Genomic DNA, 466,868 nt, shown 5'->3' with positions numbered 1-466,868 from the left:
CACTTCCACATCAGGCTCACTACCAAAATTATGTACGTCTGTCTTCACCCTTAACGGATCTCAGGTAGGAGGGCTGGAAAATGCTTCCCCTAAGACCTTGGAGAGAGACTACTAATAGGGTCACCAGCACATGGCATCTGCAAAGGTCTCCGTAAATTTAAAGAACGCTGTTAGTTTTTCCTGCTCAGTTACTATTTGCAGTGGGTGGGATCCACCAATGAGTCTCATAGGTGGAAGCCCTGCACAAAGGACTTCTGCTTGTGTAATGGGGCTTTCCTTCCTCCTCTCTCTTGAGTGTACCCCTGCGTCCCCTTAAATTGACTCGGGCGGATTGGGATAACCCCCAGACCAGCACACTGGTGGAGGAAAGGGGGGGGGCTTGCTTCATTTGCACTGACAAAACAATCAGAAGAGTATGACAATGAATTCCTCCCACTGTCCCAGTATGTCCTGCATTGAACACTCCCTCTTAAACATAACCCCATTCAGTTGGAAGCCAGAATTGGACACCATCGTCCTTGCACAGAGCTTATTTCTGTGAGTGAGCATAGCAGTGGCTGATATAGATGTTTTCACACACACACACACCACACACACCATTTTGTGATCCTGACTCCTTTTCTGTTCTTTCAGGTGTGGCAGCTATTTTGTGTTATGCTACACCAGCAGCAGTTTTATGCCCCCATTGCATCCATTTTGTGACACTTTCCTCAAAATTCCAATGTGCCCACTCGCCCAAAGAGATTGGTGATTCTGATGATAGAGGATCCAGTACTGGGTTCCCCCAAAACTGTGTTTTGAGTTCCTTCCACAGCGGACGGCTCCTGGTCTCAATGGCTGCTATATGGTTGAGTTCGTAGTCTCACGTTGTTTGGAAATTGCTGTGCTGACTGGATCATGAGGCAATCAGTGGTCAGAGGGGAGAGAAACATGTACAGATGCTCAACCTTTCAGTTGTTGTTTGATGTGGTCAACTCTGTTCTAATTTCCCCTTAATGTCTAATCTTGTGAGCTCATATAGATCAACTGAGGTAATGACTTCTAGCTTAGAGAGTAATTACAGAAGCATTTCCCCAGATGTTGTCCCAGGTCTAAAGAGAGAAATCTGAAACAAGCCACATCTGGTTTTGCCTGTACCGTAAACAACAGTAATGCCTGGTTTGGTTAACTAATTGAATTTAGGAGATAGCATCAGGTATATCATGGAAAGAGATATAAAAGCAATATCCCTCTAGATAAGCCAAAAATACACAAGGATGCTGATTATCCCTGTGACTCCATCCACCATTACCCGACTGATGACACTGATACTGCAATAGGTTTGCTAATTCCGAAGCTCCTATACAACAATGCTTATCCAATATCCTCTATAGGTTAAGGTTTTATTGCAGAGCAGATTTAAAAGTAGATTAGATGAAAAACAGAACAATATGAAAAGATTAGGAGGTGCAGAGGGGGCAGCAAAAATTACTATGAACTTAGATGATTTGGAAAGAGAACTGGTCAGAACAGATGAAGAGAGGAAAGAATCCCTAGAGCAAGAATTGGAGGGCACTAATTGAGCTAAGGAAGAGCAGAAAAGGGACAAAGAAACAAATACAGTTGAAGAAGAGCATCTGAGAGGGCCCTAGATGTAGACGACCCTTTTGCCCTGAAACTGTGTGTGCCATTCAGGGAGAGTTCAGCAGCACGTAATTTATATAATAATTTTTCTACATTTCCATCCCATCTTCCCACCCTAAAATAGCACCCTCACACTAACTATCACCATAAAACAACAATATTAAACAATAACTAGAAATACCAAAAAGCAAGAGCGGCAGCCTTCAGTAAATCACATGTCAATAACATGTTTTCAGCTAGAACCTTGAGGCGCAAGAAAGGGAACCAGCTGAATCTTCCACATCAGAGAGTTTAACAGCTAAGGCACCACCACAGAGAAGCCCCTGTCCCACGTACTCACCACTTCAGATGGTAGTGGAACGTGGAGACCAAAATAAGCAGGGAAGTTCAACGGCTTTTAGGTATACAGGTCCTAAACTACGTAGGTTTCTAAAGGCCAGTGCCAGCACTTTGAATTGGGCTTTAAAAGAGATCAAAAGCCAATTAATTTGGTATAGCGTAGATGTACTCCCAACATTGATCTAGCACAGGGGTGTCAAACTCAAATTCATCGGGGGCCGCATCAGCAGTTTGGTCACCCTCAAAGGGCCGGTTGTATCTGTAGGACTATGTGTTCACTCTTTATTATCATAAATTATTGTCACTGCATTCAATTATTACTGTTTTTTGTAATAATGTAAGTAATAACTAGCTCTGAAAGCGGAAACATAGTCAGAATAATGGCAAGTAGATATTCAAATGTACAATTATTGTACAATTTATTGAAAAATGATTTTTGATAACTGCACTGGGTGGTGGAGGCTCGCTAGGGTTTCATGCAGGACCTTTGCAGAGCTACTTTGCAGAGGGGAGGGAAGGAAGGAAGGAAGGAAGGAAGGAAGGAAGGAAGGAAGGAAGGAAGAAAAGAGGGAGTGGGAGGGAGAGAGGAAGGAAGGAAAGAGGGGAAAGAAAGAAGAGTAGGAAATAAGGAAGGGAATAAAGAAGAAAAGAAAAAGAAAGAGGGAGAGAAGACGGAAAGGGAGAAAGAAGGAAGGAAGTAGAGGGAAAGAAAGAATAATAATGAGGGAGAGGAAGAAAGATGGGAAGGAAGGAAGGAAGGAAGGAAGAAAGAAAGAAATGAGGGAGCAGGAGGGAGAGAGGAAGGAAAGAGGTGAGAGAAAGAAGAGTAGGAAAGAAGGAATAAAGAAGGAAAGAAAAAGAAAGAGGGAGAGAAGACAGAGATAAAGAAGGAAGGAAGGAGAGGGAAAGAAAGAATAAGAACGAGAGAGAGGAAGAAAGGGAAGGAGGGGTCGCCGCCTTGATTGCGGGCCACATGACGAGGGCCACATGACAAGGTCTGGCGGGCCGGATTTGGCCCCCGGGCCTTGTGTTTGACACCCGTGATCTAGCATTTTGCACCAGCTGGACACTTTTCAAATGCAGCCCCTTGTTGGGCACATAAGTGTAGTCTAACCTGCATGGTAAGAGACCTAGCTAGACTGAAGTGCTTCTCAATGTATGTCTGCTAATGGAATGGCAGCCATGCACTGAACTCCCTTCTCCCTCCACCATATTCTCTTGTAGTAATTACCTGTGTCATGTCATGGGGACATCATTATACGTCACGTTTGCCATCAGCATCATTCACTACTGCTGCTGATTGAATACAGAGCACTATGACGCCAGAAGGTGTGTAAATGCTATTAATTACTGTGGAGGGGAGAAGACAGAGTTCGGCATATTACTGCCATTTTCAATATTGGGCCCACAGTTATGTCATATTTATTATATAATGTTTAATTATAAAAAAACAACTAAGCAGTTTACTGAATATATAAAATATGCATTAAAATTATTAATGAAATTAGATATTTTTTAAAAGTTAGCCTAATTCCCCCCCAATAGAAATAAAACCAGCAGCTTTCAAAATACACATTGTAAAAAAAGTTTCCATAGTTGGGTAAGAAATGCGGCATAGTAACTGGGAGACGTGAAGTGACAATATGGTGAGAATACTGTGAGATTCAGCCTCACCTGACCTTTCTGAGCACTTACTTTCATACAAGCTTGCTGCGTAAGAGTTCACATTTGACATGTTCTAGGACTGGTGTTTGTAGTGCTGGGCCATTATGAGATTAGTGAAGTGGAAGGGAGTATAAAAATAGCATTAAGTAGAAGAAAGACATGATCACGTGGCCTCCTCTTTCCCTAGATGTGCTCCCATCACTCCTTAGAGTGATTTAGTGAGGGGGGGCGGTGTAGCTGCTTTCCCCCTTTTTTTTCTCATTTCCCAGTGCTAAGTCAGTGATGATGCCAGAGTGTTTACAATGGCTAAGTACTCTTGTGCAGTGATAATGCTGGGTACTAACAGGCTCTTTAATTTAGCCAAGGAAGATAACATGAGAACTAGCAGCTAGAAAGAAAGGTCCAGCAACTCCAAAATGTTGGACCAAAATTGTCAGGAGGCACTTTTTCTTGTTGTTTGGTTGTTCATAGCTGTTTTTCTAATAGATTGTCAAATACAACTGAATAAGTTGTTGCACTATATTGAACTATCCATGTGCCTGAAATTTGGCTGGTTATGTGTTTTCCTTAGAAGCTAATTAAAAACTCAATTTCTAAGCAAGTTTTTGCCTTGTATGTTTATGAAGGAAACCCATACAGGCTACACACACACAGAGAGAGAGAGAGAGAGAGAGAATGAGAGAGAGAGAGAGAGAGAGAGAGAGAGAGAGAGAGAGAGAGAGAGAGAGAGAGAGAGAGAGGTTTGGAAATTCAAAAGAAGCTTTGTTTGGAAAAGGAGGGTTAGACCTTCTATTTCTTTTATGTTTCCCCATCTTTATTCTGGGATCCTCCCAGTACTGAAACATTACAACAAGGCCAGCAGATCTTGCAGCTTGGATGTGCTGCACTCCCTAGCTTCTGGTTGCAGAAGGCTACTGAAGGCTACATGGTTTGATTAAAAGGATAGGGTTTGTGCCTTCTGTAAAGGTAAAGGTAAAGGGACCCCTGACCTTTAGGTCCAGTCATGACCGACTCTGGGGTTGCGGTGCTCATCTTGCGTTATTGGCCGAGGGAGCCGGTGTACAGCTTCCAGGTCATGTGGCCAGCATGACACAAGCCGCTTCTTGTGAACCAGAGCAGCGCACGGAAACACTGTTTACCTTCCCGCTGTAGCGGTACCTATTTATCTACTTGCACTTTGACGTGCTTTTGAACTGCTAGGTTGGCAGGAGCTGGGACCGAGCAACGGGAGCTCACCCCGTCGCGGGGATTTGAACCACCGACCTTCTGATCGGCAAGCCCTAGGCTCTGTGGTTTAACCCACAGCATCACCCGCGTCCCCATGGTGTCTTCTGTACCATGAAAATAAATTAAAACATTTTAAAAGGATAAGATTTGTGAACCTTGTGAAGCACCCTCGGCTGCTCCTCTCCCATAATTCAAGCGCTGGGTTCCTTCTTCCTTGCCCCTTACCATTCCATCCTTCTCTGTGTTAAATAAACACAATTCATGTATATTTTCATAACTTATTGAGAACATAGCATTTGGGGCTTTGTGGTACACAGTTTGGATATTATTATCTGTGCAGAGACTGGTCTATAACCCTACCTAAAGACAAGGGCCAGTGGTCTTAAATACATAATCCAACAATCATATTTCAAATGCATTAGCTTCTTTCCCATGTCTAAAATTTCCATTTATGTTAAGCACCCAGTTCTACATCACTGCCATTCTTTGTAAATGGTATTCCCGTTAATCCAAATGTCTGATTATGTTTTGAATGTCCCACGTCACTTGAATAAACTAGCTCATTCTTTATAGGAACTGTTCTGCACTATTAGCGCAATGCCTACTTTTTGCTTTGCTTCATAGTAATGTGAAAATGTGGAAAGGCTGAGAAAAATGGGTATGATTACCCTGATACCTTGTCTTTACACAGCATGTGCCCTCTGTTCCAACAAGACAGCGCACTGAAAAGCAGAGCCGACCATGTTGTGCATTACACTTGTAAAAGCAGGTACAGTATAGAATGATAGAGTTGGAAGGTACACTGAGAGCCATCTAGTCCAACCTCCAACCCTCCTGCTGTGTAGGAATCTCAACTTGCAGTCTCCCATCCAGTATTAAAACCATATTAGACACTGCTTAGCTTTGCAAATGCACTAGCAATTCTACTGCTGCACCACTAAGGGGAAACTGATGCAAACACCACTCTTGATGCCCATATGGAAACTAGCACAATATCCATTTCAACAGCTTATTGTCCTTCCATGTGGAACATGCAGTTTAGTTCTTTGCTGGTAAGCCATCTACAGTGCTGATTCGAAGCCAATGTGAAACAACATGTATACCGCCTGGAAACCAATGTCCCCACTGTGGAAGGACATGTGGATCCAGAATTGGCCTCCACAGTCACTTACGGACCCATTGTTAAAATTGTGTTTATGGAAGACAATCTTACTTGGCTACGAGCGATCGCCAAAGAAGAAGAAGAAGTATTCCAATGTCTGGTCCACCACTGTGTACTATGTATATAACATGGATGTGCACATATTTATATACCCTTAACACACTGTACATTGTTTGTGCAGTGGTGGAAACAGATTTGGAGGAGGACGTCTTACAGACAGTGGATAATTAATGAAGGCACAGAAAGCTTCCTATCCACATTAAATGACAGTATGAATGGCCACATATAGTGTGCGGTTCTCACTTCTGGTACAAAAGAAGCCTGTGCTGAATTGCGTTTTCTAGTCCATTTAAATGTGCATTATCATTAAAAAAAACCAAAGCACCACCCAACACCTACTCTAGCCAGCCTTTGGCAGTCCATGCTGAAATTCAGCATGAGTTTGGCCTCATTATTTTGTCTTCCTCTGGGCTCCCTGCTTTCATAGAGCACTGCCTATTGTGCACACATGCACACACCTTTGCTACAGCGGTGTGTGCATTTTTGAATGGAGTGAGCCTTTCTTATGAGACAAATGGACTTTGACATTTGTTAGCAAAAATGTGTCAGCTGTAAAGAATTACCCAAAGGTCTGTTTACACAGTATGTGGCAGGTCCGGCAAAGAAATATGCATTCTATGAAAACACAGAAAAGGCTAAAAGAAGGTTTCCTATCCAAGGGCTCCTATACTGTTTAGATCTCCTTTTCTATCTCACATCTGCCCTGTCCTTGAACTTTCAGCCAATAGCATTAATTATAATACAAGCTCTGATATGTCCACACATCAGCTTTTTTCAATGGGTGATATGAAAACCCTCTTCATAAAGGCTTGGAAATCTAATTCACACTGGAAGGAGCTGTATGTTTTCCCCAGCATGGAGGAAGATGAACACAATGCCATGTGCAGTATATACTCTTGCCTGTGATAATAGCTGATTATCTGGGGATCCGGGGAAGTGGTGGTTTGCTGCAGGGTGCAGCCCATGGCTCAGTGTCAAGGCCATTTCCTCGCCATGAGGCCATTTGGTGGTGCTGCGGTCTCCCCTGGCGACCGCACAGTTTCGGCGCCAAAGCCCATTCAAATGGGCCAATCGGAAGGCAACAGGGTCATGGCAGCAGCTTGGCTTCAGCCAGGTCCACTTATTCATATTATATTCAGGCCACACCTGGACTCCTCCTATACAGATCATCATGAGATTACCCAGCCTCCCACAGTGTTAATTTGTGTTCTGCCTAAAGGTACAGTCACAGTGAACTTTTCTGCTTTTACATATTTTGTGCAATATTATAGCATGCGAAATCCATGGCCCATTTGGTAAACTTAGGTAATAATGCCTACAATGCCTACAATGTAGGCACTCTTTAGTGCTCACTCTGAAACAACATACCATCTTCGCTCTTAACATGCCTTCATTTTTCTAAAGAACAAAATACTAAGTGCCCTGGTTGAGCTAATGGTTCTGCATGTCCTTGCACATCCATCCACAGCCTCTGTGCTTTCTGATCTTGGTCTTATATCTCTAATTGCACTCTTCAGTGTAGCCATTGAGAGATGGGGGCATACAGGGACGGGGTCTCTGCTTTAGCTGAACGTCTAGACTTCTCCCTCCAGACACATTCTTTCAAATTTCCTCCCACTCTGGATTAGCCTGTGTTATCATTGGTACACTGGAGCCCTTTCAAGATTAATAAAAAACACAATGTAAAAAGTGTATTTTGTGTGCCTACGTGCCTGAGGGAAGCTTCACATGTTACACTTTCAGAAAGAATATGTTTCAGTTCAGTAGATGAGGTACACTGCAGGTATAATGAACAACAAGCCAGAGTTGTACATTTATTTTGCTCTTTTTATGGTGTGTGTACATTCAAAGAATTGTGTTTGGCCGCCACATGCATTGCAGAGCGCATGTACACACCATGTGTATAAACATGTACTTGCTAAAACTGTGAAGCAGCCGCCCCCTCCCTCCCAAAAACCCACACCTCTTCATGCCTCTTGAGTTGTCAATAAACAGGTTATCTAGAAACCATGTTAAGCAATACTACTAGCTAACATCCTTTAACTGTAAGTCCGTAAAGCCCTGCCATTTTCAGGACTAAAAGAACCTATTAAGATCCTAGGCAGCAAGATAAGGCATGATACTCTTCAAGTATTTTAGGACTTGATCTGTGCCATTTGTTTATTCCATTATAGCACTGCTTCAGAGCCCATGCAACATACATCTCACCTGAGCTCTACAGAAAATATCACCAAGTATTTCATGTTGAATAGAGCTAGTTTGAAATAGAGTGAAACATCAATGAACCACACATTTAAAAATGATGCATGGAAAGACACTGTCACCTTGTTACTTTCATTACACTATGTTTATTGGTTCATCTTGTTAATAAGGTAAGAAGTGCGACCGGGCAACTAATGTTTATGCAGCTTTACAATCATAAACATTTCCCAAAGACTTCCAAGGATTGGCAGAATTTGGATAGAAACTAGCCTGTAGGTTCGGAATAGCAAAACACTAGGATCTAGTGCATAAGTCAGCCAGGTTTTGTGGAAAGCGTGTTGGACAAGGAGACCAGGGTGCAAATCTCCACTCAACCAAGAAGATGGGTGACTTTGGGCTTGTCACAGTCTCCCTCTAGTCGCAGGTTTGCTTTAAGGATAAAATGAGGAGGGGGAGAAGTGGGTAAGCCACCTTGAGTTCTTTGGATAAAAGGTAGGATATTAATATAATAGTAAATAAAAATAACAGTCTCCAGCAAAGAGCCTGCTAGTGCACATGTATCCGTAGAGGCTTTCCTGGTGAAAAGCTGCAGAGTGCCATTCTTTTGCAGAAAATAGGCTTGAAAGAAACTTTCTGTGTAGCGATGTGGAAGAAGTAATTGGGTGTGATTATAGTGTGTGTGTGTGTGGTGCCCACAACAGTTTATCTGGTTCGCAGATGTGCCTCACAGGCCCGTATCACATTGATGGATTATGAACCCCCTAATCTGGGATCACCTCGAAACTGGTGCCAACGCTTTGCAGTCATTTTGCAGCGAAAACCCAGTGTATTGCAGCACCCCAAAAACAGAGCAATAGCCACTCAAACCCAGGGGTCAAAGGGTAACCAGAAACTCAACATTGTCCGATTTACTCCAAACTGGCGCCAATCCCTGTGACGGGGTGAGCTCCTGTTGCTTGGTCCCAGCTCTTGCCAACCTAGCAGTTTGAAAGCAGGTCAAAGTGCAAGCGGGAAGGTAAACGGTGTTTCCATGTGCTGCTCTGGTTCGCCAGAAGCGGCTTTGTCATGCTGGCCACATGACCTGGAAGCTGTATGCCGGCTCCCTCGGCCAATAACGCGAGATGAGTGCCGCAACCCCAGAGTCAATCACGACTGGACCTAATGGTCAGGGGGTCCCTTTACCTTACTCAAAACACTAATCCGTGTCATTAGGGAAATGAAAATTGCCTTTCACCTCATTTCCTGCTAATACTTTTCATATGATGTTGAGTTTGGTGTGGACAGTGGATGTACAAATAGAATGAGCACCTATTGCATGGTGCATATCGTGTCACCAGAACTGAGCAATACAAGTCCCCTCTCTTCCATGGCCACGGCATTACAGAAAGTGTTTGTAGCTAATATTTTGTTTTATTTAATGCAAGGCCATATCAGCCACCTCTCCCCCCAAAAAAACCCAACAGCAAATGGGAATAGAACTTAAGCTTTTTAATTGAAAGGAAAGGTGGCGACAGCAGGAAGGCAGTATGTATATAAATCCAATTAATAAAATGCTTTCTGTTCTGGGGAGCACAAATTGTTTTATCAATTTGTGGTTGGTTATGAAACAACGGCAATATGCCAAAATAAGAAGTTTAAAATGCCATCTCTTTGGATGCTGACATATTCATTCATTGGTATTTTAATTTATTTCTTGGAACTCCCTGTCTATTGACATTAAGTAGGCACCATAACTGTTCTCTTTCTGGGACTTGCTTAAAATGTTTTTGCTTAGGCAAGCCTATCTATATAGGTAGTAGTTACAGGGGCTTGTTCCTGCAATCACTTTAATATGACATCTCATGTTTTGGGGGTTTTGGTGAGCTTTTGACCCTCGGGTTTGATTGGCCATTGCTCCATTCCTGGGGCGCTGCAAAATGCGGGATTTTTCCTGCAAAACTTTTGCCAAAGTTTGGTGCTGGTTTGGAGTGAATCGGACAATGATTAATTTTTTGTGAGCTTTTGAACCCCAGGTTTGAGTAGGTATGGCTCCATTTCTGGGGCGCTGCAAAACATGGGGGTTTTGCTGTAAAACGCTGCAAAATTTTTGCCAAAGTTTGGTGAAAATTTGGAGTTAATCGGACAACACTGCGTTTTTGGCAATTAACTACAAACTTGGTCTTCCTGTATCAATTACTCTGTTTGTGGGATGCTGCAAAACGACTGCAAAACTTTGGCACCGGTTTTGAGGAGATCCCAGATTTTGGGATTCGTAGTTAATGAAGCCGCTGGATGTTATCCTACACCTTGAGGTGTAAGGAGAGAGAGGAGGTGTAGATTTTGCAACCAGATAGGTGACATAAAGACACAACACTTGTTTGGTACCAATCATAGCTTAGAAACAAAATCTGAAGTTTGTGCTTGCAGAATCTTGACACTGGAAGAACCACATGTAGCATGCAGGATTTGCCTTGCCTTGCTGCAAAGTTCACAGGGGCCACAAGTTTTTCCCAGCAAGATTTTGATAGAAATCAGATGAGAAGACAGTCCAGCTCCACTTGGAACATGCTGTACAACTCATAGGGTGTATACCATCCCCTAGAGAAGACTTCCTACACTCCCAGGAAGAATGGCTTCCTTGGGAGTGTATCTGCCTTCCGCTTGCATGTCTCTGAGAGGGAGAAGCCCCAACCAGGGGGCAAAATACTTTGGAGCTGGCTTTCTCTCCTCACAGCAACATCGGTCGCTCTGTCCCACTTTTGCCATGTTGACCAAAGCAAGCATTTGCTTCATTCTAGTGCTGGCAGGGAGCCTTGCATTCCCCAGTCTGAATCCCAACCAAGTTAGGGACGGCAAATCTAGAAATAGACATTTTTGTTTGTAAAGAAATATGTGAATCTCAAAATAACCTCCCAAAACTGGATGGAGAGACTGCGTTTGGATTCAGGGACATCACCCTTCCAAGTCCGCAGAACAAACGGGATCAATCCCACCCACCCTCCTTTCTCGACCCTGACACTGTCGCTCACAGCGACAAGTGAGATTCCAGACAATTCCTCACGTAGGGCTCACCCTGGGAAAGATTCATGTCTCCAGTTACGCAGGGCTCTGAGAACACGCCCTGCTGCTTTTGCCAACGGGGAATCGAGAAATGAGTGGATTTGAACGCAGCATGATGCATGGGTGGAAAAGGGCAAGGCACATCTTGGCGTGCTGGGCTGACTGGGTGCAAAGCCAGAACAATGTGGGTCAGATAAACTCTCTGGGGCTATGCTTAGCATAATCTCTGGTATGCAGACGTCCATCATAAGGGGAAAGCAGCAGTGCGCTGATCTCACAAATGGCTTTTTCTGTCATTAGATTTCACAGGACAGGTTTCCCATATGGCAATTACAACTATTACCTGATAGCTGTGGTGTGCTGATACTGCTATCACAGGCATGGCTCTCTTATCATGCCAGAGAGGTGAGACAAGCCAGGAATTTTAAAATTGCTGAACTGAGAGGGGGTGGGTGGGAAACTGGGACTATCCCTGACAATCAGGATACCAGGAAATGGAGCCAGGAACCCATCAGAGTTGGGTGTCATAAAACTATCCACCCTTTCCAGCATTTCCTCCTTTCCTCTGTGCCCTCCCTTCATAGAAAGGCCAGGATACACACACATACACAGAGAGAAGCAGCTTCTTAGGAGAAACTGCCATTATCTAGTTGCTATTATGAGACTTTTATTCTGTGTCCAAAGTCTCTATTGGAATATTTAATGGATTCCACATTTTTCTGCAGACTGCTGAACACAAGGGAGCCACATAAGCTGAGTATCTGTGCATCCATGGAACAGAGGAAATTGACTGCTATGCAAAAGTTCTCTTCCAGACAATCAGTTCTATCTCCTTATCCTTGAAAGGGCTGTAGTTCATGGCACAGCATCTGCTTTACGTGCAGAAGGTCCTAGAAAGATTCAATACCCAGCATTGCTGAAATCCTATAACTTTTCATTCCACAAATGTTCCAGGGCTGGTGGTAGTTTGTCCCACTTTTCTTGCACTATAGCACAAGAGTGCCCTTCCCGGCAGCAATAATGCAGCAGCATTAGGGAAGCATCACAGAACAGCTAATATAGTGGAATGATGTGGGGACAGTCCAGTATAAATCCATCAATAACATGTTGCAGAATACACCCACAGAAACCAAACACACACCAATTGGGGGGGGGTGTAAGTAGAGCATTACTTCTAGGCAGGATTGTCTCTCAACAGCTCCCTTTTTATAAACCCAGCACTGCCTATGAGTGTAATAAGAGGGATGTGATCATCAATTTCAATCTATTAACCACCAAGTACAATTTTTTAGTGCTTCATCCCGGTTAGTGCATTAATACAGCCTGCAGAAACCTTACACGGGGAATGCATCAGTTTTATACCAGTTTAGCTCTCCTGGTTTCCCCCAAAGAATCCTGAGAACTGTAGATGGGGGCAGTATTCAGAAAACTGTATAAGATCCCTTGGCCTTCTCCCTCACAGAACTACAACTCCCAGAGTATTCAGGGAAGAAGGGCCAGCAGTTAAACCAGCTGAAGACTTCAGGTAAATGCTCTGTCTCAATCCTGTTCTTCCCACTCCCTGCTTCTCTCTATGTTTAGCTTGCCTGGGTGGTTGAAGCTTCCTCAAGGTGGCAGCATATACTATCTGTTGGTTTAAAACTGTTCACATCCGACAGCTCTGATAACTCTTCAGCTTCTCTTGGCCTAGCCGCAATGCACCTGCACTGACAGTTCGGATCTGTGCACTGAGAAAGGGAGGGCGCAAAAGGGCAGTGATCGCTGCACAGGGAGGGGATCACACTGCAGGAGTTTTGTGAGAGACTCTTATGAAGGGGATCCCTAGACCGTAAATAGTTTTAAAGAGAAAGGATGCCTTAAGCATTGGGTTTATTAAGCATTCTTGTGCTGAGATTATGAAGGCCAATCCAAACATTCCTTGTGTTTATGGCAAGCCTGCTTGTTTTCAATCTGGGCTGAAACAGGCTTGTGGTCGTGTTAGCTGTTCCCTCTGGAGCATTTTTGCCACCATTGCAAACTTTTTCTACACGAGTTCAGCAGCAGACTTATGCTGCTTATCGTAGATGGAAGTATACTCATATGCACAGGTGGCCCTTGAGAAACTACCACCTGAGTAATGCCCAGGGAGTTTGCACTGAAACTAAGCAACCACCCACCCACCCACCACATATAGGCATAATCAAATAGTGCTTTCCAACTTCCAACATGTTCAGGGCAAACGTCTGCAGTGGAGACTCTACTGTATTCATAGGCTCATCACATGATCTAGAACCCTGCACAGTCATGGCACAAGATCACATCAGGACCCTGCACAGCAAGAGGGCTGAGGGTTAAAGCCCCTCCAATAGCCCCTCAGTATTCAAATTCCCCCTTTACTGAAGTAACAATTCAATACAGCATTGATGTTTCAGAAATGCAAGTCCAAAATACCCCCCTTAGGTGCACAAAAGTCAGAGTTCTTTGGATCCTAGCTAAAACTTTCAGCAGTTTTCAAAAGAAAAGAGAAACAAAAAGGCTGCTGTTTTGCCTTCATCATTTATCGTTCAGTAGCAAAGCAGAGTCCAAATTTCTGGCTCTCTAATTGCCGCCACCTGAGCATTTAACTCGTTTAATTCACCAGATCCCATATCTTCTCCAAAAGCTAGTTATATCTCAAGAAAGGTTTGCATAGGTCTTCGTCATTCCTAAGGTTTAAAACACACCATTACTACCCAGGAACAGCTCCTATGAAGTAAATAAGATTATGTAGCGGTTAGGGACAAAATCGATGTTGGAAGCTGTGACTTACTCTGCTGATTTCCAACTGAGCAGGGGAATGTTTTCCTGATATGTGGAGAAAACTGTCTGTGCTGGGCTGATGTTATTGATGCAGGGTCAAGGCCAGCAAGCAAGGTGGCAGTCTAACAGATCATCATGACAGGAATTGCTGTTTCCCTCTCCAGAATGCAATTTGTAAGTGAAGCTGCGACAGCAAAAGAATAGGTATGTGTTGGGGACCCAGGTTCATTTTCTATAGCAAGGGGTCCTCCCCATGAACTATGGGGTGTTCTCTGTGCATGAGGATATCAGGAGTCCTGTATCCTATAGGGCAGGGGTGGCCAACTCCCAAGAGACTCTGATCTACTCACAGAGTTAAAAACTGGGAGTGATCTACCCCCTTCTGGGGGGTTCAGGTCAAAGCTGTTGAGTTTTTTAAAGGAAGGGAAGCCCTGTTTTGGGGGGTTTAGGTCAAACTTGTTGAGCTGCTTTTAGGAGGGAGGCCCATTTTTGTTTAGGGCTTCAGGTCATAGTTCAGCTTTTTTAGGGAGGAGGAAAATTTTGGGTGAGCTTTTTTTAGGGGTGCCAGTGATCTAGCAGTGATCTACCACAGACACCCAGTGATCTACTGGTAGATCACAATCTACCTGTTGGACGTGCCTGCTATAGGGGGTATCTTCCAGTGGATGATGGGCATCATCTCGATGGCACAACACTACTCAGCTAGACCCCATTTCTCATTCTCTACTCCTTGTTTAATAAGCCTGCTAGTTCTGTTGGCTTCTGGTCTGCTTCAGTATGCAGTCCTGGTGCAAATGCAAAATTTAAATGAGGTACAGTATAATGTAAAAAAGGGGTGGTTAAACTGTGGCCCTCCAAAGGCTCTTGGACTCCAACTTAGGGTTGCCACATTTCAAGAAGTAAAACTCCAGACACAGAAATTTCTGCCAATAATTTTTTTTTTTAAAAAAACAACCCTCTGGAGATATGCCCCTTCAATTCCTTTCCCTTAGAAGATGAATTATGAAGACTTCATGTTCTTGGGAACAGCAGACACCGCCCTGTCTGCATCCAATACAGCATTTACTAATTTGGGAACCCCACTCTTTCTCTCCCTCTCCCCATGTTTTTGCAAAAGAAATTTAGATTTTACAAATAGCACAAATAGGATTCAAAGCTATTCATAAAGCTGGCTTTTGCCTTTCCCTCTTCTACATAGCTCAGTCAGTAGAGCACAAGACTTTTATCTCAGGTCCGTGGGTTCAAGCCCCACATTGGGCAAAAGATTCCTGCATTGCAGGGGGTTGAACTAGATGACCCTCACGGTCCTTTCCAACCCTACGATTCCTCCCAGCCCTACAGCAGCTCCCTAAAACACGACCTATGAGCTTCTACACAGCAGCTGCATCCCCAAATCTAATTTAATTGGATACAGAATGTTTCCACAAGGATCTTTCAGTAATGTGAGTTGTAGAAACAGCAAATGAAGAACCCTGGTGTCCATGGCACAGGGCTAGGAAAGTGTGTGTGCTCTGACCAGCTGTTTTGGGGGATGCACCTCCGAAATCTTCCTACTGGGCCCTCTATTCCGATAATATGTGATACACTGAAGCATAGGAAACTGCTGCATGCCAAGTAAAACCACTGGTACTCAACATTGCCAGTTGCTTTTCAGGGATCCCTTCCAACCCTACCTGGAGAACTGAATTTGGGACTTTCTGCATACGAAGTAGGTGCTCTATCACCAATCCTTATGGGGAATGGTTGAAGGAGCTGAGTATGTTTAACTGAGGGGAGATACGATAGTCACCTTCAAATATCTCAAGGGCTTTCACATGGAAAACGGAGCAAGCTTGTTTTCTCCTGCTCTGGAAGGTAGGACTTGAACCAGTGGCTTCAAGCTACAAGAAAGGAAATTCCAGGAAGAACTTTCTGACAGAAACAGATATCGGACAGTGGAACGGACCTCCTCGGGAGGTTGTGGACTCTCCTTCCTTGGAGGTTTTTAAGCAAGAGGTTGAATGGCCATCTGTCATGGATGCTTTAGTTGAGGTTCCTGCATTGCGCGGGGTTGGACTAGATGGCGCTAGGGGTCCCTTCCGACTCTACAATCCTATGATTCTATGAGCTACTTGTCCCTCAAACAAAACGCCCTTCCTTTTCTGCTCTTTGGCAATTTGTACAAGTTGCTCTTATCCCAAACACAGAGCTTTCCAGTCACTACTCTATTTACTGTAATTTTAGCTCAGACACAACCAAAGACTCCCACCCTGTCTGGAAGCCTCTGTGAAGGGAAAAAAATAAAATAAAATAAAACAAGACTAAACTATTTTAGTCTGCTTTTCCTTTTTCCTCAGACTTGGGTGTTTTCCCAAGTGGCTAACTCTCTGGAGCCATGAGAAGGGTGAACCTGTCTTCTTGTATGCTACAGACTCAATCATGGCAGATATATTAACTTTCAAGTGGGCAAACTTCCCTATGATAAGCTAGCTTGGCATTGCAACTGATTGCTCAAAGAGAAGGGGGTGCTATCTTTTTTATTATTTTAAGTAAGGTGACAGTATGACCTGCTGGAAATACCTGCTGGAATATACCATCTCTCTGCCTTATTCTACAGGGCAGCCTTTGGATTTGTGGCATCTACTTTGCTTATCATTAGAACCCTAAAGTATTCCCACCAGAGCCGAGTACAAAATAGCAGCTCAAGGACATACCCTTAGCCTGGTAGGGTTGCCATATTTTGAAGAGCAAAAAAGAGGACACATTTGCTGACTTCCACTTTTAACTATGGATCACTATGATTACTCTGCCCAAGAAAAAGAGGACGTGTCCTGGGAAAAAAAGGACATATGGCAACCCTAACAGAGTGCCTCTGACCACATGCTCAGCCCAGGAATTTGTTTTCGGTACCAGAACTGAGACGCAAGCTTATTCTTAGGGGGTTTTTTAAGGGGGGGGCAGGACATATTAATTGGTATAGGATGAAACAGAAAGTTTCTTTTCAGGCATCTGTAAAGCTGCATCCTGAAACAGGAAGTCACTACTTATCTGAAATAGTTGGCGTTCCTGGAACTGAAATGCACCCAGGGAAGAAATGGCTGGTTTGGCTGTCAGAGTGGTTTGTTTATATCCTTTTAAGCATAATGCATTAGTGAATGGTTTGATCAAGGGAACCTGAGCAATATTTGGGGGAGGTAGAGGTGTTAATTACTTGCACTCTGCTTTTTAAAGACCACCCCCCTCAAGTAGCAAAGGTATTATGCTAATATTACAAAGGTTGGACACACACACACACACACACACACACACACACACACACACACACACTGCCGAGTGATGGCAAATAACACCAGTGGCATTTTGGAGAGTAACATAAGCAAGAAGGGATGGGATAGGGCAGATGTAACATGAGTAGAAATGTAAAATTTTCAGAAATTTTGAAGCTCAGAAAAAACCAGAAATTTTCAGAAAAATTGCAAAAAATGCTACATTAGCACTTCTTTTTTCTTTTCCAGATTGAAAGTCATTCTGTTACTTTAGAAACATAAAATATAACTATAGACAATTTTAATGGGCATAAAATTATCACAACTAGCATATTAAAAATATAGTCTATCCAAACAATAATTACAAACAGAATTTACTTTTAAGATAATATTTATTTGTATTTGTAACAAATGGAGCAACAATCTCCTGAACTGTTTACTGGTTTATGTGGAACAAAAAAACAACAACAAATTTTAAAAATCCAGAAGTAACAATTATTCATATTTCCTCTTCACAGTATTTAAAAAAACATTCTCATAAAAAGAACGGAAGAAGGAAGTGGGACTAAGTTTCAATGAATGGGCATGAAATTTAATCAGAATCATTTTCTGAGCTGTAATGATCTTCCAGTGCTTTGAGGCCTAGTGAAGAGGAACAGAACCAATGCATACCGCACACATGCAAAAACAAAACTGAAACCTTTTTCTTTTCAGCACCTCCTAAAGGAAGAAATGTATCATGTTCTTGCATTGGAGAGTTCAGTTTGTAACCTAGGACTTGCTTGTCCTCACAGAAATTAGAATAATCTGATACCATAGATATTTTTTAAAAAATGATTTATAAAATATTTGAACCCCTTATCTTAAAATATTTTATTCATCATGTTAAAATAAAACATTCCATAATCTATTTTTTATTTTTCCAATTTTTCCGAAAAAAACAAAAAAGGCTTCAGGAAAAAAGCGGAACAAAACCGCCCGCCCCCCGAATTTTTCCGGTTTTTCCCCCCGAGCCTTCACATCTCTAAACATGAGATGAATGTGAGAGAGTGCAGGCATGTGCTTGGGTTGTAATCATATATACACAATTACTGTAGAACTCGTTGGGGCTTACTTACTACATATGTGTGCTAATAGAGGGAGATTCATTTCCTAATAAATGTGCACGCTTTGCCAAACAAGACAAGCTGAGGTTTGTCTGCCTAGATATGTACTATACTGAAACTCGCTTAAAAAGAAAATTAAAAAAACCTGGTAAAATTTTTGTTCAGCTTTCTTTTTGTTTAATGAAAGAGAAACAATAAAGATAAAGCTGAGTATGTGAGTCACTTGTCTCTTGCTACCAGAGGAGATGAAGGTTTCAGCTTGTTCCTCTTCATGCAGCCGAAAGAAAGACTGCTTTTCTACCGTACTAAGATATTTGCAGATTAAAAGGCAAAAGGATCAGTTTTTGGAATACTCCACTGATGTTGCAAACCCCCTTGTTAATAGACATGTCTTGCTTTGTTACCTCATTTTAATTAATCATAAAACAACGACAGCTGCCAAATATGGAGTCTGGACCCAGGCCTGCAACTGAGTTGAAACCCTTAAAATATACTATTTATGGTACTTGAGGTTTAAAGCTTCAATTTCTTGTATAAACCTTGCCTTTCCTAAGAATTATGCCATGTGTGTGTATAAGCAGATTTATCTTGACTTCCAGAGGTGCTCCAGCCCTCCTACAAGCAGAATTCACATTTGTATATGTTTTGAAAAAGCAATGAGGTGGCTATGTTGCTTTTTCATACAAATGGTCCTTTGCTGTCACACTGAGAAAAACAGGTTTCCTAATAATGTATATAAGGCAGGGCTTGCCTCTGACTATATATACCCCACATAGCTGTATTGGCCTTTTCTTACACTTTTCTTATTTACAGAGCTGGTGTGGCAAAAAGCCATAGAAAAAGTAGATTCCTCGTGAGGTGCCGACAGTGAGACCATGTCCTCCACCGTAATGTCCATCTGTCCACTTAATACCTGGTGCAGCATAGGTATATAGAGGCATTTCTACACAGGACTGAAAGCAGCAGAAGAGAATGTCGGAGAGCCAACAACCTATTCCTAGCTGTATTTGTAGAGGGCATTCCATAAAGTCTATGGGTTGGTACAGATAAAACACTACCTGAGGTAGCTGATTTGGGTAGAGCATGGTGCTGATAATGTCAAGATTGCAGGTTCAACCCCTGTACAGGACAGCTACATATTCCTGCATTGCAGGGGGCTGGACTAGATGATCCTTGGTGTCTCCTCCATGGAGAGACCTGGTCTGAATAAAGATATTGGATTCTTATCTCATTATACATGATAAAGCTATCTTTAGCCATCTCACCCCTTGCTTTTTCCTGTAAGACCAATTGCAGTCGTTAACAGTCGTCAACAGTCAACCACCCATTCCCACCCCCTTCTGAGTAAAACCCCTCCCCACCCTCTCACTATATATAAGCGTCTGGTGACTTCTGTTTCAGTGTATCTGAAGAAGTGTGCATGCACACGAAAGCTCATACCAACGACGAACTTAGTTGGTCACTAAAGTGCTGCTGGAAGGAATTTTTAAATTTTGTTTCGACTACGTCAGACCAACACGGCTACCTACCTGTAATTATATTTCTGTTGCATTCACCCCACTTCAGCAGCTTCCTTCTCAATTCCAGTTTGCCGTTGTTTAAATATTCACATTTAACTTATTTCCCACAAATGCCAGCCCTTTCCCCTCAGGGAAGTCCCACCCTAGAACATATTCTAAGCTCCACTTCTGTTCTTCCATCCCTATATGGGCCATGGACACACACACACACCACACACCACACTCCAGTTCTACACAGAAGAGGCTTCTTGGCCTGATAGGAGACTACTTGTGACAGGAGGAGGTTTGGTGTGTGTGTGTGTGTGTGTGTGAGAGAGAGAGAGAGAGAGAGAGAGAGAGAGAGCGCATCTGGGTGTGTGAAGCAGAGGAGTCAGAAGATGCTGCAACACCAGGAAGGAAGCAAAAAAGAAAGGCCTGGCTCCATCTAGTCTTAAGTTAGTGCCACCTAGGGATTAACCCATAGCACAGTATTTTCCTCACAGGGCCATTTCATGTTATGGGCCTAAACAAAGAATCTCTCTTTTCTCTCACAAACACACAAACACCCACCTACACGCTTCCAGCCTTTGAATGGGAGCAGAACTATTTGGGCCTCTTTGATTCATCACAGGTTACATATTGAGTCCACCCCCTACATTTCCCTGAGGCTCTTCTGAAAACTCTCATCTATTGACCCTGAATTACCTCACTAGGCCCAGGGCTTTTTTTTGAGCTGGAGCTCAGTTCCGGCACCTCTCAGGTGGGCACCATTGCTATTATAAGAGAATGAGGGAGGCGTTCATGGTGAGTTCCGGCACCTCTTTTTCTAGAAACATAGCACCAACTAGACCTTTCAGGAATATTTCAGCTACAACACAGCTTTGCAAACTCTAGGGATCCTTAGTTGTTCGCTGGGGCAGCTGGATTCTCTGACGAAATCAGTTGTGATTTTTTTGTGTGTGACAGCTATGCAGGTGAGACACTGACCTGTCACAGGAGCCCTGAGGGAGGAAAAAGTTGACAACTCAAGTAGACAGGAGGGAGCCAAACAAGGTTTCCTTTCTGTGTCTCTAGCTGGCCATGCCCCCGTTTCCCCTGAGCCTCCTTTCCCTGAGGGTTTTCACTCCTTAAAAACCTTCCACTAACAACTGTCTCTTTTCACTCAGTCACCATGTCCTTTTGTGAAATCACAGGCCGTTCTCAGCTGATGGCAACAGCTAGGGGAAGCATCAGCATAACTTCCCCAGACTTGACAATTGTGGGGCACCTTAACATCAGTTTATTCATTCATTACTTACTTCTCGCTAGGCAACATTTCATGAGTACTGATACCGGGCAAGGGAGCATAACATAATGTTCAGGTGTTTGATCTTCCATTATCTGTCTTTGAAGAAAAAGATAGCATGCACACTACAGCTAGATGCATTTAGAAAGCCATTTTGTTTAGAAATATAAGCAGGCTTGCTAAAGTGTGGCAGTTCTCTGCATGGCTTTCACAGCTGTACTTGAAAAAACCTAACCAACGTCAGACATCCCTCAAGGTGGAAAAAACCCCAAAACTAGGAGAGAGATGGCTACCACCCAACAGCACCCCCCAGGCACCACCACTGGCTTCAGCCTGCCAACTTCCATTGGTTTAATGTATTCATGGATACCAACCAGTTTCCTTTCACACATCACATTGATGCACATACACACATTTGCCTCGACCATTCACCCTCCAAACCTCCCATTCTCACACACAAGCATACACCAGCCAGCATCCATGAAGAATGCCGATGGACACATTCACTCGCCATTCATTCACATTCGAATTCACAAATATCCACCAGCTTCTGAAGGTGAATTTCAACCAGCTTACATCCGCAAATATCTGTCTGCTTCAGACTTGCAGCATCCACCAGCTTCTGAAGGTGAGCTGCAGTAGCTTTCGCCCAAGAATATCTGCCAGCTTCTGCTAAGTCCATCACTAGACATTGGCTAACTTCAGACCTTGGATATCATCCACCTTGAAGCAAGTGAACTTGCCTGACCGTCACACCATAGCACCTTGCAGCTAGATGATCACCCCCACCTACCAGTTCACCTCCTCCCAGAGGAATACTGTAAGACAAGGTAATGCTGACTATTATAGCTGAGGTTGCCATGCACTTTGTTGACAAGGTGGTAGTCCATAGCCAATGGCAGCAGCTGGGGAGGCGTCATCATAAACACAGGTCTCACAGTTGTGGCTGCAATGATTTATTTGTGTGTTTTATTATTTAGATGGTTTATAGGCCACCCTTCATCTGTACTGATGGGGCCTGACTGGCAAAATGAGAAGGAAGGGAGAAAAAGAACAAGAGATGGGGAGCTGCTTCCCAGCTTGCTATCCATCTCTTTTACAAATGTTTAATGCAAATAAGTTATTGCATAACTTCTCTGGAAAGTTCATATATTTGACTAAATGTGTGTGCACACACATTTTTAAAAAGTATTCATATCATTCAGATAACTGTTTAGCTGTCATGGTTTTCAGTCTACTTTTACCTGGATTGCCATGGACTGGGATGGTTGTGTGAAAGCTGCCCACTTGACTTTCCCAGACCATTGCAAACCACTTGAAAATCTGTGGTTACAATGGCATATTACAATGTGATATTGGCACATCTTATAACAGGTGACTCTTGAAACCAGCTCAGTTCATGGCAGTGCAAATGAATCAGTACAGGCTGATAATAATAATAATAATAATAATAATAATAATAATAATAATAATAATAATACCCAGGCAGGTGTTACAGGCTCAGCCATGTGACTCCTGAGCATGTGACTTTTGCAAACCCAAAAGAAACCAGTATCTACAGGGGTTGGCTCCATTTCAACAATTGTTGGAAGATTTATTCCTTTTGCATAAATTGTAGAGTTGTTTGTTGCAGCTTGAAGAGTTTTCTTTTTTTGCCAGCCTCAGCCTATTACCTGCACCCCTTTTATGCTTGGAAATGTTCCTCATGCTGAGAAGGTAATGGGTGGAGTTGCAAGGAGTCAACCTCTTCTCCAACAGCTGGTTTCTTTACATGACAAGCTGGAATGCTGTTCAATGAGTGCTTATCTGTCTCTCATTGGCGGAGTCTTTTGCCAAACTATCCAATCAAGGGAAGTAATAATACCACTGTATTCTGCTCTGGTCAGACCTCACCTGGAGCACTGTGTCCAGTTCTGGGCACCACAGTTCAAGAAGGATACTGACAAGCTGGAACGTGTCCAGAAGAGGGCAACTAAAATGGTCAAAGGCCTGGAAACGATGCCTTATGAGGAACGGCTTAGGGAGCTGGGTATGTTTAGCCTGGAGAAGAGAAGGTTAAGGGGTGATATGATAGCCATTTTCAAATATATAAAAGGATGTCATATAGAGGAGGGTGAAAGGTTGTTTTCTGCTGCTCCAGAGAAGCGGACACGGAGCAATGGATTCAAACTACAAGAAAGAAGATCCCACCTAAACGTTAAGAAGAACTTCCTGACAGTAAGAGCTGTTTGGCAGTGGAATTTGCTGCCAAGGAGTGTGGTGGAGTCTCCTTCTTTGGAGGTCTTTAAGCAGAGCCTTGACGGGCATATGTCAGGAATGCTTTGATGGTGTTTCCTGCTCGGCAGGGGGTTGGACTGGATGGCCCTTGTGGTCTCTTCCTACTCTATGATTCTATGATTCAACTGGCTGAAGTGCTGAGGGAACAAAAAGGGCAGGAAGGGAACGGAACACAATAAGTTAGCCCAGTAGACACTGACTCTGCAAGGGCTTGATGCTAGCTTGCTTCACACAACATTAACTCATAAAGAGTTTAGGCAATTTCCAGCTAGTCATTTTGTCTGAGAACAGTCAGAATCTTGCTGGTGCAACACTGAAAGTTTATTCTGCCTTGGTACAAGCTTACATGTGGTAACTTAAACACATTTTTTATTCTTCTCAAAGTTTAATTTTAAAACACAGCTGCTCTTGAACCTATGAAGAACACCAAAGTATTAATTCTTATTATACTGTGCCAGGTTCTTATTGGTTGCTTGCCTAGTTTTCCAAGTCTTGAGATAAGTTGACTCCTTGCCTGTTCTTAACTATTAACTGTCCTCCAAGCATCCATCTGACCTTGCTTTTGGCCTACACATCAGAGCATTTTGCTGTTTCTTTGTAGCAAACTGAACTTCTCAGATCCACTTAGGGTTACTGGTGTTCAAGGATGCAAAGGAATCTAGCAGAACTGGAAAAAAATGCATTTGTACATGTTTTCCAAAATTATGGATGCCCCCCTCTGAGCAAACGAAAGCTGTTTACTAACTTTATTATGGAAATATTCTGTTTTTCAGTACCCTATTTCAGCTTTGCATAGCTTGGCTCATTGCTGAGAGAGTAGGTACATTTGAAATGTGCCTCTCTGGACCTTCTTTAATTAAAAGCTGTCAGAGAAGGGGTCCCTTTTCATTTGTCTCACTCTTGCTTTGAACAGTGTGATTCTAGAGTTGCTCCTCCCCACCCAATGTAATTCTAGAAATTCAGCAGGTTCTGCATTTTGTCACTAGCAAAGAGAGCAGGGGAGGCTCCCACAGTATCTTCCACAAACTTGGGCAGGAATTCCAGACGGATGTTTGCTCCAATTTTTAAGTAGTACTCCAAACTCTGAGCTGCATTTCCAAATATTTCTGTTCCTTCAATATTCCCTTTGTGCTCTAAACTTATATGTATCATGGAGTTGCATTTGCTTCCATAGCAGCTGTCTTGATTTACACATTTATAATTAAGTTTTCTGCCTGGAACTCTTTCAGAATACTACCTTTGGGGGCTTTGCTTGCCGATAACATGTTTTCTAAGTGCCAGATGAGCAGGGACAGTTCCTGGTCCCTAATTGTGAGCACACCTTTAGATGAACGAAATGAAAACAAACTTTTATTGTTTGTTTGACCGAATCTACCAAAATCATACCAAATTATTTGCTCAGTAATTTACAGTAAAGTGATATGGCCAGTATATGACCATCCAAATTTCCCCAGCTGAATGACTTAGATCACTATCTACAAGTGGGTGTGGTTAAAATGACAATCTTGCATGAAACTAAATTAAATTTGAAGCCATGCAGCTAAATCTCACAAACACTAGGCTACTAAGAGCACTTTCAGACTATTCAGACATTTTGCAATACGGATAGTGTGAATTTATTAATTACATTTTTATATTGCCATTCATCTGAGGATCACAGGGCAGTTTGCAATATAAAAACACAAAAATACATACCATAGTAACAAACAGAAACAATACTCACCCCACAGTTTAAGAAGCCATAGATTGATTAATTAGCCAAAGGCCTGGGAAAAGATGAATGTTTTTGCCTGGTGCCTAAAGATATATAACGAAGGCACCAGGCGAGCCTCCATGGGGAGAGCCTTCTGCAAGTGGGGAGCCATCGCAGAAAAGGCCCATCTTCAGAGGCAGCCCTATGTATAACGTGTTGTGGTAATCTAACCTAGAGGTTACCAGAACATAAACAACTGATGTTAGGCTATTGCTGTCCAGTTGGGGGTGCAGCTGAACCACCAACCAAAGCTGATGGAAAGCACTCTGCGACACTGAAGCCACCTGAGCCTTAAGTGACAGCAGTGGATCCAGAAGTACCTTCCAGTTATGTACCTTCTCCTTGAGAGGGAGTGTGAATGCTTTTGTTGAGATTCCTGCATTGCAGGGGGTTAGACCATGATTGTATAAGAGCAGGAAACTTTCTATCCACCTAGTCAAGGAACCAACCACTGGCACATAGCTGCCAAGTTCCGGCCTGAGAAATAAGGGAGTGGACTGGAAGTAGCAGACCGGAAGTAGCGCTGCTGCCATTTTGGAATTGGGCAGAGCATGCTCAGAAGCTACTTTTGATGCTGCTCTGCCCTGTTCCAAAATGGCCGCTGCACCAGAAGTCGCGCTGCAGCCATTTTGGAACTGGGCAAAGCAGCATCAAAAGTCGCTTCTGAGCATGCTCCGCCCAGTTCCAAAATGGCCACCGCGCCAGAATAAACCGGGGAAAACAAAAAAAATTCATTTTTTCAGCTGGGAACAGCTGGAAAAACAGGGGTTTCCCGGGGAATACGGGAGACTTGGCAGCTATGCACTGGCAGTGTCTCACTCTTATCTGTATTGCGCTTCAGTATATTGGCTCTTATCCAGGCCATTACAGAGGCAAGACAATGGGTCCAGCACATCCACTGTCACATCCACAGATGTAAAGAAGTAGAGCTGTGTGTCATCAGCGTATTGCTGACAACGTAATCCAAAACTCTGGATGACCCCACTCAGCAGTTTGATGTACTTGTTAAACAGTATGGGAGATAAAATTGAACCCTGAGGATTTCCACATTGAAGGCTCCGTGGGGCTGAACAGCAGTCCCCAAGCACCACCCTTTGGAAATGACCATCCAAATAGGATGCTACACACTCCTAACTCAGATAGTCGCTCCAAAAGGATACCATCATTGATGGTATCGAAAGCCACTGAGAGGTTGAGAATAAATAGGGACACATTTCCCTCTCCCCATATATGTCATAGGGTGACCAAAGCAGTTTCTTTGCCAACGGGCCTAAACCCTGATTGAAATGGATATAGAAAAATCTGTTTTTTCCAAGAGCCCCTGCATCTGGTCCACGACCACCTGCTCAAGAACTGTGCCCAAGAAGGGGAGATTGGCAACTGACTGGTAATTAATTAGATTTTCCAAATCCAGGAAGAGTTTATTGAGCAGGGGTTTTACCAGTGCCTCGTTCAAGCAGGCAGGGGCCACCCCCTCTCATAAGTAGACATTAACCACCTTTCTGGTCCAGCCCACTGTCCTTTCCCTGCTAGTTTTTATCAGCCAAGAGGGACAAGGGTCCAAAGTGTAAGTAGTCACCCTGACTGATCTAAGCACCTTGTCCACATTCTTCTACTTAACTGACATTCATCCAACATAACACGGCACGATTAGACAGCACTCTTGTCACTTCTCGAGGTTGATCTACTGTAACAGTGGAGTCAAGGTCATGGTGGATACAAGCAATCTTATCCTCAAAATGCTTTGCAAACAAGTCACAGCGAGCTACCGTCAGTTCTGTCACCTTCTCTGGACCAGACTGTAAAAAACTCTGCACTACCTGGAAAATCTCTGCCAGATGGCACAATGAGGATGCAATGTTTGCCTCCTTTGCTGCCTTCACTGCCATTAGGTAGGCTTGATGATGAGCCCTCATGAGTGTTTGGTTGCATTCAACTGGAGTTTTCCTCCACTCGCATTCAAGTCATGTCCCAGCTTGTTTCCTTGCCCTAAGCTCTGGAGTATACCAGGGAGCCAAATGGGTTTCACAAAACAGGAGAGAGCATTCAGGATGATCGTGTCAACAGCCCTACCATTTGGATGTTCCGGAGGTTGATCAGGGCTTCGACAGGAGCACCAGTCATAGCAGCTGGAAAATCCCACAGAGCCATCTGGAAACCCATTGGATCCATCAGCCACTAGGGGCTGTCCAGCCTAAGAGATTTCCATGCATGCATGCGCCTTGCTGTAGAGCAGTGGTGAAATTTTTACTCCATGATGATTCCATCGACACCATTCAGAACGTCCTGGTAGTTCCTCAGGAATCCACAGGGTGGAATTGAGTTTTAGGAGGCAAATACTGTGTTCCCTACATTAGGGTGGGTGACCTTGTATGTTTCAGTGCCCATTGGCACTTACCCTTTGCTTCACTGGCCTCATAGCTCACAACTGGTTTAACAGAATCAATTTCTATTCCCAAGTTATTTAGCTATCCCTTAGGTGGTGCTGTGGGTTAAACCACTGAGCCTAGGGCTTGCCGATCAGAAGGTCGGCGGTTCCAATCCCTGTGACGGGGTGAGCTCCCGTTGCTCGGTCCCAGCTCCTGCCAACCTAGCAGTTCAAAAGCACGTCAAAATGCCAGTAGATAAATAGGAACCGCTACAGCGGGAAGGTAAACGGTGTTTCCATGTGCTGCTCTGGTTTGCCAGAAGCGGCTTTGTCATGCTGGCCACATGACATGGAAGCTATACGCCGGCTCCCTCTGCCAATAATGCAAGATGAGCGAGCAACCCCAGAGTCGGTCACGACTGGACCTAATGGTCAGGGGTCCTTTACCTTTACCTTTAGGTGTGTGCAGTGCTAGGTTTAGGGTGGAGCGGGTGGTTACCTCGCACAGGGCACAGAGCCAAGGGGGTGCAAAAATGAGACAATTTACAATTGAGAATATTCATTTGAGGTTGCCAAATGCTGGGCTCACCCAGGGCGCCATATTATGAAAGACTACCAAAGTCTGCTCCTCTCCCCATTTTTTATTGAGCAGCACCCAGTCTACAATATTTCTATGTATCACACCTCACTCTGCTGTCTCTTCTGGTGTGCTGCCTTAGCTGTTTTAGTACACATGTGCCATGATCCTAGGCATTTTCCTCCAGAAGGAAGTCCAATTTAGTTCAGTGGGGCTGACACACAAGTAAGTGTGCTTAGCTTTGCAGCCTTAGTGACAGGGTTAGCCCTGTGGCTCATAAGCATCCTACATGCAGGCGGAGTCATCTGCCAACATCAAGCAGAGAGTTAAAGTATTCTGGAAAGGCCCAGAGCACTTTTGCTGTGGCTTTTGCTGTTATCTGAGCCCTGGGAAAGGAGACTCCTCCTCTTTCTCTTCCTTAACTCTTCCAGAGGCAAGCAAGCTGCCGTTTGGTGATTTGTCCGGAGTGCTGCTCTAGGCTTTCTGCACAAGCACAGCAGAAAAGCCTTCCCCAGCCCTCTTTTGTGCTTAGGAACAGCCTTTTCCCCTTTGATGAAGGATTGTGGAGGAGATGCTAATTCAGACTCCATAGTCTTGTTGCATGTAGCATGTGTGCTGTTCCCTGTGTGTAAACAGACTGAGCCTTCCTATTCACTTGGTGACATAGCCAAGGGAGGGAAAGCAGTTCCCTGCTAGCCCCACTGCCATCTCCTGCCACAGGTAAGGAGTGTGTGTGAAGAAGACATCCTGGTATTCATTTTGCCTTCTTTCTGATTTGGATTGGAAGAAGTTAAGTTGTTCTTGGAAAAAGCAGCTCCCAGGGTTTGTCTTATTTCATCTGCACCAGCTCCTTTCACTCTGTTTTAAACCACTTCTTCCTGTGCTTCAATTTAAAAGCAAGCACCACTGTTCTTTACTAAATGTGGGTATACTCCTTGGAGAAACCAAGAAGTCACAGCTCCAATAGATCTGCCGAAAAACTGTTGTTCAGCTGAAAGTCCTCCCAGGTAATTTATGCTTCCTTGCAGTTTTCTTTACTGTGCCACTCATTGTTTTCTCTCCCACGTTGTAATGCAATCGTAGACTCACATCATGCTTGGGTCCTCTAGTTCTTCTGTATCAACGAGAGCAGGAAATTTATATCAGGTGTATTGTTGCTTCCCCACCTCCCGCAAAAGTCTCATGAGTTGATCTTCCAGGTACATCTGTTCAGGTACAGGTACATTTGTTCAGAACACATCTGAACAAATACATTATATATTCATTTATAGAACATGAATTAGCTGTATATGATTATGTGAAAACAGATTATACATGTACACAGTGTACAAATTGTGTATACACAATTTATACACACATTCTTAGAATGTACAGATGTATATATATGCATACATATTAGCATTCAATATGTACACATATTGAATATAACAGACACATGCAAAGTAAGATCTATATGGGCTATTTGTTAGATATATGAAGAGCACACTCATGTAGTGCATGGAATGCACACCTACCATTGTACATAATAGTATGAGCACATAACAGAAGAAAACATGCATGGGTATGCATAGTTCCTGGAGTACGAAGAGGACGTCAGGGAGGGCGGAAGAAGTGCCAAAGAGACGAAAGGCGCAGCAGGGCCTCCAGCCTCCTGCCATTCACAAAGCTTCAATTCTAGTTGTGGATATTATTGGATACCGTATTTTGGGTATGGATTGAAGAAAGAGCAGCAGAGAGGGCATTTAAAGGGCACCAATTTCAGTTACATGTGCGGGCCCCAGGAACATTACCCCTGCATAAGTGGGGACACACACACACACACACGTGTAGATACATACATAAATAACTACTAATATATAGGATATGCTGACACTTTCTGAGGGCATGGAACACAAATTATGGAAGTATTTTTGTGACTGATATTAAAATATATTATTAAAATATACACCTCAAACTTTCCAGTGAGGCCTTGGGATGTTTTTATCAGTGAATTTTGAATTTTTCATATTTGTAAATGGCATTAAAGTTTACTATATAGTTTGGGAAGTGGTTTGTCTGTCTGCCTTTTAAGGTGCTACTGAAGGATTTTTTTTATTTTGCTTCGACTCAGACCAACACGGCTACCTACCTTTAACTGCCTTTTTGTTTGTTCTCCATACATTTGGTCACCTCTTGAGCTATCATTGTCATTTCCGAGGTGTGAGCGGTGCTCTTTGTCAATATAAATAGAATTCTCACCTTAGGCACTATGCACGATCAACATTGCTGAATGGCTAGCATACCTCTTTGATTTATCATGTTCTAAATTCAAGCAATGGATTTCATCTTCCATTGCTTGACTTTTGCCATCGTGGCTATTGGCATGTGCCCTAGCAAACCCTTTTTGTGACTCACAGAAGGAATAAACTGCTCCTTATACAACTCCCAAATCCACAGGGCTTGAGGGAATCATGTTGTTTTGTTATCATCTCAATTCATGTTTTGCCAAAGGCTTGTCAGAATAACCTTTTGCTATCCCTGGCTAAGAAGAAGCATATACAGAGATGAGGATGCTGTTAGCAGCTTGGGGAAGGAGGGTGGGCTAGTGGTGCAGGGTTAAGACTTTTGAAAGCACCGCTTCAACATTAACTAAATATTTATATTTCGCAAACAGTTCAGTTGTGCACATAAGGAAATGTCAGGATGTGGAGTGGTGCCCCTGAGATCAGGGTCCAGCATGCAATGTGTCTGTTAGCTTCATAGTCCGGTCCTGCTTTCTTTCAGGGGGGCTTTTATGGTGTTGACAAGTGTTCATACCCTTCCCTACTTAAAGGGAAACTTACCTTTAAATCACTAAGCTCTCTGCTTTCCTTTCCTACAGCTATGGGGAAGGGCCATGTCCCAAAGGGCAAAGCATGCAGAAAACATCTGTAGTACCGGTAGTAGTAGAGATGACTGCAATTAAGCAGCATATAAATTATCAAAATAAAAATTAAAAGGTCCCAGGTTAAACCATTGCCATCTCCATGTGGGGCTGGGAGAGGCCCCTGTTTAAAACTGGTAGAGCTGCTATCAGTGAGTATAGACAATACTAAGCTAGATGGACCAGTGGTCTGATTCAGTATAAGGCCATCTCTATGCTCCTGTATAAGCATATGTAAGGGTAAGTTGGGATCCTAACAATCTGGAATGAGCTGCATCTTCCGTTTGTCTTCTCATGAATGGAGGGCTCATGGGAATTTTTCGAGCCTGTTATTTTTCATCCTTAGCATGCTTCAACCTGCTTGAATTATCCTTTTGTTGGCTTTCAGTTCTCATGATGTACTTTTGAATGGTGTCCCACAGTTTGATGTGACCTCTGGATTAATTAAGGTGGTCATAATTACCAGGGGCCTCTTTTTTTAAAAAAATGTTTATTTATTTATTTATTTATTTACTTACTTACTTACTTACTTACTTACTTACTTACCAGGCTCTTTATTAATTTCAACCCTGGAAATACTAAAGGAACCAATTTCAACCATGGAAATACTAAATGGACCAATACTATAAAGCAACTTCCCATGTTATTATTTAATTGAATATTACTGTGGGCTGAGTCAACAGCTGTAGTGCTTCACCCACCTTTCAACCTATTCATCTGTTTGCTGGCTAAATTGAAACAAGTCTACATCGTATCTAAACCTTGATATAAGTGCCTTTCTGATGTAGGGTTACAACTGAATAAACAATAACTGCTACTCATTGTTAGAAAGAAAGTCCATCTTCAATTCTGTATCTCTCATTCCTTCTTAAAACAAGGAACTAACTACCTGCCCATTAAAATCTTTGGGTGAAGCTCTCCTACATGTCCTGCCATCATCTGGGATTACACTGGTGAGTATACTGAAGAGGGTGATCTTTTTCTTTTGGGAGTTGTGTTTGGTCCCTTCTCTTTTTAATGTTTGATAGCTTGTAAAGATGGCCTTGTACAGTGGTACCTCGCAAGATGAATGCCCTGCAAGACGAATTTTTCGCAAGATGAATGCGTCTTGCGATCTGATGGTGACTCGCAAGACGCATTCGTTTTGCGAAAAATTCGTCTTGCGAATCGCGGTTTCCCATAGGAATGCGTTGAAATTTAATTAATGCGTTCCTATGGGCAAAAAAAGATAGTTCAATGCATTCCTATGGGGAACCGTGATTCACAAGATGAATTTTTCGCAAAACGAATTGACTCGCGGAACGAATTAAATTCGTCTTGCGAGGCACCACTGTATTTGGCTTTTGGCAGTCCTTTCATGGTGCTTAATTTCTCCCTCCTGGATTAGTTCATGCTGGCTGGCTCCTGTTACCGTGATCATTCTACATTATGATTATTATTGGTTTTTGATGTTTTATTGTTGTGATTATTATTATAGCTCTGTTTTGTTTTCAATTGCTTTTGAGCTGCTGGAGGTTTTCAGCCTGAGAAGTGACACAGAAATATTGGTATAATAAATAAAAATAAAATAACACCCCAAAATCAAATCAGCCTTGCAAAATGAATGTAATTTTTAAACTTGAATCCCACCCACGATTAATCAGCTAAAGTTTTAGTTTATTAAATCAATTAAAGTCTTCTGACATAAATTTAAAATATTTTAGTCACTGCAGCTGTGTGAACGAAAGGGTGGTTAGCATATCTGAAGGTTTACTAATCTTCAATAAGAGATTGTTGGAATCCGCCTTAAATTGTAATTTTCTTCTTTTTTCTCTTGTGAGAGATCATCCTGTTTCCAGCTCATCTTGCAACATAGTTGGTGGATAGTATTTATATCATCTCAGGCCTGGCTGCATGCAAAGATCTATCAAAATCAGATGTTTTCCTCCCCAGAGTTAAATCAAATTTCCATCAGTCTAATTCCTAGACAGACATTGAGAACAGCTGGCATTTGCCAGTCTATATGAGTGCAGCTACTGGCCTGGCCCAAGTGTTATTGTATATAAACCTGTGTTGGTAGGTTTCTGAATTTTACAGCATTTGTGAACTGTCTATAGGTGGAAAGTTCTTGCCCTCCAGGGTTTACTGGGCATGTCTTATCCAAAGAGGGATTTGACAGAATGCTAAGAGACTAAATATCTTAGTTATGGCTTTGTTCTCCAGTTAACAATGAGTAGCTAAAAATATCTGACTTCATTTTACTTTCTGAAGGGGGGAAGATGCTAAACTTAGTTTTTGATTTGCCAGATCCGTGAATACACAGCCAAATAATTTCACATTTTTGCCAACAACATTTCATAAAACATGTAATGAGGATAAAACATACTGTTCTGGACGTCGGGATTTTGCTGTGCTATGATCCCAGAGCATTCCCTCATCACATACAAAGCGGCCTACTGCCACTAGGCCTCAGTGCACAAAGATAGTTGTTGTTGTTTAGTCGTTTAGTCATGTCCGACTCTTCATGACCCCATGGACCATAGCACGCCAGGCACAAAGATAGAGAGACAAGCAAATACACACACACAAACACCATTTATGCAGCTCCCCATGTTGGAGCTGTCAGATGATCCCATTTGGACATTGCCTCATTTATCAAACTAGATGGATTTGTCCAACAATTCCTCCCTATAAACCCATAACCAATGGCTGATCAGAAGCATCAGTGCAATCTTCTGCAGGAATCTCATGTAGTCTACTTTTTCTCTCTTCTAATATCAGATGACTGATTCATTGGTTTACTCCCCTCATTCCTGATCCCAATTCAGCTTCTATCCAGCCATCTTTTTAAGCCATACAGTTTACTCTGTTAAATAGTCTTATCAGAAATCTCCTAGAGGTCAGAAGATAAAAGGTTCTTGTATGCCTTGGAAAAGCAGTTTGTGCCATTTAAGTGTAATATATGCATATTATTAACTGGGAACTATATGTCAAGTACTTCACAAGCAACTGCTCTCCAGACTGGCAAACAGGTCAATATTGTGGCTTCCAGTGTTAGAATAGGTTAGATGGCATGGTGGGGCATAGATGTTAACCTGTCCTCCCAGGTATCAGAATCAGAAGAGTTGACAGGGTTTAGGGAACAGAAAGACACTGCAGCAGAGGACAGTTCAGATTCCAAGGCAGAAGGGAGGGCTGGAGAGGGGTAAAGCCAAGAGCAAACAGGCAGGCAGCTGAAGAAGCCAGGGAGTCTCCCCCTCCTGCTGTGACCAGCTCCTCCCTGCCCCCGTTCTTGTAAAACTGAAATGGGCAGCGCAAAGGGTGGTTGTGTGCAAGGGCGTAGCTAGCTGCTCCGGCACAGGGAGCGGTGGGGGTGGGGTGATCTGTTCACGGGGCAGGGCGGCGATCTGCCCAGGGGGGCGCCACAGTGAGCTGCCCACGGAGTCCACCTGGGGGCCGCAAGCCCCACGCTGCCGTTTCAGGCAGCGTGGGGCCCTGGGCCACCAAATCACTCCCAGGAGAGACGTGTTGCTCGGGCACGCTGCAGGCCCCCACTCAGGATGGACCCCGCACGCCCCTTCCTACGCCCCTGGTTATGTGCAGACACAGCCTGCAACTTTGCAGGAAAGATCCTGGGGAAGAGGAGTCCTCGTGGGCACTCACCCACTGCTTCGTTGGGGCAAGACCTACTTGAAAGAGTTACTGAGACCACTAGGCTGGACCTGTGGATTGTTTCCTTGAATAAAGAGTTAACTGCACTGGCCTCAGGCATTCCTAGCCCAGTGTTTCTCAACCAGTGTGCCTCCAGATGTTTTGGGACTACAACTCCCATCATCCCTAGCTAGCAAGACCAGTGGTCAGGAATGATGGGAGTTGTAGTCCCAAAACATCTGGAGGCACACTGGTTGAGACACAGTGTCCTAGCCAATGCCTGACTCTAGCCCTGACATACATAACTTTTAAAATAGTAACAAATCGGTTTAAAAAGCATCACATACGGCGCATGTTTAGGAGTACACCTCCTATTTATGAAACTATCAGATATTCTGTAGTTGCATCCTACACTGCAGAGCCTGCCTTGAACCAGGGGTGGACCAAATGATTTCTAAGGTCCCTTCCAAGCCCATGGTTTTTATGTTTTCTACACTTACTCCCCATAAAAAGAAATCCATCAATCTCTACATTGTGCACATTTAGCCAAAGTAACTTGGAAATGACAAACTTCCCCTATCTTTATTGCAATTATTATACTTTCTGAAATAATGGGAGGTAGGGAAGGAGAAAACTTCTCTGTTCATCCTTGTGCCACTCCATCTACATTTTCGGCTCTGTCTAAAAAGGCAGGAAACAAATGGTTAAAAGTTCACTTTGTTCCATTCCCAAGTTTTCTGCTTTAACCAAGTTATCTCTCACCATCCCCACCTCAGCTCTATGCAGACATTCCAAAATAAATATCAAATCAAAGGGCAGCCTTGAATTAGCTAAAAAAAGGGATCATAACAAGCAGTAATTGAAGAACGGGAAAGCCAGTTAAATATTTTTATTCATAGAATGGAATCTTGTCCTCCACGTTAATAACTTGAGGCAAGAATTTGAGGCTGGACATCTTATTTGTGATGATAACATATAAGTGGATGTAACCCATTGACTGGCAGGAAAACAGCCTCTGCCACAAACAAGGCAGTGATGCCTGTTGGCCCTGGGGCTCAGGCATCCCTTTGGGTTAAGTCAGCAGGGTACTCAGCTCTTTAGAGTAAGCTGGAGTTTAGAAAAGATCATGGCAAGGAATTCTAAAAGCCTAAAATTACAAAGCTTATAATATGGTGATAACTTCAGTGCTTAGTTAAGTAAGTGAGCTGAGCTTTCAATGTCTTCCAGGTTCTTCCTAAAGGGTGGGTGCAGAGAATAGTTTTCCAGGGACATGAAGGCACTACGGTAAAGTCATAATTGCCCATGGTGGACACTTCCCTTCCCTGATCAAAAGAGTGTTGCAGGCTTTTGAAGCCTGAAAAAACCTGCCAAGCCTATATTGCTAGAGACCACATCAGGACAGAAAATAAAAAACCTGAGTACTGTGGGCAACAGTGGCACTAACATGTGGCCTTCATGTCTCTGAGGTGGGAATGCTGCCATCTGTATCCAGCAGTAAGGAGGAGGAGGAGGAGGAGCAGGGCCAGAGCTACTAAGCAAGCCCATGGTTTTTGAACATTCAACATTTGGAGCTTGTGCTGCATTAGCTGACATGGGGCTTACTGAACTTCCCTGTGCCTGGTGAGGGTCTGTCCATAGTATATCTCTTGCTGATTTATGTGGCAGCCCAGGTCAAAAATATACTATCCTCGTTGCTGCCTTTTTTAAAGCTATACACACAGGCTTATCTAGGGCAGCAAATGTTCCGGTTTCCTGCAAGGGATTAACCCTGCTCAGTTTGCTCTAGAGATAGAGAGGATGCAGTGATCCACTTACTGCCTCTAGGGTGCATCATGCGGAAGATTATTTAGGAATAGCTCAATGGAGGGAGGGGACACAGTTCAGTGTACTGTATAGGGCTTATGCACACTTACCTTTCCTCAGCTCTTTCCAGGCACAGTCCACGATTTAAAGCTGTGTGTTCAAGTGCCCCCAATCCAGAGCTTTCCCAGTGAAAACCCGCTCTTTAAAGCTCAATTGGAGTAAATGTCAATCCATGAAAAACCCAATTTGATTGCTCTTATTCAGCTTTAAAGAGTAGCTTTTTGATGGGAAAACTCAAGGCAAAAAAGAAGAAGAAGCCTACGCTTGGACATGGAATATTAATGCGCAGGCCTCTGCTTGGAAAGAGCAGGGTAAAAGGTAAGTGTGGATAAGCTCCATGAGACCTCAGTCTTCAACAAGGAAAAGAATTTGTTGGGAATCTACCAGTTGATGGGGATGCACCCTTGAATAAGGGGATGCAGAGGATTTAACCACCACAAATCAGCATAGCATAATGCAGTACAGATTATGTGGACAGATCTATAAGGAGTGCTTGGTATGGAAGATCATTTCCAGCTCCACAGTTCTATGATTCTTCCTATGACATTCCATAGCTAAATCCAGAATGCATGTTTATAAATCAAGCAAGAGAAGGGCCTTTGCAGTATAGCAACATGGCAGGAGCTCTGGAATGAAGATATGCGGCTGTGCCATTATGTTTATTGTTAAGCGTGTCCAGAATATCATTTAAATTAGGATATTCCCCGTTTGCCTGATGCATCTGTTTTTGTATTTATTCCTGGTAATAGTTGTCTTGCAAGGCCTAACCTGGCTTGCAAGTTTGTACAGCCCCATCGTCGTCTTACAAGTTTGTCATTGAGAAATTCAGCTTTCTGATGTCTCCAAGCTTGCTAAGAATAAACTTAATAAATTAGTGAGCACGCTTCAAGTGCACCACCATGGGCTGCTCTGGCATTTTAATCTGACGGTGAAGCTATCCAGAGTGTTCTCTTAGCGTGTGGCCAAAGCCTGAAGTATTTGCACACGGCCGTTGTCAGTACATTGACTGACCCCTTGTGTGCCGCTCTGTCAGGCCGAGTGAATTTATAAGAATCTTCCACTGGTGAAGGTAGCAAAGCTGTTCCTTCTAACACACTAGATGGAGTTATCTCACTTAGATCACCTTCCCCTTGTCTCGCCAATCTAGCTGATGAGAGATTATTAAACAATGCAGCTGTATTTTATGCTCTCCAGGGCTGTATATCCTATTCAATGACACACATTCTTTGCAGGTCAATTGTAAAACATGTTGGAGGAAGTTGGCACAAAAGCAATCTCTTACAAATCCAAGCAAATTGTTCTGCTTTTACGTGGCCATGTTTTATATAGAATGGCCTGTAACCTGTTAATGAAGCTCTGCCTAGGCAGTGTCATTGCAACCCAGGAGCTTTCTCATCACTGGTGAAAGGAAAGGGAGCGTTAATCCCTTACAGGAAAGAGGTTCGAAGCTGAGAGGAAATGAAATAAAACATCTGCTGCCAACAGAGTTGGTCCTTTAGCAATAATAGCTTGCTGCAGCAACCCCATGGCAGAATATCAGCACCTCTGAGCACAGGAAAAGCCAAACAGCTTCCACTAAATAAATTGAAGGTAATTCTCCAGCAGTGGCCCAGTCTTTCCTTCTGCCCACAGTATGCAAGCAAATGGGAAGACAACACTGAACAAGGAGTTCACCTGGAGCATTCCTCAAGACTTCTTCCCCTCATTTTCATCATAGGCAGGGACAGAAGAACAAAAAAGGTTTAAATGAAGTGGACTGGACAAAGACTGGAGTGCAATTTTACTCCAAAGCCAACCAAACGTTATAAGCCACAAAATTGTTCCTACCGTGTGGCAGTGAAGGCACTAAGGAAGTCACACTTCACTGTATCCATCATGTCTTTGAGGGGTCAGCAGGCAGAATGACAAGTTATCCTATAAATGTAAAACAGTTATGATGAGACATGAAGCAGCCACCTCGCTGAATCTGAGGAGCTGATCAGTGCCTGAATAGAAAACCACCTGGACATTAGTAAGTTCCATGATGGAAGAACCACATGATATAAATGCTTTAAAATAAACAAGTAAATCATGTAAAACGAGTGCATTACTATCAGTGTTTTCAAATCCCCATGCATTTTTGAAGACATGATGGTATACCTCTTAACTTTGCTGGTACAAACAAGAGTACAAACAGCATTTGTGTGCAGGTGACTCCAGCATGACTAGACTATAGTTCTGCTAACTTTCTCAGGCAATTACAGTTCACTTTCTTCATCAGATCATAGGAATCAACTCATTCCCCATCTTTTCCTGCTCCATGAAGTTCTTGATCTAGGCTAGCTTACTGTAATTCATGCTTAAGTGCATGTGCTGCAGCTCTTAGCATCACCATAGTGTTTCCTCTAGGGATGTCTTCTTCCTTTGCGCCTGCTGCTATGAAGCAGTACAGAACTGATAAGGAAGAAGGGAGGAACATGGCTGTTTCTGGCTTTCCTGCCTTTGAAAGCTATGTGGAATTCCAGCATGTTTCTAAGGTGCTTCCATACTATTTCCAGTGACAGATCAACCATTTTTTTCTGATGGATAATATTTCTACCAGGAACCTCCCATCACCACCAGAGTCTTCCCATCTTTCTTTTCTTCCTCTTTCCTCTTCCATGTTGCAGAGGCCTTGCACTGTTTTTAAGGAACCATAAAGCCTTTTTGTTTCTTTTATCCCCCAAAGTGATTAATGCATCCAGTTCCCCTTCAGCCAGGGATGAAGAAAATACTATTATCCCTCCATTACTCAGATATTGTGTTGCAACATCTCTTTTGGTAACGTTAGATCACAAGCAATGATATTATTAAAAAATGAGAATTTTACTCCGCACACGATGAAATCCAATCTGTATTTATTGCCTTTAACCGCCAGCCTCTAGAGTCGTCCAGAATAAATGTTTTGAGTTCCCTGCAGGGAAACTCTGGCTTTTTGCACTCCAGACATTGTTAATTAGACTGTACCCCCCCCCAGCCCCATGTGCATACAACAGGGATGTGTGAGTGACATTAATGTGACATCATGTGAAGATAACATATGCCCATGTCTTACACCTCATTATGTCATGCCATAGTGGACTACCCAGAATGCCCTGAATTGGCAAGAAGATATTTTTGTGTGTGCATATGGGAGCACAACCTTTCTGTCTTAAAGAGTTTTTGGCAAACACCTGAGCAACCTCAGCACTGTCTGCATAGCTTGTAAATAGGAAATGCCTGCCAATAGGGAAGAAGCCAAGCATCTCATCTCCTCAATGCCTTGGGAAGAGACTACAAGAGTCCAGAGGTGCATGGATAGTTTTGCTAAAGAGAATTTGTGACCTTAGATTCAGAAGCCACTGCTCTTATTCATAAGTGCAATAATGTATAATACCCTGGAGCCTGCTCTATCAGATCCTGTGCATCTTCTGCCACCTCCTCATTATATCTTTATTTCACTGTATTTGATACTGTAAGCTATGGGCATGCTTTTTAAAGCAGCCAGCATGGGTCATGTCCAATAGGGTTTCTGAAGGCTAGGTCCCTATCAAAGCCAGCAGCTGGCCAGCTGCTTTCCTTAGTGATAACGAGCAGCTATGCACAGCTCTCAGGACAGTGCTGTCTGCTAGCAAACTTGTGAACGGTTCAGAACATTTGGTTGGCAGGAACCTCAGGAGTTTCACTCATTTCAATTTACTAGCTAGTTGGATGGTCAGAACTAGATACAGTTGTTCCCCAAAGCTCACTCTGGGATGCTGTAACTGTCATGTATACATCCTCCCCCAGCCATCATGGCAGAGAACCACCACTACTTTCTAAACATCACTGTTTCAAATGTTAAGGCCTTTCTCTTTGAAGATCCCATATTGCAGCTTGCTTTTACTTGCAGTGGCTGTTGCAGCACTGATTCACAAACACTTGGTGTTTTCTCTCCATCGCTTTATCTCCGTGCCAGCAGAATCTTCACCTGGAAAATGTCTGCAAACTGTTGAAGCCTTTGTGGTAGAACAGTAAAAAAAAGTTGGCAGCCTTAATAGTAGAGTTTCTCTTTCTTTTGACAAAAAGGGGCAATGAAACCAAAAGGTCTGCTTCTTCCTCCGCCCACAGTCTCCTTTTATCATTTGTCCCATACTGTGGAATGTGCCAAGAGGCAGTTGGAAGCAAAACCAACTAATGCCCCTTTGCCTTCATTACCTGGGAGTTGCATATTTTATGGAACTTTGAATTAGATTAAGGGCATGTCTTCACTGTTGGCCAACACTCCTAATTCATCATGATTACTTTTGGGGGGGGGCGGAACCTCTCCTTTATGTTTGGTGTAATTCTTGCATTGTCAAACTGAAAGGGGGGGGGGTCCCTGCACAGACATGTCCTAAGTGCTCAGGTCTATAATTTAAGCATTGACGAAGCACATTTCAAGAATTCAAAGCACTTTACGTATACTGTCTCAGTAATCTTTACAACAAGGCTGTAAGGGAAAGTCACTACAGTCATATCCCCTTATTTCAGATTAAAGACTGAGCTATCGTGGGTTGCCCTTGCAACTAATGAATTAATAGCTGAGCAGACATATGAATTATGGAGCCTCCTGGCTCACAGCTCACATACTTAACTGCTTTGTTAAACTATCCCCATTATAGAAAAAGTAAATATTAATAACAATCCATTTTCCACTGGATTTGTTAAACCATAGTTTGGAGGGTTATCTGAATGCTGCCAGCAAGATCTAGCAAAATATAATATCACTATCAGCCTATAACTTGTGCAATGTTCACATGCCAGGGAACCAGGCAGAGGGCCTTCTCGGTAGTGATGCCTGCCCTATGGAATGCCCTCCCATCAGATGTCAAGGAAATAAAGAACTATCTGACTTTTTAGAAGACATCTGAAGGCAGCCCTGTTTAGGGAAGTTTTTAATGCTTGTTTTATTGTGGTTTTAATATTCTGTTGGGAGCCGCCCAGAGTGGCTGGGGAAACCCAGCCTGATGGGTGTGGTATAAATATATTATTATTATTATTATTATTATTATTATTATTATTATTATTCTTTAAGGGGTATGCTAGTCTGAGTTGTTCTATTGGGTGAGGTGTTCTATTGAGATTTGCCACTGAGCCTCTGAGCCATTATTTGGGAAGGGGTAATACACAATTCTGCATCACCTTTTATTTTACTTATTTTTACTGAAAGAGAACAATTGCTCAAATGCAAAATTAAGATCTGAGACATTACTCAAGGAGCTCTAAAAAAGAACAACCAAAATAGCTTGAGAGTGAATGGAAAAATCAGTAGGAAGAAGGCAAATCAGGGTGCAAAACTGGTAGGAAGAAGAAGACTTAACTGTGAGCATGAGGTCAGAATGGTGCCATCTTGGATTTCTGTCAGCACACGATTTTTGTAGTAATTTGCAGCTGTTAACCTCTGTCTTTTCAAAATGGCATTATTTGAACTGTGATAATGCAGGTAGTAGCCAACAGTTCCATGATGTCTGCTTTTGCTGATACTGCAGGCCAGCTGCATGTTAAAGCAACTTCCACGTAGCAATGACCCACAATAAACCTGTACTGCAGGCAAGTCCTGACTTTGAAATCCAAAATTTTCAGGGTAGATAGCAGCAGTAGACAAGGAGTCTGAGTCCTGCTGTCACATAGGGCCACCCATGCAATGAACTTCCTGTTTTCTGTTGGGCCTAGATTCAGCCAAACAGAATGTATACCAGATATGTTACAGCATGATTTATGGCCAGGAATTTAATAATTGCCTTTGGGTCTACCTGTCCTCGCCTGGAGCAACTGAGGGCTTCGGTTTGTACAGTTGCATCATTCTGCTGTTGCAAGCAGGCTTGAGAAGAAACAGCCATGGAAAAATCCCATAACATTCCACAGTTGGCCCAACCAGGCGCTATCAAAGCATTGCCCCCACTGCCTTCAGCTTTGAATCTTAATCCAATAGCTTTACAGGAATTTTCTAGCATAGACTGGGGAAGTGTGGGGTGCGGGGGGTATGTGTCTCTGTGCACCAGGGCTTTGGTCAGCAAAGTCTTGTCCGTGGGATCTGTGGGTAAGGCAGTTATCTCTAACGGAGCAGTCTGTTTGGTACAGTCTGCCTCAGTCCCTGGGGGCTCCAATACTTAGGATTTGTGGTTCCAAGTGCGTGTTATCAGGGTCAATCCAGGCATTCCTATTACCTGTGACCATCAGTGTTCCTTTAGGATAGTGTTTCAGCTTATCTAAGGCTCTGCTTATTACCGCGCTGTTTGCCCATTTGCAATTGCTCTTTCAGTCACGTAGAGAAAATTACGTCTTCCTGTGGCCCTGGCATGTCACATACTGTACCATTGCTGAGCTGGAAAAGGTACATCATAAACAAGTCATGTGTCCCTTGGACTTGGCAACAGGCAGGGATGGGATTAGGTTTTGTTGCTTGTGAGTTAAGAACTTTTTCAACGGGGTGGATCAGTTTATTTGTTTTGATTCATACATAGGGCCTGGCCAGTTATTGCACTTGAAGGTGGAAATCAGTTTATTTCTAGTTGTTTTTCATCATCCCGTCTAGCATGTGCTATGCATTCTAGTTTTGACCAGGATGAGTATTAATTGATTAACATTTTATCCTATAGGTCTTGCATGGGACATGTGTGAGGAAATTTGGCCACAGAGCCAGGTATACCTAAGTGGCAGCCCTGGCTTCCTTCGCTGACATGCTAACTTGCCATGTGCAGGAATCTGGCATAAGGATCTATATAATAAATAAATATACGTGACAAGGTCTGGTAATGCCTACTCTGATCTGATAACTGATTTGTCCATATATTGTATTGTATTAATAAATCATTTCAGGACTAGATCTGAAAAGCATGTCATCTCAACCAGACTGATTATTGAATATAGAGAACACAGGAAACGGCCATAAATAGGAAAGGCCCAGCTGATTTGAAGCATATGATGCCCTACTAGTGGGGCTTGGGTGGTTTCCTAGTCATTAAATAATTTTACAGAGGCAATGACAGTCCTCAATATCTTGTCAGTGACTGCTGGCTCTGTGCCCGCTCTGGAAACTTAGTATTACTGCATTTTTTGAAACTGCAAAAGTCCTTACAATGCCTTGATTTTAGCCCTTAAAAGAGGCTAGTGAGAACAAAAAAAAATTGCATTTCTTATTCAATGCAATTAATCAAATCTGTATTCCATTCAGGATTCAAATCCAGGCCTCCTAGGCCCAAGTCTAACATGTACCTCACACAACAACACCGCCTCCAGTTCCACAAAGTTTTCTCTTTTCCTCCCTCTGTGCCGCCGTCTTCAGCTCCATCCCCTGCTTTCAAGTGATCCTAAATTACCAGAGCTACATTGAAGGCTGTACTCCCAGAGGACATCCTGCAATTACTTACTAATACATTTCCTCAAACTCTTGCTCTGGAATATCTCATAGCCGTCTGACAGAGATATATTCACCCCTAAGTTCTCTTTATTGTCCACAGCCGCTGTTCTGCATAGAGGATTTTTGAAATACAAAAGGTTAACAAGACCACATTTAGAGCTCACATTTGGCCATTTTGACGCTTGACAAGAGGCATGAATCCTATAATCATAGAATTGTAGAGTGGGAAGGGACCATGAGGGCCATCTAGTCCAACCCCTTGCAATGCAGGAATCTTTTGCCCAACGTGGGGCTCAAACCCATGACCCTGAGATTATGAGTCTCATGCTCCACCAACTGAATACAAAGCAAAGTTAGGAATTGCTGTTCTCCTCTCCCTCCTGCAGTGTTGCAGAGAACTGGCAACACTAGTTAACCTGGGCTTTTGTTTAGCAGAGTATTGTATGACCTGAAAGATGTTATTGAGGATCACACCTAAAAAAGAGGATATAACATGTCTCCCTCCACCACCCACCCTTCCCCAAGTATTTCAGCACACAGACACACACAACCCCAAATAGAACTCATGCTTTGGCTCAGAGCAGGTAGGAGAGGAAGGAAAGAGGGTAAGGGAGAAGTTGGGCAGAGGAAGCTGTTGCTATACCCTCTTCTGCTTCTGAGTCACTGTCAGAGAGGCTGACATGATCTCCAGAGTGTGACATGGCAACCCTACGGAAGAGACCCGTGCTGTGGCTGCCTCCATCACCTCCTCTGTTAGCTGCCCTGACACTGAGGAAGTGCAGACCACTGTTTATTACTGCGCACCCTAGGTCTGACATTTAGACACTGCCAGGGCTGAGAGAGAGAGAGAGAGAGAGAGAGAGAGAGAGAGAGAGAGAGAGAGAGCGAGAGAGAGCGCCTTGTTTTCTGGCTTAATTTATAGAATAGATTCACTTGATGAGTCACTCTGCAACTTGATGCATTCTGTCTAGATAAATGATACTTTTTATCCCTATGATAAAAGGGGATGCATGTGATGTCAAAATAAAAGAATGTTTTCTCAGCCGAATAAAAGTTGAAGTTTTCTAAAAAACATCCCAAGAAAGCTGGAGTTTGGAGTCGTTACCATTTATAGTGAAAATTATCAAATGCCCTGATTTTTTCCCTCTCTCTCTCCCTGTCCTCCCAAACAATACCAGCACTGTGTGTCACCTTGGCTGAGATGGGGAGAATGGTCGTTTCTGAGACACCTTCTAAGTATCGCTGGCCAGATGTACACACCAACTTCCATTCTGTGCCCTTGCCCAGTTAACAGGGCTTTGCCAAGCCTCTGGGCGAGTGTCTGTGCAAAGTGCTCTGGAAATGCCAGCTCAGTGTGCTGCAGTTATCAGAAATGTCAGCACCAGACAACCAGATAGAAAATTGCCAGTAAATTTATCACAACGCCACCTTATGAATGGTATACTTCACACCTTGGCTTCTGTGAACAGTCCAGGTCACTTGACCATTGAGATGATACGATAGAACTAAAAGGCATATAAAAGAAGAGAAGGCTGATTAGCCAAAATAATCAGAGGCTGCAATTACTTCTAAGTGTTGACAGATTGAAAAGATATGGGATCCTTTTGTTAATCTACAGTCTAGTTCTCCTGCATGCTCTACTCCATTTGTTTTAGTGGGTGGCACTGTGTGTGTGAGAGAGAGAGAGAGAGAGAGAGAGAGAGAGAGAGAGAGAGAGAGAGAGAGAATGTGCTTATTAATGTCCTTTATTTCTGCCTGCACTGGGGTCACCACTCCCCACAGAAGTGAAAAGAATACGGTAACTTGCTGGTGGAGGGAAAAGGGGCAGTATGCGACAGTCTCCTCTGAGTCTTTGGTCACAGATTGCAAATTGCTTCACTTTGTCCCATGTTCCCCATATCTTTGCTGTAGGTATAAGACCTGTCAGCTTTAGAAAGTAAACCGGAAAGCAGTATGAATAGAAATTATTACAAAATAAAAAAAATCCTTCCAGTAGCACCTTAGAGAACAACTAAGTTTGTCATAGGTAAGAGCTTTACAATCTACCAGAGAGATGGTCACCACCCATGGGACAGAGGGACATCGATTGAATGATAACCCAGCTTTTACCATGGGTTTTAATAGGTTTAATAGGTTTTATTGGTAACCATATTTGTAATGTATTTTTGTTGGTGTTTGTCCTTTTGATGCTATGGCCTGTCAGCTACGCAAATAAAGTTTGATTTGATTTGATTTAGGTAAGAGCTTTCGTGTGCATGCACACTTCTTCAGATACACTGAAACAGAAGTCACCAGACCCTTATGTATAGTCAGAGGGTGGGGAGGGGTATTACTCAGAAGGGTGGTGGGAATGGGTGGTAAGCCTGTTGATGACTGTTAACGACTGCAGTTGGTCTTGCAGGAAAAAGCAAGGGGTGAGATGGCTAAAGAAAGCTTGATCATGTATAATGAGATAAGAATCCAGTGTCCTTATTCAGACTTTTATACAAGATCTCAAAGTAGCTGTTTTATTACAGAAAATTTTCAGAAACAGACTGGAAATAGAAGTTGCTGAATTGCAACTCACTACCAAGAGTCGGACACAACTAAACGACTAAACAACAACAACCAAGCTTAAAACCATGGAGAGACCTGGTCTGAATAAGGACACTGGATTCTTATCTCATTATACATGATCAAGCTTTCTTTAGCACCTCAACCCTTGCTTTTCCTGCAAGACCAATTGCAGTCATTAACAGTCATCTACAGGTTTACCACTCCTATCAGCCAATCACCCATTCCCACCACCCTTCTGAGTAATACCCCTCCCCACCCTCTGACTATACATAAGGGTCTGGTGACTTCTGTTTCAGTGTATCTGAAGAAGTGTGCATGCACACGAAAGCTCATACCTATGACAAACTTAGTTGGTCTCTAAGGTGCTACTGGAAGGATTTTTTTATTTTGTTTTGACTGCATCAGACCAACACGGCTACCTACCTGTAACTAGAAATTTTTAGTTATGGGAAGGGCTGTAGCTCAGTGTAGAGGACATGCTTTGCACACAGAGAGCCCAAATTGTAATTCTTGCCACCTGTATGTTGGGCTGGAAAAGGCTCCCGTCTAAAATCCTGGAGTGACTGAGCTAGATGGGCAACCAATGGTCTGACTCTGTAGAAGGCAGCTTCCTAATGATATCAAGGGAGAAGGTGTTATCCATCTAATCAAAATTAACAATCTGCAGATTTAAAAGAAAGTACCTTTTCCACCCAGCATGCGCTCAATCTTTAGAGTTTATAAGGATGCCGGGAGGCACAGTTGGGCAACATGTGGCACTCCAGGCTGAAACCAAGGCCCCCACCAGCTACCCATTAGGGGCTTGGGGGACTTTTTGATTTCTCTGCCAGCTTCAATTGCAGAAACAGGGCAGGGTAGCGATTACTGAGTGCTTGGCAGGCTGCATTAGGCTTGAACTTGGTGGATCACATGATGGACAGGCCCACTGTAAGAAGGTTAAAATCATGTGAATTGGTTAAAGAACAACAAACTACCGGTATGCATTATAAACCTGTAAGTAGTTCTCTTAATAATAGTTACTCTGGAAATTTCTTGGCTTTTAAAATTCCCTCGAAAATGTCTACATCTGAAGAAAATAAGGAATACAAAGAAAATGACATTGTGGGAGATTATTGCCCGGATGACCTCTACAAGCCTACCCACTGAATTTAAAGCAAAGTTTGGATTTGAATCCAGATCTCAATTCCACGCACTTTCCAGCAGACTGCATTGGTTCTTTCTTTTTCTTTCCTTTTCCTTTTTAGTTTGGGGTGTGTGTGATTTTTATTGCTTTTAGCGATAAGCAGAAAAAAATAGAAGCAACAGGAACAAACTCAGATCAGGAGCATTGTTACAAAGTTACTAAGTCCACTTTCCAATTAACTTTCTGTTCCATCTACTTTTCACTCCAAAGTATCCTTCCACAACTGTCCACCCAGTGACTGACAATCATTGCCTTGTTTCAAAGCAAATGAAATACTGTACAGTGGTACCTCGGTTTAAGTACGCAATTGGTTCCAGAAGTCTGTACTTAACTTGAAGCATACTTAACCTGAAGTGAAGTTTCCCATTGAAAGTAATGGAAAGTGGATCAATCCGTTCCAGACGGGTCCGCAGAGTACTTAACTTGAAGCGTACTTAACCTAAAGCGAACTTTCCCATTGAAAGTAATGGAAAGTGGATTAATCCGTTCCAGATGGGTCTGCGGAGTACTTAAACTGAAAGTACTCAAACCGAAGCGTACTTAAACCGAGGTATGACTGTAAAACAGTAGCATGTGGCACCAAGGTCTTCATTGGTGGTTTGAGTTCTGGGTACTTTCTTTAAAAAAAATATTTTCCCATCAAGTCTAAGGTCCAAACCTGTTGATGCCATTCATCCAATGAGTTTATATTTAATGGGCTCCAGTGTCTAGCTACAATGAGTGTGGCTGCTATAAAAAGAAGTCAGTAAGTTCTTATACATCAAATCTTATACAGTCTCATTTTCAGAAATTGACAGCAATGCTACCTTGGGATCCAGTTGTATTGCTTGGGTTGTTATTGAGCCTACTATTCTGGGGACATGTACCCCAAACCTTTCCAACATAATAAATATCTACCACATGTGAAAATATGTACCCCGCTTCCCACATCCCCTCCAACATGAAGCATTATTGTTATTATGCTAAGAATGTGGGGAGAGAGATGCCATTGATGCTTTATATTTATAATATTTTCCTGAATTCATGCTGATGCTGACTTGAATGGTGGTATCTCCCAATGGCATTGGTTCTACAAGCAGTTTGTACCATGCAAATAAGTCACTGTTAACCTGTAAGCTTGCTTAGCCCAGACTTTAACTTTCATTAACTTTTCTGAGAGCAGCACTTTACCTACCATAGATAGCTGTGGGAAACAATGGATAAGAATCTGAAGGTGGGGGGTGAAGTCTGGGAAGGGACAAACCCACTTCACCTGGATGAAAACATTATGAAGAAGGGAGGTGAGCGCAGACAGCAAGAAATAAAAAAAGGAATATATTCCAGAGATGTAGACCTGCCTTGCACTGTGGAGAAGAAACAGAATGTTGGCAATTGCACAGTTATACTCGCTGAGTTGGAACCATAAACTCCAAGAAAAAAGGAATGAATTAAACAGAACAAGAGCCGAGGGATTTTAAATGCTGTCTTAGAGGTTACAGTAGATGCCTCATAAATCTAAACAATTAGGAGATGCAGTAAAGAGGCCCAGCCCAAATGTGTTTGGATATGAAGCTATGAAGCTGGAGGCATAGAAAAACAACCTCACTCGTAGAGCTCTCAAGCAAAGCTGCCGCATTTGGACAGTAGTGTGTCTTTGCTTGCTAGATACCCTTGAAGTTTTATGTAAGAAAAGGGCAGAGAAAATGGCACAGGAGCTAGAATTAACCAGTTGCCAAAAGCATAAGATGCATGGAAAAGAGAGACATGATGAGTCTTTGAATCCAGGACAACTCTGTTGATTAGATGGTGCCTCTACTCTAGAAGAAGCTTCTTGCTACTTCATAGGAAAATCAGGGTCTCACGCTGCCCATGAGAAAAACACCAGCATGCTTGGAACAAACTGATCTGGGCACGACTAAGCCTAGCTGGCTGAAGTAATTCTTATATGTGCAAGTTGATATTGGCATATATGTATTTGTTCCTTACCCTTGGATATGGTCCAGCAGATATCCTGTATGACCTGGAGTCTGTGGTTGAAGCTTAGCTCACAGGGTTTGCTGCAAAGGATTTACTTTAAGTTTTGCATGTGTATCAGATGGCGATTGACTTCTAGGTCCCTGTGTACACTACAAACTTGTATCAGTTTTATGCAACTGGCACAGAAATAAAATTTAGCAAGGTACTGATGCTGCAATACTAAAGGTAAAAAGGTAAAGGACCCCTGGATTATTACAGTAAGACCATTCCAAGGTGACTATGGGGTGCAGCGCTCATCTCACTTTCAGGCTGAGGGAGCGGTGTTTGTCCGCAGACAGCTTTCTGGGTCATGTGGTCAGCATGACTAAACCGCTTCTGGCACAATGGAACACTGTGATGGGAGCCAGAGCACATGGAAACATTTTACCTTCCTGCGACGGTGGTTCCTATTTATCGTTTTAAAAAGGGTAGAGAAGAATATCATTCATTAGTTCACTGGTTCCTTGCTAGCTTGTTTGCATGTAAGGGCACTATGAACAATCTCTCTTCTAATGAACAACTTATTGATCTGTTGCTTTTCTTTTAAACCTTGCTTTCTAACATACTTGGCACAATGGTTAACCCTGCCCATTGCTAGGGAATGCTGAATTCAAAAAGGCTTGAGAAAAGCCTTTGACAGCCCACCTCTCTTGGGATTAGCAGAAGCTACATACAGGAAATGCTGCTGCCAAGGTCATTTTTGCTACTTGTGAGGCCTGAAGCCTACCTTGCCACAGGCTGCCACAGGCATCTGATGCAATGTGGATTTGTTTAAGGAAGCTTAAAACCAAACCTGGACCTTCTTTTTTCATTGACTCTTTCCTTCTATAAATTCAGACACCTTGAGGAGAGTCTGCCTGTGCAGTCTTCCATGTGACATTTCACCCAAACCACTTACAAACAACTTGCGTTACTTACAAGTTTATTCATTCCTTTCAGAATGTTGGCTCAGCTGTGCGTCTCCAGAGCCATCTGTTGCGGGTGAGCAGCTTATCTCAGCTATCAGAGCCCTCTTCTAAATATTATGACCAAACAGGATTCCAAGAACAACAGCCATCCTGTTGCACAGAGAATGCGCAAAAGCCGATAAACTGTTTATACATTATCAGCTAAATAAGTTGGGTTTATCTGGAAAGGCCTGCATAAAATCCCTGGTGCTGGTGGCGAGGAATTCTGCCTGCCGTTACTGTTTGGCAGGGCAAGCTCTAGTGGCAGTGGCTGTTTTGTGCCCTGTCAGTCCATGGAGCTTTCCATAAATCCAGCCCTTCTCCGCATTGACAAGGGGATTTGAACTGGAAAGCCAACCAGGAAATGAATGTGGGAGAAGCATGAGACCTTCTGTAGCCAGAGAAAAGGATAATCTGGGTGAGCGGGATGAGGAGAGGTAACGTGAGCAACAGAAACATGGCATAAGGTAGGGATTTTACCAGCAGCAAAGGACTGATAGAAAGTGTGTTGTATTCTCATGCACTAGATCCAATGTGTACTGTCCCCTTAAGAACAACCCAGACTTCAGATTCCCCCCTCTTCCACCTTAAATTAGAAGACTTCTGTTGCAGCCCTGGGTTAGGAAACCTACCAGGGTTGTTTGCAGCCTTGTAAATATAGCCAAACCTCCGTTTACGACCACAATCCGTTCCAGGGAGCCGGTCACTCCCCGAGTTCGCCGTAAACGGAGGTGCTCTTCTGCGCATGCGCGAAGCACCGATAGAGTACTTCTGTGCATGTGTGAGCTGCGCAGATCACTTCTGTGCATCTGCGCACGTGGAACCTGGATGTAAACACTTCCGGGTCCGCAGCGGTCGCTCCCCGAGTTCGTCGTAAACGGAGGCGGTCGCAAACCGAGATTTGACTGTAAATCAAAGGCAGTGTATCTCTGAACACCAGGTGCTGAGGAGCAGCAGCAGGAGAGGATTGTGGTCTTCAAGTCTTGCTTGTGGGCTTTCCAGGGGAACCTGGCTGATCTAACACAGTTGGAAGTATGATGCTGGTCTAGATGGACCTTTGGTCTGATCCAGCAGGTCTATTCTTATGGCTGTGGAGGATGGGAGGGTAGAGGGCAAAATATTTGTATTTTATATGTCACAAAACACATATTACTTACGTAACTGAGAAAGTAGCTCAAGTGGTTTACATAAAAAAATATTCATTTAAAATACCAATAATACCAAAGGCTAAAATTAAAATAAAACAATGCCTATTAAAGTTCTTCAGCTGTTTGCTCTTGGATTGTGCTACCTTTAGTTAGTCCATTGTCATATGGATTCTGTTCTCACACATAAATTTATACGGAATGATTAAACACAAAAACCCCTGTGTTGCAAAATATGACTCAGCAATATCAAAAGCAACACGATGGCCGAAAACAATTACAATGTGAAACTTTATGGAATAATTCAAAACATAAAGATTAACAAACTAAAGTCTTTGAAAGTACTGAATGAATCACGGTGCCAGACTTTACCCGGCGGAGAACCTCAGCTATGTATTTTTTTTATTGGTTGGGGGGGGGAGGCAGCTGCCCCTCCTTGGTTATGCCCATGGCAAGGGGGGATTTGCTGGATTCTGAAACTTCTGTTATTTCAGAAGCAATCAGTGAACCAATATTCAGCATCTCTTTCTTTCTTTCTTTCTTTCTTTCTTTCTTTCTTTCTTTCTTTCTTTCTTTCTTTCTTTCTCTGTTCAAATTGTTTTAAGGCAGAATTTGTTGAATGATCCACTAAGCCTAAGAGACACATAAAATTAACACAAAGAATTGCAGGATCCCATTCCTCCAGAGTGGCCGAGCAGGGAGAGAGTTGGAAAACACATTGAAAAAAAATAGTTACAAGTTTTCCACATCATCACCCGACCCGTCTCAAGCTGTTCTTTTCTCTGTACAGAAAACACCAGATCAAATGTTCCCAGTTTGGAAGGGTAAAGATTTCCTATCTCTTCCTAATCTGCGAAACACAAACTCTATCTCTGCTATTCATGTCTTCAGAATATGATACTTAACAATGGATATCTGCTAATGATGCTTACAGCAGTACACAGTGTTGTTCTCTGTCTCATAGACAAATGTGCTCTACAGGGCCAAATGTAGTAAAATCGTGTAAAGGGAGCTAGTGTCATTCAAAGAGCTGCAGACAAGGCAAAGAGACCCTTGTTGCAAAGGAGCCATGCTAATTTTACATTTTTCGGAACAAAAGTGGTGTAATTATACAATAGAAATAATACAGCATGGCTGCATATTGCACCCTTGTTAATGCTTACCAGTAATCTGTTCATTGGTTGCAGTTTTCTTAAGGCTGGTTCATATATGAGCACTTATCATTTTATTGATTGCAGAATAAAGTGATAACCTGAATCTGTTATATTCCATATACTCCAGAGGTGCACTTAGCCCAGGGGTCAGCAACCTTTTTCAGCCATGGGCTGGTCCACCGTCCCTCAGACCATGGGGGGGGGGTTCCTATGCCCCACAAATAACCCAGAGATGCATTTTAAATAAAATGACACATTCTACTCATGTAAAAACATGCTGATTCCCGGACCGTTCATGGGCTGGATTGAGAAGGTGATTGGGCCGCATCTGGCCCACTGGCCTTAGGTTGCCTACCCCGACTTAGCCTGTACTAGAAACTGGGCTTTTAGTGTTGTAACTCCAGCTCTCTGGAATCAGCTACCAGCTGAAATCAGTCAGGTACTTCCACGATATAGTGTGTACACAGCCTTAGTCCAATACTCTAAATATACCACACTGACTCTGGGAAATGAAAGACCTTGGTTATTCACTCATTCTTGGGCTCAAGACTTCACCACCACCACAGAGGAGCAATTAGCACTCACATATCTGCTGAATGACTCCTTTAACAGTATGTGGAGTGTTTCTTAGTCTACATGAAATAGGAAATGTTTGGTATTTGTGGGGGAAATGGGCAAGACAGGAGCCACAGCATCTCTGATAAAATTCCCTGGGCATTTTTCTAATCTTTCATAGAGGAATGTGCTTCGAAGTTTCCAGCTCACAAAAGCTTAAAAGTTGTTTCTCAAATCCCACTTTATTGGGTTTGCATGAGTTTTCAAAAGCTTGTGGATTTCAGGTTTGATGGGAAAAGGAGGAGCAGGAGGTTTAACACTGTCTGAATCCTGGGATCTTCTGGTATGCAGAGGAGATTTACATGAAAAGCTGATGACATGGTAATAATGCCTCCTTGTGGGCATTATTACCATGGAATAAATGTGCTGTCAGGTGTGTATCATACAAGCTACAAGGTACCAGGTAACTAGAATTAGCCTCAGCTTGTTCTTTATGGCATCTATAAGATGGTGTGCAGTATCTGCACAAGTACAGATCTATTAATCAGGTGCACAGGACTGTGGCCCCAGACATTTTGGTATACTCCATGTACAGATGCGGGCTGGGCTGGCTATTGAACCTTACTTCACCTCTGACAATGGGCTAGCATTCCAGTGCACCTGAGGGCAGCAGGCAAGTTTAGGGGCACAAAGGCCACGTATTGCCATCTCCAGCAGAGGGGAATGGCCAATGAGGTATGGAAGAAAGGATAGGGGAGGGGATTTAGCCGCTGCTCCCCCCCCCCAATATCTGCCACCTAAGGCAATTGGCTCATATTGCCTAATGGTAGGGGCAGCCCTACAGGTGCACAGTGAATGTGCTGCTGCTGTATGTTGGTTGTACAAGCAGTTGCGCAGATCACAGCATTGATGGGCAGAGTTGCTTATGCAATTATTAAATGAATATCTGCTCTGAGCTAGGGACAGTAGTGATGTGATCATCTTTGAAGAGATCTAAGCATGAAAAATACCAAGGAAACATTCACCCATGTTATCTTGGTTTAAGGCAGGGGTCAGTAACCTAAGGCCCCTGGGCCACAAGCAGCCCATGGGGGACGTTTAACTGGCCCACGATCTGCCCCCAAACCAATCTGCCCGCTTGGCAGGTCCCCGCACGCTGCGCTAAACCAGCGTGGCGCAGGGACTTGGTTCCGTGGTGCCGGAAATTGTGTCTGCACATGCACAGACGCTGGAAATCGTGTCTATGCAGGGATCTCTGCTGGAATGAACCGGCCCAGGCAAGGTAAACCTTGCCGACCCCTGGTTTAAGGTTTTGGGTTTGGGTTTTTTTTTATAAGCAGCACAGTGCTTGGTTCTCTCTCTCTTCCTTTGTCTCACTTCTGTCCTGCCCTTCCTACCAAAGTGCTCAATGGATCCCATTATGGAGCCATTTCCTTTCTTTCCTCACAACAGTCCCGTGAGGTAGTTTAGCCCACAGAGATAGTGACTGCCCAAGGCCATCCCATTTATCCATAAATCATTGGGCCTCCCTGGGTTTCCTTTGCCCAAGCCACTACGCCACACAGCCTCTCTTGTCTTTTTACTATTGCTGGAAAAGGAGACAGCTTTGCATTGGGATTATTCCCTGGGCTTCTGTACACAGCTGTCTCATGTTTTAGAAATTCTTCCACACACTGCAGCCAGATAGTCGCCTGTGAAGTGCTCCAGCTGCATCATTCTTAACTTCAGCCTGGAAATATATGAAACTGGAACTAGAATCTCAATTCCTCTGTTCCAGCACCTGGGCTGCTGGAAAGTTCAGAGCCAAATCTGGATGCTACAGCTTGGTCAACTAGGTCTCAGTGTGGGTGGCAGATATTTACTTCTGCCCAATAATGTCAACACTTTCCTCCCCAGACAACCCGTAATAACATTACTTAGTATTTTTATAGCTTCGCATAATTTTTCAGTACTCTTTACAACAATCCTGTAAGGTAGGCCAGTATCATTATCCACATATTATGGGCTGAGGCCAAGTGATGGCTACTTAATTTGTTTGAACCAAGTATATGTTACATGCTACCTTAACCCTATAGTTGTCAGGCTTACTGAAGGACATTAAGTGTCTAGGAAATTAGAAGATGTATGTAGTTGCAGTGTTGCTTACAGAGTACACATGCAGAAGCTTTTATTCGTGCTAAAACAGGAATATGTGAGTGGTGTGGGGCAAAGCAAAGGGGAGCAGATTCTCTCTTCCTTCTGTATCATGTAACCACTTGATATGCCACAGCACCAAAGAGACTATGTGGTGTGTGTGGTGTGTATGTGATGTGAGTGCAGTACAAGCCTGCAAGAACAAGAGCATATGCAGTGACCATTTTCGCTATGATCACTGTTGCAATGCAGCCCCCTATGGTTGAACAACTTGAAAGGTGGTCCTCAGGCTGAAAAATTTCATTACCCCTGAAATATAGAGTACTGTACCTGTTTCCTTGTAATGACAAAGTGTGATAAATAAATTGCACGTTGTGTTCTAGAGGCATCACTTCTGCGGATCCCTTCTGTGTCATGCAAATTGTGAGCAGGAAGCCAACCTGGGCTCTACTCAGAGAGCATGGCAACCTGAGGGATAGCTCGGTAGAGCATCCCAGGGTTCTGGGTTCAAGCCCCATGTTGGGTGAAAGATTCCTGCATTGGTTTGGACTAGGTGATCCCTTCCAACTCTACAATTTCATGATTCTATGTAGCTTAAAGGTTAGATATAAGTGCCTGTAATTTTAAGACATAAGGTACCTATCCACTTATTGTGCTGTTTAAAGATCTCTCTGATTCCTGTGATCAGTCCTGTTGTAATTGTAGACAATCTGGTTGCAAACTGTATAGCTTCCTGTTGTGAGTTCTTGTGTGCCTTTAAGGAGATATTGAGTAGGACTTCTTCTTGATCCCATAAGTGTGTGGTAAACAAAACTATTACAGGAACGTCCACCAAATAATCATCCCCTATCTCTGTATGTACATACCACTAGTAAGGATTTTAAGTGTCTCTAGCTGCATAGGAAATTATGGTGGTTGTTATTATTTGGATTTCTTACCCACCCTTCACCATGAAGTCTTATGAGGTTACAACAATTGAAAATGCAATAAATAAATCAAAATCAAAACATTCATAGGTTGCTTCTGGACAACCTGTTTATTCAACATTTATCCAAATCTGTTTGTACAAGTTTGCAGAGTGGTTATATGACACTGATTCTGTTTTGTTTTCAAGGAAATTATATGATGTCATGTCAAGTAATTACGACGTCATGTCAAGCAGTTCATTTTCCTATCATTTTTCTCACCACAAAAAGTGATTTATTTATTTATTTTGGAAACATGCTTGTTGTGAAATAGCGCCAAATCCACTTTAATTATGCAACTGCATTTGCTGGTATGCCACTGGATCTCCCCACAACTTAGCAACAATCTGAAAGAGCCTCTTTCTCTGGCCATGTATGGTGCTTGGAAAGGGAAGGGATTCAAAGAGTGCAGAGATCGACCACAGAGAAGGAAATTGTTGTTGTTGTTTAGTCGTTTAGTCGTGTCCGACTCTTCGTGACCCCATGGACCATAGCACGCCAGGCACTCCTGTCTTGCACTGCCTCCCGCAGTTTGGTCAAACTCATGTTCGTAGCTTCGAGAACACTGTCCAACCATCTTGTCCTCTGTCGTCCCCTTCTCCTAGTGTCCTCAATCTTTCCCAACATCAGGGTCTTTTCCAAGGATTCTTTCCAAGGATTCTTCTCTTCTCATGAGGTGGCCAAAGTATTGGAACCTCAGCTTCACGATCTGTCCTTCCAGGGAGCACTCAGGGCTGATTTCCTTAAGAATGGATAGGTTTGATCTTCTTGCAGTCCATGGGACTCTCAAGAGTCTCCTCCAGCACCATAATTCAAAAGCATCAATTCTTCGGCGATCAGCCTTCTTTATGGTCCAGCTCTCACTTCCATACATCACTACTGGGAAAACCATAGCTTTAACTATACGGACCTTTGTCGGCAAGGTGATGTCTCTGCTTTTTAAGATGCTGTCTAGGTTTGTCATTGCTTTTCTCCCAAGAAGCAGGCGTCTTTTAATTTCGTGACTGCTGTCACCATCTGCAGTGATCAAGGAGCCCAAGAAAGTAAAATCTCTCACTGCCTCCATTTCTTCCCCTTCTATTTGCCAGGAGGTGATGGGACCAGTGGCCATGATCTTGGTTTTTTTGATGTTGAGCTTCAGACCATATTTTGCGCTCTCCTCTTTCACCCTCATTAAAAGTTTCTTTAATTCCTCCTCGCTTTCTGCCATCAAGGTTGTGTCATCTGCATATCTGAGGTTGTTGATATAGAAGGAAATAGGTAAAACATAATCTAGAATGTAGTGGGCATTAAAATCTAATCATCCAGGATAGCAGCTTAGGAGGCCATGCACACCTGGGGAAATTGTGCAGTCATTCCATGGTTTTAAGAAGTGGAAATTCTGGTTCTGGGAAGGAAACAGAACCTGAACAAAGACAATACAAGAGGGGTATGTTTTGTGAATGCTCTATAAAAAGTTAAGGGGCTATTCTATGGTGTGGAGGCAGCTGTAGGTTGCATGCATAGATTCTAGGATTCCAATAGGCATATATTCCCTGCACAAGGCTCCATTGTGCAAGGAAGTCCGAGACCTGCGGCAGTCCTAGTTGTGGTATTACTGTCCAGCTTTGCAGCATGTGCTGGGATCAAGGTAACGCTACGTTCTTGGCAGCCGAACTGCTGGATTGTTCAAGTCCCTTGTGGCCACAGGATTAGGTGAGCAGCCAAAGAGCAGAAGCTGATGTAGGTCTGTGTGCTAACTTCTTCCATCCCCAACTCTCCCTCCTACAATTGTTTGTTGTCCTTGAGCTGTTTGTGTTGGACTATGAGCACTGTAAACAACTTTTAAATAATAACAACAACAAAATCTGGGGTTTAAGGAGTAAGGAAAGGAAGAGTTTTAAAGCAGCTGTCAAACATAAGATGGAAGCTATCAATTCTGACACAATCATATTCATGTAGAGCAAGTGTCCTTCGAAGGGGCTCCTGGTTTTGCTGCTCAGGATCTTGCTGTATTCATGGTTTCATGTAATTAGTCCTACAACCTGATTTTCACACCAGGACACACCTCTGCAACATCTAATGTAACAGAAAATTAGCAAGGTATTCTAAGCATGTGCAGAGAGAGGTCCTGACTCCTGCCCAACACACACAGACAGAGGCTTTTACTTGGAAGTAACAAAGAGGTTTCTATTCGGACAAGTTATGGTATGGACTTGGCACCATGACGCAGGTGTTTGGGAGCATGGCTTCAGAACTGGGTGGATGTGACCAAGATGTCCCAACAAGCTTCTCTGCACCTCCCGCCAAGCTTTTATAAATGAGTTATGACACATTTGCTTGCAAGACTCTCTCTTGCCTTGTGGGAATATCAAGATTGCAAGTGTGCTCTATTAGGACCGGTGGGTTTGCTGCCATCTGCAGAGGCAGCAACTGGTTCTAGGTGACAAGACTGGACTCTCCTGTTCAGGCCCCTGTACCATCATTACCATCATCTGTTCAAATTTCCCCGACATATCAAAGCCCCTCGCCAGCCTCCACTGGGAACTGGGAGGAGAGAGCTGACTTGCCAAAGCTACTGACACTGGGGTAGAAAGGGGGAGGGATCCCTCCTCCTCCTCCTCCAACCCAGGCTCCTCCAATTCAGCTCCACCCTTTGTTTTTTCTTCCTCCTCCGTCAGAGCCAGCTACCCCAGGCCTGATCCGACCATGCTGTGGGACTCATGACAAGTGCCTTTCCTCATCAGGAAAGTTAGTTCCCATACTGGAAGAAGGATATCCATGGTATAGGATGTGATTTCTGGATAAAGGTGATATCCAGCACATTTTAAGTATTAATGCACAATATAGATCTGGTACAGAAACATGTCCCAAAGTTTAAGAATAGGAGCATGCTATTAGTTATAAAGTGTAACTGTCCCTTTAGAGTATATGTGCCTTGTGTTTATGACACCTTAGCCCACAATCCTAAGATCATTTAACCAAGGAGTAAGTCCCAATGAATTCCATGGGACTGACTTCTGAATAAACATGCTTAGGGTGCATGCTCACATATACTGTTTTTTTGGATCTTTTTCTTTTTCTTTCTCATTGCATTGTATTCAGCGTGCGACAACCTCTTCACCAGGAAACATTCATTTTTTGTTCTGTCCATGCATACATATTTGTAAGTTTGTTTATAAACATCCCTATAAAAACAGGGAGAGAAATGGCAGTATATACAATATTTCTTCCATAATTAAAATATGTTTTAGAGTAGAAAAATGTCCATTTTAGGTGCAGGGGACACCGACTTTATAAATAAACATTTAAGATAAACATTAAGATGGCTACCTCGTTGTTCATATGCAGTTGTGTGCGCACCCCCCCCCCTTTGAAACAGGCTCCCACACGGTAATTTTAAATAGCACAAAACAAGCAAATTCTCCAAATGCTATTTATACTGACAGTGCAGTTGATGATGTCATTGCCGCAGCAATCACAAATTTTGTTTTCTCGCAATAAATGTGATGGTTTTTCCCATTAATCGTTCAGTACTGGTCGTGTTCTGTGCAAGACTTAACAACCAGCTCATGTTCTGCTTTGGCTGGAGGCTCCCAGGGTCCTGTTCTCATCACCTCGCTTCACCCTCTGGCAGACAGCTTTTGCCAAGGCAGGGCCCTCTGGCAGGCTGCCATATGATAGCTAGCAGACAAGCTGGGTACCCAGTTCAGAACAGGGATATTTCATACCACTGAGATCAGGTGCAGAGGAAAACAGGGCAACACCTCTGTGAGGTCTGAAGCTAGGCTTTGACTAATCTGTCACTTTCTGTATCTCTCTCTTTCTTACCCTCCCCATCTTAAGTTCATTTCACTCCATTTCTGCATACGTTTGCATATTTTTAAAATGCCACCATTAAAATTTGTATGCATTTTAATGCATGTTTCTCCTAATATACTCATTTTTGTATGCAGTTTTGCCTAGTATATACATTTTTGCAAGCAATTTCCCCCTAATGGAATGCATCTTGTACATTGTTTTCCCCAATACAAGCATTTGGGTGTGTGTTTTTCAGTAGTACAGCAATTTTTTTTGCACACTCTTTGATTAGATAACAGCACTGCAAAATTCAAAGAAGTGTGAATTTCAAAAGAGCTGTGTTTTGGTTTGCATGTTAGTTTGGGAAGTGCAAATTACCGGTAAGCAGGTTCAAATTAAAAGGCGAGCATAAATTTCCCACCCCTAGTCTGGACCACGATTGCTACAGAGTAGCCTAGACTGAACAGGAAACAGGAAGGCAGATGCTATGGTATCCCTTCTTTTCTAAAGTTCCACATTATCTCCTTGTCCTCTGCATGCCTTACTAATAAAGGCCATTTTTGTAGTGTATAAGCTTCACCACTAATGCTGCATTAATTCACAGTTACGATGTCTGTCTAGCCTTAACAAATTCTGCCCCATCCTTCTGGTGCCCATGTACCACTCAGGGCCGCTTACTGCATTTCAGAATCACTGCACAGTAAATTATATTAAAATACAAGAACAAAACAATAAAAATACATTGGGAAGAATTCAACTCAGCACTAAGGAAATTGCTCTGGCAGCACAGACATTTCTGCTTGCCTGATGGAATGATCGGTCCTCTCATCCCTCTGTGCGCTGTCAGGGGTGGGGTGGGGTTTATCCTGCCCCTCCCCAAAGCAAATGGGGGCATGGGAGGCAAAGGGAAGAAAAGTGGGGGAAAGCTCCATTACGCTAGTGCAAGTTTTGCACTGGCTTCTGCTAGCAGGGCTAGCAGATAGAATACACAACAGATAGAATACATAACATTAAAATCCATTTAAAAGCAACAATGGCAAAGACCACAGCAAAAAATGATCTTAGCAGGCAAAAGTCTTTCGGAATAAAAATGCTTTTGCCACATTGCCAAAAACAACCAGAGAGGAAGCCAAGGTATCTCACAATACTGGTGCACCCACCAAAAAGGCCCTAAAATGAAGCAATAAGGGATCTGAGTAACTTAGGAAGAGTTTTTACTTAATTTTTTTTTCATCTGTTAAGCTTGGAAAGCTTTCCAAGGACCTTAATTCCAGAGACACCACTTGGCCTCATGTGCCAGAGGTTTTGCAATCTGGAGACATGCATGCAGCACAGACCTCACTGAGACCTATCCTACCATCTTTGTAACTGTTCACAAAGTATTTAATGCCAAAAATCTGTTTCTGTTTAAACAGAAATCCTCACTGCGGCAGTCTAAAACCGCAGCTTTGTGGCATCTTGTTTTGCTGTGTGCAATGTTTGGTTATTCTCAGATTGGCATATTCCTGGAATAATGAAATGTTGTAGTATTGGCTCATTGTGTCAAAATGTTAAACATCTTTTGTAAGATTTTTCGGGGGGGGGGGATGCTATCATTATCAAGTCAAATGCCTTATAGTGACGATATAACCCAGTGTTTTTGTATTCGCCCTAAGAAGCAATAAGAGTTTAAACCACAGATAAACAGGAGATCTTGCATATAACATGCTGAGTTCAAAAGCAATTGATTCCTCAAAGAAAAAAAAATCATTTGCCATCAAACCAATCCATCTCCCACCTCCTATGTATGGCAGCTGTACTAATTCATTACTCATAAAAGGGCTTCAGATGTTATCATTCAAGGAGGAAGGAAGTATAAATGACTGTCACTTTCTGGTGTTTGGACCTGTTTGCATTGCATTTGTCTATTTATTGTTTGACTTGCATCTGTTTTCATGGTTCTTAAAAAAATGTATTCTATGTTTATATTAAGGGACCCAGGTGGCACTGTGGTTAAACCACAGAGCCTGGGGCTTGCTGATCAGAAGGTCGGCGGTTCGAATCCCTGTGACGGGGTGAGCTCCCGTTGCTCGGTCCCAGCTCCTGCCAACCTAGCAGTTCGAAAGCACGTCAAAATGCAAGTAGATAAATAGGAACCGCTACAGCGGGAAGGTAAACGGCGTTTCCATGTCCTGCTCTGGTTTGCCAGAAGCGGCTTTGTCATGCTGGCCACATGACCTGGAAGCTATACGCCGGCTCCCTCGGCCAATAATGCGAGATGAGTGCGCAACCCCAGAGTCGGTCACGACTGGACCTAATGGTCAGGGGTCCCTTTACCTTTATGTTTATATTATTATTTATCTTAATAATGTATTTACCACTTTCCCACTCAAAGTACAGAAAGTGGTTTACAAATACTCTGCCTAAACTATTAATCATTGTATTGTAAAACTACCTTATGAGAAGACATTTTGAAAGCCAGTGTATAAATCTACAAAAAAAGCTTAACAGGATACCTAACAGATAATAGTGAGTTTGGTCTTACTGATTTTGTGTGTGTGCGTGTGCGTGAGTGCTTCTCAAATTCTTTTTTTGCATCCCCTAGTTTCTTCAAAACATTTTTGGCCAATGTTTGTGTTTCTTTTTGTTCCCTTCATTTGGAAAAGATTTCCATTTTTTGAAGGATACCTTCTTGTCTCTAATGGCTTCTCATTAACTCTGCTCATTAACCACACCAGCATCCTCTTGGCCCTCATGCTACCTTTGCTGATCTGTGGTATTCACTTCAGTTAAACTTCTAATATTGTATGTTTAAAACAACTCGCAAGTATTTTGGTGTAACTTGGCCCTCTTGACTTTGACTTTCCTTTTTACCAATCCACTCATTCTGAGGAAGTTTCTAAAAGTTGCCTTAAATCCCAGAGGGCTGCTGCCAGTCAGTGTTGATAATACTGAACTAGATAGATCAATGGGTTGACTTCCTAAAGCAGCTTCCTGTGTTCCTAAGCCCTCCATTAGTGAGGAACAAAGCTCAACAAAGTCTTTGAAGAATAAATTAGACATGGTGCTATTGACATCTTTAGCTCTTGTATGGATGCCTTTGAGGGAGGGAAATAGTGGGCATGCCCACCTACCGCAGTCTATTTGAACCATGACAAATGGTTAAAGCACTCCCCCTGCCGCCATGCCACAGGCCTGTTCTGGTGTCATCCTGTCTCACCATTTGTTTTCATTTTCGTTTAATCCATACAAGGACTGTAGATGGGAAGCATGTCATATGTAGTTTCACCCTCAGCTGACCTCAACAGATTGCAAGCTGCTATGTACCATGTCAAACTATTTGCCCATCTGTATCAGTATTGTGTCTTTCCCACTACCTGTTGCCTGATTTTTCTAGCTAGAGATTGCAAATGGAGAGGCCATTTAGCAAAAGGTGTTCCATAGGATATATCAAATCCATAATCTGTAGGACTTTAAATGTTGTAAGATGCACTAGGAACAGAGAGCATGGAACCAAACAGGAAGGTTGTAAACAACAACAACAACAACAACAACAACAACAACAACAACAACAAAGCAGCTATATATCTACAAGTAGCTGCACTGAAATTTCCAAATAGGGCACCCCTCAAAGAGATCATTACATTACATTTAATAGTCTTGGTCTAGTCAATTATTAAATTATTCAGTCGCAGGATGACTGCAAAGGTAAAAAAAAGGCTATGAATCCAGACTAGGACTCTGGATTGTGAAGCCAAGAGATGTAAGTGGGCAACAATTAGTTTCTATGAGCCTTTTGGAGAAAAAGAGCAGAGAGAGAAGGAGCTGAGCAGTAAAGAGTTTTGAGAAAAACAGGGAAAAGGTCAGCAGAATAATATTTATTTGCACTCATATTGTACATGTCAAGTGTTCAAAGCACTTCACAATCATTCTCTCTCATAATTACACTTTAAAGTAGGCTAGCATAATATTGCAGATCAGTTGGGGTATTAGCCTTAGTGAAGCCACATTTCTCTATCTAGCAAGTGCATAGCAGAAGTGAGATTTCACATCAGAAATAGGTCACATTTTTAGTAATGGTACTGCACCAAGTTTGCAGGAAGAACATGCTATTATTTCTTGATTCCAACCAGGCATTCAGTCATAATTTCCCAATTATTAATCACCTAAAGAACTGAAGCACATACTTTCACAAAGGTCCAGTGGTAAGGCATATACAGTCTATGAAGAAAATCCCAAGTTATGTGAAATACCTCAAGACCCTGGACAGCTGTTGCCAACCAGTGTAGACAATACTGAGCTAGATAGATCAATGGTATCATATATAAGGCATAGAGACAAAATAGATGCAGCAGTACTGTTCATTCAGCAAGCTAGGTCCCAGCAGGTACTTTGAACAACAATGACCACCACTAGTTCAAGTGAGATGAACTTCTAGAAGCTTCAGGAGAAAGAGAGGGGGGAAATTTTCTGTAATTCACTATGATGTCTGCACATGAATATTTTTACCCTAAAGGAATGCAGATGCATTTTTGCTCTGTTAGAGCACAGTTTTTAGCAGACCAGCAATGATGCACTGTACACAGACCATATTAAAACACAGTGTTCTCCCGAGAGTTTTCCACAGCATTTTCTTCTAAGTACTTGTTTTGTAATGGGCATTTTATTTGTTTTTGCAGAGACTCTAAATAGTACATGTCTCAAGAAAAATCAATGTGCTGTTCCTTTATGGGCTGGAATGCATTTTATTAAAAGTCTCTGTATTTAGTTTTTAAAAAGTATTTGTTGGTGTGCTGGACCCAGTTCATCCCTTTTCAGAATAAAATACGGTTCACCAGGTAGTCATTCCTTGGTGTTATATTAAGATGGCAATTGGAATTCCCAGTTCTCCAAGTGGCCATGCATCATGTGAAGGCCACTGGAAACGGGCTGAATGTTGCTCCACATGGTGATCAAAACATGTAGAGTTCCCTATTTGTATGGAGTTTCTCCTCCCATCACCAGACGCTTCTGGAAGTGCTTGGTGGCAGCATAGAAACTCTTCATGATGGGCATGGTCCATGTGGCAGGCCACAAGAGGCTTCCAGATGGTGGTCATAACATGCCAAGAGGCCTCATTGTTTCATAAAATATATCCAGTTGCCCTTGCACTCCCACTGTGATACAAGCAACTGAAGAAAAGTACAACTCCACCAGTTACCACCCAATGCAAAAAAACCCCAACCCCATCTCTCTCCCTTATCAGTCTCTACAGCCACAGCTGTAGAGTAACTCTCCAATGGTTTGACTTCATCCCAAAAGGTGCTCTGCACCATTGTCTCCCAAGACGGATGGATGCCAACCAACTGACCTGAAGAACATTACTTGTCCTATCCTACTATATCATCTCCTCAATGCAAAAGTTTAGCACCTGTCCACATGATACATATATAGAAGGGTGAAAATTCCTCATAATATTCAAGTAAACTGCCTAGTCAAGCTATGCTTTAAAGCTCTTTAGTTTCGCTGCCCCGCAATAACTCCAGGCAGGTTGTTCAAGAGATCCCATTTCTGTTCTGCGTTAAATGCCACCTTGTTTGAGAAAACCATAAGGAAATTATAAAATGCTTCTCCGTATCTTGTGTTGAAGGAAGCAGAAACAGATTTTTCTTTATTGGTTCCAAGGATGAAACAGACTTTTATGAAGCGTTTCAATCACAAATCATTTGTCCACATCACATAAATTAAAATCCCATATACCGCAAAAGGCAGAGAGCAGTTCAGCATTTGCGCACTATGCTACAAAAGCCTACAAGGAAAACAAGAGCTGCCAATTCAAGGCTGGGATTGTGTAAATAGCTGAAACTTTTCACAGAGGTTGTAAATTGCAAGCTGTGGAACCCTTTCCAGAAATAACAATGTGCTTTTCCAAATTATGACTGTTCACTTTGATGGCATCCTTTCCCCCTTCTTTTCTAATGGCGGGATGAACTTGTCTGAAATAATGAAAAGCTCCAGAACCTCCTGTTTCTGAGCAACCTGAGAATTTCCTCTAGAAGATTCTGTAAAGAGGTTAGAGCCTCGTAGCTAAACACCTGGTGGAAAGTCAAAGCATCAGCCTGCAAGTTCTAAATTTGATGTGTGTGTATGTGTGATAAATCTATCATATCAGGTCTATTGGCTATTTCCTACTGGACTTTTGTTCCCATCCATTTTTCACATAACGTTCTCATCATCTGCTCTAGTCAAAGGGTTCATCATGAGGGAAACTGTTCCTGGATCAGTCTGTTGCTGGAGAGTTACACCTCTGAATGCCCCTGCATGGGAAATCCTGCCCCAAAACCCATGTGTAGAACGTGAATATGTCAAGAAGCAGGCTAGATCAGAATCCTTCCTCGTGTCAGTTTGGTGTGTGTGTGTGTGTGTGTGTGTGTGTGTGTGTGTGTGTGTTAAAATAAGGGGAGTTCAGGCAGTCTCTGCACCAGCCTTCTGTAGTGGTACAGACCAGGAACAGTTTTACCACCCAGTTCTGAATGCTGCATTTTAAGAAGGAAATTGACAGACCAAAACAAGTTCAGAGGAGGGATTACTAAGGCTACAGTACAAAGGTTTTATGAAGAAAATTTGAAGGAATTAGGTTTGTTGGAGAAGGGAACACTGATGGCGAAGAGGGAGGGAGGGACCTGATACCACTCTTCAAATGCCTGAAGGGCTGTTGGATAGAAAAGGGCAAAGATTTGTTATCTGCTACCACCAGGAGCTGTGTGTTGAGTATTGTAGACTTAATTTTATATAAATGTGTGTAAGGTAAAGGTAAAGGGACTGTTAGGTCCAGTCACGGACAACTCTGGGGTTGCAGCGCTCATCTCGCTTTACTGGCCGAGGCAGCCGGCGTACAGCTTCCAGGTCATGTGGGCAGCATGACTAAGCCGCTTCTGGCGAACCAGAGCAGCGCACGGAAATACCATTTACCTTCCCACTGGAGCGGTCCCTATTTATCTACTTGCACTTTGACATGCTTTCGAACTGCTAGGTTGGCAGGAGCAGGGACCGAACAATGGGAGCTCACCCTTCTGATCGGCAAGCCCTAGGCTTTGTGGTTTAGACCACAGTGCCACCCGCGTCCAATAAATGTGTGTAGTGGGGGCAATAAAGATAGCCCCGTACAGAAAGAAAGAGGCATGTATGTGACTGCATGGATTAAAACACGGAAAGAGAGAAATATACTAGTTTATTTGCAAGCTATGACAAGCTTGCTTTCCTTTGAACTGTATGACACAGGTGCTTTCTTGATCCATGCATACTCTGTTCAGCAGAGGCCACTGAAATGGTTTGCTAAAGTCCTTCTTTGCTTCTCCTGGTTTCTGGGAAATTATTAAGTGGATGGTCACTGCACTCATCTTGAATGGAATCTAAAGCTTTTAGGGATTGGTATGTTTGTGGAGGCAGGATGCCTTTGAATGCTAGTTGCTGGGAATCACAGGTGGGGGAAGTAATGTTCTCCTCAAGTTCTGCTCAAGGGCTTCCCATGAGCCTCTGGTTGATCACTGCAAGAACAAGATGCTGGATTGGATGGGCCTTTCACCTGATCTAGCAGGCTCCTCTTGGGTAAGGCGAATCATTCAGTGCAGAAATAGGTCAGAATAGCCTTAGGTCCTTCCCAATACTACCATCCTATGGTTAGAAGAAGATGTCATTATAGATAATTTTAGCAGCTGACTTAGTTGCCTCCTGTGGCACTGCCACATTAGTGCTTTCTACTTCTCTAAATAAATTCTGCACTAGGTTGCTTGAGGGTAAAGCATTCATCTGGAAAATTCATTCTCATGCACATTTCCATGCCTGTGCCCAGTGGTATAACATCAGGTCTCGGGAATTCCTCCCCACTGCCCTTTTTTTGGGGTGGGTAAAGATGTTTCTATTTAATGTGGGCTGCTTTGCCCCTCCAGAACAATTTCACAAATAGTTGGTTTATTGTGTCAATTGCTGCCCTTTGTGGAGAGGAAAAGCAGCATCTGGAGAACATCATGGGTTCTTGGGAGAGCTGTGCCTGGGAGGCTTCTACATCACCCCAGCCTAGCGTGGCAATGTGCTCTGGCTCCCCACAGCCTTGCTGTGGAGATTGCAAAGCTGTACCCAACAGCATTATTCTGTGGTCAAAGCCAACCCCACTGCGGGAGACAAGAGCTGCTGGCCTGGCACCTATCTGCATAATGGAGTACAGGTTGTTCTGTGATGACCTGTGGTCAAACAAATACAATTCTACAAAGCTGGGTAAAATTGAGCATAGGGTTAGAGACCACTGGGTGTACCCTCTGTGAAAAGGGGTACATAAATGGACCCTTGGAGGACCCTAGATTGGTGCATCTTAGGTCATAGAGCTGGAGATACATTTGAACATGTGTGGAAGCCCATCCAGTGAAGGAGGTGACTGATTAATGCTAGTTACAGGTAATTAATGCTGGTGGTGCAGTGGGGTTGGTAAAAGTTTCTACTCTAACTCAAAATGGGTATAGGGAGACTATTTTCAGGAAGGTACCATGCTGGAAATTGTTAATTGGAGCAAATGGCCTTCCATTTGGAGTTATTAACATAGGGAAATATTCAAATCATTCACTCACTCTCACATACAGTCAAAATGTACATCAGACAAGCCTATCTCAAACATGCATTGTTAGATGTTTGGATTATTATTATTATTAAGTTACACAACACCTCTCCCGGTGTGGTGACTGAAAGACTTTTGTGAGCTTGAAACCAGAAAAGAGAGAATGCATTTCAACAATTTCTGCTTAATCATGGTTTTGGATGGATTGATCAATGTAAATGCCACATAAAGAGAGGGCAATGGGGTTTGAACATGACAGTTCATCTTAACTGGGTGACTGGCCCTGGGGAAAATAAGTTTGGTTTAGATAGCAGCATGAAATCTTTGAACATTTCCTAGTAGAAAAACAGAATGCTGATTAATGTGAAGGTATTGTACTTGTTTTGAGGAGGATCTAAGACTGCCATGACGAATGACAATGAAGGCAAAAGGAACCACTTTAGCCTGACAGGGAGAAAACTTGTTAGGAAAAGTGAGTGACTGCTAATCCAACAACTGTCTAATGGAGGACAGATATGGGGAAATCCTGCCTTCCTGGCAATAAGATCTATGAGTCTGTGGAGTAATCTCCCAGGGGATGAAACGGAATCCCCATTACTGGCAGAATTTAAAATTGGAGAGGGGCTTGGGAATCTACTGCAGGAGGGAAATATTGTGTCTGTGTGAAAATCTAGTTGGTTTATAAAAGAGATGTTTACCAGACAGATATGCATTTTTGTATCACTTGGAGGTGGCCTTGTTGGAAGATGAGAACGTTAGGTCAGGGAAATTAGCTGTAGTGGGCAAAGTTCACGGCAGATGGAACTTTGGTGACTTTCATGGAGTTGTGTCAGGCAAGAACATAAGAACAGCCTTGATGTTGGGAATATTGGTCATTTTAGCTTATTATCCTATCTCTGATCATGGCTCATCTGTACTGTCTGCATCTGCACATATCAATCATGGAGCAAAATACTATTTTGCTAGAGAAATCTGCAACAAAATGTTGCAGTGTAGAATGCTCTGTTCAGGGTTCCCGCCATGCCATCTTCAGGATATTTCACCCCCCCCCCCACCTCCCACAATAGCCAATCAGCATTGTATGCCCACCTGTAAAGGTTTTTTTTTAAAAAAAAAATCTGCATGTCTTGGGGTTCAATAATGTGTTGTTGTTTTAAAAGCATTGACTTAATGAGGAGCCACTGAAGATTCTTACAACTCTTCCTCCAAAGGTACATTCTGGCAACCATGTATAATATGATCTTGTATGTACATTTTACATCTTTAACAGACTATTTGGACTAACCGTCCATAAATATATAGTTCTCTAATAATAATTTGTATGTTACATTTGTATGTTTCCCTCCTGCCCCATCATAAGGGTAGAGTTTAGGTAAACAATATGCTTCTTATTTTATGCTTATAACAAGCAGTGTTGTTGATGAACTCACTATTGGCCATTTCATTCATATGCTGCACTTTTAATGTGTGTGTACACCTAAGATGGGACGTGGGTGGCGCTGTACGTTAAACCACTGAGCCTAGGGCTTGCCGATAGAAGGTTGGCAGTTCGAATTCCCGCGACAGGGTGAGCTCTCATTGCTCGGACCCAGGTCCTGCCAACCTAGCAGTTCAAAGCACGTCAAAGTGCAAGTAGATAAATAGGTACTGCTACAGCAGGAAGGTAAACGGCTTAGTTATGCTGGCCACATGACCTGGAAGCTGTACGCCGGCTCCCTTGGCCAATAACGTGAGATGAGCGCCGCAACCCCAGAGTCGGTCACGATTGGACCTAATGGTCAGGGGTCCCTTTACCTTTAACTTACACTTAAGATGTTCACTTCTTAATTCACCATAGAACCATATAAAGCATTCAACGCCACTATCCCTATCTATCACTACTTGTTTTCCCACTTTCTTTTGGTCTCTGCCCAAACATTGCTACCATCCCTTTATTAAATACTATGCAGTGGGTTGGGAAGGGCATTTGAAAAATTAATTAAATTAAAAACAACATATAATACAAAATTCCTAACACGCTCATTGAACAGTACAAGTCCTGCCCCATTCCTTTAAAAGAGAAGCACCACAATAGGGGCTAACTAAGCAACCAAAAGCCCTAATAATCAAGCACCTAAAAACTGACAATGATGGTGTCATGTGCATTTCCCTGGGGAGAGTATTACACAAACAGGGCCATCAATGAAAAAGCCCCCCTTCATGTAGCCACCATTGGCACCTCCCTCAGATGAAGCACACATAGAAGGACCTCTGATAAAGACCATAGGGTCCTGGTTGGTTCATGTATGAAAGAGGTGGTGCTTATGCCTAGAGTTGCCCGAGACAAAGTGTATCGTTTTACATAGGAACACAGAAAGCTTCTATATGCCTAGTCAGACTATTGGTCCATCTAAGCTGATATTGTTGGCACTGACTGGCAGAAGCTCTCCAGGATTTCAGGTGAGGTTCTCCCCCATCCCTACCTGGATGTACCAGTGAGTGAACCTGGGACCTTTTGCATACAAAGCCTGTGCTCTGCCACTAAGCGACAACCATTCCCTAATGTCATTTGAGATAAGGTAGCTGCATTTCCCCACCCGTTCCTCTTGTCTTCCTCCCCGCACCTCCTTTTTGGCACACCTGCAACCCTTCTTCTTCCAGTAGGTAAGGGAGGGAAATGATGGCAGGACTGGGAAAGGGAGAGATGGGAGGGGCCAACAAGGCTGCCTCATCATCCACCACATCCACCTGTGCCTAAGTGTGTGTATATGTTCTCAGGAATGTGACTGATGCCCCAGGCGCTTGTTCGTTTGGACAAAGGTGTGCATCCCTGGAGGATGTTCCTTCCCCGACTGGCCTGCCTCCTGCTGAAGGTAGTGATACTGTAGTTGATTGCTCCCCAGAGTTCATACTACACAGATGCAAAAAAGCGGGATAAGCCATCTTTCTGAAATGGGGAAGGAGGGGAGTGATGTTCTCCTGTGTAAAGCTACAGCACTGCCTTCAGGGCACAGGGTGGGTAGGAACTGCCTGCCTAGCTGCCACAGGGGCTCCTGTTGCCTGTTTCCTCCTCTGGAAAACAAGACTCCACTAGGCCCTTCCAGTTTTAAAAATAGACCCTTTGCTTATGGAAAATTAAGGATGGATAAGCGGCTCCGCAGGATGCCTCTTTGCTTCTAATTATATTGTAAATCAATTGCTGTGTTAAAGAATCCTGGCAGGCAGCTCAATCCTCGGTGCACGAGGAGCCTTTGTAACTTAAACAAGATGCTTTGGCAAATCCTTCAAGCCTGATTTTCATCAATGGGAGACCAGGGGAGCAATTGGATGATATACCAGGCAGGCTTGGACTCTAGTGGACCTCGAGTTCTGCATTGTATACAGAGATTCACATTGTCTGCTTCTCATTGCATGCAGGCACAGGCAAAGCGTAGGCACTGTTTTGGGGGAACAGTCCACACTCTCTATCAGCCATGACCATGATTCAATACAGAAAGGTCAGGAAACACAGAGAAATGCCATGGAGAGAGAGACAGGATAAAGGGCTATGCTTTATTGGACACCTTTGCTTAGTATAGGCTTTTTAGTTTCACAAAACTGTTCAGAACTATGATTCTGCTAGATATTTTATCAAACACAAAAGTTTCTTATGTTAATGATACTGTTACACTTGTCCCACTTCTCCAAATGCTTAGGTGTTGCAGGGGTGCTGTTCTTTCCTTGGTTTGGGTCCCTTTGGAGGGTGGTTGATGGAGGCTTATTGGCATAGTGTAATATTTGCAACAAAATTTAAAAAACCTTCCAGTAGCACCTTAGAGACCAACTAAGTTTGTTATTGGTATGAGCTTTCGTGTGCATGCACACTTCTTCAGATACACAGAAACAGAAGTCACTGGTCTGTTTCAGTGTATCTGAAGAAGTGTGCATGCACATGAAAGCTCATACCAATAACAAACTTAGTTGATCTCTAAGGTGCTACTGGAAGGATTTTTTTTATTTTTTTCAACTACAGCAGACCAACACGGTTACCTACCTGTAACTTGTTATATTTGCGTTCATTTAGAAGGTTATGCATAAGTAGAGGCATAGCTCAACACTTCAACAAATGGCCAAAAGCCACAGATTATATCAGAGTCCAAACTCAGCTTTCTTTTCTTTCTCCATTTCTGTCTGAAACTGTGGTCTCTGTTCTTCATGGAGAGACCTCCTTAGGTGGGGGAGGGGAGAGGTCAGATATTTCCTAGGCATTCATAAAATGTAGGAATCAGATCCCATGGAAATACATTGCAGATATGTGGCTGTGGCTGGGTCTTCCAATATTCCATCTGGCACCCTCCTTCCTGTCTAGGAACCAGTTGGGTCCCCATATGATTTACCTGTCCATGCAGTGGTTTTATTCTTACCCACTCCTCACTGATGTGGAATTGTGTAATGGGAAAGGAGCTTCCATGCTTCTGTGGCACTATGCAATGTGCGGGCAATCCTTCTCTGTTCAAGAAGCTGCAGTGACAAGTAAAAGAAATGGAGGTTTGCACTATAAATTTAGATCTGTGCTAAATATCCCCCCCCCTAAAAAAAACCCCAACAATTGGCAAGGTCATTAATTCACCACATAGATACTGCATGGCATTTGCTGGGGGAGGGACAAAGACTTAAGACCTTTTGAGGGCATCTTACATTTAATAAATATGAAAGGAGGGGGACATGGCTTAGTAATGGATTGCTTTTCAATTCCTGGTATTTCCAGGTACTGGGAGAGAACCTTGCCTTAAACCCTGTTGAGCCACTGCTCAGTGTAGACCAGGGTTTCCCAAACTTGGGTCTCTGGTTGTTTTTGGACTACAGTTCCCATCATCCCTAGCAGGACTAGTGGGCAGGAATGATGGGAATTGTAGTCCAAAACAGGTGGAGGCTGTTTGAGAAGTTTGGGAAACCCTGATTTAGACAACACAGAACTAGGTGCACCAATGATCTGACTCAGTGTAAGGCAGCTCTTTTTTTTTTTAACTTAAGAAACAAGGCTTGATCCTTCTGCAAAACTTGGGAGTTCCCACCAAGCCTGCTAATAATCTTTTCATGTGTGTGGATGATGCTGTTTTGGAAGTGCCAGTACTTGCCTCTGAACTTCAGAAATCAAGGAAACGATCACAGGTTGGCTGTAACATCTCTGTGTGTGGCCATGATGTTATAAATCTAAAGACATACATCATGGGACAAAGCGCCCCAGCTTATGTAAAGGTGACATCATCAAGGTAGAGTGAAATAAATGGGACAGAAATCTGCATCCCCCCTTGTCAGGGAGAGCTCTTTTGATGAAGAGAGCAAGTCTGCGCAGAAGCAGCAAGTGGGTGCATAATGCAGAAGCAGCCTGGAAGTGAATGGAAAAAGTGAAGTGTTTTGTGCCCTAGAGCAGACGACTCACACAGACAAAAGTACAGAAAGCTCTTTGCATTCTCAAACCATTAATAAATTCCTCACTCATCTTAATCTAAACATCTGCACAAAGGCGCACATTTGTCAGAAACTGGCTAATCCAGGAGAGAGCAGGCAGCTGCCAGCTTTAGTTGGAAGTTTCATTCAGCTGAGTATCTGAATATCATTTCATGGTTGAGCATTTCTAGGGCCCATGCCCTGCTGGCACTATGCTTGTCAAATGGATGCCGCTGTTGCCCTCTCACTCACCTGCCCTCTCCTGCTCATCCTCATTGCTGTAAAGCTGAATGGGACTGATTGGAAGGAAGATGATGAAGGGTAACAGGAAAAGTGTGTATATAGTCTGCTGTGGTCGAGAGCACAGCTTGGTGACATCACCAGCAGTGATGGCAGTACTGTACTTAAGGTGAGCAGCAGTGCAGTGGCCGCTGGTGCCCATTGGAAGGGATAGGGCAGGAGGAAGGGAGGCCAACAGTAGGTAGAGCCATAGCCAATGACAAACAGAGCTTCCTAATTCTGGTTCTGTCTCTACCATCCTGAATTCTGCAAGGGCAACGCAGAGACTAAGGAAGAGGAAGCTGGCAGGCACTTCCACCCCCTGGTCTTGTTGCTAAGTGGGAAGGCAGGTAGGTGAGAGCCATTAGGGCATACTGAGGTTGGGGGGACAGTACCTCATTTGCCCTAATGCGCTAACTTCCTTTGAAGCAAAGCAGGAGACCGGCAGGCAGGCTTTGGATGTCCCAAAGTGACTTACAGCATAAAAGAAAGTAAAACTCCATTTTGTGGAGGACTCCCTGGTCCTGAATGGGGTAACTGTGCCCCTGAAAGACCAGGTGCGCAGCCTGGGAGTCATTTTAGACTCACAGCTGTCCATGGAGGCACAGGTCAACTCCGTGTCCAGGGCAGCTGTTTATCAGCTCCATCTGGTACGCAGGCTGAGTCCCTACCTGCCCACTGACTGTCTCTCCAGAGTGGTGCATGCTCTAGTTATCTCTCGCTTGGACTACTGCAATGCGCTCTACGTGGGGCTACCTTTGAAGGTGACCCGGAAACTACAACTAATCCAGAATGCGGCAGTTAGACTGGTGACTGGGAGCGGCCGCCGAGATCACATAACACCGGTCCTAAAAGACCTACATTGGCTCCCAGTACGTTTCCGAGCACAATTCAAAGTGTTGGTGTTGACCTTTAAAGCCCTAAACGGCCTCGGTCCGGTATACCTGAAGGAGCGTCTCCACCCCCATCGTTCTGCCCGGACACTGAGGTCCAGCTCCGAGGGCCTTCTGGCGGTTCCCTCATTACGAGAAGCCAAGTTACAGGGAACCAGGCAGAGGGCCTTCTCGGTAGTGGCACCCACCCTGTGGAATGCCCTCCCACTAGAGGTCAAAGAGAACAATTACCAGACCTTTAGAAGGCATCTCAAGGCAGCCCTGTTTAGGGAAGCTTTTAATGTTTGATGGATTTCTGTATTTTAGAATTTCTGTTTTTTTGGAAGCCGCCCAGAGTGGCTGGGGGAACCCGGCCAGATGGGCGGGGTATAAATAATAAATTATTATTATTATTATTATTAAACCAAATCTAAAACACAATAAGTAAACATGCTCTTCCAAGAAGATTTATAAAAGGGCACACCCTAACCACTACATTAAATTATTAGCACTAGGAAGGTCAAGAAACATAACTCACTACCCACCCAATTAACAATTGAAGGTCCGAGTAAACAAAAATGTTTTAGCCTGTCAATTAAAAGCGAACAATGATTGTGCCCAATGCACTTTTCTTTTGTTGTTTAAGTAGCGATTGGTAGGTTTTTAATTTCTGCTTTGTGAGAGGGTGAAAGATGTGCTTCCTGCCTCTTCTCCAAGATCTGTGGGGTTTTTCCTTCTAATAAGTGCAGTGTGAAACAGCTGCTGCCAGATCCATACATCTTTGCAATCCATCTGCAAAACATATGCTTACTGCATGGCAACTGTGGTCCCAAGAGCACCTCTGAGCAGAGCAGGTAGCCATTAGGAAGCCATAAACAGAACAGGAAACAGCAGCAGCCCTACTGTCAACTTGACAGGACATGTACCCAGTTTGTGGGAAACGACACCTCCAAACAGCGAGGCCAGAGAAAAGTGGTTATAAGAGCTGACAAATAACACTCTGGATGTTTGCTCTTGAACAGCCACCCTGCTCACTTGACACTGTAGAGTTCAATAGGCCAGCACATGTTCTATGTAATACTGCACAGGAATCCCCCCTCATAGAACCTATGTCAGTAAACGCATATATTTGCAGGAGAACTATTTCTGGCCTCCAGCTGTTAATATAGTGCAAGGTAGAGCCCAAAATTTATAGGGCTATTTTTGTGCAGACACAGATAGCTCTCTTTTCTGTTTCTTTCTACCCACAGGATGCAGATATAGCTATGTTTCCTCAGCTCCCCTGCTTTTCAGGGCCACCATTACTAGCTACACTCATAAATATATTCAGGTTCATGGTTAATATGGAAAGGCCAGGTAGCAGCAACTTTCTTCTAGCAGCCCCCATTACTTGTGACTCTTGCCACCCCTTGAATTCAATTTTTCCTTGCACCGTTTGGATAGTTAAATGCTTTCAGAAACCATGGTTGGAATAGGTGTTGAGAACATGTTTCCTGAGGGCTAGAGACCAAGCAAGAGTTCCTTTTTTCTTGAGGTGAATCTCTGTTGGCCTCTTGTAATGATCTCAGACAGGCAAGCAAGCCTCGATAAGAATTAATGACTCTCTGGCAGTTTTATGGACATTTATTTACAAAAAAACACATCCAGAGCACAGCTTCCAGCCTGATCTCATTGAAGGAGTTGGTCAGTCTGAATCTCTGCCCCTCTCACAGCAGGAAGGACGCCAGATTCCTGTCCTTCCCCTCTTGCCCTTCCATTGCACTCTGATCTTGTCCAGTCTCTGAGAATGGGGACTGGGAGGCTGGACTTCCCCCTCCCTGCTTCCACTAGACACACTCCATCCTCTGCCTCTCTGCTGGTTGCCTAGCAACCCTCTGACTGCCTCCTAACTCCCCCCCTTCATGAGAGCTATCTGTGTCTGTGATTTCTTTGTGAAGGGGGTTCGAGCTTCCTCTCAGCCAGCTTTCGCCTGCAGAGCTCGGCCTCTCTCTCGCTTGGCTCAATTTCTGAGCCTGACTCTTCCCCTGCGCTCGGTTGAGCCTGACACCTGTATCGTAGATAGCATCCACACTATACTGATGTGTATGGTTTTGGTTTGTTCACACTGGTGCTTGCAAGGACAAAAAAATATTCTGCCGTACTACAGTGCAAATGTAGCAGGGAGTTCTGATTTTTGTTTTTTTTAAAAAGTAATAGCTCTCACATTTATCAGAATAGCATAGACTTGCCCTGATAGAACATGAGTTTTTGGAAGTTGGTTAGTTCTTGCATTCCATGTCCTATGTTGACAGTCTCACTCATCAGTCAAGGACTATTAACAGAGCCTGAAAATGGACTCATGCCCTTTCAGCTACCCTAGGACAGAAAAGAAACAAAAACTCACTGGAACTGTTCTGTGAGTCGTATATATTTTTCCTCTATTTGTTTCATGTCGAGAACCATAAGATTGGGTGGAACCTCAAGGGTCATCTATTTCAAATCCTCTCCACTCAGGCAGGATTAATTGTACCTAAACCTTCCTTGACAAATGTTTGGGGATTTTTCTTGTTCAGAACAGTGCGCTTCTTGTCTTTATGTGACAGTTTTCCATTGTCTTGCTTGGAGCATTTCCCTGGCTTTGTACAGACTAAACTTTTATTAAACCAGATATGGGGGCAAAAAAATGTGACTGCAGAGACTGAGGCTGTGGGTGTTTTTCATACGTGACACTAAGAAATGCATCTGAGCTTTTTGTGTGGATGCCGCAATCCACTCCAACCAGTTTTTTAAATAAGTGTTCTGCTTATTCTTTCCTAGCAGTAACAATTTTATCACCAGAGTTTTCTGTGCCATAGACTCTATGGCCTCTGCAGTATAGAGCTTCTGCTCGAGGGGAGGTATTTGTACATCTCACTGAAAATATTTTGTTAAATTTTGTATTGGGGTATCTTTTAGACATTATGAAAACATCTGGATGGAGGAGAAAGATAGAAGTAATCACTGATGAACTGGTACTAAATGGCCCTGGGAGCAGAATGACCTTAGTGACATGTTCAACCCTTTTTTTGTCTTTCCCACACAGTGCAAAATGACAGTCTGAAATGCTGCTACATATGTCATATATACATAGCTGCCAAGTTATCCCTTTTTTTAAGGGATTTCCCCTTATGCTGAATAGGCTTCCTCACGAGAAAAGGGAAAACTTGGCAGCTATGCATATATATAGGTTCGGTGTGCCACTGCTACGAGAAGGGTGAAGCCCAGGCTCCCTCTGATCTGCTTGGCATTAAAGGATTGAAAGGTTATGTAGAGGAAGATATTTATGCCCGTTAGTCATTTTTCTAGGAAAACCAAATACTTACTTGCAATGTATTTATTTCATTTGTGTATGAGCAGATATTATTCAATCTGTACGAAATGAAAACAGCCAGCATTCTCGGCCTGATCGCTCTGTTGTTAATTCAGTTCACAGTTTGACTCTTCAGCCCAAAATAAAATGGCCACCTTTGCCTTTCCTAGTGAGTGAACTTTTAAAAAGTTGAAGAAAAGCATGCAAGGAGATGCACTGTTTACCTCCTGCCACCTTTTCCTGCTGGAAAAGAAAGCACCTCCTCACAAACACTGCTCTGAAATCAAAGTAGCCCATCTCAAGGAAGTGGTTACAGGGAGTTTTGCTTCCTAACTGGAGAAGGAGGTAGAACAGATGGAAAGACCAGCCAATGGCTGTAACATAGACCCAACTTGTTGGTTTGCTAGAAAAACACATACATAAAAAAAGAGAGTTGACATCATTGAGCCTCTTTTGCTGTATGTTTAGTTTAACTCTAAGGCTGTGGATCTATTTGTTCTTCTGGGAATTGCTCTTTTTACACTTCTCAGCATGGCACTGGTTTGACCAGGAACTAAACCTATTTTGCTTAAGATGCCAGGATGAAGAATTGAGGGTGGGATTTGGGTTTGAATCCTGAAAAACATTAAACTTACCGGTAGTGCAGAGGGTAGAATGGAACATGTAAAACAGCTGACCCTATAAGCACTACTATGTGGATCTCATGTTAGCTATGTGTTGGAATTATCATGGTAGGATAGACTTAATAATACCTTCTGGTCCACTGTCCTAGAGCCAAGTTGTGGTCTGGAAAGCAAAACAGTGACTGAATAATTTTTAGATAATTGAGCCTATATTCCTGCAATCTGTGATTATAGCAAAATTACTTTACTTTATTTGGGGGGGGGGGAACCCTGAAAAATGAATGCAAAGTAAACATGAATTACCATGCAAATATAGGTTGTTTCTATACTTGTGGCAATCTTCAGACTCATGGACATCTCACATACTGTGGTGTGCATCTACCGGTACAATCTTCATTATGCCATATATAAGTTCCACATTTTTCTGCATTGTAGACATGGACAGTGCTGTGTCAGCACAAATCTGTCAGGATAGGTGTTGGTAAAGGGTTGCCATGTACTATAGCATTCTTGTTTAAACAGGAACCATCTGTTGCACTGCTAAACGTCCCTCTTGAGCATATACAGAATCATGACACATATACACGGCCTATGAATTTGTTTATACATTACATTCCGGGGTATGATTTGCTTTGTTTTCCTATTCACAGAACCAACAGGTATTAGTTTTGCTGTAATTACATGTGTTCATTCAGAAAGAAAGGGTAAAGAAGTGATGTGGTGCTTATAGTGACTGCTGTTGTACCATATCTTACCTTCCAACTATGGCTTGGTATGGCAAATGGCAGGACTGAGTTTTAGAGTGTGTGAAGTACTGTAATGATGAAGAAAGGGCTTTCTAAGCAGTTGCAAGGTCCCTTTTCTTTAGTGCTGAGTTATCAAAGTTGTCCCCTCACACTTGGAGAACAAAGCACATGGCTTCCTAACAAACTTGGGCCTCAGCACCTGTCTTTCCAGAAAGCAGGCTCTGGCTTCAGCTGTATTTATTTGCTAAGAACAGGTCCTTTCCCCCACTCACACTATGTACTAGTTGCTGGTGCCCACCCATTTGTCCACAGCGGAATAGTGTATATTTGAAGGATGTGTTCACTTGGCTAGCAGAATGTCTTTGGTGCTAGATCTTACAGGTTTTCTGATACTTACAGAATTTTGACACGCCAAATAATATAGTATTTGTCTGGCATATTGGAATTATTTTCATTTTTTAATATTTAAATGCAAAATCAACTTTCATAGCAACAGAGAAATTAACCTATCCAAAGTTCTGTAGTGGGACATTCTGACTTTGGGACATCACCATCTTAACATACCTGAAGGAGCGTCTCCACCCCCATCGTTCTGCCCGGACACTGAGGTCCAGTACCGAGGGCCTTCTAGCGGTTCCCTCGTTGAGAGAAGCCAAGTTGCAGGGAACCAGGCAGAGGGCCTTCTCGGTGGTGGTGCCCGCCCTGTGGAACGCCCTCCCATCAGATGTCAAAGAGAAAAACAGCTACCAGATTTTTTAGAAGACATCTGAAGGCAGCGCTGTTTAGGGAGGCTTTTAATGTTTAATCGATTATTTTATTTCATTTTTCTGTTGGAAGCCGCCCAGAGTGTTTGGGGAAACCCAGCCAGATGGGCGGGGTATAAATAAATTATTATTATTATTATTATTATTATTATTATTATTATTATTATTAGAATGTGTTTTCCACTCCACTATGCTGAGCTGCTTTACCACACCATGTGAAAAATGTCATTTATTTACAGCACAATTCTAACCATGTCTACCCAGAAGAAAGCCCCACTGAATTCAGTGAGGCTTATTCTCAGGTAAGTGGAACTAGGATTGCAGCCTTAGTTACAGAAAAGCATTAATAAAAATCTCTCTAAGTTGTTTCCATGAAAGCAATAAAAATACAATAACATTTCCTAAAAATGGGGTGAAAACAAAACAAAACTGTATAACAATTAAAACTGAGCAGAGTATAAAACAAAAATTAAAAAATAAGAGTCAGAGCCCAAGAAAGCTTGGGTAAACACCCTGTAGCATCCCTAAATCATATGAGACTTTCATCTGGGCTAGTGGTTCAGTTCTATTTTAGCTGTAGTTGTAGGCAACTACGGAAGCCTTTGCTTTTGTTCAGAGATATATCTCACTGAGACCCACAGTTTCCCCTTTTCCTTCTGGGATCTTAATGCCATCCACATCCAATCTGTACTTTAACAGAAAACTCATTTCTAATTGGCAGTGTAAAGCCCAATCCCCAAGACATTTCCCTTGAGACAGAGGTTGTGAAAGGATACTTTGCAGGGGAGGGGCGTGTTGGAGGGAGTAGTGATGATGTCCTAGATTATTATTATTTTTTGGTACATGTGTCTCTATGCTTCTCTGCAGTATCTATTCTAAGGGTCTCCCATGCCAGACTCCCTGGGAAGGAAAGAAGGCCTTGCCTCCCTGGGCTGCTGGAATCCTCTGGAGACCTTGTGGCTATACACAGTGTTCCAGGGGTTCCGGTGAATGCAGATGTTAACAGGATAAGATGCATTTACTCTCTTATTCTTCATTCTTGGCAGAGGCTGGGAGTGAGTGAGATTTTAGACTTTGAAACAAACCAAAAAACGGACAAAACAATCTGGACAAAACCAACAGATAATTGTCAAAAACGGGAATAAATCTTAGGAACTTTTTTAAAAAAAATTAAAATCTTTGCTGTTCTAGATCAAAATGTAAGTAGCATGACCTATTTGCACACTAGCCTTACCAGTGCAGAAAAATGGTTGTGGTCACTGCTAAAACTTGAGCATCATGTTTCAGGAGTGAACCCAGGAGCACACTCAAAACTGTGAACCTGGTCTTCAAGGAGAGTGAAACCCCACCCACCATATGTTGAACCCCCATTCCCTAATTTGCTTAACTAGCCTAGAGTACCCCCGCCTTCTCTGGATCAAACTTCTGTTTATTTACCATCATTCATTGCATTCCCAACACCAGAACTTTAATGTCCTGAATCAGGGAACACGGAGAGGCAAGCCTCCCTGGGTGACTGCAGATATTCACATTGACCCAGCAAGGAGTAAGACGTGTCCACAGAAAAACATATCTGTGCATGAATTGCCCCTTTTACGTGTGACCCTGTATTTGCAAAAAAAAAAACCTCGTCATGTGTGTATCCTCCATACCTTCTGGAGGTACTAAATCCAGGCACGCGCACCTTTCTTTTTTCCTCCTAGTCTGTTCAGCAGATAGTTTAGCACAGCGGTAGGCATGCAGTTTCTTACCATCTAGAAGTATTTCTGGATGAGAGCTGAAGGAAGTGTGCATGTGATACAGATGTTGAAGATATAGTTTGAACTGCAAACTTGGATCACACAGCCTTCAGCACTGAGGAGGGAGAAGGGAGTACTCTCATCCCTGGTGGCGCAGTGCTATTATTGCTGTTTTATAAGCGTCACCCTAAGATCAGGAGGTCTCGTGGCCTTGTTTGTGATGTATCAGGGGATCTTTTTTTTTTATAGCCCTGCGTGTGCTGCTTTTCAGCATCAGATGTAATGTTTAATCCCATTTAATAACAATAAATGTCTCTTTCACAGATACATGCTGGAAAAAAGGGACGTATTTTACTAAAAGCAATGAATGTGAGCGGTTCATGGTCTTCTCGCATTACACAGAGATTTATCCAATCTTTTGCATAATTTAATCTTTGCATCTGTGGGACCACAAATGTTTTACATTTCTAACATTTATAGGCAGACATAGAAAACATCTGTGCAGGCAGGCCCAACACAATAAAACATCTGGAAGACATCTCTGCCTTTTTATGACACATGTAGCATGATCTTTTGTCTGGAACAAGTGTGCTGCTCTCACTAGTAGCTTTATGTGCTTCTTACGGACTTCTTCCTGAGCTGAATGGACACTGAAAGGAGCTCCCAGATCAATCTGCTCTGCTGCTCCACCATCAGCAGTTAGAAGTATGAAAGTACTGTAGACTCTGAAAGAGATCCTTTCCACCCCCAGCTCTACTAAAGCAAAAAGTGATACGCAGAAGCTGATGATATACAACTGATTTAACTTACATTACTACCGCTGTTTAACATTTATTTCTTGGCCAGCTGTTTGCTTAGGCACTATACATTACATAGAAGTGATGTGTGGTCTCTGCCTAGAAGGATAACACGTTGGAGATATAGATTAAGAGGGGCTCCAGAGGCAGGGTGTTCAATCGTAGAAGGCAGCATTTCTGTAAAGATCTTTGTGGCTAGTTACTCAAGTAAACCCTCTCTGTCACATCCAGTGCCCACCTTTGAAAATAACCAAACAGCTAGATTAGCAGCCCTACCCCAAACATGATGGTATGCCCCACTGATATGCTCAACTGAATGCTTTGGATACTCATCACAGCAGGGTCACCAACATACCACCTGAAAGTGCCCATGTGCCCATGGAGGCCTTTCCTGGTGCCTACATGGTCCCCTCCCCCCCTACTCTGAAAGTAGGCTTGGAAGAAACACTGTTGTAGCCAAGAGAATTAATTCTAGTGTGTGGGGTGCCCACAATATTTTTTTCCATTTGCAAATATCCCCACAGCCCCCCAAATATTGGTGACTCTTGCATCAGAATAGTAATCATGTACCCAGGCACATGTGCGCACTCCTATAGCAGTCAGACTTGCTTCGAATGGCAGGCTCTGCGGGAAGATCAATACCTTTTTCTGGCAGAAGCGTTGGATCTTCTGCCTGCAATAGAACCAGTGGCCAAGGGTTCCGAATGCTTTCCTTCTGTCTCTCAACCACCTTTGGTCCGGTTAAAATCTTGAGCATCTATGCCAGGCTTCCTCAACCTCGGCCCTCCATATGTTTTTGGCCTGCAACTCCCATGGCCCCTAGCTAGCAGGACCAGTGGTCAGGGATGATGGGGATTGTAGTCTCAAAACATCTGGAGGGCCGAGGTTGAGGAAGCCTGGTCTATGCTCCCACTACGTGTTCTGACATACAGGCCAAGGACCAGTTTTATGAGGAACTAGAACAGGCTGTCAGGAGGATCCCAGCCTGCAAACACCTATTCCTGCTGGGAAATGTTTAATGTGTCCTTCTATGAGAACCTGTGCAACACCATCCAGTATGATGGCTCATCCTTGGACACCTTCCCTATAAAGAGTGGTGCGGCACAGGGCTGTGTTCTCACCCCAACTCTCTTTGCCTGTTGCTCTCCTATGCCTTCAGCTTGACTGAAGACAGTGTGTACATTCATTCAAGAAACGACGGGGGTCTGTTCAACCTGGCACGTCTCTATGTCAAGACAAAAGTGTGACTGGTCCTTATCTGAGAGATGTTGTTTGCAGATGTTGAAACTCTACAGAGACTCAGCAACTTTTTGCCCAAACCTGCATGGAGTTTGGCCTTACCACCAGCCTGATGAAGACCAACATCCTGGGTCAGAACATTGCCAGTACTCCACCCGTCAGCATTGGTGACCACATTCTTCAGGTGGTAGACAGTTTTGTCTTCCTGGGCTCCCTTGTAACCAGTAACCTCTCCATGCCAAATAAAAGCATTTTCTTTCCACAGCCTGATTGGCTAATACGCTACAACTCAGCACAGACGGGAAATGTACCTACAAGTACCCAGTTTCTAAGTTCTACAGACAGGACAGATTCTAAGCACTTTAGTTCTTTGACCTGTGGGATATTCCAGATAGACTTCAGCTGTGCTCTCCACGCCACCCCATCCATGCCACAATTGTCAAAAGCCTGCTCTTACTAAAAGCATTGCATTGTAAAGAGCATTTGCTATGGTTACTTTTAGACCGCTTAATAATCTTTAGCCATAATTGCAAGTGGGCTGAAATTCAGGGGTGAGGCCATTCTGTCTCCCTAAATGGGGATCCTGGTGGACGACAACAGGCTACAGAATTGTTTGGAAATTCTTCCAAGTGTGCTGCTCTTCTTTGTAGTCTTGCAGAGGAGAGGAGCAAAGCCAAACATCTCTGGCTTGATTTGCTCCCTCCCTTTCGATTTTTACAACAGCATAAAGGGTTCCAAGTGGTTGTGGCTGGAAGTCAAGAACTCCTTTTCTTCACTTCTACTAGCATAGTCACTCAAGTAGCAGAGCTGCTTTGGGAAGTATCTGCATCCTCTTTTCTGTTCACACTGTGTGAACATAGGAAGCTGTCTTATACTGAGCCCAGGCCATTGGTCCATCTGCATGGAAAGGATGTGCTGTACCAATGAGCTGCAGTCATACTTTGATCTGTGAGTTGAACCTAGCACTTTCATTTTCCTCATCTGCTCTGATACACTTTTATGAAACCCTCCTCTGAAAGATACGCAACACATGGCTGGTATGTTCATTGGCACTATGGCAGGAACCATTAAGCTGACCCAGACTGGTATTCGGAGGGTTGGGCTCTTGTAACAGGGGAGAGACTCGCCTTGGAATTTGGATGCCCTTCTGCTTGGACTTGATTGTGCCTTGGTGGGCACCACTCTGCTGAGTCACAGCATCAAGATAACAGCTCTAAGTTTCAGCCCAAACACGGTGGCATTCCAGAGTGCGTCCAGTTCACAGAGGAGTCTATTTCACAGAAATTCTTTCAAGGACAAAAAAAAGTATGTTGGGGTTTCAGCCGAGCAAGTCATTGAAGTTTATGCAAGTACCAAAACAGCTGCAGAGAGTAAAACCAGCTTAAACCTAAGATGCATTAAAAGACCTGGAAAAAGCAAAAGGTATTTGCCAGGAATCAAAATGAGACCAAAGCAGGTAGCATTCCATAGCCATGGTGACACCACTGAAAAGGCTCTCTCCTGTAGCCACCTTCTGCACCTCACTTGGCAAGGGCACTCTGATAACAACCTCCCAACATCTCAAGGGCTGTATAGGTCCATGTGGAGAAAGGTGACATATCCTGATCCCAAGACAGGCAAGGCCTTAAAGGTCAAAACTGGAACCTGCAATGAGCACAGAAATGGACTGGCAGGCAGTGGAGATGGAGAAGTGGTGGTGTAATGTGATCATGTTGCCCAGTCTTAGGAGTCTTGTCAATTATAGTCATAGTCAGACTCATTAGAATAAATGGGTGTTGTGGTACCCATGGAGTCCATGGCTAGCAGAAGTTGTCAGAAGAGGAGGGCTCCACGTCAGTGGGTGGAGACAGCCAGGGCAGGGATCTGGATGAGGGTCCTCCCCCAGAGTTGCCAGATGTTTCAGAAGGGGAGGGGGAGTCAGCTGAGCCCACTTTCATGTTGCTTCCAGAGAGCATAGCTGCCAAGTTCTTCCTTTTTTAAAGGGAAATTCCCTTATGCTGAATAGGCTTCCTCGCGAGAAAAGGGAAAACTTGGCAGCTATGCCAGAGAGCAAGGTACCCACAATAGCTGAAAAGCCAGTTAGCCAATCAGCAGAGCAGGCCAGATTGCAGGGTGAGTTTGAGGGTTGGGCTCAAGTTGCATTGCCAAGGATTGTACCACCAACAGCACAGGTGCAAGCAGAACCAGCTCCCTGCTCCCTCCCAGTAGAGGCAATCACTTGTAAGCTCAGCCTTATTGTTTGGAACAGGAACCACCCAAGTGATGGGCCCTACCCCACCACTTTAAAAGCAAAGTGGGAGGGGTGCCAGCATTGTTGCTTACACTTAGCCTTTTATCCTAGTCTCTGCTGATGAACCATTTTGAGCTTTGTGACCTGTATCATCGTTGATGCAGAAGTCGTGTACTGAATACTTAAACATGGGATTTCCTGAGCAGAGTCTAAGCCTTTTATCTGAGGGTGGGAGCTAGGACAATGGACATGCTTAGCTTAAGTCCATTAGTTTCAATGGGTATACTCTTGAGTAGAAATTAGTTGGAAACTACCCATACTACCGTATTTACTCAAATGTAATGCGCACCTTTTTTTGCCCAATTATGTTGTGAAAATTAGGGTGTGCATTAGATTTGATGGCGCATGAGGTTTGCATAAATATTATTCATGTTTTATATATATGCACACGCATATAGTATATGTCTCTTTAAAAATAATATAAAAATGACTCATAAGAATGGGGGTGAGACGGACTGCTGATTCAGTCCTTGGCCTCCTTCTGCATATGTTGCTTATGCCAGCTGCAATGCCAGCCATAAGCTGGGCACATACCACTGTCAGAGCTTTTTAAAATAATGGTACATCTGTCGTCATCCTTAGACATAATCTATCCTTTTAAATTTTATCTACCACCTCCTATTTTTATTTTAGTCAGCTCACTTTCAACCTACATGCCACAGAGTGTTTATTTCTTCATTGAAATTTCCTAAGCAAAGAGTAATTAAAATAAGCAAGTTACATTTTTCAAGAGAAAACCTTCAGATCAAATCAGAGGGCCTTTGCAAACAGAGATGGATGTGGGAGACTCCTCGTCCTTAAATAAGTCTCTCTTAAATGCCTTAGGACGTGTTTCTTTTAACATGGACATAAGAACATGAGAAGAACCTTTTGGACCAGGCAAGTGGCCCATCTATTCCAGCATCCTGGTTTTACAACAGCCCACCAGATGCCCATAGGAAACCTTCGAGTAAAAGTGCAATCTCTTCCGGAGATTTTGAGCAACTGGTATAAAGTGTGATCTTGTTTTTACTACAGTTTGGGTGAGAGAATTTCCGAGATCATGGAGTGGTTAGCATAACTCAAGGGCAACTCGAGTCAGAGGGCAGGAGCCAAAACCTAAATCAATGAGAATTTCTGTTGCTGGACAGTATGATGCATTCAGGTGTTGAAGCCATTTGAGAAGTAACTCCTAGTTACTGTCTGCATCCAAAGCCTCCACAGGCAACCAATTGCTTACTACTTGGAGACGCCTCCTGATTCTGGAGCCAGGGTACAAGTCTTAAGTCTGCCTGAAAGGTTACACCCTCTAGCATTGAAATCATTTCCCCTAAACAGGGATTTGTGTATTCTGTGATTCCCAGTAACACAGGTGTACTGGGTACAAAACTCAGCATACTGAACAAGGAAATATAGGTAGTTGCCTTATACTGAGCCAGACCATTGGTCCATCTAGATTGATGTTGACTACACTGACTGGCAGGCAGTGGCGGAGCTTCATGCTCCAGCACCAGGGCGGGGGCGGGGCTGGCGCCCGTTCTGGGGGTGGGGCGCGCCTCCCGGAGGGCCTTGGCGCACGTTCCGGGAGTGTGGCGCATGTCCCGGAGGGGCGTGGCACACGTTCCGGGGGGGGGGCGTGTGTTTTGAGGGCAAGGTGTGTGTTTTGGGGATGGACACCATTGGTTATGATTGCTTTTAGTTAATAAAAGAAGAATTCACTGGCTCCATAGATCCAAACACAGGACAGAATACTCTTCTGTAAGAAAGAGCCTCAGCAGATGTTTTAAAACACAAAATATTCAGCAGCATGGGAATATAGGCTGTTAGACCTTTTAGATATTCAGTTTTAAGTTGCTTACAGCTCCCCGCTTTCTACTCTGTTTTGCATAGAATAGACCACAGATTGATAAGTTAAGAAAAATATTTTACTTACAATCTTTCAAAAGTCAGATTTGTGTGTTTTCCCATACAAAAGCAAAAAGAACACAGGCAGAAATCTTGGGTTACAAAATATGGTAAAAAGTTTCTGAACACAGGGTCTGAGCTTGGCGCAATCAAGCTCAGGTGTCCTATCACATGGTGGAAGAGAACAAAAAGGCTCAGAGTCCTGCATAGCTATGAAGCTTCCTTGTGACTCTGGGCTAGTCACTTTCTCTTTCCCTAACCAAGCTACCTTAAAGTGTTGTTGCGTGGCAAAAATGGAAGAGGGTAGCATGTACAATGTCATGATGTTCTTAGAGGAAGAGTGTGTTAAAATGTCAAATTACTAATAGTGATCTCAGTTTTCTGAGTGCTTATGCAGCCAAAGCAACACTATCTGCACACAAGTAGATATTAGCAGGCTTCAAGGAACCCCAAGACTCACGAAAAAAACATCTTAAGAGCGCTCAGTGGCCATGAGTGTTAGAAAACTGAAGGCAGAAAACCAGAGAGAAGAAGCAATAGCATGGGATGGCTTAAATTCTAAACAGGGAGTGCTCTGTGTGAAAACATTTTGTTGGAGGGCTCACCAGAAGTGACTATATGTTCATTTTCCATTTTAGTGCCATGTAAAAATAATTTCACTGGAAACAGGATGAGTTCATCCATTCTTTCCCCCACGACTGCTAGCTTTTTTATCAGTCAGCACTGGATTGATTCATTCCTCCTTCCCAAAAGTTCATTTTTGTATCCATGTTATTAACAATAACAGCAACAACAGGGTATCCATTCTCCTCTTCCCACTCGATTGCTTAAATCAGTCTTTAAATAAGGAGGTTGTCTCTGACTGATGTGCCACAGACACTGTTAGTTACCTCTTTCCCTCAATCCAAGGTTTCAGTGAAGCAGAAGCTGATTGGATGGGGGACTTATCACAGTGGCCAACCAAATGCTTATGAAAAGCCTATAAGCAGACCACAAGGACAACAGCATTCTCCCCACTTGTGATTCTCAGCAACGGGTATTCAGAAGCATACTGCTTCCGACAATGGAGATCAGGGGCGTAGGAAGATAGGGGTGGTAGGGGCGGTGCGCCCCGAGCAACACGATCCCAGGGGCGCCATCGCCACTGCCCGCCCCGCGCCCCAAACGCCTGTCCTGCCCTTGCACCCCGCCCCAAAATGTGCACGTCACTGCGTATGGCACGCCCTGCCCCAAAATGTGCACCACGTCATTGCGCACAGAGCGTCCCGCCCCCAGAATGCGTGCCACGTCACTGGGGGGCAGCGCGCCTGCTCTCCGCCCCCGGCAGCAGAGCATGAAGCTCCGCCGCTGATGGAGATAGAACATAGCCATTGTGCCTAATAGCCACTGATAGCCCTTACCTCCATGAATTTGTCTAATCTCCGTCAAAGTGGTCATCAATGCATCGATGGTAGCAAATTCTACAGTTTAATTATGTGATGTGTGAAGAGGTATTTCCTTTTGTCTGTGCTCGTGTCCTCACTTACTCATTTTTCCCCATAAACTAAAAAACCCCAAGGGTTGTAACCTTACCTCATAGGGCTTAGGCCAGGCATCCCCAAACTTCGGCCCTCCAGATGTTTTGGACTACAATTCCCATCTTCCCCGACCACTGGTCCTGCTAGCTAGGGATCATGGGAGCTGTAGGCCAAAACATCTGGAGGGCCGCAGTTTGGGGATGCCTGGCTTAGGCATTGGGTAAGCCTAAGTCATGCATGGATGGGAAGTTGTAGCCTCCGCCTACCCCTCTCTGGTAAAGGGTATCCCGTTAAAAGGATTCAGGAGGAGTGGCTTCTGTTTGGCACCCAGGCAGGGGCTAGGGCCATACCACTCATTTGATGTAGGTCATAGGGCACCCCCTCCAAGATGTGGTTTACCCTTAGATGAACTTCCACCAGACTGGAATAGTAATGGCTTTACCCAAACCATTCACTGTAAAGTTCTGACCTTTTTTTTTAACCCCGAACCCAATATGCTGTTGTCCAGTGTCCAGTTCTTTTTTCCCAGGGAACTGCAAGGCCATAGGGCCTTGGCACACAAACAATAATGCTTATGCTTATTAGACGAAACAAAATAAAAAAATTGCACACGAAAGCTCATACCAAAATAAAAACTTAGTTGGTCTTTAAGGTGCTACTGAAGGAATTTTTTTATTTTGTTTCGACTCAGACCAACACGGCTACCTACCTGTAGCTTATTAGATGAGTTATCCATGATTATACTAAGGATTCAATAAGTCCCTTGATAATGCTAGTCTGGAGCTGTTTTGGTTTGCTATGTATACCATTTGCCCACTAAGTGAGTAGATGCTGTGTATGCCATTTCCATTTCTGGCAAGCCTTGGGGATCTCCAGAGACTTGCAGCTGGCCTAAATGATCTCCCACCTTCTCAGTGGGTGTGGCTGCCTGTGTGCTGAAGTGAAAACAGATTTATAACAAACAGAGAGCAAGAAAGGCTGTTCCTGAGAAGAGGTGCCACATGACAAGAAGGCATGGAGATGCCAGTGGGAAAAGGATGCACAAAAGTGGGCAATGCTAGCTGAACAGGTTCCTGGCCTTGCCCTTGCAGTAGGAAATGGGTACTTAAAGTATATTGAATGTCCACCCTCTTAATTAATTTTAGGCTATACCGTTATGTAATATAGCATTTTTGTTGCTTTCAAATAGTTATACAAAGTATGTGACTACAGGAATACTCCGTTATTCATCATCAATCAGTCCGGAAATATTGCTATATTAGCAAAAGGAAATGTATCATAATGAAAAGAAACTTGGAAATGTATTGAATAATGCTGTGCTTTTGCTCTTGAATTTTACTAAGTACTGTATTCCCAAGTGGCACAGGACAGCGAGATAGATTTTGGAAAATATTTTTCAACCATTTCATGGCATTTTAAATTGATTGCCATGGTTTTTAGGAAACCTAGGTCAATAGCAATACAAATGTACAAACAAAGCAAAAAAATAACCCTGCTGGTATGGTCTAAACCCATAAACAATTGCTATCAGTGAAACATCAGTAGGAAAAAAATGTGCTCGGCATTTATAACACTTGCTGTAGCTGTTAGGATGTTAGTTGGTGATGGCTTCTTATCTGAAAATCTTTATTTGGACATGCCTTAAGACTGTGGCAAATTTCATGCTTTTATCATAAAACCCACAAGCTTTTCACAAATCTGTTCAGTCTATGAGCCGTTAATTCTTTCTTCCAGAGGAAGACAATTCTCTCCTTATTTCGTTTTTCCCCTCCTGGCATTGTTGAACTAGACATATGGGATAATATACTTCTGCAGTGGGTGGGTTTAATGAAATAGGGTTGGATTCAACTAAGCCAGTGTGCTAGCAGAAGCCAGGGGAAGGGTTCCTGCTAGTGCAATGGGACTTTCTTCCCTTCTCTTCCCCCCCAAATCTAGCCTGGAGGGTCAGTAGAACCCACAGAAGGGGGGGAGGTTGTTCCATTTGGCAAGCAGAAATGTTTCTAGTGACGGAGCTATCAGAAGAGTGCAACACTGAGTTCCCCCCACAGTCACATGTCATGCTGTTCTGATGTTATATGCCTAAGGCATGGTATATCGAACCATGCCAAAGGTGGTATTTTGGGGGAGAGGGCAAGAGGGAATTGCAAAGAATCTGTGGCCCTCCAGATTTTGCTAGATTCCAGTTTCTGTCTTCCCTGACTATTGACCTTCCTAGCTAGGGTTGGTGCCATTTGTAGTCCAGCAACATATGAAGGTCCAAAGGTCCCCACCCCTGATTTACACAAATGACATAAATGAGACACAATAGCACAGTTGGCAGAAGCATGGTGCTGATGACACCAATGTTGCGGGTTCGGTCCCCATATGGGGCACCTGCATAATTCCTGCATTGCAGGAGGTTGGGATAGATGACAGTCGGGGTCCCTCCCAATTCTATGTTACTAGGCTAGCTTTCACAAATCATTACTCCGATATATTATTGCCCTTCTTCCACACACCCTCTTATCGTTTGTTTACCCACTTCCTTGCCATGTTGAATGAAGATAATGTTAAGCAAATTATCGTAACTACTGTACCTGACTATCCTTTTGTAGAGTGGTACCTTGGTTTGCAACCACTTTGGATTACAAACGCTTTGGATTACAACTATGTCAAACCCGGAAGTGCGTGTCCCTTTTTTTGGATTACAACCAATTTGGGGGGGGGGGAGGCCCCATTGGTGAAAGCGCGCCTTGGGTTACAACGTGTTTGGGTTTACAACTGGACCTCCGGAAGGGATTATGGTTGTAAACCAAGGTACCACTGTACTCACAAATTAAATGCAAGGGGGAGTGTTTGATTTTACCCCCCCCCAAAAAAACGCCTCATGTTTATATTGTGACTGACAGGAATAGCAGTTATTCCTAATGAATTAATCCCAAACTGAACAGCATGGTTTTGTGAACACATCCTAATAGAAACAAAATTTAAAAAAATCCTTCCAGCAGCACCTTAGAGACCAACTAAGTTTGTCATTGGTATGAGCTTCCGTGCTCACACCAATGACAAACTTAGTTGGTCTCTAAGGTGCTGCTGGAAGGAATTTTTTTATTTTGTTTCGACTACATCAGACCAACATGGCTTCCTACCTGTAACATCTTAATAGCTTTGAGTGGGTGGGAATGAAAGCACTCAATGGTCTTCCTCTAATAATGGCAGCACTTTCTTCACCAGCAGGGGGTGTTGAAGCAGAGGAGTGCGTCTCTTGAGTATGCCTTCTCTTTGTAAAGCTTCTGGCATTTGGCTTTGGGGCCTGCCTCAATGATCTGCATTCGGGATTAGATCTAAAAGGAAAATAGTATTATTTTAATTAAATTAGTGCTCACAGCAATGCTGTTCAAAGTGGCTTGGAGAGTAATAGTTTGTGACGGAGGCACCTTTCTGCCGTCGGTGCTGTGAAGTATTAAATCGTGTCAGAAGGTCTGTGCTGAACAGCTTCAAACACTTTGAGCAACTTTGAGAAACTCAAGAGTTTCTCAATTTCCAAAACAAAGCCCAGCATTTCACACCGGCTTCTTTGCAAAGCCCCTGAGAATAGCATTTGAATATACAACACAGAGTGCCAGAGAACAATTCGTTGAGTCAGATTCCATGGGATTCAGGCAGTTATCTTTCAGTAGGGATCTGATGCCTTGAGTATGAGTGGACCAGCAGTTCCTTCATTGCTGCCAAACATGATAACGAAACTGCACAAACTGGTATGATAGACAATCTGCTATTTAAACTGAGATACATATACAACCGGTGAATTAATATAACTCTTCACAAGACTAGGAACCATGGAGATTTCTGCCATAAGGCAAATGGAAAATGTTATTTGTGATAGGAAAATCAGTCTTGTGAACATACTCGAAGTAATGAGTGCCCCAAAGATCAATTCAGAATGAATTCACAAGCAACAGATGGGATAAAGGCTTGTCATAACTGCAGTGGCTTCTATCCTGTCCTCAAAATCAAGATTAAGGCAAGCAGTTATGGTTCAAATGTTTAAGTGGGTGCCTGTATAATTTAATTTCATGCTCATTATATCTCTCTGAAGTGGTGTACACAAGCAGTCATTTGAGAAAGGGGAACGAGCTGCCTAGGCCCTTTTGTGAAGTTGTCCAGGTTGTAATTCGCAGGCCTCCTTTGAGACCATGAGCGATAATACAGAAATCCCTGAGGAAAGGAGAAATCAGTAAAGATCCCTTGGGGTATAATGGGCCTCCCTTTATGTCTTTTGGAAATGTTGCATTTGTGTGTCAATTAATGACCCTGACTTCTGTCCCTGATGAAGGTTTTTAAGTATTTCGTATTAGCTTGGGTAAAGAAGCTTATACAGTCTCATCTGAAAAATGTTTTGTCAGCACAAGGATTAATTGTTATTAATGATCAAAGCACAGCGGTGCCTTTGTACCTTCAGAGGGCCTAAGGCTGAGTTAGGATCTATTCAAATGTGTCTCCCAAGGACCTCCTGTCAGTGAGAGCCAGTGTGGTGTAGTGGTTAAGTGCGGTAGACTCGTAATCTGGGGAACCGGGTTCACGTCTCCGCTCCTCCACATGCAGCTGCTGGGTGACCTTGGGCTAGTCACACTTCTCTGAAGTCTCTCAGCCCCACCCACCTCACAGGGTGTTTGTTGTCGGGGAGGAGGGGAAAGGAGATTGTTAGCCGCTTTGAGACTCCTTCGGGTAGTGATAAAGCGGGATATCAAATCCAAACTCTTCTTCTCCTCCAAGCATGTATTGAGGGTCAGCAAACATAAGAATGTAAGACCAGGCCATAGGGCTACCTTGTCCTGCATCCTGTTCTCACAGTGGCCAATCAGATGCCTATCAGAAACCTACAAGCAGGAGCTCCCACCTGTGATTGCCAGCAACTGACATCCACAGGCATACTAGCCTTCATGGCTAATAGCCTTGATAGCCTTGTCCTCCATGAATTTGTCTAGGTTTCCTTTAAAGCCATCCAAGTGTACTGCCTCCAAGAGTTGTCAGGCAATGGAGATCCTTCTAGTACCGAAACTCATTTAGTCTTACTTGTTCTGCTACTGCTACATACCTCCAAATACCAGTCTGAAGGTGAACACCATCATAAGGCTCTTTTCAATTTTTAGCCAGCAAGGAAAGGCTTTCTAGCGAAACAGAATTTTTTGAGGGGAGTTGATGAATGTGATGGTTCAAGCTGATGGAGAAGGGTGAAATGCTTGTTGGAAGGCTGGAAGGAGATGGTCTGTTACACTGGTATAGATAGGAGGATGCTGGCTGGGACAAAGGGGACTCGAGACTTAAAAGTGGACCACTGTGAGAAGGTCTGGCAATGAAGCATGGCATGATCGGTTGGGGAGCTGGTATAGGGTAAATTAGACAGCGCTTGCCCTTGGAAACAAGCCAGGGTATAGAACAGGTCTGTTGTCAACAACAAGGAGTACTTATGTGCAATGGGAAAGGAAGCTAACAGAAGAGGTCGTAGATTGAAACTCACTTCAAGGGTGTGTATGAGGCAGCCAACACAAACAATCTAATTCTCTAGAAGTCAGATGCCATCCATTGCGACCAGTCTTGTCCTTTTAAAATCTTTTATTACTGCTATCTGTGAACCATGAAAAAAAGAAAAAGAGTCTTCTGGTACCTTAAAGACTAACAGTGCAACTTAACCATTCCTGTTCAGAAGTAAACCTTATTAAATTCAGTGGGCTTAGTCCCAGATAAGTGGAGTTAGGATTGTAGCCTAACAGATTTATTGTAGCATAAGCTTTCATGGTCTAGAAACCGCTTCATCCGATATTCTAGTCTACAAAAGCCAATGCCACAATAAATCTGTTAGTCTTTAAGGTGCCAGAAAACTCCCCCCCCCCATGTTTGCTATAACAGGCTAACATGGCTACTCCCATCTGGAATTTGTCCTCACTGACAAGCTAGACAAACATTGAAAGAATTAAACCACTAAATTGGACCAAATCACAGCTCCTTGCAAGAGTTCAGCTTCTCTTCCAGTTAGGATAAGTTTTATGAGAGATAAGTAAGTCAGCTAATGGCCCAATCCTATGCATGTTATTCAGAAGTGAGTTCCATTGGGTTTAATGGAGCTTATCCTCATGTAAATTGGTGCCATTCAACTAAGTTTTACTTAGAGTAAACCTACTGAATTTAATGGACCTATCTTAAGGACATTCGTTAATATCAGTGGGCCTACTCTGAGTAAAATTTAGCTGAATAGCACCCAATGTTTTTAGGAATGCAGACTAACTTTTTCAACAAGGGTACACAAAAAGATTTACATTTTCTCCTTGCTCTTACATATGCAACTCTAATTAGGCTATACAGTATATTGTTTCTACAGAATAAAGATACTACTATGGGTTCATAGCATCATAGTATTGTAAAGTTGGAAGAGACCTAGTGCATGTACTTTTGAGTACAAATAATTAATAAGATTTGCCAAGCACCAAGGCTTTTGATTTGGAATTTCCCAATAAACAGTGTTGTTTTTGATGAAGAGATTTGTGTGTCTTACAAAATAAAGGCACCTTTTCAAGTCCAATAATCACTATTCACTAAGATTTTGAACATATTAGTGCAGCTGTTTGGTGCCTGTGGCAGACATATATAATATGTTCTGGCTTTTAATTAGCCGAAACAATGAAGTATCACCCCTTTCTCCTTACAAAATATCTATCTCTGAATCCAGGGCATTTTGCTACCAGTTAATTTTTGCCTAAATCTTCTTTGCCCTTAGGTTCTGCTTAATTCTATTCTCCCAAATGTGTGTCACTGAGTAATTTGTCTCTTTTACTGAGCTCAATAAAGACTTCAGCTGTTATCGTGTCCCTTCTTAGCTGTCACTTTCAGATGCTGTAAGTATTTAGCTTTAAGAGTTTTACCTCATCAAGTAGCCCCTTGGGTACTCATTGAATTCCCCCTGGATTTGCCCATGTCCTTCTGGCACTGTTACGCCCAGTTTGGAATGCAGAAAATTGATTATGTTGGAATGTAGGGCTTCCAGTCTAGAATCAAGGATCCCATATGTTTTATCTCTCATCATGGCTGTCACCTTGTCTTGTTGTTGCTACCTTTCCCTTTTCCTGCTGCATAGGAGTGGTAGAAGCTAGCCCACCAATTTCCTCTCTACCCTGAAAAACATTGTCCCTAATCTCAGATATGTGAGATCCATATAGTGATGAAGGAAACATCTCTAGATGATCAGGTGCAGACGGTGAATAACAATATTGTCCAAAATTGACCTCTGCATTAAAAACAGGTTCCGGGATTAATCCCTAGTGAGCGTTGGCTCAGATTCATCTGCAATTTAAGTTAATGGCCAACATGAGGTTCTGTTTCTTTAAGAAAATTGAGTATACCCAGATGAGGAAAGACAAAGCCAAGGTTTAGGCCTGCTCTGTATTTTGTTGCCAGTAGATGTTTGACCAGCACCCTTGCACATGACATTTGTTTGTTCAAATATCGCACAATTCATGGCCTCTGGAGGAAAGTGTTGAAGCCATGACACTGAGCAGCTGATGACGGACTCCTGGGTCTGGCAGTCTCTCCGTTGTGCTGTGATATGGCTGGCTGCCAGCCCCTTACATAGTGAAGTGCACTGGCCAAACTATGCTAGCAATGCAGGTGACACTGGCCGCCTGTGCTTCTTGCTGACCCCCTCCCCCCCCGCCCCCAATCCGTGGCTGCTGGGCTTTTGGTAATTTATGCTTCCGAAGGCAACAGTGTTCAGTTCCTGCGGTGTCAGCCCTAAGGAGACTAAATCACTTTCTATAGGCACAATTTTTAGTTTCATGGAGACGATAAACTTATCATGAACTTGGGTGCATTAAAATGAAATGTAAGCAATAGGTGACTTTAGCATTAATTCAGATTTTCCTCCAATCTGGATCAAGCCCGTAAACTCCCAGATAAACAACAGTCAACACCTAACACATTTTAGAAACTAGATTTAAGTGTATTAGAAACCTTGTTTAGAGGGCACTGAGGTCAAGGGTGAGAGATGTTTTCCCTCTTTTGGATTTAGTCTAAAGCAACTTTTCGATAGGAGCTGCTCCGTGCCCCACAGAAATGGCTAGGAACAGAGGCATAAACATAGCTAAGTACTGGGTCTTACATTGTGCACAAACAGGAAAGCAGGGGAGGGGCCACTTGGGTGTTTTACTGTAGCCATGTCTGTTAATCTGCAATATGTTTGGTCTGCCAGGGGAATTATTATAGGGGTTTATTGAAGACATGCCAAAAAATCATGTTAAATAAACTGTTTACATGCTGTAGCTCCAGGCGGGGAAGCAGAATCTGAAAGCTTCAAGCTCAGACCCTTTCACAGGTCTCAACAAAAATAAACCTCTTGACACTTTCCGCTGGACATTGCAGCTTCCCCAAGTGCGCACTGTTTGTTGAATTTAAAAGTGTAAAACAATTAGTGCCCTCACTTTCTTTTAAAGAGCTGGAGATATGGCTGTAGTAGTTTAAACTCTGTACCCAGAAATCTACAGGATTGACTTATTAACCCTGTAAATGCACCCCCTTAATTAATGCTGCCCGACCCTGTTCTTGTCATTTACACAATGCCAGTCTGTGTGTTATCATTGGAGGTGCTTCTAAAAAGGAGAATAGTTAACTTGCATACATTGCAGATAGCATTCCCGCCCACCTCCCCCGCCCCATGCACAGAAATCATTTTGCCTAGTAGAGGTATTAATAACTGTAAAGTATTTGCTGACCTGATTCTGCAGCTCTTTTGGAACTTTTCCAATAGTGCAAGAGTGAAATTATAATAAGAAATTAGAAACATGCCCATCTCTGAAGGTGATGGGCATATGACCTGTACCCACACATCTGGAAGACACAACACACAAACCAACATGGGCAGACATATTGCAAAAACTAAACCAGTACTAAAAATATGTTGGGTAAAGGGCTGTAGCTGAGTAGTAGAGCACAAGCCTTGTTTGCAAAAGACCCCTGTTAAGTAGAACAAGGAAAGACTCCTCCAGAAGAAAGATGCTGGCAGTCAAGGTAATAATTAATAATAATTATTATTATTATTATTTATTTATACCCCACCCATCTGGGTGGGTTTCCCCAGCCACTCTGGGCGGCTTCCAACAGAACAGAGCATTAAAATGCAATAATCTATTAAACATTAAAAGCTTCCCTAAACGGGGCTGCCTTCAGATGTCTTCTAAAAGTCTGGTGGTTGGTTTACTCTTTGACATCTGGTGGGAGGGCGTTCCACAGGGCGGATGCCACTACCAAGAAGGCCCTCCACCTGGTTCCCTGTAACTTGGCTTCTCGTAGTGAGGGAACCGCCAGAAGGCCCTCGGCACTGAACCTCAGTGTCCAGGCAGAACGATGGGGGTGGAGACGCTCCTTCAAGTATACTGGACAGAGGCCGTTTAGGGCTTTAAAGGTCAGCACCAACACTTTGAATTGTGCTCAGAAACGTACAGTAATAAGCTAGATAGATGAGTGGCCTGACCTGGTATAAGGCAGCTTCCAATGCTTTTAGCCACCTAAATACAAATATGGCATAAGCCATGTTAACATTCACAGTGCACTTGTTTGAGGCACAGCAAAGGGTAGTGTGTAGGAATACTCATTAAAGATCATTTGAACCAGGGTGGCCTGCTGAAATATATATATGCATTATTTGGCCAATATGGCCATTGTACAAGAATGACAGCCAACAACTCTGGGGAAAGAAATGGAAATGTATGTTCCCTCCTGAGAGTTGTTCAACATTGTGCATCAGTTAAAGGGAAGTGGTTTAAGACTAAACAATAGAAGTTCTCCAATGTGTTGCTTTATAGCACAGCATTGTAATGGTAAGAGGAAATGAGCAATTGCTTCTGGAATGGGAAACCTCAGTCCCAGAGACTGAATGCATCCCTATGTGCCTCTTTATTTGGCCCTCAGGACTCCCCTCAGCCAGCACCCTTCTCCCCGGGCCATTGCATTGCGCCCTCCCTGAGTGGCCCCAGCTACCCCTGGCATTTGGCCCCTGGAAAGTTGCCTAGAATTAGAATGTGGCCCCTAGGCTGAAAGAGGTTGCCCACCCTGGATTACATGGATATATTGGTGGAAGCTGCTCCTATATGCGGAAAATAATTATTACAAATTTTAATATTAATGTTTTATTTCCCACAAAACTCAGTGATCAATAGGAAAATTGTAGGATTCACTGCTGAAATAAGACTATTGTAGTTGGCTGATTTTTTGGGGGGGGGGAGGATTGGTATCCTAACATTTTATAGAAAGCTAACAATAAATATATCTGATTTTATACATTTATTGCTAGTTTTCTATAAAATATTAAGATACCAATAAGGATACTGATTCTGGAGGGTTCTTTATCATTTATGTATCATATTATCCATCATTCCTCACCTCACACCCCAAAACCTGAGAATCCAGCCCTCCCGCTTCTATTTGTCACTTAATCTGATATTGATTATTGGGGGTGGGGAGGATATTTCCAATTTTGCTGTTTCCTGAGTCTTTGAAGCTACATAAAGTCTCCAGTACAATTGGCACATATTTATTGTTCATTGGTCATAATTTTCTGCTGAGTAATAAGATGCCTTAAAATGTATAACAAGGGGGGGGAAGAGGCTGCAGACAGAGGCACCCACAAATGGGAATGAGCACATTTTTCTCCCCTGCTGTGTGGGGTGAACTCTACTGCCTTTTACCTTACTCCTGAAAGTGGTATGATATACTTTAACAGTGGGCTCAGTGAATAAAAGGGTAGCAAATGCTCAAGAACAGCTTTCCAAGTATTGAATTATATGTTGTGTATCACACCTGCACATTCCACTTCTTGTTTCCAACGAGGGACCTTGGGGTACAGGCATGAGATTCTCCCATCTGCAACCCTGTCACCCAGGAAAAGCCCCCAAAGTCACCCAGTAGACTCCATAGCTAAGCCAGGATTTCAACCTGGGATTCCCACATCCAAATTCAACAATCTTTCCACTCCACCACACTGACTTTCTGTGTGAAGATATGATGGCAGCTTAGGTTTTGCTGTACACATCCTTCGTCTCAAAAGTAGGCACTGGGTAATAGAAACTAGAGTCAGTGTCTCATTGCAGTGAATTGCCCCAGCCAGGACGATTCCATATCCTCGTAAATAAGCTAAAAATCCACCAGCATTTGGAATGCATAAGTGTTTTGCTTCTTTTCCAGACACTATCCCAAATAGCCAAGCATGAGGCAGCCAACAAGGATCAAAACGTTCATTGGGAACAAGAGCTTCAAAGCAATCTTACAATTATTTTATCTGAGCCAGATCAGTGTCTAACTACAGGGTAATTTAGACTGGAGTGAAAAACGAGCGCTTGGAAACATTCTCAGAGGATGTCGGCTCCTCAGATGCAGACTCTGCTCCAAAGCCAAGCGTAAGCAAGGTAGTGCTGAGAGGTGATGTTCGGTGTCTGCAACAAGACACTTTGCAAGAGCATAGATGGCCATCATGTCTGACAGGTTCTCTTCTAGCCATAATGGAAACAAGTGGGTTAGCCTTTGTAGGAGATGGAAAATAGAGGCCCTCTGAGAAGGGGAGCAAAGGATTGTGTGAGGAGGCAGTGGCGTATCTGTTTCTTTCTGCAATGTGGATTCTGGCCCTTTCTTCTTCCTTACACCCCTGAAATTATTGTAAGCTACAAGTCTTTATAGGGATGCAGGTGGCGCTGTGGGTTAAACCACAGAGTCTAGGACTTGCTGATCAGAAGGTCGGTGGTTCGAATCCCTGCGACGGGGTGAGCTCCCATTGCTCAGTCCCAGCTCCTGCCAACCTAGCAGTTTGAAAGCACGTCAAAGTGCAAGTAGATAAATAGGGACCGCTACAGCGGGAAAGTAAACAGTGTTTCTGTGTGCTGCTCTGGTTCGCCAGAAGTGGCTTTGTCATGCTGGCCACATGACCTGGAAGCTGTACGCCGGCTCCCTCGGCCAATAATGCGAGATGAGCGCACAACCCCAGAGTCGGTCACGACTGGACCTAATGGTCAGGGGTTCCTTTACCTTTACAAGTCTTTATGGAAGCTTGCTAGAGACTCACACCTTTCCAGAATCATCAAATCTGCTAGTCCCCCAGTACCAGTGGTATCAAACCTCACAGGAAATTCATCTCCAAGTTTTACTCAAAGTTTTATTGGGGTGAAATGTTTCCAGAGGAGGGGAGAACTGCAATCCTGACTCCTACATATGTGACTTAGTTTAAATATGTTCTCCTCATCTATTTCACCAGTGTGAGCACAGTTAGATTGCCAGATCATAGAATTGGATGGGGGGGGGAGAGATATGCAGGTTTACAAGTCTGACACCTGCCACAAGCCATTCTAATGATTAATCCAATAATTTAGATTACAGTACAGTATGTCAAAAGTGGGATCAGGGTTCACCACACCAAAGTGATTGCAGAAAGAAAGAAAACAAATCCTCAAAAGATGTAAGCCAATGAGCTATGCTACCTGCTACAATGCAATGTGGTGTGTGTGTGTGTGTGTGTGTGTGTGTGTGTGTGTGTGTGTGTGTATACATGTGATGTACATGTGTGTGTACTGGGTCACTAGCCCCTTTCACCTGGAGGAAAATGTCATGACATGACAGTTTCTCTTTTCATGTATAGCTAGGACAGGGTTGCATATCATATCCTGTCTATCAATCCTTTCTAACAAGGTGCATGGCTCAGTTGGTAGAAGCTGTGACTCTTAATCCCAGGGTTGTGGGTCTGAGCCTCACATTGGGTGAAAGACTCCTGCACTGCAGGGGGTTGGACTAGATGACCCTTGTGCCCCCTTCCAACTCTACAATTCTGATTTGATGTATGGTTCCAAAGCATAAAATAAATTGGAAACAAACAGGGACAGCATCAGGAGTTGCCTTCACTGAGTATCTGCCAAGGCCTGCAGCCCAGGAAGGACCCTCAGACACTCCTCGGAGCCTCCTGGTCCTGCTGCTCCACTTCTTTGTTTCTTCTGCCTGTTCCCCTGTCCTCTCTGACTGAGCAAGCAGTATGAGGAGCAGTAAGAAGCAGTACCTCCCTATATGCCTTGCCCTTCTCCCTCCCTCTGGGAGATAGTCCTATCTGGGCCCAGAGGGAGAGACAGGTGAATGGACAGCACCAACAGTAGCAAGGAGGAAGAGGTAGCTCCACTCAAGACGGGGGTCCCCTTCTGACAACAAATTGCTCAAGTGCTCTTAAAAACCTGTAAGTGAATAAGGAGGGATCATGAACAATCTGCTTTTCTCATTGCTGCTGCTGCCACCATTCAGAACAGCATTGCTGTTTGCGCTATGGAACCACCTTCCAGACCCTGACACTTGCAAGCAGAGGAAACAGGCTCCAAATTCTGTATACTAGGTAGTGTTTGTTTTGGACCGAGAGCCCCAATCAGCAACACATCAGGAAAGTGAATGTGACATGTACACGCGTCACAGCTTGCTTGCATTTCCTGAGACAACTCTCACCACCATCCTCTCAGGCGCAGCCGGCCTTCCATGTGCTTGTAATTAAGGCACAGATCTTAACCATCTACAGTGTTTGCAATCAGTTCCAAGAGTAAAATGGAAAAGCAGATGTTGGGACAATTGTTGAATGAATCAGGCTGTAGAGAGCATTGAAGCAGCTATTGCAGCTGAAACTGATAAAAAGACTGAACATACACTAATCCACACACCTCAATCAATCAGTCAATCAATCAATCAATATGATCCAGATCATAATGTGCCACGACCAGAGTGTGGGTATACTACACAAAGGATGTTATTGGGATCTTACTGGAGCAGTTATTTACAATTTTTCTCCCTACTAAGGGTCTGCCAGTGTTTGGAGGCAGTGGGCAATTTGAAATTTTGAGAAAGTTCCATGGGAACCAATCACAAGGTTACTGCAAGGTTTTGGCATAACAGAAAATGGCTGCCATGGGGGCATGGCAAAACTCAAAATGGTTGCCACATAAAAAAGAGACAGAAACACAAAATGGTGCAGACGTACATTGCATATATTTCTGTAAATCAAGAAAATCTTAAATAAATAAAAAAGACAAAATGGTGCAGACATATCCTCCATTATTGGAAAAAAGGAAGCTACACCTGCAACTACTGTGCTCTCTTGAAGAGAAAAGCTCTTTGCCACCTCTCCTTTGTTCAGAACAAAAGGGAGAATGGAAATCCAATCCTGGCATCCTATGAAATGTGGGCATGGTTAAAGGGGTGCAGGGGAGGGTGAGCCAGGAGCAAGAAGAGCAAACAGTCTCTTATGTATTGTAGAGTTTTGATGTGATATTTTGCAAGTGCCATAGGAGGAGATGGTGTGTGCACTGGTACCTGTCAAGAGCTGGAATCAGGAGTAGGTCAGCAATAAAAAACCCACTGGTGTCAGTGAAATCAACTATTTATTCAAAGAAACTAAAACAGTGCTGCATAGCTGCCAAGTTTTCCCTTTTCTCGCGAGGAAGCCTATTCAGCATAAGGGAAAATCCCTTTAAAAAAGGGATAACTTGGCAGCTATGCAGTGCTGAGAGCGATCTGACAGTTCCCTCACTGAGAGAAGTGCAGTTTCAGGGAACTAGGCAGAGGACCTCCTCGGTAGTGGCGCCCACCCTGTGCAATGCCCTCCCATCAGATGTCAAACAGATAAACAACTATATGAATTTTTGAAGACACCTGAAGGCAGGGAAGCTTTTAATGTTTGAGGTTTTATTTTGTTTTTAATATTTTGTTGGGAGCTGCCCAGAGTGGTTGGGGCAACCCAGCCTGTTGGGTGGCATATTATTATTATTATTATTATTATTATTATTATTATTATTATTACGCTGTCCCAACTGTCTATCCAAAGTTGTTCATTAATCCAAAAGGTTACTTCTTCCTTTTTCAGCTTTCACTTCTTCTTCCTCTTCTCCAACAGTTTTCTTCCCAGTAGCTCAACTGCCATTCTCTTTACAACTCCACAGATTCCCTTTCCTTGTGATGTTGGCCATTGGTCAGGGCAAATATTTTATTGCTTTGGTACTTTTAACAGTGCATTACACTATTGCCAAGTTAAAAGCTATTTGGAGAATTCATGTGACATGGCATTGACAGCTGTGGATACGTGATTTCTCCCCAAGGCCAGATCCAGGTTTTTGTGGGCCCTGGGAAAGAGACCTTTTGTAAGCCCCTCAATGAGCACTCTTACTTACGCACAAATGATGATGCCAAAACCTAAAACAAGATGTTGAAGGGAGGGACTTGGCATCCAGGAAAGCGGTGTACTGCCACAGACTCCTGACCTGACTATAGGTTGCTCTGTCCTTATGCAACAGATTTCTCCTTCCACAACAGAATGTTCTCCATCTTTCCTCAGGCGTTTCTCCCAACCTTCTGAAGCAGATTTGGGGATGGTGCATACAGGAGAAGGAGAGGAGACGGAAAATTCTGTTGCATTGGAGCTAATTCTTGTGCTAGCCTAGCTATTAAGTTTAATCTCAACTTCCAACCATCCATTAGCCACCATGCACCAGGTTGTTGCACATGGATGTCTTTTAAACAGTGTCATGCAGCTCCAGAGGCCCTCTACCTGTCCCTTCCACAGAGAATCAAATCCTGTTCAGTATCGCCAGCTTTTCATTCAAGAAAGTTCAGTTGTTTTTTTAAAAATTGGGGTTTTAAAATGGCCACACCTGGCCTTATTGCCTTGGAGCTGGTCTGGTGATTGTTTTTGAGGGCCTGATATGTGAGATGTACCACTGGAGGACTCTCTTTCCAATAAGTTGCTTCCATGTGCTGGAAGCATGTAGCGAGGTGCCTTTTGTAGAGTACTGTAATTTTCCTGCAGCGTAACCATTGAAGGTAGTATTTGACTTTTAAAATGAGAAGTGTTTGCGTTCTTACCTGCCTAGAACGTCAACTAATACTATTACCTCGAAATCACTTAGCTATAAATCGGCTTATTGTCGTTAATCAGTGCTGAAGGAAAGGTATTCTGCAAATACACAAATGCATTTTCCTGTTTATTGCTTTAGGTAGCCTGGGGTTACCAACTCCTAGCATTGATTTCAGAATGAAGGCCACCCTGGTCCAAATTAAGACCCAGTTGGTAGTGGCTTTTCTTAGCACATGCAGAAGCCCACCAATACTGCTCAGAACGATTCATCAGCATGCCCCGTAAACTCTTAAAAGCTCAGAGAAGAATTTAATGAGAAGGAAAAAACATTTAGATTGTAAAAGTACTAAGGCAAAAGTGCCAATAATTAGTATATTAAGTTTCTTTAACAGATCAGGAAGATCATCTTTGGCAACAGCCTTGAAGATTTATAGTGCCAAGTACCGTTATATGGAGAAGAGCTACAACTACTTGGGCCATTTTATGTTAAATTATATTGAGCGTCCTCAAATTTTAAATGAAAGATAATTATCTCACTACAGTGGTACCTCTGGTTAAGAACTTAATTTGTTCTGGAGGTCCATTCTTAACCTGAAACTGTTCTTAACCTGAAGCACCACTTTAGCTAATGGGGCCTCCAGCTGCCTGTTCTAATCCTGAAGCAAAGTTCTTAACCTGAGGTACTACTTCTGGGTTAGCGGAGTCTGTAACCTGAAGTGTCTGTAACCCGAGGTACTACTGTACTATCCACAACAAGACACTGTCAGATAGTGGTATACTGAGTGGTTTTCTACAGTAACTAAGTATTTTAAGTACATACACAAACTCTGTAGGTTGCAATTGGGGGAGCCATAATGAAATATTTCAACCACGAGGCAATGGAGATTATTATTATTAATAATAATAATAATTTATTTCTACCCCGCCCTCCCCAGCCAGGACCGGGCTCAGGGCAGCTAACACCAAATATATGATACGTCAAAACACAATCAAACAATTGATTAAAATACAGCTTAAAATTAAAATCAGGATGAAATTAAATGGCAGCCCACGAATCACAATATTCCACAATATTCATTTAAAATTAATCATTAATGTACTATAGTCACTAATACCACTGTGGTATCTCAGTCTCCAATATTAGACATTTGCTTATTCCTGGAGTAAAATCTAGCCTCTGTAGGAAGGGTCCTTAATCCACACAGTGGAGAGTAAGCAAGGATACAGTTTGCATTTACAGGGGTCACAGCTTCCATGTGAGAGCACAGGTGGTGACCATTTGGCATGCATCCAGTTGATGCAGGATTGCTGATGCACGGACCCAGAAGAGGGCAGGACAGGGGGCATAATGGGCATACATGTGTCCCACTGATGTGTTTTGGAGCCAGGAACAGAACCCCCTTGCAAAATGGTCACTGCCCATAGCAGCAAACAAACAAACAAACAAACAAAAAACAAGGAAGAGGTTGTGCCTGCTAGATGCCTGCCTTGTCAGAATATTGCCTCATACTGGCCAGACGTGGGTTTAGGAGAGTGTGAACAGTTTGGTCACACTGGGCGCAGTGTCTTGGGAGCAACTATGATTTAGAATGGAGGGTGAGGGAGGGGCATGCAAAATGTTGGCACCATTGAAATTTGAGGACCCCCCCCCCAAGGTCCACCACTGCACAGGTATTGCAACAGTATTGCAGGAGGCCACAGCCAAGTCCTGTAGAGTGTGGCTGCTTCATGTCTTCTGCAGAGCTTCCCCCTGTGGTAAGAAGGCATCTGGTATGCTACCTCATTTCCCATTTTGGCAGCCACAATTACACTAAGGACACTCAAAGAAAAACTATCAACTCCTGCCTCACTGCTTTCACCATGCAAAGGGAGGGAAGCTTTAACCCTACTGGCCTGAAAGCTCCACCCACTTTTCCACTCTTGCTCACATCCTTTGACACAGCTGATGCTGTTTGCCCTGTGTTAAATTTGTGATTGCAAAGCAACTGCCAGTTGTGATAGCTGTGAGAGAGGCTGGTGCTGTTTCTTCAAGATGGGCCTAGTTTGGAGTTTCTCAGCGTCCTGCCTTTCATCAAAGTGGGGTATGTTTCCATGGGAAACAGGGTGGGAAGGGTGGGAAGCCAGCTAACAGGTGGTTGCCTTACTCAGGCCCGTTTTAAATTCAAACAGTTTGGAAGGAATCTGCTCATTTTGTGAATCTGCAAAATAGGAGCAGAACAGGAATGGGCTAAGGCAGGCTTCCTCAACCTCGGCCCTCCAAATGTTTTGAGACTACAATTCCCACCATCCCTGACCACTGGTCCTGCTAGCTAGGGATAATGGGAGTTGTAGGCCCAAAACATCCGGAGGGCCGAGGTTGAGGAAGCCTGGGCTAAGGGTTTCCCTACCACAAATCCTCCACGGGTCCCATTTTGCAAACATCCCAAATGCAGAGGAGAAATTGCAAGAACAACTGGACCTCAGGTTGAGTCCTAAATTCCACTGTGCCCATGTGCAACAACTCCCATGTATGCTGGGAAGCAAAGGAACCCTCTCTGTACCTATGCTTTCAATAAGTGTGGGGAAGGAGGCATTTTGCAAGGGGAACCAAAATGGATAAACTTTGCCTATCCTAACTTGATACATGGGGTAAACACAAGAAATCCAGTATTCTCTATCCCCATATTTTGAGCTCCATGTAAGCAGGAATTCTCAGTCGGTAGCATTCTCCCTTTCTCTGTCTCTCCTCCTTTTCAGGAGCTTGCCACCTAATTAAGCTAATACAAATAATCTGTCACATACACTGCAATACAAATAGGAGTCCACCAATATTTTGGTCCATTTATAGTCCTTGTGCAAATTCTCTTTCAGTGCAGTTCTTTTGTGGGGTGAATTTGAACATGGCAATAAATGAGTAGAGGTAGCATGGATGCTTGCCATATAAATGGGAACACTCCATATAAAGTGCTGTTGGACCACATTTTGCCACCATATGGAGCAGCTGCCAATTGGAAATGTTTTCAGGCAGCTTCTACTAATCTCTGTAAGGGCAGTGGTCTTATTCTCATAGGAAGCTCCAGGTTCAACAGGGGTGGGGGAGACTTAAAACTTTCTGAAATATTATGGTCTCCAGTGCAGAGCCAGGGGCAGCTCATTTCATTTATTCTTTCTCACGCCCCCACTTTTTTTTTTGTGGAGTTGGGAGGAATTCCAGGTAGTAATTTCCCAGAAGAAAACAAGGTAGGATAAACTTTGTTCATTCTGTCTTCCACATTAAAGGGGGCAGTTTAGAACTGATGGGCAGTAAGGAAGCACTCTGTCTAAGCTGGCAGATATCAGGAAAGAACTCTGCTTTAACACCTCCTTTTTTGAGAGCCATGGATCTTGTAAAATTTGCAAAGGGAACTAGATCTTTTCCTAAGAATAAACATTCTGGAGACTCAGGGGTTTTTTTTAAATAAAAAAACACAGTCCCCAGGAGCCCTTGTCATCCTGTCCTGATCTTCTCTGACTAATCTGCTTTGTAAGTGTTGGGTCAGGATCAACAATGGTTTTCCACTAAGGTCATTTACTTTCTCTGTTTACACTGCTAATTTTATCACAGCTTGGAGTGGGTAATGGCATTATTTATGTGCTCAGCCGGGGTGATGAATGTTAGTGCTAAATAAAGGCCTCCTGGCAGGGCAGGTGTGGGGCTGATAATGGCAGGTTCAAAGCTGTATAGTTCAACGGAATTAACTCTGGATTTGAAAGGGGGCTTGTGTTTACTACAGAGCAAGTTATCCAACAGCTAGGAAGCAGTTCTACCGCACACAACCTATGCATATACACAAGGAATTAATGAATGTGCTGCTTCTTTAAGAGACACACTTGTCAGGAAGTCATCAGGAGTGTCAGATCAGCCATTCTAAAATGTGGGATTAAATTTGTACTACTAGATTATACACATTTCTGTTGTTTGCATGATTTATTTTTGGTTACGCATTTGGAAAGGTTACTATTTGTTCCACATAGTTGTTGTTATAAACTTGTGGTGCTTTCAGATTAGTGTTTATTGTGGGACTTGGACTGCTCATGCAGGCGTTTCCCCCCCCCCTTCCTGCAGTGTTCACACAGCATCTTTGGCATCAAAATGCCAGCCTGTATTTTCCCCATTGTAGCTAGATCTACATTTACCATGTTAAAATCTGTTCAGTTTGAAAATCCATACAATTTTTGCCAGTGTTTGAGATACCTAGCTGAAAAATGTTATTTTGCTATGTTAAAGCTCCCAACTGCAAGCACTCTTGGAGATTTTTGTACCCTGAACACTGGAGGGCAAGAGGTATTTTGAGGCAGTAGTAGGGTAGGAGCCATGCCAAGTAAAAATATGACTCTTTATGAACATTTGAACCTCTGCTGTGATTCTGGCTGTGTATATATCATACCTGTAAAGCACAATGCTTGCTCTCAAAGGTCTGCTGGGATCAGCAAGGACTCCTGCTACCTTTAACGAGACATGTTGGTGTCTGAATCCAAGACCTTTTGCATGCAAAGCATGTGCTGTACTAGAGAATTAGAGACCTTTCCACTTCTGTGGAGCATATAGTATATTTTCCAGTTGGCACTGGACAACCCATGGCTCCTGTTAAGTAGAGAAGAATTCCATACGACGCGGAAATGGAGTTATTTTTAGTGGAGATATTGGTTGCTTCCACGATTACCATTTCTGTCACTAATTGCCTTCGTTGATTTGCTTGGTTCATGAAGTAGATCCAGACTATAGAGGTCAAATTGATTCATGCTATTTCTGGGAGACTGCCATTTAAATGCTGCTAGCAATTACGGTCACTAGCCTTCAGGCCATGTCTGGTAAAGCATGGAGGGTTTATGCTGCAGGCAGTGTTGAAAATGACTTTTTCTGAATTAAAATCTGGAAGCAAAGGAGACTCCTAGCTGCTCCTCTCACTGTGCATGTTATGTGGATAATGTGAGAAGGAATTATCTCAGTGTGAGTGGCCTATCAGGAATACATAGATGTGCTTAGCAAAGAACCTAATAGCCTGGGGGTGCAGTTGCGCATGACGCAATATACCAAGCGGTGGAAAGTCAGGACACTATTTTTAAATGTCCAGAACATTGATATTTCTAAACAAATATCTCCCACTTCTGGTAAAGGCACCAGATCTTGCTCAGGAGTCTTCAGTCTGTGCTGGCAGTTTTCAGGCAAGATTGCTTGTGGCAATGTCAATTCCCAGAAAGTAAAATAAGTTGTCTCCCAAGAAGCTTTGTATAAAGGGACAAGTGGGTGACAAGTTCATATCCTAGGGTCTGTGCATATGTTCTACCACTGAAGTATGGCCTTTCTTCTGTTTCCCACAAACACACACTCCAGCCACTCTTTCAAGTTCTCTTTTCCAGGAAAAAAAAGTGCCTTAGTGGTTGGAAAACATTCTGCTCATAACACAGTTAATAGTAGAAGGGATACGGGGGCCAGCATTATAAGGTTTCTTTATCACCCTCTTTGGTTATGGCCAAACCATTAAAGAAATAAACTAAAAGGCAAAAACAAATAACAAAAAATTAAAACCAAATATCCCTAAGGCATGGAAAATTTAATTTTGAATAACTAAGGGTTGGCTTAACTTAGAGTTAGGTAAGCTTATCTGTAGACCACCCTCAGCTTTGCCTCTCCTAGTCATTTTTAGGCAACTGAGGCATGCAAATGCAACAGATATGATGCCCAACCAGGGCCCAATTACAGCTTGTTGATATAGTTAATCTGTCAGAGAAAGCAGGCAACAGAATTAGCAGGTATAGCTTAGTCTGCACAGCCTCCATTACAAGGATGTGGCTGTAATGCTTCTGTTAAGAACAAACTGCAGCTTCAATATTCTTTTATGCCTCAAAACCAGCAGTCCAATATTCTGTGGTCTGTTGACCAGCTGTAGCTTTCAGTGGCTATGTTCTACCTCCAGTTTGCCTCTGATGACTAGTTGCTGGGCACCACAAGCAGGAAGAGTTCCATTGGGTCCTGTGTGAGCTTCCCTTAGTTGGCCACTGAGAGCAGGGTGCAGGACTCAATGGGCTTTTGTCCAGATCCAGCAGAGCTCATGTTGCGAGCTAGCATTTTATTCTAGAATGGCATGGTGGGTTACCCCCCCTTCCTTCTCTGAATCAGGGTTGTATGTGCGAGACAGACCCGCACTGTCCTCATTCCCCAGTCCTTCAGCCCTTAGGAGCTGTTTCACGAGCAAAGGCAAGACACAGCACCATGTCATGTTCTATCTTGAGAAATGGGGAAACTGTTACTAGGCCATTTCTACTTTTATCACAGAACTAATGAGTTGGTGGATTTCTGTTTTGGAAATTGTTGATACAATATTTCCGGACACTCTGTTTCCATAACAGAACACATACACAATTTTTGGACTAAAAGGAAGGAGAGGAGGAAAGGCGGGAGGGGACAGACCCTTACTAGGACGCTGGGAAAGGATGCTCCACTGCTTGTGAGCTTTCTGTGAAGATGTGTGAATAGCACAAATGATTGGCCAACACCAATGAAGGAAGGAAAGAATGTGAGACACCATTTGTCCCATAAGCCTTAAATACATCAGCCTGCGCATAGTGGTAGTGTTAACGTACAGTTTGCTTTATTATAACCATTTATTCTAGACAGCCCATTATCCTTTGTTGTCATAGAGACTGGTAAATATGAAGATGTGTTGCAAATTTTATCAGTAAGTGTTCTGTGTTATCATGATGGCTGATAAAAGTGTTGGCTTCAAAATTCAATCTCTAGGAGACGTAGCTAGAGACAGGCAGTTTTATGTTGACTGATGTCCATTTATTGACGACTCCACATTTCCCAGCATGCCTTAGAAGCATGACTGTGTGCTTATTTCCTGGAACTCCAGGAGGTCTCATGCTTCCTCAGTGATATAATAATTGCCATTTTGGAGTGGATGCCATTACATTTCTGTTAGCTATTAGTGATGTGTAATTCAAGTGAGTCATCACCCTTTGGCATAGTGGAAAGAAAATACAAGATCCAAATGACAATGCAAACTCCGCACCAGAACAAGAAGCCATTTGGAGTTCATTAACTGAGAAAACGTAACAGGAACACAAGTAATGATGGAGTGGTGAGATAGGGACTGGCACTTGGATAGCTTGAGGAAGATTAGAGAACAATTCTGTGCCATTTCATTAAATATGATGCCGAGTTTCTGCTTTGATTCAAGCTTCACTATATGGAGTAGTGCCAGCTGACCAGGGAAAAGGCTGGAACTGCCTCTTCTTTTGCTCCCAAGTAGGCTTTGCACTGTACTTTTTGCTGGGGGTACCATTTGCTGACTGGTACCATTTGCACCAAAAGGTGATGCACATGTTGTTCATGATTGTGCTTGTTATACCTGGCAAAAAAATAAGAAGAATGAGGGGTGGGAGGTGGACAGATCATTTCTGTTGTTGATCTTTACTGCACACATAAGAAAGTTCAGTTTTTCCTAAACATTCAGCAAGCAGATCCATCACCCAGGCCTCGCTCCTGACCTACAAGTGAAATAATCTTTTATGTTTCCAGACTCATTGTGACCTATTTGTGGGCCCTATCTCTTTAAAAGTCAGTTATGGTTCCATTCTGGTTGGCTCATTTTCTGGTTTGTGTAAGCAGAGGGACAGGTGTAGGCTTTTGTGGTCGTCCCATTGATTAATATAGTGTCCTCATAGCTTCTTGTGAAAGAGCACAAGTAGCAGAATAAGTCTCTGCTATGTGGAACTTAGTCTGAATTTGGACGATGCAGGGAGAAGGAAGGAGAAGCAAAGGTGGCAAACCAGTGAGGAGTGTGGAGGAATCGGAAGAGGATAATGTACCGAGTGAAGAATGTGAGACCCTATTATCATCTAGAAATACGTTATTTTCCATACCAATTTCATAGAGCTCCTCCCTCCTCCAAAACTATTCCACTCATCTGCCCATTTTCTCCTATGATGTAGCCCAGGGGAGCAGCTGCATCTCCACATTACTGCTGCTATGAAGGCAACTCCTTATACATGCTTCCCTTTAAATTGTCTGCGTTGGCCTCTACTTCCTTATGGGGTGAGCACAGGGCAGTGGAGCCAATGGTTTCTGCTGGAGAGGTTACAGAGTCACCTTCAATTGGGATCTGCACTTTGTTAAACTATTTGAAAGGAGAGCATTTCTGCTGTTTCCTTCTGCGAAGGGCAGAAGAAAAATGACTCTATTATGGCTGTGTCTAGCATAGGCCTTGGCTGGATGCCAATGGGATTTACAACAGCAGGGTGAAAAGTCTAAAGGGAAAACAGTTCATCCTGCTTGTGGACAGTTCGGATGGGGTCTTTGAGGAGCAGAATGGAGGCTTGTCTGGGCCTTGCCATTGAAAAGTTGTCAGAAAAGCTTCCTCTTCGGGGCATGAAGCGTGATGTCACCGCAAAGATGAAGATGGGGAGAGAGAGAGTTTAAAGAGGGGTGCGGAACACATAGGAAAGGGACCGTGTATTTTAGGTCATGGAAAGACGGGGTATGGGAACTTGTTTTGCAAAGAGTGTTCCCCCATTTTAAAGCAATAGTTTTCAAAATGTAAAATCCAGGTATCTAAGGAATGAGTAAGTTTGCAGACACTAGCAAAAGCCTAGAGGAGGTAAGATGTTGGAACAACAGGTTTAGCCATCTTAACACTGTAACTTCCATTTCAGGCATAATGGCTTCCATGTTTCTGTAATGTGGGCTGGTGTTTTTACTAGCAGTAATTTAGAAGATGAATGAAATAATGGCAGCCTACCTTGATTTGTCCAGCTCGTTCCATGAATACATGCATTAAGATGGGCATGCTCATTACCTGAGTGGTGGCCTTTTCTTCAGGAAAAAAATTGGAAAGTTGGTTTTCTGCATCATCAAGAGTGTTCTCTGAACAATTTGTCTTAGTAAGTAGTGCTGGCCAGGAAGAAAGCAGTTAGAGAGACAAAGGGAGTTGCTTGAAGTAGGAGATCTGCAAAGTTCTCAAGCAGGCATATTGTGGTTGAATGGTGGGGAAAGAGGCAGATTCATTTTTTCTGTTCTTCTGGGGGTAGCTGAAATCCATATGGCAATGTGGTGGAAGAAAAAATTGTGGCATTTCTCTTCTGTACAGAGACAGGAAATGCCTCAAACTGAAGACCTAGGAACCTAGTCTGTAATTCTCCACTACCCCATTCAAAAACTTGCAGGAAAATGTGTCTTTTACCAAACACCATGCATGTGCCTCAGCATGAATCTCTCCACCTCAGACTTTGCAAAAGGTATTTGCTATTACAAAGTGTTTCGGTGGAGTCTGATCCAAGGAACTTGGGGCCAAAACCCACCTTCTGGCATGGCCTTGTCGTATGGCCTCATGTTTCGTTGTGACGATCTTTGAAAAAGGGGATTCAATAATTTAATGGATGATAAGGCTATGGATACTGGTCATTGTGGCTATATATTGACTAAGGCTGCTGAATACTACCGGTAGCTGGTTGAGAGCAACTATAGGAGTCATTTGTGGCTGCATTTGTGCACTTCTTGTGGGCTATTGAGAGTCATCTCATTGGTCAAGTTGAGAAATGGGATGTTGGACTAGATAAACCCTTTGTCTGTTCTAGCAGGGCTTTATGTCCTTATGAAGTGCTTTATTATGCTTACCTGAAGGATGTGGGCAGAGAGTGGGTTTACGCAAAAGTGCATGAGGTGAGTTTGCATAGCAATTCCATGGAGCTGTGTTCTTCAAACTGTTCAGTGGAGATTTTCCTGTGGCATTGGGATGGAGGCTTGATTATTTTTTTAAAAAACCAACTCTACTAAACATCATGTTGTCCTGCTTTGACTTGCCTAATCCATAATAATCTCATTTATACTTGCCCATTATTGCGAGTCAGGATATTTCTCTTTTTAAACAAGCCCACATTTTATGGAGCTGTCATGTTTTTCCTAGTATCACTGTGCTCATTCAATGAAAACATAGTATGTTGCTCAAACAGCTATTCCTCGCTACTTTGCTATGTGCCAGAGCCCTTCAGTGCAGTCCAGCCTTCCACATAACCCATGAGGCTGTTGCTGAGCTTTGTCATTCACAGTTATTTGCCATGCTGTAAGAATCTGGTTTTCTTTTCTTTACCTGGTTAAAATGAGTGTAAGTATCTGCATACTTTGTTTGTTCTGATGACCAGAGGTTACTTAGCCCATGCAACACTTGTTAAAATGGAGGCACTTGTATGGATAATATTTGGATTTAGTTATAACAGTCTATGTCCTGTTGAACCCCTACCAACATACAGCAAAGGGGAACCTTCCTGATCAGCTCTGCAGAAGCAGGCAAAAGAATGGCTTGCAAAACCGTAGAGGTAGCAACTGTCATATATCATCACAGGTTGTTATAAGAGGACACTTTGCATTTCCTGTACAATTTCTTACAATGTTAAGCTTAAATCAAAATATGACCCCAAAATAAAATGCTTGAACTAAATGGCAATAATTTATTGTGTTAAAATCGATGAATGGAGAGTGCCTTTATGGCATTTGGCTCCTGCTGCAAAAATAAAGAAGTTCCTTTTCATCACCGAGAGAGAGGAACGGTGATCATGGCTCAGCAGGTTGTTTAGGTCTGAAAGTAACCTCCACAGGTGTGCTTCTTCAAGAGAGGAAGTTTGTACTGGAGCCAAACATGAACATGGCGGCAGACAGTTGGTTTCCTGTGATAAGAATAGCTTGGCTGGATCAGATGAGCCTGAGCAGGGCCCAGATTTTATGTAGATCCTGTAGAAGCTTTATAGAAATTGAGGGGAGGTAGAGGAGGGTTTTTTCGCTTCAAGCTTAGTTTTATTGGTTTAAATTTTATTGTGAGATAGAAAAATTTCTGCTGTACATCTGTTCTGGTACACACATAATAAGTGAATGGAACCTTGCGACTAGGAATGCTGAATGATGATTTGTTCTATTTAGCTTAGGAAATTCCAGAGTTCACTTGAAATCTTTGTGCAACTCATCCCTACTGACTTTACATACCCAGACAACACTCTTTACCTAGAAGGCAGTGGACCACCAACTTAAATTGGTTTAATAGTCTTCCCATTTCTCCAGAGAAGCTTGGAATCATAGTTCCATAAGCGAGGGGGAGACTAAGGGTTCCTATTGATTTAATTCCACCGTGATTCACTTCCTATGAAAGATCTTGATGCAATTTAACAATAAAGGTATCTCCAGACCAGTCAGCATTCACTCCAGTAACCGTGAAGGCAGACCCTCCAAGTGTCCCTATTTTCCAGGGACAGTCTTGGTTTTACATAAACCGTCCCAGTTTCTGATTTGATCTTGGAATGTCCTACTTTTCCTTAGGATGTCCCTATTTTCATTGAGAAATGTTGGAGGGTATGGTGTGGGTCCCCCAAACCAATCTTTTATGCCTTGACCAAACAACAAATCAGACCCTCCAAGTGTCCCTGTTTCCAGGGACACCCTTGATTTAGAGAAGCCGTCCCAGTTTCTGATATGATCTTGGAATTGGAGGGTATGTGAAGGTGCAAGGGAGCTCTTCTCCACTCCTTTTGACTGCTCAAACTGGGCATTGCTGGCAAAGAAAAAGAGGATCCTTGGCCCTGAGTCAGAGGCTGAACCTGCTGCCTTCTCTCTCTCTCTCTCTCTCTCTCTCTCTCTCTCTCTCTCTCTCTCTCTCTCTCTCTCTGTGTGTGTGTGTGTGTGTGTGAGAGAGAGCGAGAGACAGAGAGAGAGAGAGAGAGCGCATTGGGGAAAGATCCAACATAGTGTGAGTAGGCAGCTGCTTTTGTTGCAGGACTTCTCCATCCTTCCCTCTCTCTTCATCTCCATCTGCCATCCAGAGCAGATTTGGGGAGACACTGTATTATCCTGCAGTTTCAATCCACACTGAACCATCAATATTGTACCATTTAACCAGTTTGCAATAAACTAAAGATTATTAAAACCACAATTCAACATTTAGCAGCAAGAACATTAACAAAAGAATTTATAATGGCAAAATACTACGGTCCCATAGCACCCAGTTGAAGCCTCCCCAAATGCATAGCCCAGAGGTAGCCAACATGGTCCCCCTCCAGATGCTGTTGGACTACAACTCCCATCTTCCTAAGCATTGGCCATGTGAGACCTCTGTCTCAAAGAAGCCTACTGTATTCAATATGAGCAATTTCATGAGTGCTGTATCAGTGAAGGGAACTGCAATTGAAAGCCAAAATAGAAACGGCAGGGATTAGCATATCTGCCTTTTTTGTGGGCATCCTCAGCACGCATGCTGCGTGTCTAAATTGCAGATCTGATTCACAGCGCAGAAGTCAGTGTGCAAGGAAAATTCTTCAATAGTTAAAAGCATGAGTAATAACCAAGATGGCATTTAACTATTCAAACAAGAGATAAGGAGCTGAAGCTGGGTTCTTAGAGAGCTGCCCTTTATCTTTTTATAGATGTCACAACCAAAGAAATGGAGAACATAAAAATTATTTTTTAGTGTTTTGTTCCTGCTGTACTTTAAACACGTACTGAAGTTGTGGGCCCAAGGCATAGTGGAGCCACAGGCGGTGAGTCGCAGCTGAGATTTCAATGAACATTTGGGGATTTAAACAGGCCATAACTTTATTAATTACAGTAGGCCTACTGGCCAAAGATTTCCTTGTGTCAGCCACAGGGCAGGGGCCAGAATGGGGAGAGGTGTTCAGCCCCTTCACCCCACTGGTTGGTCTTCAAAACTTGCACCTGCAGCCTTAGGGAAGTGTAGTTAGACACCTGCAAGTTGTTTTGCAGGAGTCCCCTGGTGGCTGGGAATGTTGAGAGTCTTGCAGTGTACTCCCAGACCCATTTGTTGTTGTTTAGTTGTTTAGTCGTGTCCGACTCTTCGTGACCCCATGAACCAGAGCATGCCAGGCACTCCTGTCTTGCACTGTCTACCGCAGTTTGGTCAAACTCATGCTCGTAGCTTCGAGAACACTGCCCAACCATCTCGTCCTCTGTCGTCCCCTTCTCCTACCGTAGTTCCCTCAATCTTTCCCAACATCAGGGTCTTTTCCAAGGATTCTTCTCTTCTCATGATGTGGCCAAAGTATTGGAGCCTCAGCTTCACGATCTGTCCTTCCAGTGAGCACTCAGGGCTGATTTCCTTCAGAATGGACCCAGACCCATAGAGCTCCAAAATATGCTAGAGAGGAAGCCACCCAGAGAAGACTGGCAGAGTTTGTATGTGACTGGCCTCCTAGTGCCCAGGGTTAGAGGATTGTGCCTATGCTAGCCCTCCAGCAGCCTGCATATGTGAAAGGAGTCACAGGGATCAGGTAACCAGAGGAGTTTGCAGAAAAGAGTGATAACTGCTATGTGCAAGGACATTGTCTTGACGACTAAATCCCATTCCTTAAGAGACACAAGATATTGCAAAACATCCTCCTCATGAGGATGAGATGGGTGAGTGCCTGCTCCAGCTGAAGACCCAAGGACCTTGAAGGAAGACCACGCCCTGGAGTATGGCTGGAATGTAGTGAGGACAATGGACTGTAATACTCCCTGTGTCAGTGTGCTTCCAAGTGCCCACAACTCCATGAGAATGGGCCGAGCCCAAGGTGCAAGAGCTTGAAAGTGATTCTCCTAAAAATGAGGCAGAGCGTCTGCTTTGCTGTTGTCGAGGCCTGGAACAAACTTGCTAAGAAAGAGATGCTAGCCAGCAAGCCTGAAGCAACCTGATGAACCAGTCAGACTGGGAAGAATGTTTCACCAGAAATCTCACCACTGCCTGGTTATCGCACCAAAAGCATACTCTGGAGTTGCAGAATAAATCTGCCCAAATGTGTACAGCCACAAGGATGGGCAATCACCTCACCTGCATGCCTCATACCATGCAAATCTGCTCCAGAGGTTTGGGGAAAACACAGAGAAGGTTTTTTTGGGGTGTACAGTGGTCATGGAGAGAAAGGGGAAGTTCTGTTGCACAAGCAGAATTTGTTCCATTTGTGCATTTACTTTGTTGTATGCAACTCAATGTTACATAGTTATTTAAAACACTGGAATATGTAAAGTGTTAAATAGCTTAAAGTTCAGGTCAAAAACATGTTAGTAGTCTTTCTTTTTTCTTTGTAAACCACCCTGGAAACTCTGCAGAAAGGCAGTACGGGAATCTTATCTATCTATCTATCTATCTATCTATCATCATCTACCAATCTACCATCTATCATATTACAACAAAACTAGAAAAGACAAACAAAGAACTTGCACAGTGCACAAAAGCACAGAAGTACTTTATAGTGGGTGTACTGGAGTATGAAGCAGAATTGATTGACCCCTCTTCTGTCTTCATCTTCCTACTTGGCTACCAACCAGGTCACATTACTCCATTCTTGCTTCAAAGCACACACATCACAAACTTTGTATATAATTTACTCTTGAGTAGCTCTGTAAGAGACCCAGAATAATTCAAGAATTTGCAGACTATAGCCTTTGCAGACCATAGCCCTTAATATCTATGCTCTTGTTCTTCGTGTCTTGCTGTGCATAATAAAAGGAGTTTATGGATTATGAATCCATAAACGTGAATCCAAATTAGTGATGTTTAAAAAATGATTGGTAAAAGTAGCAAGCCTAACAGCAGCTTCCCATTAAAAGCTTTGTTCCCTCACCTGGAGAAAGACACAATATCAATGGCTTATTACATGTCAGCTTAACAAGCTTGTTCTTCCGACAGCCTCATTCTTACCAGCATCATCAGGCCTGTGGGGTGATAAAGAGCTCATTAGCTTGAGATATCCAAGTCAGAGAGCTTCTTCCTTTGAACCATTACCTCACTCCCACAAGCGCACCCAGGCAAGCTGCCAAGTCAGATTCGTCTAAACACGAATGGGTAGCAAATCATCTGTGCTTGCTGCACTAAGTCTCCAGCTCACTAGGTAAGTATGAGATGCAGGCAGCCACCCACAGGAGCAGCTCTGATAATGCATGCAAGAGAAAGAACAAATGCTGAATCACTTTCTTGAAGGGCATACCTGAATGCTCCTTTGGGCTTCATCTTTAATGGGTGTTTAAAAATTGAGTAATTTAATTTCAGGGCAGCATGGAGTTAGTTTAGTACATTCTCTTGCAGCAGTTCAGTTTACTAGGGTTTATTTTATATTTCTAGTAGTGTGTCCAGTGAGCAAAGTCATCTGGATTGTTCTGAGTGTACATAATAATGGCAACTCAATTTATTTTGAAAAAACAACAACAACAATAGCAAAACTTTGGCAGAATAAAAAAATGAATTTATTTAATTTACACAAGTCCAATGGCAATATTTGGGAATTAGAACGACTCTTTAGTAGGTCATGCCATTTGAGATGGTTTTTGAACATGCAACCACCAGTTATAAATATCCACACTAATATCATTAAATGATATTCAGGCACACTGATGGGCCTATACTCAAATAAAAATCTTAACAATAATACTAAATGGTGCTGGAAGTTTGCCTTTACTCCTTATGGATCTTGCATGTAAATTCTTTGTATTTTGAAGTGTTCTGTAAACATGAATTTTAGCAGACAGTGAGAGGCAAAGGTAGAAATTGCTTTGTTTCAAAGGCAGCAGTTGCCTGTTCTGTCTGTGATTATAATGTTACTGCCATTATATGATGAATTATAACACAGAAAATAATCACTCTGTTATAGCCAAGGTAGACCTATATATCAGCCCCAGATTTTATGTCCATTTGGAAAAGTGGCAGAATAAACTGCTCCCTTCATGTCAGTTTGGGTACATTGTGCTGACAACTTCAGCTGGCATCATGGACCACAAGGAAGCTAGGTGAAAGCGCACAGGAAGAAAAACACTGTACTGCAAATCTTTTTCTAAACTTGTAAAAACAGGCAAACAAATAAATTGTTCAAATAGGGGGGGAATGTGAGTTCAGGTTTGGTTTATAATCTGGGACTAATCAAGTACAGAAAGTGTGGGCTTGAGGAGGGGCGAGGCTCACGCAACTATGAAATATTTAAGTGGGTTTTCATATGCTTTTCCTCTCTTCTGGGAGTCCTGGCAACTGTGGTTCTGTGAGAGGAGAATTCTCAGTACCTGCAGCAAACTCAGATTTTTCAGTGGAAGCCAAAATGGTTAAGCTGGCATAAATCTGCGGCACAGATATTCTTTCTGAGGTTTTTGAAGCTTAGGCCAAAGGCTATTGCTCTACATAGAGAAAAGATTACCTGCATGATGCCCAGTGAATTTTTGGAGGACTTGCGTTTTATGTGTAATGTATGAACATAAGTGGAAGAGAGAAGCAATTTTTTTAGTGGTGCTGGCATGGCCTTGCACACTCTCCTTTCACTGAGAGAGTGCAGAACTGTCTTGTAACACAAACATACACACACACACACACACACCCTTGTGCCCTGCACCCATCCCCACCAAATGCTAGTGGCACAATGCCACAACCTGGCCTTTGACTGCCAATAACCCACTAGACCTGTTTAGTGTCCACTGTTCATGCCAGCTTCTTGCATTTGCTCCACGCATCAAGGGTGACAGTAATGGAAAGACCTTTATGATTTCTCAGTAACAATGTTGGCAAAGACATCACACTTTTTGAGGGTGACGGAAGCCACATCTCTGATGTGGTGCAGCTTCCAGAGTCTTAGATGAAGCATTGTTAGTGCTCAAGAGCTCAGTGGGTGCATAAATGCACAGCCCCAGCAAAAGAGAGGGAGAGAGAAAAGGGGAAGCCTGCTATCATATTTGTGTCCTGATTGTGCTCATGTTATTCAACAGAAAGGGCCCTAGACTAAACTATACTACTCATAAAGATAGAGCAACACACGGCTGAAATGCATGGCCAGCATGCCAGCATTTTTTCAGTCAGGTTTGCAATACTAAGTTCTCCCACAGGATATGCAAGTCGGGATTGTATTTATACTGTGTGAGTTTGTTATATAATTAAAGGCCTGGAGAGAAAAGTGAAAGGAATACTCAAGTGTGGGGGGCGGGGGCTTACATCAGATGGAGCAGTTTTTGCAAACCTCAGCATTTGTAATTGTTTTGTTTTGAAAGTGAAAGAGAGTAAGTTACGCATTCAGAAACAGAAAAGTGCAGTGCAATCCTGTGTCTGTTTACTTGGAAGTAAGTAACACACAGTTCAATGGAGATGTGCATAGGATTACAGCCTTCCCACAGCCATGTGTTTTTTTCCCTTGTGGTGCATGAAATTATCAAATAGTAGCCTGAACCTTGTAAGCTTTCTTGTAAGCAGTGTTGGTCAATAAGGAGGACCATGCTTCCACAGCATCTTTAAGTGGCACCAGCTATTTTCACTGCCCTTTGTGTTTTGATTAGGTTTGAAAATCAGCTATCCCTGACAACTGTGGTTCACTGATCGCTAAATAAACCTACATTTTATTTTATTTTTCATTAACACTGAGTGTGAACTAAGTGTGTACTAAGATCTGGAATATCAGAATAACTAAGAATGAGGATTGTTTTCCCATTTGTTTACACCTGATATTTTGCAAACCATCAGTTTTGCATTTAGGATGAGCTGTCATCCCAGCAATCTCACTGTGATCCATGGGCATCTAGACTTCTCGAATTAGTGGTTGTGAAATCCACAGCATGTCAGACATCTAGTTTCACAAAGGTAATTCTGCATGTATCGCTAGATACTGGTGAAAAAAAATATTGATATGTGAAGTCACAATCATTTGCCTTAAATTGTGATATGATATGATGGATTTGGATTTGGATTTGATATCCCGCTTTATCACCACCCGAAGGAGTCTCAAAGCGGCTAACATTCTCCTTTCCCTTCCTCGCCCACAACAAACACTCTATGAGTTGAGTGGGGCTGAGAGACTTCAAAGAAGTGTGACTTGGCTAGAATTACGGGTTTGTATGGAGGAAATCAAAGTTTAAACCCCTGATTATTGGGTGACCTTTGTTAAACTGCCATCTCTCAATTAACTTACAGAGTTGTTGAGTGCTGTTCTTTGTTGCTTTGTAGAAAGGTAGGATACAAATGTAACATATACAGAGACAAGATGCAGAGGCAGCAGGGTTGTCCTATGTACCAAGCAAGCCTTTACGGTGTAGTTCATTAAGTTATTTTTCAGCTTTGAACCAGGGAGATCTCAAGTGGCCTGGATCCAGTTGCTTTTTCTCAGCATAACCTACTACTTAGGGTTGGTGTGAGGATACAATTGAGGAAGAGTGGGATTAAAATGTTGATAATATTAAAAGTAAAATATATAACTATTTCAAGTATTGCTGCTTATGTCCTCTGTGTTTTCACATGTACAATAAGAAATGCAGAGAAAAATCATTATTGGAATTACTGGTACCTTTTTTTGTCTTTTAAATATGTAAAATTCATTTAAGGTGTCCCTAGAAGGTAGCAGAGGATCTGAAAGACGGCAGTTGTATATTGACCAAAGTGTGCTCTTCAAACCTCTTTTTGTACATGTTATGTCCATACCATTTCCCATTCATGGTGGTATATTTTGTACAAGTGACCCATTGGCATTATCTGTGGCTCGTTCTCTTGAATTTCACTTCCTGTCTTGCTGTTGTATACAATGGTTGAGGAAGGCTGCAAACTATCAGACTACTGTACCTTCATGGTGAGAAGACACTAAGATGCAATTTTCTTTTTGCCATGGGCAGGTGGGCAAATAGAATAAACTAAAATACCGTAGAAATAATTATGCTTCCAAATACGGTATTCCCATCCAATACTTTTCAGTCATTCCTTGTAGCATCTCCAGAGATTCTATTCTAGTAATGGGGCTTGGTGGGATACGGGGGTGTCCATTGTGTACCACATGTTCTAAGGAAGGATGTGATTCCCTAGGAGTTGTTATTGTGCAAACATTTCCGTCTCAGGTCTTGCTTCTTATTGAGAAAAGCCAATACCCTTCATTCTGTCAGATGGCACTTAACCGCTGCCGTTACTCTGGATGAACGAACATTTGTGTTATATTTTCCAATAGCAAAAACTGGGGTCACCAGGGTGTCTGCTGTTTCTAGCCAAATCCAGATGGGGTTTTCCTATAAACAAGTGCACACAGAATATTTATACAGGCAGTGGCACCTGACGCCTTAGCACTCAGGACATTCTATTGAGTAGCCACTCATACTATAAGTCACGGCCGTGCATTAAGTAAATATTTTAATATAGCCATGTCACTGTTTATTATGGAATGGCGTGGGCCCAAATGCTTGCCTAATGCTTGGTTAAAAAGTCAGTTTACACCATCCTTTACAGTGAATCAAAGAATGCATAAACGGGACTCTTTTGTTACTCAGAGCTCTGCTTACTTTACTTTTCTGTAAACCTTTCGAAACACTTGCTTATAAGAGCTGATAGAACCCAGATTTTCCCCTGTACCAAAGGTGTCCTTGATGTCAGAAAGGTACCACACAGAGTAATCAATGGAGTTTCCACTGAATAAGCACCAGCCTTTTTCTTTGCCCCTCCACAGCTTTGTTTAGAAAACAGAGCAAGGGGAAAGAATGAAGACAAGCTGAAGCATGAGAGTTTAAAAAGAGCAGGAGCGGAGAACTGGCCACAATAGCTGAAGCTACCTAGGCATAGGTAGCAGAAGTGAAGTGGTGGTGGTTGATGTACCAGAAAGTTCTAGGTCTGCAAATGAAGCAACCTTCTCTTCCTGGGAGATCCTGTCAGATAGCCACCTCTTTCCATTGCCTGTCTTGAATATTTCAGCATCATGATAGAGAAATAAGAGAACATGGTCCAGTTCACAACGCATATTGCAAACTGAAGCAGCATTAATTCTAAGTGATTTTCACCTGCTAGATTTCTGAACTTAGGTTTTCTGAGTCTGGACAGTGACTTAAGTAGCACCATTTTCTTCCAGAGTTGCTTATTATGGAAGCATACAGAAGAAAGTGCAAATCGTATATTTAAATCCTAGTACACTCTTGTGACAGAACCATAGGGTTCTGTCTTGGGCCCAGTCTTATTCAACATCTTTATCAATGACTTGGATGATGGGCTTGAGGGCATCCTGAGCAAGTTTGCAGACGACACCAAATTGGGAGGGGTGGCTAATACCCCAGAGGACAGGATCACACTTCAAAATGACCTTAACAGATTAGACAATTGGGCCAAAGCAAACAAGATGAATTTTAACAAGGAGAAATGTAAAGTACTACACTTGGGCAAAAAAAATGAAAGGCACAAATACAGGATGGGTGACACCTGGCTTGAGAGCAGTACATGTGAAAAGGACCTAGGAGTCTTGGTAGACCACAGACTTGACATGAGTCAGCAGTGTGATGCAGCAGCTAAAAAAGCCAATGCAATTCTGGGCTGCATCAATAGGAGTATAGCATCTAGATCTAGGGAAGTAATAGTACCACTGTATTCTGCTCTGGTCAGACCTCACCTGGAGTACTGTGTCCAGTTCTGGGCACCACAGTTCAAGAAGGATACTGACAAGCTGGAACGTGTCCAGAAGAGGGCAACCAAAATGGTCAAAGGCCTGGAAACGATGCCTTATGAGGAACGGCTTAGGGAGCTGGGTATGTTTAGCCTGGAGAAGAGAAGGTTAAGGGGTGATATGATAGCCATGTTCAAATATATAAAAGGATGTCATATGGAGGAGGGAGAAAGGTTGTTTTCTGCTGCTCCAGAGAAGCGGACACGGAGCAATGGATTCAAACCTCAAGAAAGAAGATTCCACCTAAACATTAGGAAGAACTTCCTGACAGTAAGAGCTGTTCGGCAGTGGAATTTGCTACCAAGGAGTGTGGTGGAGTCTCCTTCTTTGGAGGTCTTTAAGCAGAGGCTTGACAGCCATATGTCAAGAATGCTTTGATGGTGTTTCCTGCTTGGCAGGGAGTTGGACTGGATGGCCCTTGTGGTCTCTTCCAACTCTATGATTCTATGATTCTATGAATTCTGCGTAACTGTGTCATACATTAATTTTTATTTAAAGGTGAGGTTAACTGCAGGTAAGGAACCCTGTGTGTCTTGTATACGTATTTGCCTGATTCAGCACTCAGGAACCTGTGGCCCTCCTGATATTGCTGGACTCACATTCCCATTGGCCCCAATCAGCATGGTAGAGTCCATTCAACTCCCAATGTTTCCCATGTTAATAAACTTACTGCCATTGTTAGATGTTTCGCCTAGTGATGGATTACCAGTTGAGCACTAGCTAAAAATCTTCTGCAGAAAATGTAAGAATTTGAATTCATTTTCATGCTTCCCCTTTGGACACATTTGTGAGACTAATTTCATAAAGTTAGCAAGGCACTCCAAAGTTCACAAGTTTAATTGAGCAGATACTGCAAATATTTACGGTTCACTATACAATATTAAAGTTTGTATCAAACACTTGGGCTAATTTTGATGAAATTGAACAGCAAGCAAAATTCACTCTACCAGAGAGCACAAAAAAGGAAGATGGGATAGCACCCAAAGCCTTAGACTAACTTTCGCCAAGAGACAAGTTTGGGGTAAATTCATTTCTCCCTGTCATGGATGCTCTTAAAGCCTACCTAGACAAAAGAGCAACAGAGTATAGGATTGTAGCTAGCAATTTTTCATGTTTGGTGAGCTTGCAAACAACCAAGGAACAGATTCACAATGGTGGTGAGATGTTGATGCAAGAGTATCCAAATGATGTTGACCTTAGTCTAGTCGGTGAACTCTTGTACTTCCACCTGTACATCAAACAAGCTCAACCTGAAAAAGAAAAATTCAGCCACCAAGATATGTATCAAATAATATTGCAAGGGAAAATTTGGACAGCTTTTCCAAATGTGGAAACAATTTTCAGATTATTCCTGTGTTTAATGGTTACAAACTGTACTGGCGAAATATCATTTTCTAGTCTAAAAAGGATAAAGAATGATCTACGGTCAACAATGTCCCAAGATCGGTTGTTTGATCTAATCGTTCTTCGCATAGTAAATGATAAACTGGAACTTACTGATTTTAATGATATAATTGATAAGTTTGCATCCAAAAGAGATCAAAAGAAATTGTTCTGACTATGTATATAGTGTAATGCTATAGCTATGATTCCCCTATGAATGATTTGTGTGAATGTCTTCATTAATTACATACTTTTGTAAACTTATTAACAGTAATAAATTTATAAACAATTTTTTTATCATTGCTAAAGTATCAGCAATGATCTATTTTCATTGAGTAGATGAAAAAGCAATGTGTTTTTTCCATCAGATGCTATTAAGTTTGGGCTGCCTAGGGCCTCCAGTTGCTTGTGCCTGGTACCTAGACCAGCAGCCTCTACTGTCTGACCAATCTGTGCCTCAAGGTAACTGACATTTTGCCTTCATCTCATCCAGCTATGCCCACCATATATAGAGAAGGATAATTGCCAGCACCTTCTGGTCAGTGCCTTAGAACACCTTGTTATCAGGCTCCCCCTTCCATGGTAGCCAGACTGTTGGCTTTGTCATCACACCAGCAGTAACCAGTCTGGGTAGGAAGTGAGGGAAACACTTTTATTCCAGAACCATTCCCTCTTACTCTTTGTAGTGCTTCATGGGCAAGGCATGGTCAAAAAGATACAGGCCCTCTGCCTCAGCATGGCATGATGACAACAAACTTGTTGTCACTTGTGCCCCTATCATGAAGACACCTGAGATACATAACAGTTGGGTGGAGAGGGGTCCCTATCTGCCAATTATAATGAGAACAACAGCTGAAGTAGAAACAGTTTCCGTTGATCAAAATCAGTTGTGAAGTACAGTCTGGGGTTCTTGTGTTTTCAAAAGCTGCTGGGCAGAGTAGCAACGTGTGTAGGTTTCCTTCTCACTGTATCTTCATCTCCAGAAACAGAAATTGTCTTGGTGTCTAGGGTAAATGCCATCTGGAATCTCTGTGGCCTAATTTCAAACTTAATCTGAAATTGCTACCCCATATCCTTCTCCATGTATGTACATGGATACTCATGTGCCCAACCAAAGCATCTGGTTTTACATCTTGAGTCACACTACCACTGTGGCATATCAAACACATATATTGTGCTTATATCAACAACCCAAAGCTTAGAATCAAATTAACCATTTATTTATTTAAAAACCCGATTAATTCCCCCTACCCCACATACAGATTGTTACAAAAATAAAAGATTGACTATATATGTAACATTCAAACTGGATGGGTAAATCTGGGCTGGATCTAGACACATCAAATAAGTGTTTCGGATAAGCGTGTAAATTTAAACAGGGAAATCCGGTAGGGGAAAATGGGCCATCTGGTGGCACAGTGTTATATCGCATATACAACACATAGAAATCGCTTTTTCTTTGCCAATCTAGCTGAGTCCCTGGAGTTCAGTTTAAGAGGTGGCAGAGGCAGAACAATCCTAATGCCACATATGGTGAAATAAAAGGAGTAGATGTCAGAGAGAGATGGTGGGAATAAAATTAGGTTAGAGAGGAAAGGATGAAAAAAAACCTCTTGCTAACTCTTAGCTAGCATGGCTAACTTGCTTGAGAATTGGAGAAGCACAAATCTAGAAATACTGTGGGGGGGGGGAGAAGATACTATCTCTCCTAGAGCGAGGGGTGGCGATGGAGAGGGAGGCATCTTGGGAGTAGATGTTTGTGGAGCTGCTTGAACAGTTTCTGCTGGGAGTTAGCTGAGTCCTGCTGGCCCCTGAAGTACTGTAGTAAGAGACTTCCTGAAATGGACCATGAAGCTGTATGCTTCCTGGAATCCTTGACTAAACTGAGTACAACAAAACAAAAACGGAAAGGTAGAAGACACTGGGGAAGAGGAGGTAGTAACAAAACAGTCAAAATTAGGAGGGAAAGGTTCATACTCCTGTGGGAGGTGCTTACCTAGAACAAATGGGGAGAAGACACTAGAGGATTGAACTGTGCAAGCAGTTGGATTTCAGGTTTCCCACTACAGGTATTTAGTGTGAAAATAGAGTACCTTGTGCAGATGCCTACTGGAGAGTTCTAACCATAAGTTATGCTTGTGACTTCTTATGCGGCTACCACTGGTGGAAGAGTTTCAGGCATAGAGGTTCTCAGTCAGAGTTCTAAGTGGATCAAAATGGGGGGGTGCGTGCGCGCGTGCATGCTGAGATGGCTTAGGTTAGAGGTCACACAGAGCAGAGAGGTGTTTGCATATTCTCAAGTGAGGATCCCTCTCAATCCAAACCTAGGTCAGTAATTGCAAATTATGGCCTTATTTCCCTGGGTACCAGAAGTCACTGCTTGATAGCCTGCTTACAAGCAATGAGATTTTCTGTGGTCAAGGTGCTATGATTATACTTATAAAGACAGCATGGGTGAGGTTCTCAGATGCAGCCAAGATTTCATCCCAGTACCTATCTTAAATACTAATACTTAGCTTTGGAACATGTGTAGTAATAAAAACACCTCTCTTGCCCAGTTAACATCCATACCCAATGACCACATCTGGAATTGGCAGGAAGGTTTTCTAATTTTGTAGATCTATGCATACTTACTTGTGAGTAAGCTCAATTGATGAGCATGTTACAGAGGATTCTGCCGCCTAGCAAAGGGTGCAGTTTTATGGCAGGCCAAAAATGTTGATTTCACAACACATGTGGTTTCACAGGACATATGCCACTGTGAGCAAAAGCGTCGCTCCAATCCAAAGGCCACTGTGAATACAAGTCAAGGTATGGTGTGTGCTGTGGGGTGAGTGGGTGGGGGGAGAGTGGCTATACATGGAAGCTGTTTTTGCGAAGGCACATGGTCTGGAAAGGAAATCAAGCAACAGATTTGACAGCTTGAAAGAGAAAGCAGCACAGCTGTTTGTGCGGTTAATGAGAGTCTGGTGCATGTAGCAGTGGCAGTAACATACACATTCTGAGCTTGGATGGTAGTTTAGGTAGCAATGAAATATTCCCCTTAAGTTAGCTGTTCTTTTATGTTGAGCTGTATGTACCCACAGGGGTAGACTTCACCCTGGCTTCTTGTTTCTAACATCTGCTTCTGCTTATGCAGCCAAAGCTGCAGGTCTGTGTGCAATTTTAAAATATCATTTCTGCAGCTGATATGAATCAGAAAAAATTACTCCTCCGTGGGTTTCTAAGGTAACTGACATTTCTCTCCTTATCGTGCTCTGATATTAACGATAACAGTAATAATACTTAGCAATGCTTCTACAGATCTTGTGTTTGAAGCATTTTATGGAGTTACAGATGGGACCCTGGGAGATCATCATATCCATGCCCCTTCAGGAAAGCAAAGTGAATTATATTTAAACCATCTAACAGATGCTTTGGGCTATTTTTAATTTTTCACAATGAAGGGGAGTTGCCAAATTCTTGGGAGTTAGTTGTCTCCCCCCCTCCCATAGGTGGTATCTACCTTTTAAAAACCTCTTACTGGCTAACACAAAAATTTCTTTCTGCAAATTAGAATTTATCCCCCATTTTCATTGAAGAACAGCCTGATTGACTCTATGACATACAGTATTAAAATAAATGTGATCATTTGTCCTCTTTTCTTTGGGTTTTTTCAAAATTGCCTGAGGGATACATTTAGGAGCCAAGAAGTTTGAACCATGGTAGCAATGGCTGCAAGCCATGGCTCTTCTCTGGGCCAGTTATTCAAAAGCATGCGCCCCTTGATCCAAACCTGGACAGCTAATATGTTGCACCCTGAGCTGTTCCACTTATTTCCATAAAGATTGTTAAGACCTGACTGAAGAGATGCTACCCTTTAATAAAGGAACAAATCCTTTCAGCCAAGATGGATTCAACCACAGAATACACCTGTTCCTAGGGTGTCCACTATTCAAGTAACAGAGCTATTACTTTAGCTCAGGCATCCCCAAACTTCGGCCCTCCAGATATTTTGGACTACAATTCCCATCATCCCTGACCACTGGTCCTGTTAGCAAGAGATCATGGGAGCTGTAGGCCAAAACATCTGGAGGGCCGCAGTTTGGGGATGCCTGCTTTAGCATGTCTTTGAAAAGACACCATTCTGTTAAAATGTGGGTTGTCATCAGCTGTGGAAAGCCATCATTCTACAGCTTTGTGAAGCACAAGTTAGGCATTTTTTTCCCAAACCACCCTTTAGAAGAATTCAGCTCTTCCGTGTAATTTTTGAAAAAGGTGAACTGATAAGCACTTTGAGGGGGTTGGGAATCTAATGTATCTGTAGATGTAAACAATACATGAATTCAAAATTGTACATTGTGTGATATGGCTTAATATCTAATAAGAGGTACTGAGCCAATTTTGCCTGAAAATCATACTTGGGCTGTCTTATATGGAAGCTCTTCCCTGTTACATTGATGTGCAGAGAATTTTTTTTTTCTTTAAGTGAGGGCGACAATGGTTCCTAAATAAGTCAGATTGTGATGAAAACACAAGGTTAAAAACTGCAGCCCTCCCAAGTCAAAATGTTACCAGCTACCACTGGATAAGACAACTTTCTGTGTTCCTTTACTGCTATTGGTGTCCTCCCCCCCCCCAAAAAAAAATCACCTCAGAACATGCACTCAAAATTTGATGCTGATACCAGCCTGCATATGACTGCCCCTGCCTCTGGCAGGTTCAGCTGAGGGTGAGGAGACTATAGGGATCACCCCAAGGCCTGCACATCCTAGGAACTGATCCCACCACAGGCCTGCCTTCCCTATAGCGAACAATAGGGAAATTGGGGTGGGGGTGGGGGGAAATGTGCTTCCAAGTTAGTGTTGACTCACTACAGAACTTGGGTATGGAAGTCCTGGGGCTCAGTAAGCAGAATGAGCAGGAGGGCCCCCCCAAAGCATCAGGTGAAACTATGCACATTACTATCTAATGCACTTCCACTCACATATGACCATTAACTCCCATGTATGCAACTGAGTAAGTGCACCATTGCCACCAGTCTTTAATTCAGGGGTAGGCAATCTAAGGCCCATCGGCCACAAGCGGTCCACAGGTGTCATTTAACCAGCCTACAAGCCGCCTCTGAACCAAGCTGCTTGCTCGGCGAGTCCCTGTGTGCTGTGCTAAACCAGTGCAGCATGGCACGGGGACTCGCTTCTGTGGCACCAGAAATTGCAGACGCCGAAAATCATGTCGACACAGATGCCGAAAATCGCCTCTGCGCAGATGCTGGAAATCAGCGCAGACGCTCACACACACACACACACGCAATCTGGCCCACAGAGGGATAACCGCTGAAGTGAACCGGCCCAGAAGAGGTAAACCTTGCTGACCCCTGCTTTAATTCCTCTAGCCTCCATTCAGAGGCACAGGACAAACGGCGCTTGAACCTTTAAAGAGATTTAGATTAAACATTGTGGCCAGGAGTGGAAATCAACTCAGCTGTTAAGAATCCTCATCCATGTTATTATACAAAGAGAAATGGCGAGTTTCAGCATTTGTGTATGTATGCTTTGAGGGGACCATGGCAGTTGTATTATTAAAGAATGGCCCACCCCCCACAAGCCACATGTCGTTGTTATTCCTTCTGCATCCTCTTATCGGAACATCTTTAGCCACCCAGTTCAATCTCCCGAGGGACATCCCATCTGCATGGCTCAGAGTAGTTGTTTAGGATGTAATTTGACTTTGCGGTGTTCTTCATTCCATGCTTGCTGTATGTGGATTAGTGTAAGATTAGTGGAGTGTAAATCCTTAATCCCCTGGGTATCTGGCCTCTGAAATATATTGTTCTCCATTTCCCCCAGGGCAGCAGTGTTCCATCTTGTAATTGTAAAGCATTTATCTGGGTCACATTAAAAAGCATTTGATATAATTTTAAATTTGGCATCTCTGGGCTGCCTTTGTTTAGACCAGTGTATATAATTTGGTTAATTTTAATGGTCTTTTAAAAACTTTGCCACAAAAAGGCAGGGTGTTTTTTTTATAAAAAAATTAAATATTTATAAGTAGTTCGTTGGAATGTCAATTGGCAGCAGGAAAGAGTGATTAACCAGGGGATGCTTAAAAATTCTCTTGAACATTGGCTTAGCTGTGTATGTGTTTTGTGGAATGGTTTCTATCTCTCCCTCTATCTGGCTGGATGACCGTAGCATTGGAGCCTGCCCTAAGCTCTTCTATGCACTAACCTCTCACAATGCAAACTAAGGTTCTTCTCCTGGAGAGCAAAGTTAAATCTGTTTGCTTCCTGGCCTTCAGGTGGTGCCAAGCAGTGTTGAGGGTACATAAAGGCATTTTGCATTTTGTTCATTTTAGAAGGCTATGGCTAATACTAAAGAACATGCATGGTTTGTGTCAAAAGTGTTGCATCTTGCCAGGTCATGATTTTAGCATACTTCTGATTTTGTTTGACTCTTTTCATAAAGACCACTCCTGGAGTCATGGAAGTATGTGACATTGAAGACTTTTATTGGCTTTTATAAAGGACAAAGGCTCTAGATTTTACAGTTATGGGGGGGGTGGAGTCAACGGGGAAACTTTAAATGAGGGACTCCTAATTTGGGGTTGTATCCAGTGGTTGGATTAGCCACTTCAAGGCTGGACACTTGATTTCCACTAATTCTCCCTATCTGCTACAACTCACACAGTCACCTTGAAAAGCTGATTCTGAGTTTGTGGCATGCCATATAGGACATGGAGCAAGGGCTGCAGTGGGTTGGGGGGAATCAGTGAAAATTGGGTGCTGTGCCTTTTGTGAGCTGAAGTGCTTCCGCTTGCCTATTGCCCCCACTGGACACAAACCATGGTTCCTGCTTACACCTTATGGTGGAAATAGACAATATGAAATTTGGTTAGGAATACACCTCACCTCCACCTCATGCTACCAAAATAAATTTGGCTGATTCAAACATTTGAGAAAACTCAGAAGGGTTTCTCTAATAGTAAGCAGAACAATAATTTTCCATATAGACAGCAAAGCCAAAATTGTCCAAGGATGTATTATTTAAAGAAAAAATAATTTTCAGTTTTAAAAGTTGCTTGGAAGTGTTCTAGACCTGTTGGCATCTGTCTATCACTGGAGACAATGGAGGAGTGCACCTTTGGGGTGAGGTGAAGCTATTGGAAGGTTGCAGTGCCTGCTGTGACTGTAGGGACCAATGTGGGAGAGATGTGTTTTGTTGCAGCTGGGGCAGATGAAGGCGTCCAGTTATGCAGTTGCAGATGCACCATTACATTTCTTCTCTCTGCTCTCCTTCCAGTGGTCATTTTTCCTCTGGTCACTGCTATGGATACAGGACTTGACTGCCTGTCTCCAGGCACTATGGTCATGTGCAAGGGATTCCCACATGGCAGGGTCGATGTTGTCAGCCTTCATGTGACGTTTGCAGACACCTTTGTAATGCAGAGTCGGTCTGCCAACAGGCCTGATGTCTGAAGCCAGTTCCCTGTAGAGCACTTCCTTGGGGATCCTGCCATCTTCCATTCTGTGGACATGACCAAGCCAGTGTAGACATTGCTGAGACAGGAGTGCAAACATGCTGGGAATGTGGGGTTGGGAGAGCACATCTTTGTTTGGAATTCTGTCCTGCCATGATAATATCCAAAATCTTCCTGACACAGTGCATGTGGAAGGCATTGAGGCATTACACCTGACAGTTGTAAGTTGCCCACAACTCACTTCCATAAAGCAGCATGCTCAACACTCAAGCCTGGTAGACCTTCATTTTGGTATTGGATGTTAGCATCACATTCTCCTATACCCTTTCGGAGAGGCAAGCCATTGCCATAGCTGCCTTGCCAGCGCACATTGATGGAGAGATTGCTGGTTATGGTGGACCCAATTAGCTAGGTACTGTGGACCCCCTGTTTTTCAAAAGCCAACCCATGAACCCCTACTTTTGAAAATGTTGATATTTCTATTGTAGTTTTTGCTACGCGAATGCTGCTGTGGACCCCCTGGGGTCCATGGGCCACCAGTTGGGAACCGCTGTTCTAGACCCATCTAGATCACTTCCTGTCTATGAATTGTCTTCATTTTTAAAATACTGTATAGCTCCATTTCTAGAAAGGTTTTTGAGAAATCTGCCCCATGCCATCTGCTAGCTGTCACTTCTACAAGTCTAGTGTGAACATATGAGATGGATAATGAAGCTCAATCAGAGCCTTGGCTTAGTGGGATGGCTTGAAAGTCCTTATACTGTATATTCCAGCATATAAGACAACTGGGCATATAAGACAACCCCTAACTTTTCCAGTTAAAATATAGAGTTTGGGATATACTCGCCGTATAAGAAATATGACCCGGCGTATAAGATGACCCCTGACTTTTGAGAAGATTTTACTGGGTTAAAAAGTAGTCTTATATGCAGGAATATACAGTAATTTTGTAGCAGGCCTAGCAGAGGGCATGTAGAGACTTCAGAAGACACACTCAGATCTGACAAAGTCCACCAAACCCCACCCAAAGGACACTTTTCTGGGTCTATTCGCTCTGTACTTTGTTAAAAAAGGAAATACAGTCATGTACACAATAACTGAGAAGAAGTAAATCAAGGAGATGAAGGACCTAATCAGTTTGTCTTATATTTCACTCATGCCTCTTAGAAGAATTGAAAGATAGCTATAGTTATATTGAACAGATGCCCAGTAATTGCAATAAAATTAAAACATGATGAAATGGAACTATATAGTGGAACTCTAGTTCCATCCTTGAGATAGGAAGGAGAAGTCTACCCCTTTCCCCAATTTTCTGCAATCAAGGCATGTGTATTGTTATCCTTGCTCCCCAGTCATTGATGGGCCAGTTGTCTGGTTAGATAGAGGCAATCATTCTACCACACATTGCCACTTAGAGAGTACATCCCAGGGTAGCTTGGTCATTTGTGTGCAGTATAGCTTCTGACTCAGTGTCTCTACTCTCTGCCAAGTAGCAGGAATAATTTCATATTGCATCAGGTGCAGATGTGGGAATAAAATGGTAGTATATGTTCATTTGAGCTATAAAGACCATGTGAGGTGACAATAACAAATAATGTTCCTTTGCATATATGTATGAAGCACCAAAGTAGCTGCCTTGGCACTGGTCTGTTGTGTATCCTAGTTTATCAACAGCACAGTAACAGGCTGTTTCCACTGAACCTTCAAAGTATTGAAATGATTTACTAAGTCATTGATGCAAAAAAGCAAACATGTCCATGTGTCCTAGGGGATGGATCTTTATCAGCTGTCATTATGAGTCTGTTTTTATTTATATGTTTAGCACCAATGGTGTGCTGAGCACTGCATAAAGCATGCTTATTGCCCTGAGCAAGAAATACCGGAATGGATTGCATTGCAGTCTTGTACAATGGAAACAAGATGGCTAGATCAACTGTACAATTGTTTTGGTCCTCATGAGCAGTGCTCTAATATATGGAGTTTCTGCCACATTTTCTTTATAGCCCAATTGGCCAACTGAGATTGGTTCAAATGCTAATTTCCAGGTTGAATTTTCCTTGCCTTTTTAAAAAGAAGAAGAGTTTGGATTTGATATCCCGCTTTATCACTACCCAAAGGAGTCTCAAAGCGGCTAACATTCTCCTTTCCCCTCTTCCCCCACAACAGACACCCTGTGAGGTGGGTGGGGCTGAGAGACTTCAAAGAAGTGTGACTAGCCCAAGGTCACCCAGCAGCTGCATGTGGAAGAGCGGAGACGCGAACCCGGTTCCCCAGATTACGAGTCTACCGCTCTTAACCACTACACCACACTGGCTCTCACCACTGTGTCTGATTTATCCCCTAATTCAGTTCATGGATAAGAGTGTAATCTCCAGTCCTGGGCAGCAAGGTTACTTCCCTGAGCCTACAGGACAAAGCAGGTTGGTTGTCACAGCACCATGGAGAGCTCTTAGTCTCCAACAAGGGCTGAGACTAGACTGAGGCCTTTTGAGCCTCTGCCTCTAGCACTCTTAGACTCTTCCCTAGTTTGGAGAACAAGAGCCAACCCTCTGGCACTGTGTTGGCCTTCCATCTGCTAGTGTGGGAGGCAATTGTGAAACACTTGATTCCTCAGGCCCAGGGGAAGGTGGCTGTGAGGGTCCTGACTTTGTTTCTATGTGCCCTGATGCTGTTGCATTGGTTCTGCGGACTCCTACCTGCCAGCCTCAGGTTCAGTGATCCCCTGATCACCAAAATTTGGCTCAGAGCCAGCTGATGACACTATAGCTTCTGACTCAGTGCCCTGGTCACTATTGCATGGCAGGATGACAGGCTCAGTCATGTGCTGTCCATCTAAGGTTGTGTACTGAATATAGTTCAGACATTCAAATATAGAAGAATGGAATTTTCTTCTTGAAGGAAGTCCCAGCTGCTAAAATATTGTTATGTGATGCTTGGAGGGTCATGGCTTGTTATTTAGTCTGATTGTACTGGTTGTGGAGTCTTTGGAAAAAGGACTACACAGCCAGAAGTGGATGCTTTTTGCCTGGTTGGTACATATGACACATAAGGTGCTCCCAGGAAAAAAAACACCTGGGTTACCCATATTCACCCAAGGAGAATATGGGTAACCTGTCCTTCGCTCAACCCAAGTAAAGTCTCTATTCCAGGACTTTCTGGTGCTTTCTGAATATTTTTCATTATTTTATTAATCAGGTTTGTCATTGTGGCTTTTGTTTCTTCCTATTCTTCTGGCCTGGTGTAGGAGTTATTTGCATTTAATTTTCCGTTTCAAGTCTCTGCCATGTTTCCCCCCCCCCTTTGCTCACCCTCTCTAAAAAATAATTTTGTTGTAGTAAAAAAGAAAAAAGAAACCCTAACAAAACAAGCCAGGAAGCAGAGGCAATTACAAAAAGAATGGCTGGGCACTTAGGAAGCTTCCTAGAACCCTCAGAGATAGGAAGCTCTAGGCTGAATTACCCTATTTTTTAAAATAAGAACTTTTTTTTAAAAGAACTATGAGTGGACTAGTATCAAAAGGTGACGGATTCATACACACATCACCTTCCAAGGTCTGGTGCAAACATAGTTTTACATGTGTTGTGAGCAAGGCTTCATTTGTGTAGTTGTTTGTGCATGTGGTGGCCAAAGTACATTTCTCGTGTACATTTCTGTTTTGAAAAATAGGAGGACTCTTTGGTGTCCTTTAGCTTTACTTAGTTACCTTTATTTTTAAGCTCCTTGCATTTCTGTCTGACTGAGTTGTATTATAGGGATGTACTTGAATGACAACTGAGCTGAACATAGCCATTTTGTTTCCCACAGTCCAAACAACAGTGGTGGACCTTGGGATCTCAAATTTCAGCAGCGCCCTGTGTAACACCAAAATTTGGCGCACACCCCACCTCTCGCCTTCCATTCTGCATTACAGTTGTGGCATCCACTGTGATGTCTCTGAGGCTCTGTTCCTAGTGTGACCGAAGCGGTTGACTCCCCTAAATCCGCGTCTGCAAACAATATAAATTTACACTTTTCACCTTGTGCTGAAGGCATGTTTGCATTTCAAAAATCAGATTAGGAGGAACTGTTCTGTCAAAAGAGCCAGTCCGTACATGTGGGGTACTACTTCAAAGTTTAATAATAATAATAATAATAATAGTCACACAGAGGTCTTGCACAAGTACTCTTTCTCACTCTTGTGCAAGCCTTTGTCAGATAAATATTACCCCTTTGCTAGAAGTGTGTGTGTGTGTGTGAGAGAGAGAGAGAGAGAGAAAAGAGAGATTGTCCCTCACCCTCAAAAGCACAACCCACAATTTCCTGTTATGAAACAGGATACCTAATGCTGTTAACATTTGCCTTTTTGTGCTTCCTCGGGATTTTTTTGTTAAAGGTGCATGTGCAAAGGTACAGTAATGAATACATGTACACATACCCAGAACAGAAAAAAGGCAGTGGATGGTAAGGGCAGTTATTGAGGGGAGGGACTTCAAAGTTAAATCACTACTGTGGATCGCAAGGGTAGGAATAGTAATGAATAGCAATAACTGAAAAAAACTTGGAATGTGTAGAAGCTAACGTGACAAACTCAGCTATGAATGCCTTGCTTGCAATAGAAGACCGCTATCTGGAAGCTGCCCAAGACTAGAATATTTCTTGTCTAATAGATGTTCATCCATTGTATGATATCACCTTGCTTATTGTTAATTTCTTATTAACTGGGGCTAAAATGACAACCTTTATTAGGCATGACAAGTTCAGAAGCTTCAGAACAAAATTATGAATAAAACATTCACATTATAAACTTCATGAAATAAAATACATATTAATTAAATTAATATTTTAGAACAATATATCAATTTTCAATTAGCATCACCTGGTCCTCTCCACAGTGGCCCAATCTCTCTGCGTAAACCGAGCACAAAAACTCAGCCACCACTAAAGTTACTCCATCGTTATTATCTGACAATAACCCCTGAATAGTTGGCATTGCTGCGATCGATGCATCCACTTGCAAGGCATCCAGCAATCGTCTTCTCGCATTAATACCGTAATTACAGGAAAAGAAAATGTGGTCCAATGTATCTAGTTCATTCTTCCCGCATTTACATAAATGTTCGGCTTTTGGGAGAGCTAGATATCTTCCTTCTGTCTCCATAGAGGGGAACACGTTGAATCTAGCCAACATGAAGAGCCTGCACCCTCCCCGACTCTTCACGTTTGCCATATATCCCCCTTTAAAGTCTCTACACATTGGGAGGTTCAGGTGTAATGGGGAGCAAGTGCTGCGCCCCGCCATCTCAAGTAAGTAGAGAGTGCTTTTCCCTATAAGAGTCTTTCTAATAATTTTCCAGACGTCTTTGGGGTCATCGTTTTCAAAATCAGTTATCTTTAGTCCTATTGAGTTCAACTTTCTCCTGCAAGTCAGTGATAGGTTATAGCTTATATTATCACTTAGAAGGTCGTAAAGGAGAGAGTTAGGAGATAGGGCTAACTATCTTACATAATTATACCGTTTTGAAGCTGTGGCTCACATTGATTGTATTTGTTTGTCATGGAATGTTGTAACAGCATTCCATCTGTTGTGACCCTTCCATAGAGCTATAGTTGATGATCATTTTACTTATGGAGCAACCAGGGCAGCTGGAAGTGCAAGGCAGGTATGTCATGAAAGGCCTGGAGAATTACTGTAAGTGGGAGAAAGGATGACAACTCTTCTGCTTCTAATCTGTCGGGGAGTTTTTTCAACAGTCCCTTATCCCCTGCTTTCAAGAAATCATCCCATGCTGCTTGTTCTTTGGCAGTGGTTAGAGAGGTGGGCAGGCCACCTCTCTAGGGCACATAAAGAATCTGCAACTTGATGGGAAAATGGACTGTAACCTCCACATAATGAAGCAGCCTTGCTGCTTAATGGAGGAAGCACTGGGGAGTTTAGTGAACAGAACCTTCCAAACTTGAATATTATCTATGGAGAAAAACAGATAACCCCAATTCTGCACTCCATACTCCAGGAATGTTTTTTCACAAGGATAAATTCATTACTTTGTTATTCTAGGCAATAAAAAAACCAACTTCCAAAATGTTGATTTTCCACCCCTGTCTTCTCTGCACATATCCACCAATATCAGTTGTGGCAACTAGTCAACTTTCTGAGAATCATTGTCAGCAGGGGAAAGTACATCTGGCCCTGCCTGTCTTTCAACTCCTTAGAGAATCTGGAAGTACCCTTACTGTCTACTACACTGTAAACAACAGCTAACAAGCATAAATACCCATGTGTTTTATCAGCAACATTCTTGCAAGCAGAATCCCAGGAACACAAACATACCACAATAAACATGCAAAGAATGCGATAAGTTTCATCTATGTGGCTCCCTTTTCCTTTCTTTCTTTCTCTCTCCCTCCTGGTTTTTCTCTGCTGGTTTTCAAGGTTTTATGGCAAGCCTTGATTACTCAATAGCCACTCACCATGCAATAGTAGGGGATGTATTTACTTCCCCTTGAATCTTTGCTAAGACAAACAGGAAAAAATGGGAGACAAGTGGATGAATGAGACTTCTAGACTTAAACTGTGTTTGTTTCCATCCAGCAAAAGGAGTTTGAAAGATAAAGGGGCTTGAAAAAGCATATGCATGATCCAGCCAAAGTAAATCACCTAAGTCCCACTAATTTCAGTGGAAAAAATTTAAACGCATGCATATTATTCCAATGAAATCAACTATAGGACTTAACTTTGACTGTGTCTCATGATTTTGATTGGTTCCTACAAAAAGCCTGGAGTCAATTTGACTCCTCTGAAGTTGTCTTCTGAAAGCAGTGTAGTAACCCCACTGTGAGCATTTTGTGTTTGTAGCCAGAAATGAAAGCTTTCAGATGACCAGAATTCCTTACAGGAGAATCCTTTGCATGCTTACCCAAAATTAAGTCTCACTGAGTTCAGTGGGGCTTACTACCAGGTAAGTGTGCATAGCATTGTAAACTTTATCTCTTAAAATTAGAAGCATAGCATCCTGCTGAACAGTGATACAAATTTTGGGGACTGCCAAGCCCAAGGGTGGCTAACTGCTGGCCTGATGTGTCCCCCCCCTTACTGATTTTGCAAAAGCAGAATAAAAAAATAAAAAGCAAAATAAAAGAAGACACTGGCAATGTTGTCACTGGAGAATTGGCCAAACCTGGATGTGGCCCCAGAGCTAAAGAAAAAGGTTAGCTACCTTTGCTCAGGCAGTGCCCAGAAACAAATGCATGCATGCTAGGTGCATGCTTGGGTTTTAGCACTGCAAAATCAAGTAAGTTCAAGTTCAAGTAAAGTAGCAGCCACATTCCAATAAAGCAAAGTCGGGAAAGCTGAGGTTAGGTTCCAATGAGACAAGTCCAAGCAAAACAGATAGGACACTGAATACCTCTGGTACAATATGATACAAGCAGACTCAAATATTATTTCAACCACAAGCCGACTCAGATGGAGTCTTAAATAGAGCCACAGTTTCATACGTATGGCTAGCTCCACCTCCAGAGGCAGAAGCCTGTTCCATTAAGGGTTAGAACAGGCTTCCTCAACCTCAGCCCTCCAGATGTTTTGAGACTATAATTCCCATCATCCCTGACAACTGGTCCTCCTAGTTAGGGATCATGGGAGTTGTAGGCCAAAAACATCTGGAGGGCCAAGGTTGAGGAAGCCTGGGTTAGATCCTGCTTTGGTAGCCATTAACTCCAGTGCATGGAGACTGTGGTTCTGATGCGGCTTTGGGGTTGGAGTCTAAGAACATGGGCGCAGTCTCCTCAGGTCAGAGAGTCATAGTAACATGGGCTTCTCTTATGCTGGATCTTCCAAGGCCATGGGGATACCTGGGACAGGTTCTGTGGGGGAAATCGGAAGGGTGGATAGGTCATCAGGAAATGAACCGGGGGGGGGGGGACGGGCGCTCTTCTTCGATCAAATTCTCTGTACTTGACACAACTGCCTTTGGAAGGAAACCATTGCAGGCAACAGCAAAAGGAGCTGATGGAAGAAACGTTTGTCACTTTCTTTTGATTCTCTTTCCCTGTGTTTTTTTAATCACTACCTTAGAAATACCTTTTTAAATGAAAAGTTAATGAGAATGATGTAAAGGCCACATTGAAAGAAGGTACCTTAAGTGGGAAACTTGTACTCTATGTTTCAAGTGTCTCACAAAAGATCCAGATTGGTGATCCATACAGGGAACTACAGGTCCAACAGCTTTTGAAACATCCCAGGGGTCTAGTGTGTTTCCCTTCCTCCCCCCCTTAAATATGAAATATTTCAGGTTGTTTTACAAGCATCTAGACAATTCAATAAAATGTACCTGTGGAAATACTGTCACTGAGTTTCTGGAGGAAATGGATATTTAGAGTTTAAATTTGCAAAGGGAAATGTAATGCATTGCTCAACCATCAAACCTATTTAACAGAACACCCTGCCTGGTCCATACTTTCCAAAGAACAAGTGAGCCTGTGATGTATGTCTTGGGATTGTGAGTAAGAATGGATTTTAAATATATATATTCATCAGACTTACTGCCTACCCATTTCCAGATTGCTCAGCAAGTTTCCAATGTAGGAGTTGACAAACACAGAAATGTTCAGTGCACAGAAGTGAAAGCAGGAATTCCAAGAATCAACATTAATAATTTCTGCTTCAATCTGATCCATCCCAGAGACTAGTTAGTTATTACCTCTCTCCATCCACATGCCTAGATGAGCAAGAAAAGAAAACCAAACCCCAAACTCAAAGCTCATTTATTTCTTATTTTACATCATAAAATTTATTTGCTGTTTGATTGTAGAAACTCAAAGTGGTTTAGAAAACAGTAAGATTATTAGTAAAAACAATTAAAACATTCAAAAATAAAATAAAACCAGCAATAAACTGAAAACACACCAGCATTCTAAATATGTGTAGACTTGTCTTAGCAAACTTGTTTTTAGCAGGCACAGAAAAGAGTACTGTGAAGGTACCTGCCTGGTGTCAAAGTGTAGGTATATCACTCAGATATTGATTTCTTACAAGTGCAAAATGGGTATAATATGGCATCTGTAACAGTGCCAGTTCTGCAGATATAAGTGGCTGAGTCGGCATATATGAGGTGAGGCAATCCTGCAAGAATAATAATAATAATAATAATAATAATAATAATAATTTATTATTTATACCGCGCCCATCTGGCTGGGTTTCCCCAGCCACTCTGGGTGGCTTCCAACAAAACAGTAAAATACAATAATCTATTAAACATTAAAAGCTTCCCTAAGCAGGGCTGCCTTCAGATGTCTCCTAAAAGTCTGGTAGTTGTTGTTCTCTTTGATATCTGGTGGGAGGGTGTTCCACAGGGCGGGTGCCACTACCGAGAAGGCCCTCTGCCTAGTTCCCTCTAACTTGGCTTCTCACAGCGAGGGAACCGCCAGAAGGCCCTCGGCACTCGAACGATGGGGGTGGAGATGCTCCTTCAGATAAACTGGACCGAGGCTGTTTAGGGCTTTAAAGGTCCCAAGCTGTTAAGGGCTTTATATACTAGTAGTAGTAACTCCTTGAACTTGGCCCCGTAACAAATCAAGCAAAAAGCAAGCTGCATAGAGAACCAAAGGCATGACTGGGTGAGCAGCATCAGAGACGTCTTATAGCCATGCACACATATAGGTGGTGATTTCACAACAGCCCACCTCCAAATCCCAGAGAGGCTCAGCCAAGAAGATGAGGAAATTAAATCCTTTGAAGCTGAAGCAGAGGCTTAGTCCTTCAAGCAGAAAAGACTGTAGTGGGCCTGGGTAATTCTGTAGAATCTTATGCTGCAAGAGGGGACCTGCCAGGGAAAAAAGAGCCAACAGAAAGGGGGGGAAAGGTTAGACAGAGCTTATGTAGCACAGTGGCTAAGTGCACAGAGGAATCAGCCAGTTAGTCCAAATCTCACATACTGTGCTTAGCTGTGAACTCATTAGATGGCATAGGGAAGCTGTTATCTTATGTATTTATTGTTACTGAGACAATGTATGTGAAACACTTTGAGTACTGTGTATGATTGGTGTCATGGATGTGTCAAGAGAAAATATTACTGGTTCACTAGTATTTTATTTAATTCTGTAAAATATATCCTCAATGGCCACTAATAGCTACAACATATTTGTTTCATGAGAAATGGTAAGACTGATGGCTATTGGCGATAACTTACCTTACTTGTTTATATGGAGACTAGAGACAAAACAGGTCAGACATGGAAAACGTGTGAGAGGCAGGAGCTTCAAAGGCTAGCAGTTAGCGTGCTTACCTGCTTCTCCATGCTCAAATTGTATGATATATTTGTTCGAAAGGCTATTTTGAAATGCCATTGGTTTCAAAAACTTTCTTTACTGCTTTAGCCATAATTGTCATGATGGTCCTCAGTGCCTCGTGTGTGCAGTCCCAGTTTTATCTCAAAAGGAGTAGTCTCTCAGTCTCTAAGGCAGCGACCTCAGGCGGCAGATTTTGTGTGTCATAAAAACAGGTGTGAACACATGCAAACAGAAACAACACAGCTGGAAGGGGAAATGTTGGGGCGGAGGAGTCTTAGCAATGTATACGGGGGGGGAGGAGAGAAAGGGGGTCAAAACAGAATGTCTTCGGGCAGAGTTTCCACCACCCGGGTGAGACAGCGGAAAAGGTCTGCTTTCATGTTCTTGCCAGCCTCAGCCCTGAACTTGAAGCAGGTCCTCAGACTGATTCATGTGGAAGGTAGAGACCATTTCAAACATTTGCTGTGTGATAAAACCTATTGGTGTCAACTTAAATTTATTTATTTATTTATTTCATTTTGTCTAGGATTCCAGTATTACAATGGGGTTGTCCTTGTTATACTAAAACTGAATCCGAGCAGTTGTGGAGAAGACATTTTTCTTCCACTGTTTCAAATATTTATGGCCCCCTTTGTACGTCTTGGTATTAAGCAGAATCAGAAACACTGTAGCAGAGTTGTCTGAAACTTTTACTCAAAAGATTTCATCTTGCTTGGAAGAGCCCACGTAAAGCTACCATTGTAATGAGACTTTATGGGTCTTAATATTTATAGGCAGAGAAGAGACAGGACACGTCCTGTTCTGTGTATAGTCTTGCAATTTATATGTTGGCAGCAGTGTATGATGGGAGATGGGTTCTGAGGCTCACAAGTATGCTTAAGCTTTATAAATATGCTAAGTTCAAGCTGAAGTGAGGGAACAGTGTGGAATGTTTTGAGGCCAAATCTGACATGGGGTTTTGTAAGGAGGGGTAGTGAGCCCAGCACGCCAGTGCTACTTGAGTGTGTTGTGAAAGCAGGCGTCTCTAACGGCATGTCATGACCCCCAGGCTTTCAGTGAAGCACCCTACTACAGTTAGTGAAAATTAAACGGTTACACATGCTCCAAATTTCAGACTAATGTTGTTCTACTAATATAAAAAGCCTTCACGAGGAGCACCGATGCTGGTGGTCCCAGAGCTTCGACACTGCCTTGCTGGCTCCCGCTCACTATTTTTCACAAACATAAATAATCATAATCCATATAAAACTGTCATATTGGTTCAGCACAGACGTCACCAAAGCCCTGGGCCTAATTCATCAAAGATTTAATGTTCAGCTGCACAAAGTTACTTTTTTTTTGGTAAGCAGATGCCGTTTCCCGGATTGTCCTGTCATCACCAATAACTTTCCACTGGAAAGATGCATCACATCAAGAGTTCCAAAATGCTAAGAAAGATGAATATTTGAAAACACAAGAATAAACAGTTATTGCTAGTTGCTTCTTAATGACATAAAGAAGAGGATTTTTGATGTTTTGGATATAACTGTGGATGGATTGCCATGCTGTTGGACATACTGCATGCCAAAATTGCAGGGGGGGAATCTTAATAAATCAGGAGGGGAATTTGTGTGGACAACTGGCCCAACAAAGCCACAATGGGCTATTAATGGGAAGTTACACCACTTAGGAGACATTATTGTTATTGTTATTATTATTTGCTTTAAGATGCTATGTACCCACCCTTATTTTTGCAGCTGAGAATCTCATATCTAGGTTTGTGAACAACCCATTGTTCATTAATTGAGGAGGAGGTTGGCAGCTAGAGATGAATACATATGCATATTGGACCATTATTTCCAATGATAATGCATTTTCATAATTTTAAAATTTGAATCCTACATTTTTGTGATCTTTTATTTGAATGTCCATAACTTCTGTGTGTGGTAATGGTGTGGCAGGTTGGAAGAGGGCTGGTGTGCTCTCAGTTTTCTGCATTCAGTGGGACAGATCAGGAAGGAAGCTTCCAGTCCTCAAGGAAAAGAAATTGTTTTTAACTTCTGTAACCATTCTGTAACCATTATAAACTGATACTTATATTTTCCAATGTGCACTCTTGGTACAAATGAATGAGGTTCTCCAGCCTCCTGAAAGTAGGCTGATGTACCAAAATGGAGATCTTTATGTAAACAATGGACTATGTGGCGATATGTGTGGCATGCTTAAGCCAGTTGAACCCTTGTGTACCTCATTTTTTATCCTGTCAGGTAGTAGGTAGAGTTGGCACATTCAGGACAGTGTGGTCACACAAATATATTTTCTACATAATCAGTAAATGGCAGCATTTTGTCTTTATATTCCAGTAAGCCGCCCCTGACCCACTGCTGGTTCAGTACTATGTTGCCTCCCCCGCAGTGGATAGTGAAGGATATACAGTACTGTTGGATTTAGACTAGGTAGACCCAGAATCAAATTACTCTTCACTCCCACTCCCAGCCATAGTTACTATGACAGTCACTGCCTCAGTGATTTTTATTACTTTATTTGTATTACTCCATCAAATTTCAAAGTGAGAAAAACATTGACAGCTATGTGAGCTCCAGTGATGGAGCCTTGTGGTTTAATGGTCACTTACCTGGTACTGGACTAGATGAATCCCAAGCCGGAATTAAGATTGCCGGAAGAAATATCAACAACCTCAGATATGCAGATGACACAACCTTGATGGCAGAAAGCGAGGAGGAATTAAAGAACCTTTTAATGAGGGTGAAAGAGGAGAGCGCAAAATATGGTCTGAAGCTCAACATCAAAAAAACCAAGATCATGGCCACCGGTCCCATCACCTCCTGGCAAATAGAAGGGGAAGAAATGGAGGCAGTGAGAGATTTTACTTTCTTGGGCTCCTTGATCACTGCAGATGGTGACAGCAGTCACGAAATTAAAAGACGCCTGCTTCTTGGGAGAAAAGCAATGACAAACCTAGACAGCATCTTAAAAAGCAGAGACATCACCTTGCCGACAAAGGTCCGTATAGTTAAAGCTATGGTTTTCCCAGTAGTGATGTATGGAAGTGAGAGCTGGACCATAAAGAAGGCTGATCGCCGAAGAATTGATGCTTTTGAATTATGGTGCTGGAGGAGACTCTTGAGAGTCCCATGGACTGCTAGAAGATCAAACCTATCCATTCTTAAGGAAATCAGCCCTGAGTGCTCCCTGGAAGGACAGATCGTGAAGCTGAGGCTCCAATACTTTGGCCACCTCATGAGAAGAGAAGAATCCTTGGAAAAGACCCTGATGTTGGGAAAGATTGAGGGCACTAGGAGAAGGGGACGACAGAGGACAAGATGGTTGGACAGTGTTCTCGAAGCTACGAACATGAGTTTGACCAAACTGCGGGAGGCAGTGGAAGACAGGAGTGCCTGGCGTGCTATGGTCCATGGGGTCACGAAGAGTCGGACACGACTAAACGACTAAACAACAACAACAACAACCTGGTACCTGGATGGGTGAAGGTTTGGACCTGACATGGCAGGTCTCCTGTCTTCTGGGAGCCACACCATTTTTTGTGTGGCCATTGGCTCCTTCCCCTGGCTACTTCGGAGTATCCTGGGTTCCCGCCAGACCCAGTTTTGAATTCTGGCAACAAATGGTTACAAATCCATTACAGGTAAAATGATATATGGCAATATAATACCACAACTAGATAGGAAATGGAGGGGACAAAAATCTTGTGTTTTCTGTTGCTATTTGAAGCAATTGAAGTCAAACTGTATTACTACCTAGCCTCACATAGAATCATAGAATCATAGAGTTGGAAGAGACCACAAGGGCCATCCAGTCCAACACCATCAAAGCATTCTTGACATATGCCTGTCAAGCCTCTGCTTAAAGACCTCCAAAGAAGGAGACTCCACCACACTCCTTGGCAGCAAATTCCACTGCCGAACAGCTCTTACTGTCAGGAAGTTCTTCCTAATGTGTCACTTTTGAGACACAAAATGTGTGGCAAGTATTGTGTCCTCAACGCAATTTCCATGTGTTCTGTCCTGCCTCCAGTATCATATCAAGTCAAAAAATCAACTTTTCTCCTTACAGCTTTTTGTTGGAGTCCCAGTTCTTGGAAAGCGTGGGACTTTCAAAGTAGAGGAACAGATATCTGATGAAGTCCCTTCAGGCCTAGTGATGAATGGTGTGATTAAACAGGAGCTTTCAGGCCAGAAAAATGCACCCAGTGGAAATTCAGAAGTGTTCCTCAAGGACTGTGTTTGCAGTGAAGTGAGAGACTTGAGCCTTCAGTTATGTACCCAAGTCCCTACATTTGCTGAGAACAAGAATGGTGAGTCCTTTTCCTAAGAGATCAGAGAGAAAGAGATAAGATGCTCTGAATATGGCAGCAAGGTGCATACATAAATGCAAAAGTATGGTGCTTCTTTGGCTTATGGTGAGATACCTACCTTTCTGATAAACAGACTTTAAAACTGCAAGTTGTGAGGAAAGAAGTGGCTCTTAAATCCTGACTCTGTCTTCATGGAGTTTCATGATGGAGTTTTTTGTTTTTTTTTGCTTTAAAGGTTCTAAGCACCTTGCTGCCTTTTTTATTGATTAATTATTGATTAATTTTATTAGATGGTTTTTGTTAGCATTTTAATGGTTATGATTAGTTTTTTTAATTGTTTACTGCAGTGCATTATCATAGAATATTTCCCCACATAAGCCAACCTGGACCCTTTTCTGGCTCCCCATTTGTGGAATGCTCTCCCTAGGGAGGCTTGCTTGGCACCTTCATTACAGTTTTTAGGTGACACAAAATGTTCCTCTATAACCAGACCTTGGGCTGATTGAACATTCTATGGCCTTTTTAATATGTTTGTGGGATGGGGGTTATTGATTTGTGTTTGTTTTAGTATTTTGTGTTCTCATTTTGTAGTATTTTGTGTTCTCATTTTGTATTGTTATGTTGTGAACCACCCTGTGATCTTCAGATGAAGGGAATAATAATAATAATAATAATAAATAAATAAATAAATAAATAAATAAATAAATAAATAAATAGCAGCAACCACTGTGGTATGCTTGCAAGAAGTTAGGGTATACATTATATTTAATAAAATAAAATTGCATGTTATGTATGGACCATGTGCTAGATGCAGATGAAAGTAAGTGTAACTGCATAAGCATACACTAGAGTTCAGACGATTCAGCATAATTATTCTTGAAAGTGAGCAGGAGTGATAAACTTCATTCACCAGGATGGCATACGTTAAGATTATTCATGCTGCTGGCAACATAATAGTCTTTGTAATGGAAAGGTTAAGAAGTACTAGTCAGTTTTGCACCATTTTGATTGCATGAGCTAGTAGGTTTTGGAATTTACCTAAATATTTCAAGGACACATCCTGCTTTGTGTTTGCCTTTTGTTTTCCCAGGACAGTTTTTAAAGAAGCTAAGTTAGGAATTTGTGGCCTTGGATGTGGAAAATCCAGGTTCATATCTGGAGTTTGCTATAGGTCATTTTGGCTGCAATCCTAGGCACACTGACCTGGAGGTAAGCCTGACTGAACCCATTGCAGAAGGTTCCAGGTTCAATCTCTGACATACCCACTTCAGGCTAGGAGAGACTCTTGCTTGAAACCTTGGAAAGCTGCTGCCAGCCAGTGTAGACAATGCTGAGCTAGGTGGTCCAATAGTATAAAGCAGCATCCTATGTTTCTAACTCAATGGGAGTCACTTCTAAGTAGAAACGTATAGAAATGATTTCCCCCCTTAAATTATAAGAGTGGCATAGTTGTTCTGAATGTTCCTGCTCTTTTCCATGCCAATCCATTAATGGTGGGATGGAGTACATTGTGTGTGTGTGTGTGTGTGTGTGTGTGTGTGTGTGTGTGTGTGTGTGTGTGTGTGATGGTGTCTTCCCACTATATTTTTGCTTGACCTGCCTCACAGGGCTGTTGTGATTCTAAAGTGCCTCTTGAGCTACTTAGGCAAAAGAGAGGATACAAATGTAGTGAAACAGACTCCCTCCAACTACATATTCCCTGACCCACTTGAATGAAAGACAAGAAATTGTAAGTGTCCATCTGGTTTGAGTTTAAAGTAATGCGCAGAAAAGGTTGCATGTTTTCAAGGACCTTGTGCCTAAGTAGTAGATTGTACCACAGTTTATTACACAAATTGAGCTTTTTATTGCTCAGCTTTGTTGATCTGCCAGTTGGGATAAAGAACACAACGTACCCCATGGTCCCTATCAGGGAAAATTAGAAAGCATTCAGTTCTGCTTAAACTATGAAGTATCAGGGAAAGTTGTAATTAAATCCAGAGAGTGAGTGCCAGATATGCTGGTGTCTTTAAATCAATAACTATTTTGGAAAAGTCTTATAAGTTAATCAATTGGAAAATGACAAAGATGTGTGCGTCCAAAACACCGACAAATGACAGTTCTGAGAAGGTGCATGAGGACTTGATCTCAGTAGGTTTTGAGAGTAAACCTGAACCCCACTAAGGCTTTCTCCATAGGCAGGCAGCCTCTGTTACATGCATGTGTTTCAATTTAAATCTTTATTGCACTCAGAGTGTGCTTATTAAATGATTATCTTGTCCCAAGATCATTTTAGCCTTTGTTCCACATAACCAGGTAGTAGGTGTATGTGTAGGGAGATTTTCTGCATTAGGATTGGAGCGCAGATCAAATAAATACTGCAAACAATGTATTGAACTCAGGTGACAACTAATCCCCTGATGAGATATTGTCCCGTGGCTTGAACTTTGCAGCCGGGACTTTAATGCCACTTAAATCAGAATGTAAGAACTGAAAGAATTCCAGGAATGTGGTGATATAAATTGTATTTTTAGAGCTGTGAATGACTTGTGAGAGCGAAACAGCACGGTGACTAAAGATAGCACAAGTCAGTTTTTCCATGATTTATCACAAGAACTTTCACCCTAAGTAAAAGTCATTTAATGTTGTGATAGCAGCACACACAGGCTGGCAGGATTTCAAACCAAGTCATTCATTGCATATTTTGTCACAGGAAAATGTTTCCATAACATACTAGAACTCCAAACTGCATTTCATCTGCATACAAGTGCCACTTGAGAGCATTGCCTAGAAACATCAACTAAGCATGAGGTAAATGGTTTGTAATTCTCCAGTGGCCACAGTCTCTTAAAAAATAAAATAAAATCTACAGAGTCATTCCCCTTTCATGGTCCTAAAATACATCCCTCAGCTAGTTTTCAATACAATCAGTTAAAGATGTTGCGTCCTGCCATGGGTCAGCTTGATTCTAAGTCAGAGCTCTGATGGCTCAAGTTACTGCACAAGAGAGATGTTGTCTCTGAAGCGTCTACCAGGATCAACCAGAGACCTCTGAAAAGCCTGAGGAAGGACCATAGCTTAGGGGAAAGACCATAGACCATTTGTTTTGCATGCAGAAAGTCTCAGGTTAAAATCCTAGCATCTCCAGGTAGGTTAGGAAAATTTTCCCTGCCTGAAGCCCTGGAGAGCTGCTGCCAGTCTGTGTAGACAGTACTGAACTAGATGGACCACTGGGCTGACTCAGTATAAGGGAGCATCCTATGTTCCTATGCTAGGTCAAATCATGCAGCACCTTGCACGTAAGAGTACAGCGGACATTTAGCATGCAGCTGAATCTTCCCATAAGGAATAAGCCCCACTGACTTCAAGGCATTCAACTAAATTTTATTCAGAGTAGACCAATATAAAGTAATGGTGCTAACCTAGGCATGTCTATTAATTTCAGAGTGTCTACTCTGAGTAAAACTTAGTTGAATACTACCCAAAGGATTTGCTTCTCAAAATCAATGGTTAAGTGGTTTAATTTGCACTATAAATCTGGATCCAATCCAATGTTATTGACAGGTTTGCAGTTGCTTGCTTGGATTGATGGAGGATAGCAAGGGCTAAGTGTGTGTAGAAACAAACACAAAGGTAAAATTTACATCCATTGCTCTGCTTACTTCTGCCTCTGGCCCTTCCCACCATTCCCACCGTGGCCCTTGGAAGGCTGTCCAAAGTTATGAAGCTAGCTTATTCCAATAAACCATAGTCAAGACTCAAAAACTACATTTTAGTGTTCAGACATAGGGCTAAACCATGGTTAATTGAAAATGAGCATGAAACAAAAGCTTCTCTCTGTTCCTCATGGTTGAGCCATGAGGATGAGGGGAGCACACATGCCGAAGGTTGTGCATGAAATGCTAAACCATAGTTTAGCATTGCATCTGAACCCAGGTCATTGTGATTCCTATGGGACAACAGTCTGACATGACAAATCTTTAGAGCAATCCAGGTCAGTCATCTGAATCAACCCTTCTTTGGATAGAGAATAAAAGGAGGATGAGAGAAAAAACAGTTTATCCTTACAGGGTCCATGTCTCAGAAGCCAGGCTGGGCTGCTGACTTCTGTGCTATGACTAAACACACTAGAGGAGAACAAGTCCTTTGTAGATCAGAGGTCTGTGCGGGGACTGTAAATGGCTATTGTTAGCTGTGTAGTGACAGCCATGAAGCCCAAGGTGACTGAGGATTTGCCACACTTAGAGCAATTCTAACCCCTATCCCAAGACTCTGAATACGACTAATGTTGCCTCTTTCCCCACCACTTAAGAGCCCTGCACATGTTGCACTGCTGTGTTGCAAACTGCCAAGGCAGCTTTCTGAAAGTCTTGTGGTTACTAAAAAGGATGTTAATAAAGCGGGAAGAATCATAATAATAGCGCAAACATGACAGATTCCTTCCTGATGGACGCACACATCCCATAAACATAATTGTCACTACAGGGTTCTTGCCAGAATTCCTGAAGGTGTTTTCAAGTGAACTGCAGTCTTACAGCTAAGGCTTTTGGGGGTTGGTGAGCAACACTCATCTGTTTGCAATTGAAGACCAGTTTGCAAAAGCACATGAGGTGGCTGTTAGGTCAGTCACTCCTTCTCTTGGAATAGAAATAATGGCATCCTCTTAATACAAACAACACAAGTGCTTAATTTCTAAAATGAGAGGTATCTTAGCATCATACTCTTGGGCTGTCATTCCACTTGTGTGCATGTGGGTGCCCTTGTGGCTCCAATGCTGAAAATAAGACAGACTTTGTATGCTCAGAAACACTGTGTTTAATTATTACTCCGCAGATGTCAGGAGTCAGGATTGAACTCTGGCATTGAAAATGGATTCTGAAAATGGATTCAGATCTGGTCATGGATATCTTCTCTTAACCCTTCCCCTCTCCCCTCCAGTGTTAGAGCTTTGGTATAATCTTTGGAAATGAACTTTATTTTATATTATATTTGCTACTGCAAACTGCATTAAATTATCGTTCCCAATATGCTAGAAAGCACAGCCCTAACCATATAGAAATTCTTTAGTCCAATAACATGAAAATATGCCATGAAGGGTATGCCTGCTATCTTTGGTGTTTTCTGCTCTGCTCTTTTAATTCTCCACACATCTTAAATCTGCAGTCCTGTCTACACACACACACACACACACACACACACACACACACACACACACATGTAAGCTCCATTGGATACAATGGTCTGACTTCTGAGCAAAAATGCATAAGATCACTCTGCAAGTAGATACCGGTATGTTATATGACACAGAAGAGCTATGACAGTTTCCTCAAAAGTACAACAGTACTGACAACTTGTCATACGTGAAGAGAAGAACTGTTTATTTTTATTTTTATTTAGAACAATATATAAAACTGCTTCTTTAAAAATCTAAACAGTGTGCTTAAAGCAATATAAAACAATTCTCAATAATATGGAGATAAAATTGGCAAAACAAGTACAGTATACGTAACAAAATTATTGCACTGCTGTTTCTGAATTACAGCAGGTTTCACAGATAATGGTGGTAGAGATTAAAGCAGAATTTGTTTCAGTTGCTTTGTTGGTTTGTATGCCTGGCACAGGACCAAAGGCGAGATGTGTGGTATATATATATATAAACCAGTGGGGTGGTCACTCAGTAAAGTTCAGCAAAATATTACACCTGCCCATTTATTTTTCATTGCTTTGTGTCAAGATCTAGGGTTCCAGCTGACTTGAACATCTAGGGCAAAAGTGGATATCCTGTGGTCCTCCAGATGCTGTTGGACTCAAATGATCATCCAGCCCCATCCAACATGCCCAGTGTTCAGGGATGATGGGAGTTGTAGTGCAACAACATCTGGAGGGTCATAGGTAAGCCACATCTGACTTAGGGGATCTGAGGCAGAAAGTCAATCCATGCTTTCCCACTGAGTTGTGTCCAAAGTGAGGAATTGCAGAAAGATAAACCTCATTTGAAAGATTTGCATGAGTAAACATTTATTAAACAAGTCAGCCTCATGATGACTAAGTGGTAACCCCTAGACTTTCTAAAGATTTAAGTTGATCAAACCCTGGTCCTTTGGTCTGAGCTACTAAATGGACTAGGTGTATGGCTTTCCTTATGCTGTGGGCATACCTGCCTTACAGACCCTCCAAGTGTCCCTATTTTCCAGGGATGTCCCTGAATTAGAGAAGCCGTCCCGGTTTCTGATTTGATCCCAGAATGCCCCACTTTTCTTTAGGATGTCCCTATTTTCATTGGAGAAATGTTGGAGGGTATAGAGTTATCAGCGAGAAGTCATAGCAGCACAAGGTTCCAGGTTTAGTCCGTGGTATCTCCAGTTAAAAGGAGGAGGAGTAGGTGATGGCAGAGTCACTGTGACACTGGGGAGCAACTACCAGTCAAAGTAAACAGTAGTAAGTTGGATGGACAAATAGTTTGACCAGGTGTTAAGGAGCTTCCTATGTTTCTATGCCTCTCTTGCACTTCCTCACTTCCTTCCTTTTGCATTATGGAACTTATTGTTGCCACAAGCTTCTTTCCCATGCTGGCTCCTATACTCTTTTGACCTCCAAGTCTACATTCAGTTTTCCTTATTTGGTAAAGAATCTGAAAGTGGTCTGATCCCACCAGGTACCACTATACAATTTTGAGGCAGGTGCAAACAAATGGGAAACAGATCCCTCCATACCTGCCCACCTGAAGCACCGTATGGCCACTATTAAGAAGAAGCTATTGCGCTAAGTATGGCAAGGCAGCCTGGCAAAGAAGCCAGGAGATTAAAACTTCATCTCTTTTTAGTAGCTGCAAGGCGTTTAGCCCATTGTATCTAAGCGCATTTAGCAACTCTGTTCTCTTTTGCCTTGCTATTCCATTTTGCCCCAGCAGACTTTGAAATGAGCCTTTGCCTTTTTCCTGATCCGAGTGCTCTTCTCCCTTAGTCTAGCTCTTATAGATGGGTCACATTCCTTTGCGCTCCTAATAATCGCAAATCAAGCAAACTGGGCCAAAACGAGTGTGCCTCTACTATCGAATGTCAAAATATGATCAAGCCTGGCAAGCCTCCGGCAGAGCATTAAAAATAGCTTACTAAGTTACACTGTGAAAATCACTAATATAACAAGACTTGTGTGTCTGATCCCATTAATGGGGGAAAGCTAATATGGTGATTTCATGCAATACTGATGGAAATCAATAAAAGGATATTTTGGGGGGAAGAAAGCACGCAATTCTATTATTTAAGGCATTTTGTACAAAAAGTTAGAAAATAACATTTAACTTGCATGTCTCTTGTCCAACTCAATAAAAGTTATTTTGCATTGTTAAGGCTTTTGCGCCAGTTAAACTAGAAGGAGACTACAGAGCAGTTCGGTTTCTGGGCTCACCCTTCTCAGTCATGCAGAATAGTCAATTCCAAAGAGATTGGGGAGGGGGGGATCTCTAGTGCATTTTGCTATGACTTCTGATTAGTACAGTTGGGCCCAGTGGATTTATGTTGCATAGATTAGAACATGGAGCTTGGCTTTTAGGTGAGGATATGGGTGTTTACAGCTTTCTATGGATATTTTCTGCTAAGAGAGGAATTAGCATTTGCTTTCTTGCTAACATTTGTGAAAATTTCCCAATATTGCTGAATATCATGCTTCATTAGTAGAAGAGTCCTTAGACTAAAATCTGACATATGAAGGAAGGAGAGGGGCAGGAGTAGTAAAGGGCATAAAGGTCAAGGGACCCCTGACCATTCAGTCACGGACGACTCTGGGGTTGTGGTGCTCATCTCACTTTACTGGCTGAGGGAGCCGGTGTACAGCTTCCAGGTCATGTGGCCAGCATGACTAAGCCACTTTCTGGCAAACCAGAGCAGCATACGGAAACGCCGTTTACCTTCCAGCTGGAGTGGTACCTATATATCTACTTGCACTTTGATGTGCTTTCAAACTGCTAGGTTGGCAAGAGCAGGGACTGAGCAACGGGAGCTCACCCTGTCGTGGGGATTCGAACCGCCAACCTTCTGATCGGCAAGCCCTAGACTCTGTTGTTTAACCCACAGTGCCACCCGCATCCCAGTAAAGGGCATACTGTGTATCTAGAGATGTAAAATTTCCAGAAATTTTGAAGCTTGGGAAAAAACCCGGTTCTTTTCTGGTTTTTTTCCAGGAAAAAAACAGAAATTTTCAGAAAAATTGAAAAAATGCTACATTAGCACTTCTTTTTTCTTTTCCAGATTGAAAGTCATTCTGTTACTTTAGAAAAATAAAATATAACTATGGACAATTTTAATGGGCATAAAATTATTACAACTAGCATATTAAAAATATAGTGTATCCAAACAATTATTACAAACAGAATTTACTTTTAAAATAATATTTATTTGTATTTGTAACAAATGGAGCAACAATCACCTGAACTGTTTACTAGTTTATGTGGAACAAAAAAACAATTTTTAAAAATCCAGAAGTAACAATTATTCATATTTCCTCTTCACAGTATTTAAAAAAACATTCTCATAAAAAGAACGGAAGAAGGAAGTGGGACTAAGTTTCAATGAATGGGCATGAAATTTAATCAGAATCATTTTCTGAGCTGTAATGATATTCCAGTGCTTTGAGGCCTAGTGAAGAGGAACAGAACCAATGCATACCACATGTATGCAAAAACAAAACTGAAACCTTTTTCTTTTCTGGTGACAACAACACCTCCTAAAGGAAGAAATGTATCTTGTTCTTGCATTGGAGAGTTCAGTTTGTAACCTAGGACTTGCTTGTCCTCACAGAAATTAGAATAATCTGATACCATAGATATTTTTTTAAAATGTTTTATAAAATATTTGAACCCCTTATCTTAAAATATTTTATTCATCATGTTAAAATAAAACATTCCATAACCTTTTTTTCTTTCATTCGTTTTTTTGAAAAACAAAAACAAAAAAGGCTTCAGGAAAAAAACGGGGGGGAGGACTGTTCCCCCCCCAAAAAAATTCCGTTTTTTCCCCAGGCCTTCACATATCTATGTGTATCAGAGTTGTCCATATTCTCAAACTCTACAAATAGAATGAATTATGCTAGTGAACTATTTTGTTCTAGGCTTGTTTTGAGTTTTGTTTCATTTTAGCATTGCATGATTTCTTTTCCTTCCAAAATCAGTTTTCAGAAAACATTCACAGGGACTCAATGAGAAGGTGAAAAGAAGGTTTGAGAATTGGAGCTGGCGTGGTATTGGGATACAGAGTTGGAGGTTTGGTTTGGAATAATTGGTTTGGGCTAAGGGGCTAAACAGTGCATCAAGGCGCATCTCCTGACTAGTAGATGCCTGCCCAGACCTCATCTGGCTTTAAACAATTCACACCTATGGCTTCCATATTCTCAAGCTTATTCTGCAACCTGGGAACTTGTTTTTTAAAATAAAGGTGAAAGTTTGAATCTTGAAATGCCAGGTTCTGAACCATGTACCAATTTTCCTGTTTGCATAGTAAATTGGCAGATGTGCTGAGTACACATGGCCCTGGAAATAATATGCTTAGGAGCTTGGGAAGATACTGAAATGCCTATCACTTATCAAAGATATGCGTATGTGATCTCCCTATCACAAATACTCCAGTCATTATCTCATCCATTTCCTTTCGCCCTTTCCACATCACAAATACGCCCAATGGTTCCCTGTTGCTCAGCTTCCAATGCCATTGCCTTACAGTTTTACTACCAACACAACTCAACTATCTAGGTCGCAGATAGACAGCACAATAATGTGCTGTGAAGAGTTCCTTAACAGTACAGTGCGCTGAATTGATGTTCTTCTGGTCTTTTGAAAAAGTGTGTGCAGGTAGGATTTAAACTACTGCAGAACTATAAAGTCCTAAATGTCTAGGACCCAGAACACCTAAGTCACTTCCTTCTGTGAACCATAATGAGTTTGGGATCAGTTCTCTCTGTTCAGGAAACATATTTGGGAACAGCATCTATGACATGCCCTCCCAAGTGAGACCTTTCAGTCTCTGTCTTTGCACAGTTTTAGGATATTGCTGCTGAAGCTTTCATAATCAATCTGCCATTTGACAACCAGGGGACCTCATACATTAACAACGGTAAAACACCAATCTGGCTCTTATTTTACTGTTTTATTGTAACTGTTTCATTCTGTTGGACAATGTGTTAACTGTTAACTTTTCTTCCTTTCTTGGGTGCAATGAGGCAGTAAAATGTAGCCAATTTTATCCCCACAGTAGACAGACACATAAATGAACCCTTTTTAATTTTACACCTCAAGAAGGAAAAAAAAGATCTATTTGTAGAGTTAAAGCCTCAAGATGATAGATAGATAGATAGATAGATAGATAGATAGATAGATAGATAGATAGATAGATAGCATAATGAATCAAATCTCTGTCTGAGATGGAATTGCATGAGTCCTCCTTACTGAGCACCTCATTTTAGAAAGATGGGGTGACGTTGCTTCCTTGTTGCAGCTCTTCCTCATACATCTATCTTGGCTTTAATCATTGACACAAGCAGCGATGAAGACTTGTAGGTTTTTAATTCTCCAGCAGATCAACCTTCCGCCGAGTGATCTAGCTCCAACCCATTGGAGTAAGAGATGGGCACAAAGCTATCTGATTCTAGCAGAACAAAACAAATATTCTGGCCCTGCAATCTTCTGACCATATATAGACTTAACTAGGCTTTTGGAAGATATGGCTGATATCTGTGATCAGTACAGAGCAATTAGTTATGAAATGTCTGTGCCGCCAAAGGGTGGTTTATAAGGATACTTTTTAAAACCATCTTTCCCCCTTTGTGTGCTTGTATGCGTGTATTTCAGCTCATGGGGTCCCTATTGCCACTGAAAGCTGGGTCATTGTAACCGAGAAGTGCTTAGTAACAATTGAATCTGGGCAGCAAGAACCAAATTGAGTAATTCTCAAATTAGAAATTGTTGAGAGAGAAATGTGAGCGTAGTTATTGGGTGCTACTCTCACGGCTGTAGAAATTTCTGCAATAAAAGTGCTGATTGTTCCCATTTTAAAGTGAACAGGTTATATATATCCTGTACATTGAGCATCCTGATTTGCTTACACAAATTTTCTGCACATTTAGATTATATATGGTATTTTGTTTTGATTTGTGTGGGGACAGTTATATGGCAATGAGTCTTTGTTTTACATTAATTCAGATTTGCTTGTGTGGTGTTTATACGTCTTCTGGTTGGTCTTTCATTTATCCCACACTTTTCAGTGCATTTCCCCATCACTTTCCAAACCTCAAAAAACACAGATTGTTTTTTTAAAAAATAGATTTGTTGTTCAAGGTGATGGGACCGTTTAGTCCATTTTAATTGTGCAAACCTAAATTTCCTATATGCGCCTGAATCCCTTTCACAAAATTGTGACAGTCTGGAGGTACCCTGTGTTTTTCACATTGCAATAGGATGTTGAGCAGTTTAAGCACCACCCTACTCTCTGCTATACCCAATTTTGCAGAGATAAAGGAGTCAGAAAGTGATGTACCAATTGGAATTTTGTAAGTTCCAGTATTTTATTGAAGTGTCTAATTCTGTAGCTATCAATATTTTATTAACTTTATGCATTTTAAAATAGTTGCTTGGTCCTTCCAGGGCCCTACGTTGTTTGTTGTTGTTGTTTAGGAACCCATTGTTTCCACATAAACGGCGCAATAACTCTCTGGAAGGTGAATTCAGAGGAGGGTTGCAAGAGAAAGGAATTGAATTAGATAGAAAGTGAAAGCAAAGCCTCCAGGGTCAACATGCACTTTAATCTGTTACTAAGAATAACCTGCTAGTATAATATGCACAGCCTAAAAGCGAGAAGGCAATCAAACAAGTGTAAACTAATAGAGTGAGCTATTGGTAGAGGAGCATGTAAATTGGAAACAGGTGTTGAGTGACTGAGAGCAAGCATGTGATGACAGGGCGCTCTGAATCAAGACAGAGGGTTTCTTTGCTGAGCATCTTGTTTTGCAGTTACACTTAGTTTTGTTTGCTACAGTTAAAATAAATAAAAGCCAAACATGAATCAAACATCAGATGGGATCCTAATGCTACATTTAAAAAAAATGTTTTGCTTCAGAAACTGCTCTTTGGGGTAACTGGAGCCTTGTTCTTCGCTATCCTGTAGATAATTTAAAGTTGTACTGTGTGTGGATTTGGAGTGAGTCCCAGGAGCAGAGCCAATAGCAAACATCTAGCATTAGGGACATGTCCACTCTGTAAGCTTATCCCCTGACGGATGTTCTTGCAGGCTGGATCTGGCCAGTGAATGCCAGAAAGTGGTGGTGTGGACAGTTTACAAGTTGCTTGCCAGGAAATGACCGGTGAGAGTAGATCATTTTCAAATGGATTGGTGGACTCTGCAGACAGAGGATATCTTTTAGAGAACAGCACGGAAGTGTCTGTTCAATATGTTTATTCTAAATCACTGTCTGCTACTCTATTTACACTTCCCCTAATGGCTTTGGAGCTCCTAGCAGAGATAGTAGATTGTTAACTCAATATTTGTGCATACAGTCACTGATGTACTGATATATAGTCACTTGGGGCTAAAGGAGACCTTCGGGCCATGTCTCCCTATAAATGCTTGTAACCATGTGCAGATGCCAAAGTGTAAAATACATCTGCGCTGCACCAGTTATGGAGGTGCATCAGTTATGGTTCAAGAACATATTTTCTCTTTGAAATGAAAGACAGCTAGAAGGGGGACCCATCCCACTAGTGCCCCCTGCCCCTTATGCTACAGAGCGATGTAGCACAGGTAGGAGAGGCCACATGCCCTGAGCCCACCAGACTCCCTGCCAGCCTCTGAGTCGCATCCTGAGGACAGCTGAAGCTAGAACATATTCAGGTGAGGAAAAGGGAACCCTATCTATCAATCCCTAGCAACAAAGAACATATGGACCACAGACAAAGCCTTTATTGATTAGTATCCAAGATGGAGTAGATACTGAAAGAGAAGGACATGTGTGAGGGTGCCAGCTGGTCACCCAAGCTGGGCTACTGGGCCTTGCTCAGCAGCTCAAGATGCAGCAGGTGCAATGTACATTGTGGACCAGCTCCACATTAAGCACTTTCCCCTTCTACATACAGTAACTGTCATAAAGCTTGTCAGGATACAGGAGCCTGTCTAGAGCTAAGTAGGTTAATGACCTCACAGAGAAAATTTGACTGCCCTTGTCTGCCCATGACTCCTTCCCATTTCAGTTGTTCTGCTGTGCAGGGCTTCTGCTGAATTCTATATCCTTGCAAACAGGGGATCTTCAGTATCTTAAGAATGTTGTGTTTGTATGTGACTTTTGAAGCAGAGCATGAAGCAGAGAGTGCTATTCATTCATTTCCAGCTTTTCTGTAGACCACAGTAGGCTAGAATCTTTCTTTATGCGGCAGGGCTTCAGTCCTCTAGATTTTATTAGGTATTTTGCCATTTATGCATTTAAAACTCTTAAAACTCCAAGATTAACAATAAACCAAAATAAAAAGCAAGCCTTTGGGAGATATCTGGAACTTCACCATCCTCCCTGCCCCTTTAGAGGAAGTGCTTCTGTTTCAAATATTCTCTTTCTGCCACTCGCTTTTTGTGACAGAATATCACGTAATTTCTTATTTTGTCTTGCACTTGCAGCTCTTTCAGTACATTGTTGGAGTTGCTTACTTGTTGATTGCTATAGCACAGGAATAGACTTCCTGGTGCCCTCCAGATATTGCTGGACTCCAACTCCCAGCATCCCTCATGCTAGGGCTCATGAAAGTTGGGGGTCCAACAGCATTTGGAGGGTATTTGCCTGCAACATGCTTCACAGTTTTGGGTGTCTTTGGGACACGCCCCCCTCCAATGTTTTATTTGTTTCTTTTAAAGCATTGAAAGACCGCTTAGTATCTTAAAAATATCTGAACAGTATACAGTATAAAAGAACAAATATAAATAAAATAAAAACACAGCCTAAAACCAATAGAACGGTTGCATAAAAATGAGTAAAAGTAAATAAACCAGAGATTCAGGGGATTCGGTCACATAAAATAGTCAGTTCTTATGGGTCAGCTTTACAAAAAGATACATTTTTACAAGATGTCTCAAGCAACTGATGGCTGCTTCGTCACATGTGGCAGAGGGGAAGGCATTCCACAGTATAGGGGCAACAGCAGAAAAAACCCCATTTGGGGGTCGCTACCCTATGATATTCAGTAGGGTGCAGTGCCATGAGTAGAATTTCTGCAGATGATCTACATGATCTTATAGTTCTTTGCAGGAGCAGGCAGTCTTTCAGGTAACAGAGTCAGGGCTTTTTACGTAAAGAACAAAACCTTGAACATGGCTTGATAGCTGATCAGCAGCAAGTGTAGTTCCCTCCGCTTAGGTGTAATATGTGCACATCCAGGTGCCCCACTGAGTAACCTGGCCACAACATTCTGAGCCAGCTGCTGCTTCTGGACCAATCCCAAGAGAAGCCCCATTACAGTTGTGCAATCATGAGGTTACCAGTGCATGAATCACAGGGGCTGTGCTATCTCTGTAAGGCTTTTAAATGTGTGGGCTGAGATCAGCCTGTGCAGCTTAGCTGTTCTTAGGTTAACAGTTACATCTACATATACAAAAATGTAAGCAGAGGTCACAGCCTTTCTCCGTAACTGCTGAACCGTAATGTAACAAATTTGGCCACAATGTTCCATGCCCATCAGGGAGGGCATTTAAAAATTTCCAAAAAGCCACACCTTTCACACCTAAAATAATGATTAAACACAAAAAGTGGCACCCAAATTAGACGTCACCACCAGAAGCTCTGAAAACTCCAGCAGCATCCAATAGAAAGGCAGATCGCACCTTGCCTCCTCCAAAGCTGCGCTGCCAGATGACGTCACAAAATTCCACAGCAACCAACTGAAAACAGTCCTTTTGCAGCAACAAGGCCCAGCTTTTTCAATAGGCCACAGCACTGCCAAGCAGGGGAAACTGAGTAGGGCGCACCATTGGGTAGGCCACAGGCAAAAATTAACAGAATAGGGCCTTTCACAACAGGGGGGGCACAGGGATGAGGCACAACAAAGGGAGGGGGAACACATAGCCATGGAGAGGGAGGGAGGACCCTGAGTCAGCCAAAGCTGTGTGTGGGGGTAAGGGGAACAGGGAAAACTGAGTAGGCCGCAGCATTGCCCAGCAGGGAAAACTGAGTAGGCCTCACCTTTGCCCAGTAGGCCACAGGCAAAAACAAACAGAATATGGGCCTTTCACAGGGTGGGGGAATCACAGGGATGAGGCACGACAACGGGAGGGGGGGAATCACATAGCCATGGGGGGGGGAAGGTAGGACCCTGAGTCAGCCAAAGCAGTGGGGGGTGGGGACATTTTCAGGAACACGAGTGGGTGGGGGAGTCTTATTTTTGAAACTTACAGTAGAGGAGTCAGGGTTGGGACAGGGCAGGTGAGGGGACTCTGAAGGGAGACCCTGAAGGTCAATTTAACAGAAAAAGGTCCATTTAACACAAAAACCCACAGGAATGTGTGGCCGGGCCAGCTAGTTGACATTATAAATATATGGTCAGATGCTTGGGAAATCTGTTATTTGTTACAAACTATTTTGTGCCCAGTGAAATTTTTAAAAGCATCAACTATATTTGTGTTCCCTTGTCCATAACTGATTATATATATATATATATATATTTTCTGAGGCAGTGCTGTTTTTCTTGCTCACATTTGAACTGTCTGAAAGGTGAAGCAATTTTCCTCAGAGTGGATGAGTTTGTGTGACTTTGCATTTTTTAAACATACTTTTTATTAATTTTACAAACTGCAAAAAAGAAAACGGTACATACATAAACACCTTTTCCACCTCCTTCCCACCCACCCACATGGATCCTCCCCTGCCACAGAAGTATCTCATGTAGGTGAACAGTCAGAGATGGTCCATTTTATGCTTGGATTTCTGTCCTCCTCCCCCTCCCCTGACCCCAAAGCCCCCCCCCCCCTGCCACCAGGGAGCTCCAGCAAACCAGGGCAGTACGCAGGAGGACATCCATCCAACCATCTATTGTCATACCAAAAAAAGAAAAAAATTGAAATAGGAAAAAAGAGAAAAAAGAAAGAGCAAAAAAAGAGAAAAAGAACAGTGCAAAACAGAAAAAAAAAATTCTTACATTCATAATTGTAAAACCATATTTTGTGGGCTTCCCCTTCCCCCCCTTCCCCGGTTTTCATCCCTTTTTTATCATCTTTAACAGTTTCTTACTTTATAAAAATACACCTTTATATCTTATACAACTTATAAATCAATTATTATCATTTTCACCTAATGTTCAAATCACTGAAAAATCAAACTCCCATTTTATCTTCCCGTGCCTAAATGACTTTGCATTTTAAGGACATCAAAGAGTGGAGTGTTAAGTCTCCATCTTTCTTTGAGGAATGATTTATTTTATTGATATTTAATATATGTGTAACTGGTATTTCAAATATTTTGTCTAGTGTCTCACAGATATTAGCTATCAGTGCACAGTCCCACTAACAATTTACATTTACATTGATTTATAGCAGCCACAATAGTCTGAAGTATTGATCATCTCCATATGTTCAATACATCCATAATACTGACTGCATTGTGTGGTGTTCCATAGGATTCAATAGGGAAAAACATGGAGTAGCACTGTGTTTATTGATATTGTGCCTGGATGAAGCCTAATGTGAGCAAACTGGATCAGAAATCTTCTATCCTAATTGTATAAATATTCTAAATGACTTGCTTGTTCAAAGTTTCTTATAGAATCCTGCCAGACAGTTGAGTCTGGCGATATCTTTGCCCAGTGTTCTGGGCAAATGATGGAAAAGATTAGGAGGAAGATTATGATGGAAAAGATTTTGATGTCACAGTTGGTGTGCTTCAGAGTCGCTTTGGGTAGACATCAGTGTATTTTGAGGTTTCTGTCCTTTTTCTCCTGTCCACATCCAGTGAGAGGATGTGGACATCTAGGAACATGGTGTGAGTGTCTTGTTATATCTGCATGGTGAGAAGGGTTTTGCTCCTGTATGCTATTTTTATTATGAAACATGGAGTAGCCTATCTGAGGCAAAATGGGCAGGTGTCACCCACCTGCCAAAGCCTTGCTTACCAGGTTCACATGACAACCACTTCCAATGACAAGGATACTTGACTAGTAGCAATGAAGTTCTTTCTCAATGGTTTTGTTATATTGTGGAGAGTCTTTGTTGTGGGTATTTGGGAATGTGACAATATTCTAAGGACCAGAGGATTGCCTTTATCTAGTTTCACTTTCCATTCCTGTTGGTAGTTTTAGTTTTGTACAGGCAGTATCCAGTGACCCTCATAATCTGCAGACATAGTCTAAGTAGAGCTAGTCTAACCTGATGTTCGCCAGGGGTCTCGCTGATGCCCCTCCCCCTTGCAAAATGCAATAGCTTAGAAACACATTTTTAAACACTGACTTGAGCCAAGTCCTCTTGGCCACTTCACAGGGCAGAAATTATTTGAAATGTGTAGGCTACACAATACTACTTAAAATAGCCTATAACGAGTGGAAGTGGGGAGGGGGAGAGATTAATGGCTTAAAACAAAATAATGAAAAGGTCATTCAGACCGTAATTGTCAAACCCTCCCTGTGCTGTCTCATATCCATATCAATTCTGTTTGATGGTGACTCAGAAAATGATCCCTGGCATTTATCTTTCCCTCAGACTTTATGAAAAATTGATTGACTCCTTTTGCCCAAGAAGTTGCATTAAATAAGAAATAAAATGTTGTTTATGGGCAACTTTGCCTTCTAGCAATCAGACAGGGCCAGTTTTATAAGAACAGGGCATCAATTTTTAATACCGCAAAGTACCTGCATATTTGACATGGCAAACTGAAATCTTTGGATATTATCCTCTCTGGAATGATTCCTGGAGTTAAACAGAAACAGCAGGCCCTGTTTCCCACTGTTCCCACCTCTTTTCACCCTCCAATAATACTTGTGAGCTCTGAATGAGAGGATGATAACATTTGGGGGGGGGGGTTCTGATTAAGAGGGTGTTTGTGAGCTTGCTTTCAGATATGGGCTGGCTCCTAGGTTGGCCAGGTGCAAAATAGGACTGTGCTTTTGAACCTTTAAGAGTTCTATAAATGAGGACATTTCACCCAGGTATAATTTGCATGACAATCTTTGTACACATGTTTGGGATTTACTAAGCAATGAACAAGTCTGCTGTAAATAGTATGAGAGTCCTCCTGCAAACACTGCAGTCTATGGTAGCAAAGCTTAAGGGTACTACAGGACCCAGCTCTATGCCTGGACTGTTGGGTTTAGGTTGTGGCTTTGATCCTTTCTTCATTTTCATCTGGTAAAGAGAAAGCTGGAACCTTCTCCTTCCCTGGTTTTTGGATAAGGAAGCTGCCTCAGGTCCAAAGGCTGGTCAGTGTTGGCCCACTGTTGTCTTACTCAGACTGGCAGCAGCTCTTTAGAGCCTTGGGCATCTGAGCACAGGACTTTCTGCATGCAAAACATGTTCTATACCACTGCGCTGTCGTCCCTCCACCACCACCCCAATATTTTTGTTTGTCTCTTGTGCTCACAATGCATGCATCTATAGAGACATCAGCTCTTAACGTTGAAGACTGTTGAAGAGCTGTCAGCTCTTAGTGAGTTTCCTGGGAAATTTCGAAATGGAAAAAATGCCAATGCAAATTAGGGGAATTCGCATAGGGGGATTTGCATCATATATTTTTTCAGTTTGCATCAGAATTTTTTCTGGTGTCATGGAGAGTGATTTAATTTAGCTTGCTCATTTTATTTGTATTTAGTATGTGAAGCAAAAAAAATTCAAAACTGCCCAACTTTCCTAATTTTGTATTTGCAACTGGCATTCATTCATTGCTACTAATTAGCACTAGTGAAACTATCAAGTTCAAATGCCCGTTAAGTTAGAGGTGCCATGAACCCTGAACAGACAAAACCTATTTTCGTTATACTTTGCCCACATGGGCTGGAGAAAATGCAGAGCTTATCAAAATGTGTTGAAATGTACTTTTGTTTGTTTTGCATAGATATTCTTGACTGGAAAAAAATCCTGTACAAAGATCAAGTTTTGGAAAAATGAGAGACACGGCAGCTCATTTTATTTATTTGCTTGTAAACTTTATATTCTGCCCTCCATTTCCAAGTGATTCTAGGGGATGCCCATCAGTTCAACAGTTCTCTTGGCCAACTTTAGCCAGGAGCTCATTCATGTTAGACCCAATAAAAAAGAAACTGCCTGAAGAATGGAGACCTCCTCTGTTTTGTCCAGATTTCCCTACTCTTACAATTTATCACCCCTTCCTCTGAGCACAGATTAGTTGAGGGAGCGGCATGTGGTCAGTGTACCAACTTCAGGCTAATTTGGAAGGGTTGTGGCCTTGCGGAACTGCCATTCTAGCACCTTGCCTCAGCCATAAACTCATTCCAACTTAAAAGGGAAAGTGACCCAGATGCATTGTTGCACACAAGTCTTCAATTATACAATGTCCTGTAAGAATCAGATAAAGCAATAACACAGAAAAAGGTCATAACAACACCAGCTATGTCATGAATAGCAGCCACAAGTAGCGGCCAGAGACTTGATCCAGTCTAGGACTAGAGCGATGAAGAGATAGAAATGCTGCTGGCTATGAGTCCTTTTGTAGTGTGTTCCAAGCAGCTGTCAACTGCTCAGACTTTGAACGACTGGGACCTCCCAAAGGAAAATAAAACCTTCAGAGTGGCCAGCTGTAAGAAAACAGTGGATCTTTGAGGATGCACGGCTGAGGGAAACATGAACAAACGTACCGTAGAAGATAATCGGGTTTATTTCTCTGCAGACTAATGTTCTGCAGAAGGGATAGAGATAAATAGTGCTTCATTTGAGGCGTGTCATGAACTCGATGAACTTCAGCTAATTAGTTTAAACAAATGAATAAAAGCAGCAAAGTACTAGGTATGCAGAAGTATGAAAGTACTTTTGCGGAAGACTACTCCTACAGCTTGTTAGACATAATTATATTTCTTCTGCTGGCAATGGTGTCATTCTCATTTCTTTTCTCTGAGCCCCGCTGGTTGTAAAAATTAATGGCATCAAAATATCAAGGCTTGGATCCTAAGGTAACTTAAGATAGCTCATGTAAGAAACGTTTCCCATCCCCTCCTTCCAACTGCAGCCACCTGTGACTTCTGAAAAACCTTTAGGAGACCTTCCTGAACAACGTGGAATGGGGCATGCAGGTTTGCAGAAGGGAGGAGGGGACAGGACACTTCCTTACGTTAGGATTCAAGCCCCCACCCTCAGCACCCTCTAGTCATTCCCACATTGTTCAGGAGGGGACCCTGAATCTCCAGATATGCTTTTGGGGGAGGGTGCAAGGAACTGCATGTTCCAACGGGGAAAGGAAACTTTCTGTGAAATTTCCTAAGGAACTTTTTTTTTAGACCCAAGAATTACAGACTTATATCCACAGTGGTTCCTTCTTCTAATTATATTTTGTCAGATAGATAACGGTTAGTTCAGGTCCAGTAGGGTAGATCAGGATTCCACCCAGGCATCTGTCTTCTTTCCTGACTCACATCTGTTACCCAAATATGCTTCCCCAACTAAGTAACCATGTACCTTGTGTACCAGGTGTGTGTGTCACAATTGTACCTTTGCCACCTGTATTTCCTGTCTGCCTTTCCAGACTTTCCAATACAGTTTCCTCATAGTGTCCCTTGTTCCTTAGGGGAGCAGTGACTGTTGGGTCCTGTATACAGTGGTACCTTGGGTTACAAACGCTTCAGGTTACAAACTCCGCTAACCCAGAAATAGTACCTCAGGTTAAGAACTTTGCTTCAGGATGAGAACAGAAATTGTGCTCCAGCAGCGCGGCAGCAGCAGGAGGCCCCATTAGCTAAAGTGGTGCTTCAGGTTAAGAACAGTTTCAGGTTAATAACGGACCTCTGGAATGAATTAAGTTCTTAACCAGAGGTACCACTGTACTCATTTTGATAGCTGGAATCTTTACTGTGGCTCAATTCATAGAGATGATCCCTCAAATCATGGTTGGGGAGGATTCCAAAATGAGTCATGGGCTTCTGTGCTTCCTTCTTCAATTATTACCTGTTATGCATGGCCTCTCTCTCTCTGCCTCTCTCTCTCTGCCTCTGCCCCCCCCCCTCTGTTTAGTGCCAGCTATTCATAATTGGTTGTCCTATCTGTGGTGGACTGTGGTTAGCTTTTGCTCTCTAAATCTCAGAATTCATTTTTCAAATTGGGGTTCTGGAGGATGAGTGCTAAACATGGTTTGCCAACCATCACTTGAGGGAAGAAAGGAACATATGGTTTGTTCACAATCATCCAACCCAAGGAGGGGACCTGCCACCTTCCAGATGTCACCTAACCAGCAACGCCAATGACCAGGGATGATGGGAGTTATAGTCCAGCAACATTTGGAGGGCCACAGGCTCCCCATCGCTGCTCCAAACCATGACCCATCTGTTCTGAGAACTGAATAAACTGATTATACATAGGTTAATAATAAAAAGTGTTTTACTCAATTTCTCAGCATATTCCTTCGTAGCTAGGACAGAGTTCAGCTAGCCAATATGCACTGTATGTTTATTTTCCTATATGACTGATTTTATGTTCTTTCCCAGTTTCTCCTTAAGTAAACCTTTTCGATTTGTTGAAGAATATTGGGTTTTGCCTCTGGAATTCAGTATTTTGAACTTAATCCTGCATAAGACCTACCGCTTAGCTCTATGCTATCTTGACTTTAGTCTTCAGTATAAGTGGTATCAGGGTTTGAAAGGTCCATTATTAAGTAGGAAAGGTAGGTGTTTGTGTGTGTGTGAGAGAGAGAATGAAATTGCCATTTCAGTTCCTGAAGATTTGGTGTTTTTAGATATCCTACCATTTGACATCAAGATGGGAATCTTTGCATGAGAAGTACATGAACCTCATGGGATCAACTCCTTCTCAGCAACAAATAATCCTGAAGATTTTTAATACTGGACCATGAGGGCTCCCTGGAGTCTCCCATTCTTTAGCTTTTCATCTCCACTCTGGTCAGGATCCAAGACTGCATAATAATATCACACTTGGATTTACACTTCTTCTTGGCTCCCCGAGTCATTAGACTGTTCTTAATATGCATGTAGCCTTTTCCTGTGTTTTGAATCAAGACGGCACCAAGCATTCTTTCCAAGGTGTAGTGGCTCCAACTCAGCTGTTGTGTTGATCTTAATAGCCTCCAGGTTCTTCAGGAAGCTAAGGATTCTACTGCTACTGTTGACAAACGATTGTTCAAAGAATCTGGAGGCTCACTAAAAGATCTGGGTAATGAGAAACGGGCTGAACAATACCTTTTAGCTGCAGGGCCTGGCAGTGGTAATGCAACCTGAGCTGAGCAATTAATCTAGCACAATTATTTGCAGCATTCCCCTCCTACAGAACACTAGAAAGAGTCTGAATACTTCAGATACTGTAGCAAATTAGTTGCACATCTGATTCTCTAATGAAAGTCAAGAGCCATGTGCTTTGCCAGCAACCTTGTGTAATGCTATGCCTTTAAAAAAAAATTAACCAGGTCATGTCAACACTGGTTGTTTACTAACTTGTCAGTGTCAATTAATGACTCTTTGCATCTAAACTTGCATATACTGAAATAGCAAAGAACTGAATGACACGGTGGTTTTGCATTTCCAAGGTATTGCAGGTTAGACTTTGCTGTCTTTGGATACAAAAAAGTGTGTATGGACAGAAGTTTTGTTCAATGAATACTAAAACAGTTGGTTGTAGGTATTGTAACTGTGTATGTTGAATGAAGAGGATGACTAATAAAACCACCTTCACACATACACATGTATCCAAAGAGTCACTACATTGTATTTATTAGAGGGTGGGTGGTGAAGATGTACTACAAAGAGAAGAAGGAAGGAAGGAACAGATGAGACAGGAATATAGCATTAGGAATGCCAGGTAGCATCAGGACATTTTGACATGATAATGTCAAAGCAATTACCTTTACAATGGAGAAATTACATTTTCCAGATTTCATCTTTTGACTAGTCACAACCTACAGTTCCCTTGTGATGAGTTCTTATCATTTGGGAAGCAGCCATAATTGTAAACTGTAGCAGAGGGAAAGAAGGGAAGTGGGCTACTCTCAGCTCTGCTAATGGCCACTTACCATTGGCTTCATTTGCAGCCTGGCACGCTCAAGACTGCAGCTCAAGACGAGGGCTAACATCCTGCCCTGCACAACCATTGGAGGGCATCAGAGCCTCCTCCCATGGCCACATGGGATACTGGGTTCTGCCAGTTTGAATCACCCAATCAGCCAATCACAGGCTGACAGGCTCACTTGGTCGTAATGACGGACCTGACTGGGGACCCCTGTCCTGAGACTTCACTTGGGTCCATTTGCCTTCTATATAGGGTAAGCTGCACCAGTGCCAGTTAGCTAGCTTCATCACACACTGTTTTGGGGGTTCTTCACATACTCCAGAGTGGTTTGGGCGGAGAAGGGGCGGAGGACTATGGAGGGTGGTAAGCTCTGTTGCACTAGCTATTAATTGAAATTAGTAGACCCATAGAAATGAATGAACATGACTAAGAAAGGTCTACTTTTCAGCTCTATATCAAAGTAAACATCAACCTGGAGAAAACCAGAATTGCCATTTGCTCCAATTCCACACTAAGGAGCAGTTCTGCAGCAGGACAAGAGGAAGTGTGGATAAGCCCTCAGTGAGATTAAGGTTTACAGTTTGTTTGATGGGTCATATAAAGTAAAAGGATTTAGATGTTTAATACTGCAATCCCAATCTCATGCATGTTTTCTCAGAAGTAAACCCTTCTGTGTTTTACTAGGTTTGTCCCAGGTTATTGTGTGTACAGGATTACAGCCACCAAGAAGTGAGAGGTTGTGTGTTTTCATGCTTTCTATTTCCATGGTTTGCATGGGGGTTGCGTGTCGCTTCTACAAAAAAAAAAAAAGTTGTCTCCACATTTGAACCTTCCATGTTTCGCAGGTGGGGCAGGGAAAGATTTGAAAGTAACAGGCAGGAAAGCAGGCAAAGTTCTTCTTTGGTTTGGACCTTACAGAGGAGTACAGAATCAGCACTTTATATACATGAAGTAGTTAAAAGACTAATGGAGAAGATAAAGTGGACTTTCCTTCAGCCACAGAAAATGAAACAAATGCAGACTGACAGGTTGAATAGAAGCTATACATTTAAAGCATATCCTCCCTCACAAAGAATCTTAGGAACTGTACTTAACTCCTCACAGAGTTACAGTACCCAACACCTTTAAAAGAATTCAGTTCCAAGGATTGTTGGGTGGGTGGAGTAATGTGCTTTTAATGCAGGGGTCCCCAAACTAAGGCCCGGGGGCCGGATGTGGCCCAATCGCCTTCTAAATCCGGCCCGCGGACAGTACAGGAATCAGCATGTTTTTACATGATTAGAATGTGTCCTTTTATTTAAAATGCATCTCTGGGTTATTTGTGGGGCCTGCCTGGTGTTTTTACATGATTAGAATGTGTGCTTTTATTTAAAATGAAGCTCTGGGTTATTTGTGGGGCATAGGAATTTGTTCATATTTTTTTCCAAAATATAGTCCGGCCCCCCACAAGGTCTGAGGGACAGTGGACAGCCCCCTGCTGAAAAAGTTTGCTGACCCCTGTTTTAATGTATAGTATGTAAGTAGCCTTAAAATCAGCTAAAGAAGAAACTTCCTCATGTGGACTGTCTTATTTATCTAAGAGATTGGGTAAGGTTCTGATAGAGAATGTTTATATGACTGGTGATTTGCATTTATTATGTATTTGTGTATGTGCATGCCTGTGTATGGACTGCTTTCAACATAACATTTTATGTTATGCTTTTTTAAAAAATGAATGGTGTGAACACATGTTTGTTGAACCAGTGTGTAGAAAGTGATCATTAACACAGCTTTTCCAGACCTAGCCCCCATTAATGCAGGGGGGGGGGGACACACACAACAGGAACCTGTCTCTATCTGGGAAATACATATATTTGCATATTGCATATTCCTAGGAACCCTTAAATCTGTCAGCATGATGCTATACATTTGATTTGGATAGCTTTTGAGCTGTCTTTCAAACTGTATGCTATATGATTCTGTAGGAGAAATTGCCACATTTTTATTTTTGGCATGAGGTTTGGTAAGAGTTTTGATTCCCCCCCCCCCCAGCTTCCTATAATGCATTCTTTCTTGTACCATACTAAGACTCGTTCAGTAAGACTGTGATTGCCCAGCTGCTGTTTCACGATGCATTTTTCTTTCTCCACTGCAAAGTGCACTTTGTATGTGAACAAGGAGCAGTGCAGTGGGCAAGTTGCAGAGTTTGGTTTAAGCAGCAGAAACCTGAGCTGTAATGAGAGGGGACATGTGCGGTCTCTGCTGTGATGTTCTCCTCCCCTGGCACAGCCACTTGTAACAAGTTTTACGGGAATTGATAAAGTCAGACAGCTGGATGGAAGAGCTTAAATATGCCAAACTTAAACATGCGATTGAGGACATAAATAACTACATTCCTGCTTTCATGTTTATTGTACAATTGCAACACAACCATATTTGGAATAACTGTTCTAATATTTGAATGCAAGATGATTGGAGTTTAGCTATTATGTTTTGAATAAATTATTGTGGAAATTGAACATTTCACATGGCCATTATTTCTTCCATATTCACCAGTGACACCAATCCATAAGCTTAGGAGACAATATTGTCTTGTGGTTGGAACACAGGAGCTGTGAATATTAAGTTTAAATACTGTTTTCGACAGAGCACCCTCACTGATCTTAAGCAAGTCCCTGCTTTCCTCTTTCCATTCACATTCTGAAAAAAAGAAAAACATCTTTGTCCAAGGAGAGAAGAGCTGGAAATTTTTGGAAGTTATCACTCCCTTTGAAGAAGCACCATGAACAGTCAAACAGAAAGTGTTGTTGTTGTTTAGTTGTTTAGTCGTGTCTGACTCTTCGTGACCCCATGGACCATAGCACGCCAGGCACTCCTGTCCACTGCCTCCCGCAGTTTGGTCAAACTCATGTTCGTAGCTTCGAGAACACTGTCCAACCATCTCGTCCTCTGTCGTCCCCTTCTCCTAGTGCCCTCAATCTTTCCCAACATCAGGGTCTTTTCCAGGGAGTCTTCTCTTCTCATGAGGTGGCCAAAGTATTGGAGCCTCAGCTTCACGAACTGTCCTTCAGAAAGTGTACTGTTGCTTATTCTTTTCCAAGAAGTTAGAATTCCAAAGAATGGTAAGAAAGTTCAAAAGAAGTGCACATATCCAGTGCACAATTGTAATATTTACCACGAACGTAAAAGCTTAAGAAGAGCCTTCTGGATCAGGCCAATGGCCCATGTAGTCCAGCATCATGTTCTCACAGTGGCCAACCAATGTCTGTGGGAAACCAGCAAGCAGGACCTGAGCACAAGAGAACTGTCACCTCCTGTGGCTTCCAGCAACTGGTATTCAGAAGCACTACTTTCTCCGACCAATGGCTAGTACTGATAGCATTATACTCCATGAGACTCTTAATCTCAGGGTCGTGGGTCCCAGTACACCTGAAATTTGTACATTAATGCAAATCTGAAACTACTGAGTTTCTAGACACATACCAATAGCTTGCTGGGCATTTTTATAATTAAAACATCAACACCTTTATAGCTCTGTAGATGGAAGACTGACAACCCTGAGCCCTTCTCAACCCATCTCATCTCACCTTTCACTCCTTTGGCACCTGCTTCTTCTTCTTTTCCTCTTAACCAGACTGCTCTATATGGCTCTCAGATTTCTACATCTCAGATCCAGTAGCAGAGCATTTATATATGGGATAGTCTACATCCTTAGGGCATCCTTGTACTGTATGTGAAATTGCCTGTCATAGAATCATAGAGTTGGAAGAGACCACAAGGTTCCATGGTTCCATGGTGTAATGGTTAGCACTCTGGACTCTGAATCCAGCGATCTGAGTTCAAATCTCGGTGGAACCTGCGGATCTCCTAGTTTTAGGGACCCAGGTGGCGCTGTGGGTTAAACCACTGAGCCTAGGGCATGCTGATCAGAAGGTCGGCGGTTCGAATCCCTGTGACGGGGTGAGCTCCCGTTGCTTGGTCCCAGCTCCTGCCAACCTAGCAGTTCGAAAGCACGTCAAAATGCAAGTAGATAAATAGGAACCGCTACAGCGGGAAGGTAAACGGCGTTTCCATGTGCTGCTCTGGTTTGCCAGAAGTGGCTTTGTCATGCTGGCCACATGACCTGGAAGCTATACGCTGGCTCCCTCGGCCAATAATGCGAGATGAGCGCGCAACCCTAGAGTCGGTCACGACTGGACCTAATGGTCAGGGGTCCCTTTACCTTTACAAGGGCCATCCAGTCCAACCCCCTGCCAAGCAGGAAACACCATCAAAGCATTCTTGACATATGCCTGTCAAGCCTCTGCTTAAAGACCTCCAAAGAAGGAGACTCCACCACACTCCTTGGTAGCAAATTCCACTGCTGAATTAGTTCTTCCTAATGTTCTTCCTAATGTTTAGGTGGAATCTTCTTTCTTGCTCTGTGTCCACTTCTCTGGAGCAGCAGAAAACAACCTCTCACCCTCTTCTATATATTTGAACATGGCTATCATATCACCCCTTAACCTTCTCTTCTCCAGGCTAAACATACCCAGCTCCCTAAGCCGTTCCTCATAAGGCATCGTTTCCAGGCCTTTGACCATTTTAGTTGCCCTCCTCTGGACATGTTCCAGCTTGTCAGTGTCAAGAGTTCTGACTGGGTTGTGATTCTGCAGGAAGGAATGCAAAATCTATACTCTCATATTTCTGATTAAATAAGTATTTTTGATGAAAGTGGGGATTTTTAAAGAGCTTTTAATTTGTTCATTTGGGAATTCATTCCCATCTTATCCCAAGGACTTGAGATATAATTATATTTTCCTTTGAGTCCAACAAGACTAAAGGTGTGGGAAATTTATAGCCCTCCAGATGTTGCTGAACTACAAATCCAGTAAGCCCCAGCAAGCATGGCCAATGGTCAAGGATGATGGGAGATGTAGTTAATCAACATTTGGAGGGCCGAAGGTTCCCCATAACTAACTTACTGTAATATTTAATGTCATCCTTAGTATCCATTCAGGGAGGGGGATCTCTGGTCTTCCGAATAGATTTCTTTTTACTCCAGCTGCCATCAGCCCCGGCCAGCATAACCAATGGTCAGGTATGATAGGTGTTGTAGTCGAATAGCAGCTGGGGGACCACAGGCTCTCCATCCCTGATCCATGCCCTATTTGCCCAGCTAGCGTGCCAACCTGTGAGTCACGATAATTCTCATTTTTAGTTCTTGGAGCACCTAATATGGCAAAAACATATGGTAGCAAAATCAATAATAGTCAATCAGGTAAAGGTAAAGGGACCCCTGACCATTAGGTCCAGTCGTGACCGACTCTGGGGTTGCGCGCTCATCTTGCATTATTGGCCGAGGGAGCTGGCATACAGCTTCCAGGTCATGTGGCCAGCATGACAAAGCCGCTTCTGGCAAACCAGAGCAGCACATGGAAACGCCGTTTACCTTCCCGCTGTAGCGGTTCCTATTTATCTACTTGCTTTTTGACGTGCTTTCGAACTGCTAGGTTGGCAGGAGCTGGGACCAAGCAACGGGAGCTCACCCCGTCACAGGGATTCGAACCGTCGACCTTCTGATCAGCAAGCGCTAGGCTCAGTGGTTTAACCACAGCGCCACCTGGGTCCCTTATAATAGTCAATCAGTGTCATAAATAAATGCTTGTTTCTGAGAAACAGAAAAGCAAATTAAATTGGTGGTGTGGAGTGAAGCTTAGATAGGAAATGGCTTCTGCAAAAGGGCGTCAGCATTAGAGGTTTTTGTTCTCCTCCTTGGCAAATAACTGATTGCGCCCATTCTTCCAGCACTGCCCATTGCATACTTCAGCAGTTCTGCAAAATGGAGTAGGACAAGATCAATGAAAGCATTAAGGTTTAAACCATTTCAAAGAAAAATCTTTTACCCTGGGAAGCAGAGGGTTAAATAGTAACCTTTTCAATGACCCTACCTCTGTTTTCTCCACATTTTCCTCTTGCTCAGACTGAAGCCAAGCTTTGGCAGGGATATCCTTTCCATTACCGTTTAAAAGACTGAGCTCTGCAATTAATTTCCCTCATTCTATTGTCTCAAAAATGTTGGTCAACTGAGAGAATAATTAACCTTCTGGACTCGATTTCCAGCACACGCTGCAGGGCTGAGCGGCACGCCGGACTGAGGCAGACGGACTGTAGGCCTGGCTTTCATTATGAAGGAAGTGGGACTTAATGGCATGTCAGTTGGAACCTTCTCCTGGGCAAATGCATGCATGCACGTGCGCACACACACACACACCACTTTCTGACCACATTCTTGCACATGAATAGGATCTTGCAACCAACATCGTCACATGTGTGTGTGTGTGTGTGTGTGTGTGTGTGTGTGTGTGTGTGTGTTTGTGCATGTGCGAACATACACGCACAAAGCTCCAAAGTACATTAACTTTTGTAAATCCATTGATTCACTTTCTTCAGCTTGCAGGTATACATTTATCCATTTACTTATACACAACTTATTTTTTTAAAAAAACTCCCATCTACACACACATCGTTCTCATCAATACACATTCACTCACTACTATGCTGACACTAGCATTTTCCCATACACGCATCATTTCAAGTCTTTCTCACATTGGCATTAAGAAAAGCCCCTGTTGTGAGTGCACATACTAAGTGACTGTAGGTTTGTGGTGTTGACACACAAATATGCCCACCAGTGGTGGCTGATGCCCGCTGGGACTGCTGGGGCAGAAAGCAGTGAGGCCAACAGTAGTTGGAGCCAGAGCCAAATTACTGGCAGAAACAAATAATTCTAGTTTTGTCTCCATACTCCTTCCTGTTGAGTTTTACAAAGCCAACACAGAGGAGGAGGAGGAGGAGGAGGAGGAGGAGGAGGAGGAGGAGGAGGAGGAGGAGGTGGTGGAGGAGGAGGAGGGCTGGCTGAAGATAGACTGGGGTTGGTGGGGCAGTGCTTCATTTGCACTAATGGACCAGGTTCTACTGATACCCATCAAACTATAGATGACTTCCAGTGTTGGCAACTGGCTTCTATCATGGAAATCCACTTATTTAATGGGATCTCCAGTTTCTCTTCTCCCCATCCAGCCCCTGCATGCTCCCCAAATCTACTCCAAAAGGCCTTCCAACTCTCTGAAGCAGATTTTGGGGCTATGTTGGGGGGCTTCGGTGGGGGGAAAGGAAGGAGATTGCATCTCAACCAACAGCCTCACACTTTTTACTCCCACACATTATGACAATAAATTTTCTTGAAGTATCTCTCTGTACATTGGTTATACGTTGCCAAAAGCAAGACCTGTTGTTATGCATTCATTAGTGATCTTCAATGAACCCAGCATCCTTAAAATTGGACAAATAACATATCTTTGCTTGCTAACAAACTTTACTACAGCCTGACCCAAAGATGTGGCAGTGGGATCAAATGCTATCCTATGGCTAATAGTAAAGCAAACAATAACATAACTACCTTCCCAACTCCTTTGAGTAAGGTCAGAACGATGGATTGGAGCTACAGACAGGCTGGACTATGGCCAATACTATAAGGTGATAAGAAGCAAGTTGCTGTGCTAGAGAGTCATTGTGTATGATCCTACATGACTCTTTTATCTTCCAATACTTTCCATTCCTTTTAAATATATCTTGTGCTTAGTTTTCTTTATCCTCTGGGATGCGTTTGCTTGCTTGCTTGCTTGTTTGTTTCAGGGTTGAGGATGTTATGGCCCTCTAGACTTCAACTCCCAAAAGCCTCAGCCAGCATGGCCCATGGTCACGGATGATGGGAATTATAGTCCAGCAATATCTGGAGGGCCACAGGTTGACCACCTCTGTCTTTTAAGGAAAATATTTTATTTTCAAACCAACTTTCCTCCAAGGAGCTTGAAGTGGCTCACATGGACATCCCTTCCCATTTTTATCCTCCACTGCAATTCTGTAAGGTATGGTAGACCGTGATGACTAGCCTAAGGTCACCCAGTGGGCTTCATAGCTGAGTGGGGATCTGAACCTGGGGCTCTCCAGTCTTAGGCCACTGCTCTAACCACTACAGGCATTGTGGAGGAAGGTGGGCATTAGGACAATAAAACTGGTGAGGATAACAAAGCAAACCGAGTATGGCAGAGGGGGTTCTTGCCCTGCTTGGCTGTTGCTTTTCACCCCGATACAACTCAATAATAAATCACAGGAGCTTGGGGACTTATGCCTGTTGTGCATGCAACCCTGCTCTCTGTTCTAAACACCCAGTGCCGTTTCTCTTTCTGCATAGCTAACTAGCTAACTAGCTAACTAACTAACTCGGAACAGCCAGTTGAATTTGTTGACACATCTCAGAAAGATTGCTCCGATAAATGTACTGAATCTAAAACAAAGGCTGAGAGCATGAAATCCCTAACAGGGGTTTAGATCAAAGATAACATAATAGTACACAGAGCACTCAGAGATGTTGGGAGCCCTTCCAAAACCATGTAACGTTCTTATTCGTCAGTGTTGCAGACAGCATTCAGGGGGCTGAAGGAGCTGACAAGATCTCGATTCCTGGATCTGTTCTGGTCTTCCGTACCATAACCCTACATTGTTTCCAGTACCATGTCAGTGCCCTGCTTTGATACCACAATAGCATGGCCTCAGCTTAAGCACAGTCACATATATCTAGGAATGAAATCTAAAGGGCACGTGCTGGTAAATAGTAGGAAACGTCCCTTTGCTCTCCCTGCCCATGCATACTAGTGGTCTGTTGTAATGCTGCTTGCTTGAGTCTCTTGCCTCTGCCATGATTCCTTGTAAAGTGAGATTAGTTATGGAGGAGGAGAGAGAATGGTGTGTTTTGTGGAGACCCAAAGAGAATGGTGAATCTTTGTGGGAAGCAGGGATGAAAAATTGCTGGATAACCATGGTGGTCTTTATGAGCTGTTTACAAGTTTATGCTGTCAGAGCACAAAAAGACTAGTTCTCATATGTGACAGCCATGGCTTGTTTGTGTTGGGAATAAGGTTTGCAAAAGGGGCTCTGATTTGTTGCATCAGGCCCTTTGAGCCAAGAAGAGATTGTTTATCTTCACCTGCCCTACTTTCACTGCAGTTTCTTCCATTCCCAAGTGTGACAATTCATGATCAAAATTTGAAGGTTCCAAGGTGAGAACTGGTGTTTTCCGAATGTAGAATTCAAGAGAAATTTCGTAGTTCTACCCTCAACCTATTTCACATTGTTTAGGATATACCCATCATTTAGGATGTGCAAATGACCTGGAAGAAAGTGATTAGGCTTGATGCATCATGCCTGTATTGCTCCAAAGAATGACAGAATGAGCTTGCCAAGTCCTCAGCTAGTGTTAATGTGTGTTGCCCGGTCAGTTCCACTGGAGTAATGCTGATTGGCACCACCAGAGAATCTGAGCCATGGTCTTAATTGATATTCTGCTTTGACTTTCTCAGCGCCAGCCATTTCTACTCTCTGGCATGTCAGTTCTATTTTACTGCCTTGGCTGCTCTGCAAGGCAATCAGAGCTGTTTGCTGGGAAGCATAGTACACTCCCTATTTTATGCCAGAACACAAGGTGAGCTGTAATTTATTTAATGCTAACTAGTATTGTATTTGACTTCTTAGATGACAAGTTTTCAGTATAATTGCCAAGCCCAGAGATGGGCTCTGTTTTAACCCAATATTTGAACATTTAGGGGAGGGGTGGTGTAATGGAAGCAGCAACCATAACATATAATAATCGGGGGGTGTGCGTGTGCGCGCACTTGGTTTCTTGAAACAATATCACACAGCCAGATCTTAAACATATTTTAAAGGGCTAGAGGTTTCCTCTGCTTATGCCCTGAAATTCTTAGGGCTATCAGTGGTGGGCAAACAAACTAGGGAAATGTACATATCAATCAATGGCTTTCCATGGAGAATAGGCTGGTCAAGGAAGATCTTTCTCTTTCCACAATCTACAGAGTATTGGGGTCTCAATTGTTTCCTGTCCACTTTGTTTCACTTGGTACTGGGAACTCAATGTTCCATTGGAAAACTTTGTAATTTTGCTATATTTGTATTAACAGTCAAGTCTTGTGCCAATAAAGGTCAAAACAAAAACAAAAAAACAGCCAAGCCCCTATTGTTCTTATTGTTTGTTTGTTTTAAAACGATACCTTGCAGAAAAATGTACTACAGGAAGTTTTGCCAGAAATTTAGAGCTGTATTAAGCACCAGCAGAGATGTTTCAAACATTTTAAAATACAAATTGTACTACATTTTGAGAAAGTAGTCATTGGATCATCATCATAGCCAGTTCTACATAATGAGTAATAGAGCTGACAGAGACAGAGACAGAGAGGTGTTTGTGTGTTTATATATTGAAAGATAACAGCACAGATACACTGCTGGGGTTTTACTAACTGTCTCAATGCAGTTCAATTTCCCTCCCTGTGTGAGCAGTCCTAACTTTTCTCTGGTACTTGTTTACATAGAGGAATGTGTGTTGCGTGAAGTAGGAGAACATGAATTTAGGTTTGACTCAGATAATAGTTATTTAAAAGACGGGAATGCATTGTTGTCTGTAGTAGTGTGTTTACTCTTCTGTGTTTGGTGATCAGATTTTGTGATGTTTTAACAATCTGTATAATGTCTTCTTTTCTGACCAGAGATGACAGTAGGATAGAAATAAATAAATACAATGTTTGTGCAAAGAAGACCTGGCCATGAGACTTCATGTAAAAGTCTCACATAGATTTGGTTGCAGAATTTTTCTTCATCACAGTAAAATGCTCTTTGGGAGCACATCACTTAAATAAGGTTTAGTATTTTTCTCTGGAACAAGCTTAAATTCTAAGGTAAAAGGTAGGATTACATATATACCCACAGGGCTCTGGCACTGGCAAGACAAACTGAGATGTTTAACTTCTCTCCTAGCTGGTGCAATATTGGGCTTTCAAACCCTACTCTTTGGCTTGCTATATTTTCAAACTGTGTTGAGTTTAGAAAAGTGAATTTCTGGTCTAGCCATCACAAACGTACAATGATGAATAGAACTGGCTTCGCATTAAAAATTATTTGGAAAGAAATAGGACATAAATTTAATTAACTGGAAAAATTCCCCTCCCCAACATGATAGATTCCAATATTTTCAAAATATTATAGGTTCATCCCCATTTCATAATAAAATTTGGTTATAATTTTTTGAAGGGAGAGGAGTTAATAAAAAAAAACCCTACATTTTCTGCTTTCATAGAGGCTGGACAAAAAATTCAGGCTATGGAGATAGTTTGCATATTATGGAATGCAGCAATGAAAATATCAATATTTTGACAAAGTGGGAAGTGCACAGGGGATTTCTGACTAGCTCAGCTGAAAGCTTGGGCCAATGATTTTGCATGGTTTCTGAGCAGATATAGACAGTTACAAACTCTGATAATTTTTTTTTAGAAAGTGTCACTGACATTGTCAACAGCACAGGCAAAGTAGAAGTACACTTCATGAAGGATTTACAGCTTTGCCGTGAGTTGCATGCAGCCACTCAGCTCCACTGCCTGTACTTACTGCCTATATGATCCATTTGACACTAAACACCATATTTCTCCCTTGATAATCTCTCTCAATTACTCAGGATGCTACTTCATTTCTTTCAGTTGGTACCTGAATATGGAAGCCACATTGTTCAGCTTGGCTCAGTTTCATCTACAAAATAGCAGTGTTGGCAATTAAAATATTTTTAAGTAGCTCTTTTTTTTTGCTTCTAACCAAAGATTATAGACAAAGGCTTTGTTATCACATCCACAAGCTCCTTTATTACCCTTAGGTGCATCTCATCAGGCTCTGGTGATTTGAATTCATTTAAAGTAAGCTAGATGTTGCCACCTCTTTTCCTATCTTGGGCTGCAGCTGCCTCCTTACATAATTTATTCTATTATCCCCAGGTTGGGCTGCTTTTTCTCTGTCACCCAATAGGCAGCGATAACATTTAGACTGAAGATCTTAAATAATAAGAAATGGGAGTCAAACTATATGAAATGGAACCTCTATTTTACTAAGAGAACACAGTTTAATCACACACACACACACACACACACAGAGAGAGAGAGAGAGAGAGAGAGAGAGAGAGAGAGAGAGAGAGAGAGAGAGAGAGAGAGAGAGACGTACAGTGCATTGACATAGCTGCCCTGCCCTTCAAAAGCATAATTTCCTGTGTGTCAGAAATACCATGAACCTGGAACTCTTATGGCATTCCAGAAATTGAATGGTTGAAGGCAATTCTTTGTATTGTCTACAGTGTTTCACATTAAATAACAGCAATGAGCACAATGGCAGTCAGCATATACCACATGGTATTAAAAATGTTATTAGCTTTAGTTTTTGCTGTGAACATAATGTTTTTGCCTATGGGGCGGGGGGGGGGGAATCTCCTTTATTTTGCATTGCAAAACAGGACTATACAGGAACATGTGGTGTTCCCAATGTTCTTAGACTCATGCATCCTTTCTGCTTGGGTTGGCAGGCAAGCTGGGAAGTGGCAATGATGTGGTGGAGGGGCTAATTTTCTTCATTGGTATTTTTCTGTGGCCTGAGTCTTCCTTTTCAGTTACTTCCCCCTGCCCTTTCCCGCCCCCCTCAATATATTTGTTCGTTTGATGGTTTAGAAAGCACATACATATTGCAGTTTTGTCAGTTACGTCCACCTTTTGAACACCCCACAAGCTAAACACAGAAATTGTAATAAGTAAAAGTATTCATTCAAAAACAGAAACTCATTCTTGTCAAAATTCCCGTCTATAAATATCTCCAGAAAGGACAGGAAAGTTTAGATTGGCTGTATAGTGTGGGTGCCCTGCTAGAGTGCCAACCTTCAGCGGTACAAAACGGAGTCTGGTTGCATGGGGATATATAACATCCTGTTGAGTGTTTAATAAAGTCAGCATTTGACACTGCAAGTACCTTGCTCTACCCAACAAGCACTAGTGCCAAGCATAAGGGCACTGGAATGCTGAAGGAGTTTCAAACAGATTTGATTGGACTAGGTGTAGTGTATTCATTCCATAGCTATGCCTTTTTCCAATAAGAGAGAAGTAATACTTTGCATATATGCAGAATTCTCACATCCATTGAGGAGGAGGGATTTCCACAGGAGAAACTGAAGTATGCAGATACAGGGATGACTCTGAATTCCTGCAGAAGGGTTTAGTGGGCATACTTGAAATGAAGATCCAGGTTTTACTGTCTCTTCCAGCCATTTAGCACCTTAGACAAAATTGTCATGTTGTTTATCGCAGGAGGCAGTATGGGCAGCAATGTTGGTCTAGGAAACTTGACTGTTTTCCAAAAAAAGGCAGTGGGATCATGTTTTAGCTATTCTTGCTTCTGTCAATTCCAAAGAAGTCAAAGCTTAATGGTTAGCAAATATATGTGGTCCTGTGATTATTGCAGGAGTCTTAGAGCCAGCAAATAGATCTCTGTACTGTACCTGCCTTCACCTGCGAGCAGGCATATTTATTATCTGATAGTCCAGGAGATTTGATTTGAAATAAAACCCATAGCACACTGATTTTTTAAAAGTAGCTTTCCTGTGGATATGACTAATACATTGCATCCTGATATGATAATTCTTGAGTTCTTGATGGTGCAAAAGAGGGAATCTTAACAAAAGCCTTGATGTAACTTGTTAGGGCAAAATTCGGGGTGTGAGAATGCTCAGCCACAATCAGGCAAGGGCCTGTGGTCGTTGCGGAGTATAAAAGGAAGGAGTCCAGCCACAATCCGGAGCAAACAGCAAGGTTTATTACTGCGCAGCAGGTTCAATGCCAGACTGAATACCGTGAACAGGGCTGCAAGAACTTTTAAAAGTTCCCACCACCATCCCATAATGCACATCGAAAGCATCATACATACATCACTTGTGACAGAGTAAAACGTCAGAAAAGGGGAAGGTGCAGGGGGCATTAGCATACAGGTAAACAGGAGGTGGACCCAGGTGGCACTGTAGTTAAACCACTAAGCCTAGGGCTTGCTGATCAGAAGGTCGGCGGTTTGAATCCCTGTGACGGGGTGAGCTCCCGTTGCTTGGTCCCAGCTCCTGCCAACCTAGCAGTTCAAAAGCACGTCAAAATGCAAGTAGATAAATAGGAACCGCTACAGCGGGAAGGTAAACGGCGTTTCCATGTGCTGCTCTGGTTTGCCAGAAGCGGCTTTGTCATGCTGGCCACATGACCCGGAAGCTATACGCCGGCTTCCTCGGCCAATAATGCGGGATGAGCGCGCAACCCCAGAGTCGGTCATGACTGGACCTAATGGTCAGGGGTCCCTTTACCTTTACCTTTAAACAGGAGGTAAACAGGATTAACATAAGGTAACAATGCACGATGTCCCAGGACATTGATAAGCAAGTACCAGTAAGTATCTGGGAAAAATCCTTGAGTACCTGGCGGGGGGGGGGGGGACAATGGGTCCAGGTGTGTGTATTGCCTCTGGCTTCAGAGGGTCGGGAATGGCAGGAGATGGTACCTGAATGGATTATGGATATGCAGAGGAGCACCACCCTGGCTAGCATCCCTGAGAGCCCTTGGCCAGAGTCGCAAAAGGGGGTTTCATATAGAAATACAGATACACGGTATTCATTCATAAAGAAATATGGTTACATAGAGTCTCAGGCAACAGAGAAAGGGTAGGAAAGGGAGCCTTTATTACACAGGGCTTGATCTTGAGGGGTTCGTGTTGGTGCGATACTAGAGTGGTGTTATAGGATCAGACGGGGTCCCCTTGAGGGCATTTGTGCCAATCTTGATTCCCAAATGAAGCCTCGTTTGGGTGCCCCCCTGAATATTTGTCTCCTGAAATTATTTGAAATATCACTACTTTGTGGAAGGCAGGTACTGAGTACTGGTTGTTGTTGTTGTTTAGTCGTTTAGTCGTGTCCGACTCTTCGTGACCCCATGGACCCTAGCACGCCAGGCACTCCTGTCTTCCACTGAGTACTTGTAATTTATTTGATTGGCAAGTCACATTTTGTAAATTCTTAATAATGAATGGTTTCCATTGCAACTTGTAGCTTATAAATTGGTGCTTTGTATACTACAATTTAGAAACAGAATATGTAGAGCTTTTAGCTTAATTTGGCATTTGGTTTCTCAGTATTGAACGTAAGATTTTCCCACAGGTTACAAAAGCAGCTTCAGAAACTAAGAGTGTTTATCAAATTTGGATGGATCCTGAAGTGAAGTGGTCCACTTCCAATAGATTCAGGGCTCGTCCAAGCTGAAGCAAACTTCTGCAAACAGTGTATCTGCAGAAAATTAAGCATTTCTCCCCAAACTTGCAACATAAAGAAAATAAAAGGGTTGGAGGGGGGAAGGGTGAGTTTGTTTGTGACTCACAGGACTGGCTTCTAATTAGAAGGGATGACTTGATCAGGGCTGTTGAGTCACAGTACTTTGAGGTAGGGATGTTAAGTAAAGTGTTGTTCTTATGCGTTTGATACTCCTTGCTCTATATGCTCATAGTGGTTGCTTGGAAAATGCAGTACCTTTCAAGCCTTTCTGCTACTGCATTACATGCTCATCCACTTTCAAATCAGTTTTGCACTTCTTTTTCTGACTCTTGGTGCCAATTGAGCAGAACATAAACCTGGAGCTGTGGAATTTTCTTCTCTTTTCTTTCATTCATCATAATTCCATGGCCCCTGAACCCACCCTTCTTGAACTTTTTCAGGTTACTTTCCCAGGGGCGCCTGTACTGTGTACTCGTCCAATTCACACAAGAGATTCATTTGTTGGACATCCCTGTGCAACTACATAATGGACATATAAACACCACCTTTTTATAGGAAACTGACTACTGCACATACTCACGTGATTCCAGCTTACATCACAAAACCATTGCCTACAGCCATCCCCTATGATACAGCTGCATCTGTTCAGACTCATTGGATAGAGGGTCACAACTTAAGCTTTTCCACCAGGCATTCTTCAAACTGCAACAGCTGCCCAATGAACACAGAAAAAAGATTGGTAGCATGAACAATCTACAGGGCATGCCTAGAACAGAAAATGATAGAACACCACTCACTTACAATTCCCAGCTGAAACCATCGAAATGTATCATCTACTAACTACAACCCATCCCATGACAGTCCCCTTTCACAGGCCTTGATTAGTAGACCTGTACAGTGGTACCTCAGGTTAAGAAATTAATTTGTTCCGGAGGTCCGTTCTTAACCTGAAACTGTTCTTAACCTGAGGTAGCACTTTAGCTAATGGGGCCTCCCGCTGCTGCTGCTGCTGCGCCGCCGCCGCCCGATTTCTGTTCTCATCCTGAAGCAAAGTTCTTAACCCGAGTTACTATTTCTGGGTTAGTGGAGTCTGTAACCTGAAGCGTTTGTAACCTGAAGCGTCTGTAACCCGAGGTCCTACTGTACTTGCTTATAGATAGCGCCTTCTAACCTGAAACAGCTACCCACCAGCAACAACAGGCCACATTACAGAAATATAGATGCAGGAAGCAACTCGTGGGAGGTCCAGAAAACAACTACGGTATATCCCCATGTCTATTCTGGCAGCACTAATACTGGACCTAATACAGTAATGTCATCAACAACATGAGGCGTTCATTCACCTGCACATTTCCCCATGCAATGTGCAATGTCACAAGTGGCATTTTCCAAAGCAAAGCAAAGCAAAGCAAAGCAAAGCAAAGCAAAGCAAAGCAAAGCAAAGCAAAGCAAAGCAAAGCAAAGCAAAGCAAAGCAAAGCAAAAATTAAAATGCAGATCTCTTTCCCAAGAAGCTTAGAATCTAAAATTGTAACTGTAAATAAAAGAAGGGAAGGGCCAGGATAACAAGAGATGGTGGGATCAGCAGTGTCAGGGGGTTTCTCAGAATGTTTCCTGGTCAGTGTGTGTATGTACATCACACATACACACTCATACTGCCCATGTGCCTCTTGGCTGGAGCTAATCTTCATGTTAGCATCTGCTGGCAGCTCCATGTGAAGCTGACACCTGTCACAGAGCTATCAGTGGCAGCTTCCTAAACAGGCCTCTCCTTAAACCCTTTCAGCTTCATGGCAAATGAAATGAGGCCTCCCTCGCTTATCTCCCAGCTCTGGTGAAGGGGGGAGGGGAATTTGAGGTGTGGGAAGGTGGCCTTATCGTATGGAGTGACAAACAGCATTGACTAAACAAGCTACTGGGATGAGGACGAGGGGTGGGGGGTTGAGCTGGAGACTAAATAGGGAAATCCCCCCCCAGCAGCTCCCCCCTCCCCCAAGTCTGACTCCATGCCAGACCTCTACCTTGCAATCTACAAAATCATTTCCTCTCAAATGCTGGGCAGAGTCTTCTTCACCTGCTGGTTCACATTCCAACTTAACTTAAGCCATCCTATATTTTCCTTTCCGTTTCCTCAGCACGGAACAGCCTCTGCTTCTCCTTCTTGTCCCATTGTTCCCCATTCTTCTCTCATATGCTCAATTTTTGGTTGCAGGACACCCTTTCTATCTTGTTCCTGTGTTAAACCTCTCCTGCCTATGCTAATTGGTGTCAGACCATTAGCACTGTTAATTGCTCACCAGTGGTTTTGTCCTGTTCCCCGAATTACTTACTAGGTCATTTCAAATTAAAGCTAGTTCTCATCACATTCTGCCACAAACTGAGCTGTAGAATCCTCCCATTCCAGCACCTAGCAAAATGTGACCCAGTCCTAGTTAGAATCTTCTTTGTGCTCCTGAAATGCTCTAAATGTTTGAGGAGCAACACTCTGATTTCTCTTCTGTTCAAGATGCTTTACCTTCTGTCACTCCACGGCATTGTTCTCCATTCAGTTTCTATAAATCCCTCATCCCCTTCAGTGTGCTCTGGTAAGTGCCGTTCCAGCAAAAAGGAGCAGAATATGTAGCTACGATTACTCTTTAAGGGTTGCCCCACACAGTATTGGTGTGTAGTTGAAGGGTAGATGTTATCATGCATCATTACGTCTCCTAAGGAGATAGTGTGCTCCCACAGACAGCCAAGAGGAAAAGCTGGTTTAGGAAATGTGCAAAAGTTTGGAAGGATTTGGTGTGCATGTAGACCAGAGATGCTGGTGAAGAACTCCAAGCTTTTTTATTTTTTTATTTTTTAATGCCATTGGGTTTCCCATTTCCCGTTGAGAATGGCACACATGCACAAGCTGCTTTTTGTGGGCCCAGGTGCAGTGAGCTTAAGATGGTTGTGAGTTGGGATATGAGAGATGCAATAAAGACAGAACAATATCTTGGGACTGGAATGGCCACAACTTTATTGATTCCAGATTCCAGTAGGTTTTGGTGTAGACAATGGGTGTGCGTATCCTAAAGCAACCAGTCTGTCTGCTGGTTGTTGCTTACCCAGGTGTAGCACCCACTTCCCCAGGAGCCAAGCTATTAAGGGTGAAATGAAGGGACACAGTATCATTTTGGGATTAAAAATGACCACAACTTTATCGACTTCAGGAGTAGGAAAATCTCGGCATAGGCATTGGGCGTGTATCCCTCTCAGCCCCCTGTTGGGGGTCTGAGGGTCAGATGGGGGGAAATGGGGCCATCGCAAAGCACAGGTTTACACAGATGGTCCCCCCCCCAGGTGCTGAGGGAACAGGCAGCTCCACCACCAACCAGAAATGTCTGCAGCTACAAGGGGCCACAACAGCCACCTCCGCAGAAATGGTAAGCGGGCTTTCTCAGTATAGGAAAAGCTTGCCCCCTGCCCCTATGTGGATTGCTGCCCATTTTGCCTTTCAAGGTGGACTGCTCCTTCACAACTACATTATGAAAGGGAGGGAGGGAGAGAAAAAAAGAAAGAGAAAGATAGATTTAGGCAATTCAGTGTTATGTGCCCTTGTCTCTCAAAACTGCTCTTATCACTACAGGAAGTAGCCTTTTGGAAGCATCTTAAATAGACACACACTTCTGTTATCCTGTCTTTTTGGGAAAGCTATGAATGGGGTGGGTGAGCGACTAGAATGAGTGTTGGACCAGTGGGTGGATGGGGGATGTCAGTCCTTAATGAGTTCATGCTAAACTAACAACGAAACAAGTGTCATGTATCTTTCTTTTCTTTTCTAAGTTTCCAAATGTCACTTCCAGTTCAGCCGATCTAGGCTTTTAAAAGAATTCCCACCAAATTTTACGTCAGCTATTTTAAGGAATGGTTTAAAATTAAAATCCTTTTACTAAGTTTAGACTTGAGTTTCCCAAGAGACTTGCAATGTTTTAAAAAACTCTTTTGCCATTTCAAAAAGTTCAAAAAAAACATTCCAGAAGGGATCTTTAAAAGACATCCTTGTAACAAGCCTGGTCTCCGGGCTTCTGTAAGGCTGTCTTGCATTTAATACTCGACATTTGTTTCTCATTTAGTTGCAAAACAGGCGCTAAAATGTAATTCTTATAATTAAATGTAGTTAAGTGATGCTACTGAGTAATTTAGGGTGTGCGGTGAAGGAATAACTTTTTCTGTTATGTAACTCAAAGACCACAACTCAGGCTTTTGGACTAGAGACACTCTTTTGTATAGCTCATTTTTCTAATGATTGCTTCATACATGACATTTTCCTCCTGTATAAAAAGAACCTCTGCATTAAAAAAATGTGTACAATGGAATCTGAAGCTACGTTATTTTCAGTCAGTGGTGATGACTCTGACTGGCAGAAGCTTTCCATGGTTCCTACACTGATTAGTACATAGATTAGTGAGATACAACAAAAACAGATAAAAACAACAACAACCCTGATTGCTTCTTAAAAAAAACAGACAGGAAGAAGATGAAAAATATTATTCCTCGCCCACATGATCACTGCTTCTCTACTTCCTTTGTATGCTCCTGGGGCCTATGTGAACTAAAAATGTAGTAGTATTATACCACTTTAAATGTCAAGGTCACCTGGGAATTGTAGTTTGAGTAGTGTGCTGAGAAATCTTCGGTAGAGTTCTTACAGAACTATGGTTTCCAGGGTTCCCTGTGTAGAGGGAATTAAATAAATGTATTTAAGGTTGAAATACTAAACACAGTGATCCAGAAAAAAAATAGCCATTTCAGGGATTGAGAAAATAAGGCACTATTCTGCCTTCATGACATGTGCAGACACAGCCGCTGTGTGTGTGAGTAGCTGAAAGATTAATTGTCTCTAATCACATTTAAATTATAATATTATTATTTATTTAATGTATTTATATCCCATCTTTCTTCCAAGCTGGGATTCAAGGCAACTTGCATTTTAAAAACAAAGTTGTTATGTACTGAGCTTCACTCTCGACTCCAAGCATATTTCAAAAGTAATTAAAGGAAACTAGTTAAAAACAATAGTTGAAATACAATCAAACATATTGAGAACCAGCATTAAAGTACTGATTGCTCTTGACATCAGCCAGTGGTCAGCACTGTCTTCACCTAGTTTCCATGGTGGGACTCTGCCTTGATTTAAAGAAAGCAGATCTTCCACTGTTGCACATGTCCTGGTAACATCTAGACTGGATAATGTAATGTACTCTGTGTGCATGGAAAATGTCAGCTTGTTCAGAATGCAGCTGCTTGGATGTTTGTTGGGGCTAAGCACTTGTAATACACAACCTCTATAGTATGCCAGTTGTAATGGCTATGATTTCATCTCCAGGTCCAGTTTAAGGTGTTGGTATTGACATCTAAAGCTGTAAATAGTGATCAGGCTATTTGAAGGATTGTCTGCAGCCATATGAACCTGGCCTAGTATTAAGATCAGCTTCGGAGTCCTGCTTGAGAGTCCACCACCAGTGCTCAACATATTGGCAGGCACTAGTGACAGGACCTTTTTGGTGGTGGCTCCATGACTGTGGGACATCCTCTCAAGGAGTTCACATATGACTGCATTTTAATTAGGTTTCCCCCCTTCATTTTTATTAGTTTTTTAACAGACTTTGAAATTTTTTAATCTTAACCTGTTTTTTTATTAAGAGCACTGTGACTATATACAGCTTTTACTGCTCCTGATGTTAGTTTGTATGTATGTATGTATTTATTTATTTATTTCTACGTTGTGGGTTAAACCACAGAGCCTAGGGCTTGCTGATCAGAATGTTGGGTGAGCTCCCGTTGCTTGGTCCCAGCTCTTGCCAACCTAGCAGTTCGAAAGCACGTCAAAGTGCAAGTAGATAAATAGGTACCGCTCCAAGCGGGAAGGTAAACGGCGTTTCCGTGCGCTGCTCTGGTTCGCCAGAAGTGGCTTTGTCATGCTGCCCACATGACCTGGAAGCTGTATGCCAGCTCCCTCGGCCAATAACATGAGATGAGAGCCACAACCCTAGAGTCGGTCACGACTGGACCTAGTGGTCAGGGGTCCATTTACCTTTACCTTTACCTTATGTATACGCCCTGAAAAGTGGCATGAATACTGCAAATGAACAAGGATATGTACTACCACCAACCATTATTTAAGTATTCATGCCTCCCACCAGTGCACACATGCTGATATCTCACACAAGTCTTTTGACTTGGTGGATAATGTCTAAATGTATCTGGGTTTTTTTTAAACTTTTACAACAGAAAGCAAAGGAGTGGAAGTCTGTCCCAGATTGGAACAGCAACAGGGGGTGGTTTAAAAAACCCATCTCTCTCATCATGCTATTGTCCTGTCAAAAATCTACTCCAAGCTGCTATTTACCCTGATTTAAAAAACAAAAGGGCTTGCCCCTGACACCCACCCACCCCCGTTTTCCTCCATTGTACAACAAATGCTTTGATGCTCCATGGCTTGACACGCTTCTGGGCAAGGAAAAAGCAGTAGCCATCTATGTTTCTCTAAGACTCTGTACACATTACTGCCTTAAAATTCTGCTAGGTTGTTCTCCCCACCCCCCACCCAATTCAGATCAAAGAAACACACTGGATGCAGAATAAACAGGGGTATGTACACAGCCTTATTTGCTGTTTGGGTGGGGGATAGTTCTCAATGTGTTGGTGTGTGTGTGTGTGTGCATGCACACACATGTGCTGGCATAGCATTTTCCATGCTGCTTTCTATACCAGCCTCTGGCTACTGCCCCTCCTATGAACCTAATCTTCTGTAGTCTTGTTTGGTTTTCTACTCTGGCTTCAACTCTAAGCCAGGTTCTTGACAATTCACCAACAGAATTGTGCCCGATGGACCACTTCCAAAAACTAAACATTTCCTCTCTTTTCTACCTCTGTATGTCTTCATGCGGGCCGGGGAGGGGGGGACACTTCACGGTTGTTGTTTTTAAAGAACAAAGTTTACAATAGGATATAGTTTTCTTAAGAGACTTGCAGGAAGCTTTCTAATAACTCTATAGTTTAGGATAATGAAATTACATGCACTGCATGGAAAGCCATCCAATAGTTTCTCTAGTCCTCTCTCTCTCTCCTCCCTCTCAAAACTCACTCCACCCAAAATGTTTTTGTTTTTTGTTTTTTGTTTATTTAATATTTTATTTTCTGTTATCTACTTCCTCAGTTGTGGAACAAAACAAAAAAGTTGCCTTCAGGAATCACCTATTCAGCACATTCTACAACTTTGATCAGAAGGTCGGCGGTTCGAATCCCTGCGGCGGGGTGAGCTCCCGTTGCTCGGTCCCAGCTCCTGCCCAACCTAGCAGTTCGAAAGCACGTCAAAGTGCAAATAGATAAATAGGTACCACTACAGCGGGAAGGTAAACGGCATTTCCGTGCGCTGCTCTGGTTCGCCAGAAGCGGTTTTGTCATGCTGGCCACATGACCTGAAAGCTGTATGCCGGCTCCCTCGGCCAGTAATGCGAGATGAGCACCGCAACCCCAGAGTCGGTCACGACTGGACCTAATGGTCAGGGGTCCCTTTACCTTTATGGTTACTTAAGTTGCACAAAATTTCTCGGTTCCACAAACACCCCTCTTAACTGTATTGGCTTCTGTTACTGTGAAAGTCCTCCCAAGAGGACTTGTTAAGAATTACCCTCTTGCTAGTGGTTTGCTGTATGAACACTTGAAAGTGTGATATCATCTAAGTTTTAATGATGTCATCGAAGTTTTGGAATTCACTTGTTGGCGAGGGAGCTTAGCAGGTAGTGCAAATTGAATAGTTCCTTTATGTAATATAATTAACTCCCTTGCTTGCTTGCTTGCTTGCTTGCTTGCTTATTTATTGAATTTACATACTGCCCTATACCTGTATCTCTATTAAATTTGTATGGGGGTGGTGGAAATTCCTTGCTATGTGCCTGCTACCTAGGTATGTTCACCTCTTTTTCTTTGACCCTTCCTGCTGTCCCACAAGCTGGTTTTGAAACTCCCTTCAGTTTCAGAAGCAATTTGCCACACCACATGATGAGCTGTAGTTGCAGGGAATATTTCACAGTATAAAAGTCTCATACAATAATACATGATTAGAAGCCTTACCTTTTAAAAATTAGATTTAAAACAGAACAACCTCGTTAATGCCACCTTCACCTCTTTGGAGGAAAGGTGGGATATAAATGTCATAATATATAACACCTATTGGACTATCTGGGTAACTGGGAACTTTGTTTTCCTGGGTAGTATACATACATACATACATACATACATACATACATACATACATACATACAAACAAACATACCATTGTTACATACATGCATACCATGGCTACAAATGTAGAATCTATGCCCATGTTAAGCTGAATGTGTTGAGGTCAGGAAAATAGAAGACATGGATGCTCATGGTCCCCAACCTTCCCCACATTCACTGTGTCCCTTGTGTTGATGGAACGCTTGCATTTTGGCAATTTCTCCTCCACATGTAGCCCCTTGCACACTCCCTAATCTGCTCTGGAGAACTGAGTAGTCACCAACAACTCAGGCATGGTAAAACTTAACTCAAGCCCTTATTCTAAGAGGTTTCATCAAGCACCTTACACTGTCGGTTCAACATAACATGAAAATTGTGCTGGAAAGGCCAAGCCAACGTGGTGCCCTCCAGATATTGTGGACTACAATTCCTATCAGTCCAAGGCAGCATGACCAATGGCTAGGGAAGTTGTCTAGAAAGCATGGCATTGGCCACCCCCCTGCCTTGGAGGGAGATGGGGACATATACTTGCTGCAGAGTACGTTCTAGCTAACAGAAGCAGTATTCAAGCCCAATCTTGAAATGAATTTGCCAACTGTGGAAGCAGAATCTTTTGGAGAATGTTGAATTTGAGGCATTGAACACTAGCATTTTCAACAGGTGAAACTTAGCAGAAGTATGGAATTTTGCCTTCATGTTTGCCTTCATACCTGCCTCCATATGGCTACATTGTGCATAAAGGTAAGCGCTCCTAACGAAGAAAGAACAAAGCTGAAAGTGTCTGTAGAAGCTTAGCCTGGAATAATTTTTCCTTCTCTAAATGCAGAGTCAGGACAGAAAGATAAACCCAAGTAAAGCTCCCGTTGATTTCAAACCTGAATGGCCAAGAATGTGGTGAATGACTTCCCCCTGGGTTATCTCAGGTTTCTGGTGTTGACAGTAGCCGTAGTTTCTTGCTATCGCTAGAAATGGTGCCCGGAATCTCTTGGCAATGGGAAGGGTGTTTGGTGCAAAGATCAATGCTGGTAACCTTTCTAATTTTGATGGGAATGCTAGATACTTGATCCCATTTTACTGCTGAAAGAGCAAATGGTTCACCAACTTTGCTCTGTAATTTGGGATAGAGAAAGTGTGGGAGGGATGCTGGACAAGCAGCCACCATGTACTCTGCTGGGAAAACGAGAGCCTTGGAAGCCTTATCTTTTAAACAATAAACATCAAAAATCTGTGCAGTAGATGAGAAGCAGATATGGGTGTGGGAAAAGAATTCCCCTAGAGACCTAATTTATTGGGCAATCTCCATTGAAGTGAGGAGCAAAGATTCTGAGAGGAACAGGAGGCTGAGATGCTTTTTGAGCAAGCAGAGCTGCAAGGTTATAAACCATGTTTTCAAATTGACTTTTATGGAGATCCGTGATATCCCAGGGAACTAGTGACTTCAACATTTGTCCATGGGGAGCATGGGAAAGATGCATACAGATTAGCTTTGCAATCAGTGTGTCAATTTGTCTGATAATTCTGCTTCCATCATCCGTTGCTCTTGCATGCAGAATTTGCCTTAACCGAGCCTTCCGATATTAATTTTGAGTGGTGCTTGAATTTTGATGAGCAAATTGAGGACTCTTTCCCCTGCCCACTGTACTTTGCTCCTGTGTGAAAAAAACAGAAGGGGGCATCCTCTTAAAGGTTTTGTTTCATTTCGCACAGTCATCAAACACATTTCAGCATTGTAACAGAAGCACAGGATTCCTCCAGTTATAAGAATAAATATACCCTGTCTAGTGGACAGATTGGAAGGAGTGTTGAATGTCCCAAGATTTGAAGCTATTATAAGAGAAGCAATGACCGCTCCCCACATCAAATGGGTCATGTACAGCCCCCCCCCGATCCCATGCGGCTCCCAGCAGTACAGCCTGGATACGCCCCCCCCCCCAGACTGGACACCTGGAGGTAGTCGTCTACCTCTGCCAGTTACCCAATCACAACTTTGGCAGTTTGAGGCCTTGGGCAGAATCCTTTAGTCTATCTTCCCTAAATTGGGGGGGGGGTTGAAGCGGTGACCCATGCCCCCCCCGGCGGTGGAGATTCCAGGGTTCCCCATTAAAGGGGTTGTTTTGAGGGGAAGCATTGGCCATATGCCGTTAGGTTGTCATTGCTCTCCCCTGCGACGGTGGCAAAATGGGGGGGGGCAGGCTCTCTGCTTGAACAGATGTTCTCCAGAGCCAGCCCAATCCCCACATATTCTGGATAACCCTGATGTTCCCCAGATCCCGGCCGGGAACTGGGAGGGATTCACACCCAATGCCTAAGCCAAGGTCTCCCTACATCTGAAGTTTTAATAAAGTTGTGGGCAAATTTTAATCCCATAACATGTTGTCTTGAGTCATTGTTCCAGGTGGGTGTCGCCCAGGGTTGGGGGGTCTCAGCCTGTCCGCGCAAAAGACTGCAACACTCTCATTGAAGTGAAGCAGAGGAGCTTTTTCAACACAGCAGGAGAATCCTGCTAGGTAGACTAACTTGGTGACTCAGGGTTCTGACAGATAAAGAAAGCAAGTTTGAGATGGCAAGCATCCTTTTTAAAAAGTATGGCTTTGTCTGTCAATACCCCTTTTAAGCGAATAACTACCATGGCACATGTGTGCATCATCATAAAACAAAGAAAGTATGCTTCTTGCCTCAGAACTGTTGTTTTTGCCCACATGCACATTTATGGATTAAATACGAATGAATTTAATTTATCATTTGAAAATTCTATGATTAAATGTTATTCAATTAGGTAACAGTTCTACTCTGTATATTTATGACAAACTGTTTAGGGCAAGGGCAGCCATCATGGTGTTGTTGGATGGCAACTCCCACCATCCCTGACCATTGGCCATGCTGGCTGAGGCTGATAGAAATTGTGGTCCACCAACATCAGGAGGGCATTGTGTTTGTTAGCCTTGGTTTTAAGGGCTCAAGGGTTGGTAATCAGAGCAGCATTTTGACCTAAATATCCTTGAAAAAGCTCCTTCCGTCCAAACAGAAACATAGTAGTGGAAAAGTCAGTCAAAGAAGAAGAGAAGATTATGATGTGGGACAAAATTGTATCAAGAAAACTGGACAATAAAATTTGAGGGACGCAGGTGGCGCTGTAGGTTAAACCACAGAGCCTAGGGCTTGCCAATCAGAAGGTCGGCGGTTCGAATCCCTGTGACGGGGTGAGCTCCTGTTGCTCGGTCCCAGCTCCTGCCAACCTAGCAGTTCGAAAGCACGTCAAAAGTGCAAGTAGATAAATAGGTACCGCTCCAAGTGGGAAGGTAAACGGCGTTTCCATGTGCTGCTCTGGTTCCCCAGAAATGGCTTTGTCATGCTGGCCACATGACCTGGAAGCTGTACGCCGGCTCCCTCGGCCAATAATGCGAGATGAGCGCCGCAACCCCAGAGTCGGTCACGACTGGACCTAATGGTCAGGGGTCCCTTTACCTTTATATATATCCCCAGAAAGCTCCTGTTGATTACCGTCTCAATACCCATGAAAACTTGTATCTCCCACTTTAGCTAGCAGTGAGAGAAATCATTTGCCGGCTAGATTTGGGCATTGAATCCCAGAGGGTGTGAGATCCTTAATCTATGCCCCCTTCTTCAGGAAACATGCCAGACTATTATGACCACAAAGCAGCAGTGAGATAATGCATCTTATCTGCTTGAGCAAATTTTAATGTGGTCCTCTTGATTAGTGTTTAGAAACCAAGCAAACAATTGATTTAAAATAATTGGTAAATTATGATTAAATAAAAATGTTTATACCAAGGAGTTTGTCATTGATATGATAAAATAAATATTTGCAGAAGGAACTTTTCCTTGGCCCAGAGCCTGGTCCATGAGCTTTGTGAGATTGACCGTGGTCTCATTTTAATAAAGACCAGAAGGCTTTCCAAGAAAATATAGTGCCTCCTTCCATTTAGCCAACCAACGTATATCAAGACCTTTGTCCATTTTCCTAATATACTATGGCATGGGTCGTCCTTTGGGTCATTCTTGTAATGCCTGTCATTTATCCTTCAAAATTGGCTTAAACTATGTTACAACTTAATAAAAGAAGACAGTTTAATGTTCGGGTCTGGTATAAACACAAACTGAAACACTGAAATACTATTCAAGCATTACTTCCAGAAGGCAGACATGGGATATGAGAGGGACTTATGAGCCCACCATAAACATATATGTTTTACACCTGTTTCACTATTAGGGTAGCTACCTCCACCCCCAAAATAAAGCTTAGGTCTTATAGTTGTTCTGAGCATTTTCTTAAGATAACGATCCAGAGCTACACTTCCCAGGGCTCCATGGGGGAAAGGACATGCCCCACGTTTAGGTTTCATTTACTCTGGGCTTGCCTTTCAGTTGCGTATCCGCATGCCAAACCATCTAACTGCTCACTGTGGCTTGTTTTGGCTGACCATCTCTATAGCAAACACCTCTCTCTTTCCGTTAGGCGTATTGCTCTCTCAGCACCCTTCCCATGCTTCTACCACATATAAAGTACAGTGCAAATGAGGATCTTCAACCAGCTGCAGAGCCTTTTGGATAGAGATGACTTGGCCTCTTTGCTCCACATTTTGGTAACCTCCACATCAAACTATTGCAGTGTGTCCTGTGTAGAACACTTTAGAAGCTTCAACGGTACAGAATGCAGCAGCCAGGTAATGACTGCAAGAACACATATAAGACCTGTTCTGAAGCAGCTGCACATTCTTTGTTTAACTATTTTGATTAGGAGGTTGCTTTGCTCTTGCCCAATGCATAATGCTGTGCATTAAACTGAAGCTGGATATTTTACTCCTGCCAGTTCTCCAAGGAGCTCAGCGTGACACATATTGTGTTATCATTTTTATCCTCACAATAACCCTGTCTGGTAGGTTAGGTTGAGAGACAGTGACTGGCCCTTGATTGCCTAGTAAGCTTCATACCTCAGGTAAGATTTGAAACCAGGTCTCCCTTATCTGAGTCAAACATTCTATCTACTACACACTTTGCTGGCTTGTAAACTGAGTCATAACATTTGCCGGGTTGTGTTTGTTTGTTTGTTTTTTATAAACTGAATGTATCCCCATGCCTATTTTTGCCAGTTCAGCATTTCAGCAGCAAAATGTCCACCCCATATGGGAATTAGATTTGACCAATTCATCAACCCATCTTATTTTTCCCCAGATACGTTTCATAGACGTTAATGAGATTTTGCTGCCTTGAAAATGGTTAGCTTACATTCTCTTGGGTTGCTGTGCCTGTTTCACAGATTACTTCATTACTTGATTGCACAATGCTTTTAAGCAACAGAAGATCATTGTTTGTGTTGTGTGTTTAGACTCACTGCTGTCCAGTCAATAAAATGTTGGGTATCCTTCATCTTAAATGTTACCTGAGCTGTGGACTTGCTGGACATTTGTGCGCAAGGCACTGTGTCTCAGGCTGTATTTCTTGTCTGTAAAATGGGGGTAATGGTAACTGACCTTTACAGGATTGCTCTGAAGATGATTGAGACAAGGAAGCAAATTTGCCACAGTAATTCTCTGCTGCTCTGCTCAGTTTAACCCTTTCATACTTGACAGTAACTTATACAGAAGGGGTGTGTCATCTAGGACTGTCATTTATATAGTGGCTTCTGAATACTGTATACAGATGCTCTTGGCTGAGTCTACTAATGGATCCACAAATAACACTAGTGCTGTTCTTATAGACCTTCCCTTTGTCTGCTGTGTAACACTCAGGAAGTACTGTACAGGTATGCTTGAGATCACGGTAGGAAAATGCAGTAGTGTCAGGATGACATCATGCTTCAGTGTGTCAATTCTGGTGCCCCAAAATCCAGCACCATAGGCAGAATCCCAGACCTTCTCCACCACACCCACTATGGAAGTAATTATGCATGAGTTGGATAACCACTGCTACACAGAGGGGCTAGAGAAAGGAGGCACACTCAGACCGGCATTTGAACTATCCTCCTGCCTGCCCGCTAGCTTCTCTTGTATCATCAGTGTGTGTCCCAGGGAGTTCTCATGAGGACATTTCAGATGAGCCCACCAGCGTTACATTGGCCTGGAGATTAGAGAGAACACACAGTGATCTTCAAGAGGGATGGAATCTATAGTAGCAAAGCCAGCCAGCCCCACCCTGCACTCAGTGCACATTTTGCATCCCTCCCTCAATAAACACAACAGATTGCCATATTTTCTCTCTTTTTTTACAATTAAATATTTACGCTAAGCAGAAAACATTTTGCATGGACTTTTTAAACAGCCATGTCATCTTGCTCTTTTCATTCTCTAATCTTTCAGTTCTGAATCAGAAGTGAAGATTTTTAGCCTATTTACTAAGAAGTAAATATTATGATGAAAACATCAGACAGCTTAGCAGTGACTTTAGGAAAGCGGAGAAAGCATTTTCTGGTAGTGCTGTCAATTGCAAAACATTCCATAGGCTACCAACGGAGGGAGTGATCTTGTTCTGGAATTCCTAATTTTCTTAGAATCCTAAGAGTTGGAATAAATGCAAATCATTTCATCCGAGGGCCAGCTCTGACATTACCTTAGCAGTGAGAGAGATGCTGCGTCATATAGCTATTACACAGGATCTAGTAGCATTAGAGGATCCAGATCATAGGGGCAACACCCATAGACTTGAAGCTTCTTCCAGTCTTACCAGGCTTTTCCACTGCCCCATCTCCTGATACTAAGGTCACTGTGCATGTGCAGGCCTAAATCTTTTAGCAAAGCAGAACAGGAATAGCATACATAGCTGTAGTTTGCTTTCCACACTTCTTAAGGTAGCATAAGAAGGGCACTGTTGCTGCCTTAAGACAGGATCATTTTCAATCAGTCATAAAGTGCAGCACTCTGAGTTTGATCTCACAAAATGTTGTTACATGGAACATATTTCAGCTGTGCTTTGCTCCACAACACAAGGTTTTCCATCCCTCCATAATGGTTAGTAAGCATTATGGGCCACTGTGCATGCTCAGTCCTCATTTGGCTATTTTGCACCACCACCCTCCAGGCTTCCCAACACACAACCCAATTTTCTTTCTCTTTCTTTCTTTCTTTCTTTCTTTCTTTCTTTCTTTCTTTCTTTCTTTCTTTCTTTCTTTCTTTCTTTCCACTGCAGATTTTGGGAATTCTCTGAGTCTGCTGACACATGACTAGTGTGTGGACAGTGCTGTTTTGGCTACATACCTAAGCACAGATGCTTGCCTCTGAAAATCAAAGACAGGGAATTGGTAGCCTTGAACCCGATGTTGCTTAGGAATTCTGAGTACTGTAATTTATTGATGGAGTACTGAAATTAGTGGTGCCATTTTAGCTCAGTCTTACATGAATGAATGAATGAAGCAAGCTTATTCAGCTGCCAGCCTGCCTGTAGTAATTGTGGCCATCTTTGTAAAGGAATACAGAATTCATTTGGGACAAGCATTTACTATACCAGCCACTGCATGTGTCATTGCTGCAAGTGTGCTTCTTGGCCCTGTGCTTGAATCCATTGTGGAAGGTTGATGGAGAAGTCCTTCTGCATAAAGGGCCTGCGACACACTGCCTTCTGAAACATCATAGAACACCACTATCTGTTAGAAACAGAGCTGAGCCCTTCTGCAAGAATTCAGCCCAAGATGTATATTGTGAGGTAATAAATTATGGGGAGTCAGAGAAACCAGTTTTAAAAGTTTTTTAAAACAGAAATGTGTTAAAACAACAACAAATTCCTTATAAAGCTTGGTGAAAGTCTTTCTGAGTACATGAAACATAAAAGAGAGTGTTTCTTGTTGAATTCTAGTGCCTGGTGTCCAGCTACTTTCATAGACAGGTTTATTGTACTCAAACATTAAAGTATTTTTGTTAATGTCCTAATACATTAATACTTTAACTTGGCCAATAGTTGGTGAAATAGTTGATGAAATAAACCAAATATATTTTGACCCAATAATTTTAGCTTAAGATGGGATCAGTCTGTTGAGTCATGGAAAGCTCATATCAAAATGCTGGGTTTGTTTGTTTATCTTTAAACCCTTAATACTAATAAATAGTCACTGTATGGTTTCCCCATCTTGATCAAGATGTTACTCTTTATGAGGGCTTTTGGGGGGCCAGACATGACTTTGTAATGGTTTTAATTACACTTTTAAACTAGTTTTGTATTAATAGCTTTGCTTTAAGTTGATTTCTTAACTACCTTGGATTCCCCCACCCCTTTTAAAGCAGAATGTAAGTTTTAAATAAAAAATAATGACTACGGTATTTATCTGAAAAGACACTTGCTATACTGTTATCCACTATCCTGTTTTTTTCTTCTTTTCTTTACATGTGATACTTTGTCTTTCTTCAATCTCATTTTAATGAGATCAAGCAGCTACTGAGAAAAGAACTTTTGTTCTGAAGAGTCTGATACTTAAGGTAAATCTGAACATATTCTCATCTGTACCATTTCCTTGGGCACCTTAGTGTGGAAAGACAAAGTACACTGTTGTTGTTGTTGTTGTTGTTGTTGTTGTTGTTGTTGTGAAAAACTGCAAATGCAAAGACCTCTCACTGTATGTTCAACAAGGCTGCTTTTCCAGGGTTCCCAACCATGCAGAGAGAGTTCTCCGAGCACAACATCATATAATCAGGACCATTTTCAGACATTACAAATGTTGTGATGATACACATCCCACCATGTGCATTAATTACACCTGAAAAGGGCTCCAATATCTGAACAGACTTTACTGAAAAGCATGAATAAGAATAATTAACTAAAATGATGCTTGTGCTGTTTTTAAATCAGCCCCTGAGTGGTGTGGAATATTGTTTTGAAGGTATTATTTAAAAGGACTGTTATTGGAGTTTGGGGGCTTTGATGGAGATTTGTCAGGGGATATGAGTGACGGTGCTTGGGATATATTGCATGGTGAGAACTTTGTCAGTTACATACTTTATGCGCTTACAAGGATCTTTGTTCTTGTTGTTTGTACTGCTAAGGTTGTGCAGCAAAGCTATGCCCACATAAGGTGTCTGAGTTGTGTGAGTTTTTGATGATTAGTTTGTGTTTGTGTGATATATCAATGGGTTTAATAATAGGTGATGCCTGTATCACTAGATTCACTTTAAAGCAAAAACTAGCCTGACACACAGCCACTATGCCATCCAAAAACCTCCGCTGAAGTCAAGAAATCCCATCCTTGGGATGTGAGCTATTAAAATCCATTGCAGGAACCATGCAGCCGAGCCCTTCCTCTTGAATTCCTGGTAGCAACAGGCTCAGTATGCTGGAAAGAGTTAAGCAGGAGTCTGTTGATATTTCAGAGCTGCTCCGAACCCCTGCAGTCAGAGGGAGGGAAGCTCTTGATTGGCCAAGTTCCTGTTGGTAGTAATAGCGGATCAGATATCAAACTTCTGTCTTTCCTAAAGACCCTTTAGGGATAGTCTGCTCCCCGCTAGACTATGACATCAGTCAGGACACCCGGTGATGTTGCTGATAGTAAACTCTGAGAAAGGAGGGGAGGGTGGGATAGAAAGGAGGGGTCTGCTAGCTAAAAGTTAATTAGCCCAACACAGTGCAAGGGCATACAGTAGGCTTTCGCGGAGGGTCAGTGCTGGATGGGACCAAACCTTTCCTGAGTTACACTTCTGCTGCTTTCTGCAGTCACCTAGACTCCAAGGGAGGGCTAGATGAATTGTGATTCATTGGTCGGGATCAGCTTCTCTTCTTGGAGCCGGTTAATGGTTTGAGCGTTGAGGGGCTTTCTGGCACTGGGAATTATCACAAGGCATCACCATGACACTTCTGGGGTCTGAGCATTCTATGCTGATTCGGAGCAAATTCAGATCAGGTAGGGCTAACACAGCAAGAATTTCTCCTAAAACTTTTCTCTGCTACAAGCCTCAGCTGGAGGCTGTTTCTTATTAAGCAGCATGCAAGTAAAATAACCAGGGAGTCGTAAAGCTGTCATGGGCCCGCTTTCACGGAGGCTACTCTGCAAATGAAGAAATGCTTTTTTTCCTTTCTGTCTGCTCCCTCTCTTTCTGCTCTTTCACTACTTACAATTTATGTCTGTGTTGTAGCTTACTAAAAAAACAAACAAACCCAAACGCTCTACAATTCTGAGTTCTCCACATATTTGAATGAGTACTGGACCAGAAATCCATAAGGGCTGTTATGACGAGCAGTATATCTCCTCCCATCCATACAAGTCAGATGCTGTCCTGTATATCCTAGCCTGGATGCTTTTACTCCAGCATCCAGGCAGCCAGCCTTAGGGTTCTGTGACTAATTGGACAAACATGAATTTGCAGAAAGGCATCAAATTTTTTTTAGAAGTACAAAAAACAAATGGGACATGCAAAGTATTTAAAATGACATCACCAGAGAAATATAGCTAGAGCCAAACGACTGATTGCCATTTTCTAAAGCTTTGCAACAAAAAAACATGTACCAGATCTCCAGAGTGTGTTGAAGCCCCATTAGGGGCGTCTTCTTTGAGGACATCCAACGCGAATAAAGGTGAGTAATGGTGAATAAAGGCAGGAGACGGTCACATAGAAATCAGTCCTGTTGCAGGGTTAGGGTCACAGCAACTTTAGATAAATTCAGCATTGTATAGTGTGTGTTCTTGTGTGCATGCTTGTGTTTATACGTTATTCTTATTGGGTTTGGCTATACCCATTATTATTTTAAATAGCACTCTTTTCTTGTCATCCGAGTTTCTGCTGCATGCATCCAGTGAATGTACTGTATAATCATGTTCTCCTGTATGTTTCACCCATTCCAGAATGTCACCCACTCAACTTGGGGAAGGGTGGCGGTTTTTGATCTCTGGTACACCAGAGATAACGAGAAGATCAGAAACTTATCGTACTGTTGCTAATCCACTTGGGTTTTATTAAGACGTTTGAGGCAGCTGGGTGGTCATTTGCAGTGTTTGCTTAGAAAATATAAAATTGGCAGCTAGTTGAAAACTCCAGAGTTGTATGTACAAATGAGGAGACTCTGGCTGGCTGGGGTTCTACACAGTTTGGGTCCAGTACTTTGCTGTGGTTTCTCTATCACTGTAATCACATTTCATGAGAATAAGTCATTCCTCAGAATCCATTGGTGTATTATGGTAATGGTACAGTGCCATTCACTGGAAAGAAGAGGGCTTGCTCTCTAACCCAGTAATCTCAAAGCAATACTGCCACCTTCCTGAAGCGAGGAGGACACAAGGGGGATGGTTCTCTAGGCCATTGCATTCTTTTACAGTGAGCCAGTATTGTTTTTAAGACTCATTTTGGTGTTATTTTTAAAGACGGGGTGTTGGGGGTTGAGAGATTACAGAGTTGATGGTAGGATTGCATATTTTTCAAATGATTCTAGGCTAAAAGTAAACTTTATGACTCTTTGAGTCCCATAAATTTTGCTTCTTTTAGAGTTTCTAACAGAGTCGCTTTGTAGGGCACTCTTCCACATTCTCTTTCCCACATTTTAATTGCCACCTCTTTGTCTTGGGGTGAAAACATACAGGGTGCTGTTGTGATTGTTACCCATCTTATTTTGGTGCTACTTTTATGAAAAAAACGTTTTCTTGTAAGTAGAAACCTGTCCACATTGATCCTTTACAGTTAGCATTTTAGAATATTAGTACAGTGGTACCTTGACATCCGAATGCTTCAACTTCCGAAGGTTTCGACTTCCGAAGTTGACAACCCTGGAAGTCTTTTCACCGCGTGTGTGTTCTGCGCCTGCGCAGAAGCGGTGTGTGCTGTCTGCGCATGCGCAGAAGCGCAATATCGTGCTTCGCGCATGCGCGGTACGGGCGTTTCGACATCCGAAGACCTCGACTTATGAAGAGAGCCGCGGAACGGATCGTCTTCGTAAGTCGAGGTACCACTGTATAGCACTAAAAATGGGGCCACAGCAGCAGCAGGAAATGGTTAGAATCTCAAAGACATTCTCATAGACTCCCAAGCTACAGGGCAGATGTGTCTGAGGGTCACAGTGTTAATTTAAATAAAGGGTTTAAATATAAGAGCATCTTTACTCTGGTGTCTCTTGCATATTACTATGCATGATACAAATGGTGACTAACCTTGATGTTTAAAGAGGATAGACTTTAGCTGTGGCATGGAAATACAGCACTGTTCCTTCATGTCGATTTGTACTTCATCCCACATTTTCCAAAATGGAATTGTAGCACTACATAAGCGGAATGCTTCTTGCGTATAGTACTTTGCATAACAAATATAGTCAGTATATGAATTTCTTACCACTGTGTTTGATGGGGATTGCACCCCATTAAGTGTACGTAGGAGAGCAGCGTTAACCATTGTAGGTGACAAAAATTATGGTTTCTGTATGTAAAGGTAAAGAGACCCCTGACCAGTCATGACCGACTCTGGGGTTGCGACGCTCATCTCGCTCTATTGACCGAAGGAGCCAGCGTACAGCTTCCAGGTCATGTGGCCAGCATGACAAAGCCGCTTCTGGCGAACCAGAGCAGCACATGGAAACGCTGTTTACCTTCCCGCTGTAGCGGTACCTATTTATCTACTTGCACTTTGACGTGCTTTCGAACTGCTAGGTTGTATGTACAGTTACATAAAATGTATGACACAGTATCATAGTCTTACTATCATGGACTATTTCTACTACCAATATAAATGATATATAAACATCCTACATGGGAATATCGGCAATGAATGTATACAGACTGAAATAAGCCATTAGCCATGGTTCTTTCATCAGTTCAGGCATGTACATTGCAATCCTACCTCGGGTGACCTATTTAGAGCACGTACTGAGGACCTCCTTTGAATTATAGTTTGGAGACTTGTGAACATTACCATGATCTTCATCCAAGGACGTAACCATTTTCTTATAAGTTTTTGTACTTTCAGCTCAACCTACTGTATTGCGCTATGTAGGAGTCTGCCTTAGGACTTCTGTTGCTTTAAAAGGTAGCAGCTTACCTAGTCTTGAGCTTATCGCAGAGCTGGCATGGCACTAATTCTAGGTGAGCTCTGCGTGTTACCTAGCCAATTTTTTTCCTGGCCAAATTCAAAGTGTTGATTGTGACATTTAGAAACCTGCATGGTGCTGGCATTTTTAAGGGAACGTCCCCCCCCCATATTTACCTGTCCCTGGAATTAGGCTAAATTAGGCTAAAGTGGAAAAATTCTGCTTCAGTTGCCACCACCTTCTGGGGTGATGTTGTCCCCTACCAAGCATAAGGCTTTACTGTGTCTGGCCTCGTTCACACATCACAGTGAGCCGAACTATAGCTTACTGGGATCACCGAAACACATAGACACTTGTAGAGGAGCTCACTTGCACTTTTCTCCTCCCCAATATATTTTTTTTTACTCCCATAACACACTGAAATAAGCCAAGGTTTGGCTTAGCATGTTACCCGAATTCGGGCCCTTGGTTACGCTCTCTCCTTGCTAACCAGATGCTGCAGCCAAGGTTTGCTCTTGTGCTTTTAAAAATGTATAGTTTTAATGAATGTTGCAAGCTGTTTTGCATGCCTGTGACTGAAAAACAGTGTGTTGTTCTAACAGTATGTAAATAAAACGAAGTATAGTTTTTCATACAATCACAGGTGGCATACATACCATACATTTAAAGCACCTCCCCCCCCAAAAAATAGAATCCTGGGAACTGTTGTTTACCCCTAACAGAAATTCCCAGCACTCTTAACTATGGTTACCTTTGGGAGGAGATGTGCTTTACAGAGTTGGAAGGGTTCTCAAAGGTAAACTAGTCCAACCCTATTGCTAATCATTCCCACTAGATGGTCATCCAGCCTGCTCTTTTGCATAGCGTTCTGCCAAAGGGGGGGGGGGGGAGATAAGACTTGTTTACATTGAAAACTTGTGCCTTCAATTGAAACTTATGGCAAAACAAGCCACTGCTCTGAGTGGAGTATAAATCTAATATGTCAAAAAAATCTTCAGCAACATTGCAGGCATGTTCTCCCCTCCCACTTCCTTCTGAGTTAAGAGACTAGGATTTGTGTGTATGTTTATTTTGTCTATTTTACCAAAGATAAATACACAAACCTGAGGTCATCCTGACAAATTCCACAGAAACAATGATTCTTCTTGCCTGCCTTCCTGCCAGGTTCCAAATATCAATGGAATTGCCTTAAATCAAATAGGACGAAGCCTGAGGGGTTGGCCCAAGAACTCTCCTGCTAAGCGTTTAACTCTTCCCAGGAAACACTATCCATGGCATTGTGTCTCCAAGAAATACAAATCCATATGTTATTGGAGTGCTGTAAATGGGAGTCAGTAAACTCCTTTAGAGGTCATCTCTCACTTGCTTGGCCATCAGTGAGGGAACAGGTTGGGTAAGTTGCCACATTCTGTTTGGCTGCATAAGGAGATGTCACTTCCCAGGTCCATTGCTTCAGCCTTACTGGGTAACTTCAGAGATGGGGCTCCAGAGTCTAGCATAAAATAGCTGGAGAATCCTAAAAGTTCTGCTGAAAAATGATTGTTTGTTGGAAGTGATACTTGATGGTTTGTAGATAACAGAGATCTCTGACTTCCAGTAATGGGAAAAGTGGGTGTGTGTGCTTTGGGCCACTGGTATATCAATAACTTAGTGTTGATGGCTCAAGAGCATCAAGATACTGAAATGTTGAAATGAAATGAGCCTGGGTGTTACTGGTGTCTTATGCTATGAATCCCATTTTGCACAATGGAAACTAGGAGTCCAGGACTGGCTGAGGGTGTTTTGTGCCCTAGAATGTGTAATTGCAAAAGATACAAGGTGCAATTTGTTTTTGTATGGAGAGCTGCTCTTCTCAAAGCAGCACAAGAGTCCATATTTACTGCTTCTGCCTAGTTTGAGTGACCCTTAAATTGCAAAATCCCAGGTGTCTACCTGTATGATAGTTGCTCTCCCATGCTCATCTTCAAGTGCAACAGATGTGTAAATTGTTAAAAGATACATCTGTACTTTGTCTTCTTTAGCCTGAGTATCTATAAGAGGCAGTGGGGAGAGACGTCAGAACTGGAGGTGCTGATTTCATAGTCTAGTAATTCAGATTTGGGTTAAATGTTAGAGCAAGTGACTTCTTAAACGCCTAGGGTTAATGTAGAGTTTTTGTTTTAAAATTACGAACCTGGTAAGGGATCTTTTAGCAATAAGACATTGTAGTTGGATCCCTCTAATGTTACGGAGAGGAATAATAATTTAAATACAGCATTTGAAGGTTAGAGACATCTGATTAAAAGAATGCGCAACATGTGAAGTTAAGAGTAAATGCTGTTCTTTGACTTTTGGGGTTCTAAAAATCAGAGTTGGTGGTTTTATTTTACACTCTGAATTTCAATAATTTATTTTTTTTACTGGAATTCTTATTGTAGACCCCCCCCCCGCCAGTACATTCTGCCCGCTCCTCAAAGTACATTGAGGTCCCCAAGGACCTTGTCTGATTTTCTTTTTTATCCCCAGACTTATATTGTCCATGATTATGTCAGGGTTGTTTCAGATGCTCAAGGAGAAAGACAACCAATTTATAAGGTGCTGAGGGTATTGTAGATAATGTAGAAAAGTAGAAACCATCCCTACATTGCCAAAACTGTAGTCTAAGAGGAGGTGCAGCTATTTTTTGGTGGTGGTGAGATGTTGCAAACATTCCAGGGAGGAATGAAATAGACATACTGTAAAGAAGGCAAATGGAATACTGTTCAAGATTTACATACAGATTCTTAAAGATTTCTATTACCCACAAGAACAAACTTACCACCATCTTCTGACCAATTAAGAAATAACCTCTTGAAATAATTCATTCTTTATTTCAACTGCTGATCTAATAATAGAAGAATACATAATTTTGAGTGAATGGACAAGGTGAATTTTTTTTGGCCTGTTTGTTTTGTGTACCTCTGGAGCTTTTATGAAAGAATTATTGGTCTGCAGGGCGGTAGATGATTTTCAAACCCAGCCTCTTGCCTCAAAGCAGAAACCTACATTACTGTAATGGCTATTAGAGATCCTGGGTTTGTTCATATTAGATTAACAATATACACAAGCATCTTATCTAGGTTCATTCTTAATTGTGAGGTGGAGTGTCCAAATTAGTCGCACTTCTGTGACCTAGGAGCACTAGAAGATCTCTGAGGGGTGAAATTAACTGAGCAAAGAGTTAATTTGTGCCTTGTTAGCAAACTCCAAATAGCTGTGGATTAAATGTCAGCTGGGCTTGACCAGCTGTACTGCAGCTTTGTTGCTTAGGAGCAAACTTCAAATGTGAGTGACCCATACATTTTACTCCCTACCCAAAAACGCTGGCAAGTTGCCTTAGCCAACAGATCTGTAGGGTCAGGCTTACTTCTATGAAGAGTTTATGAGTTGCTAGCATAGTGATGCCAGTGTAGCCTGTATTTTTTTTCATACTAGAAGCAATGAAACAATGATTGCATGTCCTGCCTACTATTTCTGTAACAGCCAGTTTATGTTTGTGAAATATGCACAGGCCTTGTTTTAAAAACCCATCAGGTAAAAGAAGCCAGATCTATAAAGTATTTTCCAGTGGGCATCTTCACATGTCTATTCAGTAGTAATTGCCAATGGGTCATTTGTGGATATAAACAAGGATTCCATCTTATTGCTGAAGTGTTATCCACAGTAAGTTTCTACAAAACATTGCTATATGCACTTTATTTTTTAAAAAAACAATCAATCGTCTATCATATCGTTGCACTTACCTCTTTCCCAAATACATACAATATGGAAAAGGCTTTTTTTCTGGACCTGTGCTTAAATGTTTTTGGTGTTCATTTTCATTGTATCAAAGTACTTACTAGTTCTGTTGGCTGATAGCACACCTACCTGCTAGTCCATTCTTCTACAGGCTTTATGCTAGCAGTTGGGTAACTTCTGTATCTTTTTATTGTGGGCCACATTCCCTCAGGAACATTGTCCAAGGGGCTGCATACCAGCAGTGGGTGGGGCTGGAGTCAACACTGGGCAGGGTCAGAGCCAAAAAATGACCCCCCCTTCTCTCTTTTTGCCACCCCCTTTCTCTCTTGGTTTTTCCTCTTTTTGATGCCCACCTGTGACTTTTGCTGTTCTTTAGAACACAAACACTGCAAGCAAAATCCCAATCATGAAATTAGGCATTAAATATCAGCTTTATTTTTTAAAAAATAAAAAAATAAATCAGTAGTACCCGTAGGATTGCCATATTTTAAAGAGCAAGAAAAGAGGACACGTTTGCAGACTTCTACTTTTAACTATGGATCGCTATGACGACTCTACCCATGGAAAAAGGACATATGGCAACCTTAACACTGGAGCAACTCCTCCGTAAAAAGAAATCCTTTACAACAGGGGCCAGCAAACTTTTTCAGCAGGGGGCCAGTCCACTGTCCCTCAGACCCGGGGGGGGGGGGCCGGACTATATGGGGGTGGGGGGGATTAACGAATTCCTATGCCCCACAAATAACCCAGAGATGCATTTTGAATAAAAGCACACATTCTACTCATGTAAAAACACGCTGATTCCCGGACCGTCCACGGACCAGATTTAGAATGCAGTTGGGCTGGATCTGGCCCCCGGGCCTTAGTTTGCCTACCCATGCTTCACAGCTTTGCATTTCAGGCATTTTAAACACCTGGGATTCCAGTACTCTGGTGTGTCTCCTTGGGAAGCAAATTCCATCAAAATTCCTGGGGCCTGTTATTTCCAGGGAAATGCGTTTAAGGTGCAGATCTGACATTCTTAACCACTGAAATTAAAGGATGTAATTGGATTATGTGGTGGCAGCCATTCATCCAAGCCTTCCTTCCAGACTGTGGAAGGCAGCGGAAGGGAAGTATTTTGATGCATTTGCAGTTATGTTTTAGTGGTGTCAAAGCTTTGCATCTGATTCCTGAGACCACATGAAACAGGCCACTCTTTCCGAAAAGCCCAGACCTTTGGCAGCTGCCTCTCCCCCCCCCCCCACCTCTCTATCTCTTTCCTCCCATGTTCTCCTGCCGAAGTGACATCTTTTAAGTGTGCAAGTTCCTTGACTAGCCCTGATTAAAGCAGCACGCAAACAGATGCTTTAATCCCTCTATAGTGCTAAGTCTGTGCAAGCATAAACAAATCATGAGAGCTTTTCAAGAGGGTGCTGGTGCCCCAAGGAAGCCATTTGTCTCCAGTGCTCATTTCTTAGAGGTTGTTTGTGGAAATTGGAGGGTTTCCCCACCCAGTTCCTCAGAGCTTGTTCTGATGAAAAAGGCATACTTCCTGTTCTTCACAACCCGGTATTGCTGATTTAAAGGCTGAGACCCTCTAACATGTCTGAAAGGTTAAATCTTTGATCCATTAGCTAATTTGTTAAAGGGCTGAATGATGTCTTTTAAATTCTCTGATAAGTCACTGGTACAGAACCTAATCCCAGCAAAGATGAGCAGTAGGACATTGCCAACACGAATGAAGCATCAGATGCTTCTGAATGGTTAGGAGAATCTGACACTATTGCAGATTTCTTTTAAAATACATTTTACATAGAAGAAAAAATGGAATACTCTCTCTCTCTCTCTGTCTCTCTCACACACAAAATGCTCTGTATATCCTCTTGAGAGAATATGTATTTTTGTACACGTATATAGCATTCCATTCTTTGCATATATATATATATCAATGGAAATTTAAAAGGGCAGATTTATATATTAAGTTAAGGGTTTGTTTATTTATTAAGCTCACTGTGTGGAGGCCAGTTTAATCACTCATTGTGGAAATGATGTGCTTAGCCATTAATGTGTAGTAGCTCTTTGCTTAAGTTGAGGTGGGTTTGGGGTTTTGTCTTTTTTGGGGGGTGGGGAGTGTTGCTGATAAAGTTCGGTTTTACAGAGATGAAGGGCATTTCCAGATGGGATGTTAATATGCACAAAAATTGGTTATTATTCCACACTTTCTAGTGCAATAATGCTGTTAGTTTTATAACCACTAAAAGTATGATAAGGAGAAAGTGATAAGAAAAGTGATGGGAAATTGCACTGGGAAGTGTTGCATAACAATCACTGGGGGTAATGGGTTACCTGCACATGAATGTATGCAAAATAAGCAGCCGATGTCATATAACTGCCACATATGTTTTGTGCACCCATATCAGCATGTGTGCTCAATAAACAATCACTCTGGAAGCTCCCGATGTAAGATTTGGTAACGACACGGTGAAAACCATCCTGTTGCTGTGCAATCCTATGCATGTTTACTCAAAGTTCCACTACAATGAATTATTCTCTAGTAATTATGACTAAGGTTGCAGCTTTAGAATAGTAAGTCTAAATGTATGATATGTGGAGCAATTTGGATTGGCCTCCTGTAGTGACTGTGATGAATAAATTGACCCTCACCTGCTAAATGCCTCACATCTCTATAAAGCAGACAAAAGTTTCTTTAGTTTCCGTCCTCCCTCATCTCATTTTTTTTTACATCAAGTGTTCAGAATACTGTTAGGTTTGATTTGAATTTTGCAGACTTTTTTATATATATATTTGCACCTCGATAGATATGTCAGTTCTAGAGACACAAGGCAAGCTGTGGTGAGAGTGTTTGTTCTCCAGGGCAAGCTAATGATCTGCCAAATACAAGTGGCTCTCCATCATGCAATGAGGGAAGGGCATTCACTGCCCCTGCGGCTAGCCTAGCTCCTAGGAACTGAGACATTAACAGGGGGAACAGGCTGGACTTCATTTATGTCAGAGGTGTCAAGATTAAGTTGGATTATTTATAGCTGCAGGCAGACCTGTTAAGTACATTAGGCCACAGTTTCCTAGACAGTTTTTCATTTTGAGCCCCATCCACTCATCACTTTCATTAAAATGGGCCAAGTCTCAAGAGGATCAATTTCATCCCCACACGAAACGGTCCGGTGGTTTGCTTCTTTCGTTTCAAACTATATTTTTAAAGACTTTGATTGAGCAAGAATTTCACTCCAGTGGATCTCAGTCTGGCTGTGCCTGGCAAAGCAAGCAGATCTGTTGCATATAATACAATTCCTGCCTACCTTTTCATGTAAATGTGATCACAGATAATTCATTTTCTTTAACTCCCTTTCCTCCTTTAAGCTAATGGAGCAGCACATATCCATGTGGACCACGTTTTCCAGATCTGCAGCATTTTTTTTGTAACTCTGAGTTGTTTCCTGTGAACTCTAGAATGGAAAGTATTGCAAAAGGCTCCTCTTCTTTCAACCCTAAATAACATGGGTAGCAGAGAAGCATTTACTCTAAAATCTTAATAAGCAGCACAGTTAAAATAGCTTGATACATTTTCATCTTTTTGATAATGTAGTAACATTAGCAACTGTGTCTGCTGAGTTATGAAGTTGTTAACGTGGGGGGGGGGGGAGAGAGAGGATGGAGAAGGGGAAATGGTCATTTGACCAAACTCCAGGTTAATTGGCTTAGTTTTAGTAAGATAATAAGAAAACTGCATTCCAGTAATAGGGCTAATCTACACTGCTGTTGTAACAAGGATGACTCCTTTTTTTGGCATGTGATAGAGATCTGAACCTTCCCTCTTTAGCAGCAGAGCGGAAGGTATCTCAACAAATGAAAAGTTTGGAGTTATTTGTGGCAGAAGTTAGAGGTCCCTTTCTGAAAGATGCACTCTCTCCCAGTTTTACAGTTGCGGCTGCAGCAGCGAAGAAGCCGAGAGCAGCTCGCCAACCAGGGAATCATGCCACGTGAGTACTTTTGCTTTCTCACTTTTATCTTTTATGCACTAGCAGGCCCATGCAGCCTCAGCTGAGGGTCACACTATCCACCACCAAATAAATATAATACAACTTTGCATCATTAGGGACTGTTTCTGATTCTAAGGAGGGCAAAGCAGGCTTGTACACGTGCACCACTTTAGCACACACAGATCTGGTGCTATGTACCTCTGCAAGAATCAACTCTCATGCAGGAAGGAAATATTTGTGGCAGAGAGATACCTTCTTACAAAGTGCCCATCCCGAGAAGTCTGTACTGCTGCAACTATTATTTATTTCTGGTACAATCATAAGCAGGGGATTGAGTTGAGCAACTGGTCCGGCACTACAGATTGCATGGAATTTTTGCCATCACATACTCAGCTTGTTACTGCAATTTACTGTTAAACTCGGGACTAGAAGATTACTTACACACGCATCCCAAAATCTAGGGTTCTAATGAGCCTCACAGAAAAGGGAGTTTGGGCTTGATTATTCCTGAAGTAGACTATACTGTATCATTTTCATAACTCGTTTAGGATGTAGGGCACCTTGCAAAAACCCTATGAGGCAGGTCATTGTTATTCCAATTTTTTGCAGATGGGGAAACTCAGACTGAGAGAGATAACACCTTGCCCAAGGCCACCCAGTGAGTCCATGGTCAAACTAGGATCTGAATCCAGGTCTCCCACCCCAAGCACCCACCCCACCCCTCTCTCCCTGCTGGATCACACTGATTCTGAGCCACACACAGTGACTGCCTAAGCCTTTGGGTACCGCATGTTGTAGTTGGCCTCTGCTATTGCTTTCCTCTTAAGCCACGTCCTGCAAAACATTCTACATTGCTGGCATGGAATGTCTGTCGCTTCCATACAAATGGTGCATGCAGCAGTTTGGCATTTTCATGAGGCATTTCAGTGTATGTAGTGCAGGTACAGCATGTTATGTGTGACAGAGTGGATCCACATAGACGTGTTTATTTAATACAATTGCCCAAAGTTCTTGGCAGGTTTAATCCTATCCTAACTATCTGAATTAACTGTCATGTTCTGCAAAAATGAGGTGTCATTGGTGTTTGCCAACTGTCAGGGGATGTTCTGACACCCCATAAAGGCTGCTAGTTTACCCCCTAAAAGGCATTTTATTCCTCAAAGAGAGGGAGAAAGAAAGTGGCGAGGGGTCTGGAGGCAAGAATAGCAGCATTTGTTTAGGCCTCTGAGGCAAATGGGTTACCACCATGACTCCAGACTTTTCACCTTACTTCATCTCCCCCTCTTCCACAGTCCCAAACATCTTTTCCACAGTCCCAAACATCTTCACAGTGCTTGACCATGGGCTTCAACTAGTATGTGCTTAGGGCTATTTCAGACATGACATTTCCCTAGATGCATTTTGAAGGATATAAAAAACGCCCAAGGACCCATAATAAATACATGCATCTCATACCTGTCTGGTGAGTTTGACAAAAAGTGCACATCTTTGCCCATTTCTCAACTGCTTTCCTAATCGATTTATGGAAAACTTAGATAGGGCATAATCATGCTTCCTATGTTATAGGAAGAGATCTCATTGATTACTTTTGTGCCTGACCTCTGTCTGGGCATTCACATATTCATCATAGAGCTACACCCAACTACATCCCATTTGCAGTCACTGCCCAGCAGATCCCTTGGGAATACATGATGCTGTAACACGATTGATACTAAGTGAGTGTGGACTTGGATAGGAGACCACTGGGAACCTCACAAAAATAAGGAGCAGAATGTATAAATATAGCAAATAAATCGCATGTTTTCTGCACATATATTAGGTCTTCCAGCCCTCCTGATTTCATTCCAGGGTGGGTTTTTGTTTTGCCTTCTCCTTTGATGCCTTTTCTCACATTGACAAGGCTCATAAGCGTATATGGAAGCCTCATTGCCCAGTTCACAATTAATATAAACCACAATTAATGGTTTGTTGTGAATGTGGAGATCACACCTGCTTTGCTTCTCCCCTATTACAAGCATGAGCACAATCCCTGGCTTAGCATTACATCTGGGGATGCTGCAGAATTCCATGAAAAATGGAAAACAGGAGTGGAAATTGCCAATGTTCACTTATTCATCCCATGTCCAAAACGGAAATCCATCTGTTGTTGTTGCTGCTTTCAGTCCACAGATGATACATAATTTATTACTTTTCCCCATTGTGTTTCCTTTGCATTGAAATGAATAGGGTGGAATAACATCATGGCAACATAATTTGCATGTAAATTACATAACTTACATAATCTTGATGCAGTGGGTGGAAATACAGATAATGTGATTTTTTGTGGAAGACAAAATGCAGTGGAACATAAACAGTGCTGCATGCAACAAATAGAGGTCAGGACAGAAAATGATGTTTTCTTACATCCCTAATTATATCTGAGCCAAGGACTGTGATTTGTTTCACTCAAACTAAGTTTAAGAACAAACTTTGTTTGGAGTGAAACAAACTGCTATCTCCAATTCAGATGTAACACTAGGGATTATGTTTTGTTCTTCCTGCTAGGGAATGATCAAAACAGGAAGCCCCTGTGTGTTTATGTTTAAACCATCACCTATGTTTATGGCAAATGCATTTACTGTGGTGTGTAAATGCAGTTAGTTAGTTAGTTAGTTAGTTAGTTAGTTAGTTAGTTAGTTAGTTAGTGGTGTTAGTAGGGATTCAGGATTTAGTCAGTTAATTGGTTAGGTTAATAGGTTTAAAACTATTTTATTAGCTGACAAGCTGCCCCCAATTTGGTATATCTACATTATCAGTTTTTAACATAAGTACTTATAAAAGTTTCAGATGTCAAGCAGCATCATGTCCTTCTGTGTGTGATAGAACAGGGGACAGCTCTTCAAATATGAGGCCTACTGTGACACTTGTGGGCATAATTTAAAAACAAAGTACATTTTTATTTAGAACCGTTTTGATCTTATATGCAAATGTATGCAAGTTTAATCAATAAATTATTCAATGTACCCAAACTCATATGAACAAAGATTCCTTTAATTGGGTGATAGACACAGGTTTTACCAATTATTGATTTGCCACTATTTATCATCGACAAGCAAGCCACACAGCTGATAAGCCTCTCTTAACACCATGGTAGCACTCTCATTGGGACCCTTCCTCTCAAACCAGAGCATTCAAACTTCATGTCACTATTTTAAAATCAAAATGGGTATAAACTATAAGATTTCAAATCTATTAATTGTCTTTTAAAATTGTAGCAATTTTCTGATTTCTTTTCCTCTGTGAAAACAAAACACTTTCCCCCCTATGGCCAAAGGCAGTAGCCTTTCCTGGCAAAGAGGCACAATGAAAAAGTTAATTATGTTTAATTGCAATACTCATTATTCAATGCACACTTAAAAATTGTGATAACTGAAGGCTCAGGAATAGGTTTTTGACATGTCTATGTTGTGGGGTAGTATGCAACTAACGTGGTCCATCAGCACAAGGATTTTTGCTTGCACATTGGGACTTTGAGAGAGCCCCTAAAACAGATTTAGGAAGCACACAAGGGACGGGAGGAGGGAAATCCAGCTGTGCTAGTGGAAATCCTTGTTCTGTCAGAAAATATTACTCAATGCTACTTTGGATACAATCCTATGTGTGTAATTCTCCTTTCATCATTGTACTCTAACTCCAGACTTTAATTTTTAAACTTCCACTACTGCCACAACTTCCATCATGGAAGAACCAAGACATGCAACCCCATGTTGACATGGATTTTTTCTCAGACAATCATATGCTGTTTGTTTGTCTGCAGAATTCACATCAATCCTCTTGGCAAAGGTCTCTTTGTTTTGCGTCCATCCTTTGTCATGGATCCCAGATAACTTTAGCATTCTGTAATGTGCATTAATTGAGCTGTGCAGAAGAACAACATTGCTTTTCTGCCTTGCAGATTACTTTTATCGGGTGCTCTCTCAAAGCTCTTGCCACCATCCCACTAGCTGTGAACCAGGCCTCTGCACTGCTGCACCAGCTACTCAGATTGCTCTTGCAATATCTGAAAGTAGGAAGGTTTTCACCCTATGAAGTTTACCAGAATCTGTTTTACGACCGTCCTGCCTTTTACCATTGAGGTGTCTCCTCTAACGTAGCCTTTGGTGCTCTGTGACACTTTTTTATGCACTCACTTTTTTCTTCTTTTTGTTTGGCCTTTTAGTTGCGTAGGGTTTGAGTCTTCTATAAAACAAAATATCTATCGTGCTTTAGGATCTAGTTAACTACAGGAGGCAAATAATAAATTAGCTCATCCAGTTGCGTCAATGCAAAATGACTCATAACTCTGACAATAAATCTGTTTGGTGATGGGAGGTAACAACTGGCATGTGGGGACTAGGGAAGCCATTTGTTAAAAGCAGTTTGGGTTGTTTTGTTTATTTTATTTTATTGAAAAAGTGGGCTTTTTAATAAATAAAAATCACAGGATATATAATTCTCTTGCCCTTTGATTTTCCTATCCCCCAGTTTGACTTTGCTCCCAGTCACATTTTGTGCAAAGAAAACAAACAAACAATAATTTGACACTTATTAAAATGGAGATGAGAATTGTGTCCACAATCTTTATTTTTGGATTCTGGACAACTTTCACTGTATAAATAACTAGGCTACAATTCAGCCATGAGATAAAGAGCTTTTGCGCAGCTTTGGGAAGAGCGATGCTTTCCTCTCATGCCCTTAACCCATGACACAGAAGAAATGGCAAGACCCAGAAATGGTTCAGAGAGTGAGACCCAAATGAGCTAGGAACTGTGTGCCAAGTCATCTTCACAAAGCCTGTGAACACACTGGGACAGCCTCCCCCTTGATGATAGAGTACTAAGAAGTACAAATTTCCTAGTCAGTGAGAAACTAGCCAACACTGGTGGTAGGGAGAGGAAAAGGAGGCTCCATGATGAGACTATGCAGATAAGGAAGAGGCTGGATTGCCAGTTGGGGAGTGGAGTTCAAGGAGCAGGTTTTGCCCCTACCTTTTCCTTGTTGCCATTTATTCCTATAGGACAAATACTGAGTTGTGGTTCAATCCTAACAGCATCTTTATCACTGGAGGGTGTTAAGATATGACAGAGGAGGGGACCCTCTTTTTTTTTTTAATCTGGAAGTCAGAACTATCAGAACTGCAATATGAAGAAACAAATGTGTCCTCCAAATATATATCCAGAATGTGGTTCAGAACACAGAGCAGGCACTGTTGGAGAGTATCAGAATTTACTGGAGAATTCTGCTCACTCTCTTATATTGAGAATGAGATTTTGCCAATGGATGAAGCAAGGCGAGCTCGTTGTTGAAAAAAATATGTGACGGAATGGAACCATTTACCCTTCTTGCTGATTTTGTGTGTGCTGCCGACCCCCATGTGACACAATGAGACTCAGACTCTCAATTTTATTAGCAGGTCTCCTCATTGGTGGTCCTCTCCATAACTAGATCCAGGGCCGGCTCTAGGTAGACCCCCGGTGGCGCGGTGTGCCAGGGCGCCGGGCCGGTAGGCAGGGCGCCGCACGGAAACCATGCTGCGCCCTGTGAGAGCGGGGGCGCCGGAGCGATCGCCGCCCCTCAGCGCCAGGGCAGCCGACCTGCTCGAGACTGCCCTGACTAGATCCTTCCTCCCCGACTGATCACTTTAACTGGAAGTCTTCTCCACTGAAACCAAGCTCCCCAAATCCACCTAGGATTAACATGCAAGGCGTACATATGCGTCTCTGTCTCTTGAGCTTCTCACCAATTGTGTTTGGACACTGGACAGGCTGCACTTTACTGCTAGGCCACACACCTCCCTCTAAGATGCCTTTAAAAAGATGGCTGTCTCCAAACAACTCTCAGCTCTCCCCCTGCTTTAGTTACTATCTGTGTCTTTGCTCCTCTCTGCCTCATTTCCACTGCCACAGCCTGGCCTGTGATAGAGACTGGGGATGTCTGTGGTTATTCCTCATCCATTTTCATTTGATGCAATAAAGGGGCTGGCTGATTTGTGTGGCTACTTTTGTAGAACTTTGTTACAATGGCACAATGCTGAAAATGTACTTGTTGCTCGCTGTGCTCATTGTGCTTTTGTCTGTTTCTGATTGCAGCGCTGAAAAACCCCTCTCCCTTCCATGAGCAAAAGAAGAGCTTGGAGAGAGCCAAGGTAACACTGGGTGGGCATCAGAGGGGGTGGCTGGAGATGGCACCATGCAGGTTAACTAGCTGCAGAGAAGGTTGTGGCCATGTGCAGGAATGTGAGTGGAATATTGGAAAATCACTGGATTCATTTCTGCGGATACTACTATACCTTTAGCACGGGCTCTAAACTTACGGTAATTGGCACATGTCCCATGAGAAAGTGGCTTTGTGGTTTATATATATATATCTCCAGTAGGAAACCTTGTGCCTGATGTCTGCAGTACACCATATTGCCGTTCTCTTCTTGTGACACTGCAGAGTGCCTTGGGCTGTTCCTAACCTGTATTCTTGTCTCTTGCTGGCACCAGTTATCAAGCTGAGTTTAGGCACTGTTAATTAAAGCTAATGAGAAAGATAAGATTAGGAGGCAGTTCCCCCCCCCACCTACCCCACTAGTGGAAGAGCTGGTGATCTGGTCTTATTTAGAGAAAGTACAAGATATTCTCAAGCTTTTCCTGCTGCAGGTCTCCAGCCACTCTAGCTAGGGGTCTTACTAGAGGTGTAGTGGGGGGGGGCAGAAAATTGATTCAGTTTACATTTAAAGGCGAACCAGTATACCATCTAATGCAGCTTAAGAGAGAAGTCTACATAGCTTTGCAGTTGTATATAACAATATATATATGTAGTTTCTCAAATACTCACCTTGAACACTTTGTAACACACACACACACACACACACACACACACACACACACACACACACCCAAAGTTCGTGTCCAGTGCCAACTCAGCAGTAAAGCTCAGTAACATTTACTATTCTGGTGTTTGTATGTATCTATGAAGTATACTTCAAACACAACAAAATCCCTAGTGTGGGAAGCACTTCTATACATGAAATAGAAGGCAAACATACAGGTAGTTGACAATTACGAACATGAGCATTTTGCTGCATGTACATAGGCTGGTGCTGAAAAGTGGCAAGGGCAGCTTCCTAGCATACTGTATAATGAACCTAATTTGCAATTTCAGAAATAATACACAAACTGAAACACGGCCAGCCTTCAAAATTCATGTTTCTCTGAATTTTGCAGTTTGGCAAAGGGGGAAATTGGGGGACTCTGTCGGCTTAGAGAAGCCTTTTCCAAGAATGATAGCCGTTCTCTTATACAGAGAATACAATTGATATAGAGGCTTTTAGCTCTTTCATAAAACTGCTATTTTGCACGGATGACGTCCCGGGTCCAATCCTTGGTACTTCTAGTTAAATGACACCAGCAGCAAGATTGGTAAAGAGATATGGAGATACGCTGCTGGTTACAATAGACAATGTGGGCTAGATGGACAATAGTATATGGTGACTTCATAAGGTCCTAGAAATTCTGGCTTGATTTGCTCAGAATTTGTATTAGTAGTAGTAGTTGCCGTCTGTTAACTTGACCCATTTAATGGGAACTCATGGTGCACCTTATCCTTTATTTCCTCTCTGTTTATGACATAGGAGTTAATATGTAGAGGAAACTTAGGTAAGGAAGCCAAACAAGTAAATCCTTTTATAGTCTCTACAATTCTGTGTACATATATATTAACTTATTTTCAAAACTCTTAATGAAATTTATGTACTTGTATAGGCATTTGTCAAAAAACCTGCACACATGGAGAAGATGCCTATGTTACATTATGGTATATGAGTGTCCTGCAAAAATTCAAGGCCAATGTAAGGAAGGATGTATAGCCCCCTGCGAAAAATTAATGTGCTTAGAACACTTCAAGAAGTCTGAAGTATCTTAGAAGTACCCTATATTTCAATGTTCAGGCATAGGTTAATATCTCACAGTCTCCCTTCAAAGGCTTCTACTGGCCGATTGCCTGGAAGAAAAAAGGATTATATGAGTCAAAAGCCCTAAACTACATTCGTTTAGGGAGAAGTAGAACCAAAAATATATTCTAAGCCTTTATTCAGCTGGAGGCGGGGGGGGGGGTTGAGGCTGGCAGGGGGAAGGAACATCAGAATACTTCACAGCTAGTTTGGTTGAGAGGGACTGATGGGAAGCCTACTTGAAAATCTTTGTTCACACATAACATGAAACTACACCGATTTAATTGCTGTGGATTTTAAATACCTATTAGCTAAAACACAACAGAGCTGCTGTTAGATGAGTTCTAGTGAAGTACATAAATTTACTTTGATACAGCTGTGTACTTAGGGCTGAATTTTACACATGTTTAAGATCTGTGCCGTAAGCTAAACTGAAATTGTGCTGAATATATAGTGCATATTAAAAGTTGGTGTAGTATTATGATTTCTTCGTGCCAATTATAAGTTACATGCATTCTGGGAAACCTGCCAAAAGTTCGGGTTTGCACAAATGGATCTCTTAAAAGATCCAAGTCCTAGCCTACAGACATTCAGTATCCAGACAAAAAGTTGTGGGATAATTATAGAATTGGAAGGTACCCTGGGGGTCATCAACCCCCTGCAATCTCAACTAAAGCATGCAGATGGCTTCTGCTTAGTCAGTTCCACTGTCAAACAGCTCTTGCCATCAGAAAATTATTCCCGATGTTGAGTTGAAATCTCCTTTCTTGTAAATTGAATCTATTGGTTCGGGTCCTACCAGAGAAGAACAAAATGTTAACTAAAATGAACGTCAGTTAGACCAAGTCTGGCTGAATCCTTTTAAAGAAGCATTGCCTAATGCACTTTACGTCAGGCTAGCGAGGTAATGATCTCTGTTCTTATGTTCTGTAGACTGAAGATTATTTAAAGCACAAGACCCGAAACAGACCTGAGCGCTCAGAACTGGTTGATATGCACATTTTACAGGGTAAGATTGAATGAATAAGTTTAAGATCTTGCTATTAGCATACGAAGTCCTTAATAACTGGGGACCAGATTATCTTTGGGGCCACCTAATCTTGTATATCCCTACCCAGTCACTTCTCCCTGGGGGAGACACTCTTAAGGTGCTGCTTACTCCCGACATTCATCTTATGTCTGCAGAAAACCAGGGCTTTTAGTATTACATCACATGCCCTTTGGAATGAGCTCCCAGTAAGGCAGGCACCTATAGCGTTGCTATTTCAGGTACCTACTTAAAACACATTAGTTTACTAATTTGTTGGTGTAATTTTGTTGTTAGCAGTGTATTTTATTGATGGTTTTATGGGGATCACGACCTTGAGGTTTCTTTTTACATGTTTGGAAGTACAGAAATACACCACCGAATTTCAAACAAATAAATGAGCTGTTCTATGTTTCCATGATAAAAGATAGTCTGGACCAGGCATCCCCAAACTTCGGCCCTCCAGATGTTTTGGACTACAGTTCCCATCTTCCCTGACCACTGGTCCTGTTAGCTAGGGATCATGGGAGTTGTAGGGCAAAACATCTGGAGGGCTGCAGTTTGGGGATGCCTGGTCTAGACTTCCCCAAGGGTTTTGGACAACAACTCCCATCCTCCCTGACCATTGACGATGTGGTCTGGGGCTGATGGGAATTGTAGTCCAAATCCTCTAGAGGGCACCAGGTTTTGTGGGAAACTGCCTTAGATGTTTTGGACTTCTTGTAGCTGTGGCAAGCCAACAGCGGAAGGCACTTCTGCCATGTTATGAGTAAGCCAGAGTCTTTTGATCCCTGCTTCAGGAAAGGTGTAAAAGCACCTTTTATTGCCCTGATCTAGGCCTTGGTAGGAATCTCCTGCTTATGGAATGCCCTCCACTTTTGAATTATTTTACTTTAAAACTTTTCTAAAATGTTTGTAGTCTTTGTTAGTTTGCCACCTTGTGTTCCTTCAGGGCGGGGACAAGAATAAACATCTGATTAAGATGTTTGCATGATGTTATTCTATAACCAAATCTTCTGTCTGGGGTGGATTTTATTTGAGAGCTAGTGTGGTGTAGTGGTTAAGAGTGGTGGACTTGTAATCTGGGGAACTGGGTTCGATTCCCTGCTCCTCCACATGCAGCTGCTAGGTGAGCTTGGGCTAGACACACTTCTCTGAAGTCTCTCAGCCCCACTCACCTCACAGAGTGTTTGTTGTGGGGGAGGAAGGGAAAGGAGAATGTTAGCCGCTTTGAGACTCCTTCGAGAAGTGATAAAGCGGGATATCAAATCCAAATCCAAACTCTTGAGCCTGGCTGGGGCAACTGCTGCTCCAGCATGTATGGAACACACTATACAACTGAAAAAAATGCACATCTCATGAAGCAGGTTATTCCCTTTTAGGTACTGCTTCTTGCACTTCTCATTTAGCTCTTGAAACCAAGTTCTTCCTGGGCTTTCAGAAATGACTTTCCTGCATAGCATTCCTTGCCCAACCTTGCATTTGAAGGATGGTTTGCTTGTGTGCTAGCCAACGAATGCTCAGCATTCACTCCCCAACAAACTGTGGCTCAGCCATGCTGGTATGCAGACGCACATGAAGGGTGTGGTGTGCTGGGTGAGACCTTTAAATTGTTTTGTTTGGCTACAATGAACTATGTACAGGTAATAGTTTCTGTGTATCTGGAACATTGTTAAAATTGACTGCGTATCAGATCAGCAGTGAGAGAAGCTTATCTACAAGCACACCTGTCATCATTGCACTCTGTGGCTAGTTGTGGTTAAAGGTAAAGGTAAAGGACGCCTGACAGTTAAGTCCAGTCACAAACGACTCTGAGGTTGCAGCGCTCATCTTGCTTTACAGGCCAAGGGAGCTGCCATTTGTCCGCAGAGTTTTTCCAGGTCATGTGGCCAGCATGACTAAGCCGCTTCTGGTGCAACAAAACACTGAAACCAGAGCAGCACACGGAAACACAGTTTACCTTCCCGCCGGAGCGGTGCCTATTTATCTACTTGCACTGGCGTGCTTTTGAATAGCTAGGTTAGCAGGAGCTGGGACCGAGCAACGGGAGCTCACCCCGTCGCGGGGATTCGAACCACTAATCTTCTGATCGGCAAGCCAGTTGTTTTATGGTTCAAGCGAGACGCTTCGTGTTACAGCTACACTCAGGTTCCAATTATTGGAAAAGAACTGACATGTTTCTTTTTTATGTAAACTTGTCCTGACATAGAATTTATCCTGTCTTTCTTAGAAGTGATAAAAGGAAAGGAGTTGTGGCACAGGCTTGTGGAATAAGTTATATTTTTACCATTTGGCTTTACAGATTCAGCCACAGAAGGGTCCGTTCAGGCTACTCAGATGAAACTGAAAAGAGCCCGTCTTGCAGACAATCTAAATGAGAAAATTGCTCTTAGGCCAGGTCCTCTGGAGCTGGTGGAGAAGAATATCATTCCTGTTGACTCAGCTGTGAAAGAAGCCATCAAAGGTAATACCAGGAAAGGCACCTCTGGTGCTATAGCAACATCCATGCACCGTAGGCTACACAAAAGACTCACTGTGGAGAGGGTCCCTTACAATGTGATGGAGGGTTCTTGATGTTTTCTCCATGGGAGTGCCTTTGGAATAATTCCCATAAAGAAGTACAGGTCCATGTTGAAGAGCTAGCAGGATTCTAGTATCCTAGAATGGTTCCTTCATTCCTGCCCTGTACCCCCTCAAATCCCTCTTCACTAGCAGAGTAGGAAGAAACTTGATCAAAGCCAGACATGTCCCTGGAAAGATTACAGCGTGTAGCAGGAATCTTCCTTCCTTCCACTGCCTACTCTCTGTCTTCCAGCCTTGCAGGGGCTTTTGTGATAGAGCCTGTCTTTCCCAGCACTTTACTTATCAGCAAAAGCCAAGGGTCAAGCGCTTTTGCCTGCTAGTTTGCGGGATATTGCACAGGAACACTTTCCAGAACCCATTGAGTATGCTGAGTGGCAGAGAAGCATCATCTGGCATAAGCCACATTGGTTCGTGGAGAAGCAAAATGGGTCACATCTTTGCTGCATTTCTCAAAGGAGGTTGCAGGATGAAAAAACCATGCAAGCTATCAATTTGGTGAATTGTTTGGGGGCACATTCTTGATGAGTTTCTTGGAATATTGGTGCACAAGTGGCATATGACCCCCAATATTTTTTGTGGGCCTCCAAGACACCCCCCCATTGTCTTTTATTAAAAATGGCTGCTCCTATTTCCCTATTGTAATACCATAATGCCAAAACAATTATTGTGCCTCATCTTTTTAAAAAATTTTTATAGGGACCACTTTATTGTGGTGGCAAAAAGTTTTTAATGCTCTTGCAAGACTTCCCAAATTTATTTATTTTTTTAAAAAAAGTTTGTTTATTGTCCACTCCCACAAGTTCCCAGCTGTGACTCCAGAATGTCAAAAGGTTTTTTGTGGCTCCAACCTCCAAGACTCTCAAAATGTGCCCTATATTTTTTTAAAATAAAATGACCTTGCCCATTTTTACACTTTAGCCACACCCACTTTGAAATGTGCATTTAAAAACAAATGTGCATTTTTAAACGAATAATCTGAACTAAAATAGAGACGATGCAATCTGAAATGGGATACTGATTGCATTCTGCAGAGTTGTGGACTTTTGGAATAAAAACAAGAGCCTTCTAACGATTCTATCTTTGAAGGTTCTGGATTCTTGCAGGGGGAGGGTCTGAAGACTAATGGGTGCAAGGTGTGTCACATGTAATAAAATATAGTGCCGCAAACAGAATCATGAACATCTTCAAAAACAGTTGAAAAGAAAGAAGATCCTCATTTTTTAAAAAAAACAACAACCACCACCAATAAAATAATAATCCTGAAAATGTGTGTTCCACGGGAGAATCAGAGCCTCATGGGAAATCAGATAGTTCCAGTAACCAATGTTTGAGAATTATTTATTTAAAGTGTTTGTAATCCCGTTCTGCAGCTGAAAATGATTCCAGAGCAGCTTATAGAGCAATTAAGAAACATGGGAACCCTCAGGCTTCTGAATACAGAACTCAAAAGGCGGAAAGGATGGAGTGAAGAGGGGGGAAGCAAGCCGAAGCATCAGTTCTTAAACTTACAAAATGTTCACAAGGACCAGCTGGTGTGGAAACAGTTCAGGGAGAGGAGTCAAGGAGCTAGTCCCTCTAAATAGAGTCATGTTTCCCATCTCTCCATCTGATGCACTCTGGTGGGATGACGGAGAAAGGCCTGAAGGAGATTGACCTTCAACAGAGCCAGTGGAATGGCTCTGCTGCCCGTATCTCCCCCTGCGCCTGCAGCCCAAAGGAATGACTTTTGTACTTGGCACGGTTTTATTTCTGCCCATGTTATGATGGGGCATGACATAAATTTTGTGGTCAATGCTATGCATTCTTCTGTAATTTATGTCAATTGCTGAATTCAGAATTTTATTAGCACACCCATTTTCATGCTGATGGACCACTGCTTCATTAGTGGTTTTCTGTAATAGTTCTCAGTTGAATGTTTGTCAACCATACTGGATTTGCTGCTTGGGTACATGCTTTTGAGCACAAATAAATCACAGCTTTACCTACCTGACAGGAACAAGTGTACACCTGTGAATACTTTAATGTGTTAAGATCACTTGTCTGCTTTGCTACATGTACATTTGTTAAAAACTTACTGCCATTCAGAATCATCTATCACTGAGTCCTTTTCTTCCTTCCTGCCTCAGGTACCCAAGCAAACTTCTCGAAATCCTCAGATGCTTTTGCTTTTGAAGAAGATAGTAGTAATGATGGGCTGTCCCCAGAGCAGGGAAGAAGCGAGGATTCCCAGGGCTCCACAGAATCAGCAGCCGGAATCAAAATTTCAGAAGCAACATTACCCACAATGTCAGGGACAACTCAGGTAAAACGGTATTTCTTACTGTGGACAGATGAGACGTCCTGATACTTTGGATCAAATCTGCAGAACCAAACCACACCCACCTCCCACAAGCTCAATCCAGGTCAGAAAACATGCGCTTGGATTCAGCACAGCGAGTGTGCTTCCAAATCAGTCCCTCTGCTATAAACTTTTTACATTTGTCTTCACCCCCGTCAGCATCTAGTACTGGACAATGAGTACAAGTGCTTCTATTAGGGAAAAAATGTCTGATGCCAGAGGAAGAATATTCCTCTCCTCGGGGCTGGAATAAGAACCCGTTGTGGGTAAAAAGATGCAATGCATGCCAAGATCTCTCTGAGGGCACTGTAGCCTATGGAGGAAGCCAGCTGTAAGGTCAGCCTCTGGTGGTTACATAAAACATGGGGGTGTCCTGCAAAGGATCCTGAGCCACTGTTAACCTGAACACGACATATTCTTGGCTTGGAGTGCCCTCCTCTATTCCGGCAGTTTTGTTACACAGTGTACTTGGCATGGGGCACCTCCATTTTCCAAGCACTTATGGCACAGAGCCCAACGATCGTCCATTTGGTTTCCCTAATAACACTAGCCTGATAAATGCGATTGGTCTCAGCTGTGTAGAAATGCCATGGCAGGGAGTCCCGTCACCAACAAAACAGGCTGATTGATTATGATGGAGACTGAGAAATTGGGGGCCTTCAAGGTAGATTTTGTTGATTTTTTTTAAAAAAAAACATTTCTTTATAGAATGCCTGTTACAGAAGAACTGTGCATTTATCAGTTGGTGGATTGGATTTAGCTAGCTAGCCATTTTAAGAGCAAGTGATTTCGGGAGTGTAGTTCATTGCTCTCACAGCTTGTCATCCATTTCTTTTACCTACTTCAGTGTTAAGCCCATTTTATATGGAACCTTATCCCTATGGAAGACCGTCTTCTGACAGCAATCCCATGCTATTGCTTTAACATCTACCGTAGATCCTCTTAATTGCATAGAGCAGCCTTGCCCAGCCTAATACACTCCAGCTTGCTTTGAACTACAATCCCCATTGGATGATTTGAGTTGTAGTCCAGTAACATCAGGTGGTCGCTAGGTTGTTGAAGGCTGGTACACATAGTTTCCAGGAGCATCTGATGCTGGCAAGGAAACTTCCATGTTATGCTGCTCTAAATACGGAACATGGAGAGATGCCAGATGAAAAAAGTGATAACATGTAGACCAGTCCTAGTTGAGGCTCCAACAAAGTCAAGATAAATTAGTCCTGAGCTAGAGTAGCATGGACCAATTCTATAATTGTCTGTAAGCTGCCTACATGTGGATAGGCTTCTTGAAAGTGTGCATATTGATGTGTATTAATTTCCATGGATATATTTTGATTCCAGGATCATTCCCGTGGCTCTGAAAATGATACGGCTGATGTGACATCTCTGAGGAACGGCCAGCCAGAAAGTCCTAAACAACAGAATGGGCAACAAACACCTCCTGGCACTGTTACCACATCTGCAAAGGTATGAGCTTAACTTCTAACTACGTAGGAAGAATTGTTAGCATGGCCTATTGGCTAGACAACAGCTAGCGCTCATCTGCAGTATGGGGGGGGGGACTGGTTTTAGGTGCCAGGGAAGGTGAGTTGCTGAATCTACAAGTGTTGGCTTTACTTGGAGATGGGAGTCACTAGGGACTACCCAGGCTGTACCTCCTTGTGTCACAAAACTGGGTCCATTCGAATTCTGGGGTGAAAGTACCTGCAAAAGGAGCAAGCTGAGACTTCAATGATCTGTTGAAGCCAAGCTGTTTCCAACAACAGCGCCAACAGGACCTTGTGTTAGATGGCTCATTCATCTCTCTCAGGGGCCACTAAACTTTTGGGGTTTGTGAGCACTTCTGGAATTCTATGAAGCTGTCATGGGCACTACAAAATACCCATTTCAGAGAGGAAAAATGGCAATACTCAGAAATACTGCCCCAGAAAACAGAAATAACATCCATGCGTACTCCAAACCAAACAAAGGTATATTTTGAACTACTAATTTTCATTTATATTTTGATTTTTTAAAAAGCTTGTTTAACTTTTATTAATAATTTTAATGTATATTTAATATTCCATGTAAACCACTAAATAACAGAGAAACCACTTGCACACATATCTCTTCCCAAAACATCTAGGGAAACTCTGCCCTCCAAAACAGACAAAATACTCCTTTGTCCCTCTAGGGCAGGCACCCCCAAACTATGGCCCTCCAGATGTTTTGTCCTACAACTCCCATGATCCCTAGCTAACAGGACCAGTGGTCAGGGAAGATGGGAATTGTAGTCCAAAACATTTGGAGGGCCGAAGTTTGGGGGTGCCTGCTCTAGGGCAACAAGTGGGCCCTCCGTTCCTTTTCTTGGAAGGCAAAGCACTTCCTTTCCTTCTTTACTCCTTTCCTATGGAGGTGGACCCAGAGGCATTCTGGGGGAAAGGGGGGCAGCTGGATGCTGCCCAAGTTAAAAATGAAAGAAACATTTAAAAGCCCTAAAGCAACATGGTGATGGTGTCCTGCCAATGTTACAGACTACAGCTCCAATCACCCTTGAGCACTAGTCATGCTAGCTATGGATAAGGATTTGTAATTCCAAACACACGTTTAAAAATGGTCACCGGGGGGCTGCCTGGGGGCTGCCCCATGATGTTGGGGGCAGCAGGTCTATCGTAAGGCTGCTTTACAGGTTGAGATTTTATATTTGGGTCAGGGTATCCAAGTACAAAATACACCAGTACTGTGAGGATTGTAAAACATGCATTAGTATATTATTAGATACATATCATTTAAAAAATACTTGGAAGTGTCATCTGGGTAAGGACCAGATTGCTGCTTCAGACTGTTTTAAAAGGAATGTGTGGCTAATAAATATATAAACATGCCCTTTACAAATGATGTGATGCCTGTATATTTTGGTCCTTGTACTCAACTACAGAAGGTCAAATGGGAAGAAGGGATGTGCAAACACGTCTCAATTGCAATATTCATTTGCACTTTCTTCTGATGTTTTCCATTCCTATGCAACTGGTTTATTTTGCAAAAGTTTGTGTGCTGTTTCATTGCCTGCTGATGTGGAAATACTTGTAATTTCTAACATTTTTTTTTATGTAGCACACATTAGACACATATATCTCAGCCACCAACAGATAACTTACAAATGAGTTACATTCCTTGTGTTTTCCAGGGGGCGAGGGGAACTATGTTAGTATTTTGCAGCAAAAAAACTAGTCATCTACTTCTCACTACCTTGATTTCACAGTTCATAGAATCAGAGTTGGAAGGGGCCCTGAGGATCATCTAGTCCAGGCATCCCCAAACTGCGGCCCTCCAGATGTTTTGCCCTACAACTCCCATGATCCCTAGCTAACAGGACCAGTGGTCAGGGATGATGGGAATTGTAGTCCAAAACATCTGGAGGGCCGAAGTTTGGGGATGCCTGGTCTAGTCCAACCCCCTACAATGCAGGAATAGGCAGCAACCTTGGCATTATCAGCACCATGCTCTAACCAGCTGAGCTACATGATCATCCTCTCTTGCTCAGGCATCAGGGAGGAACAGTTTAGTTAAAAGTCAAGGTAACCCCAGGAAGTGTGGTTTTCCATGTGAAAAGAATCGAGGAGCAAGGCATGCCACTGGCTTTTAACATACACAAGAGGATACAGATTAAGTCTGAAATTGTAACCCTACTTGGAAGTCAGTGGGATTTACTTCTGAGTAGACATTGTTGGGATTGCAGTGTTAGTGCATATAGGCTGCCTTAGGGTGCAAACAACACTTTAGAAACAAGGAAAGCAAAGAGGCACCTGTATACATGATGATGTAAGTAATATCTATAGCAAAGCAATTTGCATATCTATTTACATATAACATGTTTATGTGGTGTGTGTTTTTGAAGTTCATTGTAGATAATTAAGGTAAATAGTTCCCGCAGCGAGTGTCTCTGCCAGTGGGGGTAAAATGGGCAGATTAAAGGAAATTTGCTTGATACTCTGTTTTCAGTGGATTCCTTTGACAACCCTAGTGAGAAGTGCCATCTATTATGACCTCACACAGTCTTGATACTATCTCCACTGACTTGCAGGCTGGCAGGCCCTGGGCACGGGAGCTCGCTAAACTTTCTAATTAACTTCAGTTACTCCATGTTGCAGCTAACCTTATTGAAATTTTTATTTGTGCCCCATTTAGTCCAAACCATCGAGCGATAGCAAGAATCGCCACAAAAAGCCCAAGGAGATGAAGCCCAAAGTGAAGAAGCTTAAGTACCACCAGTACATTCCCCCAGACCAGAAGGCGGAGAAGTCCCCTCCGCCCATGGACTCGGCCTATGCAAGGCTCCTGCAGCAGCAGCAGCTCTTCCTGCAGCTCCAGATCCTCAGCCAGCAGCAGCAGCACCGGCACCAGCAACACTTCAACTATCCTGGGCCCCATTCCATGCAGCTGAAGTGAGTTGGTTTCCTAGAGTGACCTTTCCACCTTACCCAGCTTTTTGCGATTCCTTGCTGCAATCAATTTGGGGCACATTCCAGCCCCTTAGTCACTTTTCAGTTCTGCTAACGTAAATAGGAAATTAAAGTGTGTGCTTAAGGGAGAGAGCCTCTGTACCCTTCAGGACAACAGTGGTGATGCAGTAAATTTTATTCCAGAGCAACTCAGGTTGGTCAACCCATTGCACAAGTGCTATAAAACAGGCAAAGTGTAACTCCTCAGCAGTAGCTCGCTTTTATTTTCAGAAAGGTAACCAATTAAGAATAATAATTTATTATTTATACCCTGCCCACTCTGGGCGGCTCCCAATCGAGTATTAAAAACAATACAGCATTAAATATTAAAAACTTCCCTAAACAGGGCTGCCTTCAGATGTCTTTTAAAAATAGGATAGTTGTTTATTTCCTTGACATCTGATGGGAGGGCGTTCCACAGGGCGGCCGCCACTGCTGAGAAGGCCCTCTGTTGGGTTCCCTGTAACCTCACTTCTCACAATGAGGGAACCACCAGAAGGCCCTCAGCGCTGCATCTCAGTGTTCAGGCTGAACGATGGGGGTGGAGAAGCTCCTTCAGGTATACAGAACTAAGGCCGTTTAGGGCTTTAAAGGTCAGCACCAGCTGTATAAAGGTTATACCAGCTGCTAGTCAGATTTTTCAAGCTAAAGTATCGCAATATGGATACAAACATATAATAGTGATTTAGATAAGATACACTCGAGTTTCTTGAGATGTATCCTGGGGCTTTTAAGTTCAATCAAGTATGAGACATGATGGAATATTGGATGAGGGTTAGCACTATAAAATACTGGCTGTGTTGCCATTTCTGTTGCCAACCTTCGAGTCTGCTCTTAGAGCGATGACTGGCACTATTTAGCAGGAAGAAATCCCAATGAAAATCCTGTAATTATATATTTTACATGGCTGCTATTTGTATGTATTTTAAAATTTTATATATGGATGTTTTATGATGGCCTGTACTTGTGATGCCTAATAAAGGTTTGGTGAAGTAAGTAAGAATACTGATATTTAAAAAGAAGAAGAAAGACAAAAGGGGGGGAAAGTTCTGCACTTTTATTTGTTGATGCTGGTCTGCGACCGTATTAATAAATTCATTCATTCATTCACTTTTATTTGTTACAGGCAACCCAATGAGCAAATGGCAAAAACCTCAAACTCTTCCCCATCAACAGTTGCCAACAGCCCTCTTTCCCCTGGGAAGGGAAGTTTTTCGGGGCAATCCTGCATTTCGTCTCTGAAGCCAGGTCCTCTCCCATCCAACCTGGATGATTTAAAAGTGAGTATTGAATGCAAAAGTTGAAAAGTGTAAAGCCTTCTGTGTGGTATATGAAACTACATGTGGAGGCAGTGTCTTCCTCCAGCAAACACATGGTTAACACATGTGCACTTTGGTCAATATCCCAAATTAATCACAAATCAAATATCACATAAATTGAAGCAGTCAAACACTACCATAGGATCAACAGACCAACTAAGGTCAGTGGACTGTAGAGAAGAGACCAAATTATTATTTGCCAAAGCTGACTTAGAACTAATAAAATCAGACATTGTAGCTTGTTTAAAAACAGATGGGAGAGCCAATTCTATTTCAATAATATTCATTGTTTACGAATACAAACCATTGTTTTACTAACACACTAAATTAAAACAAAATTAACACAAAGGCAACCCTGGAACAAGAAAAAACCTCAAGCATTAAAAATAGCACATGTTAACAAATCAATTGAAACCAAGTTCCCTAAGTGAACAATTATATACACAAAGGCACGTGCCAGGGGCACAACCTCAGGCAGCTGTTGCTGAAAATATAAGCCGTCCACAGGAAGCAAAGTAATGGGAAGTTCAACAACCTCTGATGTTCTGCCTGGTCTTCACCTGGAGGACTTGCCTGTGCCCAAAGGGCTGCATCTCCTAAGCAGGGACAGGAGAGTCTCCTCAGGAGTAATGAGAGTTGACTGGAAAGCATGCCTTCTCTTTCCCCCTAGTTTCTCAAGAAGCACTACTCACTCTGTATCTAAAATGTAAGAAGGGCAGCCCAGGTTAAAACTGGCCACAAATTCATTAGGTGTAGGCAGTGCTAATTTTTTTTTAGAAAAAGAGGTACCAGAACTCACTATGAACGTCTCCCTTGTTCTCTTAGAATGACAATGGAGCCCACCTGAGAGGTGCTGGAACAGAATTCCAGCTGAAAAATAAGCCCTGGGTGCAGACGTTCAGTCCCGCTCCAGACTTACTACAATAACCTTGCATAATTTGAATTTGGACAGCATAGCACCTGAGAGAATACTAAGGCATTAGAAATAATTACAGATGTCCAAGTGATGGTGTGCAAAGCAGCACAGAGACAAACTGACGTACCCAGTCCAATAACAGCCATTTTGGAGCCCAAACTTTACCCAGCCCAACTCTTTGTCTGTGCAAATAATCTCTGGTTTAGATTTGGGTCAGGGCCCACTGTAAGCAGGTTGCTACTTTGTGACAAAGTTGGAACTAAAAAGTGACCTTGCCACTGACTCGACAGCTTTCATTCCAGGTGTCGGAGCTGAGGCAGCAGCTCCGAATAAGGGGCCTCCCTGTATCAGGTACGAAAACAGCCTTGATGGAACGCCTGCGGCCCTTCCAAGAGTGCAGCGGGGGTTCCTTGCCCAGCTTCAATGAGATAACCACCGTCACCTTCCCAGTGACACCAACCAACTCTCTCTCCAGCTACCAGTCGCAGTCTTCGACCAGCCTGCTGTCCAATGGCTTTTACCATTTTGGCAGCACCAGCTCTACTCCACCCATCTCCCCAGCTTCCTCAGACCTATCGGTGAATGGCTCCTTGCCAGATAGTTTCAATGAAGGACCAATGTCTTCCCCACATTTTGTCTTGCACCCTTCCCCTGTGCAAGGTGGGTGTGAAGAAAGCCTGATGGGAAGCGTGAATGGAGCTGGCATCCAGCTCGACGTTGAAAGGGTTGACACAGAGAAAGACAAGATGCTGGTGGAAAAGCAGAAGGTCATCAATGAGCTGACCTGGAAACTGCAGCAAGAGCAGAGGCAAGTGGAAGAGCTGAGGATGCAGCTGCAGAAGCGCAAAAGGAGCCACGGGTTGGACGAGAAGCAGCCCTCTCCACATTTCTTCGGCTTTCCGATCAAGCAAGAAAACCCAGCGTCCAGCTGTCCCTTTGCCTCTAAGCAAGCTCCCTTGAAAGGCCAGGCGAGCAACTCGGACACACTGAGAAACTGTGGGACACCTCAGCTGCCCCGTCTTGTAAATAGCCATTGCATGGAATCGTCAGGACAGAGCAGCATACTGTCCTCCACATTCCTAAGCCCACAGTGCTCTCCCCAGCATTCTCCACTAGAGGCAGCAAAGAGTCCACAACACATCAGCCTTCCACCCTCACCAAACAGCCATTACCTTCTCTCTGTGTCCCCCAGCACTCAGGGAGAAGGACGCAGCAGCTCTCCACAGCCCAGCAGCCATCTTCGCACAGCTCCGGTAAGAAAGCTACTTGTTATTATTATCAGGGGGGAGGGTGCAGAGTTAGGGAAGGGTGTTAAAGCAGCTCCCATTCTATCCAGTTCCCAAATTGCTCAGAGCTTCAAAGGCACTTTGAACTGAGCCCAGAATCAGACTGGGGGGCAGTGCAATGTTTCAAAACTGGCAGGCTGTGTTCCATGTGTCCAGGCCCAGTTCACCTACTGTCGTTATCATTGCGTCTCAGTTGATGAGATACCAAACAGGAAAGGAGGAGTATCTTTTAATTGCCCATCTTCCAGTGATTAAAATATACACAATCAGTTGGTTTGCATTCAAGTTGCAGAACGGCTTTTCAAGGATGGTGGCATACACATAACAGAATAAGTTCAACTTTTTCAGAAGTCATTAATAAATTGGACACTACCAACTCTTCCATATATATATAGCTTAATCACCACCCTTGGGGCCCCGGTAAGTCCCCCCTACCCACTCAAAAGAAAGTATATCCCCTAAGCCAGGCAGCCTTTACTGTCGGATGCTACAGTTTTTCTGCTAGTGGGTGGGGGAATCCAATATTATTTCAAAATTCCTTTGCAGAACTTTGTAAGGGTCATTATCAATGGCAAAACTGTTATCACAGCAAGGGAGATGGGCTTCCAGAGCCTTGACTTTTGTCTCATGCTTCCACTGGATTTGCACTGAGATCACCTCATTGACGGTTGATTTGTTCCCATGTGCAAGAGGCAAATTTAAGGAGGCAACTGCTGAATAGCAGTCTTGGCCCAAGTTTGGCTTGATCCCTGTGATTGATTTTGGTTCCATACAGGTGCCAGCACAAGGTAGTCAGAAGTATCCCATTCTGTCTCCTGGCTTTTGCAAGTCAAATGCTGCCCTCCCAGATGGAAAACAGCCACCACCCTACGCTGATGCTGTGAAACAGGTAACAGTCTGGTGCTTGCTAGGCTCTACTTGGCTGCAGATAGCTTGCTTTGATTCTTATGTACTTCAAAGTCAATTGCAGATTTGAGTGTGTTGTGTGACCTATGAGTGAAAGCAGATGATTACCGACAGCCTTGAAAACTGAATTTATTGTTGTAGAAAGAGATATATACAGTCAATTGGATTAAAAACAAATGCAATTTCATTCAACCTCTTATTTGTTCAGACATTGAATAATAAGCTCAAGTGAGTCAAGTGACTTCTGTTAGAAGGGCCATCTGAATTTTTAGAAGAAACAGAATGATCTCTGAATGAACTAAGTTAGTAGTAGTAAGCTACAGCTGAACACTTGGTTCAAAAAAGTACACACAAGAGCACTGCAGGATGGCCCCTAAAGAGGTAATTGCAGTGGGTCACACAAAGTTTGTGTGGGTTAACAGGAGCCAACATAAGCATACTTACTAGGAAGTAAGTAACAATGAATGTGGTGGGATTTTCTTCTAAGTACAGTAATATTAGTTACAGGTTGAACATCTGAGTGAAGGAGGGAGTTTTCATTCCAGTTTGGGAGGGCTATTGATCTTGCTTCTCTGAGGCTTTATGAACTATAACGGTATTCATTGTAATACATAACAGTCTACTATATGCACAAAAAGCTGCTCAGGTATTGTAGGAGACATGCTTCAACCAGTTACTAAGGAATCGTTGTTTATTTAACGTGCCTGTGAAGGAGCTTCAGACTAGTCTGACTTGAGTGTTCCATCGTCCTTATAGGTCTGAGTCTTCAAGCTTTCTTTTGAAAACATCTCTCAATCCGTCAAAGCTGATTTTTATAGTATAGTATGTGGCTCCAGTACCAACTTCCTAACATCCCTTGCTTTTCTTCTTGCTGCAGCAGATGACCCGAAGCCAGCAAATGGATGAACTGTTGGATGTGCTTATTGAAACTGGAGGTAGGTGATGTCCATAAGGCAAGACTGTTGGTTATGATCAAAGGAAGTATGAGCAAAGTCTCTGGCTGCCCAAAAAGGGTGCACTGTGATCGCTGTGTCTACACTAACTAACCCCTAGCCAATGCTCTTCATTGCCTGGAGAGTGGTACCCAAAATGGAAATTTCAGAGAATTTCCCCTAGTCATAGTAACCCATAATTTGAGCCCAATGCCTACTGCTAAATGTAATGAAAAGAATCCAAGAGCTCTGGCCAGGTAGTGGAATAATTTTTAGAAGTTTTAAGTTGAGAATAATAAGACAAATTCCAGTAGTAATCCAGTTTTTAGAAATCCAGGACAAGGACCTGTTTCGGTTTATTCTTCATCAGCTCTAGTTTCATAGTTTCAAGGTCAAAGCGTATGAAACTAGAGCTAGAACTAGCCATGGTCAGAGCCCATGAAAGAAAGTGCTGCTCCCAAAGTGCATTTTCTTGATGGGCTTATTTTAAGCAACCAGATGTGGCCCTCCGGCTGTCATTGGACTCCAACTCACATCAGCCCCAGCCAGCAGTCAGAGATGATGGGAGATGAAGCCCAACATCTGGAGGGCCACAGTTTAGCCGCCCTTGTACTTAAAACAGATAATGTGAAAAACTTTGTGCTTAAATAGATTGTGTGGTCTTAGCAATCAGAATCTGATAGAAGCATATAGGAATCTGTCTGAAATTAACCTGGAAGTAACTGCAAGGGTGGCTGAGTTTTGGTCAATAGTATCTCTTAGAGTGCTGAATGGCACTATTTAGCAGGAAGAAATCCCAATGAAAATACATTGTATATGTTTTATACTGTACTTGTAATGCCTAATAAAGGTTTGGTGAAGTAAGTACAGTGGTACCCTCTGGTTGTGGACGGGATCCGTTCCAGATCCCAAGGTTTCCGCAACCAGAGGGGCCTGTTCTGCACATGCGCTCGGGGGGTGAAACCCGGAAATATACTTCCAGGTTTGCCACATGTGTATCCCGAAGGATACGTAAAAAAAGGGGCATGTAGGTAGAGGTACCACTGTATTAAGATTCCAGTTGCTGTAGGACGTCCCGTAATCATCCACTAATCTTTTCCCTCTTAAGTCCTTGCCAACACACACATACTTAGTGATAATTTCTTGGATGGAGCACCTACTGTGTTGCCTGACCACAATCCACTGCTGGCTCTTGTGTGATCTTTCTGCTCTCTCACCCAGGCATTCCTAGTTACACCTTACAGGCTCACAGAACCACAAAGTAGATTCCTGGTGTGCCAAGCATAGCATCACATAAAGCTATATCCAACCAAAAGAATAGTAGGACACACTTCTTTAACAGCAACAGCAAATTTGGGTATCTCAGTGTAGATGAAGGAGTCTGTCGTCCTGACAGGCAGTAATCACTGGTGTGCAAGATGTTTTATAACATTTAAAGTTGTATGGTGGCTCAGGGTGCACAGCATAGTAAAGTCGTAGATCTGCTCTTGATGAGCCTTTTTTGTTTGCAAACAGAAATGCCTGCAAATGCCAAAGAGGACCGCCCTTGCCTTCAGAAGGTGCCTCAGATAACAGTGTCTTCAGGGACCTCCGGCAGTTCCTCGCTACTGAAGACATCTGCTTCATTTGAGCAAGGCCCCTCAGGTCAGCTGTCTTTTGAACACTGCCCTAGCAGCAACGACAGTCATCTGGAAATCTTGTTAAATTCCCACAGCCCTCTGGGGAGGTCGAGTGAAATCACCCTACTGAAAGTGGGTGAAGAACCACACTTTGAAGGGGTGATGGAAGGATTTTCCAACAAAGCTGCCGATGAACTGCTCACACCCCACGAGATCCTGCCCACTCCCCTGTCGCCCATGGAGACCCAGCTGTCTCCCTCTTCTGGAGAAGGAACTGGTTTGCACATGAGCTTCACAGAATCTCCTTGGGAAACAATGGAATGGCTGGACCTCACTCCGCCTAGCTCAGCCAACGGTTTTGGTTCCCTCACTACCACTGGGCCCAGCATCTTCAACATTGATTTCTTAGATGTTAGTGATCTCAACTTGAACAGTACCATGGACCTGCATTTACAACAGTGGTGAACAGAATAAGCCTTATGTGTGGGGATGCAGCTAAACACACACGGATTTCCATTAAAGAGACTCAGATACTTTTATCAGAGAGCTCTGGTGACAGCCAGGGAGAAGAAACTGGAGTCGGTTTTCCCAGGACATTCCCCTCCCCTATTACAAATGAAATTGCCAGATAATCTCCCACACACCACAAAGCAAATCTCTGGCGCAGGAGTCTCCTCCTCAGCAAGCACAGCTAACTTTAGTAGCTTCCAGACCTCTTCCAAGGAAGACTCATTCTGCAGTAGAATTATGTTTGGTATGCACATCCATTTCATCCCTAACATATCTATCATCCAGATCAGGTTCTGCTATATTGTCTATTACCTACTGTGGGGGAAAAATTGGTTCACTTACAGCTTCCACACACTGCATGGCACCCACTGCCCTTCCTCCTGATTATATACCTGAAGACTTTTTTAAAAAGTCAGCTCACTAAGAAGCCATTGTCAGACCAGTAACCTCCAAGCCATCCTTTTACTAAACACTTCTCTCTCTGCTCTGTCTTACCAATTTTAAAGGCACTTGAATTAGAAGTAAAGCAATCTGACTTGTTTATGTGGTGGGCACTCAGCTTGGAAAGAACACAGAGTAATATAAAAAGCAAGTACAAAAAAGAAGGATTTTTAATTGACTAGAAGTTTGGGGTGACTTCTATCAATTTTCTGTTTAAGGGTACATTCCTCCTTTCATAAGTACTTTGCTCATTTCTTAAATAAAAAATATAAACATATCTATAATTTGATATAGCTAAATCTATAGCATTTCAACACACACTATTAAAATCAACCATATTCTTATATATATTATCTGTGAGTGTATCAGATCATCATGAATAAATTTACAGCAAGCAAAAAAGTAATCGTAACTTATAAAAATGGAAAGGATTACCAATTTTAATTCTGTTTCAAATTCCAAAAACACTTTGAAGGACTCACATTCCTCCTCAAATCTCTTTGCACATACCAAATAATTTATTCAGTTTAATAAACAGTCTTGAATAAATTGATAATATTGAATAGTATGTTGCCCAGAGCCAATTTGAAACAGTGACAAAGTTTATTCAGCACAACAAGTGAAGGTTGCAAAGCTACAACTAAGTCTACCACGGTGGAAGAAACTGGGCAACTTACCCCTTGTAGCCTGAACCTATGGCCTTTGCCTGTCCTTAAATTCAGATATTGCCATATCTAAGTCCATCAGTGACAGTACAGAATGCAGTCTGGGTTTTCTCTGCATGTCGCAACAGATTTGTATGCAGTATCATACATGACCACCAAGCTGCTGCTAGAATGTTCACACCTGTTACTGCACAGGGCAGACCCCAAAAAGGAGGCTGCCAGGTTTTCATCTAGGGCAAGGTCAGGCAAGCTGGTACAAGGCAGGACCACAGCAGGCCCAGCTACACAGCAACCATTTCCCAGCCCATAGGCTTCATACCAAGCACCAGATACTCATTATGTTCCTAACCATTGCTTTATTGAGGGCAGACCAGAATATTGCAATATATCACTCAAATATGTTCCCTCGTTTAAAAAAGATGCAAATGCTGCCAGCCTGGTAGGGTAACTTTGTTCACATGTGGGTAGGCTTCACCCAGGTGATGACTCCACAGCTACATATAAAAACAAAGTCTGGGTTATGAGCAAAGCACTATGTTGAGAGATATCTACCCTTTATTCGTTTTAACCGTAGTTCTCCCTTTATACCACAAAGTGAGGGCCCAGCCCTCAGCCACAATTCCAAACTGTACTCAGATCCACTTAAGCAACAGATCCCCACTACACTGCTGAATGTCCACAGTAACAATTGAATGTTATAATTTACCTATAAATGATTATTGGTAATTTCCTTAATGCCCAGTGAGCTTACCATTTGTCTTCTTGCCTTCTCTTTCATTCTAGCAAGTTCAAAACCCTTTACATTCCCCTCAGTTTTACTTTTGCCAGTAGACCAAATGCAGAGTGGTTGGGCCTAAGAAGCAGATAGTTGGGAGTTGGGGAGGATATAGTACTTGTTTTATGTGTAATCTGCACCACTAGACATGACATAGGCATGAAAGTGGGAAAGGGACCATTCTGAACGAGCCAAATTCTTTAATTTACAACAAACCACTTTTTTAAAGTTCTATTATATAGTTTACTTTTATGGCTTTTTTTAAAAAAAAGACAGCACTTTTTAAATTAAGAGAATGGTAAGAAAACCAACAATTTTTAAGGCAATTTCAATTCTTAAAATTTGAGTTAAATTGTTTTTCATGTAAGTACAATTGTGTGATTATTTCAATTCTAATAAATAGTGTTCTAGCACAAATAAAAAATATGCTTTTAAAAGCCATACTTACAAAATTGTGCAAATGGAAAAAACTAATAGGGATGGTGTGCTGAAGGAGATGACTAGCAACAGGTTCATCTGCCCAGTATATCAGAGTGTACATAAAATCCACACAAAAAGGACAGAATAGTACTACAGTGATCTACAGCTATGGGGATCATACTGTTGTTCTCTTTTTAAAATGGTCTGAAGAGATAGAAGGAAAAACAGGATAATAATTTGATGACATCATGCTGATGTCCTACAAAAAGTGTGAACAAAGCATTCAGCCATAAACACCTAGCATAGAAGCGTGCAGCATCACAAAGCACATTCTACTACAGCAGAATGGCGCCTCAAAACAGCAAGACAATAGCCGTCAACTGAACCAGATACCTTGCAATGCACACAATACCAGTGGTCAAGAATCACCTTACAAAATAAACCTCTACTGCCTCCTTCACATGGTGCTGCACCTCTTTCAAGACATGCCTTCCTTCAACACACCTGTCTGTGATCTACGCTACACAAGCAGCAGTCTCATTGACATCATATTCAACCTTTTAATTGCCTAAGGCTTGTGAAAAGAAGCTCCTATTTACAGTATTGTGACACAGAATTAACCGCACAGGATGCTCAAGTCCACAATATCTTTGTGCCTTAACCATTGCTTTTTTCTGGATTTCCTGCCCAGTCTCACCTGTAGTGCAGGGAGCAAGGTGAAAATCCAATGCAAGGTCTTCCAGAGAACAGCTGTGAATCCACGTCCACAGAGGAGGAGCTTGTTCTTCTTAGCTAGCTGGGTACTTTGCAGTATTGGCCAATTCATCCATGTTTTTGTTTCTTCTGCAAACCTCTGTGCACTGCAATTCAGAAAGGTCGCACAATGTGGAAGGGCATGTGTAAGAAACAGTTTGTGGCCGCTTTGGATGGATCTGGCCATTTCCTGAAACTCTGTAAAAGTATTGCAAACCAAAGCTAATTACTAAACTATTTACCAAATGAGTGTACCAAATCTTGTGTTACTGGAAGGAGTTGTTGGAAATCAAGACAGTACAAAAAGGACCATGTGCCCTCGTGTGTCTTCTTGGCTGAAGAACAGCCTGGACCAGGAGAGCTGTCTCTGCAGACCTCAATATGTGTAGAACTCCAGCCTCACTAGGGTGACTAGTCAAGTAGGGGAAGAACGAACAACTGGTTTTAATATTGCTGCATGTTGTATAAAAAAATGTTAAGTTTTTTATAAGGTCACTATTTAAAGCATGAATTTTCTATTGTACAAATGTTCACACAGTGCACTGGTAGAATAGAACAATCCTTCACATGCTTGTTTCCTTTTACTTAATTTTAATATGCAAAAAGTTAGAAGTCATTCCATTGAGGCTTTTTAATAGCACTTGAATACAGAATAGTTTTAGGTGCTACACAGGGCTTTTTATCCTTATTTAAAGTGATGCTGTCAACTATATATATATATATATAAAAAACCACACTGTAAATAAACACAATGCCTTACCTCTGTGATCAGCACTGCCGTACTTAATTAAAAGACTCCCTGTGATGTCACACTGAGTGCTTGTTTTGCAGTTATTTTGTCATGTGCAAGCTTAACAATAGTAGATATTCCAAGATTTCTTCAGTGCTCTATCCCAAAAGCCTGGCCAGCCTGGACTAGTTTATCTCTCATTTCACCTTTGCAAGCCACTATGTGCAGAAAGTTAGGCAGAAAGTCAGTATTTTGTTCAGTGAACTTCAAAGACAGGTCACATCGCAGCTTCTTGTCATTTAACTGCTAAAGGAGAACTGAAAAATGCAATTTTCCCCTCAGGTTTACAATATAATTTTTTTTAAAGAAAAGTCTCCCCCCACCTACCCCAAATGATAGAAATGGAAGAGGCTGGTAATGGTCTGGAGAACGTATGATAATTTAGTTCAAAATGATTTCAATGAATTTATTGAAACCAGTAACAAAAATACAAAACAGATGGAACAAGAAACAAAAGTCCCAAATGGCAGCTACCTTGTTGGGCAGGGCAACTGATGAGAAAGATCTTTTGTGTTAAATTACAAACATAACATAAATCAGCAACATGATGCTGTTGCCCAAAAGGCAAATTCAAATCTAGGATGCACAAGTGTTATATGCCATGCATGAGAAGTAATTGGGTCATTCATGTGGTAATGTCAGACCTCAAATACAGTAGGAGCTAAAGATGAAAAATACTATCCAATTATTTCTCCCTTATGCTGATAGAAAGCTCTTTGATCCAGCAAAGGCTTCCAGCGGCAGAAAAGGGTGAGAGGCAAATTTTGGCAATTCCTCCTTCCAACCTGAAGTCCCCCAAAACATACTCCATAGGGTTGGGGGAACCCTTCAGAACAGTGTGTGAGATGGCACAGGAGACTGGGGGAATCAACAAAAAGCACACCCCTCCCCATTCTACTGATGGAAGCTCTGCTAGATTAAAAAGCTTGCAGTCAGAATGGGGGTACCACTGTGTAAAATGCATAGACAGCAAACAGAGTAATTGGTTCAGGGGAGTAAAAAATTGTTTAAAGGTCAAACAATGGAAGAACTTCCTGACAGTAAGAGCTGTTCGGCAGTTGGAATTTGCTACCAAGGAGTGTGGTGGAGTCTTCTTCTTTGGAAGTCTTTAAGCAGAGGCTTGACAGGCATATGCCAAGAATGCTTTGATGGTGTTTCCTGCTTGCCAGGGGGTTGGACTGGATGGCCCTTGTGGTCTCTTCCAACTCTATGATTCTATGATTCAATGGTCAGGATCAGCTGAGCCTCTTGTATTTCAGGGGCACCCCCCTCAAAGTCCCACCATCCCTTTTGGTCCTTCTTGAAAACTGCAATAAATAGGAAAACTTGGCCAGAGAAAGATGGCATTTTTAAATTTCATTTTGCATTTATTGATTTCCCCATCATGTCTGACCTTATAACAAGATCATATTCGGATCCTTGATTTATTACAACTGACCTGCAGGCGGGGGGTGGGTGGTGGCTATTACATTAACACTTTGATTCCATGTAGAGTATTTTAAATAGAAGAGGAAGTCAAACCAGGAGAGGATAAAATAGTTGGAAGCTCTTAGAAGCTATTGTGTTGTCAAACTCAATTTTACTTACAGACAATAAGGCAGTATCCCCTGCACATCAGCTTCTCAATAAACTTTACAATTTTTTCCTATGGTACAAGAAAAAAATTAACCAGAGCTCACAATGTACAGTTCTTACACTATTTTCACAGCTTCTGAACACTATACATCTTTATAAACATATACTGTAATATAAATGCTGCACCCTTAATATATCAATCTATGATTAATATGCTAGAACAGTCAGTTTCTCTCAGACATCCACTCAGCCTGAACAGGAGCTACCTCCATTTGTGGTTGACTGAATGGAAATGCTCTGCTAACATACGTGAGAATAGAATGCAGGATGAAAGGGGCTCTAATTACTATTCAATTTTTGGCAGGCACAAAGAGGAAAAAGCCAGGAGATATGCGTATACAGGTTGGGAACATCTGGATGAGGTTGAAAATCTTCCACCTGAGTGGATTACAATGAATAATTACTACATTAAAACAGTCCCAACCAGGAACTTTGCCTACCATTGGGCAAGTGAAGCAGCCGCTCAGGTGGTGGGTGCTTACCTGGCAGTTTGGTCAGCTTCTGCACTTGTCATTTGCCTCAGGCAGCAAAATGTCTTGGAATGGCCCTGGTCCCAACTGGTTCCCATTTCAATACATTATCTCTTATGGTGTTGACCAAGTTTTTGCCCCCAAATCCTATTAATCAGATGGTATGCTAGAGAAAATTAAGTTAACTGGTTATAGTAACAGGGTCTTATTATCGCTGACCCATCGATGGTAAAGCTTAATCCCTTACAATTCTAGTATTACATGTTAAATAGTGACAGTTACTGAGATTACAAATAACTTTGGATTTTTTTTAAAAAAACACCACTTCCTCCCCCTTGTGACTTAGAAGACAATGTCACACTGGATGCAGTTGAAATGACAATATAATTGTTTAAAGGGCTCCCCAACCCACCCCCCGTCTGGCAATATAACCTCTGGGTTTCCTTTTTTCTGTCACATGCTTTTAAGAATGTAACATTCCAGTTCTTAGTTACCGTTGTGTTAGGAAATTCTTTTAATACAGTAAACGAATTCATCTACAAAATGAAAGCAAACATATTTAGCATCCTCTTTGTTGGATTTTGGAAGCCCAACTATCCAACTGATAGGGATGTGGGGTTATTATCAGAAATCCAAGTCATACCTGGAGCTCTGTGGGAAGTTTCTATGCAACTGGAAAACATGAGAAGCTTGATGGAGATAAATTACAAATAATTATTAACAATGTAAAATAACTCTTCACAACTGTGAACTGTCCCGTACCCTTTCAATGGTGAAAGTTTAGTCATGAGTTGGAAATCAGGGGTCACAAGCCAGTTAAATTCAACTGAGTAGTTTAATAATTCCTCAGGTAAAAGTCTTATCGCACCAGGTAACAATTTACAGGACACCTAGTTCTACTGAAGAGTGGCTTGCTTGGAAAATGAAATAATACATTATTCTCCATGAGTTCAAACTCATACTCTCATGAGTTTAATTGTTAGCTCCTTTCAATGCAATGCAATGCATTTTTATTTTTTATTTTTTGGTAAAGACATAGTCCATTTTACATGATCACTTCTTTCTCCCTCTGAAATATGAAGTTCTGCTGAGCCACAATTGTCTTTAAAACATATACTGTGACTGAAAAGCAACAGAATTTCAAATCAATTAATCTATTGCACTTTGTGAAGAAATATATATATTTATATATTTATATATTATCCCCTCTTTGCCTTTGTTGGCTTCAGAAGGTAAAAGTAGCTCATTTGGCTGCATAAAAGTTTTTTTCTCCCCAAGCAGTTTATGTTCAGAATCAGATAGGCCAATGCCTAACTTCCTTTCTTTTATATTATCTGTAACAATTGGAAGAGTTTAAGAATAAAAGAATTCCAGTAGCTGCTGAGAAGTCTCTGAGTCTAGAAATTAACTTTAGGTGCTATCCAATCATGGTCAACAAATAAAATGTTACTTATTTCCACGTTTTATGAATATGTCCACAAAAAGAGCAAAATGAGGTCTCTCTTTGACTGACACTAACACTGTGATCAGGTATTATTACATGGATGCACTTTATAAGTGACAATAATATACAGACAGAATGGAAGAAAAACACCAACATTATTGCACATGGTGTCTGGGCGAGCGTTAAAACACTGCAATACGGGGTGAAGATTCTGTACATCTTGCTTTTTCTCAGCATTTGCACTAGAGTTTTGATGTAGCAGCAGTATCAATCGACATACATTGGAGAGCTCGGAGTTGTTGGCATTTGATCCAGGATTTTACAAACATAGCACGCAACGTCCACTGTTCGCTCCTCATACATTAGGATGAAGGGATGTTTCTGGTAGAAGAGAAGGGAACAAAATATAGTCTCACTTTTGGAGCACAAGTGGCGGCTCCAGAAGATGTGTGAGCTCCCAAGGGTGCTTCCATGCAACTTATCACTTCAGGTGTTAAGAGTTGCTGCACTGAGGTACCAGCTCACAAGATTCAGTAGAAGGGGTCCAAGAATCAACATGGGCATATACACACAGAGAATGCAGGTGGGGTACAGTACATCCCTTGGCCTTATGTTTTGGAGAAAATGGATAACTGGTGAAGCAGACAAATTCCAAAATCAAATTTTAATTATACTAATTAAATATGCTGTGCAATTGCCAGAAAACTTTAATTCTCTAGATCAGGCACCCCCAAACTGCGGCCCTCCAGATGTTTTGGCCTACAACTCCCATGATCCCTAGCTAACAGGACCAGTGGTCAGGGATGATGGGAATTGTAGTCCAAAACATTGGAGGGCCGAAGTTTGGGGATGCCTGCTCTAGATACACAACAAAACCCCTCAACAAACTAAATGTGGGCTTGCTTCATTGCTCACCACAGCAAACGACGAAATAGCAAGCCCAGCCGCACTGTTTGCATTAAACAGATAGAATGCAGCTCATATCTCACAAAATGGGAATAGCAATGGTGCTGCTACAGAATGCCTAATTATATCTGTTGGAAGCTGCCCAGAGTGGCTGGGGGAACCCAGTCAGATGGGTGGGGAATAATAATAATAATAATAATAATAATAATAATAATAATAATAATAATAATATCATACCAAGCTTCGAAAGAGTTAAAGTCCTTAAAGTCTTAGCCAGTTCTAGTCTCATGCATTCACATATCCCACCATACTCACCAGAAGCTCCTTATACTTTGGCCTTTTGGATTCGTCCTTTGTAAGGCTAAAAAGATCAGTAAGAGGATTAGGGTGACAGAACATTAGCAGCAAAACATCTGAAATTAAGTGTTGGCCAGTTACGACATTGCACACTGTCAGTCTGCAATTCTATCGCATGAATGCACCTATATGTAGGATGATGATCATTAATGGTCATTTAAGTCACCTCTCTGTCCAAAGGCTGTGGCTATAAAACCAACAGGCAACCAGGTCAAAAAAGAGAGAGAGAGAGAGAGAGAGAGAGGACAGGGCTTCTGAAAGCTGTATAGGAGTGGGAATTTCAGCAGATGTGCCATGCAAGACAAGATGCACTATTGAAATTCCTCTTTCTACAAAACTATTAAAGATGCAGGAGCCCTGGCCACCCTATTTTCACCTCTGTATTGCCTATTAGGCTCAGAGTATATTGAATGTATTGAGAATCCCAGGACTGTTCTTGGTCTGCAGGTAACCAATAAAATGTTGTAATATAACCAAAATGTTAAAATGTTGTAATATAGGTAAGGACCTAACAGAAGCAGAAGACTCAGCAATGGCCAGAGGATTGGAACTCAGCAATGGCCAGAGGATTGGAGAAGATCAGTCTACATCCCAATTCCAAAGAAGGGCAGTGCCAAAGAATGCTCCAACTACCGCACAATTGCGCTCATTTCACACGCTAGCAAGGTTATGCTTAAAATTCTACAAGGCAGGCTTAGGCAGTATGTGGACCGAGAACTCCTAGAAGTGCAAGCTGGATTTCGAAAGGGCAGAGGAACCAGAGACCAAATAGCAAACATGCGCTGGATTACAGAGAAAGCTAGAGAGTTCCAGAAAAACATCTACTTCTGCTTCATTGACTATGCAAAAGCCTTTGACTGTGTCGACCACAGCAAACTATGGCAAGTTCTTAAAGAAATGGGAGTGCCTGATCACCTCATCTGTCTCCTGAGAAATCTCTATGTGGGACAAGAAGCTACAGTTAGAACTGGATATGGAACAACTGATTGGTTCAAAATTGGGAAAGGAGTACGACAAGGTTGTATATTGTCTCCCTGCTTATTTAACTTATATGCAGAATTCATCATGCGAAAGGCTGGACTAGATGAATCCCAAGCCGGAATTAAGATTGCCGGAAGAAATATCAACAACCTCAGATATGCAGATGACACAACCTTGATGGCAGAAAGCGAGGAGGAATTAAAGAACCTTTTAAAGAGGGTGAAAGAGGAGAGCGCAAAATATTGTCTGAAGCTCAACATCAAAAAAACCAAGATCATGGCCACTGGTCCCATCACCTCCTGGCAAATAGAAGGGGAAGAAATGGAGGCAGTGAGAGATTTTACTTTCTTGGGCTCCTTGATCACTGCAGATGGTGACAGCAGTCACGAAATTAAAAGACGCCTGCTTCTTGGGAGAAAAGCAATGACAAACCTAGACAGCATCTTAAAAAGCAGAGACATCACCTTGCCGACAAAGGTCCGTATAGTTAAAGCTATGGTTTTCCCAGTAGTGATGTATGGAAGTGAGAGCTGGACCATAAAGAAGGCTGATCGCCGAAGAATTGATGCTTTTGAATTATGGTGCTGGAGGAGACTCTTGAGAGTCCCATGGACTGCAAGAAGATCAAACCTATCCATTCTTAGGGAAATCAGCCCTGAGTGCTCCCTGGAAGGACAGATCGTGAAGCTGAGGCTCCAATACTTTGGCCACCTCATGAGAAGAGAAGAATCCTTGGAAAAGACCCTGATGTTGGGAAAGATTGAGGGCACTAGGAGAAGGGGACGACAGAGGATGAGATGGTTGGACAGTGTTCTCGAAGCTACGAACATGAGTTTGACCAAACTGCGGGAGGCAGTGCAAGACAGGAGTGCCGGGCGTGCTATGGTCCATGGGGTCACGAAGAGTCGGACACGACTAAACAACTAAACAACAACAACAATATAACCAGAAGCACTCTGAACTCTGCAACCTATCGGCACATCTCTCACTCCATTGTTTTAAAATTCTGAATGCAGGAAGTGCACGGCCTTTCAACAACTTCCTGGCATCAGGGAAGTTTCATTTTCTTTATTTCTTAAGACCGGTGCAGCATGAAATTAACCCTTCATAAACAAACACGGGGGGACTCTAAAAAAGATCTTTCTTGCACTACCATAACCCGCCAATAATGAATATAGAGGGCTCAGCAGAGTGGAAAATGCCACAGTTGCTTTTCAGGGGCCTTGTCTACTTAACACAAAACCTGCTCCCCACCTTTCTAAGGAGGAATGCACATCACTCAGCTAAAGACAGTCTGGTCCTGCCCATCTGCCTCTAAGAAATCAGCACAAGAGGCTAACTAACTGCATTTTAAAAACACTGCAGAAAAATGTCAAACCAACAGGTGGCAGCACATCAACACTCTAGTGCAGGGGTGGCCAACTTCCAAGAGACTGCAATCAACTCACAGAGCTATAAACTGGGAGTGATCTATCCCCTTTTCGGGGGGTGGGGGGTGGGTTTCAGGTCAAAGTTGTTGCGCTTTTTTTTTAGGAAAGAGGAATGCCCATGTTGGGGGGGGTTCATGTAAAAGTTGTTGAGCTTCTTTAGGGAAGAGGAAAGCAACATTGAACTTTCTTTTAGGAAGGAAAGCCCTGTTTTTGGTGGTTCAGGTCATTTTAGGCGTGCAGGGCAAAGATGTTGAGCTTTTTTAGAGGAGCCAAAGTTTTTTAGCTTCTTTGGGGGGAGCCACTGATCTACCGGTGATCTACCACAGACATCCACTGATCTACCAGTAGATCACAATCTACCTGTTGGACATGCCTGCTCTAGTGAATTTGAAGTGACTGTCTTGCTTTAATCAGTTTGTAAAACGTACATTGATCATTCTCCTTTAAATACCACTCCTCTCCTTTATCTTTTGTGCGATTACAGCCTCAAAGGTAACTGTTTCATCTTAAAGGTATCTTTCACTATTCTAGCTCCTGCAAGGCTCCAAATCATCACTGATGTAGACTAATATACTTAACGATGTTAAGTTGCTCACATAACGCTTCATGAGCCCATTCTGGTGTGCTAAATGCAACCGACTCAGATCCACTTTGTTTTATCCATTGGACAATGTAATAATTGTGCTGCAATGAGGCAAACATAGCTATCAACATTCACTTAAAATATCACAGCTACAAACCTGCAGGTAGGCAAACTCCCAGCAGGAGGCACTACAAAGATATATTCTGCAATTTACAGTGTGCACTCTATTTGATGAAATCACTCCTCCCTCTATTAAATATTGAGGAGGCAACAACAAACGGATCTCCAAGATGTAATTAGGGGCTACAAAAGGTCTTGCTACAGACACAGCCTGAGGAAAGGCCTCCCCACCCCCACCCCCAGTGCTATTTGTCAAATGTGAGAAGTCAGTAAGGAAGATTTGCGTTGCCTTCACATTGCGTGAAATCCCTCCAAGCCACCACTTCCATCACACATGCAGGAAATGTGGCATTAATTTCAGGATTGCAAGTGGCTCTGCATACTGCAGCTTCCTCCACCCAACCCACTTTCATCCTCAATAGAGGAAAAATGCACCATTTCCAGCAACATGAATGCTCTTGGATGTTGCTGCCACATGCAAGTTGCTGAGGGCCAGAGTTGGAAGCCTGAGCCAGAACCACTTACTAATGCCCCGAAGAGCCCCAGAGCGAGGCATACTCACCACAAGTTGACAAAGTTGATAAAACTTGGGGAGAACTCCCGTTCCTCTGAGTTACTCAGCTGTGGTGGGTCTCCCTTGACTACTTGTGTCAGTTGATCAAAAACACTATTCCATTTGGGATAGGGGAACCGTCCTGTGGCCAGTTCATACTACACCAAAAGAAAAAGAAACAACATGTGCTAGATTAGCCATTGTAAAGTTCATGGGGCCAGGAGGGTGGGAGCGAGGATTCTGCAAACAAACCCCACCAGCAGAAGCTCTGTGCAAGGTTTCCAACTCCTGATTTAACAATAGCAACCCCCAAATTAAAGGTAAAGGTAAAGGGACCCCTGACCATTAGGTCCAGTCGTGACCGACTTTGAGGTTGTGGCGCTCATCTCACGTTATTGGCCAAGGGAGCCGGTGTACAGCTTCCAGGTCATGTGGCCACCCAGGTCATGTGGCAAACCAGAGCAGCACACAGAAATGCCATTTACCTTCCCGCTGTAGCGGTACCTATTTAACTACTTGCACTTTGACATGCTTTCGAACTGCTAGGTTGGCAGGAGCTGGGACCAAGCAATGGGAGCACACCCTGTCACGGGAATTTGAACCACCGACCTTCTGATCGGCAAATTAGCCAGCTGAAAGAAAGCTTGGGGGAAAGCAGGAGATGGCTCGTGCCTAAGAAATAATAGTTCAAAAGAGATTCCTAGACATAGCAGTAACTTAAAAGAGCTCAACTCTCTGCATCCTCATCCCCTCTGCTCCCCACAAACATTCTTTTTTCCTTGTCTTTGCAACTGTATGCATTCAGATGAAGAGCCCCTTAAACACACTTTACCATTTGTGAAAAGCCCACAAGTCTGCTTTCCACAGATGGGGGAGAAATTCTGCCTTGCTGCTGTAAAAGAGCTGCAATGCTTTCTACTTCTTTTGTTAAAAAGAAGAAGAATCATACGGTACAAGGTGTGCAGGCAATTGCTGGGGAGACAGAGTGGGCAACTTACCAGCTGCTTTAATTAAATTTAAAATGTTCACAAAACAACAGGCAAGCACTTGACCTCTAAAACACATGAAATAATAGGGTGTGGGTGTGTTCTGCATTAGCCCAAGCCCTTATTTTGCATTTGTCTCCAGTTGACGGATTTCAAGCTTCCCATAAAAAAAGCAGAGGAAACAATGTCTACCCATTCCTCCTAAACATACTACATGCTGGGGGCAGGGCCCAGAGGCATTCCAGGGAAATGAAAGAGGTAGCTGGAGTTCCCGGTTTCCCCCTTCAATACCATCGCCACCTGTCCCCACCCCTAGTCAGCTCCACTTTGGGGGTGGCTACTAGGCTAATGCTAAGGGTGTGCGCCCAGAGAGGGTACTTTGCCCAGCCCCTTCAAATCTGGAACTGTCTCTGATTGGACCAACCCTTGGTTTCTACCTTTCTGCATCAATACACTCTTCTCCACTCCTACTAAGTTTGCTTTCTTCAGTGGTCCAAACCTAGAAAGGCTGGGCTTACTTTGGCTCTAAAGGGGCAGCAAGGAACAGATTCCTAGCTTAAAGCTTAAAGCACGGCTCTTTTGAGGTTTAGCATGCATTGCTGCCCCCTAGTAACTGAGTAAAGTCACTGCTGATAAAAAGTAGCCAAGGAAGCCAAACTGTGTAGCAGAGGAAAGCTGAGCCAGGTCTGTTATTCAGGGAGGCAATGCAGGCCCCATCACAGCATACATGTTCACAAGAGTAATGCCAGTTTAGCTTTTACTTCTCCTAAAGCTGCTTCACAAGCTGCTTTAGGGTTTTATCTCCAGCAGCATGCAAAGCCCTTAGCATTTCTCACTTACCAATGTAATCCCTAAGCTCCAGACATCAGAGCGGACATCATATCCTTGCCTGGATGCACTGGGGTCTATCCTCTCTGGCTGAAATTAGAGGAAGAATATCAGTTATATAAGAAAAAAAGACAAGAATTTACTGAAGTGGGATATGGAGATGGATTCATTTAACACCAACTGTGCCCTCCATGATCCTAATCCTAATGCATGGCTGCATGTACTCTATGTAAAGCAAATCAGAATCAAGCAACACGGTATAAATTATGCAAATGAAGCAAACATTAGGGGAGATTTAAGTGATTCCTTTTTTACCCACCCCAAAGCTGCAAAGACTGGCCTTGAGGGGAAATCACTGCAGTTATCCTTCTGAAATTTGTTGGTTTTTTATTTCTCAGTAGTGAAGGGGCACGAAGGAATTGGACTTGGATAAACACCGAGCCAAATTAGGCAACCCCTTAAGCCTGAGGCGGACTGTTTTACAAAGTACTGAATCTGGAGTCTGAACTGAATCTGGTGGTTAGTGAAAGCCCCTAATACGAGTCTTCTCAGGATAATTAGATCTCATGGCTCCCACTTGGAAGCCATGGACAATTATTATATACAGGTTTATGGTGTTTTATTGTTATGATTGTACTGAACCATTCAATCTTTTGCAGCACTTTTGTCCAATCTGGTTCTGCTTGGCAAAACCATCTGCTATTAATGTCACAACTCAAGTGTATTAGTCTCACTTGGCCGGTGCCAGTATTTCTGAAAGAATATGCTTTGTTTCCCTGTTATCTGTGCCTTTGAATCTGGCATCACTTCTCCTTAAAAAAAACCTAACACATCCAACTAAGAACAAATGGCAAAAGAATCTGTATCTTTGGAATTCTGTTATTCTGTTATTTAAATGGCAATGGGAGCATCCCTCTTAGACTAGTCAATTATTCTGCCACATTTGGGAGCTGAAGCTGTATTTTATTGATCCATGCTACCACCAGGCACCAACATCCTCATCAGAATGTTACTAAGTAATTCTCAGACTTAATATACTCAGAAGGAATTTCACTGAACTGTATGTTTCCCATTTCCCTGCACCTTTGTATGGTAACCATCATGGTCCCAAATGTCCTCACTCTATTCCTGAGCCTCCTCTTCCAAGGAAAAGCTCTGATAGGAGCCACAGGGGTTTACTAGCTCCTTATAGATTCCTCCTACAAATGACTATCTAAATGCTAACGCATAGAAAATGGATGCTTCCAATACCTTCGCCAGTAGAGGGCCCAGGTTACTAAAGCATGAAAGAGATTTGATTACTGCAAGAAAAGCTGTTCAGCATTACCTTGGGCATGCAGTGATGTAATGTACTAAAATTAAGATGGAGAAGCTTCACATCAAGCTAACTTCATCTAAGTTTTAGCTTGCGAAGCTGAAGCATGATTTCAATCTCAGCCATTCATGTACAAAATATTTAGCTTCTGCCTGTACAACAAAGGGAGTAAAATAAAGGATTCCATTTCTATTTGCACCTCACCCATCACATACAGTACAAGTTTTCAAATCCCACTTACTGCCATGTAGGGCCGGCAGCCAGCATCTCTGGTTTTGGCAATGGAGTCTACAAGTTGTCCACTAATGCCGAAATCACAGAGTTTAATATTTCCGTTTCTGTCCAGAAGAATATTGGAAGGTTTAATATCTGCAACAGATGTGGGCAAACAGAAACATATTTAAGCAGATAAGCTGCAACCAAAGGACTTCAGTTTCTAACTGCTGAAAGTTACATAGCGTCAGACACAAAGTTACGAATAAATATAGCAACCACAACTGCATGTCACAATAAACTAGAGTCCCTACCCCTCTGGAATTAACAGGAGAAATAAATCAGGATTCGAGCTTGCTTCCCATAATATCCGAACTCAGGATCTCGGTTTGTTGCTCCCTTACAAACCAGGATCACTAGCCAGCCTTAAAACATGGTTTGTTGTTGGCTTACAAATCCTGTCTTGTTAGGGAGTAACAAACTAGGCACCTCAGCCAGCCAAGCATCCAATGGCAGCAGCTTTGGTGTGAGAGAGACTTAAATGGGAGAAACCCCCTCCTAAAACACTATGACCCTGTTCTCCACACAGAAACTTGTGACTATAAAATGTAACACCCAACGAGTGTTGTCAATTAGCTTTGTCCTAATGTCAGCCTCCAACTGGTAGCCCAAGAGAACCAAAACTCACATGGACATAGTCAAACATAAAATGATCAAGTGGAATACCCCAAATAGTCGGGTCACAAATATATTTTGCATAATCTATAGGCATACTCAGGAAGAACTGTGTGTGACAGACATACCACACAGTAAGAAAGGCAAATCCAGAAAAGCCTACCTCTGTGAATGATTTTCAAGTTTTCTTTTAAGTGGTTTAGTGCTTTCACAGTCTAGGAGAGAAAGAGAAATTTTGTTGAGAACAAAAGTATAATAAAATGCCTGCTATTACACAATTCAAAGCCAAACAATTTGAAGATGCATCTCAGCTTATAAGGCAGAAATGCAGATGCGTCCCTTTAAACATTTAATAGCTGTACCATGTTACAGTGTAGTTAATGCAAACAAAATGTGATAGAAATGGTTGTGTAAGATGGTGGTATGTTTCCCGCTTGTGCTAGCAGGGACCATGGGTGGTGCTGGGGGATGGGATGGGGGGGAAGTGCACTTCCCAACCAAGGAGCTCACCCCCACTCTTGCCTTCTCACTGCTGAACTCCTGTCATTGACATATACTGCTAATTTTCTTTCAGAGATCTTAGCATGTGGGACACAACCCACCCACCTAGAAGTATACAGGTGAAACTCGGAAAATTAGAATATCATCGAAAAGTGAATTTATTTCAGTAATGCAACTTTTTATTTTTTATTTTTACAAATGCTTTCTTTTGGAAATTCCACAGTAATAAAACAAATAGTTACAATAATACGAAAAATAAACATCGCTATTACATTTCATTAATTACATTCCATTTATAATTGACCCACCTCACGACAAATAATTACAATTACAACAAATAAAGGCTTCACATATCTTGTTTTGCATGTCATGCATCTATCTCATATATTGGTTTCACCTTTTAAGTTGTGTTACTGAAACAAATGCACTTTTCGACAATATTCTAATTTTCCGAGTTTCATCTGAATTTTGCCCTTTCTCTACCCCTCTACCACCACAAGAAAAAAAAAATCTGAAGCCACCCTGGCAGAGACTGAGCAGTATATGGTAAACCACTAGGCATGGTTCACAGCAACAAGCCTAAATAAGCCAAATCATCTCCCGCCTAGATCCTGGATTTTTGTGTGCACACAAAAAAAGGCAGCAGTAAGAATAGAAATAATACTTACAGCTAAAGTGATTTTGCCTAGAATTTCTTCTGGAATAACGTCATCTAATACACTATATACATATTTGTAAAATTTATCAAACGAGGTAGACATGAGCTCCATACAGATCCAACAGTCACCCTAAAAATAAAAATAAAAACAGTAAGAAAGAAATGTTTTATTATTGTTAATCTGAAATACACATATGGGGTGGTCAATGTGCAACTCTTGCTAAGCTGTGATGGAAAGGGAAGCACAGAAAAGAAGGTCCTCGGACATACAAACCAACACCGATGCAAACCTTTGCCTTACTAAGAGAGAATACATATATTTCTGTGAACAAACTTCAAGTTGGTCTGCCTCACAAAATATTCTGCTTTCTCTTTTGTCAAATTACAATTGGTCTAATCAATTAGTTAGGTGGCATGTGGCATTTGAATACATTAGCAGTTGTCCATCCCAAAATACAATGGCATTGTGTTCCTCGTGACCCCTGGAGTAGTTAAATGCTTACTAGGCTTGTCAATATCTTGGGCCAGCTATTATATCTCAGTGTAACCTACCTGCAGGGGTGTTGGGATAAAAATGGGGGAGAACCATGTACACCATCCCAACCTCCTTAAGAGGATGAATGGGATAAAAGTGAAATGTAATAAAAGGTAGAAAGCTTGAAAGGCACAAGTGTATAACACACGATAATGATGAACCTTTCGAGAAGCACTGAAATGAAATAGGCATTTTAGAGATAAAGCAGTGCTTTACATGCATCTCCCCCACCACTAGTTTACCCTTGCAAATTGTCTACTGCTTGCCCTTTGGTTATTGTGCTTCATTACCCATTAAAAAGTCATAAAACATATTAACTAAATCTGTTACAAACTAAGCAGATTTTGAGTGCCCACCTCTCTGAAGAGTGCTCCATAAAACTGAACAATATATGGGCAATCACTACTTCGCATAACTACATCCAAATCCATTAAAAGCTGTTTCTGTTCCTTTTCATCCACTGTTGAACGAATTCTCTGAAAGAATAAGAAAGGAAGAGATATTATAATTAAAGGAAACAGAACTAGCTGTGCTTGCATGTCACATTAATATCTTATTATGGGCTCACCCACATGAACCATGTGCTGCTCAAAAGCATCCGCTTCAATTCCTTACACACTCCAGGCCAAACTGGGAGCAACAAACCACAACGCATGGGTTCTGACATGTCATCTGAACCATTTTAAACAGCTCAGGTGAATGAACTTTAAATAATTATTAAAACATTTCAAGTGGGTTAGAAGGGGGACATAATTGTGTATTTTTAAGAAAAATAAATAACCTCTAACCTGTAAGGAAGGTTAGGCTGAAAAACAGCAACTAGCTCAAGGATAACCAAAGAGTTACATGCCTGAGTAAGGATTCAAACCTGATCTCCAAGGTACTAGTCCAGAAGTCTAACCACCACATCTTGTCCAGTAGTTTAGGATGATGGGAAGACAGCAAGTTGGGGAAGGCTGACTTATGCTATCATTATCATGCAACAATCCATATTTGAGTATGATGAATATTCCCTTTTATTAGGCAGTATTTTCTTCAGTTCAGGACTCAATTCATGGGACACATTCCAGCCTAACAAAAACATTTGAGTAGGCCGCAGTGCAAGGCTGGCCACAGGTGTGGCTTGGAGAGGAAGCATGGTCTAGAAAGATTACTAAGGACCACCCCGTCCATAAAGAATATGACATGTTGGTAGCCAATCTGTGACTAAGGGCCAAACTGCATGGCACATTAAAAGTGTTTTTAGGCACTGTGTCATGTCTCTCCTTTTAGAAAAGTTAACTGCAATGGATCCTAATCCTAATCCAGATTTTGATCCTTTACCCATTGCTATTTTCTAGGCAACCACCTCCAGCACTACCCACAATTTGCTATCACCTTCTGGGGCACAAAAGCTTCTGTATAGGGTGATTTTCCAGGGAAAACAGTGCAGGGCTAAACAGCTAACCTCTCTTCCAGCCCCAATCCAAAACACCCACACCCCTGTTTTGCTAAAGAAAACGATATGGCTAATTCTAAGCACACAATTAAAAATGCTTTGAACATTAGCATGTAATATGGCCCCAAGAAGACACTTTACAAAAATATCCCCAGTTATAGCATACCAATGTGGATCTCTAAATGCTAACAGTTAAGAGTAACAAAAACACCATACCCTCCCCCACCAAAGAAATGCTGATCAAAGCCACTTGAGAAAGTTATAATAGCAGGCATGGGAGGGTTTTGCTTTGTTCTGGAGACACTATACAATTCTTCTGGGCACAATTATTCTACAGCTGTAAAGTCATTACACATTCCAGAGTACAAATAGTAAGCAGCTCAACTGTTTGCCTAGGAAGTGATGGGCAGAACAGAATGATCCAAGTAAAGAACTGCCTGTTACATAGAAGATGAAATGGGAACTCTAAAACACAACCGCAAATATAACATATTCCATCTGTTTTTCCTTTTTCCAGTGTTTCTTAACTCTCTGGCAATACCTAAACTGCATATAGGCCAATGCCCTCTAACCTTCACAATTCCCTTCCGCATGTAACTATTCCTAGCCTTTGTATACAATACATTATCCAATCTTTGTATTCCCAAGGAATCCCATGACCAAATATGCAAAGCACTTCCCATTGTGCTCTCCTTGATTGCATGATCCCTGCAAAAAAACGCAGGTTATCTCCAGAGTTTTCTGACCTTGTTCCCATTTTCTTCTCCAGAATTCCTCTCCTAATATTTCTGTACCATTCTTTACCATATTTCCCTTTCTTCAGTGGCTGCTGGTATCTGCCTCACCTTCCTGTTTTCTGTAGAATTCTGTCTATGTAATTTTATAATTATTTCTTTTCTTTAACTTTTCTTTTACTGGCTATCTATCTATACTCTTCTTCCAGCATTATTTTACCATAAAACAGCCACCTATTATCAAGACTTCCCACAGAAAACACAAGCTGAGCACAAATCAAGGTCGAGTGATCTTGGGAAGATCAAACTGGTTCCAACAATTGTGGGAACCTCCAGAAAAGCGTGTCTGGGGGCAGGGAGGAGATTGTCCTGTATGGCAAGCTGAGAGAATCATCATAATAGTGCAATGCCAAATTCCTCCCATAATTTATTATTATTTAATATTTATTACTGAATACATGGGAATGGATTAAACATCACCATAATAGCAAAGTTTGAATATGGCAATTGTGTCTATCATACAGGTAAATGTATGACAGTTGCACTCCGGTATTTGCTGAAGTACGGTAGTCAACGTGAAAGTTATGTGAATCCTTAAATGTTCAAGGACCCACTAAAGATATATCAGGGAGATGCAATGTGTCTCTCAGGTAGCCTGTCCATTGTGTTTACAAATGTCCTCCTCTGCATTCATACTTTGTGTGCTCTACTGCAGCATACACAAGTGAAACCTGGCTAACAAGCAAAGTGACCTAATTATTTGGTAGCAAACCTTAATTTGTTGCTATGCAAAACCCAAATATTGGCCCTCAACAGGACTCAGCAGAGGCATGGATACACAGAAAAAAATATGGCATGTTCCACCCTACAAATTCAGGGAGAGTAGGGAACAAGATAGAATGGATTCCTTGTAGGCCAGAATTCACTTATGTAGCTCAAAGACACAGATGCTGGAAAAAGCAGGGCAAAGGATATTTAATATTCCATAAAGCGTACTGGTCACACCCTCTTCTATGCCTATTATACTTGATGACTAGTGGCCTACGTGTTACAAAACATGCCAGTATACTTGCTGATAACTGGACTGAGTACAGGGCTCAATTCTGCCTTCACTTCAAGTTATTTTATAGCCCAGTGTTGTTAAAAGAGTATTAACAAGAAATGAGCGGGGCACAGGTGGCGCTGTGGTCTAAACCACTGTGCCTCTTGGGCTTGCCGATTGGAAGGTCAACAGTTCGAATCCGCATGACGGGGTGAGCTCCCGTTGCTTTGTCCCAGGCTCCTGCCAACCTAGCAGTTCGAAAGCACACCAGTGCAAGTAGATAAGTAGGAAAAATGGAAACTACTGCAGCAAGGCAACTGGCTTGTTCCACAAAGGACCCTGACCTGTCCACTGCAAAACTGCATTTAAGAATAATAAACCTGAGCTGGATTTAAAACCAGGAACCTAGAGATAAAGGGTCTCAGTGTGTGTGTGTGTGTATATATATATATATATATATATATATATATATATATATATATATATGTATATATATATACAGTGTTTGTGTTAAAAAGAAGCTTACATATAATAGATGTTCTCCTTAAATTTTACAACCCATAATTTTACAAACCAGTTAAGTATTTAATAACACTAAACTACAAGCCAAAATATACAGATAGTGGGGGAAAGCAAACAACTGCTGAGCGCAAGATGGATGGATATTAAATTATCCACTATATGTTGCCCCTGCAGTTGGAAAGTACAATAATAATTATGGGCATCACCTACTTTAACGGCCATAATTTGCCCACTTGGTTTGTGGACCATTTTGTTGACCGAACCATAAGCGCCTCGTCCAATTTCTCCAAGATCTTTCAAGTCCTCTGCAGTAAAATCCCAATGTTGTTCAGGGGAAATCTTCAATTTTCCTGATGATTCAATGCTGTGTGTTCTCAGTCTCTCTCTGCCAAATAAAAAATAAAAAAATTGGGAAGGAATTTTGCCACATTTTATATCAATTGAAAACTTTCTCTTTCTTACAGCACTGATTAAAAGCATTTATACAGAGTAGTGAATATAAAGCTAATGCAATAATATACTTTCCATGAAGGATCTAATCTAGATGGAGGTAACAGGACAGGATACTGTAAACAGTTTCACCTAAAGCAACTAGATTTTTTAATAGCTATTAATCAAGACCACCTGTCTCTTATATTACAATAACTGTATGTCTATTTCTACGGTTGTTTATAAATTCCTGCATAAAACTGTATTAGATTCCTATGAAATGCAGAAGGATAATATTAGCTATGCTACGTAACATAAAGTAACTACATTCTTCTAGAGTTAAGTTTAGGCTGGTGATTGTCTTTCCCCTTTTATTGCCTGCATTTATAACACCATAAAGAAAACCCATACCTGTGGTTGTTGGGTTTCCGAGAAGAGATTATAAATATTAATAGAAAACAGAAAAAATGAAGGGATCATGTCTTTCTAGTTAACTCCAAAAATACATGCAGAGCCAATATTCTGTCAGTGTATTTTTGAAGTAAAAGAAGATTAGTCAAAAAGCCACAAAGCCGCTGGTGCATATTTTAAGGCCAAAAGAAGTGTGCAGAATTTTGTGTCAGTAATAAAGGATATTTTTTACATTGGGTCGAACGGACTTCCACAGCTGTGTTAGGTTTCTTTTCTTGCTGACAAGTGGTTCTGCATGAAGAAATACAGTTTTTCTATTTTTGTTTTCCAATATGAACAGTGCTCATCTCAAGACAAATGTGAAAGTCTCCAGTATCTTCTACCCATCATTTTCACTGTCAAATGTTTGAAAATGAAGCTTACTCTGTAAGAGGAAGGTCTCAAAGAATTCAGTAGGATTATTATTATTATTATTATTAAGCATGTTTAGGTTTGGACTGTTAAACTCTGGGCTCCTCAGCTGCAATTTTATAAGTGCTTCATAGTTTTAAAGCCCTTCCTCTCAGCCCTGAACCAAGGAACTTGTCAAACCTGATAGCTGAAAATTTAATGTAGATATTTGCACATTTATCACAAATGATTATGGTAAGAGCAGAGAATACTTGTTCAGAAGTAATCATTCAAGTAAAATCATGGGGAATTAATCAAATTACTTAGCAAACTCAACAAAAGCACTGCTTTTGTTTGGAATAAGTCCAAACATGAATTCAGGAAAGACCCTCTAAAACCAATGAAAGAATATTAGATGGCAAAAAGGCTTGATCTAAGGCTTTTTAGTTCCTAGACACTGGCTCAATTCAAACAGAGCCTTGGGCTTGTACACACCTTTCTCCCCTTGCACACTCTTATACATAGTCTTTTGTGGCAAACCAGTTTGCAGTTACATCCAAATAGGAAAAAACATAGTTTGTGCAAACCAAAGTTTGTCTGCAATCTGAAATGCAAACCATGGTTTGATCATGGCTTACAACTGCAGTTTGCCACAAAAGAGGAAATACAGAACGGTGCAATACAAAGGCTTGGCATTACATAAGAACACCAATTCCTGAAGATGATGAAGTATCTCTCTCCCTTTCTCCAGCATCCTCTGATCTTGGTATGTCATCTTTAATATAGATTCAGCTATACAAGATAAATATAGAGGCAACATAATACTGAGCAAAGAAATAATCTATTAGCATCTCTGAATTCCCGTCTGTGTCATAAATAAACCACCTACAAGACCTTTCTACAAAATGTTAATGAATGAAAAAGGAAAAGAAAAGAATTTAGAAGCTGAGAGAAGCTAAAACAAAAAAGAATAAATAGAAAGTCAATTGTAAGCTTTGCAATTTGCACCTGCTAAAGATAAAGCAATTTGTCTTAGAAATCACATTAAAACAGGTGTTGGGAATTACTTGCTCCCAATCTGCTAGCACATTGCAGAATACTGGTAATATGAAATACTCATGCTTTTAAATAAACCTGAGGAAAAAACAACCTATAGGGAAACAAGACACCCCCGATCCTATGAAAAAGTAAACTGATGTCCTGATAATTGTCTTCTGCAGCTACAAGGCTGAACATCCAGAACTTGTCTACAAAAACAGACACTGCTCCCTAAGTTTGCTACTCCTAGGATACTGAAAATTCATACAAATAATATTTGCATCATCATAGGATGACTAATTTTGGGGGGGGGCATTATGGTTCGTATATTTCGTATGATAACAGATTTTTTGTTTTGGCCGCTTCCTGCATGAGCAGAGTCTAGCGCAAAACTAGAATTAGATAGAGGCAGTAGTTCTGCTGTATGCCGTTAGGTGGCGCTTTACAAACACTACTGTTTTGCAAAGAGGCAGCGCGCACATTCTACTAACGCTCATCTCCCCAAGATGCTTTGCGCGCGTCGGCTTCATTTGTGCGCTACTGCGCAGGTACCCTGTCTTCTCCATTCCCCTCCCTCCTCCCTGGCGCGCGCTGCCTCTTTGCAAAACAGTAGTGTTTGTAAACAAAGCGTTGTTTTTCGCGGAAGCTACAGTTCGCGTAGTTAAAACTGGACCCTTGGTTAAAAAGTGGTTTATCTCATTAAGAACTGAAAATTAAAACAAACTGTATACTGATGGAGTACTCTGTTGTAACTGTAAAAAACGTATAAATATAAAATATAAAAAGACTCTTAATTTGGCTCTCACTTTTTAATTTTAGGATTAGGAATTAATGGGGGTCCTTGTCACAATAGTGGCTCGATGAGTGGTCCTCGAGAAAATTTTGTTGGGAACCCCTGGCTTAGAAGATCTGCCTAATTTATTTGTGTGTGCAAATTACTTCCATTTCCCTTTTCATACAACCAAATATTAAAATTTAAATACTAAGAAATTAATTTAGCTACCAGAAGCTTATGGTTTTTATTTGGAGAAAAAGGGAGAGAGAAGTCAAAGTGGCACTCAAAATACAATTATAAAAGTATACAAAAGTAAATCAGGGTTCTATCCATAGCCAAGGTTTAAGTCTAGGTGTCACTACACATCAACACAAATCCATTTAGGGTTACTGTATTTAAGTAACACCAGAGCAAATCTCATTTTCAATATGTACTGTCCTTTTGCTAGGAAAGTTGTAGGGAAGCAGAGCTTAATATATATACAACACATTTCTGTACCACTCTTAACATCATTTTAGGGTGGTGCACAACCGTCTTTAAAATATACATATCAAATTTAAATTAACATTACTGAAGAATATCCAACAAGGGAGAAAAGTTCTATTCTGTGCCTCATGGTGCCTGACATCTACGAGAAACCACTGCACAAGATTATGCAGTGTTTTTGGAGTGCTAAGTCATCAGGAGTTGATAACACCCAACTCCAACTGTGTATAGGCATGAGTACACAAGTGCCAAACCATGTAGAGGGACAGAAGCATGCATGCAAGCTTGACCCTCAATGTCACTGCACACGCCCCTTCCCTGCTCAGTCTCTAAACGTTCCCATCTTGTATAGGTATTCTACCCACATTCACTTGTACATGATTGATCACGAAGAGAGCCGTACTTGCATTCACATGAGGAGAATCCCTACACAGACCTTCCCTACTCAAGAGAAGGTCAGGGACTGAGTGAGAGAAGTGTGCATGGTGAAGTTTGGGGCAGAGCTTGTACATTGGACCCAGGATCCCTACCAGGGGCGTACCCAGGATCAAAATTAGGGGGGGGCAAGGGGCGGGAGGGGAGGGGCCACAGTGGGAATGTGGGCGGGGCTACGTGGCCTGCGCCTCCCAGTTCTTCCGAGGAGGCGGCCCCAGGCTCCCGCTCCCGGCACGAAGCTCCAGAGGCGTGCGGGAAGCGCAAGCTTGTGGCTGCCTCCTCCGCGCCTCCAAGCTGTTTCAAGGAGGCGGCCCCAGGATCCCGCGCCCAGCACGAAGCTCCAGAGGCGCAGGGAGCGTGAGCTTGTGCCTGCCTCCTCTGCGCCTCCCAGCGCTTTCAAGGAGGCGGCCCCAGGCTCCCGCGCCCGGCACGAAGCTCCAGAGGCGCACGGGGAGCGCGAGCTTGTGCCTGCCTCCACGCCTCGCAGCTCTTTCAAGGAGGCGGCCCCAGGCTCCCGCGCCCGGCACGAAGCTCCAGAGGTGCACAGGGAACGCAAGCTTGTGCCTGCCTCCTCCGTGCCTCGCAGCTCTTTCAAGGAGGCGGCCCCAGGCTCCCCCGCCCAGCACGAAGCTCCAGAGGCGCGTGGGGAGCGCGAGCTTGTGGCTGCCTCCTCCGCGCCTCCGCCCCTCCCTAGAAGCAGGGCTGGTGGGCGGAGGCGGAGCCCAGCCCAGCGGAGCGCGAGTTCAGCGTTCCCGCCCGCCGCGCCGCACTCTCTGGTTCCCCGCCGCGCTTGGCCTTGCCAGAGGGCGCGCCGGGGAGCTGGAGGGAGGGTGCGGCGCGGCGCGGCGGGAATGGCGAACTCGCGCTACGCCGGGCTGTGCTCCGCCTCTGCCCACCAGCCCTGCTTCTAGAGTAGGGCAGCTGCCCTAACTTGCCCCGTGGTGGGTATGCCCTTGATCCCTACACAATTTGGTGCTTACATGTCAGTCCTAGTAGAATCAGTGACTTAGACTGGTAATGCACTGCAAGAAGCTAAAGGAATTTATACCTAATTCAGACAAGATTAGTCGATTAGTGCAGCTGCTAGTTCATAGCAGACCTTTCTTTTTCTATAGGCATATTGCCTGTTTATTTTATTGTTTTAAACATTTCTGACTCTCTGGAAAGGAGTATTTCATCCCCCCCCCCGATCAGATTTGGGCAATTTACAAGGATATACCTCAGTTTCTTGTAGAACGAGAACCATGTGCTAGTTACCAAGGCCAATCTAGAAGGCATACAAGTTGCCAGACAGTTGCTGAAACAGAACTCAAAGGTTTGGGACAGGTATACAGCTCCTGCTAAAACCCCAAACTTTAGCATTCTTGTTCTAAGGATGATAAAACTTTAAAAACTGTTTGTGACTCAATGAGAAATACTGACAGGGCAATTATGCACAGAGGCATAGCTGCCAAGTTCTCCCTTTTTAAAAGGGAAATTCCCTTATGCTGAATAGGCTTCCTCGTGAGAAAAGGGAAAACTTGGCAGCTATGCACAGAGGACTTCTGTACAAATGCATCTGCAGGTGATCAGTGTTGCCAATCAAATATTGGCAGTGGGATCCCAGTTCTGATCACTACTATTCCACACAGACTAATAGTACTGGGGGAAAGAGCTGTTTTTTATGGCAATACCACAATAGCTCTAAATCCCCTCATCAAAAATATCATACGTTAATGCTTCCTGATTCCATTGTCACCAATCAGGGCATTATTTAGAAGGGGTCCTTGTGAATGAGAGATCTATGAGGCCAGGATCTCTGCGAAGTAGTAAAACCTTAACAGCAGCACGATGCAAGGCTACAAAGCAATATTCTAGTACAAAAAGGTAACATAGCACTACCTTGCTCTTAAGGGTTTGGAAAGCTAACTGGATAGAGGGCAATTCTCAATACAACAGTTCTCAGAATTTATAGATTAACAAAAGAAACCAGTTTTAATTCTTTCCAGCTCTATAGAAAATATGTGTACGTGCTGTGGTTCTAACAGTACACTTTGCAACCGACAATGGAACAATTAATCAAATCTATGGCAAAAGAACATTTAAAAGGCCTTCATGCTAAGGGGGCACATTTACCATGAGAAGGAGTGCTATGGAGCTTGGAAGCCATTATTCCAACACTTTTAAGTGCTTACGCTAGTAAAATCATTTGCCACATTTTATAGTATGAAAAAAAAGAATGAACAAACTACCAGCAACTGAAAGGACACAGAAATAATTTCACAGGAGTGAGACCATCAACAGTCAACAATCAGAGACAGGATTTCTTTCCCAAGAGGCAAGGCATCAAGTAATATTGCTGCCCTGGCAAGACAACATGCACTCTTGAATCCTGCTTGATCATTCTTGTTTGCTTTGCCCAGATTTTCCAGCACTGGCACAAGAGGTATTACAGATGTGCTGGTAAATGACATTCATAAGGCTGCAGATGCCTAAAAACTACAGAGACCCCAATATCTGTAGAGAATCTTATGCATGGATGCCCATAATCCCAGGGGCGGATAGCAGAGTAGTTAAATTGCAATATACTGGCAGATCTCTGGGTGATGTGAAGTAGATTGACAAAGACTGGCTTTCAATTGTTGCAACAAACAACGGCAACAACAAAATGATCCCTGTGGAAACCAAGCCGGGGGGGGGGGGGGGATGCTATATGACCAAGTATATTTTTGTAAGGAAGCCCTAGAGACTCTTTTCAGTTCCAAAACTTGAAAGGCAAGTTCCTGGGCTTAACACACTTCAATTATAAGTTTATGTCTTTTATACCTGTCTCCAGTTCATGGGTCTAAGGAAAATAACAAAGTAGTCCCCAGAGGGCCTGCAGTCTGCTACCCCAAACCACTAAGTTACAATTTCACATTCAGCAAAAAATATTTTAAGGAAACAGATTCTCTTATTATAACTTTTTATGGAGTTTTAAGTCTGATCTAAAATAGGGTATAATGATACAATTTCCTTTATATGGAGATCGGTTTAATTTCCTAAATTACAAGTTTAACTATTTCTTGTTAGTGTGTATGAGGCAGGGGACCTTAGATAAGACTCTTTATTCTCCTGGAAGGGTAAACATGGAAGTAGCAAGGTTATTTCCACTGTCTGGGCGAGCAGCTTTAAGGTCCACTATTTTAATTATCCAGAAATGTACTGCGTTGCCTGACTCACCCCTGCAATGGATGGCAACTCTTCAGTTGCCTTGGGACTCATCTATATAGCTGCAAATAAAACATTTTAAGTGTGTTTTAAGTGTGATATACAATGTGACACTAGATGATGATGGTGAGCCTTATGGAAAATTCAATGTATTTTGTAAAAAACACTTTTAAAAAGCATTTTCATAAGTGTGTAGACTCCACCTCAATTGTGCCTCAGGCTTACTTCACCAGAAGCATATGTTTCACTGGTCCATTAATTGTTGGGAGGGGGGCTGTTTTACAGATCAATAGGTGTTGGAAGTATGGCGACTACAAAAATGAAATAATACTTCAAAAAAGATAACTTGGTTCACAGGTTTTAGAGCTGTGGACCTTTTTAGGTTTTAGAGCTGTGGACCAAAAAGCTGAAGGCTTTTTGGTGGCAATTTGCAACAACCTCATTACACCTGCATCAACTCCATCCATTAAGGTCAACAATGCTTGAGAATTAAATATTTATGGTTTTAAAAGGAGAGATTATCGTAAACTAACACTGAGTCACCCTCTGAATACCAGAACACTTTTAAAAAATACACTGTCTTTCTAGAGCCAATGACAGTCAGCTGGGACAGAACATTGGGAATTGCAAGTATGAATGTAGCAATAAGCTTTAAACAATAATAATGAAATATATGTTGAAAGTATTTAATAATTAATTTATATATATATATATATTAATTCACTCATAATATGACAAATTTATGCAAGGATCTATATTGGTGTTCATGCCTTTTTTCCTTTCTTTTGAAAATATCTGACAATGGGGCTAACAGACAGTTACGCTTACTGTAGCCTGCTGGAAAGTTTCACGATCATCTCCGCTTCTCTCCTTTTGAAAGTGAACGGGGCAATGTGATTACTACCCATTGTTGCTTGTGTATCACTTCAGCCAGGAAAGAGTTGTAAAAATGACAGGAAAACACAGTGCTGTTATCACATAACACAATAACACATACACACATAGTAATTGAAAAAAACAGACTGCCTTTTATATACAAAATGAGCACATTTCAGTTCCTTGTTAAGGGGCTAGTCCATATCTCTCCTTTTTTGGAAAAAGAAAAAAAGAAAAGTGTGTGGCAGTTAATTTAAAGCCTTGTTAAAAACCACTCATACTAATGCATGAAAGCCATGGAAGGCTACAACCCGCTGCAACCTTATTTGAAAGTAAATCCCTTGGAAATAAATGGGGCTTACCTCCAAGCAAGACCATTTAGGAATAGCATGCAAGCCTTAATTTCAGATGCAGTATTTCATTTTGTCCTATGAACTACATACCTGCAATAAAATTGCTAGCTAAAATCAACTAATTAGTGCCACTGACCTTCTTTGTCACAATTTGCTACATTGCTTACCACTACATTGCTTCATCATATTGTTTTGACAAAGGTAAATTTCTTACCTGAAAACTAGTGCTTGTGTCTTGGATCCACCAATCAGGAGAAGTAACTATTACCCTACTTATTTAGATTGTAGTGAACTGAATTCTTCCCTGAGAACCTGGAAGAGCTAGAAGCTAGCTTTCACTGTCCACTCTGTGACTGTGTGAGGAACAAGGAAGAGCTTCTGGATCCGAATCTCTCACAAGTATTTCCAGGTAAGAAATCTCCTCTACTAACACTAAAAAAAAACCTACCCCTTTGCAGGGGCAGGACAAACAGGGGAGGAAGATTCAGTATTTTTACATACATGAAAACCAACGGTCAAGTCAAGACTGTTAGGAAAAGGGATGTATCAAAATCTCCTTGAGTCCTCTGCTAATTAAGGAGAGACACAGAGAGGGACACAGAGATCTGCCATGCTGCTTCTCTGATCTGCTTCTTAGGAGTCCCATCCCCCCACCCCCCCCAAAAAGAAAATCCAACCAGAGGCTCACAAGTAAGAAGAGAGAAAGTAAATTCTTCTGATTTCTCAGTAGTGTTGAGGTTTCCAATAGGAATGGGTGTGTGTGTGTGTGGATACAATGACAATTCCTGGCAATTCAAAAAAGTAAGAGAAGAAACGAAGTCCTTAAGGCATTTTGTTCAAGGATCTAAGGTGAGATACACAGGATAAATAATGCCTTAGGCAACTGCGAGGGTTGTACCACTGTTCCTAAAGCAACGTGTATATGAAAGCATCCTTCCAAAGAGTAAAATGATAAGGAACCTTGTCTAAGACAGTAGAGATGAGCTCATCATATCTGATAATCATTCTGGCAATCTCCCTTTTTCTCTATTGTGAAATATAGCGAACTGTAATGGTTGGCATGGAGATAGTCTACCATTCTACAAATCTTGTCAAAAAATGTACTGCAATTAATTCTCTCTGCATAGATTTTACTTTTCTAAATCCTGAACCTTCGTCAAGGAAAAAGAAAACCCCGAGTTGGAAGGTGCCTGCCCCAGCCCTTGAGGGGAGATTTGAAGCTGCATGAAAAGGACATGTGGGGCAGTTCTCCGGCTAGAGTTTTGGAACATTCTGGGGCTGTTCAACACAGGTACTGTGAAGAAGAAAGCTTAGGGGGAACTTGCTAGTCTTGTACTTCCTCTTCTATTCTAGATGCACAGAATCATTAGGTACTTCAGGATTAAAGTCACGTTCCAGCAGACATGATTTAATTATGGCTAAATCTCCCTTGCTCTGATTTTAAAAAAAGACATGTTAAAGCAATGCCATCAATTTGAGAATCTGTCCATGCTGCAGCCTTCAGAATCAAGAACTTTGGTTCATTTTCATAAATTTTTGAAGTGTGTACTTTGGATCTTAGTGCCTATCTTAGGAAGCCATGCTCCAACTGCAGTGACTTATTCCTTTACATGCAACTCATCTATGTAACCTGGATGGCCTCAACAATTCTGTATTCAAAGAGAAACTAATGACTTATGAACATAGTAACGATGTTGATCTGGATCACTTGCAAACCCATTTCGAGCTCTCTAGCCACATTCACTTCCCCTCAATGCTGTCAGTTTTATAGTGTATAGCAAGAAAAGTGCCATGTAAAATACTTAGCAGGAACTGTGAACTGTTGGGGTTCAAGAATTAAGCAGAATTCTTTCTGATGAAATGTTACAAGGTGATGGTCAGCTTGAAATTATCTGTCTGTATCTCACTTCTTGCAAAGAAATGCAGCCAATCTGGAGATCCAGGACTCAGCTATACAGCTGCAAACAAAATGTTTTGAATGTGTTGTAATGTGCAATATACAATCATGACACTAGATGCCAAGTGTGAGCCCTAACAAATTCAATGCATTTTTCAAAATGATTTTTAGAAAAAGCATTTTCACATCATTTTTAACCTGTGTGTAGATTCCACCCCAATGAATGCCAGAGCTTACAAATATGCTTTAGCTGAAGCAGCAAAACCTCAGTAAATAGGGCAGAACCAGCTTGGAAAAAACTCTTACCTGGCCTCTTACTTTCAAGAAAGCCATGTATGTACATGCTTTCCCCACTCTCTGCAGTGACTGTCCAACAAACACAGCTGCACTGCAACAGGGAAGAAGCATACTTGCTGCTCTTCTGCCAAAATGTTGTATCTCCCAGTTGTGCCTTTGTGCAGCGAAAGCTCTTATGTCTGATCTTTTGCAATATGGCAGCAAAGCACCAAGGAACATGAAATATTCATAGACTCAACAATGGTTCACTGTATCAGCCTCCAGTACTCATTAACAGGGCTCCATAGAATATAAATATCCAACCAGGGCTGCAACAGTGGTGAGTCAAATGTAAATCACCACAGTACCAGAACAGCCCCTAGGGTCTACAGATGTTATTGTGCATTCTGTATCTTACTGTACAGTTTACCTAGAATTAAGCAACAGACTCATGTGCATGGAAGACTGTATATCTACCACTTCTACAAACTTTCAGAATAATCTACAATCAATCTATGGAAAAATTTGACCCTAATCCACCCAATCAGAAGAACCCAAGCCAAGCCAGAGGGGGAAATGGAAGAGCAGGAAGTAACAACACTGATCTACCATAGGACTTATGTAAACCATCCCACTGTGGAAGTTGTTGCTATGTTAATATTCTATGGTGAAATTATGAAAATGAAGTACTACACTGTTTACAAAACACAAAATGAGAATCTCTGTCAATCTATACTACACAGAAGAAAGAATTACAGGCAACCCCAGATTTGTGTGGGGGTTGCGTGCCAGGTTACTGTGCACGATGGTGGAGCACACATAAGCCCACTCTGCCGCATTATGTTCCCTTTTCCAGCCACTTCCAGGTCAATTTGATGCTCATGTGCAACACACGCAAATAAGTTGTTGCCTTTATATACATGTGGCATCTGAGGTAACTGCTAATTCAGGAGATCTAATTCAAGCTTTGGCAAGGACATAGACACACCATAAAAACATCAAGTCAGAGTAACTAGTCTTAAATTGGTCAAGTTAAACTTATAGGACCGATAAAGACATATTACAATTACATGTATGTAACATCATTTTAACCACAATGTTAGCACATAAAGTAACTTTTGCAACACACATAAATAACTCTGCTCCTTAACTAGCCAAGGTGACAGGACAAGGCACAATGAAGTGTGAAGAAACTCTAACCTCGTGGTGGGCACACTGGCAGTTTTCCGCAAAGCTTTCGGCCTAATTTACATATAGCTGCAGAACAAACCAGGCAGCTTCACCTTGAATAAAGTAGCCAACCACAAATTCTACAGAAAGAAAGTTAACATTATGCTAAAATCTTCCTTATAAACAGAGAAGCCCACATTGATACTTATCACCAAGTATATTTATCCCCTTCTGAAACCACTTTTCACCTGAACAATGTGTTTTGGTAATCTCCTCCATAGCTGTTTTTTTGTGGGGCAGTTAAATTCTGGACAGAGAAAATCTTGGAATGAAGAGCTTTAAAGAAGATACATTCCTGTCCTCAACCTGCCTGTAATGACAGCTGCAATTTCTTATCTGAAAATTCCATCACTGAAGCCCCTGAACACAACCTGTGAACCCAACCAAGTATGCCTAAGGGGCAATTAAATGTGGGTAAGGAGCAGTATAACCAAGGACTGCTATTAGCTTCAAGGACACAAAGATCAAGCAAATTGTCCAACATTTTCAATCATTTAGAAAAATAGGATAAAGCCTTCAAAACTAAGCCTAAATGCCTAGCCTCCACAGTAGAAACTATCCTCTCTGAAATTTCAGCATTACCCATCTAGATGAATGGGATGACAAACTATATCCCCAAAATCTAATCAACACAATTATGTATAAGCTGCTGTTTTATATACAATGAATAACAACCAACTCATAGAATGAAGAATAATAACCAGCTACTGAAACACAATCTGCAATGACTGGAAAACAATATTTAATCCAATAACAACAAATTGCCTTATTCATAGCACATATGGACTTCCATACCAGGTAACAAAGTAAATATCCAACACAAGGAAAGGTGTCTGGAAGAAGAATGACATATTAGAAAAACCCACATTAGCAAAAGATTTTAAAAAAGAATGAGATTTTATAAGATGTTATGATCCTTACTTGTTAATATACCAGCTCCTAAGAAAACCTTCTGAGACATAAGAAAACCATCCTAAGTAAACCTCCTAAGAAAGATGATAAAAAATTTAACCACTGAACACTTGCAATGCAATGCTAAACAAGACCACTCAGAAGCAAGCTCCACTGACTTCAGTGGGGCTTGTTCCTAGGTAAGCAGGTATAGGATTGCAGCCTAAATATTAAATGAGGAGTTTGTAAAGGTGAGTGGGACAAATGGATAAAACAAGCCTTTCCCATTTCAAAAGAACTACCCAACACAAATTTTATGATAGAAACAGGCTTCCTTTCAGAGACTACATAACAAGTTTCTTCTCAAAACAGATTGTTGATGATGTTCAGTGTCAAATGTAAGATATATTTATCTATACAGTGGGTGGTCTAGAAAAAAACCCTAATTCACAGTATTTTGGAAGCTGGCTGTTGCAGAAAAAACTTAGTTCTCCTTTTGCCCAACCTACTTTATCAAAATAATCTTAAATTCAAAGCAATACCATCAGCTGCCTGATGAGCCTGAAATTAGGGATTTTATTATTAGATGCAAGATGAACTGCCAGACAAGAACAGCTATTATCTACAGAAATTCCAGTTCAGAAAGTCACTGGATGAAAAATATCACTATTAAAGAAAGTCACTAGAAGGTGATGAGTTAACCTACTAAGAATAAAGGTCTTATGAAGGTGAAATCTATCAAAGAGAAAAAGTTGAAAGACAAAAGTTGTGCAGAACCACTATATAAATGACCTATGATGTTACTGTGAAAAGATTGTGTCCAGCTAGCTTATATATTCTAACATGGGGAGTAAGTCCTAAATTCTGAAATTAATATGACATTTTATGAATGGTGGTACTGCTGGATGTCGGAACTCTGCAGGCTGAACCTTGCTTCTCTTCTTGGATGATAAACTGGACATCTTATAAGAATGTCTACTGAAATATCTCCATCTTCTGGTTTTCAGAACTGACTATATACATAACAGTAATACTTTTCCAAAGTCCTTCTATAATTACCTGGATAGATTTAGAATCAAAACAAGGAAGAGTTTCTAAATAAGGAAATGAAACTGATATATTCATGGGAAATAGAAAGCTCTGAGCTATATGTACAAAGCAGCAACATACAGACACACATACATGGCAGAATTGTCCAAAGGAAGTACAAGCAACTGGAGGAATGGCAGGCACAAAGCTCTGAGGACTTATACTCTGCCGGAGTTCAAAAACCTCACAAGGGAATATAAAGGAGATGCTGACTGCACAGCCAGAGAAGTCACCCATCAGTCCAGATTGGTGGATCTGAGGACACAAGGCTTGTATTTCAAGAGACATTCTGCTGCATTAAGCAACCAATTGTTGGATACTCCACTTTACACTGAATCTGTATATAAGGCTGTCCGTAATACCTTTCTTGGAAACTTACAGGGTTCTAGTAACTTCTCACCACCTCTTAGATTTCTAAAAAAAGAATCGCCTCAATTTTAAAACTAAGATTTCTCACACAAATATCTTAAAAACAAATACAGGAATAAAAACTCTGCAAACTTGAAAAGCAGCAGGTATAGGTTTATGCAGTCCGTGAATGAGATTAACCATAAGGCAGGAGTGGCTAAACTGCCGTTGGCAGCGTGGGGCTACATCTGGTCACGCTCGCTGGGGCTGCTGGGAATTTGTAGTCCAATAATATCTGGAGGACCACAGGTTAGCTACCCTTGCCATATGGAGATGACTTACCAGCAAATGACAGGACTTTTTTTTTGTACAGTTCAAAGGAGTAGTCTTGCTTTAAGGCTTTAGGTAAAATAGCTTATTTGAAGTTCCAAAAATACATGAGAAAATGTTACATAAACAGAACATCCTACGTCTCAGTCCAGACTACAATTTTATCTTTTGAACTGCCTACAAAATTCGTGTGACAAAGGAAAGTGCTTTATCTTCCTACTTCAAAATGGTTCCATCTGGTGGAATTTCTGGCTTGATACTCACATGTGTGGATTCTGAAAAGGAACTCCAGGGTTCAAAGTAAATCGCGCTGTGGATTTGAAAGGTGGGTTTGCAAAATTCAACTTCAGTGCTCTGCGCTTACCTGAGAGATAAACAAACACACAAAAAACACTCTTTTTCGGCAAGAGAACATATGTTACTGTATTGAAAGCATCCAAAATGAACCAGAACCAAAAATATAACATATTCTTCCCTACATGAAACATTTCATATAAACAATGAACATTTAATATTGCATTATCAATAGATTAGTCATTGGACAGGGCTTCTGCACTTAACACCAAATTGAGCCGCTGAGCAAGTCTGCATCTGACAAACAGCTTCTTTGGTCTACAAATGCCCTTGTTTTTACAATTATACTACTAGAACCTCTTCCTTTAATGCTGGTGGAGATGTGCAGGTCTGCATGCAACTGAGAAAACATTTCTGGGCATGAGAAATAAAGATCAGTGTGCATATAGGAGTATGCTAGCATATGCACATGTATCTGCGAGCCTGAATGTGTGAATGCAAGAGAGTAAGGACATACTTGCACATGCCAGTAGGTGTTGAGAGAGCAAGTGTACATGTGCTTTTTTTGTAGCCAATGGGGAATGGGGAACTCCTCGCTTAAAAAAAAGAAGAAGAATCTGCTGGCATACTAATACATATAGCATCTATAAATGTGTGCAAGTTTCCTAAGCATAAATACATTGCTGTATCTCACAACTATAGCAAGTGGCAAGTTAAAGCTGCAGTTGAACTTAAAGTTGAGCCTATCAAACATTTTACTACCATGTATTCTGCAATGAAGTGTGCCGAAGCCACCCCACGTTTACTGACTGACTGGTTTTTCATACCTCCTATCTCCTCACAGCAACAGTCTTCATGTCAAGGAAGCAGGAAGCCCCAGTTTGAGAAGAAGTAAAGGAGATTAATGAGGCACCATAGCACAGATTCCACTTAGCAAACTTCAATAATAAATGTTTTGTGCAGACAGACAGGTTATGGAAATAATGTTTGGATTAAACTTGATCTATTTTAACACATTGAGGAAAAGAATTTGAACTGTCTAACTCAATAACAGAATTAAAATTCTGATGCAAAATTTGAGTATTTCTAAAAATAATGCACTTCCTTTTGTTAACGAAGGGATGAACTGACCTAAGTTTTTAAAAACAGCTTATTAACATTCCTGTTATTAAATCACAGAATTATAGAATTGCACGGTGACCCACAAGGGTCATATAGTTCAACCCCCTTGCAATGCATAGGAATGATTGGCATATGACACATTAATACCAACACACTTTAACAAGGAAGTGAATTGATGGGATTCATTTCCAGGAGAGTGATCAACTGGACACTTCAGAAATCTGCCTGCTAGATTTAGCCTACAGTCCCATAACCACTTACCTAGGAGTAAACCCTACGGAACTCAAATGAGAATTACTTCTAAGTCAACATGTATAGGATTGTACAGTATGGTCTTGAGCACCTTGGCCCTGCATCTCAGATCAGTGTCTAACATAAGCAAGAAGTCAACTAAACCAACATGGCATGCATTTTAACCTCAAGTTGTTTTTGCTGTATTGCTCTTTTGTCACCCTCATATTCTTTCATCCATCACATGCTCACGCACATATATAGCAGCTAATTCAAACTTTTCATTTGCACAAGCTAAAGGCATATGGCTTACCACAAAGCCTCAATCATACCACACTACACTGACATATCTAAACAGTAGATTAAAAGCAACTGCAGGAGTGCATCTTCCTCACCGCTTTCTGCATGTTAACAGGAAAGATGGTATCAGCAACTTAGTGGTTCAGATAATACCAGAAAGGCCCAAATCAGAGAAACCCCACGAGACACAAGACCCAATTAATAAACCCAAGTCTATGGATATATAATGCACTAAAGCTAGTTAGGTAATTTCTGCTAGCTTTCATTGACATCACACTGTTGTGTGACACCACCAGAGCCTCATACCTCCCAAGGGAGTTCACAAGGAAATGAAGATGAAGGCTCTATTTCTGATGCTGCAAGAACAAGAGGATTAACTCATATACACCTGCAACATTGGGCTATTAATTCTGAAAAGCTGGGAAGCCTATCTAATTGAATGCAATTCTAGATATGCCTGAAACAGAAAACACTTCTACTTTTAAAAAATCCACTCAAAAAACCTCCATACCTATTTTACTAAAAGTCTAACCTGATTTTTGTGACCTAGTCTGTGTCTACAGATTTAAGCAGTACATATGAAATAAACGTTGGGTTTAGTTCCTTGATTCTGTATACACACATTATGCACCAGGTTGGTGCACAGATAGCATTATTGCAGATCAGAGTTGGGTTGCCTTTTCTGTCTTCCCCAGAAACTACAATGATGCTGTTACAAGACCAGAACCTGGTACACGAATGCCATCATTGTATTCTGTTCCAGGAAAAATTGGGAGAAAGAAACAAACAAAAATGATCACATCTGAAGAATAAGGCCTTGTTGTAGGGTACTTCTTGGTTGTTGGATGCAGTACACGTACTCAATATTCACATTCAACATGGGAACTGCACTGATTTACACACTGACCTCTGCGCCTCCCAACAGCAGATATGGAGATTAGTAGTATTAAATCAATAAAAAGACAGTCCAGCCAAGAGTGTAGAAAGAATGCTGTGCACAACCAACCCATCTTTATACCTGTCTTCTGTGCATACTATTGCCACATTTTCTGTTTAGAATTTAGCTTTAGGACCAATAATTTGGAAGGATGCCACTTGGACATCAATACATTCTGCTGCCTGGCCCCTTTGGAGGGCAACTCTAGGGCTGAGCAGACAATTCCTCATGTGCTTCCCAATAATTAATGTTTTCAGTGGTGCAAAATGGGAGTTAGTGATGACAAATACAAATAAGGCATTATAGAGATAAGATAATGAGCTTGAATCCAGAGATCCTGCTCTTCTCAGAGGATTCTCCAGTAGGCAGAAGAGACGGGATGATTTTATTCAAGCCTTCCTTCATTCCCCCACAAAATCTACTCCAGAGGGTTGGGTTGTGAAGCAGCACACGGTTCAATAAAACACTTTGCTATGCAGGAGAAGGAAGGACCTCTTTTAAACTACAGTGTAAGAATTTTGCTAAGAGAATCTCGTATTGATGAACAAAAATAGTACATGTAGCTGTCCTGGTTATGGATGACCTGGGAATAAATATCAGTGGTATAACCTAAAGATCTTCAACCAAAAGGCAGACTATACTGTTCCCCTTTGCAGAAATTCCTTACAAGCTGATGATTTGTTTCATAAGTAGTATTGAAAGCTAAGTATTCAGACAGCAGAAAAATAGCTGTCCTGAAAGCATTCCTTAGTGTTTCTCAAACTGTCTGATGTGGTGGACCAGCAATCCCCACCCCACTGATGTGCCAGGAACTGGTACCATATTTGGTCCCTGAAACATCCCTCCCAACTTGGGCTGTGGTGGTGTTGTTGTGGACCAGCAGCTGATGCTTCGCAGACGAGCACAAATACATGGACCACCACTTCAAGTAGCACTGCCCTGGTCTGCCTTTTGAGATTCCAAATAATGGGAAAGGACAGAATGGAGTATTAAAAAGGACAAGCCTCTTCCTTAATTTGTGGTGGGTGTACAGAACCATCCCCACCTTCCAGGTCTTGCCCCTATGTCTCACACTTTAGCTTCTAGCGCTTCTCTCGTTACTACTTTGGAATTGAAGAAACTACTTCTCTAGTCCAAAGTATGTTTTAAAGTCCGGTCAATTTAAGCATAATAGGGAGGGCAGTAGGATGAGCATTCTAGCATTATTTGCTCCACCCCTTCCCTTCATCACTGTTTCAGTCATCTTACAGCAAATGGAAGGCAAATGTATAAAGTGTGGAAGGTCATTTATATGCAGACACATGCACATTTTAGAAGCCTGGAAAGAACAAGTGACTTCAGAGCTAGTGCACTCATCCACATTATCCACATCATGTGTTCACATTGCCTTAATTGTACCATTTGCTAGGGCTTCTCTGTGTGTTATTTTTGGTAGTACTCTCCCCAAATACTTCTTGCAACATATTCCTAACAACTCCTCCTTAGTGGAGATGGCGCTCATCAGTCACTGATTCTCTTGAGTTTGCCAGAATTCTGTAGCTAGTCACCTTCTCGCTGCATGAAGACTTAAGTGTGTGGACAGGAGAAAGGTTTTTTAAAAACCCCAGCCAGGACATTACCATCATTATAGATCAGGTGTGAACCAGGGACTTGCCAGCTTAATAAGAGGTTTGTTTCTTTAGAAACTCATTTGAAAACAACTACTACAGAGAGGAAGAATGGATGGATAGATTGGGTTAATAATTTTGACACGTTTAGGGAGAATGGAAAGTAACCCTCCTGCCAAAACTAGTTATGGAAAAAATTGGGATAATCTCTCTGGTTAGGATAACATTTTTTAAGATTGCAGGAATGGGAGCCATGTTCTTGACTGATCTAGCAGGTGCTGAGTTGTATTCAACATAGTGCTAAGGTGGAGCTAAAGTGGAGCATAGTGCTAAGGTCAGCACAAGGATTTCACCCTGTGCAATGAAATGTTCTCCCCATCTTCCGCTTGCATGCCCTCTAAATCTGTTCTGGGGTTTCTTCCCTATCCTTCAGGGATTTTGGGATGGCATGGGATGCATGTGGGAGAAAGAAACGAGGGGAAATCCCCTTGTGCTAGCACAAGATTTAGTTGAATACTGCCCAGAGAGAAAAGAAATGAGGGTGCTCAGGGCAGGACTGCTTCTAAATGCTTTCTCCAGTGAACCATCAACATACCCCCATTGCATAGGAAATCACTGATCATCCTGCTCCATTTCTTTCATTCCCCCCCCCCCAAACTGGGGCAATTAATACTATTTCTTGATTTGAGAGATTGTGTCGCAATTCTGATCTTCTGGGAATTCAAAACTCTTTCATGTAGTTAGTTTTAAGGTATAAAAGCTGCAAAAAATACAAATAACCAGGATATTTGTTTCCACAGGGAATATTTGTTTGCAAGGAAAGACCATATTCCTAAGACTTAAGATTAAAACCACTGTCAGTTGTTAGCCACCTCCAGAAATATCACAAATATCACCAGTTTTGGAACATGTTCCCTAAAGCATACTTACATGAAATTATGTTCCACTTAAATCACTTGAACTGATTTCTAATTAAAGGTATTTAGGAAGGGAGTGCCTGCAAATTGCATTAACAGAGGCATAGAGAGTATTGAAATGTCTAAGAACTATGACTTGATGGCCACAAGGCTTATACAAATTTTATAAGCTTTGCTCATTATGAATAAAAATATGCAAATAATCTGTGGTCTACCTACTTACGCTACTTTTTCTGCTGTGACCTTCACAGCTGCCCAAGTTAATCAGTCCCCATTTATTATTTCTGCTAGAAATATACTGCTATGGACAACTTCATTAATCTTTTAAGAAGCCATCTGCTTACACACACACCCTAAAAACAGGAGTCCTTAATGGCACGAAGTGGTGACTGTAGAATGAAGTCATAAGACAAAGATTCAAGCAATAGGTAGAGCATAAGAAGCCAGAGGGGAAAAGAAGGCTAAAGCATTAGTTCTTGTTTAACACAAGCTTCTTGCTTGGAGGGACCACAACTCAGGGACAAAACAGAAATGATGGTTTTCACTTCACTTTTAAAAAGTAAATAGGAACCAAGGACTCCTGAAAACTGGATTGGAACTACAGGATGGAGAAGGGAAGCTTTAACCCTAGTCTCAACCTGGGTCCCATCCTCCTGTGGTTACCAGTAGTAGCTATGGGGCCTCTTATCTAGATCAGGGCTGCAGCAGAGACAGTTCCCCTTCGCCCCCATGGCCCAATCTGGAAGCTCCCACAGCTCCTATTTGTTTGTTTGAAAAATTACCTTCATTTTTGTTATGGCCCTCACTTTTAAGAACTAGCACTTCCTCATCCATGGGAATAGCACTATCTGCAAGAGGCGCAAGAGAATAAAACAGCATTCTACACAACAACAGACGTGTCATTGTGACAGGAAAATACAAGGTGCCAAAACACCATGCAAGTTATCTCAGAAACCGCTTGAATCTTTTCAGTTTACTTTTTCTTGTCATTTGCCCCCCTTCTAGGTATATATCTTCACAGTGCTGCAAAAATGCGTTACAAACTGACTACAAAATAGCATTTCCCAGAGGTACCATAGGACTGGAATAGGAGGTAAACTACATTTCTGATTGTCTAGATAGCTGGTGGTGATATTTGGGGCACAAACTGTTTTGCATTTCTTGATTACCATTTTCCTACTAGGGATCATCTTTAGAACCCTTAGGCAGCAAATCACTAAGCATCAATAGTCATCTTACAAGCATTTCATCATTTCAAAATTAAATATGCATATCCATTAGCTTCAAATAAAAATGAAAAATATATGCAGCCTGAATGCAAGATGGATGTGTTTAACTATACAAGGTGTACCCAGTAGAAGGGGCAGGGGGGAATGCTAGCAGTGCTGTTTTTGTCTCCAATAAAGTTCCCACTAAAGCATGGCAGGCAATCATAATGATATAATGAACATAGCAATTTTTTAAAAAATGAATGCCATAAGAGAATGAAACAATGAAAAAATTAATTGTGCAGAGCTTCCATTAATCATCCGAACATGGGATGATAGTGACTGACAATTTTTCCTGACTTTTATAGAAACGTCAGTTTCAAAATGATGTATCCAGTCATGTTTTCAAAAGTTATCATTCCAAAGGTACACAGAAAGCACTACTGAGTAATTTAAATTACAACTAGAGCCCATAGTAGAATACCTTGATTCAGTCGCAGAGGGCAAGCTCTGCATGACTAAAGTTAGAAGCTCGGCATCTCCACTCAAATGATCTCAGGTAGCAGTGGGAAAGACTGTTCCATGAGATCTTGGGAGAGCCAGTGCCAATCAGATTAGACATTACACTACTGGATTGATGGCTTGACAATTGTCGCATTCCCATATAACACTAAGCCAAACCATAACTTACCACAAACATGCTAGTTCCCAGGGAGAACGCAACCCCTTAGATGATCCCCAATTATTTTAGCTCAGCACAACAATGAAGCCAAGGTTGGCTTAGTGTATCATCCACACACCGATCTATGGTTATCTCCTCCTTAATCATGGTCTGTAGCCAAGGTTTGCTCTTGACTACATCACAGTTAAGGAGCGTAGAGTTTAAGCACAATCCCACCTTCAGATGAATTGTTAAGCCAAACTTTGGCACCGCTGCTATACCAAACTGACTGGGCAGGAGCAAAGTGAATGCGAGCCATAGTTTGGTTTACTGTGTCACGCTACCAAGGCCAATGCAAAGCAGTTCATGCCAAACTTTAAAACAAGAGCAGAAACACTAAGGTGACTTCGGCCCCTACTGAAATAATCCTCTCAGTCCCTATGACTACTTTTCCACTAAGTGGTTAGACATCATTAAACCCCAAATATCTGTATTTCCACTTCATTTTATAAAAGTCTTAAATCTTTCATTCGTAACAGTTTAGGAACAACTATCTATGTGACCTCTAGTTTACTATCCAAGAAGTATAAGAGATACTAAAGAATTATTGACAGATCAACAGAATTAGATTTGGGTAGCAAGATGAAAAATGGAAGCTCTGCCCATGTATTAATGCATGGCTGGTTAGTTAGATCAACAGTGGACACATTCCCAGTACCAAGAATGATATAAAAATAAAATAAAATAAAATAGCAGAATACTATAAAACATGTAGCTTACTTTGTGCTTTTTCACAGAAGTTTATCTGAAAGCCTAAAGCAAAAAAGATAAGTTCTAGTTCATTTTCTGGAAAATAGAGATTTGCACAACCTTTAAAAATCACATTTCATGTTCATTAAAAAAAAACACCCTCAACCACCAAATAAAAGGTTAAATCACTGCCTGAGTTGCAAAGACAGTACTCCAATCATCTGTTTTCTTGTCAATATCTAATACCTTTTGGAAAAGTCAAAGTTGTATTATACAGTACTGTCCGAAACATCAGTAAAGCATCAGCAGGTGGCTGTCCAGATCAGGTCAGCTACAGAGGTTAAGTATTAGTTTGTTGTTAACTTTAAACAAAATGTTAAGAACAAATGGTGATTTTGCTAGGAAGTTTCCCAATGTACTTTCCGAAGTTAAATAAGTACATGCATGATGAAGGCTTCCCAAGATTAGATTTGTATTTCTGGGTATACTGTACATGTGCAAGCATCACTGTCTGTTTTCACCATTCACCGCAGAATTATATCTGACTTGGTTTTAGAGACAGACAGATGTTGTTTCTCCAGCTTGTCTAAATAATGCAGATAAACCCGATTTGCCTACTTTACTTATTTTGCATAATTTATTTCACTTTTGCTAGTTGTGAGGAGGAGCAAGTAAATATCCAAGGTACTAATACTTCAATCCCTCCCCACTGAAAATCCTGTTGAGTCGTTCTCTGGTTTCTGTGGCTTCTCAAGCATTCTCTGAACATAAAAAAACCAAAATGCTGTTTTTAAATGAGACATGAGAAATTCAGGTTGCTACATTTTGTGCCCAATATGAATATTCAAGTTTGCCCCAAAATTGTGGATAATGCATTCACAAAACACTGGAAGTCGCATATGACTTTTTAAATGTGACATGCTAGTATATATTTTTTGTCACTTGTAGAAGTGAGAAAACAGTGACTTGTTGAGGCCTACATAGTAATCCATGAAACTATAGGGCACTTGACCCTCTGCATTCATTTCTTTCTTTCAATACACAACTAGCTGAAGCCCAATGGTCAACTGAGAGGATAGGTTTATACTAGCTGCACTCCTGAAAATTCACAGGTATATAAATGTGAATGGTGAAAATGGCAGCCTTCTGTGCTCAGCCATAATCATTGAGTACAACATAATGACCTTGCTGCAACAAACCAGTGATGTACCTAGTTCAGCATTCTGTCTCTAATAGGGGCAAACAAGACACCATAGGAAAGTCACAGGAAAGACATGAATGTAATAGCCACACTCTGCACCCTTAATGTGTTCTGGAGATTCTCCCAACCCTGCAAAGAGGATTTGGGGAGAGTGCGGGGGGGGGCACACAGGGAGAAGAGGGGTAAGCTCTGTTTCACTAGCAGAAATCCCTGAGCTAGTGAAAACTTCACTGGATATTGCCAAAAGGTTTGAGCTATCAAATACCACAGCCCTGCTGAAGGAAAAATTGCACCAAATTCAATGCTTTTACACATGAAACAGAATAAATGAGTGACCATCGTGTCCAAGAACAGGAGTAAAAAAGTAACACCCCTAGATATTTGACTGGTAAGTAAAAGCAATGTCTGTTACTGTGTATATGCAATCTGGAAAAAATAATGAAAACTCTAGGCCAGAGTACTAACATACTTGTTCCTTTCTGATAAGATTCAGGAACAAATAAAATATCCAGATATTATGAAGTAAAATTTACTTAGTTTAAAAAGTTGTTTTAAAAAATTGGTTGCTGGTTCTGATTGAGTTTCCATAACTAGCCCAAGAAAGAAGCCAAAACAAGTCTATGCAAATATTCAGTTGCAAGTTGAAAACAAGGGATTTGGAATCATATGCAAATCAAAAGGAAAGAATCTACTCTGGCATTTGACAACAGCTTGGAAGCACATTGAGCCTACTCATACAGCTTAACATTTGACATAATTTGCTATCCAGCACTGAAAGCTACACTTTCTAAAGTTTGGCCATCTTTTCTTGAGTCAGAGAAAAGGACCATGAATACACGAATCCAGAAGATATGGTACTTAAGCTCAGCAAGAGCCTCAGGCAAGAAAGAAAAAAGCCAGCCAAATCAGCTAAAAAGCAAAGGACAATAGGAAAGTAACCAAGATGGTCTCAGTAAAGTAGTTGACATCCTTCCAGAATGTTCCATTCTGTTATTACAATCAAGAATTTTTGGCTGTAAAGGGAGCAATGCTTGTTTCTGCTAACTATTTTCCTCTGGGACAGGAGGACACATCTGAATTCTAAACACAGATTAAAGAGAGCAACTGTCTTATTATTTTATGTTAACTTCATAATTTGGATGGGCTGAAGAAACTTGTTTTGGCCTAAAATGAAGAAATAAAGTTGTCAGATGTAAAAATAGAGGGCACAAGGAACATCAGAAGCAAGCAACAAACAAAAACATAGCAAAGTGATAGGTATTAGATGGCATGGTCCTAGAACAAAGAGGGTGTATTCATTAACCAATGGGCACCAATACAACATCCAATTTATTACAATGTTTTTCAACATTGTATGCCTATGTTTCCAAGATTTTCTAAAAGCATAAGGTCTAGAAACATGTAATGATTCTGAGCCTTTCAAAAAAACCTGCCTACAAATTATAATCCCGTGCAGATTTAAGAACAGAAGAGGAGCCTGCTGGAGCAGGCAAATGACCCATCTAGTCCAGCATCCTAGTCACAGTATGCCCAACCAGATGCCAAACGAAATTCACAAGCATGAGCCAAGCAGAAGAGCATTCAACCCTCCCCCCCCCAAATGATTTCCTGCAACTGGTATTCAGATGCATTACTGCCTCCAACTATGGAGGTAGAGCACAGCCATCATAGCTAGTTGCCACTGATAGCCTTATCCTCCATGACTTTGTCCAATCCTTTTTTAAAGCCATCCAAATCAGTGGTCATCACTGCCTTCTGTGGGAGTGAGTTCCTTAGTTTAACTAAGTTTAACTTAATGTGCTGCATTAAGAAGTATTTTCTGTTATTCGTCCTGATTCTTCCAACATACAGCTTCACTGGATGTGCACAAGTTCTAACGTTTTAAGAGAGGGAGAAAGACTCCCTCTTTCTTCAAGCCATGTGAATTTTATAAACTTCTATAACGCCAACTTACTCTCCTTTTCTCTAAATGAAAAAGTCCCAAACATGACAACCTTTTCTCACAGTGGAGTTACTTGATCCCCTTGATTGCTCTGGTTGCTCTTTTCTGAACCTTTTCCAACTCTACAAGATTCTTTCAGAGGTGAGGCATCCAGAACTGTACACAGTATTCCAAATTCAACCACACCATAGATTTTGTATTATCATTGAGCTATCCACTACGACCCAAAGGTCTCTGTCCTGTTCTCAGACTCCAGGAACATGTGTTTAATATTAATATTTGTCATCGTGACATGCAGCACTTTACACTTTTTTACATTGAACTGCATTTGCCATTTACCACCCATTCAATCAGTTGGGACTTTCTGGAATATATATTATATATTTCAAGTAGCCTTGATAAGACTGTGGATGAGAATCAAGCCATGGAGTCATAGGGGAGGGGGAAAACACCTAGTATTGCATTATCTTTCCGAGCACTAAATTCTCTTTAACCTTGGAATGCACAAAAACATTTTCCAAGTGAAGCAATATAGTGGTAAAACAAAGTATTTAATTCGGAACAGAAATATTGTCAAAATCAATCAATATCCAACAGTTCACTCCAAGAAGAGGCTAATGCACTCTTCACATGCTTTTAGCTGGTAACACTAACGGTCCACTTTTCCTATGTGAGGAGAACATCCACTTGAGCTCTTGACTGAAATCTTCCTATGCTGGCACTTATAGAACAGTTATGTAACAAAATCCTATGTTGTGGGAAATGACACAGGGGAAATGGTATGAGTGAACTGGATACTGCTTTAGTATGTCACTTACCATCTGAATAAATCTTGGGAAGGAAAAGTACCAAACTCAACTCCACAGCATGACTTATATGAACTTATCTATTATTATTAAAATGGAATTATGCATATGGATAGAGAAAAATCTACAGGACTGTTTCTGACGTTTAATTACAATTTACTGCTTTGATCTAAAGATTCACAGGATCTCCAATGCTCATATGGAGCTCTTAGTGATGGGTAGCTCCTTGCATGTAATGGGATGTCACCCTGCCATAGGTAAATAAGGAAGCTCTTGTGTGCATGAGAGCTACACATTATTTACTGCGGTATCAATGCATGAACTGGGGTCTAAACAGGTCCACTGGTCTATTGATACCTTGTTGAAAAGAGAACTACACAAGGTTACCATATGTATCCAATACAACTTCTCAGATTCTGCTCGCGCTCACACTTCTAATCAGTGCTATTTTTCGAGAAAAAGAAGTGCCGGAACTCACCATGAACGCCTCCCTTGTTCTCTTATAATAGCAATAGTGCCCAACTGAGAGGTGCCGGAACGGAATTCAGGGGAGTTCTGGATGAAAAAAATGCCCATCTTCTAATGCAGTTTGATATAAGTTTTGAGTAAACAGGATTTGTTTAGGATTTCTTAATTCAGTAAAGAAGCACAAGGAGAACCTGAAAATATTATGATGTACAGTACTATGGCCCTACATATTTTTTGAAAAAATCTAGCGTAGGCACTTTCAATTCAATTCAAAATCAAATTTGAATGAGAACACAGCTTTTTTGTTTGTTTTTTACAAAACAAGTGCACAGAAATGAAGCCGACTCAGACCAATGATTTAGGCTGCAGTCTTATGCACATCACCTGGACCAGATCTCAGTGAGGAGAAATACACTGGATTGAATTACAAATACAAAAATTTTCTATACTGATTTAATAATGAAAATTTCCTAGTTTTCATTCATCATAGCCTTTGAACAATTTAGGTGATGAGTTTCAATAAAATCACCATGTAAGTTTCTTGCCGAAGGGATGCGGATAGCGCTGTGGTCTAAACCACAGAGCCTAGGGCTTGCAGATCAGAAGGTCGGAGGTTTGAATCCCCGCAACGGGGTGAGTTCCCGTTGCTCAGTCCCAGCTTCTGCCCACCTAGCAGTTCAAAAGCACGTCAAAGTGCAAGTAGATAAATAGATACCACTCCGGCAGGAAGGTAAATGGTGTTTCCATGCGCTGCTCTGGTTCGCCAGAAGCGGCTAAGTCATGCTGGCCACATGACCCGGAAGCTGTGTGCAGACAAACGCCGGCTCCCTTGGCCTATAGAGCAAGATGAGCACCGCAACCCCAGAGTCGTCCATGACTGGCCCTAACAGTCAGGGGTACCTTTACCTTTACTAAGTTTCTTGCCAGGAATGAACACTTACATTTCTAACACTGAAAGCAGGCAGAAAGGCAGGATAGAAGAAAACCACCTTTTTTTCCCTTCAAAGAGCAGCACATCTGGGCAGTCTGCAGCCTGGTTCTATACAAGACTAAAGGTCATCTCCCATATTGTGATTTTACATTAAGTAATTAATGCACACCTGTAACATATTGCTGTGATCACTCACTTTGATTCAAATGTGCCTACTCATTAGAAAGACACAAGTACAGGTGATGTTCACAGAGTGGTTCAGCAAACCCTTGCAATAAACTTTTACTTTGCAACAACCAAAGTTAAGGGTTAAAAATATATATCCTGCATTAATATTTTAGGCAAAAGAGTGGGTCGAAAGCCACTTCCCTTACTTAACACCATAATGTGGGAACCAGCCTGAAGTCCTCCCTTTCAATGTAGGCTGTTTTCCCATATGCAGGGGAACAAACACTCTTTACCGCAAGACTACCCAGGTGAGTAATCAAAATTCAAATATCATAACATAATGGTTTACTTGAGCACCCAAATGCAGGGGTATTATTGAGAGTTAACTCCTAGGTACTCATAGTACCATTTTTACTACAAGTGTATGGAGTGTGTTCCTATCCTTCCCATGTTAACACAGAATGTTGCTTGGGAATAATACTAGGAGTACGGTCTAAAAGCAAAAGGAAAGGAAAAGCCAAATACTGTAGTCTGCTATATACCAATCAACATTCTTGAGATCCCAAACTAAAACACTAAGCAAACAAGAAACAACCCAATAAGGGGAGTGTCTTGCTACAAGAGCTATTAAGGATCTAATTGCTTGAGGATCCAACCAAGTATTAGGTCAAACATGCCAGCAGCATCTGACAAACATTTTTCTAGTTACCCACAGAAACTCAGTGAGTGTGGTACTGCACTTCCAGGTACTAAACAAAAAATAATATATTGCAACAATATTGTGAGATGCTTACAGGACCATCAGAGTTGTACAATGAACAATCTGCCTCTCATATAATTACCCAATCAAGAGCACGTGGAGTGTTAATAAAAAAACAAACACCTCCCTATACAGGTACTTTACTCCATCTAATGCAGTTTAAGAGAGAAGTCTACATAGCTTTACAGTTATGTATAACAATATATATGTAGTTTCTCAAATACTGACCTTGAACACTTTTGTAACATACACACACCCAAAGTTAGTGTCCAGTGCCAACTCAGCAGTAAAGCTCAGTAACATTTACTATTCTGGTGTTTGTATGTACCATATCTATGAAGGATACTTCAAACACAACAAAATGGGAAGCACTTCTAAACATGAAATAGAAGGCAAACAACATACAGGTATTTGACAATTGCAAACATGAGCATTTTGCTGCATGTACATAGGATGGTGCTGAAAAGTGGCACAGGCAGCTTCCTAGCACATAATTATATGCTCATTATAATGAGCAGGTGATGATGCCTTATACTGAATCAGACCACCAGTCCCTCAAACTCTGTATTGTCTACTTTGACTGGCAGCAGCTCTCCAGACGTCTTTCACAGTCCTCCTACTACCGTGTTTCTCCGAAAATAAGACACGTCTTATATTTATTTTTCCTCCAAAAAAACACACCACGGCTTATTTTCAGGGGATGTCTTTGCTGACTTTGCCTTTGCCTTGCTGACTTTGCCGCGCACTGTTGCCTTTGCCAGCTCTCGCTGGGTCAGGGCTCGGCCCAGCACGCTGCTGCCTTTGCCGGCTCCCGTTCACCCGGAGCTTGGCGCAGCACAGCTGCTGCGTTTACCGGCTCTTGCTGGGCTTTGGCTGCTCTCGCGGGGCTGGAGCGCGGTGCTGCTGGGTTTGCCGGCTCCCGTTCACTCAGAGCTCGGCGCAGCACAGCTGCTGCGTTTACTGGCTCTTTCTGGGCTGGAGCTCGGCGCGGAGCGCGCTGCGGGCTTTGGCGGCTCCCGCGGGGCTGGAGCGCGGCGCTGCTGGGTTTGCCGGCTCCCGTTCACTCAGAGCTCGGCGCAGCACAGCTGCTGCGTTTACCGGCTCTTTCTGGGTTGCAGCTCGGCGCGGAGCGCGCTGCGGGCTTTGGCGGCTCCTGCGGGGCTGGAGCACGGCGCTGCTGGGTTTGCCGGCTCCCGAAGGGTCAGGGATCGGCGCAGCGCCGCTGTTGGCTGTTGGCGGCTCCCGCGGGGCTGGAGCGCGGCGCTGCTGTGCTTGCCGGCTCCCGTTCACTCGTTTACCGGCTCTTGCTGGGCTGGAGCTGGGTCAGGGCTCTGCATGGTGCGAGCTGCGGGTCGCGCAGGGTCCTGCTAGGGTAGTCCGAGGCTCTGCACAGCACGTGCTGCAGCTTCTCCCGGCTCCCGGTCCTTTTGCGCTCCACGTGGGCATCCGCTTCCAGCTAGGACAGGAATCTTCCTTTTCCTGTTCCTTACGGAAGCGCCATTCAGCACGGTATGGTAGGTACCGGTCCCCCCCCCAACACGCCTTATTTTCGGGGGATGTCTTATATTTTTTGAGCTTTAAAAGATCGTGCCATGGCTTATTTTAGAGGCACGTCTTATTTTAGGAGAAACACGGTAGAGCAGGCATCCCCAAACAGCGGCCCTCCAGATGTTTTGGCCTACATCTCCCATGAACCCTAGCTAACAGCACCAGTGGTCAGGGATGATGGGAACTGTAGTCCAAAACATCTGGAGGGCCGAAGTTTGGGGGTGCCTGTACTAGAGATTCCCTTGAATTGCTATCAGTTATGTCCAAAATGGGCGTAATCAAAAAGGGCATAACAGGCTTTCCAGGTTAGCTGGTTCAAAAGCTGTATGGCAGGCACCCCCAAACTGCGGCCCTCCAGATGTTTTGGCCTACAACTCCCATGATCCCTAGCTAAGATGACCAGTGGTCAGGGATGATGGGAATTGTAGTCCAAAACATCTGGAGGGCCGAAGTTTGAGGATGCCTGCTGTATGCCAACCCAGAGAACACCGTGTCCCAAGATACTGCAGTGAGTGATCATACACATTTGTGGGAGGAAAGAACTGATTAAGTGTTAAAACAGCATCACTGGTGTCACACAGCACCATTCATTATTTCAACAGTACAAACCTAATTCAATACTCATTACACTGGATGTACCACTAATTTTAGCTTCTATGTATTAAATGGAGTTAGGAAATCAGTGTTGAGTTTACATTGTAAATATTAAGATATACTTTCAGCTTTATTTTGTTAAATATTTTACCGAGTACATAGGTATCAAAGTACTGTATCCCTCTCCAAAAATTTAGTAGGTACACATAGAGGTTTCTTATGGGCGTAATCAAAATTATGGGGTGGTAAGTCAACATCTGTTTCTCAAAAACACTTGCTCAATATGCAATGACGCTGAGAAAAGGACCTTGCACTTTCCATCCACATCTCACATTCATGCACTCTGCATCCTCCTTAATTACAAGCACACCTAGTAATACCGTAATCTGATACAGTACTCCCTTTATTCAAGTAGAGAAGCACTCACTGTTATGCATTCCCCATTCAACCAAAACCACCTTCTAACTTCAATTTCAGAAAGGCCTCACATCTAATCTACCTACATATTGCACTCCTAAAAAAAACACAAGACCACTTTCCCCCTGCATGACTATAGAAAAACCACTTATTGACTCCAGACACATCATACATTTAAAGCATACACAAACATGCCACCAATTTATGGGGACTGTAATCTGTAAAGGTGCTGGGAACTGTAGCTTTGTGGGGGTTAAATTAAGGTACTCAGGACTCTTAGAGAGGTGCTTTAAATCTATGGGGCCTACACAGACCAAGTTTTCGTTTACCCCTACACCCCCACCCCAAGGGCAATTACCGGTAGGCTGCAATCCTGTACACACGGACCGCAAAGTAAATCCCCTTGAACTCAACAGGACTTACTTCTGAGCAGACATGAGCAACATGGACATGCTACCTCTACCCCGACCTTAACGCATGCGTTCTTCCGACACATACCTTCGTTAGTCAGCCAGACGTCAGCCTCGTATTTTTTGCTTATTAATTCTGTTTTCCCAGTAGCGATCACGCCCTAGCGATTAGGCTCCCTACACCCTCCCCAGACTTACACCCCGGGATGAGTCCCCGAACCGTGGCTACTCCCATCACCCGGAAACCGCCCACATGCCCCGGTCAGACCTGCCCGCTCCAGAGGAGATAGAAGGCCCCTAGTTTCCCCTCACACGTACGTCTATGCACACGTATAGCCGCCTCCCCCAACTGCACCCCTACCCGTGTTGCCGCCCAGAAGCGCCTGTTCACACACACGAAGCTTCCCCGCCTCCCTGCTTTCCTCGTCTCCCTCCCTACACACCACACCCCCCTTCCCACCCAGCCGAGCCCCACACGGGAAAGCGGCTCTTCTCAGAACTCCAGGCGGCCGGAGCCGGCCTCCCTCCGAGGCCTCTCGGTCTCCGGCGAGGCCTGGTCCAGCTCGGGCGCCCCCTCCCGTCCCCGCAGCCAGCCAGGCGGGGAGCGTGTGGTGAGCGGCGAGGGTTGGAAGGGAGCGAAGCGCCGCGCGGCCTACAGTAGGCTCGGCGGGCGTCGCTTCGGGCCCGGCTGCGGCCGCCGCTCCTCCCCAGGCGCGCTTCCCTTACCCTGCATGCTGCTGACTGTCGTGTGCGCCGCCTGGGACCCGCCGCCGCCGGAGCCAGAGCCGGGGCCGGGAGCCGCCATTGTGCAGCGCGCCAGACGCGGAGGGAGGGAGGGAAGGAGGGAGAAGGGGACGGACGGCAGAAGGAGAGAGGCTGCAATGCAGCAGGAGCGGAGGAGCAGCGGACCCGACCCCCTCCTTGCCCGTCCCGCGCGCCCGCCCTCGGCTCCTCGCCCGCGCGCTGCTGCTGCTGCTCCTTCCTGCCCCGCTCGCTGGCAGGACACCCGGAGCCGGGACTCGCGACAACAGGCGCCAGCCTCCCTGGCCCCGACCGACCCAAACCACCGCCAGTCGTCGTCGTCGCCGCCGTCCTCCTCCTCCCTCTCTCTCTCTCTCTCTCTCTCTCTCTCTCTCTCTCTCTCTCTCTCGGCGCTACTGGGGCTCCGCTTGCAGCCTCCGCCGTCCGCTTGTTCCCTCCCACCCTCGCGGCACCAGGGTAACCCCTCCCAGGCAGCGGGCGGGACGGATGATGCCTCCGACGGCTTCGCCCAAAAAGACGCAGGAAGAGGGAGGGAGGAAAAGGAGGCGCGAGGAGGAGAGACCCAGCTGGATCCGGCGGCGGCAGGCCCGGCTAGTTCTACACCCGCCGCCTCCCACAATGGCGAAGCAGATGCCCCGCCGCCGCCGCCGCCGCCGCCGCCGCCGCCGCTGCAGCAGCAGCCCCGTTCTCCCCGACTCGCAGATTCCCCATTCAGATGACTGGCGGCAATAGCGACGAGAGGTAGCCATTGCCCTCTCCTTTCTAAAACAGCCCAGCGTGGCGGCCATCTCATGTTGTGACAGCGAATTCCGTGGTTTTAAAGGGCTGAAGAGATTCTTCCTATTGTCTGTCCTGCATCATCCCCCCAACCTTCTATCTTTCAGATTTAATGGATGAACCCAGATCAAGTACTGTACCTGTATTATGAGAGAGAGAAACCCGCTCTCTTCTTTCTCCGCGTATGAGGGGAGAGCCTTGCCGCATCAGACGGAAGGTCCGTCTGTACTGCGCTTAATTTTATACACCTATTTGCTCGCCCCCCCCCCCCCCCGTCCTGGTAAATGAGCCACGGCAGCAAGCTTCACATAAGCAACTTATTCCAACAACTTATACAGTACCTTTTCCATAACTCTCCTGAATCTTTTACAACTAGATAACTAAACATTGTATCTTGAAATATAGTGATTATAATGTGATTATGTACCTGAAATGAGATTATATTTTAGAATTACTTCCTGATTCTTTCAAATGATGCAATGTTGAATGACAAGACATTTCTATATAAAATTAATCATATATCTTCTTTGTGGGTTTAACATTCTGGAATATGTTCACAAAGCTACCAGACGTTTCTGGAAGAATCACATAGAATAACGAGAATTATGACCTGCCTTTCCTAACATATGTGGATTTTTTTTAAAAAAATATATCCAGCAATCTTTTTTTGGGGGGGGGTAACCTTTTTATTTTTAGACACCTTGATTTATTCTGAAAAACAGGTGGAATATAATTGTATTTAAATAAATAAATGACTTGTCCCATATGCTTATGTTCCAATCCAAGCACTTCCATTAAATCCTGAATTATCCTATTTCCTCTTTTCTCCAAATGAATCTTAACCTTCCCATCTCATCTTTCATGTTTATTCAATGAGATAAGCGGTAGTTCTTCTTCTGTTTTCTTCCACCTTTGCAGAATTAAGATCAACATGCCGAAACTCATCAAACTTGATCCCAAAGTTCTCTGTGGCCCCTTTTGTCTCTTTCCTATGGTGCGTTCTCCTCATACTGACATAGCCCAAGTGTGAGATCTTCTATGGTACCTACTTCTTCCTATCAATTTCCCATTAATTTTAATTACCATAAGCTCATATAATACTTAAAATTTTAACTTGGATGTAAGCCCTGTTTGCAATGCAATATTATGCATGCCTACCCATTGGGGCTTGCAACTACATGAGTACAGGTTTGCAGCTCAATTCTAATATGTAATTTTCCAGAAATATGGTCCTTTCAATGTGTCTGGAAGCTCCACTGAAGAAATGGCTGTATATCACTCAGCCTGGGACCAGTATGTGTTTAGGATCACAGCATAATTTTCCAGTGTAATTGGCCAACACTTCCCAATTAGCTGGAATCTAGGAAAGGAAACGCAAATAAAAGCCTCAAGAAGCATATTTAATTGGTTCCGTGTATATGAAAGGTCATGCCAGCATAAATCTGTCCACAGTCTAAGAACTGATGTGCCCAGTTCTCACTTGACAGCTGCCTAGAGCAGTATGAAAATATTTATTTCATAACCGTTTTAAACCCTTTTTTCTCAAAAGGGAGGAGCTTCCAGTAAATTATAAAGTACATGGCAACATATCTTTTTCATACATTCCCCTTGTTGGTGACCCTACTGCCGCTGTCACTGGAGTGATTTCAGAGAGACTTTTTCAGGGTTCTGGCAGTTACAGGGGAAAGTCTGCTGCCTGGAAAAGGAAGGTGCAACCAGGTCAGCTTTGAAGTCTTGGCAAGAGGCAAGTGGGTCTTCCAGTTAATACACTTGGTCTGAACAGGGCTGGATTTAGGTTTGGTGAGCCCCTAACCTACTGAAGATAATGGGGCCCTTGTCCAGCTGTCCTTTGTCAACAAATTGCAGCTGTGGTTTTTTGTGTGTGTTAAATACATGCAATATGGTAATTTATGGACCTAATAGGTATCTAAAGCCATTTGCCCACAACAAAATATGTATTTTATCAAAGTAATTGTTGAACTTATCTTCTATTTTGGAAATGTACATCCAGTTTTTTTCCCATTAAATTTTTTTGGGGGCCCCCAAAAGAGGCTTGTTTAGCTTATACTGTACGTAAATCCGGAACTGGGTCTGAAGCAGAGATTGGCATCTGCTTTGCGTTGCACCCTCTCGGTTGCGGCCGCTGAACTTTTCCTCTGCTGAACGACGGCGCTCGGCGAGGACCCTGCCCCCTTCGTCGGAAGTGCGCGGCGTGGGCGGTGCATGGCAGGACTATGAGGTCCCGGGGTGTAAGGGGCGTGTAAGAGCGCGCCTGATGTCGATGGAGGGCTTCTCTCCACTGGTGGGGCGGGGAGAGGGGCGGGCACGCGAGTGAGCGAGCTGCGGCCGGTCAGTGAGCGGGGCGAGCGAGCAATGGAGGCCGCCGCCGCTTCGTTGCCTAGGCTTAAGCGGGAGTCGCTGCCGCCGCCTCCTTCCGCGGGTGCCAGCAGCCGGGTCTGGAGACTTAGCAACTTGGTCATGGCCGTCTTCTTTGGACTCGCCGGGGCCGTGCAGGTCGGGGATCGCGCTGGGCGTAGGAGGAGGGCGAGAAAAGTGCGCAAGGAGCAGCTTGGCTGTGCGGGTGGGCGAAGGTCGGTCGCAGGGTTCCAGCTGGCCGGTTTCCGGGGCAGGGCAGGGCGAAGGGTAACGAGGAAAGTGCGTTCAGGATTGCAGCTTTGGAGAGGTTTGAAGTGGGAGTGCCGCAGGAGGAAAGGGAAGATTGACCGCACACCACTCTTTCATCATTACAGAAGGTTATGTGGAAAGAGGAGCATTTTTCTCTATTATATTTATTTATTTGGGGCAAAACGTATGCATAAACCTGCTCCCGCATCTCCACCGAAACAAAGCAACAATAATCCCGTCGTCAAAAGCAAGTTAAATGCATTAAAAAGTCACAGCATCTCAACACGAAACACACCGAAAACAAACAAACAGAACCAAGAGAGCCAGGACTAACGCATAAGGGTTTGGTGACTTCTGTTTCAGTGTATCTGCAGAAGTGTGCATGCACACGAAAGCTCATACCTATGACAAACTTAGTTGGTCTCTAAGGTGCTACTGGAAGGATTTGTTGTTGTTTTTTCGCATCAGAATCTGAACAGCCATGAAATCAAAAGCTTTCTGAAGATGAGAAGTATTTTAAGTGGTGGCAGAAAACAAGTAGGGAGGGAGATAGATAAGCTCTCTCAGGGCAGGGGTGCCATTTTACAGGGTGCCACTGAAGGGAAGGCTCTCTCACATGCTGTCACCCACCGCAGAAGGCAGAGGAGCAGGCAAGAGGGTCTGTTTATTTTAAAGACATGGGCAGATACAGGTGGGAGGAGATGGTAGCTTGGTCCTAGTCTCCACTTTGAAGGGGTTTTTATGACCACCTTGGATTATATTTGGAACAGTTGTTTACCTTTGCAGTTATGTAGCTTTTTTAAAGAAAGGGAAGAAGCTCCAGGTTACTTCTCCCTATCAGCAATCCACGGTGCCCCTCAAGAACATCCTTCTTTGTTCCAGTTTTCCGTTCCCCCACCTTGTTTCCCTTACTTAAATTGATTTAGTTCTGAAACTTGTAATCAAGTCTAATCTATTTCAATCCTCCAATGATTTGGACAATACTTTAGGATAAACAAGTGACATTGGGTAAAGAAAGCAATTTGTCCACCTGCCACAGTAAGACTTCATTCTCCCCATTATATTTATGTAGTTTTCAAGCTATGAATGCTGGATTAGGAAATATATCACTTACTAACAGTAAAGCAGAATCAGTCTTCTGCTCTAAAAACTGCCTAGGGGAAAACAATATGTGCAGAGTTTATATCTTCCTGAGTTGTTATTTTGGTAAAATATGCAATTAATTTATATCCTACAGTATTAGCAATCTGCTGGCAGTACCTGGGGAATAAATAGCTAGATAGCACTGGGTATATGTTTGGGTTTTTTTAATCTGCAAAAGTCCACAGGTCTCTGCTTACAGTTGCCCATTTCACATTGAGCAAGGCTCACCAACAATTTATCCTGGAGTCTTGGATATGAATACTCAGGATTAACTGATTTATTGATCAGTTGGAAGGATTTTTATGTTATGCACAATTTAATATTTTTAGCAATGTTTCCTGCCTTCTTTGTTGCAGGTCAATGACCCAGATCCAGGACTCTGGATAGTGAGTATAAATTCAGAGGCTATTACAATTACTAGAGAACTTGACATTGTCGGAGATGTCTTGTCAGGCAGCCCCACTGAATTTCAAGCCATGTCATCTGTCTGAAGTGCTTTTGCAGCTTGATCAAAACTCCTTCTAATTGGCTTTGGGCTGTTGCTCAGTGACATTGTGTTCTGACATGACACTTTATTTTTGTTGTTGTGGATTTACAGTATATAAATAGTTATGGAATAGCTTACAGATAAAACAACAGAATAGATTGCAAAAACGACTGTAAAAGCAGCATAAAACAGCACAATATATTTAAAGAGTTTCAAGTGCTGGGAAAATAAGACTTGGTGCTAGAGATGCAGCATTATTATTTATTTATTTATTTATTTATTTATTTATTACAAAACTTGCCTGCTTTTTGAGGAACTTCATTCACAAAGTGGCTTACAGTCTTCAATATCAGAGTAAGTGCTGCAGAAACCTCCCTGGAGAGAGGGTTTCACAGGCACAGATTGCCACTAAGAACTCTGTTGGATCAGACCAATGGCTCATCTAATCCAACATCCTGTTCTCTCACTGCCCAACCAGATGCCTGAAAAGGCCCCTTTCCCCTTATCATCACATGCTTCACTTCAGATGGCACCTGGAGGACAAACTTTGAAGATGATCTCAGTGAACTGGCAGGCTTGATTCTTCAAGAATCCAAGCTTCAAGACATCCAGTTCTAAAGGCAAGCACCAGCTCCTTAAACTGTGTGCAGAAGCAGGCCTGAAGACAGTGCCATTGGTTAAGCACTAGCAAGATATATTCCCGTCACCTGGTCACGGTTACAGTCCTTACTGCTGTGCTTTGGACCAATGGCAGCTTCCAAACAATCTTCAGAGCAGCCCCACGTACAACACATTAGATTACTGTAATTTGGAGATTCCGGAGGACGAACCGCCTCTGTCCAAACCACCTCTGTCAAGGTGTGCATCACCTTTGACTGTGAAAGATGCTCAGTGCCACGGAGGCCACTTGGGCCTCTAATGACAAAGCTATATTTAAAACCACCCTCAAAATTCCAACCTCCTTTAGGGGCAGCCCAGCCTTGCCTAGAACAGATCAAATACACATTAGTTGGTCTTTAAGGTGCTACTGAAGGAATTTTTTTATTTTACATCCCCAAGGCAACAGAACCACCACCAGCAGTAAGCGTATCACTTGCAATCTCATCAGACTGCATTATTCTCTTTGTATTGATGATGACATGGGTCGTTTCTTCAGCAGACTCTTTTGCCTTTATGAATAGTTTTGTGATCCAGGGGACCGCCTTTGCACAAATGAAACACAGTTTTCCTTCCAGGATCTTGTATACTTTCTCTTCTGGGGAGGCAAGCACCCATTCCTTCCTTATTATTCCTGGTGTGGTTATCTGGGGGCATCAAACTGGCTCTTCTATCGGTATGGTAATCAGGATGGAGTATTTTGTCTTCCTTGTCCCTGCCTTCAATTTCTGCTTAGTAGATTTGTTCTATCTCACACTCTCAGGTTGCCTACTCTGTACCTGCAGCTCTCACACTGGTTGTCAGCCTCAGTCCACCAATTGCAGGTACAGTATTAGATTCTCTCTTCCGATCCCCAAATCAATTGGACCATTCACCTCTTCCTCTTTGTTATATTAATTATGGTTATAATTTGAGGGCAGGGGAGGTCTTTGTGTCTTGCCTATGTTCAGACTACCATTTAACATTTATTTAGTTCCAAAGTACTACTAGATGCTGTACAGAACTAATATGTAGTGAAGATGCTGGGTGGGGATATTAGACCCTTCATCAGATTCATTGATGGGAGCTCTTAAATGTTTCAAAACACCCTTCATTAGGATACACAATCTGAACAACTCATATTGTGCCTATTCATTTCCAACTTCTCCCTCCTACACATTTTTGGTGTTCCTTTAAACTAGGATCTTGGGTATGCTGAGCATTAATTCCCTTTTTATCATCCCATTGATATCCAGGATGTTCTTTTTTGAATGCTTGTTTATTTATAGTAATAGCTTGCATTATTTTTGTCCTTTTCATTGAAATGTCTCTAAGTTCTTTGTTTTAAAATTACCTATGGTTTAATTTTGTTACTAACTTGTTCCAAGTTAAGAGAAATCTGTATTTTTTGAAACACATTGTCCTATTTTACTATTCTTCTCTCTCTCTCTCTCTCTCTCTGATGAATTCTTCCATATCCTGATCACTTTCTCCCAGATGTCACATCTTAACCAATATTTTCTCAAAGTCAAAACTTCATTTGTTGTGGCGTGTCAGCTGTTTGTTCTGCTTTCTGCAATATAAAGTAATCTCTCGCATATATTAACTATTTGCTAAATCCAGTCTTTTAAGATATTTTATACCTGCATGAAGGATCTCTCCTCTTGTTCTCTGCTTTGGTGATCTTTAGTACATACCAAATATAAAATCACTTGTGGCACAATCCTATGCATGTTCAGTTCAGTGAGCCAAACTCTGTAGAGGATTGCAGTTTCCTCCTCCTTATTGTTGTTTGAAGGCCTTCTGAAGAGACACATCCAAGGAAAATAAATTCAGTAACAGTCGGTAGATCCAGACTAAGTTAGTTGAACTTAATTCCCACTAATCAGTGTGAACTAAATTATGACTAACTTGTCCAGTTGGTTTCATCTGGACCTAAGTTCAACTACGGTAACTTGGGCTACAATCCTATTTCCACTTCCTACGAGTAAGGCCCATTGAACTCAGCGGAGCTTACTTCTGAGTGGGCCTGTATAGGTTTGCACTGTTAGTTTGGAAATGTAAATTCTATTGAAATTTGTACCAATGACTTACCACTTTCCTTAGACAATATTGTGTGGCGGAGTCTGTCAGATCTACATTCAGCTGCTTGTCTTGTGGGTTCTGCCATCTTGGGGTATTCCTTGTTTACTAACGCTCAGAAAAGCATCTTGCATGAGGAAGAAGGCAGGTATGTAATAATATTCCCCCCCCCTGCAGTTTCCATATTGTCAACCTTCCACTGAAATTAGAGGTTTCTTTCTAGCATTCGGATTCTCACGAGACCCTAACTATAGGTTTGTTAAGGACCAGAAGCCAGCAGGCCAGCAGAACACCCCAAAAACACAGGATTAAAGTTCTGAAATCCTTGGTTCAAATTCCAGAGAGATGCAGTTGTGTCAAGCTTCTCAACAAAAAGAAATCACAGCAGATTTTCCCTACAATCTGACCTCATTGTGGCTGCATACAGCCCACTGGAAGCAGTACTATATAATTGGGAAGGGATAGGGACACAAAATTAAGGAAATGTCACAACCCCCTGCCCTCCCAATCTCTCCTGTTCCTCGTCTTCCATTACTTTGTACATGTACTAAGCTACTGCCGCAGTGTTGGGCTTACTGCTATGATAGCTTTAAAGTGAGAACCTGTTTGCTTTCCTCCAGAGAAACTGACATCTGATACTTCTTATGGTAAGCTTATTTATCCTTGTTCTTTGCTGAATCTGCTTGCATGTGATTAAATGTATGGACAACACATTTGAATAACTTACAATCTTTTTTAAAAACAGGGAGTTATTTGGTCTGTTGATTGTTACCGTCTGGATGAGCCTTTGTCGTTGTTCAGCCAAGTGAGTCTTTTAACTTATTTATTTCAGCCTTTACTCTTTACTCTATCGAATATATGGTATAGCCTTCTTCCCTCAAAATGACTTTAGTTTTGTGATGTTTTAGTTTTGTGATTAGTTTTATGCCTTAATGTAAACTTGAGCATGTTCAAATAGTTTGCATTTTTCTATAAAGCATAATTTAAAAGTAACCCAGCATATAAAGGAGTGATTATTCATATTTCCTTTGGGGGGGGGATAGTTGTTCCCCACACCGCCCAAACTTGTGCTTGAGCAAAGCAACCAATTTTCTTCTCATTGTAGCCCCCAGAAAAGCTGCTCCTGGGTTTTGTGGGACCCTCTGGAGCAGCGTGGGTCAGATGGGCTGCAGGAGGTAAGGATTGGCAAAAATCAGCTACTGTGCCTTCGCAGAAACACTTTCTGATAGCACAACCCCACCATTAGGTGCAGCCCATAAAGTTTCAGACAAAATCTTTTTTTAAAATATAAAATAAAAATAGATGAAATTTCAACAAGTTGGTTCAGTTCCTGTTAATTCGACTTGATTTTCAGTAAATTGTCTTTTCTTTCCTTCCAGAAATTCCCTGGGTGGGGTTCACTTGGCCATTGCAATCTTCCTCTCCCTTTTCCCCTTTGTAATGTGGCTGTACATCTACATGAATGCAGAGATGCGAACATCCTGGCCGTCTCACTGTAAAACAGTTATTTAAGGTGGAAATGACGCAATCTGTGTTCTAGCGCCTATTTGCCCAGCTCTGATTTGTCAGTGGTGCCAAATCAACAGTGATCACAGCCATGGCTGAGATCAGTTTGTTTCCTCGAGAGTCCAGTTTTAAATTGTCTGTTATGTTATTGAATCCTGGAAACTCGAGCACAATTAGAGTGGAATTTTCTGGATCCTGGTCCAGATTTTCAAGGAAAGAATATATCTGCAATAAAGCCACATGGGTTAGGGCTGCATTAACTACAGGCCCTTGGTACCTGCAAGGGATTGGATCAAATGAAACAGGTGCTTCTGCGGGAACAGCTGGACTCTAGAAGTGATTTGAACTTACTGCTGAAACCAGTGGAGCTGAAGCTGCAGAACAGCCTTGAAGGGACAGCAGTGTTCGTATGTTTTACAGACTGTAATTAAAACTACTTACGATAGAACAACTGGGTCTCTGAGCAATCTGTCTGGATTTTCATTTGAATTTTACTGTCACACACCCCGCCTACCTCATTTGGACATATCTGCAGAGCACATTACAATATCCTGATGGTTAGTTTGCAGTCCTATAAAGATGTGACAGAAAGCAGAAGCTGTAGTGTGTCTCAAGTAAGGCAATATAGGTAAAGAGAGAGCATATTAACCCATCTGTTTCTTTGCTAGAAGCTACTAGCAAAGTGAAATACATTGAAAATATGATCTGTAATATTATGACTCTTGCTTTTTGTCCAGCCTTAAAACAGGGTATGATAATCAGACTTGAATAAATATGCAATTATTCACAGTTTAGACAAAAGGTGCCCAGCCACTAATTTTTATTTTCAAATTTAAATGTATGCATTTCTAATTATAGAAATATTTATAAATTTTCAAATAAAAAAAAATACATGGGATATTAAATAATTTACACACCAACATTCTAAAATCATAAAAATATATATAGAACAAAAGCCCAACACTGAATCAAATGTAATTGATTACATTTCTACACCTCACTAAGCATTGCAGACATTTAGCTTGCTTGACACTTAAATTTGAACATGCCAATCCGTGGGTTGAAATGAGCTTCAGGCAAATAGTTACTCCAGCATAGTGCACAATGCATTACATAGTAATCGGACCTAATACAATCATCTGTGAAAAGTCTGATTACCTTTGTAATGCATCACTCGATCTAGAATCCTTCCTCTTCCTTCCAATACCATCCTGTCATGATAGACATGTATAGTTCCAAAAGCATGGCTTTCTGGGGGAGTTTCTATAATGCCATCAAGAGTAACATGGTGAACTCCATAAGAGTCTAAACAGTATCCACCAAAATGAAGGTGGCCTGCAAGATAGCACACCACAGAGTGATGCGAGTGGATGACAGAAAGGGCATCTTTATAATTCCAAGCCAGGCTGACATCGCTTGTAGAATTGGGGTGGATGGGTATGTGCCCTGCAACGGAGGAAGAGAGGCACTCAAAACGGGTGAAATTTCACAGTTGTTAACACGACTCTCCAAATGCTAAAGCTGCTGAGTTGTGCAGAATTTGGCTATATAGTATTCTCTGCAATGTTCACAATTAGACTGGCACCTGAAGTCATTTTAAGCAAAATTGTTACGAAAAGATGTTATGAGCTGAAGGTCCTTGATTCACATGCTAGCTAGACCAATCATGATGAGTTGACTGAGTAGCAGGTAGAAAATTACAATTTCTTATGTTTGAGCACCAATTTAGGCATCCTTGTAGAAATGTGGAGCTGGGAGAAACAGGAGTAACTAGTCCACATTTTCCTACTGTCCTGTTATTTCTTTTTTGAGAAAACAGCTCAAACATACTTCAGAGCTTGAAAGAATAAAATAGAAGCCAAACTGGAGGCCTGATTCTCTCTGCCATGGGTTTGCAAGGTGACATGAGTTTTGTTTTTATTTCTTTAGGTTTATATTCAGGTGTTCAACTGAGTGATTCTAAAAGCAGCTTAAAACAAATTGTAAAACCCACACACAGCCTAGCAGTGCTTGGTCCTCTGGTCAATTAGATGAGGCCACAATGCACTTCTCTTCAATCCCTGGGCAACTATCAGTTGGAACGGAGTCTTCTCTCTGGCACAAAAAGGGAAGCAAACTCCCCACGGCTGCTGCTTCCCTAGGGGATAGAGCCAGTCTGGTGTATCCCTTCCTGTGATGTTCTTCCTGGTGTGCAACCTCCCACTGGCCCTTAATCTTCTGGTTGGCAATACTTGATGAAGAATAAAGCATTGTGATCAAAACCCACTACCCTAACTTTTAGCATGTGTCAGCTAAAGCAATAGAATGAGATGAAGGAAACCCTCAGTCTTTTGCCTCTAGTTCTAATGACCAAGCAACCCTCTCATAAGGCGCTTTTTCTAAGAAGTGTTCTGCTTGTGTCCCAGGAACTCCAAAGGAACCTGATTTCCCTGTACTGTTTATCAACAGTACATTCACTCATTCCTTCCATAACACCTGATTTACACCCTATCCTTAAGGGACGGTGATTTGCAAGATCATAAATGGGACCTGACTATGTACCAAGTTCAATTTGTTTTGCAGAGCACCGTGTGGCTAAGCACACACGATCCATTTTTAATTTGCATGCCAGCTATTCCAGTAGACCTCAACCTATCCTGAAAATGGATCTAGCCCACATAATGGCAGAATCAGACCACTGTGACATGAACAGAGTTCGCTCCAAAGGCCGATTTTGGGTGTGTGTCTCAGGCTTGAGAAATGGCTTGTCGGAATTGTAAACAGCAGAATTTCATGAGATATGCTGTGATATTCTATTACAGTTGCTGTGCCTTAAAAAGTGGAAAACAAAAAAGTCTTACCCATAATTACAGCTCTTTCTTGATTTTTGTCAGCATATGTAAGGACTTCATCAAGCCAACCCAGCTGTTCTTGACTGAATCCTCCATTGAACTGCACAAAATGACATTCAACAAGACCTGTACAAAAAGAAAACCAAATAAAAAATATCACCAAATAAGCCATTTATATTTGATGTTACAAATGTGCATTTTAGAAAAATATGCATTTTCCCCCTACAGGGACTTCTAAGTTAACCACATTCTTAAGAATAATCTAGCATTCAAGGCAAACTTTATAGATCAGTCAAAAATACTTTCTTTAACTATAAACATAATACTAGTTACAGGTAGGTAGCCGTGTTGGTCTGAGTCGAAGCAAAATAAAAAAATTCCTTCAGTAGCACCTTAAAGACCAACTAAGTTTTTGTTTTGGTATGAGCTTTCGTGTGCATGCACGAGGTGTATCTGAAGAAGTGTGCATGCACACGAAAGCTCATACCAAAATATAAACTTAGTTGGTCTTTAAGGTGCTACTGAAGGAATTTTTTTTTATAAACATAATAGATATTCCTGTTCTTTAGCATGGAAAAAGGGACCCCAAATGTAGTTGTTTCTACAAATTTTGCATCTCTATGAAAGGGCACGTGGCCGTGCCAATGTATTGCCAAGTCTTGATTTAAAGCTTTTCCACACATTCTAGGAAAGAAGAGGTCCTATTTGTCCACAACATGTCTCCATGGTGACTTTTATGTATGGGGAAGAGCCATGGGGAACTTATAGGCAAGTATTTGCCATGTGTTTTCAGATATTCATCTCCGTTCCAGACATTACTACTGTTTACTGTAGTGATGTGCAGTGCACAAATTGCAAGTTAATTTTCCAGTAATGTTTGAGAAAGTCCCAACTATCACAAGGAAACCATAGCTCAACAGGCCGAGATATTAATGAGCCCCAAGGCTTCTTACACACAGCACTCCACTCTTCCCTTTGCACAAGTGAGTGAACAAGCCAGGAAGTATTCAATAAAACCAGTTTCGTGTTAGGTAGGTGTACACTAGAAAACTCTGGTTAATGGTTTCAAACCAAGCCATGATATGAAGCCATGATTAAAGTTGGGTTCTCAGCCTGGCTTTTCCCCAAGCTGTTAACCAAGCTTTCATGGTTAAGACAAAGAAGGGAAACAATAGTTAAGTGAAGACTTCGTGGTTTGCTTTCCTGATTCAATAAACGAAAGAACAATGGAGCTGTATGCAGAGCCACGAGGCTCATATTGTGGCTTAGTGCAATCGTTTGTACTCAGCCTATTGCTTCCAACCAGGAAACAAGCAACGTTCTATACATCCCTTTAAATAATACATCCTCAATCATATTGAGGTGTAGTCAAAGCATTTGATTGCACATTTCTGCGAATTAGAATGCTACCATCTCCCACTTCCTCCAAAGTATGTTATATATATGTATACATTTGTACATATATACATACATTCGAAATGTCATTTTAAATGTTCTACATTCAGGCATTAAACAATTACTCTGAGACAAGTTCTCTATCCTTTAAGGGGATTACATAAATGCCATTAATGTACAGCCCTGCCCACTGCCTGGCCTAATCTGGTAGAACTTTTTGTGTAGAAAAACTGCAACTCAAAAGTGAATGTTCTTCTGTTGTAGTCTCCTTCCACACACATTTTAAGTCAGAGAAATAAATGCAGATGTGTTTCTTTTTTTTTTTTTAGTGGCAGGTCCCTCAGTCTAGCACAAGGCCTGGTTCTACCTCAATGTGTGTCTGGAAACATACAAAAGCCCTGCTCAGCACAATACAGTACCTAATGGACTATTCAGATTCTCATTTTGATTTTTTTCTCGCAGTAGTTTTAGAGAATCTTGATATTTTTTGGTAGATGTGTCCCTCCCCAGAATACTTATATCATAAGCATCAAGGATGATGAATCGAAATTTAGACATCGGGCAAAATTGATATGCATAATAGAATTCTGAAGCATTGTCTCCAGTGGAACTCTGGTCTCTATAAGAATTGCTAAGAAAAGTCTGTTCTTGTAAGTACTTGGTGTTCAGTGCAGAATCTACTAGATAGTCTCTGCTGAAGTTGTAAAATTCATGGTTGCCCCATATATGATGGACTGGGGCCTTGAGCTTCTTAAATTCTTCCAAGACTCTTCCCAGTGCTGTCTCTGACATCTTAAGTTCAGCATTGCAGCCATCAATGATGTCCCCAAATTGTAATACGAACTGAACATCTGTTCTATTCCAGTCTTCGATTGCACTCTGGAGGTGGCATAGGCTATGCTTATAATATCGCCTGTTCAGTCCACAGAAATCATAGCCATCTTCTCGATCCGCATACTGAATATCTGCTATGACTCCAAAGGAGAAGAGTGCCTCAGTAGTTGTGGCTCCTTGTGTACAGCTACAATTATTATCATCATCCATAACTGCCCATATGTCCTGCCAAAATCTAGCACAAAGAAAGAAAGAAAATGATTTTCTTCAGATGCTGAACTGGTGGTGAGGGGGAAGTGTGGGTGCCTATGTATGTGTTATTCAAATATAGCTTTTAGGCGGCATTAGCCATCTTTTGGAGAAACTAGACTTCTATAAAGCTGACAGAATAAAATGTAGCCATCCTGTGCATATGTACTTGGATTAGGAGCAAGTTCTAGTGAACTGCTGAGTAAACATGCAGAGGAATGGGCTGCACCAGATTTAGGGATGTCAGTGCTTTGAACCTCTTACACGAAGAACTGAAGTCTATAAGATTTGGCAAGTTACCTGCCGGCTTGTAAATCTGCAGAAAACAACCACTACCACCCACGCATCTGTCTGCCTAGCCCTATAAACTCACTAGAGGAGGGAGGGGAAGTGCCTGGAGAACCCCCCCCCCAAAAAAACCACGTTACTATGGAAACGAGACAAATACCCACACCACTCACCTCGCTTTAAAGAAACAGACCGGGAAAACCAAGTCCTCTTCTCAGGAAAAGCAGTGAAAGAAAATTAATCTACTCTCTCAGCTTCACTTCATTTCCTGATCCATTTGCCCCTCCTCCTTGCTTGCTGCCTTCCCTCCGCCATAGAGAAATGGAAAGATTTTTTATAAAAGATCCCCTTTTATGGTAGGCTGTGGGTGGAACCAAGGAGTCAATTCTAGCGTCACAATCAAACTGTCTATAGAGACGAAACTTCCTGGTTATTTTCAATACTCCATCCCCCCCGTCTCAGCCACCCGAGGTTCGGAAGCAACTGAGAAATGGGAAGTTTGGGCGAAGCTGTGATCGGGTCCCAGAGAGTTTGTGCTGTATTTTAAATAAGTTTTTTAAACATTTAAAAACAACTTGTCCTTGCAAGTTTGTTATCCTAGTAATACGGCTGGGAAGGGCTGAGAGGGTGGCTTAGGACGGCTGTGCATCGCCGCCCCGACTAAGAAGCAGATCGGGCTCTTCAAAAATGACCGACTGCGATAAGGGCAGTATCTGGATCGAGGGCTGGCGGAAGATACGAAAGGAAACCATTTTGCCCCCTGCGTAACTGAGGTGACATAACTGCACGACTCCCGCGACCCAAAACCCTCCTTCCTCCCGGTTTCAATGAAAACCAACCCCCGTTTCCGGCGTGCTTCCGTCACTTCCTTTTCCGAAAAGCGTTTCTCCCTGACATTTCCGTCGAGCTAACTTTCAGAGAGACGAAAACCTATAGAGCCGAATGCAGCACTTCCCCTATGAACACTTCCGGGTCTACTTCCCCCCCCCCACACACACTCTTACAATCCCGTGCTAAGCACACGAGGTTTCCATCGTAGTGATGCCGAGGCTTAACTACGTGCTCTTTGTCCATGGATAATTTTTTTTGAAAGGACGACGACGATTTCAGTTGCTGGCGAATGCCAGGTTTTTCCCGGAAATCCAACCTTTGTCACTACTCTTATATTTCCTAGTTCTATGGGCTGCAGGAGCGTGGCTGGACGGGGCGGGCGGGAAAGAGGATGGCGGTGGCGGCGATCCGGCTTCGTCCGCTGGCGATTTGGGGTCTCCGAACCCCTCCGCCGCGCTGGCCTTCCCTTTGCTATCGCGCTCAGCCCTTGGCTACACGGCCGCCGGGGGATAAGCCGCGGGAAGGGCCCAGCAAACCTGGGGTGAGCCAGTCCCGCTCCGCTCCAGGGGGAGCCGCTGCTCCTGGGCGCATCCAGGGCAGAGCATGGCGCCTTCTTCCGGGGGAGCTGGGGGCAGGGCGGGGAGGAGGCGCACGTAGAGCCCTTTAGGAAGACAAATGGTTGTCGGTCTGCTTGACGGTGCCGCTTCTCTTGTCCTGCGGCTGCAGGGGTGCGAAGTGACACCTGCTGACCAAATGCACCCCCTTTTGCATTTCCGCTTAAGTAGTGCAGGCGGAGCTACTTCTCGTTCCCTGCATGGAGGAGAAGCAAGAGCCCCTGAATCTCTTTTCCAAATCTGAAGTTGCTGCTTTTAGCTGCGCTGGGTTCAAGGGGTTGTCTGCCTGAGCCGGTTGCTATATAGGAAGTGGTTCTCAACGGCTTTTTTCATGCCCCACCTAGGCACCTCTAAAATCCTGACCCCCCCCCCCCGGTTACATAAAATTCTTATTAATAAAAAAGTGAACTCCTATTCACGTGGAGGAAGCCTAAAAGCCCCTTAACTTGGTCTAACTCATTCTCGAATTGCCCCCCTTAAAAATCAAATTGCCCCCTTGTGGGGCGTGTGCCCCATGTTGGGAACCATGGCTATACAGTAAGCCTGCAATTTACACTACATTCTGGGGATCATGCTTAAAGCCGAAATCACTTATAGTCAAAACACATTGGGTTCAGTGGTGGGTGGAATTGCCAAAGTTACCCCCGCCCCACCCCTGATGCCCGTCGCCCTTTTATTATATATTTATTTAGCCAAGTGTGTAAAGCGGAATGTGCACAAGTTAAATGTGTGTAAGTTGCATGCTTACTGTACTGTATTTCAATCAGGGAAGGGTTGAGGAAATGGAAGGTGCAAGAAGACTGAGATTTTGCTTACCGAAACCAGGTAGTGACTTGGAAGTTGAATGAGGAAGATGGCTTTGTGAGCAAGTATTTTATTTACGTGTGCACTTCTCTTTTCTCCTCTTTCCCAGTAGCCTGTAACTTGGAAGACTCTGGCAATTACTTGTGCTATTGGAGGAAGTCTGCTAGCAGCAATGAAGTTCTTCAAGAAACAGAAAGAAGAAAGTATGTAAAACATAACGTGTCTATTGTAGAGTCATTTTTCACCCTGCTGCACAGATGCAAAGGCTTTGCATTCCTTCTTGGCTGTGTGAATATTTTGTGGGTGTAGCTCACTGAGTGCCTGTCCTCACTGCGTTACCTGTGCTTTAGGTCTAAACTATTCTGTGAGAAAAGGTTTTTGATCCTAAGGGATTATCGCTTCTCCTAGCTTTTACCCAGCAACTTTCTTACCCCTATCTTGTTAAGATGAATCCCTTAATGCTGTAGTTGATGCAAAGGTAGGAGCACTACTACCATGAAAATATATGGAAAAAGATTCAGCAGTGGGTCCCAAATGCATCCTGGGTGTAAAAATATTGATACCTGAAGTAGATGTTTTCAGATAACTGTTTTCAGAGTCACTAGAACTGCTTAAAGAAGCACCTGAGTATTCTGAAGTTTAGCTAGTGACCTTTTTAGTTGATACTTGCTTCTGACAAGGAGAAAAGTACTTCTAAGACAAATGGGAGGGTGCATGTCCCAAAGAATGTTCCAAATCCCTTGGGTGAAGAGACAACAAGAGAAGAGAAAAATGATTTTGAAATGATTGAAGGCTTTGCAGGTAGATTCTGAGAGAGGCTGAAAACTTCCAGTCTTACTGACTCTTTCAGATGTTGATTACAGTTAGATTTCTTGTTGTCATTTTGAAACTTGCAATCAAGTACCTGACATTGCTTGCATTTATTTTGTAACACTTATTTCCCCTTGCCGCTTTTGTCTTTTGTCTTGTCATTTAACACACACACACACACACACACACACACACACACACACACACACACACCCTGCCTCAAGATACTGGACTTTACTGATACAAATCTATAGTTAATGGAGCACCCTCATCTACAGTGAGCATGGCGATATCAAGTGTATTGGGTGGGAGTGGGGAACTCAAGCCAGATTCATGTACTAAGGAGCTATACAAACAGCTGTCATAAAGGAAGTGTGGGATGGGGGAAGAATATAGTTGCAGCTTAGTTGACAGTGCTATAAAATCTCTAAAACTGGAGTGGTAGGCAGGTAACCTTCCACTGTGGTTTGATTTCAGAGGCGGAGAAGGAGCGGCAACGGGCTCTTGGAAAGCCATTGCTGGGAGGCCGTTTCTCACTCGTCGATCACCATGGGCAGCCCAAAACGGATCGCGACTTTCTGGGCCAGTGGGTGTTAATCTACTTTGGTTTTACACATTGCCCTGACATTTGCCCAGAAGAACTGGAAAAAATGGTTCTCGTCATCAATGAAATTGGTAAGTAAACCATACTGAAGCCCAAACACTCTCCCTGAAATAACTCTTCATAGAGAAGAATCTCATTCTGTTCTCTAGGTTAATAATGTTTTTAGCCTGTGTTGCTCAGGCAGTGGCGGATTTATGTAGGTCTGCAAGGTCTGCACAAAATTACCCCCCTCCCCCTAGTTATTAATATACATTGTTAATTGAGGAGATACCTCTGAAATGTGACTACCAGCATTAAATTGCTATTGTTGAATTCTAGTATTTTAGTCGGTTGCATTGCTTCCACTCTTCATTTCTCCTATTCCTTAATTAAAGTCAGTGGAAGTAGGTCCATTACAGCATGGGTGGCCAGCACAATGCCTGTGAAGACCTTCATTGGTGGCCCTTAACAGGTGACATAGGTGGGACTCTGTTCCCATAGAGTTTAGTCTGAAATAGATAGCAGGAAAAATAGGAGGGTAAGAGGGGAATGCAAGTATAGGGATGAAGTAAAGGTAAAGGACCCCTGGACGGTTAAGTCCAGTCAAAGGCAACTCTGGGGTTGCGGTGCATACAGTATCTCGCTTGCAGGCTGAGGCAGCCGGCATTTGTCCACAGATAGTTTTCCGGGTCATGTGGCCAGCATGACTAAACCGCTACTGGCACACGGAGGACCGTGTCGAGTGCCAGAGCACACGGAAACGCTGTTGACCTTCCCGCCGCAGTGGTACCTATTTATCTAATTGCACTGGCATGCTTTCAAACTGCTGGATTGGCAGGAGCTGGGACAGAGCAAAGGGAGCTCACCCCATCGCGGGGATTCGAACCACTGACTTTCTGATTGGCAGACCCAAGAGGCTCAGTGGTTTAGACCACAGTAACGTGATCAGAAGCTGTTACGTGTACTTACTGAAAACATGGCTGCAGAAAAGATGGCTTTTGAAGAACAGGAGAGAGTTGGCACCATGCCCAAGTTCTGGGAGGGAGTTCCACTTAACAGGGGGCAGCAAGGAAGAGAGGGCCAGTCACTTAAGGAAGCAGGAAATCTTTAATCAGCTCTAAGTGATAAAAGTTGGAGGAGCAGGGATCATGTAAGAGAGATAATTACCAGCAGTTGAGTGGGAGAAGCCTGTAGATAACTTAAAAGTAAAGATGACTTTACGCTGGTAATGGAAGGGAGATAAGAAGGAATAACATTTTGTGTAAATTGGTAGAATATGAAGTTGTGTTCTATATGGAGTGGAGCTCTGCCTTTTTGAGACCTGAAGCTACCTAGATAGGCCTGAAGTTTACTAATCTGCCCTTAGTAAAAGGTAACTGTTGCCCCCTAGTGGCAGTATTTTCATTTCACTGTGTTGTGGATAGCATCTCCTTGTGGTATATGAAAATTGCATTCATCTGCTGCAGAAATGGAATTTCATATTCATTTCTGGACTTCTTGTCAAAGTGTATGGGCTGCTATTCTGTAGTACACCTGCTAGAATGTTTCTTTACTAATGGAATAGTACATTCTATGGCACATTCTATGGTATTTTATGAGCTGGAATGCAAAAGTAGCCTTGAGTCAGTTAGTGGGTTATTAACTATCATGCTTTATGGTGACAGATGAGATCGAGTCTCTTCCAAACGTCACTCCGCTCTTCATCACGATCGATCCAGAGAGAGACACGAAAGAAGCTGTTGCTACATACATTAAAGGTAATGTTAACCTCCATATCTGGTATTATACTGGCTCACCTATACACCCAGCTTTGTAGAGCTGAATAGCTTTTCCAACAGTGGAAGGGGGTAATAATTTGGGCCCTCATATTTAATGTCAGCTGATCTAACTAGCTCCATTTTTGTTCAAGAGTTTTCACCCAAGCTGATCGGATTGACGGGTACGAAAGAACAGATCGATGAGGTGGCTCGAGCCTATCGTGTCTATTACAGCTCTGGCCCAAAAGATGAAGATAATGATTACATAGTGAGTAATGTTTCTGCATATGTCGGCACCAGCTATATTACAGATTGATAACGCTAGTTGGCTCCACAGAAAAGGTTTTGAACATTCCAAATGGACGAGGCGGGTTTAGGAGGCGTTTCTCAATCAAAGCTCTACTAAAGGAGAGAATCAGAGGAAACCTACAAGAGGATGGGGAAAGGGGGTGGGGTGGAAGTTTTGCCTAGCTGTGGGAATTTTATAGGGTTTGGGGGTGTCTCTGAAAAATATCTGGAGTTGGAGCCACTGGCTTGTAGTTGAGTGATATTTCTGAATAAGGTGAGAAGAGCAAAGTTGTAAAAGCGAATAGGCAATTTTGAGCAAGCGTTACTGGAGTAGAGAGTACATAGTTTGTTCATAATGAGAAGGTTTTCCATGTGAGACCACAGCGTTTCTTCATTTGCCTTTTCTGTCTGCTAGAATACAAGCGCTCAGAGGTATCCTTTTTTTGCATGCAAGGAGGCAGTTACTGAGAGGTGCCCGTGTTTAAATTGATCTGAACAGTTAGACGTAGGCCTCAGTAGGAGTCTTGGAGGTTGGTGTTGCTGTGTAAAGGTGCAGGATCCAAACTTGCCTTTTCTTATTAGCTAGTCCTGATTGGGCCATAATGTGGTCTGAAAAGCCCAGGTATGCCCTCTTTTATCACAAGCCAGCTTCCCTTCTCAGAATACTTAATGTGAGTTCTGTGTGGGGTGTTATTTGTCATGCAAGTTATTAAAACACAATTTTGCCACTAGAGGGAGCTAGACAGCAAATGACACATGCCTTACCTATGTCCTGTCCGGCTAATCTGCCTACGTTGTTTCAGGCAGCATTTTTAATTGACCTAGATCTTAATGCCTGTTCTTTAGAATCTAGTTATCCCAATGTGCCAGCTTTGTGTTGGTCCCACTTCCCAAGTCTGTCCTGTTGACAAAATGAGATAGTGACATTGACACAACATGAATGTTTACCTATGATCAGTATTGACTAAAAGTAATATCTGAAGTGGCCTCTTCCCTGTCCCGCCAGAGAATATTTCAATATTGCTCTTGTTCTTCCGTAATCTGAATGAGTAAATTCAAATAGAGTGGTGTGTCTGCACTGTCTTCTTGAATTTCCATCACATGATGAGCAAGGACTATCTCTGTGATGTCAGAAAGAGCCATGGGGTCATTGCATTTTCTTGCTTCCAAGAGGGATTCCAATAGGGGACCATTGAGTTGCATTGGGAGGGATCATTCTCTCCACCCCCCTCAGAGGAGAAGAGGTTTATTCTTCGCCGGAACAGAGAAGAACCTTGCATGTTATGTGTTGCAGGGAAGTTATGGAGGATCTTGAATGCAGAAGGCCAGTTTTTTAAATCATTAGTCTGCCATTAGCTCTTAGTGAAAGTTTGGATTTCATGGAAGAGCCTTGCTTTTTTAAAACACACACACACACACACACACACACACACACACACACGGTTCTCAAAAAACAAACTCCTATGAGGTTTCTTTCTTCTGCAGGATGTGGCTGCTTTCACAGACCTCTTTTATTGCTTGCTCTCTTTTAGTTCTATTGTCAAGTAAAGAGCCACTGTTTGAGGCACTTCTAGGCTGTCTAACAAGCTCTTGGTTTTATGAAGAAATCCAGAGCTAGAGTGGCAATTTGATCATTCTAGTGGGTTACCGCTGACCAGAACTTGCCCGGCTAACCTAACCCTCCTTCCTCCTCTATCCCCAATTTGTCTTGTGTGTTTTCTGCAGGTGGATCACACCATCATAATGTACCTTCTTGGACCAGATGGAGGCTTTGTTGATTATTTTGGGCAAAACAAGAAGAATTCTGAGATTGCTGCTTCAATCGCTGGACACATGAGACAATATAAACCCAGCTAGGAGGTGGAAGGTTTTGCACTAGAAAGCAAGGAAGCTGCATATCAGGCAGGCTGGTCCCATGACACTAAAATGCAGCTAGTAATGTGCCAGGGAGATCTGATTAGTTGGATGAAGTATTGCGGGAGTAATCTGTCTTGGCAACTTCCTTAAGCATTTGAATTCTCAGCTAAGGCTATACCTACAGGCTAAGACTCAAATGCATTAAATGAGGAGCTGCAAAAGTACTTTTTCTCTGAATGTGCCTTGCTTCTTAAAGGCCTTTAGGGATGGCACAGAGGAGGTCCCAGTGAGAGGGTCACCACTTCTCAAATCCATTCACAGGAGCATTTAAATATTTCCCTGCTCTTGTAGTGTGTGTTTCTGCTGTGCTGATGCATATACAGTGGTAGGTATCAGTCAGGAGGAGGCTTGCTTGGTATCTCTGTGTCTTTTGACTCAGTCCCACGGCTTCAACATCGCTTCCAAAATGTTCCTGACAGGCATAGGAGCTGTTGGGTTTTTTGCCTTTTTGAAATGATTATGGGAAGGGTGGTAGCTATATTGATCATGGATTATTGATCAAGTAAAATGGCATTTAATGCACAGACAATGAAATAAAGTGGAAGAAACCTAGAGCCTGTGTTCTTTGAAATCTCACATCAATTAAAGTGATTTTCTCTCTCCGAAGTATGTACCACCTGTTTCTTTTGCATGTTTTTCTTATTCCTTAAAATTGAATGGACTGAAACAAAACTGGCAGCTGTAAGACACATGGATGAATATGGTTGTATATCATGCACATTTAAATCTGTCAACAGTAGAAGGGGCATTCCCCCCCCCCCATGCAGCACTTTTCAGGTGGCAGACTAAAATAAACGAGCCATTATCCTGACCTTAGAGTGGTAGAATTACTTTTCTTTCTCTTTCTTTCTTTCTTTCTTTCTTTCTTTCTTTCTTTCTTTCTTTCTTTCTTTCTTTCTCTGTAGCCAGCCTCCTAGTTAATGAATTCTGTACCTTATATTCATAGGGAGAAAATGATCAAGTTGAAGATGCTTGCAGCATCTGAGTAATTAGAACACATTTCCCTCTCTCTCTGAGTAAATAAGTTGTCTCTTATGATACAGAATAGTGGCAGGCTGCTGTGCATCTTCCTCTCCCCACCCCCCACCCCCATTTCAAGTGTGCTTATGAATTTCTGTTTTGCGTATGCTGTGCGTCAAAAAGAGTTCTTGGGGAATGTGCCTGGGCCAATCCCCCCCCCACTGGAAAAAGCATTGTAATGTAAGAAGATTCTCCTATATCTGAAATATCTTCTCTGCATCTGAGATACTGGATAGATTAAAGGAGACATTGCCTTTTTTCCAAATGTCCACCAAGAATTTCCTTGGGTCAGTTTGCATGAAGTGGTTTTGTGACTTTGTCAGAATATAACCTTCATTCTCAGCTGTTCTAGGCAGAGGCAGCTCTCCTACTTTACACACTCTCTCTCTCTCTCTCTGTGTGTGTGTGTGTGTGTGTGTGTGTGTGTGTGTGAGAGAGAGAGAGAGAGAGAGAGAGAGAGAGAATTGCCAGAAAAGTAGGTAACTTAAGTTTTGCTTTTTATTTACTGTGCGCACACACACACACCAGTCTACTTTGAAGGTACATTGCCAACGCTGCGGAGTGCAGATATCAACATTTTCTGATGTTTTAAAGATATTAAATTTGCTGTTGGCTGTTAGAAAATAGCTTGATGTGCCTGATCTGCCCTGTGAGTCGCAGATTTGCATTCCGTTTTAAAACACAGCACACAAAATGGGAAGGATGTAGAAGCATAGAGCAACATGCTGGGCAAAAAGTGTGGTGGCTAAGGAGAGATCGCTCAGCTTGTGGGGTGGAAAGGAGAATGGACCATGGCTATTAATTATCAGCTGAGCTAATGGAGGAGAGGGCTATCAACAGTCACTAGCCATGATGGCGAAGCGCTACCTCCATGTCAAAAGCAGTAATGCTTCTGAAAACCAATGGCTGGAAACCACAACAGTCGGGAGAGAGTGCTCTTGTGCTCGAGTTATGCTTGCTCGTTTTACACAGGCATCTCATTGGCTTCTGTGAAAACAGGATGCTAGCCTAGATGGGCCATTACTCCTCACATTCTTACAGCATGCCCTATTTTCTGCCACTCTGCTTTAGAAAGTGAGGCTTGGAAACATGGCTTACTCAAGGGGTCCGTTTCAGCATATTTCAACTCTCAAACAGTTGTACTGTATCTTGACAAGGAACTAGGGGCAGGGGGAGTCTCCTGTTTTCTACAGGAAAAGAAGTGCTAAGTACCTGACTCTTCTCTCAAAACCAGCTTTAGGAGGTGTTGAGGCTGTGGAGCATTTAAAAAGACATGCGACAAAGTAATCCATCCCCTGGAGCCAAGATCAAGATTTCCAAAGCACCAGGCAAGACTATTAGGTATTCTGTTTGCTGGGTGGTTTGAAGCTTTATCTTCAGCTACTGGAACAGGAAAGGAAACCAGATCTCTGCTACAGGAAAGGAGAATGTGATAGTTCAACAAGGTGCAAGAATGGCATTGTTGACATATTGCCTGGCTTACAGGAACACCACCCTACAAAGTCCAGGTTTGGCAATTCCCCTTACTGAAGGGATGGTATTCAGCTAGGGTTTTGCCAGACTAAAAGGTAAAGGGACCCCTGACCATTAGGTCCAGTCGTGACCGACTGGGGTTGCGCACTCATCTCACATTATTGGCCGAGGGAGCCGGCATATAGCTTCCAGGTCATGTGGCCAGCATGACAAAGCCGCTTCTGGCAAACCAGAGCAGCACATGGAAACGCCGTTTACCTTCCCGCTGTAGCGGTTCCTATTTATCTACTTGCATTTTGATGTGCTTTCGAACTGCTAGGTTGGCAGGAGCTGGGACCAAGCAACGGGAGCTCACCCCGTCACAGGGATTCGAACCGCCAACCTTCTGATCAGCAAGCCCTAGGCTCAGTGGTTTAACCACAGCGCCACCTGGGTCCCAGACTAAACCCACGGAAATTAATGGCCCTTACAGTCATGCTGATTAGTTTTGATAAGTCTACTCTGGGTAACACTTAGTTGAAGTATCTACCAAAGGGCCAAAGAGATACGCCTTTATAAAGAATAACTTTTTTCCAAGGGGTGTGTGTTGGAATGGAGCTTGTTCTTCAGCTAAAACCAGCTCATTCCTGCTCTCTGCCCTTCAGAGTTTCACTTTTGTCAGCACTTTCTTGGCTCAGGCTATTGGGGATCGTCTTACAATAAGGGACAACTGCTGCATTCCAAGGGGGGGAAATGCATTCCTTCTGGCACGCCTTCCACTTTCCATAAAGTGCTACAAATAACTGGGGAGTCAAAGTCAGTAGGAAGGAGACAGATTCTTTCTCTGTTCTTTGTCTGTCAGCCTCAGTCATACCCCAAGTAATCAGAAGAGGCCACTCAGACCCATTGAGAATTGTGGGAAAACCTAGAGCTATAATTGGTGGCGAGGTGGAGAAAATGTTGCGCTGATACAGTACCTTAAGCTATTTACTTTAGGGGTTTGTGGTTTCTGTTTCTGGAAAAAAAACAAGTGCCACAAACTGTAAGACAGACTGGTAGCAACACTCGATAAAGAAAGAAGTGGAACCCAAGCATTTCCTTAGTATGATCACTGGACTGAATTCCTTGTCAAATACTTTGATGTTGAGATAAAAAGGTGTTCCCTCTAGAGAATGTTAATGCCCTTTTGGTATTAAGCCACTTTCCCATAATAAGTTGCTCTCAAATTCTTCAGCAGCTAATAATTCTCTGTATTAACAAACTATAAAAAAAAATTCTTCCAGTATCACCTTAGAGACCAACTAAGTTTGTCATTGGTATGAGCTTTCAAGTGCATGCACACTTTTCTGAAGAAGTGTGCATGCACACGAAAGCTCATACCAATGACAAACTTAGTTGGTCTCTAAGGTGCTACTGGAAGGAATTTATTTTATTTTGTTTCGACTATGGCAGACCAACACGGCTACCTACCTACCTGTAACTAGATATCTGTATTAACGCTTGCATAGAACTAACCTGCTCTTGATATATTTCTCTGAGGCTGAAATACCTTTGTGGCTAATTCAAAAGGCTTTACCAGCAGGACTGAATATACTTAAAATATTAATAAACTCGGGTGCTCAGGTATTATGGCTATGTAGCCAAATGGAGCCCTAAATGGTGGTTGAAGAGCTGCTGGGGGAGGTGGATCACAGGAATTATTTGAGTAGGTCTTCCAATTAATGGCAGTGGATGTTGGGGAGAAAACCACATACACACAGAAGAGGATAAAGAGATGTGGATGCTTGTTCAGGAAGGTTGCCCAGCTGGACCTGGACAAAAGAACAAAGGTGGAGTCTCCTCCGTGAAAACTTACCAAAGAAAAGAGAGTGCCAATAAACAAGGATGTTGTCTGGAAGCAACAAGGGCTGGAGGAATACCCTTTCCTGTTCATGAAAACAAACTCTTCCCAACAGCCCCTTCTCACCTTGGCATTGGTGGAATCTGCACAACAGCAAAGCCATCCTGTGTGTCAGCACCTTGTTTCCCCAGCCTTGCAACAAGCAGGCTCTGTAAATAATGCCTCGAGTTTCTGCAAAGATTACAAGGTGTGTTGGCCACATGAGAAGGCTCTGAGGGAGAGGAGAGCATGAAGTGTCGATCTGCAAAGCAAATACTCCTAATTAAATCAGGATCAAATGTGGCCATGGGAATAGCCAAGGTGCCGGAGGATACTGGATAGCTGTGATAATTTAAGCAACTATATCAAACTCCCTTTCCCCTTTTTTTGATTAAGGAGCAGAATGAGAGCCTGTGTAAGAAGTGACCACAAGTCTTTTCTGCAACCACACAATCACACTGCCATGTTTATTCCTCATCAACAGGTTTACCATACCCATTGAGTCAACCACCCATCTCCTACTACCCTCCTGAGAAAAACCCCACCCCACCCTCCCACTATATAAAAAGGTCTGGTGACTTCTGCTTCAGTGTATCTGAAGAAGTGTGCATGCACACAAAAGCTTATACCAGAACAAACTTAGTTGGTCTATAAGGTGCTACTGGAAAAAACTTTATTTATTTTATTTTTATTTTTACTGCATCAGACCAACACAGCCACCTACCTGAATCTATGTTTATTCCTGTAATTATCAGCCATTTTTAACGCCAAGATGTGCGTGGAATAGTTTCGTCCCCTCTGCCAGCTCTGTATTGTCACAGGTCTTCTCCGAGTACAAGTTTGGCTTTGCCAATCTATTTTTTTTATCTCATGGGTTGAAATTTCAAGTTTCAAAACTTCTATTGTAGGCTTTGTTTCTTTAGTGGTCCTAGTGGATAATAATATGCATATTGGGATGGCTAGAGGAAATGTGCTCCTATTCATTACCTCGGGCCACTTTGAGGAAAACCACCCTGAGTAGACCCATTTAAATTAATGGCTTGAACATAATCATGTTCATTGAGTTCAATAGGTCTACTCTAAGGAAAACTTAAGAGACACGGGTGGCGCTGTGGGTTAAACTACTGAGACTAGGGCTTGCCGATCAGAAGGTTGGCGGTTTGAATCCCGACCTTAGTTAGTCACTAAGGTGCTACTGGACCATTTTTTATTTATTTTGACTACGTCAGACCGACAGAGCTGCCTACCTGAATTTGTTCTGAGTTGTTTGTGGGGCAGTTATATGACAATAAGCAGATTGAAAACTTACCTGGAGGCAGCACTCTTCCTGCAGAGGGTGTATCAGTCAAAGGACTTATCATTTCTAGACTACAAACAGGTTTGCACAAGGACAGATATTTGTATATTTATGTATTCCCTGGAACAGAAAAGCCTTGGTGTCTTTAGCAATTACAACAGTACAGAAAAAAACTGTGCATTATTAAAGTGTTTCCCTTTCAGTGCTGCCTATTTCACATCTATTTTTAAACATCTATTTTGAAGTCTTAAAAGATATTTCTGTAAAATAGCATCACTTGAGAAAAGCTGGCTCCCTATTCTCTCCCTCCACCCCTCGTTTAGCCTATGCCATCCTACGCCAGGGCATCATGACAGAAGCTCTTCTGGAATGAGATGTTACAGTTCCATTTGTCTCCTTGAGAAGCAATTGCATTCGTGGTATGCAGCATAGAGTGCCAAAAAAAGGACCTTCTCCAATGGAATGACAATGCTTCAGCCCAAGACTAAAGGCTTGAGACATTCCAAAGGAGAAGGACAGCACAGGTGGGCATCTTTGCAGCTAGAGAGAAGCAATAGGAAAACACACTTTTATGGCAGTTCCAAAATACACTCAAGGGGGAGTGCCAGGATGCAGGCGCGGTGCTATGGCTTTTTGCGCCCTAAGTAAAACACCTTCTGGCGCCCCCCGGGCGCGCATGCGTCATGATGCACGCATGCACACCGCTGATGCCCCTATGTCCCCTCCATTGGCGGGAGGAGCGCAGGCCAAGAGGGGAGCTCGGCGCCCTCCCACCTGTGCAGGGGACGCTTTGAGCTCCTCAGCGGCAGCGGCTGCAGCAGCGCCCATAGCTGAAGGCTTCAGCTGCGGGCGGTGCCATTCGCTCGCTGCGGCCGCCGCCGCTGGGGAGCTCTCGCCGTCCCCTCCATAGGCGGGAGGAGAGCGAGCACGCGCCTTGGGAGGGCGGCGCTGGCACCGCGGGGGTTTTGCGGGGCAGGCTCGGCAGCGCCCCCTCCATTTTCACGCCCTAGGCAATGGCCTAGTCCGCCTAAATGGACGCACCGGGCCTGCCAGGACGCAGTGCTTTGTGCTATGCACAGCTTCAAGAACAGGACAAGAACCAGAGTGCTGAAATTAACAGGATATAGTACTGTACTAATTTACACATGGACTGAATATTTGTGATGTGGGACAATAAATGTAACTAGTGCAAACTCCCTAATGTTGCATGCAAACATCATTTCTAATTCCGAGATATTTGTGTATAATGTTCTGGACAAAATGTAACAAAAGGCAACAAAATTTTATCTGGTAGGTACTGGTAGTAGATAGAAAGCAAAGCAATGTAAAACAAATAATATGCAAGAAAGCTGCTGTGATAGTAAAATAATATTGGAGGTTTTATCAGCAACAAGCACGCTTTATTTATTTGAAACTCTTACGAGATTTTTTAGCATACAAAGCATCCTGAAACAAGTTACCGGTACCTGTGGAGCATCAAACACTCTGACACTCTTTGTCACAACTCCAGTGTTTTCTTTCACCAAGACCTTGCTTGTTAGACCTTTGCTCGTACATCCATCCCACACACCCTCACAAATACAATGACAGTCATTAAAGTGAGCATATCAAAAAGATTTGAATCTCACTTGCTAGTGAATTTTTAATGTAATTTCTCTCTCTCTGAAATGGCTATACAGTATAGAAATATTTAAATACATAAAACAATGAAAAGTGCCTAGCCGTTGCTTTGATCGTACACTTTTATGTTGCATGACCCAGTATGGCATGATAAATCCACATGTATGTAGAAATACCTAGACAAAGAACTGAACGATGCCAAAGGAAATCACTTCCCAGAAACTTTATCACCCCACCCGAATGCTTGGAGATATGTTGAATCCTGCTTTGGGAGGGGGGCACTTCAAGAGTGAATTGCAGGCTGTTTACCAAGTGCTTCTTTATTGAGATATCCTGTTAAATTTATTTATTTTTTAAATTAAATAATCAGAACTTTAGAACCTTCTTTACCATATAATGAAAAATGGCCACTTACCATCTAATGCTAGGAAGCGGTGGATTATAGCCCAGTGTGACTGCAATGAGCTAGGGGCCATTGTTCTGTCCCACACAACTGTTTGAGAACATCAGTGCATCCTCCTATGGTTGCATGGGCTGCTGGGAGCCTGCTCAGTTGAATCAACCAATCATGAGCAGGCAAGGGGCTATGACCATAGTGGTGGACCTGGCTGGAGACTTTGACCTGGAACCTTAGCCTGGGCAGGGGTTCAGGGCTCGTCCCCCTCCACAACAGGAAATTGGTACTCTGCTGAAAGGGTCCAGGAGGAGGTGTTAGTCCAGGTGTCCAGACGGGGGTCAACAGACCATAGCACCCTCCCAAAATGGCAGTCCTGGAATTGTACATCATGGAGTGACCCTTAACCCAGTTTCAACCCAGCCGAAACAATCAGCAAGCAGGCGGGTGAGCTAATTCAGGATACACACCCAATGCCTTCGTCACATATGTAATAAACAAAAGTTGTGGCCTATTTGAACCCAAGTCCTGTTGTCCTGTGTCTTATTTATCTCCTCTCTTGGCTGCATGCTACACGGGCCTGGAGCGGCAACTACGACCTAATCTAGTGCCAGTTAACACATAATACAGGATACAGGTGGCACTGTGGATTAAACCACAGACCCTAGGGCTTGCTGATCAGAAGGTCGGCGGTTCGAATCCCTGTGATGGGGTGAGCTCCCGTTGCTTGGTCCCAGCTCCTGCCAGCCTAGCAGTTCGAAAGCACATCACAATGCAAGTAGATAAATAGGAACCGCTACAGCGGGAAGGTAAACGGCGTTTCCGTGTGCTGCTCTGGTTTGCCAGAAGCGGCTTTGTCATGCTGGCCACATGACCTGGAAGCTATATGCCGGCTCCCTCGGCCAATAATGCGAGATGAGCGCGCAACCCCAGAGTCGGTCACGACTGGACCTAATGGTCAGGGGTCCCTTTACCTTTACCTTTACAGGATAAAATCTACTAAAATATTATCATTTTCTGTCTCTGTATAATGTAATTATTATTATTTTTTAAGACTAACTTTTATGCATAAGAGCCTAGTATCATTCACAACATTTTACAGTTAGAGGCTCTTTAGATCTATTTTTCTCTTTTCAGTAAGGCTGTATGAGATACTTGAAATGTGATTAATTGAAACACAATAATAGCTCCCTCATCAAGTAAAGCGAGATGAGCGTTGCAACCCCAGAGTCGTCCACAACTGGACCTAATGGTTGGGGTCCTTTTAATAGTTCTAATAGAGTTTTGTAAGGTGTGCAATGATTTAGGAGACTGTGAAGGATTAAAAAAAACCCCCTAAATTTAGAATTGCTTGATTAAAAGTAAACTATTCAGCAAAGTTTTGATCACTTCTAAGATAACAGCGAGTACCCTGATCCATAGATGAATGAACTTGCTCAAACCATTAGAGTTGTGTTATGTAGTATTATGTAGACGACTTTTGTCTTGTTGCTACTATTCTGTGTCACACCTTTCAAGCAGTTTCACAAGGTATTCAGTTCCTACACTGAAGATAGTGTCTGTCACATAGGAATGAATGGGGAACCTACATGTAGATCAGAATGTGCAATTGCTACATGTGTGCACCATTGTACATTGAAGCACAGAACTAGATATAAATAAAACCATTAACATCAATGGTTTTGCTTTGCTGAATTGCATAGACAATCAGAGACAATGAATACCAACTGAGGAGATGGCCGGCAGGAGCCTCTCCTACCTGGCCCTCACCCCACCTCTCAGTCAGCTGCTGATTGGCCAGCCAAAAAGGAGGCGGAGTGACGGCCAGTCAGCGATGGGGTGTCACCCAGGCTTGGGAAGCCCACACCAGGTCGCAAACCCCGCCCACTGCTTAGATGGGTGAGCGGTAATTCTGTATATATAGGAATTTTGAAATGCAAGAAACATACTTTAGACTGATCTGTAAAGGTTGTGGGGCATGGAGAATCTCATTTGAAGCCAGAGTGTTTAACTAGATTAGGTATTTAGACTTACATTTCTCCTTCTGCTACTGCTTGGAATTGATACAGCTCGCAGCTATTCTTTATAACAAGGGATAGTTCAACATGGGGTCCCCTCCAGATATTGTTGGACTCCAACTTCCATCTTCCACAGCAAATATGACCAATGTCAGGGATGAAGGGAATTGTTGTCTAACATCACCTGGAGGGCACCAAATTGGCCAAAGCCCTCTTAATTTAACGAATATGGATCTGAGGCTGAGAGAGAGTGATTTATTTAAGGCAGAGATGGAGGTAAACCCAGGTTCCTTCCACCCTCACTCTCATGATATAAACAGGTTTGTGGTATGATCCTAAGAGCTGTCCCATTGCCATAGCAGTGCAACATCACATAATAGCACATAATGCCAGTTTTGGAATTCCAAGCACATGACACCAGCACTAATCTTGAAAGGTGCCAGTCTCATTTAGTAAACAGGTCTAAACTGACTTAAACCCCTCATAACATTTTTAGGACTGCAGTCGTAATAGTTCAATGTCATCTAAAGAAACACACTAGGCAAATACTCTGCTCCATACATTTATCTGTGATTTTTTTATCTTGTTCTCCTTAGGTGACTTAAGGACTTCTCTGGCACCCAAAGCATTTCCCCCCTGACATATAACTCTAAAAGACCGAAGAAGAAGAAGAAGAAGAAGAAGAAGAAGAAGAAGAAGAAGAAGAAGAAGAGTAGTTTGGATTTGATATCCCACTTTATCACAACCCTAAGGAGTCTCAAAGCGGCTAACATTCTCCTTTCCCTTCCTCCCCCACAACAAACACTCTGTAAGGTGGGTGGGGCTGAGAGACTTCAGAGAAGTGTGACTAGCCCAAGGTCACCCAGCAGCTGCATGTGGAGGAGCGGAGACGCAAACCCAGTTCACCAAATTATGAGTCTACCGCTCTTAACCACTACACCACACTGGCTAGGAGCTGACAACTTCAGGTGGAGTTGAATAAATGTCTGGCTCCCAGATAAAACTTTGCTCTACTGTACTTCAAGATCCAGAAGCTGAGCTTCTCTGGTGCATATTAATCACATAGTTAGAATAGAAGACACTTCAAATAACAGAATTCACAGCAGATGAACAGCAGTTGCTTACCGTGTAATAGTTCTGGATACAGGCAATAATGCAGTATTGCTTGGTCCTTAATGGCTGTGGCTAAAGTCTGTTGCTGAATTTTCTCTAATCTTTGCTGCCCAGTGGGTAACATTAACCTACTAGAAAAAAGAAGGAGCCTTAATTTGCAAAGGCAGCTCTTTGGAACCCAGATCTGTGGCTGCTGCCTGCTTGTTCTTCTATGTGGTGGGAAAGCCCCCATGTTCCCTTTCTCTCCAACCATCAAAATCACCCTGCAAAATTCTTATCCTTGTGCTTGAAGCCTAGCATAAAATGGATGCTTCTGGAGCATCTCAACTTTCCATGGACACCTAATACAAACAAGGCAGTACATTCAAAAGACGCTTAACCATGGAAGGCTGCTGCTAAAAAAAGACAAGAGCTCATTCTCCCAGCTTAGAGAGGATTCTAAGAATTCATTTTTCATGAGAGATGTGGCTGTTTATTGACCATTCTTCAGTGACCTCAAGTGAAAGAGAGGACAGCTTGCTGCTCACTCTACCTGGAGCTGGATGGAAGTAACTCTAGGCTCTAGGCTACATCCCTGCAATCTGTAGTTTCTTCACCTGCCTCAGAAACAAGCCACCATATTGGTTAAATGGAAACTGCACAGCTGTTTGATGTCTCAAAACAGGTTTCCATGCACTCTGGCACTTGTCACAGTCCTCCGTGCGCCAGTAGCATTTTAGTCATGCTGGCCACATGACCTGGAAAGCTGTCTGTGGACAAACGCTGGCTCCCTCGGTCTGAAAAGTGAGATGAGCGCTGCACCCTATACAGTGGTACCTCGCAAGATGAATGCCTCGCACAACAGAGAACTCGCTAGACGAAAGCGTCTAGTGATTCTTTGTTGCCTCGCAAGATGAAGCTTTCTATGGCCGCGTCTCGCAAGACGAATTCTTTTTTGCTGCTTTTTTTTGCCGTCTGCCGTTTGTTTCCGCAAGACAAAAATCTCGCTAGACTAAGCGACCCGCGGAACGAATTATTTTTGTCTTGCGAGGTACCACTGTAGTTGCCTTTGACTGGACCTAACCATCCAGGGGTCCGTTACGTTTTACCTTTACCTTACCTGAGCTCAAATATCTGACCGCTATATAGCCTCAAAGACTATAAAGACTGGTTTGCCTTTTATTTGTACATGCTATCTGTTTAACGTTTGATTTTGGCTTCTGTGTCAGCACTTGTATATGGTTCTCTTATTGTTTTCTCTTTGGATTAATAATACTTGATTGAAACTTGATTGAATCTGGTGCCCTTGCGTGCTGCTTGTTTTGTATTTGACAAATATCTAAACTGGCTGCCAGTTTGCCACCAGGCTGAGTTCAAGTGTTACCACTGGTACATAAAGCTCATAATGGATTGGGACCAGTTACCTTTAGGAAAAGCCTTATCCCATATGAGCTGGTTCACTTTGACCTACCAAACTTGCACTGCTGCGTTGGTCAGGAGTCATGCCTAAAGTGTGACAGTATCTGTGCTTTGGAAATCTCTGATTATTGACAATAGGCAGGGGCTATCATTGTATTCTTTTAGATGCCTACTGAAAACATTTCTATTTTGGTGGGCCTATTAAGACACATGATCGGTTACATGTTTGATTGTTATAAACATTTTTAATGATTTTAAAATGTTTTAACTATGCTTTCATTTTATTTTTAACTTTATTTTTTATTACAGATGTGTCCTTTCTTCAGCAGAAAGGGCAGGATATAAATTTGATAGGAAAATAAGTAATGCTTTAGATTCTATTTAGACACCTTTTGAAAATAGCTCCTTAAACTATAATTCCACATGATTCCTTATTGCAATAAATATTAGGAACACACACAATAAAAGTGGCTGATTTAAATATATTTATATATTCCATTGTCAGGAGCTGGGAAGGGGGCTCTGGAAAGCGTATCACATGCAATGAGCCTTGATAGCAGATTTATAACTCTTTTTGATTGTGATATGCCTCAAATTTCTCCTACAAAATTTATCCCACAAAATAGGTAAAATATAAATTTTTAAAACAAGGAATTCAAAAGCAGTATGGGTTTGGAACCCCACTTTCTGTGAAGTGGATGACTAGCCTGGGAGTGTCCCTGCTTTAAGATACTTGCCCTTTGTTTCTCATTAGTATGTTTTGATTTACACAACGTCTGCTTTCATCAGCTGTTACCGATTCCCTCTTTGGTAGCATAGCTTTAATTCTTTGGCATGCTGCTTAGGAGGTCATGCCTGTTCAGGACAGTGGCAAGCTGATGATAAACCCTTAAGGATAAGGACAAAAGTGTCAGAGACGATAACTAGATCTTTGTTAAATATTAAGGACCTGTTCTCCTGACCTGGGATGTTACAGGTCTTTTTTCGTTCATTCATTCATTCATTCATTCAGGGGATTCATATTTCATTTTTGACCAAAGTCCTTTAACTCTCTCCATACAAAATTCTGGCCTTTGACAGTTAAACTATTTTGTTTTGTAGAATCCACCATTTTTTTTTATTGAATCTATACTTCATTTTTGTTGGAATGGTATTACGGTACTTGCTTTTATAACTCTATACACTTCAACCTGCCCTGGTGAAGGGCAGACAATAAATCTTACAAAGTAAGAAGGGTCCTCAAAATGGCTTGCAATTATTTATTCCTGTCTTGACTTCACTTTTTATTCAGTCACTCTTTCAAAGCTTGCCCTTCTGTACATTCTTATCCCTCTTCCCTTTTAACACAGAAAGGGAGTTAAATCCCTTGTAGTGCAGCCTACACCATTGTAATCATGTGAGCAGGACCAATTTGGATGGCAGAAAGACCCACATGATCTCCCTCAACCAGATGATCTCCCTCAACCAGATTGAACATATAATTTCCTGCAGTGTGAGTTTGTGTGTGTGAATGGACACATGACCATCTATGCTTAATTCCCAGTGTTCTGTTTTCTTACTGTCATTTTTACCTGAGGCTTTGCTTGGGCAAAACAAAAAAGAGAGTTTCTTTAGTGTCAACATTCCTGCTGATAGTGGATGCTTCTTCACACATTACACCAGGAAAATACATGTTTCCACATATGGGTTCAAACTGCAGGCAAATGCATGTATAAATATATATACAGTCATACCTCGGTTTAAGTACGCTTCGGTTTGAGTACTTTCAGTTTAAGTACTCCGCTGACCCGTCTGGAACGGATTAATCCACTTTCCATTACTTTCAATGGGAAAGTTCGCTTCAGGTTAAGTACGCTTCAGTTTAAGTACAGACTTCTGGAACCAATTACACTCATACTTCGGGTTAAGTACGCTTCAGGTTAAGTACAGACTTCCAGAACCAATTGTGTACTTAAACAAAGGTACCACTGTATTGCACATGTGTTTGGGAATATCAGAGGTTGCATTTTAGTGCTGAAAATGTAACTGATTCTTAAAATGTAATTGATAAAATAGCTGTTTGCCCGGCTACTAAAATGCAAGTATATTTGCAGGATTTGATCCAATAAGAGCGCCAAATGGAAAAACTGCCACAAACTCTCTTTTTTAAAGGGATCAGACACCAGGTCTCTCCTGCACTGGCATTACCTCCCAAGTTTAAAGAAACGGTGAGCTTCCATGCCAAAGTATCACAACTGATAAATAATGACTAAACTTGGTCATTTCTATTAATACATTTTCTGAGGGTAAATAAGTGTATAAGTGGCAAGCAGGCTTTAGGACCAGTCTCTGATTTCCAAATATAGAGAGGGGTTGAGCTAAGAGAAGAATCACAGCCTATAAAAGCTGAAGGAGATGAAAGGCTTACTGGTGGCTGCGAGCTGTGAGAGGTAAGTTTGATAATCAGTCTCTCTCCCTCCATCCCCATCCCCTATCCCCTCCCTCCTGCAATATGGGCAACATACTCCAGAGCTTCCCACTTTGGGAGGGATTTCAGGGCAGCCAAGTGTTAATTTAGACAATAAATTTATACTATAGCTGAGCTTAAAGGCACTTTGCTCTGAGGAGGCATTTTAGAGGGAAGAGGGTCCATTTCTGCAGTGTATTTTGGGATTCTAAAAAATTCTCAGCTGTTGAGGATCCTGGACTCATGAATGCTTACGCTGTCTGCTCCTTTCTAGATTAGACGTCTTATTTCATCCAGTTCCTTTCTTCTTTCTGTTGGGAGTGGAAAATAAAAAGGTGAGAAGTCAAGGTGTGGTGCTATGAGTCCCACCCGTACCCCACCTCCCAAATGACTGTTATTGATACTTTTTGTGTGATGCAATTTCATTTTCTCAATCAGTCTGCTGTGGAGTGATAATAACTGCAGTGCTTCTGTGCTTGTGTATTGAGGAGAGGGAAAGTACCACCCTATACTTTGACTTTCCTGCCTGAAAATTGTGGGTGAAAGAATGATATTATAAGAAATAGGTGGACCATTTCTTGGAAAAACCAATCTCCCATGCACTTATGTTATCATTTTCCAGCATTCAGTATTTGACAAAGAGTCTTACAGCATCTTAAAGATGAACTAATTTAAAATGGCATGAAGTTTTATGGACTACAATCTACTTCATCAGATGCATGAAGTGTTATCTTGAGTTACATGAGTTGGGATGAGGGGGTTGCGTGAAGTGAGGTCAGAGAGAAATAAAATGTAGAAAAGTACTTAGTTGTTTAGTGTGTGTGTTTTTTTTTTTTAGTATACCACCCTTAACCTGTAGATCTCAGGGCGGTTTGCAACAGAAAATTACATTATAAAAAACACAAAATGCATAATGAAAATAACAAAAACAAAACAATAATCTCTTCTACCCACATTGGGTAGAAGATTCCTGCATTGCAGGGAGATGGACTAGAGGACTCTCATAGTCCCTTCCAGCTCTACAATTCTATGATTCTATCGCTCTCTGCATATCTACTCTGGAAACACTATCACAGGACCTAATAATGTCAACCACAACTTCAGGGGTTCATTCGCCTCCACATCTGCTAATGTGATATGTGTCGTCATCTGCCAAGAATGCCCATCTGCATTTTACAAACAGGCCAGTCCCTGAATTACAATACACCAGGCACTTGAATGTTATCACTTGTGGATGGAAGCGAAACAAATATTTTTTAGGTTTTTATGTGTTCACTGGCTTACCATTAACAGGATGTCTGTGTCATCGTGAACTATTATGTGAATCACCCTTCTTAAGTATGTAATTGTCACTATACTTTTTTCTGCATTTCATTTCTCTCTGACCTCGCCTTTACAATCCTCCCCACAAACCATGCGCGGGAGCACACACCCACACCCACCCCTCCCTATAACTAAGGAGAACACTTCACGCCTCTGATGAAGTGGACTGTAATCTTTGAAAGCTTATCGCCAATAAACGTGTTAGTCTTTTAAGCAGCCACAGCACTCCATTGTTTTCACTGCAATAGATGAATATGGCTACTCCTCCGGAAGACGTTTAACATGATCTCTTTCCCAAGTGAGATCCCTAATCTCTCATCATCGGAAGCAGCAGTTCCATCCCCTGAAACTGCCTGCAGCAGGTGGTTGAGGGTTCTTTGTTTCTCACTCACAGCACATGCAGACACATGCTACTGCAAAATTCAATCAGCATTCTGCTTAGCACAGTTGCCACTTCATATCTCGAGTAATCCTATATTTTCACAGCCACTACCCCTTCTCTCCTTCCTCCCCTTTCCCAGTACACAGGGACATTCAACAGCAACACAGACACAGCCTGATGAAAGAAAAGGGGGCTTCCATTTACACTGAGTGCAGGAACGCTGAAAGTGGGAGTAAACCAAGTCTTTCCCCTGCCCAGGAGTTCCTGTTACCATCTTACTTGTTCATCTCATCCCATGTTCTGAGCCAATAAAATGTAACTTGAAAGTAGGAGGCACAACAGAGGTGCCTAAGGAATGTGTAGAACTAAAAAAAACAAACCACCCACCCATCTCAGGCCTTGCTGTGACAAGCAACATATGCTAGATGCCTAGATTTAAAAGCACTCAAGGAAGGAAGCATTTGGTCTCTTTGGGTGGGTTTGGATGGCTCCAGAAAGAGGAGTGATCCTACCAAGATAACGTAAACAAACGATTTTTTTCTGCACCAGATAGGCTATTCACAGAATTATAATAATAACAATTCTATACCAAAGTAACTAATTTGACTCGAATATACAAATCAGGCTATGTTACAAGCAATTGTTTTGCATAATTGATGTTTTCTGACAAAATTATCACAGGGCAGGATGCAATTGTGATAATTACTTTTGTATTTCATGAGGCTTCTCTTTCAAATTATTATGCTTCCTTTTGAAACTTTTTTTTAAAAAAACAATCAGTTGCAAGGTGCTGCATTCTTTTCTAGATTCCAGATTTTGTATTTGTGCAACTATATCATGGATGCTAGACTATCCTCACTATTGTTATTATTTGCTTCAGAATGGCAATTTACTTATATTCATTCTTAATTCTCCTTGGTATTGATATTTTGCCCTTTAACAAAGTTCTTAGGACAGTTGCAGATAAAAATAAAGCAATGTAAGAAGCATATTAAGGGCAAATTCCAATGCCACATATTTCAGGTGTTTTTGGACTTCAACTCCCATCATCACCACTGACTTGAGCTGATGGGAACCGGAGTCCAATAACACCTGGGTGGCACTAAAGGCAATGACTGTTTTAAACTTACAGGTAGGTAGCCGTGTTGGTCTGAGTCGAAGCAAAATAAAAAAAATCCTTCAGTAGCACCTTAAAGACCAACTAAGTTTATATTTTGGTATGAGCTTTCGTGTGCATGCACACTTCTTCAGATACAGTAGAAACAGAAGTGTCAGACCCTATATATATACAGAGGGTGGTGGGGGTGGGTGGGAATGGGTGATGGGCTGATGGGAGTGGTAAACCTGTAAATGGCTGTTAACGACTGATGATGACTGCAATTAGTCCTGGGGGGTGGGGAAGCAAGGGCTGAGGCGCTAAAGAATCAAGCTTTTCTTCTTTATCTGAAGAAGTGTGCATACACACGAAAGCTCATACCAAAATAAAAACTTAGTTGGTCTTTAAGGTGCTACTGAAGGATTTTTTTTATTTTGTTTTAAACTTGTCCATGTACATTGGCCCAAATCTGAAAGTGACCTGAAGACATCACAAAAATGTCACAAAAGGGGTTGGAACGGGGTGGGAGCATAACAGGGTGGTGCAGTGCAGTTTTACACGGGCCCACTGACATGGGGGGGGGGCGGTCTGGGATGTAACCCCGGTCCCTGCCTGTACATGGTATACCCCTGGCGTAGTACATAATGTCAGGATTACAGAGAAAATGGGAGTGTGTGGGAATAGCTGGACCTTCTGTTCTGCTTACAAAAGGGATCATTCACACTGCTGCACACTCTTATTAGATTAAGGAATAGGGACCGTGTCTGGTATTGTCTGAACATGATGTCTCTAGTTCAAGTTTCCTAGGCTTCCACAGAACAAGGACTGACCCTCCTGTCTCACTTTTAGCTGCAGCAATGAGCAGTGATGCAGAAATGGAGATTTTTGGGGTGGCTGCCCCCTTTCTCCGAAAAACTGAGAAGGAGAGAATAGAGGCTCAGAACCAACCCTTTGATGCCAAGACCTATTGCTACGTGGCTGATCCAAAAGAGGAATATGCCAAAGGGAAAATTAAGGGCACTGAAGGTGGCAAAACTACCGTGGACACAGATGATGGCAGGGTGAGTGTCTTTGAAGATTTGGGGTGGGGTGTGGAGTCCTCCTTTTCAATAAGCATGTGCTAAGATTTTCCAACTGGATTGTTCTGATCAAAACTGGGACAAAATTTGCGAAGTACTTAAACTGCTGGGATGAGCTACTGATAACATCTCTATAATAGGTATATTAATTTCTACAGAAAGAGTTTTCGGTCTGTCTTGAAGATAGGTGGTATTATTATTATTATTATTATTATTATTATTATTATTATTATCCCAATTTTCACCTCAAGATCCCAGGGTGGGTTACAATAATTTAAATAAACATCATTAATAAGTTTTAAAAACTTACAATTATTTAAAAAATCACAAAAATAGTGTCGGTCCTAAATATATGCCATCACTATTGAAATAATTTCATTTGTATTGCAAACTTACATTGTGGCATAGCCATTCCTCATCAAAAGTCCTTCCTTCTTTGCATTTCAGACTCTGACTGTCAAGCCAGATGATGTGTATTCTATGAACCCACCTAAGTTTGACAGAATTGAGGACATGGCCATGCTGACGCATCTGCATGAACCTGCTGTTTTGTATAACCTCAAAGATCGCTACAGCTCCTGGATGATTTATGTAAGTGGTGCTGTCCTGGTCCACAGAAAGGAATCCCCAAAGGGACAGAGTCTAACCGTATTTTTATTGGTTTTCATGCAGACCTACTCGGGCCTCTTCTGTGTCACTGTTAATCCATACAAATGGCTGCCTGTATACAATCCAGAAGTGGTGGCTGGCTACCGGGGCAAAAAGCGCACAGAAATGCCTCCCCATATCTTCGCCATCTCTGACAACGCCTATCAGTTCATGCTAACTGGTACGTTTACTTCACAGCTGAAAGGGGAATAAGGTGTTATAAGCAGAATGGAATTGGAGGATCATGGTACCCTTAGTAAACCTTTATCACATGCCCAGATTTGAGGGAAATTAATCCAGGGGTTGAACCTGTAACTCAGCATATGCCTCTGCAGTATAATGAGCATGCTTCTCTCTTTCCTTCTGCCAGATCGCGAAAACCAGTCTATCCTGATCACGTAAGCAGATGCTTTGGGTTTGTCCTACTTCATATTGCCAAAGTACAATTGTAACATAAGTAATGGTCTTCCATTTTTCTTTACATGATGCTTGCTTTTATCGCGGCAGTGGAGAATCTGGTGCTGGAAAGACTGTCAACACCAAGCGTGTCATCCAGTACTTTGCAACAATTGCAGCTACTGGAGAAGGAGCTAAGAAAAAGGAATCTCAATCCAAGATGAAGGTAGGACGAGATGGGCTGGCATTAGTGCAAATAAACCTGTGGTTGTAAGCATACAAAAGGCACTGCTGAAGAACCATTGACTCTGAACAACTTCCTGAATGGTTATACAGTCGTACCTTGGAAGTCAAAAGAAATTTGTTCCGGAAGTCCGTTAGACTTCCAAAACATTCAGAAACCAAAGTGTGGCTTCTGATTGGCCGCAGGAAGCTCCTGTAGCTAATCGGAAGCCCCATTGGACGTTCGGCTTCCAAAAATAGTTCGCAAACCGAAACAGTCACTTCCAGGTTTGCGGCCAAAACGTTTGAGAACTAGGCTGTTCGAAAACCAATGTACAACTGTACTCTGTTCTGTTAAGTGATCAGGTATACAAAATTTCCTTCATCAATTAAAAAACAATGGGGCTTCCAGCCAAAGTATCACAATCCTTCAAGCCCTGAGACTTCACTTACTGGATCCACATTGGATAGCCTCATGAAGATTTTTTAAAACCATGCTTTTTCTTTAAAATAAGGGCTGTGTATTTCTAAGCAATAATTAATTCATTCTGTGATGTGCTCATGACGCTTGCTTCCAGAGCAGTTACAATAAAAAGCTATGTAGCACTTCCAGCATATAGCATGTTTTGCAATCATGATCTCAATAATTTTCACGGCAACTGCTGAGAAAGGGAAGTGGTTGAAGAGTATGTTGTTCTTTTTTCCTTTTCTTGTTTTGCATTACCTATCTTCCTCTGCCCCAAACGGGTTGTGAAATGTGGCTATATCCAGCCACTAGTCTAAGTGTGCCTCTAAGCAACACAGTACCATGGACAGCTGTCCAGGTGGTGGAAAGGACAAATAATTCCTTACACAGAAATGGTTCTAGTTGAGATGCACAGAGAATTTCCTGCTGTTCTAGCCATACTTTTGTATCTTGTTCCAGGGAAAAAAGGATGTAGTATGAAAAGCATGGCCATATACTGTTTCTTAATTCACCTTTAGTTTCTTACAGTTTGCTGTCTCCTGTCTCTCTTCCTTTCTTTTCCTCCCTTTTTCTTTTTTCATTTCTTCATTCCCTTCCTCTCTATACCAGAGCATTTCAGAGTCAAACTTCCAAAAAAACCAAGCAAACTGGGAAGGGATCATACAGTAGCTAAAGGGATGCATGCACTTGAACCCTTGAGTCACTTTCAGATCCCTGCTTGGTGCAGGGAATAATGAACACATCTGAATACCCAAGACCAATCACTTGTCCTAAAATGAAACTATATATGACTCAAGGTCCATTCATGACCCAGGCATTCTTCACGTTAATCAGACTTAAGGATCTAATTAAGGCTTGGTCAAATTGGAGAGTGAAACAAGTTCAGGGGTAGTTTTTCATGAAAACTAATGCGGAAAGCTAACACTTAGCTGTAGAATATAGCATTGTGAGCATAGCATTGTGCCCAAAGTCTTGTGTATTTATCCATGTACATTCAATAACCGCTACTTCCATTGTTTTATTATTCACTTTTCAAATATTTTCTTTTCATTTGCTTTTACAGGGGACACTTGAAGACCAGATCATCAGTGCCAATCCCCTACTGGAGGCCTTTGGAAATGCCAAGACTGTCAGGAACGACAATTCCTCTCGCTTTGTGAGTGGTGCATACATTGTAGGATCTAAAAGTCTTTATCAATTTTTTTAGCCAATAATATCAGCTGTCTCATTATTGTGTTTGCATTTCACATCCTGGGACTGATCATGAAGGTGTTGCCGTGGAGGAAGTCCTGCTGAAGAGATGTGGCTTGCTTTGTAGTTGCTGAGAAATTAACAGGCAATTCACATATCAGTTTTACTTTACACCAGTGCCAAGACTTTGAAGTGCTTCAGTAGGATCTTTTCATATCTTCTAAACTTATCTCATTTTAAGAAAGCAGCTTGCAAATTGATGCATTTCAGAGAAGGAAGCGGAGCTGTGCACATCAATAAATGCAAATAGCCAAAAGCTGGGATTCAGCTCTAGCAATAGAATAGCATTTTCTAATGTACTTGGGGTTAGCAGACTAGCTTAGGAGCCCCAGGACAAGCTGTAGAGCACACAGAGATTTGTCCTTCAACACCTCTAGCACCAGTCCTCAACATTTGCCACCTGAAGCAGCTGCTTCACTCTGCCTACTAAGAGGGCTGGCCCTGTTTACAGAAATCATTTGTTTATTGAAACAGTTAGTGTATTGGCCTGAATATAAGCCACACCAGCAAATAAGCCGCACCTTTAAAATACAACCGGGGGGGGGGGGGAGAGAGAGACAATACCCAAATATAAGTCGCTCCCTTAAAATTCCACAGGCACTCACACCCATAAATGGCAAATGTAGAAGAAAATCCTACAGTGATATCGTGAAAGCCAATTTTTGTAAGCTCGTAAATTTAAGCTGCACTTTAACTTTTCACGGTTGGAATAAGTGTAGCTTATATTCAGGCCAATACGGTATATCTCATCTTTTGGTTTTTCAACTGAGCCACCAAAGCAACTAACACCTTCCATTAAAAATAGAAACATAACACAGAAATCAATGCCCCTTCCATCCAGAAACATAAGGAGTAATTCCAATAAGCAAACAAGCAAAAATGTTAAAATGAAAAATCCATAATACTGTAGATCTAATCCTGGTACAGATGTAGTTGTGTTTTCTGAAAGTCCCTGGATCTCTGTCATGACTTGCTTCTCTGTACTTTGCAGGGCAAATTCATTCGGATTCATTTTGGTGCAACTGGAAAGCTGGCTTCTGCAGATATTGAGACCTGTAAGTATCCAGATTGGAACACAGCCAGTCAAATATTAAATCGGGTTTACAAACATTAAATGTGAATCTTTGTTGCAGATCTGCTGGAAAAATCAAGAGTAACTTTTCAGCTGAAGGCTGAGAGAAGTTACCATATTTTCTATCAGATTCTCTCCAATAAGAAGCCTGAACTTATTGGTAAGCAGGATTCTCATTTATTTCCTTCCTGAATGTCTCAGAATATCTGGTAAAGCAGAAGAGGATCTTACATTAGTTGCTCAACCAGAGCTACACAGAACTGGTTGGGAAGGGGGGGGGGAGAATTGCTCAGAACCATTTACTCTCCTTCTGTATCTTAATCTAAGATGTTAATGTGGCGATGATCAGACTCTTCTAATTTCATTTCAGAAATGCTTCTCATTACAACAAACCCTTATGACTATCCATTTATAAGCCAAGGGGAGATTTCAGTACAAAGCATAGATGACCAAGAGGAACTAATAGCTACAGATGTAAGTATAAGTGCTGCTGCTAATATAAATACTGAGTAACAATTTCAGCTAATTTCTGCATGAACTATCTTACAGACGGCTATAGACATCCTGGGCTTCACTGCTGAAGAGAGAGTTGGAATCTATAAACTAACTGGGGCAGTGATGCATTATGGAAACATGAAGTTCAAGCAGAAACCACGAGAGGAGCAGGCAGAGCCAGATGGCAGTGAAGGTAATAGATCTCTGGCATACACCATTAAAAAAAGCCAGTTTCCAGATCTCATGGGGGGTGGGGAGAGAGAATTTTCACGTGAGATGTGCAAAGCATCCCTGGAAAGATTTCGCATTAAAAGAGATTATATACATCAGCTTTTGGCAATTAATCTGAATCGCTCTCCCTGTCTTAATTATAATGAGTAAATTACAATTGCAGCTACAACTTTAATCATGACTATCCCATTCTCAAATGATTATTGCTTTCTGGCTGTCCTGAAAGAGTTCCATCAATATTTGCTTCTCCTACGTTGTTTTGTAGAGGCTGACAAAGCAGCTTATCTGATGGGCCTGAATTCTGCAGATTTATTGAAAGCCCTATGCTTTCCCCGAGTGAAAGTGGGAAATGAATATGTGACCAAAGGTCAAACAGTGGACCAGGTGAGGCCATGCACCAGATCAAAAACATTTATTAGCTTACGTGAGGGGCTCTTACTCAGGCAAGGTACATTTCTTCCTTTCAGTATGCTGCTTAGTAAGGATTTACATGTTTGGGGGAAAATCTGTTTTGTCCTGGTAACATCCATCCCAGCTAGATTAATGCCACTGGAGCACTATTCAGAAAAGGTCACAACAGCAGGGAATCCATAGGGCATTTGCAGTGGTTTGGGATAGATAGATAAGAATTTCTGGTGAGAAGAGACAACATCTACATGACACCCAGTACCACCGTCATCTTCTTTTAGGAAGCCCTGTGGTAAAGCAACTTGTATTCCCCACCCCAACTTGGAAGGAGAAGTTTGAAGTAGAAAGATCAGATATTTAAGCTACTCGCCTCTTGCGCTGGGTTTCTGAGCTGGGATCATTCAGTTTCCATCTTGACTAGCTAACACTATTATTCCTGGGTGATTCCATATCCTAGGCCAGGCAGTGATTAATAGAATCATAGAGTTGGAAGGGACCACAAGGGTCTTCTATTCCAGCCCCTGCAAGGCAGGAATCTTTTGTCCAATGTGGGGCTCAAACCCACAACCCTGAGATTAACAGTCTTATGCTCTACCAATTGAGCTCTAACAATTTGTGCAGTGACTTGTTTCAGCAACACTGTTTAACTACAGTATGTACTGGCCCCTAATTTCCTGGACTGTTGCCTGCAGGTGCATCATGCTGTCAATGCCCTTTCCAAATCTGTCTACGAAAAGCTATTTTTCTGGATGGTACTTCGCATCAACCAACAGCTGGATACAAAGCTGTCCAGGCAACACTTCATTGGGGTCTTAGATATTGCAGGCTTTGAAATCTTTGAGGTATGTGGACCCATTGCAACTTCTTGCCTCTCTTGTAACAGCCAGATTAATTGCCTTGGCTGAACTTGTTCCAGAAAGTCGGCTTATATTTATATAAATGTACTATGCCTTGTGCACTCTGTCCCAGTGCATGGTTGTAATGGGTGATATGGGGTGCTGGGAAGAGTAATTTCCCCATCCTGTAAACTTTCTCCAATGGAAAGGCTAAAACCAGTTTTGTATCTTCTCTTCCCCTTTGGAGAGGGACAAGTTCCTCCCTAACCTCAAAGAAGTGCCATTAATTAAGAAAATGTCCCATTATTCCCTTCTGCTTAGCCTCCTTCTTTACTCTAAAATAATTAATGAAGAATTAATACTAAAAAATGTTTACCTGTGTACCTTTGAAACCAAAGTCATCATATTAACATAATATACTCTGGTGTTAGTACAACAGCCTGGAGCAGCTCTGCATCAACTTCACCAATGAGAAACTGCAACAGTTTTTCAACCATCACATGTTCGTGCTGGAACAAGAGGAATACAAGAAGGAGGGGATTGAATGGACTTTCATAGACTTTGGGATGGATTTGGCTGCCTGCATTGAGCTTATTGAGAAGGTACATTTTCCATATTGTCTTGCTGTGGCAGACCTACATTTTTGAGGCCCTGACGCTTGAACTGTTATTGGAACCCCTTCACAACCAGCAATGAGGTCTGGTTAACCACTGTTAACTTCTTCAGTGGGGTTGTTCCATGACAGATCACCGTGTGTGTGTGTGTGTGTGTGTGTGTGTGTGTGTGTGTGTGTGTATATATATATATATATATATAACATCTCAGATTTTGCTTAAAATTGCTGTACTGTGACACTTCACCTTTACAACATCTGTGCTACTGACTCTCAAACTTTGGAACTGTTGAAATACATACAGCAAAAAATTAATCAGTTTGAGTCATGTGACTGAAATTGGATCTACGAGACCCAATTTTTTAAAAGCAATGTGGAATAATGTCATTTCTGGGACCCCTCCGGGATTAGGGGCCCTGAAGCTTAAGCTTCATTAGTTTCATAGTAGATCCATCCCAGTAGCCTTGTAAATAAATATTCACTTCATAGAAATATATATTTGAAATAAAACTTGTTTGTTTTTCAATTTAGCCGATGGGCATTTTCTCCATCCTGGAAGAGGAGTGCATGTTTCCTAAGGCAACTGACGCGTCTTTCAAGAACAAGCTCTATGACCAGCATCTTGGAAAATCTGCAAATTTCCAGAAACCTAAGCCTGTGAAAGGCAAACCTGAGGCCCACTTCTCCTTGGTCCACTATGCAGGGATTGTGGACTACAATATCACTGGCTGGCTGGAGAAGAACAAAGACCCTTTGAATGAAACTGTTGTGGCACTCTATCAGAAATCATCAATTAAGATTCTGGCCAATCTTTATGCCGCCTTTGCTACTGTAGAGGATGGTATGTTATCTTCACCTATTACACATGGCCCTCAAGGCCTTTTCTGGCAACATTTGATGCAACCCCCCCCCCCCAGCTCTCATGCTGCCTTCCCAAAGCTGGCTAAGCAAGGTGCTGGGCAGGAGGTGTGAGGGCTCTGACAGGGCCCTAGAGTCCTCCCTCCTCCTTCCCAAAGCCTAGTTAGCACTTTCCTACCTTTGGGCAGGCGGTGTGAGGGATCTAGAACCAAGCCAAAGCCTCTTCCCCAAAGCCTCGCACCTCACTTAGCCAGCTTTAGGAAGGCACTGCAAGGACTTGGGTGGGTGTGCCAAATTTTGGCCTCCCTCCCCACCCCACCCCCGTGACAAGGCAGTGTGTGGCCTGTGGGTTCCGTATCTTTTGGCCCACTTGGTATGAAAATTTGGGCCACCCTCATCTATTCAATTTGGCTTAAAACTGTGTGACCAATATGGCCAATTGTACTTATGTCTTGCTTTGCAGCTGAAAGTGGCAGTGCTACGAAGAAGAAAGCTGCCAAGAAGAAGGGGTCTTCCTTCCAAACTGTTTCTGCACTTTTCAGGGTAAGAGGCTAGCAGGCATCCCCAGAAAGACAGGTGCCCCGCTGCAAAAATATATATTGTTGTAGAAGCAAATCTCATTAATTGGATAGTCAATAGTTTTTATATGTCACACCATTAGCTCAAAGGGTGGACGGCTTATAGATGTGCTTAAGAGCATATATCACCCAGTGATGCATTTGACTTTGATCCTTTGTTGGAAACTGAATGCTGGACTAAACTGATCATGCATCTGAGGTGGGTACATTTTTAAAAAATAAAACCGCCACACCCCAATAATTTTGCTTTTTTCATGTGATCGTCATCTACCTAAATTACAAAGGGATCAGAAAATATTATAATTAGAAATGATAAAATAAACAATACTAAAGGTGTGCTTATGGGTACTAAGCTTGTATATAATAAGGTTTAGATCTTTGAGTGGGCGTAAGTACAGTAAATGTAACAAAGAAGTTACTGTATATTCCTGCGTATAAGACCAGGAAAATCTTCTCAAAAGTCGGGGGTCGTCTTATACGCCGGGTCGTATTTCTTATACAGCGAGTATATCCTAAACTCTATATTTTAACTGGGAAAAGTTGGGGAATGTCTTATACGCCCAGTCGTCTTATACGCCAGAATATACGGGTAATCCTATTTCCATTTTGGGGGAGCAGACCTGATCAGCCTACACATTTCAATTTTATTTTAGGGCATGTGGAAGAAGAAGAACATTTGTAAATAAATGTCATATGGCTGTTTTTATCAGAATAATAAAATTTTAACAGCATTTAATATAAAATTCCAAATTACAGGAAAATTTGAACAAACTGATGAGCAATTTGCGGACAACTCACCCACATTTTGTGCGCTGCATCATCCCCAATGAAACTAAAACTCCAGGTAACTAAGACAATCTGACATCAATTTCCAGCAGGACTTCAGTTGAGTATCAGGAAAAGCTGCTATTTTGGTTTTTCTCTTCCACAGGTGCAATGGATCACAAGCTTGTCCTGCACCAGCTACGATGTAATGGAGTGCTTGAAGGCATTCGAATCTGCAGGAAGGGATTTCCAAACAGAATCTTATATGGGGATTTTAAACAAAGGTCTCAGCTACATTTATTGTGATCTTCCTAATTTGCACTGAGGCAATTTGTTAGGAAAACACTGTCTAGAATTCTGGATAACAATGACACCTGTGCCTGCTTAAGCATCACTTTATACACCGTACTATAATTTAGATTCAACAATGTTTTTTTTGCAGAAAATATGCTTTTTAATTCTGCCCTGCCCTCGCTGTTTTTGCCTGGGGAACTTCCCTATAGGATTTTGTACAATACAAATAAGTATTTGGATGAAAAGCACCACAGCCTCCTCAAACTAACCACAATCTTGCTGCCTATTTATGGGCAGTTACCTAAGCGGTTTAGAAGTGTATGCTAGTGGGAAAGAGCTTCTTCCTTCTCCACTGTTTACAGCGCTAAAACCTGTTTGTGTTTAAATGGACAGATACCGCGTTCTGAATGCTAGTGCTATCCCAGAGGGCCAGTTTATGGACAGCAAGAAAGCCTGTGAGAAACTGCTGGGATCTATTGATATTGATCACACCCAGTACAAATTTGGACACACCAAAGTAAGCACTTCTCTGTGCTGAGAAGAGTACAAGCAGTGGCTCTACTTTGGCAGCGACTATACTTTGCCTTCTCTTTTTAGGTGTTTTTCAAGGCTGGGTTGCTGGGCCTTTTGGAAGAGATGAGAGACGAACGTCTAGCATTGCTCATCACTCGCACACAAGCTATGTGCAGAGGGTACCTCATGAGAGCAGAATACCAAAAAATGGTGGAAAGAAGGTATAATGTTTTTCCCCAGGTTTACACCAGGGAACCTCACTTTATTAGATGCAAGAGCCTCCCCACCCCCACCCCTACCTTGATTCCCCAGAAGTGTTAGAGGAAAGATGATATTTTTGAAACACTCCTTCTTAAAATTTCCACTTCTCTTCTCCCCACCCTCCTGTGTTGTGCCTATGTAACCCTATCATGCTGCTAAAATCTCCTTGGGCTATAGGAGCAGACCTCACCTCTTCTGTTATACATAGAAATGCTGGCAAGCTGAAACTAGTTGCTTAAGCTGCAATCCCAACCTCACTTACCTGGCAGAAAGCACCAATGGACTTACTTCTGAGTAGATATGGTTGGGCTTGCACCAAAAGATATCTGCTACAGGTCTCTCGAAATTCTGTTAACTGTAGGTGCAAAATCAGATTTTTCAGAAGAGGGGTGATGCACACTATTTTACTCAAGTTAAGGGAGGCATGGGCAACCTCAGGCCTATCTGACCCTCTCCACCCATCACTGGGCCTGCTTTGCATCCTTCTGAGTGTTTTTGCCTGCCTGGAATGTGCCCTTGAACTTCAATTTGCTTTCCTGGATGGAGGACAGGGTGTGTATGGAGAAACTAGCCTATTGTGCAATTGTAAAAAAATCTCAGGCATGTCCAACAGGTAGATTGCGATCTACTGGTAGATCATGGGGTGTTTATGGTGGATCCTGGTGGATCTTTGGCCCCTCAGTGATCTTCCCCCCACCAAAAAAGGAAAGCTCCACAACTTAGTCTTCCTAAAAAAAATCTGCAACTTTGGCTTTCCCCAAAAAGCTCAACAACTGTGGGTAAATCACTGCCAGTTTTTTTAAAATACTGTGAGTAGATTGCAGTCTATTGGGAGTTGGATGTCCCTGCTCTATCTAGTTTTGCCTCCGGCCCCATCCACTCCCTGGCATGTGGCCCCAGAAGGGAATGTAGACCCTAGGCTTAAAAGGTTTCCCCACCCCTGAGTTAAGGGAACTGAATGGTCAAGTAGTTGCATATTCATTTGATTATTTACAGGCGGGCCTCTTGAAATTTTGCAGTTGAAGCCTGAGGAGCTCCTGAGCTTTGATTAGGAAAACTAACTTTCCTCAATGAGTAACTCTGTGAATTGGTTCCATCACAGGGAAGCTATCTTCACCATCCAGTACAACATTCGCTCATTCATGAACGTCAAACACTGGCCTTGGATGAAGCTGTTTTTCAAAATTAAGCCACTGCTGAAGAGTGCAGAGGCAGAGAAAGAATTCGCCAATATGAAAGAAGAGTTTAAAAAAACCAAAGAAGAACTTGCTAAATCTGAAGCCAAAAGGAAGGAACTGGAAGAGAAAATGGTCTCTTTGCTGCAAGAGAAAAATGACTTGCAGCTTCAAGTGCAGTCTGTGAGTAATTCACAAATATCTCCCCATGGTCACTTTTAGGAAATGTGGTGCTCTAAGCAAATTATTAAATTATCACTATCTTATCAGGCCTTTCCCTCTCCCCATCAGTCAGCTGTCCCCAGTTGAGATCTCTAGCTTGCGTCAGCGTCAGCCACTTCACAGCAAGCTCCCAGTAAGAGCTGTACTCTGACATGCCGCTACTTACCCTGCTGACCTTCACATCCATCTCAGGCTGTTCATGAGCTGCCTTTTTCTGTTATGGGGCTGTTTTGCCTCATGCCATGCTCCTTCCTATTGCTGTCACCTTGCATTTGGCCTGTCCTTCCTTTGTTTGCACCTGGCACCCTGGATAGCAGATGACCAGTCACCTTTGCTGTAATTGAAAAGGGAAAGCCCTTCCATCAGTTACTGCAGGAAAACTTGCTATAGCTAGGTGGCTTGATTGCCTATTGATTGCCTTCCTTCAGCCAGAATAGTTACTTATGCTAAGTTTGAAGAATAGCCAGTTAAAGGCAAATGGTAACACAAGCAGTTGGAAAAGCTTATAAACATAGCCTCTCTCTCTCTCCACACACACAGCAACCCACCCTGAATTATTCTCAGTAAACACGAGACATTAAACAGCATTCAGTCTTAGAGGTCATACTGGCACCACAAAACTCCTCCCTTCTTCTCTTGTATTGCATTCCCTTTTTGGCTATATAGGTACAGCACAGATAACCCCATCTTGGACTAATGCTACAGTGTCACTTGCTACACACACACACACACACACACACACACACCAAATCTTGAAATCAAAACACTGAGATGGAAGGGAAGGTGTAAATATAGTGGGAAGGTGGAACTGATTATGATATTGTATCTGAATGGTCCATCTTGCAAAAAGATACACACTAATGGGCTGAGATGCAAAGCCATGCTTAGGAGTTTCTATGAATTTGTGTCCAGCTGGTGTGATTTTTGTTTGTTTCTTTGTTCTCCAATCCCCTGGAACAGAAGACATCCCTCATGCCATACCAGCTTTTAAAGCAGCATGTCATGTGTGGCTGTCATTTGACAAACACAAGTCTAAAGCCACCTTGATGACCTGGAATTGGTTTGGATCACAGTTATGAAGCTAAAATGGAGAGTAGTCAAAGCTTTTAGCTGCCTTTAAAAGCGGGGGGGGGGGGAGAGCAATTTAGAAAGTGGTATACTGTTATACTGCCTGATGGAGTTGAATGATAACACATATACTGTAATACACTTTTCTCTAACAAGGAAAGTGAAAGTTTGGCAGATGCTGAGGAAAGGTGTGACCAGCTGATCAAAACCAAAATCCAGCTGGAGGCAAAAATCAAGGAGCTGACTGAACGAGCGGAGGATGAAGAAGAGCTGAATGCAGAGCTGACAGCCAAGAAAAGGAAACTGGAAGATGAGTGCTCCGAACTGAAGAAAGATATTGATGATATGGAGTTAACACTAGCTAAGGTTGAAAAAGAAAAGCATGCCACTGAAAACAAGGTAACCTTTAATATTGCTTTCAAAATGCCGTTTCCCGTTTATCTGTTTTTCTATCTACCAAGATATTCCATTGCCATATAAAGTTTTGAAAAATTGTCACACTTTTCACTCTCATGTTACAAACTGCTAATTTCTTATGTAAAATGGCTTCCCATCTCGTGCCTCTACCTCTGCAATTAAAGACAGTAAGTTAAGGACAAACATAAAGAGTAAACTTACAATGATCCTAGTTTAACAATGTCTGTCCTTAATCGGTATTTCAGCTGATCTCAACACCATCAACAATGTTATGCTGTGTTTTGTAGGTGAAGAACCTAACAGAAGAAATGGCAGTTTTGGATGAAACTATTGTGAAATTAACCAAGGAGAAGAAAGCCCTCCAAGAGGCCCATCAACAAGCTCTTGATGACCTACAAGCTGAAGAAGACAAAGTTAACACTCTCACTAAAGCGAAAACCAAGCTGGAGCAGCAAGTTGATGATGTGAGAAAGCTAATCCCAGTCATTCTTGAACTTTGCGTGATATTTTTTCATGATGAACTTGCACATAACAGGACACAGGGCTCTCCTGCTAACATACATGTTTTCCCCTGAATAAACTGGTTTAAAGGTCCCTGAGTTCAGAGGAGATCCTTTGGAAGCACATCATTAGCAAAACAATAGTGGATAAGGAACATTACCCTTACCGTAGTTTGTACTGATATTTGTGTGACAATGGGGAAGGAGGATTCTGAAGGGTGTTGGGTTTGGTTTTTTTGCCTCCCATCTTAGCTGGAGATAAACACAGAAATGCTCACTTTCCTGCTAGCAAATGTCCATTCCCTGCAAATGGGCTCACTTCATACTTTGTTAATATTGAATTTAACTCAATGAATTCGTAATTTCCAATTATAAAAATCTCTGAGACTGGGACTAACATTAAACTTGTGTTGCAGCTGGAAGGCTCCTTGGAACAGGAAAAGAAAATCCGCATGGATCTTGAAAGAGCTAAGAGAAAGTTAGAAGGGGACTTGAAACTTGCCCAGGAATCCATAATGGATCTAGAAAATGATAGACAGCAGCTAGAAGAAAAGCTGAAGAAGTACGGAAATCGTAAATTGTAGTTGCATATTGAAATATGTTTATGGGGTAGCTTTTTAATTAAACTGCCTCTTCAATTCTTTTATAGGAAAGACTTTGAGTATAGTCAAATGCAAAGCAAAATTGAAGACGAGCAAACTTTGGGTATCCAGCTGCAGAAGAAAATCAAAGAACTTCAGGTATAAATAAATTGTTTCCTTCATTCTAGCATCCCAGCTCATTTTCACTTGGTAATAAGAATTAAAATGCGAGGTTATAAATAATCTTTGATACGTAAACATGATATAATGAAACATGCCCTCCTTGTAAGACTGCTTCCAGACTTTAGCACACTTTTTGTGCAGATCTGCCACCCATTTAGGTAGATGCTGGTATATGCCCTTAGCACAGTAACTGCACCATCATAACCCACCCTTAAGAAAGTGGGTACATTACAATAAAGAGGAACAATGCCACAGCACTCGTGCGCAACAAATCTGTTCATTTTTACACATCAAACTTTATTTGATAAGAAAAGTGACAGGAAAAAGCACTGCAAAGTGTGGGGTGACTACAGCTAGAAGGTGATGTTGTATAACCACTACACATTTTTTGTACAAAAAATGAATGTTGAGTAAACAGGTTGTCTGGAAGCAATGAAAGACAGAAGTTTAATAGGATTAATTTGTTTCAAGTATGTTTAGTAGGACACAAAGAATTGTGGCTCCATTTTCAAATTGTTGTTGTTTTGAGTAGTTTGTTTTCAACAGCCTCATTACATTACATTACAATTTATTTTCAAATGTGTGTCTCTGAAGCAGCTCTTCTATGTCACTATGACCATTTCTATCTATGACCAGTACAACCCCCAACCTGACTTTCTGCTATTATTTTCCAGTATATCCCTGGTTTTGTCCTTTGCTCCTTGCAGCTCTCTCACCCTTGATGCCAAAAGTCTCCTGATCCCTTCCCCAAGGGTGTCACGTCCCATTTCGCCCCTTGAGGTGAAATAGGAAGTGTTGCCCTGCCACCGCACTGCACCTGCTGAAGCATCCCTTTCCTAGGTCGCTGGAAATTGGCACCATGACAGCATGGCTTCTCCACCAGCAGCAGTTGAGGTGTGCTGCAAGGGCTTCCATCACCTGAGGCAGGGGTAGGCAACCTAAGGCCCAGGTGCCAGATGCGGCCCAATCACCTTCTCAATCCAGCCTGCAGACGGTCCAGGAATTAGCGTGTTTTTACATGAGTAGAATGTGTGCTTTTATTTAAAATGCATCTCTGGGTTATTTGTGGGGCATAGGAATTTGTTCTCCCCCCCCAAAAAAAAATATAGTTTCGCCCCCCACATGGTCTGAGGGACAGTGGACTGACCCACGGCTGAAAAAGGTTGCTGACCCCTGACCTGAGGTGCCTGCTTCACTCCGCTTTATGGGCGGGCCAGCCCTCCTCTTCCATCAGCTTCCCCCATTTTTCTCACTGGCCCTTTTACTTGGAATTTCCTCCCTGAAAATGTAATGTCTCCTTTTCTCCAAATCCCACCTCCAAAATGCTCCCGTTTTACAAAGCCTTTGCCTTAACCTCTTGAATTCTTATTCCCAACAGCACCCTTGTCCAAGTAAATGTAACTGCATTTTCTCACATTTATCTTAGGATCTTCCATCTCTCCACTGTTGATTTTAGATTGTGAGCTCCTGGTCTCTCCTTTCCTTATCTCTCGTTCTTTGATTTATGAACCTTTGTGAAGCAGCATCTTCACATAACCAAGAACTTCATTCATTATCAACTACTGGTAACCATAACCACCTCCTCCTCCTCTTGTGTAGGCTCGTATTGAGGAACTGGAAGAGGAGATTGAGTCTGAGAGGGCAACTCGGGGGAAGGCAGAAAAGCAGCGGGCTGAACTGGCGCGTGAACTAGAGGAAATCAGTGAGAGGCTTGAAGAAGCTGGAGGGGCCACTTCGGCCCAGATTGAAATTAACAAGAAGCGGGAGGCAGAATTCCAGAAAATGAGGCGTGACCTGGAGGAATCTGCCTTGCAGCACGAAGCTACAGTAGCAACTCTCCGCAAGAAGCATGCTGATAGTACGGCTGAGCTTGGGGAGCAAATCGATAACCTGCAACGTGTCAAACAAAAGTTGGAGAAGGAAAAGAGCGAGTGCAAAATGGAGATCGATGACCTGGCCAGCAATCTTGAGTCCGTTAGCAAGTCTAAGGTATTTGAAAGTAAATTTGAGTAGTTCTTCACAATCCAGACTACAAAATGTACATTCTCAGTTGTGAACAAAATGAAGAAATGTATCTCAAATATTCTGAATAGGTGATCTTTTGCCCAGCAAGATCTTTGAGGCAGATGATTTTTGGGTAGAAACATATAAGCCCTAGAAAGAGGCACTTGAACCAAAACTCATTGGGCTAATTTAATAATAAACATTCATCCATTTCAGCATTTTTGAGATGTATTTTTCTTTGATCACAATAAATTCTTCATTTTGTGTTTGTTTCCTTTTGACGTTCTCACTAAACACACATACATGAGTGATTGCATAATGTATCCTGTTTCATTTCACTTCTTACTCCTGCAGGCTAATCTAGAGAAAATGTGTCGTACATTAGAGGACCAGCTCAGTGAACTAAAGGCCAAATCTGAGGAAAACCAGAGATCAGTGACTGATCTAACAGCACAGAAAGCCCGTCTACAGGCCGAGTCAGGTAAGGGGGAAAACAGTGGGGATGCAAGATGCAAACAAGGGCCAATCCAAGGTTTTCTTTCCATCATTTGCTTCAAGGTGAATGGTTTTGATTATTTATGTTCTGTGGAATCTATGCAATGTCTCATGTTCCTGCAACAAATTTTTAGTCTGTGCTTCTGAGGTTAGCTTTCAGAAGCACCAATAAAAAGCACAAACCAGGCTTTCATGGGACTAAATTGGTTTAAATTCAAGTATTCTGCTGGCAGACCACTGAGGTGATAATCTGGTGGTTGAGTATGGAGATAGATTTTCATTTTTTTAAGGGAATTCTTGGAACTTTAGCTTATTGCTGAAGTAACAAGGGAAGTTGAATAACCAGTGCAATGGCAGATGAAGAGAAAACAAAATGTTAGACTAAACCTCTGAATCCATATTGTGAATGTCAGGCTGAGCCCTAGAACATGTGGGCTAATAAAATGGGAGAAGGGAGTTCATTTGGTGGCCACTTGCATGTTGCACAAAAGAGGGAACATGAATGACTTGCACGCCTTCATTTTGTGCTTCTGGTACAACTTGCAAGCAGCTCCTTAGTGAGAAATTAGCTGGACTCGCACTTTACTCACAACTATCTCACCATGGGAGCAGCTGTGCACATTTCTGCTTTGTATGATACACTGGACATTTAAAAAAAGAGGCATGCAAAACTGTCTCCAGCAAATTCAGAGTGAATTTCAAGCATCACTGAGGAGCAAACCCCAAGTCAAGTATAATAGGGATTAGGCTTCTTTGCTGGAGAGTATATGCAGGTCCTGCTTTACGACCCCAATGCATTTCCTGGAAATTGTTAGGTGTGTCTATATATAACTAGTCCACAATTTCCATTGTTGCCTATGGAAACATTTCTAATGCGGGAATTGTCTGATATCTTCCCCACCTCCATGGTTTCTTCCTGAAATGGAGACAGAGGGAAAAACTGATTTGTCCTGTTTCCCCCGTAGGGTTGCCAGACTCAATAGAGGACAGGACTTCTGTGCCCTTAATTGCCCTGCTCTCTTTTGAGTCTGGAAACCTTAAAGAGAAGCCAGCAGGCCCTTTGTTTAATTTCCAAGCAAAGGGTCTGCTGGTTTCTCTTTAAGGTTTCCAGACTCAAAAGAGAGCAGGGCAATTAAAGGCACAGAAGTCCTGTCCTCTATTGAGTCTGGCAACCCTATTCCCCTGCTCTCTGATTCATCCAGTCTCTGTGGTTTCTGCTTGAAAATGGCTGCTGCCAGCCAACAAAACACAAAAAACCAAGGAAGTGGGCTGTTTGGATAAGTGAATCTGTGGTGCATATAGCAAGGTTTCGGCATAATTTTTAAGTGCGGATAGTGGGACCTGTGTGTATTTTCTAGGAAGGTTCATGCCCTGCTACTTCTGTACCTGGATCTGTGAAAGGAAGATTGTTGCAGGGGAAAATTTTTTAAAGGCATTAGGCCTGGGAGATATGGAATCACACCTAAGATTATAGTGAACATCACCGCTATTAGCAAATTAAGAATTTGTCTTCTTTGGTCACAGGTGAACTGGCACGTCAACTTGAGGAAAGGGAGAGCATAATATCCCAACTTTCCAGAAGCAAGCAAGCATTTACTCAGCAAATAGAAGAACTAAAGAGGCACCTGGAGGAAGAGAGCAAGGTATTCATCAGCCTAGACTGCTGGGGAACATTTCTCTTGATTCATTAAAAGGAATACATTAACATAGGAAGAATTTAATTTAAATTTCCAACACTTTAGTGGACACATCTTTCAGCAGGTTCGCTCCCCTTCCAATATGCAACACAACTGTACCATGATGAGTTGTCATTGGAACTATGTCTATAAGTTGAGTGGGGATGTATCTGTTTATGGAGTCAGCAGAAACCATGACTACTTCATGCAAATTATATCTCATGCTATCAGGCTAGGTCTACAGATGCACTGGGAATAACAGCACAATCCTATACATCTACTGAGTATTAAATAGCATTCAGTTTGGTGGAGTAAATGGGTTTGGATTACAGCCCAAGACTCATTGCACTCACTCCTTAGCAGGTATGCACAGGATTGTGCTCCAGTTTTTAATTTTCCTCATACCGTATCTGTCAAACAAAATACCAACTCAATATTTGTGAATATCAAGGTACCTTTTTTTTTTACTTTATCTAAACATTTCAGGTGTAAGTATTACTGGCATAACAAATATGTTAACTCACTCCAGATCACTATGATACTATCTTGTATGACACTGTCACAATTAGGTAGCCCACCACATATTACAACAGTGAGTCTGCTGGTCTTGCAGGCAACATGATTAAATCACAGTAATCCAAGACTTGGAATACTTTCTTGAGCACTCATAAGTCTCTTCGGTACTGTAAACTGCTTGTGTTTTGTGTGAATAAAGTAGCCTCTTGCTTCATCCTAACTTCTGTCATGATAGCTTTACTCTGAGATTATACATACAAAATGCCACAAGCATTGTTCCAAGAGCACCAATGTAAGAATCTTATGGAATGAATTCAGTTATAAATGGATGCATGGTATACTGTTCTTAGGCGAAGAATGCACTGGCTCATGCCTTACAATCTGCTCGCCATGACTGTGACTTGCTCCGGGAACAATATGAAGAGGAACTAGAAGCAAAGAGTGAACTCCAACGTGCCCTGTCTAAAGCCAACAGTGAAGTGGCCCAGTGGAGAACCAAATATGAGACAGATGCCATTCAACGCACAGAAGAACTGGAAGAGGCCAAGTAAGTGTTGGGGATCAGAAGTGGCATGCTAATAAGCCATTTTCACACATTATATTCAACATTATATTCAACCACATTTTATGTTCATAACCATGTGGGGAGACCACTACAAACTGGGCACCTGGTTCCTCATTTTTAGATGAAGGGACAAACATTTATGATCTCCAGCACAGTGGAAATCATGGAAGTGCTGGGATTTATAGATGATAGTACCCATGTGACTGGATTTTAGTCCAATTAATTCTGTCACATTAAAGAATAAACTAGAATTTGACCACATAACTTTCCGATTAAAATCTGACACCCCTCCCAAAGGCCAGGAGGAGTCCCATTTTAATTAATGGTGTTGCCAAAATGCATAATAACCTGATTCAGAATATGAATTTACTTGGCCTTACCTATCAGTTCTACAAGCATGCAGGTGGCTAAGATACAGTATACCAGGCACCCCCAAACTGCGGTCCTCCAGATGTTTTGGCCTACAACTCCCATGATCCCTAGCTAACAGGACCAGTGGTCAGGGAAGATGGGAATTGTAGTCCAAAACATCTGGAGGGCCAGAGTTTGGGGATGCCTGCTGTATACTATACGGTGCTGCTAAGGGCAACCTTAGTAGTTAAAGGGACATCATCATTACAATCTGACTTCTTTAAGGAAAAAGCTTGCTCAGCGGCTTCAAGAAGCTGAAGAACAAGTTGAAGCTGTGAATTCCAAGTGTGCTTCCCTGGAGAAAACAAAGCAGAGGCTGCAATGTGAAGTGGAAGACATGATGGTGGACGTTGAGAGAGCAAATGCACTAGCAGCTGCTCTGGATAAGAAGCAAAGGAATTTTGACAAGGTGTGTTTCCCCTTTATAGTATCAGCCCTTAGATGAGAAATAGACACTCTTCGTCTCAAACTGGCAGATACACTCCACTTGTTTCTGAATCTGACTCTCACTTCTACCTATTGAAATATTTATGCCCATTCTCTGTTGTCAGAGGGGCACCAGCAACTTGGCCCAGATTTGAGGAATGAGGCAGAGCCATAGCTGCCAAGTTATCCCTTATTTTAAGGGATTTTCCCTTATGCTGAATAGGCTTCCTCGCGAGAAAAGGGAAAACTTGGCAGCTATGGGCAGAGCCCATAGGCCTGTGACCCAAAGCCTTCTGTGACAGGAGGATCTTCCAAATGTTTGTGTGCATTTGTTTATTAAAGGGAAACCATTCAGGTTTCCTGATTCAGGGATGCATCGCCCCTGTATTTATGCCACCCAGCATGCTTGACATGATTTTGGGCTGTATGACTACTTTGCTATTGGAGATTGGTCTGTGATGGTTGTTTCACAGTTATGTTAAGATCCCAACTTTCTTCTGTCATGAAACTTGAGGCGGCACATATAGAGTACCTAGGAGTTGTTCCATCCAGGAATGAACTAGAGTTGCTGCTTAACTTTAACAAGGTAGATGTGTCATGTGCTTTCCGACCATGCCCTGGGACATATGAGTCATAGATTGATTTTGCCATGATCGAGGGACATGTGCCCTGACCTTCTGCTCTGAGGTCAAGAGTGCTATTGGGTGTTTGGGAAAAAGATTGTCAGAGAATTGGTGGGGGACAGAAGATGGTGGCTGGTGGAATTGTAGTGTATAGTTTTATCAACCAAGGCTTCCTGTTACTTTGTTTGGATTTCCCCTGGCACAGAAAATAAAGAGATAGAGAAACCCCCTGTGAACTGTCACTGCCTTCTTCCCAGTGATGTCCAGAACTGCTACTGAGAAGGCTAGTTTAGCAAAGAAAAATCATAGGCAAATAAAACGGCAACTAACTAACTCAAATACAATGGATGTTAAGATTTTGGCAGAATGGAAGACCAAGTATGAGGAGAGCCAGTCAGAGCTAGACGGTTCCTTAAAGGAGTCACGCTCCTTGAGCACTGAACTTTTCAAAATGAAGAATGCTTATGAGGAGACACTAGATCAGCTGGAAACAATCAAGCGAGAAAACAAGAACCTACAACGTAAGTTTCCTTTTTTGGCCTTCTTTCTATTTGTTGGTTATTTTGACTCTAGCAATAATAATTCACAGTGCAGACGGTCTCAGGAAAACACAAGGATTGCCAACTTTTCTCTCTGCCTTTAGCAGTGGTACAACAAGCAGAAATTTCCCCATCACTGCATCCTCATATTATGAAAAGCTGCACTGATTCAGAAACTGTCCATCTTTGTGCAGAACTGTGACCAAAAAATCAAGAGAAGATTTTTGTATATACTGTTCGTCAGATCAGAGCACATTCTAGTCTTAAGGGCTTTAAGAAAATATTAAACTTAAAAGCATTCAGAATTTCCAGATCTCTCCATATTCTCATTCTCGTCCTGTGATGAGAAGGCAAAGCTAACTTGATATCATTAATGGCAGTTTTTCAAAATTGACTGCCCCGCACAAATCTCATAAATGTCCTTAGCAACTATTGGCAATGGGTTGTTTTAATTTCACACAATGCATTTTTGTCCATGTGAGCAGTTCCAATTTTCTCTGGTAGCTGGTGGTAGTTGGTGGTAATCACAGATAAAACTGACAGAATTTCCCAGGTTTGAAAAAAAAAAGAGAATTTATGATGGCTTGTGCATTATATTTGGGAGCATTTGGGATATCTTTCATGCATAAAAAAGGAGTTTTGTGAACTGTTCGGAAGCTGTTATGAAGCAGACAGAAGAAGCCACAAGTATCACCTCTGTTTGCGGAGCAGCTCTTTGCACATGTGTGTGTGTTTGTAGTTCTAGAGGCATTTCACCCTTTATCAGCTGTCTGTATGTTTAATTCTTCCTAGAGGAAATAGCTGATCTTACAGAACAAATTAGTCAAAGTGGAAAAATTATCCATGAACTTGAGAAGGCCAAGAAGCAGATAGAAGTGGAGAAATCTGATATGCAGATGGCTCTAGAGGAAGCAGAGGTAAGATGCAAAAAAACAGTAGGAAAGAAAGTACAAATGGCAAATAATTAGGTTTTTATAAAAGTCTTTTGGAGTGGGTAGTTGGAGATGCTCATTTGTTGCATCGGATTCCCACAAACCACATACCAAGCTGAGCTTGGTCCACCAACCATTTGTTTGGCAGATGGTCATCATGGCATGGTGGACATTGTTTAAGCTAAAGGGCAATATGGATACAGGATTCTCTGAAGTCACATCACACCTAATCTTTGAGGAAACGTCTACAGTGACTTCCATATTGGTGTTAAATTGTTAACAGATATTATTTAACCATGTTTTACTACATTGTGGTAAGATCAAGAAGGAGAAAAGTAACCCAAGTTTCCTCCAACTACAAATCTCTGTGCTGCTTTATTTCTCCGACATTTCCTCAATAGGGTGCTCTTGAACACGAGGAAGCCAAAATCCTTCGCATTCAGCTTGAGTTGACTCAGGTGAGATCCGAGATCGATAGAAAGATTGCCGAGAAAGATGAAGAAATTGATCAGCTGAAAAGGAACCACCAAAGAACAGTAGACACAATGCAAAGTGCCTTGGATTCAGAAATACGGAGCAGGAATGAAGCTGTGAGGATTAAGAAGAAGATGGAGGGAGATTTAAATGAAATGGAGATCCAGCTGAGCCATGCAAATCGTGTTGCAGCTGAGACACAGAAACACCTCAGGAATGTCCAAGGGCAGCTTAAGGTACGTTACTTATCTTTCCAATATATCCGTTATATCAAGAGAAGTTAATCTGTGGCTTTCCAGATGTTGTTGGATTACAGCTCCCATTGTCCTTGACCACTGGTCATGTTGGCTAGGGCTGATGGGAATTGGAGTCCAACAACATCCTGGAGGGTCATATGTTAACCACTATCGCTTTATATGAATAATAGAAATTCAGTTCTGCTAAACACTTCCCCCCGTTGTGTTTAGGACACACAGCTACATTTGGACGATGCCCTCCGAGGCCAAGAAGATCTGAAAGAGCAAGTGGCTATGATTGAGCGCAGAGCTAATCTGATGCAGGCTGAGATTGAGGAGCTCCGGGCAGCTCTTGAACAGACAGAGAGGGGCAGGAAGTTAGCTGAACAAGAGCTTCTAGATGCAAATGAACGCGTGCAACTTCTTCACACGCAAGTATGGGCTACAGCTGTCACTATAACAATAAAACTTGCCATGATGCATTAGTTTAAATGTCCATCTAATCTCACATTCGATGTCTGACCATGGCCACGGACATGCTCTATAGTGGTAAACAGAGATATGCTGCCTCCAAGTATGAGGAGGAATAATTTCCTAATCATTACTAGAAACTGCAGCATAAGAGACGCTAAAACATCCTCACTGTGTCTTTTGTTTAGAACACCAGCCTTATTAACACAAAGAAGAAGCTGGAAATTGATATTTCTCAACTTCAAAGTGAAGTGGAAGATGCCATTAAAGAGGCCAGAAATGCAGAGGAGAAGGCAAAGAAAGCCATCACAGATGTAAGAGCTTCTTTTCTCTTTCAGTGGTTGCCACAAAACCTTACTGTTACTGTGTTTCTCCAAAAATAAGACACAGTCTTATATTTTTCCTCAAAAAACCCAAAAAACCACGGCGGCTTATTTTCAGGGGGTGTCTTATTTTTGGGGTATAGCTTATTTTGGGGGGTATGGCCTATTTTCGGGGTATGGCTTATTTTCGGAGAAACACGATATCTATAACAATTTTTGTTGGCTCATGGGCACTTGATCACAGTGATCATTCTAGAGCTGTCCAGTCCTTCTGTGAGTGGCTAACAGTTTTTTCCTTCAGTATGCCTTCACAAACTGATAGAAGGAGGAAAAAGAGCCTCTATTCCTTCAAAGTGCACCACAAAAGGGGCATGCATGAAGGTGCTGCCTCAGGTGGCTTCAACCCTTGTATACAGTACCTTGGAACAAATAGGGAAGAGCATTAATACAGTCTCCAGGCACGACCAGTTCCCCCAGCCCCAGTTGCTATGCTCCTTTCATCTATTTCCCCCAAAGGAACAAAGCTAAGTTTCACAAGACGGTCTGCTTAAAACCCTGGTCTTTTTACTAGCATGCTATCATTTGCAAATAGTTGAATGTATTTCCCCCATCACTGAGTTTCCATGCCATCCCTGTTGAACGTTTGCCTACCTTGCAGCTGTTGAAGCGCAGAGCCTTTGCAAGAGAAAAAACAGTGGCCAACAATTCTATGTAGCCCATCATACAAACGACGTATCTAAATACATTTTGCACAAAGTGTCCTTCAGTCACACAGCTAGGGCCATATGTGAGTCATTCTTTCATGACCCCAATCCCTGTCGGCGGGGGAAATGGTGTAACCAGGTGGACCTGCTGATTTCAGGTGAAGGATGCACATGATCAGCTCTTTCTTATTTCTACATGATCACAACATTCCACATGCAAACCTCTACCCAATGGAATGCCCTCACAGGAAAGCAGATCTCATGTGGTTGTGTCTGATGGGTGACACACAAACATTATGAATTTGGCTCCAATTCATGGACGCTTGTGTCTTCATGTGTTAGCCTTTAAGGTGCCATAAGATTATTTGCTGTGCCTTCTGCAACCAACTGACATGGCTGCCTCTCCAAGAACTATGAAATGTGTCATTCATATAGTGTTGTGTGAATACCCTCTCTGCACCATGCCAATGTTATTGGAAATTCATACATGTTTCCATTCAATGTTATATAATGAGCTCAGCACCTTTTTTTAGTAGTTTGAATGTTAATTCATTCATTGGGATTCCTTACTTATTGAGGTGGTCCCAGCAGGCCATTTCTGGTGGTCACAAGTTGATCTTTCAAACTCTGCTGAGCTTCTGCCCTTTGCTCTGAGTGTACCTGTTGACTGGAGTCTACTGTTTGTATGTCAAGGCGGCCATGATGGCAGAGGAGCTGAAGAAAGAGCAAGACACTAGTGCTCACCTGGAGAGAATGAAAAAGAACCTGGATCAGACAGTGAAGGATCTGCAGCTTCGGCTGGATGAAGCAGAACAACTTGCTTTGAAAGGAGGGAAGAAGCAGATTCAGAAAATGGAAGCCAGGGTAAACACTGGGGTTGGGAGCTGGTGGAAAGCATCAGAGCGCTCCATAGGTCAGAGGCCCCTATATCAAGTTGCTAAGTAAATTAATGTTTCGCTTGACTTCCTAGATCCGAGAGCTAGAGACTGAACTAGAGGGGGAGCAGAAGCGAGCTACAGAAGCCATTAAAGGTATTCGAAAGTATGAACGGCGAGTCAAAGAACTGACTTTCCAGGTAAGAGGAAAAGGAAGGAGCCAGTGCTTCCCAATACTTCTTTAACAACTTACATATCACCTAATAAGGTGCCACTTTTCTAGGGTGAAGAGGACAGGAAGAATGTGATAAGGCTACAGGACTTGGTGGATAAGCTTCAGCTGAAGGTCAAATCCTACAAGAGACAAGCAGAGGAGGCTGTGAGTTATTTGAAAGACACAAACTTCATTTTTGGTCATTTGTACAAAATGCATAAGGTCTCAGCTTTGACATCAGAGGCATGACTTAGGGTTTTTGTGTGTTATTGCTTTCTGACTTTAGGACCAACAGGCCAACGTTCACCTCACCAAATTCAGGAAAACGCAACATGAACTGGAAGAGGCAGAGGAAAGGGCTGATATTGCTGAGTCTCAGGTCAATAAGCTTCGAGCAAAGACCAGGGAAGTTTCTTCCACAAAGGTAAGTGCCTCCACAGACCAGATGCCAAACAATTTGTCCCTCCTGAATGATGCAACTGTGTTTTTACAAATCCCTGCTGCAGCAGTGGATAAATGAAAAGGAATCTGAGCATCCAGCAAGGAGCCAGGGATGTCCTCCATTAAGAATGCTGCACAGAGTGGAAGAAGCAACACACTTAATATGGTAGCTCTGGGTTCAAATTCGCTGTGGCTTCAGCATCAGTGAAGCCAATGGAATTAGGCAAGGAGAGAGTGTGGCTTCAGGCTACAGTGTATTGATAAGAGGCTTATTCAGAAAACCAAAGTGCCCCCTTGCTTTTGCAGGAGTTATCCATTTGAGCCAGGGATAGCCAACATGGTGCCCCCCCAGATGTTGTTGAACTACAACTTCCATCAGCCCAGCAAGCACAGCCAGTGGTGAGGGATGATGGGAGTTGTAGCCCACCAATGTGGATGACACCACATTCGCTAACCCTGATTTAAGCCCTAGTCACCCAAACTTGCACAAATGGTCAGGTCCCACATCCCCTAAATCTGCTCCAGAGGGTTGGGAGTCCCCTCAGAGCAGATTTAGGGGAGAGCCTGGAGGAGAAGGAGCTTCCTTTCCTGTTCCATTGATAGAAGCCTTACCATTAGCTGAGTGGCACTGTTGGATTCAAATACATTTGGCCTTCATTTATTTAGATCATTTGCACCCCCCTCTTCAGCCAAATGGGCTTCTTGAGTGGCTTACATACAATGAATTAAAACAAGACAGTCTGGTTACAATATAAAAAAGTGCTACAGACATGGGGAAAGGAACAGGCAGGGAAGAGGAAAAAAGCAAACTCAGGTGCCAATTGTTCAACAGTTGTTCTTATGATGACAGCTGGCTGAGAAACAGCTCAGGGCCAGAAGTACCTCATGGAGCTGGATTTTGGGAAAGGCAAATGACTTTGCTTCTCATCTTTCCTACTAAGGCAGCATGACAGAATGTCTTCTATCATTCTGCCAGTTGATAAAGAGGAAGCCTGGTGGAGCTGGTTTTTCAGCAGTGCTGATGGTGTGAGCTCTGCTTCCCATTTCCCAAGAAGATAGTGGCTGAAACGGCACATTGTTCTCCTTATATTTTAACAAGAACCGAGTTTGTTTGTTTTGTTTGTGGCAGGTAATCATAGAAAGTGAAGAGTAAATCTCCTGCAGGACAGAAGAAGCTTGGAATGTATGCAAAATGCATACATGTCCCCATGATGTTGCTTGAATTTGTAGTAATCCTGTGATCTTTCCTTAATAGCCCTAATAGAAAATAAAACTTGCTTTGCTTAAAGACTTGGTGAGTTTTGTTCTTTATATTGTAACTAGTATCTTGAAGCCCGTTAAAATAACGGGTGCTAGAACGCGTGTCGCGGCAGCGGCAAGGCCGGATCGCAACCCCGGCGCTCGGCTATAGGAGAAGCCGGGGCCGCAGCGCCGCCTCCTTGGCCAGGCCTGGCCCAGCCTACAGGGAGTAGGCTCGCCGGCCCCGGGATCCACCCACCGTCGCCTCCTTCTGCCCCTTGGTTGCCTGCCACCATGGGCGCCGCTGGGAGAAGAAGAGGTGTCGGGGCTCAGGCAGCCAAGGGGCGGAAAGGAGGCGGCGATGGGTGGATCCCGGGGCCGGCGAGCCTACTCCCCGTAGGGAGCTGAGAAGGCGGCAGGCTGAGGAGGGTGGCCCGGGCCGAGGCGGCAGGCATCGAGCCGAGGGGGCCGCCAGGGAGGCCGCCTCGAGCTCTGGGCTCCTTCCTCCTCCTCCTCCTCCTCCAGCAGCAGGAGCGTGACACCTCTGGCCAGGACAATGGCGGGACCCCCTCCTCCCACCAGCTCCGGCCACCCCTCACGGCTCCTCACGGGCGTCGCCATAGGATCTGCAGACATAATAAAAAGTGAAAGTGGTTGCAACACTGATACCTTAGGAGTTGCTTTGTAGATGCTACTTGCTATATTTATTCTTTACATAGCCACTGTCTATGAGGACACATCTGGATTATGTCCCTATGGTGTTTGCTTGCTATCCAATGATACCAGTACATGGCTGTGAAGGGCAAGGTTACTTATCTTGCTTCTTACCTATATTTTGGCCAAAGAGCCGAAGGCTACAATTTCAGCCAAGCGACAGCCAGAGGTTTTTTATGCACAAGAAATACACATGTCTCTCCCTTCATATAAGCAAGAGACTCCATATCACAGTTCAAGGACACTTCCAGACAGCCAAAAGTGAATGAAGAAGGGTGAGTTGTCCTGCCTGGGGGAAGGGAGTCTCAACGGCCAGATAGAGAAGCATGGAGGAGCTGCATTTGGGGCCCCGGGCCTGAGACTCCCCAACCCTTCCTTCAACATATCACAACTGTTCATTGAAGTGTGACTTCAGGTGGCTGAAAAAGGAAATTGCCAAATGCAGTGTTTGCACACAAGGGCATGGGCAATCTGTAGACTGCCAGTATTTTGCAAGAGGGGTTCAAGTGGAACTATAGGATTGCATTATCATTATTTGTATTAGTCACTTTTTTTAAAAAAAAGAATGACATTCAAAGCGATTTACACCCCCCCCCCAAAAAAACCACATTAATAGCAAGGATAAAAAACAAAACAACCTAAAATGCACAAGTAATATATTGTTGCTCACTTATCCAGGGTTCAGTTTCCTTGGAATGAGGGACAGTGGAGACTGTGGTGCATTTATAATATATGGTTTATTTACACACATATATAACCTGAGCATTAACACCCCAAAAGGGTCTCCCATAGCCACAGCCTTGTGAACCACCCCGGGATCTTCGGATGAAGGGCAATATACAAATTTAATAAATAGCAACAGTAACAGAAATAAAGCATGGCTCAGTCTCTTCCAGTTACCCAACTTGCCACTTCCGGTGTCTATCTTTCTGCTCACATAACTCAACTCCCAACTCTGATCTTTGTCTTTCTAACTAACAGCGAGTTGAGGGAGGCCCATCCACTTTTAGTCTGGCACAGCGCCAGTTTCTTTGTTATCTTAATGACCCATACTTAGAGGGCCATTATCTCATCAGGAAGCTAGCCTGGCTATTCCAGGAATTGAATCTGTGATGGATCCAGGAATTAGAAGGGGGCTCAGGTATACAGCTTACCCCTCGCAAACTCATAACAATATATAAAAAACAAGTAAGTGAAGCAATGCAGCACAGCAGAAAACAATCCTGCCTACATAAAAACTTAACATGCATACAGCTTCACAGCTAGCCCCAGAAAAGGCAGGCCCATGCCATGCCTTCAACACCTCTGAGAAACAGCTCCTTGCTTCAGGTGAGATCAGATTCTTTTTTTAAAACAGTATGCCCTCAACTTAATGTTGAAATTCACTGGCTTCTATATAGTTCAATTACTCAGAAGAAAACACTTTTCTCTAGGGAACAGATGGGAGAACAAATGTGAATGACTGTCCTCTAGCAACAGGTACAAGCCACATAAAATGTTTTGCAGAAGTTCCCCAACAAGTCATATTGAGAGAAAAGCTTTACTGTTTCTAATGCAGAGGCTACTGACAACAGTATGTTAAATTATGAACATACTAGGAACTAAACTTCCTTCTGTCAAGCTTCCTTACAGCAGTTCAGTTCTTAGTGGTGTGGGAAATCCATGAAGTAGGGCTCCCTCTTCCCAAAGAGGCCATTCTTGTGTCACTTCCATTGCAGCCATAAAGTATGGTGCCCATATAATCAGTACTTCATATCACTATCTCCCACCATGAGTCCCCACATCCTGTCCCCCAGCATAAGTCTGCCCAGAATGTGGAATGAGGGTGTGAAGATTCATAATATGTTTGTCACTATCTAGGCAGCTGGCATGTCACAAGAAGTTTCTAACTCCCCCAACCCCATTCTGATGCTCCCAACCCTTTTGTTAGCAAAGCTGAAGATAGGACACAGAGCTCAACTCCCCTCTACATCTGTCTGTGGCATTCCATCTTCATAAATCATTAAAAGAGTCCTCGTCACTGATGGTTGAACTGTGATATAATCCAGAATGTGGCAGCTAGACTGGTGACTGGGAGCGGCTGCCGAGACCATATAACACCGGTCTTGAAAGATCTACATTGGCTCCCAGTACATTTCCGAGCAAAATTCAAAGTGTTGGTGCTGACCTTTAAAGCCGTAAATAGCCTCGGTCCAGTATACCTGAAGGAGCGTCTCCACCCCCATTGTTCTGCCCGGACACTGAGGTCCAGTGCCGAGGGCCTCCTGGCGGTTCCCTCATTGCGAGAAGCCAAGTTGCAGGGAACCAGGCAGAGGGCCTTCTCGGTAGTGGTGCCCGCCCTGCGGAACGCCCTCCCATCAGATGTCAAAGAGAAAAACACTACCAGATTTTTAGAAGACATCTGAAGGCAGCCCTGTTCAGGGAGGCTTTTAATGTTTAATAGATTAATGTATTTTATTTTTCTGTTGGAAGCTGCCCAGAGTGGCTGGGGAAACCCAGCCAGATGGGTGGAGTATAAATAAATTATGATGATGATGATGAGAAGGAAACAATATCACTCTTAAGGTGGAGCCTCTGTGCAGCTTGGAATCTCTGCACAAATATATGCTAGGAAACAAGAGTCTGAGAGTGAAAGCTGACACACTTGACAGGGTCCAGATGCCATCTCACTTAGGAAGGACACGGGCTTCTTCCAAAAGTCTAACTATAGACAGTCTTAGAAGATTCTTGCTGTGGTTACATGCTCTCTTAATAAACATGCAAGGCATTCAACAGGGGCTAGATTGCCCACAGTAGCCTGTCAAAAAGGACAGTGATGTCATGGAAGCATTGACAGCTGTGCGAGATTTTAAAATGGTGGACCCTATTCATATTCCAGCAGGTTTATTGCTACTTGCACCAATTGAAAATAGGGGTTATTTCAGATGCCACAATTTTTTTCAAGAGCTTATTTATTGTGTTTTTCAGCCTAATGTAGTCTGCCTGTAAACAGCGTACAGTATTTGCAATAAATGTGAAACAACCATTCAGTCTGATGTGGGCAGGCATTATTGTCCTAATTTATGGCTTCTTGATACTGTGCAATAAAAAGCAATATTGAGGAGAACAGAATAAAAAAAGAAGGATTAGGAATAAAATTGACAATACTTTTCTGGCTGCGATCATTTGTCATTAATAACTGTATAATAAGGCAAATTTCAGCAGGTGAAGTTTTCCCAGCATGCAGACACAGTAATGGTTCATTTGCTGAATTCCTGCCTGTCATGCAGCTGTAAAAAAAGCAATGTAGCTTTGCCAGAAAAAAAGGTGGCAACTAATTAGGAGCAACTTTGGTTGTGTTGTTCATACAATGTCAGATAGTCAGAACAAACCGCAGTGGACATCAGTAGGATTGTACTGAAATATATCCACAACATAGATATGCTTGTTTTGTAGTACATGAGAGAATATTTCTTTATAATGGGAGAGAAAGCAAAGGCGTGTTCTAGATAGAGGATGCAGTATTGGCTTGAGCAAATAAGACAGTTATTTTTATTGCGCATAGGAATGTATAGGATTCATTCTGAGTATTTCTATGCCCATGTTGCTTCTCGCTATTCAGCTTCTAAATATGAAATGCAGCTTGTATTGGTATGTATTACTGGATGTTTTCTTCCTATAACTGGGCAACGGCTGCAGGATATATTACAAATCCCAGCAAAGTTGGCATGGAGACAGATATCTGTATGCACAGAACTATTTTGATTAAGGCTCTTGAGAGACAGAAGACTGGATAAGTCAAGTGTGAAACGAGTTACTGTCTTTCATAGCCTCTATCATTTACCATCTCTTTCTTGCTATTTCTGTACTAATCATATTCAAAACAGAACAGCTTTAAAAGTCACTAACTGCACCCTGAACTAGGCTTGGAAACAAACTGAAAACCAATGAAGTTGTTCCAAAATATGTGTCATATGTTTACAATAGCCTATGGTTAATAACTTATAGGCAGCTACGTTTTAAAGCCATTTAAGGTTTCTGGATCATCTTGAGGAACAGCCATGCATGCAGCACATTACAGTAAGTCAATCTAGAAATCACAAAGGCAGAAATGAGGGTAACTAGTTACCATAGGGACGGGATGTAGCTCAATGGAGCACATGTTCTGCATGTTAAAGGCTCCCTAGGCCTAGACTCAATCTCTCATATCTCTAGGTAGGATTGGGGTGGAGTGAGGAATCCCATGATCCCATCTGGATTGCTGTTGCCAGTCAGTGTAGACAAAACTGAGCTTAACAGATCAAGGGTTTGACTTGGATGACTCCAGATTGTATTTCACAGGAGGATTTCAAACGCATACCATAAATTTAAATTTGTATAATTAAAATGCTCTGCCACCCTAGCATAACAAATCTACTTTTAAAAAAACCCTGAACTTTCCGCACTTATCCTGCCTCCTTCCCATAGCTATCTTTTATTCTTATAGCTTACTTAATAGATTCTGCTTTTGCCCCACTTGTTGTTTGAGTTGCTCAGGGAGATTATCTGCTGAGACTTTTTAGCAGTGTGACAGTTCAGTTTTCCCCATCTTTGCAGCTTCATGTGTGGATAGTGTGATTACATAGATAGGTCAGCAGATGGCACTGGAGTTAGTTGTATCTTGGCTGTGAGGCGCTTCCTTGTCCTGTTTTTGCTGGAGAGACAATAACAAGAGTCTAGTTTCATGACTGGTGCATCCTTTGAGCCAGTAGCCTTCAACTATTTCAGACCTTTCACCCAAATGTGCATTTGTATTTATCTATTTGTATGATGGTAGTGCCACTGTTGTGACCCAACTTAGGAAAAGCCCTTCTGGCAACAAAATGTGCTCCCTGCTACCACTTCACCACCACCTTTTGCCCCCAAACCACCCTCAAAAATCCCACAGAAGACATATAGGTAGGCCTACGTTTAGCTGCTGCAACCACCAAACTGTCAAAGTTCCCTTCAAAGAGAACAGGAGAGGATTATTTCCCAGCTCATCAGAATGGAAGAATGGAAGACTTCTTGAACGGCTCTGCAGAGCAATACGAAAGCTGTGACCCTACCGCCAGTCAGAATGCACTTTTTGATTAATAGCTCATCTTCCAGAAGGGCTAGCTAGAGGCTTTCTTTGGGTTGTTGTTTGTCCCAATGAAAGCTCAGACTCTAGAGTAGGCATCCCCAGACTTGGCCCTCCAGGTGTTTTGGGACTACAATTCCCATCATCCCTGACCACTGGTCTTGTTAGCTAGGGATGATGGGGGTTGTAGTCCCAAAACATCTGGAGGGCCGAAGTTTGGGGGTGCCTGCTCTAGAGCCCCAATTGCACCATCAATAATTGGCCTTGTGGGGGCATCCCTTTCCTAAAGTTCTCTACTCCATGATGCTTGGTGGTTCATCCATTCCAAGCATTTAATTGAAATATTCACACATGGAAATATGGCAGCAAGTGAGTCATCCCTAGTAGGTGTGTACAGCATAAGTGCTAGGGAACACATGTAATATGCACATTGATCTAAAATATGCAGTTCCTAAGCAAGAAAACGCACACCTGCACATAATACAAGATACCATAAATTCTACTTGAATTCTTAACAACAACAACAACAACAACCCAGGAAAACTGAAGATCAAAGCACTGCCTTCAAGTTTGCATTTCGCTTTATCTCAGATTATTATCCCCTGCACTATGGCTGTGTTTTGCTGACAACGGAAAAGCGGTAGCAGTGCCACTACCAGAAGTGAGACCAGGCACACTGCTATTTATCTTCCTTCCAGACTACATTCAAATGATCAGAAATCACTCCACACACACGCACTCCACAAATGTCCTGTAAATGCAATGCCCCTCAAATTCTCTGCACATCATTCAGATTACTGAAAGGAGGTTCTTTTGCCAGATACCTCGATACATTGGGAGAACAGCACAAGGCAGGGTTGGGGGGGGGATGACGATCACTGACAATTATTTTTGTGCAAGCAAAGAAAAAGGGTTTTCACTGTTATAATAACCACAAAGTTTACTTCTTAATGCCAGTTATGTGAACAACAAAAATCAGAGCAAATGAAAGTCCAGAGAATACACAAAGGCAAAAAAGGGACATCTTGTTATATTCTGTATAAGGGGGGGAGGGATTTTCCTCTCTCTTACCAGTAGAGGGACACAGAGTCCCTTGAGACACATTAGCCTGTTACTGACACTCTCTTTGGCAACCTGCCATTTTACCCACACACATTGAACTTGTGCCCAGTATCTCGGCTCCTTTGCTGTAAGCAAAAACAAAGCAAAAACAAACCAACAAAAACACTCTTGGGGATGGGATAGGAACGTGTTCCATCCTTAATGATTTGATACATAAACCTTATGCAAAGATACTCACATTGCAGAATTGTAAATGAGAGGGTTGCATTGCCAAACCAAGGCGCTTGAAGCCATATAGCAGGATCACTTCAAATGTCACTAATGTGCATTTAAGCCAACACATTCAGAGTAGCTTCACATGTGAGTCTCCTTCCAATATCAGCTACGTGTTATTTAATTCTTTCATGGCAACTGCAAACCATTATCATCCCTTTAATGTTTATTTCACAGTCGTCTCTAAGCGATTATGCACGTGAAGTGATATTCTCATCATCACAATGGTTTGGGGTGACTGTGGGGCAGGGGGCGGGTAGGAAATCAAGTGGACATTTCAGCCTATGATAAGATATCACTTGCCATAGATGTAGCTTTGAGGAAACAAGGAGTGCTGAAGAGGTCATCTGACTGCTTCAGTAAATGCCCTTTGTGCTGAGGGGAAAGGATAGTATATTTATATATCTATTTCTAAAATGCATATTGTTCAATAAAATATTAATAAATATCAGCATAATTAATATTAATTTAATTGCATTAAATAAAAGAAAAGTATCATAGCCATAATGTGCTAACAGCACCGTCTAGGTGTAACTATCAGGGTAGGTTTTAAAACCCTTTGTGTGAGAGTTTCACAACAGGCAGAACATGTAGTTGAGAAGCAATGACTTCTCAATACATCCAAAGCACACATCTCAAGAATCCTGGGAACTGTGGTTTGTTAAGGATGCCGGGAACTATAGCTCTGCACTTGGTAAACTACAGTTCCCAGGATTCTTTAGGGTGGGGAATGTACTTTAAATGTATGGTGTCTACACTGCCACTGAAAACAACTTCGCAATAAACTGAAGTCTAGGATGGCCTTGATGAGAAGTAATACGTGATATCTTAAACCCATCTCCACCTTGCCAATTCCCTCCACCCTCCTTCCACTCTCTCTTTCCCACCACCTTACTGCCACTGCACACTCCCTTCGGCTCTCCCCTCCGCTACTTCATATTTTGTACTTCAAGTGCCTCTGCCTTCCCCTCCAAACACAAACCCCAAACATGGTTCGTTACAAAAAGTGAATCCTTTCAACCAATGGAGTTTGAGCTAGTGCAACCCGAACTGCTGTCAGCACGGTCTAACACATTCTGGTGTCACTGGGTAGCCTTTGTGGAAGGAAACTAGGAAAGTTCAAAATGCTCAAGAGCAGTTGAATGGAAATGGCCCAGTTTGCATGTAGCTAGGCCAAACCATGGCTTCGTGCAAACAAGCAAGTGTGCAGGTTTCCGGATAGAATATCATGGCTGTTTCGCTCTTCCTCTGGTCCTGCTGCTGCTATGCTGCTATGAGCGAAGCCATGGTTTGACTTAGCTTTATGTATGAACCCAGGCTTGTAATTTATTCCACCCCCGCAACAAACCACGAATGTCACAGAACAAATCATGGCTACAGCTTGTAGTTTGTCTGTAATGAAATAATTACTCAGATGGAACGCTAATCCAAACCATGACTTACCTGACAGCAGTGCACAACACAGGAGGTGCAATCTTTTCCCTGGGAGCCAGCACGTTTGTTCATGGTGTTATATGTGAATCAGGTCACTATGAGAGTAGGTTGAATCATTCAGGCAGGCACTTCAACATAGGCAAATTCAAACCTGGAAATAACACATTGATTCTTTTCAGGGTCAGGTAGTGATGCAATTGTTTATTTATTAACCAAATTTGTATACCACTTAATTGTAAATAAAACCTCTAAGCAATTTACAAAGAATCCAGTCAGATGACTTCTTCTTCAGAAGCTTATTGGCAATTCAGACTGTCTCCACCATCAGCAAAGGCGATGGAGAGATATCCTCTACATATCTTCTTGGGGTCAGTGATTTATGCGAGGTGAAGTGGTTAGATTGGAACCTGGGATCTCATTCCAACTCTGCTGTGAAGCTCACTAAGCGATATTGGGACAGCTGCTATCTCTTCCAGCCTAATCTACTTCCTATGGTTAGTCTGATCTAAAAGCAAAATAAAGTGAGAGCCATGTACATTGCCCTGAGCTCTTAAGAGGAAGGGCAGGATACAAAAGGAATAAATAATTACCAAGTGAATTACCCTCAATTTGCTGCTATGAATGCTCCTTCAGTACAAAAGTGAAAATGGCTTAATTAGCTAAACAGCAATGACACTCATAAAATTTTAGGAAACATGCTTTGAGCTAAAGAAATCTCAATTCTGAATCATGTTACAGCAGCCATCTGGGATGCTGCTGCGGTTGGTATATGATCTTCAGAGCTCCCCTGAGAATGTTAATCTCCTTAGCTCCTTGGCATGTGATTCTGTTTGAGGCATTCTTTCTGATTACTTCAAATTGTGGGGTGGGGTGGGGAACCCAAGCATTTCCTTCATATTGTAAATAATATTTCCACATGAAAGTCACTCAGGGCTGAATATTGGGTAGTCTCAGATGGTTGTGCTTTTGAGTGGAACAGCTTGCAAATGGATTACCAGGTTCAAGTGAAACATTAACAAGGGCAGGATGGAAAATAGACTTCATCGCCATACATGGAGGACAGGAGTCGCTCGGCATTGACACCCTATTTCTGTACTCAAGTCTGTCCACCAGCTGGTAAGTGCTGATGCAAAGGTAACTGATCTCAGGAAAAACATGGGTCCCTAATGTCCATAAAGGAACATTACTGGGTGAAGGTTTAAAAATAGAGGCAATCAATGTGATGCACCCAAGGCTGTCCTGAGAGCAGCTCTACTCTTGTAACAGTGCTGACAGAAAAGAGTGACGTGGGTTCCAGTTTTCCATGCAAGAAGTGTGCCTGTTAAGATTACCTTATGAAGGAGTGAGTGGATCCTCCTTACACTTGAGCAGCAAGTTGCTTCTTAACCTGATCAGCAATAAGTCCTACAGATTAAAAATGGGTGATGTGGGATACCTTTCTGTTTAACTTTTATCACCTCTGTTATGGAGGCAAGCCACCTATTTTTGAGGGCTGTAGCCTTTAAACAAAAAGTACAGTAGGCAACACACAGCAACACTGGAGGCTGGACCATTAGGGGGAAGGAGGAACTGCTCCACTAACCTAAGGGCTCATCCATACTTTCTTTGTTCTGCATTTCCAGACACAGGTCCATGCTTCAAAACTTCCTTTCTTCTTCTTTGCCTCAGAGATTTCCCCACGAAAACCTACTCTTTCCCTGCAAAAGCCTACTCTATACCACCAAATTGGAGCAAATGACAATTCACAGAAACCCTGAATTGCTGTTTGTTCTGATTCAATGTTAAAGAGCGGATTTTCCTGGAGAAAGCAGCAGAGTGGGGAAAGCAGTTGGATATGGGCTGGGAAAATGCAGACCTGTGCCTAAAAAGCTTGGGACAAAAGATAAATGAGCCCTCAATCTGGTATCATTCAGCCTCTGTCTTCCTGCCTTCCTACTTGCACCCAATCCAAGGAGTAGCACTGCCCACCAGCTTCCTCAATGTCAGTGTTGCACTTGTCGAATTCAGCAGGGAGCAGGTTGGGGACAAAACTAGAATTGGCTCAGGCTCCAAATACTGTTGGACTTCCAACCTGATGTCCTACAAGTCCCAGTGGGCATCAGCCACAACCGCACTGCAGTGTTCCCTTCCAGCTTCTCACTATGGAACCAGATTTCTTCAAGCTACTACAAGACCAATAACAAAATAGTAAGACCAATTACTTAGTCACTTCTCCTGGTTTTGTGATGTAATATTATGTATAAAACACATGCGGTATAAATTGGTGATGAAAGACACGGCAAAAAATAAAGAGGGTAGGAAATAATCTAAGACACAGATTATGTATAAATGCAAGCAGGAGAAAGGGAAGGAAGAACAACTGCAATATAAATGTGATTAAGAAGATCAAAGTGCTTTGGGTTTTTGTGCACAAAGGGCAGGCCAACCAGGAGCAGCTGTAGTCTTTAATTCAATAGTGGACACGATCACTCCTGCAAGAAACATACCAACCAGTTCAAAGAACTCGAGGGAAATAAAGAGCAAATGATGGAAAGATAGATCTAGGTCCCGGAAACCTGCATTTGACTGCCATGGCAATGTATGATATAACTCTGTCAACTTGTTCAAGATTAGGTTCTCACAATCAACCAAAATTAAGGAAGGAGATGTTTAGTCAGATTATCAGAAGAGAGCCAAAAGGTCTTTACTGTTTCAATGAGAAGCAACAGCAATGTGTTCAAGAACTGGCTGCCGCAGAACCACACTGTGCGGGGACAGATTTTATGCATGCAGTAGTCAAGAAGTGAGCCTCTGTAGAGATGTTTGGCAGCCTGCACCACCATCAATAAACTATGCCACTGGCATATGCAAACCATTAGAGGCTTCTGGGCAAGAACCTCCTAGATGAAGAAACAGTCTGAAAAAGTGTAGTCAGTGCTTGCCTAAAGCAGGGGTGGCACTTGGACTAATTTCACGCAGGTGAATGGGAAGAAATGGGTGACAGAGAGGGGGGGAGAGAAAGAAAGACAAAAGGAGCTACCCCATCCATTTATGCCTCAGGTCCATGCATTCTGATTGACTCTCAGAATGTGCACCTCCCAGGAGAAAAAAGGGTTCTCCACCCCAGCTCAAAGTTTAGAAACAGGAGCAGCTGTGTGGGGCTTCGTCTGTCCACATGTTTCTGCAATATATCAGCTTCTGCATATCATGTATGCATCTTTTTCTTCTCATCTCCATAAATCCCTATACATTATTATTCCCCTTAAACTATCATTGAAAGATGCCTACCAATGAACCCTTGGTTTGGACATTTCTGACTGAATGAGTATTTTCTCACAAATAAAGTGTAAGAAATTTAAAAGGAGGTTGGAGAAAAAAATGGAGAGCACACTCTCCCACAGGTGTTCTGCCTTATCCAATATTTTATTAATGAGCTGAATCCAGAGCCAATGTTTAAGAGCCAAGTCAATCCACCTAGATCCTGAAATGTATATAATTTCATTGTGTACTAAACAGCAGAGATGGGAAACGTCCGATGGCAGTTATTAGATCACACAGTCTTGCTGTTATTGCACTCCTGTTCTACTTTTTGCTGTGCTTCTGCCTTAAGCCCCTTTCTCCGCTCCCCCCGCCCCCCCCCAGCATGAACTTCTCAGCCTTGTCATATTACTCACCAGCTGTGTAACAGGAACCCTTCAGCTGTTTTGATGTATGAGGCATGAGCATGTCTGAGCCTCATCCTGTCCTTTTGAGACCCTGTGTCCAAATACCTGGTGCTGGCTAGAGAGACAGGAGAAGTTTATTAACCCTCCCAGCTATGGTGAATTGTTTGAAGTCGCTCCTTCTAAATTTCCATTTCCCTGATGTTACCTCTGTCTTCATCAGGGTGATGTTTTTTGTCTCTCTCATTCTGTGACTGATGTTATTCTCACATGTCATCGGTGCCTGGTTCAAAATCCCAAACCCAGCGAAATGGTACACACATCATCTGCTGTGCTTGTGCCCGTGCCCACTGTTGCACGAGTGTGCCCAAGTGGTTAACGGTTAACACTCATGGTTAACCAACAATTCGTTCAAGAACAAAGCTTAGAACATCACAGTGTTTCCTCATTAAATCAATTTAACGCTTTCAGTTCTACTTTTCCTGTAACAGTTATAGTTGTTAGAGGAGACCTCCTCGAGGATGCCCCAATTAAGCACCACAATATCCTGGCAAAGGGAATACGAAAAGTCCTTTAAAAAAAAAAAGGTTAATCTAACCAACAGTACTATCTCTGCAGGGCAAAATAAAAAAAATAAAAAAATATTTTAAGCAGAGAAAAATCTAGCCTTACCATCTTCATGGTGCAGAGCTTGGAAGAATCCTAACAGAAGTGTGTAGAGAGGAGACATTCAGCCTGGGAGCAGGATGGCTCCAGTACTTTTTTTGTTTTGTTTTTGTTTACCCAGAGCCAAGATTCCTGAGCATTCTCTGGTTACAGGAGAGCGGCTGAAGTCCAAGGATGCTGTTGGAAAAAGATGATCCCTTGAGGCATTTCTGCTAATACTGAAAACATGGTTGAGCACGACTCTATAAAGCTGCAAATCCCGCAGGGAATGTTTTTAGAAACACATTAATGCCTCGCCTAAATCAGAGGCAGGCCAAAGCCTCAGTCAAAATTTCAGAGCAGTATCACAAGGAATAGGAGGCACTCAAATGCCATAATTCTACTTTTTGTGTGAGTGTGACATATTTGAACATGGGACTTGAACACAGCAAACTAGGCTCCTCTTTCCATTACTGCCATCCCCTCCCTTAAATTGCCTCTCAGTCCTGAGGAAGAAATATGGCATGTTCTTATTCAGTGACCAAGAACTGAATAGTGTTGTATTCAGTGCTTTTTTGTGGTGGTACAAGCACTCCTTTTTTTGTTGCCCATTGTAACCATTATGTGCTGCCACCCCTGTTACTTTTATCAAGATACAAGTACCAGCACCTCATTTATTTTTTTGCCCGAAAAAGCACTGGTTGTAGTCAACTAAGTTTAACTCAGAGTAGACCTGTAATAGTTTTAACTTAGTTATATTCATTAATCTTGATGAGTCTACTCTGAGTAAAATATAGTTGAATACCACCCGTTTTCTTTGGGATCTCCACCTGGCAACTCCACTTCTATTTATTTTCCTGCACCCAATTTACTTTCACTTCCCACATTTTTTATTTTAGCTGTACTGGTGATGTAAAAAGTACTTTGCTCCTAATTTCAAAGCAGTTAGGACCTCACCTTTTCAACTGTTAAATGAAGTGAATGGGGGAAGTTTTTATTTGTCCACCTACTTTCTGGTTAAATTATTTATTTCTTATTTATTTGAAGAATTTTGGATCACACTCTTTAGCCCAGCAAGTTTTCCAGGGCAGCTTCCAGGTCACTACAGATGAGAGAGGCCCTGCCCTCAGGCTTGCAATCTAAAAAAAAACCCATGAGATTGAGAGAGAAGTGGAAATAAGCAAACTCAAGCACAAGTTCTTAATTACAAGTTCTTTTAATGACCAGCTGGGGTAGAAAAGTTCAAGGAGAGGAGGAGCCAAACATGGCTGGCTTTTCAGCTGTGTCATTGGAATGGTTGCCGTGAAATGACGAGGAAGGAAGGAGCCTGGGTTTACAGCAAATCTGATTATGGCCTTGCATCATTTCTCTTCCTTCCTCTATTACAGCCTGATGTAATAGCTACTGCCAGGTGACAGTTCGGAGAGAGGGAGGAGTCCAAATTCTCAGCACAGTTTTTGGTGACCCTGCATCTCTTCTTTTCCAGTGTAGCAAAATCACATCCAGAACAGAAGTATGCTACGTAAGATGGTTTACAATTTGAATTTGGATACTTATGTCCAGGGGTAATATTCACCTTGACTTCTTAGGTAGGCCTTCAATCTGTGGATGACACTTAATGGTGGAAGGTTTCTTGGGGTGTGGGGAGGGACTAGCTGTGGAATACATGACATAACTGGATCTGAGTTTGCAGCTCAAGCTTAGGAAGCACGTCACTTTTCAAAATGAACTTTAAAAAATCTCTTTTTAGTCTTTTTAAACTATGTGTTGGTTGGAGTGTATCTACCAGATGATTACCTCAATCAGCTTTTTTTGTGTGTCGTATTGTGCCTTTCTGTTGTATGATTTTTAAAATATAGTTACAGAAAATCAATGTTGGGCAGAAAAGCAGTGTTTGACAAAAACTGTAAATGGTTCCAAATAAAGTATGTGCTAACAAGTGTTATTTCTGAATTCCATATTACATGTACCACATAGGACAAAATTCAAATTGTAATACAATAAAATACAATATCTAAGAGAGAAATATTTCTTAGCACAACACATTATAATTTCATATAAGACCAAATCCCCAAAAGCCTCTACCAGAGGGCAGGCCCATCGTAACTGTAAATAGGTTCCCTATTTAAATGCATTGTTTTCAGCTTCCCCTCACCCTTGAGCTTTGAGACCAAAACAAATTTATTTTTAAGTAACACAAGTAAAGATCTGCTTATATAATCCATTATCCTGAGATAGAAAACCCACCAACTCATTCCAACTTATTATTTATATCGGAACATAATAAGCTGCCTTGGTTAGGGGTGTATTGAGCAGAAAAGCAAGTGAAAGAATATGAACAACTCCTGGAAAGGGCATGGAGTAATCCCATAAAGGGTTAGGAGAAAACCCCATTGAATTCAATAGGACTCCTGAGTGATCAGACATGGTTAGGATTGCACAGTTGCTCATTTTTCTTTCGTGAGAAGTCGCTAAGCAGCAACTAGGCAGCCATTGTAAACATGGCTGGGAATTTGGATGAAGAATAGTGGATCAATTTTGCTCCCTTACCCAAAGGTTTCAATTTCACACATATTTGGAATTCTAAATTTATTAATTTGGAGCCAGTGGTGAATGTGTTGGGTGTAAGATTAGGCAGATGGTAGTTTGAGTCCCCACTTGGCCATTGGAGGCCTTGCACCAGTCACTATTTCTCAGGGTAAAGATAAAATGGAGAAAAGAACCATGTACAGTGGTACCTCAGTTTAAGTACGCAATTGGTTCCGGAAGTCTGTACTTAAGCTGAAGTGAACTTTCCATTTGAAAGTAATGGAAAGTGGATTAATCCGTTCCAGACGGTCCACGGAGTACCTAAACTGAAGCGTGCTTAACCTGAAGCGAACTTTCCCACTGTATGCTACACTGAGCTCCTTGGATAAAGGATGTAATATTACTAATTGGGTTAGCAATAGGCTTTAACCCCTTAATCTAAAACAGATTCAAAGCTTGGGTACAAAAAGTTTGGGTTTAAAAAAGAATTCAAATTTTAAAATGTGGTAATATTGAAGGTTTAATATTTTTGTCATTAGAAACGCTAAATTCCTAGATAACGCTGCTTCAGTGTGTTTCTGTTTCAGAATTTAAAAATGTAAAGCACCACCGGTAGCAAACTGAGAAAACTGCAAACCTGGTCCTGAAGTCAGATATGCCCCTAAAAATTACATGGATCTGCTTAGTCCACAATGGGAAAGAGATGACAAACAGTTGCAGTGGAGCTTAGTGGACAGGATGAATGCCTCTAGCCTGCACTGCCTCTACCCACATTGTAGAGAAAACAATCTGGATACTTTGTATTATGCTGGAAGCCAAACACTGGAGTGCGAAACGTCCTTGTTATGCGAATAACTCCCTCTTTAATAGATAGCGAGGCATTACAAATATCCTCAAACAATCCCAATGGCTTTATGTCTGGATTAGGCCTTCTCCATGTGTGTAGAATCTCTTCCAAAAGGAATGCCTTTGGCTGATTCACAACACAAACATAGCCAGAGAATGCATGGCCTGTGATCACTGTCAGCCTTACAACAATGAGCAGACAAAGGCAAAAACGACGTGCTAATTGAAAGCAACACTTCATGCATTTATAGGTCAGGCTATCTACCAACTGCTAAAATGTCTCACAGAGCAGCTTGCCCATTTCCGTGGGAATATTTTCAGAGATTTTGAACACATGCCCTCTCTTCTTGTAGCATTGAAAGTTTGCATAACTTTTTTGTTTTGTTGATCACATAAAACAAATGGCCTTCTAATGTACATCACAATATAAGCGCTCTCTCTCCCTCCCTCCATGTGTGTGTGTGTGTGTGTGTTGGTGGGTATAATCAGTGGGGCCTGTATAGAACACACAACTAGAAAAAGCAGTCAAAAGAAGACAGAGATTTGGGTAAAATGTGCATATCCTGATTTATATGTATAGGCAGCAACCATTTGGCCTGGGGGTTCCATTCCTGGCCCCCATGTGTGTCAATGGAGCATGCATAAGCCCACTCTGCCCCATTCTGCTCTGCTACACCCCCATTCCACCCCCTGTTCTGCCCTCTTCCGTGTCCAAAGGGACCTGTTTGTCAGCAGCCACATGTTAATTGGACGAGCGCGAAATGCTCACCGCCTGTATGGAAGCCAATTTAAAAATTATTACAAATTAAAAAAAATTAAATCACACTACACTATACATCTCACCATAATTGGAGAAGTTGTGAGCAATTGACCCAGTTGCCTGCTTGTTTGTTATCTGAGTGAAATTATTTCTGTGCAATACCAAGGCTCCTGTTCTCCCTTCTTACAGTGATTTGCTTTTAAAACAGTTTCAGACCAATGAACCCTTCAGAGAGAGGGCTGTCCTCTGTTGTCCCCTTTACAGAAGACCGTCCTCTATAACAGTGTTTTTCAACCTTTTTTGGGCAAAGGCACACTTGTTTCATGAAAAAAATCACGAGGCACACCACCATTAGAAAATGTTAAAAAATTTAACTCTGTGCCTATATTGACTATATATAAAGTAATTTTTCAATTTTTCCCACGGCACACCAGGCAACATCTCGCGGCACACTAGTGTGCCGCGGAACAGTGGTTGAAAAACACTGCTCTATAAAGTAGGACACATGGCTGCCCCTAGAAACAGGCCCTATCTTACTTACTATTGCTGCGTTAAAAAGCAGCTAAAATTGGAATTTTAACATTTCAGGAGGGCAGGTTTAAAAAAAACTAAAGAGGATTTACAGGGAGAGACGCAGGTTGTACAAGTTATGTAAAAGTTAGTATTTCTCAATCTGTAGACTTGGAAAGAGATGAAAATAACGTAGGATTCTACTTAAGATAAATCTCTCCCTGCCCGGTTTTCCTCAGGCTCAGCAATTAAGGGTCTGATGGCAATTCAGTGGCGTGATCTGGAAGAAAAGAAAGTACAGTACCAGTAACTGAGAAATGCTAACATCCATAGGCCTGAAGGAAGCAGAACTCATCCCAGTTATTTCAGCAGTATTCATACAAAAATACAATTAAGAATCAAGAGGACAATTTAATGTAGACACAGCACAGAACACCTGAGAGAAGCTTGGGAGGCCCTGCCCTAATTTATACACTTTTGGACACCTTTTTTTTTTGTTAAAAGAACCGTATCCCAAAATTCAGTGAAGCAGAAATTTCAAATGATAGCCATGTTTTGGTTTGTGTACTGTTTTCAGAGGAGCGAATTAGGTAGATGCACATTTAAATATGTACCAAAACAAAAAAACAAAAAAAAACCATATCCCTAGGCAAAGGAGACAGCAACAGGGTCCTAAAAGTGGCATACGAAGAAGCCTTTTCATAATGAATTCACCAAAAGTTACACCAAACACTTATGATAGCCAAGACCCTTGATTATGGGAGATAAGGAGTGAATTAGCTACTACAGCAATATTATGTTTCCTAGTCACCTAAAAGAAATGTATACAATACAATAATCTCTGTCAGCAATGGCTCTCTTTGAAAGATTGCAGGAAGAGCAGTTGCAGCCCTTTCCAATCAAAGAAATCAAATCTACTTTATTTCTGAGAGGTGACGATCGAGCAGTTTTTCTAAACAACACATTTTCTTAATGTGCTCACTCTTAATGAATAGAGGGTGCGAAAAGAGCCTTCAAATGTCTTTTTGTTACCTGCCTATCTTCATGATCAATCTGAAATGAATGATATTCATTTCCCCCCCCCAGGCAGGCAGGAAAGCAGCCATCATTCATGGTACACATATTAAAAGGCTTCTGACCAAAGAAGGCCCTGTGCATTAGACTGCAACAGCAATATCTATTCAAGGGAGAAGTCTGTAAGCACTATAGACGGTCTATGTGAGGGTATCATTTCTTTAAATGAACCTGTAATGTGTAAAACAAATGCATAAATCCCAGAGTTCTTATATTTGGCCCAGATCATATTCCATCCACAGCTGATGGACATATGCTGCACTCTCTCTCTTGAGAGCTCCAAACACCCACCACAAGTAATAACATGTCAGCGAAAAATAAGCTTCTTATGGCTGAAACCTAACCCTGGGGACATCGGTAAAAATAGCTCGACTGAATGTGCTCCTTGGAGATGTGCTTGTAAAGGAAACGCTGGTCCCAGGATAGGAGCACAATTTTTTAATGCCAAATTGGGTTCCCTTCTAAGGGGAGTTTCTCTTTTGTGTGGGGCCTTTCCACATACAAAGCACGTGCTCTATCACTGTACTATTTTGTATCTTATTTTTTTGCAGACAGGACATACAAATTTATCAACTGCAGAACAGTCAGAAAGTCTACAGAGGAAAGGTAGACATACCCGTAGTTTGCTAGGCTGGAAAACTTAAAAGGCATACAGAGGGCAACTGGCCTTGTCACTTTGCATTCAGGAAATTATTAGTATACCCTTATGCTACCGCTTAAACATCAATCAGTTCCTTTAAAAAAATCTCATTTTCAGAAACAGCATTTTATGTTTGAGATGGGACTGTCTGGATATGATATGTATTTGAGCCTGAACGTCAGAAACAGAGGAAATTGGAATCTCCTGCACTTTGGTTAAATTAGCAAAGACCAGAGTAGGAAACCTTTGCTTTTACTAGAAGGGTATTATAGCTGGTGATAATGATTAAAGTTGTTTTAGCTTTGATTTTAGTGCCTAAACTGAAGCTTAGCTCTTTGGAAAATATTACTCTCTAGCTGGCAAAACACAGTGGTGCAAAGTGGAGATAACAGGCATTCTGCATCAATGTTTCGGAATTGTGTGCTCTTCGAAGAGTATCATTGGCGCTAGAATTTACAGAAGGTGCACAGAGAATCGGGCCCCTAATCTCAATAAGAGAGGGAAGCTTCAGCTCCCAAGCTGCAAAACTGCTTATGATCATCCATTACTAACAGGTCCTTCCAAGAAGGCAAAGAAAAAGAATTTAAAGGGTGAAGAAAGGGAAAGGAATTTACTACAGATGCAAATTTAGTCCTGGGATCTTTTTAGAAGTCAAGAGGCAGTGTGTGGATATTCTTATTTTATCTAACTAGAGGAAGAAGTTTCTTAAAGCCTGCTTCAGCTGTTAGCATATGGAAGATATGCTGTTATTCTAAAGGTCACCATTCTGCCTCCTGAGCAACTGTTGTATCCTCTCAGGTCTTACTCTGACCTGACAGTCTTTCATCTCCTGACTTTGAAACTCCAAAGCTCAACAGCTTTTCTGGGTGTTCCTGTTCCTTGGGGATGAAAAAGCCCATTATGCTCATAGAGTGTAGTGGGGGTTGCGGACGAGCTCAAAAGAAATCTGGGAGGGGGTGGGATGTAGTTAGGCTGAGTCACGGGGCGTGCCATTGAGTTGATTGACAGCAGCATTTTACTTAATGCCCACGTTGCTTTCGGTTTCCCTCACTCGGAAAAAACCCTTCAAATCTCCCGCCCGCCGCTGCTTTTAGGCCTAGTCGACACTGTTTGCCCGTTTGCGGGGGTCGCCTGTATTCAGGGGCCCAGTAGGAATTTTGCCACTTGGCTGATTGGCTGTTGCCATTTGGTTTTTGCCTACTGACAAGCAAATTGTCACAAGTTGTTAGGTTGGCCGTTAGGCTTTGGTTAAAATTGGTATAGGAGGGGCATGGCATAAAAAATACCTACCCTTACTTGCTCCTTATAGAAGTATTCCGTTAAAGGAATCCTGGGGCTCAGGGACTCTAGTCCATTCATCCTGCCATAGGCAAGGATGGTGTGGCCATTACAAAGCCGAGCCTTGGGGAACACTCCTTGGGGGAGGAGAGTGCCTGTGAACCGTACCTCCAATCCCTTGGGGTGTTTACTTGACTTACCTACCATTAGGCAAGTCGGAGCTGGTCCTGACCCAATGGGTCAGATGGAATTGGTCCTGCCCAACCAGGGCAGATGGAATGGTCCTGACCCAATGGGGGTCAGATGGAAATGGTCCTGTCCCTTAGAGTGGACAGATGGATTAACCAAAGCCTAAGCCAACACTCAGAATTAAAATGTATTTTGAATAAAGTTGTGGCCAAAATAATGCCAAAAACCCAAACCTAAAATATCGTGTCAGTTGTGAGTTATTTTGGGATTTCTGGGAGCTTTGTCACGCAAAAAAACCTGACCAGGCCAACTCAAGTCAAAGAGATGATAGAAAAACAGAATAGAGATGCTCAAACTTTGAAAACAAATGTTATGCTGTGCAGCAGCAGAAATGTACTCCTTGCTATGCTTTAAAAACTGCTCAGAGTCAGCTTAGAGACTACTTAGTTCCTTCTTCACATCACAGCTGAGTTACAATGGTACAATACCAATATTTCCTTCAGTAAACAAAGTGTGAAGGATATATGTCAGTAACACTTGAGGGTGTGTGCTGGGGACAGCTTTCTGATGCATGTCCAAAGAGTGCTTAGGACCATTTTGCCACCTAAAGTACTTAAGAGCTCTCCAAACTACAGGCACAGGTTTCAGTTCTGTAGCAAATGTTTTGTATCAAATCAGCTGGTGTTCTGTATACACTCTGCTTCAGATGGAACATACCCCCCCCCCCACACACATTTCTTATGAACTGCCATCAAACCAACACAGAAGGCTAAAGGCATGCTGACAGTTCTGCTCAAGAAGAATGCAAAAGCTACACAATTTGTATTCTGTGCACCACAAATTTTAAACACCCTACAGGTCACATAATTGTATTGCATTTTATACTTCAGCCTGCTACAGCATAATGCCACAACATTACATAAGTTTGCATTTCATCCAGTGTGTTAGTACAATATAGTCAAATTTATTTTATCCAGAGTGGAAAACACAATGAACAGATTTCTATTCTGGATCTTCTCAAATTACCCTATTCCTGTGCCTTAGCAACGATGCTTGATGATGGTCATTCCCTCAATGATTCCATAACCCAATAGACCTTAGTAGCTGCAATATTTATGCCTGCCAGTTGCCAGGTTTATGGGGCTTTATGTAATTCACCATGTCCATGGTCCACAGAATCCTACTATATACAGTATGTGCTGTGTGAAGTCAAGGTCCATATGTTGAATTGGTGCTGGAGATGCTACCCCAAAGCTTTACTGATGCCAGATGCAGCGACCTCTTCCTTTGCCCATTTGTTTGTTTGTTTGTTGTTTGTTTATGTTTATGCCCCTACAAGGGTCACCTCCTAACTTCCTGCAGATTTAGCCAAAGTAAAAACAGCCTCCTAAAAACAGCAGCCCTGTTTACTTGTATTCCCTTGATTATCATTGCAGTGGGTGGGTGGAGTGGGGACAAATTAATTACATATCCCTGTCACCATTCCTACAGTCCTTTTTGAGCTAGGAACTGACTGACTGACTACAGCAGAAAGCCTATTTGACTCAAGTATGCTCTCTGCACGATGAACAAGCTTGGAAAGGTTCTTAGAACATGCAGGGAGATCTACTCAAGTAGTGCTTGACTGCAGTATTCAGCCCCTAGCATTGGAAGTGGGCAGCAAGAACGGTGACAGAAACATATCAGAGGGAGCAGGGTCAATGGACATGTCCCCGATTTCCCATCATGTGAGATGAGTCTCATGGGAGGAAGAAGGGAGACCTGGGCTAGTAGGTAAAGGGGATACCGCAAAATATCCCCTCTTCTCCCCTGTATTACAAGCACCGTGTTGCAAATCAGAACCTCCTAGTTGTATCCAGCATTCTCTGTACCAAACCATCTCTCTGTACTCCCTAACCGACAGTGTAATGGATATTAAAAGTGCTTTCAGAAGTGCCATTTACAATGCTGAAGCAGGGAAGAAAAGGACAGCAAACAGGAGAATGTTTTTTCCCTCCATGGCACAAGCTTTGGTTTATCTGAATAAAGGCCAGACAGACCAAAACGATCTCAAGGAGACCCCTTGATCATTGATATTTATTTATTGCCCAGCACGACAGCTGGAAATTAGATCTATGTAATTACTATACTTTGTTAGCAACTTAAGCTAGAGCAGACAAGTCTCTTTAGCAGGCTTTCTGCAACTCCAGGCACAAACTTGGCAAAGGCGTAAGGGCCCAGTAAAAACTGATATGGTTCCCAGACTTGTCTCAGAGATGACAGGCTCAGAAATGAGGTGCCTCCTTAGAGATGGTTTATGCTGAGTCTGAAGCAACTTATCCTTCTGGCACATTTGACCAACTCATATGGCGTCTTTTGCACAACTGTAACTCCATGCAATATTCTGTAATGCTGAATTGCTTGGCAGTTCATACAGAAAAAGATTTGATCAGTGCTTTGTTTTTAACTCTTAGTGCCTGTTAAGCAGAAAACAAACCTACCCGGGTGTTCTTACTTCTTTCCTTCAAAAGTCTCTGTGTGGCTCACTCGTCAAACCCTTAAAAAAATAAATCACATCTTGACAGGATATCAATGTCTGTGATACTGAGGAGATGCTATGACAGACACTTTTCTTATCAATCCCGAATGAGGCCCTTAGCAGTAATCTAATATCCTATTTGCCTAGGTGAAAATGTGAGAATTAGCAGCAGCACTGCTTATGCAAACTTACTGTATCACAGCTCTCTCCCTGCCCTGCCACCCCTATCCTCCAGCACAGCCCAAGAGGTTGTCAAAGAAGCTACAAAATGGGATGAAAATGTAAAAACATTCCAGCAACTGAAAAACATGTTCTTGGTACTTAAGTCCCACTGTTGGGACTTAAGGTGGTTTTGTTTGTTTGTTTGCTCACCACATGGCTAATTAAATTCGACTAATGATAGGACATGTTAATACCAATCATATAATCAAGTACATGGAGACCAGATCACTTTATGAACAGTAGAATTGCTTCTCATGCCATTGAAATATCAAATGTACACCCATTGAGAATGAAGTATGACAGCTATATGAAGACACAACTACCAAGTTCACAAGTTGACCAGTAGTGTAAAACTTCTATAAGGATTATAGATTGTATGTCTTGATGGGGTGGGGAGGGGAGGGGAGGGGAGGGGAGGGGAGGTTGAAGTTATTTTAAACTTCATTTTAACAAGTGTAGAAAATAGCCACATAGCAAATCTTATATAATAAACAGGATAACATTCTCATAATAATTTGTTGTTGTTTAGTCGTGTCCGACTCTTCATGACCCCATGGACCAGAGCACGCCAGGCACTCCTGTCTTCCACTGCCTCCCGCAGTTTGGTCAAACTCATGTTGGTAGCTTCGAGAACACTGTCCAACCATCTCATCCTCTGTCATTCCTTTCTCCTTGTGCCCTCATTTTCCCTCAACATCAGGGTCTTTTCCAGAGAGTCATCTCTTCTCATGAGGTGGCCAAAGTATTGGAGCCTCAGTTTCAGGATCTGTCCTTCCAGTGAGCACTCAGGGCTGATTTCCTTAATAATGGATAAGTTTGATCTTCTTGCAGTCCATGGGACTCTCAAGAGCAGGCATCCCCAAACTGCGGCCCTCCAGATGTTTTGGCCTACAACTCCCATTATCTGTAGCTAACAGGACCAGTGGTTGGGGAAGATGGGAATTGTAGTCCAAAACATCTGGAGGGCCAAAGTTTGGGGATGCCTGCTCAAGAGTCTCCTCCAGCACCATAATTCATCAGCATCAATTCTTCGGCGATCAGCCTTCTTTATGGTCCAGCTCTCACTTCCATACATCACTACTGGGAAAACCATAGCTTTACATAAGAAGTGATTAGATTATTATATGATGGACTGTGAAGATACAGGTGCTCGTTTTGGAAGTGATTGGACAGGTGGCCATAGCTAAACCACATTTTCTGGGGAGCACATTTGAAGAAATAGTTGAAACAAAGGTGACAATCGTTGCAGTTCTAAGGCTGATGGACTAAAAATTATGGTGCTGAGATAGATGAAGAGGTTTCAGCTATCTACTCTGAGGTCATTATTCCTCCTTAAGACAGCTTGGGTAGAGGATGGGCTCTACAAAGCTTGGTGCCCCTGGCAAGAGTCACTGTCTCAATCATGGCACTGCATACGTTCCGTGAATGTATTGGGGCAGTGGCAGAGCAACTGTGGTTGATGACAGCATCCATATGGGGCGGGGGCATGGGATGTGTTCCATGTGCGTTTGTTTATCAGGTTGTGCTGTGTTGCGCTGTTAGTATATGTGGCTATGCAATTGGCAGAGCATGTGGTTTATTCGTCCTGGGTGTGCTGATTGGCTGTCACAGTGAGCATTACTAGGGATGCACTGTACACTGTGTTCCCTGTTTGCTTGTATTCCTGTACTGGTGAGTATGAGCTGCTTTTCCCAAAAAGTGCTTGGGAACTCTCCTCTGGGTAGCAACTGGTGGGCCCTGTTTCCATGGCAATGTCAGCTCTCTGTGTACTGATGGCTTCTTTTCACTCCACTCAGCCAACATTTGCCCCTTAAAGGGATTCACTGGATCATGAACTAAACTAGTCTAAATTATGCTGGCTTCCCCTAGGATTGTGCTGTTAATCCTCTGTCCTAATACCTCAATCAATTATATAAGTAATCTATAATTTGAAAGCAATCAAACAACCCTGATCTAAACAGGGTTTTTAACTTTTTACTTTACAGAACAAGAACTCTTGAAAATAAGACAACATTTTAGATTCACAATAAATCAGTGAAATACTTAGGAATTTTTTTCCTGAAGAGTAAATGAACAGTGACAGGCACTAAAATATAATACTTTGGGAAAGGAGATAAAGAAAGATGTGAAGAAATGAGAGTATCTTAAATTATCCTTCTCGAGAAGAATTGCAGCAATAAAAATGAATGTACTTCCAAAGATAAACATATTTTCATAACAAAAATAAAATGAAATTATGGCAATAGATCATTGATTATCTTGTATGTGGGGGGAAACAGAATATTTTTTAAAAAAACATTATGTATTAGTAGGAAGGAAGAGAGTCTTTCCTTACCAGATTAGAAGACTTAATTGTATAAGCTAATTGTATAAAATGAATTGCAGACTAGTATATTGAGAATATATATATATTGCGACGCGGGTAGCGCTGTGGTTTAAACCACTGTGCCGCTTGGACTTGCCGATCGGAAGGTTGGCGGTTCGAGGCCCTGTGACAGGGTGAGCTCCTGTTGCTTGGTCCCAGCTCCTGCCAACCTAGCAGTTCAAAAGCACACCAAAGTGCAAGTAGATAAATAGGTAAACGGTAAAGCGTTTCCGTGCGCTGCTCTGGTTTCACCAGAAGCAGCTTAGTCATGCTGGCCACATGACCCAGAAAAACTGTCTGTGGACAAACGCCAGCTCCCTCGGCCTGTAAAGCGAGATGAGCGTCGCAACCCCAGAGTTGTTTGCGACTAGACTTAACTGATAGGGTTCCCTTTACCTTTACTTTTTATATTGAGAATAAAGTTTTTGTTTAGGAGAGTTTTTGTTCTAGATCCTCCAGCACAGTGGTGAAAACTGTGGTTCTCTAGACTCTCCCATCTTCTGAGGAGGGACTGATGGAAGTTGAAGTCCAACCGCATATGGAGGCCACAGCTTCCTATCCCTATCATACAGGAAAATATATTTTTAGTTAGGGTAACTGTGATGGCAGCATGGCCAGGCAACTGCTAGTTACCCAGCACCACCTCCTCACTGCTTTCTCCATTGTCACACTTCTGCTCCAACTATGCTGCCATCATCTTCTCCTCTTCCCCTTTCCAGAAATATATGGAGAGGTCCCACTCATGCATCTGCCCACTGGGACTGGCTACACTAAATGCCCTACTTCTGCTACAGGGGACAACTAACAGTGCATTGTCATAAGAATAGCCCTGCTGGACCAGGCCAGTAGCCCATCTAGTCCAGCATCCTGTTCTCAAAGTCACCACTCAGACGGTGAAATTCATAAATCCGAATTTACAAACCCAAATAAAACACCCAGTCCTCGACCCCCTCCCCGCTTTCTTCAGTTACTTACTGTATGTTATAACTTTCCTCACTGCACATCCAGTTCCTCACTGCACATCCACTGCACATCTATCTACTAGTCCACATATCACCAGTCTTGAAAGACCTACATTGGCTCCCAGTATGTTTCTGGGCACAATTCAAAGTGTTGGTGCTGACCTTTAAAGCCCTAAACAGCCTTGGCCCAGTATACCTGAAGGAGCGTCTCCACCCCCATCGTTCTGCCTGGACACTGAGGTCCAGCGCTGAGGGCCTTCTGGCGGTTCCCTCGCTGCAAGAAGCCAAGTTACAGGGAAGCAGGCAGAGGGTCTTCTTAGTAGTGGCACCCGCCCTGTGGAATGCCCTCCCACCAGATGTCAAAGAGAACATCAACAACCAGACTTTTAAAAGACATCTGAAGGCAGCCCTGTTTAGGGAAGCTTTTAATGTTTGACAGACTATTGTATTTTAATATTTTGTTGGAAGCCGCCCAGAGTGGCTGGGTAAACCCAGCCAGATGGGCAGGGTATAAATAATAAGTTGTTGTTGTTGTTGTTGTTGTTGTCATCGTTGTCATCCCTGACATTCTATTTGAGTTATTTTCACTGCACATTTTTATATCAGTCATGCTAGTGATTTAAGTTGTTTACAATAGTTCTTCAAATAATCAATACATTTCCCCCATTCTATAATAAAACATTTCTCTTCTTGATTTCTTAACCTTCTGGTAATGTCTTGCCATTTCCTAATGCTAACATACGATTGTGGCTGAGGCTAAGGAAGAGTAACTGAGCATCTCATATTACTGTAGTGGGTGCAGGGATCATCTCTGCAAAAGCTCTAGAGGAATGTCCTTTGAGCTTCATAACCTTTGTACAATTCGCCTGGTGGATGTGGATGTTCAGTAGTAGTAGGGTAAATCTTTGCTTGAAAGTCAGTAAGCTTGTAGAGCCCTCCAGACCACTAGTTTTGTAGTAATAATTTTGCATATATGTGCACACACACACACACACAGAGAGAGAGAGAGAGAGAGAGAGAGAGAGAGAGAGAGAGAGAGAGAGAGAGAGATTTAGAGGTTGAAAACTGTTGTACTAATTGAGCATTTAAATATAGTGGGAATCTCTGGCAAGATGCAAGAAGGTGTTCATCCTTTCCAGCATGGAAGCATCCAAGCTCTGTTTCTTCAAAGTACACATACCACTTTCCCCATTATTATTAGAAGCTGATAGGCAAGTGTATTCAGGGGTCCTGTGTGAAACCCCTGCATTCTCAGAAATATGCTCCCCGTCAAATCAAGTGCTCTTCTCTGTGTTTTGAATCTTCCCAGACTACAAAGGTGTGCCCACATGGAGATTATAGGAAAAGAAGGAATTTACTAGAAAGAATAACATGGTCTGAATTTTGCTAAGAAAGTGAAATATCTAGCTGTGAATCTGACTGCAAAAAATTGAATTTGTATGAGGATAATTATGAGAAATTATGGAATGAAATTAATAGAGATTTAGAAATATGGTCTAATCTGAAATTATCTTTGTTAGGCCGAACCGCTGCTGTGAAAATGAATATGCTGCCTAAAATATTGTTTTTATTTCATATGATTCCTATCATCAACAATGTGAAATGCTTCAAAGAATGCCAAAAAATATTATCTAAGTTTATTTGGCAGGGGAAGAAACCCAGGATTAGTTTAAATTGTTAACAGATGTAAAAGAAAGAGGTAGCTTCGCCCTGCCAGATTTAAAACTTTAATTTGAAGCAGCAACATTTTGTTGGTGTATTAGATTTAGAAGGATTTGATAATGTATTTGGTTGGCATGCATATTTATGGTATGACAAGATCAAGGCTCACAAAGGTTTAAAAAATCATATAATTAGAAAGATATTGTTCAATGTTTGGATAAGATATAAAGATTTGCTAGAAAGAAAAACACCTAGATGGATCTCACCATTAGAGGCGAAGGCTAATAAAAAAGTAAATATGGGTGTTAAATGGTTAAAATACAGTGATTTGTTGGTTGAAGAGGAAAATAAATTCAGGTTGAAATCCTATGAACATCTTAAAGAAAAGTTAAATGATTGGTTACAATATCACCATATTAATGATATGTTCAGGATTGATAATAAGAACTGTGGTTTTCAAAGTCAGTAATCTAAGCTGGAAACAGAGTTGATAGATGTAAAGATGAAAAATTTATCCAGAATGTATAATTTGTTGCTGGAGTGGCATACGAAAGATGAACAAGTTAAATCAGTGATGATTGATTGGGCTAAAGATGTGGGGCATAATATGTTGAATGATTGGGAGAAATTGTGGGAAAAGACCCTTAAATTTACGGCATGTACTACTTTTAAAAGAAAACATAATGAAAATGATGTATAGATGGTTTTTAACACCTGTTAAATTATCAAAGATGTACCGCATTGCTGATAATAAGTGTTGGAAATGTAAAGATAAAGAAGGGACCTTTTACCACATGTGGTGGACATACCCCAAAGTAAAAGACTTCTGGGAAAAGATTTATAATGAAATGAAAAAAGTGTTGAAAAAAACCTTTACTAAAAAGCCAGACACCTTCTTACTCGGAATAGTAGGGGGAGAAATCCCCAAGAGAGACATTGCATTCTTTTTGTATGATACAACAGCTGCTAGAATATTACTCGCCAAGAATTGGAAGACATCAGAGATACCTACAATAGATGAATGGCAAATGAAGATGTTGGACTTTATGGAACTCGCTGAAATGACTGGGAGACTACGTGACCAGAAGGAAGAGACGGTGGATGAAGATTGGGAAAAATTTAAAATATATTTGAAAAAATATTGCAAGATTTAGAAAAGTATTTCCTTTGTGGAGATTATATAGGCTATATGCATCAAAATAAGATTTGAAGTAGTGTTAGCAAATGTAGAATTAAGTAATTGGTTAATAGAGTAAAGAATAATTAAATTAAGATTTGGTTTTTAGATGATGGAAAATAAACTGCTAAAGATGTATTACAATGAAATTCAGAAAGAAGGGAATGAGGGAAGTCATTTGAAGATGTGAATGAAAATAAGGTTTATATAAGAAATATTTTTATGTATTTTTGTTTTTTAGTTTTATTTTTTATTAGTTTGTTGTATTTTGTTCATTTATTGTTTGTTAGAAATGTTATTTGTTTGTTGCTGTTTCTTATAAAATGAATATATTTTTTTTAAAAAAAGAAAGAATAATATGATTTTAACAATAAAGCTTAACAGTATACAGTGGTACCTCGGGTTACAGACGCTTCAGTTTACAGACGCTTTAGGTTACAGACTCTGCTAACCCAGAAATAGTACCTTGGGTTAAGAACTTTGCTTCAGGATAAGAACAGCGGGAGGCCCCATTAGCTAAAGTGGTACCTCAGGTTAAGAACAGTTTCAGGTTAAGAACGGACCTCCAGAACGAATGAAGTTCTTAACCCGAGGTACCACTGTACATTTATATTACTAGGAATACATAAAGCAATATTCTAGCACTGCATCTAACTTAGAAATGCATCTAGCATCTAGCAATGCATCTAACTTAGAAAAAAGGGGAGAAACAGTTGCAAAATTTACCTATCCTAGCACTCAGTAAAGCACTCCTGAAACTGTATGGGTGTGGGTGTGTTGGGTGATAGAATACCTGGGACCAGGCATTGAGCTCAGGAGTCTACCAAAGTGATTTCAGATGTAATAACACTTGTAATGTGGAACTATTTATGATAATTAATCCTATGAGCCCAAGAGTAGACGTATGGGAAAGGTATTACACAGGAAACAAAACCAGAAATGTAAGGGTCATAGGTTCAGGATATTCTGCAAAAGCAGGAAGAACTCATCAGAAGGGTCAACTGAATCATAAGGTATGGAAGCTCTGATAGAGAGTGTCCGAGGCTGATGGTTTGTTTTACAATATATCTTCAAGCTAATTATGACTTGCATGCTGTGTTATCAAGACGGCAGCCTGGGCTCCTGACAACACCTACTGGAGCCTATGTGATTGGTTGCAAATGTGAGTGGTTTGGTGGTGAGCTGGTGAGAGGCCAACTCTAGTGGCAGAAAACGACATTGGGTTGTATCCTTATCCCAGGAAAAGTGGGTGGGTAGGAGACTAGCACCCCTCACCACTCGTCAAAGTAAAGTAAACCCAGTAAAGGTGTTGAGGGGAAGCTTTCTGACTGAATGCCCAGACGGGGGCTAATTTGATGCACATCATAGGGTGATCCTTAAATCCAGGATTGAGTCTAAAAGCTTAAATAACCAGCAAATGGACAGGTTAATTCAAGATCCATGCCCAATGCCTATGCCAAAGCCTACTGACATCTGTAATCAGTAAAGTTGTTCCCATTTTGATCCCAAGGCACTGTGTTGTATTCATTTCTACCTATCACATCTGTGACCTTGGGCTTACTGCGCCTGGCCCACAATATAAAAATCAACAGTGTGACACTTTATGATCAGAATAGATCCTATGAATCCATCATAAATGTTTGCACAACAATTGTGCATTCTGCTGACTACATCCTCCATTTGGTTGCATAATTAGCATGGAGCTGATGCATAAGCATTCCATGGCATTGTGCATACAGCCCAAGATGGTAACACATTAACATAAAACTGGAGCACACATGTCCACATGGATACTCCCTAAAGACTTGCACTAATTGCATATGCAAGGGGATAATGTAAAGTTTCTGAATAGGGTAACAGTTATGTGCCACCTGTATTGTGGTGCTGAATAAATGGGAGAAGGCATGCACGTATTTCCTTCTTTGAGCTTTAACATGTTTGCATTTGGAAATACTGTTGAAGAAAGATGAGAAGGAAGAGTAGTAGGAGTCAACATAATCTTCATTGCTAACTGAACTGTGATGTGTCTCCCTTTAATAAGCTTTTAGGATGTGATAAATGTTCATCAGTTGAGCTTCTTAACATGAATATTTGATCTATTTACTCCAGCGATTGCCAAGAATGTGTGGAAATAAATAGGAGAGAAGCAATCTCTCCTATTAGTTGTTTGCAGGGTCACATGGAATACTTGATTTGAGAAATGACAACCAGGATAGTTCTCTTAATCATAGCTGATCTCCTGAATCCCCAATCCTCAAGTTTATAATCTGTTTATGGGTGCATCTTCTTAGTTTTTAAAACTCTGTGCTTCAAGGCCTTCTAGATGGCCCCTAGTTAAGGAACAATTCTATGCCTTGTGCCATTTTCAGCAAACCCCACTATGGTCTCAATAGTGGCCTTGAGGCCCATTACCTCCTTACGGAGCGAAACCATACTTCCAAAAATTCCTTCAAGCATGTGTTGAGATAGAAAACAATGATTCCGTGGAGCCTCCCACAGTTCAGGGCCCCCACTCTCATCTGCTCACTGAGTTTCTGTGCCAGAAGTCTCTTTGCCTATAGCTAGCGTAGTTTTAGCCTGGGGGATTGGTATTGTGCAGGGTCTGGGTTCATGGACCAATTAATCATTTCATCAGCAGTGGCAGCATCATACTGTCCCCCGCAGTATGGTGATCCATACTGAAACCAGAGCTGTCAGAACTATTGAGGGAACCCACATATCAATCTAGCAGTGGCTGATTTACATCCAGGTGCCTCGTGTTTGCAGTTCCATTCCTGGTTAGTAAGTTGTTACCTGTCCCATAAATGGCCGATATAGATTTCTGCTGCTGACAGTGTCCTGTTTTTTTTAAATAGCTTTTTATGAACTGTAAGGATGGGGAGTGAAAAGTTCTTATTTTGGCCGACTTTCTTCAAAGTTAGTTGATGGACTAGCAGGCGCTGGCTGATCTCCCAGATGCTGAGTCATTCCAGCAACTCCAATGTGGTAAATAAATAAAAAATGGAAGATGGGGCATCATTACAGATAAAAGAAGAGTATGCTTCCCTCAACTTTCAACATTCACATGGCTCACTAGATAGACTTGTTCTGGGCAAAAGATGACCAATAAGCAATGTGATTTTAATTCTGAGATGTTCTTTCAAGGGATTAGGGACTAATTCAAGAAGCCACTCAAAGCCTTAAGTCAGTCTGTCACACCTTTTTCTCACTCTGCTTTTTTACCTCAATTTCAACACATTCTTGGAAGACTACAGTAGCTGCCTTTGATCTTTTAGATTTTGTAAGTTTAATTGTTCTGGAACCTTGGCCTGTAGCTATCCACTACTTATTCAGAAATAGCCCCTAAGTCATGTCCTGCAGGTTTTTATATTATGGGTTGCTACATGCTACAGTTCTCTCAGCTATGCTCAGGGTCACCCAGCACTCCTAGAAATGACATCAATCTCAAGCTACTTGCTGGGCTGATGGATGGAGCTGTGCCAAAGTATCGAAGGATGCCAGACCATGCAGTCAATCTAGTAGAAAATCTCATGGGGATTTCATCAGAACACAACAGCTGTATATCTGTACAATCTTTATATACAAGGGTCATTTTACATTCCCTACTCTGGAAGGAGTTAACCTCATTTTGGATTCATATATTGCTTTCAGCTCTTTAACATACAATGATTTGGAGTAGGATTCATAGGTTCTTATATATTCATAGATTTAAACATAAAGATGATGCCCTGGTGTCTGGAATAAAAGTATTTTCTGTCTCATTTATAAAGGACAATAATGGAAGCCAAGTCTCACCAAAAGTGTCTATTCATGAAGTGCCTTTAAATACCCTTCAGTGGTGAGGAAGGCGTTCTGATAGGACCACATTCCAAAGATTATTAATCAAGATTTCAATGGAGATTTTTCTAGGTTGCTTCCAGAATCGGGCTATTGTTATTTGGGCTGTTGATAATAATAATAAAATACTAAATCTCTGCATTTAAGGTTATTGTTTAAATTTGAGACTAATGATAACGCAAGAGCCGAAGTGGGTGGAAGGGATTGCTGCATCCTTTTGGAAATCATGTGAAACACCTTTTCCCAAAAGGAGTATACCATCGTGCAACTCTAGCATGCATGAAAATATGAGCATATCTCCCCACAGCCTTTCCAGCATAGGGAAGAGATGCTAGTACTTATTTGGGCTAGACGTAATGGAGTCCAGTGCCAGCAAAATATAATTTTAAGAGAAGCCTGCGTATTATTCTAGAACAGGCATAGGCAACCTTGGCTCTACAACTCCCTGAGCTCCACAAATAGTATTAGCTTTTATTACCATTTTTTAAGCAGAGATGAAAAGATATGGGTGGGCAAAACCTGAAAAAAAGAGAGAAAACTTTGGAAGAATAGACATTTTAACCACGGCTATCCTTCCAAGCCAACTGAGATTTAAATGTTTCCATTGCACCAATTCTTGGGAAATATCTCTGAGCAGGTTTTTATAGTTTTAGCGCCTAAGCTGCTTTAGATCTGATGTTAAATTGATACCAAGATAACTAAAGCCACCATGAGCAATGCTAAATTCTGCTTGTGATATTAGTTGCTCACGAGTAATTGTGGGTAGGTTAATTGGAAGAATGGCTGAAACTACTTTATTTTGTACACAGCTGTGTGATGCTTGACCACACACACACAAATTCACAGGTATGCTTCTTATAATGTTTGGTGAAACTTAACATGTAACCCCCCCCCCCCAAATGGCCTCGTTACATGTTAACATGTTACTAGAGTTCACCAGATGTACATACTTTGGATGTACGTTTATAGCTTTGTGCTAAGCTTCATATATGCAAAAATATGCAGCCTCTGGTGTATTAAATGCACATCCAAAGGCACCTTAAGCAACTCTATGTCCAAGTGACCACATCAATCAATCTTAAGATGGCAACTCTTTCTTATGCCAAGAACAGCAATTCCAAAAATTCTTATAATAACAATATAATCTTAATTAGTTTGGAGGATTAGAATTAAATTTGCAAATACTTGTTTATAAGCACTTCACAATAGGAAACATTATCAATCCCATTTTCTTCTCTTCCCACCCACCTATCCAAAGCAGAACAGTGAGATATGAAAGCAATGCTCAGGAGGTCATTCAGCAATGACAACACCAGCAATAGCACTCAAGAGGCCCTTGTGCCATACTCTGGCTTTCTTGAATAGCCCAGATTCTCTCCTTTAAGACCGTTGTGAAATTATTTATAGGGCATTTACTCACATAGTCTGTAGGACATCAAATATTTCTAATTATATCCAGTCATGTCAAATGACAATTATGCCTTAGCCAACTTTGCCAAACAATGCTTTACAGGGAAAGGTTAGCCAAAATGCCTTGAGTGAAGAATGGCTTGGGGGTGGGAGGACAGGGGCTGGTACTTGTGCTCATCCGAGAGTATAAAAGTGTCTTGGTCCAATTTGTGTTGTCCTTCCACAGATAGTTAATAGGTAAGTGCTGGGGGGTGATTGTGGGGGTCTGGAGGGGGGTAGCGCCCCTGAATTCCACTCATGCCCATCCATTCCTTCTGCCTTTGCCATTAGCACAGGAGAATTGACTATGTCAAACTGAATTTCAAATATGCTCATTTGCTTCCAGTCAGTAATTCATTGTTGGAAGACTCTTTGAAAAGTCACCAGTAAGAAGAGATTTGCACTTTTTGTTTTCCAGTACTGGCCGGTGCTGAGTCTGCGCACTATTCATTTCGTATATCAGGAGGTAAGACTGTGATTGTACCCATTCTTGGGGAAGGGGGAAGAGGTTCAAAGAAAGTCTCCTTTTGGCTGAGAATACAGGTGCCGTGCCCCTTGCTAATTATGTACTGCATGAAATATTTCATGGCTATTGTGTTCAGATTTTATTGCACAGTGTCCATGTTAACTGATCCTGCAGTTCTGGCGTGTGAGGCATTACTAGCAAGTGCTCCTCCCCTCTAAGCACAGGGTAGAAGTTCCAGCTTTTAATTGCCCTCTGTGACATTATCTGATACTTCCAGAGAAAATCTAATTGCAATATGGGCAACCACCAAAGTGGGCAACAAGTTGGCATCCAGGACAAAGTGAATTCTCTAATGAACACCACTGATGGAATCTCTTTGGGAATGTGTACTGGGGTAGACTAGCAGCAATAACACTGTGTTTGACTGTTCCTTTATTTTGGGTTTAGTTTTGAGAAATGATAGTGAAAATCATGTCTTGCCTTTTCATTTATTTACATTATTAGTTAATATTATAACATTGGCATCTCTTAACAAATTGAAGTAAAATTTTATAACTGGGACTGTTTGAGAGCTGCTTTATGATGCATATATTTAGTTCCTCGAGAAGCAGAATCCAAGCGGAAAGGAAGGTAACGTCTAGGGCTAACCATGAGCTTCCATCAGAATACAACAGTTAGGATTTCTGATGCACAACCAAGAGTAATAATAATAATAATAATAATATATTATTTATACCCCGCCCATCTGGCCGGGTCTCCCCCGCCACTCTGGGCAGTTTCCAACACACATCAAAATATATTAACATATCACAGACTAAAAACATCCCTAAACAGGGATGCCTTTAGGTATTTTCTAAATGTCAGGTAGCTGTTTATCTCTCTGACCTCTGATGGGAGGGCGTTCCACAGGGCAGGTGCCACTACCGAGAAGGCCCTCTGCCTGGTTCCCTGTAGCTTTGCTTCTCGCAGTGAGGGAACTGCCAGAAGGCCCTTGGCGCTGGATCTCAGTGTCCGGGCTGAATGATGGGGGTGGAGATGCTCCTTCAGGTATACTGGACTGAGGCCATATACTCATCAATCAACAAGATAAGAGAGGGAAATGGAAGTTAACAGGGAGGGTGGCAGCTTAGTGTTTTGTATGAACAGGTCCATGGTTCAATCCATGGCATCTTCAGGTAGGGCTGGGGGAGATGCCTGTTTCAAATCCTGGAAAGCTGCTGTCTCTTTGTAAATATAATACTGAACTTGATGCACCAATGGTTGAGCTCCGTATGAGGCAGCTTCCTGGGTTACTATGATGATTGGAGGCTAAATACAAGCAAGCAAGCTGGAGCTGGGAGCCAAAGAAACATATTCAGCTAGAGGCAGGAGGACAGAACAGCTTAAAATTAGAGCAAGAAATTCAGAGGGGAAACAAATTCAATATGTTCCTAAAATCCAGTTTGTCTTGCAAACTTTCAAATTCATTTTCTAGCTGCTTGAAAGTATTGGTGCAATCATGAAAAGAAATAAAAGAGCCATTCATAATTGAGTTGAGGTGCTGTGTCAGAGTCGGATTGGACACTAGCACTGCTCAGCGGGTGCAGTGACCCCTTCTGCTCACCGAATGTGTGGGCAGATGGCAGTCAGTGGGAGGCCCTGAAATGGTGCTTTCTGTTGGCTGGCAAGTGGGAGGGCCTAAGCTGTCATGGGATCCATTGGATCCCATGCCAGACCCACTGCTGGCAAGTGCCCATCCTCTGTCCCCCAGAGGGCCCAATACCTACACGAGCTCCACAAATGAGAGGTCATAAAAGGATGTTGACAAGATGTTGCGCCTCCTCCTGCCACAGAAGGGTAAATTCAGGGAATATGGGCTAACATTTTGATGCCCACAGTGTTGTGTAGACACACAAAAAAAGTATGTCCATAAATGAGAAACAGTGGTGCCACAATAAACATTCACTTGGCATCACCCTTAATTTTGGCTCTAATTCTGTTGGCATTCAACCACCTGAGTTCCGTATTAGAGGGAACAAGTGGGGCTTGCAAAAAAAATTTTTTTTTACTGTAATTTCTCTTTTAGAATGAGCACTCCACCTTAGGCTTCTACCCAGCCATTTACTCCCAGCAGTGCATTTCACTCTTCTTCCTCCCCAACCAGTTTTCTGTTCCCCTTAACAACTGACACTTAACATTCTCACTAGCTTCTTTTGGAACTTTTTTGCCTCCTTAGGCTTTTTAAAAAGCTCCCCTGCCCCACTTCTGCAAATGTTGATGTTCAACCAAGCATGCTTCTACCACCTTGTTTCTAATGGCCATCTTTGTCACTAGTCCTGTTGGCACACACCACCTGAGCTTGCTACCGGACTGCTGTGATGATGATGAAGTTCTATGGAGTACCATGACACAAAACTTTCTGCAAATTGTGCCAAGTTGCAATACAGATCTTTCACAGATGTTGGCTGCCCCATTAATTTTGATAAATCGACCAATCCATAAATTTGTTCATTTCTTTGCTTGAATGAGTGGGGAAACTTAATGTTTGTTCTGATCTTACAACTTCTAAACTTTGATGGATTGGCATGATCAGTTTGGGGAATCAACATAATGTGACTGTGGTCACCTAGTAGAGCACCCAGATATAGCAGACCCAGGATGGGAGAGTGCTAGAGTCCTAGTGCTCATCAAGTTGCATGGGATCAGTTCCAATCTGTTACCTCCAAGGATGTGGACAGGCTGCTTGGACGAGTGAAACCAACCACCTGTCTCCTTGATCCTTGCCCATCCTAGCTCATAAAAATGAGCCGGGAACAGCTGGGTGGGGTGGTGAATACCTCCCTCTGTGAGGGAGTCTTTCCAGACTAGCTTAAAGAAGTGGTTATTAAGATTGAAGTTGAATCCCGGCAGGACAGAAGTACTGTTTTGGGGGGACAGAGAGTGGGCAGGTGTGGAGGACTCCCTAGTCCTGAATGGGGTAACTGTGCCACTGAAGGACTAGATGTGCAACCTGGGAGTCAATTTGGACTCACAACTCTCCATGGAGGTGCAGGTCAATTCTGTGTCCAGGGCAGCTGCCTACCAGCATCACCTGGAACAATGGCTGACACCCTACCTGCCCACAGACTGTCTCACCAGAGTGATGCATGCTCTGTTTTCTCCCACTTGGACTATTGCAATGCACTCTACATGAGGCTACCTTTGAAGCTGACTCAGAATCTACAACGAATCCAGAATGTGGCAGCTAGACTGGTGACTGGGAGTGGCCACCGGGACCATACGACACTGGTCCTAAAGGACCTTCATTGGCTCCCATTGTGTTTCTGAGCAAAATTCAAAGTGTTGGTGTTGACCTTTAAAGCCCTAAACGACCTTGGCCCAATATATCTGAAGGAGTGTTTCCACCCCCATCACTCAGATCAGACACTGAGGTCCTCCTCTGAGGGTCTTCTGCTGGTTCCCTCACTGCAAGAAGCAAAGTTGCAGGGAACCAGCCAGAGGGCCTTCTTGGTAGTGGTGCCCTCCTGTGGAACACCCTCCTTTCAGATGTCAAGGAGATAAAGAACTATACAACTTTTAGAAGACATCTGAAGGCAGCCCTGTTTCGGGAAGTTTTTTATGTTTGATTTTTTTATGTTTTAATATATGCTGTAAGACACCCAGAGTGGCTGGGGAAACTAATAATAATAATAATAATAATAATAATAATAATACCATAATTTCAAATATATTGACATACTTAGTACTCATGTGCCTCCTCAACAATTTCCTCTACTTATAAGACATACCAATATTAGAAATGCAAGAGAATATATACAGTGGCATTACACAGCTGCAATTTTCATGTGAGCTGTCTTTCTCTGTAACAGTGTTCTCTGCTAAGCTGCAGCCATGTCTTCGGACTCAGAAATGGCAGCCTTCGGGCCAGCTGCCCCTTTTCTCCGAAAGTCAGAAAAGGAGAGGATTGAGGCTCAAAACAAGCCATTTGATGCCAAAACATCAGTTTTTGTGGTGGATCCTAAGATCTCCTTTGCAAAAGGTGTTGTGCAGAGCAAGGAGGCAGGGAAAGTCACAGTCAAGAAAGAAGGTGGAGACGTGAGTAGAGAAACACCAACTGACATTGAAAAATTAGTAATATATTTGTCCTATTCTTTATACTCTTTGTTGAATGGTCTCTTGTTTCCTTGCAGACTGCGACTGTTAAGGATGACCAAGTCTTTCCTATGAATCCTCCCAAATTTGATAAAATTGAGGACATGGCCATGATGACCCACCTCCATGAACCTGCTGTGCTGTATAACCTCAAAGAGCGTTATGCAGCCTGGATGATCTATGTGAGAACAGTTTAACATTTACCATTGACTTCACAATACAGATTATTATTCCACAGAGAAGCAGATTTACTATCCATCTTTTCTTTACAGACGTATTCAGGTCTCTTCTGTGTCACTGTCAATCCCTACAAGTGGCTGCCAGTATATAATCCTGAGGTGGTAAATGCCTACAGAGGCAAAAAGCGTCAAGAGGCCCCCCCTCACATCTTCTCCATCTCTGACAATGCCTATCAGTTCATGTTAACTGGTAAGTATGTCAACCTACTTCAAAATGATTACAGAGGGACAGTTCCCCAGACTGAGTCAACAGCTTTTCCAGAAGGTCTCATGCATGATGGGGTTGCAGCTAAGAATTATTTGTATAGTCATCAAAGCTCAAAGGAAGGAAACCTCAGCTCAACTGTCCTCTAAAAGACCAAAACCTAGTTGCACTGTGCCAACATTTCAGGGCATTCTTCTTTATTGCTTTGTTAATTCTTCATGAGCTTATATGTAGTTTTAGAACTATTTAATAGTTCAGTATTTTCTATAGCAGGCTTGCAGTTGGAAGTAAAATGCACAAGAGACATCAGGATTATAGTGAAGAGCAGTAAGATGTGAATTTATTACACGCATACTAAAATAAGTGTTGGTTATGAATAATAACTGATAACAAGTCAGTTTGTTTTCATTTTTAATGGATGTATGGGACTTTAAAATGAAAAGAAGCATTAGAAAGGGACCATCCAGATTCTGAACAATCGTAGCCTAAAATAATCAGGCTATCCTAGTGTATTTTAAATGAATATTGCTTATTTCAATAATTGGGTTCAACCACATTTCCACTTGTCCTGTGTGTCTGGGCAGTTTTCCCCTTGCCCTGTCCCTTTCCCAGGGAAAACCTACTCTTTAGTGCTAAATCAGAGCAAATCTTAATCCGGAGAAAACCTGAACTGCTGTTTTCTTCAATTGAGGGCTAAAGTGTGGTTTTCCCTGGAGGGAAGCAGCGGGACAAGAGGAGATGTTGATAAGCTAAATTACACCGTTGTTTCTTGATTTTTCTAGATCGTGAGAACCAGTCCATTCTAATCACGTAAGTATTCTTATGATAAGTATGATTCTCGTCAGAGCAAGTTTGTGTGCAAAGCACTGTTTGACAAAGTGGTCCTTCCTTCTGTTTCTGCTGACAGTGGAGAATCTGGTGCTGGAAAGACTGTGAACACAAAACGTGTCATCCAGTATTTTGCAACAATTGCTGCAGCTACTGATAAGAAGAAGGAAGAACCACAGCAAGTAAGCAAGCTAAAGGTGAGTTGTATATCTAAGAGGAAGCTAACCTTTCATTTTTGTTAACAGCTGTAGTTATAAAATACACATCGTATTTTTCGCTCCATAAGATGCACTTTCCCCCCTCCTAAAAAGGAAGGGGAAATGTCTGTGCGTTTTATGGAGCAAAGGCACTGGGCGGCAGCGGGATCCCTTGGCTGCCGCTGCAGTCGCAAGCAGAGGGATGCCTCTGCCGCCGGAGCCATGGCTCCCGGCGGCGGCGGAGGAATGAGCAACCCGAAAGCAGCCCTTTTAAGCTGCTCCTTCCTCCTCCACAGCCGCCAGCAGCAGCAAAGGGGCGGGGGAAGGAATGAGCAGCCCAAAAGCAGCCCTTTCAGGCCGCTCGTCCCTCTGCTGCCTCTGCCGCTCACAAGAGCTGGCATAGGAGTGGCGGTTGGGAGAGGCACAGCGCAGCGCCTCTCCCAACCGCACCTCCTGTGCCTGCCCCAGCGAGAGGCGGCAGCGGGACCGGGTGTTTATTAAACATTTGATTCAGATTTTTTTCTTGTTTTCCTCCTCTAAAAACTAAGTGCGGTTGTTTATTAAATAGTTTAGTAGAACATTTGATTAAGAATATTTATTTTTCTTGTTTTCCTTCTCTAAAAACTAAGTGTGTCTTATGGTCAGGTGCGTAACTTTGCAATAACACTTTTTCAGGGAACACTAGAAGATCAAATTATCAGTGCCAACCCTTTGCTGGAGGCTTTTGGGAATGCCAAGACTGTGAGGAATGACAACTCTTCCCGTTTTGTAAGTCTTCCGTTCAGAAATATGTTTAAGAGTGTACCAGTGAGACAATTTCATTAATTAGTTCTGTGGTATTTTTCCTAACATTGGTTGAAAATAATCAGGGCCAATGTAGTGCAAGAAAAAAGTGCTGGATTTTGGCATGTTACCCAGCCACGAAGATCACATGAATTGCTTTAGCACTATATTTCTTTATGCTAATTCTGTCTTACACAATTATTATGATAATAAATGGATTAATAATAGTAAAGCCCTAAATACATGATGACAGAATATATTAGAAGAGGAAGAAGAAGAAGAAGAAGAAGAAGAAGAAGAAGAAGAAGAAGAAGAAGAAGAAGAAGAAGAAGAAGAAGAAGAAGAAGAAGAAGAGTAGTAGTTTGGATTTGATATCCCGCTTTATCACTACCCGAAGGCGTCTCAAAGCGGCTAACAATCTCCTTTGCCTTCCTCCCCCACAACAGACACCCTGTGAGATGGGTGGGGCTGAGAGACTTCAGAGAAGTGTCACTAGCCCAAGGTCACCCAGCAGCTGCATGTGGAGGAGCGGAGACGCGAACCTGGTTCCCCAGATTACGAGTCTGCCGCTCTTAACCACTACACCACACTGGAAAAGTATAAAGGATTACACTCTTCTTTCCTGAAGATCCACCTACATATTTAATGCGCTTTTTGTGTGGACATATAGTGTTTTGCTTTATACACAAGCTACATTTCCATCTGAAATTCATGAAGGACACAAAGCTCTCAGATCTGCAAACTTCTACTGCTGCTGCCATGTGCAAATTATTCAATGCCACCATTGCACAAGATATAGCTGTCAAGTTCTCCCTTTTTTAAGGGAAATTCCCTTATGCTGAATAAGCTTCCTCGTGAGAAATAAAGGTTGCTAAGATTCAACAGCTACCTCAAGTCAGCTCAATGGCTTGCAATAGTGCAGAGGACACTAATTTAATAAATGCACATTCTGTATAACGATATAACACAACCAAGCTAGTCTTTGTCATTATTCATTAGACTTCAGACTTCTTGGACAAATTAATGGAATGAAAATAATACAGAAGTCTAAGTGTTAGTATATAGCCAGCATTTAAAAACACATTGTCCTTTTTATCATATATAATGCGACTGAAGCGAGCCATATTCTGTTTCTTTTATTATAAACAATACCATCAATAAATTGTGGAGCTTCTCTATCACATTCAGGTCACAGGCATTTTTTCCTGACTCTTCTGAGAGACAATTGGGTTAATAAAGTATTTTCCCTTCACTTCTTAAATTCCATAGAATTTGATATTATTAGTGATATCCAACTAAGCAATACTCAGAATAGAAAAAAGGAAATAGATTTGTTTCAGTGGGGTCTACTCTGCGTATGACATATCACTGGGTAAGTCCCCATATGTCTGCAAGATAACAACAACAACAACAACAACAACAACAACAACAACAACACTCTTAAAAACACAATGAAAAGGAAGAACCAAAAGACCTTTGGTTTACAAGACATTGTACATATAAGATGTTTATGGTTCTTCCTTTTCATTATGCTTTCTTAGTGGTGGCTGGTATACACCATTTTTGTGCCATTAGAAATGTATAAAATCAATAAAATGGCAATGTGCAGATAACGAAACACATGCAAAACATGGTTTAAATTTGTTGTAATTAAAATGCCATTTTTCCCCCATAGGGTAAATTCATCAGAATTCACTTTGGTGCTACAGGAAAACTGGCTTCTGCAGACATTGAGACATGTAAGGAACTTTGCTAGAAGATCACTCAGTCTCCTCCCTCCCTCCCTTTTATTTAATTATACTAAATTGTGTTGCCAGATCTGCTGGAGAAGTCCAGAGTTACTTTCCAGCTGAAAGCTGAAAGAAGCTACCACATCTTTTATCAGATCATGTCCAACAAGAAGCCAGAACTGATTGGTAAGAGGCATCTGTTTTGGTGGCTGCTGCTGCTGCTAAAATCTTGCATTGATGCTTCATTATTCAATAGATTAAAATAAATCCGTATCTTTGCTTCTCCTTATTCAGAGCTGCTTCTGATTACTACCAACCCATTTGACTTTCACTTTGTGAGTCAGGGTGAGATCAGTGTTGCCAGTATCAATGATCAAGAAGAGTTGATGGCAACTGATGTAAGTAACTTGTAGAATGGAATATATGAAATTTGATCAGATCAGTTTGGGGCTGAATTTATTCAGCAGAAATTAGATTTCTTGGAGTGATGAACCCTTGTTACAATTTATTTGGGGGAGGGAAGCATTCTAGAAATGCTGGGGGTCAGGAGTCTTGCTAGAAATGGGAATGACAGCAGCCTCCCCTCTCCCAGTCTCTTCTTTAAACATAGTCTTGCTGCCATGAGTAGTATCAGTGGCTTGCCTTTTTTTGGTCAGAATGCACCCTTGGAACAATGTCATGGTGTGTGTGTGTGTGTGTGTGTGTGTGTCTATGTCTGTGTAGGAGGCTAGCAGAGGATACAGTAGTGGCATCCTTCCCACCTTTCTTTTAAACATACTCTTGCATTTGTCACACGTGGCAACAGCTTTCCTATCATTTCCTTGACATTTCCTCCCAAAATGTCCCTTGGAAAAATGGTACATCACGCTTTAGTGTTGTTTGAAGAGCATTCTCTCTCTCTCTCTCTCTCTCTCTCTCTCTCTCGTGTGTGTGTGTGTGTGTAATAATAGGCCCCTCATAGCCACTGAGGCAGACCACAAATACCCCACGAACAGAATGCCCCAGAACAACACTACACCATGACAAGTTGTTCCAAGTGGGGCAATGTGAGACGAAACACAGGCCTCTAATTGCCAAAAGGAGTCACTCAGATTCTTTACCTCCTTATGGAGCAGCAAATTTGAAAGGCCAGGTGCAGTCAATATGATATCAAACAGAATTTTGACTTTGATTTGTTTGATAGGAAGCGATTGACATCCTGGGTTTCACTGCTGAGGAAAAGTCAGCCATTTACAAGCTAACTGGAGCTGTAATGCACTACGGGAACATGAAGTTCAAGCAGAAGCAACGTGAGGAGCAGGCTGAGCCAGATGGCACTGAAGGTATTTTAAAGACATGTGGCAGGATACCGAGATTTTCCAGAAAGAAGTGGCTTGCTCTGTTGAAATTAGTATTAAAAATCCAAAACAAATTATATTATTATTGTTTATTAAATTTATATATTGCTCTTCATTCAAATTCACAGGGTGGTTTATAATAATAATAATAATAATAACTCTTAGACACATTTAAAATGCCATAGGTAGTTTAATCAGCCAAATGCAAGCAATTGAGGTGAATGCTCATTGTTATGTAGCCATCCATAAACAAATAAGAACAAATGCTCAACGAAGACCAGGCACAATCTAACCACCACATAAACTTTGTGCAAGCAAATCAGGATGAATGCTGAATAAATAGGTTGTATGGAGAAGCCCATAATTTGTATTCCTGTGCTGATAATATTATGGTCTATTTGTGCTGATAATCCTTTCTTCTTATGTCTATGCTTAGTTGCTGACAAGGCTGCCTACCTCATGCACCTCAATTCAGCAGATCTGCTGAAAGCTTTGTGCTACCCCCGAGTCAAGGTCGGCAATGAATATGTCACCAAAGGCCAAACTGTTCAGCAGGTAAATGGCACATTAGCCAAAATGCATGGTTTGACTTAACGATCTGTGATTCACTGCCTTGATAAGAGATGAATCACATATCATTATATCAACCAGTGATTTCACTAATGAAAATGCTATCAATAGTAAATCCTGCTATTATCTTTTCTTCTTAGGTGTACAATAATGTAGGTGCTCTTGCAAAAGCAGTCTATGAAAAGATGTTCTTGTGGATGGTTCTTCGTATTAACCAGCAGCTGGATACCAAGCAAGCAAGACAATACTTCATTGGTGTGCTGGACATTGCAGGCTTTGAGATTTTTGACGTAAGGAAACAGGGAGAAATTAAAAAATAATAATTGTAAAGCACTAGAGAAATAGCGTTTTGTATCGGCCAATTCAAAACTGTATTACATACTGAAGTGTGACTCTGGCAGCTGAAACATTTCAACTTATACAAGTTGCCATTCATTGAAAACACGGAGCATTTTCCTAAACTATAAAATGTGTAACAAATTGTAATTAATCTCAAATAAAAGGCACATCTAAACGGATGCCTTCAAAGTGTTTCAGCATGCAGCACAATACTAGAAGCCACATACAATGCAGGAACTGAAACACTCAGAGGATTGAACTGAACCATACAAATGCAAAGACTAAATGAGGCTGAGAAAAAGAACCCATACAAGTCTAGATCTGTGGGCAAAAGCCTACAGGAGAGGAAAGAAAAGTGTCAAGCTGCTGTAGGGCTTAGGGGTCACTTGGATGAGTCAATGAATGTTAGTGAAAATGTCTCTTGTTTTTCTGTAGTACAACAGCTTGGAGCAGCTGTGCATCAATTTCACTAATGAGAAACTGCAACAGTTTTTCAATCACCACATGTTTGTGCTGGAACAAGAGGAGTACAAGAAAGAAGGGATTGAATGGACTTTCATAGACTTTGGGATGGATTTGGCTGCCTGCATTGAACTCATTGAGAAGGTATCTTTCGCAGTGTGAATACTTGGTATGCTCTGAAATGTTGTAGGAGAACATGGGAGAACATGCATGCAATTTGCAGTCCTTTCTTAAGTGAACCCCAGCAGAGGGATTGGTTGCAGGAAACTCCAGTGTATTTGTCAGGCTGAGTTACAGGGATCTGAAGCCCCTCCTCTCCAGCAACACCTCTTCCAGCCGGGAAAGCAGCGAGACGTCCAATGAGGAGGGAGAGGGAATGGTTAGCATGGAGGAGAGTAGAGTCAGGGTTGCTGGACAGGAGTCCCGACACCACCTCAGCTTCACAGGGTCAAGCGCAAAGAGGGGAGGAGGCACTTGGGGGTCTCGAAGTTCCTACCGGTATGCTGGGGGAGGAGCAGGAAGGGGTCACTTCTGGATTCTGCGAGTGACTAAGATGGACATGTTTTTAGTAGCTCTGCACTGTACATAGTTTGCACTCAGCAAACGGTTAAAAGACAGTTGGATGCCTGGCGTCGTTACTTGTGAGTAACCACCACATGCCATTACAGTATTGAACATTGTACCATGAGAGGAGGTGGGTTTGGATGTGGCAGGTGATTGGATCCTGTCCAAATAATCGTATACTAAATCTTCACAGTTCTGTACTCTGGGGCCTTCCATGCATTCTTGTTTCTTATTGAACAGGATGTAGATATAGTGCCAATTTAGTCACTTGGCTGCATTGAATCAAATTTCCCCACAACTGTATAAGAAAAAATGATTTTTCTAGACCAGCCTATTTATTTCTATAGCATCAAGTGTGTCCGCAGTACTTCGCAAAGAACAGGCCTGGCAGCCCTACTACAGGGAGTTTACAATCTGAAAGCAGACACAAGGGAAACAACAGAAGGTGGGGAAGGGAAATGGAGACGGGTGTAAGCAGAGAAAGACTGTATTACTGTTACTCATACTTTAGCTTTTTAATGGTATGGCATTGTCATTAGAGGCTTGTTCTAAAACAGGTGTGGGGAACCTGTGGCCCTTCTGATATTGCTGGACTCCCACTGTCATCAACCCCAGCCAGTATGGCCAAAGGTCAGAGATGATGGGAGCTGTAGTCTAAGAGCATCTGGAGGTTGCCCTTCCCTGTTCCAAAGGTTTCATGGGCATGATAGCAATGGGACAGAAATACTCAGGTGGCTTCTTTCATAGGGAATATTGTTCAAGAATATGGTAAATAGAAATAGGGTATACACTCTCTCATAGTAGATATTTGCTGAGATTATCTAGCAGGGTATATTATGGAACATGTCTATACATATGTACCTTTTTGGATGTAACAATTGGTTGACCTGCATGTGCAAACCTGTATTCCAGATTTTAATGGGACTTGTGCTTGCATATTTGAACTCAGTTCCTTCTCAACTTCTCTGCTCCAACAAAAAATTATTCATGCTTTTCCAAAGGCAAGTGCTTCCAAAAGCTGTCATAGCAATCTCTTTATTATTGTTATTCCTTCCAGCCAATGGGCATTTTCTCCATCCTGGAAGAAGAGTGCATGTTTCCGAAGGCAACTGACACTTCTTTCAAGAACAAGCTCTATGACCAGCATCTTGGAAAATCTGCTAACTTCCAGAAACCTAAGCCTGTCAAAGGCAAGGCTGAAGCCCACTTTGCCCTGGTGCACTATGCCGGCACTGTGGACTACAATATCACTGGCTGGCTGGAGAAGAACAAAGACCCTTTGAATGATACGGTGGTGGGTCTGTATCAGAAATCATCCATGAAGACTCTGGCTTTCCTGTTTGCTGATCGTCCTGTAGATGCTGGTAATGGCTGTATAATCAACCCTCTGACTAATGTATATATAAACAAACATTTATTCTAATATAAAAGTATTATTATTTAATAAATCTAAGGTCCATTTAATATTTTTTTCATGTTAATTTTAGATGGTGGTGGTGGCGGCGGCGGCAGTGGTGCCAAGAAAGCTGCTAAGAAGAAGGGGTCTTCCTTCCAGACTGTGTCTGCTCTTTTCAGGGTATAGTATAATCTTTGTAACTCTTTTCAGTGTGTGAATTTAAAAGTGCTTTATGAAATGCCTGTATTTGTCAGTTTTTGCACACCAAACCATTTTGGATCTTCTGAGAGATATGCTGAATCTCACTGAATTCATGGAACAGTCTTCTTTTTAAAAAAATATCGCCACAGATTTAAAATACATGCCCACATCCTTCCACATAATTCAAATATGAACAAAGTACAGTATGTAAAATATCCTTGACTGCTCTAAGTCTCTTAAAAGAGGGGATCAGTATTGAATACAAAGGCAAATAACTCTTTACTGAAATGCTTCATGTGTTACTTTGCCTAAACAATGTGTCTGCATGCTGCTGTAATATTTACCGTATTAAAGGAAGAAATATGGAATGTGGCCCTCCAGGTGTTGCTGGACTAAAACTTCCATCATCCCTGAGCACTAGCCATACTGGTGGGGATGATGGAAACTGGGAGTTCAACAACATCTGGAAATTCACAGGTTCCCTACCAGGGGGGCTAAGGATTAATTCCAAAAAAGCAGTATACACTTAAGGGAGCTCCTCCCCTTACCAGCATACAGGTACGGTAGTACTTTATTTGATGGTATACTCCTAATGTCAAAGAGATAAGCTGCTATTAAACCTGAACAGCAACTTGTTTAACAGGCCAAACATCAAAAGCAAGCATTGACAGTGGATGTTAGGAGCTTGAAATAAACCTGATTATTATTTTTATCTCTGTTACATTTGATGGTGCTTCCCCACCCCTATTTGCATGCACTTGTCTCCTCTGCATACAAACATCCCTTCTTTGGACTTTTGCACAAAATATCTGCTTCTGGTCCCACAGGAGAACTTAAACAAACTGATGTCCAATCTGAGATGCACTCACCCCCACTTTGTGCGCTGCATTATTCCCAATGAAACAAAAACACCTGGTAAGGCATTGTGTATCAATATAAATAAACAAATAAAGCAGATATTATTGTATTTTTAGCAACCAACCATCATACAATTTCAGTGCGAAAAGCCCATTTAGTTTCGTATTAAGCATTAATCCAAGTCTTGCACTACATACAAACTTTGAGAAAAATATAATGCAAAGCAACACAATGGATCAGTTTGGTTTTCACAAGTACGCCATTAAATTTTCTTTTCATTAAAATTTGATTGCTTTTTCAAAGCCTGTTCTGATCATGCTCTAATTTGTCATGTTTGGATTTCCTTCTGAATTTTAAAAGTAATAGTAGAATATATTTAGCTTGTAATTCTAAATACATTCTCCACTCCGTGAAAAATGTGTAAGGTTGATTATTTATATGACCATACCCTAGCCATTTAAAGAACGCTCCTGTGTCCAGTGTGGTCCACGAGGGAAAGCATATTTAACTGAGCTTGTGTAAAAGAAGGCTTAGTTTTCTGTGCATCAGGTGTTCAAAATATTGAGAAATCTGAACAGGAATAAATACATATAAGTGCAATAGAAATGCATATAAGTGCACCAAAATGGTATGGTGCTAATTCCTCTTTGATTTTTTAAAAAGGTGCAATGGAACATGAACTTGTACTGCATCAACTGAGGTGTAATGGTGTACTGGAAGGCATTCGCATTTGCCGAAAGGGATTCCCTAGTAGAATCGTTTATGCTGATTTCAAACAGAGGTTAGTTTGGCCCTCCTATAGAGCTCCATTCTGTACATTTCACATCTCAGATTTCTTGACTTTATAAAAAAACAACCCTTCAGCATGAATTCAGTTAACAACAAGGTTATATTTATTCAGCATTGATGCATATCCCAGACTAGATAACTCCTTTGAATCAAGTGTTGTTTTCTCAACATGTTTTGAATGTTTTCAGAGATCAGCAAGTATTTTATAATAATTCATTTTTACTCAATCATTCCTTGACAAGTTTTTGGAAACTAATAACCACAACAAATTGCTATTCACGAAACTAGTGAATTTAATGGCAAGACACCAGCATCTTCTGTTTTCTCCAACAGATACAAGGTTTTAAATGCAAGTGCAATTCCAGAAGGCCAGTTCATTGATAGCAAGAAGGCTTCTGAGAAACTTCTTGGATCCATTGATGTTGACCACACCCAATATAAATTTGGCCACACCAAGGTAAAATTATTATTTGACATATTAATGTAACAAGTAGGTTTGTTGGGGCAGTGAGCAATATGTTGCATTTTCTTTCTCCAGGTGTTCTTCAAAGCTGGCCTTTTGGGTCTTCTGGAAGAGATGAGAGATGACAAGCTGGCTCATCTGATAACACGTACACAGGCTATGTGTCGTGGCTTCTTAGCAAGGACAGAGTACCATAAAATGTTGGAAAGGAGGTATAGCCCTCACAATTATTTAGAAAAGCACTACCAGAAGGCCTGCTTTGGTCTACATGCAATTTAATATGACATTAAATGGTCTACATGCCATTTAATATGAATCTTAACTTTGTTGACAGAGAGGCCATCTTTACTATTCAATACAATGTCCGTTCATTCATGAACGTCAAGCACTGGCCCTGGATGAAATTATATTTCAAGATCAAGCCCTTGCTAAAGAGTGCTGAATCAGAGAAAGAGATGGCCACCATGAAAGAAGAGTTTCAGAAAACTAAAGAAGAGCTTGCCAAGTCAGAGGCAAAACGAAAGGAACTTGAAGAAAAAATGGTGTCTCTGATCCAAGAGAAGAATGACTTGCAACTCCAAGTCCAGTCTGTAAGAGTTATTCGTGACATTAATTTGACTTTATTCTTGATATAATTTAGGTAGAGGAATGCACACATTGTAGGGAAAGTACACTGTGAATATTTGGGGTTATTTAGGCTATCCCAAAATATGGCTGTGTGTGTGTGTGTGTGTGTGTGTGTGTGTGTGTGTGTACACACCATACAATCTGGCACAGAGTATAATATATAAGGCACTATGGAGACTGCACATATGTAGGTCTAGTATACAGCTTTTTGTTTTCACACCAACATTTATATTGGATAGTTTATTTGTCCATATAAATGGAAAATCATTTCTGAAACGTTTTTAGGATACATTCAGCCAGTTTATTTATACTTACTGTGTGAAAGACTGAAAGGGAGTGGGGAAGCTGACATTGTGATTACAATTATGTAATATAAAAAACACTCATGGAAGGAAAATAGTATTGATGATCATTTGGCAACACTTTGCAACTTGTTTCTTGAGTCTGGAAAATATTAGTAAAGTCACCAGCAAATGCTACTGTCTCAGTAAACATTACAGTTGCTTAGACTTGATATGAAAATTAATTTAATTCACTTATACAAATACAATTTCTATACAATTAATCACTAATTAATATAGATTACAATTTTCAGAACACAGATTACTTTCAGTAGGAAAATCTACTCAGAAATCCTACTAAAATCTTACAGAAATGAAACATGGATTATTCTCTGGAACATTACTAGTACTGTTATTCCCATTTAGAAACTGAAAATACTGGAAAGACATTCCTTTTCATGCTACATTTTTCCCCCAGGAAGCTGATGGCTTGGCAGATGCAGAGGAGAGATGTGACCAGCTGATCAAAACCAAAATTCAGCTGGAAGCTAAAATTAAGGAGCTGACTGAACGGGCAGAGGATGAAGAGGAAATGAATGCTGAGCTGACAGCCAAAAAGAGGAAACTGGAAGATGAATGCTCAGAGCTGAAGAAAGACATTGATGATCTTGAGTTAACACTGGCCAAGGTGGAAAAGGAGAAGCATGCCACAGAAAACAAGGTAATGATCACAATGTGCTCTGCAACCAATAGTCAGAATGTAGTATTGTCATTCCAGGGTAGAATGATACATTGAATCTGTTTGTTCATTTCTAAAAGGTGAAAAACCTCACTGAAGAGATGGCAGTCTTGGATGAGACCATAGCGAAACTGACCAAGGAAAAGAAAGCCCTCCAAGAGGCCCATCAACAGACCTTGGATGACCTGCAGGCAGAGGAGGACAAAGTCAATACTCTGACCAAAGCAAAGACTAAGCTGGAACAGCAAGTGGACGATGTAAGCACCATCACATGCAGAAGAATAGTATTAGAGGAGTGAAGGTAGTGTTAGAGTGACAAAGTCTTTGTCCCCTCTTTGTCTTTAGCTTGAAGGGTCCCTGGAGCAAGAAAAGAAGATACGCATGGACCTGGAAAGATCCAAGAGGAAGCTTGAAGGTGATCTGAAGCTGTCCCAAGAATCCTTAATGGATTTGGAAAATGATAAGCAACAGCTGGATGAAAAGCTTAAGAAGTAAGTAAGGTTTGCTTTTGGAAGACCTTTTAGGAGGTCTTTATAGAACCCAACTCTTTTTCTTTGATTTGGACTCAAAATAATCCTTGTGTTTTGTTGTGAAAAGGAAAGAATTTGAAATCAGCCAGTTCCAAAGCAAAATTGAAGATGAGCAGGCCTTGGGCTTACAACTTCAGAAGAAGATAAAGGAGTTACAGGCAAGTCAATCATATATCAGATCCATTGTGACTATGAAAACTACTTCCTCTGAGAATATATTGTGAGTGTCAATGGCTGCTGCTCTTTCTCTAGGCCCGTATTGAGGAACTGGAGGAAGAAATTGAGGCTGAGCGTGCATCTCGGGCCAAGGCAGAGAAGCAGCGGGCTGATTTCTCCAGAGAACTTGAAGAGATCAGTGAGCGTCTGGAGGAAGCTGGTGGGGCAACCGCAGCTCAGATTGAGATGAACAAGAAACGTGAGGCAGAATTCCAGAAAATGCGCAGGGACCTTGAAGAGGCCACTCTGCAAAATGAAGCCACAACAGCTGCTCTCCGCAAGAAGCATGCAGACAGTGCAGCTGAACTTGGGGAACAAATTGATAACTTGCAACGTGTGAAACAGAAGCTGGAGAAGGAGAAGAGTGAGCTGAAGATGGAGATTGATGACCTTGCTAGTAATTTGGAATCTGTCTCCAAAGGCAAGGTATCATACAGCAATTTCAATATATATATATTGTAATCACAAAATATACATATTGGATTTACATTCTGTAGCTTTATACAGGATTGGAGTGAGGTAATTGTAATTTAAAAAGAATTTCAACTTATGTGGAAAAAAGAGAAAAGTAATTTTTATTACATTAGCATCTCTATCCATCCATATATAATGCTTGTTTCTATTTAATGCTGTTTCTAATTGTAAGATGGCAAAAAAAATTTCCATCATATATATATATATATATATATATATATATATATACACACACATACATATAAAATAAGGTCCTCATTTACCCCCTTTGTTAATTAAAATAATGCATCACTTATTTAGGACTCCTTGTTACATATTCTTTTTCATTATTCAAGACATTCCCCATTCTTCAGCATTATATGCTTCTGGACTTCATTGTGACTCTAAAACATATATGAAGCGTCCATTCTGAATACTACAAAGTGTTACAATATGCAAAGTTCAATGGCGTTAGTTAATATGGTTCTTTGACTGTACACCTATAGGCCAATTTTGAAAAGATGTGCCGCACCCTAGAAGATCAGCTTAGCGAGCTTAAAACAAAAGAAGAAGAGCATCAACGTTCTATTAATGACCTGAATGTTCAAAGAGCTCGTTTGCAGACAGAATCTGGTAAGATGCTTAAACAAATTTATAAAATGCTGGAGAAATTTGTGAGAAGGACATGGCTTGTTCTGAAAAAATACAACTATGGGTGATATTTCCCATCCTGTCCCCAATTCAGCGAGAGTGGTGTTTGTAGGTTGGTTTGGTGGTTGCATGGAGAGATGGTGCTTCAGCTTTTACAAGATGGGAAGGGTGATTTTTGGCTTCTCACAGATGGGCTGAAGCCAGGAGAACCTGCAAAGCTTCAGGAGTCAATTGGTGCACAAGCTGGGCTCCTGAGAGGTGGGGCCTTGGAGCAGCCCTGGGGGAAGACTTCACCCTACCAGGTCCAATCCAGATAAATAAAAGGAGATGTGTGGTGCAGGGCCAATGAAAAGTGGGCCGTTTCTTCCCACTCCCTCATAGCAATCTTAAAGGTAGAGCAGCCTTGAAGGTGGAAGAGCCATTGGGCTGGATCCTTAGATGGGGATCCCCTTAAGAGCTGTTAAAGGGCAGCACTTCACATCCAGATACCTAATTCAGGGGCTGAAGAACCACACCTATGGAAATTAAAACACTTAAGTCCATAGATTTCAGCAGGTCTTCTCTAATTATAACTAAGATTCATATCACCTTCACTTTTTTACACTTAATATATCTACTGTGAACACCATCACTGTATCAAATAATTGCCTGAACCTATGCAAAAATGATTAAATCTTGGAGATTTCAGATATTAATTTTAATATAATTTTTCAATTTACTTATGTTAAATTATGTTATATATTCTCTACTTCAGGTGAACTCTCACGACAGGTAGACGAGAAAGATGCTTTGATTACCCAGCTTTCCAGAGGCAAGCAAGCTTTTACTCAACAAATTGAAGAACTGAAGAGACAACTTGAGGAAGAGATAAAGGTGAAGATCAAGAATTTATTTTATCGTCTGTTATAATGCCAGAAACACTGGGCAGCTTTTTTCTCACAGAATTGCCTCACCTGCATAATTATTTATGTTTTATACATCTCATTCTCTCTGTGCTTACTTCATCTTGTGGACTGGCAGTTATATGTGCTGAAGCGCACTCCAAATATTTACATAATCTACAATTCTATGTTAATTCTATAGGCCAAGAATGCACTGGCCCACGGCTTACAATCTGCTAGACATGACTGTGACCTCCTTCGGGAACAATATGAAGAAGAACAGGAAGCCAAGAGTGAGCTTCAGCGTGCCCTGTCCAAGGCGAACAGTGAGGTTGCTCAATGGAGAACTAAATACGAGACTGATGCCATTCAGCGGACTGAGGAACTGGAAGAGGCCAAGTATGTGCAATGATGTGCTTAAAAGGGTATTAGGAAATGCCAAGCAAATAGTTGTGAGAGAAGAATTAGAGAACTCCCTCCATTAACAGGAGCACCATTTATAGGTAGAGGACCAGAACAATTAACAGAAAAGACACATTATTATTATCTGGGCTTAGCTTGAGTGTGAGATAGTTCTGTGTATTTATACAGTGGTCTATGGTGATATTCAACACTGCATATCATCATGTTTATCTTAAATTTTCATGTTTCCTGAATCTAATGAAACAGCTGCATACAGCCGTATCTAATAGCTCATTAATGAGTGCAATGTTCATGGAATTTTCAGATGCAGCAGGAAGAAGACAATATTTTTAAATGTAGACCAAATTAGAGAAAACAAGTTATATTTTTATCAGTGGACAGAATAAGTCACACATTGGTTTATGCTAGGCTCACAGTAGGGATGTACTGCAATTTTACATGAGTCAAATTTTCACTGGAGCAGAGGCAGATTCGCTTGATCATGAGCATCTATGGCAAGTTGATAACTGCATTCTGAGGTGTGTGTCACACACACACACACCCCATTTGTGGAACCTCTTCCTGCCACTGCTGCAGAAAGAATGAGTGAATGAATGAATGAATGTAGTGAATCAAATTCCACAACCAATTTCTTTGTTAGATGCGCTTTCCCACAGTGTCAGCGTAAATTGTGCTCACAAATTCCATGTCACCTCTTCCCCCCACTTGAATTATATCTACATTTACTTTGTTTATGGCAACCACCAACTTTCTCCTTGTTATCTTTCAAATGCTGTCAGCTATCTAGCTAGCCAGGCATGTGTGTTGTATGTGTTGTGTGTGGAGGGGAGATGGTAATAAAGCTGAATGGTGATAGCCAAGGTTTACTCATACAAATAATAATAAATGAGGAAAGGTAACTTGTGGCCTCAGGAGAAAATTTTGGGGACAGCAGGGGACTGATGGAGTTGGATGGCATGGTTGGTGAGTAAAATGAGACAGGAGAGTAAAATAACAATTGGCAAGCCAGAACAAAATGACTAAAGAAGAGGATAGGCATAACAAAAGCATTAAAAAATCCTTTAGCAATTCAAACAGTGAAACATGACTACATTATTACAATGTTATGTGTTAACATGGAAGGAGAAGGTAAAATGGCAAGACAAAGTTTGAATGGAAAAGCAAATTTGTATTCTCAGTATGCATTGAATACCTTTAAGCCAGTTATTATCATGGATGATTAAGAATCACTAAGTGTTGTGATCACATTTCTCTAGGAAAAAGCTGGCTCAGCGTCTGCAGGATGCTGAAGAACACGTGGAGGCTGTGAATTCCAAATGTGCTTCCCTTGAGAAGACAAAGCAAAGGCTACAGAATGAAGTGGAGGACCTAATGATTGACGTGGAAAGGTCCAATGCAGCCTGTGCAGCTCTAGATAAGAAGCAGAAGAACTTTGATAAGGTACTTTTGACCATAATTTGAAAGAAAACCCAGCACGTTGCAACAAATCCTCAGGTACAAATGAACACATTTCTTATTTCTGGTGCTTCTTCTTTCTGGTGTTTTGCAGATTCTGGCAGACTGGAAACAGAAATATGAGGAAACCCAGTCTGAACTGGAAGCCTCCCAGAAAGAGGCTCGCTCTCTCAGCACAGAGCTCTTTAAGATGAAGAACGCTTATGAGGAATCCTTGGATCACTTGGAAACTCTGAAGCGTGAAAACAAGAATCTCCAACGTAAGACCATAGTCTTTACTTAGGCATTCTGCCAAGTTTGGTCATTTTTGTAGTAGGAGGCTTCCAGTTAATTTGTATACAATCATTTTCTTCATAGCCCACTGATAGATTCAAACATTCAACTGAAAACCATTCACATGAATGGCAACAGTGTAATGCTAATTATTAAATGATTGTTGGGTTCTGAATTTGTACTCCATACATAATCCAGTGTACAGATTGCGGATCTCTTCTCTCTCTGACTGACATTTTAATGTGTAAACCAACAGAGGAGATTTCTGACCTCACGGAGCAGGTTGCTGAAGGAGGAAAAGCTATCCATGAATTGGAGAAAGTGAAGAAGCAGATTGAGCAAGAGAAAAATGATCTGCAGACTGCTCTAGAGGAAGCTGAGGTAAGCACACTATTATGCATATACAGTGGTACCTCGGATTACAGACGCTTCAAGTTACAGACTTCGCTAACCCAGAAATAGTACCTCAGGTTAAGAACTTTGCTTCAGGATGAGAACAGAAATCGCACGGCGGCGGCGGGAGGCCCCATTAGCTAATGTGGTACCTCAGGTTAAGAACAGTTTCAGCTTAAGAACGGACCTCGAGAATGAATTAAGTTCTTAACCCGAGGTACCACTGTAATTATTTTGTGGCATGTATCAGACAAATTATTTTGTGGCATGTATCGTGACCATGGGGTCACGAAGAGTTGGACACGACTAAACAAGTTACAGGTAGGTAGCCGTGTTGGTCTGAGTCGAAGCAAAATAAAAAAATTCCTTCAGTAGCACCTTAAAGACCAACTAAGTTTATATTTTGGTATGAGCTTTCGTGTGCATGCACACTTCTTCAGATACACTAGAAACAGAAGTGTCAGACCCTATATATATACAGAGGGTGGTGGGGGTGGGTGGGAATGGGAGATGGGCTGATGGGAGTGGTAAACCTGTAGATGGGTGTTAATGGCTGCTGATGGCTGCAATTAGTCCTGGGCTGAGGTGCTAAAGAAAGCTTGATCATGCATAATGAGATAAGAATCCGATATCTCTATTCATCCCAGGTGCTTCCATGGTTTTAAGCTTGGTAATGATTTCCAATTCAGCAACTTCCCTTTCCAGTCTGTTCCTGAAATTTCTCTGTAATAAAACAGCTGCTTTGAGATCTTGTATAGAATGTCCTGGGAGATTGAAGTGTTCTCCTACTGGTTTTTCAGTCTTATGGTTCCTGATGTCAGATTTATGTCCATTTATCCTTTGGCGTAGGGTTTAGCCTGTTTGTCCAATATAGAGAGCTGAAGGGCACCGTTGGCATTTGATGGCATACACAATGTTAGAAGATGAGCAATTAAATAGTCCTGAGATGGTATGTTGGATGTTGTTGGGGCCAGTAATGATGTTGTCCGGGTGTATGTGGCAGCAAAGTTGGCATCTGGGTTTATTGCAGGCTCTGGTACCAGTGTCCATGTTAAGTCTGGTGGTTGTATTATTGTGGGTGAGGAGTTGTTTAAGATTGGGTGGCTGTCTGTAGGCAATGAAAGGTCTTCCTCCCAGAGCTTGAGAAAGGGAGCTGTCATTGTCCAGGAGAGGCTGTAGATCTCTGATGATGCGTTGTACTGTTTTAACTTGGGAGCTGTATGTGATGACTAGTGGTGTTCTGTTATTTTCTTTTTTGGGTCTGTCTTGCAGCAGGTTCTCCCTAGGTATCAGTCTGGCTCTGTTGATCTGTTGTTTAACTTCATCAGGTGGATATTTTAGTTCTAAAAAGGTTTGCTGTAGATCTCTTAGGTGAGATTCTCTGTCTGTAGAGTTGGAACAGATACGGTTGTAACGTAGGGCCTGGCTGTATACGATGGATTGTTTGGTATGTTTGGGATGGTAGCTAGAAGCATGTAGATATGTTTGTCGGTCAGTTGGTTTTCTGTATAAGGTGGTGTCTATACGTCCATCCTGTATTTTTATAGTAGTGTCCAAAAAATGTATTTCTTGCATAGATTGGTTCATTGTTAGGTTGATGGTGGGGTGAAAGTCATTGAATGTCTGGTGGAAGGTTTCCAGGGTCTGTTGTCCATGTGTCCAGATAATAAAGATATCGTCAATGTATCATAGGTACAAGAGAGGTTTGAGTGGGTAGGAGTCTAGGAAACGATGTTCTAAGTCTGCCATGAAGATGTTGGCATACTGTGGGGCCATGCGGGTGCCCATGGCTGTGCCGCTGATCTGGAGGAACAGGTCATCACCAAATTTGAAGTGGTTGTGGGTAAGGACAAAGTGGCAGAGTTTGGTAGCAAAGTCCGCTGTGGTTTTATCTGAAATGGTGTTCCTTATGGCTTGTAAACTAAACAACTAAACAACAACATCAGACAAAAAGGAATGCTTGCACAGTGCATACAAACCAGTGGTTTTTAGTGTTTCCTATTGAATAAACTTTCAGACAGTGAGTCCATGGTATGGTATTCTTGTTTTAAGGCCTCACTGGAACACGAAGAAGGCAAAATCCTCCGCATCCAACTTGAGCTCAACCAGGTGAAGGCTGACATTGACAGGAGAATTGCAGAGAAGGATGAAGAAATTGATCAGCTGAAGAGGAATCACCTGAGAGTTGTGGAGTCCATGCAGAGCACACTGGATGCTGAGATCAGGAGCAGGAATGATGCCCTGAGGTTGAAAAAGAAGATGGAGGGAGATCTGAATGAAATGGAAATCCAGCTGAGCCATGCCAACCGCCAAGCTGCTGAAGCACAGAAGAACCTCAGGAACACCCAAGGAATACTCAAGGTACATATATACTTCTGTAATCAGGATACAGTTGTGATTGTTATTGTGCAAAGAATGGTCTCACAAAAATATCTCAATATGATTTTTTAGGACACCCAGATACATTTGGATGAAGCTATGAGGAGCCAGGAAGATCTGAAGGAGCAGGTGGCCATGGTTGAGCGCAGAGCTAATCTTATGCAGGCTGAGATTGAGGAGCTCCGTGCAGCTCTGGAACAGACAGAGAGGGGGAGGAAAATAGCAGAACAGGAGCTTCTGGATGCCAGTGAGCGCGTGCAACTTCTTCACACTCAGGTGAGCTTCTAGCTTGTAATGGGCACATAAAATTCTCAAAGCAGAAGATGGTTCAGGTAAAGGGAAGAATCTACTTCTGTTTTTCTGAAATGCCATTGTGTATTACCCACCTGTGTCATAACTCTTGATATATATGTGTCCATCTCTTTTTGCAATGTCGCTGACTCCATTTTCTACTCCTTACGATCATACCTTCATGATATGTTCAAGGGCCGCCAAAGGACTTCATCAATTAAGTCATCTCCATATTAGTTAAGCCTGAATTAATGCTCTAAGAACTGGAAAGTAAACATTAACTGCTATAATATGAGAGGTTTCTTAAGGGCTGATGACGGCTCCAAACATTGCATTTGCTGTCTTCTAGGTAACCAAGAATGCCTCCCACTCCAAAGAAAAATGAATTTCATGCTGAATATATTATGGTTTGGGGCTAATAGTTAAATGTCAGTTTTATTATTCTTATACAGAACACCAGCTTGATCAACACCAAAAAGAAGCTGGAAACGGATATTGCCCAAATCCAGACTGAAATGGAGGAGACAATTCAGGAAGCTCGCAATGCAGAAGAGAAAGCCAAGAAGGCCATAACTGATGTGAGTTTGTGGTTTTTTTCCTTGAAAATATTTCCCTGATTATACCTGGCATGCATAGCATTATTATTATTATTATTATTATTATTATTATTCTATAACTATTAATAGGCAGCCATGATGGCAGAGGAGCTGAAGAAGGAACAAGATACCAGTGCACATCTGGAGAGAATGAAGAAGAACCTAGACCAGACTGTGAAGGACTTGCAGCACCGTCTTGATGAAGCAGAGCAGCTGGCACTGAAAGGAGGGAAGAAACAGATCCAGAAACTGGAGGCCAGAGTGCGTATATCTCATACAGGAGCTGTTTCCCCATGCATTTTGAATCTTGAATAATCATTTCCCACACTTTCACTTGTTCACTCCCTGCTTTGCCCGCACAGGCAGGAGACATACCATCTAGGAGAGGTACTATCTGAAAGTTCGGAAGGCAGCAATGGTAGTCGTTTGCTTTTTTATATATTCTTGATGCCTTTCTTCTGGGAGAAAGTCTCCCCTTTACGCACAAATGCCCATTCTCTCTGGAAACTACACAGAATAAACTTTCCCCTTTGCTTCAGCCATTACTCCTACCTCCACGCCAACCTCAGACCTATTTGCATATCTAGGAACCAACACTAGTCACCATGTCAAGTAACCGGAAACCCACAACAGATGTTGAGTAACAGAGCAGGACTTGGGGAAACAGGGGCACATATTCAATGTCTGAGAATGTGGAGGGGCTCATGGTAGCATGGCCACATGGATGGGCCACAGATGAATAGAAATGAAAGGAAGAAGGAATCTTCTATGATATGGTTCTGTGAACTGAGGCAGCTCAGGTAAGGAGGCTGACAGAAGATAAGGTTCTAAGTTGCTATCAGAGGAATAAAAAGGGTGCCAAGGGAAATATGGGACAAACATAGCTAGAAGGTTTCTACCCATTCAGCTACAGCTTATCATTACAGCCATATTTCCATACACATCATCATGATTTGGCGAGCAGCACTTGGATTACAATACCAGCTGAAATGCAGAAGCCTTTCTTTTTGCATTTCAGGTTCGTGAGCTGGAAGCTGAGTGTGAGAATGAACAGAAGCGCAGTGCTGAGGCTATAAAAGGTGTACGAAAGTATGAGAGAAGAGTAAAGGAACTGACCTATCAGGTGAGAATGGAGACTTCCTTTTATCTAGGGTTGCCATATTCCCAAAAGTGAAAATCCGGACAAAGTTGTTGAGCTTTTGCTTTTTTTGGGGGGGGGGGTAAACGTTGTTGTTTGGGAACATCTCCCCCCCTCACCAAATTAAGTTTTTAGGCTTTTAAAATATTTTAAAGCATTTTTTGAAATAAAAATCGCCCTGCTTGCCATAAAATCTGCTTGGATGCTATTACCAGAACCTGATTCCCGGACGTATGGCAGCCTACTTTTATCTGAAAATGTTGTAGGTACTTGCATGTGAGTTCACACTCTCTTCTCTTACTTTTAAACATTTAGGCTGAAGAAGACCGGAAGAATGTTCTGAGACTCCAGGATCTTGTAGATAAACTACAACTCAAAGTGAAAGCATATAAGCGACAAGCTGAGGAAGCTGTAAGTATCACACAGAACATGGTGCAAAAGTTTTGGCTTGTATGTCTGGCACCAACACACAAAACCTGACTGAATACTGAAGTCTAGTTTTGAGCAGAACATTTTCATATCACATACAAATATTTAGAGTTTACAGCATTTCTCATAAGAGAATTTATACTCTGCTCTTGTGCACCTAAGAGATGAAGACCCCATGGAGCTCTGCACATTCAGGAGATGCCGTACTATCTTAAATAATATGGAATTCTTCCCGTACTTGCAGTTTTAGCTTTAAATTGAATCATATGCCCTTCAAAATGGCCTGAGAAAAATTAGTACATGCTTTGTGTCAAGTTTGCGAAGAATTCAATCTGGTGCAGGCTGAAAAGCAGGAAGGACTTAGCCCTGCCATTTTCATATCTCTCTGTCTGTTATCAGGAGGAACAATCGAATGTGAACCTTTCAAAGTTCCGGAAGATTCAGCATGAGCTGGAAGAGGCTGAAGAGCGGGCTGACATTGCTGAGTCCCAGGTTAACAAGCTCCGGGTGAAGACCCGAGAGGTGCACCACAAAGTTGTTGCTAGCGAAGAATAAGCTCACCAAAGAGATGTAGAGTGACTGAAGAGAAGCACAAAATGTGAAGCTCTTTGTCACTTCCTGTAACTAATGTTTATTCCCCTCACTGTTTAGAAAATAAAGATTGTAGATTCCTTTGCATACTAAAAATGGGCATGGCTTTTCATTTTAACTTGCTAGTAAGTATTAGAGACCTGGAAGGATTGGGCATTTCTGGTGACAGTCTTAACTCTGCCCTATTGTGCATTCAGTTGAACACTGTTCTCAGATTCATGAATATATATGATGACTCTCAGAAACATTATTACATAATCAGCGAATCACCATGAAATTGAAGTCTTCTTGCAGTTCACATTAAGCCTTAGTTCTAACCTTTAATCCCTTTGGGTTTGTCTTCATGAAGCAAAGGCAGAAAACAAATAAATGAGCAAAATCTTATACATTAGTTTAAGTAAATGGTAACAAAGCACAATGTCATTGTTATATTGAGCCCAGGTGCTGAACACCAAATGGGATGAACAGGAAAATGTGCAAACATATATTGTAAGCAAGGACCTAAAATTGTGTTTTTTGTTTTACAAGAAAGCACTTTCATGAGATGGGTGTATCAACTATTTCTGAACTGTACTGCGTCCTCTAAACCAGTGTTTTTCAACCTTTTTTGGGCAAAGGCACACTTGTTTCATGAAAAAAATCACGAGGCACACCACCATTAGAAAATGTTAAAAAAAATTAACTCTGTGCCTATATTGACTATATACCGTGTTTCTCATATTATAAGACATGTCTTATATTTATTTTTTTCCTCAAAAAAACACACTATGACTTATTTTCAAGGGGTGTCTTATTTTTTCCCTCCTCCTCCTGCCGCGGCCGGCATTGCTGCTGCGCCTATCACTATGTCTTATTTTCGGGGTATGGCTTATATTCCTTGAATGCTTAAAAATCCTGCTATGGCTTATTTTATGGGTATGTCTTAAAATATGAGAAACAGGGTATAAAGTAATTTTTCAATTTTTCCCACGGCACACCAGGCAACATCTCGCGGCACACTAGTGTGCCGCGGAACAGTGGTTGAAAAACACTGCTCTAAACTAAGAATGAACCTAATGATCACTGACGCTTAACCATATGCAACTCTATGTTGGATTGTGGTAATGCTGTCCAAAGAGTTGTCTTGTCCTTGGGACAAACTGTAAAGATCAAGGCAGGTTGCCAAGTATGCAAAGGTTCTAAATAAGCGTTTACCTCATATGTAGTCATAAGATATCAAATGCAATTGTATGGAGCTATTAAAATCAACAGATGAGTTTTGGTTATAATATTTTTTAAATCACTGATCAATACTATGAAAACTCATGTTAAATAGATTGATTTAAACAAATAAAGAGTGGCTGGGGGAACCCGGCCAGATGGGCGGGGTATAAATAATAAATTATTAAATTATTATTATTAAAATAATACCAAGAGTATGTTACTTAGTATTCACATAATAGTGTTATATCAAAGGGATCAACTCTTTTAGGGGTTTATTATCTGGTTCCAAACTGAAAATACATACAATGCAAATGATATAAACTTTGGATGTGAGTTAAACAGGAAGTAGCACACAAGTGAAGTAGTTCTGAATAAATTGCATGTATTTGGGCAAAAATGTAAATTAACACAACCTATACATTTTGTACAAATCTTATTGGTCAGAACAGGACTTTCAATTTCCCTCCAGCTGTCCCCTCCCCCCAGCTTCAGAGAGCCCCCCCAAAGCTCCAGAGTAGATTTTGGGGGTACACAGTGGGCTGTAGTGGGGAGAAGGTGAAGGAGAAACCTTGTGTGGTGGACACCAGTTCACACTATGTTGAATCTCACGCAACATCTATATATTGGGTTTCTGGTAAGTCTACTATTAAAACAAATATATATATAAAACTGTCAAAAAAGTTTGCCTTGAAAACTTTGAAAACATAAAATATTTACCAGAACGTCTGCAAGGAAGTACAAACGTTATGCAGAACAGACTACTGAACTACCAAATGCTATAACTGGAAGGTATTTTCAATATTGTTTTAAACAGTATGATAATCACACAAAATATAATATACCTCTCATTCTTTTTTTGATCAGTTACTAGCTCACTGGATTTTAATTCTGCTTCTGGTTTGGGCCTATATTGAACATACATCCTGATATAGGAGAATAAGTATACATTGTGTGTCAAGTGTTCTTAAATTTGAATGATCCAGTGCAGCTGCTGAGTCACCTATCACAACTGTTTTAAACAATGGTTGTATAGGAAAAAATACTGTATCATTTCATATGTTGGGTTTTTTCAGGTGGGGGTGGGGGTGGTGCTAATTCACTGTGCAGTCAGTCATGGCAAAAAATAAGATGGCATTAACTGGGGGGGGCAGGACTCTTTATAATAACCTTGTATAAGAAGTCTGTAAAAAAGGGAAGAAACTTCTAGTAGTTGCCAATTAACTACCAGTAGCTTTTCCATAGCAAAATGTTAATAGAATCCCTGAAAGACCCTAGAAAAGACATTATTTATATCACCAAAAACATCTGTACTTAAAACTACCCATGCAGGATCTGCAGCAATCACTGATGATTTATTACTTAACAGAATTTATGCTTAAGTAATATTTGTATTTTCCTATAAATTAAGCATTTAACCAATAAGTAGTTCTCATCTGTGGTTGCTTTGTTTTAGCAAATGCTTTGTTGTTGTTTAGTCATTTAGTTGTGTCCGACTCTTCGTGACCCCATGGACCATAGCACGCCAGGCACTCCTGTCTTCCACTGCCTCCCACAGTTTGGTCACTCATGTTCGTAGCTCTGAGAACACTGTCCAACCATCTCGTCCTCTGTCGTCCCCTTCTCCTTGTGCCCTCCATCTTTCCCAACATCAGGGTCTTTTCCAGGGAGTCTTCTCTTCTCATGAGGTGGCCAAAGTATTGGAGCCTAAGCTTCAGCCAATGCTTTATTGTTTTCAAAGTTGTTCCTTTCCTTCTTGAAGCTACAAAAAATATTTTTACTCCTTCCATGTTGTTCTGCATACAGTTTTACCATCCCTACTGTCTTATAAATCCTCTCCAAATTGTTTGCATAGTCACCCATATCCAGGCTGAGGATCATCTAATACCAAGCAGTGCATCGTTGCACTCTCTCCCCCCCCCCCCAATCTAAATTATACCAGCACAAATCAAACAGCCATTGGTTGCACATGTGGGCTTGAAACAAAATACACAAAACTGTAAGAGAGGTCCCTTCCACTTGTTTGATAATATGGTGTTACTGTGGTTTACGTAGAGTGTGTAGTTCTTGGGTGTGCAAGAAGTGAGAAGCCATCTTAAAGCAATTATCATGTTCACTACCACAGAACCTAAGTCCTATAATGCATGTCTCCAAAGCTCTGGGAAATGTTCCCAGTGACCAAGTCATGTTACAACTTTTAGGGGGTGGTCGCAGATTGTGATTAAGGTCAGGGAATGGAACAAAATACCTGGGAAACCTATTCTTACAACTACTAAAACGCCACTGATAGCTAAGTAAGTGGTACAGCTCCTAGTTATCAGCTATCTATCTAAGCAGATGAAAAAAGACAGGAAGGAGTGACTATTGAAGGCCAAAGGTAGGTGAATGTCAAGCATGAGGGATCTACTTCTTTTCCCTAAAACCTCAAGGTCCACCAACTAGAACCAAGGGAATAATAGTGGCTCAGAAAGAGGCCAGATGCACACTTAGAATTGAAGATCAGGACATCTCTTAAAGACTTAGTTGGTCTTTAAGGTGCTACTGAAGGAATTTTTTTATTTTACTTCGATCCAGACCAACACGGCTACCTACCTGTAACCAGGACATCTCTGAATTCAGCATAATTTGTAAATTTGGTTTCAGTTCCAGAACTTTCCACAGCCCTTGGGGGGGGGTGGGACTTGTGATTGTTAAATAATAGCAAAACAGAAATCCTTGTTGATCTACTACACTTCACCCAGAGATCTGCCTCTAGATCCTTAACAACATTCTCCTCACCGCTGTTGTAGGCACCCTCCTGGCGTTCCAAAGCAGAACTCCTGGCCTTCCAAACAAGCGGGCAGTGGCTAGATAAAAATGGAAGTGCAAGGAATTGAATAGCTCCTAGATTGGGTAGGGAGAGTGCAGTGGAGTGATGTTGGGCTTCGTCAGGTATACATCTGGGGAAGAAGTTAAAAGGAGAACTCAATACACAAGGACTTGGAATAGAATTATATCCAATTGTGGTGTCCCACTTGTGCAACATATTTCTGCATGTGCAAATGGGACTTACTTTTCCAACCCCCCCTCCCCCCCAAAAACCAATTCTCTGGATGGTTGCAGGAAATTATGGAGCAGATTATGGAATTAACGGTGTTACAGATGAAGGAGAACTCCCATTTGTATCCACTGGTCCAACAGTGGATCTCACTCATCGAATCCTCAATGCAGCATAAGAGCCTCAGGATTTTTACGTCCGACTGACAGCACATTCATTTTTCTGTCACTTTCATCTCCTTCCCAACAACCTTTGCCTTTCAAGACAGGAGTTACCCTTCACAGCCTCTTCATTTGGACTCCATTGCAGAGCACATGCTCTCTATAACTAAAATTCTAGTCATGGTCCGGAGGGTTTATGAGCACAGTAGTTGTCCAAAACGGTAATCATAGAAGGGATGCCAAGCATCTTAAGCCTCCCATTCCTTACCATCATCACGTCTGTTCATCATACACTGCCTGAAAATAGTAGACAGGCTCCCATATTTTCATTAAATGTATTTTAAATGCTTCAAGATTTTGGAGACACAAACATTTGCTGTAATAAATTTTGTCAAATCATTTTTTCTAGGTTTTTTTTTAAATGTGTGCATGGTGCTAGTACTAGTGAGGAAGTTATTTCTCATTTGTCCTCTGCTTACACTTTTAATTGTTTAGCATTCCTAAGTGCAGATTTTTATTTTTATTTTAAATAAAACCTAACCTACAAAACAAAAATAAATCGTGGGACATGTTAAGTGTGATTTTCTATCTGGATAATTTCACTGAAAATATAAGAAGTCAATGAGTCCAGTAAAATATTTTTAGAAATGATACAAGCACTTGTAGTAATGGAGTGACTTGAATATTTCTAATCTAAATATATCCAATGAGAATATGAGTAAGAATGATGCTTGCAGTCAACTTTGCCAAAACAATACTTTGCCAGAAATATTTGACCTGACCTATGCCAGAGGAGGTGCTATTCCCTGAGCAGACCTTATAAAAGAGATCCTAGGACCTATCTTGTCTCTGATCTGCCTGCTCTCTGCATACAGCTTCAAGGTAAGTCATGTGCAGAAACAAGGGATGCAGGGAAGGAGTCGAGGCCTGAAATTCTTCACACCCCACGTCACTTTGTCACCTCTGGAACTAATCTATATGTGGATAATCAAACCTGCCCTGGAATTCAAACCTGTTCTTTCATCTATTTCTTCTCTCTCACCTATACTTGGAGGTTTTTTTTGGCAGCAATTAAAAGAGGTTCATTTTTATTTATCTTTTTTTCAGTGGTGGCCAGCCTCAAGTCTGCATATAACGCCTTGTACAAGGTAAGCGTGCTAATCCTCATGGCACATTGAGAGTATAATATAAAGTATCAATGCTCTTGAAAAATTATATTTATAATGCAATTTATGCCAATACTAGTTATGTGTCTAAAATATAATTTGGAAACTGGAATTTTTGTATACAGTGGACGCTCAGGTTGCGAATGTGATCCGTGCGGGATGCACATTCACAACCCACGCCTGCACACGCACGGGTTGTGATTCAACGCATGCACAAAGTGCGATTTAGTGTTTCTGCGCATGTGCACGAGCTGAACCCGGAAGTAACCTGTTCCAGTACTTCCAGGTTCTGTGCAGAGTGCAACCTGAAAAAACATAACCCGCAGTGGACGTAACATGCGGTATGACTGTAGATGAATTAATGTAGAAAAAGAAATAAAGGTAAAGGTAAAGGGACCCCTGACCATTAGGTCCCGTCGTGACCGACTCTGGGGTTGCGCGCTCATCTCGCATTATTGGCCGAGGGAGCCAGCGTATAGCTTCCAGGTCATGTGGCCAGCATGGCAAAGCCACTTTTGGCAAACCAGAGCAGCACATGGAAACGCCGTTTACCTTTCCGCTGTAGCGGTTCCTATTTATCTACTTGCATTTTGACATGCTTTCGAACTGCTAGGTTGGCAGGAGCTGGGACCAAGCAACGGGAGCTCACCCCGTCACAGGGATTCGAACCGCCGACCTTCTGATCAGCAAGCCCTAGGCTCAGTGGTTTAACCCACAGCGCCACCTGGGTCCCTACAGAAAAAGAAATGCAAATGTGCAATTTCAAATCAGTGATGATAAATAGGAGAGTCAGAGTGGTGTAATGGTTAGAGTGTTGGACTATGACCTGGAGATAGGGCATGTTGAATTTTTCAACATTCAAATCCCCCAAACGTGGGGTGCTAAAAAGCTGCAACATGACTTGCGAATTCAAAAGATATTTTGGTCACATTAAAATCGGCCAAGAGAGTGACCAACACCTGGCCACTCCCTTAAATAGGCTGGGGGTGGGCTGCTCGCAGCCCCTAAGCCCCAACCTCCAATTGGCTGAGGGGGCACTGCCCACCCTTACCTGAGGGCCCAACGTGGCAGTGCCAGCCATCCTCTCCCTCAGCTGCACCGGAAGATGGTAGCTCCTTGAACCCTCCACAGTCACCCACCTGGAGTCCCAGGTGAGCGGATATTTTGGCTAAATTAATACAGTGGTACCTTGGTTTAAGTACACAATTGGTTCCGGAAGTCTGTACTTAACCTGAAGCATACTTAACCTGAAGCAAACTTTCCCATTGAAAGTAATGGAAAGTGGATTAATCCGTTCCAGACGGTCCGCGGAGTACTTAAACCGAAGCGTACTTAACCTGAAGCGAACTTTCCCATTGAAAGTAATGGAAAGTGGATTAATCCGTTCCAGACGGGTCCGCGGAGTACTCAACCTGAAGCATACTTAACCCGAAGTATGAGTGTAATTGGTTCTGGAAGTCCGTACTTAACCTAACGCGTACTTAACCTGAAGCGAACTTTCCCATTGAAAGTAATGGAAAGTGGATTAATCCGTTCCAGACGGGTCCATGGAGTACTTAAACTGAAAGTACTCAAACCGAAGCATACTTAAACTGAGGTATGACTGTATACCATATTTTTCGCTCCATAAGACACACTTTTTCCTTCCTAAAAAGGAAGGGGAAATGTCTGTGCGTCTTATGGAGCAAAGACACTGGATGGCAATGGGATCCCTTGGCTGCCGCTGCAGTCACCAGCGGAGGGATGCCTCTGCCACTGGAAAGCACCGCTTTCGGGCTGCCCGTTCCTTCCCACCAGCGACAAAGGGGGTGGGGGAGGAAGGGGCAGCAACTTCCCTCCATGAAGGCAGAGTCTCCCTCCCTGACCCCACACCCCCAGGCTCCCCTCCGTGAAGGCAGCATCTCCCTCTCTAGCAAAGATGTAGAACTTTTTTTTAGGGGAGCCAAAGTAGCTGAGTTTCTTTGGGGGGGAGCCAATGATCTACCAGTGATCTACCACAGACATCCAGTGATCTACTAGTAGATCACGATCTACCTGTTGGACATGCCTGGTTTAGTACATTTGATTCAGATTTTTTTTCTTGTTTTCCTCCTCTAAAAATTACAGTGGTACCTCAGGTTGAGTACACAATCCATTCCGGGGTGCCGTTCACACCCCGAAAAGTACTAAACCTGAGTGGCGCTTTAGCGCATGCACGAAGCGCCGATAGAGTGCTTCTGCACATGCACACAGCTCGCAGAACGCTTCTGTGCATGCGCACGCAGCAGAACCCGGAAGTAAACAATTCCAGGTCTGCTGAGTACTTAACCCAAAAATTCACACCCCGCAGCGAACGCAACCCAAGGTATGACTGTAGGTGCATCCTATGTAGCGAAAAATATGTAATTTAGCGTAGCTTGGTAAATAAAATTTGTGTAAAATTATAAAGAAATCATTTTAAATGGTTGCCAAGTACTTGCAGTCATATTTATTTATATATTATACATATTTCACATTACCTGACACTTTCAGAAGGTAAAATTAAAATTCTTTGGTTTTCCCAAGAACAGCTTATTTGCTTCTTAATCAAATGTAGACTAGCCAAGCTAAATGTTGTCCAATCACAAATATAGCTGATTTGAATTCCTCACACCCAAAACCCACATTTTTAAGATCCATCACTGAAGAAATTTACAAAAACTAAGTTTCACCCCCTAAAATGACACACCTTACTGGGATCCAGGGTTCGAATCCCACTTAGCCATGAAGCTCACTGGGGGACCTTGGGCCAGTCACTGCCTGTCAAGTCTAACCTACCTCACAGGGTTGTTATGATGATTAAATGGGGAGAAGGAGAAACAGGTAGATCACTTTGAGATCCCTGGGGGGAAAAAGGTCGTATAGAAATGTAATAAATAAATAGGTAGGTAGATAGATAGCCTGAAAATGTGTAACTTAGAAACCTGTACCACAAGTTTTTATTTGAACAAAAGTCTGGTACTTCCATCATTTTGAGATGCTCAATAGAAGATAGTGTTTCAATCTCACACACCAGATCTAGATATAATAAGGAAGACGTATCAGTTGCTTACCCAACATACATTCTAAACGATGTTTTACTTGTAGACTTGGAGCAAAGTCTCTCCTCATTGCAGAGGGGAGGGGTTGTAAATGGAAGTCACTCCCGCGTTGGCAAGGGGGCGTGTCAGCCCCTTGCCTTACCTGCCCTTGCTGCTGAGCCACGCCTCCAGTAGCCAAACAAAAGGGCTGGCGCTGGGGTGGGGTTTAGCTGCACTTAATGCAGCCGCGGCAGTTCCCTGCCTCCATTTTGCACCAGGTTTCCCATCTTTAGGGTGTTCCATTAAAGGAATCCGGCGGTCGTGGATCCCGTCCGATGCCCTGCTGGTGGCTAGGGCCATGGCACGACCCCCAGTGGCATCAGGGGGAGCTTCCAGTTGTATTTGCATCAACAGGCTCCACCTTCGGGTTGTTAACCTTTGATGACTCCACGCTGAGCGGGGGAAGTCATCTAGTCTGTTCATTCCAATGCCTAGGCCAATACCACTCACATGCTGTAACCAATAAAGTTGTGGCCTTTTCACCCATTAACTTAAACATTGTGTCCCTGTGTCTTTATTTCCTCAAGCGGGTGGCGGGTTCTTGAATCACAAGCTGATTTATTTTTTTCAAGTTCTTGGAAAGATCGTACTGGGATAGTTTAAACACCAAAAGCTAAAGAAGTTTGAATTTAAATTAATGGCTGCAAATACTAGAAATGGAATCCCCCCCCCAACACACAAAAATGGTAGAGCTCAAAAAAGAATGAAATACAAAACTCTTTCCAGAGAAAAGCACAGGAGAGAGTTGCTTGCCTTTCCTACATAAATTTCAGAGTTCCTTCCCTGCTTTCTTCCTGTCTTATCAGAATAACTTGCATATAGCCAAGGTAGGTTCACCCATGAGGCAAGGCAAGGCAAGGCCGCAGGAATGGCTGTGGCACCCCCCTTGGTGGCTGGCTCTGCAGCCTCTTGAGCAGCCGCTGCTGGTCTCTTCCCACCCCTAGGGAGTGGGGGGTGCCTTCTGACGTTTTCTGAGCTCTGCACCTGTCTCGTGTGATTCAGAGCGGGCTCCTTCCCCACCCCCATGGCAGCTTTTGATTCCCACTTCAACTATTGGGTAGGGGTGATTTAATCCCCAACCCCTGTTCCAACTGTAGATCTTAACTCTGCCCCCGTTCCTAATGTAGATCTTCACTCACACCTTCTTTCTTGGCAGGAGGCCGGACACCATTTTGTGGTTCACCTCAGGTGCCAAAATGTCTTATGCCAACCTGGCATGTGGTTAAATACCCAAAAGGAGCATGTGCTTCTGAATGCCAGTTGCTAGAAATTGCAAGTGGGGAGAGTACTGTTGCAGTCAGGTCCTGATTGTGTGTATCTCATAGGCTGGTGAGAACAAGATGCTGGAATAGATGATCCTTTGGTCTGATCCAGCAGGGCTTGAATCAGATGTACCCAAAACACATGTTGTATGTCATTGAATTCCTATCTTCCACAGTAATCCCCAATCTTCATTCTCTATTCTGCTATTTTCTTTATTAGAAACAAAATTGGTTTTTTGCTTCCTAAATTCTCAGTAAACAGGGTCCAGCTATATTATTTACATTCAACCAATACTACTCTCCTTGGAATACAGATATAGAAAGCATCTAGCCCAGGAGTCTAGTCTATTATGTCTTGAAGTAGCTCTCCAAGGTCTTCCCCATATTTTCTCTGAACTGGAAACACCAGAGCTCAAACCTGGTAATTTTCCAGGCATACAACCTCTGTCCAATGGAATGCTTGGTACTTGACACAGTAGGATCTTGAGCTCTACAGATCAGCATATGGGATATAAAAGTCTCATAAAAGCAAATTTTCATGTGTCATTGAGTAGTGGCCACGGAAAGTAATATACCCTGAGAGAAGGAAACAGACAATTCATCTTACTAAAGAGGAATATACGTTCACATATGCACTTCAGGGTTTTGCATTCATGCTGTTTCCCAACCATTCCAACAGAGGAATACAACCCAGATGCCAATTCATTTGTGCATGCAAATCAGATTCTCCTCACTGAATTAAACTGGGAAGCTCTTGAGTGTAAGCTCTGTGTACACAGATGTTGTATCCATAATTTTTCTTCCTTTAAATGAAGCTACTTCCATAGGAAGAAGGGAAGCATTGGATGCATCCTGAAAGACCTATGCATGCATAAGCAGTTACTAAATAAAGGTGATGGAGGGTTAAAAACAAAAACAGGTTAATATCATTGAAAGGGTTATATTGATCCAATAACATGATGGAACATTTTCTCCCATTTAGTGTTGTTGAGCTGCCTTCTATAAACCACAGCCATGTCATCAGACGCGGAGATGGCCATCTATGGGCCAGCTGCCCCTTTTCTCCGGAAACCAGAAAAGGAGAGAATTGAGGCCCAGAACAAGCCCTTTGATGCAAAGAATTCAGTATTTGTGTCACATAAAGCGGAGTCTTATGTGAAGGCCAATGTCACAGCCAGGGAAGCAGGGAAGGTTACAGTCAAGACTGAAAAAGGAGAAGTGAGTAGAAGTCAACAAATGCATTGTTGAAATTGCCTTGCCTCTACTTTTTAAGATGCCATAAACTTGCCTTTTGTTTCCTTGGCAGAGCTTGACTGTGAAAGAAGATCAAGTCTTTCCTATGAATCCTCCCAAATATGACAAAATTGAGGACATGGCCATGATGACCCACCTCCATGAACCTGCTGTCCTGTATAACCTCAAAGAGCGTTATGCAGCTTGGATGATTTATGTGAGTACGGTTCTTGTCTTTTATTTATATATGTTTTGCTTTCTGCTAATGCACTGTTGTGGTCTCAGATTAGGTAGATCTGTGTGCTAGCCCCTAAAGCTCTATTGAAACCTCTGTGGATCACCTCCCTGTTCTTCACTCCAGCAAGTGATAGGGACAAGCTGGCATTGTAGTCTCAGCACCATTTCTCATAGAAACAGGAAAAGACATGCAATCATTTTATTAAAACTTAAAAAGTTTTACTATTATCCTGTTATAATCTTGTTTCCTTCTTTGTGATTAAACATTTGTTCAATATTTGGGATTTTTGAAGAGGACATACACGTGATTTTTAGAAATCCAAAATCTCTCAAATAACAATAATGATCTAAGAATGTTGCAGTTTTTATCTTACCATTTATGGATAAATTATATGTTTGCAAACTTTTAGTTTGCTTGGAAGTTTTCAGAATTTAAGTCTATTTCTTACTTTATTTCCATTCATGCTTTTCATCCTCTACAACAGGCATCCCCAAACTTCGGCCCTCCAGATGTTTTGGACTACAATTCCCAGCTTCCCGGACCACTGGTCCTGCTAGCTAGGGATCATGGGAGTTGTAGGCCAAAACATCTGGAGGGCCGCAGTTTGGGGATGCCTGCTCTACAAGAAGGAACTACTTGCATATTTTCCACAAGAGCAAAATAATATAACAGTATTAATATAATTCAATTTCAATATAATATAAATATTACTACAAGCAGATTAATTGAGCTAGTTCTGTTCTTCTTCCAGACCTATTCAGGTCTCTTCTGCGTCACTGTCAATCCATACAAGTGGCTACCAGTGTACAACCCAGAAGTGGTAAATGCCTACAGAGGCAAAAAGCGTCAAGAGGCCCCTCCCCACATCTTCTCCATCTCTGACAATGCCTATCAGTTCATGTTAACTGGTAAGTAAGTGAAAAACTTCGGGAACAAATAATGTTTTCCTCAGAGGACCTTAGTGTCCTTTCACAATGTTGGATTAGTGCTGGTGACTAAGATGGCTCAAAAAATTCAATTGTTTTGCAAATGAGCTTGCATTCTTTATTCTGCTAATAAAATCATGAATCACTCTAGCCACCATCTTCTAGCTTAATATGCCTGGCATTATGTGAGGATAAAAGAGCTGAGAATTGGAAAACACTTGCACATAGTGAATATGCAGTGCAAAGAGTATTATGTAAGAGGCGTAAGCTGAAGATTTTGTGATATCATTTTCTCTTTCTTTGTTCATAAGCCTTTCCCACCTGCCAACACAGTTTTGGCTTTTCTAACATCCAGGATCCAAAACATATAGCCAATGAGGTGTTTAGATTAGGGACGGAGCAGAAATGTATTTGGTCTGCTGGTTAAAGCAAACTAACGCAATCCATAGGTCCTTGATTTATATGCATGTTAGAATGCAGCTATCAACCAGATCACATAAAATGCACACATATGTATTTTACATTAAAATGGATGAAATAATTTCTATTTTGGGGTGAAAATATTAATAAAAAAAGCTTACAAAAATGCATCTTTTATGGAAAGAATGTGTTTAACATGTATAAAAGGCATTCAATTTGATGCATTTTTGTTCCTTTTTATAAAGAACTGCAAAAATCAAAAGTGGAACAGAACAGAAAGGCTGATCTACCCATCCTTAGCTTAATGAAGACCACATAGAAACCATTTTCTTAGGATTTAAAATATGTGAGACTAGGAGTTCGGATGATACTTAAAATTATGGGGTTCTACTCATGTATTCTTGGGCAGATATAGGTGCTTCTACACACACACACACACACACACACACACAGAGAGAGAGAGAGAGAGAGAGAGAGAGAGAGAGAGAGAGAGAGCTTCATAATATTTTAAAATTAAAAGTAACTTTTTAAACAATTTTATTATTTTCAGATCGTGAGAATCAGTCTATTCTGATCACGTAAGTATTCTTTCCAGCTTCTTTCTGTGCAGACTTTTGGAATGGAAGCAGGGCGCTGTCATTGTATTACGGAAAATTCATGCCAACACTTATCATAGCACAAAACTATATTCATGACTTAAATGGCATTATAGTCATAGTTCTAAGAAACTTTGGAAACTGCAGTTCTGCAATGGGAGCTACTCAGCAGTTTCCAAGATTTCTCATGAAACTGCAATTCCGAAGTTTGTTTGGGAAAAGCCATAGCAGTTATACTACTACTACTACTACTACTACTACTACTACTTCCAACAGAGTAAAAATACATTAAAACATCAGTCATTAAAAACTTCCCTAAACAGGGCTGCCTTCAGATGTCTTCTAAACGACAGGTAGTTGTTTATCTCTTTGACATCTGATGGGAGGGCGTTCCACAGGGTGGGCGCCACTACCGAAAAGGCCCTCTGCCTGGTTCCCTGTAGCTTGGCTTCTCGCAGTGAGGGAATTGCCAGAAGGCCCTCGGGGCTGTATCTCAGTGTCTGGGCAGAGCGATGGGGTTGGAGATGCTCCTTCAGGTATACTGGGCTGAGGCCGTTTAGGGCTTTAAAGGTCAACACCAACACTTTGAATTGTGCTCAGAAATGTTCCGGGAGCCAATGTAGGTCTTTCAAGACCAGTTCAACTGGTATAAAACCAATGTAAGTTTAAAAGTCCATAGCATATAATTATAACCATTAGAGCAGATGTGGCTAACTCCTGGTCTGGGGACCTGATTTGTGCTCTAAACAGATTTTGGCAGGGGTGACATAAAAAGGGGGAAATTAAAATAGATCCAGCACTTGGATGGAGAAATTTAAATTTTTCCACTCAGCCCAGCACCTGAATGAGATCAGGTCATCAGATCAATCCTTTGATGAGCAGGGAGGGGACAATAGCCCCCTCCTCAGCTGATCTACAAGGATCACCTAATGAGAGGGAGGCTGTGTGTATGCAACAATGTGTGTGCAAGAGTGGATGGCCACAGCTACTTTTAGCCACATATTTGGCTAGCACGCAGTCCCTGGAAGGTTGACCAAGAATAAATGTGGCTTCATGCAAAAAATGTTAGTCACTCCTGACTAACTGAGAGACTTTCCCCTTGACTATTGGTTCCTGTCCCACCTTTCATCAACAGTGGAGAATCTGGTGCTGGAAAGACTGTGAACACGAAACGTGTCATCCAGTACTTTGCAACAATTGCAGCCACAGGTGAGAAGAAAAAGGAGGAGGCAACCGCATCAGGCAAAATGAAGGTAAGCTTTTTGTCACAAAAGGATGAAATGTGGTTTTGATGCAGTCTCTATATAATTAACACTACAATATTATTTACATTGCAGGGTACCCTTGAAGATCAAATCATCAGTGCCAACCCCTTGCTGGAGGCTTTTGGAAACGCAAAGACTGTGAGGAATGACAACTCCTCACGTTTTGTAAGTTATCTGCAGAATCTGAACATAGTACCGGTAGTTGGCCTTTAAGGGTAGTGCCTTATCAACATACACAGCAAATCTGTAGTAACTTATATGCAGAATCTGCCTCCTAGAATTTGTAATTACATATCTTTTTCCTTTTTAAAGGGTAAATTCATCAGAATCCATTTTGGTGCCACAGGCAAACTGGCTTCTGCTGACATTGAAACATGTAAGGGATGAGATCTTTAGAGGAACTATTTGTTTGTTTGTTTGTTTGTTTGTTCACTCATTCTACTTCATTGCCTTGCCAGATTTGCTAGAGAAGTCCAGAGTCACTTTCCAGCTGAAAGCTGAAAGAAGCTATCACATCTTTTATCAGATCATGTCCAACAAAAAGCCAGAACTGATTGGTAAGAGGCATCTGTTTTGGTGGCTGCTGCTGCTGCTAAAATCTTGCGTTGATGCTTGATTATACAATGGATGAAAATAAATCTGTATCTTTGCTTCTCCTTATTCAGAGATGCTTCTGATCACTACCAACCCATATGACTTTCACTTTGTGAGCCAGGGTGAGATCACTGTTGCCAGCATCAATGATCAAGAAGAGTTGATGGCAACTGATGTAAGTAACTTATAGAATGGAATATATGAAATTTAATTAGACCAGTTTTTGGCTGAATTTATTCAACCAAAATTAGATGTCTTGGGGTGAGGCATTCTAGAAATGCTGAGTTGATTTGATGTGTGCATCTGCGTAAGAAAAGAATCACAGTGCACCAATGGCTGAAATGCTCCCTAAAACCCTCTTCCTCCAAACGAAATGGTGAATTTGAAGGGTCAGTTTTTGCTTAGCAATTTATGTTTTGATTGATAGGAAGCCATTGACATCCTGGGTTTCACTGCTGAGGAAAAGACAGCCATTTACAAGCTAACTGGAGCTGTAATGCACTACGGGAACATGAAGTTCAAGCAGAAGCAACGTGAGGAGCAGGCAGAGCCAGATGGCACAGAAGGTATTCACAAAGTATCTCTGTTATGGCATGGTAAACATTATACAGTACTTGAGGCCCTAAATACAATATGGATTATGTGTGGATACCACTTATATACAGCGTTTATATAACAGAGAATTTACATAGTCTGTTAATAAGGTATTGTTCTTTATTATGACTACTGTACCGTATTTACCTTACTGGATTAAGAAAGATGTTGTTAGGTGGCCAGATCTTAGAATCATAGTATTGAAGAGTTGGAAGGGATCCCAAGGGCCATCTAGTCCAACCCCCTTGCAATGCAGGAATCTCAACTAAAGCATCCATGACTGATTGACATCCAACCTCTGATAAAAATCTCCAAGGAAGGAGAGTCCATCACCTCTCAGAATCTGCTCCACTGTAGAACAGCTCTTACTGTCAAAAAGTTCTTCCTGATGTTTGTCAGAATCTCCTTTCTTGTAGTTTGAATCCATTGTTTTGGGTCCTAGCATTTGGAGCAGGAAAAAACAAGCTTGTTCCATCTTCCATGTGACAGCCCTTTAAATGTGAAGATGGCTATCATATCTCCTCTTTACCAGGCTAAACATACTCAGTTCCCTCAACCATTCCTCATAAGGCTTGGTTCTCAGACCCTTGATCATCTTGGTCGCCCTCCTCTGCACACGTTCCACCTTGTTAATATCTTTCTTAAATGGTGTTGCCCAGAACTGGGCACAGTACTCCAGGTGTGGTCTCATCAAGGCAGAATAGAGTGATACTTTTACTTCCCTTGGGGTGTATGGAGTCTTTGGGGAGGGGTACTACCTCTGGCTGGGGACACATGTTGATCCTTCTGGGGTAGTTTGTCCACCTTTGGTCCCCAATCTACACTCAGCTCTCACTTGTGGCTCCTAGAAGCTTTCAGCATGCAACAGCGGCCACGCCCTGAGAACAGCTTTGACTGGCTGGCTAAACCAGGTGAGGGTAGCTGATAGGTCTCAAACCCTTGGAGAGTTAGGGCTTCCCCTGCATGTGAAGACAGACTCCAGCAGATTGAGCGTACAATACCAATAGTGGACCCAATGGTCAAGAAGGCGGTTATTGCATGTGCTGTAGAGGGAAGTGAAGGACAAATGGGGCTCGTCAACCTGGGAAAGCAGCTCATCTAGGAGAACCATTTGACTCATAATAGTGTAAGTGAAGCTGAACAATTTAGAAAAGATTCTGAAACCTATATAATTTTGAGGTTAAGGATTGTCATAAGTAGAATCTATGTCAGACAAGCAAAATATATTTTGATAAATTATGGTCTATTTGTGCTGATAATCCTTTCTTCTTATGTTTGTGCTCAGTGGCTGACAAGGCTGGCTACCTCATGAACCTCAATTCAGCAGATCTGCTGAAAGCTCTGTGCTATCCCCGAGTCAAAGTCGGCAATGAATTTGTCACCAAAGGCCAAACTGTTCAGCAGGTGACAATCTATGAAATGCTGAATGCACCACATGATTAACTACTATTCCTCTGAGGTTTGGTCCTCTGCTTTGTATGCTAACGCCAGTTTGTATCATGTTATTCTAGGTGTATAATAATGTTGGAGCTTTGGCTAAAGCTGTCTTTGAGAAGATGTTCTTGTGGATGGTTGTTCGTATTAACCAGCAACTGGATACTAAACAGTCAAGGCAATACTTCATTGGTGTGCTGGACATTGCTGGCTTCGAGATCTTTGATGTAAGTGAATGGAACCTTGTCACTACGAAGGTGGTTCCCCACTCCTCAGGTCTTTTTAAATCTCCTGGGATGTTCCTTCTGAAATAACCTGGTCAGCTTGTAACACAAGATGCCAGTTCCCACAACTGTACTGCAATGGACTGACTGGACAAGCTTTGCAGGTGGTAATAAGTCATCTAAGTAGCAGATTCATAATGTCACAAGATAGCTTATACACAGGGAAGTCTTGAGAAAGTGTTACAGTACTAGAGAATGATGAGGTCCAGGATAGCTCCAACATTGCAGAAGGACCTCAGTGAAGCTGACAGTGCACTTAAACAGGTAGGGATGAGTACACAGAAGTCCCTCTGACCCCATTAATATTACTTCTATTTATAGCATTTTTCTTCATCTGCTAGGTCCACTTATGTAGTATATTTAATCCAAGTTAATGTCTAATGAGTGGAAATCTTTCAATCAGGTTAAGGGTAGCTTAGGTAGACATGCAGGTGGAAAATATCACAAAGTATCTAGAATTAAAAGTGGGTCGCACTGAGTTGTACTCTTTAGAATAAATGTACTCTTTCCCCCACTAGTACAACAGCCTGGAGCAGCTCTGCATCAACTTCACTAATGAAAAACTGCAACAGTTTTTCAATCACCACATGTTTGTGCTGGAGCAAGAGGAATACAAGAAAGAAGGAATTGAATGGGAGTTCATTGACTTTGGAATGGACCTGGCTGCCTGCATTGAACTCATTGAGAAGGTCTTTTTAAAAAGTTTTTGCTAATCTTGCATACAATGTAATTAAGTACAGTCTTTAAAGTTTGAAATCTGTGTCCTTACTTTAAACAACAAAACAGCCCCATTTTGTCCATGGGAGATACTATTGCCCGTAAATCTATATTGACAGATAAGAACACTCTAGGTTATAATCCCTAAGACGCATACTTTGCTTGCAATAATATATGCTAATATTACAGGCCAACAGCAGACAAGTTATAAAATCTTGCTTTCTCTCTGCTTCTTATAGCCAATGGGTATTTTCTCCATCCTAGAAGAAGAGTGCATGTTCCCCAAGGCAACAGACACATCTTTCAAGAACAAGCTCTATGAACAGCACCTCGGCAAGTGCAAGAACTTTGAAAAGCCCAAACCTGGCAAAGGCAAGGCTGAGGCCCACTTCGCCCTGGTCCATTATGCTGGCACTGTGGACTACAACATCAGTGGATGGCTGGACAAGAACAAGGACCCCTTGAATGAAAGTGTAATTCAGCTCTACCAGAAATCATCTATGAAGACACTGGCTTTGCTATTTGTTGACCGCCCTCCAGAAGGTAATTCCTGCTGCACTTTCCAATTGGCTCATGAACATAACCCTGAATAGGAAGGAACTTAAGTTCAGTAACAGCAACCATTTACTGGGAGTGCTGCAGCACCATCCGCATATGGCAAAATTTAGTCAGTCCAGTCTGGTTGAAGATTAAGCCACTCCCACCCCACAGGCCCTTAGTTGCCCTTCCAGGAAGTATAGGGTTGTTTCATTATGACAGAGCTTTGTTCAATTTTCTGACCATGGTGGGCAATTCTTCATATCATGCAAACTGATATGCAAACTCTGTCCAGCTGGATTCTGCTCTGGGAGTATTTAAGAAGCTGTGGCAGGGTCAGGGTTGACCATTTAGGGGGCTACTTTGAACTTGCTATGGTTTTAAAAAAAATCAGTTGCTGTTTTCAGAGCCAGGAAGGCATTTGTCCTACAGTCAGTCGAGTGGCCAGGTCTATGGGTTTGGCCTGCCTCATAGCAATCGTCAAACTTTATGGTGGAAGAGGGAACCCCCTAAACTTTAGTCAATTGGAACGGTTCATCAACCAGAAGGCAAGCTGATTGATATTCCTGATAAATGCTTACACCAAACCTGTTGCACCTGTAATCAATAAAGTTGTCACTTAATTTGAATCCAACACATTCTCCTATCCTTCTCCTTGGTCTGTGCACTCCACTGCTGCCTCACTGAACCTACTGCCACAAAGCTAGTTTATACAGAAGAGTAACACATAAAATCCCTGATGTATATGTTTTAATTATAATATTTTTATTATTATTCAGAGGGAAAGAAGGCTGCAAAGAAGAAGGGTTCCTCATTTCAGACTGTCTCTGCTCTTTTCAGGGTATAGTAAAATCTTGACTTAAGATATTGGTAAGGGGAGAAAATTCTGATTTCATAGGGCTGCCATATTTCCAAGTTTTCCTGGACACGTCTGGGATTTGGGCAGCAGAAGTGGCATCAGGGTGGATTTTCACTGAGGCAGCAAAATGTCTGGGGAAACCCGGACATACAGCAAGCAGGGTGATTATTTGAAAGAAATGCTTTAAAAATCCTAGAAAAGACTGTCACTTTTTAAAGAATACTTTGGGAATATGGCAACCCTAGATTTCACAATCACAGAACACCAGCATGCCTCTAAGCACAGGAGAAATGTATTATAGGCGAAGGCTGAAATTCTGTGGTAGAGTACATTGCATGCATACAAATGATCCCATTTTTTATCTTTGCTCGGGAAAGACTCCAGTCTAAAAATCCGAAGAACTGCTACCAGTCAGTGTAAACATTACTGTGCTAGACAGACCAATATTCTGACGCAGGAGAAGGCACCTTTGTATGCTCTGATAGATCCATCAAGAGTTTAAGAGTCCAAGACTGCTTAGTCTTAGAACAGAAAGCATGCAACTGAGCTTCTTGGAGAATGGGCAAGATAAATGTGATACATAAATTAAACAAAACACTAGGTCACTGCATTCTAGTCTACCTGAAGTCTCACAATGGTCTATGATCTGGAGATTACCAAGGCAAACTTGAAAGTGCCCAAGTCTTTATCACCAGAATAGTGCAGAGTTTGTGAATCAGACAAGGACGATTTTTTTTAAAAAAATCCACCTAGGTATCTAGGAGCAACCCCAAATAGTGCTCTCAATTTGTCAGAGGAAGTATGAGTCGAATCAGGTTAACCACACACCAATTTCATATAGATTTTGCACAGTAGAGCTTTTCTCTAATTTTTCTTACTACCTATGGAAAAGTTAAAGGAAGTTTTGCATGTATATGTGTGTGGAGTTTGTTAACCAGGCTCTGACTTCTAATTCCACAGGAGAACTTGAACAAACTGATGAGCAACCTGAAGAGTACTCATCCACATTTTGTGCGTTGCCTAATCCCCAATGAAACTAAAACCCCTGGTAAGACACAGAACTCTACTTTGATTTTAAAAAATAAAGATGTGATGCACCAGTTGTATACATTTTGGTATTCATATTTTCTCTGATTTTCTAAGGTGCCATGGAACACGAACTTGTATTGCACCAACTGAGATGTAATGGTGTGCTGGAGGGCATCAGAATTTGCAGGAAGGGATTCCCCAGCAGGATTATTTATGGTGACTTCAAACAGAGGTCAGACTGCCCCCCCCCAATTATTAACCTATTGGTTGTTTGTAGTTGTTTTGCGCACACCCCTCCCCATCAATAGTTTTGAGTTGCTTTTTGACTATTTCTAATATTGCATTGTAGCAATTAGCACCACATTTTTGGACAAAAGGCTTAAGGGGAAAAATACTAACTACTTTTACTATGCAAGGCCTCTCACAAGCTCCATCAGTGACAGTTAATAGTCCTTGCATGAGAGATTACAAGAAGGCCCCAGTCAAATTTTACTAGTCTCCCTGATTTACATAAATGGCCATCAGGAATAATATTTGTTTAAACATTTACAGTCAGATCATAAACCAGATGGACCATTGGCCTGATTGAGTCCCATGAACTTGACATCAAATTATAAGCATCTTTATATTCCACTTCTTCTAACAGGTATAGAGTTTTAAATGCAAGTGCCATCCCAGAGGGATTTAAAACTCTATACCTGTTAGAACAATTGTGGAAGTTAGTGCCAGCTATCATAATACTTTGGCAAAATAAAAACTATAAGCTTTTCTCAACAGATACAGGATATTGAATGCAAGTGCCATCCCAGAGGGACAGTTCATGGATAGCAAGAAGGCTTCTGAGAAACTTCTTGGATCCATTGATGTTGACCACACCCAATATAAATTTGGCCACACCAAGGTAAAATTATTATTTGACATATTAATGTAACAAGTAGGTTTGTTGGGGCAGTGAGCAAAATGTTGCATTTTCTTTCTCCAGGTGTTCTTCAAAGCTGGCCTTTTGGGTCTTCTGGAGGAGATGAGAGATGACAAGTTGGCAGAGCTGATAACACGTACACAGGCTATGTGTCGTGGCTTCTTAGCAAGGGTGGAGTTCCAGAAAATGATGGAAAGGAGGTAGAGTTTTGCCATCTGTAATAGAACTCATGACCACACTGACCTATCATGTTAATATGCACTACACAAGGATTACAAATAATAACATATGTAAAATACTATTTGGGCTACTCTCCAAATTCTGGGGTAGATTCTATGTAAAACTTGTAAGAAGTACAGTCGTACCTTGGTTCTCAAAATTAATCTGTTCCAGGAGTCTGTTTGACTCGCGAAACTGTACGAGACCCAAGGCATGGCTTCCGATTGGCTGCAGGAGCTTCCTGCAGTCAAGCGGATGTTCGGCTTCCGAAAAACATTTAAAAACCAGAACACTCACTTCTGGTTTTCAATCGTTCAGGAGCTGAAACGTTTGAGATGCAAGACGTTCGGCTTCCGAGGTTCCACTGTACACCTTAAAAAAGGACTGTGTGAAGTGGCACTAAGTGGCATTTCTCATAAGTCTCTTAACATTTATTCAGTTTGTATTAAATGTGAGTGTAAGGAGTATAAAAATAAAGTGCCATCTGTGCCAAAGAAGTATAATGAAATTTGAACTACTTTACAAAAGAGTCCTATTTTTGGAAGCTTTATTTGATAAATTTCTTCATATACCCCACATGCTCCTAAAAGTATCAACCGCTTCTTTAAAAAGGAAAAAATATATATTCATTTTTCTTACTCTTTCGTTGAAATATAAATAATCACCTTAAGTCTTGACCAGTCTTTAAAATATTGAAGGTTTTTTTTTAATCAAAGCTGATTATGAGTTTCCCAACTCACTTAACTGAGAGCACAATCCGAATCAAGTCTTCTTAGAAAGTCCTATTGAATTCAGTGGGGCTTACTCCCAGATAAGTGTGGTTGGTAGTGCAGTCTAAGACGTGTTTCACAACTGGACAAAAATCAGACAGTTCATATGGTTTATTAGGAGAGTCACGAAAGGATTACATTAAACACTTTGATCACGTTGTTGTTGTTTTGTTGTTTTCATCATCATCAAGGTTTTATTTTGCTGTCTGGTTGTTACAGAGAATCCGTCTTCACTATTCAGTACAATGTCCGCTCATTCATGAATGTGAAGACCTGGTCTTGGATGAAGTTGTACTTCAAGATCAAGCCTTTGTTGAAGAGTGCTGAATCAGAGAAGGAGATGGCCAACATGAAGGAAGAGTTTGAGAAAACTAAAGAAGACCTTGCCAAAGCAGACGCTAAAATAAAGGAACTGGAAGAAAAAATGGTTTCTCTGATGCAAGAGAAGAATGACTTGCAACTCCAAGTCCAATCTGTAAGCATTGTTGGTGACATACATTTTTCTTCACTCAAGCATAGTTTAGGTGGAGGAATTCAGAAATTGCAGGAGAAATGTGGCTATGTTTAATAAATTTGTATATCTTATACACATACTACATATCCTCTACATACCGTAATAGTTCACCATCGTCAAAGTTAAATTTGGCATAATTGATAAAAGCATAAAAGTATTATTTTACACATATATAGTATATTGGTGAATATAGTTTATTTTGGTATTTGATATACTAACATAACCAGTGTCTATTAAACAGTGATTTACTTGACCACTGAAACTATATGGCCTTGAATATTTTAACAATTAGTTTTAATAGTAAGACCATGTGCATGTTCCAAGGAGATTCTGTGCAAGAGATCTGCATGTGCATGAACCTCTTAAGAAGGAAAATAATATTATTGTTATATGACATATGTTTTCCTTGTATAGGAATCTGATGGCTTGGCAGATGCTGAGGAGAGATGTGACCAGCTGATCAAAACCAAAATTCAGCTGGAAGCTAAAATTAAGGAGCTGACTGAACGGGCAGAGGATGAAGAGGAAATGAATGCTGAGCTGACAGCTAAAAAGAGAAAACTGGAAGATGAATGCTCAGAGCTGAAGAAAGACATTGATGATCTTGAGTTAACACTGGCCAAGGTGGAAAAGGAGAAGCATGCCACAGAAAACAAGGTAATGATCACAATGTGCTCAGATCTGCAACAAATAGTCAGAATGTAGTACAGTATTGTCATTCCAGGGTAGAATGATACATTGAATCTGTCTGTTCATTTCTAAAAGGTGAAAAATCTCACTGAAGAGATGGCAGTCTTGGATGAGAACATTGCCAAATTGACCAAGGAAAAGAAAGCCCTCCAAGAGGCCCATCAACAGACCTTGGATGACCTGCAGGCAGAGGAGGACAAAGTCAATACTCTGACCAAAGCAAAGACCAAGCTGGAGCAGCAAGTGGATGATGTAAGCACCATTACATGCAGAAGAATAGTATTAGAGGGGTGAAGGTAGTATTAGAGTGACAAAGTCTTTGTCCCCTCTTTGTCTTTAGCTTGAAGGGTCCCTGGAGCAAGAAAAGAAACTTCGCATGGACCTGGAAAGATCCAAGAGGAAGCTTGAAGGTGACCTGAAGCTGGCCCAGGAATCCACAATGGATTTGGAGAATGATAAGCAGCAGCTGGATGAAAAGCTTAAGAAGTAAGTATGGTTTACTGTCTAGAAGACCTTTTGGGAGCTCTTTATGGCACCCAGCCATCTTAGAATCTGACTCAAAAAACCCTTGTGTTTTGTTATGAAAAGGAAAGACTTTGAAATCAGCCAGCTACAAAGCAAAATTGAAGATGAGCAGGCCTTGGGCTCCCAGCTTCAGAAGAAGATAAAGGAGTTACAGGCAAGTCAAGCACATATTGACTCCATCATATGAAAATTAGTTCATCAGGGAAGACTCTGAGTGTTAATGGCTGCTTCTCTTTCTCTAGGCCCGTATTGAGGAACTGGAGGAGGAGATTGAGGCTGAGCGTGCATCTCGGGCCAAGGCAGAGAAGCAGCGGTCTGATCTCTCCAGAGAACTTGAAGAGATCAGTGAGCGTCTGGAGGAAGCTGGTGGGGCAACCGCAGCTCAGATTGAGATGAACAAGAAACGTGAGGCAGAATTCCAGAAAATGCGCAGGGACCTTGAAGAGGCCACTCTGCAACATGAAGCCACTGCATCTGCTCTCCGCAAGAAGCATGCAGACAGTGCAGCTGAACTTGGGGAACAAATTGATAACCTGCAACGTGTGAAGCAGAAGCTGGAGAAGGAGAAGAGTGAGCTGAAGATGGAGATTGATGACCTTGCCAGTAATATGGAATCTGTCTCCAAAGCTAAGGTATAATACAGCAGTATATACTTTCCTTTAGCTTTACCAGGTGGATGCACAACATACAGAATTCACAATCTTATATGGAAAGCCAGCAAGCTGTAAGGATGGGAGACCAGGGTTTGGATTCCCCACTCAGCCATGAAGCTCAGTGGGTGACCTTGGGCCAGACCTCACTGGGTAGTTTCTTAGCCTAACCTACCTTAAAGGTTGTTGTGAGGACAAAATGAGATGAAAACCATGTATACCACATTGAGCTCCTGGGAAGAAAATGTGGTATATAAATGTAATAAATAAACACATGGTTTGGGGATGTAAAGAGGGTTGATATGTGGGTTACAGTAGCACCTATTCATGTACTTAAAAGCAAAAGCAAAATACTCATATTAAGCAAATGGAACAGTGGATAGTATATTGGATTTTATGTGAGAGCAGCTTCTAGGTTTTTTTTACAGGTCTACACAAAACACTTTATTTATACCTTAAATCTACAAAATGTGCGTAGAGCAAATGATCCACCTGGCTCATGCAGGGGCAACCAGAAGAGTGTCTGGAGTAGCTATCATTTGGTGCCATGTCTATAATAATATTGATTTTTTATTTATAAAAATATTTGCATACAGTAATTTCTTTAAAAAGAAAATTAAAGCAGTTTACAACAATTTAAAATAACAACTTACCAACTAACTATTACAGATTTTTTTCCATAATAGCAAACATGTTTCCAGTACAGAAAGGCATGGTCACCCAAATAAACACTATCTCAGTGTTGTTGTGATAAATGTTTTATTTATCCCTGCCCCTACTTTCCTAATACTTCTTCCCAATGTCTATCATACTATAATACTCAGCTGTTTTATATAGCTATACGCTTTATTATTTCACATCTAGGCAAATCTTGAAAAGATAAGCCGCACTTTAGAAGACCAGCTTAGTGAACTTAAAGCAAAGGAGGAACAGAACCAACGCACTGTTAATGACCTGACTGCTCAAAGAGCTCGTCTGCAGACAGAAGCTGGTAAGAAACCGAAAGTAAATTATTTAATGCTGCAATTCTTTGGTACTTTGCAACTTTTGGACCTATCTACTATGCCTATACTATCCAATTGAATCTTAACTGCACACTAGTTTAGGGCAATGCTTTTTCCTTTCCTCCCAACGCGATTTCTTTATGAAACCTAATTCTATGATTGTTTGTTCAGAAGTAAGTTTCTCTAGTTCCAAAAGGACTTGTTAGCAAATGAGTGAGGTTTACCTAAGTGTTACTGGTCATAATTTATAACTACTAAGAAAAATATTTTATTAATAGTGAACATGATTAATTTATTTGTTGTTACAAATAAATTAATGTATTTTTTGTTATAACCACCAAGGTCATTTCAACCACCGCTAAAAAAGAAATAGGTACATACTATATATACCATACAAAATATACATAGATCTATACATAGATCATATGTATATATTCCATTTAATCCATTCTCTTTTCAGGTGAATACTCACGCCAAGTTGAAGAAAAAGATTCTCTGATTTCTCAGCTCACAAGAGGCAAGCAAGCCTTTACCCAACAGATTGAGGAACTAAAGAGGCAGCTTGAGGAAGAGATAAAGGTGTGTATTTTGTTCAACATTGCAGGCTCTCTATCACAGTTCTAAACAACACAGGGCCTCTTTCTCCCATTCAGTTATTGACACCCATGTGCATTCTGCAGAAATCCTAATTACAGTGGTGCCTCGCAAGACGAAAGTAATTCGTTCCGCGAGTCGCTTCGCCTAGCGAGATTTTTCGCCTTGCGAAGCGTGGTTTGCCGCGGCAAAAAACAAACAAAAAACCCGCTGAAAACCTTCGTCTTGCAAAGCACGGCCATAGAAAACTTCATCTTGCGAAGCGCCGAAAACATCGCAAGATGCTTTTGTCTTGCGAGTTTTTCATTGCGCAAGGCATTCGTCTTGCGAGGTACCACTGTATTCTCATTTCAGAAGCCCTAAGGTTGCTTAGGAAACTTCTCTAGATATCTCCCAATGGTGGTCTCTCTATTCTTTCATCCAAATGGCCAAAAGATTGCATGTGCTTACCTATCTTAGGCTGCTTGCAAACTAGGAATTTATTCTAGTATAGCTATGATTCGTTCACTCACTTTTGAAGGAACAACCACATCATGACATCAACATTACATCACTCTCTTGTGTTTTCTCCACAATTCTTCCATCTCTTTGGAGAGTCAGAAAAGCTGACTTTGGGAGCAAGAGCAGAATGCTAGCATAATAATTGGGATGTGGACAGGAAGATGTAAAACTGAGGCAGGGGTGACATGTTGCAGATGCCCCGTCTTTCTCAATTTTTTTGTGTATTTTCTGTTGTATGGCCACTTTATGACTTCACCCTTCTCCTGAGACTTCTCTGACTTGCATGGAGCAATGGAGCTTTGGAAAGGGTCTGTTGATGTGAGGAGGAAATCTTTTGAAAAGCAAGTTGATCTCTTGCTGCTTTCAAAGCTGCACAGTTGAAAAAGATTCAGGGGTGTTTTCCTTGTTGGAAAGAGACATGGTAGGCACAGTATGCTTGAGAACAAGACACAGCTGGCTGTGCTCAGCCTTCTGGCTTCAGAATTAGGAACATAGCAGGCTGTTAACACACAAAAACCACTAAATCCCTGGGAGTGTGGAAAGTCCAGTACAATTCTGCTTGAAATGGAATCACAAAGTTATTGGTTAAAATCATTTTGTTGTTCTAACATCCTCATCTGAGAACAACCTTAGTACGCAGTTCTAGGTTTTCCCCCCTGTTTCTTCTAACTGCGGATAATTGTTCACAGAATTAATGGAAGGTGCTCTGCAGTTAGGCTATTACACAGTATAGCCGATGAAGTGTTCTGTTATTATGTTGTGATGGTACATTTATTTCCGCTCTTCAGCAATATTCATTAAAAATACAAATGCAATAAAAACTATGCAACATAACAACAGACATGAGTAACACCCTGGCATCCATCACTACTAAACTCTTTCCTTATTTTAGGCCAAGAATGCACTTGCCCATGGTTTGCAATCTGCCCGTCATGACTGTGACTTGCTCCGGGAGCAGTTTGAAGAGGAGCAGGAAGCCAAGGCTGAGCTGCAACGTGCCATGTCCAAGGCCAATAGTGAAGTTGCTCAGTGGAGAACCAAGTATGAAACAGATGCCATTCAACGCACAGAAGAGTTAGAGGAAGCCAAGTAAGTACAAGAACCAAGAGCAAGGGAGAGAAAGGGAACTCAAGAGTAGAAGAAAGTATGCCATTGTGTAGATGGAATTGGGGGAAATAGCTATTTGTATCACTCAGTGAACAGAACAGGTCACTGAGTTATTTGTGCTAGGCTCAGAGCAACAGATATATTGTAATAATGCAATCACATCAATGTTGACATGGAAGGAGCTGATGACATGGCAAGACAAAGTTTGAATGGAAAATCAAATTTGTTTTTGAGACCATTCTCGGTATGCATGGACCATTCTCAGTAAGCCATTTATTATAATGGATGATTAAGAATCACTAAGTGTTGTTTCTCTAGGAAAAAGCTGGCTCAGCGTCTGCAGGATGCTGAAGAACACGTGGAGGCTGTGAATTCCAAATGTGCTTCCCTTGAGAAGACAAAGCAAAGGCTACAGAATGAAGTGGAGGACCTAATGATTGATGTGGAAAGGTCCAATGCAGCCTGTGCAGCTCTAGATAAGAAGCAGAAGAACTTTGATAAGGTACTTTTGACCATAATTTGAAAGAAAACCCAGCACGTTGCAACAAATCCTCAGGTACAAATGAACACATTTCTTATTTCTGGTGTTTCTTCTTTCTGGTGTTTTACAGATTCTGGCAGACTGGAAACAGAAATATGAGGAAACACAATCTGAACTGGAAGCTTCCCAGAAGGAGTCTCGCTCTCTCAGCACAGAGCTCTTTAAGATGAAGAATGCTTATGAGGAGTCTTTGGATCACTTGGAAACTTTGAAGCGTGAAAACAAGAATCTGCAACGTAATACCACTTTTTCATAATAAGTGCAAAAAACTGTGAAGTTCATTTTGCAGAGCTGAAGCAATAGCTCAGAAGGAGGGATATCCCATATAGTCCTTCTCCCCAAGGCTAGAATAGACACCCATGTGCATAAGAGTTCACAATGAGTATCTTCACAACATGCAGTTATATTATGCAGTCTTCACAAGGCTTATGAGGAGCCTTACATCTTAGGTCATTAGGTGTTGTATAAAATTAAAAATAAAATAGGTCTGACCCACAGAGTTGCAATCTAAAATTATGCCAATATGGCATAACAATTAGACTATGACCTAGAAAACCAGGGTTTGAATCCCCACTAAACCATGACACTCACTGCGTGATGTTGGGCCAGTCACCATCTCTTAGCCTAATCTACCTCACATGGTTGTTGTGAGGATGAAATGGGGAGGAAAAGAACCATGTACACAACATTGAGCTCCTTGGAAGATACAGGTGGCATATAAAATGTAATAAATAAATTAATATGAATGAATGAAATAATGCTAGTACTATAATAGTTCATTCCAAATAGTGGAGCTGGGATGAATAACTGAAATTCTCCTTCCCAACCCTTCCTACTTCTGTTTATTATTAGCTGCATAAACACTATCAATCTACTTTCTCCTTTCTTTGTGTGAAACTAACAGAGGAGATATCTGACCTCACGGAACAGATTGCTGAGGGAGGAAAGGCCATCCATGAATTAGAGAAAGTGAAGAAGCAGATTGAGCAAGAGAAATCTGAACTGCAGGCTTCTCTAGAGGAAGCTGAGGTAAACAATACAATTATGCATAATGGAAAGACACAAATTATTGATCTGTAACACTGTGAAATAATTGAAGAGGCAACCAGAAGAATGATGATAAGATAATAACCTTGCAGGATCAGACCGAAGGTCCATTTAGTCCTACAATCTGCTTTTCACTTGGAGGTCCACAAGCAGGGCATGAAGGCAATAGTCCAATCCTGTTGTTGTTCAGTGTCACGAATGGGACCTGCAACAAAATGTTGCAATGTGGAGTTCTTTGCTTAGTATTTCAATCAGTCAGCCAGCAATGCCTTCTTCCACAATGCTACATTCCATTCCCTGCCCTTCAACCATCAACATTATTTGGTCACTGAACAAGCTCTGCTCTTTTGTGGACCGCTTCTGGGTCCCACCCCTTTTTGTACTTCTGCAAACATTGCTGTTCTCTCAGATCTTCTGATACTTCCCTCTTATGTGTTGATGGTACTGTTTTGGCTGAGTAAGTTAGCACTCATGCATGGCCATTGGAAATAGAAGCATTACTGTATGCTTACTGCTAATTTCTACCCCATCCTCTTTTGAAGAATTGGAACATTTACACCCTCATCCCTTACCCAAACCAGATACTCCCCATTTCTTGTCAGCTTTCCCCCAAAGGTCAGTTTAAAAGCCACTCTGTGACCTTTAGAATTTTAAGTACCAGCTGTCTAATTCTATTTTGGTACAAGTGAAGACCATCCTTTAATTCAGGTTCAACTTATGCCAAGATGTCCCCAGGTCAAGTTCTGAATACCTAGCTGAACATGCAAAAGGTAGCATTTCTGAGATGGCTTCCTTTGAGTATGGAAATGTGGTGAATATCACTGCTAAACAGTATATTCAATATAATGTTGAGCGTACTTCAATAAGGAAACAGCTGTCAAATTAAGTCCATTATTAACAGCTGTTATAAATGGTTTTCTTAAGGCCTCACTGGAACATGAAGAAGGCAAAATCCTCCGCATCCAACTTGAGCTCAACCAGGTGAAGGCTGACATTGACAGGAGAATTGCAGAGAAAGATGAAGAAATTGATCAGCTGAAGAGGAATCACCTGAGAGTTGTGGAGTCCATGCAGAGCACACTAGATGCTGAGATCAGGAGCAGGAATGATGCCCTGAGAATAAAGAAGAAGATGGAGGGAGATCTGAATGAAATGGAAATCCAGCTGAGCCATGCCAACCGCCAAGCTGCTGAGGCATTAAAGAACCTCAGGAACACCCAAGGAATACTCAAGGTGCATATATATTTCTGTAATCAGTATACAGTTGTGATTGTTATTGTGCAAAGAATGGTCTCACAATAGTATCTCAATATCATTTTTAGGACACCCAGATACATTTGGATGAAGCTATGAGGAGCCAGGAAGATCTGAAGGAACAGGTGGCCATGGTTGAGCGCAGAGCTAATCTGATGCAGGCTGAGATTGAGGAGCTCCGTGCAGCTCTGGAACAGACAGAGAGGGGCAGGAAAATAGCAGAACAGGAGCTCCTGGATGCCAGTGAGCGCGTGCAACTTCTTCACACCCAGGTGAGCTTCTAATATGTAATGGGCACACACATGGACATCAGGATAAGCCAGTGGGGATAAGCCAGGTGTAGGCTCTGCTCCAGAAATAAAGAGATTGTTGCTAATGTGTAAATAGGCAATTAACCTACTCATCACCACACAGCCTCTTTTTCTCATCATATTAAAAATTACTACTGTCAAGGGACATGAAGTGGATGTTGGTACTCAGTTAAGACCTTGAAGGGAGCTCATTTTATTTATTTATCGTGTTTTTAGCAAACTCTTTAGCCAATAAATGTCCCAGAACAGTTTACGTAAGATCAATAACAAACAAAATAGTCCTTGTTCATAGAAAGGTGATTTACAAGGAATGACTCAAGAAGAAAAAGGCATAAGGAGGGAAGAGGAAAACAAGCACCAGTTATTAAAGTAGCATAGTTGTTATAATGACCAGATAGAATGGAAACAGTTTAGTAAGAGGAGCCAAATGAAGCTGGTCTCCTCATTGAGTTGATGGAGCATCCTTCTGATGCTGCCTGATAGAGTGATAGTTGCTTGGCAGCAGCCTGATGAAATGACCAAGTAACAGTTGAGGGTAGGGATGAATGAATCTATCTGTTTTGATTTCTCTCAGTTTCTCATTTTTCCAATCTTCATTTCACTAAGTTTCCTCATCAGTTTTTATTTTTAAAAAAGTAACCACAAAATTCATTTATTATTATTATTATTAGCAACAATAGCAGCAACATTTTACTGTGCCTTTCTCTTAATATGCACATTTCTGTATGCAAGCAATTTCCCCTAATATAATACATTTGGTATGTCATTCTCACTAATAAAGGCATCTTTATCCACACATCCTCAATATGTTTTTCTGCACACATTTTTTGCATCACAAACTTCAGAGAAGAGAACCGCGTTTTACACACGGTTTCATGATGTGTGAATTAAAATGTAAACCAAACCAAATTTCTCTCCCATTCCCTAGTTGAGGGAGGGAGGAGCCCAACAGAGCTGGTTTCTGCATCATAGGTATGCTGGGGAAATGTTTGTGGCTCATTTCTTGAGTACCTGCAATTGTGCTCAGCATCATTCTTTTTTACAAAATGCAAGCAATACGAATGATATGTTTAGGCTTGGTCCTTTACAAAAACTATGATCTCCCATCCCGTATAGAATACCAGCTTGATTAACACCAAGAAGAAGCTGGAAACAGACATCTCACAAATCCAGAGTGAAGTGGAAGAGACTATTCAGGAAGCACGCAATGCAGAAGAGAAAGCCAAGAAAGCCATCACTGATGTGAGTTGGGTGGATTTTCTTTTGAAACTATAATCCTGCTTGCAGTCGGCATGGCTGGTTTCCTAAACTGGAGGAAATTTCTCTATTAATAGGCAGCCATGATGGCTGAGGAACTCAAGAAGGAACAAGACACCAGTGCCCACTTGGAGAGGATGAAGAAGAACCTGGACCAGACAGTGAAGGATTTGCAGCATCGTCTTGATGAGGCAGAACAGCTGGCAATGAAGGGTGGCAAGAAGCAGCTCCAGAAACTGGAACAGAGAGTATGTATTTCTTGTAAACAAGTTCATTCAGTTCTACTTCTTGAACAAAAGTGACCAGCTGGACAGCTAATGGCTAATTTCATTTCTCCCAGGTACGTGAGCTGGAAGCTGAAGTTGAGAATGAGCAGAAGCGCAGTGCTGATGCTATCAAGGGTGTGCGCAAATATGAGAGACGTGTAAAGGAACTAACCTACCAGGTGAGGACAGATATATATTTTCTGCATCTTTTGGAGGAATTGGTTGAAGCATGTTATAATCAGATGTACTCATGTTGTTTCATTTCGTTTTGTTAAAAAATTATCCTGCTCTGTTCAGTCTGAGGAAGACCGAAAGAATGTTCTTAGACTCCAGGACCTGGTTGACAAGTTGCAGATGAAAGTGAAATCATACAAGAGACAATCTGAAGAAGCTGTAAGTATTATTCTTAACTTGCTGTGGCTTGAGCTACAATTATGAAGGTAAATTTGATATAGCAAAGATTTCATTTCTATCAATAAGTACAAAATGAATTAGTCTCCATGTGGTAGTTGCACGAAACAGGAGAGTTTCAGATAAGTGAGGCTTATGTGAGAAAAAATATCAGTGGATTGTGCCCTCAGTAACATGAAACCAAATTTTCATAATGGGAAGATTGCAGAGCCCTTGCTCATATTTTTTTTAAGAGGAGAAGATCCTTTAGCAGTCTGAGTACTTAAAGCAATACGAAATAGCAATAGTCACTTTTGAATACTTTACTGTACACATTGCAGTTCACAATAAATACTGTGTATTTCTGTAGTCTATTAAAGACATTATCATCTCATATAATAGTATTGACGTGGTAATGTAGTGACCAATAATATCTTGGGCAATAATATCAGGTCTGAATAATGCAAGTACAAAGGTCAATAATAATAATAATAATAATAATAATAATAATAATAATAATATATTATTTATTCCCCAGCCACTCTGGGCGGCTTCCAACAGAAATATTAAAATACAATAATGTATTAAACATTAAAAGCTTCCCTAAACAGGGCTGCCTTCAGATGTCCTCTAAAAGTCTCGTAGTTGTTTTTCTCTTTGACAGCTGGTGGGAGGGCGTTCCACAGGGCAGGTGCCACTACCGAGAAGGCCCTCTGCCTGGTTCCCTGCAACTTGGCTTTTTGCAACGAGGGAACCGCCAGAAGGCCCTCGGCACTGGACCTCAGTGTCCAGGCAGAACAATGTGGGTGGAGACGCTCCTTCAGGTATACTGGACCGAGGCCGTTTAGGGTTTAAAGGTCAGCACCAACACTTTGAATTGTGCTTGGAAACGTACTGGGAGCCAATGTAGGTCTTTCAAGACCAGTGTTAAGTGGTCTCGGCGGCTGCTCCCAGTCACCAGTCTAGCTGCTGCATTCTGGATTAATTGTAGTTTCCGGGTCACCTTCAAAGGTAGCCCCACATAGAGCGCATTGCAGTAGTCCACGCGAGAGATAACTAGAGCATGCCCCAATCTGGCGAGACAGTCTGCGGGCAGGTAGGGTCTCAGCCTGTGTACCAGATGGAGCTGATAGACAGCCGCCCTGAACACAGAATTAACCTGCACCTCCATGGACAGCTGTGAGTCCAAAATGACTCCCAGGCTGCACACCTGGTCCTTCAGGGGCACAGTTACCCCATTCAGGACCAGGGAGTCCTCCACACCTGCCCGCCTCCTGTCCCCCTCAAACAGTACTTCTGTCTTGTCAGGATTCAACCTCAATCTGTTAGCCGCCATCCAACCTCCAACCGCCTCTAGACACTCACACAGGACCTTCACTGCCTTCACTGGTTCTGATTTGAAAGAGAGGTAGAGCTGGGTATCATCCGCATACTGATGAACACCCAGCCCAAACCCCCTGATGATCTCTCCCAGCGGCTAAACTAACCAACGTTTGGCATTATGTCCAAATGCTGCTATTGATATTTATGCTTTCTCCTACCCTCAAAATCATTTATACTATTTCAGTGATAAAAATCCAGTACCCAGATTCATATATTTTTATCCATTTTCAGGAGGAACAATCCAATGTGAACCTGTCTAAATTCCGCAAGATTCAGCATGAGCTGGAAGAGGCTGAAGAGCGGGCTGACATTGCTGAGTCCCAGGTTAACAAGCTCCGGGTCAAGACCCGAGAGGTGCACAAGAAAGTTGTTGTAAGCGAAGAATAAGCTCAACAAAGAGATGTAGTGACTGAAGAGAAGCACAAAATGTGAAGCTCTTTGTCACTTTTGTAATTATTATTGTTCAGTTTCTAGAAAATAAAGATTGTAGATTCCTTTGCAAGATGACAAAAAAGATTTTATGCTTTTCTTTTCTATAGAGTACTATTCTTTTCATAGCATTTCATGTACATCACACCGGTAATTTCTGGCTAACCAAAGCTTTCTTAATTTTAGTAGCAGGATTATTGAACTGGAGGAGAAGTCATTATAGATCTTATTGTTACCATTCTTTTGAGTCAGACAATTCTAAATGGTCCCTTTTTACTCCAATTGGAGTATTCTGGGCTGGATGGTTTAAATCTGTAATCCTAAATTTATTTCCTTGGGAGTAAATTCCTTTGACTTCAGTGGGACTTATTTCTAGCTAGACATGGTTAGGATGGTGGTATAAAATCCAAGCAGGGAAGTTTAAGTGGTTTCCCTTTGCTTCAATCACATTTGAGACAAATTAAATGGATCAGTACTCACAAATTCAAACATTTGAAGAGGTACCCCTAAAGGAAAACAGCTTCAAATGCCTGACTGAGCTGTGTACAGCCAGCTCTACTCTACAGATGATGTTGATGATTCACCCACCCTTCACCCTAAGGTCCCAAGGCAGGTTACAACAATTTGAAATACAATATTAAAAACAGTGACCACACACAGTGACCCAAACTGTTAAGAGCCAGTGAAGTTATTCAACAGTGATTAGTAAGTCTTTCCTCATCAGATAATAATAATAATAATAATAATAATAATAATAATAATAATAATAATAATAATAATAATAATAATATATTATTTATACCCCGCCCATCTGGCTGGGTTTCCCCACCCCCACCCCAGATAATGACAAGCATGTATGTTTTGGAATTTCACAAGAGATCAAGAAAAGGTACAGCATTCTTAGATTAAGCTGCAATATAAATATTTTAATCACTTTATGGTGGAGGGGGGGAACCCCCATTAAAACTTGTAATATATTGGTTCTTCACCAGAGAAAGTCAGTCAGGGTGAGAAAAGAACTTCAAGGTGTGTTTTTTGGTGTGTGTTTTTAATAAAAAAACACCTTTCAAAACACCAGCAAAGTGTATATAGAAGACAAATATTAAAGCATCTTGGAAGTAAGCAGGGATAATAAACTATGACATTTATCCTTTAGTGTGATGCTTTCATCATGGGTTGAGGCCATACCTCCAATGTTTCTCAGATGAAAATAGGGATGTTCTAGTCTGCATCAGGAAGCTTCTCCTCCATTTTGATCTCACTGCACATAAAGATGTCATATACACCTGTCACCTTTAGCAAACTGCAACCTCTCCGCCAAACCTACCTCACAAGCTGCCTTGAGTCCCTGTCAAGGGGGAAAGGTAGGGTGTGTGCTCGGCTTACAAAATGAATTTGATCTGTGTGCTGTTGCAGCAACAGCAGCAGCAGCAGCAGCAGCAGCAGCAGCAGCAGCAGCAGCAGCAGCAGAGTCTTAGGCTATGTACACATTAGTGGCTGAAAGCAGTGCTTTTTTTTTCTTTAAAATGTTTAGGGGTACTCTCATTTTGACTCAAGAAAATCACCATTTTATAATTCAGATTGGGGAAAATAATTACAGTAAATGGACAAAAGTACAAAGCTTCACAAAATGTTTAGGGGTATGCGTACCCCTGCATCGCCCCAGAAAAAAAGCACTGGCTGAAAGTGTAGCAAAGTAATCACCCACCCACCCCACCTTTAAGTTGCATTTCCACTTGCCATACACATCAGAGACAGGGCAGGGATGTCTTTACCAGATGCACTTTACCTATTTGGTTTCCCCATGCCTGCAATGCCCTTCATCTGCACTTGCACAATGGATGTCCCAAATGTACATACCTCAACTTTACTGTGGCTTATGTTTTCAAATCAGACAGAAGCTGGTTTGAGGGGAAATGCATCAAACAGCATTATTTCTCAAGGGACTATATGATAATGTGTACATTGCTTCAAACACCAATGAGGGGAGTGCACTGCAGCATCAAACCCCAATGGAGGGAGTGCATGTTTCAGCAAAGTACCATTTCAGTCTCGGTACCCCCTGCCTGCTGCCCATTATAATAGGAGGATAATATAATACCGGTCTATCATACAAGATGGTTGTGTATATTTAAGGTTGGGGTCCTAAATTTTTCTGGACTCAGAGGCACAAATGGGAATCTAAGACACTGTTGTGGGCTCAGAATCCTCACCTACCAAAAAAAAAAAACAAAGCAAAACACCTATCCACCAAAAGAAAGAAAGAAAAACAAACGAAACATAAACGGAAGCAATGCAATCCTATCTCAACTAAAAACAAATAGCAAACCAAAACCCCAAAGAACTCTTCCTTTCTTTATTAAATTTACACAACACTCTTCCTCCCAAAGGAGCCCATTTTTAAAGGAAGGGCAGCACTTAGGGGGCACCAAGGGGAGTGTTTGAGAGAGCTGTGATTCCTACAAGTGCCATGTTGGAGACGCCATGTCTGAGATAATCTATATGAATTTTCTGTTCTCTTCAGAAAGCAGTAAACCCTTGTGAGTGGGAAGCAAGCAAATGCACAACAAAAATTTCAATTTGCTTCTGGGTCCTAATGTAAAGTAACCAGAAGTATAGATCATTTTTCTGAAGGTCAAATCTAAAGCTTATGGGAAGGGTGAATCATAGAAATGTAGAATTGGAAGAGACCCCAAGGGACCCCAAATACATTTTAGTTGAAATACATTTAAAAGTGCCAACTGGCTCCTGCAGTTCTTCTGCAATTCGCAGAATCTTCTGTTTTACAGAGTATATACAGATGAACTGTGACTATACATTTTACTTATTTATTTTATTTTTAGAACAAGGAAAAATCTTTGCGCTGATGGAATGTTCCCCTTAGTGCTACTTTGAATATAACACTTTTGTTACGAGAAATAAACATAAGTAAGTCTTGAGAATGCCATTGGAGTAATACTGCCTTGCACCAGCTGAGTTTCTGAGACTTGTCTTTTAAATTCTTAGAATGCCAAACACGTCTGTCAGATCGTTTTGTGCCAAGCATGAAATTTGACCTCCCTAAATTTCCCCCTAAGGCCCTGTCACTCAAATTCAGAGCTGTAGTATACATAGAGAAAGCTGATTAATGAAAGCCAGAGTAACTCTTTTCTTCCTATATACATACAAATGGAAGGCTGTCATCACATTGTCCCCACTGAAAGATTTGTAGTGCTGCATGACAATCCTGGATTTTCATGGCCACAGTGGGATAGCGGGTGTGTGTGTGTGTGTGTGATTCGAAACAATGGCAGATATTTGAATAGACGTGGTGGGGTG

At 42.2% G+C, this 466,868-nt stretch overlaps 7 protein-coding genes, 3 long non-coding RNA genes, 2 other non-coding genes and 1 pseudogene across 33 annotated transcripts; 7 read left to right on the top strand and 6 right to left on the bottom strand.

The window, feature by feature from the left end:
• Positions 1-26,530: 26,530 nt before the first annotated feature.
• LOC148686810 (uncharacterized) lies at positions 26,531-27,432 on the bottom strand (annotated as a pseudogene).
• A 1,199-nt stretch (positions 27,433-28,631) lies between these two features.
• Positions 28,632-247,184, top strand: MYOCD (myocardin). Of its 5 annotated transcripts, XM_088661634.1 has the most exons (15): positions 28,632-29,212; positions 31,986-32,060; positions 149,930-150,170; positions 217,384-217,449; positions 223,557-223,612; positions 226,337-226,412; positions 228,733-228,894; positions 231,140-231,315; positions 232,693-232,818; positions 235,519-235,775; positions 236,959-237,112; positions 238,370-239,320; positions 240,129-240,242; positions 241,137-241,194; positions 242,707-247,184. In XM_088661634.1, the coding sequence occupies exons 3-15, from the start codon at positions 150,017-150,019 to the stop codon at positions 243,273-243,275; spliced, it is 2,919 nt and encodes a 972-aa protein (XP_088517760.1). In that variant the 5' UTR covers positions 28,632-29,212; positions 31,986-32,060; positions 149,930-150,016; the 3' UTR covers positions 243,276-247,184. The 5 variants fall into 5 exon arrangements, with proteins under 5 accessions (XP_088517760.1, XP_034960513.1, XP_034960515.1 ...); XM_035104624.3 differs by lacking the exons at positions 28,632-29,212; positions 31,986-32,060; positions 149,930-150,170 and adding exons at positions 206,365-206,609; positions 218,059-218,107; XM_035104625.3 differs by lacking the exons at positions 28,632-29,212; positions 31,986-32,060; positions 149,930-150,170 and adding exons at positions 207,015-207,280; positions 218,059-218,107.
• On the top strand, positions 177,095-177,166 carry TRNAQ-CUG (transfer RNA glutamine (anticodon CUG)). Its single transcript has one exon. It is a non-coding gene; the product is annotated as a tRNA-Gln (tRNA).
• LOC118081644 (small Cajal body-specific RNA 16) lies at positions 244,555-244,734 on the bottom strand. The gene has a single exon (XR_004692111.1).
• A 372-nt stretch (positions 247,185-247,556) lies between the features above and the next one.
• Positions 247,557-298,566, bottom strand: MAP2K4 (mitogen-activated protein kinase kinase 4). Of its 15 annotated transcripts, none has more exons than XM_088661635.1 (14): positions 298,485-298,563; positions 287,591-287,623; positions 280,655-280,678; positions 279,798-279,897; positions 273,072-273,167; positions 265,301-265,475; positions 261,711-261,830; positions 260,830-260,949; positions 259,824-259,875; positions 259,014-259,141; positions 257,470-257,547; positions 255,653-255,801; positions 251,935-251,980; positions 248,722-251,094 (listed from the first exon to the last, which is right to left on the bottom strand). In XM_088661635.1, the coding sequence occupies exons 1-14, from the start codon at positions 298,549-298,551 to the stop codon at positions 250,981-250,983; spliced, it is 1,302 nt and encodes a 433-aa protein (XP_088517761.1). In that variant the 5' UTR covers positions 298,552-298,563; the 3' UTR covers positions 248,722-250,980. The 15 variants fall into 15 exon arrangements, with proteins under 15 accessions (XP_034960524.1, XP_034960525.1, XP_034960526.1 ...); XM_035104628.3 differs by lacking the exon at positions 298,485-298,563 and adding an exon at positions 297,532-298,006; XM_035104633.3 differs by lacking the exons at positions 273,072-273,167; positions 298,485-298,563 and adding an exon at positions 297,532-297,994 and having other exon boundaries at positions 247,557-251,094.
• LOC148686809 (uncharacterized) lies at positions 298,074-299,158 on the top strand. The gene is made up of 2 exons (XR_015948058.1): positions 298,074-298,308; positions 298,452-299,158. It is a non-coding gene; the product is annotated as an uncharacterized LOC148686809 (long non-coding RNA).
• A 1,528-nt stretch (positions 299,159-300,686) lies between these two features.
• On the top strand, positions 300,687-307,271 carry TMEM220 (transmembrane protein 220). 2 transcript variants are annotated; one of them, XM_088661642.1, is made up of 7 exons: positions 300,687-300,858; positions 302,469-302,498; positions 304,020-304,080; positions 305,342-305,465; positions 306,063-306,122; positions 306,423-306,492; positions 306,697-307,271. In XM_088661642.1, the coding sequence occupies exons 1-7, from the start codon at positions 300,718-300,720 to the stop codon at positions 306,814-306,816; spliced, it is 606 nt and encodes a 201-aa protein (XP_088517768.1). In that variant the 5' UTR covers positions 300,687-300,717; the 3' UTR covers positions 306,817-307,271. The 2 variants fall into 2 exon arrangements, with proteins under 2 accessions (XP_088517768.1, XP_034960534.1); XM_035104643.3 differs by lacking the exon at positions 306,423-306,492.
• Positions 307,272-307,626: 355 nt separating this feature from the next.
• Positions 307,627-313,624, bottom strand: ADPRM (ADP-ribose/CDP-alcohol diphosphatase, manganese dependent). The gene is made up of 4 exons (XM_035104639.3): positions 312,594-313,624; positions 311,469-312,118; positions 309,664-309,780; positions 307,627-308,269 (listed from the first exon to the last, which is right to left on the bottom strand). The coding sequence occupies exons 2-4, from the start codon at positions 312,091-312,093 to the stop codon at positions 307,959-307,961; spliced, it is 1,053 nt and encodes a 350-aa protein (XP_034960530.2). The 5' UTR covers positions 312,094-312,118; positions 312,594-313,624; the 3' UTR covers positions 307,627-307,958.
• On the top strand, positions 313,614-320,630 carry SCO1 (synthesis of cytochrome C oxidase 1). The gene is made up of 6 exons (XM_035104640.3): positions 313,614-313,792; positions 314,782-314,872; positions 315,957-316,154; positions 317,727-317,819; positions 317,972-318,087; positions 319,833-320,630. The coding sequence occupies exons 1-6, from the start codon at positions 313,643-313,645 to the stop codon at positions 319,962-319,964; spliced, it is 780 nt and encodes a 259-aa protein (XP_034960531.1). The 5' UTR covers positions 313,614-313,642; the 3' UTR covers positions 319,965-320,630.
• A 13,998-nt stretch (positions 320,631-334,628) lies between these two features.
• LOC118079896 (myosin-3) lies at positions 334,629-365,809 on the top strand. Of its 2 annotated transcripts, XM_088661633.1 has the most exons (41): positions 334,629-334,644; positions 334,936-334,996; positions 338,312-338,523; positions 338,989-339,132; positions 339,214-339,370; positions 339,560-339,587; positions 339,697-339,811; positions 341,337-341,429; positions 342,516-342,579; positions 342,658-342,756; positions 342,967-343,070; positions 343,146-343,284; positions 343,588-343,706; positions 344,423-344,572; positions 344,998-345,168; positions 345,711-346,020; positions 346,501-346,580; positions 347,372-347,459; positions 347,547-347,664; positions 348,068-348,191; positions 348,272-348,408; positions 349,551-349,806; positions 351,070-351,312; positions 351,618-351,794; positions 352,247-352,392; positions 352,480-352,570; positions 354,194-354,583; positions 354,953-355,079; positions 356,618-356,736; positions 357,636-357,832; positions 358,487-358,670; positions 359,666-359,831; positions 360,642-360,766; positions 361,183-361,491; positions 361,723-361,926; positions 362,151-362,276; positions 363,683-363,853; positions 363,960-364,064; positions 364,148-364,243; positions 364,365-364,502; positions 365,649-365,809. In XM_088661633.1, exons 3-41 carry the CDS (start codon positions 338,320-338,322, stop codon positions 365,670-365,672), a joined length of 5,838 nt encoding a protein of 1,945 aa, XP_088517759.1. In that variant the 5' UTR covers positions 334,629-334,644; positions 334,936-334,996; positions 338,312-338,319; the 3' UTR covers positions 365,673-365,809. The 2 variants fall into 2 exon arrangements, with proteins under 2 accessions (XP_088517759.1, XP_034960508.1); XM_035104617.3 differs by lacking the exon at positions 334,629-334,644 and having other exon boundaries at positions 334,902-334,996.
• On the bottom strand, positions 341,274-363,699 carry LOC118079901 (uncharacterized). Of its 2 annotated transcripts, XR_009557181.2 has the most exons (6): positions 363,560-363,699; positions 350,012-350,179; positions 348,711-348,803; positions 347,414-347,613; positions 344,943-345,075; positions 341,284-342,577 (listed from the first exon to the last, which is right to left on the bottom strand). It is a non-coding gene; the product is annotated as an uncharacterized LOC118079901 (long non-coding RNA). The 2 variants fall into 2 exon arrangements; XR_009557183.2 differs by lacking the exon at positions 344,943-345,075 and having other exon boundaries at positions 341,274-342,577.
• Positions 365,810-373,142: 7,333 nt separating the features above from the next.
• On the bottom strand, positions 373,143-378,758 carry LOC148686808 (uncharacterized). Its single transcript, XR_015948057.1, has 4 exons — positions 378,635-378,758; positions 377,975-378,080; positions 374,331-374,472; positions 373,143-373,262 (listed from the first exon to the last, which is right to left on the bottom strand). It is a non-coding gene; the product is annotated as an uncharacterized LOC148686808 (long non-coding RNA).
• A 22,218-nt stretch (positions 378,759-400,976) lies between these two features.
• On the top strand, positions 400,977-463,623 carry LOC118079895 (uncharacterized). The gene is made up of 77 exons (XM_035104615.3): positions 400,977-401,091; positions 404,940-405,165; positions 405,261-405,404; positions 405,495-405,651; positions 406,449-406,476; positions 406,574-406,691; positions 407,367-407,459; positions 409,150-409,213; positions 409,292-409,390; positions 409,499-409,602; positions 410,388-410,526; positions 410,978-411,096; positions 411,252-411,401; positions 411,886-412,056; positions 413,534-413,840; positions 413,964-414,052; positions 414,901-414,988; positions 415,595-415,712; positions 416,054-416,177; positions 416,259-416,395; positions 416,518-416,773; positions 417,570-417,812; positions 417,911-418,087; positions 418,176-418,321; positions 418,428-418,518; positions 418,613-419,002; positions 419,536-419,662; positions 420,435-420,553; positions 420,764-420,960; positions 422,241-422,424; positions 422,534-422,699; positions 422,969-423,093; positions 425,158-425,466; positions 425,557-425,760; positions 426,228-426,353; positions 426,462-426,632; positions 427,390-427,494; positions 427,825-427,920; positions 428,338-428,482; positions 439,457-439,671; positions 439,760-439,903; positions 440,676-440,832; positions 441,821-441,848; positions 443,002-443,119; positions 443,204-443,296; positions 443,444-443,507; positions 443,590-443,688; positions 443,797-443,900; positions 444,153-444,291; positions 445,605-445,723; positions 445,831-445,980; positions 446,556-446,726; positions 446,994-447,297; positions 448,071-448,132; positions 449,111-449,198; positions 449,294-449,411; positions 449,957-450,080; positions 450,162-450,298; positions 451,307-451,562; positions 452,016-452,258; positions 452,367-452,543; positions 452,632-452,777; positions 452,880-452,970; positions 453,059-453,448; positions 454,331-454,457; positions 454,931-455,049; positions 456,458-456,654; positions 456,991-457,174; positions 457,284-457,449; positions 458,118-458,242; positions 459,185-459,493; positions 459,583-459,786; positions 460,942-461,067; positions 461,160-461,330; positions 461,423-461,527; positions 461,646-461,741; positions 463,353-463,623. Exons 2-77 carry the CDS (start codon positions 404,962-404,964, stop codon positions 463,506-463,508), a joined length of 11,652 nt encoding a protein of 3,883 aa, XP_034960506.2. The 5' UTR covers positions 400,977-401,091; positions 404,940-404,961; the 3' UTR covers positions 463,509-463,623.
• The last annotated feature ends 3,245 nt before the right edge of the window (positions 463,624-466,868 follow it).

This window comes from Zootoca vivipara, chromosome 2 (genome assembly GCF_965207765.1).
Source record: "Zootoca vivipara chromosome 2, rZooViv2.hap1.1, whole genome shotgun sequence".
In the NCBI taxonomy this organism is placed as follows: domain Eukaryota; kingdom Metazoa; phylum Chordata; class Lepidosauria; order Squamata; family Lacertidae; genus Zootoca; species Zootoca vivipara.
This window is presented reverse-complemented; position numbering and strand designations above follow the sequence as displayed.

What these genes read in the sequence shown, in the direction of transcription:
- MYOCD (XM_088661634.1), top strand. Translation starts at nt 150,017, where the DNA reads ATGAATGGTGTGATTAAACAGGAGCTTTCAGGCCAGAAAAATGCACCC. An exon ending in TGTGAAAGAAGCCATCAAAG is followed by an intron (nt 228,895 to 231,139) that starts GTAATACCAGGA and finishes TTCCTGCCTCAG; the next exon opens with GTACCCAAGCAAACTTCTCG. An exon ending in GCCATCTTCGCACAGCTCCG is followed by an intron (nt 239,321 to 240,128) that starts GTAAGAAAGCTA and finishes GGTTCCATACAG; the next exon opens with GTGCCAGCACAAGGTAGTCA.
- MAP2K4 (XM_035104628.3), bottom strand. Translation starts at nt 297,610, where the DNA reads ATGGCGGCTCCCGGCCCCGGCTCTGGCTCCGGCGGCGGCGGGTCCCAG. An exon ending in GACAGTCAGCAGCATGCAGG is followed by an intron (nt 287,624 to 297,531) that starts GTAAGGGAAGCG and finishes TTTTTGCTTTAG; the next exon opens with GCTTTCAGATAAACTTCTGT. An exon ending in GGCAAATTATGGCCGTTAAA is followed by an intron (nt 261,831 to 265,300) that starts GTAGGTGATGCC and finishes TTATTCTTTCAG; the next exon opens with AGAATTCGTTCAACAGTGGA.
- TMEM220 (XM_088661642.1), top strand. Translation starts at nt 300,718, where the DNA reads ATGGAGGCCGCCGCCGCTTCGTTGCCTAGGCTTAAGCGGGAGTCGCTG. An exon ending in TTGCATGAGGAAGAAGGCAG is followed by an intron (nt 305,466 to 306,062) that starts GTATGTAATAAT and finishes TTTTAAAAACAG; the next exon opens with GGAGTTATTTGGTCTGTTGA. An exon ending in CTTTGTCGTTGTTCAGCCAA is followed by an intron (nt 306,123 to 306,422) that starts GTGAGTCTTTTA and finishes TTCTCATTGTAG; the next exon opens with CCCCCAGAAAAGCTGCTCCT.
- ADPRM (XM_035104639.3), bottom strand. Translation starts at nt 312,093, where the DNA reads ATGGATGATGATAATAATTGTAGCTGTACACAAGGAGCCACAACTACT. An exon ending in GAATCTGAATAGTCCATTAG is followed by an intron (nt 309,781 to 311,468) that starts GTACTGTATTGT and finishes CTTTTTGTACAG; the next exon opens with GTCTTGTTGAATGTCATTTT. An exon ending in AGAAAGAGCTGTAATTATGG is followed by an intron (nt 308,270 to 309,663) that starts GTAAGACTTTTT and finishes CCTCCGTTGCAG; the next exon opens with GGCACATACCCATCCACCCC.
- SCO1 (XM_035104640.3), top strand. Translation starts at nt 313,643, where the DNA reads ATGGCGGTGGCGGCGATCCGGCTTCGTCCGCTGGCGATTTGGGGTCTC. An exon ending in CAAGAAACAGAAAGAAGAAA is followed by an intron (nt 314,873 to 315,956) that starts GTATGTAAAACA and finishes GTTTGATTTCAG; the next exon opens with AGGCGGAGAAGGAGCGGCAA. An exon ending in TGTTGCTACATACATTAAAG is followed by an intron (nt 317,820 to 317,971) that starts GTAATGTTAACC and finishes TTTTTGTTCAAG; the next exon opens with AGTTTTCACCCAAGCTGATC.
- LOC118079896 (XM_088661633.1), top strand. Translation starts at nt 338,320, where the DNA reads ATGAGCAGTGATGCAGAAATGGAGATTTTTGGGGTGGCTGCCCCCTTT. An exon ending in CTTTGCTACTGTAGAGGATG is followed by an intron (nt 346,021 to 346,500) that starts GTATGTTATCTT and finishes CTTGCTTTGCAG; the next exon opens with CTGAAAGTGGCAGTGCTACG. An exon ending in TCAAAGAACTGACTTTCCAG is followed by an intron (nt 364,065 to 364,147) that starts GTAAGAGGAAAA and finishes CCACTTTTCTAG; the next exon opens with GGTGAAGAGGACAGGAAGAA.
- LOC118079895 (XM_035104615.3), top strand. Translation starts at nt 404,962, where the DNA reads ATGTCTTCGGACTCAGAAATGGCAGCCTTCGGGCCAGCTGCCCCTTTT. An exon ending in TCAAGAAAGAAGGTGGAGAC is followed by an intron (nt 405,166 to 405,260) that starts GTGAGTAGAGAA and finishes GTTTCCTTGCAG; the next exon opens with ACTGCGACTGTTAAGGATGA. An exon ending in TCGTTTGCAGACAGAATCTG is followed by an intron (nt 419,663 to 420,434) that starts GTAAGATGCTTA and finishes TCTCTACTTCAG; the next exon opens with GTGAACTCTCACGACAGGTA.